The sequence below is a fragment of the Dendrobates tinctorius genome, unplaced genomic scaffold (genome assembly GCF_039654945.1).
Source record: "Dendrobates tinctorius isolate UK_male_01 unplaced genomic scaffold, ASM3965494v1 ptg000046l, whole genome shotgun sequence".
NCBI lineage: Eukaryota > Metazoa > Chordata > Amphibia > Anura > Dendrobatidae > Dendrobates > Dendrobates tinctorius.
This window is the reverse complement of record NW_027361714.1, coordinates 35005116-35581831: the sequence shown is the minus strand read 5'-3', so window position 1 is coordinate 35581831 and position 576716 is coordinate 35005116. Positions and strand designations below refer to the sequence as shown.

The 576716-nt window shown below is 44.7% G+C and overlaps 4 protein-coding genes across 5 annotated transcripts in view; 1 reads left to right on the top strand and 3 right to left on the bottom strand.

Annotated features, from left to right (window-relative positions):
• Positions 1-220787, bottom strand: part of ENPP3 (ectonucleotide pyrophosphatase/phosphodiesterase 3) — a 221176-nt gene extending 389 nt beyond the window's left edge. Inside the window, exons 1-25 of one of the 2 annotated variants that reach the window (XM_073575819.1) lie at positions 220569-220787; positions 181851-181941; positions 149330-149452; positions 145569-145694; positions 135333-135393; positions 128806-128903; positions 128017-128096; positions 114713-114832; positions 112941-113050; positions 111877-111942; positions 111725-111797; positions 95798-95906; positions 95254-95385; positions 86290-86321; positions 78092-78219; positions 75775-75841; positions 68433-68520; positions 64043-64209; positions 51359-51407; positions 51119-51273; positions 46826-46961; positions 43998-44075; positions 30665-30797; positions 11604-11760; positions 1-21 (exon numbers count right to left, since the gene is read on the bottom strand). The exon at positions 1-21 is cut by the window's left edge and continues 389 nt beyond it. In XM_073575819.1, coding sequence (XP_073431920.1) covers positions 1-21; positions 11604-11760; positions 30665-30797; positions 43998-44075; positions 46826-46961; positions 51119-51273; positions 51359-51407; positions 64043-64209; positions 68433-68520; positions 75775-75841; positions 78092-78219; positions 86290-86321; positions 95254-95385; positions 95798-95906; positions 111725-111797; positions 111877-111942; positions 112941-113050; positions 114713-114832; positions 128017-128096; positions 128806-128903; positions 135333-135393; positions 145569-145694; positions 149330-149452; positions 181851-181941; positions 220569-220646 — 2478 coding nt within the window. In that variant the 5' untranslated portion in view covers positions 220647-220787. Of the gene's footprint in view, positions 22-11603; positions 11761-30664; positions 30798-43997; positions 44076-46825; positions 46962-51118; positions 51274-51358; positions 51408-64042; positions 64210-68432; positions 68521-75774; positions 75842-78091; positions 78220-86289; positions 86322-95253; positions 95386-95797; positions 95907-111724; positions 111798-111876; positions 111943-112940; positions 113051-114712; positions 114833-128016; positions 128097-128805; positions 128904-135332; positions 135394-145568; positions 145695-149329; positions 149453-181850; positions 181942-196171; positions 196274-220568 lie in introns of those variants that run through there. The other variant, XM_073575820.1, reaches the window with a different exon arrangement.
• Positions 220788-249380: 28593 nt separating this feature from the next.
• MED23 (mediator complex subunit 23) lies at positions 249381-438392 on the top strand. The gene is made up of 29 exons (XM_073575818.1): positions 249381-249563; positions 254482-254513; positions 267864-267951; positions 271285-271409; positions 279617-279728; positions 307362-307460; positions 308040-308141; positions 309636-309705; positions 312760-312872; positions 319787-319882; positions 342635-342835; positions 346309-346452; positions 346873-347018; positions 350580-350825; positions 353755-353897; positions 356881-357055; positions 364422-364585; positions 377528-377652; positions 380801-381006; positions 384676-384856; positions 384996-385166; positions 395238-395454; positions 396899-397135; positions 398703-398868; positions 410565-410637; positions 414670-414884; positions 415006-415126; positions 417824-417955; positions 434483-438392. The coding sequence occupies exons 1-29, from the start codon at positions 249525-249527 to the stop codon at positions 434654-434656; spliced, it is 4113 nt and encodes a 1370-aa protein (XP_073431919.1). The 5' UTR covers positions 249381-249524; the 3' UTR covers positions 434657-438392.
• LOC141089592 (uncharacterized) lies at positions 399664-410441 on the bottom strand. The gene is made up of 8 exons (XM_073576106.1): positions 410358-410441; positions 406033-406113; positions 403902-404002; positions 403625-403751; positions 403137-403207; positions 402852-402957; positions 402077-402225; positions 399664-399745 (listed from the first exon to the last, which is right to left on the bottom strand). The coding sequence occupies exons 1-8, from the start codon at positions 410439-410441 to the stop codon at positions 399664-399666; spliced, it is 801 nt and encodes a 266-aa protein (XP_073432207.1).
• A 5036-nt stretch (positions 438393-443428) lies between the features above and the next one.
• Positions 443429-475627, bottom strand: ARG1 (arginase 1). Its single transcript, XM_073575817.1, has 8 exons — positions 475473-475627; positions 472724-472796; positions 453873-454047; positions 452487-452646; positions 451697-451791; positions 450655-450759; positions 449406-449542; positions 443429-446097 (listed from the first exon to the last, which is right to left on the bottom strand). Exons 1-8 carry the CDS (start codon positions 475530-475532, stop codon positions 445931-445933), a joined length of 972 nt encoding a protein of 323 aa, XP_073431918.1. The 5' UTR covers positions 475533-475627; the 3' UTR covers positions 443429-445930.
• Between the last annotated feature and the right edge of the window lie 101089 nt (positions 475628-576716).

Genomic DNA, 576716 nt, shown 5'->3' with positions numbered 1-576716 from the left:
CTCTTCCTCAGGTTTATTATCCTGAAAAGTCATAAAAAGAGAAGTGAAATAAATGATACTCTGAGGCCTTATTTTGTTCTTTCTGATATGCATGTTACCTTTAATTGAAATGAAGAAAAATAATGTGCTCCTAAAAGATTCACTGGAAAAATGATGAGAATAATAGAAAGGATTTGCATATAAAGGGAATCGATCACGTGAAAAACGCTATTAAACATATAGATATGGGGTTAATATGCAGGTTAATAGCGTTCTGCACCTGCCCAGAGCTGGTACTTACATCCCCGGAACTTTATGGTAACTTGGGTTTCAGTCAATGGGGCAGTGCAGTCTGTGTATAGAAAGCTGTAACCATGCCCCCACACTGACTGACAGCTGGCCCTAATGCTGAGCTTCTGTCAGTCAGTGACGGGAGTGCGGTTAAAGCCATTCTATACACGTAGGGGTGACTGAACCCATGCCGGCGCTGCCCCCATGACTACAAACCAGAACATTACTGGGAGGAATAAAGTTGATTTCCTCCCAGCAGCGGGGGTCTAAGGGTTGGCTATAGATTATAATAGGTACATGTTCTAACTATGAAAAATACTGATAGAACATGTACATAAAACGCGAATGTCTGACCGAGGTCTAAAGGGCCCTTTACACATAGCAATATCGCTAAAGTGTCACCGATTTTGTGACACTACATGTGATACTCACCTCCGACCGGCTCCCCCGCTGGCTATCGCTGATCGCACGAGATCGGCCTGGTCCATTTCTAGTCGTGGCTTCCTGCTGGCGCTGACGAGCGAGCCATGGACGCGGGAGGAAGTTGTCACCCTCGCCGCGTCTAACAGGTGAGTACAACCGCCGACCGCTGCTGCATCGCTAGTGAGGTCTGCCTGTTTGGCAGCTCACTAGCGACCATTTAGCGATGCACCAGCGATCCTGACCGGGTCATATCGTGGTCGGAATCATTGGTGCATCACTAAATGTAACGGGGCCTTTACGCTGTCCTGCATTAACCCATTTGTCAGCTTTCAGAGTTGGGTTAACCATTGAAGAAGTGTGGGTCTTATCTCCTAGTATTACGCAACTAGACAGAGTTCATTTAGTCTCTGGTTTTGCCAATGCTATCTGCTATCATTTCAATATGAAAGAATAAGTTTTTTTTGTATGATGAAACGGGATTCAACGTTCTGTCTCAATTCCTTGTGGTTTCAGGATCTAAAGCAAAGTGAGTTCATGTTAAAATACTGCAATCAGTGACTCGGTTTTCCCCGACAGGATAAAAATCTGTTCATGGTTGCAATGATCATATAAAGTATTGCATGGTTCGTAAGCAGTATGTGCACCACAGCTGTGCTTTCAGATACCAGCGACGTATCTGTCACATAACCCCCAGTGATTTGCATCTATTGGGAGTAAATTAAGGTTTCTATTAAATGACCGCAAGAAAAGATTTTGAAAACTATGGCTGATGCATAAAATATATTGGAACATGTAATACATTTTCTGTATGCAAAGAATAACATGTATTTGATGAAACTGGAATATCCTCTTCTGTAGTTAAGTATATTCTATTTTCTTGTAAAACAGTGGACATGGGGCTTAAAAATATATATATATACACACACATTAGGCTACTTTAAAAAGCTTTCAAAAGATTTCATTGTTCAAATTTATCATTAACATTTTAACCTCATGGTAACCAGAATACTGATTTTGATTGTAGGAAGAGTGTAACATAAAAGGTTGGGCAACTGCACCTGTGGCTTCCCCACACTAGGCCATTGATTATTTTTAAAGGTGTTGTCCACTATGCTCAGACACTGAGGTTTGATCACATATGCCACCATTAGCAGCCATTTTGAGATAAGGAGAACTGTGCAGTCTGAGGAAAGCTGCGCTAACAAGAGAACCTGTCATATTATATAAGGCTGGTTCCACACATTCTGATATTTCTGGTACCGGAAAAAACAGTACTGGGAGATATCATTGTCTGTGTGTAATACTTGTGGCATATGTGTGGCAGCCATGAGAAGCCTGTGTGTCACATCAGTACCACACGTACCGGTGCCTGGGAAGCAGCGGTACAGTTAATGCTGTTCCCTGGCACCGGGTGCTGAAGACAGCTCTCATCATTCTCCCCTGTTCTGCTGGAGATCAGCACGAGCAGGGGAGAATGTTGAAAGTTGTATTCAACTGATAACAGCGAGAGCAGGTGGTGTCTGATGGGACTATCACTCCCATCAGCCTACACCTGCTGCCAATAATAACAGATAATCAAATATATGCGATGAACTCACTAAGCTGAACTCCGGTGAACTCAGTGATTTTTTTCTCATGGTGCTTAGGTCACTGCAGTTCAGCCCGCTTGGGAATGCAGTCTCCGTGACCCACGGTAACCTTGATGAGGTCACAGTTGCTCACTGATGCTGCACTTGCAGCAGCTCATTCATCAGTGGTTCTCAGCCTGGATGGTCATGTTTTGGCACCATCCAGGTTGAAAACTGTTTATCCCCAGACATGGATTACAGCATGGGACAGAACGTCGGACAGGTGAGGGAAATGGTTGTTTTTTATTTTTGTTTTATTACAGGAGGTTGGCTTCGGTGGAATTAGGCATTAGGTGAGTATAAATGTGTTTATCATTTTTAAATTTAAAAAGGAGCAGTGTGTTTTGTTTTTATTTTAAATACAGGACTTTATTCTTGGTGTGTTTATTTTCCATACAACTACAGGATTAGTAATGGATAGGTGTCTTATAGATGCATGTCCATTACCAATCTGTGGGCTTGATGTCACCTGACAATACAAAGGTGACATTGACCCCCCAACCATTACTCCACTTGCCACCGCCACAGGGCAAGTGGGAAGAGCCGGGTGTGATGGGGTTTGCGACAGAGCAGGAAGAAACACCAGGCCGATAAACAATTCAGCGAGATTTATTGAAACAGGGAATTGGGGCAACACAAATCAAGGTAATTCTGCAGCGTCCTAATGAGTCCACAATGAATCCACCATGAGTTCACACAAAGAGTAATCCGACTCCAGGGAAATATAGAAATAATCCTTGGGTGAGTTCAATGAATCCAGCAGATGAGGGACACAACACAGTCCTAAGTGGCAGCTCTAACAATACGCAGGGTCACCGGGATTTCGCCTCAGCATAAGATCCTAGCCCTTCGCAAGTCACCACACAACAAGAGCCTTTAGATTCAGTCTTCAAATCCAGCAGGGTGGTGAGATATAACAATTCCATGTGGCAAAATGATCTATAATCTCCATACATGATACCAGGATCCAGCAAGGATCACAGCATCAACTAACTGAACAAGTGGCTTATTGTCCTACCACTCTTAGTATCTCTGCCCAACAAGGGGGGTTGATCCCAACACCCACCCCCTTAAACATAGATCCAACGATGAAGAACGTTCCAGAAACCCTGTCTGCAGTCTCTTTACAGGTTTGTGAATTGGAGATGCCCCCTGCAGAGGGGAACAAAGACGAGCATGCCCCCACCAGATAAAGGGCAAGGAATGCTAATGTAAGCTTGATTACAGTATGGTCCATGTGTACAGGCTGGGGGTGACACTGTTACACTAGGAAAACACCAGAATTGGTGCATCTAATAGATGTGTTTTTTCTGGGTAGCTGTGAGCTGCTATTTTTAGGCTGGGGAGGGGGTCAATATCCATGGCCCCTTACCAGCCCCCAGCTGTCAGTTTTTCCTGGCTGGTTATCAAACATACAGAGGAACCCATGCCAGTTTGTTTATTTATTTATTTATTTATAGCAGCGGCTGATGAATACTCAGCCACCGCCTGCTCTCACGGTTATTATCAGCAGCAGGTGTAGGCTGATGGGAGTAGTTGTCCCATCAGGTGCTGCCTGCTCTCGCTGTTATCAGTTGAATATAGCTCTCAACATTCTCCCCTGCTCACACTGGTCGCAGTACATTCAGGGGAGAATGATGAGAGTGGTCTTCAGCACCTGGCACCAGGGAATAGCACTAACTCTATTGCTGCTTCCCAGGCGCCGGTACATGTCACATTGATGACACACCCATGTCATCCATGTGTCATCCATGTGCAAGTGTGGAACGTTTTGCGGTCTGTGCTGAGGCTAAAAAACAGACATGTCAGCGTAATTTTCCCACAGACACACGGTCCATGGAAGCACAATGTCATGTGCACAGACCCATTCACTTGAATGGGTCTACCTGTGTAAATGTCTCCGGTATGTGTGAAAACTGTCACCACATGTAGCGGAAACATTGACTTCTGAAAGAGCCCTAATAGTAAGTGCCACAAAATTGTGTCCTCAACACGTGTAATTATAAAAATAAAGTGGCCAACCCAGTCCTAAGAATTTTATACCCAAAACTAAGGGCATGTACAGTATGTAAATGTGCTTTATTTCTTAGTAAATCCTTACCTTTCTCACAGGCTCACAAGTGCAATTGGTGGGCAGTACATACCCAGCTTTTCAGCTCTCTGTCTTTCCCCACTTATAGGCTGCCTCCTGTCTCTGACTGACAAGTCCCTGAAAGATGAGTGGTCGGTCAGAGACAGGAGGTGAGCGGGAAATAGTGAAAGAAGCAGGATAGCTGCATATGTAGTGTCCACAACCTGCAAGGGTCACTTCTTTGTGGGGTGCAATGAGTGCTTATGCAGACCACAGCAGCCGACATGAACTTATAACTTATAGACTGCTGCGGCAGCAACCAAAATAACAAAGCTCACATTAATGAAGTGAGCTTTGTCTTCTAGGTTTTTGAATATGCAGAGCTCTGCAGTCTATAAGAAACTAATCTTGACTGCTGCGCTCTGTATAAACTGTGACTGAGATGACCAAAGATGATCAGCTAACGAATGAATGATTCATGCATGATTCACCCTTAAGCGTAAACCAGTCCCTAGCCCTAACTCTATGCCTAGTTAAGGATAGAAAAAGTGTAAAAATGAGCCCTAATCAATGAAGATCGTAGCCTTAACTAGCATGGGTTCTAGGGATTGACAGGAGAGCCATTTCGAGTACTTCTGTCAATCATAGCACCTCAAGCCTAATGAAGGGTAGATGCCTCATCTTCAGTATACGTTGTTGACCTATATGTATACTAATTTAGTGACCTGCCCCAAGTTTTAAGCTGCTATGGAGGCAATTGTGAAGTTTAGGCCACATATGGACTGAATGTATACACACTTTACAGTATGAAGTGAGAGTTTTACTGTAGTTAAATATACACACAATGCAACAATACACAGAAGATGATGGAGATAGGTTTAGAGCAACAGTGTGCTTAAAGGGACTGTCACACTAAGCGATATCTCTAGCAATATCGCTATAACTTGTGACGTTATAGCGATATTTCTAGCGATATCGCTGTGTCTGATACTTACCTACGACCCGCTCTCCCGCTGGTTATCGCTGATCGCGCGAGAACGTCCAGGACTGCGTCTCGTCGTCAGCTTCCTGCAGCGCTTCCTGTGGAGAGACGAGCGACGAGCCGGGCGGGAGGACGCAGGATGGCCTAGTGTGACAGGTAAGTAGTGACCCCCCCGTCCACAGCGACTTCGCTGGTGAGATCTGCCTGTGTGGCAGCTCACTAGCAACCACTTAGCGATGCACCAGCGATCCTGACCGTGTCATATCGCTGGTCGGGATCGCTGGTGCATCGCTAAGTGTGACAGTACCCTAAGAATAAGATTAGGGATAGGTTATGGCTAGGATTTCGAGATAAGTTTATGGATAGGGGTAGGAGTAGGGCTAAGGCATAGGGTTAGTTTAATGGATAGCATGCTAAAATTTTACATAAAAACCCGATTGTAAAACTTTTAATTTTTAAAACTTGATGCCTAATTTCATAAAATAGCAGAAGAAACCAAGTAAGAGCTCAAACAAAATAATTTTATCATTATTTTCCTCAAATTACAATACATGTACACTTGCTATGCCACTGAAAATAATCCTTTAAATCTAGGCAACTCACAAAGCTCATATTTTCTTGATAATCTGTGTTCATTGAGAATACAGTATGAAACTCTGTGTATACTGGCAAATCTTAACTTCTAGCTATTTTAAAGTATACCCCCGGGATTGCGAAATTGTTAAGCTGGATGGGGATTTTGTTTAGTGGCTTTTTCTCTGTAATCAGCACATCATGTCCCAAAGTTCTGGAATTGAAAAATAACATAGGCTTGGAATTCTTTACTACTGTTAGTAGCAAACTTAGAGTTAGAAGGTTACTGAAACATTGCCCCACCTTCTGTTTCCTATTTGGTTCCAGAGAAATTTAACAGGATGCTGATAAATATTCGGAACTACCAGTATATACCATGACAGAATGTTATATTGTACTTCTAATCTGTCAAGTGGTAAAATCTGTGTATTGTCTCCTAGATCTAGAAGATACTGTGTGTCTTTATGGACACTGGCAATTGGCATAAAGAAGCTAGTAGGCCAGGTAAAGCTCCATGGGAAAGAATCCTTAGCACTATATTAACCAATTCTCCTATAATTAACCCCATTACTAATCCCATAAGTTTAAAACAAAAAACACACACAAAGAAAAGTACTTTATTGTTACAAAGCACTCCCCGACCCGCTTTTACCCATTTATTACCTCTAAAAAACTCAAATATTCCAAAGGGGTCTGCCATAAATCCAACCCACGTCGATCCTCAACTCTAGTACATCCGGATGGTGTATTCAGTGGTGACATGTAATGCAACCACTCAGCACGCCAGCCGGAACACACTGAGAATAGTGTGAGAACGCATCTGCAGTGCTGAGCGGTTACATCATTAAGGTTATCGCAGTTCAAAGCCAATAAACTGCGGTAACCTTACTGAGATCACCGCTCAGTCGATTCTCTACAGATTGATTCGATCATCTCTAGTTCCTACTTTTGCATATTCACCCTTGTATGACATTTTTTTTTTACCAAACTTACTTTACGTCTTAGCATTCTGTGCTAGACTTATTTGCAAAAAGGGTATTCAAAACTACTTGTTTTCACTCATTCCAGATGTTCCAGTCAGGAAGCTGTCTTGTGAAATTCAGGTGACATAACAATTCTGAATCAGAGAGTATTACTAAGTAGACTTTGATTTTTGCCAGAAAAATAAAATTCCATTTGGAAATGCTAAAAATACTGTTCTAGGCCCCATGACTACAAGACTGACTTATTTATTCAAAACAGTGTGTTAATAATAATCACAAAGCCACATTCATCACCTAGTGATTGACTTTTGATCACAACTAACTGTATCTGGCATTCATTAGCATGGAATGGTCAGGAATAGTACAGGAGTTTTTACAAAACAAATTGAATGTATTAAAATACATACTGATCAGCTATACTATTAAAACCACCTGTCTAAAATTGTGTAGATCCCCCAGGTCCACCATTAGGGCATTAATGCTCTTACTGCTGTATGGGGCCCATTTAGCAGAGACACGGGGGGGGCAGACCCAGTCCTCCTCTTGAACTTCTGCTCACCGGGCCCTAGGGTGTATTAAAGTGCTGTGCGCCGCAGTGCACACCTCAGCACTGGGAGATTTCCTGGAGCTCCACGGCCTGAACAGCTGCACAGCTCCAGCTTCCTCCGCCTTTTCACATGCTGGCATGTACATGCGCCACTGGTCATTGTCAGGACAACAGAAGCGGAGCTTCGCATGCATGGGATCGTCAGTGAGGTAAGTATGAAAAGCTTTTTTTTCTTTATAAAGTGAGTTAAATGGGTGATGGGGGCTGCAAGTGATGAAGTGAGGGGGAAGGGGACTATAAATGTATAACTGAGGGGCGACGGAGGACTGCAAATGATGAAGTGAGTTGGGAGGGATACTGCAAATGATGAAGTGATGGAGGAGGAGGACTGCAAATGATGAAGTGAGGGGGGATGGGGGACTGCAAATGATGAAGGCAACCATCAATGCAATGGAAGGGCTGATGGAGCATGATTAGTACACAAGCATCGACCCTACTAATGAATAATGAGCATGGACATTAGTGTCTCTTGCTGCATGAGGCATCTAGGACAAAGGAAAATGATCTGTTTTGACACCCCCAAACACTGGAAATATCGGCTTGACCGAGCATTCCTGAAAATAATGAATTAAGGGTGAGGGACGGGGGAATGCAAATGATTGAGAGTAGAGGATGGGGGGACAGCAATTGAATTGAAGGTGGGGGGTGGGGAGAACAAATTATGAATTGAAGATGGGGGTAGGGAGAGCAAATTATGAATTCGATGGGTAGAGCAAACGATGAACTGAAGATGGAGGGTTGGGAGAGCAAATAATGATGAATTTTGAGGGTGGGGGAGTAAATGATAATGTATTGAGAATGGGGTATGGGGACAGTAAATGATGAATTGAGGGTGGGGGACAACAAATTATAATGTATTGAGTGTGAGGCAGCAAATAATGATAAATTGAGGGTGAGGGAGAGTAAAAAATGTATTGAATGTGGGGGAGGGCAGTTGATAATGCAGAGAGACAAGAGAGGGAGAGAGAAGACATGACAATGAATTGGGGCGGGGAGGGCATGTAAATATAATGAATCGGGGGAGTGGGAGGTACAGAGTGTGGGGGGCGTTGAGGATGCAGTGACTGGTATTGAATTGGGGGAAAAGTGCAGGTGCTAATTAATTTATATATTTATTAGGTGGAGAAAGTGGCTATTCATAGTTAGTTGGGCACAGTAGTGGATTGCAATTTATATTTGGAACGGTGGGTTGCATCATAACTAATTATATATTAGTGGTGGGTGCACGTCTGTATTCAACTGTGTAATGTAGAACAAATGGAAAAAGTGGGGAATGTTCTCTGGAAGCCATGCTCTAGATAACTATGTGTTATTTTATGTAGAGACGAGTCCTGGCTGGAAGAAGTGATAGCAGTTTGTGCTGGATAAAAAGAAAAGCAAAGATGAAGGACTTTAACTGGAGATGTCACTGGTGAGTCAGTGTGTTACCTGTACACTGTCACTATAAACTGTATACTATATACAGAGCTCCTGTGTATAATCTCACTGGTTATCACTGTATTATCTGTACACTGATCACCGGTGACATTATACAAGCTCTGTAAATAGCATCAATGTACAGGTAATACAGTGATCACCAGTGAGATCTATATACAGAGCTCCTGTTTATAATGTTACTGGTGATCACTGTATTACCTATACACTATACACCGAACTCCTGTGTACAATGTAATTGGTAAACCCTATATTACCTATACAATGACATTATATATAGAGCTCCTTTGTATAATGGCACTTAGTATATTTTTTGGTTTATTAATGACCAGATTTTGTAATATTCGGACACTATGTGGTGGTAATATGCTTCCCGGCCATGGTGTGACAGTATTTGTCCCCTGTATGTGGTATTATTCAGTCACTATGTGGTGGTAATATGTGATCTGGTTATGGTGTGACGGTACTTGTCCATTGTATGTGGTACTATTGGTCATTTTAAAAAAAATGTATGTGACACATTCCCTTAAAGAAAAATAAATAATACACCTAAAAAATTTTAATACGCTACAGTAGAGAAGGGCCCTCCCAAAAAATCATACTTTGTCATGGTGGCGGCTTAAAAAAAATCTTTTGGACAAAAAAAGGTTGCTGGATATATATATATATATATATATATATATATATATAATGTGTGTGTGTGATTGATGAGGACCTGGTGCAGAATTGGAGGTTTTCCAGGAGTGGGAGTTGGGAGGTTCAAGGGGTGGAAGTGGAGCTTGGATGGGAGCCTGGGCGGAGTCTCAATCCAGTTGGCAGCCCAGAGGTCCCCCTTGTGCCCTTAAGACAGCTCTGACCTATAAAGGTATGAACTTCACAAAACTATATTATCTGGCAAACAGAGATGAACATCAGATCCTGAAAGTCCTATGAGTTTCTATGCAGGGCTTCCATTGATATAGTTTCTCAAATCATTGCTGGACAAGGATGACAGAATCTATGGTATCCCAGAAGAACATTGCCCATAGCATGGCTCCTCAAGCCTGCTTGCTTCCCTTTGTGCCATCTTTTCTACAGGTAAGACACCCATACACTTTATCCTCCATATAATATAAGAAAGAATTGTTACTCATTTGACTAGGCCATCTTCTTCAATTAGTTAGTGGTTAAGTTTTGATATCACGTGCCTATTGCAGGTTCCTTAAGCAGTGGACAAGGTCTGCAAAGAAATTATGACTATTACCAGTTAGACTCATACTTAGCAATCTGAAAAGCACTGTGTTGTGATGCATTTACAACATAGCCAGCTTTAAGTTTATGCTATAGTAGCTCTTTTCTGGGATTAGCTTACAATAGCTAGTCTTTGATCACGACGTCATTACTGAGCCTTGGCTAATGGCCAATTGCTAATTCAATATTTGATGTTCTTTGGAATACTTTTGGCAGAAAGTAACCACTGCTTACTGGGATCACCCCACAAGACCTGTTATTTTGCAGATACTATGAGCCAATCGCACAGCCATCACAACTTGGCACTTGCCAAACTATTTACCCTTTCACCAACATGTGATGTCCTGCTACCTCATATGTTGGCTCCTTGACTTTGATGCAGGCTCAGGAACTGAGCTCACTTCTTTGCCAGCAGATACTGGGTGTGATTTTCAGCCATCATCTGCTTCTAACAGTTGCAATTAATTCACCATAATGTAAATACTTTTTTGCATATCTACCTATTGTTAGGTGTCTGGTTTCTGCGTCTGCGCTGCAGGAATCCAGAGCCTCACATCCTGCGGTCTCCTGCTGTCTATCTACTGCAAAGAAGATTACTTTGCAGCAGACCGCTCCAGAGACTACGTTCCTCTGTGCTCCTACTGGGCATGCTCACGAGGCGATCTCCCATTGGAGATTGGGAGTCATGTGTCCAGGTCCTGCTCCAGATCTCATTGGTCCATCTCAGAGATCTGAAAGGTCCCGCACAGCTATAAAAAGCGTGCATGACCGTTCGGCCATGCTCTAGTATAGGCTATACTTGCTAGATGTGTGAATGGTGACGGATGTATGATTCTGGTGACTGACTCATTTGAAACCCCTTCCCTCTGATATTATGCATGTGGATAGGGAACTAGTTCAGCAGTCAGCGCCAGTCAGTGGCAAGCCTTAGGCCACTGTGCACACCGCACCTCTGCGCTAGCGTCCGACATTGCACCTGCTTTGTAGCTGTGTCATCCTGCGGCAGTGTCCTGCACCGCGCTGCAGTTGCAGCCCTTCTTGGCACTCGCAGTAGCGACGCCGCACACATGGTAGGTCTAGACAGATGCAGCTCCTCAGTCTTAGGTCCTCCTCCTGTGACCTGATACCATGTGTGCATTTACCTGAGGCCTGTGACACTAACAGGCTCAGCGTTTTTGTATGTTTTTGTTGCGGCGCCTCTGTGTGTGAACAGAGCCCGCTCTGCGCACTTCGGGTGAAGTTGAACCCATGCGCATTATACCGCCATATTGCTCGTCTGTCATTACCTAGCAGCGGTGTAACACCGACTGCACGGTGGACCCCGAGCGGCGAACGCACATTATTTATTTTTATTTAGTGCGTTCCGCCCTTCCTAACATCTATGATGTAACAAAATACTTACTGCACAGCTTTCCGTGTTATCTGGTCTGTGAGGAATGATGAAAGATAAGACGTCAAGGTTACCAGAGCAGGTAACTGGTGTCTGAACGGTGTCTTTACAGCTGGTCAACACCATGAAGTAGTGTGTTGGAATAGGAATCTTTGAGCCATCAACATAACTGTGGGCAAGGAAATTGCAAGTGTTATAAGGGAAACAACATTGACTAAATATTATGACAACCTTAGTAATGTTTCTTATATGTTAAAGAAAGTAAAAAAGATATATTTAGGCAGAGGAATTAGAGGAAAATATTCCATTCATTACAGTTATGCTGGGGAAACACAGTGACTTTAGCAGAGTAATGGCACGTAGACAACAATAAATGTATACTACTGCTACATTGCAGCATAATGCAAGTGACCAGGTCACATTGTGACCTGACAGGTACTGCGATGGTGATAGGCAATAATAATAATAATAATTTTATTTCTATAGCGCCAACATATTCTGCAGCACTTTACATTATAGAGAGGACTTGGACAGACAACAGACATAACAGCACAATAAACACAGATCAAAACAGATACCAAGAGGAATGAGGACCCTGCTCGCAAGCTTACAATCTCTGAGGAAAAAGGGGAGACACGAAAGGTAGATGGTAACAATTGCTTTTATTGTTCGGACCAGCCATAGTGTATGAATCAGGTGTTCCTGTAATGCTGCATGAACCAGTTATCAGCCTAAGTATAAAACAGTACAGACACAAAGGGTTATTAAAAGCATGTGAGAACATGATGCAAGGTACCTGAATATGGTAAAAAAATTTTTTGAATGCGCCACACAGGGATAATTAGGTTAATGAGTTGAGACGGTAGGCCACTCTGAACAAATGCGTTTTTAGGGCACGCTTAAAACTGTGGCGATTGGGAATTAATCGTATCAACCTGGGTAGTGCATTCCAAAGAATTGGCGCAGCATGTGAAAAGTTTTGGAGATGGGAGCCATGGAGAGCTTTGTGGGTGAGGGTAGTAAGTTTGTACTGGATTCTGGAGTGGATGGGTAACCAGTGTAATGACTGGCACAAGGTAGAGGCATTCGTATAACGATGGGTGAGGAATATGATCCTGGCTGCAGCATTCAAGACAGATTGGAGAGGGGAGATTTTGGTAAGAGGGAGGCCGATTAGTAGAGGGTTACAATAGTCCAGACGAGAATGAATAAGAGAAACAGTAAGAGGTTTTGACAGTGAAAAAAGGTCGAATTCTAAAAATGTTTTTGAGGTGCAGATGACAAGAGTGAGCCAGTGATTGGATATGGGGGGTGAATGAAAGCTCAGAATCAAGTATGACCCCAAGACAGCAGGCATGTTGCTGGGGAGTAATGGTGGAATCACACACGGAGATGGCAATGTCGGGCAAAGGTAGGTTAGTAGAGGGAGGAAACACACAGAGTTCAGTTTTTGACAGGTTCAGTTTCAGATAGAGGGAGGACATGATGTTTGAGACAGCGGTAAGACAATCACTGGTGTTTTCTAAAAAGGCAGGCGTGATATTGGGAGAAGAAGTGTATAATTGGATGCCATCAGCATAGAGATGGTACTGGAAACCAAATCTACTGATTGATTGTCCAATAGGGGCAGTATACAAAGAGAAGAGAAGGGAGCCTAGGACTGATCCTTGAGGAACCTCAACAGTAAGGGGAAGATGAGAGGAGGCGGAACCAGCAAAAGATACAGTCAAGGAACGGTCAGAGAGATAGGAGGAGAACCAGGAGAGAACGGTGTCCTTGAGGCCAATGGAACGAAGCATAGGGAGGTGGAGCTGATGATCCACAGTGTCGAATGCTGCGGAGAGATCAAAGAGAATTAGCATGGAGTAGTGACCATTAGATTTAGCAGTTAGTAGATCATTAGAGACTTTAGTGAGGGCAGTTTCAGTAGCATGTAAAGAGCAGAAACCGGATTGAAGAGGGTCAAGAAGAGAATTATCTGAGAGATAGCGGATAAGATGGGTGTGGACCAGGCGTTCCAGGAGTTTAGAGCTCAAGGGAAGATTAGAGACAGGTCTATAGATAGTAGCACAGTTTGGGTCGAGGGATGGTTTTTTAAGTAATGGATGTATGATGGCATGCTTAAATGAGGAGGGAAAGATACCGGAAGAGAGAGAGAGGTTTAATATTTTTGTTATAGCAAATAGTAACTTGGCACTCAACTTGAATGATCCTTTTTGAAAGAAAATTTTATTATGTGCAGTCTCAGAAACGTTTCGGCCCACAACAGGCCTTCGTCGGTCCGACTGATGTCACAGTATGGTGACTAAATGCAGGTCCAAAATTTCGTATATATTGATTCCTGCTATCAAGGTTGGTGCAGGTGTGCACTGTGCACTCACTTGATACTGTTTGCGTATGGGCTGGTAAACTAGCCAGACTCAATATATATTGATTTTAGTGCGGTATCTAAGATACCTTGATAGCAGGAATCAATATATACGAAATTTTGGACCTGCATTTAGTCACCATACTGTGACATCAGTCGGACCGACGAAGGCCTGTTGTGGGCCGAAACGTTTCTGAGACTGCACATAATAAAATTTTCTTTCAAAAAGGATCATTCAAGTTGAGTGGCAAGTTACTATTTGCTATTCATTTGGGTCTGGGTAACCTACTTGTGCACCCTGCGGTAGTGCCACGCTATACTTATCATAATATTTTTGTTATGTGAGAGGTGACAGCAGGGGAAAGGGACTGTAGGAGATGTGACGGAATGGGGTCACTGGTGCAAGTGGTAGGGCAAGAAGATGCAAGGAGCCTGGTTCAAAATCAGAGAGTGAGCTAGATACAGTGGGGGAGGGAGAACAGTGATTGGTATGAAGGGATTAGGAGATTTCCTGTCGGATATGTCAATTTTTTCTTTGAAAAAATTTGCCAAATCTGTTGTTGGGGCCTGCACTTTTGGGTTCTGTAGAGAATGAAAAGTGTCAAAGAGATGTGGGGAGGTGGACCTGACAGAGAGTTCTGCCTTTAGTGGTAGGCAGAGGGATAGCTCAGTGTAGGAATGGAAGCACTGAGATGAAGAGGAAATGGGTGCCCTGCTGTAGAGCGACGATTAGAAGGCAGTGGGGAGCGAAGAAGAAAGTGGTTATGTAACTGCCAGGGATCAAGGTCACTGTCATTGGTCAGAGGTCTCGGTCAGGTGATAGTGGGCGGAGCTACCAGGGCAGGCAGTATAAAGGCTGAGGGATGATTCCAGAAGCTTCAGTCAGCCAGGGGAGCTCACTAGAAAGGAGGGTCTACTGTGAAGAGAAAGGCAGTAGAGAGCCCTCAGAGAGGATCTGACAGTAGAGATGATCACGGGCGGTGACCCAAAAGGACAGTGGAGGCAGACAGAGACGGTCTGAGAGCAACAGAGAGCGGTGTACTTTGAATGGCGAACCACTGAGGTGAAAGTGCGTAGGGCAGCCACAGTGGAAGAAGTCACATAGGATGCCACGATGGTGAAACAGAGAAAGTGAAGGTACCCGGGTCTGTGTAAAAAGTAGTTGTGAAAGTCCTGTCGTGAAGTGTGGAAGTCGTCAAAAGGCAGTGAATAAACACGGACCTGTTGAATTCAATTTCTGTCTCAGTCTCCAGTCTGTGGGCGTCAAGAAGTGTGTCACCCCCCCATCCCTGCTGGTCTCCCTATCTCTTTCATCATCTCCTCGACCCCAGTCCGGCCCGAACCCTACATTTGGCGAAGTCGGCAGGATCACTGCTGCCAATACAACATCTTCAGCGGCAAGCCTGCCACCAAGTAACAAAGGCTCCCAAGCTGTGTGGGGTGAAGAATTGTTTTTTTCTTCTTCCCTCTCCGTTTCCTGTGGATTACAATTTGAAACTGGACTATGGATCGCTGGCTGTTTACAAGCGGATCCGGAGCGGAAAAGTGCTTTGTTTAAAAATGGCTGTGATGATTTGGCATCAAAAGAAGGAGACACAGGCATTTACAACTGAACTGGTTGACCCGGGGCTATATCAAATCCGCCCCTGGGGGGAGTGGTGTTCATCTGGAGAGACCTGCTGTGGCTGTTTGGCGCCATTCAGCTACTGGACCCCGGGCGGCATAAGACATTGCAGCTGTCGGGGTATCGGGCGCCTGGAATGGCGGTGACGCCAAGAAATGGGGACTCTTTGGGAGACCAGCCCAGGGAGTCTCCCCGCGGAACTGACGGGGCTGGAGGCCGGCCCTGCCGGATGGCAGGGTGAAGGACAACGAACGGAGAGGGAGCGGTGGGAGAGCCTGCTGGGAGCTGCGGCGGCTGTGAAGGTGAGCGTGCCCCCGTTCCCGCCGGCTGTACTCCAGGTAAACCTCACCCCCACGCTCCATGTATCGGACAGACCACGGGGCCCCGACACCGGCCCTCGGCCTCCCCGCCCGACTCCTTACGCCGTGGTACCTCCCGCTCTGGATGACGGCGTAGCCCCCGCCAAGTTGACTGCCGCTGCAACGTTCCCACTCCAGGTCACTGCTGAAATCGGGCCATCAGCTACAGTGGATGACTCACCGGCAACTGCGGTCGCTGCTCCATCAGCGGCCCTGCCTGCGGTTGATTTGCCAGAGCCTGTGATCGCCTTAAGTCCATTTGCGGCCTCCCCTGCAGCCACGCCAACGTCACCGTCAAAGATGGCTGCAGCCTACTCAACCACCGGAATCTGCGGCCGCTCATGCGCCACCCTCGACCTCGACCGCGGTCCGCCCACCGGACTCTGCGGCCTATGCCGGACCCTCCGCTTGGGTTGCGGAGGTCATCGAAGGAAAGAAGGCCAGAGAGCGGGAGATTTGGGGGCTACTTCATGAAAAAGGAGAGGCTGGCATGGCGGTTCCATGTTCTATCGGGAGGCTGGTGCACGCAAATCGGGAAAAAGGCTATGGATTCATCCGGGACTACGCCACTGGTGAGAAAGTGTAATTGAATGTGCCATCCTTCCGTCTCAGCCGGGCCCTGCAGGAAGGAGACTGGGTCTCTTATTATAAGGAATACTGCCCGCGAGGATACTATGCCATTGCAGTAATTGCTTGCCCTGAGGACTACATGCCCCCGTAAAAGGGACTCATAGAGACACCCCAAGAATCCCGGGACCTCATGGCTGTGGAGTCCTTTGCTGAGATGGCGGACCACCGGCCGTTGGGAGATGGCCAGGATTACCGGGAATTCGATGCACCGTTGTGCTATTCAGAGCACAGTTCGACGTCCAAGTATTAGAAATGTTTTGTTTGATGAGAAATGTTCTCTCCTAACACAGCAGGGATGCACAGGGGAAGTGCTCATGGCAAAGGAAGGGGGAGTATCTCTATTTGGTTAACAATTCGTTTTAGTGTGTTGTAAAAAGAAAAAAAAATCTGCCTTGATAAAAACGTATTGCAGTAAAGATGGTAAAGTGTGTGGTAAATTTGACATGTTGAAATGTTAACATGTTATAAAAAAAAATGTGTGTTCAACAGGTCCCGGGTACGTGGAGCATGCCGACCATGACTTAGTTAAGTTGACAGGATGATGGGACAGGAAGGATACAGACAGACCGGGTATGTGAGTCAGGTCACCAGTGTCATGTACCCCCAGGAGAATAGGATGAGATTGTCGAGGATGACAATGGTTAAAGGAAGGGAGAATGTGGGGAGGTGGACCTGACAGAGATCTGTTATGAGCTCATTTTCTCCTTCACCTTTGATGTCCGATGAACTCCCTCTGCTGGTGGAAGGAGGTAGTGAAATTGATTTGGATGGGAAAAACCTGTCATCTGAACAGGTGGAGTGTGATTGGACATCCGGAATCTCTGAGTGGATATAAGGCCGCCGACGCCCTGCTGGGTTGCTGGTGATCCTCTCTGCTCTGAGCTCTGGCCTCCAGTTTAGTCCTGTCTACTAAAGCTAAGTTTTTGCTCTGCTATTGTTCCATGAGATTTTGTCTGGTTTACTTAGTGTTTGTGTTCAGCCATCCCTGGTTGGGACTGGCTGAACTCCATTTTTGTCTCTGATCAGTTGATCTCTTTGCTCTGTTTTCAGAATATACCTGAGTGCTGATATAGTGATTTTGAAGTCTAGTGACTTCAGAGCCTTTTCTATCAGACATGTTCGACATTATTTTTGGCAGGGTTTTTGCGTTATTGCAGACAGTTGCTTTTCTTTCCTGTCCTATCTAGTTAGTGAGTGCCCCATCGTTTGCTCAGCCTGTCTTTTTGTCTGTGTTTGTGTTTTCATCTGTTTTCACCGTCAATACATGTTGGGGGCTGTCTATTGCTTTGGGGTCTGCTCTGGGGCAGTTTAGATTTCCCCTTTCTTTCTTTAGGTTTATTTAGTTCTCCGGCTGTGAACGAGGTGTCTAGGACCACCGTAGGAACACCCCACGGCTACTGTTAGTTGTTGTGAGTAGGATCAGGGGTCTGCAATCCGCTAGCTACCAACCTCTCCGGTTTTCTGGACTTAGCTTGTATTTTTGTTTTTTCCTCCTCCGGTGACTCATTCATAACAGAATCACCAGCCATACCGCAGATTCTAGGGTACTCAATAGCAGGAAGGAATTGTAAAAAAAAAAAAAAGTGTCAGAATTTTTTTTTTTTTTATGCATATTTTTTCCTCTTTTTCTCTGGGGCCATAGGAGGAATTTTCTTAATGGAGATTAAGCAATTGTGTGATCATGTGGAGCAGCTGGCTACTGAAGTGCGGGGAATTTCCGCCTATCTTGCTCATTCACATGCTGTTGAATCAAAGATTCCTACTCCTGATGTGTTTTTTGGGGATCGGTCTAAATTTTTGAATTTTAAGAATAATTGTAAATTATTTCTTGCCTTGAAGCCTAACTCATCGGGGAGCTCTGCGCAGCAGGTTAAAATTGTCATCTCTTGGCTGCACGGCGATCCCCAGGATTTGGCGTTTTCTTTGACACCTGATGATCCTATTCTAACTAATGTGGATGCATTTTTTCAAGCCTTGGGGTTGTTGTATGATAAACCTAATTCTATTGATCAAGCTGAAAAAGCCCTGTTGGCATTGAGCCAGGGTCAGGATTCTGCAGTTAGGGTGGTTTCACATTAGCGCTTTTTAAGCGCATGCACGGCCGGGGTAGCTCCGCCCCCGAGCCGGCTCTCTGCCCGGTGTGCCCGCCCCTTGCTTGTAGCGCCGCCTCCTAGCGCACAGCGGCGCCTGCGATCGGCGCACCCCATCTTTAGCATAGGGTGCGCAGATCGTGCGCAGGCCGTGCGCTAGTTGCGCTTTGACCTGCGCTGCGCACTTTTGACGGTGCGCCGTGCGCGCCAAAATCAAACTTTTCGGATTTTGGCGCGCACGGCGCACCGTCAAAAGTGCGCAGCGCAGGTCAAAGCGCAACTAGCGCACGGCCTGCGCACGATCTGCGCACCCTATGCTAAAGATAGGGTGCGCCGATCGCAGGCGCCGCTGTGCGCTAGGAGGCGGCGCTACAAGCAAGGGGCGGGCACGCCGGGCAGAGAGCCGGCTCGGGGCGGAGCTACCCCCGGCCGTGCGTGCGCTTAAAAAGCGCTAATGTGAAACCACCCTTATACTGTCAAAAATTCCAAAAGTGGGCGGTCCTTACTACCTGGAATGATGGTGCCTTGGCAGCACTCTTTCGGAAGGGTTTGTCAGAAACCGTAAAAGATACTATGGTGGGATTTCCTGTTCCCTCTGGTCTTGACGATTCTATGTCATTAGCCATTCAGGTTGATCGGCGTTTACGTGAACGTAAAAGTACAAGAGAAATGTTGCCACCTGTTGAACAAATGTCTGAGCCTATGCAACGTGATAGAGTTTTGTCTAGGGCGCAACGTCAGGAGTTCAGAAGGCGTAATAAGCTGTTTTTTCTGTGGCGATGCCTCTCATATGATTTCTGTCTGCCCTAAACGAGAGAAACGTTTTGCACACACATTTGCTGTGGGTGGTGTTCAACCTAAGTTTCTTCTGGCAATTACTCTGATCTGCTCCCTGTCCACATTTTCCGCTAAGGCTTTTGTGGATTCGGGAGCGGCTCTGAACCTGATGGACTTGGATTTTGCTAAACGTTGTGGGTTTCCTATGACACCTTTGCGGACGCCTATCCCTTTGAGGGGTATTGATGCTACTCCTTTGGTTAAGAATAAACCTCAGTTTTGGACCCAGGTGGTAATACGGGTCGCCCCAGACCATCAAGAAAATTGCAGATTTTTGGTGTTGCATAATTTGCATGATACCATTGTTCTGGGATTTCCCTGGTTGCAAATCCATAATCCAGTTTTGGATTGGAAATCTGGTGAGTTGGGGTTGTCGGTGTGCTCTTGGTGACGCTCCTGTTTTCTCCACCTCTCCCCAGTCGCATGATGTTCCTGACTATTTGGCTGATTTTTATGATGTATTTAGTGAGAATAAGTCTGCATCTTTGCCTCCTCATAGGAGTTATGACTGTGCAATTGAGTTGAACCTTGGGTGTAAATTTCCCAAGGGTCGACTTTTTAATTTATCTGTACCCGAGCACGAGGCTATGCGATCTTATATTAAGGAGTCGTTGGAGAAGGGTCATATTAGACCATCCTCTTCACCCTTGGGTGCTGGGTTTTTTTCGTGGCCAAGAAAGATGGTTCATTAAGGCCTTGTATTGACTATCGTTCCCTCAACAAAATTACTGTTAAATATCCGTATCCGTTACCCCTGATTTCTGATCTATTCTCCAGAGTTAAAGGTGCTTGCTGGTTTACCAAGCTTGACCTCAGGGGGCGTATAATCTTATTTGCATTAAGCATGGGGATGAATGGAAGACGGCATTTAATACTCCGGAGGGACATTTTGAGTACCTGGTGATGCCTTTTGGGCTCACTAATGCCCCTTCTGTCTTCCAGTGCTTCATGAATGATATTTTCCGGAACTTTGTGGATAAATTTTTGATCATCTATCTGGATGATATTTTGATCTTTTCCAGGGATTGGGACTCTCATGTGGAACATGTTCGGACTGTGTTCCGGATTTTGAGGGAGAATTCCCTGTATGTTAAGGGATCGAAATGCCTTTTTGGTGTACAGAGGATTTCATTTTTGGGATTTATTTTGTCTCCGTCAACTATTGAAATGGACCCGACCAAGGTACAGGCCATTTATGATTGGGTTCAGCCCACTTCTTTGAAGGCCCTCCAGAAGTTTTTGGGTTTTGCTAATTTTTATCGTAACTTTATAGCTAATTTTTCTAGTATTGCCAAACCATTGACTGATTTGACTAAGAAGGGTGCTGATGTGCTGAATTGGTCTCCAGAGGCTGTTTCTTCCTTTCAGGAGCTGAAGCGGAGGTTCACTTCTGCTCCGGTTTTGCGGCAACCTGATGTCTCACTCCCGTTTCAGGTAGAGGTGGACGCTTCTGAGATTGGTGCAGGAGCTGTTTTGTCCCAAAAAGATCCGGTAACATCTAAAATGAATCCCTGTGCTTTCTTTTCCCGAAAGTTCTCTCCATCTGAACGTAACTATGATGTGGGGAATCGGGAACTGTTAGCCATGAAATGGGCATTTGAGGAGTGGAGACATTGGTTGGAGGGAGCTAAACATCAAGTCGTGGTCCTTACTGATGACAAGAATTTGATTTACCTTGAGTCGGCCAAACGGTTGAATCCTAGACAGGCTAGGTGGGCCGTGTTTTTCACACGTTTTGATTTTGTGGTCTCTTTTCTTCCGGGCACTAAGAATGTCAAGGCAGACGCACTCTCTAGGAGTTTCTTTGCTGATTCTGCTATTGTGACCAAGCCTGCTACCATCTTAGGTGAGGGGGTAGTTCTTTCTGCCATCTCGCCCGATTTGAGACGTGCTGTGGAAGAGTTTCAGGAGGACAAACCTGAGCGTTGTCCCATTGGAAAATTGTATGTTCCTGACCAGTGGAGGAAGAGAGTAATGTCTGAAGTTCATTGCTCCGCATTGGCTGGTCATCCAGGTATTTTTGGTACTAGAGAGTTGGTGAGTCGGTCTTTTTGGTGGCCCGCCTTGTCTCATGATGTCAGGAATTTTGTGCAGTCCTGTGGGACTTGCTCCCGGTCTAAACCTTGTTCTCGCTCTAGTGGGTTGTTGATGCCTTTGCCGGTGCCCAGGAGGCCATGGACCCATATTTCAATGGATTTTATTTCTGATATGCCTGTCTCTCAGAGAATGACTGTTATTTGGGTGATTTTTTGATAGATTCTCTAAGATAGTCCATCTTGTACCTCTCCCTAAGTTGCCATCTTCCTCAGAGTTGGTGCCCTTGTTTTTGCAACAGGTGGTTCGCTAGCATGGGATTCCAGAGAATATTGTGTCTGACAGAGGAGTTCAGTTTGTTTCTAGATTTTGGAAGACTTTTTGTTCCAAGCTGAGAATTCAGTTGTCCTTCTCCTCTGTGTTTCACCCTCCGACCAATGGGCAGACGGAGAGAACAAACCAGACTTTGGAGTCTTATTTGAGATGTTTTATTTCTGCTGATCAGGATGATTGGGTTTCATTTTTGCCCTTGGCCGAATTTGCTTTAAATAATATAGCTAGTTCTGCTACTTTGATGTCACCTTTTTTTTTGTAACTTTGGGTTTCATCCTCGATTCTCTTCAGGGCAGGTGGAGTCTTCTGCCTGCCCAGGTGTTGACACTGTGGTGGAGAGAATGCACCAGATCTGGGACCAAGTGGTGGATAAGTTGTCTCTCTCCCAGGAAAAGGCCCAGCAGTTTTCCAACCGGCATAGGACCATTGGTCCCCGGTTTAAGGTGGGTTATATGGTTTGGTTGTCATCAAAGAATATCTCTATGAAGGTGGCTTCTCCAAAGTTTAAACCTAGATTTATTGGACCTTACAAGATTTTGGAGATTCTTAATCCGGTCTCTTTTCGATTGGCTCTTCCTGTTACATTCAAGATCCATAACGTGTTTCATAAGTCTCTGTTAAAGAGGTTTGTTGAGCCAGTAGCTCCTGTGGTGGCACCTCCTGACCCTGTATTGGTTGAAGGTAATGTGGAATATGAGGTTGAGAAGATACTGGATTCTCGTCTAGCTACACGGAGACTCCAGTATTTGGTTAAGTGGAAGGGTTATGGCCAGGAGGATAATTCTTGGGTCTCTGCATCCAATATTCATGCCGAAAGATTGGTTCGTGCTTTTCATCGGGCCCATCCTGATCGCCCTGGTGGCGTGGAAGAGGGTTCGGTGACCCCTCCTCAAGGGGGAGGTACTGTTATGAGCTCTTTTTCTCCTTCACCTTTGATGTCCGATGAACTCCCTCTGCTGGTGGAAGGAGGTAGTGAATTTGATTTGGATGGGAAAAACCTGTCATCTGAACAGGTGGAGTGTGATTGGACATCCGGAATCTCTGAGTGGATATAAGGCCGCCGACGCCCTGCTGGGTTGCTGGTGATCCTCTCTGCTCTGAGCTCTGGCCTCCAGTTTAGTCCTGTCTACTAAAGCTAAGTTTTTGCTCTGCTATTGTTCCATGAGATTTTGTCTGGTTTACTTAGTGTTTGTGTTCAGCCATCCCTGGTTGGGACTGGCTGAACTCCATTTTTGTCTCTGATCAGTTGATCTCTTTGCTCTGTTTTCAAAATATACCTGAGTGCTGATATAGTGATTTTGAAGTTTAGTGACTGCAGGGCCTTTTCTATCAGACGTGTTGGACATTATTTTTGGCAGGGTTTTTGCGTGATTGCAGACAGTTGCTTTTCTTTCCTGTCCTATCTAGTTAGTGAGGGCCCCATCGTTTGCTCAGCCTGTCTTTCTGTCTGTGTTTGTGTTTTCATCTGTTTTCACCATCAATACATGTTGGGGGCTGTCTATTGCTTTGGGGTCTGCTCTGGGGCAGTTTAGATTTCCCCTTTCTTTCTTTAGGTTTGTTTAGTTCTCCGGCTGTGAACGAGGTGTCTAGGACCACCATAGGAACACCCCACGGCTACTGTTAGTTGTTGTGAGTAGGATCAGGGGTCTGCAATCCGCTAGCTACCAACCTCTCCGGTTTTCTGGACTTAGCTTGTATTTTTGTCTTTTCCTCCTCCGGTGACTCATTCATAACAGAGATCTGCCTTTAGTGGTAGGCAGAGGGATAGCTCAGTGTAGGAATGGAAGCACTGAGATGAAGAGGAAATGGGTGCCGTGCTGTAGAGTGACCATTAGAGGGCAGTGGGGAGCGAAGAAGAAAGTGGTTATGTAACTGCCTGGTGTCAAGGTCACTGTCATTGGTCAGAGGTCTCGGTCAGGTGATAGTGGGCGGAGCTACCAGGGCAGCTAGTATAAAGACTGAGGGAAGATTCCAGAAGCTTCAGTCAGCCAGGGGAGCTCACTAGAAAGGAGGGTCTACTGTGAAGATAAGGGCAGTAGAGAGCCCTCAGAGAGGATCTGACAGTAGAGATGATCACGGGGGGTGACCCAAAAGGACAGTGGCGGCAGACAGAGACGGTCTGAGAGCAACAGATAACGGTGCACTTTGAATGGCGAACCACTGAGGTTAAAGTGCCTAGGGCAGCCACAGAGGAAGAAGTCACAAAGGATGCCACGACGGTGAAACAGAGAAAGTGAAGGTACATGGGTCTGTGTAAAAAGGAGTTGTGAAAGTCCTGTCGTGAAGTGTGGAAGTCGTCAAAAGGCAGTGAATAAACACGGACCTGTTGAATTCAATTTCTGTCTCAGTCTCCAGTCTGTCGGCATCAAGAATGTGGGTCACCCCCCCATCCCTGCTGGTCTCCCTATCTCTTTCATCATCTCCTCTACCCCAGTCCGGCCCGAACCCTACATTTGGCGAAGTCAGCAGGATCGCTGCTGCCAATACAACATCTTCAGCGGCAAGCCTGCCACCAAGTAACAAAGGCTCCCAAGCTGTGTGGGGTGAAGAATTGTTTTTTTCTTCTTCCCTCTCCGTTTCCTGTGGATTACAATTTGAAACTGGACTGTGGATCGCTGGCTGTTTACAAGCGGATCCGGAGCGGAAAAGTGCTTTGTTTAAAAATGGCTGTGGTGATTTGGCATCAAAAGAAGGAGACACAGGCATTTACAACTGAACTGGATGACCCGGGGCTATATCAAATCCGCCCCTGGGGGAGTGGTGTTCATCTGGAGAGACCTGCTGTGGCTGTTTGGCGCCATTCAGCTACTGGACCCCGGGCGGCATGAGACGTTGCAGCTGTCGGGGTATCGGGCGCCTGTAATGGCGGTGACGCCAAGACATGGAGACTTTTTGGGAGACCAGCCCAGGGAGTCTCCCCGCGGAACTGATGGGCCTGGAGGCCGGCCCTGTCGGATGGCAGGGTGAAGGTCAATGACCGGAGAGGGAGCGGTGGGAGAGCCTGCTGGGAGCCGCGGCGGCTGTGAAGGTGAGCGTGCCCCCAGTCCCACCGGCGGTACTCCAGGTAAACCTCACCCCCACGCTCCATGTATCGGACAGACCATGGGGCCCCAACACCAGCCCTCGGCCTCCCCGCCCGACTCCTTACGCCATGGTACCTCCCGCTCTGGATGACGGCGTGGCCCCCGCCAAGTTGACTGCCGCTGCAACGCTCCCACTCCAGGTCACTGCTGAAATCGGGCCATCAGCTACAGTGGATGACTCACCGGCAACTGCGGTCGCTGCTCCCTCAGCGGCCCTGCCTGCGGTTGATTTGCCAGACCCTGAGATCGCTTTAAGTCCATCTGCGGCCTCCCCCGTGGCCACGCCAACGTCACTGTCAAAGATGGCTGCGGCCTTCTCACCACCGGAATCTGCGGCCGCTCCTGCGCCGCCCTCGACCTCGACCGCGGCCCGCCCACCGGACTCTGCGGCATATGCCGGACCCTCCGCTTGGGTTGCGGAGGTCATCGAAGGAAAGAAGGCCAGAGAGCGGGAGATTTGGGGGCTACTTCATGAAAAAGGAGAGGCTGGCATGGCGGTTCCATGTTCCATCGGGAGGCTGGTGCACGCGAATCGGGAAAAAGGCTATGGATTCACCCGGGACTACGCCACTGGTGAGAAAGTGTATTTTAATGTGGCATCCATCCGTTACGGCCGGGCCCTGCAGGAAGGAGACTGGGTCTCTTATTATAATGATTACTGCCCCCGAGGATACTACGCCATTGCAGTAATTGCTTGCCCTGTGTACTACATGCACCCATAAAAGGGACTCATAGAGACACCCCAAGAATACCGGGAAATCACGGCTGTGGAGTCCCTTGCTGAGATGGCGGACCACCAGCCGTTGGGAGATGGCCCGGACTACCAGGAATTCGATGCACCGTTGTGCTATTCAGAGCACAGTTCGACGTCCAAGTATTAGAAATATTTTGTTTGATGAGAAATGTTCTCTCCTAACACAGCAGGGATGCACAGGGGAGGTGCTCATGGCAAAGGAAGGGGGAGTATCCCTATTTGGTTAACAATTCATTTTAGTGTGTTGTAAAAAGAAAAAAAAATCTGCCTTGATAAAAACGTATTGCAGTAAAGATGGTAAAGTGTGTGGTAAATTTGACATGTTGAAATGTTATAAAAAAAAAATGTGTGTTCAACAGATCCCGGGGATGAGATTGTCGAGGATGACAATGATTAAAGGAAAGGAGAATATGGGGAGGTGGACCTGACAGAGAGATCTGCCTTTAGTGGTAGGCAGAGGGATAGCTCAGTGTAGGAATGGAAGCACTGAGATGAAGAGGAAATGGGTGCCGTGCTGTAGAGTGACCAATACAGGGCAGTGGGGAGCAAAGAAGAAAGTGGTTATGTAACTGCCAGGGGTCAAGGTCACTGTCATTGGTCAGAGGTCTTGGTCAGGTGATAGTGGGCGGAGCTACCAGGGCAGCTAGTATAAAGACTGAGGGATGATTCCAGAAGCTTCAGTCAGTAGATGGGAAGAGGGGAAAAGTAATGGGGATGTTGAAATCACCCATGATGAGGGTGGGGATGTCACAGGAGTGAAAATATGGAAGCCAGGTGGCAATGTGATCCAGGAACTGAAGAGAGGGGCCTGGAGGACGATACACCACTCCACTCGCATGGAGAAGAGGATGTAGAGTCTGACAGCATGGACCTCAAAAGAAGGAAAGACAAGTGAGGGTACTTGAGGGATAACTTGAAATGTACATTTGGGTGATAGGAGCAGACCAACGCCTCCACCTGCTCTGTTTTCCGATCTTGGAGTATGAGATAAGTGTAGTCCACCATATGAAAGAGCAGCAGCAGTGGTGGTGTCTGACTGCTGGATCTAGGTTTCAGTAAGAAACAGCAGGTTAAGAGAATTAGAAAGGAAGAAGTCATGGATGAAGGAGAGTTTATAACACACTGAGCGAGAATTCCAAAGGGCACAATTGGAAGAGAAAGAAGGCATGCAGGGAATATTAATAAGATTAGAGGGGTTTCTGAGTGTAGCAGTTGGGATGTTTGACTTGCTATAATATGGGGGACAGGGTTTGGAGTGATATCTCCTGTAACTAGGAGAAGGAGGATAGAAAGAGTGATCAGATGGTTAAGTGATTTGTAGGAGCATCTCATTTGTTGGATGGTGGAACTGACTGTACCTGTGCTGATTAGCAATGTGAAGAGTGCTATACATAGGAGAGGAAAGGACAGAGAGGCCGATATGGATGGAGTGTAAACAGTTAATGCAAGGACGGTGGATGTGAGTGAATGCAGCAGCCAGGATATAAATTATACAAATGCATATGGTGAATATGTGTTGTAATCCAAATTTATAGGGAACAGATTTATTTATTTGTCCTACCTGTCTCGTGCCCTGTCTAACTGCCATGTTTAACTGCCAAGTACTTTGATAAATGTACTTCAATTAAATGTACATAAATGCTACCCCTGCATAAATGCGTCCCCAGACTATGTCTCAATATAAAGGAGGCTAGTTCTAAAATCTTACTTTTTTTTTTTCTCTCTCTCATTAACAATGAAACTAAGTTGACACAGCAGAAGACAATAAGTGTAGTGACCAGATAAACAAGTGACCAGGCCTACATGGATCATAAACCACTTTGAAAAAGTTACTTGACCTCACAGCATAAGGGGACAAGCAGAGTAAGTTGAAATAGCTATATAGCAGCTAATAGCACAGTAAGGGTATGTGCACACGTTGCAGATTCCATTGCGGGTTTTCAGCGCGGATTTGGCTGAATCCGCAGGTAAATCGCAGGTCATTTAGTGCAGATTTACTGCGGATTTTCTGCAGATTTTGTGCGGATTCCTCCTGCGTTTTTACACTTGCGGATTCCTATAATGGAAGAGGTGTAAAAACGCTGTGGATTCCGCACAAAGAATTGACATGCTCCAGAAAATAAACCGCAGCAAATCTGCGTGGAATTTTCTGCAGCATGTGCACAGCAGATTTGGTTTTCCATAGGGTTACATGGTACTGTACACCGCATGAAAAACTGCTGCAGATCCGCAGGGCCAAACCACTGCGCATCCACAGCCAAATCTGCAACGTGTGCACATACCCTAAGTTGAATTAGCTATATACCATTAAATATGCTGGTTAAAATGAATAGCTATGGCTGGTAGCATGCAGGATTCGGTGCAAAAAGTTGCATAAAGTAAAAACCAGTTCAATTTTTTTGCAACTTGTCTAAGTCCTTTGTGCAATGTGATTCAATTCACTTGCATTATATTGTTATGTAGCAGCTGTGAACAGCGATCTTTGGCCAAATGACCTGTGATGTGGCCAATGTCGCCTTGCAGCTCCAGCCTTAAAGACTTCCTTGGCACCATTCTGTGATTGTTTTCTTAAATAGAAAGGGCAATGGGCAACATTATTTTGATTATTTTTTGTAATTATCAGGATCTCATGCTTTGAACCAAACAAGGTCTGCTACATCCTCCAATGAGCAGTTACTGAACATCATTAGCTCAGTAAAGGATGTAGCAGAGTTTATTTAGTTCAAAATGTGAAATCACAAGGTATCATGTGAGATTTCACAATTTCACTGTGAGGAGGCCCGCACAGGGAGTGTACAATCTAGTTCCCAGCTCTGTATACCAGGATCCCAGAACCTGTGTAATATTCTTGTTGCAACACCCAAACTGGGTCCTATTCCTTTCCCCTATGGCCACCACCATCTGCTGTGCTCCCTGTCGAGTTACACAAGCGGCCCATTATTCCTTAGTGACATCATCATCCCAGTGCTTTTAAGGCCAACTTCAAAATAAACATGTCTGAGTGTCCAGTCGGTGTTGTGTTCAGTTGCTGTTTATTTTGGAGTTCTATTCTGCTGTAATCATCCCTGCAAACTCCTGTGTTTCTACAGACTGTGTCTACTGCGCCTCAGACCTGTCAATTACTCTACCTCTGCCTAAGCATTACGAGCTGTTACCTAGAGACTTATTCTGAAATCATCTTTGCAAACTCCTGTGCTTTCTGCAATCTGCGTCTATTGCTCCTCAGCCCTGCTGTTAACCCATCGGCTGCTGTAGGTGTTATGAAGTATTATTTACAGACTCTTCATATTATGCTGCAATCATCCCTGCAAACTCATGTAATTTCTGCAACCTGTATCTATAACCTAGTTCAGGCCTACACTTCATCTGCTCTTCTGTGCTTGTCTACACTCCTGACTTGTGGGACTTCTGGTGTGTCCTGCTCTGCTCGTTTTCTTGCCACCCAGCATAGCCATTGTCGACATCTTCACTGTTCCACGTGCAATCTGGCAAATCCAGCCCACTATGTCATCGCCCTCAGTCCTTGAGTTCATGTAGAACTGTGGATATTGAATTTTCCTTACCAGGTGAGCCCTGACAATCTGGAAGTTCAGACCTGATTTTAGCTTGGATGTTCCATCCTGTAGTAGGCATTTAGGCACACTTGCCAATAATTTTTTTAATACATGGTAATTGCTAAAATCAACAATCTGTGGCAGCCAACTGTTTTATTAAATAAAAAGGACAGCCACACACTGTTGATAGGTACTCTTAAAGGATTGGGGCTGCATAATTGGCCTAATTAGGAGGAATCTGAGAAGGCAACTCAATTAAAGGGAATCAGACTTCAGGTTTTGTTGCTTTATTTGAGAGCAGCAGCATAATGTGGGGCAGATAACTGGAATCCAGTGATGTGTTACTTGCTGGGATTTTTACTGCAATCGTTATAAAATCACTATTTTATCTGCTGCAGTTCAAATTAGTACTCTGGATGCTGAGCTCTGTATAATGCCGCCCACATCACTGATATGGAATATGGATATGCCATGGAAACTACATGGCAGCAGATTTATTAGCAATATAGATAATATCTTGCTGACAAAACACTGTTTTATCAAAAATAGCAATCAGCTCAGTAAGTGAAACATCACTGGAAACATTGTCTCTGCCCCTATATTATGTTGCGGTCAGATGAGGCATAAAATGGACCTAAGCCTGAAGAGCAGGCACTTCCAGCTTGTGTGAGACTCATCAGCTTCATCGCCATCAGTAACAGTGTGAACTATTGTTTTGTCTCAAAATCTGAACAGATAGGTTGCCATAATGTATTTCATTAGGGCACAGTGAAAATAATTTTCTTTTTGTTCTGCAATGTACTTGATTTTCTCCTGCATTAACATTATAAAGTCGGTTGCAAACGGTTTTGAATTTAGCCCATTGGGTTTTAGTGAAGTTTCTCCTTGGACCAAGCATTTAACCTAGAAGATGGTTATGCCATGACCTAATTTGCCTTCAAGCTGTCACATTATATATTATTATTATTATTATTATTATTATTATTATTATTATACATTTATATGGCGCCATTTATTCCATGGCGCTTTACATGTGAAAAGGGAAATATAGACAAGTACAATAAACATGTGCAAGACAAGGAACACACAAGTACAGAAGGAGAGAGGACCGTGCCCACGAGGGCTCACAGTCTACAGGGATGGGTGAGGATACACTAGGAGAGGGTAGAGCAAGTCTTGCGGTGGTTCAGTAGACTGAGGGTCATTGCAGGCTATAGGCTTCTCAGGACAGGTGGGTCTTCAGGTTCTTCTTGAAGGTTTTCATTGTTGGTGAGTCTGATGTGTTGGGGCAGGGAGTTCCAGAGTATGGGGGAAGCACGGGAGAAGTCTTGTATGCGGTTGTGGGAAGAAGAGATAAGGGGGGGGAGTAGAGGAGGAGAGTGTATGTATACTATTTATCTAATGTACCTTATGATTTCAGCTGATGAATCAATATGTCCATCAAAATTGTAGTCAAAGATTGGTCCAGTAACCACATTAACTCCATTTCTTTCTGAAGCGTACTTTAATAGGAGTATGTTGTTTAAATAATTCCAGATTTCTAGGCAGAATACAAATTACAAGACATTCAGCAATCAATTAATACAATTACCAGAGTGACACTGCTGCAAAATATATCAGAGGTTCAACATTTATTACCTTACTAGCAGTATTATTTAAATGAATATATGTTATTCTAGAACACTTGCAAATTATCCCAATGCTAGAGACAATGGATATCCCCCAAGTCATCAGAAATCTAGATAAAAACAGTTGACACCCAGTTCTGTCTAAGACAGTCTAACAGGACTCGCAGAGATCTCTCAAAGGAAGGGACAAAGTGTTCTGACTCTTGTCGGGTGTCCCCGGACCAGGGGCTCCTTCCCTGTCCCTAATACAAGGGACGCCCTAGCTCGCCCTGTTCCCGGGTTACTTCTAATGTTGAAGATGCCAGGGCAATGAACCTTGCCTTAGCTCCTGAATCCACCCTCAGTCTGTACCCATCCTCTACTCAGGGAAGAGGGGTATAGTAGTGTACCGTAATACACCAACAAGACTAACAAGGTAATATGAACAGAGGTAACAAAAAATACCAAACATACAAATATGCACACACATGTCACGGAGGTATGAACCGGGGAGTGGAGGATCGGGTTAAACAAAAGTAGGAGAAGAAAGGGAATTATCACACACTCAAAACCTAGCAACATTCACAGATAAATCCACCAAATGCCTACTCAAATAACCACCATCAACCTCCAGCCATGCAGCAAAAGCTACTCTGACAAAGAGTGCTAGCCAGGATCCAGTTTATATAGGAGATGGAAGTGGCTAACAGTGAACAGCTAAGAGTCTTTGCTCCAGGAGCTCTCAACAGAGCAGATTAATCCCTACACTGCCCAAAGAAATGTACACCTTTTAATACAAAGGTGAAGTGCTTCTAATCAGTGCAGGATTAGGAGAAATCACACGCTGCGGTCTTCTGGTTCCTCTCTGTCTCAGTAAACCTGTGACAAAAAAATACTGCTAACAAAGCTCCAAGAGTGTTCTTTTCCAGTACACCTTATAATCTCCTGTTACCATAACTTCAAATCTGGAACATGTAGAAGCAATATGGTGGAGCTTACATGATAAAACAATCTCGCTACAATTCACAATAGGATGTCCAAGGTGGTGGACTTGAGTTTCGCCAGCTCAGGCACCATCCGTTCTTATATTTTGTCCCATATGCACCATATGTATGCATGTATGTGTGTCTTTTTTGGTGCATTATCACCAAAAAAGTGTTGTACAAGCTGTGTGACATATGTTAAAGAGGACCGTCTCCAGGTCAAAAGTGTTCAGGTTTATATTATTTTTTTATTACTCTACCATACAGTGGAATGTAAAAGTTTGGACACCCCTGGTCAATATTACTGTTATGAACAATTGAGCAAGTTGAAGATGAAATGATCTCCAAAAGGTCTAAAGTTAAAAATGACATTTCCTTAGTTTTTCAGATATATATATATATATATATATATATATATATATATATTTCATTATTTCATCTTTTACATTTTAAGAATTACAAAGAGGGAGATGGTCACATGCAAAAGTTTGGCACCCTGCATGGTTACTATCTAGTAGCTCCCCCTTTTGGAAATATCACAGCTTGATAAAGACTTTTTGTAGCCATGCCAAGAGTTTTTCAGTTTTTGTTTGATGTATTTTCATCCATTCTTCCTTGGAAATTTCATCCAGTTCTGTGAGATTCCTGGGTCATCTTGCATGAATTGCTATGCTGAGGTCTAGGCACCGATTCTCAATAATGTTCAGGTGACTGTGAGGGCCATTGTAAAACCTTCAGCTTGTGCCTTTTGAGGTCTTCATTGTGGATTTTGACGTGTGTTTAGCATAATTATCCATTTATAGAAGCCATTCTCTTTTCAACTTCAGCTTTTTTTTTACAGATGATGTTATGTTTGCATGAAGAGTTTGTTGAAATTTCATTTAATTCATTCTTACCTGTAAAATGTTTTCCATGCCATTGGCTGCAACACAACCATAAAGCATGCTTGAGTCACACCCATGCTTAATGGTTGGTGAGAAGTTCTTTTCTTTAAAATCTGTGCCCTTTTATCTCCACACATAGAGTGGGTATGGAAAATATTCAGACTCCTTTAAATTTTTCATGCTTTGTTTCATTGTAGCCATTTGGTAAATTCAAAAAAGTTCATTTTTTTCTCATTAATGTACACTCTGCACCCCATCTTGACTGAAAAAATAGAAATGTTTGCAAATTTATTAAACAAGAAAAACTGAAATATCTCATGGTCATAAGTATTCAGACCCTTTGCTCAGTATTGAGTAGAAGCACAAATTTAAGCTAATACAGCTATGAGTCTTCTTGGGAATGATGCAACAAGCTTTTCACACCTAGATTTGGGGATCCTCTGCCATTCTTCTTTGCAGATCCTCTCCAGTTCCGTCAGGTTGGATGGTGAACGTTGGTGGATAGCCATTTTCAGGTCTCTACAGAAATGCTCAAATGGGTTTAGATCAGAGCTCTGGCTGGGCCAGTCAGGAATTGTCACAGAGTTGTTCTGGAGCCACTCCTTTGTTATTTTATCTGTGTGCTCAGGGTCATTGTCTTGTTGGAAGGTGAACCTTCGGCCAAGTCTGAGGTCCAGAGCACTCTGGAAGAGGTTTTCATCCACGATATCTCTGTACTTGACCCTATTCATGTTTCCTTTAATTGCAACCAGTTGTCCTGTCCCTGCAGCTGAAAAACACCCCCATAACAAGATGCTGCCACCACCATGTTTCACTGTTGGGATTGTATTGAGCAGGTGATGAGCAGTGCCTGGTTTTCTACACATATACTGCTTAGAAATCACCAAAAAGTTCTCTCTTTGTCTCATCAGACCAGAGAATCTTATTTCTCATAGTCTGGGAGTCCTTCATGTGTTTTTCAGCAAACTCTATGAGGGCTTTCATAAGTCTTGCACTGAGGAAAGGCTTCCGTCTGGCCACTCTGCCATAAAGGCCCGACTTGTGGAGGTCTGCAGTGATAGTTGACTTTGTGGCGGAAAGTGACAAACACCAAAAGAGACTAGGAGAAAAAATGCCACACTTAGCTTATATGCAAAAGCAACAGGACTCTAAACACCAAAACATGGCAGACACCTGAGAGCTGCTACTGCTAGGCTGGTCTCCAGATAGGACTGTATAACCAACAGTCAGCTGATGCATCAGGTGACTCTATAAAGAATAGTGACAGTGGTCACCACCTACATCAGCTGACCCAGCAGCACTGCAGTAACACCAGGTTGGCAGTGGGGAAAAACTGACATTAACCCCCCAAAGGGAAAAAGCTTAAACTGATGGTGAGCTGCATTTCTTGCTACATGTTCACAGACTTACCAGTGGAAAAGCCAAACTTCACATGCCACAAATGCAAGCTTGTGTCCCTGTTGGAGGAAAAGTTGCAAAATCTCGAAGAGAGGTTAGCTACGTTGAAGATCATTAAGGAAGGTGAAGAGTTCTTGGACAGAGCAGAACTATCTCTTCATGTTACAGAAAGAGAAGAAATTCGAAGTGCACCTGAAGAAACAGAGGAATGGAGACATGTGACCCAGAGAAGCAGGAGGATCAGGAGGCAGTCAGCACCCATAATGCTCAGAAACCAGTACCAGGCTCTCACGCAGGAAAACGATGAAGAAATACATCAGGATAAGACTTTGCCAACAAACAGCAACCTTGTACGCCTTCAGAGTCCTCCTGGATGGAGAAAGAAAAATGTTGTGAAGAAGAAACGGAGAGTGGTGGTCATGGGGGATTCCCTGTTGAGAGGAACAGAGGCCGCTATCTGCAGACCGGATATAACTTCAAGAGAAATGTGCTGTCTTCCAGGTGCAAAAATTAAAGATGTGTCTGACAGGATATCAGGACTCTTCAGACCTACAGATGACTACCCATTCCTGCTACTACATGTGGGGACAAATGACACCGCAAGAAACGACCTGGAAACCATCTGCAGAGACTTTGAAGACTTAGGCAAGAAAGTGAAAGAACTGGGAGCGCAGGTGGTCTTCTCTTCCATCCTCCCAGTGGATGGCCATGGAACAAGGAGGTGGAATAAGATTCTGCAGGTGAACAACTGGCTACATCGATGGTGCCATCAGCAACGATTTGGATTTCTGGATCACGGAGTGAACTACTTATACGATGGACTACTTGCTAGAGATGGGGTGCACCTTACGAAGACTGGAAAGCATGTATTTGGAAGTCGCCTTGCTACACTTGTAAGGAGAGCTTTAAACTAGAACAACATGGGAAGGGAAGCAAAAGACCAGAAAAAGCCAAACACCTGACAAATGCTATTGAGAACTCTGCTATTAGAAGTGGAAAGGAAGAACAAAGACGAAAGAATCTAATTAATAAAAATATTGGAGAAAGAGAAACCAATCACAAACTAAAATGTTTCTATACTAATGCACAAAGCATGGGCAACAAACAAGGAGAATTGGAACTACTAACACAGGAAAAGAAATATGATATCATTGGAATCACTGAAACTTGGTGGGACAATACACATGATTGGAATACAAGACTAGAAGGATACAACTTATTTGCAAGAAACAGACTTGATAAACGAGGAGGGGGTGTTGCATTGTATGTTAGAAACGCGTATATCTGCACAGAGATTGAAGCTTCAGAGACTGGGAGTTCTGTGGAAACTGTTTGGGTAAGAATACAAGGACAGAACAATGGAAAGGACACCATTGTAGGCATTTACTACAGGCCGCCTGTGCAAGCTGAAGATATGGATGAACTCTTTATGCATCAAATGGCCAAGTTCTCCAAAAAATATGACATAGTTGTCATGGGAGATTTCAACTATCCAGACATTTGTTGGGAATCTCTCTCAGGCAAAACTAACAGGTCAAGGAAATTCTTATCCTCTCTTGCTGACAACTTTATCTTTCAAAAGGTAGGGGAGAAAACAAGGGGAACTGCTACCTTGGATCTAATCCTTATAAACAGGGAGGAAATGGTTGAGGAGGTAAAAGTGGCTGGGACCCTAGGAGGTAGCGACCATGCTATTTTAGAATTTTGGATAACTAGAGGCGGAAGACCTGTGAAGACTCAGACGTCAAGGTTAGATTTCAGAAAGGCAGATTTTAAGGGATTCAGAAAGATAATTGGAGGGATCCAATGGCTGGATATCCTTAAAGACAAAAATGTCCAGGAAGGATGGGAAATCTTGAAAAATGAAATTCTCAAAGCACAGTTGTTAACAATTCCGAAAAGAGGGAAGAATAGGAAGCATTTAAGGAAACCAGGATGGGTGAACACAGAACTTAAGCACATGCTAAAAAGGAAGAAAAAAATGTTTATAAAATGGAAAGAGGGAGGTATATCTAAAGAAGAATATAATGCTGTCTGCAGAACCTGCAGGGCACAAATCAGATTAGCTAAAGCTGAAAATGAATTGAGACTTGCAAGAGATGTCAAAAGCAATAATAAAGGATTTTGGGGATATGTCAAAAGTAAAAGAAAAGTCAAAGATGCTATAGGATTTTTACAGGATGAAAATGATGAAATGGTAAGACAGGATGTTGAGAAGGCTGAACTTTTAAATTCCTATTTTGCATCTGTTTTCTCTCAGAAAGGAAATGTAACACCAACTGTTATTCACTGTCCTATTAAGGGAATAGAAGAATCCAGGATATCTATAAACAGAAAGATAGTGAGGAAACACTTAGCTAACTTAAATGAATTCAAGTCTCCAGGTCCAGATGAATTACACCCCTGAGTACTGAAGGAGATAGCAGAAGAAATTTTTGAACCCCTCTCCATAATCTTTGAAAATTCTTGGAGAACAGGAGAAGTGCCAGAAGACTGGAGAAGAGCATATGTTGTTCCTATCTTCAAAAAGGGGAAGAAGGTGGACCCAGGCAACTATAGGCCGGTGAGTCTGACTTCTATACCAGGAAAGATCTTTGAACAAATTATTAAACAACATGTATGTCAATACCTGGATAAGAATGAAGTGATCAAACAGAGTCAGCATGGGTTTGTAACTAATAAGTCATGTCAGACTAACTTAATTTCCTTCTATGACGGTATCACTGATTGGGTAGATCAAGGAAATGCTGTAGATATAGTATATCTTGACTTCAGCAAAGCATTTGACAAAGTCTCTCATACAATCCTTATTGAAAAAATGACTAAGTATGGAATGGACAAGGCAACTGTTAGGTGGATTCATAACTGGCTTAGTGATCAGACCCAAAGAGTGGTCGTAAATGGCTGCACATCCAGTTTGAAGAATGTCTCAAGTGGGGTACCACAGGGCTCTGTCCTGGGCCCTGTATTGTTCAACATCTTTATCAACGATTTAGATGAAGGAATTGAGGGTAAACTGATTAAATTTGCTGATGACACAAAGCTAGGAGGGATAGCTAATACTAGAGAAGAGAGAGAGAGGATTCAAAAAGATTTAAATAAACTGGAGAAGTGGGCAGCAACTAACAGAATGGTTTTTAACAGGGAGAAATGCAAAGTACTACATCTGGGCAATAAAAATGAAAAAAGCATATATAGAATGGGAGGAATAGGGCTAAGTGACAGCACATGTGAAAAAGACTTGGGTATACTAATAGATCACAGACTGAATATGAGTCAACAGTGTGATGCAGCAGCAAAAAAGGCAAATGCAATTCTAGGATGTATTAACAGAAGCATACAGTCTAGATCACGTGAAGTCATTATTTCCCTCTACTCCTCTTTGGTCAGACCTCATCTGGAATACTGTGTCCAGTTTTGGGCACCACATTTTAAAAAAGACATCAACAAACTGGAGCAAGTTCAGAAAAGAGCGACCAGAATGGTGACCGGTCTGCAAACCCTGTCTTATGAGGAAAGGTTGCAGGATTTGGGAATGTTTAGTTTGCAAAAGAGAAGACTGAGAGGAGACTTAATAGCTGTCTACAAATATCTAAAGGGCTGTCACATTGTAGAAGGATCAACTTTATTCTCATTTGCACAAGGAAAGACTAGAAGCAATGGGATGAAACTGAATGGGAGGAGACACAGATTAGATATTAGAAAAAACTTTTTGACAGTTAGAGTGATCAATGAGTGGAACAGGCTGCCTCGAGAAGTTGTGAGTTCTCCTTCAATGGAAGTCTTCAAACAGAGGCTGGACAGACATCTGACTGGGATGATTTAGCGAATCCTGCTTTGAGCAGGGGGTTGGACCAGATGGCCCAGGAGGTCCCTTCCAACTCTACGATTCTATGATTCTGAGTGGAACCAGAGTTGCCACAAATCCAAAAATGGATTGTGACACCACTGTGTTCCTAGGGACTTTGAGTAATGCAGATATTCATTTGTAACCTTGGCCAGATGTGTACCTTGCCACAATTCTGTCTCTGAGCTCCTTGACCAATTCCTTTGACCTCACGATTCTCATTTGGTCTGACATTCACTGTGAGCTGTGAGGTCTTATATAGACAGGTGTGTACCTTTAAAAATCAAGTCATTTCAGTTTAATTAAACACAGCTGGACTCCAATAAAGGAGTAGTACCATCTCAAGGAGGACCACAAGGAAATGGACAGCAGGTTACTTAAATATGAGTGTCTGAGCAAAGGGTCTGAATACTTATGACCATGTGATATTTAAGTTTTTCTTTAATAAATTTGCAAAAATGTCTACATTTCTTTTTTTTTAGTTAAGATGGAGTGCAGAGTGTACATTAATGAGAAAAAAGGAACTTTTTTGAATTTACCAAATGGCTGCTATGAAACAAAGGGTGCATACTTCTGATGCTGAATTTTATGGTGAGGACAGCGGGAGAGGTTTGCTTCTGATGACTCTTCCATGAAGGCCATATTTGTGCAGGTGTTTCTGAACTGTAGAAGAATGTACCACAACTTCAGAGTTTTCTAAATCTTTCTGAAGGTCTATTGCAGTCAAGGAGGGGTTCTACTTTGCCTCTCGAGCAATCCTGCAAGCAATTCTAACTGAAATTTTGCTTGGCCTTCCAGACGTTATCTTGACCTCCACTTTTCATGATAACTGCCATTTCTTAATTACATTTCGACTCGAGGAAAACACTTTACCATCTTCTTATAACCTGCTCTTGCTTTGTGGGCCTCCACCATTATCAGCTTCACAGTGCTAGGCAGCTGATTAAAAACACATGGCTGCTGTTTTTCGGCACAAGGTTAGACGAGGCTGAAATTTTATAACACTGGAAAATTTACATAATCTGGCCTTTCTTAACGATGATAATGAACAAGCCATAACCCTAACAGGCTAATAAAGGTCTAAAACCTGGATCAAAGTTATATGTGCACACAAATCTCCAAGGGTGCCCAAATGTTTGCACCAGCCCATTTTCCTTTTTGTAATTTTTAAAATGTAAAAAATGACAGCATTTTTTTTCCTACAATACTAAGAAAATGTGTCATCTTCAACTTTAGAGATCATTTCATCTTCAACTTAACTGTTCCCAGTAATAGGAATTTTGACAAGAGGTGCCCAAACTTTTACATGCCACTGTACAGTTACAGAGATATGATTCTTTTAATTTGGTGCTACTTTTTATGGTCTTTACAAAGGGGCTGTGCCTCACAGAGTAATTATGCAGAGCATCATAAAGACACCCCCTCAGATATTTCTATGAGCCACACCCCCTTAAAAAAAAACAAAAATTATCACCAAAAAAAGGCCCATATCTCTGGAACCGTATAGTTGATTTATAAAAAATCCTGAATATTCAAGGGAGCAGTGGAAATATAATGAAAGCTAAAACTGGCCATTTTTGACTTGCAACTGATAACTATTTGATCCAGAATGTCAAGGCATTCCAAAAACGCTATTTATCTGCAGATATAGTGTTAAGCTGCAGGTAAATAGCATTAAAATCCTGTTTAGCAAGCTTGCTGGAGCAGCAGCTACAGAGCGAAAATTAAGTATTCTCCCTGCAGCCACTCACTTCCAGTCATCAGGGCGGTGCAGGGAGCGGACAGTCACTTATCTCTATACAGTGAGTGTGCTGTAATTCCTCCATGGCACATTGATTGACAGCCTGCTTGGCACACAAACATGCTGCTGATCACAGCAGTAATGTCACGCCGCCCTCGGGCTCGGGGCCTGCTGTCCAGGCCTCGGCCACCAGGAGACGCCGGACTGACATGTCGTCGTCGATCTCGGGGCCTGCTGTTCCGCCCTCAACCACTAGGAGGTGCCGTGGCTCGCGCCCGAGTGAGGGGGCAACAATGAAAGGGCTTCTGCGCAGGCGTCTACTGGACGCAGACTCCGCTCCTCTGTCAGTTATGAAGGGGCTGGTGCATCATCATCAGGTCTGGTCCTCGGGGCGGTCCTGATGACATCACCAGCCCGGGAGCCTGTGAGGGACGACCTGATCCCTCAAATACCTTGGGACTGGGCTTGCAAGCCGCCGGATATATTCTTGGTTCCCCTACGTGTTACTTGTGATTGCCTATCATTAACTCCGACCTCAGCCTGAACTTCTGACTACTCTGTTTCCTGCCGTTTTTGTACCTTGACTAAAAAGTAAAAAATATACTGCAAATAATGCATAAAGGTAGTAATAATAATAAGGGTATTTAGTAAACATAATTTTGATCAAAATAATGCACAAGCCATCCCGCCACGTCACGGCAACCCTTGTGGGACAGTCCCTACTCTAGTATTTAAAACCTTTTCACTTGCCAAGTGACGTGAATGTGAATAAGGATCGAGCGGCTGAACCACTAGTAACATCTTAAGCCAGACTGGATGGCTTTCCCAGCTCAGAAAAAGGGCGGTCACACCCATATATGCACTGAATGCACAATGAAATGAATAAAAAACAAATCTGAACTGAGAAAGTAAGTTAATGTGTATGCACAATGTAAGTGCATATTAACACATGACCATTAACCAGAGAAAACAAAAAGCAAAAAACAAATATCCTGAACTAAAAAGTAAAAAATATACTGCAAATAATGCATAAAGGTAGTAATAATAATAAGGGTATTTAGTAAACATAATTTTGATCAAAATAATGCACAAGCCATCCCGCCACGTCACGGCAACCCTTGTGGGACAGTCCCTACTCTAGCATTTAAAACCTTTTCACTTGCCAAGTGACGTGAATGTGAATAAGGATCGAGCGGCTGAACCACTAGTAACATCTTAGGCCAGACTGGATGGCTTTCCCAGCTCAGAAAGAGGGCGGTCACACCCATATATGCACTGAATGCACAATGAAATGAATAAAAAACAAATCTGAACTGAGAAAGTAAGTTAATGTGTATGCACAATGTAAGTGCATATTAACACATGACCATTAACCAGAGAAAACAAAAAGCAAAAAACAAATATCCTGAACTAAAAAGTAAAAAATATACTGCAAATAATGCATAAAGGTAGTAATAATAATAAGGGTATTTAGTAAACATAATTTTGATCAAAATAATGCACAAGCCATCCCGCCACGTCACGGCAACCCTTGTGGGACAGTCCCTACTCTAGTATTTAAAACCTTTTCACTTGCCAAGTGACGTGAATTTGAATAAGGATCGAGCGGCTGAACCACTAGTAACATCTTAGGCCAGACTGGATGGCTTTCCCAGCTCAGAAAAAGGGCGGTCACACACTCAGTTCAGATTTGTTTTTTATTCATTTCATTGTGCATTCAGTGCATATATGGGTGTGACCGCCCTTTTTCTGAGCTGGGAAAGCCATCCAGTCTGGCCTAAGATGTTACTAGTGGTTCAGCCGCTCGATCCTTATTCACATTCACGTCACTTGGCAAGTGAAAAGGTTTTAAATACTAGAGTAGGGACTGTCCCACAAGGGTTGCCGTGACGTGGCGGGATGGCTTGTGCATTATTTTGATCAAAATTATGTTTACTAAATACCCTTATTATTATTACTACCTTTATGCATTATTTGCAGTATATTTTTTACTTTTTAGTTCAGGATATTTATTTTTTACTTTTTGTTTTCTCTGGTTAATGGTCATGTGTTAATATGCACTTACATTGTGCATACACATTAACTTACTTCCTCAGTTCAGATTTGTTTTTTATTCATTTCATTGTGCATTCAGTGCATATATGGGTGTGACCGCCCTTTTTCTGAGCTGGGAAAGCCATCCAGTCTGGCCTAAGATGTTACTAGTGGTTCAGCCGCTCGATCCTTATTCACATTCACGTCACTTGGCAAGTGAAAAGGTTTTAAATACTAGAGTAGGGACTGTCCCACAAGGGTTGCCGTGACGTGGCGGGATGGCTTGTGCATTATTTTGATCAAAATTATGTTTACTAAATACCCTTATTATTATTACTACCTTTATGCATTATTTGCAGTATATTTTTTACTTTTTAGTTCAGGATATTTGTTTTTTGCTTTTTGTTTTCTCTGGTTAATGGTCATGTGTTAATATGCACTTACATTGTGCATACACATTAACTTACTTTCTCAGTTCAGATTTGTTTTTTATTCATTTCATTGTGCATTCAGTGCATATATGGGTGTGACCGCCCTTTTTCTGAGCTGGGAAAGCCATCCAGTTTGGCCTAAGATGTTACTAGTGGTTCAGCCGCTCAATCCTTATTCACATTCACGTCACTTGGCAAGTGAAAAGGTTTTAAATACTAGAGTAGGGACTGTCCCACAAGGGTTGCCGTGACGTGGCGGGATGGCTTGTGCATTATTTTGATCAAAATTATGTTTACTAAATACCCTTATTATTATTACTACCTTTATGCATTATTTGCAATATATTTTTTACTTTTTAGTTCAGGATATTTGTTTTTTGCTTTTTGTTTTCTCTGGTTAATGGTCATGTGTTAATATGCACTTACATTGTGCATACACATTAACTCACTTTCTCAGTTCAGATTTGTTTTTTATTCATTTCATTGTGCATTCAGTGCATATATGGGTGTGACCGCCCTTTTTTGAGCTGGGAAAGCCATCCAGTCTTGCCTAAGATGTTACTAGTGGTTCAGCCGCTCGATCCTTATTCACATTCACGTCACTTGGCAAGTGAAAAGGTTTTAAATACTAGAGTAGGGACTGTCCCACAAGGGTTGCCGTGACGTGGCGGGATGGCTTGTGCATTATTTTGATCAAAATTATGTTTACTAAATACCCTTATTATTATTACTACCTTTATGCATTATTTGCAGTATATTTTTTACTTTTTAGTTCAGGATATTTGCTTTTTGCTTTTTGTTTTCTCTGGTTAATGGTCATGTGTTAATATGCACTTACATTGTGCATACACATTAACTTACTTTCTCAGTTCAGATTTGTTTTTTATTCATTTCATTGTGCATTCAGTGCATATATGGGTGTGACCGCCCTTTTTCTGAGCTGGGAAAGCCATCCAGTCTGGCCTAAGATGTTACTAGTGGTTCAGCCGCTCGATCCTTATTCACATTCACGTCACTTGGCAAGTGAAAAGGTTTTAAATACTAGAGTAGGGACTGTCCCACAAGGGTTGCCGTGACGTGGCGGGATGGCTTGTGCATTATTTTGATCAAAATTATGTTTACTGAATACCCTTATTATTATTACTACCTTTATGCATTATTTGCAGTATATTTTTTACTTTTTAGTTCAGGATATTTGTTTTTTGCTTTTTGTTTTCTCTGGTTAATGGTCATGTGTTAATATGCACTTACATTGTGCATACACATTAACTTACTTTCTCAGTTCAGATTTGTTTTTTATTTTTTTTATTCATTTTTGTACCTTGCATTTCTCCCGATTACTGACGCTGACCTTGGCCTGGATTCCTGACCCCCTCTACTGCCTGACGATTTTGTACCTCCACTACTCTCCCGGTTTTTGACCTCTGCCTGGACTCTCGACTCTGCCTCTGCCTGCCGTTTCTGTACCTCCACTGCTCGCCTGGTTTCCGACTCCATTTTTGGCTCCCTTCTTGCTTTTCTATTGCGACCGTTCTGCTCTGGCACTCTGCTCCTGTTCAGACAGCGCTTCCTGGGCTCTGCAGTAAATCCAGATCCCTGTATAGGGTTAAAGGGTGTCGGTGCTACTCGGGGCGCTGCCTGTCTGCAGCCCAGACTTGCAGACGGACGCGACAAGTAAGCAGTGACTGGAACCACACCCTGCGCTGCCCCGATGACTAAAAGCAAGTGGCTACGGCGAGATTATAACTTCATTGTCTCCATAGAGTGCACAAATATCATTAATTCACTCCAATATGCAATGTAAATTACACTCACTTAGGAACTCCTTGTACATCGGTACGAGATTACTTGTAATTAGAGAATCATACTGTTCCACAGAGCTGGTATTAAAGTCTGTAAAAAAAATAAAGATTACTTTGTGAATGACAACAGCAGCCTGAATCGGAAAAAACTGAGAACTTCACAATGAATCTATTTCAGCAGTTTAATAAACCTATCAGTAACAGTCTGAAGAGTGCACAATAATGGTGGGAAAAAAATTAAAGTACTGTAGAACATCAATCGCTAAAAATTAACTAACATGTCAACTAAAAAGTTAAAATTCTTTAACTTGAGGTCACAGAAAAAGATTAATTGTGCATATATCTGGAATACATATATTCCAAACATATACATACGGTATATTTACATATATATATAAACTCTCTGTACTGTCTACACAATGGGGCACACACATTCTTAGCTAATCTAGACAAAATAAGATTAAAATGCATCAGATTATGAAAATGGTTCATGTCTAAGGGCCCAAGTCAGGATTTGCAATTAATCAAAGTCACCTTTCTATTTTTATTTTGTTTTTGCTGTCCTTTTAGGTGCTAAATTCTTCTAAATGCACTTCATGAATTTGGCGCAAAATAAAAAATGCTCTTTATTTTTGTCTTGAACCTCTTTTTGTTGTTGTTTTTTTGCAACTTTCACCAAAAGTTGTGAATTCATTAAAAAGTCCTGAATAGGTGCCAAATTGAAAACTTCCACAGAAACTACTCCGGTGTCTAAATCACATACTAAATATGGTGCGAATCATGAATGACAGTTTTTTGGTTCAAATTATGTCTGAATTCCGACAAATTTAGCTTGATAAATATGTCCCGCCATACATTATTCCCCCGATCCATCAAAGTTTTTATGCCAAAATTTTGGGGCAAAAAGCTAGGAAAAGTCACAAAATGTTGTTGCAATGCGATGGTGTGCTAAATTATTGTAACTTATAGTATTTTCACATCTTTTTCGTCCAGTTTCGATAAAGTACGCAGAGCCGGAGTGGTGTTCTTTATGCCACATATCTTACTCCAGTCCTTGACCCAAGTACGATTTGTGGCAGGGCATGCACAGAGGAGCACACCACTTGTCAGATGCTCCTGATACATTAAGAATCATGTGCTTCTTAACAAATCTGGAGTGTCTGACTCAGGAAAGCTTCTTCATCAAGACCAGCATGAGCAATACCAGTCTTGATGAATATGGGCCAAGTGTCCTTAATTCATAATTGCTTTTCCGCTTTATTTTTCTGGAGTAAAAAAGGGTTCTAAAAGTAACTTTGTGTGCCGTATTCATTATTAAATTTGCGCCCTTTTATAAGTTAACATTATTTTGTTTTGTCTGTTTTTTTATTTTTCCGCATTATGACCATGGTTTTGGTGATCCAAATGTTTTAGACTAATTCATCGTTAGTCACTTTCTGTCGTCACAAATTTTTTTTCCAGAACTGTACTCCTTCACAATATTGTTGTATTAAAAGCTTTATTATTTTATTTTTGCACAGTTGAAGACTAAAGTGTGACATTTTCAATTAATGTACGAATTTTTACTCTAAGAAGGCTCAAACAAGTTCCCCAATTTTAGCATTCTTATGGCGACAACAACACTTGACAAGTACAAACTTTGGTGATGAGAACAGTTTGTTGTCACACGGCCATAACATGGACATATTTTACCTCCCACACTCTAAGGTGACAATTTGTGTTACCATTGTACTAGAGATGAGCGACTTTGCCTTTTTTAGGGCCAAGTCGGTTTCATGAAACCCAACTTTCTCAAAAGTCGAGTCGAACGAAATCGGCCGACTATCGTGAAAAGTCGAAGGTCCGACTGAAACACGAAACCCAATGCAAGTCAATGGGGAAGCAAAGTCGGCAGGGAGTGGAGGACAGTAAACACACCTACATGCCGGACCGCTTTTTTAAAGTGCGCGAAAACTCTCTCTCTCCGGACACTGCACATGTCATCTCGTTGCCCACAGTGTACGTCCTTGCTCAGTGGCTGAAAAAAGTCACATGCAAGCATTCTGGGAAATCCGACTTTGGCGCTCACTTTGCCGACCGCATGGACGACTTCATTCTGTGGTCGGGTTTCGGTCGGCGAAACACGACTTTGCCATAAGTCGGCGACTTATTAATCTGGCCGACCTGTTTCGCTCAACTCTACATTGTACCCATATTGGATGGTCATCCAAGTCCAGGTCAGTGGCACCACTGGAGGAATGGAAATTTGAAAAATGCAACCATATATGCAAAAATTAACTCGTATTACAGAAATGAGAAAGTCTGCAGAAATCTCAGCTCATTTCATAATACAGATAAATACCATTTAGCAATAATTAAACTAACTGTAGAACAATTACAGGAAGACTTTTATAATCAAAAGGAGATGTCATCTCTATTCTGCTGTCCTCTTTTCCAGGAACTTTCCTTTTCTTAAGATTCATGCTTTTATTACATACTTTGGTCTGAAGTCACACCACATTACATTTTGCTAAGAAATTAAAACTATTGCATAAGAGGACAGTAAAAAAGGATTTCTGTATTGGAAAACTTCAAAAATGGAAAGTACCTACAAAGCCGAGCACTAAATAGAGCACCAAGTACATGCCCCTTTATGTGGAGCCAACTGCGATGTTGATACTGCATACACATATGAAGTTGGTGTTCTTTTTAACAAGAACCATGCAGAGTGCATCTCTTGCCAGTCCACATCAGCGCCCACAACTGGCAATGCTTTTGTTTTGTAATAGGTTTAGACTTACGTTCAGCCACATCCAGATGATTAAAGCTTTTGCAAATCCCTATTTAAAGAAATGTACTTACTGGGAGGATGGAGGAAGCTGTGGGTTATGCTCATATCTGGCAAGTATTCTGAGCAATTTTGGCTGCTTGCCTCTGGGACTCTACCGTCAGGCCGCAGACAGTCTGATATCGTAGGAGGAAGAGAAGAGCCTTCTCCCTGGTGCAGGACAATCAGAAAACTTAGTGTCATTTAATCCATATACCTTATTCATCAAGTAATCATGGTCACCTTGTCATATTTCAGAATTTTTCCATTCTTAGTAATAATGACAGCCTGGAATCAAACTTTGCTTCTTACTAAAAGTAATGAAATCAGTGGAAAGTCAATGAAAGAGTGTTCAGTATTATGAACTTAGTCACTCAGTCCTGCAAGTGAACGTCATACATTGGGCAGACAATTGCCACTCTCAAGCTGCAGTATGATGTAACTAGGTAGGGTGCAATTTCAAGGTTTTTACAGTTTTGAACATGTTTGTGACAAACTTTTAGTAATTGAACAGATCACATCACCCATTAGAAACAGTATAGATTTAACCCCTTAGCAAGCCAGCCTGTTTGATCTTTAAAGAAACACTTCCGTGAAGATTTTTTAATAAATCTGTACATATGTGCATGTAGTATAGTGTGTGCTAACATACACCGTTCTGTTCCTGATCTCAGTGACATCACCACACTTCAAACTATTTGGATCACAATTCTTTAGCTGGAAATCTCTCTTACAAAGTAAGCCTCTGGTGCCTTGTTCTGAAACTCCATAGACCTACGTTGTAAAAACCACTATATCACACAGAGCAATGTGACCCAGAGAGTCTGAAGAGGCGTCACTCAGAAGTGGGGCAGAGCAGCACTGGATCCAGGAGACGGCCGCGGTAGGTAAGCATATTACCACACACTACATTACATGCGCATATATGTAACATGGTGGAACTGGGTGGTAGTCGCGGGCAAGTCTATTACAGCAGTCAGTCCACACCCTGGCTCCTTGCACATAAAACACAGACAGGACAGATGCAGTCCCCAGACAAGTTACCTCTTCTCCTAAGTCCCTGCAGACTAGGCAATCAGGATCCAGGAACACAGTTCCTGGGACTGGGGCGAGGATAAGCGTTGCACTCACTGACTGCATCTGGCTGCGACGGTCCTCCACTGCAGCGGCGCAAACTCAGTATCACAGCCGCGACGGTCCCTCTTTCCACTGCTTACGCCTTCTCCTTCCGACTCCTGCTTCTCCACACCCGCGGTGCTCCAGCTCCCAGCAATCCTCCGCTGCATTCGGACAGGTATGTCACTGGACAATGGCGTCTCTCTTCCGAACATGCCATCTTGCTCTCCTGGGTTCCATCCATATGAGGGTGGGATCCTCCTTGGCTGTTCCACCCGTTTCGTTGGGTTCTGCTGTACGGGTGGGAACTTCTTTGCACGCACCCATTTAGGGGAGGCCTTCTTCACAAGGGGGCAAACCCCCCTGCCTTTTGGCACCAAATCTTCTCCATGATGCCAATGAAAGGTGGCAACATCTCTCATTTTTGCGCCAACGGCCATCTTCTCGGTAGTGGTCGGCGCCATCTTTAAGTCATCAACACCCACCATCTTTGTCTCTTTCACAGCGGTCAACATCATCTCAGATGCCCATCTTCAATTCTTTCATGGTGGGCAACTTAACCTCACTGTCAGCCTCTCATCTGGTTCCAATGGGGAAAGGTGGCGGAAACTACATCTCAGCTGCTCCCGCCCCGGTCATAGACCCCGGATCCTTCTATGACACTCTTAGGGTTTCAGGGCTGCTGGGTTCAATCCTGCCGACTATGCCAAATTTAACAAGGTGGTACGGGGTGGTAGTCGCGGTCGAGTCTACTACAACAAAGTCAGTCCACACCTTGGCCCCTTGCACATAAAACACAGACAGGACAGATGCAGCCCCCAGACAAGTTACCTCTTCTCCTCAGGTACTGCAGTCCAGGCAATCATGATCCAGGAACATAGTTATAATCCAACAGGGAAACTATTTATTTTGTAGGATAAACGAGGTAAAAAAGGTAGAAAAGGTAGTTTCAGTAAATATAGTAAAACTTCCCGCTCTTTCCCTATTCTTCTTCAATGCAGTGTCAGCACAGCAGCAGTAGTAATGGAGATGCTTCAGTGGCCGGTAGCTGGACACTTATAGTCCCTTTGGCGGAGCGCTCACAAAGTCCTGTTGCCCTCTTCACTGCCCATGGGTCCAGGGAAGCACTCCTCTCCCCTCCAGGGGAGACTTTGGCTCCTGACATGGCTGAGCACCTGCCCAGGGCAAAGGTGCCCGGGCAACTGCCTGGAAGCAGGAGCTTCCTGCCGCCTTTTCTGGCTGCTAGACAAGTCCATATTTTAATCCTTCCTGTCCCTGCCTCTAATATGTACAGGGCAACACAATACAGTTTAACAGTGATACATTACAGGCTAAAAGAGACATCACATGTTGCTTTAACACACATGGAAAAACTGCAAACACAGCACACGAATACATATCAATACATAAATGGTACATCACATTTAATATACAATTTCCGCATAAAGTGCACTGGCCTGGCGCACGAGGGAGCAGGGGGTAGATGAGGGTCTCTGCCACCTCCTTACATATACACAGATGTATTAAAAAATATTCATGAGATGGCTTCTCTAAGGACCAAGCAATGTTATTTACTTTTAATACTTGCATAATCCATGGATTTAATTAAAACATTGCTTCTTTATTCAAATGTGGCTGAATTACAATCATTCAGCAAAGAAGAGTGGGCCAAAATTCCTCCAGAGCATTGTAAAAGACTCTTTGTTCTGTTATCGCAAATGCTTGATTGCAGTAATTGCTGCCAACGGTGACCCAACCCGACCCAACCGGTTATTAGGTTTAGTGGGCAATCACTTTTTCACACTGGGCCCTGTAGGTTTGGATTTCTTTTTCCCTTAATAATAAAGACCTTCATTTAAAAACTGCATTTTGTGTTTACTTGCACTATCTTTGTCTAATATTTAAATTTATTTGGTGATCTGAAACATTTAAACAAACATGCAGAAGAAAAAGAAATCAGGATGGGTCAAACACTTGCCAAATCAGACAAGATGATTTCTGGATTTGTTTTCTCATTTTAACTCTCATAGTTGTGGACTACCTATGATGTCAATTACAGGCCTCTCTCTTCTTTTTAAATGGGAGAACTTGCACAATTGGTGGCTGACTAAATACTTTTTTCCCCCCTGTATATACCACAGGGGAGTGGCCAGAAAGGAACAGATGAGACAATTCAGGATGGAAAGCTCCAGGAGATCACCTGAACTGATTAACCCTTGCAATGACAGAGCAAAAACACTGCACTGTTTAATAGGTTGGTGAAACAGTTCTATCCAGTGCAGGAGTTTGTGTATCCCCATGAAAAGAGTCATATGCATGTGCGAAATTTGCAGGAAGCTGGCAATGACACAAATAATGTTATCTTGCCCAAAGGGGTGAAATAACATGCAAAGAGGGTCAACTAGTTTGGGGAATCTAATGCCACACAAACTAGTCAAAGGCATTATTCTCATTGGAAAAGGGGAGGTTTGAAATACTTTTTTTTAAACATGGAGGTAATTGAATAATTTCATAAAAGGCTGGTTAGGCAAGGAATGTAGTATGTGAATGCTGCTGAATTGAAGGGCATGGGGGACCTGAAAGTTTCCCTTTAAGAAACTTACAGACTTCATGGATGGAAGGATTATAACTGGTATAGACAAGAAGGGCAGCTATATTGTTCGCTGCTTCTTTTTTTTTTAAGTGTCAGAAATACAGTTTTATACATTTTGAGATGTTTGGTTATTATTCTTACTTTAACAGATGAAAAATAAATGAGATGGGAAAATTTACGTTTTTCATTTAGTTGCATAATTATTCTGCACACTAACAGTTGCCTAATAATGACGCACACATAAGATACTTTAAGACAAGAAAAAACGACACTTTTACTTTCTTAATGTTCAGGACAGGATTAACTGAAGCACTGTAGTTATTCAATAATAAAATTAATCATCAACAATACAAATTTGTTAATAACTGTTCACACAGTGTAAAACCTGTACTTCCTCAATAGGTGTTTTGTGTAAAGGAAGATAGAGTGCATTGTCAGTGGGCATCAATGTATGTGTCTAATGTGTACCAAGACATGAAATGCTGTGGTCCCTAGAAAAGTGATCAATTATTTAACTGATGCAGTAAATGGCTATTCTAAATAACTAATACTCCAGTCAGATGGTCAAATACACATATTTGTGATCCACTCTTCTCTGTATGCTTTATGTAGCACTCACCTGTGCCTCAACAGTATAGGCACTCCAGAGAGGCATGAATAAATTGTGGCTATAACCACTCACATAGCCTTCATGGTGAAGGAGGCAATACGAGCTATTAACAATTAAATTTCTGGGCCTTCCATATGGCAAATTCTTTGCTTCCGACTGACTTACTGTAGAGCAAAGTAGAAATGTAATTAGTCAGTGCAGAAAAAAAGCTTACAGTCTAAAAGGTAAAACAATTCTTGCGTTACTCACTGCTTTCTTGAGCAAGGGTTAATCTTCCATTGAGCATGGCTTCATTAGTCTGAAGTGATAAAAATGAAATACTGTCATTTATCTGTTGTTAATATGGCATGAAATTAGACTAAGGTTACATTAACACTGCCATTAGATACTACCTTGTAAGCTATCTCAGCAGTCAAAAAAACAGAAACCATATTGATGCTTGATGGACATGATCATAAATTAAATTATTGTGGTCCATTGAGTGATGGTAGTATCTGTGAAAGGGATCGGCAGTCCAAAATCAGACTTGCCAGATCCTTAACCTCCCCACAAATCATCTGTCAGACTACACCATATACATTAGACTGTCGGCCGAACTTTATGATTTCAGTAGTTGAGTTCCAGATTAGTCTAATGTGTATGGTGTGCTTAAGTTTTGTATTTGTCTGAGTCTGATAGGGAAGGATACAGAGACACAATACCTAGATGGTTTAGAACAAGGAGACAGATAAAAGGGTTATTCCCTTCCTTCTAGATGGGTCTAACTGGATAGTGCTTGTAAAAAGCAGCAATATGCCAACGTTCCTTTAATAAAAATACCCCATCCTCTGATTATTACAACTGAGAGTTCTATAGTCTCACTGCTCATACAGTAAAGAATTTCCTTCTGTGATTATGATTAAACCTACTTTCCTCTAGATGTTGTGGATGGCCTCTTGTCATAATTGCTGGCCTAGGTGTAAAAGATTATTATAAAGATATCGGTACTGCCCTCTTCATATATCGGTATATTGCAATAAGATTAGCCTTAAAGAGAACCTGTCATCAGAACTTAACACTATTAAGTAAAGGCTTGGCCATAATGGTGTCACTATGCTGATTAAATTGATGCCTGGAAGGAATCTAATCAGTGATTGTTGTTTAATTAGCCTCTAAAGTTTTTCTATAATGACATATCTGTGGATCGGTGGTGGGCCAGGAAGTTAGGGTCTTTTTTGCTCTTCCACCCATCCCGCAGCCTCCTGTGATTCTTTTAGAGGACACCGATTATTCAGTGACCTGTCTCCTTTTTTATATTCCGTGCCATCATTAGGGTGGTCGGTGCATGTGCACACTAATTCCTCAGACAGTCTTAAGGGCCTCAATAAAATTGTGTCGGAAGTGGTGCATGTGTATGGGGGGTACTGAAACGATCTTGATCCTCCTAACTTGTCCCGGTTCATTGTGTATATTTGTGTAATTATGTATAGATTGTTTACGCGTAATGATGTGTAGAAAACACGATATGTAGAAATGTATATGGTTAGGGAAAGGGTAGTGTACAAGTTTGGTCACTAGATGGGATATTACAGGTGTGCTTAGTATTGGACAAGAATTCATATGTGTAAATGGTTAACTGTAGGAGGGGTTAGCTGGGATTAAGGCAGGAATAGTTTCTGGTAGATTCGTCAGGGCTAGGTAGCCCAAAGTGCTCAGGTTTGCTAAATGCCCGAGCTAGTCAGCACCCTGCAACTTTCCCAGCCATCCAGAGTCAGTGGGACAGCATAGCTTCAGTAAGAGCAATGACAGCATCTACAGGAACTTGGGATGTAGGAGAAGTCACCGTAGCACCACAGGGCAGGTCGCTCGCCATGTGGCAGATCATTGCTTGGGCTGATGCCCTCAGAACTGTGGCAAAACAGCTGAGGAAACACCCGTATGCAGTGAGGCTAGCCAGGGAGGATGCTGAGGAGCTGATGGAAATGGTCCGACCCAGGTAAGTGCAGTGTGACAGGGAGAGGAGTGCAGGGAAAGATGAAGTAACATGTAATGTACAAGCTGTTGAAAATCTTGTAACAGATCTGGATGTGCTGCAAAGTCATGAAAGTAAAGTTTTCCGTATTGAGTTGTACCTGGACTGTGTTTGTTTATTCAGAAGCGACCGGAGGTGACCATAAGGAATGGAGAACAGACCTGGTGATGCAGGCAAGTAAGCTGACAGTGGAGCGTGATTTTATGTTTTTGAAGGCCAGGGCACATAAGGCCCGATGAACTCAGCCATGACTACGGCCCTGACAGACCTCTACACATGCACAGATTGAGATCCTAGCTTAATGAAGATGCCATTTCCTTTTCATTCCCCAGTCACATGAGGCTGTTTTGGCTCATAGAGAGGTAAGACATTTAGTGATAGAGACCATACATATTAAAAGGTCACATTGACGTGGTTGGATGGTTTTTCCACTCTTTAATCAAAAAACTCTAGCTAAGTACCTTTACATTGTTAATGTTTGCAGCATAATGGAATTCATGTATTCATTAGTCGCAGATTGCTGACACATTGTGTATGTACCGTATTTCTTGGACTACAAAATACACCGGACCATAAAATGCATCTAGGTTTTAGAGGAGGAAATTAGGAAAAAAAAAATGAAGCAAAAAATGTGGTCAATTCTGTACTAATATCCCCATCCTGGTATGCATTGCCCCCACATTCCATCCCTGGTATGCATGGCCTCCTCATCCCTATCCAGGTAAGCAGGGCCCCCTCATCCCTATCCTCGTATGCATGGTCCACTCATCCCAACCTGGAATGCACGGCCCACTCATCCCCATCCTGGTATGCATGACCTACTCATCCCCATCCTGTTGTGCATGGCCCCCTCATTCCCATCCTAGTATGCATGGCTCCCTCATCCCTATCCTGGCATACATGGCCCCCTCATCCCCATCCTGGTATGCATGGCCTCCTCATTCCTATCCTGGTAAGCAGGGCCCCCATCTCCATCCTTGTATGCATGGCTCCATCAGAAAATCATTAAAAAAAACATAACCCATCCTACTAACCTTCCTGCGCTCCCTCGCAATTTCTTGTTCTGAGGCCAGCAGCTGCTTTATGCTTGTAAGCAGCGCATGGCAGGGACAGCATGCGGCTGCTTACAAGTTGAGCACAGCTACCGAAATACTCACTACTCCCCACGCCGGGACTATGCACGTAGAGACAGGTGAATATTCACTGATCTGTAAATAGTGGGCACAGTGGTAGCCACAGCTTCCAGCTTCCTGCAGCTGCCAAGCGTTTGTGTGTGCCCACTACTAAAGGGAATGAATATTCACTGCATTCCACACCTATGGGAGTGGAGAGCAGTAAAAATTCTTTGCCTTAAGTAGCGGGCACATGCGAAAGCCCATCAGCTGCAGGAAAGTTGGCTGTTGCGGCTAACAGTGTGTCAGCTATTGAAGAGAAATGAATATTCCATGCCCTCCACTCCCACGGGCATGAAATGCAATGAATATTCATTTCTTTTTAGCAATGGGCACAGGAGTTTGCCAAAGCCGTTGGCTCCTGCCTCCTGTGACCCGCTGCTCCGCCACTGACGCTCCCCACACACAGCCAAAGCGGGTACATCTGGACTTTAAGCCGCACCCCCCATTTTCCTCCACATTCTTGGAGGAAAAAGTGCATCTTATGGTCTGAAAAATACGGTAAATATTTGTATATTAGCCACATAGGGTATTTGTGTACTAAAGGTGTGCGTGCTCTATTTTTTCTTTTTTGTGCACTGAATAATTAGTGACCTGTAAAGAATCACAGGAGGCTGGCGGAGGAGAAGAAAAGACCCTGCCCTAGACCTCCCCTGATACACAGAAAACATCATTAGAAAAAATATTTAGAGGCGAATTAAAACAACAACCACTGACTAGCAGCTATCAATTTAATCAGCATAACGGCACCATTATGGCCATGATTTTACTTTATGGTGTTAAATCCTGCTAACAGGTTCTCTTTAAGCCTTCATTTTTTCAATAACTCAAAAGTGTGATAACATGTCTTGGTATTGCAGCTCACCTATTCCCTTAATAACCTTGGTTGCTCTTCTCTGCACCTGATTAATTTCAGCTATATCCTTCATGTACACCGGAGACCAGAACTGTACACAGTATTCTAAATGTGGCTGCACCAGTGACTTGTATAGAGGTAAAATTATGTTCTTGTAATCATCATCCATGCCTCTTTTAATGCATCCCATTATTTTCTTTTCTTTGGCAGCAGTTGCCTGGAACGGTTCACTAAAGTTTAGTTTGCCATTCACCCATAGACTCAAGTCTTTTTCAGTGACCATTTAACAGAAAGTTTCACCATTTTGTATATAATTATACATTTAATTTCCTATGTTCAAGTGCAAGTCCTTACATTTATCTACATTAAACTTAAATTGCCATTTCTCAGCTGAAGCCTCCAACTTACATAAAGCACTCTGTAAGATTAAATTATCACCCTCTGTGTTGATTCCTTTACAGATTTTATCATCATCATCTCTAAATATTGAATTTGTACTCTGTATGCCCTCTACAACATCATTGACAAATATATCAAAAAGAAGAGGGCACACTACTGACCCTTGTGGCACCCCCCATTGTTAACAGTGTTAAATCAGAGTGTGCATTAATGTCTTACAATACTCATAATCATTACACGAAGGCCAGCTAAGATCGCTGGACCATGTGGTTAGCCAACAATCCCCACCAGATTCAGTTGCAGAGTGCTTTTGATGCTGCAGAAGCAAGTCCACCTCAAGATAGCAGCACTGATAGTGCACAATTTGGGCGAGCAGTGCTACAATACTGTTGGCCTGAAGGGTCAGGTAAGCTGGAGTGACCGCCAATCAGCAACTGGGAAACTGGAGAGTGGCGCTCCTGCTAAAGAAGACGGGCAAAATCCTTTATTGCTCTTCCTTTTTATATTCTTTTGTTATTAACCCGGTCTAGCGTGTCTCCACTATCTGTAGATGGGGAGTACTCACTTGGCTGGTCATTGAGGAATACGTTGGGACACTCAGGATTAAAAAGTCCATTCGGTTTAATAAGACACAGCATAAACCAAATCTCAGATACTTGGCAACGTGCAGCACCCCATGCATCGTCCGGTAACCATTCGGCTTTATAGAACCCACAGTCCTCGCTCAGCCTAACATAGTTTAGTGTCCTTTAACTGTCTGTGACGACCGCACAAGTTCCCGGATACCTCTTATCCTCAGAGGCGTCCTCTCCAGAGGTAGATCACAGGCCTCCTCATTCTGGCTCACTCTAGCCAGCACTGCCGCCCATGCGGGTGCTGAGACACACCCCCTGGGATTGGGTATGTAGGTGACTGGACCCACCCATCTTTCCAAGTCACCTGGAAGCCTTCTCGATGCATATTAAACCTCAGCAGAACATCTGCTGAGAAAAACAAGCCCAGGATTTCATCACAGAGTCACCCACCTCTGTGATACATATCTACCATTAACCACATGACCCTTCGCCATACCACACCGGTAAAAATAGTAATGTAGTTGGCCAATGTCAAATTTCAATTTCTATTTAAAGCTTATCTATTGCATAATCAACAGCTTTAGAAAATTACAATGTATTTTATACAGTATATTAATTACTCATGGATTTCAAGAAATTGGCTTACTTCTAGTGCACACAAGTCTGCCAAGTAATGAGATCACAAGAGGTTCTCTCAGCTTTATAGAAAATACAATGACTTATTATGCAGGCAGGAACAATAAAAAAGGTACTCACACCAAACGCACAGATAAAGGGAGGCAAGATTCAAGCAAAAAAGGATATGTAGAAATGAAAATCACACTCAAAGGTAATGATTACAAAAATATAAAATATTCATTGGATTTATGCCATCACAACACACATCGACAAGCGTTAAAAACATGATTTATCTACAAAAATAGATAAGTCAAGAAGAAACTTGATAGGTGCTCACTCACTAAAGCCACCCTTCACTGATAATATTGGTGGACAGAACAACATACACATTACAAACTGATGACAGAAAAGACAGGCCTACTACTCAAAAATAGCCAACAAAAAATATGGTACTTATGTAGAAATGTACATAATTTATTGGATTTATGTTATCAAAACAGATACCGACAAGGGTTAAAAACAATTAAAATATCTAAAAATGAATAATGTCAAGGAGAAACTTTAATGTGTACCATAAATGGTCATCAACCCTTCACTGATAATAACATGTATATTGTTCTGTCCACAAAAATTAAGTGATCATAGAAAAGACTCCTACTACCCAATAAAATTACCAAAGGCTTCACTGTAAAAGAAATATATACATCTACTGGAAGACAAGAAAAATGGCATAGCTATGAGAATGCAATAAACAATAATGTGTATCAGACCCGATGTGACAACTCTGATAACCACTCAGCCATTTCCATCAGTCGCACAGAGAATAATTGTAGGTTGACGATGAATACTGCACCATTCAAGATTGGTCTCTTAACTAGTGGTGGGCGAACCCCCGATGATCGGGATCGGCGGGTTCGCCTGAGTTTTTTGTAAGGTTCGGGGCCGGAGAAGACGCGAATTTGTGTCCGAGCCCCAAACTTGAACTTTACAGATATGGGTCATTCTAATTATACTTACTTGTCCAGCGACGCATCCTCCCGTCCCGCTGTCTCCGGGCATCTGCTCTCGGGACAGCTCATTAACTGTCGGCAATATTCACTGCATTCAGCAGTCTTCGGCTTTTTCCGGCAGTGTTCGTACGGATCAGAAAGTTATCCCTGCCAAAGGATTAATTACTGAGCCTAGGAATATCATTTTAAAGGGAGTTTCCCCCCCAAAAATCCAATTAAACTGCTTAGAAAGTAGGGGACTTAGCGGCAAATGAGACGGCTTCGGTGAACCCTTGACGTGGTCAAAAGGGCTCAGTACACCGTTACGTCACATCAATTTGCATACTGAGTACTTTAGGCAGTGCTCACTTGTGAAACAGTAAATGAAACTCAATGAGCAGCTCTGCACTTCCACCCCTCAATTGCATAAAAAATAAACACTTTCTCTGGCAACTAAATCACTAGATTCTATACTACAATTAAGATTTTTATAGGAAACTACACCTGTATAACTGATTTAATTAGATTTTAATACAAAAATAACTCTTATTTAAACTGTAATACTACTTGTCATGATACCAGTGCTGGTGGACCTGCACTTCTGGGGTTAATGTTTTGATCTCAGTGCAGACTCTTACCTGCACACCTGGGACTTATTATGGTGGCCTCTCATTGGTTCTGGGAAAGCTTCTTATAGCCTCAGGAAGCTCGCATCCCTGTCAGTTATACTTTCGCCCTTGGCATAGTGTGGTGACCCCTGAGTGTGTTTGTGCTGTATTCTGGTTGCTTGATACTCTGTGTACGACTCGGCCTGTTCTCTGGATATTGCTTGTTGGATTCTGCTTGGTACCTTCTATGTCTGTTTGGTTTTGACCCCTGCTTGGCCCCGACTATCCATTCTGTCTCATCCCTGGTACTTTTCTGCTATCTCTGTGTATGACCTCCATTTTGCCTGACTCTGAGTATTTCTGTTTAGTGTCCTGCCATCTGTGGAAGCAGGATGCTAAGCCCCGCCCCTTGCAGTCACATGACCGTAGGTCCTTCACTGCTTGCTAAACTTCAGCATCCCCAGGTCCTGTGTGTACTTTCCGGCTGTACCTGACCCCGGGCACCCCTACAGTGCGGGTGAGTCCCTGCTCAGCGGAGGCTGCACGCCGGCGCTGACAGGACCCTGACATTATAACTGACCATTAAGTTTTTGGGGGGTTTTTGTGCAGAGAATTATGGATCCCATACAGTCTCTGGCTGACCAGATGAAAAATCTGAGTCAGATGTTTCAGGGTTTATCCCTGGAGCAGCAAGCTCTGGCTCATTCTCAGCAGGTTTCTGAGACAGGGCGGGGGGGGCTTTAGCTGCTGGGTCTCCGGGGGCTGGGGCGAGGGATGTTGTTCTGGTGTCCCCGGAACCACCTGTTAAACTACCTGACTTCTTTTCTGGGAACAAAAAGGAGTTCAGGATCTTCATGGAGGGTTGCAAACTTTTTTTAGTTTGAGACCACGTTCCTCTGCGGATGAAAACCAGAAGGTAGGGGTCATTACGTCCTTATTAAGAGGGTGCCCACAAGCTTGGGCTTTCTCCCTTCCTCCCACTGCTCCTGAGAGAGTGTCTGTGAATGCATTCTTTGAGGCCCTCGGGCACATTTATCATGAGCCTGACCGAGTGTGATTGGCAGAGGACATGGTGATGAGCGTCTGTCAGGGGAAACACTCGGCTGAGTGGTTTTGTACTGAATTCCGCCGCTGGGCCGCAGAGGTCTCTTGGGACGACGCCGCACTCCGAGGACTCTTTTGCAGAGGCTTGTCCGAGCGGCTGCAGGATGCCTTGGCGTTACATCCCCCACCTAACTCTCTCGAGGACGCCATGACCCAGGCCGTCCGGATGGACCACAGGCTGCGGGCCAGAGAGGTGATACAGGTGGAGACTCCATTGTTCCCCAGTGGAAAAGAGACTGCCCCTGAGCTCATGGATGTAGGCGTCCTCTCCCTGAAGGATACGGAGAGGAAACGCCGGAAGGACAAGCAGTTATGCTTTTACTGCGGTAAAACGGGACATTGGAAAAGGGAGTGTCCTGATTGCCCGTCTTCGACCCATTCGGCAGGAAATGACTAGGTCTGGGTAGTCAGCGGGGAGACTACTCAGACCATCAGGTATCCTTTTCCTCGTTTTCTAAGGTTTTACTTCTTGTGGAACTGTTTGTGGACGGTAGTTCTTTTCCCTCTAAAGCCTTCGTGGACTGCGGATCATCCATTAATCTCATTGACTCCCAATTGGTCACACGCTGCAAGATAGGGACAGATAGGCTCAAGGTTCCAATGAAGGTGGTGGCCATTGACTCCTCTCCTCTCACTAAGGAGGGAATTCTCTTTGTGTCTGACTTGATTTCGCTCAGAGTGGGCGCTATTCATGTGGAAAACCTACGTTGTTTGGTTCTGGACAATCTACCTGCAGGGTTGGTGTTGGGCATGCCCTGGTTACAACGCCATAACCCAGTTATTAACTGGAAAACGGGGGAGATTGTTCAATGGGGATTTAATGATTTTAAGTTGTGTGATAAATCTGCATTGCTGGTTGAACCTGTTAAATCTGTGTCTGTATCATCTGTCGAGCTGGAAGGTATTCCGGAATGCCTGAAGGACTTCGAAGATGTATTCTCTGAAAGCGAAGCCGAGACTTTACCGCCACATAGACCCTTTGACTGCGCTATCGAGCTGGTCCCGGGGGCTAAATTACCTAAAGCCCGTCTGTTTAATTTATCCAGCCCTGAGCGCTTGGCTATGAAGGAGTACATTGCTGAAAGCCTGCGCAAGGGACACATACGTCCTTCAGTTTCACCTGTGGCGGCAGGTTTCTTTTTTGTAAAGAAAAAAGATGGCGGGTTATGTCCCTGTCTTGATTTTCAGGAACTTAATCAGATTACTGTATGGAATACGTACCCCCTTCCGTTGATTCCTGATTTGTGCAACCAAGTATCAGGGGCAAAATGGTTTTCCAAACTGGATCTTCGGGAGGCATATAATTTGATAAGGTCCGAGAGGGGGATGAATGGAAAACTGTGTTCCTCACGTCCGAGGGACTGTTTGAAAATTTAGTCATGCCGTTTGGTCTTACCAATGCCCCCGCCATATTTCAGAATTTCATCAACGTGGTATTCTCGGATCTCATTGGTCGTTTTGTTGTTATCTACTTAGATGATATTTTGATATACTCCTCCGACAGGCATTCTCATCTGGAACATGTACGAACTGTTCTCCAAAGACTGAGAGAAAATCATCTGTTTGCCAAATTGGAGAAATATGTATTTTGTGTTCAAGAATTGTCTTTTTTGGGATTAATTGTATCCTCTGAGGGTTTTCGCATGGACCCCAAGAAAGTGCAGACCATTGCGGATTGGGTGCAACCCCGAGATCTTAAGGGTCTTCAGCGCTTCTTGGGGTTCGCCAATTATTACCGCAAATTTATCTGGGGGTTTTCACAGGTGGTCAAACCACTCACGGATCTAACATGCAAAGGTTCGGATGTGAGAAATTGGTCCTCGCTCGCAAAAGAGGCCTTTGCGACTCTGAAAAAATGTTTTATGTCTGCTCCTGTGCTGGTACAGCCAGATCCGTCCAAACCATTTGTGGTGGAGGTGGATGCCTCCGAGGTGGGGGTGGGGGCAGTGTTGTCCCAAGGGCCTGCCACTCTTACCAACCTCAGGCCATGTGCTTTCTTTTCCAGGAAGTTCTCTGCTGCTGAAAGAAATTATGATGTAGGCAATAGAGAGCTTCTTGTGGTCAAGTTGGCGTTTGAGGAGTGGAGGCACTTTTTGGAGGGGGCCAGTCACCCGGTTACTGTGATCACTGATCACAAAAATTTGTCATACATTGAGTCTGCTAAAAGACTAACGCCCAGACAGGCCCATTGGTCGCTTTTTTTTTCTCGTTTCCAGTTTACTATTACATTCCGTCCAGGGTCAAAGAATGTCAAGGCTGATGCTTTATCTTACAGTTTTCATCCTGTGTCTGCCCCTGAGCCACCGTCCTCCATTCTGCACCCTGGGGTGGTGTTAGCAGGGATCTCGTCTGAATTGCAACGGGAAATTGAGGGGGCCCAGTTGCTCGCTCCTGCGGACAAACCAGGAGGCAAGTTGTTTGTCCCAGAGCAACTTCGCCTTAAACTCTTGCAAGAGTTCCATGAATCCAAGCTGTGTGCTCACCCTGGTATATCAGCCACGCGACTGGCGGTGGCTAGGATCTTCTGGTGGCCTACCCTTGGTTCTGATATAAAGAAATTCATTTCTGGTTGTGGGGTCTGCGCTCATTCTAAAAGCTCTCATAGCCGGCTGGCGGGGGAGCTGATGCCCTTGGCAGTTCCCGAAAGACCGTGGACCCACCTGTCTATGGATTTTATTACCAATCTTCCCTCTTCCAGGCGTAATACAATGGTATGGGTAGTGGTGGACAGATTTTCAAAGGAGGCTCATTTTGTACCCCTGTCCGCATTACCTTCTGCTGAGACCTTATCCAGGTTGTTTGTGCAGCATGTGGTCCGCTTGCATGGGGTACCCCTGAATGTGGTGTCCAATCGTGGTGTGCAGTTTGTGGCTAAGTTTTTGCGTGCTTTCTGCAAAAAATTAGGGATATCTCTGTCCTTTTCGTCTGCATTCTATCCCGAGAGTAATGGTCAGACGGAACGCACTAATCAGTCTCTGGAACAGATCCTCAGATGTCTGACTTCTGCTAGACAGAATGACTGGTGTGATATACTGCCGTTGGCTGGATTTGCCTTCAATAGTCGGGTGAGTCAATCCACTGGTATGCCCCCTTTCTTGATCAACTATGGGTTCAGTTCTCATTTTGGTGAGTTTTCCCGTCTAGATTCGGGGTGTCCCGGGGCTGAGGACTCTGTTCAGTGGTTAAAAGATACATGGGCAGAAGTCCAGCGGCGTATATCTAGGTCTGAAGGCAGGTATAAGTTTTTCACGGACAGGAAACGAACACCTGGTCCCATGCTTCAGGTTGGAGAGAAAGTTTGGCTCTCCACGCGAAACATTAAGTTAAAGATTCCGTCAGCCAAGTTGGGCCCCAAATTCATTGGCCCGTACAAGATTGTGGAAAAAAATCAACCCAGTGGCGTACAGGCTGTGCCTTCCACCCTCTTTCAAGATCCCTAACGTCTTCCATAGATCTCTACTGAAACCTTTTGAAGCAGTCCGGGTAGAATCCGATTCCGCTGCTCCTCTGGTTTCGGTTGAGGGACATGTGGAATATGAGATTGGTCACATCGTAGATTCCAGGCTGGTACGGTGGTCAGTACAGTACCTATTTCATTGGAAGGGGTATGGGCCGGAGGACAGGTCCTGGGTGCCGGCCCAGTTGATGCATACGGATCGCCTGGTTCGGGCTTTCCATGCTAGGTACCCGGGCAAGCCTGAGGGTCCAAAGGCCCCCCGTTGAGAGAGGGGTACTGTCATGATACCAGTGCTGGTGGACCTGCACTTCTGGGGTTAATGTTTTGATCTCAGTGCAGACTCTTACCTGCACACCTGGGACTTATTATGGTGGCCTCTCATTGGTTCTGGGAAAGCTTCTTATAGCCTCAGGAAGCTCCCATCCCTGTCAGTTATACTTTCGCCCTTGGCATAATGTGGTGACCCCTGAGTGTGTTTGTGCTGTGTTCTGGTTGCTTGATACTCTGTGTACGACTCGGTCTGTTCTCTGGATATTGCTTGTTGGATTCTGCTTGGTACCTTCTATGTCTGTTTGGCTTTGACCCCTGCTTGGCCCCGACTATCTGTTCTGTCTCATTCCTGGTACTTTTCTGCTATCTCTGTGTATGACCTCCATTTTGCCTGACTCTAAGTATTTCTGTTTAGTGTCCTGCCATCTGTGGAAGTAGGATGCTAAGCCCCGCCCCTTGCAGTCACATGACCGTAGGTCCTTCACTGCTTGCTAAACTTCAGCGTCCCCAGCTCCTGTGTGTACTTTCCGGCTGTACCTGACCCCGGGCCCCCCTACAGTGCGGGTGAGGTCCTGCTCAGCGGAGGCTGCACGCCGGCGCTGACAGGACCCTGACACTACTTTAATGTTTGTATAATACCCATTTATTAAGATATAATTAGATCTGTGTTTATTTCCTAGCTCCTAACATGGCTTTCCAATAATCACCAATAACCAAATTCTAATTCCTTCAGTGAAGTTACATTTCATGATACCAAATCACAGTGACTGAATAAATATAAGATTAAACCCATCTGAAATAGCACAACTATTAGTAATATCTAATTCATTTTATTAATAATATACATTTGTCAACTCTGCCTGGGTTCTCTTACCAGATTCGTACAGCTGCAGCCCAAAGTGGAAGATGGCTGTGTAAATGCACAAGTTAATGGATCTGATTTTTCTTGATTAATTGTGGGAGTAAAAAATGGTTCTTTCAGTAAATGGTTCAGACTGCCATGTGTTCCATTATTAGGAGCTGGATGAATTTTTAACAAATCTGTAAAAAAAAGTCAGTTAATTGACTTTCTAGACTTTCTCTGAACTTTCTTAAGGCTGGTTTCACACTTGCGTAGGGCATAGCTGCAGAGGGCTGCGTAGTTCCTCAGTTAAGCCCCGCCCACTGTCGCACCTCTTCCATTCAGCTCTGCCTACGTCGGCATGCGTCCTGCGTACCTACCTTTAACATTGGGTTAGCAGGCCATGTGGATGCCTCCGCATGCGTTGCTTTGATGCTGCGCCGAACTGCATCGAAAGCAACATGTTGCATTTTGTTGCGGTCGGCGCAGCATCAAAACAACATATGCGGAGGCATCCGCATACATTCACATGGCCTGCTTGCCCAATGTTAAAGATAGGTACGCAGGACATATGCAGAGCTGAATGGAAGAGGTACGGCAGTGGGCGGGGCTTAACGGAGGAACTACGCAGCCCTCCACAGCTATGTCCTAAGCAAGTGTGAAACCAGCCTTAGTGAGTGTGTTGCGAGAAGAGTATTTGACAAGTGAGGGACACATTTAAATGGAATCTGTCAGTAGGATCCACCCTCCTATGCCATCTATATGGGCATGTAGGTAATAGGAAGCTGAATAAAATGACATCTGTGATCTGATGTTTTATTCCAGAGAAATCCATTTTTATTATATGTAAATGGTTCAGGACTATGGGCCAGACACTGTTCGTCATTAGAATCTGCCTCCAGAGATTATTATAAACTAGCTGAAGAGCTCGGCGCTGCCCGGGCATAGTAACTAACTATGGTTAGTTATAACAAATTATAATGATTATATCTATATATATAAAGCTGAGTGTATAGCCCTGCCCACTTCGCATAGCCACATTCACTATAATATCCCATATCATCCCGTCAGCCAGTGCTACCGGACTACTACCCTAATATCCCACATCGTCCCATCAGACAGAGCCACCGGACAACTACCACTAATATCCCAAATCATCCTGTCATATCTTCCGGACTGCTACCCCTAATATCCCACATCATCCTGTCAGCCAGAGCCACCGGACAACTACCACTAATATCCCACATCATCCCGTCAGCCAGAGCCACCGGACAACTACCACTAATATCCCAAATCATCCTGTCATATCTTCCGGACTGCTACCCCTAATATCCCACATCATCCTGTCAGCCAGAGCCACCAGACAACTACCACTAATATCCCACATCATCCCGTCACAACCGCCAGACTACTACCCCTAATATCCCAAATCATCCCGTCAGAGCCACCGGACTGCTACTCTTAATATCCCACATCATTCCATCAACCAGAGCCACCGGACTACTACCCCTAATATCGCACATTATCCCATTAGCCAGAGCCACCATACTACTACCCCTAATATCCCACATCATCCTGTCAGCCAGAGCCACCGGACTACTGCCCCTAATATCACACATCATCCCGTCAGCCTGGGGTCAGAACCAGAGCGCTGGGTGGAAAGGTCCTAACTTCCACTCCGGGGATCCCTTTAATAGAACCCTGGGGTGAGAATCAGAGCGCTGAGGAATTTAATCTAACTTCCATACCAGAGATCCCTTTAAGAAAGCCTGGGATCAGAACCAGAGCGCTGAGTGGATTTGCCCTGACTTGCATACCAATGATCCCTTTAATAGAAAGCTGGGGTCAGAATCAGAGCGCTGAGGGATTTGCCCTAACTTCTGTACAGGAGATCCCTTTAAGAGAGCCTGGGGTCAGTACTAGAGCATTTGAAGGCAATTGCCCTGACTTCCATACCGAGGATGCCTTTAAGAGAGGTATGGGGTCAGAACCAAAGCAATGGATGGATTTGCCCTGCCTTCCATACCGGAGATCCCTTTAAGAAAGGCCTGGGGTCAGTACCAAAATGCTGAGTGGATTTGCCCTAACTTGCATACCATTGATCAACGGGAGGGGGGATTCATTTCAGTCATGTGCTCTCTGCTCCTTTCTGGGGGGCAGACAATGGCTAGGAGCTTATGTTTCTGGGGATGCCAGATTTCTCCCACCATGTCAGTGTCTGCTGAGGTGTTGTCAAGTGGGAAAGCTTGCTCAAAGCAACCATCACAGCTCAGCTACTTTTAACCAGCTCTGGTGAAATGAGAGATGCTTAGTGATTGGTTGCAAGGAAACCTGTTTATCACAGCAACCAATCACAGCTGAGCTTCTTTTGAACAGCTCTGGTGAAATGAAAGATGCTTTGTGATTGGTTGGTGATACACACACACATACATTCATTTTTATATATAGAGATAAAAGGTGTTACTAGTGTGAGACATGTAACTAACATAGGACAGTAGAATTGAACTTTGGTTTCTTGCAAATGCATTTTTGCAGCTCTATGAGATCTGCTTTATTGCAATGATTTTGCAACTGACTGTGAGCTGGAAACTGAAACTAAGAGGAACCTGCAGATATGTCAGTTATAATCACACACAGCTCTGCAGTGAGATCAGGAGAGCAGAGAGCAGCTATTACACATCACACTGGTAACCCCTTCATGTTAAATAATCTCTGGTGACAGATTCTTATGCAACTCAGTGTATGGCACATAGCTCTGAATAGCTTATTTACATATTAGAAAAATGTGGATTTCTCTGGAATAAGACATCAGATCGCAGATATCAAGTGTGAAGAAACCAGATTGTATCTTAATTTTCCAGACAACCATGTTTTTGCAAACCAAGAAAAATTGACTTTTTATCTGTATATTGGCTTGTAGATTTAAGTGTTTATGTCTGGTGGGTCAAGAATACAGATGACTTGCACATCATATAACATACTGTGTAAGTTTGTAATAGTGACTTGTACATAGTGTATGTTTATCTTTGTTTATTGTGTGCTGATATGCTACTTGTGTATTGTATTCTATAACCAGTATTCTGACTTCGAAGGTAGATAGGGAAAGGCTGTGAGGGTGGACTGAAGGACAATGGGTAAATCTAAACATAGATCACCTGCCTCGGGTATAAAAGACTTCTTTTCTTCTGGTTGGTGTCACTCTTCAGGATCTCAGCTCAGGGTACTTCGGACTAGGCTGACAGAACACAGAACTGCTCTCGGTTATCTCCCTATGCTTGTTGTTACCTCCTCTCTGCGTGCGTATCACAGGTGGAGTCGCGACCCTGGGAGCTCAGACATAACATCTAACATCCCGGCGAGTCACCGGAAGGGAAGGGAGAGACCCTGTAAAGTGCACCATCTTGGGGTAATTGCTGGGATTGTTCTGTTTACTATTGGGTGTTGTGGTTCAATAATGTATTGCCACACTGTTTTACCCTAACTCTGTGTTGTCTGTGTAGTGTATTGCCCACTGAGCGAGTGTTCAGCGGTATGAGCCCTGGTCCATGCAGTCTTGCTAAAGGCAGCCGGGCCAGCGCATGAGAGCACCCACTGACCCAGTTTCTCCACATCAATGTAACATTTTATCCAGCTTCCTATGACCTACATGCCCACATAGACGGTTTAGTAAAGTCGATCCTACTGTCAGATTCCCTTTAAGGAATGTCTGTACAATATGGCTGGCAAAGCTTTAAAGAGGATATCCCATACTTTTACATTGATGACCTATCCTCAGGATAGGTCATCAATATCTGATCGGCTAGGGTCCGACACCTATCACGCCCACTGATCAGTTGTCATCAGTGTTGGCGACAGCAAAGTTGCTCCGTCTACTTGTAGTGACATCCATCGCCTATTGATTTGAATAGGAGGTGGATGTGCAGCACCAAGCCCCGGTTACTACAAGTAGACATAGCAGCTCCGCAAGTGAGTACTTCCGGCTGACGCCAACATCGATAACAGCTGATCAGTGGTAGTGTCAGGTGTCGGACCACAGCCGATGAGACATTGATGACCTATCCTAATGATAGGTCATTAATGTAAAAGTAGTGGACAACCGCTTTAAATCACTGTTCTGTAAAGTGACATTATGGTGATCTTGCAGACAGTAGCGCCATCAATATCACTAATCGATCCATCTCTTACTGCACCTTCAATTTAACCCTCTAATCACAGCATTTACATGGTGTAAACACAAAGAGGAAGGAAAGGTGATAAAGCGACACAAGGCACCCAGAGATGCTGTGATAATTTCTGTTGCATATATAGCAAACTACAATATGTAACTATAAATTTACAGATGTAGCAATTTTTTTTCTATATAAAAGAACTATTGATTTGAAAATGTAAAGGAAAGTTGGTAACAGGGAAAATGATAACTTACCACACATTAGGTTGTACAACTCTATATTATCAAATGAATCCACTTCTTCTTGCTCTTTAAATCCCGGGCCATGCCCTATAAAGATAGCCTGAAACAAAATTGTATGAGGGTCCATTTACATGAGTGATAAAATCGCAACGGACGAGCAGCCGACAAGGCCAGACAAGTGTTTATACATGACGAGAATCATGACTGAGATGGTGGCAGACAGTCTGGACATTGGAAGGAAAGCGAGTAGGTAGCAGGTAGTGGTGCACGGTTAAAAACACAACCAAGAGGCCTAGGCAAATAAATCACATAGGAGCATGCGGGGGGGGGGGGGCACTTGTAAAACCTGGCATGTAGCACAGCAGAGGCCACCAGCCATAGGAGAAGGTGATAAAGCCCTGCCGAGCTGAGGCAGATGCACAACACTTTCAGGAAGAGTTTACAGGAATTTTTCTTATCAGTAGAGGATGGTTAGTACTGGCAGGTAACACTTATATACAGAGCTGATAATAAAGGATCTACTATCACACATTAGGCAATATTACAGATGACCCTGCTTCCCCTCCCATTCACAATGACCTTTGCACATGCTCCCTAGATTCTTCAAAACAAAATATGAAGTCAGCTTTTGTTCATTGTCGCTTACGCATGTGTTTTTTCCTGAAACAGTAGCAAGTATGAGCCTAAAAATCCTACTGGGCCAATGTGAAAATTGAAAGATTTTTTTTTAATTTTAATATAGAATGTGTTAAGAAAAATACTTTTCATATATATATATATATATTGTGGTGTAGTGACCACTTTGTCCACTAGGGGGCTCTGTTTGGGTGTCCCAGGACAGGTCTACAGTCATATATATTGTGGTAATGGGTATAGGATGCTGAAGGATCATTATGTATCTCAAGGTGGGTGGCCTTGAGATGAAGGCTTGCTTATGTGCTGATCACCAGAGCTGATCTGTCATTCCAATGTGTCAGGGAGAAGCCTTCAGATGATTGATGAGATGGGCGGGATCACTCATCTACAAATCCACCCAGGGGTGTGTTTAAGAGTGTCATAATAAAGTATATGTGTATGAATGCTTGAAGGACCTGTGATGAGGTCATAGCCATGTGACCCGCTGGGCATGGCTATGGACCATATAAGGTAACCAGAGTAGGTCACATGAGAGAGAGCGCATAGATCTGATTGGGCCATGTGGAATGTCCCGGCAGGCCTATGTGGAGGAAGGTGTGCTACCTTCCTGAAGACCACGTGCTGAGGCTGCTGACCCGGTGAGGCCTGTGGATATTGGCTGTATGTGAGGACGGATAAGCCTCCTGTGTTTTGCTGAGGCTCCAGGACTGAGCCTGAAATAATGGACACTTATACTTGCTTTCGCCTGAGCTAAAGGCCATTTCTTATGTTATGTGCTGGTTTATGGGTTATGGAGCAATAAACCCTATGAACTTTTAAAGGAATGTGCCTCCTGGTTGTCTCCCATCGCACCTAAGCGAGTAGAATCCCTACAATTGGTGACAGACTGCGGGCAGTGGCACCAAGAAGCACATGTTGCCGTACTGGCGGCTATGAGCCAGGAGAGCAGATGGTCTGGAAAATCGTGAGTAATCCTGACCAAGGTCAGAGAAGGTGACTGTGTTGATAATTGTGGGATACCTCTGAGGAGCAGAGGCGTCCGGGAACCTGTGTGGCTGTCACCAACAGGTAACAGACAGGAGTCTGTGTTGTACTGACCAGGGTCAGTGAGAGACTGTGTATCTGGAGGGTTCAGTGAGCAAAGTCCTGGAGAGTCAGTGTTGGGAGATTCTAGGAGAAGAATCGGATCCCTGGAGCACGTGGTATGACCTTGGACCTGGTGAGGCGTGAGTGTTGGCCAGTCTCAGGCGGAGACTGATGTCCTGAAGAGCACCCGCTAAGCCTCTGGACCTGGTGAGGCTGGTGTGTTGGGAAACCCTGGGAGGAGGGTCGGCTCCCTGAATAGCACCCGGTGTGCCCTGTGTGTTGGACGTCCTGAAGAGCACACAGACAGGACACGTGAGGTTTTTTTTTGGTGTGTTTTTTTCTTCTTTTCTCAACTCAGCCTGCGGTGGCTCAGTGGGAGTCAAGAAGGTGACAAGCGGCTTGCTGTAACTCGGCGGGGTTACGAAGGGGACAAGCGGCTTCCTGTAACTCAGCGGGGTTACGAAGAGGACACCAGTCGCTGTGTGTGTGAACAGCAGCCGGAGGTGCCGGTGATTTGTGACTGCAAGAGCTGTGGCAGTGCCAGAAGGAACTGGTGTGGTGTCGTGCTTAAAGGGCCAGTACCAGCGCAAAAAGACAAACTGTACTGTGTGAACTGTGTCATAAGAAGTTCTGCAGAACGGTCATGGGGAAATCCCGAAAGGGGGCGGTGGCCCAAATCGGGGTGGTAGCCCAAAAGGGGGTGGAGTCCCAAAAGGGTGCGGTTACCCAAATTGGAGTGGTAACCCAAAAGGGGTGGAGTCCCAAAAGGGGCGGTGACCAAAATTGGAGTGGTAACCCAAAAGGGGGTGGAGTCCCAAAAGGGGGCGGTGACCCAAATTGGGGTGGTAGCCCAAAAGGGGGTGGAGTCCCAAAAGGGGGCAGTGACCCAAATTGGGGTGGTAGCCCAAAACGGGGGTGGAGTCCCAAAAGGGGGTGGTGGCCCAAATTGGGGTGGTAACCCAAAAAGGGGTGGAGTCCCAGGAGGGGGCAGCAACCCAAATTGGGGTGGTTCAGGAAATGGCAACACTGGTTGCCTCAGTGGGTATGTCTGGGGAACCGCAGTGTGTGTGTATGAGTTTTGAGGAGTGCAGCATATATTTTCCTGATAACGATGGGCCACATGTGTGTACTGTGATGCTGCACCGGGAAGGAGTCCCTGGTAGGCTGGACTCAAAGGGTCAGGTGACTCTGACAGGAACTCCTCTCGTTTTATCTCTGACCAAGAAAAACGTCAGGGTTCGCTGCGACCATGGGGTCATTTTGAATTATACGGTGGACAGAGTCGTGATTGAGATGACAAAGGGGAAGTGCCAAGGTGGTAGTATGCCACCAAACTTAGTGCATACCTTTGAGAGGGGCCGAGACTTTGTCATGTTTGATGACGTATGGTAGGACGATGAAGACGTTTCGACTGTGAGGCCAGCGGAGACTGAGACGGTGACGCCTCCTGACATGGACAGGTCAGAGGTAGAACTGACCAGAAGAAGTACATCTGCCCAACTTACAGACCTGACGTCTCGTGACATGACGGATGGTGGGCTGGGAGATGAGACTGACGGGACTGACCCAGTGGTACCCTTTGACGATATAATTAAAGAGGTAGTGGTGAGACACGTGCTGGCCAAAAGAGAACAGGATCGTGAGATACAGCTGTTAAAGGAGACAGTGGAAGGACATCTCGAATGGGAAAGAGTCCTAAGGCAAGCAGCTGAGCATAGAGTGGATGAGCTGGAGAAGGAAGTCTCTGAGCTCAGAGGTCACCTGTCAGCGTGTCAAACTATGAACAAAGCTATAGTGAAGGATATGGAGGTGCTCAGAGAGGCCAAAGAGAAGCATCAACAAGAAATTCTCCGGAGAGAAGATGAGCGTCGCTACCTGGCAGAGGAGCGGGATAAAGTTCTGCAAGAACTCAGAGGAGTAGTAAAAGGTCTTCTGCGGGAAAAGAGCGGGGGCGAAGACTTACTGCGGCCATGCCCAAGTGATAACAAGGCAGAACTGCCAAAGCCCATCTTGGAAAAGGGTCCTGAAGACTGTAAATCTCAGGAAGATGGTGAGCCAAGAGCTGCACAAGACAGTCACCTGGTCATGGCAGATATCTTGAGGGAAGTGTACGTGGTAAACCCAAAGCCATCTGTCCAGGATGAGAGCAAGTCCACGACCTTCAAGTGCATGATGGAGGTACCTAAAGACGTGCGAGAAGCATGTGCCAGCAAGGGTGTGCATGAGACCTTTAAAAAGGCAGTAAAGGCCTATAGTGTGAACTGGGCACCAGAGACAGACCAGTTGGTGATACTGGCAGAAACAGAAGACACAGAGAGAAGGGTGGCTGTCCTGAAGGAGATGCACCTACAATGTCTCCGCATGAAACAGATGCTCGTGGAGCGTAATAGGAAAGCCCCTCGACATCTGGAGCTTGCGAGGGAAGCTCAAAGTTGGCTGGGCTTTGTGGAAAACATAATTCCGTTACCCAGAAATCTGGTGGGGAAAGTCATTGGCAGACTTGGAAAGGTGATGCAGGAGATGGTAAATCGATCCAGTGTGAAGAGTGAGGATCCCACCTGCTGGGAAAATCTAAGTTGCTGTTGAAGATAACATGGTTCCAGTCATTGTGGTTGGCTCGATGGAAAGCATTGGGAACCTCCGCATGCTCATGGAATATCGTGTAGCGTACCTGAAGGAGATAGAGAAGCTAAGACAGGACCGACTGCAAATGAATAAGCAGATACAGAACGTCAGGTGGCATCCACCTCCATCCCAAGGTGTAAGGACCCGAAGGGATCTTCCAAATAATGAAAGGACAGGTAGTCGGAGACAAGAACATCGAGTGTCCGCAAGTGGCAGTTCTAATCTTAGTAGCATAGGCACGAGACCTGGTGGTGGACGTAGCGACAGAGGGTCAGACTCAGACCAGCCAGTTAGCCCAACTGGACATGGGACTCATGACCGTACGAACCGGGAGAGCCGGCCAGTGAGAGAAAGGTCGGGTGACGGAGCGCACTGCAGACAGGTGGAGACTAAAGAGTGTCTGGTCACGCTGACGGACGTTGACGGGAAAGCCAAAGCCCAAGGCCGAGATACTGACTGCTGGGGGTGGGGGAGACCTAACATAAATATGATGCAGTATGACTACCGAAACAGATGGAGATGGTCCTCTCAACTTGTAGGGCAAGGTGACATGGGTGCCCAGTCTCGAGATCCCTGGGTGATGTCATGTATTCAACCCCACAAGTTTGAACAGAGGGGGGAGGTATGTGGTATACTGACCACTATGTCCGCTAGGGGACACTGCGTGGGTGTCCCAGGACGGGTCTACAGTCATATCCATTGTGGTAATGGGTATAGGATGCTGAAGGATCATTATGTATCTCAAGGTGGGCGGCCTTGAGATGAAGGCTTGCTTATGTGCTGATCAGCAGAGCTGATCTGTCGATCCAATGTGTCAGGGAGAAGCCTTCAGATGATTGATGAGACGGGTGGGATCAATCATCTACAAACCCACCCAGGGGTGTGTTTAAGAGTGTCATAATAAAGTATATGTGTATGAATGCTTGAAGGACCTGTGATGAGGTCATAGCCATGTGACCCGCTGGGCATGGCTACGGACCATATAAGGTAACCAGAGTAGGTCACATGAGAGAGAGCGCATGGATCTGATTGGGCCATGTGGAAGGTCCCGGCAGGCCTATGTGGAGGAAGGTGTGCTACCTTCCTGAAGACCACGTGCTGAGGCTGCTGACCCGGTGAGGCCTGTGGATATTGGCTGTATGTGAGGACGGATAAGCCTCCTGTGTTTTGCTGAGGCTTCAGGACTGAGCCTGAAATAATGGACACTTATACTTGCTTTCGCCTGAGCTAAAGGCTATTTCTTATGTTATGTGCTGGTTTATGGGTTATGGAGCAATAAACCCTATGAACTTTTAAAGGAACGTGCCTCCTGGTTGTCTCCCGTCGCACCTAAGCGAGTAGAATCCCTACTATATATATATATACATATATATACTGTATATATATATATATATATATATATATTCAAACAATGTAAAAAACATATAGCCAGCTCACCATAAAGGAGTTCCTCTTAATGCAATAGTCGGTGTTCACCTTATATTCTGCACGGATCCAGGCAGGGAGTATGCCCCAACAAATAGAAATATAAGAGAATTGGGATCCAGCAAAAAGATGAAAGTTCACCAGAATTATAAAATCTTCTTCTTTATTTATCCATTAAATCATATAAAAAATATATGAGGAACTCCAAACAATTGGTAACATTCCAGCAAGGGACTACATGTTTCAGCACTATGTGCCTTCTTCACGGTCCTATTTCTAGGACCGTGAAGAAGGCACATAGTGCTGAAACATGTAGTCCCTTGCTGGAATGTTACCAATTGTTCGGAGTTCCTCATATATATTTTTTATATGATTTAATGGATAAATAAAGAAGAAGATTTTATAATTCTGGTGAACTTTCATCTTTTTGCTGGATCCCAATTCTCTTATATATATATATATATATATATATATATATATATTTAACTCAAAACACTGATTTAAGCAGAACGTTTCCCTTAAAACGCCCCTTTAAGAAATGAGGCATCTTTTTAGACTGTCCAATATCAGAAAATGAAATCTACACCTCCTATTAGATGGTGCAGATTTGCACTAAAATTTGCAACATTTTCAGTAAAACTTAGTATATCTCTCAAAATTTCGTTAGTCATACCCTCTTGATAAAACACACATACGGTACTTATAGCATGGTATAAAAAGTGACAACTTTGGACATTTTGCGACTTTGAGAATTAGTTTACAGCAGAATCTGACATATGTTGCTTGATAAATGTAAGCCAACTTGAATACAATTAGTGGGAAGTAAACCACCCACTGAAGTCTACGCATTTTTGTCATATTATGGATGCATCATCTGTATGCCATCAGTGTGGCATTATTATTCCATCCTTATTTCAAAGGAGCAGTTTTTGGCCATATGAACATTTGTGGACTAGCGGTAGGTCTTGTGTGGGATCCTCACTGAAAATCCATGAATATAAATCACAAGAAAATGCTTGTTTCAGCATTAGGCGGAGTACGCACAACCTTATTTTACATTTCATATATGGACTGCAATGCCGGGACCGACCTATCCAACTCACAGCTTCATATACTGTATAAAATTGGACCTGTAAGTTCGGGTCAGTAGACTCGCAGTCAGTTCGGGCATTGTGGTCAATACACAGATCATAAAATACACTTCTGTCTATAGAGGTTTCTTCAATTTTTCATGTAGCGAGAGTTGTGATTTTTTTTTCTTGCAACTTCTTTATAGAAGACACCATTTACAAATTTGGCTTAGACCTATTAGTGTTGCTAACCAACCCCACTTTCACATACACATTTCAAAAGTGACAAGAGCGGCGTAAAATTGGAAAAATAGCAAAAATTTGATATGTGACAAAATTTGCATCTTTCTTATGCCATAAAACTGATGCACAAGCCTTGATGATTCTCCCTGAAAGTGTGTTAGAGATTTGTAAAATGTTTAATTTATACAGTGGTTTAACATTATTAAAAAAAACACACCTTAATTTCACATATGTAAAATATTATTGGTCAATAAAGTATTGTAAAGTACCTCCATGCTTTTGAACTCATTATCGTAACCATGATTGCCACCTCCACAAAAGGTATACCTATTGTCCCTGTCAAAAGATAATTTTTTAAATGTTATTTTTACTTACTTATATAGCATCATCATATTTTACATGTCACCCCTGTCCCCAACAGGACTCACAATCTAAATTCCCTATATGTACCGTATTTCCTTGAAGTGTGGGAAGAAACCAGAGTTACCGGAGTAAACCCACAGGAAGAACATACAAACTCTACATCAGTGACGTATGGTTACTGCAGTTATTAATGTTTTGATTACTAGACACTTTAGATTTGATTGTTAAAGGGCATATCCGGGAGTTTATAAAAAAACAAAAAAGTTACCTAAGCACTAACAGGCAGGTAATTGCAACTAACCTGCTCATTGTGCATGGTGCTGCTCTTGATTCAGCTGCCTCTGCCGATGTCACATATACAGAGGGGAGGATTCTTTTACAATCTGCTCTGTCAATGGGGTGGGACTTCCAACGTCATTCTGATTGACAGCCGGATCCCCACTGCCTAACTGGGGGAGCCGGCTGTCAATCAGAATGACGTCGGAAGTAACACTCCATCGCGTCAGCAGAGGCATCTGAATCCCTGCCAAATTTTTTTTTTTCACTTTTTTCAATGATGGTCTCCTTAGGGTCTTGAAGCTGTGGTTGTCTGAACGCTTATACTATACATGAATAGCTAAAATCACAATCTCCTATGAATGCCCGCTTCATAGGAGTATTGTAATGACAGGCACAGGTGTCTGCCTCTTGGCTGTTATGGCAACCTATCAGTTCCAAGCGATCACGTCACAGGTGCGCCGATGGTTGCATGGAATGACGTGCCCCCCTGCTGGCATATGTTAAATGCCGCTGTCAGCTCCATCAACAGCTCTTAGAGGCATACGATGACTGATTAAATCAGCCATTTGCCGGAAAGATGCGGGCTCGGCATGCAAGCTAGAATCAAAGGCAAGGACACGACTTGACTTAACTGTACGTCATATGTCGTGCAGGGGTTAAGAAGGGCCTGTTGGTCTCTCTGTGATTTAGTCTGTTTTAGTATGAACCCTTTTATTATTCACAAAATAATAGTTCTGTAGTATCTTATTTTAAAACTTCTCATTGTGCTGGTCTTGTTATTCTTACTGGAAGTGTATTAATAAATTTACAAGTAGATGCTACCATTACCCTTATATATGGAATGTGTCCCTATACAATCTCAAAACTGTCCATTTTTTTCCTCTTTACAATAGATAAAAATAATGGTTTCCAGCATCAGTTTGTCGTATGATATCAGTAAGGGTGCATTTACATGGGCTGATAAATTGCTTACAATGAGAGCCAATTGACAATATGATGTTAATAAGACCTCGTTTACTTTCATGCACCTGCAGCAGGAGTCCCGCAGTGATACTCACAGAGCAGTGCCAGATTATCGATTAGGCATAGTAGGAATCGGCCTACGGGCCCCACATCTTTTGGGGCCCTGTTCAGCACATGAAAAATAATTTTTATTTGATATTGAAATAAATTTATAATCAGCGTGCCTGTCCAACTAGCTGACATTGAAGCTCTGTTGCTCCAATGGCCCCCAATGTGAACCTTTAAGCAAACATAGTGAAATGAGTTTTAGTTTTTTTTCCAGGAGCACACGAGAATTCACGAGTGATCATTGCCACACGCAATAGCATAGATGCCCCTCTATATGACTGTCCAGAAGGGGTGTGGAGAAGAGGAAAGTGGTTCCTGCCGACTCGATCATAGTAGAACATTCATGAGTAGAATATTGATGAATGTAAATAATTTTTTCTGGGTTGTAACGAAGTTTCATTAACTTCATTTTTGTTGTTTTTAATTTACACCAATTTGTCACATAAATCATAGTATATCTGTTGTTATGAAATGCAGATCCGGTTACCTTTATATATTAAATCTGTCAAAGGCTGTTGTTTCTTCCCTAAACTCCACCTCTTTCTACTTCTTAAAAGTGGTAAGAGGGGGAAAATAAGTCACAAATTGGGGGCAAAAATGGCAATATCCAAAATTTGCACTTGGCGGAAAGTTACTTAAAACCCTTGATAAATTTGCCTCTAAGTTTTTAGTTCCCCAGCTACAGAGGTCCAGAGAGATCATGTATATGCAACTTTAGATACTGGAATGTATTGGAAAATGCAAGACAAAAGGTCACTTGAGCATCTATAAAAAAAAGCTTTGCCCATGAAGAGGGTACTAGCTGCCATAGCCCCACCAATACTAGCTTCTTATATAACACACTTATGATTTGCTTTTCTATTTATATTGTACCTTACAACAAGCCACTGTCTGTCCACGTAGAGATGAACGTAATCAATTCGAATATGGTTGGCATAATGGAATCTTTTAGGTAGATCATACTTCATGTAAGGTTTAAAATGCTGTACTGTCCTACGGCACTGCAAAACAAGTATTATGGAAAATGTATTGTTAGAGAAAAACAAGGCAATGCTAATGATCATTATAAAGTATATTACTTAGCAAATCTAAACACATTGTGCTAAAAAAGTAATGTAATAATAACATGTTAACCAGAGAAAAATTGTGATGTTAAAGTGGTTTTCCACTTTAAGAAAAGTGGACCCCAAACCCTTTTATATGTGCAACATAGCATATACTTACCCTCCCTGGGTCTGGCTTCGGCTCTCTGCCGCTGCTCTGATCCCAGTGTTTTAGTGTCTTGCTGAGAGGTAACGTCACAACAACAGCTCACATCACCGCTGCAGCCAATCACTAAGCCTAATGACTCCCGCTGTCTATATCAGCTGTGTTTCTGAGCTCACTGATTGGCTGCAGAAGCTATGTGAGCTACTGACATGACGTCACCACTGTAGCCAACTTACTCCCTGTCCCACCGTCTACATTAGCCATGGTGCTGAGCTTAATGATTGGCTGTAGTAATGATGTGATTTGAGCTGTCGGCATTATGTCACCACTGCAGCCAAAACAAGGAGACTGAAAAGAGAGATTCTCATGTTATGTGTATACTGTAAAAGCATTTTGGATCCAGTTTTCTTAAAGTGTAAAAACTCTAAGTACTTTTGTGTTTTAACGTGATGACAAGTAGATCTGTATATACAGGGTAAAAATTAATTTGCACTTTTTTTTCCAGTTTGTCTTTGCTTGCTCTGTAACACTCAGACTCTGGTGTACTTGACTCCTGGGCCACTGCCTGATTGTTCTATTGTTTAACTACTTGAATGTTTATTCAGTAATTCATTGGATTTCTACAAGTATAATAGGATAGATGTATATCTTTGCACCGTGTTAGCCAGTAGATAGAAAAATATTCAGAATTGAGAGTCCTCAGTGGTTGATACCTTTTAATGGCTAACTGAAAAGATGGTAACACATTGCAAGCTTTCCAGACTACTCGGGTCTCCTCATCAGGCACTGACTAATGCAAAATCTGAAGTCACATATTTATGCACAACACAGTAGAGAAAAAATGCAATAGATAAGACAAGTGACGTGAAGCAGAGCTATCATTATGGGGAAGTGATGGACAGTTGGACTAACACTGTGACGTACACTCCCCTAATGCACTAGCTATAAATTTACTCCGCGCTAACTTTTTTTTTTTTGTCAAAATTAAAAAGGAAAACACTAACACTACAAAGTAGGTTCTCCCAATGCACTAGCTAAGAAATTACCCGGCGATAATTCTTTTTTTTTTTTTTTTTTCGCAAAAGATAAACACTACCTCCGTATCTATGGAGCAACTCTGTATGAACTATTTTCTTTTCTAAAAGAAACAATACGTCACTAACACTGTGACGTCCGCTAGTCTAATGCATTACATCCGGAAGTATAAAGCTATTCTGTAATGGTTTTTTTCTAAACGAGAATTGGACTTCACTAACACTAGTACGGCCGCTACTCTAATACTCTACCTCCCTACATATATACTGTTAAGTTTTATTTATTTTTTATTTTTTTAAAGAAATATGACGTCCTCTACTCCAACTAGCTAAAAAAAAAAAACGTCTCTTGGTGCAGACTCTGATCAGCAGCAATACTTATCAGAGCGCTGAGGCCACGGGAAGAGCACGAACGCTCAGAGCAGGAAGCAGCACACACGAAAAAATTAAAAAGTGCGCAAAAATACAATTGTGAGTGGGGGTGATTGGGGGAGGTGGAACAGTGATTGTAGAACTGCTGCTGCTACTGCAGTTTCATAGATCGGTCACACAGACAGCACTGCACAGGAGATTGCAGGAGACATAGGAGGTAGGAGACACCGGAGGTAGAAAATCGCAGGAGAGTCGCACTGGCCACTAATGAATGTCTTTCACTCAGGTATACAGTGGGGGTACACAACTGCTCAGCACACCAACTCTGAGGTAAAGATGGCGTGCAGAGTGGTGATTGCCATTTTAGATTAACCCCTTTGGCCCTGATTGGTCAGTAACTATTGTTCAGCCAAACTACGCCAAAGGGGTTAGTTAGAAGAGGTAATGTCGCAATCAACCCATCCATTGTGACTGTTGTCTAAGACAGCATCAATCACGGCCTCTCACATGGTTTGTTTGTTTTTTTAAATGTTATTTTGACATCACTGTGATTGGCTTGTCAGCCCCTCAGGGTGACATGCAGGGGTGACCTGGTGTCAGAGACAGCAGACATCTAAACTTATTGTGGTTCCGTATTCATACTGGGCTTTGCCGAAGCTCAACTCCCTCAGTGCCGCATATATACGGCACATGTCGTGAAGGGATTAATAGATGTATGGAACATGCACAGCAAGTTGCTTTCACATTGTGTATATGTTAATTTGTTTTTTAGTGGTTTTGAAAAAGACACGAGTAATGAAGAGCGAGTATACTCGTTGCTCGAGTTTTCCCAATCATGTTCCGGTGTCCTCCGATTATTTTGGTGTGCTCAGAAATTTAGTTTCTGTCGACACAGCTGCATGATTTATGGCTGCTAGACACCCTGAATACATGTGTGGATTCCCTAACAAACTGGCATTCCTCACATGCATACCTCCTAACTTTTGAAGCAGGGAAAGAGGGACAAAGGCTTAGCGTGCTGCTGCAAATTTCAGGCCATGCCCTGACCACACCCTTTCACAACTAGTCACACCCATGTCCATGCCCCAACCACACCCATTTAGCACTGCTGATCACATTGACTGGTACTGAGGGCACAGTGGCTGTCATTATGGGCACAGTGGCTGGTACTGTGGGCACACTGACTGGTACTGAGGAAAAGAAAGAAAGAACACACAGAGAGAAAACGGAAAACAGAGAGAGAAAGAAAGAGGGGAAAGAAAGACAGAAGAGAGAGAAAGAAAGAGGGGAAAGAAATAAAGAAGAGAGAGAAAGAAAGAAAGAAAGAAAGAGAAAGAAAGAAAGAAAGAAACAGAGAGAGAAAGAAAGAGGGGACAGAAAAAAAGAACAGAGAGAGCGAAAAAATAAAGAGGGGAAAGAAAGAACAGAGAGGGAGAGAGAAAGAAAGAGGGGAAAGAATTAACAGAGACAGAAAAAGAAAGAGGGGAAAGAAAGAAAGAAAGAAAGAAAGAAAGAAAGAAAGAAAGAACAGAGAGGGGGAGAGAGAAAGAAAGAGAAAGAAAGAAAAAGAACTGAGAGATAGAGAGAAAGAAAGAAACAGAGAGAGAAAGAAAAAGAAAGAAAGAGGGGACAGAAAAAAGAACAGAGAGAAAAAACAGAAAGAGGGGAAAGAAGGAAAGAACAGAGATAGAGAGAGAAAAAGAGAAAAAGAAAGAAAGAAACAGAGAGAGAAAGAAATAACAGAGAAAGAAAGAGGAGAAAGAAATAAAGAACAGAAATAAAAAAGAGAGAGAAAAAAAAGAAAGAACATAGAGAGAAAGAAAGAGGGGAAAGAAAGAACAGAGAGAGAAAGAAAGAGAACAGAGAAATAGAGAGAAAGAGAAACAGAGAGAGAAAGAAAGAACAGAGATAGAAAAAAGGAAAGAAAGAGAAAGAAAGGGGAAAGAAAGAACAGAGATATATAGAGAAAGAAAGAACAGAGAGAGAAAGAAAGAGGGGACAGAAAAAAGAACAGAGAGAGAGAAAAAAAGAAAGCGGGGAAAGAAAGAAAGAAAGAACAGAGAGGGAGAGAGAAAGAAAGAGAAAGAAAGAACAGAGAGAGAAAGAAAGAAACAATGAGAGAAAGAACAGAGAGAGTGAGCAGAGAGAGAAAGAAAGAAACAATGAGAGAAAGAACAGAGAGAGAGAGTGAGAAAGAAAGAGGGGGCAGAAAAAAACAGAGACAGAAAAAAGAAAGCGGGGAAAGAAAGAGAAAGAAAGAGGGGAAAGAAAGAACAGAGAGAGAAAGAAAGAGGGGAAAGAAAGAACAGAAAGAAAGAAAGGAAAGAACAGAGAGAGAAAGAAAGAGCAGAGAGAGAGAAAAAACAGAGAGAGAAAGGAAGAACAGAGCGCAAGAGAAAGAAAGAACAGAGAGAGAAAAAAAGAAAGATTAGAGAGAGAAAGAAAGAACAGAGAAAAAGAAAGAGGAAGAAAGAAGGGAAAGAAAGAAAGAGGGGAAAGAAAGAACAGAGAGAGAAATAAAGAGAGGAAGAAAGAATAGAGAGAAAGAAGAAAGAGAAAAAGAACAGAGAGAGAGAAAGAGTGGACAGAAAAATGAACAGAGAGAGAAAAAAAAGAAAGAGGGGAAAGAAAGAACAGAGAGGAAGAGGGAAAGAAAGAACAGAGAGAGAAAGAAAGAAAGAAACAATGAGAGAAAGAACAGAGAGAGAGTGAGAAAGAAAGAGGGGGCAGAAAAAAAGAACAGAGAGAGAAAAAAGAAAGCGGGGAAAGAAAGAACAGAAGGAGAGAGAAAGAAAGAGGGGAAAGAAAGAACAGAGAGAGAAAGAAAGAGGGGAAAGAAAGAAAGGAAAGAACAGAGAGAGAGAAAGAAAGAACAGAGAGAGAAAGGAAGAACAGAGAGAGAAAGAAAGAAAGATTAGAGAGAGAAAGAAAGAGGAAGAAAGAAGGGAAAGAAAGAAAGAAAGAGGGGAAAGAACAGAGAGAGAAATAAAGAGAGGAAGAAAGAACAGAGAGAAAGAAGAAAGAAAGAAAAAGAACAGAGAGAAAGAAAGAGTGGACAGAAAAATGAACAGAGAGAGAAAAAAAAGAAAGAGGGGAAAGAAAGAACAGAGAGGAAGAGGGAAAGAAAGAACAGAGAGAAAGAAAGAAACAATGAGAGAAAGAACAGAGAGAGTGAGAAAGAAAGAGGGGGCAGAAAAAAAGAACAGAGAGAGAAAAAAGAAAGCAGGGAAAGAAAGAACAGAGAAGGAGAGAGAAAGAAAGAGGGGAAAGAAAGAACAGAGAGAGAAAGAAAGAGGGGAAAGAAAGAACAGAGAGAGAAAGAAAGAGGGGAAAGAAAGAACAGAAAGAGAGAGAGAAAGAAAGAGCAGAGAGAGAGAGAGAAAAAACAGAGAGAGAAAGGAAGAACAGAGCGCGTGAGAAAGAAAGAACAGAGAGAGAAAGAAAGATTAGAGAGAGAAAGAAAGAACAGAGAGAAAGAAAGAGGAAGAAAGAAGGGAAAGAAAGAAAGAGGGGAAAGAAAGAACAGAGAGAAATAAAGAGAGGAAGAAAGAACAGAGAGAAAGAAGAAAGAAAGAAAAAGAACAGAGAGAAAGAAAGAGTGGAAAGAAAGAGTGGACAGAAAAATGAACAGAGAGAAAAAAAAAGAAAGAGGGGAAAGAAAGAACAGAGAGGAAGAGGGAAAGAAAGAACAGAGAAAGAAAGAAGGGAAAGAAAGAACAAAGAGAGAGAAAGAAAGAAAAAACAGAGAGCGGAAGAACAGAGAGCGATAAAGAAAGAGAGGAAAGAAGGAAAGAACAGAGAGAGAGAAAGAAAGAAAGATGGGAAAGAAAGAAAGAACAGAGAGAGAGAAAGAAAGAGGGGAAAGAAAGAGAACAGAGAGCAAAAGAAAGAACAGAGCGAGAGAAAGAAACAGAGTGAGAAAGAAAGATTCTATAAAGATACTATAGCAGCCCAGCTCCCATTGTAATGCCCACCTGAGCCTCCCGGTGCAGGACATATCATGATCCACTCACATGGCCGGCATCCCTGATTCCAAGGCAATCCCGCTGTCAGAGGAGGACACAGTGATGGACCTGAAGCATTCCCTGAAGTGCCTCCATGGTTCCGTCACAATCTCCTCCTGAAATTACCTCATTTGCGGTCAGCACGTCACTTCGGGTAGAACGTCACCTGCGAGTTTTAAAGTGCTCCTCTGGGCTCTGCCGTGTACTCCTGTGTCTGCGGGAAAAGTAAGCTCCCGGCCGGGACAGTGGGGCAGACTCTCTCTCAAAATCGGGACTGTCCCGCTGGATCGGGGACGGTTGGGAGGTATGAATGCTCCATACCATACACCTTGTACACGCATGGCTCCGCACACCTCAATACACACACGGTTCCGCTTTGTATGCCTCGTACACACGGCTCCGCACACTTCGGACACACATGGCTTCACTCAGTACACACATGGCTCCACTCCATAAACCTCATACACATGCGGCCATGCTCTGTACACCTTGTACACACATGGCTCCACTCCGTAAACCTTGTACACATGCGGCTTTGCTTCATACACCTCATACACACGCGGCTCCGCTCCATACACGGCTCTGCTCTGCACACTTCACACACACAGGGCTCCATTTCGAATGCCTCGTACACACGTGGCTCCACTCCATACAACCTGTACACACACAATTCCGCTCCGTACGCACGTGGCTCCGCACACCTCGTACATGCACGGCTCCACTCCGTACACATCTCCGCTCCATACACCTCGTACACGCGTAGCTCCGCTCCGCACACTTTGCACAGGTGTGGCTCCGCTCCGTACACCTCGCACACGCGTGGCTCTGCTCCATGCACCTTGTATACACAGCCCTGCTACATCCACCCTGTAAACCCCCCTGACCCCACACATAAACTTCCCTCATCCAGCACGATGACAACCAGCACAGCAGAGTCCTGCATACATAGAGGGCTGTGCGCACAGGACCTGTGATGAGGTCACAGGAGGGGAGGAGTCAGAGGTCACATGATCAGGAGCCTCGGGCCGAGGACCCTGATCATGTGACCCCTGACTCCTCCCCTCCTGTGACCTCATCATAGGTCATGTGTGCGCAGAGTAGCCCAGCGACCTCATTGCTGGGATTTATCAGTGAGGGGCTCCGGTGGCCGGTGGGTCTCTCTGGGAGGGCGAAGATGGTATCGGTTCATGGGGAGGGCGTGGCGGTTCAGTGCAATGCAGGAAAAACAGGCTCGCGGGAGGGGGGTCAAAATCAGGACTGCCCCGCCAGATCTGGGATGGTTGGGAGGTATGCTCACATGTGTTCAGCCTGTCCAGCAGCCGCAAATTATGCAGCTGCGTCGACACAAGCTAAATCTCTTAGCACGCCAAAATACTCAGAGGATGGGAAAACACGAGCAACAAGTATACTCGTTCATCACTAGACGCAAGCGCATACCCTCAGTTCATCATGCATTTTGAAAGCATGGTAATGAGGGTTTATCTCAGTTTTCATATACACCCAAAAACTACACATAAAAACTACAGCAGCCTTCCATAGAAACAATCTGGCAAACATTTTCTAGAGTTCAAAAGTTTTGACAAGTGACAAACTAATTTAACTAAATTGTTCAGTATGAGTGATATTATTTAATGAGGTTGCAGAATCTTGGCGAATCCAATATGCTTTTAGCTCTTACAGTAATGTGACATCTTGTGGCATTTACTGATACTACAACAGGAGCTATCTGCAAAGCAGAGTTTCCAACCATTTAAAAATAAGAGACAGTCAGGAAAAATAAGGTACTTTTTCTAGATACCATAAAAAAATGGATAGATACATGTTTTGTTATTTTTACAGTTCATAGTGAGTGTTAATATTCGCTTTCATTTATTATGGCATTCCAATTTGTTCAGAAAAAAAATTTGCCACCTGTGATTTTTTTAAATAGAAGAGAGAAATTTTTGGCACTTGCAAAAGCATTAAAACATTACAAGCTTAATTCCAAAGGCATGATAGCAAAGAGGGGAGGAAAGGAGTAGTGAAACCTTATACGGACAACAATCGTTTCGCACCTACTACTTCCTGGTTCTGAATCCCTGCTCCATCAAGACCAGGAAGAAGCATGTACACAGTGCGAAACGGCTGTTGTCCATATGGGATTCCACAACTCCTCTCCTCCCCGCCTTGTTTTTATGCCTTTGGAATAATGCTTGTTACAGTTTAACACTTTGGCGAGTACCACAAATTTCTGTCTTCTATTAACAAAGTATCTATGCACTATATCACCTTTATAAATTGTGGAGCACCACTGAAGTGAGTTGGAAAGATGATCATTATTTGAAATTTTGGTACGATTTTTTTTGAATGTTAGACTTTCATTTTTTTACGTTCACCAGAAAACGTTCACCCAGATTGGTAACACTGCTACAAAACCTTCTGCATGTACCAAACTGAGTGTGAGCATACTTACGGTAAGGTTATTTACAACTCCTTGAGAATCAACTGTCAAAAAGGTTAGAAAAAAAACACGTTATTGTTTATCCTATTAATACACCATAAATATTTTAAACTTTTTCGACACTGACATAGCATACAGTCAGAAAAAGTCAAACAGAGAGCAGGTATCAAACACCAAAAATTAGGCTAGTTTCTAAAGTGTAAAGAGCCAAGTACAAAAGAAGAAGGTTCAGATTGGAAAGGTGTGCACAAAAAATGCTTTATTCCATTTGATTAAAAAGGATTAAAATGATCCATGATAGGAGGAGATAAAGTTACCCTGAGGCGTTTCAGGCGTTGTCGGCCTTAGTCATAGAGTATGATACTTTATGACTAAGGGCAGCAGTGCCAGAAACGCATCAGAGTAACTTTATCTCCTCCTATCATGGATCATTTTAATCCTTTTTAATCAAATGCGACAAATCTTTTAATAAGTTTATGAACGCCTTTCCAATCCAGACCTTCTTATTTTGCACTACTATTAACGATGGTCAGCAGTCGCTTGAGATTGAAGTGGTTTTGGATTTGAGCTGCTTCCCACATATTACACGGTGACGCACATACCGTATATTCCTTTTTACTTACTATAAAGAGCCTAGTGATTGTTTGCCCCCTCTTTCCTTCAAATATAGGAGAGAAGGGAAACTCGAGCCATAATTTTTTTATTTTTCCGTCAACATGGCCATGTGAGGGCTTGCTTTTTGCTGAACAAGTTGTATTTTTGAACAACGACATTGGTTTTAACATATTGTGTACTGGAAAATGGGAAAAAAAATTCCAAGTGTAGTGAAATTGCAAAAAAAGTGCAATTCCACTGTTGATGTTTTTTACCATGTTCACTAAATGCTAAAACTGACCTGCCATTATGATTCTCCAGGTCATTTTGAACAGTGACCAAAAAAAAAAAACGTAACTCTGGAGTTAATTTTTTTCTTGTTAAGCTGTTTAGCGATCGGGTTAATTCTTTTATTTTTAATGATAGATCAGGCAAATCGGCATTATCAAATATGTGTATATTTGATTTTTTTATTGTTTTATTTTGAATGGGGCTAAAGGGGGGGTGATTTGAACTTTTATATATTTTATTTTTAATATATTTTTAAAAACATTTTCTTTTTACTTTTTGCATGCTTCAATAGTCTCCATGGAAACTAGAAGCTGCAATACTTTGATTGCCTCTGCTACACACAGATGATGATTAGATCGCCTGTGTGTAGCAGAAATGCTCACTTGCTATGTACACCGACCATGGGGCGACATTCATAGCAACCTGGCAATGACAACCATAGAGGTCTGCGGCAGACATATGGCTTTCATGCCGACCCATCGGCGACCCGCGATCCGATGACGGGATCACCGATGGGCAGGATTAGTGATGCATTTCCTGTAAGAGCGAGTTAAATGCCACTTTTAGAGATTCACAGCAGCAGTTAACAGCCGCGGGTGGATCACGATTTCACCCACGGCTGTTGCAGGCATATATCAGCTGTATAGATCAGCTGTCATGTGCCTGGAAAGGTGCGGGCTCAGTGCTGGAGCCCACACCAAACAGGGGAAGTTCGACATCAGCGTACTATTACGCTACACGTCGGAAAGGGGTTAAATTATTAAAAGGTTGTCCCACAAGAAAAATGCTGACTAAATTGATGTATAATGTAAAAATAAAGCATTTTCACAGTTGGGTGTGGTTAAAAATATGTTGTAGTGCAGAGACAAACGTATCTCGATGCCCCTGATGTGTCCTGTGTAACTGTCTGTACTTGACATGCAGAGGTAGCTTCTGGTCAGAACATGCTTCTTGTAACAATCCCACAGAAGAAGGGAAGGAGGATATGAACAAAATTAAAGTACAATGAGCTCAACAGCAAAATAACACTGAAAAAACGGTGTCAAGTCTGGGCACTGAGCACTTTGTACTGCACTGGTGTGATTTATTGAAATGAGCTCAAATGTCAACTGCTGTAACATCTTTGATCACTACTTAGGGAACAGGCAGGGAAGAGTAACATCATTAGCGTGGCATAGCTGCTAACAGTGGCATCAGTAATGAATATTTTTTATCCTCACTACTTCTTTTGGATCAATACAAACAGCAGTTAAATGACCTATCAATGCTGGCACCATTAAGGCTATGTGCCCAATGTATGCAGAAATTTCCTGAGCAAACCTGATTCCTTCTCAGGAAATACGCATTTTTATTTTTCGCATTTTTATCGCCTTTTTTTTTTTGCACGTTTTTTGCGCATTTTTTTCCGGAACATCCACATTCTTATTGAATATAGTTGGAAATGCGCTTTTTTTCTGCAAAACTAATGAAAATGCTGCGTTTTTTTCCGCGATGCGTTTTTTTTGCGGAAAAAAATGCATCATGTGCACAATATTGCAGAAGGCATTATAAGAATGGGATGCTTAATGTAGGCGTTTTTTAAGCATCTTTGCATGGAAAAAAACACTTAAAAAAAGCGAAAAAAACGCTTACGTGGGCACACAGCCTAAAGTTTCTCTCTGCACAGAAACATTTTGTCTTTAAACACAAAAGTTAAAATGCTTAATTTTCCATTATCCAATGATTAAACAGAACTTTTGTTCATGGGACCACTCCATGAAGTTAAATATTGTGGTTGATGAGGTTAGTCTTTAGAAGACCTAAGATTCATAGGATGCTGCTCTATTCCCTAGCTATTCTGGAAATCAGCTGTTTGTCAGGGGTGTTATGAGTGACGGTATTTGTAAGCAGTTATGGATACACCCACTTTGTTATTACTATGTTACTATGTAATTATACTTTTTTACTTTCCTGTCCTGACAAAACCTTGCACCAAATCGCACATTGGGGCTGTTGCCATTTCAGCAGAAGTACATGGGCAAGTATGACTCTGGTTCTTGTTTTAACGCTGTTTGATTTTGCTACTGCAGCTAATTACATGTACGCCCATTATTTAACTTTGCTGTGCATATCTTTTCTTGGACATATTTTCAAGAATTGGTTATATACTTACTGTATTACCTGCCATTCTTCCACATTTCATGCATTTTTTCAAACTGTTTATCACCATTTATACATACAGTATTGAATTGCATGTGATACTTGTATCAACTCCTGCTGTACTTGTCGCCCTCTAGTATTTCCCCGATTTTTATTACTTGCTTTCTAATAATTGTTTTCAATAAACTTACTGTATATTTAGAATTCTATTTTTAGCTATACATATATTTTTTGTAGGCTTACTTTCCTGTGCTGTATAGGCGAGACTAAAATAGACGTCCATTCTTCAACTTTAACGCTAAGTTCCAAGTTTTAGATCCACAGCATATCAATATACAGTATGCTGCAGATGTGTGGCGCAATTTTGCAATGCAAAAAGGTGAAATGTGCAGCTTCCTCGTAAAATGTTCACACTAATATTCATATGCTCAGTTTTGGAAAAGAAGTTGCGTATAACTTACATTTTTTTAAGCCCTATACTTTCAAGAGAGCCTGATACCTGATATATGCTGCCTAATCTGTGGGAAGCATAAGTTTGACTCTGCAACACTACAGCATTTAAAAAAGAAACATACTTTTATAACCGCTCTGTAGACTAGTTGGATAGGCAGGTCCCCGGCAGCTTCTCCCCACCCGCTCCCCTGGATTGATAGATCTCTGCCTATGAGCATGTATACGCAGAGATCTGTCAATACAGGGCAGTGGACGGGGATAAGCCACCTGGGGACTCGCCTGTCCGACTAATCCATAGCACGGTCTTGGTCTCCGATAGCTATTAAAGTATGTTTTACTCAGAAACGCCACAACGTTTCATAGTCAAACATGCCTGGCTAAGAAAATACAGCCAGTGCCTGATACATGCTGCCCTCAGATTAGGCAGCATGTATCATATGTCAGGTTCCCTGTAAAGAGCATTTTAGTTGACAAAAGGGCTGTTGGCTCTTTCTGAACATGTGCACTTTGATGCAAAGTCAGTTCATATTGTACTAACATCAGATATTTAAAAAGAATGCAAAGAAATGCTCAGACATTTAAACTGGGGATAAACAATGACTTTGGCCACAACACTTGTTGCACAACTAAAGCTAGGTACAGTAGGTATCGCTGCTACGTCGTAGTGCAATACAAGTTAATGGTGTCGCACTGCAACCCCTATACTACTGTGAACGCAACAAGCAAGTTGCAAGAAGTACAACCATGTCAGATTTTTTCTGATGGGTTTGTCGCAGTTGCAGTAGTTTGAGGGTGGCAATGTTATCCTAATCACTTGTAACCACAACACCCAACAAACTTTGGCCATGCTACAGGTGTAACCCAAGCCTTAAGCGCTTGCCGACATATGATGTACTGGTACATCATATGCCGATTCCTTGATTTTAATGTGCCTTTATCAGCCATGATCCTGTGGCTGTTAACCTGTTAAATCCCACTGTCAATCTGACAGCGGCATTTGACAGTTTCTGGTAGGAAGCTCGTCATTCCACGCTCACACCAGCGTGCCTGTGATGCAGATCTAATACATGTTGAGCACAACAGACATTAGTGTGAATGCTAACACATATCTGCAAAGGCAGCATGGGAGAGAAGCACCGTAGCAAAGGTTACCATGCTATGAACAGGGAAAACTGGCAGAATGGTTTGTAATGTGACATATCTAAACTCAGATGTGCTTCCGCTTTCCCCCACAAGGACCTTATCTGAAAGCTATTAGTCACCTGTGCTTTTTAGTCATGCGGGAGGTTACACCAGGATATCATGGCTATCTGTTATACATATCAAACACTGAAAAACTTCCTCCAAACTAAGGTGGAGACATATTCTTGTGCTGCTGCCTTCTTATGATTGGTAAGCATCATACAGGGAGAAGTACATGTCCCCAGTGAAAACTATCTGATAAAACCCACTTGACATAAAAAGTTAACAAATTAGGTGACATACTACTGTAAATACTTTGAATGCTAATATCTCTGTAAGGGAGAAGTAACTTTTTTTAAAAAAGTTGTACTCCACTCTACAGACGCTATTAAATAGAATGTCCAGTTCAACGTGACAAATTTGCTAAAAGGTCCTTTTTTAAAGAAAAGTTTATTCCCTGTTACGTGTTCACAATAGAAAAGACAAGAGTTATATGAGCAGAGCTGAAAAGCTTCTATCACCAAGCAATCTAAAGTAGGGCTTCTCAAGATGTGAGGTTAGCCTTACCAGTAAGTCACCCAAAGTTATTGGAGGGGCTTACGTGGAGAAGAAGTATTCACCAAAGTAGAAATAAACTGGACAATTCTTTGTTTAATATGAGTATCCTCTGGTTTAGTTACATTATTAACTAATTTGCTATTTATTGTATTGTTTTACATAGCTCATCAGACAAATGAAAAGTAATTTAAACAATATTTTGAGTTTTGGCATGGACTTCTACCACAAATGGAGAGGTCCAAGAATCATTTTGGTCTATCGTATAAAGTCCGAGAATAAAAAGTTTGAGAAGGCATTTACTAAAAGGTGCACAACTATATCAAAAAGCATTGACATCATAACTTCAATATTTTGAAATGTCTTCAATAAGTTTGATACTAATAGAATTTTTAAGAATCTTTCAGAATGTGGTGTGGTGGAATCTTTCAGAAAGAGATGCATTGATGAGTGAACTCTTAGGCTAGTTTCACACTAGCGTTTTGGAGCGCAGCGACGGCCTGCGCACGGCCGCCGCTAAGCCCCGCCCCCTGCCGCGCCTCCGCCGGTAGCTCCACCTACCGGCGCATGACGCTGCATGCGCCCTGCGTCCCCTATCTCTATCATTGGGGGCGCAGGCCGTGCGCAGTATGCGTTTGGTGGCGCATGCGCCTTTTTGACGGTGCGCCGACCTGCGACAAACGCAACCTGCTGCAGTTTGGTTGCACCGGCGCACCATCAAAAAGGCGCATGCGCCGCCAAACGCATACTGCGCACGGCCTGCGCCCCAGTGATAGAGATAGGGGACGCATGCAGCGTCATGCGCTGGTAGGCGGAGCTACCGGCGGAGGCGCGGCAGGGGGCGGGGCTTAGCGGCGGCCGTGCGCAGGCCGTCGCTGCGCTCCAAAACGCTAGTGTGAAACTAGCCTAAAAAAGTTGTATCAAAATGTGTCAAAGAACCCACTTATAAAATCCAAAGAATTTTGAAAGCCAAAGAGAACCTCATTGCTTAAAGAGTACTTATCACTTGTACATGACTTTTGTTTTTTAAGAATACAATGGGCAGCTAACATAATAGCTACTAATGAAAGTATAAAAGCCCCAAGTATCCAGCAAAAATCTGGCCTAAATTAGCAGTTTTAAGGATTCTGCCATTTTTTGGAAAAATTCCGTGGACAGATAATACATGTCACGGTCACGTGTGTCTGGACGCAGCGAGTACCGCAAGGCGAACCCATATGACACACATGACCCTGGATACACTGCCTCCAGTGGGGCGAATTTAAATAATAAGACGTGCAGCTGGATACACCGTCTCCAACTGGCGAATTTAGGTATTACACGTATTTATACAATAGTCTGGAAACCCCGCCTCCAGTAAGGCGAATTTAAATAATAAAGGGGAAACCTGGGTAACATTAACAATGGTTGGCCCTGCGATAGGGAATAGGGCCGTTGAGACCTCCTGTACTCCCCTGAGCCAGTGTCCCTGCACTCCTAACGTTCCCTATGCCGCTTCTGCACCGGGCGACGCACAGGAACCTTAAAACCCTGACTCACCCTGACCCTAAACCCTCACTAGGGAATTGGTCGGTGCGGAAACTAATCCCCCCACTGCATTAAACACACACAAGGAAAAATAACAATACAGGGGGAACACCACTTAGCTTTGCTCTGTTGCATATGCTCCTAGCAACAGAGCCCACCACCTGCGTGCATCTTCTCCTCCACCCGGATCCATCACCATAACTGGATCCATCACCATATTGCAGCCTTGGAGCAGAGTCCACCACCAGTTGCAGCTGCCCAGTAAAAAGAGTCCCAAAGATGAGTCCAGCTTCTGCCAAAAAGTCCAGCATGCTTGAGTCCAGTTTTCAGCAACCAAGTCCAGCATGCTGAGTGCAACTCTCACCATCGTCGCCACTCCACCAAGCCATGCAAGCACCTCCTGCTGACACCATAAACTGCAACTCCACCACGCCATGCCAGCCCTCCATGCAGACTCCATAACTGACTCAACCCCTCAGGCTGGGCTGTCCAGGACTCTCATTCAGCTCCTTCTTTCACCCAGGCTCTCTTGAGAATGACTAACTCACAATATCACCAACAGTGATTGAACACACCTGAGTCTCTTTTATAGCGTCTCACACATGATTTATAATTACGTGCACATTAAACCAAAGAAACTAAAGTGCACTACTGCTCACCACCACCGGGGCAACTTAGAATGAACGACATCACGTGTAATAATTCTAATGGCCACCGGGGGCAATCACACCACTTTGGCAACAAGCCAAAGGAAAAAAGTTCACTTTGTCCATTTACTTGTCAGATCCCAGCCTGGATCATGACAATACCAAACTGGAGCTCTTTGGTAATGCATAACAGTGTTATCCTTATTATAGACTATGAAAAGAAACTTACAAATAGATACGCACCCTACCTACAAAGAAACATGGTGAAGGATTTAAAATGTGGGGCTGCTTAGTTGTATCTGGGACTGGAAGCCTTAAACTCATAAAAACAATGAAATTAGAGGTTTATCAGAACATTTTAGAGCAAAATTACAAATAAAACAGTTAACGTGGTTGTCCACTATTCGGACAATACTTTCTCAATCAGCAAGTTTGCCCAGAGAAAAATAACAACACTTAGGTTTACCTACAGTGCCGATGCCTTCATAGTGGTGTCAGCACTCGCTCTCTCGGGGATCGCATCACATTGTTATGTCTCGCGAGCGCTGCAGCCAATCAGCGCTGGCTTCACTCTCGCTGCCTTTAGAGGAATCAGACAGCAACAGAAAGTAAAGGTTTGGCTGCTCTCTCACTTCTTTTTTATGTTTGATTCATCTGAAGATGGGTAAAGTGAAGTGGCCACTGCTTGTTATGTTACGTGAGTCCTGCAGACAATGTGACACAAATATCAGGAGAGCAAGTGCAGACGCCGCTGGAACGACTCCAGCACTGGAGGCGAGTATAAGGCCGGGGTCACACTGGCGAGGAATACGGCCGAGTGAGAGGCGCTAAAAGCACGCATTAGACACGGACCAATGATTCTCTATGGGGTCCCTCGCACCAGCCGTATATTTCTCATCCGTATTCTACGCTCCGTGCCAATCGCAGCATGCTGCGATTGTCAGCGTACTACGCCCGTAATACGCCAATGCAAGTCTATGGGTGCGCAAAAAATACGCATTAGACACGGACCACACATGTGACTTGCGAGAAATACACACCAGGTGTCTTTTAGCAAAGCCGGCAATTCAGTGCGCTATACAGTAAACTCACACTGACAGGTTTAATAAAGAAACAAAAGAATAGATATAGACACATAGAATACATATATATATATATATATGCATTCTATGTGTCTATATCTATTCTTTGGTTTCTGTTATAAACCCTGTCATAGGGCTCCATTATATGTCCATTGTGCAAGCCTGCGAGAAAATCTCAGCATACGGATTACATACGGATTACATACGGATGCTTACATGCGCAAAATACGTGACCACACCTTGATTACGGATGACATACGGAGCTCTGTTTAGGGGCCATTCATCTGTATTACGCATGTAAAATACTGACCGTATTTTGCGTTGGTTAGTGTGACCCCGGCCTAAGTGTTGTTATTTTTTAGAAGCAAGCATGCTGATTGAGGCGAAATGGTCAGGGTAGTGGAAAACCCCTTTAAGGGTAATGTTGACCATAACTGTAGTTCTTCAAAATAATCACATTCATCACATTTATCATAAATACTTTCTGAACAAATCATTGCTCTTACAGGTAAAGTAATCCTGAGGGATATTCCTGGCACGAATACGGGCTGCTGGTCCATCATACAGGTAAAAAAAGTCAATAGATGGAAAGTAATCGGTCATAAACTCCAGCTGTTCGCAAAAGGTTTTCTCCATTCCTTAAAGAAAATTTAAATTTTAAATATATAAATTCAGATTGGCACAATGCAAGGTTTCAATTATGTTTTTTGTATTACATCCTGCATAACTGTTCGAAATGGCCCACCGCATGTATTCCCTAGGTGTATACAACTCTATGCTTATACAGTTGCTTACTTCATTCACATGAAGAAAAGAACAACATTTGTTTTCATGTTGATGTTTTTTGCATTTCAGACAAGGAATTAAAAATTATACCATGCAAACATTTGCCAGAACATTTGATATACACTTGATTAAATGATAGTCCATGCTCATGTTAATCATATATGCTGAACATTTTCCAGGATATGTGTCGAATGTTGGCCTCAAATGTGGTATAATCAAGCTCAAAAACTGTAGGAATCATAATTTCAGAGAAAGAATAAATACCATGGTCAGCGACCAATATCAAGTTCACGCAGTTATGAAGATTCCTTTGCTTCAGCCCATTCATTAGCATTTCTAAAGTCTTGTCAGCACGTATCAAGGCTTTAATCACCTGAAAAATGAATATAAAATTGGTACTAAATTGTAAAACATTGTTGGAAATTCCAACTGTATTGTATTTCTCATCTTATGATACTACATGTCAAAGACAAAGAGAGCAAGTTCAGATTTATTAAGGTAGAGTAATATCTATCACAATTTTATTCTACTTATGATCTAAGAAGTCATAAGTGAGATTGGATACATAGAATGTGATACTTAGGCCTCCTTTAGACGTCCGTTTTTCACTTATGTGTTCTCTCCAAGATTTTCATGGCTTAGACAAGAGCGCCAAGTTTCACAGATTGTTACCACTGCTGAATATTCGGTGGTCACCCTGCTGGATCCCCACTGGAGCAAGATCACAAAATGCCTGAATACCACGTTTGTAGAAGAACTGAAAGCAGGGGCTAAGTGGAAGAACAAGGAAGAGGGGGAGGAAGTCACTAATGTAGCTGGGGCACCACCACCACCTCAAAAGGCAGTGTTAGCATGGCTAAAATGTGGCAAAACTTTTTCAGCACACCACGATAGATGGTACCACCATCTGATACAGTCCGTATTAGCAGGAGGCAGAGTTACAACAACATGGTGGAAGAGTACATGTCCACAATTCTCCATGTACTAAGTGATGGGTCTGCCCCATTTAATTTCTGGGTCTCCAAATTGGACACATAGCCTGAGCTAGCCTTTTATTCCTTGGAGGTACTAGCCTGCCTCACCTGTCCATTGTTATACTCTATTTGCCATTCGTTTAATTTTGTGGCCAAAGGAAAACAAAATTAAAACAAAAATGCAAAAACAGTGTTGGCTACCTCCTCCTCCGTCTCTTCCACCTACACCTACACCGTCTTCTGTCCCATGGTTCTAGATTTTTTTTCATTCAATGTTCTTTTAAAGTCAGTGCCCTAAAAAAAAGCCAAAAAACACAAACTTCCTTTTGCAGCTCCATAGCCCTAACTATGACCATTTTACAGCCATTTTAAACCACCAAAAGTTAGGTTCCCATTGTTCAGGTTCGAGGTGATGTTTGCTTTCTGAACTGAACTTTGAACTACAGTTCAAGTGAACACGACAAACTCGCACATCCATGGGTTTTTTTGAACCGCAAAAAATAAACCGTAGACATATCGGTTTTTGGGTTTTAAGTTTTTTTTCTGTTTCACAGGTCAAAATCACTCACTCAAGTATAAGGGTCCATAAGGGCGGTCACAGGTGATCTGAATGTAAAGTTGTCAGGTCGCATGCATTGCAATGCATGAGACCAGTGATCAAAAAAATAAAAATTGAAGTCTCATACAGGAACTAAGTAAAAAAAAAAATTAAAATATGTAACATTACAACATAAACTAAAAACGGAAAAAAATATAAAACCAATAGGTATATTTATGTAAAAACAAAAAAGTACACAAATTTGGTATTGTTGAGTCCGTAATGAACCTACCTATAAAAGTGACACACTAGTTAACCACTATAGTGCACACCGTAAAAAAAAAGCACACCTAAATCTATACTTTTTCCATCATACCACCAAGCAAAAAAATAAAATGGAATAAAACATGATCAAAAGTCAAATAAAAATAAAAATGGTACCACTAAAAACGTCATGTGTCTTGCAAAAAACAAGCCACCATACAGTTCCATAAGTGGAAAAATAAAAAAAAGTTATAGCTCTCAGAATAAAGTGATGCAAAAACAAATTATTTTTTTCTATAAAATAGTTTTTATTGTGTAAAAGTGGCAAAACATAAAAAATTATATAAATGTGGTATCACTGTAATCGTAATCACTCTAATCGTACTGACCCTAACAAAGCTGTTTTTTTTGTTCATTCTGCCTCTGAATCTGAATAGAAAGCAATCAAAAAATGTTATGTGACTGAAAATAGTACCAATTGAAACATCAACCAGTCCTGCAAAAAATAAGCCCTCAAATTATTTTGTCAACAGAAATATAGAAAACTTATAGCTCTCAAAATTTCGTGATGAAAAAACTTGTTTTGTGATAGCAAAACATAAAAAACAATATAAATTTGGTATCACTGTAATCGCACTGACCCAAAGAATAAAGTCATATAATCACTTACATATAATCACTTACACTACCGTTCAAAGGTTTAGGGTCACTTAGAAATGTCCTTATTTTTGAAGGAAAAGCACAGTTTTTTCCAATAAAGCTAACATTAAATGATTCAGAAATACACTCTATACATTGTTAATGTGGTAAATGACTATTCTAACTGCAAACGTCTGGTTTGTAATGCAGTATCTTCATAGGTGTATAGAGGCCCATTTCCAACAACCATCCCTCCAGTATTCCTATGGTACTCTGTGTTTGCTAACTATGTAAGAAGGCTAATGGATGGATAGAATACCCTTGAAAACCTTTGTGTAAGTATGTTAGCACAGCTGAAAACAGTTTGGCTGATTAGGAAAGCTATAAACCTGACCTTTCTTTGAGCTAGTTGAGAATCTGGAGCATTACATTTGTTGGTTCTATTAAACTCTGAAAATGGCCAGAAAAAAAGAACTTTTATGTGAAACTCGACAGTCTTTTCTTGTTCTTAGAAATGAAGGTTATTCAATGCTAGAAATTGCCAAGAAACTGAAGATTTCCTATAACGGTGTGTTCTACTCCCTTCAGAGGAGAGCACAAACAGGCTCTAACCAGAGTAGAAAGAGAATTGGGAGGCCCCGCTGCACAACTGAGCAACAAGACAAGTACAATAGAGTCTGAAGTTTGAGAAATCGACGCCTCACAGGTCCGCAACTGGCAGCTTCATTAAATAGTACACACAAAACGCAAGTGTCAACATCTAAAGTGAAGAGGCGACTCCAGGATGCTGGCCTTCAGGGCAGAGTGGCAAAGAAAAAGCCATATCTGAGACTGGCTAATAAAAGGAAAAGATTTATATGGGCAAAAGAACACAGACATTGGACAGAGGAAGATTGGAAAAAAGTGTTAAGGACAGACGAATCCAAGTTTGAGGTGTTTGGATCACACAGAAGAAAATTTGTGAGATGCAGAACAACTGAAAAGATGCTGGAAGAGTGCCTGACGCCATCTGTCAAGCATGGTAGAGGTAATGTGATTGCCTGGGGTTGCTTTGGTGCTGGTAAAGTGGGAGATTTGTACAAGGTAAAAGGGATTTTGAAAATGGAAGGCTATCACTCCATTTTGCCACTCCATGCCATACCCTGTGGACAGCGCATGTTAGGAGCCTATTTCATCCTACAACAGGACAATGACCCAAAGCACACCTCGAAATTATGCAAAAACTATTTAGGGAAGAAGCAGGCAGCTGGTATTCTATCTGTAATGGAGTGGCCAGTGCAGTCACCAGATCTGAGCTGTTGTGGGAACAGCTTGACGGTATGATACACAAAAAGTGTCCATCAAGCCAAACCAACTTGTGGGAGGCGCTTCTGGAAGCATGGGGAAAAATTTCTCCAGATTCCCTCAGCAAATTAACTGCTAGAATGCCAAAGGTCTGCAATGCTGTAATTGCTGCAAAGGGAGCATTCTTTGACAGAAGCAAAGTTTGAAGGAGAAAATTATTATTTCAAATAAAAATCTTTTTTCAAACCTTGTCATTGTCTGGACTAGATTTTATATTCATTTGGCAACTCATTTGATTAATAAAAGTATGAGTTTTCATGGAAAAACACAAAATTGTCTGGGTGACCCCAAACTTTTGAACGGTAGTGTATACCATACAAAGAATGGCGTAAAAAATAAATAAAACCAATTTTTGACAAATTGCTGATTTGTTCATTCTGCCTCTCAAAGATCGCAGTAAGGTTTGGCTTACATTTATCCTGCCCTTTGCGCTGAGCACTTACAAGGGGAATTTCCATGTAAATCTTCAAAATACATGATTCAAACATAACCCCCGGTGGAAGATTTCCTATAATGAGGATGATGAAGGTACTGTGGACATGGTCTGGCCTATGTTCCGGAGGTGTCCCTCTTTTGAAATGTGCTCTCGGCATGGTCTAACAGGCTTGTCATAGGTCATGACGAGATCGGGTCCTCACGATGATGTCATAAGGGTGCCGATTGAATGGGAGAGGGAACCTCCTCCCTGTTCTAGCCTTATAAATGTTGTGATCGATATAGACAACCTGGGGTGGTGAGGCCATGCCTCCTGGCTGTGAGAGCTGGGAGCTGGCTGTCATGTAAGCCAAACTCCCAGCAGCGATCGTGTGAGCACAGCTTCTGTACTGCACACAATCGACATGACGTATAAGTCATTTGTCTAGAACCCCTATCTAACAAGAACGTATAAGTACCGTATTTTTCGGATTATAAGATGCACTTTTTTCCCAAAAAAATTTGGGAGGAAAATGAGGGCGAGTCTTATAATTCGAATATACCTTACCGGGTGCGGTGGAGCGGGGTCCCATGGTCGCTGCTGGCAAAGGCAGGTGTGGGGCGATGCTGCGGGCCTCAGGCTGGGAGTAGGGGCTGTTCAGAGGTGCAATGTTGCAAGGTGTTCGGTGGTGGGTGAGCTCCACTGACATTTCATGAAAGCCCAGAGCCTCTGCACCTCCATGGTTTACATTGCGGTGGACCCAGGAAAAATTTAGGCACCGAGATCTCAATCTGTGCATGCACCACCCCTGGCAGCCATTTTCCGGGACTCCACCACAATGAAAACTATGAAAGTCTGGGGTTCTGGGATTTCACAAAATGTCGGCGAAGCACCCGCACCACCCATCTGTGGGTGGTGTTCACCCACAGTCACACCTACGAACACCCCTTCCTCCCAGCCTGGGACTGCAGCATCGTCCCACTCCCGCCTCCATCAACAGCGACTCTGGGACCCCGCTCCACCACAACCGCCACCCCCGGTAAGCAAAATATGGTAGATCGTGAAGGGTTTAAAGAAGCACTTTCAAAAAATTTTTTATCCTATTAATATATTGCAATCATCATATTATATGGCACTGTCAACTTACAATTGCTCATTTTACCTTTCTCCCAGTTAATTCTTCAATTTTCCATTATATCTATAAAATCACATGATTAAAAACTGACTAGCTGAATCATTCTAAACTGTATGCAGAAACAGGAAGCCTATTTTCACTGTGTAAGCAGGTGCGGTATGCAGGGACAGACAGAAGGCAGAGCAAGGGTTAACAAATTTAAACAGTTTTAATTTAACAGGGGGTTAACTCCTTGCAGGGAGATAAATGGTTAAATAAGGGTTAAACAGTTCAATGGCAAGCAATAGGCAAAGTTAATGAGCAATAAACAAGATAACGGCAGTTCTTTAAATCACTTATCGTGTCAGAGGCTTCCCAGTCCACAACTGAAGCTTTGAAGGCAGTGGCGCCAACAATGGCTGTTCCAGTGAGGTCCTGTAAACAACGGTCTGCCTTCTGGCGGCAGCGATCGGTCTGTGGCACCTTCCGCTGAACCTCTAATGCAAACATACTACATAAATAGTAAAAAACTAAAAAATGATAGTGTTGGTCCCCTTAAAAATAGTCTGGGTGAAAGGGTGGATGAGGATGAGGAAAAAGCCAATATGCTAAATGACTTTTTTTCAACAGTATTTACACAAGAAAATCCCATGACGGATAACATGATCAGGGATAAAAATTCTCCATTAAATGTCACCTGCTTAACCCAGCAGGAAGTACGGCGGCGTCTAAAAATCACTAAATTGACAAATCCCTGGGCCCGGATGGGATACACCCCCGAGTACTGCAGGAATTAAGCACAGTCATAGATAGACCATTATTTTTAATCTTTAAAGATTCCATAATAACAGGGTCTGTACCACAGGACTGGCATATAGCAAATGTGGTGCCAATATTCAAAAAGAGGACAAAAACTGAACTTGGAAATTATAGGCCAGTAAGTTTAACCTCAACTGTGGGTAAAATCCTGGAGGGTTTTCTAAGAGATACTATACTGGAGTATCTGGAGAAGAATAACCTTATGACCCAATATCAACAAGGGTTTACAAGGGACCGTTCCTGTCAAACTAATCTGATAAGCTTTTATGAAGAGGTAAGTTCTGGACTGGACCAAGGGAATGCAGTGGACGTGGTGTACATGGACTTTTCAAAAGCTTTTGATATGGTGCCACACAAAAGGTTGATACATAAAATTAGAACAATGGGGATAGGGGAAAATATGTGTAGGTGGGTTAAGAGCTGGCTCAGGGATAGGAAACAAAGGGTGGTTATTAATGGAGCACACTCGGACAGGGTCACGGTTAGCAGTGGGGTACCACAGGGGTCAGTTTTGGGCCCACTTCTTTTTAACATACTTATTAATGACCTTGTAGGGGGCATAAAGAGTAGAATTTCAATATTTGCAGATGACACTAAACTCTGCAGGGTAATCAATACAGAGGAGGACAATTTTATATTACAGGAGGATTTATGTAAACTAGAAGCTTGGGCTGATAAATGGCAAATGAGCTTTAATGGGGATAAATGTAAGGTCATGCACTTGGGTAGAACGAACAAGATGTATAATTTTGTGCTTAATTGTAAAACACTGGGCAAAACTGTCACTGAAAAAGAGCTGGGTGTATGGGTGGACGACAAACTCACATTTAGTGGCCTGTGTCAGGCAGCTGCTGCAAAGGCAAATAAAATAATGGGATGTATTAAAAGAGGCATAGATGTTCATGAGGAGAACATAATTTTACCTCTATATAAGTCACTAGTGCGACCACACTTAGAATACTGCGTACACTTCTGGTCTCCGGCGTATAAGAAAAACATAGCTGAACTGGAGCGGGTGCAGAGAAGAGCGACCAAGGTTATTAGGGAACTAGGGGGTCTGCAATACCAAGACAGGTTATTACACTTGGGGTTATTTAATTTGGAGAATCGAAGGCTTAGGGGTGATCTTATTACAATGTATAAATATATGCGGGGACAGTACAAAGACCTTTATAATGATCTTTTTACTCTTAGACCTGTGACGGGGACAAGGGGGCATCCTCTACGTCTGGAGGAAAGAAGGTTTAAGCATACTCACAGACGCGGATTCTTTACTGTAAGAGCAGTGAGACTATGGAACTCTCTGCCATATGATGTTGTAATGAGTGATTCCCTACTAAAATTTAAGAAGGGACTGGATGCCTTTCTTGAAAAGTATAATATTAGAGGGTATATACACTAGTTTCCTTAATATTGCGTTGATCCAGGGAGCTAGTCTGATTGCCGTATGTGGAGTCGGGAAGGAATTTTTTTCCCCAATGTGAAGCTTACTGTTTGCCACATGGGTTTTTTTTGCCTTCCTCTGGATCAACATGTTAGGGCCGGTTAGGATAGGATATGGGTTGAACTAGATGGACTTAAAGTCTCCCTTCAACCTTAATAACTATGTTACTATGTTACTATAAGTTGGTGCGGCCAAAAGCAAACAGGGTCGCAGCACTGACAGAGTCCAACGTGGACTGGCAAGTGTCAACTGGCAAGGTAGGCCGCAAATGTCTGCCCAGTACTCGGCTTTCTCTATACAGCACGTGCGCTGTACTCACAGTCACGGCACACTGAATGGCTGCTCTGCATGGCTCTGCTCGGTTTGAGCTGCTCTGCGCATCCACCGATACAATTAAATGTCTCACGCAGTAAGTCTCTCACACAGCTGTCCCAGATCTGTGCTCTGCGGACGGGAGCTTTTCCAAACCAACTCTCGCTCGGTGTACTCTGATCGACAAGGGTGCTGCTGCACATCTATCAGTCTTGGGGAACACACCTTAGGATCCTGCACCAGGCCCCCGCTCCTCTGCACGAGCACTGCCACCTGTACAGCCGGGCACACAGCGCTTTGCACAGACACACTGTCTCACTGGAGCGCCCACTGAAGTTGTGCTGGAGCATGGCTCTGCGCTGCCTCTCTCTCGCTGCAGAGCGTGCCGCATACCTGCCTCCGTTCTCACTGCCGACGGGGAACTGACTCTTTCTTTGCGCGCATTCTCCTCACTGCCTGGCTTAGCCACACCCCCTCTTCCTGGGTCATGGAGCCTGTCCTGTCCCCTATTCTTTCCCCTAGGCAACATGGGACGCAGCCTCAGCAGTTCCGGACCCAACATAATGCAAGCACCTCCAGCCTGGTCTTCCTCCTTATAACTGTATGAGTCATCACTGTAAAAGTCCATAGAAGGAGGATAAGCAGAACAGCTGGGTCAGGAGTTGAAGAGGGGAATGATTTCTGCAGGGCCAATAGACTTCCTGTTTCTACATAGAGCTGAGATAAGAGAATATTTATCTGGGTAGAAAGGCAAAATGAGCAATTGTAAGTACACAGTGCTATATAAATATGATGATAGCAATATATTAAGGAGGATAAAACCTTGATAGGAATGCTTCTTTAAATCAATTTATTGACTGGGCAGACAGTTTACTTCCTGCATTGGTTACAAAATATATGTATATACATGTGGTTTTCACATTGCCCAGCATAGAAGGGTGAAAGTGGCCATACACATAAGCAATCCAATGGCAGCAATCCCAAGATGTTATCAACCATGCTTAAAATATTCACTTTCAATAAACCTGAGTAATAAGTAATCACTTGTTTTCTGTGAGACTCAGTTACATCTCTGGTGATATCAGTTGCTATGTGGGTCAATACTTTCTTTTTGTTATATGACAATGTGATGCCCTGCATCTTTGTCGCCACAAAAGTGTTAAATATGTACTGTTTTGTATGTGTTTTGTAAGCATTGGGAGTTATGCTTCCTCTGCTAGAGACCACAACACACACAATTTACCTCACTCCCTTACTTGTCTGAAGCTTAGAGCTTTGCAGACATACCCCAACTGGGAGGGGGAGGAGTCGAGTTGTTGTTTTCAGTGAAGAAGAAGGAGAAGATGGAGAACGTTCCTGGAAGTCATGACATGTGCTTCCTTCAGGAGCAAAGCTAAGAAGAAACAAGGAGTCAGCCCCTAGGCCATCCATGCTTTCAGAGCAGGGTGGTAAGCTGAGAGACTGTGCGAGTTTATACAACCAACAGCAGTGTTTTCCCTGGGAAGACTGCAGCAAACTTGGATCAGTGAAGAATTGTGCGAGAAGGAACTTGAGCTTCACACAGGATCCAAGCTGCAAGTTGCCAGAGGAAAAATACATTGAGTATTCTAGACTCCTGGAAGCTTTGGTCCCTGAAGGGATTAGAATAGCAGGAAGCTTACACCGAATCACAGCAGAGTGAAGGATAAGTCCCATTCTGCAGAACAGACTGTAACCTGGTGAGAGTTGTAATATCTCCTCTGAACTGCACCTGAACTACAGTAAATGATAAAGTGACTTTCCTTGTCTCCTGCCATATTACTCCATGCCTTCTACTTCCATCACAATCTCTGGGGGTCAGCCCTGGTTGGAGAGGGTTAAACATCTGCACTGCCATCACTATCTACTCCCCCAGGGATCATTTGCTGTGTCGGCTATACTACGATCGAACATTCCAACTGGCATCATAAATCACTACATAAACTTTATCCCTAATCAATGCTCCCTTTTACATGACCGCCTGGGGCCACGGACAGGGTCACTGCCACTGTGACACATCCCTTTAAGATGACCGGCCCCGTACAGAGTATCCCACGGCCTCTGGGGCACGTCATTTTGGCATCACGAACAGGATTCGAACCTGTGCGGGGAAACCCCATTGGATTTCCCCGCACATCCATTGAACAGTGGTGTAGGGAATGCGGCCCATGTAATCTCAGAAGAAAGAATTCTGCCAATCAAAGGGCCCCCTTGAAGCCCATCATCACTAAACAACCTTTGGAACTAGTGACCCTAGACCACGTGCATCTAACCCCAAGCCGATCAGGGTATACCTATGCCTTAACAATAGTGGATCACTATTCCCGTTTCCTAGTGGTCGTTCTGGTGAAAAACCAAACAGCAAGAACAGCTGCAAAGGCATTCCAGAAATATTTCTGCAGACCCCATGGCTACCCAGATCAAGTGCTGACAGACAGAGGTCCAGCCTTCGAAGCAGAAGTCTTTCAAGAATTTTGCTCTCTCTATGGATGTAAAAAGATCAGAACTACACCATACCATCCACAAGGCAATGGTATTTGCGAAAAACTAAATCATCTGGTGATCAATTTATTGCAGATCCTACCACTGGAAGAAAGGAACCAATGGCAAGAGAAATTGCCTGATTTGATCGAAATGTACAATCGTATCCCAACCAGCTCAACAGGAGCCCCAGCTTACTTGATGCGTGCACGTCCAGGTAAACTCCCCATTGACCTGGAAATGGGAGTCCTAACTCCTGAAACCATATCCAGCCAATTGGACATGTATTGGAATACAGAAAAACAACTGCAGTATCAAAAAGTTCAGCAATGTGTAGAGGAAAGCTTTGCTCAAGCTAGGCAAAAACTGGAAAAGAACTTTAATAGACATGCTGTGGTAATCCCCTTACCAACAGGTGAACAAGTGCTGAAGAAAAAGAGAAGAAACCACAAGTTAGATGACCAATGAGAGGCTCAGCCTTACACTATTCAACCATTTAGCTATGAGAACAGCAAAGTGTGTACTATCTCCAAAGATGGCGGAAAAACATGTACCACTGTATCCAGAAACAATCTGAAAGTAAGTCCAACACAATTGCTTGAAAGAGTTGAGACTAAGGAAGATCCTCTGCAAAAAGAAAAGACTGATACTAAGATTTGCACTGTTCTAGGTGAATTCCCTAGTTCTTGGCTAAAAGTTAACAACGCAGTGGTAGTTCCAGTGATGGTGTTCCCACAACGGTCTTTACCAGAGACACCAAATTGTTCTGGAAGCGATGAGTCGCTAATGTCAACCACTAATGCTTTGCATGTGGAAGAATCAGAAAACTTGCCCACAGTCAGCAGTTTACCTGTTGTACCCATGGTAAGGTCAAAGATTCATAGGAAGTGTCACATGCCCTGTCCTGAGGGACACGGCTAGCAGGCTGGTAACTGATACAACAGGACACGGCACGTGTAATTGTCCTATGTGACGCGGCCCGCAGGCCAGTAACTAATACAATAAGACAAAGGGATTAGGGAAAACCTGGGTAACATTAACAATGGTGGCCCTGCGATAGGGAAACGGGGAAGTGGAGACCTCCTGCACTCCCCTGAGTCAGTGTCTCTACACTCCTAACGTTCCCTAGGCCGGTTCCGCACCGGGCGCCGATCAGGAACCTCCAAACCCTGACTCGCCCTGCACCTAAACCCTCACTAGGGAATTGGTCGGTGCGGAAACTAATCCCACCACTGCACTAAACACACATAAGGAAAGGTGACAAAACAGGGGAACACCACTTAGCTTTGCTCTGTTGCTTACGCTCCCAGCAACGGGGTCCCCCACCTGCGTGCATCTTTTCCTCCACTGTGTCCGACATCTGGGTGCACTGTCCAGAAACGGACATTCTCAGCATCATAGTGCAGCCTTGGAGCAAACAGAGTCCACACCTGCGTGCAGCTGTCCAGAAACAGAGTCCCGCAAATGAGTCCAGCTTTTCTGCCAAAAGTCCAGCATGCTTGAGTCCAGCTCTCAGCAACAACGTCCAGCATTTTGAGTGCAGCTCTACACCACAGCTGCCACTCCACCAATCCATGCACAAACTCCTTGCTGACACCATAGCTGCGACTCCACCATGCCATGCCAGCACTCGTTGCAGACACCATAGCTGACACTCCAGGGATCTCACTGAGCTGCCCGTGACTCTCCTTTAGCTCCATCCTTCATCCAGGCTTGATTGCAAATGAATACTTTATCACCAACAGTGATTAACACACCTGATACTCTCTTATAGAGCTATCACACCTGTTACATAATTACGTGCACAAACTAAGGTAACCAAAGTGCAATGACCCTAATGGCCACCGAGGGGAAAACTACAACTGAAATCACCACAGTGAAATGACCCTAATGGCCACCGGGGGGCAAAACCACCTTTGGCACACAGCCAAGGGAAAAAAAAAGGTTACTTTGTGCATTTACTTTGTCAGATCCAACCTGGATCATGACAGGAAGTTGCCTAGCATTCCTATCTTGCACAGATCACAGTATAGCACACAGGGCCAAACCCCTTCTCGCTATATAAATGATTTGTAAAATAGTCTAAGATTAATACGTTAGTTTTCAGTTGTACTATTATTGAAATTTGCCTTAGGTAACGTTTTTAAAAAATTTAAAGAAGTTGTGCCCACATGGACTAATGTGAGATTTCAGTAGTTATTATGCCTTATTCTACTACAAGAACTCTTGTAAAGACTCTTAAACTCGACAGAAGAAAAACCGTTCATCGTGCCTTGGCAGGAAGCCATCTAAAACAGCCAGTGCAGTGAATTTTCAATTATGGTCTATGTGCCCTGCAGCTGCACTCAGGGATGATCCAAAAAATCAGAAGTGGTTTTAGGCTGTAATCCAAGACTCAACTCAGTTACTGGGACTGTTCACCCATACCCAGGTTAAATATAATGTAATTTTGTAGTATGCTTATGTTCCGTGTGTAGCCCAAGGATGTGCTACCTTTAACTAGTGGGAATGTGGCGCCCTGAGTCTTTGTTGCCACAAAAGGGTTAAATATGTACTGTTTTGTATGTGTTTTGTAAGCAATGGGAGTTATGCTTTCTCTGCTTGAGACCACAACACACACACACACAATTTACCTCACTCCCTTACTTGTCTGACGCTTAGAGCTTTGCAGACATACCCTAACTGAGAAGAGGAGGAGTTGAGTTGTTGTTTTCAGTGAAGAAGAAAGAGAAGATGGAGAACGTTCCTGGAAGCCATGACATACGCTTCCTTCAGGAGCAAAGCTAAGAGCAATCAGGGAGTCAGCCCCTAGGCCATCCATGCTTTCAGAGCAGAGTGGTAAGCTGAGAGACTGTGTGAGTTTATACAACCAACAGCAGAGTGTTTTACCTGGGAAGACAACAGCAAACTAGGATCAGTGAAGGATTGTGCAAGAAGGAACTCAAGCTTCACACAGGATCCAAGCTGCAAGTTGCCAGAGGAGGAATACACAGTGAGTAGGGGCTATACTGGAAGCTCTAGACTCTGGGAAGCCTTGGTCCCAGAAGGGATTAAAATAGCAGGAAGCTTACACCGAGTCACAGCAGAGTGAAGGATAACTCCCATTCTGCAGAACAGACTGTAACCTGGTGAGAGTTGTAATATCTCCTCTGAACTGCACCTGAACTACAGTAAATGATAAAGTGACTCCTTGTCTCCTGCCTGATTACTCCGTGCCTTCTACTTCCATCACAATCTCTGGGGGGTCAGCTCTGGTTGGAGAGGGTTAAACCTCTGCACTGCCATCACCATCTACTCCCCCAGGGATCATCTGCAGTGCTGGCTATACTACAGTCCAACTGGCATCACGAATCACTACATAAACTTTATCCCTAATGAATACACCCATTTTACATGACCTCTTGGGGCCACGGACTGGGTCACAGCCACTGTGACACATCCCTTTAAGACTACCGGCCCGGTACCAAGTATCCCAGAGCCTGTGGGGCGAGTCAACCCCATCTTCCATGGCTTTTTTATTTATAAGCACTGGGGTCTTTCATTTTCATTTGACCAAGAGGAATATTTGAATAGAAACTGTATATTCTGTGTAATATCTGTACCGGTATCTGCTTCGGTCACTAGGCAGCGCGGTGCCTTTGTTGTGGCTGATGCTTGAGGGCATCAATCCAAATATATTCCTGGGACATGTGGCTCTGGCCAGTCCAGAAGCTATGGGTTTATACTGTTAGTTTGGGTTTCTTCCTGATGTCGGCACTGGGTGGGGCTGTTCACTACATAAACCCCCTGAGAATCAGTTACCACTGCTAGTCAATGTTTGTGCTACCTGTCTTTACCTGTGTTCTGTTTATCTTCTGTTTTATCCTGATTTATCCTGTTCCCTGACCTCATCTAGTTTATTGACATTTCACCTTCCTGATTATTTTGTACCTCACTTAACTCCTGACCTACCTGATTATCCTTCTGTCAGCTTGAGCCCCTGAACAACAGCTGACTCCACGGTCCTAATCACAGGACTCCTGTGTAAGTCCAAATCATTTGGAAAACAGAGTGTTTAGTGCCAAGCCTGTCAGTGGTAGCCATTTTTCAGCTGCTACGTGACCACGGACAGTGCCCTTGGGACATTATGTATTTGCATAGGTTTCTTCAAAATACTTTGCATTCCTTCCACAGTAAGCTGGATACCGTGACTTAGTATCAATTTATCGGGTCTCCTGATGTGCCATACAGGTGAAACAAGTCAAGGCAGAAGAATCTAGACATGTCTGGATAAGTACCAAGCTTTTACCCAAACTAATTTTGATCTCATGCTTTTCAGCTGTATTATGACACTGGTACTTGAATGCATCTGTAATCAATGACATGCCTTGTCTGCTGACATCTTTCGTTGTGTGTCTATACTGCATACACTGTATACCTATATCTATTGAGGGCATTGTAGGATGTCCTAGCGACAACTGCCGTGGGTGCCATTCTTGCATATACGAGGATTCCAACCTCTACTGTTAGGCAGAGATTAAAATATTAGTGCAACAACAGAGTAAATTGGTATTTTCCAGATATACCTTCCTTCTATTCTTCAGAGTCAGCTACATGTACTGATTCTCTTTCCCCTTTCTAATTATTCCCCTTTGTCTCTCACTTGTTTATTTTTTGATTTGGAACTGGTGGTGAATACCTCTGCTTACAATTTGTAGGGTGCTATTTTTTGTGGCTACTACACATTGATATCCTAGATAGCACTGTTAAGTGCACACTAGGGAAATGAGAAAGAGCCGCCTTGGAGCAGCGGCGGGCGCCATTTCTGCAATATTAGGGTGCCAGCCTCCTCTGGGTAGGCAGGTGCTTAGGCTAGGGTATACTATAGGGTGAATCCAGTAGTGTCTACACCAGTGGTTCCCAAACTCCAGTCCTCACGGACCTCAACAGGTCATGTTTTCAGGATTTCCTTAGTATTTCACAGGTGATGGAAGTATCATCAAGGCATCAGGAATTCTCTCACATGTGTAACACTATGGAAATCCTGAAAACATGACCTGTTGGGGTCCGCGAGGACTGGAGTTTGGGAACCACTGGTCTACACCATCATTGCATTATAGCATTATCAAGTGTGCGTTTTTTATGATGTTAGTCCTATTTAGAAATTATTAATAAAGGTTAATATTTTTAATTAGGGGTTTTTATATGTGAGCCACTACTTCAAGATCTCTTTTTCTCCTTACCAACTAGCATATTCTAGGATATTCCTGCCACACTCCAAAAACACTGATAGGTTAATAGAATTGGCTCTCAATCTCTGGTGAAACCTTCAGCACATATTGCAGCTTGATGAATCCTATCCTAGTGGTATATAATAGACACCCCTGTAGGATTCGGCCCCGCTTGCCAGTTCCAGTGGTTAAGCTACTTACGTCATGTGCAGACTAGAGTCTCCACCACTTTTCTCAATAGAATATTGCGAGACTCAGCCTAGACTCTAGTAGGCACTTTACAACAAGTATGTAAATCATATTCTTGCGGTCACGAGACAAGCACTGGAACCGGCAAGCAGAGCCAAATCTTAATGGTGTGTACATGTCACACCATTAGAATTTGGCAAGCTGCTTTGCTTGATATATATTTCACAAAGGATGAACAACTCTTAATTTGCTTCCTGTAGGATCATTTCTACCGTGTTTCTGATAAGATGTGCAATCTTAGTTCTCTATTGGAAAAAAGGATGGGTACAAACAGTCAGACTATGTGCAATGTTGTGGAATGCCGTCGCTATATAAATAATGGGAATTTCACCTGAACATTTATGTTTTGGTAAAGAGGACATTGACTTACCCCACCACTTACTGGACCAAACGAATGCCCTGAAGAGTCTGGTTCCTCAATGTATAATGTATAAAAATCTGGCCTATAATACATACATAAAATGTGTTACAAAGTTGAAAATATAGTATGCGATATTACTACCAGAGCAGAAACAGAGATACCTTTTATCTTTTGGAAGGTCCAGCCACTGCAACATGGTTTGTATTCTTTCTTCATATGCAACAGACCTTACAGAAAAAATGGAAACATTATTCACTGAAGCATTTTGTTTTCGGGATACTTTTATGTTACTTGTATGTTTTTTGTTAAGAATTATTACAATTTTTGACATTTTTACGTAAGGAAAAATTAGGAATGCTGTCTGATTCTCGAAAGAATTTGATCCAAAAAGTTAATTAATAGCAGCACAGAGGTGGTTTACACTTGACATTACCATGTTGGCTAGGAGGATCATCTCTAGCACTGCTCTTGGAAATAAAGGACTAAATTAAGGCCATGTCACTAACTGCACAACAAAGTTGCCAACACGTCAGAAGGTTCTAAGTGTGTGGTTGTTTGCTAAGGATACTTGCATTTGAGAAATACTCTTTGTGTTTGGCTCAAACATCAAGTGAGGCCTCAGTTCACATCAGGTCTGAAAATCCCCTGATGTATACAATGATATATAGAAGCTTTAAAGGGGAATTCTTATGGAGCCAACCACTGTCCGTTTGACCTATTAAGAAATATTGACTTTAGAGAGAGTTGTCCCTTACTCCAAACCAAGGTCTATGCACCAGAATGCCTTCCATACTATTGAAACTTCTGAAGCAAGAATAGTGCCTGATCATCTGCGACTTCCTTTAGTAAATTCTCTTGTTTGGGAAGGGGACCTGAAGCGATTACCTGCCTGCTGCTGTGTCTGCATTTTGCCTTATGAAAAAAAAATAGCCAAACTTAAGCCAAAAAATTTATTTTGACGTGAATTAGGTCAGTATATTGCACTGATAAACACAGAAGACTATAAATAAATGTATATACTACACAATGTACACATATCTAAGGGATTACCCTTCTTACATGACAATGATGAGCATCCTAGCATTCATTCAAACATCCATTGATATAACCTTTTGCCTTGATAACTTTCCAAAGTAACCTAAAATTGGATTGGAATGCCCCTCTAGAAATAATTACGATAATTCTGATATTGGCGGTCCCCAAATTCCATGTGTCGCATACTCACCCATCATACAGTTTATAGTAGTTAGGGTAACTACCATTAATTGCAACATCTGATCCAGGCCAAAAAAACGTGCCAGCCTTTAATCCTTGGTACATGGCTGTTAACCATACCTATATAATAAATAACAAATTGAAAAAATTGTTATCTTGTGCCACAGTCAAAAAAATCTGCTCATTTATTTAGAATAAACTGTATATTTAATAAATATATCCGTATATGTGGGTGTGCGGCCCAGTCATTATTCCTTTTACGCCACTATTTTTAGAGTCATTTGCACATTTTTATTTGTTTGGGGGTTTTTGCAAGTGGAAACTGTAAATCTCTTTTGCAGCAATTTTCTTTTAATTTGCACCTAAACCACCAGTTTAGGTATCTGTTGGTGAAAGCTTGTGTGGATTTTTTATGAATGGATGTTTTAAGGTACTGACGGGTGGCATATATGACTACACTAAAAGGGATTAACATTAATCTCATGTCTCTTTTTTTATTATTATGAATTCTGATACTGAAACAAATCACAAAATTGTTAAAGCCAGGTGTCAATGATTTTTTGTTTAATTTTTGATCATGCTACGAATTACGGTAATTTTTTTTGCATATAGTTTGCAGTTGATGTATGAAAGTTTTTTTACTGCCGTGACTTTATTTTTAGAGATATTTTCTGTATATATATACACATATGTTTTTTTCTTATATCTTTTGATACTGGCAATCTTTACTCCTTAGACATAATAAATGTGTTTTCTCTTTTTTATGAAGACCTGCTATTTTTCCACTCTTGTTACAAGTTCTAATGTTGCTTTAATTTGAAGCCAAATTCAGCATACGTGTGATATTTTTGATGAATTTGGCACAAAATCTGTTGACATAGAGAACAAGAAGACTCATAGAAAGTGACTTAAAAATGTCTTGGTAACAACTTTCTAAAATTACACAAAGAATGTGTCATGGTTTGCTCACTTGTGGGATTAGGTAGTTCAGAGGTTAATCTGGATGGCCTCACTCTGGGAGGCTTCTTATAGCCTAATTGTGGGGTCATTCCTGTCGCTTATACTCTGTGTGTGTGACCCTGTTGTGCCTGTGTGTGTATTTTGTGCCTGTGCTACTTTACGCTTGTCTGGTTCTGATCTGGTTCTGCCCCGTTAAGAGTTCTGCTTGACCCTCCTGTATTGCGCTGCTATCTCTGTGTATGACCCCCTTGGCTACGTCCTGACTATTCTTTGCTCGCCCCTCTTGTACAGCACCGCCCTCTCCATGTATGAACGCCATTTTTGTCTGACCTGAGTTCACCCTCCAAAGTCACCACCGCATACCCCCGGGTCTGCTGTCTCCCAGCAGCGCTCCACTGTGGGCCAGCCCCCTCCTGTGACACGCGGTCACATGATCACAGGTCCTTCTGTCTCCTGCTGATACAGCATCCCCTCTCACCGTGGTGCTCAGGTCCCGTTTGCCTGAGCTCTCCTGCAGCACCTGATCCCCGGGCTCCCTCACAGTGTGGGTGAGTCACCCTGTTCAGCCGTGGCAGATCGCTGGTGCTGACAGGGTCTTGAAAGAACGACAGGAGATCACTGTACTTACAAATTGCTAATTTTAACCTACTCCAGATTCATGAATAGAAACTGTGCTCTCTTAATAGATCTGGTGCACAATGCAGGAGGGAGATGATAATGTTATTATTATTTATATTAGTAAGTTAGAAAGATATCTTTACTACAATGATAGTTGCTGTGTTTTCATTGCAATAATGAATATGATCTTATATATAAACTTACCGGCTGACCTTGCCACCAGGTTTCATTAAACTTTTCATTTCCAGAAAGAGAGAAATTCTTGTTCATATTGCGGTCATACATATTATTGTCAATAATGCCATTTGATTCTGGATACAGTCCCTAGGCAAAAATAGATTGAGAAACATGAATAAATTACATGGCCTAGAAATCATCTGACTTGGCAATCTTCAAAAGGAGAAATGTTCCCCCTTAGCCCTCCTGTCAGAGTCCTCTCACCCATCAGATCCCCTGTTTTGCACTGATGAGGGGCAAACACCCTGAAATAGGTGTCTGCAAATAGGATAAAAAAGCCAGACCAGACACTCTAAGGGTATGTGCACACGGTGCGGATTCTGCTGCAGTTCTGCAGCAGATTTGGCCCTGGGAACTGCAGCAGAACTGCAAGTGATGTACAGTTCCATTTAAGGCTTTGAAAAACAAAAAACGCAGTGCACATGCTGCTGATTTTTATGCGCAGATTTGGTGCGGATTGAAAACTGCCTCATGTCACTTCTTTTGTGCGGATCTGCTGCAGTTTTACATCTGCTCCATTCTAGAAATCCGCAGGTGTAAAACTGCAGTGGAAAACCGCACAAATACTGCAGTAAATCTGCACTAAATCCGCACTAAATCCACAGGTAAAACGCAGGTCATTTTACCTGCGGATTTAGCAAAATCTGCACGGAAAATTCCACAACAGAGTCCGCACCGTGTGCACATAGCCTTAAACTGTAGCATGTCACTTCTTTTGTGCAGTTCTGCAGCAGTTTTACACCTGCTCCATTATAGAAATCTGCAGGTGTAAAACTGCAGGCGAAATCCACACAAAAACTGCAGTAAATCTGCACTTAAGGTGTGTGCACACGATGCAGATTCTGCTGCGGATCCGCAGCGGTTTTGGTCCTGCGGATCTGCAGCAGTTTCTGCTGTGGTGTACAGTACCATTATAACCTATGGAAATAGAAATCCGCAGTGCACACTGTGCGGAATTTTCCGTGCGGATTTGCTGCGGTTTCAAAATCGCAGCATGTGAATTCTTTGTGTGAATTCTTTGTGCAGATTCCGCTGCGGTTTGGCACCTGCTCCATGGCAGGTGTCAAACCGCAAGGGAAACCCGCAGGCTAAACCGCAGAAAATCTGCAGATAAACCGCAGGTCTTTTGACCTGCGGTTTTACTTGCGGATTTACACAAATCCGCACGGAAAATTCAGCAGGACAATCCGCAGCGTGTGCACACAGAGTAAATCTGCACTAAATCCACCGGTAAAACGTAGGTCATTTTACCTGCGGATTTAGCAAAATCTGCGCGGAAAATTCCACAGTAGAATCTGCAACGTGTGCACATACCCTGAGTCATGTGACAAGGCTCGGTAATGGGTTGATATTAACCTTTATTATTGCAGCATCCAATACACAGGGCTGTCTTAATAGCATTATGGACCTCTGGGCAAACCAATGTACTGGGGCTCCTACGACAACCACTCACAGGAATAAAAAGTAAAAGGTCAATAATATTAAACATTTTATTTGCAGTTCAACAGCACTGGTGTTAAAACATTAAAAACATGCTGTACAGCAGCAACTAGTCAACATGAGAAACATTTGAACAATACACAAGGCTTGAAAAACAATAATATTCAGTAAGCCACACAGATCAGATGGTACAGTATGAACGTACAAACTTGTTATTATAACAAGTATATGCAGCATTTCTTTACAGAGAATTGCTCTATTATTGGCTTGAAGTCAATGGTCTTCAGGATGTCGTGCTGTGAGGTGGCCAGGGTGATAGCCATGGCGAGGAGCTGTTGTGCCGCCACACCCTGGCACCCAAAGTCTCATCTGCTGTGTGTGAGATGTACCAAGTAGAACACTCGCATTAGATTCCGGGGTTCCATCGGATTCTGCAATCCCAGCTACAGATTCCTGGTTCACACAAACAACTCCAGACTCCATGTCCGTACTCAACAGTTCAACTTTACTTGAAAACAGGGTTCTTGGTACAGACGTAGCAAAGTTCACATACATTGACATTACTTGAGCTTTCTTTGTCTTCTCTGACACAGCTTCCATTCTGAAGGCACTTGTATCGCTGTCCTTTCCAGCAACTCGTGTCCCGCAGATTCTCCTGCGACGTCCGTGCCCCTAGATCCTCCAACTTCCTCCCATTACACCTGTCCGGTTTCTATAGGAAAAGGTAAAAGGCCCGCTCAGCTCTGCCTAGTCCCGGCCATAGGCCCCAGATTCTCTTTGAAATGGTTACTGCATAAGACGGTGACCAATCGCACTCTGCTCAGCCTGGGGTCCCTTATTGCCTCAGAAAACTTCACCCCCACGGCAATCCGACTGCCTTCTCTCACTCTTGCATCACAACTCCTCACTAAACAGGAAGTCTCACCACTACAATTGTGGCCAAAAGTATTGACACCCCTGCAATTTTGTCAGATAATACTCAGTTTCTTCCCGAAAATGATTGCAATCACAAATTCTTTGGTATTGTTATCTTCATTAAATTTGTCTCAAATGAAAAAACACTAAAGAGAATGAAGCAAAAAGCAAAACATTGATCATTTCACACAAAACGCCGAAAATGGGCCAGGCAAAAGTATTGGCACCCTCAGCCTAATACTTGGTTGCACAACCTTTAGCCAAAATAACTGCGACCAACCGCTTCCGGTAACCATCAATGAGTTTCTTACAATGCTCTGCTGGAATTTTAGACCATTCTTCTTTGGCAAACTGCTCCAGGTCCCTGATATTAGAAGGGTGCCTTCTTCAAACTGCCATTTTTAGATCTCTCCACAGGTGTTTTATGGGATTCAGGTCTGGACTCATTGCTGGCCACCTTAGAAGTCTCCAGTGCTTTCTCTCAAACCATTTTCTAGTGCTTTTTGAAGTGTGTTTTGGGTCATTGTCCTGCTGGAAGAACCATGACCTCTGAGGGAGACCCAGCTTTCTCACACTGGGCCCTACATTATGCTGCAAAATTTGTTGGTAGTCTTCAGACTTCATAATGCCATGCACACGGTCAAGCAGTCCAGTGCCAGAGGCAGCAAAGCAACCCCAAAACATCAGGGAACCTCCGCCATGTTTGACTGTAGGGACCATGTTTTTTTCTTTGAATGCCTCTTTTTTTCTCCTGTAAACTCTATGTTGATGCCTTTGCCCAAAAAGCTCTACTTTTGTCTCATCTGACCAGAGGACATTCTTCCAAAACGTTTTAGGCTTTTTCAGGTAAGTTTTGGCAAACTCCAGCCTGGTTTTTTTATATCTCGGGGTAAGAAGTGGGGTCTTCCTGGGTCTCCTACCATACAGTCCCTTTTCATTCAGACGCCGACGGATAGTACGGGTTGACACTGTTGTACCCTCAGACTGCAGGGCAGCTTGAACTTGTTTGGATGTTAGTTGAGGTTCTTTATCCAACATCCGCACAATCTTGTGTTGAAATCTCTTGTCAATTTTTCTTTTCCGTCCAGATCTAGGGAGGTTAGCCACAGTGCCATGGGCTTTAAACTTCTTTATGACACTGCGCACGGTAGACACAGGAACATTCAGGTCTTTGGAGATGGACTTGTAGCCTTGAGATTGCTCATGCTTCCTCACAATTTGGTTTCTCTAGTCCTCAGACAGTTCTTTGGTCTTCTTTCTTTTCTCCATGCTCAATGTGGTACACACAAGGACACAGGACAGATGTTGAGTCAACTTTAATCCATGTCAGCTGGCTGCAAGTGTGATTTAGTTATTGCCAACACCTGTTAGGTGCCACAGGTAAGTTACAGGTGCTGTTAATTACACAGATTAGAGAAACATCACATGATTTTTCGAACAGTGCCAATACTTTTGTCCACCCTCTTTTTTATGTTTGGAGTGGAATTATATCCAATTTGGCTTTAGGACAATTCTTTTTGTGTTTTTTCATTTAAGACAAATTAAATGAAGATAATAATACCAAAGAATTTGTGTTTGCAATAATTTTCAGGAAGAAACTGAGTATTATGTTACAAAATTTCAGGGGTGTCAATACTTTTGGCCACAACTGTAGGGCAAGAAAGCATCAAAATGTGCTGATCATCGTGTGTCAGACAGGTGCTTGACCACAAAATCTTTTCCTACAGATGATTTCAATATATTCCAGCGATGAGTAGAACGAGTAAAAAATGAATGCAGATGCTGAATAAAATGAAAGAATTTTACAATCTGTAGACAATACTCTGCTGATTTTACTCCCACCATGTTCAGGTTGTGTCCAGCACAGGGGACATTGAAGGCAAACAAATTAAAGGGGTACTCCAGGGAGATAAAAAAAAAAATGTACTGTTCCTGCCCTCATAAACTATAAAGATGAAATGCACAGTGCAGTTTTATGATCATTATAACCCTTGTAATTCTGTGTGACAGGAGCTGCTCCTCACTGCTTCCCCCTCTTGTCTGGGTCATTACATCACACACCAAGTGCTGCTCACTCTGTAAGGAACAGCCATCCTGAGAAGAAGAGGCATGGCCACTCCCCTGTTCTCTGCAGAGAAACAGCTATTATCAGGAGGCTGGCTGATAACAGTGGGGAGATGCACAATGCTGTAGTGTCCCAGACAGAGGGGTGAGTAGTGCAGTGAAAAGCAGCTTCTGTCACACCATCCCTCTAAAATATATCTCCCTGTCTGCAGTCCGAGGTGAGGGGGTGTGGCGAGGGCATGGCCTGGTCCCAGCTGTTTGCAGCCCTGTGAATGGGACATCAGGGGGCTGCTAATGGAAGCTACCAGCAGTGAAAAGCAGCTTCTGTCACACCATCCCTCTAAAATATTTCTCCCTGTCTGCAGTCCGAGGTGAGGGGGTGTGGCGAGGGCATGGCCTGGTCCCAGCTGCTTGTAGTCCTGTGAATGAGACATCAGGGGGCTGCTACTGGAAGCTACGAGCAGGCCATGCCCCTGCCACACCCCTCAGCTCAGACTGCAGACACGGAGACAGGCTTTGCTCAAGAATATCAAGGTATTTCATACCAACAATCTTCCCCTCGACTTGGACCACTTACCCTGTCCGTGTTCTTGGGATGATATGCTGTGTTGGTTTGGTGACAGACAGACAGTGTTTATCTTGGTGGCCAAAAAGTTCAATTTTGGACTCATCTGACCACAACACCTTACTTCATACATTTGGGGAGTCTCCCACATGTCTTTTGGCAAACTCAAAATAAGCCTTACAATTTTTGCGTGTAAGTAAAGGCTTTTATCCTGCCCATTCTTCCATAAAGGCCACTTCTATGGAGTTTCCTGTCTATTGTGGTCATATAGACAGATACTCCAGTCTCTATTTGGGGACTCTGCAGCTCCCTCAGGGTTACCTTTGGTTTGTCTGCTGCCTCTCTGATTAATGCCCTCCTTGCCTGGTCTGGGAGTTTTGATGGGTGACCCTCTCATGGCTGTTTTTTTGTGGTACTGTAGGATCGTGTGCCGACTGGGGGAGGGGGTGGTCCCTACAGCATGCTTCCGTCGTTACCAAAGACAAGAGTCCGTAGCCCGTAAGTTGTATCAACAGGTTTTTCTTTTTTCGGTTCGTTCCTTCAGTAACAGCAATTTCAGACAGCTTCTGCACATCTGCCTGGGTACCCATAAACACGCTTCTTCCTTTCCTCCTCTGCTTCCCTAGTCATTTCAGACTCTCTCACTGTGGCTGCCTTAGGCCCACGGCCACAGCGATCACCTACTTGGCCCGTATACCCGCTGCCACACCTACTTCACTTCAGTGCCCACCTCTCCAGCAGTTTGGTACCCCAGGTTCTCTGTCCCTTCCGCTGTCTTCCGGGGCCACCCCCCTTTCCGTGCTCTCTCTCGCTTTCCTCTTCTCTGTCTCTCTCCTCCGTCTCTTCCTGAGCTCTTTTCTCTCCTCTGCCTCTCTCTAGGTTTCGGAACCTCCCCTTTTATCCCTTCAGCCTGGAAATCCCCTTCTCCTGTTCCCCTAGCTCCGCCCACTATGACTTGGCTTTTCCAAGCATTAGCTGTTGTTAAGGCCTTTCCTTTCTCTGTACTGTGTCTCCCCACAGTGGCCAAGCTCTGTACTCTGTAAGAGAATGGTCAGTCATAATATACTGAACGGCCATGTTGTCTCTAGCAGCCATTTTGTTGAAAGTTAGAGAAGATTCAACTTTTACAAAAGAGCTGATAAAATGTATTAAATGGAGGATGGAAAATGAGATCATGTCTCCTAGCAACCTCATCCGATGTGCGTAGAGGAAGATTGGATCAATAGGGGAATAGGGTCACCAAATATATGGTCAGTATGCTTATACGTGATAGTGTGGTAGCGAAGTTAAAATGTCAGGATGTAAGAATTTATGGACATAGATTGGAGACAATGATAAGATTTTAGGACAGTAGCCATAGATACCAATGACTTATGGGTTTTAGTGTTGCTTGGAGAAATGTTAATTAATATCTTCGCATTATGTCATTATATTCTCTGTTCTAAACCACGTTTCTGTAGATTACCATGAAAACGTCTTAGAATTATAATGTTAACGCCCTCTGCGGCGAAATGCAGCTTTCTTTGTTCTGGTAATGTATAAGAAGCCCCTGTTACTGTCGATCGGGGCCATTCCATCGCCATCATGCCACTGTGCCTCACCATGGCCAGGGCACAGAGCCTTACCATCGCCAGACTTCCTAGCGAATCTCTGCCTGTCTGTATTCCTGTTTTTGCCCGCATATTCCAGCTCCTCTGTTATTCTGTATCTGTTTTGCTGTGTATCTCCGAATAAACCTTCAACCTCAGCTTGATAAGAGATCGTCTGTGGAACTTCTTCCCGACTCTTCCAGCTCTCAGTAGGACTTTTTCTTACAAGTGGCGAGCCAGCCAGGAGGAGCAGCTCCGGAGAGCTGCCTCCAGAAGATGCACCGGAAGAGGCTGCAGATGAGGGCTTGGAGGTGGGAAGAGGAAGAGAAAAAATAAAAGAAACGCGTGTGGCCACACGTGAAACCGATCAAAGTAAGCCAGCCTGAAGGAGAACCTCTCGTGATCACTCCGAGACCGCCTGCCCGAGTTTTTTATAATAAAACCACGGACAAAAAAAAAGACTATAAAAAGATGAGTAACTAAGAAGCTATCTACAAGGACGTGAGAATTTTTTTTGTGTGCCCGGTAGCAAGAAGCTTTAAAAGGGCGTGGGGAGACGCCTGGCAAGCTAACGAGTGAGGCTGGAATCACGGCTGCACCTCTTTTAATATCTGGTCGACCCCCAAACAGCCGGCAGGAGGTCTTCCATTCGAGAGAGGTGTGAGTATCTAACTTTGCTTAAATTGCATTTGTTGATACTAGGACAGAGTAAAACTCGTCCTTGTAGACCACTGTAAATATGGAGTGGTTACGGAAGCAGGCAGAGAAATATGCTGGCACACCCCAGCTGGAGGGGGTTAATGTGGAAACCACGTGGCTAAATTGTATGCGATGGTTTACCACAGAGAACAGGGAACTAGATAGAAAAAATTTTCTAGGTTAGGCTAATAGCCAAGTAGTGGCTTTGTGTAAGACAGTCATAACTTTTGATCAAGCTCTTGATAGGTAGCTTACACAGCAATATGTTAACATGATCACCCGGGGAGGGGCAGTGTATAGGGAGAGATTAGAAAAGCTGGGTGAGATGCTGGAGCTAGCACGGAAGCACAGAGAGGAGGGGTGCGAGCAGCAGCAGCAGCAGCTGAGAGCAGTTATGTCACAGATGGACACTGCAGCTTCAAGACACAGTGCTGATGTAAATACAGTTGTAGACTGGAGAAGAGAGTTAGGAGAATGAGTGAAGTAGTACATAACAAGATATAGTGTCCCAACAGCTCCAGCTTATGCAGACACAGTTGAGGAAAGATATATTGTCCCGACAGCTCCAGCACATGCAGACCCTAGGTTAGGTGTGATGCTGCTTCTACCCCGAGAGAAAAATCCCAGGCCAAATGTTCCTGGTCCATCTTAAATTTATTAAAAAAATGTTGCCTAATTGGGAGGAAAGTAAGTGAGTGTTTTGTTAGGACGATGCAATCCGAGGTGAGGGGTGATGAGTCTAATGTTTTTGCATGCCATTCACCTCGGTGTGTATCTGCTGATTCCGGGAGGCCAGGAGTTCCGGGGGGTATGCGCAGCTGCCGAGAATGGGCAGGTCCCGTTCGGCAGAGCCCCCACGGGATCCCATGAGAGGTCCTCCCTTGTGTTATTTTTGTGGACATCTGGGACATGTTAGACATTTTTGTCCCAACTTTGTGCCAGGGCCTATATCCCAAGAACCCCGGGAGCCCTTTAACCCCCAACGGCCCCGGGAGTTTTCTAGACCACCTTTCGGAGTTAGACCTCCGTATCCAGCAGTGAATGACCCTAGGCAGTATCAGCAGTACAGCGGTCTTCAAATGGTTAACCCAGTCTCACAGGAGCCTTCTGCTCCTGCTCCTTCCCCAATGGCTTTCACTCATCCGCACCCGGAGGTCCATGCTATTAAGGGAGGGGTCACTCCTCCTCGTCCCTATGCTCCGCTGATTAAGGAGCTGCAGGAACATGAGGACCGGACCCTGACTAAGGATCTCTTTGGGGCGGAGATGGCAGCTGTTGGACGGAAGCCGTGCCCAGATGGGGATGATGGATTTTTCGGGCTTCCCACCGCAAGTAACACTGATTGATGGAGTGCTCCCCCCTGTTCCCCTTACCCTCCTTGCCCCCCTTTCCCTGGGCAGGGACGGTAGACCTTATGTCAGAGGGAGAATAGAGGGGCTGCCTTGGGAAGACATCCTCATCGATACAGGAGCCTCAGTTTCAATAACATGACACAAATTGCAGTCACCCCCTGGACTGCCTGAGACTACACTTTTGTAGAATTTGAGGACTCCTGTATTCAAGCAGTAAAAAGTCGTCCAGTAAACCTGAGATTTCAGGACACAGGGGGATCGAAGCAAAGGGGTCTTCGATGCGCTTTTTGGGTAAACCCACAGTTACGGTACACTATTTTGGGAACTGATGTTTTGGGAGCAATGGGAATTGTTGTTGATTTATGTAACAAAGTCTTGTGGCGGAACAAAGAAGCCACTATCTGTTCTGTAATTGTCCCTGTGGAGGAGGAGGAGGAGGAGAGTCATAAATTACCCATTGCTAGCTTCGGATTAGGTGCTAATGAAAATGTTGAAAACACTGACAATGATGCTTTAAAGAATGAATTGAAGCAAAAGTTCCCTGAATTGTGGATCTCAAAGAAAACTGATTGTGGATTAATGCACACTCAGGTTAAAATTGATGGTGAAAAACTGCCACCTTTCCAGCGTCAGTACCGTATTCCGGAGGACGCAATCCCTTACATAAGGGTAGCAGTCAGTGAATTGGAGAAACAAGGTGTTGTTGTGAAAGGTAATTCTCCATGTAACAGTCCTATTTTACCTGTGAAAAAGGAAGATGGCAGTTTTCGAATGGTAGTAGACCTGAGACTTGTAAATAAGTACACTCCCTCAGCTGCTCACCTTGTTGCATCTGTCCCTGAAGTTATGTCACAGCTGAGGAGTGATTGTAAAGTGTTTTCTTGTTTGGATATTGCAAATGGCTTTTTCTCAGTACCCCTAACACCTGAATCTGCACTCCGCTTCGCATTCACTTTTGAAAATGTGCAATACTTGTTCACGCGGCTGCCCATGGGATTTCACAGTTCTCCTGTGTATTTCTATCAGGCATTAGCTCAGATGTTAGAACCCCTGGGTTACGGAGACAAAGTCTTACAGAATGTGGATGATTTATTGATTCAAACTGTCGATGAATGTGAACACAGAGAAACCCTTGAAAATGTTTGTCAGGCTTTACAAGAGGCAGGACTCAAAATGAGTCTAGATAAAGTACAATTGATGAAATCAGGTTACATTTCTGGGTGTGTCTGTCTCAGCAGAAGGAAAGAAGCCCATGCATGAGAGGGTTAAAGCTATTCAAGCTGTTCCCCTACCAACTAATATTACTGAACTCAGAAAATTTTTGGGTCTTATTAATTTTTCCAGAGAATTCATTGAAGATTTTGCTTATTTGGCTAAACCACTGTATGATTTATTGAAAAATGTTGATAATGACTTTGACCCTGTTAATGTAGAGGGAGCAGCCTTACAGGCTTTTGAGGGATTGAAGCGCGCCCTTACGGCAGCTACTGCATTGGTTAACCCTGACCCTTCCCAGCCTTTCTACATTCAGACTCACACCGGTGATATCTCTATTTCTTCTGTGCTCCTACAAAAATGGCCCAAAGAAAGCCCAGAAGTGTCTAGTCAGTTGTATGCCCTAGGTTATTACTCCAGGTTGCTGACCCCCGTGGAAAAAGGATTCACTCAGTGCATGAAGCACCTACTGGGCGTGCACTGGACTATGAATCAAGTGAGACATATAGTGGGATTTGCTCCCTTAATTCTACAAACCCTGCATGTCACTTTAAAAACTTTGCTGAAGGGAAAAGCTTCAGGTATTAATTCACAGAGAATGGCCCAATGGATCATTGATTTTGAGACTAGAGACTTACAAGTTGAAGTGGGTGAGAAATATCACTTAGCCCAGATGATGCAGTATGCAGGAAAAAGTCACGATTGTCAAATTGAACAGGCTAATGTTACTCCCTCTCCCTTCCGAGCAGACTTTCAAGAGGGAATCCCTTGTGCCTATATCGACGGAGCTCGCTATTGGCATGAGGGGCATTACGTCACAGGCTTCGCTGTGTGGTTTCCAGCTAAGCCATTGCACCTGTCCCTTTACACCAAGACTGGTCCACTTTTAGTCCACCCTCCTACAGTACCATGTTCTTTCTATGTGATGACAATAGATTTGATGGTGCTCAGAGGGGATCTTGCACTTCTCAACAACTGTATCACTGACTTGTTTGGAGATCTCCTGCGTCTTCATGGTGTTGTTTGTTTAGTCGTGCCTCTTGCTTTATTATGTTGCAGCCTCTGTGGCCTTTCTGAATATATATACTGACAGACCATGTTACACTAAGATTGCACATTGGTAGACATCCTTTCATTAATCCCTGTGGGGCTCATACTGTATATAGGAGGCTATGTGGGGCTCATACTGTGTATACAGTTGTGGCCAAAAGTATTGACACCCCTGCAATTTTGTCAGATAATACTCAGTTTCTTCCTGAAAATGATTGCAAACACAAATTCTTTGTTATTATTATCTTCATTTAATTTGTCTTAAATGAAAAAACACAAAAAGAATTCTCCTAAAGCCAAATTGGATATAATTCCACACCAAACATAAAAAATAGGGTGGACAAAAGTATTGGCACTGTTCGAAAAATCATGTGATGCTTCTCTAATGTGTAATTAACAGCACCTGTAACTTACATGTGGCACCTAACAGGTGTTGGCAATAACTAAATCACACTTGCAGCCAGTTGACATGGATTAAAGTTGACTCAACCTCTGTCCTGTGTCCTTGTGTGTACCACATTGAGCATGGAGAAAAGAAAGAAGACCAAAGAACTGTCTGAGGACTTGAGAAACCAAATTGTGAGGAAGCATGAGCAATCTCAAGGCTACAATTCCATCTCCAAAGACCTGAATGTTCCTGTGTCTACCGTGCACAGTGTCATCAAGAAGTTTAAAGCCCATGGCACTGTGGCTAACCTCCCTAGATTTGGACGGAAAAGAAAAATTGACAAGAGATTTCAACACAAGATTGTGCGGATGTTGGATAAAAAACCTCGACTAACATCCAAACAAGTTCAAACTGCCCTGCAGTCCGAGGATACAACGGTGTCAACCCGTACTATCCGTCGGTGTCTGAATGAAAAGGGACTGTATGGTAGGAGACCCAGGAAGACCCCACTTCTTACCCTGAGACATAAAAAAGCCAGGCTAGAGTTTGCCAAAACTTACCTGAAAAAGCCTAAAACACTTTGGAAGAATGTTCTCTGGTCAGATGAGACAAAATTAGAGCTTTTTGGGCAAAGGCATCAACATAGAGTTTACAGGAGAAAAAAAGAGGCATTTAAAGAAAAAAACACGGTCCCTACAGTCAAACATGGTGGAGGTTCCCTGATGTTTTGGGGTTGCTTTGCTGCCTCTGGCACTGGACTGCTTGACCGTGTGCATGGCATTATGCAGTATGAAGACTACCAACAAATTTTGCAGCATAATGTAGGACCCAGTGTGAGAAAGCTGGGTCTCCCTCAGAGGTCATGGTTCTTCCAGCAGGACAATGACCCAAAACACACTTCAAAAAGCACTAGAAAATGGTTTGAGAGAAAGCACTGGAGACTTCTAAGGTGGACAGCAACGAGTCCAGACCTGAATCCCATAGAACACCTGTGGAGAGATCTAAAAATGGCAGTTTGGAGAAGGCACCCTTCTAATATCAGGGACCTGGAGCAGTTTGCCAAAGAAGAATGGTCTAAAATTCCAGCAGAGCATTGTAAGAAACTCATTGATGGTTACCGGAAGCGGTTGGTCGCAGTTATTTTGGCTAAAGGTTGTGCAACCATGTATTAGGCTGAGGGTGCTAATACTTTTGCCTGGCCCATTTTTGGAGTTTTGTGTGAAATGATCAATGTTTTGCTTTTTGCTTCATTCTCTTTTGTGTTTTTTCATTTAAGACAAATTAAATGAGGATAATAATACCAAAGAATTTGTGTTTGCAATCATTTTCAGGAAGAAACTGAGTATTATCTGACGGAATTGCAGGGGTGTCAATACTTTTGGCCACAACTGTAGGAGGCTATGTGGGGCCTCATACTGTATATAGGGGCTGTGTGTGGGCTTCTATGGTGTATAGGGGCTCTGTGCGTACTCATATGGTATATAGGGGATCTCAGCATACTTAATTCTGCTCAATATTAAGTGATACAATTAATAAAACAATTATAATTAATATGTTAATATTCATATTGAGTACAATTAATTTCAGCCTATTGGGTCCCCCTTCCACAACAATCACAATCTCTCATGTGGCCCCTTGGGAAAATTAATTGTCCACCCCTGCTATAGAGAGATATGACTAGTCTAGCTTGTTCACGCTGCAGTTGATTGACAGATGTATACCTTTGTACATACATGGAGGAGACCTGTCCATCAACTAGAGTGGTGTGGGGAGAAGTTGGCTGGGGGTAGTGCCGGACTAGTAACATCTCTAAAGTCCTTGTTCAGCTCTTCAAATTATGATTTCCCTGAACTGCAGGAGCATCCTTGAATACTATTATGAAGCTAGTTCCTGAATTATGCTGACGGTGGTTTGTGCAGGATGAATGAAGTGACAGATTCTCTTCACAGACAAAGCAATGCATTCTATGTGCACACACTTAAAATTGTACTTACTGTGACGATTGTGTAGTGGTTGGGAAAAGTCTTTGTTGGGTACGCAGCTCTCATGTACTTTGAATGTGTGCCACATTTCTCTGAAGTATTAAGAAGATACTTATTATGATTTTAGAACATGAATAAAAAATGTTATCTATCCATAAAATCTCAGTCCTAAGCCTGATGTAAAGCAGTGATCATAGTTGATCAACATTTTGTTCAGTATCTTCATACACTTTTATTTATCGCATCCATATAAAAGCGAATATCAACCATGTGCCTATCAGATAACTCTAGTTAAATGGGCATCATGAACACTGGGCACTGAACATGAATAACTGCTGTCTGTCCTATCTCGACACATCAATGACTAATGTCACAGTAGAGGGCTATTTTCACCTGTAAGGAAGACTCATGTCATTGATCTAGTTACAATGGAGAGCTATATTGTAAAAAAGCTAACAAGATACGATTATAGAAAAAAAAAAAAAAGAGAGAGAACCCCTAACCCAGTCGTCCTAACCCCTAACCCAAAAATATTACATAATATACAAAACAATAAAACAAAATAAAGAAGCAGTTAAGAAATTATTCTAACATGAATTTTCAAAGTAAAAAAAATGGAATAAGAGAAATATAACATTTTTATGCTCTTCGTGCAATTCTCCTTTATTAAACCTAAAACATGAAAAATTCAGCTAATTAACTCCTTAGTCAACTGACTATAGCATACCTTTCTGCCTTTTTTCAACAAAATAACAGAAAAAATACACCCATAACAGAACAATACACAATACAAACACTTACTCAGTTTGTTAATGGTTGGCATTAGATCCCCCCATGTCTGTAAATACTCGGCTCGAAATCCATCCAGAGAAAAAAGGATAACAGGCGGGAGATCAAACCTATGAGAATACAGAATAAAGCTGTAATACAAAGTTGCAATAATAAGGCAGCTGTAAATCTTTGAGCACGCATTATACAGTTGGGTACTATGTGTAGTAGTTTATCCAGCTTAGTTTTAAAAAAGTATTCTGGAGAGATAAGTATTTTAATGAAATAAGTATTTATGCCTTCATAAACTATAAAGCTAACATTCATATTGTTTGTTATCTTGACAATGCCCGCAATTGAATGTAAAGGTGGATCCACTTCTTGGTGCTCTCTCTCCCTTCTGGGACAGTGGTCATATGACTGGAAGTATGTGATATGTATAGTGTTGAGCATTCCGATACCGCAAGTATCGGGTATCGGCCGATACTTGCTGTATCGGAATTCCGATACCGACTTCCGATATTTTTTCAATATCGGAATTCGGCATCGGAATCGGAAGTTCAGTTGATTGACGGCCTGACGTCATCATGATGCGCGGTGTGTGCGCATCATGATGCGCCGTCATTTCGGGCCTTCCGGGGGTCTCTGCCGGCCTGCCGGGGGGCTGTGCCGGCCTGCCGGGGGGCTGTGTGGACTGCCCGGGGTCTGTACCGGCCTGCCGGGGGGCTGTGCCGGCCTGCCGGTGGTCTGTGCACCCTGTGGGGGTCTGTACCGGCCTGCCGGGGGGCTGTGCCGGCCTGCCGGGGGGCTGTGCTGATGTCCGGGGGTCTGTGCAAGCATCGTCCGATGGGACTACAAGTCCCATCGGGCGATGCCTGCTACCATGACAGTGATTGACACATTAGCCAATGATGGGACAGTAGTAGTCCCATCATCCGGCTAATGTGTTAAATGTTAAAAAAAAAAAAAAAAAATACTACATGCATGCTACATACATACTACATGCATGCTACATATATACTACATACATACTACATACATGCTACATACATACTGCATGCTACATACATACTACATACATACTACATACATACTACATACATACTACATATATACTACATACATACTACATACATGCTACATACATACTGCATGCTACATACATACTACATACATACTACATACATACTACATACATACTACATATATACTACATACATACTACATACATGCTACATACATACTGCATGCTACATACATACTACATACATACATACTACATACATACTACATACATGCTACATACTGCATGCTACATACATACTACATACATACTACATGCATGCTACATACATACTACATATATACTACATACATACTACATACATGCTACATACATACTGCATGCTACATACATACTACATACATACTACATGCATACTACATATATACTACATACATACTACATACATGCTGCATGCTACATATATACTACATGCTACATACATACTACATGCATGCTACATACATACTACATATATACTACATGCATGCTACATACATACTACATACTACATATATACTACATACATACTACATATATACTACATACATACTGCATGCTACATACATGCTACATACATACTACATACATACTACATGCATGCTACATGCATGCTACATGCATGCTACATACATACTACATGCATGCTACATACATACCACATACATACTACATGCTACATACATACCACATATATACTACATACATACAATACATTCATACAATACATACATAGACATACAGTACATATAACATAGAGTAACATACTTACCAATACTTGTCACATTGTTCCCCGAAGCCATTGTCTATTCCGGGATAAATATTAACATAACAAACCACAAAAATACTCACCCACGATCCGAAGCAGTCCACGAGTGTGTCCCACGACGATCTTGGGTAGAGAACTGCAGCATCAGATGATGCTGCCGTTCTCTACGGGCTGTAGGAATCCAATGACGGAAGGTAGGTATCCTTCCGCACTGTATTCCTCCGCCACTTAAAAAAAAAAAGTCCCTAGTCTCACTTTATGCCATTGCTGTGTGGGAATTTCCCACACAGCAATGGCATAAAGTGAGACTAGGGACTTTTTTTTTTTTAAGTGGCGGAGGAATACAGTGCGGAAGGATACCTACCTTCCGTCATTGGATTCCTGCAGCCCGTAGAGAACGGCAGCATCATCTGATGCTGCAGTTCTCTACCCAAGATCGTCGTGGGACACACTCGTGGACTGCTTCGGATCGTGGGTGAGTATTTTTGTGGTTTGTTATGTTAATATTTATCCCGGAATAGACAATGGCTTCGGGGAACAATGTGACAAGTATTGGTAAGTATGTTACTCTATGTTATATGTACTGTATGTCTATGTATGTATTGTATGAATGTATTGTATGTATGTAGTATATATGTGGTATGTATGTAGCATGTAGTATGTATGTGGTATGTATGTAGCATGCATGTAGTATGTATGTAGCATGCATGTAGTATGTATGTAGTATGTATGTAGTATGTATGTAGTATATATGTAGTATGTAGTATGAATGTAGTATATATGTAGTATGTATGTAGCATGTAGTATGTAGCATGCATGTAGTATATATGTAGTATGTATGTAGTATGTATGTAGCATGCATGTAGTATATATGTAGTATGTAGCATGTAGTATGTATGTAGCATGCATGTAGTATGTAGCATGTAGTATGTATGTAGCATGCATGTAGTATATATGTAGTATGTATGTAGTATGTATGTAGCATGCATGTAGTATGTATGTAGCATGTAGTATGTAGCATGCATGTAGTATATATGTAGTATGTAGCATGTAGTATGTATGTAGCATGCATGTAGTATATATGTGTTATGTATGTAGCATGTAGCATGCATGTAGTATGTATGTAGTATATATGTGGTATGTATGTAGCATGCAGTATGTATGTAGCATGCATGTAGTATATATGTAGTATGTATGTTGCATGTAGTATTTATGTAGTATGAATGTAGCATGTATGTAGTATGTAGTATGAATGTAGCATGTATGTAGTATGCATGTTGTATGTATGTAGCATGTAATTTTTTTTTTTTTTTTTTTTTTTTTTTACATTTAACACATTAGCCGGATGATGGGACTACTACTGTCCCATCATTGGCTAATGTGTCAATCACTGTCATGGTAGCAGGCATCGCCCGATGGGACTTGTAGTCCCATCGGACGATGCCTGCACAGACCCCCGGAGCCTGCACAGACCACCGGCAGGCCGGCACAGCCCCCCGGCAGGCCGGCACAGCCCCCCGGAGCCTGCACAGCCCCCCGGCAGGCCGGCACAGCCCCCCGGCAGGCCGGCACAGCCCCCCGGAGCCTGCACAGCCCCCCGGCAGGCCGGCACAGCCCCCCGGCAGGCCGGCACAGCCCCCCGGAGCCTGCACAGACCACCGGCAGGCCGGCACAGACCACCGGAGCCTGCACAGACCCCCTGGCAGGCCGGCACAGCCCCCCGAAAGGCCCGTACAGACCCCAGAGAGGCTGTACAAGGGCAGGAAAGGGTTTTTCTTATTCCGATACCGGAAGTCCCATAGACTTGAATGGGACTTCCGGTATCGGAATCGGCGATACCGATACTTTTTTTAAAGATCGGCCGATACCATCCGATACGATACTTTGAAGTATCGGACGGTATCGCTCAACTCTAGATATGTATACTCCTGGCCACATTCCGACTAGATGGACGTGACTTGCATCAATGCAAATGTATTGAGCAAGGCAGGAAACAGTCTAGACGGTATGTGGGCATGAGTATGCATATTGCATACTAGTGGACACATGAGCGCCCGCTCCTGGCGCTGGCACCGGAGAATCTTTACAGTATGCAGTGCACGCATTGTGAGGATTCACAAGTCTGCAGTCACATAGCGTGACTGAAGGCTTGCAGCTTAAGACTGAAAAACCCCTTTAGGTAACAAACGCTTTGTTGCTACACACGTATTACAAGTTCACCCAACTTCCTCATATATATGAAAGTTCAGCTCGGCCAAACGCTGGCATGCTCTCCATGGAAAAAGGGGTAAAGGGTACTTCACACATAGCGAGATTGTTAGCGAAATCGCTGAAACATCACAGGTTTTGTGACGCAACAGCAACCTTGCCAGCGATCTTGCTACGTGTGACACATAGTGGCGACTGGCCCCCCACTGCGATAACACTGATCATGCTCGAATGTCCTAGGCCATGTTTTGATAGTTGGTGTCCTGCTGGCCAGCATGCATTGCTGTGTTTGACGCCGTAACAACGACGAGTGACCTCGTTGGCGATTCAGAACTCAGTGACGCAGGCGTGATTTTGCTTTGTCTTTTTAACACCCCCTCAGCTCCGATTGGTGGTCTCCAATTAGGATCTTTGTAGCGTTTCCTTTTATAGGTCAGCTATCAATTATATGCAATCATAACATTTAACATGTACAGTTATAATAATCGCGTGTCCCCATGTCAGTGACTGTGGATCCACGAATAAATAGGGCACTAGCGACACAGACAGGGATGCTGAAGCAAATCGCATAATGATAGCGCAGTAGTGGCCACCAATCGGAGCAGAGGAGCGTGGAAAAGGCGGCGCTGAAGCATGCCTATCAAGGTCTGAGTTATCAGAATAGCTGTTGTGTGACAAGGTACCAACGACCGCCGAGGTCGTTGTAAGGATCGCCGTATTGTTGCTGCGTCTTTGAGTAGATCTGCCTGTTTGACAGCTTACTAGCGACCATGTAGCGACGTACCAGCGATCCTTACCAGGTCGTATCGTTGTCGGGATCGCTGGTGCGTCGCTATGTGTAACGAGGCCCTAAGTCAGTGTCAAAATCATCTTCTGGCATGTTATCTGCCCCTTCCTTATCTCCACAGATGGACTCGGGAGGACCCATACATATCAGGTTGTCAGCCGATCCTACTGAAACTGGCAAGTTTTGAAGACTTTAACCTATTGTCTGTGGGGGCTGTTCTGTCTCCAACATAAGAAATGACTCTTAATCATCTGTTCTGATAACATATAACCATATTGCTGTACGTACAGAATATTCAGTTTTTCCTTAGATAATGTTTCTTGTTTCCTTAGTTCCATCTAGTAGCCAAAAGATATTACTGCATAATGTTATGTATTGTACTTCCTGTATTATTTCCTTCCAATACCTAATGTATTCTGGGTAACTTTGCAAGGGATCATGGTCTATCCCGTCCCCCTTCTTTCCTTCCATCGGCCATTTCTTTCAAGCCTGCAGATTGGAAGCACCTCATCGCTTTCTTTTCCCCTGCGTTAGCATCGGTGGTATGTGATTATTCTCCCTGTATATTCTGTCTCATATTAGCTAGCTTAGTTACAACCCCTGCTCAGCTAGTAGCTCAGATTGTATGCTATGTATAATGTATATTTCCATGAATCCTATACTGATTCTATGTATCTGTTTCTATTTGTAGTTTTACCATACACATCTATATCTACGTTCAATAAATCACAGATTCAACTACAGTCTCCTTATTGGACCCCAGTATAGCGGTTTAGCTGCTTGTTAAGCTATATGAATCCCGTTCATTTAGTGAGGACATGACAGGGGCATTAAATGTAAAAAGAAGATAATGTTATATCCCCACTGCTTTCTGTTCTGTTGCAGACATCTGCGCAGGGTGCAGCATTGAGCAGTTACCAAATATTCTGTCTGCACTGTATTTGCACCCACTGTTACTAGATTAATGTTCCACTAAGCTATGAAACTTGAGTGATGACAGGTTCCCTATAAAAAAGAAAAAGGGAAGCAAGGGTAACAAAAGTTGTTGGTATTAAATAAATTCTTGTGTTAGGAAAAGTAAATAAATCATTAGGGTTCTTATTATTTGTAAACGTTGAATATTATCTATTTATGAAACAGTGTTGAAATGTTTATATACTCATAATGACGGGATTCTAAAGTTTGAGAACAATGGATGTCTTGCAGAAATTGTGTCACCAGAGAATGTGATCTAAAGGTACTGTCACACTTAGCGATGCACCAGCGATCCCGACCAGCGATATGACGCGGTCAGGATCGCTGGTGCATCGCTAAGTGGTCGCTAGTGAGCTGCCACACAGGCAGATCTCACCAGCGACATCTCAGGGGTCGGGGGTCGTTACTTACCTGTCAGACGAGGCGATCCTGACGTCCTCGCACCAGCGTCCACGCGTCGCTCGTCGGCGCCGCAGGAAGCTGACGACGAGAAACGGCCCAGGACGTTCTCGCGCGATCAGCGATAACCAGCGGGGGAGCCGGTCGTAGGTAAGTATCACACATAGCGATATCGCTAGCAATATCGCTATAACACCACAAAAACCAGTGACGTTATAGCGATATTGCTAGCGATATCGCTTAGTGTGACAGGCCCTTAACATCTCAAACCATAAGCTTGCCGACAGAAATGAATACTAAAAAGGGTGTAAACTTCCTTAAATGTTACATCAACCTTATGTATCTGAACAATTACTTACCCTTCAGGACACTGTGGAGCGCCATTGCTGTCACAATCGTCTTCTGCCCAAGGAGTGTCTCCTATGAGTCAAGAACATTGGTGATTTACAAGAGCGTACAATATACTGCAGAATCACTGAATCACTCAGGAGGGAAAACAGGAAATTTACCCCGCTCAAGTTTATAATACCTCCCCAAAACTCATAATTCTCCCCACTTCTACAGCAATAAAGTGTAATGGAAACACGAATATACTTCTTCCCTTTGTCTACACTTATGTCCATGGTTCAAATCTGCATGAAAACTCATGTGATTCCTTTCTAGTAGTTACAGAGGTGGCTGTTGACTAATATTTCTGACTCTATAACAGTACTTTACAGTGTTCGTTCAGAATTAGCCAATCATAAGTAAACTTGTGTTACATAGTAGTCAGTACACAGATGCTAACATTTCAAGTTATTCTGATTAAGGCCTCTTTCACACATCCGGATTTTGCCGTCAGGCGCAATCCGGCATGTGTGTAAAGAAACGGATCCGTTTTTTTTTTCAGCCGGATGCGTTCTTTTGTCATTGAATAGCACATGCGCCGGATCGCACCGCATGTGCTTCCGTTTGTTCCGATTTTTACCGGATGTGGCTGAAATCTGCTGTCCGGCGGCCGGACAGAACGCGTGCTGCAATGTTTTTTTGTCCGGCGAAAAAAGCCGGACATGCACGCATGCGGCACTTCCGGCTCTGTGGGCCAATGAAAGGCAATGTGTAACAACCTTGCTGGCATCACTGCATGGCCTCCCATCCCCCGCACACCAACTTACTTTCTGCTTCAAGCCATGCTGTGATTTCTGTCTGTTGCCAGCTCTGTGCCTCTGCTCTCCATGTTTCCAGACTGTGTGTATAGGGGGGCGGCGCCTGAACTCTCTGGTTCTTATGCAGTCAGGGTGCACCTGTGTAATCTGTCCCTGACCAATCACCTGGAGCCCTTGACTATTTAGTTTTACCACTCCCACTGAAACATTGCCTGTGCAATGTCTAATCTCAGTTAGTATCTTGCTGCTGAGGAAGCCAGGCCCTGTTCTGTGTATCTCCTTCTCTGGAGGTTTACTCTTAGTTTTGCTTTGTACCTTGTCTGCCTGCCAGGAGGCTGAATATCCTGGCCCTTGACTCTTGTTCCCAGTGCCTTGTCTGTTCTCTGCCCGCCTGCCAGGAGGCTGAATATCCTGGTCCTTGTGTCTTTGTCCCTGTCTCTCTGAACTCAGTCTTACCTTTGTCTATCAGTCTCCCTTTCTCCTTGTCCATGGCTCCCATCCTTGCTGTGTCTTTCCTTGTGTCCTCCCTGTCTGTGCATCTGCACCCTCGCAGCTTTATCTGTGCATCTGCACCCTCGCAGCTTTATCTGTGCATCTGCACCCTCGCAGCTTTATCTGTGCATCTGCACCCTCGCAGCTTTATCTGTGCATCTGCACCCTCGCAGCTTTATCTGTGCATCTGCACCCTCGCAGCTCTATCTGTGCATCTGCACCCTCGCAGCTCTATCTGTGCATCTGAACCCTCGCAGCTCTATCTGTGCATCTACACCCTCGCAGCTCTGTCTGCACGGCTCCTTAGCCGCTCTGCCTGCTCCGCACTCCTGCGGCTCTGCCTACCTGCATCTCCTGTGTGAACAGGTTCAAACCTGTTCTCTCCTATACCACTCCTTCCTGCCTATATCCATACCTGCACCTCCTGTGTGAACATGTCCAGATCCTGTTCCAGCATACACCACTCCCTCCTGCCTACACCTGCTGTGTGAACAAGTCCCTACCTGCTCCTTCTCATACCACGCCCGCCTGTCCTGTGTCTCCAAGCCGTGCCCGCCTGTCCTGTGTCTCCAAGCCGTGCCCGCCTGTCCTGTGTCTCCAAGCCGTGCCCGCCTGTCCTGTGTCTCCAAGCCGTGCCCGCCTGTCCTGTGTCTCCAAGCCGTGCCCGCCTGCTCTGTGTCTCCGCTGTGCCTGTCATGTCTACCTGCCTGCCTGTCTATAGCCTCTGTCAAAGTGACTTGTCCCCGAGTGGGACCAGCAGCCACAGCCAGACACCACCCTGGAGTGGCACCCGACAGCTATCTGCCGCACAAGCCTGACCTCACCATCAGAGGCTCCAGTGAAGACCGAGGTAGCTGTCGTAGTCATGCCCCTTCCAGGGTAGTCTGGTTTGTGGCACAGTGGGGCCACAAACCCCCGGCTCGCGCCATTCAGCCAAGGCGCGAGCGTGACACAATGGTAACGTCTGGCAGCCGGATCAGGCTTTTACCTGATCCGGCCACCACTTGCAGTTTTCCTCCTCTGCGCATGCCCAGATCTCTCTCTCTCTATATCGAAAAGTGGTCTTCCCCCGTACTGCGGTGACGACTGCCGAGTCCGCCGTAAGTTGCGCCACAGCTACTTCCGCTGCCTCTGCTTCTGGCTTTTCGCCGCACACCGCCAGAATCTCCCCGACGGATGTGTGAAAGTAGCCTAACCCCAAATAAAGTTTAGCTGTTCTAGTAGGCTTTTCCTGACATTTTCTAGGTTTTGTTTTACTGTTAAAAGCCATGAACCCCATAGACAGCTTACAACACAGAAAAGGGATCTTGTTCTTGCTATCAGTAAGGAGAAGAGTACCAAAAATTTCCAAGGCATTTGATATATCATGAAACATTGTGAAGATCGTCATCAAGAAGTGGCTAAAATTTGGCACAATAGTGACATTTCCTTGAACTGGATGACCCTCAAAAATCAATGATAGGACAAGTAGAAAATTGGTCCAGGATGCTACCAAGAGGCCTGAAGCCATATTAAAGAAGCTGCAGGAATTTCTGACAAGTACTACTTGTGTACAATATCACATACTGTACAATGGGCACGGAAAGTATTTAGACCCCTTTAAATTTTTGTTTCATTGCCGCCATTTGGTAAATTCAAAAAAGTTCATTTTTTTCTCATTAACCCCTTTACCCCCACGGGTGGTTTGCATGTTAAAGGGAATCTGTTACCTATTTTTTCGACTATCAGCTTCCGTCACTGCCATCAGGAGCTTATCTATAGCATTTTGTAATGCTGTAGATAAGCCCCCAATGTAACCTGAAAGAGAAGACAAACAAGTTATAGTACACTCACCCAGGGGCGGCCCGGGTCCAGTTTTGGTCCGATGGGTGTCGCGGTCTGGTCCGGCACCTCCCATCTTCTAACGATGATGTCCTCCCATTGGAGATCGGGAGTCATGTGCCCTGGTACTGCTCCAGATCTCATTGGTCCATCTCGGAGATCTGGATGCTTCCGGAAGGTCTCAGCTATAAAAAGCGCACATGACCGTTCGGCCATGCGCTAGTATAGTCTCTAGTTGCTACTGTGTGAATGAAGATGGATGTATGAACCTGCGAATGACTCATTAAGATCCCCTCCCTCTGTTATTGCGAATGTGTACAGGGTCTTGGATTAGAGTCAGCGCCAGCGCGTGGCAAGCCTCAAGCCACTACAGCATCATCCACAGTGCTAGCGTCCGACATTGTGCTTGCTTTGTTGACCGTTGGCAGTGTCCTACGCCGGGCTGCAGTTGCAGCCCTCTTTGGCGTCCACGGTAGGTCTGGACAGACGCAGCTCCTGTCTTGGATCCTGCTCCTGTGACCAGATACCGTGTGTGCTTTTACCTGGGACCTGTGAAACTAACAGGCTCTGCCTTTTGTGTTTACCTCTGCTGACATCTTTGTGAGCAAACAGAGATTGCTTAGCGCACTTGGGTGACGTTCAACCCGCGTGCGCATTTCCACCATATTGCTCGTCTGTCACTACTTAGCAGCAGTGTTCACACCTACTGCACGGTGGACCCTGAGCTGCAAACGCACTTTATTATTTATTTTTATTTAGTGCATTCCGCCGTTCCTAACAAAGAGTTATTGTGAAATTTGTCCTGAGTAGGCTTATACCCCAAATGTGGGGGTAAACCACTGTTTTGGCGCATAGCATAGCTTGGAAGGGAAGGAGCACCGTTTTACTTTTTCAGCGCAGAATTGGCTGGAATGGAGATCAGACGCCATGTCGTGTTTGAAGAATAGAAAAAACACGGCACTCAGTGTGGAGGGAGGTGCACAATTCGGGTATCCAGCCAACTAACAATGTAGTACAAAAACTTGGCACTCAAAAGAAAAATTGATTTGACAGTTCCTTTATTGTAAAAGGCATCCAGTTAAATATACTTCTTTTACTTCTTTAAACGTTTTCGGTCATACAATTGACCTTCATCAGAAACAGAATTTTTTCACAGTTAGTTTTAACTAGAATGAGTTTACAAGAAGACAAGACAGTATGGTTAGTGAACAAATAAGTATATCTGAGCAACAGGATGCTGATAATGACCGTATGAACATCATGTAAAGTTTAGACGAAAGGTCGATGACTAGATAAATACTGAAATAGAGAATCCTGAGACAAGGTTCAAGTGAGCTTAGTGAAACTCCACAGGTTCCATGGGCAGTGATAGAGAGTCCGTGCTGTGATGGTATGTAAGGAACATATGTAAAAGACGTGCCCTAGGAGGTTGAAAACAAACAACAAGTGTGACACTGATAAATAAAGGATACAGTGAGATTCGTGGTCGGCTGGTGCTACTGGATGTGCAATACCACATGAAAAGTAATAGCCGACTGGAATGAGTGCCAAGACAGGTACCTGAGAGGAACTGTAATGGAAAATTCCATATATTATTATTAAAGAACCGCTGTCATAAGTAGGCACTATTCAGTACTGGAAAAAAAGAGAAAGAACAAGACGGTGAGTGACTATGGCACATAAACATATTGGGCGATGTTATGAGAATGAGGAAAGAGAAAAAAAAAAAAAAATCCAAAACAGTCAATTAATACCTGGGTATATTCATTAATAATGTGGAGAAACAGACGTTTGGGAAGCAGCAGCTACTGAGGATGAAAGGACACTGAGGATGAAAAAAAAAAAAAAGAGTATGAATGTGTGTACTGAGATATCTCAGTACACACATTCATACTCCTTTTTTTTTCATCCTCAGTAGCTGCTGCTTCCCAGACGTCTGTTTCTCCACATAATTAATGAATATACCCAGGTATTAATTGACTGTTTTGGATTTTTTTTTTTTTTTTTTTTCTCTTTCCTCATTTTCATTACATCGCCCAATATGTTTATGTGCCATAGTCACTCACCGTCTTGTTCTTTCTCTTTTTTTCCAGTACTGAATAGTGCCTACTTATGAAAGCGGTTCTTTAATAATAATATATTGAATTTTCCATTACAGTTCCTCTCAGGTACCTGTCTTGGCACTCATTCCAGTCGGCTATTACTTTTCATGTGGTATTGCACATCCAGTAGCACCAGCCGACCACGAATCTCACCGTATCCTTTATCAGTGTCACACTTGTTGTTTGTTTTCAACCTCCTAGGGCACGTCTTTTACATATGTTCCTTACATACCATCACAGCACGGACTCTCTATCACTGCCCATGGAACCTGTGGAGTTTCACTAAGCTCACTTGAACCTTGTCTCAGGATTCACTATTTCAGTATTTATCTAGTCATCGACCTTTCGTCTAAACTTTACATGATGTTCATACGGTCATTATCAGCATCCTGTTGCTCAGATATACTTATTTGTTCACTAACCATACTGTCTTGTCTTCTTGTAAACTCATTCTAGTTAAAACCAACTGTGAAAAAATTCTGTTTCTGATGAAGGTCAATTGTATGACCGAAAACGTTTAAAGAAGTAAAAGAAGTATATTTAACTGGATGCCTTTTACAATAAAGGAACTGTCAAATCAATTTTTCTTTTGAGTGCCAAGTTTTTGTACTACAATGTCGTGTTTGAAGAGCCCCTGATGTGCCTGAACAGTGGAAAGCCCCCAATTCTAACTCCAACCTTAGCCCTAACCCTAGCCCTAACCCTAAACCTAGCCCTAACCCTAATGGGAAAATGGAAATACATTTTTTTAATTTTATTATTTTCCCCCAACTAAGGGGGTGATAAAAGGGGGTTTGATTTACTATTTATAGTGGGTTTTTATGTTTGGCAGCTGTCACATGCTAAAAGACGCTTTTTATTGCAAAAAATAGTTTTTACATCACCACTTTTTGAGAGCTATAATTTTTCCATATTTTGGCCCACAGAGTCATGTGAGGTTTTATTTTTTGCGGGACGAGTTGACGTTTTTATTGGTACCATTTTCGGGCACATGACATTTTTTGATCGCTTTCTATTACGATTTTTTGGGAGGCAGACTGAACAAAAACCAGCATTTCATGAATTTCTTTTTGGGGGGCGTTTATACCATTCTTCGTGTGGTAAAATTGATAAAGCGGTTTTATTGTTCGGGTCAGTACAATTACAGCAATACCTCACTTATATCTTTTTTTATGTTTTGGCACTTTTATACAATAAAAACCATTTTATATAAAAAATAATTATTTTTGCATCACATTATTCTGCGAGCTATAACTTTTTTATTTTTTCGCTGATGACGCTGTATGGCAGCTCATTTTTTGCGGGACAACGTTTTCAGCAGTACCATGTTTATTTATATCTGTCTTTATGATCGCGTGTAATTCCACTTTTTGTTAGGCGGTATGATGATAAAGCATTGTTTTTTTGCCTTTTTTTAAGGGGTTCACTAAAGGGGTTAACTAGTGGGACAGTTTTATAGGGCGGGTCTTTATGGATGCGGCTATACTAAATATGTGTACTTTTATTGTTTGTTTTTTTCACATAAAGAAATGTATTTATTGTGCAATATTTTTTTTCTTTATTTAGGATTTTTCTTTAAATATTTTTACACTTTTTTTTTCACTTTTTTTAATTTGTCCCATGATGGCACATCACTGTATTATATCAGATCGCTGATCTGACACTTTGTACTGCACTGTGTTGGATCAGTGATCTGAAGGGCATTGTAGGAGGCTTCTCAGCGCCTGCTCTCAGCAGGTACTGACAAGCCACCTCCCTGCAGGACCCTGTGGCCATCTAGGATCCGGGGTCCTGCAGGAAGGAGGCTATCGGAACAATTCTATCACATCACGTTGTTCTGAGGGTCTCAGGGAAGCATGCAGGGAGACACCTTCCTGCACGATGCTTCCCTATGCCACCGAAACACTGCAATCATATTTGATCGCATTGTGCTGGGGGTTAAAGTGCCGGGAGCGGTCCGTGACTGCTCCTGGCACTTAGTGCCGGGTGTCAGCTGTGAGAATCAGTTGACACCAGGCTGCGATCAGCTGCGTTTCCCCTGTGAGCATGGCTGATCGCGATGACGTACTATCCCGTCCATGGGCACCCCATCTTGACTGAAAAAACAGAAATGTAGAAATTTTTGCAAATTTATAAGAAAAGAAAAACTGAAATTTTACATGGTCATAAGTATTCAGGCCCTTTGCTCATTATTGAGTAGAATCACCTTTTTGAGCTAGTACAGCCATGAGTTTTCTTGGGAATGATGCAACAAGTTTTTCACACCTGGATTTGGGGATTCTCTGCCATTCTTCCTTGCAGATCCTCTCCAGTCCCGTCAGGCTGGATGGTGAATGTTGGTGGACAGCCATTTTCAGGTCTCTCCAGAGATGCTCAATTGGATTTAGGTCAGGGCTCTGGCTGGGCCAGTCAAGATGGGGTGCAGAGTGTACATTAATGAGACTAAATTGGCGGCAATAAAACAAAAAGTGAAAAATTAAAGGTGTCAGAATACTTTCCATACCCACTGTATTCTGCACTTGTTTTGTTGTGGGGTAGGTTGGCCTTTCCTTACAAAGAAAATTATCCATGCCCAACTACGTTTTGCCAAAATCTACATCAAGTTTTTCGAAAGCATTTGGGAAAAACTGGTTATCGTTTCCAGCACCGCTCAGCTCCACTGTTCACATGAGGCTGAAATTTTGACTCTCCGGATCACACTGGGATTTAAGTGTGAACCAGAAGTTGCTTTTACAATGTAAGCCTATGGAACGTCTCAACAAGACTTCATAGACTTACATTGGAAAAGAGACGTCTGATTTACACAAACCCCAGTGTGATCCGGTGAGTCAGAATTTCAGTCACATGTGGGAACAGTTAAGCAGAACTGGAAAAGGGAAGATGGCAATCGGTAAGTATTACATTGCACTTATATTACACAACACACATATTTATACAAGTTTAGCATTTCTTTGCAGTGCTTCTTTAAGAACTTGGGATATTAAAGTTTTTATAGGATGCTACTTTTCAATTGCGCTAAGTATTGCATAAGTATTTATAGCTTAGATACTGTGACAGAGTCACTGGTGAAGTGATGGAGGGGAGATACGCGTCACTGCGCATTATCGCATCAGTGATGTAAAACCAGAATAGTTTCCTCCATCACACTGCACGTTGGGACGGTTTATATAAAATTATATAATGGGCTGGTTTTAGTGGACGCTCAGAGCGGGAGGGAGAATGTCCACGTATCTCCTCCTGCAGAGCTGCCAGGACCTGTGTGATCTAAGAATCATGTGATCAGTCACATGATGGAGGAGTCACAAGGTCTGGACTTAAATGGCTGACTGGCAGAGCTGTGTTTACTTTTTCCCCAGCTTGGTTTATTCTGCTACAAAAAAAAAACAAGCACTATCTTAAAGAGACAGTGTTCTAGTTATACCTCTGTGTCCAGCCGAGTGAGGCGCTCTACGGTGACTGAGGGTCTTCAATTTGTGATCCTCAGTAATTCGTTCATTTATAGAATATTATTTTCAGTACCTCTTTGAAAATTAATTAAAACTGATAGCACTATCAAAAGACCAAGGTAAAATTATTTTATGTGCCAGTGCGCCAAAAACTAGGTACATGTTAATTTGTTCCCATTATGGTTTTCATAGTTTTAATGTTGAAGGTAGACTTAAGTCAATTGAGTTTAACCTATACAGTCATAGCTAAAAGTTTTGACACACTTGAAATAGTTACAGAAACTGAAGTATTTCTCCAAGAAAGTTATTTCAATTACACATGTTTTGCTATACACATATTTATTTCCTTTGTACGTATTGGAACAACACAAAAAAAAGAGAAAAAAGGCAAATTGGACATAATTTTACACAACTGCAAAAATAGGCAGGACAAAATTGCGGGAACCCTCAACTTAATATTTGGTTGCACACCCTTTGGAATAAATGACTGCAATCAATCACTTCCTACAACCATCAGCAAACTTCTTTCACCTCTCAACTGGAATTTTGGACCACTCTTCTTTTACAAACTGGTCCAGGCCTCATATTTGAAAGGTGCCTTCTCCCAACAGAAATTTTATGATCTCTCCACAGGTATTCAATGGGATTTCGATTCAGACTCATTGTTGCTCACTTCAGAACTCTCGAGCTGTTTGTTTCCATCCATTTCTGGATGCTTCTTGAATTATGTTTGGGGTCATTGTCCTGCTGGAAGACCCATGACCTAGGATGCAAACCCAGCTTTCTGACACTGAGCATTATATTGTAACCGAAAATAGTTTGGTAATCTTCAGATTTTTTTATGCCTTGTACCCAGATAAGACACCCAATGCTAGAGGCAGCAGAACAACCCCAAAACTTCCTTGACCCTCCACTATACTGCACCGTACTGTGTTCTTTTCTCATTCTGTTTTTGGTAAACAGTAGAATGATGTGCTTTAACAAAAAGCTCTATCTTGATGCATTCCCAGAAGTATTTTGGATTAATCATGGCCACAGCATTTCATTTCAGTCAGATGTCGATGGATAGTTCACGCTGACACTGATGCACCCCGAGCCTTCAGGACAGTTTAAATTTCTTTGGAACTTGATTGGGGCTGCTTAATTACACTCTGGACTATCCTGAATTGCAACCTTTCATCAATTTTTCTCTGCTGTCCACACTCGGTGAAAACTAACGTACCATGGGTTGCAAACTTCTTGATTATGTTGTGCACCATGGACAAATGAACATTAAGATCTCTGGAGATGGACTTGTAACCTTGAGATTGTTGATATTATTCAACAATTTTGATTCTCGAGGCAGGTTTTTTTCTCCTCTCTCTGTTCTCCATGCTTAGTGTGGCACAAATAGCCACACAATGCAAAGATTCAGTCAACTTCTCCAATTTTATCTAGTTTCAAGTGTGATTTTCATATTGCCCACACCTTTTACTTGCCACAGGTGAGTTTGAACGAGTATCACATGCTTTAAACAAAGTTGTTTACCTACAATTTTGGAAAGGTGCCAAGTGGTTGTTTGGCCATGTAATTTAGATATCATATCTCACCTTTACAAACAGCTCTGTAGTTGGTACAACAATCTCCTTTTGTCACGCAGTCATCTGAGCATGAGCAGTAACTGCCAGCAATCCGCTCCTCTCCGCACCGTACCATGCTACAGCTCCAGTCTTCCCCTGTAATACATAAAAACAGCTGATAAGCCATAGAATACAGTAGAAAAACAGGAATGTCACTATCTATTGAACGCCATAGATATTCCTGAGAAATTTCTTGCAAATGATTGAAGAAATGTTTGGCTGAATACCAGTGCAGGTAACATTTTGAATCTCTGATAAGTAAAAGATAAGTAACAATATGACGCAGTATAATAGCTAATAAAGTTCAAGTAACACTTTTCTATATGATTCATTTCATCTACTGTCAACAGCTTTTTAGGCATATAAAAAAGCTGAAAACACTGATGGTAAAAAGATATAATGTGACCAAATAATGATGAATATCTAATCGAAACCAAAAAATGTGTGAAAATGGAATTAGAAGGAAATTTGTATTCAAAAATCTGACAACATAATTGTCAAAAAGATTAATATGACAGTAGACTGCAACTTTGCAATAATGGCATACTATGAAATATAAATGGTTTTCTGGGATATAACATTGAAGGGTTCCCTCAGTAGAAATAGCAGAAGTGATTGATCCATGGTGGTCTGACTCCCATGACTCACTGCTTAGCAGATCAAAAGGGGTGTGCGGTAATAGGGCAGCCTTTTCACTGTAATAACTAACACAATGTTGTCTATGTCTTATGGCTTTGTCTCACATTAGACTAAGCTGGGATAAAAGGTGCTTTCCACCCAAGGTTAAACTTTTGTCAAGCAATGTAGCTTGCCATTTATTAACAGTGTATAATATAAACAGTGTTAGGATTTGACTTTGCTAGCCAGATTGAGTGGTTATCAAGTGACGGCAAGTATGAAATTTGCACACTTCTGATCACGTGCCGACTAGATCCTCATCTGCGTCTCTCAATGTTCATTTCTCTGAAGAATGCTCAAACCGGCTAGCAGAGCCTATTCCTAAGGCCGGTGTCACACTTGCAACTGCAATGCGAGAAACTCGTGCGAGTCTCTCGCCTCAAACCTGGCACTACCGCCGGCACTCGGAACCGGAGTGTGTGGCTGCATGTATTTCTGTGCAGTTCAATGCTCCGGTCCAGAGTGCCGGTGGCAGTGCCGGGTATTGATACGAGTTTCTCGCATTGCAGTTGCAACTGTGACCCTGGCCTAACAGTGTGTGTATTACACACTTTTAGCATTCGGTAAGCTGCACTACATACTGAAAGTTTGCCCTGGGGTGTAAAACCCTTTAATGTGTAGTAGCAGGCACAACTACATGGCTAATAGTAATAATAGTGCTGTATTGGGTAATACATGCAGTAGGATGATGAGAGACCTACTAATTATACATGAATAACCTATCCTAAAGATATGTCATTATTTGTCTGTTTAGCTAGAAATTATTATTTACTGTACTTAAACATGATGTACAATAAATTACACTGTGATACTGTGTTAACCAGAAAAATCGATGTAAATACTTTTATACTGAACGATGAAAAAAGTATTCTCGGAGTGATACCTTTATTGGCTAACTAGTAAAAAAATTGTTTGCAAGGTTTCAGATCACAGAGGCTCCTTCTTCAGGCAGGATTACAAATTAATTAATAAGACAAAGGCACAACATTAAAGAGATACACTACCGTTCAAAAGTTTGGGGTCACCCAGACAATATTGTGTTTTCCATGAAAACTCATACTTTTATTAATCAAATAAGTTGCCAAATGAATATAAAATCTAGTCCAGACATTGACAAGGTTTGAAAAAAGATTTTTATTTGAAATAATATTTTTCTCCTTCAAACTTTGCTTTCATCAAAGAATGCTCCCTTTGCAGCAATTACTGCATTGCAGACCTTTGGCATTCTAGCAGTTAATTTGCTGAGGTAATCTGGAGAAATTTGCCCCATGCTTCCAGAAGCCCCTACCACAAGTTGGTTTGGCTTGATGGGTACTTTGTGTGTACTACACGCTCAAGCTGCTCTCACAACAACTCAATGGGGTTGAGATCTGGTGACTGCGCTGGCCACTCCATTACAGATAGAATACCAGCTGGCTGCTTCTTCCCTAAATTGTTCTTGGATAATTTGGAGGTGTGCTTTGGGTCATTGTCCTGTTGTAGGATGAAATTGGATCCAATCAAGCTCTGTCCACAGGGTATGGCATGGTGTTGCAAAATGGAGTGATAGCCTTCCTTATTCAAAATCCCATTTACCTTGTACAAATCTCCCACTTTACCAGCACCAAAGCAACCCCAGACCATCACATTACCTCCACCATGCTTGACAGATGGCATCAGGCACTCTTCCTGCATCTTTTCAGTTGTTCTGCGTCTCACAAATGTTCTTCTGTGTAATACAAACACCTCAAACTTGGATTTGTCTGTCCATAACACTTTTTTCCAATCTTTCTCTGTCCAATGTCTGTGTTCTTTTGCCCATACTAATCTTTTCCTTTTATTAGCCAGTCTCAGATATAGCTTTTTCTTTGCAACTCTGCCCTGAAGGCCAGCATCCCGGAGTCGCCTCTTCAATGTAGACGTTGACACTGGCATTTTGCGTGTACTATTTAATGAAGCTGCCAGTTGAGGACCTGTGAGGCATCGATTTCTCAAACTACAAACTCTAATATACTTGTCTTGTTGCTCAGTTGTGCAGTGGGACCTCCCACTTCTCTTTTTACTCTGGTTAGAGCCTGTTTGTGCTCTCCTATGAAGGGAGTAGTACACACCATTGTAGGAAATCTTTAGTTTCTTGGCAATTTCTCGCATGAAATAGCCTTATTTCTAAGAACAAGAATAGACTGTCGAGTTTCACATGAAAGCTCTTTTTGTCTGGCCATTTTGAGAGTTTAATGGAACCAACAAATGTAATGCTCCAGATTCTCAACTAGCTCAAAGGAAGGTCAGGTTTATAGCTTCTCTAATCAGTCAAACTGTTTTCAGCTATGCTAACATACTTGCACAAGGGTTTTCAAGGGTATTCTAACCATCCATTAGCCTTCTTATACAGTTAGCAAACACAAAGTACCATAAGAACACTGGAGTGATGGTTGTTGGAAATGGGCCTCTATACACCTATGATGATATTGCATTACAAACCAGACGTTTGCAGCTAGAATAGTCATTTAACACATTAACAATGGATAGAGTGTATTTCTGAATCATTTAATGTTAGCTTCATTGGAAAAAACTGTGCTTTTCTTTGAAAAATAAGGAAATTTCTAAGTGACCCTAAACTTTTGAACGATAGTGTATTACAACAGGACATTTGTTCATGGGGTGGGAGGGGTGATGCCTCCTAAAGATAAGCCAAGGAAATCAAATTAAGCATTTTGTTACAAATAAAGAGGCAGTGGGAATATTCTTCTTAGTTATCTGGACCACCATCTAGCTCCACCAGACAGACATCTACCTCCTCCATCCTGCCTGAAGAAGGAACCTCTGTGCTCTGAAAGCTTGCCCACATATTTTTTTTGGATTAGCCATTAAAGGTATCACTCCGAGAATAATTTTGTCTTCGTTGGGCTTAAAATTATTTACATCGATGTACTTAAACATGAATGGCATGAAGACAGGATGCTAAACATTGGGAAGGGAAGGTCATTGAAAGATTTCCTGCAGGTTTTTAAATCAAAGAACACTTGAACTGACTAACCTAAGTGCTGCTAATAGAGATCGCACTTCATACTTACTTGGCTTTACACATAGAGCTTGAAAATCAAAACAACAGTTTCCAGAATTAGCACACTGTGTATCGCAGCTGCAATCAGTTTCTCTAATATTATCTGTGTCGTAGCATCTGTTCCGACATGACACTATGAAAGCAAAGAGAAAAGAGTTTAGCAGAACTGGACTTACTGTTTAGAGGATATTAAAAATATGGACACGCAACAAGCAATACTCGCATTCAAATCTGCCCTCACCTCTGCTAAACAGGCCTACTTTACATCCCTGTATCTTCCTTATCCCACAACCCCAAACAGTTGTTCAATACTTTTAACTCCCTCCTCCGCCCACCACTGCCCCCTCCGACTTCCCTAATCTCTGCCGAGGACTTTGCCGCACACTTCAAAAACAAGATAGATCAAACCCAGCAAGTCTTTATTGCTCAACCACCACAACCCCTTTGCACGCCAGACCAATGCCCAAACCCCATAACCTCCCTATCTAACATCACTGAAGGGGAGCTAGCTCATCTTCTCTTCAAATCTGCTTTCAAACATGCCGCAATCACGCCTATCCTTAAAAAGCCAACCCTCGACCCAACAGCCATGTCCAGCTATTGCCCAATACCGCTGCTCCCATTCGCTTCTAAACTCCTGGAGCTGCACGTCCATGCTGAACTTTCCTCCCACCTATCGTCAAAGAGCAAGTTAGATGATCTACAATATGGTTTCGGTCCCCATCATTCCACTGAGACAGCCCTGACCAAAATTACCAACGACCTACTTATAGCCAAAGCTAACAGACAATACTCTATACTCCTCCTTCTAGACCTGTCCTCTTCTTTCGACATAGTTGACCACTGCCTCCTACTACAGATCCTAGCCTCCTTTGGCATCAAAGACCTCGCCCTATCCTGGATCTCCTCATACCTTTTCAACTGCACATTCAGCATCTCTCACTCCCACACTACCTCCCCATCCCACCCTTTCTCTGTTGGAGTCCCACAAGGCTCTGTTCTAGGACCCCTACTCTTCTCAATCCATACACTTGGCCTGGGCAACTTATAAAGTTCCATGGATTCCAGTACCACCTTTATGCCGATGATACTCAGATCTACCTCTCTGGCCCAGATGTCACCTCTCTGCTGTCCAGAATCCCGGAGAGTCTATCAGCCATATCCTCCTTCTCCTCTCGCTTCCTCAAACTCAATGTGGACAAATCTGAACTGATCATATTTCCCCCATCTCACAGATCTTCCTTACCTGACCTATCTATAACAATTGATGACATAATGCTTTCCCCTGTACCAGAGGTCTGCTGCCTTGGAATAATCCTTGACTGTGCCCTGTCCTTCAAACAGCACATCCAAGCTCTCTCCACCTCCTGTCGCCTCCAGCTCAAAAATATTTCAACCCTCATTCTACTAAAATGCTTGTACATGCCCTTATCATCTCTCGCCTTGACTATTACAACATCCTTTTCTGTGGCCTCCCTGCTAACACCATCAGACTTCTCCAGTCCATCCTTAACTCTGCCGCCCGACTAATTCATCTCTCTCCTCGCTACTCCTCCGCTGCTCCCCTTTGCAAATCTATCCACTGGCTCCCATTCCCTCAGCGTATCCAATTCAAATTATTAATACTGTCCCACAAGGCCATCTATAACTTGTCTCATCCATATATCTCTGAACAAATCTCTCGTCCTCTCAAGACCTCCTTCTCTTCTCCACACTTATTCGCTCCTCACCCAACCGCCTCCAAGACTTCTCCCAAATATCCCCCATCCTCTGGAATTCTTTGCCCCAACACGTCCAACTATCAACCACACTCGGATCCTTCAGACTGAACCTGAAAACCCATCTCTTTAGGAAAGCTTACAGCCTGCAATGATCCCTGCTGCCTCCTCACCACTACTGGAGCTACCGCCTCACAATCACTGGAGCTGCTGCAACCCCCCAACGTACTGTCTCCTTCCCCACCATCCTGTAGAATGTAAGCCTGAAAGGGCAGGGTCCTCTCTCCCCTCTATATCAGTCTGTGATTGTTAGTTTGTTTACTGTAAGTGATATCTGTAATTTGTATGTAACCCCTTCTCATGTACAGCACCATGGAATCAATGGTGCTATATAAATAATAATAAAATGGACCCCACTGGGGACACTTTTTTACTTACAACCTAAATTTAAAAAAAAAGTTGAGACACTGTGAAATGTAAAGAAAACCAGAATACAATTAATTTTTAAATGAAATGGAAAAATATCGCCATAATTCTCAATTTCTGATCTGTGTTCTGCTGTAAATAGAATATTGCTATAAGTAATTTCTAAATTATTGCATTCTTGTTTTCTTTACATTTCACACATTATCCCAATATTTTTGGAGTTGAGGTTTTAAATACACACGTTTATCAATAGAGTTTGATTAAACTAAATTTGCTTTTTTTTTTTCTGTCCAACTTGGATATTTTGCAAATCACTTTATCATTGGATTTGTCTTAATTTCTGTAAAAAAAAATTGTATGTAAGTGGCTTCCAAATCCCTGCTTTTTCCCAGTCTATTTGCCTGCCCGCAGCTGTATTGATAGCCGAACATAGGTGCTACCAATATCTATACTCCAAGTAACTGGCTACTTGTCACGGACATGTCAGAGGGTGCTGACAGTCGCACTGCATGTGGCTGCAGAAGGTCTCAGTGGTTGGCCTTGCAGACTAGTGGCCTAGTGGCCACCTCCCCCCGGCTTTAATAAGGTCACCTGGGTCTTATCCATTAAGGTTTACAACTCCCAACTTCCTGTTGGGAGTTGCGGGAGTTATTTGCTGTTTGCATTTCCCAGTTGAGGCTTGGAACTGTAGCAGTCTGCTAGCGTCCTTTCTAGCATTTGTAGGATGTCCATGTTTCTCTCTGAGTCTTCTCAAGCTAAGAGTTCCATTATTTCATTTGTCTTTCCCAGTTGTCTTTAGCAGTAGTGAGGATTGACTATCGCTCATCCTGTCCTCCCTGGTGCAGGGCTTATCACCATGGTCAGGCAGGGATTAGGTATCCTGCTCGGCAATAGGTGCAGAACCTATATAGGGACGATAGGACACACATGGTGACGTTAGATCTGTCTAGCGGTCTCCACTCTCCGCTTCCCTAGTGTTGGGTCCCCCTTCCCCTTATACCTTTGTGTTGCACTTAATCTGTCCTACACTGTGCGTGACACTACTCCTCTGAGAGTTCTGCATATCAGAACGATCTACTACAGCAGGGTGAGCTCCAGAGTTAGTGGAAACAAGTTGCTGAGGTGACCCTTCACTGTGATCATCTGTACTCCAAATCAATACATTATAATTACATGAATACAGCTAAAAGGTGAGCAAATTTATGGGAGAAAGCAGGGAATTTGAAGCCACTTACCTGTAAATCATTTAGAAGACTAAAGATAAATAAATATTGTAATAAAGTGGTTTGTAACATTTCATAACTTTCCACGCTGGACAAAATTAAAAACTAAATACAAATTTAGTTACTATTTAAACATGTAGAACTGTTTAGCTTCAGTCTACAGCATCTGCCTATCACTGTACATAGCAGATTGCAGAGGGAGTTAAGTCAAAACCAACAGTGAGTTTTTTTGTGCAGAATGCAAGGTTTGTAACCCTTATGACCACATCAAAGTTCATTTCTTGTATGGTCATAATGTAAGGGACCATTCATGGCGAGGTTTTTTTTACGGTGTGTGTTCAAGTCCTCTTTCTCTCTGAAGAGGCAATTTGCATATCCTTCACTGCAATGTGTACCTTGTGTTCCTTCCTGGTCAGAATAGTACTTCTCTCTAATCCTCCAGAACCTTTTTACATGCTGCCTTTCTGTAGCCCACTCCTTCTAGCTACCTAGGGGAATTCTGCCTCCCTCAGCTCTGTTTATTGCTATGGCTAGTACTCAATGATGAAGAACGGAACTTTCTGAATACTCCACCAATCTCTGCATTTCAGTCATGTAAGAAATTAGTGGCTGTAGAATACATTGGTCTGGAACTTGCTATCTCTTTAAAACTTTGGTGGCTGAACACACCTTGTGGCCTTCTCCTTCTAATCAACAATGTTTCTTATCTCACCAATAGCTATTCTACAGCTCCTAACAAACAGGATCCAAGTTCCTACATGCCGACTTAACTCCTCCCAACCTGGACTGGCTTTAACTGTTAACCCTGTCCAATTCTGCAGAGCACAGTATATATACGATCACATGTAAAACAAGGCAATGCATTACAATGAATACATAGGTTTTTAAGAGGGGAACCAACAGCTCTTTCATTCCTTTACAATAAATTAATTTAGAGCAAAGAACATGAGAATAAGGGTTACAAACAGAAGAGGACACAGACAAAAGAGGACCGCAGTTCACGAACAATATAAAGGACCTTTGCAGTCCAATAGCTCATCATAATGAATTATTCCCCTGTTTTAGAAGTGGAAGTGGTCCCTTTACCTCTTGGCCCCTGTGCTGCTGCACAGGTTGCACCAATGGCATGCCTGCCTCTGATTAAAAGAAAAAAAAAATGTGATTGTTTTCAGTGGGAGAAGCAAAATAATAATCTTGTAGTTATGACACCTTTTATACACCGGTTATAAACTCTACTGTCAGAACAAGTTCACTGATGGCTCATTCCACAGACAGTACAGTGATACTCTGAGGCTGTGAAAGCAAAATGGTTAAAATTATTATTAAACCCATTAAAAAATGTATGATTTAAGTAAAACAATACCCCCAATGGGTTTAAATTTTTTAAAAGCTATTAATACCTCTACAATCAAATTTTATTACCTAAATATATAAAATATTTTATAAAAAAAACCAGACATTTTTTTTCATTCAGCTTCATTCATTCATGCAAATGTGGACATAACCATTAAATATTATGGTAAACATATCATTTTAAGAAATCATCAGGAAATATTTTCATAGTCATTTTGGCATATCGTCACGTGTTCCACTATCATCAGTTATAATTCTTCCCTAATAATTCAGTTATAGGCACGCCAGCTTTTTACAGACAACAAGAAACTGATTGGCTACAGAAACATAATAGGATTATAATAGGCTATTCTATAGTAAGTAGGGAGGAAGACCGGGCTGCGGGTACCTATCCTGCGTCGGGTCCAGAACTGTCAAGACTGCCTCTCCTGCTGCCGGGGTAAGAATAAAGAACTGGACAGCCAGACTTTGTTGACCTCACATATGGGCTGTTTTCGGGGAGGTACACATATCTTTGAAAGTTTTCTTCATATCTTTGGCCTGGAAGTTCACAGGCCAAAGATATTGGCATTTTTTCCCTTGCGATTTTACTGTTTTTTTAGAGTCCATGGTATGACTGTGATTTGCTGGTGGGAAGAAAGTCATTTCCCAGGTTTCTGATAGCCCTAAATGCCACAAAATGCTGCCATGTGTAATCCTAAGTGCCCAGATCCTGGAAATCTAATTTTCATTTTTCCGGGATTAATGTGCATTATTGAATTTGACTTTGAGTGTTATGCTTAAAAGACAAAGAGATTTTTGGAGGGAAAACGCATTCAGCTCTGCTAGTGCTGGCAGGCAATAAAATTCCTTATTCCAATCTGACCATTTGCTTGAAGGGGGGGTGGAAAATCACAGAGAGAGGGGGGCTGTATGTAGGATTTGGTCCTAAAGAAACCAATGGTTTGAGGAGTAGTAGGTCATCTCTGGTTGAGTCCCCAGAACAATGGAAAATAATTCATATTTTCCTGACAATAGGCAATTTCTTAATTCTAAATGATTCTTGCAAAGCTCTAATGCCAGCTGAAGAATGAACTTCCGCCTGCCAATTTGACTCCCAGTTGCTGTTCCATAGGGTATTCTTACATTTATAGATGCTAAATCAAGTACTTTACAAAACACCTGAAGAGGCCATCGGCAGATTCCAGATTTTGTGGTGTACTTTCAAGCCATTTGGCCTACTGCGTCCACTCCAACCTTTGTTTTATTGAAAAATTACATAGCATTACATAGTATTTAAGGTTGAATGAAGACTTTAAGTCCATCTAGTTCAAACCATAGCCTAACATGTTGATCCAGAGAAAGGCAAAAAAAACCCATGCAGCAAACACTAACCTCCACATTGGGGAAAAAAATTCCTTCCTGACTCCACATACGGCAATCAGACTAGCTCCCTGGATCAACGCCCTATCAAGGAATCTAGTATATATTCCCTGTAACATTATACTTTTCAAGAAAGGCATCCAGTCCCTTCTTAAATTTTAGTAGTGAATCATTCATTACAACATCATATGGCAGAGAGTTCCATAGTCTCACTGCTCTTACAGTAAAGAAGCCGCGTCTCTTATGATTAAACCTTCTTTCCTCCAGACGTAGAGGATGTCCCCTTATCCCTGTCTCAGGTCTAAAAGTAAAAAATATCATTAGAAAGGTCTTTGTACTGTCCCCTCATATTTATACATTGTAATAAGATCACCCCTAAGCCTTCATTTTTCCAAGCTAAATAACCCCAAGTGTAATAACCTGTCTTGGTATTGCAGACCCCCCAGTGCTCTAATAACCTTGGTCGCTCTTCTCAGCACCCGCTCTAGTTCAGATATGTCTTTCTTATACACCAAAGACCAGAACTGTACACAGTATTTTAAGTGTGGTCGCACTAGTGACTTGTATAGAGGTAAAATAATGTTCTCCTCATGAGCATCTATGCCTCATTTAACGCATCTCATTATTTTATTTCCCTTTGCAGCAGCTGCCTGACACTGGCCACTAAATGCGAGTTTGTCGTCCACTCATACACCCAGGTCTTTTTAAGTGACAGTTTTTGCCAGTGTTTTACAATTATGCACATAATTATACATCTTTTTTCTTTCGCCCAAGTGCATGACCTTACATTTATCCCCATTAAAGCTCATTTGCCATTTATCAGCCCAAGCTTCTAGTTTATATAAATCTTCCTGTAATATTAAATTGTCCTTCTCTGTATTGATTACCCTGCAGAGTTTATTGTCATCTGCAAATATTGAAATTCTACTCTGTATGTCCCTACAAGGTCATTAATAAATATGTTAAAAAGAAGGGGACCCAACACCGACCCCTGCGGTACCCCACTGCTAATCGTGACCCAGTCCGAGTGTGCTCCATTAATAACCACCCTTTGTTTCCTATCCCTGAGCCAGGCCTTAATCCACTTACACATATTCTCCCCTATCCCCATAGTTCTCATTTTATGTATCAGCCTTTTGTGTGACACTGTTAGGGGTCGGGATCCTGCAGCGGCACAGCAGGAATCCAAAGCCTTGCATTCAGTGGTCTCCCATTCTCAATCGACCGCAGAGGAGCTTGCTCAGCAGCCCCATCATTCCCGACACTCTGCTCAGACCTGCTCTGTGGGTCTGGCTGTTGCTGCCACCTTTGGGCCAGCAATAGGAACACACGCTGCACTGCAGCAAACCTCTCCAGAGGCTAAGTCCTTCCATCGCTCCACTGAGCATGCTCACAAGACGATCTACCATTGGAGAACGGGAGTCACATGCACAGGTCCTTCTCCAGATCTGATTGGTCCATCTCAGGGATCTGGAAGCTTCTGGAAGGTCCCGGCTATAAAAGGTTCGCATGGCTGCTCGGCCATGCGCTAGTTTAGACTCTAGTTGCTAACTGTGTGTATGATGATGGATGTATGGACTTGCAAATGACTCATTAAGATTCCCCTCCCTCTGATATTATGTGTGGATAGGGAACTAGCGATAGAGTCAGTGCCAGTCAGTGGCAAGCTACAGGCCACAGTACGCATCCTCTACAGTGCTAGCATCCGACAGTGTGCCTACTACCGTGCATTGTCGTATAGCGGTAGTGCCTGTCGCCGCTCTGCAGTCTGCTGTACTTCTTGGCGTCCACGGTTGCAATGCCGCATGCACGGTAGGTCTAGAGTAGCGGTTCTCAACCTATGGGTCGCGATCCCCAAAACACAGGGGTCGCCCAAAGCCATCGGAAAATACATATTTCCGATAGCTTTAGTCACTGAGAAGTCATGCTACCGTCTGCAGCAGCGCTATTCAGCTAGAACACACGCCGTTACGGATGCGCGTTCCAAACTGAATGCCTGCGCGCATGCGCAGACATGATTGCATCATCTGTCTGGGGCCTAAGGGGCGGGGGAATGCTCCACAGTCCATAGCAGCGCATTACGTGTGTCCAGCGCTTGCTGACGTCATCAGTGGGCGGACGCAGCAAGCGCCGGAGGACAGAAGCCTAGGAGGCGGAGAGGCAAGAGGCAGAGAGCCAAGAGAGCCAGCGAGAAAGCCTGCTGGTGTAAAAAAGGTTAATAATGTAAAAATTGCAGTTTTAAAGTAGCCACCAAAATTATTTTTTGGTTTGGGGTCACCGCAACATGAGGAACTGTATTGCGGGGTCACGGCATTAGAAAGGTTGAGAACCACTGGTCTAGAGGGACGCGGACCCTGTGTCTTGGGCCCAAGTCCTGTCACCATATACTGTGCGTGCATTCCACTGAGTCCTGTGACATCAACAGGCTCGGTCTTTGTACTTAACGCCTCGGCGCCTCTGTGAAGGAACAGAGACCGCCCAGCGCACTCCGGGTGACGTTCAACCCGCGTGCGTTATACCGCCATATAGTGCATATGCCATTACATAGCAGCAGCGTAACATCATCTGCACGGTGGACGCCGGGCGGCGAACGCACTAATTATTATATATTATTTAGTGCATTCCGCCGTCCCTAACACACTGTATCAAAAGCTTTTGAAAAGTCCATATGCACCATGTCCACTGCGTTTCCTTGGTCCAGTCTGGAACTTACCTCTTCATAAAAGCTTATCAGATTAGTCTGACAGGAACGGTTCCTCATAAACCCATGTTGATATTGGGTCATGAGGTTAGTCTTCTTCAGATACTCCAGTATACTATCTCTTAGAAAACCCTCCCACATTTTACCCACAGTTGAGGTTAAACTTACTAGCCTATAATTTCCAAGTTCAGTTTTTGTCCCCTTTTTGAATATTAGCACCACATTTGCCATACGCCAGTCCTGTGGTACAGACCCTGTTATTATGGAATCTTTAAAGATTAAAAATAATGTCTATCTATGACTGTGCTTAATTTCTGCAGTACTCGGGGGTGTATCCCATCCGGGCCTGGGGATTTGTCAATTTTAGTGATTTTTAGACGCCGCCGTACTTCCTGCTGGGTTAAGCAGGTGACATTTAATGGAGAATTTTTGTTATCACTGATCATGTTGTTTGTCATGGGATTTTCTTGTGTAAATACTGTTGAAAAAAAGTAATTTAGCATATTGGCTTTTTCCTCATCCTCATCCACCATTTCACCCAGACTATTTTTAAGGGGGCCAGCACTATCATTTTTTAGCTTCTTACCATTTATGTAGTTAAAGAATATTTTGGGATTATTTTTACCCTCTCTGACAATGAGTCTCTCTGTCTCAATCTCTGCTGTCTTGATTAGCGGTTTACAGAATTTAATTTTCTGTATTTATTTAATGCCTCATCACTACCTACTTGCTTTATTTCTCTAAATGCTTTCTTTTTGGCACTTATTGCGCCCCTTACAGCTCTATTTAACCATAGTGGTTTCCTTCTATTTCTAGCATGTTTATTCCCATACGGTATATATTGTGCACAGGTCCTATTCAGGATGCTAATAAACGTCTCCCATTTTCTTTGTGTATTTTTATGCCTCAGGATATCGTCCCAGTTTATTGCACTAAGATCATCTCTCAAATGTTGGAAATTTGCCTTCCTGAAGATTAGTGTCCTTGTAACCCCTCTTCTACACATCTTACTTCTACACATCTTAAAGGATACATGAAAGCATTATTTTGTGATAAAAAATGTTACCGTGTCCGTTTTTTTTTCTCTTGTTGTTTCCAACTTCTACATCTGGGTGATGGCTACTGAGCAAAATTGCATTCTTATGTGGCTTTCCTTAGTAAATTATAAGAATGATGTCACCATTCTTCATCAGAGTAGTCTCGTATGTATATGTTCATTGGTTTTTGCCAAAAACTAATCTCTTTCATTGCACGATTCATCGCTCCCACAAAGCTCGTTCTCTTTGCTTTTCAGTGTATTTGTCACAAACACCGCACTGAACTTGCTCACTGAGCCAGTACGCGTGTCCTGAGTAAAGCGAACAGTGCTCAAAGATACCTGTGGAGCGGGCAGCAGCTGAGTAGGTGCGTACTACAGAACAGCAGGGCCTGAAGCATGTGACTGCTAGGGGCGTGGCCTAAACTCCACAGAGCTAGGAGCTGCAAGATAACTCCTAGCAGGGTAACTGCAAGACAAAGTTACCAAGGGGCATAGACAGGGAGGATAGTCAGGACGTAGCCAATGAGTCATACACAGAGATAGCGGCAAGATACAAGAGGGGCGAGCAGAGAGTAGTCAGATCACAGGCAATGAGTCAAACACAGAGAGGGTAGTGCAGTACAGAATCAACAGGCAAACAACGGAGAACAGAACCGGGTCAGAACCATATAAACAAGCTATAACAACAAACAGGCACAGGCACACTGAGGTCGCCACACTCGGCCAAAGGCAAAAGTATAACTGACAGGGATTGGAGCTTCCCAGGGGTTTAAGAAGCTCTCCCAGAACCATAGAGAGGCCACAATTATTAACCCCAGGTGTGCAGGTCAAAACCTGCACTGCGCTCCAGACATTAACCCCTGTCGTGCATCTCAACAACCTGCACTGGGATCATGACAGTATTGACAATTTTCAATTACTGTAGATGGCAAAGTTATCTGTAGTAACATTTCGTTTTTTGTTCAAAATATGATCCATTAGTTTGAGAACAACGTGTTCTGCAAGAGACTGATCAGCCGGACGTTATTCATCTTTTCCCAAATATGGAAACCCGTTGAATTCTACATCAGCTACTAGCCAGAATTTTATTCTAATTTTGTCCGGCTTATTGGCTATATATTAGGTGAAAGGACATCTTTATTTAATATCAACAAATACTAGGCCTAGATACCTGGCATTTCCAATTTTATTTTTTTTTTAAGAATTAGTAAACATTGGCACCTGCACTTTATATATACTTATTTATATTATAAGTTGATTGATCTATTTTTGTCACTTCTAAGTATTTATCAAAATACTTTTTTCACCTCACCAGTAGTTTCTCACTTTTTCACTTCAGTATTTAAAAGTAATTGCTTTCTTCAACCTTAAACCTCACTTGGGGATTCTTTATGTCACCCTCTAATATACTGTAATATTTTATATCTATGAAATATTGGATACTTCTTAATATGGTAGCCTATTGAATTTTTATTCTATACAATTAATTTTATTTATTATCACCCACACAAACATTTATTATTAATTTTATTATTTATTTACTTTTTCATTATTATATTTTATTAATTCTTATTTGTATATATTTTTTTATTTTCTAATATATATATTTTTATTACTTATTAAATAATATAACTAATTTATATGCATCAATACACTAAATTTTCACTATAGTCACTGACTTTTTTATTCATATGCCATTCACATGTTATATACATTCCAATTTGGCTTTTTAATGAAATAGTTTATAGGGTTATCCATCTCCATGAACACACTGTGCACTTCACTTGATCGAATCCTATTGATATACCCATTAAAAACACAGCCTTCAAACACACTAGTTACTTTCACAGAACACATTACCAACCCGGCCTTTCATGCCCGTGCACCCATCTTACAGTGGTGTGCACTTCCTGGATCTCCCGGAATACAGGTTTCCATGGTGATGCGTCCGAGTCGTCGCTGACTCCGCCCCCTCTGATGCGTCGGAGAGGAGAGTAGACCAGTGACGCGAGACCCAGCCTGTGCTGACATCGCATCCGGATCAGGACAATAGAAGTGCCGCTGTCATGCCGCTGCCACCACTGAATAAACTTGGCATAAAAAGACCACATAATAGTTTACCCTCCACACGAAACCCCCCCAGGAAGAAGCCAACGCGAAACGCGCCTCGGGGCTCCGTGCTGTACCCACAGGTCATGTATCATATCTCCTAAGCCTCTCCTCTTGTTTACACTGTCTGCCTATGCATACAATACAATTTAATCTATCTTATAAGCACTTGGCACTTTAGCTATTTATAATAATGAACATTTGATATTTATTCATCTCATTAATTCCTGGCTTGGGTATTTAACCTGAACACAGCATTTTTGCAATTTTTGCTGAGGAATAATGATTTATCAACATTGCTTCAGCGCCTCCATATGAGCATCATTATTTTTCGTATATAATATCTTCAACAACTCTCTAACTGTGGTATTATACTTCTATCAAGTACTCAGCATTATTTTAGTAGGCTTGAGATTTGATTGATCTAGTTTCTTTGTCTGCACCTTGCATAATTATCTCCCCTCTAAGTAGAGCACTTAACCTATGCACTATTTTATTTATCAACTTCATTATTACTTCTTTTTTGCAGTTCAGTGTTATCATTTGATCTACATTGATTAATAGGATGGCTTGCGTTATGCAAACCGGGTCTCCTAAGGGTTAAATTATATATGTACACATATACAATTCTTTGTTTTACACTCATTAGCCATTTAGGCTCTATTTTTCTCCTTTGGATTACCCGGTTTATTGATTTATTTATCACTTTGTATGTGGCCTATATTTGTTCACTAATTTCTACATAGTTCTGAGATGTGATCTAGAATTCTTGCAGAGATATAGGACATCCTGTGTTTGCAGCTCCTTTTGTGTCTGTATCCCCATCTTTTAATATGTGGTGTATTTTATTTGTTTAATAAAATTTGCATAGTTATTTCTACTTCCATATATTTGTCGGATGTTTTGACATCTTTATTTAGTTGGAAAAAGCTGTTCATCCACTGTCAGGTTTTGTCCAGGTTTGTAACACAGTATGCAATTTTCAATGAAGCGATTACACACTTCAGAAACTACAGCAAACTTGTCTTTCTTCAATGTATTAGATCGGGTGGATTTTATGTGGTGAAGTACAGGTTTATCAACTAGCAACCTCCACACACTTGATACGTTCCCATTGATGATCTCTCGTTTGGCATATGGGATGGATCCAGATGTTTCTCGTAGTATGTTTTGCTGGGACAGTCAGCCAGTAGAAGCAGAACTTTGGACAACTTCCCACACACTTCCATCACAACGTTTCTTAATCATCTACAGCAGGTGGAATGTCCACTCTACCTTTCTTTCTATCTCCATATCCAACATCTTGTGGTTGGGCCCTCATCCTCTACCTCTCAGTCATTGTGTGAAGCAGGGGATGTCCCTGCATGCTTCCCCTCTCCCCTGGCTGGGATGCTGATTCATTCACCTCTGTGGCTCTCATCCAACTCTCCCTCCTCCTACCTCATCGGCTGCTGCACGTGGTATACGCACTGCACGCAGATCCCTGGGCAATGTGTTTAGGGCACACTCCCTCCTTCAAAGGAGCCGCATGCACCATCATCATCCAATGGCTGGGAGACACTTATAATTTATGGCACCTTCACCTGCAATGAGGTGCCTGTGAAACATTGTTAGTCTGTTTCCAAACAGGCTTGCTAGTCCTCGAGTCCCTGTCTGCTAGTCCTGCTAGTGTCTTTCTGTCCATCCCTAACCTCCCTGCTAGTGTTTGCTATCTCAGTCTGTATTACAGCTGGGCCAGCTTGCACCTGCCGTGCCAGTCAGTATAAAAGCCAGACCCCCTTGCACCTGCTGTGCCAGTCTCTATAACAGTCGGATCCACCTGCACCTGCTGTGTCAGTCTGAATATCAGCAGGTTCACTTAGCACTTGCCAGTGCCAACCTGCATATCAGCAGCACCAGTAAAGTACCTGCTTGTATCAGCTGTCCTCTCCTTCTGGGCTGTTCTAGCTATCAGTCCCTTGGGGGTCAGCTGCCGTGCGTCCGAGGTTGATCCTGGAGTAGAAGCTGGTGTTTATTGGGAGCCAAGCCAAATCCCACCATCAGGGGCTCAAGTGCTCAACCAGTCACGCCCCTCCAGGAAAAGAACAATGACGCATAAATTAAGAACAGGTGAAAAATAGCAAAATCTAGACTACTAAAAGGCACATGAAAAAACATTCTGGGTGTTCCTCATTTTTCTGCCAAAGCAGAGAAAGAAACTAATTAAGTTTTACTGTGTTGCAACTGACTGGCGTAAAGTCACTAATCTGGCATTTCTTGTTTTAACATTTGCCAGAAAGTTGACTTTCCCAGGATAGCTTGGTAATTTGTAACAATGCAACAATGCAATGATAATTTATACAATTACCGTACTCAGAGTATTTGCAGTAGATGACCCATTAATCACAGGCTTAATATTCCTTAATAACAGATATATAAAATTATTGTATTAGGCATGTGTGACACACTGCTCCTTAATACCATTGCCTGACTGGTGCACATTTACACCAATATTTAGATGGAATTTAGGGGGGCAACGTCCATGTCTTTAACAAACTGAGTACACTTGGACAAACATCTTTTTCTAGACTTTTTAAAAAGTAGTTATAAAATGTGTCTGAAGCCTCAATCACACATCTACAACATGTATGTACATATACTATAGTCTATGGGACTGTTCTCATGTCCGTTTTTTCTGCAGACCCTATGTCCACAAAAATATCATATAGACATGTCCATATTTTATCGGTGTCAAGGATGAAAATCACCCATTCAAACTATTGGTCTGTGAAAATCTTAACATTAACAGGAATCTGTCAGTTGGCTCAACAGTCCTAAGTAGAGTTGACCAAATTTGTTCTGGTTCCCTCTTATTCGGCAAACTGTAGTACTTACCGAATAAGCTGCAAAGGGAACCCCAGCTTCCTAGATTGCGCCGGCTGATCGGCGCCGCAGCTGCATGTGAAGCGGTTGTGTCACAGTCACAGCACATGCATGGAGAGCCCAATAAACAGGCTCTCCATGCATGTGACTGACACAGCCACGACACATGCAGCTTCGGCGCCGATCAGCCGGCATGATCCAGGAAGCTGCGTTCCCTCTGCAGCTTAATCGGTAAGCGATATAGCTTGCCGAATAAGAGGGAACCCGAACAAATTCGCTCAACTCTAGTCCTAAGATGTCTAGATGGGCATGTAGGCACCACTTTATTCAGCTTCCTATGTACCCAAATAGATGGCTTAGGAGGGTTTGATCATACTGACAGATTCCTTTTTAATTGCTTCAAGTCTGTGCTTGAGATTTCAGTAATTCCATTCACTTTGCTGGTTCTGTACACACTATTTTTTTGCAGCAAAATGCAATGTGTGAACAAGCCTTAAGGCTAAGATCCCATCATGAGCATTTGGTGAATTTGTGATGTTGCAGATTTTCTAAATTAGGCAACATGTATTTTCCCTCTGTTTTCATATGCATTTTATAGTGGTCCTGACGCTGGATTTATGTTTCTTCTCGATATGTCACGTTTGAAATAAAGTTTTGCTTTTGATACTTACTGGCATTTATTGACTTTGATAGTCATGTACGGATTACATGCATTTTTAGTGTGTTTCCACAATGTAAAAGGGTATGCTTTTTGCCTTTGGATTTTCCGCATCCAACTTAAATTTAAATTCGATGGGGGTAAATCTGCACATAGAGTACCAGCAAGAGGAATTGACATGTTGTGGATTTCAAAAAACGTACCGCAGGTCAGTATACATAGTGGGCAGGAGATTTTTATAAATCTTTTCCTGGGTTTTTACATAGCAAAAATATGCAAAATTAAAAACTCATTGTGGGAACTTAAAGAGGTTGTCCACTACTTTAGCACTGATGACCTATCCTCAGGATAGGTCATCAATGTCTGATCAATTAGGGTCCAACACTCAACACCTCCTCCGATTAGCTGTTATCTGTGATAGCCACCGGACAGAAGTACTCACTTGCGGAGCCAGACGTAATCTGATAGTGACGCAGGGTACTACACATCCGCCTCCTATTCATTAGGAGGTGGATTTGACGTACCCTGCCTTGGACACCATCAGAAGACAGAGCAGCTCCGCAAGTGAGTACTTCCGGCCGGTGACCACTTAGAACAGCTGATCGTCAGGGGTGCAGAGTGTCACACCTCGACTGATCAGACTTGGTTGACCTATCTTAACCCCTTAAGGATCAAGCCACTTTGTAGGTTAATGACCAAGCCTTAATTTTGAAATCTGACCACTGTCACTTTATGTGGTTATAACTCTGGAATGCTTCAACATATCCCACTGATTCTGAGAATGGTTTTTCGTGACATATTGTACTTTATGATAGTAGTAATATTTCTTCAAAATTTCTTGTGTTTATTTGTGAAAAAAATATAAATTTTGCAAAAATTTAGAAAATTTCACAATTTTCAAACTTTACATTTTTATGCCCCTAAATCAGAGCGTTATATCACACAAAATAGTTAATAAATAACATTTTCCACATGTCTACTTTACATCAGCACAATTTTTAAAAAAAAATTTTTTTGTTAGGAAGTTATAAGGGTTAAAATTTGACCAGCGAGTTCTCATTTTTTCAACAAAATTTACAAAACCATTTTTGTTAGGGACCACCTCACATTTGAAGTCTCTTTGAGGAATCCATATGACAGAAAATACCCAAAAGTTACACCATTCTAAAAACTGCACCTCTCAAGGTGCTCAAAACCGCATTCAAAAAGTTTATTAACCCTTCAGGTGCTTCACAAGAATTGAAGCAATGTGGAAGGGAAAAAAATGAACATTTAACCTTTTTTCACAATCATTTTACTTCAGACACAATTTTCTTTATTTTGTCAAGGGTATCAGGAGAAAACGAACCACAATATTTGCTGTGCAACTTCTCCTGAGTACACCGATACACCGTGTGTGGGGGAAGACCGCTCTTTAGGCGCACGGCAGGGCTCAGAAGGGAAGGAGCACCATTTGAGGTTTTGAACGCAAAATTGGATGGGATCAAGAGCGGACGCCATGTTGCATTTGGAGAACCCCTGATGTATCTAAACAGTGGAAACCCACCATAAGTGACCCCATTTTGGAAACTAGACCCCTCAAGGAATGTATTTTTTATTTTCCCCAAGGGTAACAAGAGAAATTGGACCCCAAAAATTGCTGTGCAATTTGTCCTGAGTATGCTGATACCCCATATGTGGGGGTAAACCACTGTTTGGGTGCATGGCAGAGCTTGGAAGGGAAGAAGCGCAGTTTTACTTTTTCAACGCAAAATTGTCTGGAATTGAGATTGGACGCCATGCCGCATTTGGAAAGTCCCTGATGTTCCTAAACAGTGGAAACCCTCCACAAGTGACCCCCATTTTGGAAACTAGACCCCTCAAGGAATGTATTTAGATGCATGATGAGCACCTTAAACCCCTGGGTACTTCACAGAAGTTTATAAGGTAGAGCCATGAAAATTAAAAATTATATTTTATCCTCAAAATCATCTATTAGCACACAATTATTTATTTTAACAAAGTAGCAGGAGAAAATGTATCCCAAAAATTGTTAAGCAATTTCTCCTTAGTTTGCCGGTACCCCTTGTGAGAAGGAAGACCACTGTTTGGGCGCATGGCAGGACATGGAAGGGAAGGAGAAAGGTTTGACTTTTTGAACACAAAATTGTCTGGAATCGAGAGCGGATGCCAAGTCACATTTGGAGGGCCCCTGATGTGCCTAAACAGTGGAAACGCCTACAAGTGATACCATTTTGGAAACTAGACCCCTCAAGGAACTTATCTAGATGTGTGGTGAGCACCTTGAGCCACCAGGTGCTTTAAAGAAGTTTATAACAGAGCTAAGAAAACAGAAAAAAAAATTTCCACAAAATTTTTCTTTTAACCCCAAATTTTTTATTTTCTCAAGGGTAACAGGAGAAAATGGACCCCAGAATTTGTTGTGCAATTTCTCCTGAGTGTGCCAATACCCCATATGTGGATGAAAATTACTTTTGAGGCACAGCGCAAAGCTCAAAAGGGGAGGAGCACCCTATTATGGTGCAGATTTTACTATTATGGTTTGAGGGTGCCATGACCCACTGGGAGAGCCCCTGAGGTGCCAGAACAGTGGAATGCCCCATAGGTGACCCGATTTTACAAACTACACCTCTCAATGAATTAATTTAGGGGTGTAATGATCATATTGATACCAAGGGTGTGTCACAGAATTTTATACCATTGAGCAGTGAAGAAAAATAATTACATTTTTACCACAAAAATTTAGTTTTAGCCCCAGATTTAACATTTTCACACAAGAGATGAGTAAAATTGGCACCAGAATGTGTCCCAAAGTTTCTGCTGAATATACACCATATGTGGCTGTACAGTACTGCTTAGCCATATGGAGGAATGAAGCGCTATTTGCCTCTTGGATCGCAGATTTTCCTCGATTAGTTTGCGGACTCCATAAACAGAGCCCCCTAAGTAATAGAGAGCAGAATCCCTCCCCCAAGTGACTCCATTTTAGAAATTATACCCCTGTCAAATGTGAATGCTAAAGGTGGTTTATGCACACTGGGGCTCAGAAGGGAGGGGGGCATTTGGATTTGGGAGTGCAGAATTAGCTGAATTTGTTTTTGCTTTTCTAGAGCCTTTGTGCTACCAGTAACGTGGAAGCTCCTATATTTCTGTTAACAGATGACAGACCTGAGTGGGGACATTTTTTGTAGATTGAGTTGAAGCTTTTATTGGGAACATTTTTCATAACGTTTGTGATCACATTTATCTGGTGCTCTACGCTGAGCACATACTTTGGGGTTTCCATCTAAATCTTCTAGCTACGTGACAGATGAAACCACTGAAGGATCCATTCACTATAATGAGGCAGCAGAGTTACTCTTGACTCTGTCTGGCCTCTTTTCAGCGTTGTCCTTCCTTTCAGAGGTGCACAAAACTGTTGTCGACTGAGTTTTTATGCACGCTGAAAAAGACGGACACTACCGGATCACAGGTACTATGGCATTCACAGTGCCTCCATCTACCTTATTAGGGAATATTCCGCCGGTGGTTCTTTCTGAATCACATATTTCAGAGATTTACATGGAAACCCCGATGCAAGCGCTCAGTGTAGAGCACAGGATAAATGTGCGCAGAGCCTTACTGCGATCTTTGGGAGACAGAATTAACAAATCCACAAAAGGTGAAGAATTGGTTTTATTTTTGATGCCGTACCTCATTCGGTATAAGTGATTAGGCGACTTTATTCTTCAGGTCGGTACGATTACAGCGATACTAGATTTAAAGTTTATACTTGTGTATAAGCCGAGATTTTCAGCACATTTTATTGTGCTGAAAACACCCCTCTCAGCTTATACACGAGTCATTGCCAATGGAGGAGGGGGGATGGGGGAGCAGAAGACATCATACTCACCCTCCTGGTGTCATCACTGCATTATCAGTCCCTGAATCTCAGTCCGGGCGCTGGCATCTCTCTTCCTGTCTTCCTTCCAGTGCTGAGCGGTCACTCCCATAGGTGTGGAGCGTGCATATTCATTACTTTAATTAGCAGTACCACGTGACCGCTCAGCACTGGAAGGAAGACAAGAAGAGAGATGTCGGCGCCCGTCCCGGACTGAGATGTAGGAGCGCCAGGAGGGTGAGTAGGACTGGGGGAGGGTGAGCCATGCGATATTCACCTGTCCCTGTTCCACAGCCACGCTGTGCGGTCTTCTGCATTCTCTGGTTGTGAAATTCAGGTCAGAGGGTGCGATGACGTGTTTTGTGCGTGCCCTCTGCCTGAACAGTCACCGCAGAGACCCAGAAGACACTGCAACGTGCGGCGGTGGAATGGAGTCAGGTGAATATTGCAAGTGCCAGGGGCCTGAGCCAGCGGAGACACCGGCACCTGGCCCCGAAAGCACGCCAGTGTCCCCACCTGCTCAGTACACCTGCACCTGGCCCCAGCGACAAAAGGTGAGTATGTCTTTTTTTTTAATTGCAGCAGCAGCATATGGGGCATATTTTAATATGGAACATCTTATGGGGCCATCAACCTTTATGGAGCATTATATGGGGCATATTTTATAATGGCGCATCTTATGGGGCCATCATTAACCTTTGTGCAGCATTATATGGGGCATATTTTTGTATGGAGCATCTTATGGGGCCCATCATGAACTTTATTCAGCATTATATGGGGCATATTTTGTATGGAGCATCTTATGGGGCCCATCGTGAACTGTATGGATCATTATATGGGGCTCCTGATTCAATATGGATATTCAAAAACATTTATCCTACTGATGTCTCAATTAATTTTACTTTTATTGATATCTATTTTTATTTTGGAAATTTACCAGTAGCTGCTGCATTTCCAACCCTAGTCTCATACTTGAGTCAATAAGTTTTCCCAGTTTTTTTGTGGCAAAATTAGGGGCCTTGGCTTATACTCAGGTCGGCTTATACTTGAGTATATATGGTATATCACGGACCACGTGCTAGGTACCCACTGGTACGAATACATCCTGTGCAGTGCAGACGAACGGGGTTCGCAGCATCCGGAGACAGAGACGGGATGGCATGCGATCACCAGCAAACAGGACCTGTGGCACGTGACTACAGGGGGTGAGACCGGGGCGGCGCCAACAGCAGGACACCCGGAGGAGCTAGTGGGATGCGTCGGGGACCAACCAGACCACAGAATGATAACACAAGTCAGGGTCACCGGGTAGGAGCACCAGAAGCAGGAGAGTAGTCAGGGCCAAGCCAAAGGAGTCAGAAAACCAGGAGAGGCAGTAATGGTACCAAGGGGACAGACAGAATGGATAGTCAAACCACGCAGAAGTCAAAGAACCAGACGAACAAGCAGACAGTACCAAATCAGCAGGCAAATACAAAACGGGAAAAAGACCGGGTCAGAACCAAGGTCTCACACACGAGAACAGGCACAAGGCACAGGCACACAGGGGTCAACTTAACTCAGCCGAGGGCAGGAGTATAACTGACAAGGATTTGAGCAACCTGAGGGTATAAAAAGCATTCCCAGATCAAGAGAGAGGGCACAAAGATTAACCCCTGGTGCACCAGTCCCAAGTCTACCATAGGATCATGACATGGTATATCTTTTTTAGGTTTAGCTTCTGTCACACACTAAAAGACGCTTTTTGTAAGAAGTTTTTGCATTGCTATAACTTTTCCATATTTCATTCCACAGAGTCATGTGAGGGCTTGTTTTTTGCAGGACAAGCTGACTTTTATTGGTACCATTTTCGGACACATGACATTTTTTGATCGCTTTCTATTCTGATTTTTGTGGAGGCAGAATGAACAAAAACCAGCAATTCACTTTTTTTTTCTCATCCGTTCTGCGTGTGGTAAAATTGGTAAGGCAGCTTTATTCTTCAGGTCAGTACGATAACAGCGATGCCACATTTATATCTTTTTTATGTTTTGGCATTTTTACACAAAAACTTTTATAGAAAAAATAATTATTTTTGCATTGCTTTATTTTGAGAGCTATAACATTTTTATTTTTCTGCTGATGGAGCTGTATTGCGGCTTGTTTTTTTGCGGGACAAGATGGTGTTTTCAGTTATACTATTTTTATCTACATTCGTGTTTTTGATCGCTTTTTATTCCACTTTCTTCAAACGGTATGATGATAAAGCATAATTTGCTACTTTTTTTGTATTTTTTTTACAGTGTTCACTGAAGGGGTTAACTAGTGTGACACTTTTATATATCGGCTATTTTTGGACGTGGCGATACTAAACATGTACTTTTTCTCTTTATTTTTTACATAAAAATGTGTATTAGTGATTACTATTATTATTATGACGTAAAAAAAATTTACATATTTTTAAAAAAAGTTTTCTTTTTTACCTAGTCCCTTTATGGGACTTTCGCTTTTTCACTTTGATTGCAGGTATAATACATTGCAATGCACTAGCATTGCAGTGCATTATACCTATGCTGAAAGCTTCTGACACCATGCTGTGAGCATGATCTCAGAGGCTTTCCATGGCTTGATAACCCGGGGGTCGTCATGATGACCCTGGGTCACCATGTCAATGATCGGGTCCTACAATGACGATCTGAAGACAGAGGGAGCTTCCATTCCTCTACCTCCCTCCTGAATACTGTGATCGCACTCGGTCACAGCAATTAGGGGGTTAAAAGCCAGGGGTGGCACGGACACTGCTCCTGGATGTTAGTGCCGAAGCTCAGCCACTGGCAGTGCTGAGCTCCTGCACTGATTGGGTGGAAGGTGCTGATATTTCAGCATCTCCTGCGCAATCATGTTGTTATGGGTCAGTCAGATTGACTGACCAATCACAGTGATCTGGGTGCGGGGACCAACAGCAAGGGTCAGACAGCTGTCGGCACTGAACTACCACTGCATGTTTACATGAGCAGACCAGATGCATACATATGACAGCTGCTACATTAGCGACTGTAGGAAGTTCACTTATATGGGAGGCTGTTTTAGGTTAAAGAGGTTGTTGACTACTTTAGCACTGATGACCTATCAGGTTTTCATGCGAGAGACTCGCACGAGAATCGCGCGAATCTCTCGTAAGTGAGTATGAGCCCTAACACAGTATTGCTATAGATAATATAGGAGACAGGTAATATAGGAGACAGGTAAGACATTTATATACATCTACTCCCTGTACATTTGGAGTACAACAAATATATACCATATGCATTTGTGTAATTTTAATCCTGGCCTCTGCATTCACACACATCCACCGCCCTGGCATTAACTCTCTACACTCCATCCACATTGGCCCCTCGCTTCTTTCCTCTCCTATGTATAGCACTCATGCTCTTTTCACGTTGTTAAACTGCACAGATCCAGTCAGTCCCACCATTCAACATCAGAGACGCTCTCACAAATCACTTAACCATCTGCTCACTCTTTGTATCCTCCTTCTCCTAGTCGCAGGAGACATTGCTCCCAACCCTGGTCCCCCATGTTATAGAAAGTCAAACCTCCCGACTGCTACACTCAGAAACCCCTCTAATCTTATTAATATTCCCTGCATGCCATCTGTCTCTCTTAATTGTGCACTATGGAATTCTCGCTCAGTGTGTAACAAACTCTCCTTCATTCATGACTTTTTCCTTTCTAATTCTCTTAACCTCCTGGCTCTTACTGAAACCTGGATCCAGCAGTCAGACACTACCGCTGCTGCTGCTCTTTCATACGGGGGGCTTCACTTCTCTCATACCCCAAGATCAGACAATAGAGCTGGTGGAGGCGTTGGTCTGCTCCTATCACCAAAATGTACCTTCCAGGTTATCCCTCAAGTACCCTCACTTGTCTTCCCTTCTTTTGAGGTCCATGCCGTCAGACTCTACACCCCCTTCTCCGTGCGAGTGGCGGTGGTGTATCGTCCTCCCGGCCCCTCCCATCAGTTCCTGGATCATTTTGCCACTTGGCTTCCACATTTTCTCTCCTGTGACATCCCTACCCTCATCATGGGTGATTTCAACATCCCCATTGCTCTTCCCCTCTCCCCGTCTGCTACTCACCTTTTATCTCTAACCTCCTCATTTGGCCTTTCGCAGCTTACTAATTCTCCAACGCATGAAGACGGAAACTCCCTCGATTTGGTCTTCTCTCGGCTTTGTGCAGTGGATGATTTTGCAAACTCCCCTCTCCCGCTCTCTGACCACAATCTTCTTTCATTCTCTATCAAGAACTGCCAGGCTGCTCAGGTCACCCCCACTGTCCATACTTATAGAAACATACAGGCCATTAACACCCAGAAACTTATGAAGAACTTGCAGTCTTCATTGGCCCCTATCTCCTCCCTCTCATGTCCTGATTCTGCATTGAAGCATTACAATGAAACACTTCAAAGTGCCCTGGATGAATTTGCACCCCCTATAAATAGAACACCACAACGCAGACGGCGACAACCCTGGCACACGGTGCAAACACGTTTCCTGCAGCGGTGCTCCAGGTGCGCCGAACGTCTGTGGAGAAAATCCAATCTACCCGAAGATTTAATCCATTTTAAGTTTATGCTTAGAACATACAACACTGCCCTTCACCTCTCCAAACAAACCTATTTCAACACCCTCATCACCTCACTGTCCAATAACCCGAAACGTCTCTTTGACACTTTTCATTCTCTACTCAATCCAAGAGTACAGGCCCCAACCACGGAGCTCCGAGCTGACGATCTGGCCAATTACTTCAAAGAAAAAATTGATCAGATCCGACAGGAAATTATCTCCCAATCACCTCATACCATGCACTGTCCTCCTTCCCCCACTGCATCTAACTCACTCTCTGATTTTGAACCAGTCACAGAAGAAGAAGTAAGCAGGCTCCTTGCATCTTCTCACCCAACTACTTGCACCAGTGACCCATTTCCGTCACAGCTCCTTCAGTCCCTTTCCCCTGCTGTCACCCCTCACCTAACTAAAATATTTAACCTCTCTCTCTTCTGGTATTTTTCCCTCCTCATTTAAGCATGCCATCATACATCCACTACTTAAAAAACCATCCCTCGACCAAAACTGTGCCGCTAACTATAGACCTGTCTCTAATCTTCCCTTCATCTCTAAACTCCTGGAACGCCTGGTCCACTCCCGTCTTATCCGCTATCTCTCAGAAAACTCTCTTCTCGACCCTCTCCAATCCGGTTTCCGCTCTTTACACTCCACTGAAACTGCCCTCACTAAAGTCTCTAATGATCTGCTAACAGCTAAATCAAATGGTCATTACTCCATGCTAATTCTCTTGGATCTCTCTGCAGCATTCGACACTGTGGATCATCAGCTCCTCCTCACTATGCTCCGTTCCATTGGCCTCAAGGATACCGTTCTCTCCTGGTTCTCCTCCTATCTCTCCGACCGCTCCTTTACTGTATCTTTTGCCGGTTCCTCCTCCTCTCATCTTCCCCTTACTGTTGGGGTCCCCCAAGGATCGGTTCTAGGTCCCCTCCTCTTCTCCTTGTACACTGCCCCTATTGGTCAAACAATCAGTAGATCTGGTTTCCAGTACCATCTCTATGCTGATGACACCCAATTATACGCTTCTTCTCCTGACATCACGCCAGCCTTTCTAGAAAACACCGGCGATTGTCTAAACGCTGTGTCTAATATCATGTCCTCACAATATCTGAAACTGAACCTGTCAAAGACTGAACTCCTGGTGTTTCCTCCCTCTACTAATGTACCTATACCCGACATTGCCATTTCTGTGTGTGGTTCCACTATTACTCCCCAGCAACAGGCCCGCTGTCTTGGGGTCATACTTGATTCCGAGCTTTCCTTTGCCCCCCACATTCGATCACTGGCTCGCTCTTGTCATCTGCACCTCAAAAACATTTCTAGAATTCGACCTTTTCTTACCTTTGACTCTGCAAAAACTCTTACTGTTTCTCTTATTCATTCTCGTCTCGACTATTGTAACTCTCTTCTAATCGGTCTCCCTCTTACCAAACTCTCCCCCCTCCAATCTGTCTTGAATGCTGCAGCCAGGATCATATTCCTCACCAATCGTTACACTGATGCCTCTACCTTGTGCCAGTCATTACACTGGCTACCCATCCACTCCAGAATTCAGTATAAACTTATTACCCTCACTCACAAAGCCCTCCATGGCTCAGCACCACCCTACATCTCCTCCCTTGTTTCAGTATACCACCCTACCCGCGCCCTCCGTTCTGCTGATGACCTGAGATTAGCATCCTCAATAGTCAGAACCTCCCACTCCTGTCTCCAAGACTTTACACGTGCCGCACCAATTCTTTGGAATGCACTTCCCAGGTCAATACGATTAGTCCCCAATCCCCACAATTTTAAGCGTGTCCTGAAAACGCATTTATTCAGACTGGCCTACCACCCCAACACATTAACCTAATCTATCCCTGTGTGGCAGAGCCAAAAGTTTTACCATAACCAGGTTCCCCGCATCATGTTCCCACATGCTTTATGCCTCCATTAGCCCTCTGTGTCTGTACTGTTACACACTTAACATTATGACTGGTCCATACAATCAGGGTAACTGTTACCACCCACCTTTTGTGTCTCCCTCTTTCCTCATAGACTGTAAGCTTGCGAGCAGGGCCCTCTTTCCTCTTGGTATTTGTTATAATCTACTGTATGTGATTATTGTTATGCTGTAATGTCTATTGTCTGTACAAATCCCCTCTGAAATGTAAAGTGCTGCGGAATATGTCGGCGCTATAAAAATAAAATTTATTATTATTATTATTATTATTATTATTATTATTATAATATGTACCAGCTTAGAGATAAGCCTTCCTAGCAAACAGTATTTTCTAGATTGGCCACAATCATATAAACTTTTCAGCAAACAGGGCTAATTATGTCTTTCAGCCCCTAAATGTGACATGAACTCTTTTTCCTTCACCAACATCAGAGATCATGATAACAATGAAGAATTGAAGCACAAAATATAATACAACTTGCAGAACATTTCATTGTAAGGCTATGTGCACACGTTGCAGATTTGCCTGCAGAATTTCTGCATGGAATCTGCACCTCTTGGCAGAATCCGCAGGTCAAAATTTGTGCTTTTTTTTGCAGATTTTATGCATTTTTTGTGCGGATTCTTTACGGATTGGCATGCGTTTTTACACCTGCGGATTTCTATAATGGAATGGGTGTAAAAACACATGTGGATCCGCAAAAAGAATTGATATGCTGCTTAAAATAACCCGCTGCGGATTCCGTGGGGCATTTTCCGCAGCATGTGCACAGCATTTTTTTCCTTTGATTTACATTGTACTGTAAATCACTTGCGGATCTGCAGCAATTTCGCCGGAAAATCCGCTGTGGATCTGCAGCAAATCTGCAACGTGTGCACATAGCCTTAGGCTTCACTCACACTGTCGAAAAAAAAGGTCTATTCTCATCGAGGAGAGTGGGACAATTTTCTTTCACTTGACATCTGTGTGCTGTCCCTATACAATGTTTTTTTACTCAGCCGCTATTAACCCTTTACAGGACCATTTATAGTTTCCTATGCTACAGAATTGTAATGTATCCGTAAAAAAAAAAAAAAATCGGATGTCACACTGATGGTCCGTATAGAAGCTGTTTTTTTTTTTATGCACTGTACTGATTGTGGAGTAAAATTGCAGAACATCGATTTAGTTCTCATGCCGAATACACCTGAGAAAAAAAATAAACAGATCTGCACTTTGTCATTGTGTATAACATTGGTCCGAGTGCAATCCAATTTTTTTCTCACTCTGCACTCGTCCCATTTATACACTCCTACAAAGAAGGCTGGTAGTGCAATAAGAGACTGCGCTGCTGTGGTAGAATTCAAGGTATCTTTATTGCCAACGCGTTTCCTGAGCCAGTCCCAGCTCACTTCATCAGGGCAACCTGATGAAGTGAGCTGGGACTGGCTCAGGAAACGCGTTGGCAATAAAGATACCTTGATTTCTACCACAGCAGCGCAGTCTCTTATTGCACTACCAGCCTTCTTTGTACCAAGTCCTTGGACCTCGTGCAGACTGCTGCAGCTGTTTTATGCGATTATAGGTGTTGTGACTCTCACAACCCTATCAGGTGAGCCTAAGGCCGGAGTCACACTGGCGAGGAATACGGCCGAGTGAGAGGCGCTAAAAGCACGCATTAGACACGGACAAATGATTCTCTATGGGGTCCCACGCACCAGGCGTATATTTCTCATCCATATCCTACGCTCCGTGCCAATCGCAGCATGCTGCGATTGTCAGCGTACTACGCCCGTAGTACGCCAATGCAAGTCTATGGGCGCGCAAAAAATACGGATTACACACGGACCAGACGTGTGACCTGCGAGCAATACGCAGATCTTTTGGCTGTTGACAGGAAATGGGCCAATCCATCATCAGGAAGCCTAGACATGCAAATGAGCTCAAAAAGCGCTCCAGACATCCAGGAAGTACGCCTCCACGGAGTACAGCAGCAGCATGGCGTCCACGTACATAAATGTGGAGATGCTCATTGTCCTGGTGCAGGAGCATCCCGAAATCTGGGACCCACGCGATGCAAATTATGCAAACCGGGCCAGAAAGGAGGCGTCATGGAGGCGCATCTGTCGCCAGATGTACCATGACTTTGGTGACTGACCACGTGATGAGCAGCATAAAATTCGGAAGTACAACGCAAAACATCAGTAACCTTTGCGTGCAAGAAAAAAGGAATCTAGAATCAGCACCCCCCTTCCTGTGCATGTACTTTTAGCCTCATGAGGCCGTTACATTTGGATGTGACACGTGGCTTCACACAGCCATAATTTTGGGTTAGGCCACAAGCAACTCATCCTCCTAGCAAAAAAAATTATTAAGTGTAGCTAAAGAGACTCTGTGTATCTGCCCCATTACATATGCCACCATGGGTAGAAAGCACACCCCAGAAGGCCCCATGCCTAGACTACTGGTAGAAAATGTGACCTCAAATATGTGAATTTTACAATATTTACTGTCACATTGCAGTGGACGATGTGATGAAACGCTGGCGAAGCATCCGGGACCAGTTCCGCCGGGAACGCCAGCAGCGGTCCAGGAGTGGGGATGCTGGATATGTTAAAAGGAAGTACATCTACTATGACCGGCTGTCCTTCCTCGCCCCAATTCTGGATCTGAGACCGTAAGTAGATACCTCACACCACATTACACAAATACTTTACAGGGACAAAAATATTGATGTATTTTTGCCTCTGTTCTATTTCATAACAGAACTCAATCCAACCTTACGGATCGAGGAACGACCTCAGAGGCAGAGCCCATAATAGATCCTGTAGGGGATGAGGTGGCTGGCCCATCTTCTCCCCCTGCAAGAAGGATGGCTGAAGATGAGGCATCACAGGACAACCCAATGGCTGCCCAACACACAACACCACCAGGACGGTCTGCTGCTGCCCCATCACCCATCCTGGAAGAGCCGGGCAACTTGAGCAGCAGCCCAACTGCCCAGATCAGGGCCTCCCCACAGGCTGCTCTTATATCACGGCGAACACGAAGAAGGCGCCAGGTCACTATTCAAGAGAGCAGGACCACTGTGGACACAGGGGTGCTCAATTATTTATCTAGAGTAACTACAGATGATGGGGAGGAGGCCTATGCATGTAGCCTCACCCTTTATCTCCGTGCCCTTACCTGTGAGGTCAGGCTCCGTATTAGGGGATGTATTCAGATCCTGCTTGATGCAAGCACCCCCCCCAATACCCCATATGAGGTATTTGAATTTCTGGAGAGGTGGCAGCTCTCCCCACGAAATCTAATGCGCATGAGACCATCCACACAGATGCTTGCTCAAGCAGGGTCCGAACAGCCCCTAATACGTGGGCCAACACCTCAACGCCTTCCTCCCCCTACCCAACCTTCTATTCCGCAGCCCCAAATGTCAGCCTCTAGCCACCCCCACCAATATGGCCACTTGTACCCACCCAGTGTTGGAGGCTGGTCCCAACCTGGTTGGGGACGATCTGGCTATCTTGGTGGGTATGAGCCACATGCCTACCACAGCCAACAAGTAGCCCCTCACCATCATCCTTACTCTGGCCAGTATCCCCAACAGTCCCAGGAGGCAGGACAATTCCAGCATCATGGGCAACAGTATGGCCCCACACAGGGCAATGTTGGCCACAGTGTCCAGCAGCACCCACAGGCTGTTCTTCCACGTTCACCTTCCCCAACCTATGAGGATTTATGAGTCTGATGGCGGGAGATGTCCAGTGCGGTTTAACTGGTGCTCCAAATAGAAAGGAACAAACAGGTGTTCTCCATCACCAACATTTTGTACATAATTTAACATTCAAATTTTTTCACAATGTTTTCCAATCATATGAAAGAATCCATCATGACAGGCAAGGCTACCTCACGCCTTTCAGACAGATATTACATGTGTGTACAAAAGAGAATATTTCAACACGCTATACTGTAAAATGAAAGGATAAAAAGACACTACTCACTTGCTAATGCGTAGGAAAGGTGTGCTGGCCTTAGTGAAGTAGTCACCTTTTTTGCTAACAATCTCTAGTAAACAATTCAAGGCGACCAGCATTCAGAATATCATGCTCTCTCTATGTCTTAACAGTGAGTTTTGTTTTTTCATCCTTTCAAGTATAGCATGGTTAAATATTCTCTGTTCTACAGACAGGTAATATCTGTCTGAAAGCCGTGAGGTAGCCTTGCCTGTCATGGTGGAATCTTTCTATGATTGGCAAACATTATGAGGAAATGTGAAATGTGAGCTCACCTTTTTTTTGCAAATCTAGTTTAATATTGTCATGCAGCAATGTTGTTATTGCCTAATCTTTTCTTGTGTTTTGTTATGTAATGTTACTTTTCAAAAAAGTTAAAGAAGGCACAAAGGGTCATTTTGCCCATTGCCAAAATGTTCTTATGGCAATATTATGTTTGCCTTGAAGCAAACCAACAAAAAAAAGGCAAAACTAAAAATTTGTCTACTATAGTTAACGTCTCTGTGTGATGTTTCACAATCCCTCACAACATACTAACATACACTAACCAATGCAATGAAACACTCATAGAATCATAAGGGGTTGAGTAATATATATTTAGACACACTTAAAGAAACAAATTATAACATAGACACAGCATGCTCTTGCCAAGAAGTTGCCCCCTCAAGTGAGAAAAAGTAATTATTGAAAATATCACGCACTTTGAGGCCAGAGAGCGGTCTACGTTGAGGGTTCATAGGTGGTCTCACCCTGCGCACATTGTCCGGCCTACGCACAACACCATCAGAGGAGGAACAATCATGTATCCTGGTAAAGTTAGGCAGAACAACACAGCCTTTCACAACTTCATTCACATTTTGTTCACTCAACTGAATGGCAGACTGTAGTACCCGCCATTTGGCACAAAGAATCCCAAAGGAACACTCCACCAGTCGCCTAGCACGTGATAGGTGCAAGTTACAAATTCAGCGCCTGTGGTCAAGGTTGCGCCGGGGATATGGCCTCATGACATTGCACGATAACAGAAAGGCCTCATCTGCCACAAGGACATAAGGGACTGAGTCTTCAGGGGACCCTGGTAGCTGGCGTGGTGGTGGTAGATCCAACTGGTTGGTGCGTACCCGCCGAGCCATTAAGGAATTTTTGAAGACTCTAGAGTCTCCCATCCTTCCATAGGCCCCAATGTCACCAATTAGAAACTTGTATTGAGGGTCTACCAGAGACAACAATACAACAGAAAAGTATTGTTTATAATTGAAGAATTGGGAGCCAGAGTTCGGAGGACTACGCACCCGGATATGTTTGACATCCAGGGCCCCAATACAATTTTGAAACTGGCAGTCCTCCTCAAAGTCCCTTGATATCCTCAACCAGTCTTCCATCCTGGGCTCGGGCATGACCACTTGATGGAGTCATGTCCAGATTTCTGTACATGTAGACCTTACTATGCCTGAAATGGTTGATCTTCCAATGAGAAACTCATGGTGGAGGGTGGCATAAGACAAGCCATTGGACAGGAAGCTGTAGAACAACATAAATTGATAAGTTTAGAATGCCTAAAGCCCAAAAACATTAGTTACATACCGACCAAACTTGAGAGGAATTGAGATAGAATAACACACACATATTTGGTTCAACAATGACTAAGTGATATGCAGTACATATTAGAGCTAACATTCTGGTGTGTAAGTTGAAACATATTTGGAGTAAGATGAGGGCATCAAAATTTGTCCAAGAAGGCAAAAAAACATACTTTAGCACACACATTATGAACATAGAGAATGTGGTTGTGTAGTACATACCGTATTGTGAGTAGAAGTCGCTCCGCTGCAGATTTCGCTTTGCGCATCCTTGTGTCCTGAAAGGTTATCCCAGGGCGCACTGTCTCCAAGAGTCGATCAAATGTGGAAATGCTCATGTGACAGTACTGTTAAAATTTCTCAGGATGCTCCCGCAGAGAAGAATAGAGGCGGTGAAAATGACCTGTTGTGAGTCGTTGCCTCAAAAGTGGATGTACCCACATGCGTCTCCTCCTCCGCGGATCCACTATCACTGGGTATGGTTGCCAAAAGCGGCGTGACAAAAGCCAGTTGAAGACAACCTGCTCAGTTGTATTGAATCTCAGACCCTCTGCCATGTTGCACAAAGAACACCAACACACCTCGTGAAAGTAAGCTCACAAATGGACAGTATGGAGGCAGCCACCTGTTTCTGAGTGTAGAAATAGGGTGCAGGCTAATGATTTAAATAGTTAGCAGGCCTCAAAACCGTTAAATGTCCATTTTGCAAGGCTGCAAGAAAATCTCGCCATACGGATTGCATACGGATACCATAAGGATTACATACGGATGCAAACATGCGCAAAATACGCGACCGCACCTGGCTTACGGATGACCTATGGAGCACTATTTAGGGGTCATTCATCCGTATTACGCCTGTAAACTACGGACCGTATTTTGCGCAGGTTAGTGTGACTCAGGCCTAACACTTGCTGTGCACTCATCTACTTTCCATACAGACCTACGCATTGGAAGCGCCCTGTCTCCCCCTTTTCTATTTATACACTAGTGTGAGCGAGCCCTAAAACAAGTAAACTCAGAAGAAATATATAATCCACCCATCTTAAAGAAAAAAAAAAATTGAGATTGTTAATACCTAATGGTCTTTCCGGTTCTTTCTCTTTCGTTTTTAGTCCCAAGCCCAAACCTAATCCGAGTGACATCACAACCAACGCAACAAGAAGCACCTGTAAGAGAAAATGAAATGTATAAATGATCTTATACAGCATGACTAATAAATATTATACAGTAATTTTTTTTAGATTATAAACTCAGCTGTACTGCTGTCTATAAAGATAGGATACATTCACAATCGGCAGATACGTTGCACAAACAAGCCTACTCAGATATATGCGTATGTTCACATGCAGCAGATTTCTTGTAGAAATTTTTGCAAGTGAAAATTAGTCCTGATCATCTACATTTGGGTTGTTTTGGCAGCGAGCATATGGATTTCTGCAACAAGAATGCGTTACATGCAAATTTGGCTGTAAATTTTATCTATCACATTAGGTTAAGTTCCTAACCTAATTTATAGAAGTCTTCTACTCATGTGCATTTTCTTGCTCTGGGTAAACTGACCTGTGATCTGTGTTTGATATCCGCAAAATATAAATTTTTCTTGTGGGTACGCTGAAGTTTATGTGCAGATTTTCTCCATAGGCTGGAGTCACACACAACGAATAAAAAATTGGTCCGATTTTAACGGTCCGAAATCGCACAAATGTTTCTTGACCAGTGATCCGTTTTTTATGCAATTTTTCTTCATTCATCCGATTTTAATCGCATATAACCATCCGTTTGACATCCGTCTGGCGAGATTTTCTCGCAGACTTGCAAAATGGACATCTAATGGAGCCCTATGACAGGTTTTCAAACACAAAGGAAAGAATAGATATAGACACATATTTTATATATATATATATATATATATATATATATATATAATTCATGCAGTTCTTCATAGCAGAATAGCCACTGTAACATTTGCCGGCTTCTGTAAATTCATTCCCCTACCCGACATGAAATGACACATGGTTTACATATAGTTAACCATTTCATTTCATGGTTTTTTTTTTATGTCTATCACTAGTAATTAGATGAGGGTTTTTGTATAAAATTTTGGAGTTGTAGGTGTTAATTTAAGGGGTTAATTCGTTGTAAAACATTGCGGGGACTCCCTGCAGCCTCAGTGACGTCAGCGGAATTCCCCGCAATTTTTTACAACGAATTAACCCCTTAAATTAACACCTACAACTCCAAAATTTTACACAAAAACCCTCATCTAATTACTAGTGATAGACATAAAAAAAAAAAAAACATGAAATGAAATGGTTAACTATATGTAAACCATGTGTCATTTCATGTCGGGTAGGGCAATGAATTTACAGAAGCCGGCAAATGTTACAGTGGCTATTCTGCTATGAAGAACTGCATGAATTATATATATATATATATATATATATATATATTGTATTATATGTGTCAATATCTATTCTTTCGTTTCATTATTTAACCTGTCAGTGTGATTTTACTGTATTGCTAAATTAATTGCCGGCTTTTTGTAAGGAACACCGGGTGCGATTTTATCGCAACTCACATATCTGGTCCGTTTGTAATCCGATTTTTTATCGCCCCCATAGACTTGCATTGGCGAGTCCGATCCGAAAATCGGTGACAATTGCAGCATGCTGCGATTGTCTTGGTCCGAGGAAACGTTCAGAAAAAAAATCGGATGATGGGAGCTGCCCCATAGAATAACATTGGGACGAATGCAATGCGATTTTTTTATCGCATTGCATTCGTCCGATTTAATCGCTAGTGTGACTCCGGCCTTAGACTAGAATTAGATGTGAAAAATCTGCAGGTAAAAAAAAAATCCATATGCGTTCCATACAGGACTGTTTCAATAATGTTTTGTCAAAGCCAAATATTAGGATGTATCAAAAACAAAGCTTTATTTAAAACAGGACATCCCAAAAAGAAAAATCTAAAAAAAAGTGGAAAAAATGCAAGTAACCTGATAGGCTTCATTCAGACATCTTTGATATTCTCATAGAAGAAAAACCGACAGTTTCATCAGTGCTTTTGATCAAAATTTCATCCAAATTTTAGCAGCGTTTGTTCCAAGATCCATCACGTTTTCTCCACCTTCTCTTATCTATTCGTCTGACTTTTGACAGAGCTATAGACTTGCATTGTCCATTATAATCCGACACTTAGGCCGGGGTCACACTAGCGATTAAAACGGTCAAATGCAATGCGATAAAAAATCGCATTGCATTCGAACCCATGTTATTCTATGGGGCAGCTCACATCATGTGATTTTGTATCGCATCCGTGTTAGCGTGGGTGGTCAGGAGCGGGAGCTCCGAGAGTGGACCCTCTGGACCGTGGCACCGAGGGACCCCGGGCGAGCTGCCAGGAGGAACCGACCCCTATACAGGGACCGTTAGGAGCAGGCCCAGGGGTTCGAGTACCACGGTAGCCGGTACCGAGAGGGGCGGCTCAGGATGGACCGGAGTAAGACTGAGACTGGAGTAGGACGGCAGGAGCACTGAAGACAGGACTGGAGTAGGACGGCAGGAACACAAGGCAGGACTGGAGTAGGACGGCAGGAACAGTGAAGGCAGGACTGGAGTAGGACGGCAGGAACACAAGGCAGGACTGGAGTAGGACGGCAGGAACAGTGAAGGCAGGACTGGAGTAGGACGGCAGGAACACAAGGCAGGACTGGAGTAGGACGACAGGAACACAAGGCAGGACTGGAGTAGGACGGCAGGAACACAAGGCAGGACTGGAGTAGGACGACAGGAACACGGGTAGCAGGACTGAGAAGCTGCTGTGAGGAGCAGCCGAGACAGGAACTGCAGGAGCAGAGTGTGCACGATGGAGCGAGGCCAGAGTGTCAGGAAACACAACGATCAGGCGCCTCCCTCAGGGGGAAGCGGCCTGATATGGCCCCGTCTGGTCAGCCATTGGTCCAAATGTGCTTCCGGGTCAGGGCACAGCCGGAGCATAAGAAGCAGGAAGGAGGCGCGGCCGCGGCCTATGGCGCATGCGCATAGCATGCAGGGAAGGCATCGGTCGCGGGTCTGTCTCAGGTGACCGCCGCGGCCGTCGGGTGGAGAGAGGCTGCGGTGTGGGAGCGGAGGGCGACTGCGGCGTGGGAGCGGAGGCCGGGTGAGTATGGCGGAGCAGTGTAACAGTACCCCCTCCCCTAAGCCGCCCCCCCCGGAGATTAACAAGAAACCTCTTGAGGATACGGGGAGCATTAATATTCTCCCGAGGCTCCCAGGATCTCTCCTCAGGACCAAAGCCCTTCCAATCAACGAGAAAGAAAGTCCTACCTCTAACCCTTTTCACAGCGAGGATGTCCTGCACTTCAAAAACGTTGTCGGCACCCACCGGCTGAGGACCAAGATCAAGCGAGGAATGGAAACGATTCAGCACCACAGGCTTCAGGAGAGAGACGTGAAAGGTGTTCGGGATCCGGAGCGAAGCAGGCAACCTCAATTTGTAGGCAACTTCGTTAATACGTCCCAGAATTTCAAACGGACCGATGTAGCGTGGACCCAACTTGTAGGAGGGCAGTTTTAGTCGGACGAATTTGGAGGAGAGCCAGACCTTGTCGCCAACACGATACGGAGGAGAATCCAACCTCTTTTTGTCTGCATAGTTCTTCATCTGATCAGCGGATCTCTTGAGTGATGTGTTGGTCTCAGCCCAAATCTTAGAAAATTCCGAGGACAAGGCATTGGCCGCGGGTACCTCAGAGGCAGGGGTTATCGGAAGAGGGACACCAGGATGTCTGCCAAAAACAATGAAAAACGGAGACTTGGCCGAAGACTCACCAGCATGGTTGTTATAAGCGAACTCTGCCCAGGGGAGTAAGCTGACCCAATCGTTCTGGTGGGCGTTAGAGAAGTGGCGTAAGTATCCCGTAAGCGTCTGGTTGGTACGCTCTACTTGTCCGTTGGACTGTGGATGGTAGGCCGAGGAGAAGTCGAGGGAAACGTTCATAAGCTTACAAAGCGAACGCCAGAACTTGGAGGTAAACTGAACCCCTCGGTCAGACACAATGCGTCGAGGTAGTCCATGAAGCCTGAAGACTTGATGAATGAAGATCTCGGCCAGCTCCGGCGCTGAGGGAAGACCGGGCAGAGGGATGAAGTGAGCCATCTTGGAAAAACGATCCACCACCACCAGAATGACTGAGCAGCCCGCAGAGCAGGGTAGGTCGGTGATGAAATCCATGGCGATGTTCTCCCAAGGAACCGTAGGGACAGGCAACGGAAGCAACAAGCCAGACGGAGATCTCCGTGGTACCTTGTTCTTTGCACAGGATGGACAAGAAGCCACAAAATCGAGTACATCTTGGCGAAGTGAGGGCCACCAGTAGTGACGTTTGATAAGATCAAGGGTCTTCTTAGTTCCGGCATGGCCGGCCAGTTTGGAGGAGTGCCCCCATAGAAGAACCTTTTGCTTGAGATTCTCTGGCACAAGCGTCTTGCCAGGCGGAGGAGTAAGCCAGTTCACTGGAGCCACGGTGATGATCCTAGTGGGATCAATGATATGTGACGGTTCCTCCGTGGATTCGTGTGGTTGGAAGACCCTGGACAGGGCGTCGGCTTTGGAATTCTTGCTGCCGGGACGGAATCGGAGCTCGAAATCAAATCGGGCAAAAAATAAAGACCATCTGGCCTGGCGAGGGTTTAGTCTCTGGGCAGACTGGAGATAGGCCAGATTCTTGTGGTCCGAGAAGATGACAAAAGGATGGACAGCTCCTTCCAGGAGGTGGCGCCATTCCTCCAAGGCCAACTTGATGGCCAAAAGTTCCCGGTCACCGATCGAGTAGTTACACTCGGATGGAGAAAAGGCCTTCGAGAAGAAGCCACAAGGGTGCAGGCGACCGGAGGCGGTTCTCTGGGACAGCACCGCCCCGGCACCAGTCGAGGAAGCGTCCACCTCGAGTACAAAAGGTCGATCGCTCTCAGGGCGATGCAGGACCGGAGCCGTGGAGAAAGCCCGTTTTAGGGACAGAAAGGCCTCCTCTGCCTCAGGAGACCAATCCTTGGAAGTAGACCCTTTACGGGTGAGCACAGAAATGGGTCTTGTGATCGCGGAGAAGTGGGAGACAAATTGCCGGTAATAGTTGGCGAACCCAAGGAATCGTTGTATCGCCTTTAATCCGATGGGGCGAGGCCATTTGAGGATGGCAGACAACTTCTCAGGATCCATCCTTAGACCAGCGTCGGAGATAATGTATCCCAGAAATGGCAGAGAGGTCTGTTCGAAGAGACATTTCTCGATCTTTGCATACAGACGGTTCTCCCGAAGACGCTGAAGCACCAGGCGGACACTCTTTCTGTGGGACGAGAGGTCCGGCGAGAAGACGAGGATGTCGTCTAAGTACACGACCACACAGGAGTACAAGAGATCCCGGAAGATCTCGTTGACGAACTCTTGAAAGACTGCAGGAGCATTGCAAAGACCGAAGGGCATGACCAGGTACTCGTAATGGCCATCTCGAGTGTTGAAAGCGGTCTTCCACTCGTCACCTGCACGGATACGGACCAGATTGTAGGCTCCTCTGAGGTCCAGCTTGGTAAAGACCCGAGCCCCTCTGAGACGGTCAAACAGTTCCGGAATGAGTGGAAGAGGGTACCTGTTCTTGATGGTAATCTCATTCAAGCCCCTATAGTCAATGCATGGCCGTAGAGTCCCGTCCTTCTTTTTGACGAAGAAGAACCCGGCTCCCGCGGGCGAAGAGGATTTCCGTATAAAGCCTTTGGCGAGGTTCTCTTGGACGTACTCGGACATGGCGGTGGTCTCCACGGGAGACAGAGGGTAGATTCTGCCCCTTGGGGGGGTTGAACCAGAAACAAGTTCAATTGGGCAGTCAAACGGCCGGTGTGGAGGGAGGACCTCTGCTTCCTTCTTATCAAAAACATCGGCGTAGGAGCTGTAAGCTGGAGGAAGACCCGGGAGGTCTGGAGGTGACCGTGGAGCGGCCGCCAGGCGGACAGGAGTCAGACAGCGAGCTTGGCACGGGTGCCCCCAGCGGAGTATCTCCCCAGAAGACCAGTCGAGAACAGGCTGATGAGTCCTTAACCATGGAAGACCGAGTAGAATGGCGTGAGAGAGCTTAGGTAAAACGTAAAAGGCTATCTTCTCTCGATGTAAGGCTCCGATTTGCAATTCCACCTCTTCAGTGACCAAGGTGACGGTCACCTGTAGCGGTTTGCCATCCACGGTGGCAATCTGAATTGGGTTAGATAGAGTGACTACAGGAATTTGGTATTTGTCTACCTCTTCCGGCCGAATGAAGTTACCCGCTGAGCCCGAATCCACGTAGGCCACCTCGGAACCACGCCTCCCTCCTGAAACCAAAAGCACAGAAATCGTAAGGGGTTGAGAGGAATCATCATCATCACCTAGGAAGGCCTCTCTTACCTGACCTAGGTGGAGTTGTTTCCCTGTCTCTTAGGACAGGTGCGGATATAGTGTGACGAATGACCGCAATAGAGGCACAGACCTTGTGCCCGTCTCTCTCTCTGACGTAACTCGGCCAACCTGAGATGATCTATCTGCATGGGCTCACCCGAAGAGAGGGAAGAAGATCCGACTGAACGTGAGCTGGCCGACTGAGCGAAAGGAGGAACTGACCTGGAGGAGCGCCTGTCTCTCACTGACTCCCGAGCGCGCTCCAGGAAGCGCAGGTCAATGCGGGTAGCCAGTGAGATAAGGTCCTCTAAGGTGGACGGGGTATCTCGACCAGCGAGTTCATCCTTTATTTTACTAGAAAGACCGCGCCAGAATGCCCCCACCAAAGCTGCGTTATTCCAGCCGAGCTCAGAGGAAATAGTGCGAAAGCGAATAGCGTACTGTCCGACCGTGAGAGAGCCCTGGTGTAAGTTAAAGAGTGACTCAGTGAGAGAGGCTAACCGGCCCGGCTAATCGAAAACCTTACGAAACGTATCCAGGAAAACCGGGAGACTACACTGATTTAAGAACCCCCTACAGAGCTTGGGATCCCGGTGAAACGAGGCGGCTTGGCGAGGCGGGGCGTCGGATGAGCAGCAGACGCAGGGGGAGGAGTCGGCACTGCAGCGGCAGCCTGGAGGGCCGACAAGCGACTATCAAAGGAGGCCATGTAGGACAAAATGTGGGTTTGAGTATCTTGCTGCTGGCCCAGCTCCTGTTGGAGACTGGCCAGCTGAGTGGCATTTCCAGGATCGGCCACCTGTAAGGCCGACAAACGGGTGTCCATCGACTTCATGATTGACATAATGCGCCCCTGATTCTCCCGTAGGAATAGCAACTCTTTCTGGGTAGCAGCCGTAGTACCGGCGGAGTCCATGGCCTGATCGTACTGTTAGCGTGGGTGGTCAGGAGCGGGAGCTCCGAGAGTGGACCCTCTGGACCGTGGCACCGAGGGACCCCGGGCGAGCTGCCAGGAGGAATCGACCCCTATACAGGGACCGTTAGGAGCAGGCCCAGGGGTTCGAGTACCACGGTAGCCGGTACCGAGAGGGGCGGCTCAGGATGGACCGGAGTAAGACTGAGACTGGAGTAGGACGGCAGGAGCACTGAAGACAGGACTGGAGTAGGACGGCAGGAACACAAGGCAGGACTGGAGTAGGACGGCAGGAACAGTGAAGGCAGGACTGGAGTAGGACGGCAGGAACACAAGGCAGGACTGGAGTAGGACGGCAGGAACAGTGAAGGCAGGACTGGAGTAGGACGGCAGGAACACAAGGCAGGACTGGAGTAGGACGACAGGAACACAAGGCAGGACTGGAGTAGGACGGCAGGAACACAAGGCAGGACTGGAGTAGGACGACAGGAACACGGGTAGCAGGACTGAGAAGCTGCTGTGAGGAGCAGCCGAGACAGGAACTGCAGGAGCAGAGTGTGCACGATGGAGCGAGGCCAGAGTGTCAGGAAACACAACGATCAGGCGCCTCCCTCAGGGGGAAGCGGCCTGATATGGCCCCGTCTGGTCAGCCATTGGTCCAAATGTGCTTCCGGGTCAGGGCACAGCCGGAGCATAAGAAGCAGGAAGGAGGCGGGGCCGCGGCCTATGGCGCATGCGCATAGCATGCAGGGAAGGCATCGGTCGCGGGTCTGTCTCAGGTGACCGCCGCGGCCGTCGGGTGGAGAGAGGCTGCGGCGTGGGAGCGGAGGGCGACTGCGGCGTGGGAGCGGAGGCCGGGTGAGTATGGCGGAGCGGTGTAACAATCCGATCCTCGGACCGAGACAATCGCAGCATGCTGCAATTGTCACCAATTTTCGGATCGGATTCCCCAATGCAAGTCTATGGATGCGATTAAAAAAAGCATGAAAAACGCACCACACGTGTGACTTGCGATTAAATCGCACAACTTCTCCAGGTCTACAGGATAGGGCATCAGGCATTGGCATTGGATGTCAATTTGATGCTTAGATGCGATTAAAATTGGTTCCTTGCCGGAAAATGGGATGACAGACGGATATCTGGCCAAGAATTCTTTGTGCGATTTCGTACCGTTAAAATGGGACCGATTTTTTAATGGTTGTGTGTGACTCCAGCCTTAGATCAATATCGGACATGTCTTTGAGATTTTGGGTGAACCACTCGGTCTCACAAAAAAATAGAATATGTGAACAGCCCCATAGACTATTATGGATAGAAATTGTACATGAGAAACTGATGTCTGAATGAGCCTTTACGGAGCATAATATTGGGTGAATTTGGTGAAAATACCAACAAGAATGCAGAAGGATGACGATTAAAATTTTGTGCAGATCTTTTCTACAACATCTGGGTGGAATTTTGAGAATTTCACCCCAAACAGATATGGAAAACAGTCTGTCTTGAGGATCTACTTTTGATGTCACAGATGCTCAGTAATGTTAAATGTGATTAACCCCTTAGTGACAGAGCCAGTTTGCAGCTTAATGACCGGGCCAATTTTCACAATTCTGACCACTGTCACTTTATGAGGTTATAACTCTGGAACGCTTTAATGGATCCCGCTGATTCTGAGAATGTTTTTTCATGACATATTGTACTTCATGTTAGTGGTAAAATTTCTTCAATATGTCTTGGGTTTATTTATGAAAAAAGCAAAAAAAAGGCAAAAATTTTGAAAATTTTGCAATTTTAAAACTTTAAATTTTTATGCCCTTAAATCAGAGAGATGTGTCACACAAATTTCTTAAAAAATAACATTTCCCACATGTCTACTTTACATCAGCACAATTTTGGAACCAAAATTTTTTTGTTAGGAAGTTATAAAGGTTAAAAGTTGACCAGTGATTTCTCATTTTTACAACAAAATTTACAAAACCATTTTCTTTAGGGACCACATGATATTTAAAGTCATTTTGAGGGCTGTACATGACAGACAGAAAATACCCAAAAGTGACTCCCTAAAAACTAGACCCCTCAAGGTGCTCAAAACCACATTCAAGAAGTTTATTAACCCTTTACGTGCGTCACAGGAACTAAAGCAATGTGAAAGGAAAAAATTAACATTTAACTTTTTTTTGCAAAAAATTTACTTCAGAACCAATTATTTTTATTTTCACAAGTGTTAAAAGAGAAAATGAACCACAAAATTTGCTGTGCAATTTCTCCTGAATACGCCGATACCCCATATTTGGGGGTAAACCACTTTTTCAGCGCACGGCAGAGCTCTCAAGGGAAGGAGCACCGTTCGACTTTTTCAACTCCGAATTGGCTGGAATTGAGATCGGATGCCATGTTGCGTTTGGAGAACCTCTTATGTTCCTAAACAGTGGAAACCCCCAACAAGTGACCCCATTTTGGAAACTAGACCCCCGAAGGAGCTCATCTACATATGTGGTGAGCACTTTGAACCCCCAAGTGCTTCACAGAAGTTTATAAACGCAGAGCCGTGAAAATAAAAAATCATTTTTCCCTCAAAAATGATTTTTTTAGCCCGCTTTTTTTTTTCCTAAGGGTAACAGGAGAAATTGGACCACAAAAGTTATTGTGCAATTTGTCCTGAGTACGCTGATACCCATATGTGGGGGGAACCACTGTTTAGGCGCATGGGAGAGCTCGGAAGGGAAGGAGTGCCATTTTGGAATACAGACATTGATGGAATGGTCTGCGGGCGTCATGTTGCGTTTGCAGAGCCCCTGATTTACCTAAACAGTGGAAACCCCCACAAGTGACCCCATTTTTGAAACTAGACCCCCATGGAGCTTATCTAGATGTGTGGTGAGCACTTTGAACCCCCAAGTGCTTCACAGAAGTTTATAACGCAGAGCCGTGAAAATATAAAGTATTTTTATTTCCACAAAAGTGATTTTTTGAGCCCCCAATTTTTAGACCCCCAAAGTTGGTAAATAGTGGAAACCCCTCAATTTTTGCTCCAACCCTAACCCCAACACACCCCTAACCCTAATCCCAACCCTAACCCTTATACCAACCCTAATCCCTAATCCTAATTCTCCCTAACCCTAATTCTAACCCTAGCCCTAACCCTAGACCTAGCCCCAACCCTAATGGAAAAATGAAAAAAATGTCTTTATTTCATTACGTTTGCCTAACTAAGGGGGTAATAAACGGGGGGGGGGGTTATTTACTAATTTTTATATTTTGTTCACTATGATAGTTTATCAGAGTGATCAAAATGAATGAATGGAATCTGCCAGCTGAAGCCTGCAGATTCCTGGCGGGCGCACTGCGCATGCGCCCGCCATTTTCTCTGGATCCAAGATGGCGGCGCCCACCAGAGGACGCAGGACCACCGGGAGGGGACCCTGGACCACGGAGAGGTACCGGGGGATTGGTTACCCTACTTCTCTCTCCTCTGATGTGCGATCACATCAGAGGAAAGAGAAATTAAATGCAAAATCGCGGCTTTTTTTTTGCGGTCACCGTTATAGGGTTAATAACGGCGATCACAAAAGCAGGGTCCGCAAAAACCGACCAGATTCAAGTTCTCTGGGGTCTCGGCTACCCCCTCCAGCCGAGACCCCGGAGAAAATCCGACACTGGGGCGAGCTATTTACTTACTCCACAGCACCGTGAATTCACGGCGATGTGATTTAAGTACCCTTAATTACCGCCGTTAAAAGGCGTATCGGCGGTCGTTAAGGGGTTAAACCCTTCTCCCCGAAGCCTGCTTTCACCATCCTGACCAAGCCAATTTTTACAATTCTGACCAGTGTAATTTTATGAGGTAACTAGCTGAAGAGCCCGGCGCTGCCCGGGCATAGTAACTAACTGTGGTTAGTTATAGCAAATTATAATTATCCTCCATCCCATAGTCCCATGCCCATATACCCATCATACATATCCACCATCCCATAGGCCCGTGCCCATATACCCATCATACATATCCTCCATCCCATAGTCGAGTGCCCATATACCCATCACACATCCTCCATCCCATAGTCCCATGCCCATATACCCGTCATACATATCCTCCATCCCATAGTCCAGTGCCCATATAACCATCACACATCCTCCATCCCATAGTCAACCATTATGACATCATAATGAGCGACGGGGTTTTCAACGTATGATGACATCAGTGTCGCCATGGCAACCATTATGACATCATAATGAGGGGCGGGGCTTGATACACACACTTTTTCCCCATTATGTAGATAGGGGCAAAATTGTTTGGTGAATTGGAATGCGCGGGGTTAAAATTTCACCTCACAACATAGCCTAGGACGCTCTCGGGGTTTAGACGTGTGACTGTGCCAAATTTTGTGGCTGTAGCTGCGACGGTGCGGATGCCAATACCGGACATACATACATACATAGATACATACACACACTTGAGCTTTATATAATAGATAACTCTGGAACGCTTCAATAGATCCCACTGCTTGTGAGATTGTTTTCGCGTGACATATTGTACTTCATGATAGTGGTAAAATGTCTTTGATATGACTTGCATTTATTTGTGAAAAAAAAGGAAATTTGGCAAAAAGTTTGAAAATGTTGCAATTTTCAAACTTTTAATTTCTATGCCCTTAAATCAGAGCATATCGCACAAAATATTTAATAAATAACATTTCCCATATGTCTTACTTTACATCAGCACAATTTTTTAAACAATTTTTTTGTTAGGAAGTTATGAGTTAAAAGTTGACCAGCGATTTCTCATTTTGCAAAACTTTTATTTATTTATTTTTTTTAGGACCACCTCACATTTGAAGTCACTTTGAGGGGCCTATATGACAGAAAATACCCAAAAGTGACAGCATTCTAAACACTGCATCCCTCAAGGTGCTCAAAACCACATTTAAAAAGTTTATTAACCCTTTAGGTGCTTCACAGGAATTTTTGGAATGTGAAAGGAAAAAATAAACTTTTATTTTTCCTTCACAAAAATATTCCTTTAGACCTAATTTCTTTTACCTTTGCAAGGGTAACAGGGGAAAATGGACCATATTGCGCAATTTATCCTGAGCATGCCGATACCCCATATGTGGGGGAAATCTACTGTTTGGGCACACGGCAGGGCTCGGAAGGGAAGGAGTGTCAATTTAACTTTTTGAATGTAAAATTTACTGGAATAATTGTGGATGCCATGTAGCGTTTGGAAAGCACCTGATGTGCTTAAACAGTGGAAACCCCCCACAAGTGACACCATTTTGCAAACTATACTCCTTTGGCAACTTATCTAGATGTGAATTGAACACCTTGAACCCCCAGGTGCTTCACAGAAGTTTATAATGTTAAGTCGTGAAAATAAAAAAATTAAAAAAACGTATTTGCCTGCAAGAAATCTTTTCTAGCTCAAAATTCTGTATTTTCACAAGGGTAACAGGAGAAAATGTCTCCTGAGTTCACTGATTACCCATATGTCATCAAAAACTACTTTTGAGGCACAGTGCAAAGCTCAGAAGGGAAGAAACGCCATACTACAGTGCAAATTTTGCTGCACTTGTTGGAGGGTGCCATGTCACATTGGCAGAGTCCTTCAGGAGCCAACATAGCAGAACCCCCATAATTGACTACATTTTACAAATTAAACCTCTCAATGAATTCATCTAGGGGTGCAGTGATTAATTTGACTCCATAGGTGTGTCACAAACTTTTATACCATTGAGCTGTGAAGATAATATAATTTTCATTTTTACCACCAAGATTGTGTGCTAGCCCCAATTTTAACATTTTCAAACTGGGAAATGGGTAAAAATGGCACCAAAATTTGTCCCACAATTTCTACTTAATGTGGCAATACCCCATATGTGGCTGTACAGTACTACTTTGCCATACGGAGAGACTCTGAAGGGACTGAGTGCTATTTGCCTCCTGGAACGCAGATTTCCATAAAATGGTTTCCAGACGCCATACAGAGCACCTCCATGGGTTTTTTCCAGAAACAAGCAGCAGTGGATGTTGCTGAGTGAAAATTGCAAACTCCCATTGTTGTGACCAGTACGTTATGCCCCGGGCCGTACTGGCCATCTGGCAATTCTGGCAAATGCCAGAAGGGCCTGTCTGGTCATGGGCCGCCGCGCGTGCGCAGATGGGATCTCGGGACCCAGCTCTCGAGAGATGAGATTTCAGATCTCATCTCTCGAGAACTGGGTCCCGAGATCCCATCTGCGCACGCGCCGGCGGCCATTTTTTTTTTTTACCGGCACTTCAGCGCACGTATACAGGGAACTGAGGAAATGCTGGGGCTCTGGTCTGTCGAACAATGTCGGCAGAGCCCCGGGCATCGATGGGCACACAACGCCGCACCGGAGGCACCCGCAGCACCGGCCTCCAACCGCCGGACAAGTGGAGAAACCTGACACCAGCACAAGACTCTGCAGCAGCAACGGCACACATCGGAGCCCCCCCTCATCCCTGAATGCGGCCTGCAGCATCACTCCACGCCTGCCTCCTCCAGCAGCGAGCCTGGGACCCCGCTACACCGCAGCCACCAACCCTGGTAAGCAATAAGATGCAAGGATTATAAGAGGCACCACCATTTTATTAAAAAATATTTTTTTCTTATTTTTCTCCTCAAAAATTGTGGTGCGTCTTATAATCCGGAGCGTCTTACAAAGCGAAAAATACGGTATTTCCCATACGTAACTCAATGTTGGAAAAAAAATCTCAGCACAAGCTGTCTGGTGTGATTTAGAGACCAGACTAGTGCATGTAAATAGCAAGCAGCAGAATGTCACCAGCTCAGTAGCCCCCAAGGATTTGACAGAAACATACAGGTAAATGTGAGAGATTAATGTACTGAAAGCACAGAATCTACATGAGTTGACAAATATTAAGTTGTTTCAAATAATTACTTGTAAAATCAAATTAATATTTAGAAGACATGCAGTTTTAAATATTTCATGACTTTACTTACAATCACTATACAATGTATATCAACCAGTCTGTTGTTACTTATGTTGTACATACAATAACACAAAGTAAAGTCAACTTACGGGAGGATGGTAATGATAACCCATTGTCTCCTCTGCATTCAGACTTCTATATCATTCTTCCTGTGTGTCTTACTAAATTGTCAGCTGAGATTAGGTAACATGTAAATTGTTTTAATCAGGGAGTTGTCAACTGCAAGAAGGATCAAATTAAAACACTTGTACATAAGGCAGGGTCACACGACCTTAGAGTTTATCATCAGACAGAATCGGGCCAATTATGCAAATGAAAATCTGGTTAAACTCTCATGTGTAATGTCATCCGAGCGTAGTCAGAGATTTTCCATGGACTCATTGACATGCATGGCCGAATGTGATCCAAATATTGGATCACACTCTGGCATGCGGCAATTTTTTCCTCAACATTGTCTGTGCGAGGAAATATGAATGGCCCCTGTGGTACAGCAAAGGGAGTTTTGCTGGATGGGAGATACATTTCTCCCAGCAGGTTAATGTTTGGCCGGGATTTTCCCTAAAGACAAGGACCTGCGATGATATCATGGTCAAGTGATCAGCCCATGTGATGCGTACCTCACCTGTGGGAGGGGTTATGGGCTATGGGTTGGAGGTTGGTGTTTGGCACATGGTGAGTGTGTGTGGAAAATACAGGAACTTGGCTGGAGTTAGCCTGAATTTGTTTGCAGGATTACCCGGGCTGCAGAATTTTAGCAGCAAGACTCCAAACAACCCTGGGAATGGCACCTGGCGGAGGCCACTGACCTGGCAGCCGCTTAGTTAAGTCCGTCCCATGTAAGGGTGAGCCTGGGACCAGTGGTTCTCCAAGCTGGAGTATGCTTATGTTTTCCATTACTTTCTGTTAGGGCAGTCTCACACATCCAGATAATTCCGGTACCGGCAAAATCGGTACTGGAGCTATCCGTGTCCGTGTGGACACGTGGTACCTCCGTGTGGCAACCGTGTGCCGGAGAACAATTCTCCGTGTGCACGTGTACAGCACGTGTTGAGGGCCATGTGTCCGAGTTAAAATGGACATGTCTCTGTATTTTGCACACGGACACATGGTTCGTGAAAAACCGCTGATATCGGCATAGACCCATTCATAAGAATGGGTCTAAGTGTGTCAGTGTCTCCAGTATGTGAGAAAACTGTCACTACACATACCGGAGCCACTGACGTGTGAAACTGCCCTTAACCTGCTGTTTTTCAAAGTGACATTAAACCACTGAAGTTGGACTTTAAGCCTGTGTGTTGCCTCTTTACTGTGGCCCTGCCATTGCCTACCAGAGCAAATCCCTACACCCCATAGAATAACATTGGTATGAGTATGATCCAATGTTTTGTCAGATCGCACTAGGACCGAAAATACGGTCATGTGCACAAGACCTTATAGTGTATATTTAACTGAAACTTTTTTGAGAGCACGTTCAAAAAAAAAGCATAAAAACTACATGCAGATTTACAGCGAGTTGCTGTTATTTTGATACACAGTTAATTTTAGCACTATGCGCTCTCCAGCGAATAAACAGGTTAGCTTTACTGGTCAAGCCAATAATATAGAGTATATATTTTTTACTACATGCTCAAAACTGCATAAAAAAAAGTTAAGCCACTTGAGGTGTTACCGCTGATTGTCGCAGTTTCGTGCACATATGGTTTTTACACGTGAAACATTTATTTGACATGTTTTACCTATAAAAATTGAGTGGTCTAAAACAGCTTTGTAAAAGTACAGAAATTAAATAAAATATTTTTTCAATTAGTTTTCACCTTTTTCTGGTAAAAAAAGATTTATGTAAACATACCCGTATACAGCTCTTACGCTGACTACAGTATAGCTGGCACAAATCTGAATGCGATAGCAGAAGAAGAGAAAGCAGCAGGCGCACTATTGAAAGCAAAACCAATATTGAAGAAACCCAAACAGTATATGATTATAAAAGTTGTAGCAGAGAAGCACAAGAACCACCTGGTCTAGAGCATGAATGATATTCACAGTTCACTATTGAAGGCAGGAGCAGGAAGAATATTGGGATTACAAACAGTAGCAGGCTGACTACATTTTATTATAGCTGATCTGGAAGTATGTGAAACATTTGAAAGCCAAATGAGCTGGAATATATGTTGTTATAAGTTCACATTCACACTGTGGCCATTTAACCCCTTAAGGACCCAGCCACTTTGTAGGTTAATGATCGGGCTTAATTTTTTAAATCTGACCACTGTCATTTTATGTAGTAATAACTCAAATGCCTCAACGGATCGCACTGATTCTGATACTGTTTGTTGTGACTTCATGATAGTGGTAAAATTTGTTCGATGTGACTTGTGTTTATTTGTGAAAAAAGTCGTAAATTTGGCCAAAGAAAATTTTGCTATTTTCAAATTTTATGCCCTTAAACCAGAGATATATGTCACACAATATAGTTAATAAATAATATTTACCACATGTCTACTTTACATCTGCACAATTTTTGAAACATAATTTTTTTCTGTTAGGAAGTTAGAAAGGTAAAAATTTGACCATCTATTTCTCATTTTTCCAACAGCATTTACAAAACTTTTTTTAGGGACCAGATTTCAAGTGACTTTGAAGGATCTATACTGTATGACAGAAAATATCCAAAAGTGACACCATTCTAAAAATTGCACTCCTCAAGGTGCTCACAACTAGAGTTGAGCAAATTTGTTCAGATTTGGTCGCCGAATCTGAATTTGCCATATTCTTCCCATATTGGTAACCTTTTCATGCCGAATGTATGTTTGATGATCGGTTCCGAACATATTCGGTCTTTTCTACTCCGATTGACTCTAATGAAGTTAGGCTGTGTTCGACAAATATTGCAAAAACAATATTTGCTGCCGATAGTATTCGGAACCGAATCAAACAAATTCTCTCAGCTGTACTCAAAAGCACATTCAAGAAATTTATTAAACCTTCATGTGTTTCACAGCAACTGAAGCCATGTGGAAGGAAAAAATGAACATTTAAATTATTTTCACAAAAATTTTACTTTAGCCCCATTTTTTTATTTTGACAACGGTAACCAAAGAAAATGTACCTCATAATTTGTTGTGCACTTTATCCTGAGCAAGCTAATACCCCATGTGTGGGGGGAACCTACTATTTGGGCACATAGCAGGGCTTGGAAGGGAAAGAGTTCCATTTGTCTTCTTAGAACGCAAAACTGGCTGAAATCAAGAGCGGACTCCATGCCACATTTGGAGAGCCCCTGATGTGCCTAAAGAGTGGAAACTCCCCACAAGTAACCCCATTTTGGAAACTAGACTTCTAAAAAAACATTTCTAGATGTGTGTTGATCACCTTGATCCCCCAGGTGCTTCACAGAAATTTATACAGTTGAGACGTAAAAATAAAAATGTTTTCGCAAAAATGTTCTTTTAGCCCCAAATGCTTTATTTTCACAAGGGTAACAGGAGAAAATTAATCCCAAAAATTGTGTAATTTCTCCTGAGTATGCTGATACCCAATATGTGAGGCAAAACCACTGTTTGGCTGCATGGCAGAGCTTGGAAGGGAAGGAACACTGTTTGACTTTTTTAATGCAAAAATGGCTGAAATCGAGAGCGGACACCATGACGAGCCCCTAATGTACCTAAGCAGTGACCCTGGTTTGGAAACTAAACATCTCAAGGAATGTATCTAGATGTTTGGTGAGCAACTTGAACCCCCAGGTGTTATTTTTGTGTTATTTCTCCTGAGTTGTCGATACCTCATATGTGGTCAAAAACTACTTTTGAGACACCGTGCAAAGCTCAGAAGGGAAGAAGTGTCACATTGGATTTCAGATTTTGCAGGAATGGTTTTGAGGGTGCCATATCGCATTGGCAGAGCCCCTGATTTGCCAGAACAGCAGAAACCCCCATAAGTGACTTCATTTTACAAACTACACCTCTCAATTAATTCATCTAGGGGCACAGTGAGCATGTTGACACCACATGTGCCTCAAAAAATTTTATAACATTGAGTGAAGAAAGAATATTTACATTTTTACTGCTAAAATGTTGTTTTAGCCCCAAAATTTTATTTTTATAAGGGCTAAATGGAAAAATGGACCTAACAGTTTGTGGTGCAATGTGAACACTATATTACAGTGCAGATTTTATTGTTATGCTATGCGGGTGCCATGACCCACTTTCAGAGCCAGTGCAGCAGAACCCCCCATAAGTGAACCCAATTTTACAAAATACCTCTCTGAATGAATTCACCTAGGGGTGTGTTACGCCGGGGGCGGCGAGTACTAAGAATGGGCCCACTGGACCATGATACGAAAACTCCCCCGAGCGAGCGCACCAGATTTGACCAACCCCTATACAGGGATCGTTAGGAAGCAAGCTCAGGGACCTCTAGTATCACGGATGCCAGGACCAGGGGTCGGCTCAGGGACCCAAACAAAAACGGAGAAGAGGCTGGGTAGAAGGGAGAGGGTAAGAACTGAGCAGGAAAGGAGCAGGAGAGGTACGGAGGAGGTATACCACGAGATGGAGAGGGTATGAGGGCAGCGAGGAGTGGAGATGGTATGCAGACTGAGGGGAGCAGAGGTGGAGATAGTATACAGACTAAGTAGAGCGGAGGTGGAGATGGTATGCAGACTGAGGAGAGCGTAAGTGGTGATAGTATACAGACTGAGGAGAGCGGAGGAGTCGTTGGTATGCAGGCACCAGGAAGACGCAGGGCAGGAGCAGGCTCTGAAAGAGACAGCAGAAGACCAAAGGGTTGAGGCAAGCTACAGAGGGACAAAGCTAGTGGCAACAAGATGGGCCTAAGTATGAAGGTAAACTCAATAATCAGGCGCCTCCACTAAGGGAGGGTGGCCTGAAATACCCGGCGCCTGCCCTCCATTGGACAGGCAGCGCTGCCGGGTCAGGTCACGCAGGGCGATAAGGTCGGCGGGTGCACGCGTGGCCGGGCCCTAAGGCGCGTGCGCAAATAGATGGAGCGTGCGGCCAACGGCAGAGGGGGAGCACGCTGGAGCGCCCATGCAGGTGCCTGGCAAGGAGCAAGAGCAGGACGCCGGGAGACCCGGGGCAGCGTGGGAGCAGCGATGCAGGCAGCCGCAGACCCGGGCCCGGTGGCGGTGAGCACGGGAGTAACAGGGTGTAGTAATCAGATTGACACCACAGGTGTATTACAGAATTTCATACCACTGGGCACTGAAGAAAAAATAGTTACATTTAGAGCCCCAGATTTTACATTTTCACCTGGGAAAATGGGTAAAAGTGGCACCATAATTTGTCACACAATTTCTACTGAATGTGGCAATACCCCATATGTGGCTGTCCAATACTGCTTAGCCACACAGAAAGAATCGGGAGGGACAGAGACCTATTTGTCATCTGGACTGCAGATTTTCCTAGAATAGTTTGCAGACTCCATATACAGAGTCCCTAAGTGCTACAATAGCAGAATACCCTCTCAAGGGACCCCATGTTGGAAATTAAACCCCTGCCAAGCATGTGGATGATAAATGTTTAGACACACTGTGAGGCGAAGGGAGGGGGCATTTGGATTTGGTGTTAGGATTGGCGGAACGCACCAAATATAAATTTTAATAAGGTGCGTTTGCAACCCGGGGTCCACCGTGCGGTGATGACGAAACTGCAGCTAGAGGACAATGGCGGAGCGGAGCCACGAGTAAGCAGCGTAAACACACTGAGTTAAGCGTCACTTGGTATGAGCAGAGTGCAAAATGCCTGACTCTGTTATTCCACAGAGCAGTGCGGAAACTCAGAGCACTCTAAGCTATGCCCTGTTAAACGTCAAAGGAGCATAGAGGGATTGACGCTAGTAGGGTCATTTTGACGTTGCGCTACCGGTCGGCGGGCACGTCAAAACGACACACGAGGACGCATCTGCATACAAGGCATGTCCCTGCGTACCCAATGGTAAAGATAGGTACGCAGGACGCATGCACATCTATGCGGATCTGAAGGGAAGAAGTACGCAGCCCTACGCATAGCAATCAAACGCAAGTGTGAACTTAGACTAAAATAAATAAAAAACTGCGCATTTTGTATTGCTGTAATCGTATTCATAAGGAGAATCATATTGCATGGTGATTTTTACACACAAAATGTACACTGTAAAAACAATTCCCAAAAAACAGTTAGAATTTTTTTTTTTTTACAATTACACCGCACTTTGAATTTTTTTTTCCCATTTTGGGGTACACTATGTGGTAAAATGAATGATGTTATTCAAAAGTACAACTTGTCCCACAAAAAAAAGCCGTCATATGTCTATGAGAACAGAAAAATAAAATTGGTATGGCTCTGGAAAGAAGGGGAGGAAAAAACAGAAACACAAAAACAGAAATTGGCTGGGGTTAATTTTCCTCTACCATGATAGGTTACTTAGTTAACACTTTTCAGAGCAAAAAAAACATAAAAAAACCATCCCACAGCAACAAGATGCACCCACTTGGGATGGTCCCTAACTCTTGTAGTTCATTTCACTATGTGTCAGCAGGCAGTAGCAGGAAGAATATTGGCATTATAAACAGTAGCAGACTGATTATGATTTATTATAGCTGATTTGGCAGTATGTGTAACATAGTCCATAGATAACATGTGCAAAAAAACAAAATCTTATAAAGATAAGTCAATCATCTATAATGAGCCCATTGCAAACCATAAAAGCATGAATTTGAAAGCTGGCTGAGGACTATGAGGAGAGACTTGACTGGTCCAATGAAGTCTCTGGTTGTTTTCTCCTTGCCCGGCTACACTTGACTCTCGTGTGTACAAAGGGAGAAACCTGTCAATAAACTAGAGCGATGAGCCACCAGACGAGGGCCGCACTGTACTAGTCATATCTCTCCCGGTAGTCCGCAGACGGCTTTTCAAATTACGGTATGTTATTTCTGACATGCTGTACGAAATGAAGAAATGCGAGTGTGCTGCGCTGTTGGCCAGGAATTCACAGGATTCAGATGTATAGAAATAGATTGTCGTTTATTACAAAATGCATTCCCCACGAGAATGGGGGCACAATGATGCCAGCGTCTTTTTCAGCTGAATTCAGTTGAAATGTATTGTGGTGCAGACAGCCACCAGCATTCTTATTAGAGGCTGGTAGCTGACAACGGCATGCCGGTCACGGCTGGCACATGACGTCACGCCAGTATGCCACTCCACTCCCTTGTGCAAGCTATGGAGAAGGCAGAAGACACTGTGTCATGGTAGCAGGGACAGGTGAGAAGAATCATTTACTGTTCTTTATCTTTTTTGACTGTACAGTATATGTGAAGAGCACTGGGGATGGGTGGGAGAGCATTAATACTGGATGGAAACATTATTACAAGAAGGAGAAGGATATTATTACATGATAGAGGCATTTTTGCAGAATAGGTGACATTCTTACAAGATGGGGAACATTATTACAGGAAGAAAGGGCATTATTGCAAAATGGGAGACATAACAGGAAGGGGGACATTATTATATGATGGAACCTGGGATGAGGAACATTATTACAGGAAGGGGGTCATTATTACAGGATGAGGGCCAGGAAAGGGGACATTATTAAAGGACAGGAACCCGATTAGAGTACATTATTACTGGATGGGAGCTACGGCAAAGGACATTAATACAGAATAGGGACATTATTACAAAATGGGGGCCATTATTACAGGATTGGTATATTGCAGGATGGGGGCCAGGAGGGAAGACATTATTACAGGATTGGGAAAAGAATGAGGAACATTATTGCAGGATGGTGGCCTGTATTTCATGATGGAGGACATTATTACAGGACAGCAACAAAGACGGAGGACCTTATTACAAAATGGTGGTCAGGGAACATTTTTAAAGGATAGGTGCAAGGATGGGGAACATTATCACAGGATGAGAGTCGGGCCGGGGGACATTATTAAAGGATAAGGGATAGGATGGGGGACATCATTACAGAATGGGGGATGTTATTACAAGATGGGGCCAGGATGGGGGACTTTATTACAGGACAGGGGACATTATTATGAGATGGAGGTCTGGGCCGAGGACATTATTATAGGAGAGGGGCAAGGATAGCGGACATTCTTACAAGATGGGGAACATTATCACAGAATGGCAGCCAGTATGAGGGACATTGCAGGATGGGGGCCAAGATGGGGGATATGATTACAGAATGGGGGCCAGGATAGGGAACATTATTACAGAATAGGGGCCAGGATAGTGGACATTATTACATAACGCGGTACAATATTACAAGATCAGGCCAGGACGGGAGATATTACTACAGAATAGGGGTCAAGACAGAGGACATTATTACAAGATGGAGGCAAGGACACAGGACATTAACCCCATACCGACAAATGACATACTGGTAAGTCACAGGCCATCTCTCTAACTTTGATGCAGGCCCGGGAACATGTAAAACTCCAGTCTATCAAAATATAAAATGTATTAACCTGATCAATAGGTGGCGTTAAGGCCTCTTTCACACATCAGGTTTTCGCCGTCAGGCGCGATCCGGCACTTTTGACAAAAACCGGATCCGGCGAAATGCAATGCCGGATCCGGTTTCCCCCCCATTGACTTGCATTAGCGCCGGATCGTGCCGGATGGCCATGCGTTTCATCCGGTTTTCGCCGGATCCGGCAATGTGTCGCGATCCGGCGTCTGGAAAAAACGGCTACTGTAACGTTTTTTGTCTCCGGCGAAAAAGCCGGACACGCCGGATCCGGCGTGTCCGGCTTTTTCACACAATGAAAGCCTATGAGCGCCGCAATGCGCCGGATCCGGCGACAGCCGGATCCGGTGGCCGGATCCGTTTTTTTTGGTCTGAGCATGCTCAGTAGCTCTGCCCGCAAGACACATATATAAAAGCATGACAGTGGGACCCTCAGCCACACCCAACATGCCACCCAAGACAGCAACCAGGCGCAGGAGAAGGCAGGAGACCACTGCAGCAGCACCATCAGCACCACCACCACCCCAAATGGAGCAGCATGCTGAACAACGGGAGGGGAGTCCAGCAGCAGATGAGAGACGGTAATTATCAAATCCCCCATTCCTCCAAACTAGGGCCATGGAATATCAAGATATTCATTGGCCCTTTGTTTCTCTTTATTCAACAGCCGCCCAAGAGATGCAGCAGCAGCAACAGTGGCAGCACTGGCAGCAGCAGTAACACCACCCACAGGCATGGAGTCTGGCCAGCAGGAAGACAGCACATCTTCTTCTGGGAGCCCTCCCTCGCATCGTCAGCGTTTGACGGTAAGTTTTTATTTCCAAAATCCATCACCTCTGTAATATATGTCTATTCATTGCCTTTTATTTCAAAGCAGGAATCACAAGCTGAAGAGGAGCTCCCAGAAGAAGAAGGAAGGGGTGGACAGACAACTGGAGTGGGCTCACAATTGGTAAGTTTTTTGCATCAAACGCAGAAACACAACATCACACTACACACAACACATAGAAAACAATGTTCTGCAGACCACACACAGCAAACAAATGCCTACATCCAAACACATAATTTTTTTTCTTTTCTTCTCTAGTCTTCCCAATCTGGTGCTCGGCTAAGAGGTCCTCGCAGTGCCTCCCAGGGTCGTCGGCGACAGCAACGCGGCGGTCACCAGCGTGTAAGTATAATATTTAAGTGAAATTTTGGTACACTTTTTATTTCATGTCTTAAGTGTGGTGACTAATTTTGCTATTTTTCTCTTTTACTTTAACAGCCATCACAGCGTGCTCCCGACTCAGACGGTGAGGATGGAGGAATTGATGTGGACCACCTCATCGATCTCGTCAGAGAAAGGGAGCCGCTATGGAATATGGCTGACCACCGCCATGCTGACCTGATCGTTACCCGACGACTCTGGGAGGAAATCTGTTCGCTCCTTGTGGACCGCTGGGAGGACCTCGATGCTCGGGCCCAGATTAAAGAGCGTAAGTATATACAGTACCGGTTGCTTGATGTAAACCAGTGTTTCCCGAACTCCAGTCCTCGTGGTCCCCACGGATCATGTGTTCAGGATTTCTATTTACTATGGAAATCCTGAAAACATGACCCCTGGGGACCATGAGGACTGGAGTTTGGGAAACACTGATGTTGTATACTAACCACTTTGTCCTTTCTCGTTTCAGGGGACAGAATTGTGAAGCGGTGGCGGTCTGTGAGGGATCGTTTCAAGAAGGAGTTCAATAAAGAGATGCGGGCCCCGAGTGCATCTGGAGGACGTAGGAGCAAGTACAAGTACGCACGAGCCCTGTCGTTCCTCCGGGATACAATGGTCACCAGAAGGTAAATATTACACACCACATGTGAAAAAAAATGTTTTGATGTAACAATTTTTTTTCAGCCAGGGCCATGCCATGTCACTATTTTAATTGTTTTTTTTTCTCTTTATTCCACAGCACGGTGAGCAGCACTCTGGAGCCTGCACGATTGGACCCTTCTGAGGCGATCCCTGAGGAGACCGGCACCGAGGGACACTTCGACCTCCCCGGTACATCTGCACCTTCCCAGCCTTCCCACACATTCGACCCATCTGTCCCATCCACCAGCACAGGAGCATCGTGGCCGCCTACATTACATGAAGCTGCTGGTGAGGAGATCGCTTTCCCTTTACCCCACCCTTCTGCCCCTGCCACCTATAGTACACCTGCAGGTACTGGGCGGCAGCGGCAGAGGGGTCAGGAAAAGACTTATGCGCCAGAGTTCTTGCATCTGAATGCATCTTTCCAGAACTGTCTAAAAGTCTTGTCAGAGCAAATCTCCGCAGGCTTTCAGCAGATCAACTCCAGCATTCTGGAGGTGAAGACACTTCTGCAAACCATGCATTCAGAAGCAAGATCTTCGCCAAACCACACCTTTTTCAGGTCTGTTGTGGAGCGCATGGAAACGCTCTCTCCTACCCAGCAGATGCATGTAATGCATTCATGCCACGGTGCTCTCCAGCATGTTACCTCCCAACCTCCTCCTCCCACCTCAGTAGTTCCTCCACCTGCACCCCCTCCAGCCACTTTCCATCCTCCCCCTCCTATTACATACCAGCCACCTCCCCAGCACCAGCCACCTCCCCAGTACCAGCAACCTCCCTAGTACCAGCAACCTCCCTAGTACCAGCAACCTCCCCAGTACCAGCAACCTCCCCAGTACCAGACATCTCCCCACTTCCAGCAACCTGCCCCATACCAAACTCCTTCCCCGTACCAAACTCCTTTCCCATACAACTTGCCATCAACATTATCTGCTCCTACAGTCCCTGCCCAACCCTCCACTCCACCGCCCACCACCTCTTCTGCCTCCCACATGTCCACCCATTCTGTAGCTTTTTCCACACCTTCACCTCTAACTGTTCCTTCCCCACCACGATCCCAGTCCTCTCTCCACACTCCCAGTGTCGAAGTGTCCCGCAGCCCCTCCAGCAGTACTTCCACCCCACACTACACAGATTTATAATGTGTTTTTTAATAAAAATGCCCATTGGGTTTAAAACCTTTATTAAAAAAGTTTTTTGCACATTAAAAACATTTTACAAAAAAAAAAAATATTTTAAATAAAAGTTAAATTATCGTTTCACAATGGTTGTCTGTCATTTCTTTCTGCGGCGAACTATGTTTAAAAAAAAGGTTAAATACAGGGTATTTCAAAGTTCAAAAGGTATTCAAAACCAGGTATATAACTGTGGGTAAATTTTAGCTTTTTGCCACAGTTGTGTTCCTGGTTGTGTTTGAAGCAAAGTATTTCACCTAAAAAGTTGTGTTTATTGTTGGTGATTTCCTATCAATGTACACAACTTTTGTTAAAAGGTGAAATACTTTGCATAAAACACAACCAGGTACACACCTGTGGCCTAAAGGTAAAAATAGTAAGACCATGACAAGATAGCCAACTTTGGTTGGCAAAGGTATATACTGTTGGTACAGAAGGTACACAAGTTTGGTTAAGGGCACAAATCTTTCACACTCTGTCATCCTGCCAGTGTACTCTGCCTTGAGGTGACATAAAGTATAGTGCAAAATTGTCCCTCATTACTGAAACCGTCACAGAACTTCTAGTGGTAATGTCATGGTAATCTTGCAAGGTGGTTTCTTCAGAGGTGTCCTCAATGGAAATGAGTTCCTTGCAGATAACAAAATTGTGGAGTACCACGCAAGCTTTGATCACCTCGTCCACAGTTTCTGTCTTGAGATTGATCGCAGTCAATAGGACCCGCCATTTGGCTGTCAGAATACCAAAGGTACATTCAGCCATTCTTCTTGCTCTTGTGAGGCGGTAATTAAAAATGCGTTTTGTTCTTGACAATCCTCTGCTACCGTACAGTTTCAAAAGGTGTTCTGACAGCTGGAAGGCTTCATCCCCTACACAGACAAATGGCATAGGTGGACCAGATGTTTGCGGCAGCGGTCTAGGGGGTGGGAACTGGAAGGTGTTTCCATACAGTTTACGCCCCATGGCAGACAGTTTGAAAACTTGAGAGTCATTGGAGCGGCCATAGGCCCCAATATCAACAGCAATAAATTTGTATTCCGCGTCAGCGATGGCCATGAGGACAATTGAAAAAATATTTCTTGTAATTGAAATATTCCGATCCCGATCTGGCTGGCTTTACAATGCGGATATGTTTCCCGTCCACAGCGCCCAAGCAGTTCGGAAACTGACATATCTGTTGAAATTTTTCTGAAATTTCAATCCACCTCTCTGTTGTGGGCTCTGGTAAAAACTCTTCAGCTAAGGAGTCCCACAATGCACGGCATGTGTACTTCACTATTCCTGATATGGTGGAAATCCCGAGTCTGTACTGGAAATGCAGTGACGAAAGGGATTCTCCAGTTGCAAGAAATCTGTGGGGAATTAAAAAACAATCAATTAGTTTAAAATCACAGCATTACATACCAAAACTCAGCTATAACACTTGGAGATACAAACTACCACCAACAAGATTGCAGTGAAAGTGTGCTCTGATGCGAGCATATCCAATAAATGTGGCTTACCTTAAAGTCACCATCAGACGCTCTGCGGGTGAAACAGAGAAGCGGCAATAGGTGTCCGCTTTTCTTATGAGGTGTGCAATGCGCTCCACCAAGTAATCAAAATTCTCCATTTTCATCCGAACATATCCAAAAAATGTATCCGGGTTTCGTCTAAGGTCCATGCAGAGTGTAGAATAGACCCCACGCGTCATTCTCTTGGATGTGATGGGGTGGATCCACAAACGTCGTCTACGATGCCTGATGCGCTGCTGTCTCGCCCTCTCCTTCTCCAGAACAATCACCCTCAAACGATTCGCCTCCGCTGTAAAATCCGCCAAATTCTTCAAAATATTTCCAATCACAACATCCATCTTCGCCAGTAACTTGCTCTTCTCTCCAACCTGCACTTTCTCCTCTACAACCTGTCAAAGAAGGGCTGTAGGAACACGCTATATATAGTTTTTCAGTAGCCAATCCCGTTCAGAAGGCCACAAGGGGCGATTTTAAAAACCGGATCCGGCGTAATCCGTCGAAAAACGGAACAAAAAACGGATCCGGTTTTGTCTGTCAAGAACAAGACAGATCCGGCAGAAAAACGGATCCGTCACATCCAGTTTTACGAAATGTTTGCCTGATCCGGCGCTCCGGCACGACGCCGGATCACGCCTGACGCCGAAAACCTGATGTGTGAAAGTAGCCTAAAAGATCAAAACACCAAAACTGCGGTTTTTCAACTGCCACAACAGCGGCGATACTGCAGTAAGAGGCAAAACATTAAAACTACCTTCAAATAATATCAATAAAAATGTCATCTCGGGACTCAAAGGAGAAGCCTTCACACAGCTCAGCTCCATCACCCGAATATTGAAAATGTTAAGGCTTTTTAAATTAAGAAACTATTAGTGATGAGCGAGCACTAAAATGCTCAGGTTGAGCAAATTGGAATGCTTGGGTGCTTGACTTAAACAACGAGCCCAGTGTAAGTCTATAGGAAACCTGAGCATTTTTCCGCCATTCCACCCGGGGTTCTTGGGTCTGAAAACGTCTGAAATCGATGGGAACAGTGCTGAAATGACATGGGAACATCAAGGGGAAGACCCCTGCAAGCATTTCTGACTCCCAGGTCACTGCTGTGAACAATGTTGTCAGAGTCTTATGCCAATTTTCCGGGTGCACAATAAAACATACAAAAACTAAACCAAAATTGATTTTCCTGGGAAATATGTTAAGGAACATCCTTTCCAGGGTAGTGATTTGTATGAAAGGCCAAATAAATAATCCAGAACAAAAATGTTCCTCCACCACTTGGGCTATGTTCACACGTAGCGGTTTTGATGTGTTTTTCAACTTGAGCATTGCTTTCAATCAAGCCAAATGCATTCACTGGGAAATGTCATTTTAACATTATACAACCTTAGCTGGCCATGTGGTGTGTGACACATCATCAGACACATCCTGTTTCATTTAAGAAGGAGATACTGTTAAAGGAGGAGGGCCGTCAGGCGGACTTTAATCTTATTAAAGGGACAGGAGTTTGTCCTCCCTATTCTTAGAGAGCCATCAGCTGGCTATGCTTTGTTGTTCCCATTATTAAACAGTGGGTCTCCTATACTGTTATTGCCTATGCATTGAATACACGGCCTGCCCCAAATCTGGACGCACCCCAGTAACTCATTGAACAGACGTCCTGGATGGCAACATGAAACCAATGTTCTGATTCTTATTTATTTGGTACTATCATACTGTTAGCCTATGCACTGAAATGCAAGGCCTGCCCTGCCCCAAAGTTACACGCACCCCCAATAACCTTTTGAACCAACTTACTGGATGGCCACATGAAAACAAAGTTCCCAATTTTCGTAATTAACTACTCCCATAATGTTAGCCTATGCATTGAATGCAAAGCCTGCCTGCCCCAGAGTTACACGCACCCCAATGATCCTTTGAATCAACATACTGGATAGCCACATGAAACCAAAGTTCCCATTTTTCTTAATTTGCTACTCCCATAATGTTAGCTTATGCATTGACTGCAAGGCCTACCCTGCCCCAAAGTTACACGCAACCCAATAATCCTTTGAACCAACGTACTGGGTGGCCATATGAAACCAAAGTTCCCAGTTTTCTTAATTAGCTACTCCCATAATGTTAGCATATGCATTGAATGCAAGGCCTGCCCTGCCCCAAAGTTACACGCACCCTGTGATGAAAACCCAGCATATACTCTATATCTCAATCTATCGTAGGGGGGATATATTTGGGTATCCCACCGCTGCCACCAAATGTGATGAAAACCCAGTGTATACTCTATATCTCAATCTATCGCGGGGGATATATTTGGGTATCCCACCTCTGCCACCAATACATCACCAACTGCAGGGATTTTTGTATATCCCGCTCACCAGTTCCGGGTTGGAACTCGCAGCTCTCCGGCACCCCCTTACCCTTAGGTCAGTCAGGGAACTGCACCCACTGTAGGATAAGTAGTCGTCGGACGGGCTGCCTGGACGTGTACTGGCTGTTAGGCAAGCTGCAGTGAGGGAAATATAACTACTCCTAGCCGCAGCCAGGCAATACACTTATAAAACCCATTCCGTCACTGCCAGCTTTACCCAACAAGCCCAGAACACACTTCGCTGACACCAGCTTCGATTTCTTAATTAATAAGGGGTCCGGAGCCGACCCAAGTTAGTTGCGTAGTTCACTTCAGATGACATGCGGATACGTTATAGAGCAAGGAGAAACGAAACTAGTAATTTTATATATTTTACTCCAAAAAGGTAGGCAGTGTTTACAAAAGTACAAAAAGATATTACAATTGAAGTAGGTACAGAACAATTACAAAATAACAGGGATTAATAGAAGAAAAGCACTTACAGCCGTTTAAGTCATCTCATGGCAGATTATGCGGTTGGGGGAGGGGCGATACATCATGACAGGGGGAAGGGGAAGCTTGTGTCTGTGCAGCTATGGATGTAGCAGAGCTCCGTGTGTGAAAAGTTCTAGAAAGGTACTTGGAAGGTGAGCATTTTCTTAGTATCATTACACACCCCAATAACCTTTTGAACCAACATACTGGATGGCCACATGAAACCAAAGTTCTCATTTTTCTTATTTAGCTACTCCCATAATATTTGCCCATGAAGTGAATACAAGGCCTGCTCCAAATTGGATGCACCCCAATACCTCTTGGAAGAGACGTGGAAAAGGACCTACTAAAAATCTTCTCCCAATTTAAAGGAGCGGGTTTCCTGTGGTTGTAATGCTCATACACTAAGTGTATGGGCTGACAAATTTTTCCCCCTTGGATGTACACATCAACATACTGTGTAAACGTTTATTTACGGGCATCATTGAAAAAAAAAAAACCTTGCTGTTGCATTACGGAACACGTTCCCCATAGTGATCTAGTGGTGGTGTCGGAAGAGATGTGGAGGATGGCCTACAAAAAATCTTTTCCCAATTTAAAGAAGCAGGTCTCCTATGGTTGTAATGCCCATACACTAAGTGTATGGGCTGACAAACTTTTCCCCCTTGGGGTACACAACAACATACTCTGTAAACTTTTTTTTAAGGGCATCATAAACAACCTTGAAAAAAAAAACCTGGCTGTTGCATCACAGAACACATTCACCCTGGTGATCTATCGGTGGTCTTGGAAGAGACTTGGAGGATGGCCTACTAAATTTTTTTTCCCAATTTAAAGGAACATGTCTCCTATGGTTGTAATGCCCATACACTAAGTGTATGGGCTGACAAACATTTCTCCCTGGGGGGTACACATCAACATAATGTGTAAAAAAAAATTTTCTACTGGCATCAAAAACATCCTTAAACACAATAACGTGGCTGTTGCATCACGAACCATGGTCACCATGGTGATCTAGTGGTGGTGGCTGATGAGGATGAGGAGAAGGAGGAAGATAACAGCAAATAGGCAAAATCAGGAAGTGTATACCCATGTGTGGGTGTGAAGAGGTGCATGGGAATATACCTTACAAAAATGACACTGGATTTGAGGTTATGTTTTGCTGCTGTCATTTGGTGGTGTAGAGAAGACTGGCCCAATCCAGCCCTTGTTCATTTTTATAAGAGTCAGCCTGTCAGCATTTTCAGTTGACAGGCAGATGTGCTTATCAGTTATAATTCCACCAGCGGCACTAAAAACCCGCTCTGACAAAACGTTAGTGGCAGGGCAGGCCACGACCTCCAAGGAATAGAGAGAGAGTTCATGCCACGTGTCCAGCTTGGATACCCAATAATTAAAAGGCACAGAGTAATCACGGAGGACGTTGGTACGGTCAGCAAGGTACTCCCTCAGCACCTTCCAAAACTTTGCACTCCTTGTGAGATTACCCTGCACCTCAGGGCCAGTGCGTTGGGAGGGTCTGAGAAAACTGTGGGCATGGCAGGTGGTGTAAATGGCCTGTTTGGGATTATTGTCAGAGTCTTTAAAAAACAACCAGACTCGGGAAGACCTAACAGTTATACTGCCAACTTCCGTTGTGTTGGTGTTACGAGGAACGGTTGCCCACCTTCTGTCTGCAGCGACCACACTGCTTCTTACTGCCTGTTGGGGTGCTATGCTTCCCTCGCCCTGTGTGCTGCTGTCCTCGGTCTGCATGTACACCTGCCAGGTTACATTAGTTACTATATCATCCACCAACTCATCTTCCACTTCGGCACCATGGTCCTCCTCCTGACTTTCTGGCAATTGTGTCTCATCATCGTCCACCTCTTGTGACACGTTTCCACCATCACCTTTGTGTGACCATGGCTGCTCAAATATTTGGGCATCGCTACATGCAGTCTCATCTTGCCCCGCTTCAAGTGGACCGGGCGAAAGGCCCAAATCTATAAATGGAAAAGTGAACAGATCTTCGGAGTGTACAAGTGTAGAATCAGTTGTCTCCGGGCACTCGGCATGGTGCAAGGAAGGAGGATCAGGGTGAGGAATATGCGGTCCAGGCTCACGGCTACTCTGACTTGACCGTGTGGAAAACAGGGTGGTGGTGGTGGTGACAAAGTGACTGGAAGCATTATCCGCTATCCAACCAACAACCTTTTGACACTGCTCTGGATTCAATACTGGTGTGCTGCTGCTTTCCCCTAGTAATTGGATCAGGAAGGTCGAGCGAGAAGATGTGGGTGTTTTTTGTGGCCCAATTTCAGCTTGCCCACGGCCTCGGCCACTGAATTCTCCATCACCATCCCGTCCACTTCCCTGTCCCTTGCCACGCGCCTTGCCATTTTAAATGGACTACAATATTAGCCATGTTCACTACAAAAGGCTGAATTTGCAGCAAACATATATGTGATCCGTGTGCGGGAAAACCACAGTTTAAACTATCTGGCCTGTACGTAACAATTCTTTTTCAGCAAACTGGTGTGAATAACTAGGCTAAGACACAGGAAAAACAGTTGAACGAGGCCTCAAATGCCACAATTTGTAGCCCACAGATAGATGAGGCATGTGATGGAGATACCAGACTGTAAAATATGTGGCCTGCATTTTTATAGCAAAATAGTGTGAATAACTGGAGTAACACACAGCAAAAACAGTTGAATGGAGGCCTGAAATGCCACAATTTGTAGCCCACAGATAGATGAGGCATGTGATGGAGATACCAGACTGTAAAATATGTGGCCTGCATTTTTATTTTTACAGCAAAATAGTGTTAATAATTGGAGTAACACACAGCAAAAACAATTGAATTGAGCCCTCAAATGCCACAATTTGTAGCCCACACATAGATGAGGCATGTGATGGAGATGCCAGACTGTAAAATATGTGGCCTGTATTTTTATTTTTACAGCAAAATAGTGTTTATAATTGGAGTAACACACAGCAAAAACAGTTGAATAGAGGTCTCAAATGCCACAATTTTTAGCCCACAGATAGATGATGCGTGTGGCGGAGATACTACACTGTAAAATATGTGGCCTGTATTTTTATTTTTACAGGAAAATAATGTCAAGAACTAGGGTAACACACAGCAAAAACATTTGAATGGGGGCCTCAAATGCCACAATTTGTAGCCCACAGATAGATGAGGCGTGTGACGGCGATACCACCCTGTAAAATATGTCAATTCTTTTCTGCGGATTCTGCTGCGGTTTACCATCTCCTCCGTTGTAGAGATGATAAACCGCAGGCCAATCCGCAGGTAAAACCGCAGGTCATTTTACCTGCGGTTTTACCTGCGGTTCCGCAGATAAAAAATCCGCAGACCAATCCGCAGCGTGTGCACTTAGCCTAAGACACAACAAAAACAATTCTATGGGGGCCTGAAATGGCACAATTTTGACCGCAATGCTATGCGATGCGTTTAGTGGACAAAACCCCGTGAAAAATATCTAGCCTGTAGCAAAATATTTTTTTGGCAGCTAAATATTTTTTGGCAGCAAAATGGTGTCAATAAATTGTATAAGACACTCCAAAAAATTTTTACAGTACCACAAAACCACAAAAATGGCAGAATTTTCTGCGCACTCAGATGTGATCGCTGAGACGGCCAAACCATTTAAATTACTGGATTTTCACTTTGTACTATGAAAAGGATCTGGCTGTATACTACAGTGTCAACAAGCAAATAGAGAAAAAACGTGCTCTGGATTGCTTTTGAATAAAATCAGGATTAAGATGCAAAAAAAATTATTCCTAACCACTGACACCTGGGGCCAGGGCCGGCGATAGGGGCAGGCAGACCAGGCAGCTGCCTAGGGCCCCTGCTCCCCCAGGGGCCCCCAGCTAGCGGCACATCATGCAGCTACTATGGGGCCCCTGTGAGGCAGGGGGACCCGCCTTCCCTCAGCGCCGACTCCCACCGCCTCCACATTGAAGGATGGAATGATGGAGGAAAGAGCGTCAACTGACGCTCCCTCTCCCATCATTCCCCGCTCTGCCTCTGACACAGAGGGTACGCAATGACATCATTGCGCACTCACTGTGTGCCAGGCAGTGCAGGAGCTTGGAGCAGCGTGGGCACGAGGAGAAGGTGAAGAGTGTTTTTTTGTTTGTTTTTTTTAAATCAGTGTGAGTACTGGACTGTGGGGCTATATACCATAGTGGGCTGTTAATCATGCTGGGCTGTATACCATGCTGGGCTGTATACCATGGTGGGCTGTATACCATGCTGGGCTGTGCTGTATACCATGCGGAACTGTGCTATATACCGTGCAGAACTTTGCTATAAACCATGTGGGGCTGTGCTATATACCATGGTGAGCTGGGCTATATACCATGTGGTGCAGGGCTATATACCATGTGGGGCTATATACCATGTGGGGCCGTGCTATATACCATGTGTTGCTCTGCTATATGCCATGGTGGGCTGTGCTATATACCATGTGGGGCTGTGCTATATACCATGTGGTGCTGTGCTGTGCTAGATAATGTGTGGTACTGTGCTATAAACCATGTGGGGCTGTGCTATTTACCAGGTGGGGCTGTGCTGTATACCATGTGGGGCTGTGCTATATACCATGTGGTGCTGTGCTATATACCATGGTGGGGCTGTGCTATATACCATGTGAGGCTGTGCTATATACCATGTGGTGCTGGGCTATATACTATGCGGCTGTGTTATATACCATGGGGGGTACATTTTACATTATATTCTATGGGGGAGGCTGTGTTATATAATATTAGAGGCTACATTATATTCTATGGGGAGGTGGGCTGTATTATATTCTATTTGGGGCTACATTATATTCTATGGGGGCTGTATTATATTATATTCTGTGGGGGGTGATTGCATCATACTTTATGAGGGGGTTACATTATACTATATGAGGAGGCTACATTGTATTCTATGGGGGGCTAGATTATATTGTATGGGGGCTTCATTATACTATGAGGGGGCTAAATTATATTCTATGGGGGCTGCATTATACTATATGAGGAGGGCTACATTGTATTCTATGGAGGGACTACATTATAACTATTTAAGGGGCTGCATTATATCCTATGAGGGGGTTGCCATATATTCTATATACTATATTATACTATATGGGGGGCTGCATTATATTCTGTGGGGGGTTACATTATATTCTGTGGAGAGACTGCATTGTTCTCTAAGGGGTGGCTGCATTATACTATAAGAGAAGGGTTGCATTATATTCTAAGGTGGGTTACATTATATTGTATGGTGGGGCTACATTATACTTTGTGGGATGGCTGCATTATGCTCTATGGGGTGGCTGCATTATACTCTATCGAGGACTATGAGGAATACATTATATGAAGAACTATGGGGTGCATTATACTATAGGAAGTGAATTGTACTACATGGATGACTATGGCAGTGCATTATACTATATGGAGATCTATGAGGAGTGTATTATACTATATGGAGGACTGAACAATGTATTTCAATATATGAAGGGCTATGAGGAGTGTATTATACTATATGGAGGACTGAGGAGTGTATTATACTATATGGAGGACTATGGGGCAGATTATATTATATGGAGGACTATGGAGTGTAAACTGTAGATGTGCTGCTGATAATATGATACTGTATGGTGATCTGTTAGTGACCCATTAGTGATCGTTCTGTCCCCATCATTCTTTCTCAGACAGTGGAAAGAGGCTGGGAAACAAGTGTTGAACGACTTCAATATTGTCGATCATTCTCATTTAGCGGCTTGAACTCAGCGCATGTAAATACAACCAAAATGCTTCTGTGTGATGTGTAATATGTTAGCATTTGGGGTCCCATTTTAAACTTTGCCTAGGGCCCCACTTTGCCTAAAACCGGCCCTGCCTGGGGCTAAGTACTGTATATATGGTCAATATTTGTAATAGGCAGCAGCAGACAGTAATGGAATAGACCCTCTTGATGTATGAAATGAAGCATGCCACATACAATGCCTGCATGGCTAGCAGTGATATCTATACACCCACATAGTGACTTCATGCCTTGCACTGATATGTATATACACACATACACTCCTTGCCTACCTAGCACTGCAATCTATATACCCCGTAATTAGTACTTAGAAGGACTGTTGATTTAGCTGGATTTGTGTATTCAGTTATGGTATACCCACACTGATACCCCACCTATTCTGTCCCTATCGCTGAAGCAACTCTCCCTACACTGGTGATTCCAAAGCTGACTGGGACAAGCAGGGCGGCGCCAGGTCTGATATAGACCTGAAGACGCTGTGCAGCAAGCCAATCACGGTAATGCCACAACCAACATGGCTGTGGCATTACAGTGCGTGGCAGACAATCACTGCATGTTGATTGCCATTCTAAAGAGCGCCAAACATGCAGCGCGGGGACTCGAACTCCCGCCGAACAATCCTGGAAATGCTCGGCGCTCGCCGAGCACCACAAGTACATCGATGCTCGGGCGAACACTGAGCATTACCGAGTATGCTCGCTCATCACTAAAAACTATATATTTTTTGGTATTACTTTTGGGGAACTGAGCTTTTTCTGCAAAGGTCTAAAGAATTAAATGTTGTGTCATCACATTGCTCCCCATCTTAATTAGCCATATGTGATAGGATTCCAAACATCCTTCTCCTAGTCCTTGGCTTGACCTGGGTAGCTACTCATGTAATTGGTGAGAACCGACTTGTATCCTTTGCGTCCACACATAGCATCCTCCGCATCCTGTGGTTCCTGGATTAAATCCGATCGAGTGACAGTAGCCTGGTATTCAATCCGTTGATGCTATCACAGCTCCTGTAGATGCCGTTTCTTGTTGCGGTTATACATCCACTGATCTTCTTCAAAGACCTAGCTGGTGGGATTGGACATAGTGGCAACTGAAACCTGTTGTGTATGCCTCACCTATGGTCTGCTGGGTCTGCTTATATGCTTCCCTGGTTGTGGAGCCATTGGACGATGTCAACAAGCACCAGTCCCCTGCAGCTCCCCAGAATCCTCCGGGTTGAGTAGTATCCCACCGCTGCTACGAAATGTGGAGACACGGGGTCAGTGGGTGCTCTCATCCGTTGGCACGAGACCGCATGGACCAGGGCTCATCCTACTGAACGCTCGCTCGCCTTTTGTCCCGTGGGCATAATAGTACTCAGACTACACAGATTGAGGGTAAAACATGACAATACATTACTGAACCCCACAAACAGAAAATAACATATAGAACAGTCCCAGCAAAATACCCACGATGGTGCACAATTACAAAATTACAGAATCTCACCCTTCCGCTGACTCACCAGGAATACAGCAGCTGCGACTGTGGGGCTTCCAGGACAGACTACCCTCACCACTGGCACCCCGCTTTTGGTGGGCACCCACAAAGGTAAGGTAATGACAAGCTTAGAAAGCTGACAGTCCATTGAAACCCGTAGCCAAGTGATTGGATGGTCCCAACCTGGCTTCCACAAACTTATCTATGGGGCCAGGTGACCATGGGTTCCGTGATGGTCAGTTCTTCCAGCTAGTTCCATGGTCCTTAAGCTGGCATTCTGTAGAATGCTAAATCTGTGTCCTTCTTGATGAACCAATGTTAGCCTGGCAGTTGTCCTGCAGAATGTTCCTGGTTATGGTTTTATAAAGTTATCCTGATGGAGCTATGGTGTCCTGGCTGTGGTTTTGTAAAGTGTCTACCTTTTGCAGAAGGATAGAAAATCCCTTTTTATATCCACATCTGTGGTTCAAGTCATCATTCACAGGACGGTGGGATGAGTTTAGCTCTCATTGTTTGAGTATTTAATCAATCTGCATTGCTCATCCTCCTTTGTTTTGCAAGTCCACATGTTACATGGAATCATACAGTGGATAATCAACATATTAGCAAACATCTATTGTACAATTACCCTATCCCCCTGTCCCCTAAATATAGCAGATGATAAGTCACAGCAAACAACAACTCAACAACTCAAGAGTTGTCAATAGTCTATGATTCATATGATAAAAGTCTGTGTTTCTAGACCAACCATAGAAAAGCACACATAGTCAACATTCAGACAATAGCCTATTTCTCCTGGACTACTGAAAATAGACATCTGGATAGTTAAGATTAAATGTTGTGTTGTCACACACACTATCAAAAATTAATTAAAAAAATATGCCAAAAAATGTAGGTTTTTCTTTAATTTTCTGTAGCATACAAAATGGAAGAAAAAAGTGAACAAAACATCATCTAGAAAAAAATGGTTACACTGAAAAGATAATTTCGACCCACAAAAAATGCGGCCCATCAAATTCAAGTTTTTCTTATCTGCGTCCCATTTACGCAGCCTTTTGAGACCCTGGATTATATAATGTTTTAAATAACTCCCATTTACTGGGACTAAAACATTAATGGCATATTCTTAGGTTGTGTTTAAATGATGGGGCTATGAGTGCAGAACTCTGCCCACCATGAGAATTCAGGGGTCACAGTTAATACACGCAGAAAGGCTCATCTGTCCTCATTCCTCAGTGTCTAAAGAATATTCAGTAATTCTTTTCCAGCATTATTCTGAGAATTGCGACGTGATGAAGCGGCTACTAACAGTCATAAAACAATATCATAGCACTTACCACAGAAATGATCTTATACTTATTCACTCGCTTTTTCTTTACAGGTTCTTCCATATTTAACTTTTGAGTTGATTCCATTTTCTTAAAGAGGAGCTAAAGCTGTTCTACAACAGCTGGTAGGCTAAGGCGATGAGAGTATCTTTTGTGTCTTCTTGTTTCTTCCTGCACAGTAGAAAAACCCTGCCTGTGGAAGGAACAGCAGCACAATGCGACACCAGGAAGATACAAGAGACATATAACGGGTCAAAGACCAAACAGGTTTATCTGCATGAGGGGAATGGCTAATAAGTGTGAAAAGATTACCGTAATTCCTATGGACTTCAGGTAAAGTACAATCTGTGATAATGAAGTAACATTACTTTTACACCTTGCTTTACTTTCTGAACGCCGCGATAAGAACCATTTGCAATACACAGTTTAAAATGATGAAGGTTGTGAAATAATGCACCTTACCCACTACTGAGAACGCCCCACATAACAATAGTTAGGACCCGTCGGCCAAGTATTTTACATTGACGCTTTGTTCTGCATAAACTTACAGGTTTCACGTCAGTTTAGACAAAAGTAATCTACACGTACAGTACGAATACTGTCCTGCAGTTCTATTTAGGCTCGGATCGGCCATAAGTGGAGTGCGTGAATGAGCAGTGCTTCAAGAGGTAACATTGCTCCTGGTAGAGAGTGACATGTCAACCCTGACATGCCAAGGTACGGAGACTTTTAAGCCTAGCAATGCTCCTCTGGGAAATATGCAAATTGTCATTTTGGTTTTGGCTTTTATCCCTAAGGCAAGTGTGAAGGCTCATTAGAGGGTGATATTGACTTTAAATAGGTGGCGCTAGTTTCAGTCCTCTTAGGGCCCCGTCACACATAGTGACGCACCAGCGATCCCGACAACGATATGACCTTGTCAGGATCACTGGTGTGCCGCTACATGATTGCTGGTGAGCTGCCAAACAGGCAGATCTCAGCAGCGATCAGGACAGCGACGACGCGGGTAACAAGAGCGCACGTCGCTTAGTTACCCGCTGTGTACCTTAGATACCAGTGTGCTGGTGCAGGGAGCTGGTATCCAACATAAACAGGGGGTTTTTAAGCACTGCGCAGCGCTTAGAAACCTGCTGTTTACCTTAGATACCAGCTCCCAGCACGCTGGCATCTAAGGTACACAGTGGGTAACTAATTGACGCACCCCTTAGTTATCCGCAGTTTACCTTGGATACCAGCTCCAGCTCGCTGATCTCCTGCCTGCCACACGCAGCGATGCGTGCTGGCCAGCGGGAGACCAATGATCAAAAAAATGTCCAGGGCTTTCGAGCACGATCAGCGATACCCGGCAGGGGGGCCGGTCGCTGATACGTGTCACACACGGCGATGTCGCTGGTGAGATCGCTGTTGTGTCACAAAACTTGAGACTCAGCAGCGATCTCGCTGTGTGTGACGGGGGCTTTACTCTCTGAAGAGACAATGAGCAGCGCTTAGCACAATATACTTTATGTGTTATATACAGGTAAGCCACCTGCTGCAGTTTAACCCCTTAGTGACCGAGCCAATTTGCAACTTAATGACCAGGCCAATTTTTACAGTTCTGACCACTGTCACTTTATGAGGTTATAACTCTGGAACGCTGCTTTAACGCTGATTCTGAGAATATTTTTTTCGTGACATATTGTACTGTACTTCATGTTAATGGTAACATTTCTTCGATATGACTTGCATTTATTTATGAAAAAACAGAAATATGGCGAAAAATTTTAAAATGTTGCCATTTTAAAACTTTAATTTTTTGCCCTTAAATCAGAGTCATATGTCACACAAAATACTTAATAAATAACATTTCTCAAATGTCTACTTTACATCAGCACGATTTTGGAAACCTTTTTTTTTGTTAGGAAGTTATAAGGGTTAAAAGACGACCAGCGATTTCTCATTTTTATAACAAAATTTACAAAACCATTTTTTTTAGGAACCACACCATATTTGAAGTCATTTTGAGGGGTCAATATGACAGAAAATACCCAAAAGTGACACCATTCTAAAAACTGCACCCCTCAAGGTGTTCAAAACCACACTCTTGAAGTTTATTAACCCTTTACGTGCTTCAGAGGAACTGAAGCAACGTGGAAGGAAAAAATGAACTTTTAACTTTTTTTCACAAACATTTCACTTCTGAACCAATTTTTTTTATTTTCACAAGTGTAAAAAGAGAAAATGAACTACAAAATTTGTTGTGCAATTTCTCCTAAATACAGCAATACCCTATATGTGAGGTTAAACCACTGTTTGGGCATACAGCAGAGCTCGGAAGGGATGGAGCACCGTTTGGCTGCAGCCGCACCTGGTTTGTTAGGCTGGTTTCACATTAGCGTCTGTTTTTGCAGCGTTTCATCTGCAGCAATCAGCATGCATCATGTTTCCCTATCTTTAACACGGTGTACGCTGGTGCATGCATTTGCATCAGTTCGCATGAGTCAGCGTACACATGCGTTGTTTTTTGGTGTGTGGCGGGGTCCGTCGAATGCATCATGTTGGATTTTTGGAAGTGGCAAAAATCCGGCAAATATGCGCAGTCATGCGGATGAGTGCGTCAAATAAACGCATTACTGTCTATGGAAATGCATGCGTATGCAAGGACATACATATGCACATGCGTTCTATACGCATGCGTTTCCTTAATGAGTTGGTTCAGGAAGTGACTCATCTACCTGATAATTGAGAGCTCTATAAAAGGAAGTGTGGATACAGCAAGGCCATAACTCTCTGGATTCTGGATGATACCACAACACTGGCTATGTAAGTATACAACCTTAGAAAATGTCTCTCTCTCACTGCTTTTTTTACTTTCTAGTAATTTTTTTTTCTGTTTAATTTTAGACTTGTGGCTTGGCCTGGTACAGTGGTGGCACCTGGTTGGCTCCTGGTGAAGCGGGTTTCTCCAGTTTGTCTCCTGGTGCTGTTTCTGTTGTAGTGAAGACAAGACTGTCTATGTAAGTATAGAAGCTTTGGAAATGTCTGTCTCTCTGAATGCTTTTTCTGTTCCTTGTAGACTGGCCGATTCTCTGTGGCACAGTGGGTGTCTCTCCTGGTGCAGCGGTTTTCCTGTGGTCGTCTCCTGGTGCTCTGGTTGGCTCCAGTTGCTGCCGTCTGTCCCTGGCCTGTGCTGACTGCTGTGGTGTTGGACTACTGCCTGTAATGTAAGCATTATTGTCCTTTTTTTGGCTACATTGTTTTTTGATCTTTACAAGTTTAATTTGTCTTTTTTATTTCTGTAGTGTTTCACTTGGCTGCTGCCTGCTCTTCAACCATGTCCTCAACTGAAGAACAGGCTTCTTCCCAGGGTGGACCCGACAAAGATTATGTAATCACATTTGCTTTACTGATTGATATGTATTGACTGGCAATACTCCACAAGTGTTAAATCATTTAATTTATTTACAGGTACCTGGCAATGATGAAGAGCAGGAGCAGTCCAGTGGAGAGGAATCTTCCCAAGGTCGTCGGTCTCATGTGTCTCAGGAGGAAAGACGGGGTGTAAGTATTTGTTTCATTAGAGTTGTAATACAATTTTTTCAGTTTTACTTAAAATTCTTTTTTCTATTTTATCTATAGGTTTCACAACGGGAAGAAGCCACACTGGATATAGATAACAAACAACTCATCCACCTAGTGCAAGAGCGAGCACCATTATGGGACACCCGTGACTGTCAGCACTCCGACAGTAATTCGACGGCTCTGGGAACAAGTGGCAACATCACTGCTGCCTGGTTGGGACCGTGCCACGCCGCGTGCCAGAACAGATTTTGGTAAGTATTGCAATGTGGTCTTAAACTGCAGTGAACCTGTGACTGGATGTGCATTGTTTACTAATTTTTTTTCCCCCTTCACAGTGAAGCGAATCAAAATCCATTGGCACTCGATGAAGGACCACTTCAACAAGGACATGAAAGAGGAGCTTCGGGTTCAAAGCGGTTCTGCTGCAAGGTTCGGAAAATACAAATACCACCGGGACTTTGCCTTTCTGAGGCTTGCGTTTGCTCAGTATATTTTATTTTTATTATTTTTTCTGACTAATGTTTAATTTTTCCCCCACACAGAACCTGGAGCAGCACAACACAACCACAAATGTTTTTCTCTAATTTTCACAGAGCCTGGTGCAGCACCACACATCCCGGAGCCTCCTCAGTTGAAGCGGCCCCTCATCTACCAGCCACTGAACAGGCGCAGTCCCAGTCATCCACCAGCGATGGAGCATCCTTGCAGGCTTCCCAGACTGGGAAAGAGGCAGCCGGTCCATCAGGTTTTCCCCTCTCCCAGCCCTCTGCCTCTGCTTTTGCTGGGTCTTCTCATCAGCAGCAGAGGGCCTGGGAGAGGTCAGGCATGCCTGAATTTCTTCAATTAAGCTCGGTCTTCCAGGATGGGGTTAGGTTGATTGCTGACAGAGTGAAGAGTGGGTTCAAGGAAGTCAACAATCGCCTAGACCGCCTGAAAGCCGACCTTAATAGACTGACGTGACATTTTTTTTCTGCAATTGAGCGGAGCGTGTCAGAAAACCTTACATCTCAACTCCAGCTGTCCGTCATGCAGGCCTGCCAGGTTAGTTGCAGCCACGCATTACAGCAGTCACAATCCTACACTCAAAAGGCCGGAGGATACTACCAGCAGCAAATGCACTATCCAGCTCCCACAGCACCAAACTATCCGCCACCACCACCGCCTCCAGTTCACCGAGCGACCACGCTGTCAAATCTTTCAACCCTGCAGCCAGCACCATCCACCATGCTCCAGAGTACAGCACCCCTGCATCCATCAGGATTTACGATGCTGCCCAATCCACCACCCCTGCCCACTACGGCACCCCTGCCCACTACATCACCCCTGCCCACTACAGCACCCCTGCCCACTACAGCACCCCTATTGCGGCCCAGTCCAGCACCATGGCCAATGACTACTACAGAACCTAGCACTCCCACTCGGCCAAAAACCAGAAGCCAAAAAAATCTTCCCACCTTGAACTCACCACCTCTACCCTCACCTCCTAATTTGTCACTACCTTCCCTTGTGTCTCTGTCTGTTCCTTCCAATTCCCATGATTTCACTTTGTCATCTATCCCCAATGTCTTCACTGCCATCCTGTCACGTGGACCCGTCCTGTGTGACACGGCTCGCAGGCCGTTAACCAAAACAACAGGACGCGGCACGTGATACTGTCCTGTGTCCTGCGTCCTGTCCTGTGTCCTGCTTGCAGGCCGGTAACTAAAACAACAAGACAAGGGGTAGGGAAACAGTTACAACGGTGGGCCCTGCAATAGGGAAAGGGGATGTGGAGACCTTCTGCACTCCCCTGAGTCAGTGTCCCTAACGCTCCTAACGTTCCCTATTCCGGTTCCGCACCGGGCGCCGATCACGAACCTGTCGCCCTACCACACCCTACACCTATCCCTTGCTAGGGAGCTGGGTGGCGCAGGCACTGGCCCCACCGCTGTACTAATGCACACTAAGGAGAAAACACAAATGGGGAAACACAACTTAGCTTTACTCTGTTGCACTTGCTCCTGGCAACAGAGTCCACCACCAGCATGCAGCTCTCCTCCTGAATCGCTGCCACCAAGCTCTGTGAGAGGTAAGGAAATCCCCTATAATAATAATAATAATAATAATCTTTATTTTTATATAGCGCTAACATATTCCGCAGCGCTTTACAGTTTGCACACATTTTCATCACTGTCCCCGATGGGGCTCACAATCTAAATTCCCTATCAGTATGTCTTTGGAGTGTGGGAGGAAACCGGAGTGCCCGGAGGAAACCCACACAAACACGGGGAGAACATACAAACTCGTTGCAGATGTTGTCCTTGGTGGGATTCGAACCCAGGACCCCAGCACTGCAAGGCTGCAGCGCTAACCACTGAGCCACCGTGCTGCCCGTATGACTCCTTTCACACCAGGCTCTGTAACAGCTGCTCTCCAGCTCCTTCCTCCACCAAGGATGGTTGAAATGAACACTATCACCAACATTGATTGCAACACCTGCGACTCTTTTATAGCAGAGCCAGCAATCACACCTGCATTATAATCATGTGCACTAAACAAAAGAAACTAGAGTGCAATGACGCTCACCACCACTGGGGGGAAAACTTAGAACAAACGACACACAGTGCAATAATCCTAATGGCCACCGGGGGCAAAAACACCTTAAGCACAGCTTAGGAAAAAAAAAGGTTACCTGTGCTTTATATCAGTCCTGATTCAGCATGGATCATGACACATCCCTGATCCAATCCTTCAACTGGTTGCCCCTTCCCCTGTAAGCCCATCCTCATCAACTACCACCCAATCCTCATAGCTCCACACCTCCAAGGTCCTACCCATTTCACCCTCACGTAAACCCCGGAGAAAAAATAAATCACCCCAATCTTAACCCTTTTTTTGTTAAAAATGTTGAAAATAAAAGTTATTGTATTTTGTTACCACTATACCTTGTTTTTTTTATCTTTCTGCACTGCCACCGACACAAGCACACTTGTTTTTTGAGGTAAAGTACAACACAAACACACTTTTTTTGGGAGGGAAGGTAGTTTATAGTTAAATCAGGAAACATTAGGGTTAAATTATTCCATGTACATGTTAACATTACAGGTACATTTAAACATAAAAGATATGTAATATTTGACCTTACAGGCACATAACAGGTACAAAAAAACATAGCAGGTACATTTCACTTAGCGGATGAAATCATTTTGTCTTGCCAGGTCACACGTCCATTATCTGAAACAAAGTAAGCGGCAAACTTATCCCTCATCTGGGCAACTTCAACAGTGGTTTTCAGAGGGTGAAATTGGTAGTCATGCAATGTAACAGGTTCCTCAGGTTGTAAGCTTGGTCGCTCTTTTACCATTATGTAGTTGTGTAGAACAACACAAGCTTTCACAACCTCATCAATAGTGTCAATTTTTAGGTTGATGTATGTGCACAAAATGTGCCATTTCGATACCAACAATCCAAATGCACACTCCGCGGTTCTTCGTGCCCTTGTCAGTCTAGTTGAAAATTTTTTTGGTGTGATTTAAGTTTCTACTGGAGCATGGTTTAATGAGGTTGGCACCTATTTGGAAGGCCTCATCACCAACAAAAGGCATTGGCGGTCCATCAGTGTTGGGCAGAGGTCGTGGCGGCGGAAAATTAAAATCACTCCCATACAGATGTTGGCCCATGTCTGAGTTTTTGAACATCTGCGAGTCATTGCTTCGTCCGAAAGAGCCAATGTCCACAGCAACAAATTTTCAATGTCCACAGCAACAAATTTACAATCGACATCTGCAATAGCCATTAGAACTATGGAAAAATATTTTTTATTATTGAAGTACTCTGTTTCACTTCCAGCTGGTTTCATAATCCTAATGTATTTGCCGTCCACAGCCTCCACACAATTAGGAAAATTGCAAATTTCCTGAAATGGAAGCATTTTCAATCCAGAGATCACTTGTGGGTTGGGGGAGGAATTCTTGCCGCAGAATGACAACTAAAGCACGACAAGTGTCTACAATAATCCCAGAAAAGGTGGATACCCCAATTCGGAATTGAAAATGTAACGAGGAAAATATCTCTCCAGTAGCCAGGAATCTGCGGAAAAGAAAATGAAAAACAAAAATCAGTATACTGTTTAGGGTTAGGGATAGGGTTAGGAATAGGGTAGGGTTAGGGTTCAACACTACGTATGTCAGGGTGACCAAGAGACGTTCCTCAGCAGGAATTGCTCACCGAAGCTGTGTGTCCTGTCTGGCGATGGATCCTTGGACACAGGGCAGCAAGTCTGTTGCGACATCCTTGTGTAGTCAAAAAACTTCACTGGGTTTTGCTGCAGCTCGGTGTACAACGAGTGGTAGACTCCATGGCTCTCTCAGAGTTCAAGGATGGGGTGTTGCCAATAGTGACAACGACGTCTTTTCAGTCTTACTCTTCTTCTGTGTTCTTGATAAGCAAAGGAAGCAGCCAACTTCAATTGTAAATCCAGATCTTATAGGAAGCTGTCCAGGTCAAGATCCATCTTGAAGGTAGATACAGCAGCCAAAGACGAGGATTTCCTCAGTACAGTGTGTATATATATATATATATAGAAATCCCAGGAGACACGCCTACTGGGTGTCTGATGTCAATGAAAAGCTACTGGAAAAAATTGGAAATTTCTAACTCATGAGCATTAAAAACGCAAATGCATGCAAAAGCGCATACACACGCATGTAAACGCTGCGTCTTTTGACGTCACGCGTAAGATGATGTGGATAAAAATCTCTGCATAAACATGCGTTTGCATGCGTTTTTGCATGCGTTTGGGGATGCGGATTATACGCTATGGACTCAACCGCAAATGTGAACCTAGCCTTAGTCCAAGGACCCATCGCTTTCACAAGGGCTAAGTCCTGCTATCCAGCAGAAATGGCTCAATGGGCGCAACAAAACAAACAAAAAAAACAACACAAGTTTCTCCTGGCCGTACCGGTCGTATTACTCCCGACTCTGGGAGTGTTCCAGGGCTCCTTTTGCCCGCCGGGATGCAGAACAGTCCCATATATCCCGTTCCTTTACTCCAATGCAATATGATGCAACGAGCACTAACATTCTTCTCAGCAGGAAGTTTTTATAGTTCAATGGCACGCACCCAAGCCGCCTTATCAGAATGGTTCAATGCTCGCATTCGGGCTGAAGAGGACTCTGCGCCACAGAGTACGTAGGCTGCCAAGACGCAGCAGAGGCAGTGTGGGGCTGGGAGGTAGATGAGGCGCGGGGAACCAATGCAGCAAAAATGCAATAATTGTAAAAGATTGATCTTGTATATTATGGTGCGGACACCTGAAGAACATATACAGATAAAAAAAGAGCAGAAAAACACAGCATTTACGCTACATATAAACACTTAGACAACGCTTACACTGCCTGACTATAGGCAAATGACTGCCGATCAGCTGTATATTTGCAAATTGGTGGTTGTTTAATTATCAGTTTACACAGGCAGATGTGCACAGGAAGATCCTTAATAGATCATTTTGCTTGCAGAGGCTGCCATTGGTTTAGGCGGTGCAAGTCCTGGTTATACCGGACGTTGTGTTCTCAAAAGCAAACCAAAAGATCATCTCATCTGAAGCCTGTTTACTCTGAGCAATTATCGGGGAAGCTCGGATCTCTCATTCATGATAATCATGAAGGTTGATGCACCTTTAAAGTATAAAGGCCAAATGCTCAGAGTCATGGAGTGACGCCCTGATAGGAATTGTTGCTATCAGTCTGATAGCTATGGTCATATTTCACATATCATACTGCTCAAAGACCTTCAGATGTGGCAGGCAATTGAGTATCTCACCCCGCTTGCACACAATTACCAATACATTGATTTCCTGGAGTCTAATGAGCATTCAGGCAGCAAGCTGATTGAGTGTCAGCGTGCTCGAAAAATATGTTTGAGTCCCTGCATGTCTTGCGGCTGATAGACAGTTGCAACACATGCAGAAAATCCATTTGTTGGGCAATCCCTGGATGTGTTGCATTTGTCTAACAGCCTCAAGACATACAGCCACAGGGACTCTAACATATTTTTTGAGCACACAAACACGCTTGGTTAACTGTTAAGGCCCTTTTACATTTAGCGATGCACCAGCGATCCGACCAGCGATCCCACCCGGTCAGGATCGCTGGTGCATCGCTAAATGATCGCTAGTGAGCTTTCATACAGAAAGACCTCACAGCGATTCAGCGCACGATACTTACCATTCACACACAGCGATCCTGCGTCCTCCCGCCCGCCTCCACGCGTCGCTGGACGTCACAGCAGGAAGCAGACGACGAGAAATGGAGCCGGACATTCTCGCGCGATCAGCGATGGACAGCGGGGGAGCCGGTCGCTGGTAAGTATCACACATAGCGATATCGCTAGCACGTCACAAAACCAGTGACGTTTTAGCGATATTGCTAGCGATATCGCTTAGTGTAAAACCCCCTTTAGGCATCAGATTTCTGGCTCTGCACAGCAGGAATCCAGACCTGTACATTCAGCGGTCTCCCATTCCGCTTCAACCGCTCAGGGCCCTGCTCAGCAATCACGGCAAGCCAAGCGTGCTGCTCAGACGTGTTCTGTGAGCCTGGATATTGCTGCCACCTCTGGTGCAGCAATGGTAGCGCAACCTGTTCAGCAGGGAACCGCTCCAGAGGCTAAGTCCTCGTGCCGTGCTACTGGGCATGCCCGCAACTTGACCTCTAACTGTAGAGCAGAGGTCACGTGCTCAGGTCCTGCGTCGGATCTGATTGGTTCCTTCCAGGGTACTGGAAGGTCCCGGAAGCGCATGGCTATAAAAAGCCCGCATGGCGGCTCGGCCATGCGCTAGTGTAGCATATTATGCTGTGTGTGTATGGTGATGGATGCATGGACTGGTGACTGACTTATTAAGAAACCCCTTCCCTCTGATAATACGAATGGTGACAGAGTGTTGGTTAGTCAGCGCCAGATTGTGGCAAGCTACACGCCACTGTATCTCCTGCACTGCACACTAGCGTCCGACGGTGTCCGGTCTTCCGGCGCCGTCGTGCAGCGGCTATAGTTACTGCTGCGCTGTGGTAGCAGCGTCCATTGGCGGCTGCGGCTGCAACGCCACTCGCTGGTCATCCTGTGAGGCTAACTGGGCCAGCGTCCTTACATTCTTTATTGTAAGGCGACTCTGTGTCTTAACAGAGCCGCTCTTAGCTTCCGGGTGACGTTAACCCGAGCGCAGTACTTTACCTTTTGGTGCATCTGCCATTGTCCAGCAGCGGTCTTACCATCTACCGCACTGTGGACCCCGGGCGGCGAACGCACCTCCAATTATTTATATCTGGTGCGTTCCGCCGACCCTAACATTACACTAGCGCCAGGGTCTGGCTGGGAATGGCAGAGGTGCAGCAGTTGCAGCGCTATATTCGGCAGCTGGAGAGCAGGTTGGCAGCTATTGAGAGCGCCAACTCAGCTGCGAATACTGCACTAGCTGCTGCTCAGACAGTTGCTGAGGCTGTCACATGTGTGCCCGCACTTTTGCCCATGCCGACAATTACTCGCCTCCCGCTTTCCGACAAGTTTTCGGGTGATAGCGCCACCTGTAGGGAATTCGTGAGCCAGTGCTCAATTCAGCTCGAGTTACTGGCTGCACGGTGTCCTACAGAGCGGGCTTAGGTGGGCTTTATTGTGTCACTTTTGTCTGGCCGGGCATTACAGTGGGCTACACCGTTGTGGGAACGTGATGATCCTGTGGTTCAGGGTGCTGCTCAGTTCCTCGCTGCCCTGAAGCAGGTCTTTTTGGGACCACGGATCACACACGACACCTCTCTTCAACTTCTGTCCCTAACACAGGGGTCACTCTCGGTCAGCCATTATGCTTCCGAATTAGAGTGGCTGGACAAAGCATTAGTCCCGGTGTTTTGAGAGGGTTGGCTGGGCATGTAAAAGATGCTCTAGCTACTAGAGAAGTTCCCACAAGTCTGGAGGAATTGATTGCAGTTTCCACCCGCATTGACCTCCGGTTTACGGAGCGCGGGCTGGAACGTGCACAATCCAGACGAAGGGTTAATTTGGCTCCCACTTTCACCGAGCCGCTGAGTTATCCTGCACAGGAGCTCGTACCCTCTGAACCTATGGAGGTGTCTCGCACCGACTCAAAGCCACCACCGGTGCGAAGCTATGTACGCTGCTATCAGTGCCGACAATTTGGTCACTCGGCTAGCACGTGTCCTTTACGGGTGAAAAAACGCCTACGTCCTGTGGTCATAGGAAGTGGTCAGTCCAACATGAAACCCTTCTCACCCAAACCGGTATTCCAGGGTACCTTAGACAGTGTTCCCTTCACCTGGGAGGCAGAGGTTATTGTGGATTCCGGGGCCGAAGGGAATTTTATGTCTTCAACCTACGCCCAGAAACATGCTATCCCTCAGGTGTTGCTGCCTCAACCACTGACCATCATGGTGGTTAATGGGGCGCATTTGCCCACTCGGGCTTTCTATCTCTCCCTCCCATCGAGAGATCTTGTCCCTGCTCATTTTGCCTGATGGTATTGACCAGGTGCTACTTGTCCTTCCCTGGCTCCGTTGCCACTCTCCTCATATCGAGTGGGCATCAGGGAAAATACTGGCTTGGAGCAAGGATTGTGAACGAAGGTGTCTGAAGGGCAGTCTTCAGGTGGCTTCCACTGAAGTGCCTGCAGATCTCTCCGCGCTTCCTAAATCCTACCATCAGTACGCGGATGTCTTCTCCAAAAAATCTGCGGAGACACTCCCGCCACACCACCCATATGATTGCCCAATAGACCTCATGCAAGGCACAGAACCTCCTAGGGGTTGTGTGTATCCCCTATCACTCCCCGAAACAGAAGCTATGTCACAATATATCCGGGAGAACCTGGCTAGAGGTTTTATCAGGAAGTCGGTGTCGCCGGCTGGTGCAGGGTTCTTCTTCGTTCAGAAGAAGAGTCGGAGAGTTACGTCCCTGCATTGATTACAGAGGTCTCAATGCCATAACAGTAAAGAACAAATACCCTCTTCTGCTGATCTCTGAACTGTTTGACAGGTTGCGAGGGGCCCGGATCTTTACGAAACTAGATCTACGGGGGGCATACAACCTGATCCGCATTCGCGAGGGAGACGAGTGGAAGACAGCCTTTAATACCCGGGATGGCCACTATGAATATCTGGTCATGCCCTTCGGCCTGTGTAATGCGCCAGCTGTCTTCCAAGATTTCGTCAACGACATCTTCCACGACATGCTCTCTACTTCGATGGTGGTCTATCTGGATGACATACTCATCTTCTCGCCAGATTTGACCACACACCGGAGAGACGTATGCAGGGTCTTCGACCGTCTACGGGCGAACTCTCTATACGCCAAGCTGGAGAAATGTCAGTTTGAGCAGGAGTCCTTGCCGTTCCTGGGCTACATCATCTCGGCCCAGGGATTGGCTATGGATCCGGCCAAACTACAAGCGGTGATGGACTGGCAGGAACCCCATTCACTCAAAGCGGTGCAGCGCTTCTAAGGGTTCATAAATTGTTACCGCCAGTTTATACCGCACTTCTCCACATTGGTGGCTCCCTTGGTTGCTCTCACCAAAAAAGGAGCTAATCCTAATGCTTGGTCTGAACAGGTCGCCAAGGTCTTCTTGTCTATCAAATCCCACTTTGCTGGCGCTCCCATGCTACATCGTCCTGATGTGAACAAGCCATTTATACTGGAGGTAGATGCCTCTTCTGTCGGTGCAGGAGCAGTCCTCTTCCAGAAAGATGCTCAAGGTCGGAAGCACCCATGCTTCTTCTTCTCAAAGATCTTCTCACCGGCGGAGAAGAATTATTCCATCGGTGACAGGGAGCTGCTGGCCATGAAGTTGGCCTTTTCTGAGTGGAGACATCTTCTGGAGGGGGCTAGGTTTCCCTTCCAGGTATACACAGATCACAAAAATCTGGTCTATTTGCAGATGGCCCAGCGCCTGAACTCCCGTCAGGCTAGGTGGTCGCTTTTCTTTTCCCACTTCCGCTTCACCCTGCATTATCTCTCCGGAGAGAAGAACGTCCGTGCGGATGCTCTTTCACGCTCTTTGGTTTTGGCGGAAGAGGCTGAACCTCGGCTTATTCTGCCGCTGGAGAGTTTTACGACCGTGGCTCCAGTTTCATTCGAGTCAGTGCCACCGGGCAAGACCTTGGTGCCTCCCTAGCTACGGCTGGAGGTCCTCGCCTGGGCACACGCCTCCAGGGTGGGTGGTCATTTTGGTAATAAACGGACCACCGAACTTCTGGCAAGGTCATATTGGTGGCTGTATATGGCTCGAGATGTCAGGGAATATGTGCAAGCATGCGTTTCGTGTGCTTGGAACAGACCCTCTAGACAGAGGTCGGCGGGGCTGTTATATCCCTTGCCAGTGGTGGATAGACCGTTGGGAGATGGTTGGCATGGATTTCATAGTTGGCCTGCCCAAGTCTGGTGGCAGTACGGTCATCTGGGTGGTCACCGACCATTTTTCCAAAATGGTGCATCTGGTGCCACTCGCACGCTTGCCTTCCGCTCGTGGTCTTGCCACTTTGTTCATTAAGCACGTATTCCGTCTGCATGGCATGCCGGACAAAATCGTGAGTGACCGAGGGCGCCAGCTTGCGTCTCGGTTTTGGAGGGAGCTCTGCAGCTTACTCAGCATCGAGCTAAATTTGTCCTCCGCTTATCATCCCGAGACGAATGGCTTGGTCGAGAGAGCCAATCAGACCTTGGTCACCTACTTACAGCATTTTGTCTCTGCCAGGCAGGAGGACTGGGCATCCTTGCTACCATGTGCCGAATTTGCCCTAAACAATGCGGTGGCTGATTCCACTGGTCAGACGCCCTTTCTCCTAAACTACGGCCACCATCCATGCATCCCTGTCCCGATGCCAGTGTCCTCCACTGACTCCAGGGTGGCAGACTGGGCAGTGGAGGCCCGGGACATTTGGGATCGCACTCAGGATGCTATCCGTGCTTCTAGGGAAAGGATGAGGGCGCCCGCCGACACGCATCGGCGACCCGCTCCAAGCTTCTCCCCTGGCGACATGGTTTGGCTCTCCACCCGAAATATCAAACTGCGGGTCGAGTCCCCCAAGTTCGCTCCGCGTTACATTGGACCATTCAAGGTCCTCGAGCGAATTAGCTCGGTGGTCTATCGCCTGGCCCTTCCTCCACATTTAGCCATTTTGGATGAGTTTCATGTGTCACTCCTCAAACCAGTTCACATGGCTCGGTTTTCTGAGTCATCGGCCGGGTCGTCAGACTTATCGTCTGATGAGTTTGAGGTTAATGCCATCGTGGGGCGCAGGTTTGTCCGTGGCAAGAAATTTTATTTGGTGGATTGGAAGGGTCATGGGCCCGAGGCTCAAACCCGGTGGAAAACATCCATGCACCGCTCCTGATCACGGCCTTTGAGCACAGTGGCCCTAGGAGGGGGGGGGTAATGTTAGGCGTCAGATTTCTGGCTCTGCACAGCAGGAATCCAGACCTGTACATTCAGCGCTCTCCCATTCCGCTCCGACCGCTCAGGGCCCTGCTCAGCAATCACGGCGAACCAAGCGTGCTGCTCAGACGTGTTCTGTGAGCCTGGATGTTGCTGCCACCTCTGGTGCAGCAATGGTAGCGCAACCTGTTCAGCAGGGAACCGCTCCAGAGGCTAAGTCCTCGTGCCGTGCTACTGGGCATGCCCGCAACTTGACCTCTAACTGGAGAGCAGAGGTCACGTGCTCAGGTCCTGCGTCGGATCTGATTGGTTCCTTCCAGGGTACTGGAAGGTCCCGGAAGCACATGGCTATAAAAAGCCCGCATGGCGGCTCGGCCATGCGCTAGTGTAGCATATTATGCTGTGTGTGTGTATGGTGATGGATGCATGCATGGACTGGTGACTGACTTATTAAGAAACCCCTTCCCTCTGATAATACGAATGGTGACAGAGTGTTGGTTAGTCAGCGCCAGATTGTGGCAAGCCACACGCCACTGTGCCTCCTGCACTGCACACTAGCGTCCGACGGTGTCCGTGCCGTCGTGCATCGGCTATAGTTACTGCCGCGCTGCGGTAGCAGCGTCCATTGGCAGTTGCAACGCCACTCGCTGGACATCCTGTGAGGATAACAGGGCCAGCGTCCTTACATTCTTTATTGTAAGGCGACTCTGTGTCTTAACAGAGCCGCTCTTAGCGTCCGGGTGACGTTAACCTGAGTGCAGTACTTTACCTTTTGGTGCATCTGCCATTGTCCAGCAGCGGTCTTACCATTTACCGCACGGTGGACCCCGGGCGGCGAACGCACCTCCTATTATTTATACTGGTGCGTTCCGCTGACCCTAACAGTTAACACCTTATCCAAGTACGTTTACTCATTACCAGTAGCTAGCCTTCGCCCCTCGGCTTGGGGTGCTTTATTATGTGTAGTGCAGCGGTAACACCGTACGCAGTTATGAGGCAGTGACCCACGAAGTTTCAAACACAAAAGTCCCTTTAATGGGTTTCCTCACAGCATTAAAGTCCAATTCACACAAATGCAGATAATATTAGTGTTCAGTTCACACCAGTCAATAGCACTTCATAGTACACGGCTTTGTATCACAGTCCCTAAACATGCCGGACTTCACCTTGTCCAGTTTCCATGGGCGACTGCACGCCGTGCCAATGTCTCTCACTTACAGCCTCCTTTAGTGTCTTTCCTCACGTCCACAGCCGTACACAGCACTTGCTATCGTCCGGATTGCAGCCGGGCACCATATCCATCTATTTGCAGCTGTTACTCACGCCAGTCTTTCTTCGGGCACAGGACTGTCTACCTCCGGTTCACCTCCAGGCACAAGACATCCACAGCCGATACCAGTCACCGTGGATGGCAGCACCACTGTGTATGCTGTGGGTTGCCAGGCCTCACTCACCTGAGTCTCCTCAGACCTCACTAACCCTTTCCTGCAGGACTTTTATCGCAGAAAGTTGTGGCTTTCAGCCACATGGAAAACCTGGGTCCGGAATGAAACAGACTGCAACACTATCATACTGCAATCTGTTTCAAGCACAACATCCAGAGCAGGTTTTCTGCACCTCAGCCATGGACACTAACATGTCCAAGACTAACACTTACTTTTATTATCAGTCAGCATTGCAGTCACAGCTACGCTCGTGACTGCCATGCACACCTATGGCCTTCATACACTTCCGTGCATATTCTGGGGAGACTACACAGTGACCCCTACCTGTGACATCAGTTACTGCTTCACCATTGCAATCCCAGCTACGCCTGAGACTGCAATGCATCCCCATAGCCTCAATACGTGTCCTTGGGGTAGAGTTCTGTGGGCGTACACTGTGCGCTCTTTTGGCCGGGCTCTGTGAGCTAAACAGGCTCCGGCATCTACGTTCAGCGGTTGTGCGACTCTGTGCATTAACAGAGTTCGCACCTGTTCACATTGGGTGTCGTAACCCATGTGTGACTGTTTTTACGCCGTCTATTCTACCCCATTACCTAGCAGCAGTGTTCCACCTCTGCACGGTGGTCCCCGGGCTGCGAACGCACCTATTATTTTATAATTTGGTGCGTTCCGCCAGCCCTAACGCTATCCTAGCACCAGGGTCTGGCTAGTAATGGCGGATGAACAGCGACTGCTGCAGTACATCCGGCAGCTGCAGGGCAGGTTGGTGGCTCCCGATCGTCCAGCCTCAGCTGCGGATGTTCCTGCGGTCGCTGTTCAGGCAGCCACAGAGGCTGTCTCCCGTGTGACCACTGCCATCCCTGCCCCGACTTTGTCCCGCCTCCCCCTGCCCGAGAAGTTCTCGGGTGATAGTGCCTCTTGTAGGGGTTTCGTGAGCCAGTGCTCGATACAGCTGGAGCTGCTGGCAGCACGATTCCCCTCCGAGCGGGCCAAAGTGGGATTTATTATTTCCCTCTTGTCGGGCAGGGCTTTGGAGTGGGCCACACCGCTGTGGGAGCGTGGTGATCATGTGGTGCAGAGTGCCTCTCGGTTCCTGGACACTCTGAAGCATGTCTTCCTGGGACCGCAAGTCACCCATGACACCACGCTCCGGCTGCTGGCATTGTCACAGGGTTCGTCCATGGTCAGCCACTTTGCCATCCAGTTCCGGACGCTGGCCTCGAAGTTAGAGTGGCCAGATAAGGTCCTCATTACGGCATTCTGGAGAGGTTTGGCTGGCCATGTGAAGGACGCTCTGGCCACCAGGGAGATTCCTGCTACACTGGAGGAGCTTATCACCGTCTTCACCCGTATAGACCTTCGCTTTGCCGAGCGAAGGTTGGAGCGGACCCAGTGTAGGCAGAGGTTTAGGTTGGCACCCAGTTTTGCTAAACCTCTGAAATCTCCCGATCGGGCGTCCGAGCATCAGGGGGCTTCCCGCGAGGGATCCAGGCCCCGGACCGCTCGAGCCCCTGTGATCTGTCATGGTTGCCGGCAGTCCGGTCACTTTGCCAACCAGTGCCCACAGCGGCTGGGAAGACGCTCGCCCCTAGTGGCCGTAGGAGGCGGCTCACTAGAATCCGCGGCGATTTCCTCCAAGTTGTCCTTTAAGGGGACACTTGGGTTTGGTTCTTCCACTCTGGCGGTGGAGGTTTGCGTGGATTCCAGGGCAGAGGGCAATTTTATGTCGTCGGCCTTCGCTCAACGGCACACTATACCCCTGGTTATGATGTCTACACCAGTCACCGTCAGAGTGGTGAACGGCGCCACTCTACCCTCACAGATAACCCACCAGACCGCCCCCTTGTTACTCTCAGTGGCTCCATCTCATCAGGAGATGATATCCCTCCTCATCATGCCCAAGGGTATTGACCAGGTACTTCTAGGGGTCCCCTGGCTGCGGTACCACTCCCCCCATATAGAGTGGTCCTCAGGAAGGATTATTGGGTGGAGTAAATCATGTGAGGGTAGATGTCTGAGGGAGTGCGTTCAGGTTGCCTCCACCGAGGTTCTCGCATATCTCTCCTCACTCCCCAAACACTATCGACAGTATGCAGACGTGTTCTCCAAAAAGACGGCGGAGACCCTTCCACCGCATCGCCCCTATGACTGTCCTATTGACCTCTTGCCTGGTGCTGAGCCTCCCCGGGGTCAAGTCTATCCCCTATCTCTCCCGGAGACAGAGGCCATGTCTCAATACATCAGGGAGAATCTGGCAAGAGGATTCATTAGGAAGTCAGTGTCACCAGCGGGGGCGGGATTCTTCTTCGTCCTTGCATTGATTACAGGGGTCTTAACGCCATCACCGTTAAAAATAAGTATCCTCTGCCCCTGATATCAGAGCTGTTTGATAGGCTACGGGGAGCGAGGGTGTTTTCCAAACTTGATCTGCGGGGGGCTTACAACCTGATTTGCATCCGTGATGGGGACGAATGGAAGACGGCATTTAACACCAGGGATGGGCGCTATGAATACCTGGTGATGCCCTTCGGCCTCTGTAATGCCCCGGCCGTCTTCCAAGACTTTGTGAACGATATCTTCCGGGATATGCTTACCACCTCGGTTGTAGTCTATCTGGATGATATTCTCATCTACTCACCAGATATTGACTCCCACCGGAGTGATGTTTGCAAAGTTTTTGATTGCCTGCGGGCAAACTCCCTCTATGCCAAGTTGGAGAAGTGTGTGTTTGAGCAGGAGTCCTTGCCTTTCCTGGGCTATATCATCTCCGCCCGGAGATTGGCCATGGATCCTGCCAAGCTACAGGCGGTGATGGATTGGCAGGAACCTCACTCTCTCAAAGCGGTGCAGCGCTTTATGGGGTTCATAAATTACTATCGCCAATTCATCCCCCACTTCTCGACTTTGGTAGCACCCTTGGTAGCCCTCACCAAGAAGGGTGCAAACCCCAAGTTGTGGTCGGAACCGGTCTCCAAGGCCTTCTCCTCCATTAAGTCCCATTTCGCTAGCGCTCCCATTCTGCATCGCCCCGATGTAGATAAGCCCTTCATTCTGGAGGTGGATGCCTCTTCCGTCGGTGCTGGAGCGGTCCTGTTCCAGAAGGACTCGCAAGGTCGGAAGCACCCATGCTTCTTCTTCTCCAAGACCTTCACACCGGCAGAGAGGAATTATTCCATCGGGGACAGGGAGTTGCTAGCAATGAAGTTGGCCTTTTCAGAGTGGATACACCTCCTGGAGTGGGCTTGCCACCCTTTCCAGGTGTTCACCGACCACAAGAATTTGGTCTATTTACAAACAGCCCAGCGGCTGAATTCTCGCCAGGCCAGATGGTCCTTGTTCTTCTCCCGTTTCCACTTCACCCTGCATTTTCTCTCCGGGGAGTAGAATGTCCAGGCCGATGCTCTCTCCCCCTCCGTGGTGTCATCGGAGGAGGAGGAGGAGCCTCGGTTGATAGTCCCATCTGAGAGCCTGAGGACCGTGGCTCCGGTCGCCCTCGAGTCTGTACCTCCGGGCAAGACTTTTGTCCCTGCCCATCTGCGACCGGAGGTCCTCTCTTGGGCTCATTCGCCCAGGCTGGGTGGACATTTTGGGACCAAACGGACCTCTGAGCTTCTGGCAAGGACGTATTGGTGGCTGCATATGGCCCGTGACGTCAGGGACTATATACGGGCGTGCGTCTCTTGCGCCCAGAATCTGCCCTCTCGGCAGCGGCCCGCTGGGTTACTCTACCCTCTGCCGGTTGCTGACAAGCCCTGGGAGATGGTCATTTGGGTGGTCACCGATCATTTCTCCAAGATGGTGCATCTGGTACCACTCTCTCGGCTGCCTTCGGCACGGGGTCTGGCAGCGTTGTTTATTAAACATGTTTTCCGCCTGCACGACATGCCGGATAAGATTGTCAGCGACCGGGGTCCTCAGTTTGCATCTCGGTTCTAGAGAGAACTCTGTTCTCTGCTCAGCATAGAGTTAAATCTCTCCTCGGCCTATCATCCCGAGACGAACGGGTTGGTTGAGACAGCCAACCAGACCCTGGTGACATATCTGCGACATTTTGTCTCGGCCAGGCAGGATGATTGGGCACCCTTGCTGCCGTGGGCGGAGTTCGCCTTGAACAACGCTGTGGCCGACTTCACCGGTCAAACCCCATTCCTCTTAAATTACGGCCAGCATCCGTGCATCCCTGTGCCCGTGTCGTCCACCGACTCTAGGGTGGCAGACTGGGCGGTGGAGGCACGTGACATTTGGGATCGCATGCAGGATGCTATCCAGGCCTCCAAGGAGAGAATGAGGTCCTCCGCTGACACTCACCGGCGCCCGGCTCTGACCTTCGCACCTGGCAACTTAGTGTGGCTCTCCGCTCGAAACATCAGGCTGTGGGTGGAATCCGCTAAGTTTGCACAGCGCTATATTGGCCCTTTCGAGGTCCTCGAGCAGATCAACCCTGTGGTCTACCGCCTGGCTCTTAGACCACACTTGGCTATCTTGGACACATTTCATGTGTCTCTCCTTAAGCCGGTGCACATGTCCCGGTTTTCTGAGCCATCTGCCGGGACATCAGACCTGTCGTCAGACGAGTTTGAGGTCAATGTCATTGTGGGATGCAATATGATGCGGGGCAAAAAGTTTTACTTGGTGGATTGGAAGGGTCATGGTCCAGACTCTCGGACCTGGGAACATCCACGCTCCTCTTCTCATTGCAGAATTTGAGCAGAGTGAGGCTCAGAGAGGGGGGGCCATGTTAGGCGTCAGATTTCAGTCGCTGCACAGCGAGAATCCCGAGCCTTACTTCCAGCGGTCTCCCATTCCTCTCCAGCCGCAGAGGAGGTTGCTCAGCAAATTCGTCGGTCCAGGCGCTCTGCCCAGACCAGCTCCGTGGGTTTGCTTGCTGCTGCCACCTCTGGCACATCTATGGCAATACATGCTGCTCAGCAACGAGATTCTCCAGGGACTAAGTCCCCATGTCAGGCCACTGAGCATGCCTGTGGAGTGATCTCCCATTGGAGATCGAAGGTCACATGCTCAGGTCCTGCTCGTGTTCGGATTGGCCCATCCGAGAAGCCAGGAAGGTCCCGGACACTTGCGGCTATGAAAGGTTCGCATGGCCGCTCGGCCATGCGCTAGGATAGACTGTATTTACAGACTGTGTGGAGTGAGTGATGTATGCACGTATGAATGTCTCTGGTGAATGACTCATTAAGAAACCCCTACCCTTGGTACGCATGTGTTGTGCAGCCTAGCCTGCTAGCGCCCAGGCTTAGGTGTAGTTAGGACAGAGGTTGAGTCAGGCATCAGTCCTCACAGGGACTCGGCACGCCTCAGTGCACGTGCTCCACTTCATAGCCAGCGTCTATAGCGGCACTCGCGGCAGCGACGCCGCATGCTCAGTGGGCCTAGAAGGACTCTAACCCTGTGTCCTTGGGGTAGAGTTCTGTGGCCGTACACTGTGCGCTCTTTTAGCAGGCCTCTGTGAGCTAAACAGGCTCCGGCATCTACGTTCAGCGGTTGTGCGACTCTGTGCATTAACAGAGTTCGCACCTGTTCACATTGGGTGACGTAACCCACGTGTGATTGTTTTTACGCCGATCTATTCTACTGCCATTATCAAACAGCAGTGTACCACCTCTGCACGGTGGACCCCGGGCTGCGAATGCACCTACTATTATTTTACAATTTGGTGCGCTCCGCCAGCCCTAACACTACCCGTTGAGGCGTTGTTACGCAAAACGGACGTAGTCCATTCTGTCTCTCCCTACCTGCCTCTGTAACCTGCACATCTTGTTTCTGTCCATGTCCCGAAATTTGTAATAAAGGACTATTTCACTTTTTCGAACTGGTGAGTGCTGCATATTTATTCCACTGTCTATACATATGTTTTGTTCCATGCTGAGCACCTAACACCGTTCGATGAACTGGTACACCTCTGTGAACAGGGTCCACCATCTCTCCATTGGACATTTCATGTTTGCTAGTGCCTTTTACTTTTTATTTTAAGGAACAGACTGCTTGGCTAGTATTCATATTACTGGTAACTAATTTTTGGAAAACTCAAGAGCAGATAACTATGAAGAGTTGGTGGAAAATCTCCACAAAACATATAAGGATCTTGGCTATAGCAGGTTCTTAAAGCTTAATTTCTTACCAAGTCTGTGGAGTCAGAATCCATTTTGGTGGATTCAGAGTCAGTATAAAATGGACCGACTCCAACTCCTAAAATAAATAATAAATTGGGTTCAGTAGTACAATGCGGGATGTGCTGTAAATGTTTTCATAATTTGTTAAATGTCTTTCTATTCCTGATCTAAGCTTTTTCTTGAGATTAGTGATGAGTGAGCACTAAAATGCTCGTTGCTCGGGTAGGGCAAATTGGAAAACTCGGGTACTCGGAGAGAACAACGAGCCCAATGTAAGTCTATGGGAGACCGGAGCATTTTTACCATGATCCCCCAGGGGGTCCTTTTAAGGTCTAAAAACATCTATGATGGAAACACTGCTCAAATGACACTGGAACATCATGGCAAATGCCCCTGGAAGAATTTCTGACTCCTAGGTCACAGCTGTAAACAATGTTGTCAGAGTTTCATGCCCTTTTTACAGGCGCACCCAAAAACCTACAAAAATGAAACCAAAATGGATTTTGCTGGGAAATATGTTAAGGAACATCCTTTCCAGGTTACTGACTTTTATCTAAGCCAAAATAATTAACCCAAGACAAAAATGTTCTTCCACCACTTGGGCTATGTTCACACACAGCGCTTTTGATGCGTTTTGCAACTTTAGCATTGCTTTCAACCAATACAAATGCATTCACTGGGAGATGTCACTGTAACATTTAACAACCCTAGCTGGCCTGGCCATGTGGTGTGTAACACATAAGCAGACACATCTTGCTTCATTTATGAAGAAGGGACTCTTAAAGTCACAGAGCCTATTTTTACAGGGACATCAGGCAGCATTAATCTTCTTAAAGGGCCATTATTAAACAGTGGGTCTCCTATGCTGTTATTGCCCATGCAGTGAGTGGATGGGCTGCCAAGAATTACGACGCACCCCAATACCCCTTTCACAAGAGGTACAGGAGGGCTTTCTGAAAAAATGTTGCATTGAATGCAAGGCCTGGCTTGCCCCAAAGTTACATGCACCCCAATAAGCTTTTCAAGCCACGTACTGGAAGGGCACAGGAAAATCCACTTCACATTATTCATTTCGTAATCCCAAATTATTTTCTTATGCATTGACTGCAAGGCCTGCCTTGCTATCAAGTCATATGCACCCCAATATGCCTTTGAACCCAGGTACTGGATGGGCACAGGAAAATCCACATCACTTTATTCATTTTGTACTCCCATTCTGTTTTCTTGTGCATTGACTGCAAGGCCTTCCCTACTACCAAGTCATATGCACCCCAATAAGCCTTTGAACCCAGGTACTGCATGGGTACCGGAAAATCCACTTCACATTATTCATTTCGTACTCCCATTCTGTTTTCTCATGCATTGACTGCAAGGTCTGCCCTGCTGCCAAGTCATATGCACCCCAATACCAGCTTGGAAGAAACATGGAGGCGGGCCTCTTAAAAAAAAAATGTCCCATTAAAAAGGAACAGGTCTCCTAGACTTGTAATGTCCATATACTAAGTGTATGGGCTGGCAAACATTTTCTCCTGTGGGGTACACCTGAACCTTTTTCATAAGAAGTTTTTTACACCCAGCAAAACCACCCACCCTTGTTCGGAATTCTACACTAGCTGTAGCAGCACAGAACACGTTAACGCAGATGATCTAGTGGCAGCGGATGATGACACGTGGAGGAAGGCCTGATTAATAACTATGCCTAATTTAAAGGAGCGGGTCTCCTAGACTTGTAATGCCCATACACTAATTGTATGGGCTGGCAAACATTTCCTGTTGGGGGGGTACATATTTTTTTGAAATTTGGTGATGGGCATCATAACACCCTTGCCAAAAAATAGAGTGGCTGGAGCATGACGGAATATGTTCACCCTGGTGTTCGAGTGGTGGTGGACGGTGAGGATGAGAAGGAGGACACCAAATAGCCAAAATCAGGAAGCGCATACCCATGTGTGGGTGTGAAGAGGTGCATGGGAATACACCTCCCAAAACGACACTACATTGGAGTTTATGTTTCGCTGTCATCGTTTGGTGGTGTCGAGAAGTCTGGCCCAATCCATCCCTTGTTCATTTTTATAAGAGTCAGATGAGTGGGATGGTGACGCTAATTATGGCGTCATCGCCGCTCACCATCTTGGTGGACTCCTCAAAGTTTTGTAGGATGGTACATATGTCTGACATCCATGTCCACTCCTCAGATCTTATGTGTGGAGTCAAACCTGAAAAACGACGGCCTTGTTGATGCTGGTATTCAACAACTGCCTGCTTCTGCACACAACTCCTTTCCAACATATGCAGTGTAGAGTTCCAACGCGTGGGGACATCACACACCAGTCGGTGAGCCGGAATCTGCAATCGCTGCTGAAGCACGGCAAGGGCGGCTGAAGCTGTAGCTGACTTCCTAAAATGGGCACACAGGTGGCGTACTTTCACCAGCAGATCCGTCAGCTACAGGTAGCTGTTTAGAAAACATTGAACAACGAAGTTAAGCACATGGGCTAGACATGGTACGTGCGTCAGTTTGCCTCGCCTCAGAGCCGCCACCAGGTTCTTGCCATTGTCACACACAACCATGCCTGGCTTTAGATCCAGCGGTGTCAGCCACACAGCTGCCTGTTCTTTCAGAGCTGTCAGCAACTCTTCAGCATTGTGCGGTTTGTCACCTAAGCAAATTAGCTGAAGCACAGCCTGTTGCCGCTTGGCTTTGGCAGTGCTTCCATCTTGTGACTGATATGCTCATATTGGAGATGGAGGCTGAAGAGGAGAAGGTGCTGGAGCTGTACACAGTGGGGGCAACCCTGATTGACGTAGGGCCTGCAATTCTTGGTGTCGGGAGGATGTGTTCTATCCCAAGGTCTGACTGGGTCCCGGCTTCCATTATGTTAAACCAGTGTGCTGTCAGCGAGATGTACCATCCCTGGCTACAATAACTTGTCCACATGTCCGTGGTTAGGTGTACTTTCCCAGTAACTGCATTGTTGAGGGCACAGGTAATGTTGTGGGACACGTGCTTGTTTAATGCCGGGACGGCACAGCGGGAGAAATTGTGGCGACTGGGGACCTAGTACCTTGGGACGGCCGCCGCCATCAGGTTGCGGAAAGCTTCTGTCTCCACGAGCCTAAGGCCTGTTTCACACTTCCGTTTTTGTGTCCGCCAAACGGATCCTTTTCCGTTTTTTTTACGGAAACTGATGCAAACGGATCCGTTTTTAAAAAAACGGATCCGTTTTTTTGACGGATCCGCGGTAACCACTAATGGAAGTCTATGGGACAAAAAAACGGATCCTGCAAAAAATGGCGGATCCGTTTTTTTACGGAAACCAACGGATTTTGACGGATTTGAAAAAACGGAAGTGTGAAACAGGCCTAAAAGGCAACATTTATAGCGCAAATAGACGAGAAATATGAGGATTGAGTACTGTGGCCTGTGGGGTGTTGGATGCGTATTTCCGCTTACGTTCCAATGACTGGGGTATGGACAACTGAAGGCTGCACTGGGACAAAGATGTGGACGGGCTTGATCATGGTGCTATTTGACTGTGGGCAATGGCAGGTGCAGGGCAGGAGGCATCTTCGCATGCACCGTGGACGGGATTGGCTTGCACGCATAACAGTGGAAGAAGCAGTGGTGTCACCCGCAGACACTGTTCCTGCAGCCTGGGGTTGGGCCCACAGTCGGGTGCTTTGCTGCCATGTGCCTGATCATGCTGGTGGTGGTAAGGCTGGTAGTTTTGCTATCCCTGCTGATGCTGGCATGACAGGTGTTGCAAATGGCCTGTTTGGGGTTATCGGCAGAGTCTTTAAAAAATAACCAGACTCGGGAAGACCTAACAGTTGGACTGGCAACTTCAGTCATGTTGGTGTTACGAGGAACGGTTGTACGCCTTCTGTCTGCAGCCACCACACTGCTTCTTGCTTCTTCCTGCCTGAAGTAGTGCTACACCTACCTCCCCCTATGTGCAGCTGTCCTTGCTCTGCATGTCCTCCTGCCAGGTTGGGGCTGTTACTATATCATCCACCACTTTTAGCAGCAAGGATTAGAGGGCACCACTGCTAGGGATCACTCGTTACATGCTAAAGTGATACATGAGCAAACAAAGAAAAAGTAGCATGCGAAGAACAGGGATCACCAAAAAGATAGTGTCAAAAAATATATACTTTATTAAGTGACAATACAACACTGCAAAAAGTTAAAAACAATTAAAATTGCACAATGCAAACAAAGCTATACATTGAGACACAATAGGGTCATGCCCCTGCCACACCCCAGGTAAACAATATACTCCTTATGTCAGAGAAATACAATACCAATAACAGTCAAAAAAGACATGCATAAGTAGTATAAGATCCTGCTGTCTAAATGATACAGCTAGACATTAGGAGAGGTGCTGCTCCAAAGTAAGAAAAAATAGATGGAAAACAAAGATAAAAATCTGCTGGTAAACCAAGTGGTATAGATGGGTTTCCGCTTAAGGACAGGTGTGAGCTTCTGCCACAACAATACAATAATCCCCTAAATTAGGAGGCAGAAAAAGAAAAAAACAACCCATACAACATGAGCTTGATGAAATGGAACCCACACAAAGCAATGCCTAGATGGAGCACCGGTACATACAGCACTGGAGAACTTCAAAAGGTGTTTTGGGAAGGTAAACAGGAGACAGAGGGTTATATAGCCATTGATGGACTGCAGCACAGGCACTGATTAAGGTCATAGTATTAGTTGACACATGACAAAACTGGTTACAGGTTCCCTTTAAGTCCTCATTGATGTCCTTTGGCCTTTAGGGTATGTGGATCCGCAGCAGATCCGCAACAATGTACAGTACCATGTTAGCCAATGGGATTTCAAAACCGCAGTGCCCACGGTGCAGATTTTTCCGCACGGATTTGCTGTGGTTTTAAATCAGCAGCATGTCAATTCTTTCTGCGGATTCCGCAGCGGTTTGACACCTGTTCCATTGTCCAGGTGTCAAACTGCAGGGGAAAACCGCTGGAAAAACCGCAAGTCACTTTACCTGTGGTTTTACCTGCAAATCCACGTGGAAAAATCTGCAGGTGAATCCGCACTCACCCTAATACTTCTGCAATTTAGCAAAAGCAAATTAGGTTCTCTATCAATTTCAGACCCAGATCAGCTCTGCAAGAGACGTGGCAGAGCAGGGAGGTGTTTCTGTATTTTCAACGTCTATGGATTTCCCACTTACAGCTTGCTCACACAATTGTATACATTGAACCAGTGATATCCAATGTTTTATCAGATAGTACTCAATGTTATTCAATGGGGCAGTGCTGACGCTTGATTGCTGATGTAGTGCAAATTGGATGCCAGTCAAGCATTTAAGTCTATGGGTACGTGGAAAATATAGGACTGCATTGGGATGGCATCCAAGTGCAGTCCGATTTCCGCAGACTCACAGAATGAAGAGAAAACGCCATCTTTTCCTCACAGAGTTTGATTCTCTCATCTGCGAGAATCGGATCACACTATGTTGACCCCATTCTCTCGGAAGAGAGAATCTAGTCGTGAGCGAGCCCTCAGTTAAAAAACTGATCAATTAAAAAAATGTAAAGTCCAACAGAAATGGTTTTTCTTCACCCCTTTGATCCTACACTATGTGCACAATTATTAAACAATGGGTACTGAATGGCAACATGAGTGGGGTCACTAAGGACTACACCTGTCCTCGCAGAAACCCAAGATCTCATGCGCCTGTCTGGATAGAAAAATAACAAAAACCCAAAGGGGGTCAAATTTAACTTAGCGCCAGGGGCGGCCGTATCATTGGTGCAACCCGTGCGGTGGCACAGGGGCCCCAGACGTAAGGGGGCCCATTTCTACCTCCAAAGCACGTGCAATGTTGCATTTTTAGGGGCAGCAGAGGGCCCATATATTGCTCTTGAACAGGGGCCCTTTTCTATGTGCCCGCTAGTGCTAAGCACCACAGGTTTTTGTCAGAAAAGTCACACATTATCGTGCACCTGCGTAACACGAAATTCCATGGTAGTTTCCCTAGTGAAGTGAGTGCAGTCAGCTGTGTGTGACATTGCTGTGGGCGTTCTGTCAGTGGAGCACTACAGGTCCCACCATTCCTCTCTTGAGTCCGAGCTAACTGTGTGTAGTGTACTCCGGGGAACGCCCCACACACAGCGCGCATGCGCAGTACTTCTCTCCCTCCGCCGTGGTCAGGAACCTTAGTGAGGCGGAAGTTGCCAGTTTCCGGAGGGAGTGAATTATCGTCTGCGCTCTCTAACCCGGAGATAAAAGCCAGAACTCGCCGTGCTTTCCATCATGTTGCTTGATAACACTAGCTGCTGTCTGGTATTCTCTATAAAGTGCAGGCTGTGGTGAGGCAGGGTCGCCTTGCTAGTAGCCATTTATAGTGCAGGTGGTAGCCCTCCGGGAACATGGAGGCCCAGCTGCAGAGCATCTTTGAGGAGGTGGTGGTAAGTGGCTTTATAGTGGGAGCGTGGTGCTTTGTGGGGGTAGCTGCAGCCAGTAATGGGTTAACTACACCGTCACCGCTCTCCTCATATGGGATGAAATGGGGCTCTGCTCACACCTACCCTGGTGTCCTAGATCCGCACACAGCAGCCACTGCCCTGTCTGCCCCAGAGGGGCCCATCCGGTGTAAGGGGTCTGACCCTGCTGCTGATGTGGCCATAGTCTCTGCTGTAGGGCTGGTGTAACGCCGCACACTGCACCATGCATAGCCCTCATTATTAGTACAGATGCCCTGCTCATACAATAATTCTGCCTTGTGGGCGGCAAATAGACATCAGACTATTCACAAAGCACACTTTATTAAAGGGTTACTCCCAGTATTGCAACAGCTGTGAGACATGCAGCTGTAGGAACTCTAGCACGTTATTTGAGCCTGCTGACGATACACTATTAGCACATGAGCATGCTCAGATAACACCTTATCCAAGCATGTTTGCTCATCACTAGTTATGATTTTTCTGATCTGAATGCCATCCGGGAACCTAGCCCAAGTTAATCACAGAAGCGTGTGACATAATTTGCTTGAGTAGAAAAGTGGCCATAATATTATCAACAATCACAGTAAACAATAAGTCATATGGCAATACAAACTGTATGGGGACTAGACGACTTCTAGTATGAACACCAGGAAGTCCGTGTTACTGTTTGGGATCGGCTACCCGAACACCGGGTGTTTGTTGTGCCGTCATGTGCCTGGCAGCGCGGCAAACACCGTTTCTAATCGGCAGTGAAATTATCCCAGCTGGTCAGAGAGCTGCGGTTCCCATGCCGTCAAAAGACAGCGAGAGCGCTCAGCTGTGATCGGAGGTATAAAGTTTACCTCCGGTCACTAGTGTCCGACTACTGATCCCATCATCCTACACCTGCTACTGCTAATTGCAGTGAGAGCAGGAGTGGCGGATGGGAGTATTCATTAGCCGCTTCTGCGCTGTAATTAAAAAAAAAAAAAGTGTGGGTCCCCTGTATTTTTACTACCCAGCCAGGCAAAACTCACAGCTGGGGGCTGCAGCCATCAGCTTCAGCAAGGCTAGTTATCAAGAATAGAGGGGTCCCCACTTTTTTTTAATTATTTAAATAACAAATGGTGTGGGGTCCCCCTTCCATTTTTGTCTACCAACCTTGCTAAAGCAGACAGCTGGGGGCTGATATTCTCAGTCCGGTAAAGGGCCATGGATATTGGCTCCCCCCCCCAGCCTAAAAATAGCAGCCCGCAGCTGCCCAGAAAAAGCACATGTTAGATGCGCCAATTCTGGCGCTTTGCCCGGCTCTTCCCACTTGCCCTGTAGCGGTGGCAAGTGAGGTTCATATTTGTGGGGTTGATGCCACCTTTGTATTGTCAGGTGACAGCGATCCTATGGCTTAGTAATGAGAAGTGTCTACAAGACACCTATCCATTGCTAATCCTAAAGTTGTATGGTAACTAAAGACACAGCCAGAATAAAGTCCTTTATTTGAAATAAGACTAAAACACAGTTTTCCATTTTTATTTAAACGCATAATTTCACCAAAGCCCTCGTTCTCCTGTGATAAAAGTAAAATAAAAAAAATTATACCATACCTGTCCATTCTGTCCCACACCGTAATCTATGTCTGGAGGATAAACCGTTTTCAACCTGGACGGTGCCAAGATGCGACTTTCCAGGCTGAGAAGTACTGGTGACTGGACTGCTGCGAGCCCAGCCTCAGAGATCGGTGGTGACATCATTGAGGTTATATCCAGTCACTAAAGGGCCTGTCACACTAGGCGTTATCGCTAGCAATATCGCTATAACTTGTGACGCTATAGCGATATTGCTAGCGATATCGCTGTGTCTGATACCTACGACCCGCTCCCCCGCTGGTTATCGCTGATTGCGCGAGAACATCCTGGACTGTTTCTCGTCGTCAGTTTCCTGCGGCGCTTCCTGCTGTGACGACGAGCGATGCGTGGAGCCGGGCGGGAGGACGCAGGATCGCCTGGTGTGACAGGTAAGTAGCGACCCCCGTCCCAGCGATGTCGCTGGTGAGATCTGCCTGTGTGGCAGCTCACTAGCGACCACTTAGCGATGTAACAGCGATCCTGACCGCGTCATATCGCTGGTACATCGCTAAGTGTGACAGTACCTTAAGGCTCTGTTCCCAGCCGGTCTGAACTGCGGTGACCTCGGTAACATCCCCCGCTAGCACCATGAGTTTTTCTTACCATTCTAGCAGTGGAATGGAGTATTCATCTGCCACTCCTGCTCTCACTGTAATTAGCGGGTTTTGGATGATGGGATCCAATAAGCTGACACCAGTGATCAAAGGTAAAATTTATACCGCCGATCACAGTTGGGCGTTCCAGCTGTCTTTTGAAAGCGTGGGAACTGCGGCTCTTTGACTGGCGGGGATAGTTTCACCGGCGATCAGAAGCGGATGTTCTGGCCTCTACTCAAGTGAATGGGGTCTGGGTACTACTCTGGCACCCGAACTTTTTGTAACTGTTTGGCCAAATCTGCTGAACCCGAACATCCAGGTGTCCACCCATCTCTACTTGGTAGTAAAAAAATAAATTGCTGCACATTTGGTATCATTGTAAGGGGACTGAAGTGGTCACTTGTGTTTCCAGCTCATTTTTACTTCACAAAAGGGTCATAAAAATAAAAACCTAAAAACTATGGCAGAATTGTATTGTTTTTCAGGACACTATGTGGTAAAATTAATAGAGCCACTCAAACTACAACTTGTCCTGCAAAAAGCAAGTCCTCACAGGTCTGTTAACGGACAAATAAAAAGCTATTGCTCTTGAAAGAAGGGTAGAAAAAAACAAGTGTGAAAACCAGAAAATCCTCTAGTCCTTAAAGGATTAAACTACACCCCCCTCCCCTTTGGCTTCCAGATTGCTGATCAATGGACGCATAACTGCAGACAGCAGTGTAAATGGGGCCCAATAGTGTGGTCACTGCTCTATAACAAATCTGACCTATTGTATTTTCCTAGACTCTCACCAAATCCTTCTAGCAATAAAGTCCAAAGCACATAATGGGTGCTAGACACTCCAATTCAACAACTCACACTTATCCTAATTAACTACCAATATGCCGCCCAAGGATAAAGAAAGATTTCAGCAATAGAATTTTTTTAAAAGATTATAAATTTTTATTAATGCATAATTAAAAATGACAAAGACAAAAGAGATTAAAAAACAGGGTGGGAATAAACCTCCAAAGTGAGGATGAGTATTAGGCTGGGATCTCACATGCGAGAAACTCGGATGAGTCTCGCGTCTTAATACCCACCAATGCCGCCGGCACTCGGGAACGGAGCGTGCGGCTCCATGTATTTCTATGCAGCTGCATGCTCCACTCCCGAGTGCCGGCGGCATTGGTGGGTATTAAGATGCGAGACTCGTCCGAGTTTCTCGCATGTGTGATCATGGCCTTAATCACATGTCCAAAACTGCAAAAGTCAAATGAGTATAATTCTCATAGTTAACAATTATGTATGTCAGAAAAAAACAGTTCTGTCCACAAAGAAATTTTTTTTTATCTGTTTCAGACTCCAATAAAGGGGTGTAGTGCATACAATGCTTGGTGCAACAAGGAAGTCTAATTGTTGTTGGAGCAATATGGCACTGACACATATGAAAAGAATGTTAACAGATTATCATAAGTACAAAGTAGCAATATCAAATGTCATTACTACAGAAAAAAAGTGATTAGGCAACAGATTACATCACCTGAGACTGTGAAAGATAATGAGATGCAGCAGGGGGCAAGAACAGTCACATCTCCAAACCCCAATGCCGTTTCGCAATAGCTTCTTCCGGGGGTGTCATGGCTGTTGTGGCTGATGTGTGACTGTTCTTGCCCCCTGCTGCATCTCGTCATCTTTTACAGTCTCAGGTGATGTAATCTGTGGCCTAATCACTTTTTTCTGTAGTAATGACATCTGATATTGCTACTTTGTCAATTTGTACTTATGATAACTAAGGGTGCCGTTACACCTAGAGATGCACCAGTGATCCCGACTAGCGATATGACGCAGTCAGGATCGCTGGTACATCGCTAAGTGGTCGCTAGTGAGCTGCCACATAGGCAGATCTCACCAGTGACATCGCTGGGGACAGGGGGTCACTACTTACCTGTCACACCAGGCGATCCTGCGTCCTCCCGCCCGGCTCCAAGCGTCGCTCGTCGGCGCCACAGGAAGCTGATGACAAGAAACAGTCCAGGAGCTTCTCGCGCGATCAGCGATAACCAGCGGGGGAGCCGGTCGTAGGTAAGTATCACATGCAGCGATATCGCTAGCAATATCGCTGCTACGTCACAAAATCGGTGACTTTACAGCGATATTGCTAGCGATATCGCAGTGTGTAACGGGGGCTTAACTCTGTTAACTTTCTTTTGATGTCAGTGCAGTATTTCTCCAACAACAATTAGACTTCCTTGTTGCACCAAGCATTGTATGCACTATGCCCCCTTTTTTTGGAGTCTGAAACAGAAAAAATTCCTATGTGTACAGAATTGTTTTTTTTTTTTTTTTTTTTTTTTTTTTTTCTCACATATGATTAACTATTAGAATTCATTTGACTTTTGCAATTTTGGGCATCAGATATATATTCATTGTACGTGTTTTTGTAAAGGGGGCCCAGCCTGTGATTAATACACATCCTCAGTTTGGAGGTTTATTCCCACCCTGTTTTTTAATATCTTTGTCATTTTTAATTATGTATTAATAAATTTATAATCTTTTCAAAAATTCTATTGCTGGAATTTCTCTATATCCTTGGGTGGCATATTGATAACTAGGATAAGTGTGAGTTCTCACCAAATCCTGTTGCCATCAGAGAAGTATGAGGAATACTGCAATTTAATGTTTTGTTTCTTCTTCCTTATATAGAAGACAGAGGTCATTGAAGAGGCCTTCGCTGGGTGAGTCTCTTGCTTTACCTCTTAGATTTTCCGTTGCATACAAATCTACTATTTCACAGATATGACACATATCAGCTAGTCTGTAAAGCTCTAAGTCTATGTATGACGCCTACTTTGTTATTGCTGATTGAGGTAATCTTATTTACAGCTATTTAACTCTTTTCATCTTGCATTCAGATACCCTTGTGGAAGGGCAAAATATAAACCCAGATCTACTTTGTATCTGTTAATTGTATGTATGTATTCATTTCTCAAGTAGCGGCACACGTGATTGCCGGCAGCAGCAGGAAGCTGGCGGCTGACACTGCGTGCTACTGAAAAGCAATGAATACTCAATGCTCTGTGTGCGCACAGTCCTGGCGAGTGTTCCGCCAGCTGTTCTCTGCTTGTGATCAGCACATGACGTCCCTGCTCTGCGCTGCTTACAAGCATAAAGCAGTTGCTGGCAACAGAGCAGGATACTGCGAGGGAGCAGAGCAAGGTAAGTGTAATGATGGGGCCACTCATACCAGTACAGGGGTTGAAGGCCAATCATACCAAGATGCATTGAAAGAGAAATGAATGTTCATTGCTCTCCGCGCCCATGGGCATGGAATGCAGGGAGTATTCATTTCTCTTAAGCAATGGGAACAGGAGTCAGCCACAGGCTCCAGCCTCCCGTGACCCGCTGCTCTGCCGATGCCGCTCCCCCGCCTCCCCACCAGAACAGGTATATCTGGACTATAAGACGCACCCCCCATTTTCCTTCAAATTTTTTAAGAAAAAAATTGTCTTATAGTTAAAAAAAAAGGAATAAAAATGTGTGTGTATATATGTGTGTGTGTGTGTGTGTGTGTGTGTGTGTGTGTATATATATAATTTTCAAAAAATTTCCCCTTTCATTCGCTTAACCCCTTTTCTACAATGGACGTAATATTCCGACCATGTCACCCTGGACCTAATTCCCATGGACGGAAAATTACGTCATAGCGCCCAGCGGCGCCCACGTGTTGGGCGCCGCTGATCGCTGCCGGGTGTCAGCTGTGATGTGTCAAAGGCGGTCACGGACCGCCCCCAACACGTTAACCCCTTACACGATCGCGGTGTACCGGGGGTTAAAGGGAAGCATCGGCAGGGAGGGGGCTCCCTCCATGCTTCCCTGAGCCCCCGGATCCAAGATGGCGACGGGGACCTTTGGGGGGGCCTGCAGGGAGCTGGCTTCCTCAGTGCCTGCAAAGCGCAGGCACGAGGAAGCCTTGTCCAGTGCCTGTGACAGATCGCTGATCTGTCACAGTGATCTGTGATGTGACAGATCAGCGATCTGTCACATGACAGTTATGTCCCACCTGGGAAAATGTAATAAAGTTAAAAAAAAAATTTAAAAAAATCTCTAAATTAAAAATAAATATTCCCAAATTCATTTTTTGGAAATAAAAAAACAAAACAATAAAAGTACACAGATTTGGTATCGGCGCGTCCGTAACGACCCACCCTATAAAACTGTCCCATTGCTTAACCCCTTTAGCGAACCCCTTAAAAAATAAAAAACGAAGCAAAAAATGATTTATCATACCGCCGAGCAAAAAGTGCAATAACGCGTGATCAAAAAGACGCATTTAAATATCCATGGTACCGCTGAAAACGTCATCTTGTCCCGCAAAAAACGAGCCGCCATACAGCATCATCAGCAAAAAAATAAAAGTTATAGCTCACAGAATAAAGCAATGCAAAAACAATTTTATATAAAAAAAATAATTGTTTTCATTGCATAAAAGCGCCAAAACATAAAAAACCTAAATGAGATATCGCTGTAACCGTACTGACCCGAAGAATAAAAGGGCTTTATCAATTTTACCGCACGCGGAACGGTGTAAACGCACCCCCCAAAAGAAATTCATGAAACGCTGGTTTTTGTTCATTCTGCGTCCTAAAAATCGGAATAAAAAGCGATCAAAAGATGTCACGTGCCCGAAAATGATAATAAAAACGTCAACTCGTCCCGCAAAAAATAAGACCTCACATGACTCAGTGGGTCAAAATATGGAAAAATTATAGCTTTCAGTATGTGGTGATGCAAAAACTATTTTTACAATAAAAAGCGTATTTTACTTTTCTCCACGACAGCACCCACTTGGAGAGAGGGATCCCCGCCCGTAGGAACAGGAAACCTACAGAGATAAAAGAAGGCGGTCCGCCTCTCAGTTGGTTTCCTGTTCCTATTGGAACCACAGGATCTCTACAGAAGACATACCTGGGCCAAGGAACCACCTGTGCAGTGTCCGTGCGAACGGCAGGGGTTCCGGTCCAGAAGTGGCGTCGGGGGAGTGCTGGAATCCAGCTCCCCCCTCGTCTGAGACGGTGGCAGCGCAAGAAGAAACACCGGTACCGGGTGGAGCCGACCGGGGGTTTTCTTATATGGATACACGTCACCGGGATCTTGGAGGCAGCCATCCCGGTCTGTGTGGGAGTGCGGAGCCGAGATAGAGAAGCTATCTCTGGCGTCCTGAAACAGCGAGGACGCAGGTACAGCGCTGGGAAGAGGTAAGGAGGAACTTCCGGGTTACCGGAGGTTCCTCAGCGTACAGCGCATGCGCGGTCTTTCACAGCCACGCGATACCAGCAGAGGAGCACTCCCCGCCCCCTCCAGGAAAAAAAAAAAAGGGACATGATTTAATATAGCGGCGCCGGACGGTGTTTCCAGGCCGGGCGCAGGCGCACCTGGGAGGGGGAGGTACCAGGTATTGAAGGGTGGCATAAAAAACCGAGGGGGGTAGTGATAGAGCGTGCAGACATGTCTTCCCCAAGACAGGACACGCATCCCCAGGCAGGTGATACAGCGGCAGCGGAACAGCGAGGCTCCTCGGATAGGAGCCACAGAAGTCATGCCAAAAGAACCCCTTCTCAGCCTCCTGAACCGGTACCTACAGCTTCTCTGGGTGAGTGGATGACTCTCTGCCTATCAAGCTGTTAAAGAACCTCGCTCTCGCTCTCCCTCTCTCCTCTGCTATGTCCACCATAGGCTAAAAAGAAGGAAAAATAAAAAAACAAGGAATGTGCCCTCTGTACACATCCTTTTTACCGGACTCTTATACAAAGAGGCTGTGCAAAAAATGCATTTCTGAAAATACAAAACGGGCTTCAACATCAGCCACAGACATTAGGGCTATAATAAGGGAGGAACTACAGGCCCTAACCCAGTCTAGCAGCATATCTAAGAAAACTAAGGCTAACAAACCAACGGCAGTTAGCTTAGATACAGATGAAGACCAAGCAGTAGTCTCTGACAGCTCCAATACGTCTACATCATCCTCTTCCTCTGATATGGAGGGTCATTCATGTTTTCCGTTAGAGAACATGGACAACTTGGTGAAATCTGTAAGAAACACCATGGGTTGCACAGACACTAAGGAGCCGCAAACGACCCAAGAGATTATGTTTGCGGGATTGACAGGAGGAGGAGGAGGAGGGTTTTTCCCGTTATACCGGCAATAAAGGCCTTAGTGAAAAAGGAATGGGAGAAGCAGGATCAGAGAGGTTATCTTCCCTCGGCTTCAAAAAGAAGGTATCCCTTTAGCGACGAGGAATTGTTAACGTGGTCTAAGGTCCCGAAGGTCGACGCGGCAGTTGCCTCAGCCTCAAAGCAGTCGGCCTTACCAGTAGAAGACGCAGGGATTCTAAAAGACCCACTGGACCGGAAAGCGGATGCCTCACTAAAGAGAGCATGGGAGGCAGCCACGGGCACGTTTAAGCCGGCAATAGCCAGTACGTGCACAGCTCGCTCTTTGCTGGTCTGGATTGATCAGCTAGACCAACAAGTGGAACAAAAAGTCTCCAGAGACAAGCTACGAGCAGCCATACCACTGATTCGTGGCGCAGCAGCATACATAGCAGACGCATCAGCCGATTCACTACGCATGGCAGCCAGAACAGCAGGCTTGCTTAATAACGCCAGACGAAGCCTATGGCTTAAAAGCTGGAGAAGTGACACCCAATCCAAGGCAAAGCTCTGTGCCATACCTTGTGAGGGTGAGTTTGTTTGGAAAAGCGTTGGACAAAATCCTTGCTAAAGCAAATGAAAGGAAAAAAGGGTTCCCTAACCCCTCTCTCCCATTTTATAGGAGAGCGTTCAGGAGACGACCATTTGGTAGGGGAAGAACAGCAGAGAATCAGAACCGCTGGGCCACGAAAGAAGGAAAAGGTGCTATGTTTAGAGGATCCTCCTTCCGCAGAGGTCGGAGCTAAAGAACCAGTCCCTCCAGTAGGAGGGAGACTAACATTTTTCCTTCAGGAATGGGAGAAAATCACGACCAGCCCTTGGGTCCTGGGCATTATTAGAGAAGGACTAAAATTAGAGTTCCATCATGTGCCCCGTAACTGTCATCGTAACATCCCTTAACTCCCCAGTCCAACAGCGGGCCTTAGAGACTGAAATTTTCAGTCTTCTGGACAAAAAAGTCTTGGTCCAGGTGCCAAAAGGACAGGAAGGTAGAGGATTTTACTCCTCTCTTTCTGATACCTAAACCCGATGGCTCCTTCAGGACGATAATTAACCTGAAGAAACTGAATACTTTTGTAATAAATCATAAATTTAAGATGGAGTCTATTAGATCCGCAATTAAGCTCCTTTTTCCCAATTGTATGATGGCAGGCCTGGATCTGAAAGATGCCTATTATCATCTTCCCATCCATTACAGATTCCAGAAATACCTCAGAGTGGCGGTCTTCCTCGAGGGCACCATAAAACACCTTCAGTTCACAGCCATCCCATTCGGCCTTTCCATCGCTCCAAGAGTCTTTACAAAGGTGATGCTGGAAGTGATGGCTGTCTTACGCCAGAAGGACACGCTGATAGTACCCTATTTGGATGATTTTTTGATAATAGGTAACTCAACTAAACAATGTAATGAAGTCAATGCAAGAAAGCGGACGGCACCGCTGTTACCGTGCTAAGGTCCGTGGCTGGCAGCAGGCGGAGAGCTCACATCCAGGACTCCCGGGTGCTTGACCTCGTAGCAAGACGAATGTAGTTTCCAAGAGAAAAAGGTCGCACTCTGCGGGATAATGATGAATGTTTATTGACACAGGTCCTGTGGAAGCGCTCGAGTAGCGTGAAACGGCCGTAGTCAGCCATTTGACACACTCTCCTTCACATCTCCGACGTGACATGTAATTTAGTGTCAATAAACATTCATTATCCCGCAGAGTGCGACCTTTTTCTCTTGGAAACTAAACAATGTAATGAACGAGTGGCTGATGCAATCTTATCCCTACAGGCTCTTGGTTGGGTAATAAATTTCAAGAAATCCAGAATCGAACCACAATCAGTTCAGTCCTTCCTGGGTCTTCAGCTAGACTCCATAAGCCAAAATTGTCTGCTACCACAGGTAAAGATTACAACAATTAAAACGAAGGTCAGATTAGCGATAAACGAACCACACATGTCGTTAAGGGATGCAATGTCCCTCCTGGGGTCCCTTACTTCCTGCATCCCGGCGGTTCGGTGGGCCCAATTCCATACAAGAGATTTACAGCATCAAATCCTCTTGGAGGAGATTCAGGACCAGGGGAATTTAAGTAAAAAAATCACTTTATCTCAGATAGTCCTAACCTCCCTAACATGGTGGCTAGACGAGAATAACTTATCGGGAGGAGTACCATGGGTAGTAACACCCTCCCGTATAATTACTACTGACGCCAGCCCCACAGGATGAGGAGCCCACATGGGAAGCACCTTCACCCAAGGCTTATGGGATATAAGGGAAGAGCACGATTCATCAAACTTGAAAGAGTTAAAAGCAGTGGGTCATGCATTATATCATTTTCTCCCACAGTTACAAGGAGAGAACGTAAGAATCCTGTCAGACAACACCACAGTGGTCGCATATCTGAACAGGCAAGGCGGGACTCGATCAGTCGCATTAATGTCTTCCGCAAGGAAGATCTTGTCTTTAGCCGAAAAACATTTTTCATCTCTCTCAGCCCTCCACATAAGAGAAGACAATGCGGAAGCGGATTTTCTAAGTCGCCATACACTGCGGCAAGGAGAGTGGTGCCTGAGCCGGCAAATATTCACAAACATCGTGTCACTATGGGGCCTTCCCCAGATAGATCTCTTCGCCACCAGGAAAAACAAACAGGTGCGAAGATTCGCCTCTCTGAATGTGACAGACAGCCCCGAAATCCTGGATGCCCTCCAGGCCCCATGGGGGGTTCAAACTGGCATATGCCTTCCCCCCAATCATACTACTACCGCAGGTGATCAGGAAGATCAGGGCAGAGAAGGCACAAATAATCTTAATAGCACCATTCTGGCCCAGGAGACCGTGGTTTTCATGCCTGCGGGCAATGTCAGTGACCGACCCTTGGGTGCTTCCTTCAACCCCCAGGCTACTCTCGCAGGGGCCATTCTTCCATCCTCAAGTGGATAATCTCCACTTGACGGCTTGGAACTTGAAAGGGAAATGTTGAGGGCAAGAGGTTTTTCGGAAGGGCTAGTCAACACTCTCCTACAAAGTCGGAAATTGTCTACAACAAAAATTTACACCAGGTTGTGGAGAAAATTCCTAGAGTTTCACACAGCCCCTGATTCCAGAGAAATTCCAATAACAGCAATCCTAGAATTTCTACAAAAAGGAAAAAATTTAGGACTATCTGTTAACACTCTAAAAGTCCAGGTGTCGGCTCTAGGGGCCCTCTATAGTTATAATGTGTCAAGGAATAGATGGATTACCAGATTTATCTCGGCCTGTGAGCGGAGCGAACCGGTACACATACCTAGGGTCCCTCCTTGGGACTTGAATTTGGTGCTGGAGGCCCTTACACGTGCTCCGTTTGAACCATTAGACTCAATATCCCTTAAACACCTATCTCTCAAAACAGTACTGCTAGTTGCACTAACCTCAGCCAGAAGGGTTAGCGACATACAAGCACTATCGATAGAACCCCCTTTCCTATTAACATTCCAGGATCAGCTAATATTAAAACCAGACCCCTCATACTTGCCAAAGGTAGCAGGGAAGTTCCATAGATCACAAGAAATCCACCTCCCCTCATTTTTTTAGTAACCTTTCTACTCCAGAGGAAGAAAAATTTCATACGCTAGATGTTAGAAGAGCAGTATTACAATACATCGAGAGATCTAGCAGCTGGAGGAAGAGTAGGGCTCTATTTATTTCCTTCCAGGGCCAAAAGAAGGGATATGAGGTCACAAGGGGTACCCTGTCATGATGGATCAGAGATGCGATCAGCCTGGCATACTCCGCGAGCAATGAAGATCCCCCGGAAGGTATCAAGGCACACTCCACCAGAGCAATGGCTTCTTCTTGGGCAGAGAGGGGAGATGTCGCAATCGAGTCTATATGTAAGGCTGCTACTTGGTCAACGCCCTCTACCTTTTATAACCACTATAGACTGGAGTTATCATGCTCATCCGACCTAACCTTTGGTAGAGCGGTCCTCGGCACGGTGGTCCCTCCCAGGTGAAGGTCTCTGAAAGTCTCTCCAAGTGGGTGCTGTCGTGGCGAAGAGTAAAAAGCCGGATTACTTACCGGTAATGCTCTTTTAATGAGTCCACGACAGCACCCGTTCACTAACCCTCCCTAGAAGTTAAAATATATATATATATATATATATATATATATATATACATACACACACACACACACCATCTTAGTTGTTGAAATAGAATGAGCATATAGAATAATGGCCTAATAATTGGCGGTCCTCCGGGTACTCTGAAATCCAACTGAGGAGGAGAGGCGGACCGCCTTCTTTTATCTCTGTAGGTTTCCTGTTCCTATGGGCGGATCCCTCTCTCCAAGTGGGTGCTGTCGTGGACTCATTAAAAGAGCATTACCGTTAAGTAATCCGGCTTTTTAGCGTGTGACAGCTGCCAAACATAACCTGCCATACATAGTAAATCAAACCCCCCGTTATCACCCCCTTAGTTAGGGAAAAATAATAAAATTAAAAGAAAATGTATTTATTTCCATTTTCCCACTAGGGTTAGGGCTCAGATTAGGGTTAGGGGTGTGTTAGGGTTGGAGTTATAATTGGGGGGTTTCCACTGTTTGGGCACATCAGGTGCTCTCCAAATGCAACATGGCGTCTGATCTCAATTCCAACCAATTCTGCGTTGAAAGTCAAATGGTGCTCCTTCCCTTCCAAGCTCTGCCATGCGTCCAAACAGTGTTTTACCCCCACATATGGGGTATCAGCCTACTCAGGACAAATTGCAAAACAACTTTTGGGGTCCAATTTCTCCTGTTACCCTTAGGAAAATAAAAAATTGGGGGCAAAAATATCATTTTTGTGGAAAAAGATTTTTTTTATTTTCACGCCCAGGCGTTATAAACTTCTGTGAAGCGCTGGGGGGTTCAAAGTGCTCACCACACATCTAGATAAGTTCCTTGGGGGGGGGGGGGGGGGTCTAGTTTCCAAAATGGTGTCATTTGTGGAGGGTTTTCACTGTTTTGGTACATCAGGGGCTTTCCAAACGCGACATGGTGTCCGATCTCAATTCCAAAAACGTCAAATGGCGCTGCTTCCCTTCCGAGCTCTGCCATGCGTCCAAACAGTGTTTTACCCCCACATATGGGGTATCAGCATACTCAGGACAAATTGCACAATAACTTTTAGGGTCCTGTTACCCTTGGAAAAATTGAGGGTGAAAAGATCATATTTTTTTTTTTTTTGGAAAAAATATGATTTTTTTAATTGTACGGCTGTACGTTACAAACTTCTGTGACGCCCTTGGGGGTTCAAAGTTCTCACCACACATCTAGATAAGTTCCTTGGGGGTGTCTAGTTTCCAAAATGGGGTCACTTGTGGGGGATTTCCACTGTTTAGGTACATCAGGAGCTCTCCAAACATGACATGGCGTCCGATCTGAATTCCAGACAATTTTGCATTGAAAGTCACACTGCGCTCCTTCCCTTCTGAGCTCTGCCATGCGCCGAAACAGTGGTTCCCCCCCCCTACATATCAGGTATCGGCGTACTCAGTACAAACTGCACAATAACTTTTGCAGTCCAATTTCTCCTGTTACCCTTGGTAAAATAAAATAAAATTGAACCTGAAGTATTTTTTTTTTTTTTTTTGTGGAAAAAAAGTTAATGTTCATTATTTTTATTTATTTATTTTTTTTTAAATATTTAAAAAAATTCCTGTGACGCACCTGAAGGGTTAATAAACTTCTTGAATGTGGTTTTGAGCACCCTAAGGGGTGCAGTTTTTAGAATGGTGTCACTTTTGGGTATTTTCTGTCATATAGACCCCCTCAAAGTGGCTTCAAATGTGATGTGGTCCGTAAAAATAAAATGGTGTTGCAAAAATGAGAAATCGCTGGTCAACTTTTAACCCTTAACTTCCTAACAAAAAACAATTTTGGTTCCAAAATAGTGCTGATGTAAAGTAAACATGTGGGTAATGTTACTTATTAAGTTTTTTGTGTGCCGTATCTCTGTGATTTAAGGGCATAAAAATTCAAATTTGGAAAATTGCGAAATTTTTAAAAATTTTCGCCAAATTTCCGTTTTTTTCACAAACGCAAGTTATTTGAATGAAATTTTACCACTAACATGAAGTACAATATGTCACGAGAAAACAATGTCAGAATCACTGGGATCCATGTAAGCGGTCCAGAGTTATGACCTCATAAAGGGACAGTGGTCAGAATTGTAAAAATTGGCCCGGGAGTTGACGTGCAAACCACCCTTGGTAGTGAAGGGGTTAAGTTGAATGTGGCTGCTAAGCATAAGTCACTAGAAAAGCGGTTGGGTCACTTCTTTTAGTCACTTCACAGCAACCAGAAGCAGTTAAAAGAAGTGACAGAAGGCGAAACATACACATAGCAAGTCATTTCGATATTGCTGGCTTTCTTGTTTGTTTTTCTTTTCAGGCGAAGACACCAAATTTTATCCAAGATAAAGTCAACCATAAAGCCACGAGTACGGTATAACACTAAAGAAAGGAAGCTTTACATACGGCCACATATCAGTTAATAGTAAATTTCATTAAACAAATTTCTTAAAAGGTAAGGCAAGCTACCAGATACAGAAGAGTTTTGGGTGAGTACAACTGGGGATATTGGTAATTTTTTACGTATTACACAAGTAGATAAGTACATAAATGATCTGTAATATATTTATCTCTATCTCATAATGCATAACTTATGTTGTAATTGCTATATCACAGTAGAGGTAAAAAAAAATCCTCAACATTTCAAAAGACATCAACAACAAAACATGTCGCAGTATCACACACCATAGTACAAGTAGATCCCCATAGTAAACAGCAAGGTTGCACAGAAGGTATGGTATGTATGTGTCTGATAAGAAAGACTTATACGAATCACTTCAGTAATAGCAGACTAAAGTATGCATTAGCGTCCAATATCATAGCATAATAAAAATAGCCTGTATAGTAAACCAAGGTATAGTTACCTGAGAATAGAACCCAGGGACCCACCACACCTGACGCGCGTTTCGCTTGGAAATGCTTCATCCCCTTGCATACTTTATTATTAAAGTGATTCATATAACAGGCTTTCTTATAGCGCTGTTTCTTACCAGACATTTATGCATACCCTACCCTGTTCTGTGCAACCTTGCTGTTTACTACGGGGATCTAACGTATATACTCGTGTATAAAAAATGAGGATGAATGAACTCATGGAGATCAACATCCAACACTGCAGAGACACCATCACATGTTTCTCAACGCAGTGACTCTAGAGCAATGCCCCCATCCCTTATGGGAAATATGCAAAAACATGCAAAACACAAGCCGCGGAGACACCATCACATGTTTCTCAACGCAAGCAAAGACTAGGCAGGTCTTTCCCTGGGAAGGAACAACCACTGGAAGGGCAGTCTCCAATGAAGGAAACCACCTATGCCAAAACATGGTATCCATCCACAGACAGCTGTTTCGGGGTATTGCCCCTCATCAGTATGGCGTAGGAAACAGTTTCCTACTCCACACTGATGAGGGGCAATACCCCGAAACAGCTGTCTGTTGATGGATACCATGTTTTGGCGTAGGTGGTTTCCTTCATTGGAGACTGCCCTTCCCGGGCATTATGAGATAGAGAGACATATATATTACAGATCAGTTATGTCCTCGTCTGCTTGTGTAATATTATCCTGTAAAAATTACCAATATCCCTGGGTGTACCCACCCAAAACTCTTCTGTATCTCTGGTATTTTGCCTTGCCTATTAAACCTTTTTATGAAGTTGTTTTAATAAAATGTACAATTTTAACTGATACGTGGCTGTAAGTAAAGCTTCCTTTCTTTGGTGTGTGGCTTTTTTTTTTGTCTTAGATGCGTTCCATGCAGACTTGTACTTGAAAGAGGTTGTGGTGGACGTACCCTAAACTCTGCCATTAGAATTTTTCTTTAATAAAAAAAAAACTAACTTGGGAATTGTGCTGTGGGTTGCTGCTTAGTATTGCAAAGGCTGAAATACACAATGACTTCTGCAGATTACATTGATTTGCTGCAGATTTCAAATGCACTGGCAAATGGTATCAGGTGTGAGAGTACCCTAAGGGTGTGTGCACATGCTGTGGATCCGCAGCGGTTCTGGTCCTGCGGATCTGCAGCAGTTTCTGCTGCGGTGTACAGTACCATTAAAGTCAATGAAAAATGAAAACCGCTGTGCAGACAGTGCGGGTTTTTCCGCGCGGATTTGCTGCAGTTTCAAAACTGCAGCATGTCAATTCTTTGTGTGGATTCCGCTGCGGTTTGGCACCTGCTCCATGGCAGGTGTCAAACCGCAGGCTAAACTGCAGATAAACCACAGGTCTTTTGACCTGTAGATTTACCTGCGGTTTTTGACAAATCTGCAGGACAATCCACAGCGTGTGCACACAGCCTTGAGCTTAAGCAGCAGTGCATGCCATGAATCTCAGAAGCAACTGTTTAATACCAAGCTTCTACATATCTGGCCCATCAGGAACAATTTTTTTTTTTTTTTTTTTTTTTTTTTTTTTTTTTTTTTTTTTTTTGGCTCAACTGATGTCAGTATGGAATTTGTTGTCATCTGGCTTTTTTATCAATTTGCATAACAGCAGATGAGCTGGATTAAAAAAAAAAAAAAAAAAAAACTTAAATGTGCTCCACATGAATGTGAACCATCTCGTAACATACTTTGGGATCTGTTCGCAAATCAGTTTCCCTGTGGCGTTTCACTGCTACAAGAGAGAGAGGCTTGATATATGTAAAGTGGCGACAGAGGTCGCATTAACGCCTGTCTGGGCGTCTATGACGCACAGGCAGGCGAAAAAACGCCTTCAGATTAGAAAGATACGTCCACGGGACGCATCGTTCTAAGCTACAGTGGCAGCGAGTTGGACGGAGCTGGGGAAAGGGCAGTATCGGATGTTGCGGAGCGACTCACGTCATCGCGGCGCGCCCTCTATGCTTGTCTCTCAGCGGGTGGTAGCGTGCAGCAGCGGCCGTACGGACACGTGACCCGCGCGACTGACGTCATCGCGGCGCGCTCTCTGTGCATCTCAGCGTGTGTAGCATCAGTCGGCCTCTCCGCGGCCAATGGCAGCCAGGGGCAGGGCTTGCTGGCTGTGCGTTATTGGCGGCATGTGACATGGGTGTCACTCGTACGGTGGTCAGCACTATTATGGAGATGGGGGTGCAGTATACGCATAGTGGGGTGCGGGGCATAGTTATGTTAGAGAAATCCTGATAGCATTTTTGCATTCTCCCTTTTTTTTGTCTAGATTAGCGATGGAGTCTGGTAAACGAAAGCAAGTGAGCTTGTTGAACTATTTTAGCAAGAGCAGCACGTCCAAGATAATTGCAAATACTGAAAATAGCACGGCAATGTATACCCCTGTATGGCCAATTTTAATTCATACAAATTGCGTACTCCTCCGTGGTGAAAAATACTCCTCAAAAATATTGGGAGGAGTATTTTTACTCCTCTGAAGAATATGTAGCGCGACCTCTGAGTGGCGATAACATGCCGTTCAGCCATCATCCTACAGATTGGATGGGAAGAATTGTGCGATTTTTTTTTTGTCAAAATTCTGGTCTACCTGAAAGAGCCCACCTCACTTATAGTAGGGTCTATCAGGTCCCAGTGGTATTAGTAGAACACAGGCTCTGTTGAAAATTGCAACAAAAGTTAATAAAACTGGTGTTTTCATAGTGTGAATAAGGTTTTCCAAACTGCATATACATTTATTGTATTGTGCTTTTGTTATAGATTTTCACTGGTACTGATCATTTTGATCTGTCGTTTCTGAAGTGAAAGGGAAAAAATTCACACCCAAAATCTGCATCAAACACTTTTGTGTAAATTAGATGCAACTCTTTGCAGTTTATAACGAGTGTTCCTATTTCTGCAGTATGTTTATGGACACGCCAGAAGATGAAAAGACCAAGCTGATCAGCTGCCTTGGCGCCTTTAGACAGTTCTGGGGAGACCTTCCTCAGGTATGAAGTCCTCATCCCATAAAGGTCTGCTACAATTTAAGGAATCGTTTCATAGATGTGGTACACAAAAATCTAACCATTTCAGGAACTATTGAGATGCTTTCCTTTTCACACACTTTAAGAACTTGGACTACATACAACGTGCTGACAGATTCCCTTTAAGGCCGGTTTCACATTTGCGCTTTTGAGCGCAGCAACGGCCTGCGCACGGCCGCCGCTAAGCCCCTCCCCCTGCTGCGCCACCGCCTCCACCTACCGGTGCATGACGCTGCATGCGTCCTGCGTCCCCTATCTTTATCACTGGGGGCGCAGGCCGTGCGCAGTATGCGTTTGGCGGCGCATGCGTCCTTTTGACGATGCGCCGACCAACTGCAGTTTGGTTGCGCTCGGCGCACCGTCAAAAGGGCGCATGCGTCGCCAAACGCATACTGCGCACGGCCTGCGCGCCCAGTGATAAAGATAGGGGACGCATGCAGCGTCATGCGCCGGTAGGCGGAGCTACCGGCTGAGGCGCGGCAGGGGGCGGTGCTTAGCGGCGGCCATGCGCAGGCTGTCGCTGCGCTCAAAAGCGCAAATGTGAAACCGGCCTAAATTGATCCAATAGCATCATTTATGATCTACCCACAGAATAGGTGAAACCTATTGATCACTGTGTATCCTGCAACTGGGATCTGTGTCCCCCATGTGAATTGAGGAATAGTCATGCATGGCTGTGACATTCATTGCCTACGAGAATGACTGTGGTAGAAGAGTGCAGCACCAACATCTTAAAACATGGGAACAAAAAGGGGTTTCCTCTTTTGAAGGACAATCATTCAGCCTATGATTCCACATAGTTGGAGCTCTTAAAGGGTTATTTCTAACTCGGATTTTCATGCTGAACTGTAATTACTCTGCCCTGGTGCAGACCGCAGAAGGTGGGTCTACTGAAACAGTCAGCTGCAACATATACCGTATATATGAAGAATTGAATGAGTGTTAGAAAATGGATGAGTGCTGCAGAACCAATGTTTCCCTCAGTCCCACCTTCTGTGTCCAAGGTCCAAACAAGGATTTTCTTGTTTCAGCCAAATGGGAATAAACATTTGTCATTATGTGTACATGTAACAGTTGTATTTTGCGGGTTCTAAAAGATATGTGAAGCAGAGCTACATTTCTTATCTCCCACAACATAAGTATTGTTTCAGCTATGTGGTGGTTTTTTTTTTTTTTTTTTTTTTCTTCCTATTTTTCTTTTTCCAATCGCATAGAAACATTATGTAAATTCTGCTTGTAGAAGAAACCTGTCATCAATTAATTCTAATAGATCCAGCAGTGAAGCATTTTTCACAACAAATTTTATAGCATAATATCGATCTAGCAGGCAAAGTGTTAAATAATTTGTCCACTGTCTGGACACCTGTTTTTAAATTAAATAATCCCCCCCCCCCCCCCCCCCCTGAAGAAGAAGAAAAAAAATATATATATAATTTTTTTTTTTCTTTTGATATATAAGATTTAATTAATTTTTGCTAGAACCACTGCACAGTTTTATAAATATCCGCTTCTCTGCATGTCTGACAGCCATTCCAACCAGAGTACACCTCAGTTTCTGCTGTGGTGTACAGTACCATTAAAAGCAATGTAAAATGAAAACCGCAGTGCCCACGGTGTGGCATTTTCTGCGTGGATTTGCTGGGGTTTTAAATCCGCAACATGTCATTTCTTTGTGCGGATTCCGCAGCGGTTTGGCACCTGCTCCATGACAGGTGTCAAACCGCAGGGGAAACCCGCAGGCAAATCCCCAGGTCTTTTGACCTGGGGATTTACCTGCAGATTTAGACAAATCCACGTGGAAAATTCTGCAGCAGAATCCACAGCGTGTGCACACATCCTTATAGGAATGAAAAAATAACTTTTCTTTTCCAACAGTTTATTGGGTTTTTAAATTTAAAGTTTAGGGAGAGGGGGGAAGGAACGAGGAAAGAGGGAAGGAAAGGGGAGAAAAAATAACTTTTAACCATGCCAAAGGAGTTGAAAAGAAGGGCTCAATTCTGGCTTTACTAGCAGAGGGATACAGTGAGCGTCATGTTGCCTCCATCCTTAAAATTTCTGAGGCGGCAGTCCATTACAACAAGGTCAAGCAGCAGACATTGGGAACAGCAAAGCCACAGACCGGCAGAGGGCGCAAATGACTCCCCACTGACCTGGATGACCATAGTCTTATTGAATGTCGCTCAGCAACTACAGGATGACCTACAAAAGAAATGGCAGCTGGGGAGAAGAGCACAGCAAGAACAGTTCTTAACAGGCTTCTAGAAGCAGGGCTCAAGTCATGTAAAGCTAGAAGAAAAAGCCTTTCATCAGTGAAAAGCAAAGGAGAGCCATGCTGAAGTTTGCCAAAGGCCATAAGGATTGGACCATAAAGGACTGGAGTAAGGTAATCTTCCCTGAGTCTAATTTTCAGCTTTGCCCAACACCTGGTCATCTAATGGTAATATGGAGACCTGGCGAGGCGAACAAGCCACAGTGTCTTGCATCCACTGTGAAATTTGGTGAAGGATAGGTGATGATTTGGGGATGCTTTAGCAAGGCTGGTATTTGGCAGGTTAATCTTTGCGAAGGATGTATGAATCAAGACGCATACAAGGTTATCCTGGAGAAACAGTTGATTCCTTCTGCAATGTTCCCCAACTGAGGACTGGCTTTTCCAGCTGGACAATGCACAATGCCCCACAGCTAGGTCAATCAATGTGTGCATGAAAGACCACCAAATCAAATCGTCATGGCCAGCCCAATTCTCAGACCTAAACCCCACTGAAAACCTCTGGAATGTAATCAAGAGGAAGATTGATGGTCACAAGCCATCAAACAAAGAAGAACTGCTTAACTTTTTGTACCAGGAGTGGCATAAGGTCACCCAGAAGCAGTGTGAAAGATTGGTGGAAAGCATGCCAAGACGCATGAAAGCTGTGATTAAAAATCATGGTTATTCCACAAAACATTGATTTCTGAACTCTTCCTGAGTTAAAGCATTAGTATTTCGAAATGATTATAAACTTGTTTTCTTAGAGTTATTTGAGGTCTACGAGCACTGCATTTTTTTTTTTTTAATTTTTGACCATTTCTCATTTATGAAAAGAAATAAAAAATTAATGCTTGGAAATGAAATTCAAAGACATATCAGTAGTTTATAGAATAAAAGAGCAATTTACATTTTACTCAAAAATATACCTATAGAAAAAAAATCAGACACAATGAGTTTTCCAGTGGTCTCTTAATTGTTGCCAGAGCTATTCGTGTGATTGGTAATATACATCATTAACTGATTATTTGATATGGTTTATACTTCAGGATTCTCATGAGCAATGTGTCCAATGGATTGTAAGGTTCATACATGGGCAGCATAGTCCAAAAAGAATCTCCTTCCTTTATGACTGTCTGGCTATGGCTGTGGAAACCTCTGTTCTACCTCCAAGGTATGTGAGTGATTTGATGAAACATTTCTTCTAAACTTCTTGTCATTGGGTAATTATAACCATACTGCAATGCTGTACTTAACCTTAATTTGGTCAAGCATTCATTGGATTCATTTATTAATTATGAACACCATAAAGCGCTCTATGGCTCCAATTAATTAAGACTGGTGTTTCATACACCAGTCTTAATGAGGCAAATCGGGTGCCATCCTCTGATGTCCTGTCTGCATACCCCCCCATCCTTGCTCAGGAGATGTGATTTGATCAGACCGTGTCCCTGTACGGTCAGACACAGCCATTACACAGTACACAGCAGGGGCACATTTATAAGGTTATCTCAGTACAGGGACATATAATTTAAACATATCTAATTGTGGAAATGTATTATTCCTAGATCAACTTGATCAAAGTTAACTTTGTCGTGGGAAAACCCCTTTTAGTGATATAGGTGTGATGAGCTGTTGTGTTGGCCTGTGAATTCATTAAGAGGCGCATGCATTTCATGAATTCGGTGAGTTTCAGTAGCGTGCACCTCGCTAGTAATGTTACACTAGCTATTGGAGTAACATTTCTGGCATAAGAACACAGACCCTTATGATGAATTTGACAGACGAACGTAGCAATGCAATGGTTCCTTCTATTTCTTTATCGCCTTATTGGGGGACACAATTACCATGGGTGTATGCTGCTGCTGCTAGGAGGCTGACACTATGCAAAAACAAGAAAATTAGCTCCTCCCCGGCAGTATACACCCACCGACAGGCACCAAGCACCTCAGTTTGTGCTTAGTGTCTGTAGGAGGCGGACCGGGATCTCCCCAGATCCGCAGTTTTAATCCAATTTTCCTTTCAGGTTTAGTTTGAACTTTTTAATTTTCTCCCTCTTTTGTCTTTTAGGTTTTTTCCATTGGGAAACAGGGTATAGTTATCACCCTGATTTCCTATATCATGCGGCTGAGCGAGCAGTGTGGTGTCACCCACATCGCAACTCTCAGTACCGCAGGCAGGACTCTTCCCTATCACCTTCCGGTGATAAGGGTTGCGGACAGGTGGCTGGTCCTTGCCGAATCCCCCTCCTCACCCCTTTCTCGGGACAGGGCTGAGAGGAAGACTGCGATCGTAGGTGTTCCAAGCCGTCTTCTGCAGGATGCGGGTACAGAGGACTCCTTCCCCTCCCAGCGGCCTGCCATTTCCCCGTGGGCCCCTGTGGTCATCCTCTTCAGGGACGTCAGGTAAGTGCCTGTACGTTCCCTCCGGCCCCGCATAAGCTTCAGTGACATGGGAGAAGAAGGGACCTTGTTGGTTTCAGGTCCACAGATTTGAATCTCCCGCCCTTTCTGCCTGCCGCGCGGCTCACACAGCCGCTTGCGTTCCTCCACTTTCCCTGCTCTAGTCAGGGAGTCTCGGGGGATCTCCTCACTCACCGCAGCGTCGCAAGCGGCAGGACCGGGTCAGATGCCATCCTTAGCGCGGTATGTCGGGCATGGGGCTGCGTCGCCGTCAGGGTAGGAGGCACTTTCACTTTCACTTTCCCCTCAGCGCGGGGAATTCCTCTGCTCTCCCTCCTCCCTTCCTGAGCGCGCTCCTTTCAGCGCGCTTTTTCTAGCCCATCACAGGGCTTCTTTCTCTTTTGGATGCCAGCCCCCCCCTCTTCTGCCATGCCCTCTCCGTCGCTATTAACCAGTCACGGCGCAGCCGCTAAGCTCCGCCTCCATCTTCCAGCACAAGGATTTCCTGATGCCTGAATCACTCCTTCCTGCGCTGTTTGGGGGACACTTCGGCGTTTCTTCTGCTGCTCGCACAGAATCTCGGTAGGCTCGGCTCTGAAGCAAGGATTAGCTCTCCTCGGCATTTATTCCCTAATTTCTGTGGCCATTCAGTGCAGTTTACTTATGCTCAACCCTTCAGGGGATCTCTGCTTCAGGCCCACCGCTACCTTTTACGCCTGTGCGCGCTGTAAAAAGTGGGCATCGGGTCGGTCGTCCCCATTCTGCCCCCCCCCTGCAGTCCTTCAGATATGTCAGCATCTCAGGAACGCACAGAGTCCCGGGCGGAGGGCGCTCTTCCCTCCTCTCTCCCCCCGGAGTGGGCCGTTACAATGTCAGTCTGTTTCTGACTTGACAAAAGTATCACAGTCGCTGGTCCAGGTCTTAGAACGATTGCCTCAGCTATCCTCAGCCACCTCTGCCCCGACCGCCTCTCGGGGTTAGTCGTCCACACCTGACCGTGACCTTCAGAGAGACAGACAGGGAAGGACTTCTAGGAAGCGGGCTCTGTCCACTTCGTCCTCGAGCTCGCAGGGCCCTTCCGCTCCCAGGCCTCCTACTTCCTCGGATGACAACCTTCAGTCAGGTGATGATTCTCAATCGGAAGCTAGTTCAGAGGGGAACAGCGTTTCTAAAACGCGGGACATGGTCGATAGTCTTATTGCAGCTATCTTCCAAACACTAAAAATTAAACAGGATGAGGCTCCACCTCAGGAATGCTCGGTTCTCCTTAAACGAGCCAGACCTCCGTCTCGAACCTTTCCCAATCACAACGATTTCGATACTACCTTATCCAAACACTGGGAGCGCCCTGAGCAACGTTTCTCAGGCCGCAAGTACTTGGACGTTCTGTACCCCTTTGACGCAGAACTGCTCTCAAAGTGGTCCAAGGCTCCCGAGGTGGATCCTCCAGTTTCCCGGATAGCCTCAAACGGTGCTCTCTGCCAGACGGGGCATCGCTCAAAGATCCTACTGACAGGCAGATTGAATCTCTGGCTAAGTCTATCTTTGAGGCATCTGGCGCCTCTCTCTGCCCTATTTTCGCATCCGCCTGGGTGGCGAAAGTCATTTCCGCTTGGGCAAAAATTCTTCGCAGAGGCATCTTAGCGTCAGCTCCTCAAGACGAATTGGCGGATCTGGCAGATCAGATTAACCATGCGGGTAAATACCTTTTGGCCGCCTCCTTGGACGCGGCCGGCTGCGTAGCAAGGGCTAACAGCAACATAGTAGCTGTACGCCGAATCCTCTGGCTAAAGTCATGGAATGCGGACACTACTTCAAAAAAGTCGCTTACCAATCTGCCATTCCATGGCTCTAGACTCTTTGGAGCAAAGCTGGATCAGATAATTTCCGATGCCACTGGAGGTAAAAGTACTTCGCTTCCCCAATCTCGACCAAAACGTCTTTTCAACAGAAAGGGTTTTCGACCATTCAGGCCCTTTCGTCCCTTCTCTGCCACGGAGAGAGCCACTCAACAGGATCGGCCGGCCGCCACCAGGGAGCGGGATCAGAGGAAACCTTCCTACAAACCTGCTCCTCGCTGGAGATCTAGAGGACAATATTCCAGATCTGCAGGAGCCAATTCCGGCAGATTTTCGTCTAAGTGACGGGTCAACCCCACCTGGAATTTCTTCCAGGGTGGGAGGCAGACTTTCCTTTTTCGCGGATGCTTGGCTGTCCGTTGTCGACGACGCTTGGGTCAGAGAACTTGTCGCATCCGGATACAAGATCGAATTTGCTTCACTCCCGAACAGACGGTTTTTCCGGTCTCGGCCTCCGCGACAGCGGGCCCAGATTCCGGGTTTTCTGCAGGCCATTTCCTCCCTTCTTTCCGCCGGAGTCATTGTTCCCGTTCCCTCAGACGAACGGTTTTCCGGGTTTTACTCCAATCTCTATGTAGTCCCGAAGAAAGACGGCTCTCTTCGTCCTATTCTGGACCTCAAATTGCTCAATCGCCACGTGAAGATTCTTCATTTCAAGATGGAGTCTCTTTGGTCGGTGGTTGCTTCCATGGAGCCCGGGGAATTCCTCTGCTCGGTGGACATTCGGGATGCCTATCTGCACATTCCAATTTGTGTGCAGCATCAGAAGTATCTTCGATTTGCGTTTCAGGGAGACCACTTTCAGTTCACAGCTCTTCCTTTTGGCCTAGCTTCAGCGCCCCGTGTTTTCACGAAGGTGATGGCGACCGTCATGGCCATCCTTCGCTCCAGAGGGATCCTCATCATCCCTTATCTGGACGATCTTTTGATCAAGGGTTCGTCTCGCCAGGACTGTCTCCGGAGCCTTCAGATAACCCTGGACACTCTCAGCCGCCTAGGTTGGCTAGTCAACAAGGAGAAGTCCATTCTGATCCCCACCCAGCGTCTGACCTTTCTGGGCATGGAATTCGACACGAAGCTAGCCCGTGTTTTTCTTCCAAGGGAAAAATTTACAACTCTTTCCAAGGGCATCAGAACTCTCAAAAGACCTGCTCCCATTCCCATTCGGTTCTGCATGAAGGTCCTGGGGAAGATGGTGGCTTCCATGGAAGCAGTACCCTTTGCGCAGTTTCATCTTCGCCCCCTCCAGCTGTCTCTGCTTTCAGCCTGGGACAAGACCACGATGTCCTTGGACCGTCCTATTCGGCTTCCTCTCAGAGTGAGGCAGTCTCTCACTTGGTGGCTACGGCCAGCGTCAGTTCTCCAAGGGAGGTCCTTCCTTCCGCCTCAGTGGCAAGTCATCACCACCGATGCGAGCCTTCTAGGATGGGGAGCAGTGTTCCATCAGAAAGCGGCCCAAGGCCGCTGGAAGCCACAGGAGTCTCTCCTCCCAATCAATCTTTTGGAGATCAGAGCAATCTTCCTGGCCCTTCATTGGCAGCCCCTCCTATCCGGCAAGCCGGTCCATATTCAGTCGGACAACGCCACGGCCGTGGCGTACATAAACCATCAGGGGGGCACGCACAGCAAGCAAGTAATGTCAGAAGTGGCCAAGATATTCCGCTGGGCAGAAAGTTATGTTCCGGCAATCTCCGCCGTCCATATCCCAGGGGTGGAAAATTGGGCAGCCGACTTTCTGAGTCGCCAGGGCCTAGCGTCCGGCGAATGGTCCCTGCACCCCGCAGTTCTCTCAGATATGCGACCGTTGGGGCACCCCGGATGTCGATCTCATGGCATCTCGGATGAACCACAAGGTGCCTCAGTTCGTAGCCAGGTCCAGGGACCCTGTAGCCGTCGCGTGCGACGCACTGGTGACTCCGTGGTCCCAGTTTCAACTTCCGTATCTGTTCCCGCCTCTGGCATTGATCCCTCGGGTGGTCAAAAAGATAAAATCGGAAGGCGTACCAGTGATTCTAGTCGCTCCAGATTGGCCAAGATGGCCTTGGTACGCGGAACTGGTCAACATGCTCGCGGACGTCCCCTGGAGGCTTCCAGACCGTCCAGACCTTCTCTCGCAAGGCCCCCTTTACCACGAGAATTCTCAGTCTCTGAGTTTGACGGCATGGCCGTTGAGACCGCAATTCTGAAGGAATCAGGTCTGTCCAGTCAGGTTATTCAAACTATGATCAGAGCCAGGAAACCAGCCTCTTCCCGCATTTACCATAGGTACTGGAAGGCTTTTTTCCGTTGGTGCGATAAGAGTCTTCCCAATGACCTTTTCTGTCCCATCTATCCTGGGGTTTCTTCAGTCTGGGTTAGACGCGGGTCTGTCCCTCAGTACGCTCAAGGGCCAGGTTTCCGCTCTCTCTATCCTCTTCCAAAGAGAGCTAGCTTCTCTACCACAGGTCAAAACCTTTCTGCAAGGGGTTTCCCACGTGGCTCCTCCTCATCATTCGCCAATAGACCCGTGGGATCTCAACCTCGTCCTTAGCGCTCTCCAGAAGGCGCCGTTCGAGCCTCTCCAGGACATTCCTTTGTCCCTTCTCTCTTGGAAGGTCACCTTTTTGATCGCCATTTCATCCATCAGAAGAGTTTCTGATTTGGCGGCCTTGTCATGTCGTTCCCCTTACCTCATTCTCCATCAGGACAAAGCCGTCCTCAGGCCCGTTCCTTCTTTTCTTCCAAAGGTGATTTCCGCTTTCCATATCAATGAGGATATCGTTCTTCCTTCTTTTTGTCCGGCTCCCTCTCATCCGCTTGAGAAGTCTCTCCACAAACTGGACGTAGTTAGAGCCCTGCGTGTCTATCTCGCCAGGACTTCTTCCTTTCGTCTGTCCGATTCCTTGCTGATCATCTCTGAAGGTCGCCAGAAGGGCCTTCCGGCTTCCAAATCCATGATCGCTCGCTGGATTCGTTCTACCATTCTGGAAGCGTATCGTCTTCAGGAAAAGCGGCCCCCTCCGGGAGTAAGAGCTTATTCCACCCGGGCTGTGGCGGCTTCGTGGGCTGCTCGTCACCAGGCCCCGGCCATGCAAATTTGCAAGGCCGCAACCTGGTCATCTTTGCACACTTTCACGAGGTTCTACAGGGTTCATACCCAGGCCTCGTCTGATGCTGTGGTTGGTAGGAAGGTTCTGCAGGCGGCGGTGGCTCACCGCCCGACCTAAGCCTTTCTGTTACTTTCGTTCCTTATTGCTGTTCCCACCCTTGGGACTGCTTTGGAACGTCCCATAGTAATCTGTGTCCCCCAATAAGGCGATAAAGAAAGATGGATTTTTGATTCTTACCGTAAAATCTCTTTCTTGGAGCCTTCATTGGGGGACACAGCACCCTCCCTGTTTAAGTCGTACCGTGTTGGGTCTTAGAGTCCCTTGTTGGGTTGGTACCTCTGTTTAGAGTTTTCTCGTTGCTTCTCCTACTGCTTTTTCACCAACTGAGGTGCTTGGTGCCTGTCGGTGGGTGTATACTGCCGGGGAGGAGCTAATTTTCTAGTTTTTGCATAGTGTCAGCCTCCTAGCAGCAGCATACACCCATGGTAATCTGTGTCCCCCAATGAAGGCTCCAAGAAAGATTTTACGGTAAGAACCAAAAATCCATCTTTTCCCAGAGCTGACTAAAATGGCTGTGAAAAACTGCAAAAACTATAATTTTTGTGCAACTTCATGTTGCACAAACAATTTGACTTCTCAAGGTGTTTAGGCCACTTTTCTGATGTAAAAACTTTGAATTAGTGCCTTTGTAAACTTGTTTTCTGCAGGGTGTGTGTGTGTTAGCTAATATACTAGCTGGTGACTGGTGTCTCCGCTCTGGTTCTCCCCTGCATGATATGACCACTGGTGTCTTACCAACTAGCGCAGAAGACCATTCCTTTTTTCTTACAACCCCTACACAAGGATGTATTTTCCGTGTGAATGCTGTGGAAAAAAAGACCGCACACACAGCCATTTTCACTGACCAAATCTGCTTGTGAAACAACAGCATGCACTAGTTTCTCCCTTAAATCAGAAGAGGCTCAGCCATTTAATCTGCGGGTGTGCAAAAAAATAAAATAATCGGATGCTGTGGTGTGGTGTGTTTTTTTTTTTTTTTTTTTGCTACATTTAAGTACTTTTACATAAACTGTAAATGGCTGCTGCTGTAGAAAATAAAAACAAAAAAAAAACACCTGACAGGTGAAGGAAAAAAACCTTACACTTGATGTAGCTTGGGACTGCTAGACTTGTGATGAGAATGTGACTTCTGATGTGCTAAAGGAGCTGTGTGAGACGGCTGGTGGTGTGATCCAGGAGAGGAGAGGAAGACTGGACACTGCAGAAGACACAGTGCTGATGATAGGAAAGGGAATAATAAAAAGAATACCTGAGTCCTCCTTTTATGGCTTGCCTTTCTAAATCATATATGCTACTGTTTATTTGGTTAGATCTATTTCTTATTTATTGATTTGTGTTAACTACCTTCAACATCTTACTAAACAGTGCAGATTTTCTTTGCTCTGGTATTGCTAGGGTTAATCAGTTCCTCATGGAGCTGTCCATCAGGGATTACCTCAGCTGTTCTGTATGGGACACTCCCCTCTGCTATATATATACTTGCCACTGGCATTTGGGAATTGCCAGTAGTAATTCATTCTGCCTGGTTTGGAATTGGAGATGTTTGGAGAGTTGTTCTGGCGATTTCTGCATGGAATATGTTGGCGTGTTCTGCCTCATCCTCTCCTGTTTGATTTCACCTACCTTACCCTCTTCTGTGTTCCACTCTGTTGGGTGAGTACATTTTGCATGATTGCAGTTTTCATTTATCCCTGTTTGTCTTCCCTGGTCTGTCTGGTTGGTGTTGCCCTATACTCTTTGGCCTTACACCATCCTGGATGGGGGAGGGAACAGATAAGGGTAATGCAGTAGCAGAGCAAGGCACGTGACCCTAGCGTCTCCACCTTTCGTGTTAATATGGGGGACAAGGATAGGCTACGGTGAACCCTAGCGTGAGTGATGGGGAAGGAGCCCCTTTCCCCGAAAAATCCTTTAATGGTACCGTGACATTTCGTATGATAAAAATCCTTATTATATTTGCTTTCTTCTCAGGATGGTGTGTGAGACCTTAGTAAACTCTGATGCATTGGAATGGGAAAGAACACAACTTTGGGTCTTAACATTTAAGCTTATCCTGAAAATTATAGGTGGTGTTGATTATAAGGTATGTACACCTCACCCATATTTCAGATTTTGTTTATTTTTGAGTATCCTATCTGGGAAAGTACTTAAGATGCTATGGCCGAAACTTTGTGCATAGTTTTCCTGGTAAAAATGCAAAGTAAAACTACCATTATGCGATGGTACAGATCATTCACAGAAATTTGCTGTAACTAAATACTGGCATCTCATTGTAAGGCCGGGGTCACACTAACCGACGAGAAATACGGTCCGTATTTTACAGGCATAATACAGAGAAATGTTCCCTAAATAGTGATCCATTGTGAAGGTGTGGCCGCGTATTTTGCGCATGTAAGCATCTGTATGTAATCCGTATGGCATCCGTATGCCGAGATTTTCTCGCAGGCTTGCAAAATAGACATAATGGATCCCTATGACAGGTTAATACCCAAACGAAAGAATAGTGTGTGTGTGTGCGCGCACGCACGCACGCACGCACGCACGCGCGCACACACACACACACACACACACACACACACACACACACACACACACACACACACTCTATCATTCCTGTATGATTCTTATAGCCGGGCAGTGGTGGTCAGCGGCGCTGCCTCCTCTCCTCAATACTGCTCCCGTCTTCTTTTGGATTCGGGACCCTCCTGGCCCATCCGTGCTCCCTCGGGGGGTAAAGCGGGCCAGTGATTTCCCCCCCCCCCCCCAACCGGAGGCCTCCCGCGGCTGTCGGCGACCCGGGTCACTTCCGGGGTATATGTCTATGACGACTTCCGGCCATGGCGGCCCCCGCTCAGCTGACAGCGCATGGAGCACGCCAGCAGTGCTGTGCCTGCCCCGGACCCCAGGAGGGGGAAAAACAGAATAAACGAGCGCTGGGGGCGGGTTAACCCCTTATTAACCCGCCGGAAGAAGCCGACAGGTAAGACTAAATCGCCTGTCGGCATGGACGGTTCTTCCTGCATCTGCAGAGCCCAGCGCTGCCCCAGCCACAGTGAGTGTTACCTGGGGTGGGTCCTAGTGGTGCGATCTGGGTATAGAGGTCCTCAAAATACTTTTCTCCTCTTTTATAGGGAGAAAAGTCTGCCCACAAAAGCACCAATACCACCAGAAGGCTGGCTAAATGTGCCATATGAGAAACTGGGTCTGAGCAGAAAAAGTACGGTAAATTTTGTGCATGCAAAATGTAATTGCATATGAACACCTGACCTTTACACAGAGAAAACAAAAAAACAAAACAAATATCCTGGAATAAAAAAGTAAAAAAATAAAAAAATATATTGCAAAAATTGCATGAAGGTAGTAATAATAAGGGTATTTAGTTAACAACATAATTTTGATCAAAATAATGTACAAGCCATCCCGCCACGTCAAGGCAACCCTTGTGGGACAGTCCTAACTCTTGTATTTAAAACCTTTCCGCTTGCCAAGTGACGTAAATGTGAACAAGGACAGAGGGACTGAACCACCAGTAATAGTATAGGCCAGACAGGATGGATTTTTTTTTTTTTTTTTAATGTGCCATATGTAGCACAAAGCTTCCCTCAAATTGGAGGAAAAAATTGTCAGGCATGCACAGACGGGGTAGTCAAGTCTGAGCACCCGTCATTGATGAAATCCGCAGCCTGGTCACTCAACAGGTTCAGATCTCTCTAGCCGCCCTGTCTCCCCCTCCACCTCCTCCATTCCCTCCAACTGTGAGCACCTCCCCCAAACAAGCTGAAAATTCAAATAGAGGACTCTGAGTCTAAGTCAGAACATTCCTACAATTCAGGTTCTGAAAATTGGGAAGACCCAGGAACCTCTAAATCGGCTGAAACTAGGAGATACCTCTTTTCCACAGAATATGTGGAGGAGCTGGTCTGTGCGGTACGTGCCACCACGGGACTAGAGGATGAGCCAGGCCCTCAGTCAGCACAGGACCGAATGTTTGGAGGGGTTGAGGGACCCAAGCAAACAGGGTTCCCAGTACATAGGAGCATAGTGAATATGATCTCCCAAGAATGGGAGTACCCAGAAAAGTCCTATTCGGCTCCAAAGTTGATGTCCAGGTGGCAAGGGTAGTGAAGAAAACAGTCCTGTCATTTTACGATGTATCCCAGCTTAGGGACCCTTTGGACCGTAAGGCAGAGAGCCTCCTAAGAAAGGCCTGGGAAGCCTCTGCCTTAAAATCAGGAATTGCTTCCACATGCGTTTCTTGATCTCTCTTCCAGTGGATAGAGGAGCTAGAGAATCATATTTCTCGAAGGACCTCAAGTGGCGACCTCTTTTTAACTCCCTTCCCATACTACAAAGGGCTACAGGCTTCTTGGCGGATGCATCAATGGAGATAATCCGTACCTCTGCCAGGTCTATGGTACAGTCTAATTCTGCCAGACGAGCCCTCTGGCTTAAACGTGGAGCAGGGATGTTACCTCCAAGTTTAAGCTCTGTCCTTTACCCTTCAAAGGTGAACATTGTCTTCGGCCCAGCCTTGGATGAAATCCTTGAAAAGGCCACAGACAAAAAAGTGCTTTCTGAGCAGAAAGTCCCAAAGAAGCGGTTTTTTTTTTCCCCCCCAGAACCAGTCATCCCAGCCGAAAGGGAAAGATGGGAAGATGGAGCTGTGCTAAGGGGAGAGGCAAGAACCTCCTGGTCCCCCAACAACAGCAGGAAAAACAATGACTCAGCCCCGGTGGGGGGAAGGCTTACAAATTTTCTTCTCTCTTGGCAGTTAATTTCCAACAGCCCCTGGGTCCTCAGTGTGATCTAGGAGGGCCTTCTCTAGAATTCAAATCCTGCCCCCCCCCCCCCCCCCCCTGCGGGATATAAGTCGCCTCCCTACCACCTTCGGAGGCTTTAGTACTGGAATCAGGCATTCAGCTCCTTCTCCAATCATGTGCCATTTCTCAGGTCTCTGTGGGAGGGCAGGGAAAGGGGCATTATTCCAGGCTGTTTCTAGTAAAGAAGCCCACAGGAGAAGCAGGGATTATAAACCTGAAAGGCCTCAACCGACACATCGCATACCGCAGATTCAAAATGGAATCGGTAAAGACTGCCATTCCCTTGATAGGGCCGTCTTCCTTCATGGCAACCATAGACCTGAAGGATGCCTATTTCCACGTTCCCATACATCCTCACAAAAAGTATCTAAGGTTCGCGATCCGTCAGGGTCCAGAGATCAGGCACTATCAGTACAACGTACTTCCCTTTGGGATATCCTCTGCCCCTCAAGTATTTTCCAAAATTATGGCAGAAACTGTGTCCCACATCAGAAGCCAGGGTATATGCATTGTACCCTACCTGGACGACCTATTGATAATAGGAACCTCCTACCAGACCCTGGAAAACCAGGTGACTCAAACTTCAGGCATTCTCCGATCTCTGGGGTGGATCCCGAATGTAAAAAAGTCACAGATCCAACCCTCTCAGAAAATAAAATTCTTAGGACTCCTCTTAGACTCAAGAGAACAGATGTTCTTTCTTCTGGAGGAACATCAGAGGTCTATAATATCAAAGATCTCAATTTTCAGGAAACAGAGGTCCCCGACCCTCAGGTCAGCTATGTCCGTACTAGGGTCAAAGACCTCCTGAATCCAGTCGGTGCCTTGGGCGCAGGCCCATTCCAGAATTCTCCAGTCCCATATCTTATGAAATTGGAACAGAGACCACACCTGCCTGAACAAGAGTCCAGACCCCAGGAAAAGTGAAAGCTTCACTAGCATGGCGGATGGACCACAAAAATCTGCGCAGAGGGATCAGTTGGTTCCAGATCCCTCCCCCCCCCCCCTTAGTCACGGTAACATCAGATGCCAGCAAGAAAGTCTGGGGAGCGGTAGTGTCCCGGCAGGCATTCCAGGGGTTGTGGAACCGGGAAGTGAGTACCAAATCTTCAAACTTCAGGGAGCTGAAAGCAGTGGAAGAAGCTCTGCTGGCTGCGAGACGCCTAGTCCAGGGCATCATATCAAAGTCTACTCCGACAACATGACAGTGGCTCACCTCAGGCACTAGGGTGACACAAGATCCAGCAGCCTAGGGGGCCGTTCAGTCCGAATATCTTCCTGGGCTGAAAGACACCTTCTTTCACTAACAGCAGTCCACCTAAAGGGTACCTCCAAACTTTATGCAGACTTCCTGAGCAGAAGATGTATCCAGCCTGGCGAGTGGAGTCTGATTGGAAGAATCTTTCAGTGGCTGGTGAACAGGTGGGGTCTTCCGGAGGTGGATCTTCGAGCAAAAATGCTCAAGTAGGAAACTACTTCTCCTTGAACCCCAGGGGACAGATCCATGGGGGTAGATGCCTTTGCCCACAAGTGGGGGTTTCGTCTGGCATACACCTTCCTGCCAGTTCCAATCCTTGCCGCAACCCTGAGGAAGATCCGAGAAGATCGAACCCAAACCATCCTGGTAGCTCCGCTATGGCCGAAGAGGAGCTGGTATTCTCTAATTACAGAACTCCAGGTAGACGGGCCGCTCCTCCTTCCCCTGGAGGACGACCTCCTCCTGCAGTGCCCCCTACATCATCCAAACCTTCGGGAAATGAAGTTAGCAGCCTGGTTACTGAGACCCAGATCCTGAGGGCCAAGGATCTATCAGAGGCAGTAGTAGAAACCCTTCAGAAATCTAGAAAACCGGGCACCAATGCCATATACAACAAAATATGGAAAAAAATTTCCTCATGGTGTCTGCCGAATTTGCCTGACCCAGAAAACTCTAACATCTCCCGTATCCTGGATTTCTTACAGGAGGGGCTTGAGTTAGGCCTAAAGCCTAGCACACTGAAGGTACAGGTATCGGCCTTAAGCTCTGTTTGACTGCGACTTGGCCAGCCACAGGTGGATAAGAAGATTCATGACATCAGCCACTAGGCTACATCCAAAAAAACAAGTCGTCATTCCACCATGGGACTTGAATCTGGTGCTTAACGGGCTCACTCAATCACCATTTGAGCCCTTCTTCCCTCGTTTTGTCAAAACCCAGCGAACCCTAAAGAGGAGGTGTTTCATACGCTGGATGTAAGGCGCATAGTTCTTCACTGCTTAGATTATACTAAAACCTACAGAATCAACCATAACCTGTTTATCCATGTGTCGGGTCCAAACAAAGGAAAGAAGGTGGCAAAGAACACCATTGCCAATTGGATCAAAAAAGCCATCTCTGAAGCATATCTAGCGCAGAGCACCACACCCCCTACAGGGATCAAGGCGCATTCAACACGATCTACCTCTACATTATGGGCTGAGAGGGCAGGCGCATCCTCAGAGCAGATCTGTAGGGCAGCAACTTGGTCTTTGTTACATACCTTCACAAAACACTATATTGGACCTTGTGTCCAACAGGGATTTTAGTCTTTGGCCGAAAAGTTCTTCAGGCTGTTGTTCCCCCCCCCTAGTGCAGTATAGGTTGTTATGCCTCCTATGCTGTCATGGAAGGTTGCTAGAGAAAATAGAATTAGACTTACCGGTAATTTGGTTTCTAGAAACCTTCCACGACAGCACTATTTCCCTCCCTGTATTCTTGGAAAATTCTGAGAATCTTAAGGTAACCGATGCTACGGTGGTCAGTTATGTCACTGGTGAGAGGGAGGTGGGAGGGACCTTTTTAACCTCTTGTGCTTCCTGTCCCCCATTAGGGCGTGGTGACCACCTCCTATGCTGTCGTGGAAGGTTTCTAGAAACCGAATTACCAGTAAGGCTGTTTCACACCTTTTTTTTTTTTTTTTCTTCAGCCGCCAGAACAGTTTAGGGTTAAATTTGCGGCTGAGTGAAGTCTTTCAGACGTGAGAAATGCGGATCCTGCCGGCCGAAAAAACGTTGCATGGTCCGTTCGGGCATGTCGGCGGACGTCAAAATTTTGGCGGATCCGCAAAAAAAAAAGGATCCAACGGATGGCCATCTGTCAAGATCCACCGGTAATGCAACTCAGTGGGGAAAAAAAGGATCCGCCCAAAAAAAATGGCGGATCCGTTTTTTTGCAAACCGGCGGATTTTGACTGATGGACACAAAACGGATGTGTGAAACAGGCCCAAGTCTAATTCTACATTTTTTTTTTTTTTTTTTTTTTTTTTTTTCAGATCATGGTTTAATTTTGGAATAGCAGAGTAATAAAAATGTGTCAAACTTGAATGTCTTTATTTCATTAAAATATTTTTTTGATGAAATCATTAAATTTATGATTTTTGTGAAATTTGGGACGTCTAGGTGTTAAATTTAAGGGGTTAATTTGTTGAAAAATTGCATGGGCTCCCGCGGCAAAATCGCAACCAGAGAGGTAAAGCAGGTGAGTGAGGGCCGATTTTAATTCCCTTGAGAGAGACCATTGTTTTTGCCCCCTCCCTTCCCCCGGCTACAAAAATCTGCCCCCAGACACCCCAGAAAAGGCGCATCTATAAGATGCGCCTTTTCTGGCACTTATCCTCTTTTCCCATTCTCCTGTAGTGGTGGCTAATGGGTTAATATTATTGGATTAATGTCACCTTGCAACTGGAAGGTGACATTCAGCTGATTAATAATGGAGAGGTGTCAACTAGACACTTATCCATTATTAACCCTAGACTATTAAACAGTTAAACACAGACATTAATTAAAAATGTATTTTAATCAAATAAAGACACCTAGTTTTTGACAAGATTTATTGCTCTGTTAATCCAAAAATAAACAATCGACCTGTAACAAAAACAAAACAAAAAAGCAACCATATCCTTACCTCTCTGCTGCTCAGTCACGTCCCCCACTGCAATCCATCAGAATGGGTTAAGTGGTTTGCACAGAGACCAGTGCTAATGCGACCAGCCCCATGTAAACCACTGCCAGAATGAATTATTTCATCTCTGAGCAGCCTCCCTGGCTGCCCGGAGATGAACTAATGAGCGTGGGAAAGTTTCTGCATTTCTTTTTCCCACGGTCACTAGTTCACCTCAGGTCAGCCAGGGGACTCCACGCAGCCTCAGTGTCATCACTGGCTGACCTAAGGTGATTTTGTGTGTGTATATATCTATTCTTTTGTTTCTTTATTGAACATGTCAGTGTGATTTTACTGTATCGCACACTGAATTGCTGGCTTTTGTTAAAGGATACCGGGTGCATATTTCTGGCAAGTCACACGTCTGGTCTGTGTGTAATCCATATTTTTCTCCTTCACCTCATTGGGGGACACAGGTACTGTGGTATCTTTGCTACTGCCGCCTGGAGGCTGACACTAAGTGAATGGAAAAAAAAAAGGTTAGCTCCTCCTCCGCAGTATACACCTTCGCCTCGGTTGCAGGCGAAACCAGTTCTTGCTTGGTGTCCTTGGAGGCACACGTCTGGTCTTTTTCCAGACTCTTGTAATTTTTTTTTTTTTTTCCTTTTTGCTATGAAGATGAGACAGGGGTGACGGACCCTATTGAAAGGATCCGATCTCCCCAAATCAACAACGGGCGAGCACGTGCGAGTGTCGCATCCACGTATCCTCGCCCGCGACGTGGGACATGATGCTGGACTGAGCCCTGACCACCCTAAGGTAGTGAAACCCTAGGCTGTACAGAGGCCTATGAATAGTCCGTGCAGCCCCCACTGCATCACCAATGCCAGACAGCGGTGATGGAAGGCGGCGGCGGACGGTCCCTCTCCTCATCCCCTAAAGGGAAGATGGAGTTAGGGTGCCTGCACCTTCCTTAGTATGTTTTTGCAGCCCCCCCCCCCCCCCCCCAACCTGAGGATCGACTGGACGTCTAGGGGTGAGGTGGGCTGGGAGGCCTCCTGTAGACCCCCAGGTCAGCACTTTGTTTTCGGACCACACCCTCGGGCTTCCAGTGGGTGCGCCACACAGTGCGACAGGCGGCGCATTTTTTTCTCCTGCCCAGGCCCCTGCTTCCTGCGGTCCCGCCCCGGGTCCGGGAGCACTGCGAAAATTCAGTTCCCCTGCTTCTGCCTGAGCTAAGCCGCGGGCGGAAGTCCTGCCCCCAACCCCCCCCCCCCCCCCCCGACGCCGCCACTTCCGGCGGACCCGCCCCCCGGGGCCTCGTGCGGACGCCAAAAATTTAGTCCCCAGCTTTTGCTGGAGCTAGACCGTGGATAGAAGCTCCACCCCCATGACGTCCTAGCGGTCGTCTCTTCTTTGGAAGGCCCGCCCACACACCAAAGCGCGCTCTTCTGAAAAAGGAGCAGCTGGTCCGCAGGACTGGGGTAAGTGCTACCCCTGGAGGAGGAAGGCCGCCCTCTGTTTCTTACCAGAGGATAAGCAGTTTTTTTGCCCTCGGCATATCACTTAGCGGGGTCACCATGTCCAGAAAAGCTAAGGCGCACAGTTCCTTTACGTTGCGTGCACCTCCTGTCAGTTCGCCTTCCCACATGCGCAAACTAAACGGATTTGTGAAGCTTGTGATTCCGAATGTGCTCCCCTGCGACTGAGCCCACTATACCTAGTCCCCTGGAATGGGCTCTAGCTTGTGTCCCTTCGAGCCCCAGATAGGGGCAGGGATAGCGGCTCGCCTGTCTTAGAGGGGTCCTCCACCTGGAGCCTCCGGCCTGCAGGGGCCGCTCACTCTAGGCAGATGCGAGGGAAACGAACCCACACAGCATCTCCTGGGCCATCTGGTGCTTCGGCGTCCTTTAAGCTCTGCCTCTCGCTCGCCTTCACCAGTGGTTAACGGGCAAGGCTCAGATTACGACTGGGATGAACCGCTTGATTCAGGTACTCCAGAGTACCGAGAAACAGTCGACAGTCTCAATGAGGCAGTCAACCAGACTCTTGGGATTGAGGATGATTCCACCTTGGCCTCAGGTCACGAGGTGTCATTTAAGCGAGTAAAGCGGCCGCATAGAGTTTTTAGCTCTCACCCTGAGTTTGAGGACATAGTGCAACAACACAGGGAGCAGCCAGACAGGCATTTCTCAGGTCAAAAGGCGCTCGAGGCGAGATACCTGTTCGCCCCTGATCTCCGTAAGAAATGGGCAGAGTCCCCAACAGTAGATCCACCCGTGTCACGCTTCTCCTCTAAAACGCTGTTATCCATACCTAGTGGATCCTCTATCCAGGATCCCACTGAGCGTCTCATAAAGAGCTTGGCCCGCTCAGTAATTGAGGCATCAGGTTCAGCACTCTCCCCCTCATTTGCGACAACTTGGGTAGCAAAGGCCATGATGGCTTGGTCAGAATCATTGAACAGGGCCTTGCAAGGTATGGACCTACCAGCAGAGGTATCAGATTGCAAGTAAAATCACTTTGGCCGGAGACTACTTAATTAATGCATCTTTGCATGTGGCCAACTGTGCGGCACTCGCTGCGGCAAATGCAATCTCCATTAGGAGGGCTTTATGGTTGAGGACATGGCAGGCAGACTCAACCTCCAAGAAATCCCTGACTTCCTGGCCTTATCAGAGCAGTTGTCTATTCGGAGAGAAATTAGATCAGCTCATCTCTGACTCTACGGGCGGAAAGAGCAGTTTTCTCCCTCAGCAGAGGGTCAAACGGCCCTTTCGTCACCAGCCTCAGACACGGTTTCGGTCCTTTCGCAACCCCGGGTGGGCTGCAGCAACTAATTCCGCCGCTTCAGGTCGTCCCAGCCATGACAGGGATCGGCAGGTTTCATGTAGAACCAACCCATTGGGGAGAATGCGTACCCGCCAGCCCAGATCGAGGGGACCTAGGTCCCAGAGATCTTCAGCCAAGTGACTCGAGGCAATTTCAATGCGACATCAGCAGGGTAGGTGGCCGCCTGCTTTGGTCTTGCCATGCCTGGCTCTCTGTCACTCACGACACGTGGGTAAGAGAACTGGTGTCCTCGGGGTACAAGATAGAGTTCATCAGATACCCCCCAAGACTTTTTTTTTTTTTCCCGTCCTCCCAAAGTGATTTGCCCGGGCAAGGGCTTTACTCAAGGCCATCAAATTACTCCAGCGCAACGGAGTCATTGTTCCCGTACCGGAGAACAAATTTCAGGGGTTCTACTCCAACCTGTTCACCGCGCCCAAAAAAGATGGGGCCATCAGGCCCATTCTGGACCTAAACTTGTTCAGGAGCTTTATCAGGATCCGGCATTTCCGGATGGAGTCTCTCCGTTCAGTCATATCTGCCATGGGGTGGGGAAAATTCTTGGCCTTTATTGACATCCCAGACGCCTACTTACACATCCCCATTTTTTTTCCCCCGCACCAAAGGTTTCTACGCTTCACCATCAGCGGCCTGAATTTCCAGTTCGCAGCACTTCACCGCTCCCAGGGTACTCACAAAGGTCATGGTGGTCATCATGGCCACCCTTTACTCCCGGGGCATAGTCGTCTTTCCTTATTTAGACTACCTCTTGGGCAAAGGGCCCTTCATTTCGGGCATGCGAGGAGAGTGTCAGCATCACGCTAGATACTTTTTCCGCTTAGAATGGTTGGTCAATCTGAAAGTCATCCCCTGTTCCAGCCCAGAGGATTTCCTTCTTAGGAATGATCTTCGACACTTCCCGAGGGCTGGTTAATTCTCTCTCGGGACAAGGCGCTAGCTCTCCGACAGGGAGTCCGGGAACTTCGTCAACCAGTCCCTCATAAGATTCGGTTCTGCTTGAGGATCCTAGGAAAAATGGTGGCGGCAATGGAGGCAATTCCATTTGCCCAGCTCCATCTTTGTACCCTGCAGCACGCCCTCTTGTCAGCCTGGGACAAAAGCCCATTCTCCCTCGATCATCGGTACCCGTTGTCCGCGTGGGTCAGACAGGCACTCTGGTGGTGGACAACCAGTACCTTGCTTCTTCAGGGCAAGCCCTTTCCCCCAGACCATTGACTGGTGGTCACAACTGACGCCAGCCTCCTCGGCTGGAGAGCGGTTTTTCGCCTTCACACGACCCAGGGACGTTGGTCGCTGCAGGAGGCACGCCACCTGATCAACTTGTTGGAAATACGGGCAATCCTGCTAGCTCTGCGTCAGTTTCGTCACCTTCTAGCAGGCCGGCTCGTTCGGCTTCAGTCAGACAACGCCACGGCTGTGGCTTACATAAATCCATCAGGGGGGCACTCGCAGCAGGGCAGCCATGCACGAGGTAGGGCATGTTCTTCATTGGGCCGAGCGAAACCACTCGGCGATATCGGCAGTCCACATCCCGGGCGTAGAGAATTGGGCGGCAGACTTCCTCAGCCGGCAGGGTCTCTCATCCGGGGAATGATCACTACACCCTGAGATTTTCCGTCACATTTGCCAACTATGGCGGACGCCGAATGTGGACCTGATGTCCTCCAGAGTGAACGCCAAAGTGTCTGCGTTTGTCGCTCGGTCCTGGGACCTGCAGGCAATTGCCATGGATGCGCTAGTTCTGCCATGGAACCAGTTTCGCCTCCCATACCTATTTCCACCGCTGCCACTACTGCCAAGAGTCATCAAGAAGATCAAGGCAGAAGGGGTTCCAGTAATTTTTCAGCCCCAGATTGGCCTCGTCTAGCATGGTACGCAGACCTGGTACAGCTACTCGCCGACGTTCCTTGGCACCTGCCAGAGCGTCCAGACCTACTTTCCCCGGGCCCGATCTACCACCCGAACTCGGGGTCCCTGTGTTTGACTGCTTGGCCGTTGAATCTTGGATTCTAACCCAGGCTGGGTTTGGCCGCAAGGTGGTGGCTGTGACGCTTCAGGGGTATGGACTGCGTCCGAGAGTGGACCCTCTGGGTCGCGGAACTGAGGCCCCCCGGGACGAGCGCACCAGGTGAAGCCGACCCCTATACAGGGACTGTTAGGGCAGGTCCACGGGGGTCAGACACCGCGACAGCTGGAACCTAGAGGGGCTGCTCGAGGGACTGGAATGACTACAGGCTTCAGAGGTTTACAAAGGGACAGGACTCCGTGCAGGAGGAGAGAGGAGAAAGCACGGACGACAGACAGTGGCAGGAGTACAGGACAGGGAACTGAGCAGACACTGGAGGACGGAAAAGAGACAGGGTACCGGGGAACGTAGGCAGTGGCACCCGGACAGACAGGACAGAGGACGGGCAGGGAAACAGGACGACAACAGTGGCAGGGACAGCAAGACTGAGACTAGGAAGTGCATGAGACAAGGAAGACCTATAGACAAGCTATAGGCGGCCAAATTAGAGCAGGTAGGCACACAATCAGGCGTCCTCCCCTTATTGGAGACGCCTGATATATCCCCTGCTGGCGGGCGATTGGCTGACCGCTAATCGGTCGCCGCCCACCGCAGGGTTAAACAACCTGACGGCTGCGTGCGCATGTGCGGGCGAGGAGGAGGAGCCCTTCTGAGCTTGGCTAAAAACTTTTTCAAAATTTGTGGGGCATTTACATTCTCCCGAGGTTCCCAGGACCTCTCCTCGGGACCAAATCCCTTCCAATCGATAAGGAAGAAGGTTCTTCCCTTGACTTTTTTTTTCATGGCCAGAATGTCTTTAATTTCAACGACGTTATCGTCGCCCATTGGCTGAGGAGAAGAAATAGGAGCAGGACGGAACTGATTGAGAATGACCGGTTTAAGGAGCGAGATATGGAAGGCGTTAGGAACCCGGAGTGAAGCTGAATCTCAATTTGTATGCAGCATCGTTAATGTGTCCAAGTACTTCAAACGGCCCGATGTACCGAGGGCTCAACTTGTACGAGGGGACTTTCAGACGGATGTGTTTGGTTGAAAGCCAGACTTTGTCACCTGGATGATAAGGTGGAAGGTCTCTCCGTCTTTTGTCTGCATGTTTCTTCATCCGGGCACTGGAGTTCACGAGAGCCTCCCTGGTCTCTTTCCAGACTTGCGAAAAGTCAGCGGCGGGAGCATCTGCCGCAGGAACCCCCGAAGACGTGGAAATGGGCAGCGGGACGCCAGGGTTCTGACCTGTAACCACAAAAAACGGTGACTTGGAGGTGGACTCATTAGGATGATTATTGTGAGCAAATTCTGCCCAGGGAAGAAGTGAGACCCAGTTTTCCTGGTGGGCGTTGGAAAAGTGACGCAGGAAGGACGTCAGAACTTGATTGACTTGTTCCACTTGCCCGTTGGTCTGAGGGTGGTAGGCGGAGGAGAAATCCAAAGATGTACCCATGAGCCGACAGAGGGCCCTCCAGAAACGAGAGGTAAACTGCACACCTCGATCGGATACGATCCGTTGAGGGAGTCCATGCAGCTTGAAGATCTGATGGACGAAGATCTCGGCCAACTTAGGAGCCGAAGGCAAGCCGGGTAATGGGATGAAATGGGCCATCTTGGAGAAGCGATCTACTACCACAAGGATAGTAGTACACCCAGCAGAGGAAGGCAGATCTGTCACGAAATCCATGGCAATTTACCGCCAAGGTGCCTCTGGAACAGGTAGCGGGTGAAGACCAGCAGGCAGATTCCTAGGCACCTTGTTCTGCGCACAAGTAGTACAGGATGCTACAAAATCTTTCATGTCCTGTCGAAGAGAGGGCCACCAATAGTAGCGGGAGAGAAGCAAGCGGTTTTTTTTGATCCCGACGTGTCCTCCAATCTTAGACGAGTGCCCCCAATGTAGCACCTCCAGTCTTCTGCTCTGTGGAACGAAGGTTCTGCCGGGCGGAAGGGTAGAGAGGCTCACGGGAGCCACGGTGATGATTTTCGTAGGCTCAATGACATATGATGGATCCTCCTCCAATTCTGGTGATTGCTGAGACCTAGAGAGGGCATCCGCCTTGGTGTTCCTATTCCCGGGTCGAAAATGGAGCTGGAAATCGAAGCGGTAAAAGTACAGCGACCATCTAGCTTGCCTGGCGTTGAGTCTTTGAGTCGACTGAAGATAGGCTAAGTTTTTATGGTCAGTGAAAATAATAAAGGGATCAACCGCCCCTTCGAGCAGATATCGCCATTCCTCCAGCGCCATCTTTATAGCGAGCAATTCCCGATCTCCGATTGAGTAGTTACACTCGGCAGAGGAAAAGGATTTGGAAAAAAACCCACAGGGAACCAGATGTCCGGATGATGCCCGCTGGGAAAGTACAGCCCCAGCCCCGGTGGAGGAGGCATCCACCTCTAGGATGAAGGGCCTGCTGGCTACAGGGCGATGCAAGACTGGTGCAGACGCAAAGGAGCGTTTCAAAGCAAGGAAGGCGTCTTCTGCCTCAGGAGGCCAGGAGTTCAATTTAGTTCCTTTACGGGTCAGGGCCGTGATGGGCTTGGTCACGGAGGAAAAGTGGGGAATAAACTGTAATAATTTGCGAATCCCAGGAAGCGCTGAATGGCTTTCACACCGACAGGACGAGGCCATTTGAGGACGGCAGAGAGCTTCTCGGGATCCATCTCCAGACCGGAATCGGTGATAATGTAGCCCAGGAAAGGCAACGAGGTTTGCTCAAACAAGCATTTCTCCAATTTCGCATAGAGATGATTCTCCCGAAGACGTTGCAAGACCAGGCGAACACTACTTCGATGCGAGGATAGATCGGGTGAGAAGATGAGAATATCATCTAGGTACACCACAACACAGGAGTACAGTAAATCCCGAAAAACCTCGTTGACAAATTCCTGGAAGACTGCCGGGGCATTGCAGAGTCCAAACGGCATGACCAAATATTAATCGCCATCGCGAGTATTGAAAGCCGTTTTCCACTCATCCCCCAGCGCGGATTCGGATCAAATTATAGGCTCCTCGCAGATCCAGTTTGGTGAAGAGCCGGGCCCCCCTCAGCCGGTCGAAGAGCTCTGATCAGCGGAAGAGGATACCGATTTTTAACAGTGATATTGTTCAGCCCTCGATAATCAATGCATGGCCTGAGGGATCCGTCTTTCTTCCTGACAAAGAAAAAGCCCGCGCCAGCAGGAGAAGATTTTTGGATGAAACCCTTGGCCAAATTTTCCTGAATGTACTGTCATGGCCGAGGTTTCTGCTGGAGACAGGGGGTACGTTCTCCCCCTAAGGGGGGTGGCTCCTGGAATCAACTCGATGGGACAGTCAAAAAACCGGTGGTGTGGCAAGGAATCTGCTTCCTTCTTACTGAATAAAAAACAAATCTGAACTGAGAAAAGTAAGTTAATGTGTATGCACAATGTAAGTGCATGTTAACACATGACCATTAACCAGAGAAAACAAAAAGCAAAAAACACAAATATCCTGAACTAAAAAGTAAAAAATATACTGCAAATAATGCATAAAGGTAATAATATACAAGGGTTGCCGTGACGTGGCGGGATGGCTTGTACATTATTTTGATCAAAATTATGTTTACTAAATACCCTTATTACCTTTATGCATTATTTGCAGTATATTTTTTACTTTTTAGTTCAGGATATTTGTGTGTTTTGCTTTTTGTTTTCTTTCCTTCTTACTGAAGACGTAGGCATACGCATGATACGGAGCCGGGAGTCCTGAAAGGTCGACTGGCTCCTGAGGCGGGTGAGGGCGGACCAATGACAACAGACAGCTCGCCTGGCAAGTATGGCCCCAGCCCAGAATCTCCCCATAGCGCCAGTCCAGAACCGGTTCATGCAACCTTAGCCAGGGTAAGCCAAGGAGAACGGCGTGAGACAAGTTGGGGAGGACATAGAAAGCTATCTTCTCCTGATGAAGAGCTCCCACTCTGAATTCCACTTCGGCAGTAACCATGGTGATTAGTTCCGGAAGTGGTCTGCCATCCACAGAGGAAACCGCACGTGGGTTTTCCAAGGTAACCACCGGAATCTGGAACTTGTCCACCACCTCTAGCCGAATGAAATGACCAGCCGCCCCCGAGTCCACATACGCCTCCACAGATCTACGCTCCCGACCTAGCATAATCAAAGCAGAAATGGTAAGGGGCAGAGAGGAATTAGGGTCACCTAGGGAGGCCTCTCTTACCTGGCCTAGGTGGAGGCGTTTCCCGGTCTCACAGGACAGGTCCGCAGAAAATGATTGGCTCTGCCGCAATACAGACAAAGGCCCTCCGTCATCCTCTCCCTGCGCCGTTGCTCTGACAATCTTAGACGGTCAACCTGCATGGGCTCAGGGGCGGAACTGGTAGAGGGTGCTGAGGAACGTGGAATAGGGGCTTGATAGAGCCTAAAGGGTCTCTTCTCCCTGGCTGCTTCGCAAGAACGTTCTAGGAACCGGAGATCAATACGGGTAGCCAGCTATATGAGGTCCTCTAGAGTGGTGGGGGTATCCCGACCAACAAGCTCTTCCTTTATTTTGCCAGAAAGGCCCCTCCAGAAGGCTACCACCAGGGCCTCATTATTCCACCCGAGTTCCGAAGACAGTGTCCGGAAGCGGATGGCATACTGTCCCACGGTGAGCGAACCCTGACGTAGGTTAAACAGAGCCTCAGTAGTAGAAGCCAACCACCCAGGCTCGTCAAACACCTTGCGGAACGTGTCAAGAAAACTTTGGATACTAGAGACCACAGGATCATCCCTCTCCCACAAAGGATTCACCCAGGCCAAAGCCTCTCCCTCATGGTGGGACACGATAAACGCCACCTTGGCACGGTCAGAGGGGTATTGCTGGGGTAACAGCTCAAAGTGCAGTCTGCACTGGTTCAGGAAGCCCCGGCATAGCTTGGGATCCCCGCTATACCTGGGGGGTTTTCCCAGGCTAGGTGGGGGGTGAGATGCTGGATCCCGGGGTTGGACCGAGGCAGCCGCCGAGGACTGTAAGGACAGTAGGCGGTCATCGACGGACGCCATGTAGTTTGAGATGTGGGACTGGGCGTTGCGCTGCTGCGCTAGCTACTGCTGGAGACCTGCTAATATGGGAGCATGCCCTGGGTCGGCAGTTTGAAGGGCGGAAAGCCGGGTGTCCATGGACTTCATAAAGGACATAATGCGGATCTGGTGTTCCCGTAAAAAAAGTAATTCTTTTTGCGTAGCGGCCGCGGCTCCAGCGGTGTCCATGGCCTGATTATACTGTGACGCTTCAGGGGTATGGACTGCGTCCGAGAGTGGACCCTCTGGGTCGCGCAACTGAGGCCCCTGGGACGAGCGCACCAGGTGAAGCCGACCCCTATACAGGGACCGTTAGGGGCAGGTCCACGGGGGTCAGACACCGCAACAGCTGGAACCTAGAGGGGCGGCTCGAGGGACTGGAATGACTACAGGCTTCAGAGGTTTACAAAGGGACAGGACTCCGTGCAGGAGGAGAGAGGAGAAAGCACGGACGACAGACACAGTGGCAGGAGTACAGGACAGGGAACTGAACAGAGACAGGGTACCGAGGAACGTAGGCAGTGGCACCCGGACAGACAGGACAACAACAGTGGCAAGGACGGCAAGACTGAGACTGGGAAGTGCATGAGACAAGGAAGACCTATAGTCAAGGTATAGGCGGCCAAATTAGAGCAGGTAGGCACACAATCAGGCTTCCTCCCCTTATGGGAGACTCCTGATATATCCCCTGCTGGCGGGCGATTGGCTGACCGCTAATCGGTCGCCGACCACCGCAGGGTTAAACAACCCAACGGCCGCGCGCCCGCGACCTAGTGCGCATGTGCGGGCCAGCAGCCATCGGGAGACCAGGGAGGCGAGGTGCGCATGAGCTGAAGAGGGGAGGAGGTGGCGGCACGCGACGGGCCGGGTAAGTAGCAACCGCGGGGGGACCCGGTGCTGGGGGGATGGCAGCGGCCACGACCGCCGCCGTTACAGTGGCTAAGATGGTTAGCGCCTGGAAGCCTGCCTCAGCATGTATTTATCACCACACCCGGAAGGTTTTCTTCACATGGTGTTGGGACCATGGTTGTTGTCCACTGAGATTTTCTATTCCCAATATCTTGGCTTTTCTCCAGTCTGGCCTAGACTCAGGCTTGGCCCCAAGTTCCCTCAGGAGACAAATATCGGCCTTATCCGTCCTGCTCCAGTGCAGGATTGCCACCAATCTGCAGGTAAAGACTTCCATTTAGGGAGTCTCCCATTTGGTAACTCCCTATAGGGCGCTCCTGGACGCCTGGGACCTTAACCTGGTCCTAAGTGTTCTGCAGGAAGCTCAATTTGAACCGTTACAGGAGGTCTCCTTATCCTACCTTTCCTGGAAGGTAGTGTTTCTTGTTGCGATAACTTCGATCAGGCGGGTCTCAGAGCTGGAAGCTCTATCCTGCCGAGCCCTGTTTCTTACCTTCCACAAGGATAAGGTGGTTCTCAGACCAGCCCCTCCTATTTTTTGCCAAAGGTCGTTTCCTCATTCCACATCAATGAGGATATTGTCTTGCCCTCTTTTTGTCCAGCACCGGTACACTGTGTGGAAAGGCTCTTCATACGTTGGACCTGGTGAGAGCTCTCAGGACGTACGTGTCACGGACGGCACCCTTCCGTCAGACAGACGCTGTTTGTGCTCCCCGAGGGGTGCAGGAAGAGATTCGCTGCCTCAAAACTGACCATAGCCAGGTGGATTCGTTTGACTATTCAAGAGTCTTACCGCATCAGAGGCACACCAGTTCCAGCAGGGATCAGAGCGCACTCTACTCGGGAGGTGGGCGCCTCTTGGACTCTTCGGCACCAGCCATCGGTGGAACAGGTTTGCAAGGCTGCAACCTGGTCCAGCCTGCACACATTCGTGAAGCACTACAATATCCATACCCAGGCTTCGGCAGATGCGAGTCTGGGTAGGATTCTCCAAGTGGCGGTGGAGCACCTCTAAGACAGGAGGTGCATGTAACTTGGATCGGTGAGTCGTCTCCCCACCCAGGGACTGCTTTAGGACGTCCTACAGTACCTGTGTCCCCCAATGAGGTGAAGGAGAAACATGGATTTTTGTGATACTCACCGTAAAATCCTTTTCTCTGAGACGCTCATTGGGGGACACAGCACCCACCCTGTTAGCCGGTTTGGCTCTTTGTTTACTTTGTTTCTTAATATGCATTTATAATACTAGGTTTTTTTTATTTTTTTTTTTTTCTAGACATGTCACCTGCATTAAAGGGGTTGTCCGGGCTTTTCCCTCACTACTTTCACTTTCCATAGATAACTGTTCAGCATGTGTCTGGGGGAGGGCCTGTAGCTGTGGAGGGTGGGGTTGTTGCTATAGAGAGCATGTTTGGAGTAGAGTAGGAGGCTACGACTAGTTCTCATTTCAATGCCATAACACACCCCCCCCTTGGACGTTCTGTCCAGAATATCTAGAAAACCGTGCAAACTAGTGACAAAGTAAATTACTTATTGTCATAATTCTGTAGCCCAGATATGTACTGAGATTGTGAAAAGCCCGGACAACCCCTTTTAAGGTTGATATTGTCTTTTTGTGATCTCCTACTGCTTTTTCACCGAACTGGTTTCGCCTGCAACCGTGGCGAGGTGTATACTGCGGAGGAGGAGCCAACTTTTTTTTTTTTTTTTTTTCATTCACTTAGTGTCAGCCTCCAGGCGGCAGTAGCATGCACCTACAGTAACTGTGTGTACCCCAATGAGCTTCTCGGAGAAAAGGATTTTACGGTGAGTTTATCACAAAAATCCATGTTTTGCGCACTCATAGACTTGCATTGGTGTATTTCGGCTGGAACACTCTGACAATCGCAGCATGCTGCAATTGTCTCGGCCCATAAAATACGGCCGAGAAATATACGGCTGATGGGGAGCTGCCCCATGAAGAATCATTGGTCCGTGTGCAATGCGTGGTTTTTACGCCTCTCTCATCCGTATTTCTCTCTAGTGTGACCCCGGCCTAACAGTCGAGGTCAGAGAGCACTCTGATGCCAGACTTTGAAGTCTGTAGTGACCAGGGGACCAACATGGTACTGCCATGTGCAGATGGGTTGCCAGAGCTGCCTTCAGTCATTAAAGCATGGCCTAAAGTGTAAGGCATAATATATTGTATTACGGTATTTTTTCCCCCTATTAAAAAGAAAAAAGCCCAGTAAAATACTAAGAAAATATCTTTTAGTCTTGCTGCCTACTTCACATAAGTTGAAATGAGTCGCTAATATGCTCCTCGGAATAGTTCCAATAAAGCTTGTCCAAAAAAGGGGTCCTCATATAGCTGCACAACAAGAAAGCGGCAGCGCTTTTAAAAACCACATATGTGTGCCAACATGCAAAGGGAATGTGCACAAGTTCAGTATTGGCAACAGAAAAATCTACAAATGTGTTGGCATTAAAAAAAAAAAGCTTCATAAAATTTCTTTTTTTTTTTATTTTTTTTTATTTTACCCATTTTAATGAATGGGAAAAAATGATGCATAAAAAATGCTAACCGAGTTGACGTGTTTCAAGTCTGCAAGAGAAAAAATAAGCAATATGTGCATGAAATTTCAAAAATCTCATTAATCCTGCTGGGACAGTAAAGGGATGCGTTTTTCATGGAGAAACACTGCAAAAAAAAGGATATGTACACGTCACAACTCATTAACACACAATATGTACCGTACATTATTGCAAAGTGTTCACTTGTGGAGGGGACTCAGAAGCTGAGCGCACCCCATACTTGTCTGCTTTATTATGCACCTGGCACCTTCATCGGATATAATTGGTGCTATCTAATAGTTAACAGACAGAAAAGCCCACCACCACATGATTGACATGTGGCAAGTCACGGCTGAGTAATGTTGGCAACTCTAGACCCAAGTTATTTTAGTAAAGACTTAATTGGTATTGGTGCTTCCAGATTTAGCTAAGCTATAAAATTGTCACATTATTAAGTTGAAAAATCAAAAACAAGGCAAAAATGTAGTTGTGTTTTTTTTTTTTTTTTTTTTTTGTTTGTTTTTTTCATCCCTGTAACACACGAAATTGAATAAAAAGTATAAGTTAAACTGTTCTCGTCCTGTGTTTAAAAAAAAAAAAAAAAAAAAACCTCACACGGCTCTGTGGAATATAGATAGTTAGAAGGGTGTGATTATGCAAAACCTTATTAAATTTTGTAAAAAAAAAAAAAAAAAAAAAATTGTGCAATTACTAGCAAAGTAAAATAAACAAAGGTAAAATTACTGTAATTGTAGTGACCTGAGGAATAAAGTGACTTATCACTTCCTTATGAATGAATACTGAAGAGAAACCTTTCCATTCCTGATGTACTGTTTTTTTTTTTGTTTTTTTTTTTCGGTCCATTCTGCATCTGAAATATCTGAATAAAAGCGATCAAAAAATGTTTTCTCTACCCCAACATAGTACCAATAAAAATGTAGGTAGTGATATAGAAATGTTGTTTTTTTTCTCGCTTCATTGGGGGACAAAGGTTACCATGGGGTGTATGCTGCTGACACTATGCAAATAAGATAGTTAGCTCCTCCCCGGCAGTATACACCTACCGACAGGACCAAATTACCTCAGTTATTACTTAGTGTCTGTAGGAGGCGGACCTGGATCTAACACCAGATCTGCAGTGTCTTTTTCTTTACATGTTTTGTGTGTTTATTAATCATTTCACCTTTTTGTTTTTCAGATACAGCTCGCCGGGTAACAGGGTGCAGATTTCTCACCCTGTTTTCCCACATTTAAGTGACCGAGAGAGCAGTGTGGTATCGCCCACTCTCAGACCCTCTGGCAGGATTTTGTCCCCTGTCCCCCCCCCCCCCCCCCTTTGGGGTATTTCAGGGTGACTCTCGGTGGCCAGTCCTTGCCTATTCCCCTCCTCACCCCTCTCCTCGGAGAGGGCTGAGAGAAAGATGGTGGTCACCGGTGGTGGCCTTCCCCCTTGTTCCTAAGGGGTTGACGCTGTCTTCTGAACAGTCTGGAGACGGTGCGGGAAGGAGGAGCTTCACTCCCAGGACCCTTTCCATCTCGAGGGCTCCTGATGTGATCCTCAGCTATGAAGAGGAGCCGGATTCAAGAAGCAAGGTAGTATGACCCCCCCCCCCTCCCCCTCCCCCCGCATCACTCACCGGTAAGCCCCTGCAGCTCCTGTTTCTCCTTCTACTCGAGACCCAGATTCAAATTTTGCGCCCTTTATCCTTACAGCGCACTCTGTCCACCCCCTCTGGCATTCTCCCTATCAGCGGGATCCTCTCCCCTGCCAGACAGCTTAGCGCAGCAATTCTCTCATCTTCAATCCCAGGCACGCCCCTCGGCGGCAACAGCCAATCGGCGCCTTACTTTCATTTTTTTTCAGCGCCGGGCACGCGCCCGCCTGCCTGCTCGTCGGTCCCGACTCTGGCATTGGGCTCATAGCAGACTGGTCATGCCCCCACAGGCGTGCCAGCCTATCGGGATGCTGCTTTCTGTTTCTTCAGCCGGGCACGCCCACTTCTTTTTTGGCGCGCCCGGCCTGACTGGCCAATTACAGGGGGTCTCTAACTTCCCTCAGACGATACCCTCGCCCACCGTTCAGCGTGTCTCGTAGCTCAGGGTGCACAGCGTCCATCTTGAGCTCCTGCAGCATCTTCTCTGACTCGGGGGACACAGCTACCTGCTTCCTGCATCAGAGATCCAGCCGGGGACACAGCTACCGGCGTTGCTGGGTGTCTGGTAGGCTCTGCATTTCCCACCCCTGGCCACTTGTTAGCTCCCTCCAGCAGTAGCGTCCTGCTGCAGTCTTCACATAGGCTCTACCTGTGCCCAACCCTAGAAAACAAAACAAAAAACACAAATACATTCACGCCACTTGGCAAGTGAAAAGGTTTTAAATACTAGAGTAGGGACTGTCCCACAAGGGTTGCCGTGACGTGGCGGGATGGCTTGTACATTATTTTGATCAAAATTATGTTTACTAAATATTATTATTATTATTATTATTATTATTATTATTATTATTATTATTATTATTATCTTTATGCATTATTTGCAGTATATTTTTTACTTTTTAGTTCAGGATATTTGTGTGTTTTGTTTTGTTTTCTCTGGTTAATGGTCATGTGTTAATATGCACTTACATTGTGCATACACATTTACTTACTTTTCTCAGATTTGTTTTTTATTTATTTTTTTAATTCTGTGCCCAACCCTGCAGGGGCCTCTGGCTATATTCCTGCAGTAGTTCACTACGCTTGTGCCCGCTGTAAGAGAAAGTGGGCTTCAGGCCAGCTGTCTCCTTTCTGTCCGTCCTGCAGTCCTTCCACCATGTCTGCCCCTCAGGAGACCTCTAACGCCCGGGATGAGAGCACTCCTCCCCCTCCGGAGTGGGCTGTTGCCATGTCCCAGTCGGTCTCCGGTCTGACTGTTGCCATGTCTCAGTCGGTTTCAGACCTCACCAAAATATCAGTCCCTGGGACAGGTCCTGGAACGTATGCCTCATCTCTCTGCCGCCACCAGTGCTCCGAACACCTCACACGGTGATTCGCACGCACCTGACCAAGACCTTCACAGGGACAGATCAGGAGAATGGTCTAGGAAGTGGACTCAGTCTAGCTTCTCTTCAGATGTGACAGCACCAAGGGTGCCCCCTCTCTGCCCGTTCCCCCTCCTCCGGAGGCGGATGTTGGGTCAGATGTAGCCTCTCTGTCAGAGTCTGACTCCAATGCAGATCAGACCTCTGGAACGCAGGACATGGTAGGTAGCCTTATTTCGGCTATCGTTCAAACCCTCAAAATAAAAGAGGAAAAAGCTACTGCTCAGGACCAATCCGTTTCATTCAAACGGGTAAAACGTCCTTCCAAACTTTTTCCCAATCACGAGCTTGAGGTGACTTCCTCTAGTCACTGGAAACATCCTGGCAAATGATTCCCGGGAAGAAAATGACTAGACATCCTTTAGCCCTTTAGTTCAGACCTTGTCAGCAAATGGTCTGAATCTCCTAAGGTGGACCCGATGGTTTCACGCTTAGCATCTCACAGTCCTGTCCATTCCCGATGCGGCGTCTCTCAAGGACGCTACGGGCAGACAGATTAAGGCTCTAGCCAAATCAGCCTTTGAGGCGTCAGGCGCTTCTTTCTCCCCAAACTTTGCCTCCTCATGGGTGGCGAAAGCAATATCTGCCTGGGCCAAGATACTTCGCCGAGTCATTGTGGCGGCAGCTCCCACAGAAGAGCTAGCAGATTTGGCTGACCAAATTGCCCATGCGGGTAAATACCTATTGAATGCCTCCCTGGATGCTGCTGCTTGCTCAGCAAGAGCAAACGGCAACATTATTGCTATTCGCCGCATCCTTTGGTTGAAGGCGTGGAACGCAGATCCAGCTTCCAAAAAATCTCTCGCTGGCCTACGGATCCAGGGCTCCAGGCTCTTTGGGGCCAAGCTAGACCAGATCATTTCGGATGCCACCGGAGGCAAAAGATCTTCTCTGCCCCAATCCAAGCCAAGACGCCCCCTTCAACAGGCCCCCCCCCCCAGCCTTTTCGGCCCTTTCGACCTTTTCTCTTCGTCAGGCGGATCCTCCCAGCAGGACTGTTCTTCCGCACAAGGGGAAAGAAGGAAACCTTTCTTCAAACCTGCCCCTCGCTGGAGGTCTAGGAGCCGCCCTTCTAAGGCCTGTTTCACACTTCCGTTTTTTCAAATCCGTCAAAATCCGTTGTTTTCCGTAAAAAAACGGATCCGCCATTTTTTGCAGGATCCGTTTTTTTGTCCCATAGACTTCCATTACGGTTACCGCGGATCCGTCAAAAAAACGGATCCGTTTTTAAAAAAACGGATCCGTTTGCATCAGTTTCCGTCAAAAAAACGGAAACGGATCCGTTTGGCGGACACAAAAACGGAAGTGTGAAACAGGCCTAAGCCTCCGGTTCTCGCAGTCACAGAATGACAGGTCACCCCCCCCACCTGGGAATCTTTCCAGGGTGGGAGGCAGGCTTCTTCTTTTCAAGGAAATTTGGTTGGTGGCGGTCGACGCCTGGGTCAAGAAGATGGCAGTTTCTTCCTCTTTCGTCCACCTAAACAGCCCTCTCGTGCCCCAGGGCTTTCCCAGGCTCTCTCTTCTTCCCCCTAAGCTCAGGAGTAATCATACCCGTTCCTTGGCACAAACAGTTTTCCGGGTTTTACTCAAGCCTGTTCGTAGTCCCCAAAAAAGGACAGTTCCCTTTGCCCGATCCTGGACCTCAAACGGTTGAATCGCCACCTTTGGGTTCGCCACTTTCGAATGGAGTCTTTGCGTTTAGTGATCACCTCCATGGAGCCGGGGTAATATCTTTGCTCTGTGGACATTCAGAACGGTTATTTGTGCGTTCCTGTTTGTGAGCAGCATCAGAGGTTCCTCCAGTTTGCCATACAGGAGTGTCATTACCAGTTCACGGCTATCCCATTCAGTCTGACATCCGCCCCCAGGGTCTTCATGAAGATCATGGCGGCGGTCATGGCCATCCTTCGTTCAAAGGGGATTCTTATAATCCCTTATCTCGACGATCTCCTGGTCAAGGGTCCATCTCTCCGAGACTGCAATCAGTCTCCAGATCACTCTGGACACGCTGCGCTGTCTCGGCTGGATAATAAACAAAGGAAGGTCTATCCTGATCCCAACTCGGCGTCTCGTTTTCCTGGGCATGGAATTCGACACCATCCAAGCTCGAGTCTTCCTTCCGAAGGAGAAATTTTCCTCCCTCCGGCAGGGGATCAAAGCCCTAAAGCGCCCGGTCCCTCTTCCCCTTTGGCTCTGCATGAGAATCCTGGTGAAGATGATTGCCTCCATGGAAGTGCCGTATGCCCAGTTTCACTCCCTCCCTCTTCAGCTTGCCCTTTTGTCTGCCTGGGACAATATTACATTTTCCTTAGACAGACCGGTGCTTCTGCCTCCCAAGGTGAGGCAATCTCTAACCTGGTGGATGCTTTCCAACTCTGTTCTACGCGAGAGATCCTTCCTTCCTGTTCGGTGGCAGGTCACCACTGATGCCAGTCTTCTGGGTTGGGGAGCGGTTTTTCTCCACCTCACAGCGCAGGGCCGCTGGGATGCTCAGGAGACTCTCCTCCCAATCAATCTCTTGGAGATCAGGGCAAACCTTCTTGCCCTTATTCGCTGGCAGTCCCTACTCGACGGCAAGCCAGTACGCATCCAGCCAGACAACGTCACTGCCGTGGCGTACATAACATACCAAGGCGGAACTTGCAGCAAGCAGATCATGCTGGAGGTGACAAAGATTCTGTGTTGGGCGGAAAGCCATTTTCCCGTCATATCGGCTGTCCACATTCCAGGGGGTGGACAACTGGGAAGCAGATTTCCTGAGCCGTGGGGGGCTCATGTCAGGTGAGTGGTCTCTCAACCCTGCCGTCTTCCACCAGATTTGTCTGAGGTGGGGCGTTCCGGATGTCGACGTCATGGCGTCTCGAACGAACCACAAGGTTCACCTATACATAGCCAGGTCTCGGGATCCGATGGCCGTCGGTTGCGACGCACTTGTGGTCCCAGTTTTGCATGCCTGATCTGTTCCCACCTCTTCCCCCTGATTCCAAGAATTGTGAAAAAGATAAAGGCAGAAAGGGTCCCCGTTCTGTTAGTAGCTCCAGATTGGCCACGGAGGGCCTGGTATGCGGAGCTAGTGAACATGCTCTCGGATGTTCCCTGGAGGCTTGCAGACCACCCAGACCTTCTATCACAAGGACCCCTCTTCCACCCGAGTTCTCGGTCTCTGAATTTAATGGCATGGCCGTTAAGGCTGCAGTCCTGAGGGACGCAGGTTTTTCCCACACGGTCATACAGACCATGATTAAGGCAAGGAAGCCAGCGTGATCACGCATCTATCACAAATGTTGGAAAGCCTTTCGGTTTTTCTTTCCCACCCTTGGGACTGCTTTTGGACGTCCCATGATAATCTGTGTCCCCCAATGAAGCGAGAAAGAGGGATCTTTGGTACTTAACTTAAAATCTTTCTTGGAGCCTTCATTGGGGGACACAGCACCCTCCCTTAATGTTGTACCGTGTTGGCCAATGTGCCGTTGTTTGGTTGGTTCATAAGTTGAGTTCTTATAGTTGCTCCTACTACTGCTTTTGCATCAACTGAGGTAATTTGGGCCTGTCGGTAGGTGTATACTGCCGGGGAGGAGCTAACGTTTTCTTATTTGCATAGTGTCAGCCTCCTAGCGACAGCAGCATACACCCCATAGTAACCTGTGTCCCCCAGTGAAGGCTCCAAGAAATCCCTCTTTATCGTGTGTAGTGTTAAGAGTAGCAGAATATAAAACTGATAAATCTGGTATTGCTGAAATTGTTCTGATCTGAATAGCAAAGCTGTCTTATCACTTATGCCACATGGTGATCAGTGAAAACAAAAAACCTTTGCTGTTCATTCTGCCTCCCAAAAATTAGGATAAGACTCGGTTGACATTTATCCTGTGTTGTATGCATCAGGATTTCCATTTTAATCCCTTGAACAGAGTCTCCTCTTTTTAGCCTTGCCCAGCCCAAGTGTGTGTGTGTGTGTGTGTGTGTGTGTGTGTCAACCACAGATGTGTGCATGCCTATGAAGATGATTAACTGCCGTAATGGATTCCAGAGTCCAAACTCCATCTGCCCCATTGTAGTGGATGGTTCGTTCATGTGTTTCATAGGAATCACGTTTTTGTCAATCTGGACAAACTCGGACATATCATACGTCTGGGAGTCAGTCTCCAGTAGGTGTACCCGTCCAAAAAATGATGCACGGCAGAATAAGCATTCACTCTGTCTGCACCATTATAGACCATGTCCGTCCGTCAGTGTATATGGCTGAGTCCCGTTTTGCAGGGGGGTTTGGGCGTAAGCACAGACGGGACCAACGAACACATGCCAAAACGCAGTGTGAAAGCATCCTAATGCCAAACAAGAGCCCACTTTACAGGTACTTGTTCCCAGAAGCACAAACTGGTCGCAATATATTGGACACTACAATGGAATATTTGCAATTTTCACTCTGGAACATCAACTGTGAGCTAATTTCACTTGAAAGGTCCAAATGATTATTACTACACCTGAAAATTGCTATTCAGATTTGTAAAATGGAGCGCGTGTTACTGAAAATTTAACTTTTTTTTGTTGTCAGGGAGTTCGAGATCTCTTGAGAGTAATAGTGGAGAAAATACATACTATTCCGAATACTGTGAGCTCTGCTGTTGTACAGCAGCTTCTAGCAGCAAGAGAGGTAATCTTCATGAATGTGGATTTTTATTTCTTTTTTATTTTTGCTCTTAATGATTTTTTTTCATGGCAAAAAAAAAAAACCTTTCAGGTAATTGTTGAGCCTGGTCTCAATCGGACACTGGTCATCATGATCATAACTTATACATACTTCCACCTAAGAGTGATGATGATTTATGCTTATGAATGCTATGGATTTTGTGTGAGGAAGAACAATATTTCCTCCCATGTAGTTTTTCAGCAAGTATGTGTGTATGTATATTAATCACGATGTAAAAAGCATGCGCATAAAATACTTATGTGGAAAATGGGGTATAAGCATATGCAGTAATTAAAATTCCATAAGGATCAGTGCTTTGTCCCACATGACAAAAAAAATTAAATATAAAGATGTTTGAAATCCAAAGGACGCTATTCACAATATAATGGTCCAGTGTTCATACAATAAAGTCTCAGGCGCCAAAACGTAAGCTTAATAGTTAAGAAGCAGTACGTATATTATTTTAGAAGGGGCATAGGAGAATTAAGCCATTCACTGTGATGAATTATTAAATCCTGAGCAAAATGATGCTTTCTGTTACAGGTTGTAGCCTACATATTAGACCGAAACGCGTGCCTTCTACCGGCTTACTTTTCAGTAACTGAAATGCGTAAACTTTATCCTGAAGGAAAACTTCCACATTGGGTAAGGATTTTTTAGGGAAGGAAACACTTTGTCAGTATAGTGTGTGTACTCTTTTATTTGGAAGCAATATCCTACTGTTCTTTAGCCAAATTATAATCTTTTTATTTCATGGCATAAGACAGCCGCAAGTACCATAAATGAAAATAGTTGGCTTTTTTTATGACTTATTCATATTTGTGGTGGGTTGTTTTTTTGGCACACATAATGATGAACCTTTTAGCCCTGATTCATCAGTGTTCTCACCAGAACTCTGGCGAAACATTTTGAAAAGTCCCACAATTTTTACCCAACACAATTTTGCGCAAAAATATTGATAATTGAACGTTTTCACAACAGTTTTGTCCAGCTCTGCCAAGATGAGTGAAGCTGGGATGTGGCGTGACGACGTATTCTTGTCTAATTCGTGGCAAACTGTGTCGTACCTTATGAAAAAAATCTTGCTTCAGTCTCTGACTAAAGTAAGATTTGTGGCGAGGCACATGGCATTTTTAAGACATGCCTGATTCTTTAAGAGGCGTGTACATCTTAATGAATCGGACACCTTTCACTTGACTAGGCCCCCTCATCAATACTGTCATCAACAACACTTGTGTTGATCTCACTAGAATACTTAAGCTTCCATTACCATATTTCTAGGAGAATAAGACACACTTTCCCCAAAAAAATCTGGGAGGAAAAATGGAAGGAGGAGGTGGGTGCATCTTAGAGTCAGAATGGAGACTTTCTGGGAGATTACTGGTGGAGCAGGGTCCCTTCCTCAGGGAGCCAGCATCAGCAGAAGTGTGGCGATGCTGCGGCCCGGTGTTGGCGGTTAGTGGAGTACATCTCTGGTTTTACCATTGGCCATGTTCCTGAAGCTGTGGGCCACCGGAGGCAGGACGTGCGCAGATTGGGATCTCCTTGCACGTGTTTCCTCCAGCGGCCAATTTCCTGAAGCTTACAGCTTCAGGGAAATGGCCACAGGAGGCTGCGTGTGCGCAGATTGAGATCTCGACCCAGCCGAAATCCTAGCCTGTGCACGTGCCGCGTCCGGTGGCCCACAGCTTCAGGAAAATGGCTGCCAGAGCACTCTGCTCACCGCCGACATCGGGCCTCAGCATCACCTCACTTCCGCTTCCTGAGGAACGGACTATGCCTCCTGTGACCCTGCTCCACAGTCGCTGGCCCCCAAGTAAGATGCCTTAAATTTGGACTAGAAGACGTCCCCCCGCCCCCCCACAAAATCCTTTTTTTTTTTTTTTTTTTTTTTTTTTTTCCCTATTTTCCTCCCCAAAATTTGGAGTGCAGGTCCAAGAGATATGGTATTTCTATTAAAAAAGTATGTGTTTGCTTCCATTGACAATGGGAGTCAATGGCTGACTTAAACAGTTGGATAGGCTCTTCAGGTGAGTACATGCTGGGTATATGGGCCAAACGTGATGCTGAGAACCTGTGATGTTTTGTTTTTAATATGGTTGTCATGACATTTCTAAACCTCTTTCACCTTTCTTTCAGCTGTTGGGGAACTTGGTGTCAGACTTTGTTGACAGTTTTAGACCCACAGCAAGGATTAACTCCATCTGCGGTAAGATTAAAGCTAACCATAGTTGGTACAATTGAATTTTAATACATCCCTTCCTGAGGCATCCGATTCATCTTGTAGCCACTTATTTCCCTGCCACTAATGACCTGCCAAACATGCATGTCTTTTAACCCCTTTCTGACATCTGGCTTAAATTTACGCCGATGTGGGCTCTGGCGGTGAGGCCACATCTTTTCTGGCACATGTCAGCTGTTTTGAACAGCTGATATGTGCCTAGAATAGCTGCGATCCACCCATGGCTATTAATGCGTTAAATGCCGCTTCCAGCAATTGTGTCGTATATCCGCCTATTGGTGATCTGTGTCGCATGATTGCGAGTCACTGATGGGTTGGCATGACACCCAGAAGTCTCCTGGAGACCTCTATGTTGGTCAGTGCCAGATTGCTATGAGTGCTGCCCGGTGGTCGGTGCTCATAGCAAGTGAGGTATTTTGCTACATATAGGTGATCTGATTGTCGCCTGTACGTAGCAGAGGCGATCGGGTTATGGCAGCTTCTAGTCTCCCATGGAGACTATTGAAGCATGCCAAAAGTGTTAATAAAAAAAAAAAAAAAATGGATTAACCTGATTGTTAAATGGCGTAGCAAAAAAGTCAATACCAGAAATTTTTTTTTTTTTTTCTTGGTCGCCGCGACATTTCATTAAAATGCAATAATGGGCGATCAAAAGATCGTATCTGCACCAAAATAGTATCATTAAAAACATCAGCCCGGCATGCCAAAAATAAGCCCTCTCCCCAACCCAAGATCATGAAAAATAGTGATGCTGCGGGTATCTGAAAATGGCGCGCTTTTTTTTATATACCGTATTTTTCGCTTTATAAGACGCACTTTTGTTCCCCCAAATTTTGGGGGAAAGTAGGGGGTGCGTCTTATAATCCGAATATACGGGGGAGGGGGTGTGTGTGTATGTGTGTGTGTGTATATATATATATATATATATATATATATATATATATATATATATATATATATATATATATATATATATATATATATATATATATATATATATGTGTGTATATATATATGTACTGCAGGGTCCAGGGGAGGTGGGGGCAGCTTTGGAGCGGTGCTGTGAGCTGGTAAAAGCTGCCGAAGGAAGCCTTTGATCTCCTGCTCCCGCTCATATAATATGCACTGCCGCTGTCCATCACCATGGTGCTGAAACCGCACCACGGTGACTGGCTGGGGGAGCGGTGCATATTATAGCTGCCTGCGCCCTCCTTTGATCGCACATGATCCCCTGTGTTAGATATCGCACCCATGCTGCTGCCCATAGTAAAATAAAAAACTCTTTCCTTACCTCCTCCAGCGCTGATCTCCCGGTGTCTCTGCTGCTGCTGTCATCAGCACTCTGCTGTGCTGATCACATGACCGGCTCTGAGAACCAGGAAGTGGAGGAGGAGCTCAACCACACTGAGGGAGACACGAGGAGGGACAGCGCTGAGAAGGTAAGGAAAGAGTTTATTTTACTAAAAGCAGCAGCATGGAGGCGATATCTAACACAGGGTGATGTGTGCCAGCCACCAGTGTGCCAGCCACAGGGGGGCCAGTGTGCCAGCCACAGGGGGGCCAGTGTGCCAGCCACAGGGGGGCCAGTGTGCCAGCCACAGGGGGGCCAGTGTGCCAGCCACAGGGGGGCCAGTGTGCCAGCCACAGGGGGCTATATTCAATATAAGGTGGCCATATCCAGATTAAGGGGGCTAATTTTAGGGTGGGGGGGCTATGAGGGACATATACCCTATATGATTTGTTAGACGGACACTGGCATTATAAGACGGACCCCATTTATTAAAAAATTCTCTATTCCTTCACCACATTTGGGGGTGCGTCTTATAATCAGGTGCGTCTTATAAAGCGAAAAATACGGTATGTGTGTATGTGTGTGTATATATATATATATATATATATATATATATATATATATATATATATATATATATATATATATATATATATATATTAATATTAAAAAATGCTATGGCTCTGGGGAAAAAGGGGAGCAAAAAATGAAAATGCAAGACTAAACATACAAGAGAGTTGAGGAACACAGTTTTTACCTTGATAGTCATCTTCAGCTATCTTATGAATATGGAAGCTTTAAATTTGCGCAGGCCCAGAGTCATTGAACAATTTATGAATGTCCCTATTAATCAAAGATATGAAAAATGTACGGACAGTAATCATTTAGGGGTAGGTCATCAATATTTGATCGGTAGGAGTCCAATGCCCGGCTGCTCCACTGATCAGCTGAAACGGCTCCAGGTGTGACATGTAACCATATGCTGCAGACCACAGCTCCATCAGTGTATAGTGGCTGCTGTGGGTATTGCACATTGAATTTCTATTGCATTTCAGATGTGCTCTGCAGCTCTGTTCCATGTGTTACATCTGGCTGCTGGAGCAAATAAAAGCTGATCAGTGGGGCTATCAGACCCCCAATGATCTCCTATTGATGGCTTTTTTATTTTTATAAAGGATAGGCCATCAATATGGTGTGAACGGAGAGCTCCTTCAATATAACACATTGTTAAAGGTGTTTTCATGTGTTGCGAAAACCTCTGTCCCCTCCTGCAGGGTGGTTCTTGTTGTGGGGTTTTTTTTTTTGTTTTTTTTTTTTTTGTATAAAAGACAAACTGCTTTACTCCATCTCTCTGGGTGCAGAGCTAAGTCTCCTCCGCTGCTCCCTGTGTCTTGTTACTGCCTTCAGTGCAGATGTCACCTTGAAAGCACTGCAGCCAGTTAATGAGCCCAGCAGCTTTGCCCGAGTTGCCGGCACGAGCCGTACAGTTGCTGAGCTCATTGATTGGCTGCAGTGCTGTCAACTGACATCAGTGCTGCAGGCAGTCAGACACCAGGAGCAGCTACTGAGACTCTACCCTTGGCCCAGGGAAGGTGCGTAAAGAAAAGTTATTTAAAAACTGCTGCCGGGGCACAGAAGAAGGTAAGATCAGATGCAAGAAACACTGTTAAATGTTGTGCAAAGTTTTGAGAGAAAATTTAATGTTTCTTTATTACACACAATGTCCCAAGGCCGCTGCAGTCTTCTTCCTGTGGTGAATAATTCCGGAGCCATCTGCAATTCTTGGAAGTTGGACCCTTTAACATTGCGCTTCCCTTTGAAAGGTCTATTACCTTATGATAAGGTGAATCAGTCTTTTCTTCCTTCTTGTGTTTTTATCATAATCAAAAGGAGGCTGTCGCCAGGCTTTCCATGTGAACGCCCACTATATTCCCCATGTAGCGCTCTATAGCCCACCAAAAGAAAATAACTTTTGAAGTTGATCTGCACTGCCCTCTATTATTCACGGAGTGGTCTGACTGGCATTTCTGTTTTGGGCTCTGCCTTTTTCCGCAACATCTGTTTGATGTACACAGACCACATTACCGGGCATGAGACTTTTCCCTTCACCCATGACAGCACCACATGAGAGAGGGATCCGCCCCGCCAGGACAGGAACCTACTGAAACATAAGGGGGCGGCACCTCTCCCCCGCTTCAGTTGGGTTCCTGTCCTGGAAAGGAATCCCTCTGACAGCGGCGGTGCCTGTCAGGATGAAAGACCCAGGGCCGTCCCGGCGTGTAGAGTCCGCAGGGCTGTCTTACCTGCGACGCCGGCCGTCGGCAGCTGGTAGCGCAGTCCCCGGGGTTTTGCCTGATTCGGGCCCCGGGTTCGTGCGGGCACGTCCTGATGTCCTCCCTTCGGAGGTTCCTCCACGTGCCGCCCTCCCCCTGCGCGCGCCTGTCCTTCGCCTGCATGCAGGGGAAGCCGGGGGTGGAGACCGGCGTCTGATGTCAGCGGCGCAGAGGATTCTGGGAGCGCGACCGCTGACGTCATCAGGACGCGACGGTCATGGCGCCGGCCAGGCGGCTGGCGGTCGCGGGGGGAGGGGTAATGAGGGGCTCACTCACCGATAAAAGAGGGAGCAGAAGCGGCTGCAGGGGTGACAATGGCGTCTCAGGAGGATCGCTCACCGTCCCCATTGTCTCTGCCCCCATCGCAAGCTTCTGGTTGCAAGAGCCGCTCGAGCGGCAAAAGCAGCAGCCGTCCAAGTCACCGATCGAGGGACTCCTCGAGGTCAAAAGAGCGCAGAGCGCAGGCTCCTTCGCAGCCTCAGAGCCCGGTACCGGTCTTTCCTGGGTGGTGAGTGATCTCCGTGAAAGTTAGACAACATTATAATAGGCCTTCCTATGTCTTTTTTTTTTTTTTTTTCTCTCCTTCCCTTTACTTAGAGAGGCAAAAAAGCTATAAGTAAAAAGAAAAACAGAGAATGTGCAATATGCCGCAGCCCTTTAGCGAAAGATTGCCAAAAGGACTTATGTGCCAGCTGTATCCAGCGGACTATGGCTGAAGAGGTGCCGAGCCTGGCAACAAACCTCAGATCCATAATAAAATCTGAGGTACAGGGCTCGCTTAAAAAATTATTAAAAAAGAAGAGCAAGAGTAGGAAAGCCTCCCCGAGTTCCTCGTCAGGCTCCTCTTCTTCAGAGTATCAAGCGGAGCACGGGTCATCTTCATCCTCAGACAGTGATACGGGGGGCAGACCTTGCTTTCCAGTAGAAGATACGGACGCTCTCCTTAAAGCCATCAGGTCCACTATGGGCCTGCAGGAGGAGAAGATAGAGAGATCGCTGGAGGATGTAATGTTTGGCGGCCTGCAAGAAAGGAAGAAGCGTACCTTTCCGGTCAATGACAAGGTTCAGGCCCTAATCGAGAGAGAGTGGAAGAAACCGGAGAGGTCAGGTAGCCTTCCCTCCTCTTCAAAGCGAAGATACCCCTTTGAGGCTAAGGACACGGACGTCTGGGACAAAGTCCCAAAGATTGACGCGGCAGTGTCTAGGTCTTCTAAGAAGTCGGCCCTGCCCCTGGAGGATTCGGGGGTTTTGAGAGACCCCTTGGATTACCTAAGGCACACTTGGGAGGCAGCGGCAGGGGGTCTGAAACCAGCAATAGCCGGCACCTGTACAGCCCGGTCATTAATGGTCTGGTTGCAACAACTTGAAGAAAAATTAGTCTCCAAAGTACCAAGAGAAAAAATATTAGGAGAAATGTACCTGCTACACGGAGCTGCCGCCTTCTTGGCTGACACCTCCGCCGACTCAGTGAGGTTAACGGCAAGAGCAGCGGGGCTATCGAACGCCGCAAGACGGGCGTTATGGCTCAAAGGCTGCCCTGGGGACATTCAATCTAAAGCAAAATTATGCTCGTTACCATGTGATGGGCAGTTCCCGTTTGGAAAAAACCTGGATGACATCCTGGAGAAAGCCGGTGATAAAAAGAAGGGCTTCCCCAGATTCATGGGTGATCAAAGAAGACCGCCCTTTCGGAGGGGAAGGTTCAGTCGAGGCCGTCCCCCGGGAGAGCGGAAAAGGTGGGACGACAAGAGGAAAAAAGAACCAGGGTTCATGTTTGGGGGAACTTCCTCAACCGCCAAAAAATCCCCGCAATGATACCAGCCCTCCTGTGGGGGGAAGATTGAGGTTCTTTTCCCAAGAATGGGAGAAAATATCGGCCAACAATTGGATTCTGAACATTATAAAGAATGGCCTAAAAATCCCCTTCTTCCAGCATCCAAGAGCTTCATTTGTGGTAACCCCCATCAGGAAGGAACCAGGAGAGCAGTTAGCCATAGAGACAGAAATCTTAGGACTGTTGGAGAAACGAGTTCTGATAGAGGTCCCAAAAGATCAAGAGAGAAGGGGGTTCTATTCTCCCCTCTTCCTAATAAAAAAACCCGATCTTTCCTTCAGAACAATAATAAATCTCAGGCGCCTCAATCAATGGATCATGAACCAAACATTCAAAATGGAATCGGTGACTTCGGCCATAAAGCTGTTACACCACAACTGCTTCATGGCCGTAATAGATTTGAAGGATGCCTATTACCATATCCCGATGCACCAAGAATACCAGAAATACCTGAGGGTAGCCCTATACATCCAGGGCGACCTCAGGCATTTTCAATTTACAGCTCTTCCGTTCGGCATCTCCATAGCGCCAAGGATTTTTACAAAAGTAATAGCAGAAATGACAGCTTTCCTTCGAATCCACAATGTGATTATGGTGCCTTACTTGGACGATTTTCTGGTCATTGGCAATTCAGAACATCACTGCGCACATCAGGTAGACAAGATAACAGAGACCCTGCAAAAACTGGGTTGGATGGTAAACTTAAAAAAATCAAAACTTCAACCCCTAAGGAAACAGACATTTCTAGGTTTTGTCTTGGACTCCGACCGACAAGTTTGTCTCTTGCCAGAGAAAAAAACTAGAGAAGGTGAGAGAAATGACTCTTACGGCAATACAGCATCCTCACATGACCCTAAGAAGGGCAATGTCCCTGTTGGGCACGCTAACAGCCTGTATCCCGGCGGTCAACTGGGCACAGTTTCATACCCGACAACTGCAGGTGGAAATCTTGTCAGATCAGAAACGATTAAAAGGGTATTTAGAAGGGAAGCTGGAACTTTCTGAAAGGGGGAAAAACTCTCTCACCTGGTGGCTAGACGGCACAAATTTAGCAGGGGGGACTTTGTGGCACAGGTCCGTGTCCGATGTAATATTGACAGACGCAAGCTCCTCAGGATGGGGGGCACACCTGAGAGAACATATAGCCCAAGGGTCCTGGAGTCACATAGAGCAGAAGGCTTCCTCCAACTTAAGAGAGTTGAGAGCGATAAACAGAGCCCTAGATACATTCATTCCCATGTTACAGGGCCAAAACGTCCGAATTATGTCAGACAACAGGGTGGCAGTGGCGTATGTCAACCACCAGGGAGGGACAAGGTCAAACTCCCTAATGGACGAAGCCAAAAGAATCTTCCTCAAGGCAGAACAACATCTAACCTCCCTGAAAGCCCTACATATCAAAGGGACAGAAAATGTTCAAGCCGACTTTCTAAGCCGCAACAAGTTAAAACAGGGAGAGTCGGCCTTAAATCGTGTAATATTCCAGAGGATAGTACAGTTATGGGGACAGCCGGTAATCGACCTCTTTGCCACCAAAAGCAACCGGCAAGTGAGGAGGTTCTGCTCATTGAACCCAGGGGAAAACCCGTGGGCAGTAGATGCTCTACAAATCCCGTGGTCGTTCAAACTGGGCTATGCCTTTCCCCCAGTAGCGTTAATCCCGGCAGTGATAAAGATAAGAGACGAGCAAGCCAGAGTAATCCTCATAGCCCCGTTCTGGCCAAAAAGGCCGTGGTTTTCACTACTACAAATGATGTCTCTCTCGGACCCGTGGGTACTGCCAGAAATTCCAGATTTATTAGCTATGGGGCCGATATTCCACAAACAAGTCAAGGGGCTCCATCTGACGGCGTGGAATTTGAGAGGGCACTTTTGAGAGATAAAGGGTTTTCCCCGGGATTGGTGACTACTCTAATGAAAAGTAGAAAACCAATAACAACCAACATATATGGCAGGACGTGGAAGAAATTCCTACAATTCCTGGGAAAACCGTTAGGTCAAGAACCTCCAATCGAGTCCATCTTGGAGTTCTTGCAGGCAGGCCTAGAGCTAGGCCTGGCGGTAAATACCCTCAAAGTACAGGTTTCAGCGCTGGGGGCATTATACAATTGCAATATAGCGGAAAACAGATGGGTAGCCAGGTTTATAAAATCTTGCCACAGACCTAGGCCAATTTCCTTACCGAAAATAGCTCCATGGGATCTAAATCTGGTACTGGAATCCCTTACGAAGGAGCCGTTTGAACCCATACAGCAGATTTCAACTAAAAATCTGACCCTAAAAACCATCATTCTGGTAGCTCTAACATCGGCACGTAGGGTTAGTGACTTGCAGGCCCTTTCAGTCAACCCGCCATATACACAGATATACCAGGATAGGGTGGTTATGAGAACAGACCCTGCTTACTTGCCGAAAGTAGTAACTAACTTTCACCGAAACCAAGAAATTGTCCTCCCTTCCTTTTGCGAGAATCCGAAAAACCCAGGGGAGGAAAAGTTTCATAGCCTAGACGTTAAAAGAGCCTTAGTAGAGTATATGTCTATAACCAGCCAGTGGAGGAGGTCCCAGTCCCTATTTGTAGCCTTCCAGGGTGCTAGGAAAGGTTATGGAGTGTCAAAGGGGACTATTGCCCGATGGATTATGGAGGCCATTAGTGTAGCCTATTCGGTTAGTGGCGTCCCGGTTCCTGACGGCATCAAGGCTCATTCCACCAGAGCCGTGGCGACCTCCTGGGCTGAGAAAGCAGAGGTATCAATAGAGCAAATTTGTAAGGCCGCTACCTGGGCCTCACCCTCAACTTTCTTTAGACACTATAGACTAAATCTATCCTCCTCGGCTGACTTGACCTTTGGTAGAAGGGTGCTGCAAGCGGTGGTCCCTCCCTAAGGTGTTCGAAGTCTCCAGAATCTCTCATGTGGTGCTGTCATGGGTGAAGGGAAAAACCACCATGGTTACTTACCGGTAGCCGGTTTTTCCGGAACCCATGACAGTTCCGGAACCCATGACAGCACCCGTATATTTCCCCCCCTTTTTCACCGTTTGGGTGTGCACAATAGTCGGGTGTTTTTGTGTGATGTGGTGTTGGATAAATATGTAACTAACCGGGAAGTCCTCTCAAATGCTCTGTAATCCAACTGAAGCGGGGGAGAGGTGCCGCCCCCTTATGTTTCAGTAGGTTCCTGTCCTGGCGGGGCGGATCCCTCGCTCATGTGGTGCTGTCATGGGTTCCGGAAAAACCGGCTACCGGTAAGTAACCATGGTGGTTTCCCAGCTGTGTGCACGAAGTAGCGGTAATTCATAGGTAGAAGGGCTCCAGTGCACTGCAGAGACGGGAGACCGAGCACTGCCCAAAGACTCCCATCCGACCACTCCAAGTGCATTAGATCACTGGACAACTTCTAAGCTTTTTTTCTTTAAGGTATATTACGCTGCTTGGGGAATATATTTGGGGTTTGTTACAAATGTATTAAAAGGCTGGAGGATATGGTGGCAATAGCCTTTATAGGGGAACCCAATGACTGGTTCCCTTTTTAATGTTTTATTTATTTTTATGTAAAGCTGCTAATCCTTCTAGGACTACTGCTAAGATTTTTTTTTTATGTTGGATACAAAGTTGCCAAGACTATTGATTGTTAAATATACCAGGTTACGCTGCCATGTGCTCCTGTATATGCTTGGTTATCCATATAAGTGATTTTAGAATAACCTACATTTAACTTAATGCTTGGCAAAAATTCAAGGGGTTATCTCACCAGAGATGTGCCATAAATGTTTAATATATGTAGATTCCAGATTAGGGTAAAGTGGGGCCGCTTGTGTTGGCTCTCTCCATTCATTGCTATGGGAGTTCCGACAATGGCAGAGAATATTTGCTCGGCTCTATTCAGTCCTCCTATAGCCTTAATGGAGAGAGCTTGTACAGGTGCATGCTGGATCTGGGGATCATGAGGCACCCATCTCTAGATTGGGGGGTCTCAAGTCTCAGAGGTCTCTTGTGAGACAACCTCTTTAAGTGAATACTTTTCATCCTGTTTATAAATAAACGTTCCGAATACTCTTGATTCAGCAGCTCTTAACCCTTTTCCTAGTTCTGCCTTCAGTGATCAGCACCCATATGGAATTGTTTCTGCTGTCTCATACATGAAAGGCTGAGATGGGAATAATCCTTTAGCCTTTCTTGCTTTCAGGGATTTTGACATATCCAATGAATATAAGTGTGGGTACCTCCTGCTTTGCAGCTGCTGCTGAGCCCATATACTTTAATGGAGATGTGCTTATGCTTGTGTGTTTCTCCCCATTGAAGGCTAGGTGAGTTACAGACAAAGCTAAGCAAGCAATTTCCTAAATTCAATGTGGATATGCCATAAAATCCCCCATTCCTAGAATGGCCCCTAGGCTGGGCTCTCACACTGCTGTGACTACATGCAGACAAAACTATGCCGGCATGTATGTGCCAATTACCGCCAGACCTTTGGTGGGAAAAAGAAACTGCCTGCAATATTCTGCAGCTATTGGCCACCCATGCAAGCTTTGAAGATGCAAGCCTTGTTTTTACCATGTCTGATTTTCTGCTATATACATTTCTTGCAGGACTTATTTGAACCACAAACTGCTCTGTTGAGATATGTCCTTGAGCAGCCCTACTCCCGGGATATGGTGTGCAACATGTTGGGTCTAAACAAGCAGGTATTCCCATGATTATTTTCCCTCTCGGTATTGCTCTATCCCCTACGTTTTTCTTTGCTATAGCAGCCTGAACAAAACAGTTGTGATAGTAGTCCCTTTTTATATTTCTTTAAGTATCTTGTGGGCACTTTGGGAAAACTCCTTATTTAGTCCTTCCTGCCTGGGGGATTCATAGTCCAGTAGTTATTTGAAAAATGACTTTTTGTTTTGCATTGCTTTCCCCTTCCTATAAGGCCAGTCTCAATAGAGCCCTCTGCCAGCCCTTACTGCACCATGTACCGTAATAATCCACAAACCATTCCCCAAAGTTCTTTTGAAATGTCACCCTCGTTTAACACATGTAAATTGTTGCTACCCTTTGCAGACACCAATGGTGGGTATATTCTGACTCAGGGCATCTTGAGGCTGGCCTCATAGTCACTGTTTTGTCTTTTCTTTTTTTCTTCCTTTATTTTTGTTCTGTCTTGTCCTGCCCATCCTCCAATGCTCTAGACCTTGAACATTGCTCAGGTATGTTCACAACCTTTTTCTTGTATTGTGACTAACAGTCCTGCTGGCTGATTTGTAGCCGCTGACCCCCTCCTAGAAAACATACATTCCCGGTCAGGGCTTGAAATTGGCAAAGCTGCAACATACCAATTTCATGCATACAGTTAGACATCCTTTTGCAGTTGTCATTTCAGGGCTTTTGCAATTCAGAAACTTCCATTTTCACCACCTCTACATGGTTATGATGTGAGTTGTGCTATGGTTTAGTGTGTGTGTGTGCGTACTTGCATATTTAGATGTAGGGTTTCACAAAGCTTCCAGGTGGCTTTTCCAGTTTTGCATAAATACTGTTATCTAGATTATCTACACCCAAGAGCTGAGACTTTTTCCATTATGCTCTTTGTATGTGGCCCTACTATCCACCAATTTTTGTGCTGGTGTCTCCTAGTGTTTTTTTTTGTTTTGTTTTAGACATGATTATACACAATGAGCTGGTGAATGGTGTGACTTTCCTGTTGGTTGGAATGCATTATTTTTTTTTTCTGATATATGCAATGCTTTGAAGTTCATTCTAGTTGTGCAACATTTGGCTTAGACAACCTCTTTAACGCGTACCTCTCATTTTAGTTGTCTTTTCAGAATCGGATAACCTATGTGTAGATGAAGAATAATACAATTTCAGGCCATTATACACTAATCACACAGGGATATTTTGATTTACTCTGTCGCATAATTGGGGGACACAGAACCTTGGGTGTTATGCTGCTGTCCACTAGGAGGCGACACTATGCATAATCTGAAAAAGATTAACTTTGGCTCCTCCTCTGCAGTATACACCCCTGGACGGCGTCAGCCTTCTCCAGTTTTTGCTTAGTGTCGCAAGGAGGCACACCTTTTTTCTTCCGTTTTTTTCCTTTTTTTCACGGAAATACAGATGAAGAAAAGTGGGTCTCCAGCGAGACTCCCGGCATGGCTCCCTCCTCGGTCCCCTATTAGGGGTACCCGGTTGAGGTCGAGGTGGTTTTTCCCCATGTCGCTCCCTCCCCAGTCCCTCGGGTCCTGGTTCGAGGTCGAGGCCCCCCTCCTTCCCCAACCCCTTTAAGGGGTCTGGGTTGAGGCGAGGATGAAGACCCCCTGACGGTGACAGACGCACCCTCCCTAATCCCCCGCAGGGGGTATTAGGTTGAGACGCCTCAGGTAGGTTCGGAGATCAGGCAGCATTTCGCAGCTTCCAGGGACCCCAGGCTGGCTGAGGGATCCTGTTGGGGCCGGGGGAGGGTGCGGACTGGATGGCACAGCAGAGACAGGGTTTTTCTGCGTCCCTGTCTCTGCAACAGCAGCGGCTCCATAGCGCTTTAGGGGCACCCCATACAAAAACCGCTACCCCTGCTACCCCCACCGCTATCCAGTCGACCATTCTGGGGGGGTCTGGTACAAATCCGCCCCCCCCCCAGACTACCGCGCCGCTCTGGAGCCCTCCTGGGCATCAGGCTTCTAATTTAGGCCGCGGCTTTGGCCTAGCTGAAGCCGCCGCCTTTTCCCCGCCCCCCGGATGACCAAAATGACACGCTGGAGTGTCATAGAAGGGGCGGATTGAGGCAGAAAGGGGGCGTTTTTACGCAGCCCAGCACGCCCTTTTCAGCTCTCCGCCCCCTCCTCCCTCTACTCAGAGCCCCGGTGGCCATTTTTTCTGGATGAGATCCAGGAGAGGAGCATCACAGCGGTCTCCGGGGGGCACAGAACTTGGATCGGTCGGCGCTGGACCTAGGGGCACACCGGTGGGGTAAGCTCACAGCTGGGTTCTCATTACTCAGCTGTGAATCTATACTTCCTATAAGGCTTTCTGTGGGTTCCCTCTGCGTAGCCACCCCTGTAAGATCCCTGATAGCCAGCCTCTGTGCACTATGCCGGGCTCAAGGAAGAGAACCAGGCAGGAATGTTTCTATGCATTCTGTACAGCCTGCAAAGCCACGCTCCCTAGTGGCAGCACGTATCCGCACTGCCGGGACTGCATCCAGAACTCTGGGTCAGAACCCCAGGGAGTCCCTACTGACGCTTCAGTGTCACAGACCACGCCGGAATGGGCAACTCAGATGTCTCAGTCTATGTCACAGTCCATAGACAACCTAACTGCTACATTACTGCAAGCTCTGCAGAGTCGGGCCCCGGCTATGGACGGTACACAGCAAACGGACAGCTTGTCTCAGGAACATGCTGCTTCCGACTCTCACAGACGTAAGCGGACCCACAGGTCTCGATCACCTAAGTCGCACTATAGCACAAGGTCGTCCCCCTCTAGGGAGAGACAGCATCATTCCAGGTCTCCTGGGCAGTCCCCTGCCACAGACAGACAGTGCAATTTACCACAGGGATCCCCCACCACAGAAGACCCCCGCCCCAGGTCGCCCTCCAGGGATCACCTTAGCGAGACACAGGATTCGGAGGGCATCTGTGACTCCGACTCAGATAACGAAACGGTCAGGTCCGTGGTACCTTCTCCCCCTAGCAATACAGCGCTAGTTGAGGACATAATTTCTGCCATTCATCGGGTGCTAAAAATTCCAGAGTCGCCCCCGGAAGTCCCAGAACATAGGATTTGCTTCGAAAGTGTTCAAAAACCACCTAAGGTCTTCCCTAATCACGATGAGTTTGAGAAAATACTTACCAAACAGTTTGCGCAGCCTGACAAAAAATTCGCTAATCGCAAATATTTGGAAGCGAAGTACCCCTTCCCACAGAAAGACACCAAACAATGGACAGATCCACCTGAAGTGGACCCTCCGGTTTCTAGGCTAGCAGCGCAGACTTTACTCTCTCTGCCGGATAGCTCAACCCTCAGGGACGCAGCAGACCGGCAAGTAGAACGCATGGCTCGTTCTATTTTCGAAGCGGCAGGCGCCTCTCTGGGCCCTGCATTTGCTTCAGTTTGGGCATCCAAGGCCATCCTGGCTTGGGCCGAAAAACTACAGGAGGGTCTTCAGGCTTCAAATCCTGAACTCTCGGACCAAGCGGTCCAGATGGCAGTGGTAGCAGACTACATGATTCATGCAGCCCTGGATTCCGCCAGAGGTGTAGCGGGAATAGCATCTAACACCATCACGATCCGACGCATCCTCTGGATGCGAGAATGGAAAGCGGATGCGGCCTCAAAGAAGTCCCTCACACGACTTCCGTGTCCGTTGGACACCATGATAGCCAATGCCACTGGGGGTAAGAGTACCTCTCTCCCTCAACTAAAACCGAAACGCACGTTTAAACGAAGAAACCAGACGCGATTCCGATCCTTTCGGAATTCCTCAGGCTGGTCCGTTTCGCGCCCAGTGCAAAACCGCAACCGTTCTCCACGCAGAGATAACCCACGGACGCAGCAGCGACCGGACAGGGCTTGGCAGTCGAAAGCAGGCCAAGCGAAACCCAAGGGAGGAAAACCTCAGAACTTCACTTCATCATGACTCGAGACCTCCGGAAGACACCCCACCAGTAGGCGGCCGACTTTTACTCTTTCAGCAAGTCTGGCTGCCTATTACAGAAGACAGGTGGGTCAGGGAAATAGTGTCTTCCGGATACAAGATAGAGTTCACTTCCGTTCCACCGAACCGGTTCTTCCTTTCTGTTCCTCCAACACCACCAGAAAAGGCTCGTGTTTTCCACCAAGCGGTTTCCTCTCTCCTTCAATCAGGAGTTGTGGTGCCGGTTCCCGCGAACAAGAGATTCCGAGGATTCTACTCAAATTTGTTCGTAGTTCCCAAGAAAGGAGGCGGCGTCCGACCCATACTGGACCTAAAACAGCTCAACAATTACGTACGGGTCCGTCATTTCCGCATGGAGTCCCTCCGGTCCATCATTGCATCCATGGAGCAGGGAGAATACCTCGCCTCCATAGACATACAGGATGCGTATCTCCACATACCAATTGCTCCCGCCCACCAAAGGTTTCTCAGGTTCGCGGTCAACCAAAACCACTACCAGTTTGTCGCCCTTCCGTTCGGACTCGCCACGGCTCCAAGAACGTTCACCATAGTCATGGCGGCCACCATGGACGTCCTGCACTCAAGAGGCATCCTAGTCGTCCCGTACCTGGACGACCTCCTCGTCAAGTCTCCCACTTTCAAAGACTGCGAGGTCAGTGTCTCAATCACTCTAGACACTGAGTCGCCTGGGATGGCTAGTCAACCTACAGAAATCGTCGACCATCCCAACTCGGACTCTAACATTCCTGGGAATGGTATTCGACACCGCCAGGGGCCTGGTGCTCCTTCCCAAGGACAAGACACTGGCCATCCGTCTGGGAGTTCGCACACTCCTTCGCAGTCCTCCTCGATCTCTCCGGTTTGCCATGAGAGTCCTCGGCCGGATGGCAGCAGCAATAGAGGCAGTGCCATTTGCCCAGTTTCACCTCAGGGTCCTTCAACTAGCCATACTCAGATCTTGGGACAGGAACCCCTTCTCCCTCGACAGGGAGTTCAGGTTGACGTCATCAACCAGGAGGTCCCTGCATTGGTGGCTCAAACCAACCTCGCTTACACGAGGGAAGCCATTCCTCTCAGGACAATGGAAGATCCTTACTACCGATGCAAGCCTGACAGGCTGGGGGGCGGTACACCTACATCACAGGGCAAGTGGTCACCGAGGGAAGTGACATTGCCCATCAATGTTCTGGAAATCAGGGCCATTCTCTTGGCACTGAGAGCCTTTCATCACTTGCTTGCAGCCTCGCACATACGGATACAGTCGGACAATGCCACGGCTGTGGCATATGTGAACCACCAAGGCAGGACCCGCAGCGCCCAGGCGATGAGAGAAGTGGCTCATATCCTCCGCTGGGCGGAAGACACAAGGTCGGTACTTTCTGCGGTACACATTCCGGGTGTAGAAAACTGGGAAGCCGACTTCCTCAGCAGGCAAGGAATGGACTCGGGGGAGTGGTCTCTCCATCCCGAGATTTTTTTACCAGATCTGTCAACGCTGGGGAACCCCGGATGTGGACCTAATGGCATCCCATCTCAATACCAAGGTTCCCAATTTCATGGCCAGGACACACGACCCGCGGTCGCTCGGAGCGGATGCCCTGGTCCAGGACTGGTCCCAGTTCCGACTCCTGTACATTTTTCCACCCCTCCCCCTAATCGCCAGGGTCGTGAGGAAGATCAAGCAAGAGGGAGTTCCGACCATCCTCATCGCGCCAGACTGGCCCAGACGTACTTGGTACGCCGACATCGTCCAACTTACGGCAGACGCCCCCTGGCGTCTACCCGACCGTCACGACCTTCTGTCTCAAGGTCCGTTCTTCCACCAGAATTCAGGGGCTCTCAATTTGACGGCATGGCCCTTGAAACCTGGATTCTAACCCAGGCAGGTTTTTCACCTGCAGTCATTACAACTATGATCAGGGCAAGGAAGCCTGCCTCCGCCAAGCTCTATTATCGTACCTGGAGAGCTTTCTTTTCTTGGTGCGAATCTCATGGACAAGTCCCACTCCCTTATTCCCTCCCGAAGGTACTAGGTTTTCTTCAATCGGGCCTAGATGCCAAGCTATCCTTAAGTTCGCTTAAGAGTCAGGTGTCGGCGCTTTCAGTCCTTTTTCAAAAGCGCATTGCTATTAAACTGCAAGTAAGGACTTTCATCCAGGGAGTTTCCCGATTGGTTCCTCCCTACAAATGTCCGCTGGATACGTGGGACCTCAATCTGGTCCTGACAGCATTGCAAGCTCCACCCTTCGAACCTCTTAGAGGAGTTCCACTCTCCATTCTGTCTCAGAAAGTGGTTTTTCTAGTGGCGATCACCTCGTTACGCAGAGTGTCGGAATTGTCAGCACTTTCCTGCAGACGGCCTTTCCTAGCCTTTCACCAGGACAAGGTGGTTCTCCGCACGGTACCATCCTTCCTTCCGAAGGTTGTGTCCAACTTTCACCTTAATGAAGAGATTTCACTGCCTTCCCTTTGCCCGGTTCCGGTTCATAGAGTGGAGAAGGCTCTGCATACGCTTGACCTCGTCAGAGCATTGCGAATTTACGTGTCCAGGACTGCACCTTTCCGGAAATCTGATTCCCTCTTCATTCTTCCGGAAGGTAGTCGCAAGGGGTTGCCGGCTTCCAAGGCTACCCTTGCCAGGTGGATCAGGTCCACCATACATGAGGCCTACCGACTTAACAGTTCCCCTCTTCCGGCCGGTATCACGGCACACTCTACACGGGCAGTAGGGGCCTCCTGGGCCATTCGGCATCAGGCTTCGGCACAACAAGTGTGCAAGGCGGCCACTTGGACTAGCCTACACACGTTTACGAAACACTACAGTGTTCATACCCAGTCCTCAGCGGATGCGAGCCTGGGTAGACTGGTTCTGCAGGCGACAGTACCCCAAGTCTAGGGGACTGTCAGCACAATATTCGTCCACTGCTTCCCACCCAGGGACTGCTTTGGGACGTCCCAAGGTTGTGTGTCCCCCAATTAGGCGACAGAGTAAAGGAGATTTTTGTGTACTCACCGTAAAATCTTTCTCTTAGCCTTTAATTGGGGGACACAGCTCCCACCCTGTTGCTCTTACGGGCCGTTGTTTCCTGTTGAGTTCTCATATTGTTCTTTGAGCTCGTACATAGTAGCCTTCTTACAGGCATGGTTATGTTATTTGGTTACGTTCCTCCTTATGCTTTGGCACAAAACTGGAGAAGGCTGACGCCGTCCAGGGGTGTATACTGCAGAGGAGGAGCCAAAGTTAATCTTTTTCAGATTATGCATAGTGTCGCCTCCTAGTGGACAGCAGCATAATACCCAAGGTTCTGTGTCCCCCAATTAAAGGCTAAGAGAAAGAGATTTTACGGTGAGTACACAAAAATCTCCTTTTTCAGGTGAAAATTATAGTAAACGGGTTCATGCTACAGTAATATTTCATCATGAAAGTAGGGCATGTAAGTAGAGGCATGCAATGGTGATTTCCTAATCTCAAACAATTTATTGAAACGGCCAACAACCGTGGCTATAACTTGTCACGTGGCCCTGAGTATCAATTTCAGCTTGACAACTACTGTATGTCTCATGGTGTTCACAAGTGAAGTCATTGTATGCAGAGACACAGCATCCCACTCTTGAAGGCGGCCCATAGATCATTGAGGTTCTGGGGTACAGAGTTGTGGGCTTCTATACAGTGTCTCGGATGATTTCAAAGGTTTTCTATGGGATTCATTTCTGAAGAAAGTGGAGGCCATTCCATTTGAGGTACCCCAGTCTCCAGAAGCCATTCCCTAATGATTCCAGCTCTGAGCTGGAGCATTGTTGTCTGTGAAGATTAATTAGGCCTGTGTTCTTGCAGAATCACAATGAACTGGATTCATTAATTTTTATTCCAGTAGTAGGGGCTTGTCACAAAGTGTAGGATTCTTCTGTATTGACTAGACACCTCTGCCCACAATGTAACATCACCACCAGAGGCTCGTCTGGTGACAACAGTGGCTGATGCATAGCGCTCTCCTTGACGTCTCCAACATAGTTGATGATCATATCATTTCTGCTCAGCATAAATCTTTAATCAGTGTACAGCAGTGAGGACCACTGGTCACCAAACATGCACACCATACAGATGTAAATAAATGGTCTGGTGTGCACTTGGGTGTCTTTCACCTCCCTTAAATGTGCCTGAAGTTCCATCCGGTACCAAGGGCATTATTCACAATGAAGAGGTCATTAGTGTGGGATGTGGCCAAAGGATGTCCACATCTATGCCTTTCTATGACTCTTCCAGTCTCTCTGTATCTCTGTAACCTGCTGATGACGCTGTGAGTCTTTAAGCTCAGTGGCCACTTCTGTCTGAAAACATCCTGCTTGAAGCCAAGGTAATGATGATCAATTGTTAGGTCGTCTTGGTCGCATAATGTGAAAATCTGAACAGCATGATGTGAAGGATGTTTAATACAAATTCTAATTGAACCCCCAAAATTTATTGTGCGATTCATGGATCAAACACCTGTTGTAAATTTTGCCATTAAGCTCCTTGTGAGAGAACAGCAAGTTGTGCAAAAAGTAATTTGAAAACAGGAGAAAAAAAATTAGTCAGATCTACTAAAAAAAAAAAAAATATAATTTTTATTAAATATTCGGCACAAATAAACAGACAGGTATAAAATAATGATATCAAGTGATTATTTGATGTGGAAAAAAGCGGCGACAACTACCCAGAGAAAAAGGCTGGATGGTATATGGTAACCAGAACACTCACATGTTAAAGATTTGGACTAGGTCCAAGTAATAAAGCAGTGAGGTCTGAGGCATCTAATCCTGGCCAAAGGAGAGCGGTAACAGAGCTGGGGCAGGGGGGAAAAAAGTGTAAATCCAGCATGTAATTGCTTGCCACAGCAATGAACCTCACTCACAAAAATCCAGTTAAACATGCCGTAAATAGGACCGAAAGCGGAGGTGCTCTAATAATGATCCAAAAATAAATAAGTATGTGGGTGCATGCTCGGCCATAGCATAAAGTCAAATGCCGTCATGCAAACCCCAAAGTGCACAAGCTGGACCAAAATATAAATGGCAAAGCCTGTACTACCACATCAAATAATCACTTGATATCATTGTTTTATACCTGTCTGTTTCTATTTGTGCCTAATATTTAATAAGTGTTATTTTTTAGTAGATCTGACTCATTTTTTTTTCCTCCTGTTTTCAAATGATTTATTGGGAGTCTTTGTCTACCCTTTATTTCTTGATGTCCTGACAATCTATTTGTTTTGTACAAAATGATTTATATGATACGTGATTGGGGCATTTTTCTTATATAAGTTGTGCAAAAACGACAAACATTGAACAAGTTGGACATGTGTAGTCAAAAGTTTAACGGTCACATTAAGTTCACCAGGAAAGGTTAGAGTGCATTTCAGGATCATCCTGACATTTCACCTGAAAGCCAAGTATCCCTAACTTTTTGTGAATAGTGTATATACCTAAAGAACTTGCCAAGGTAAAAAATTGCAAGATGCAGCTCTAATTTTTACTGTGCATAAGAGTGAGGATATGGGCAGGCTCCAGTGTTTTTAGTCTTGTATGCTCAGACTGCTACAGCTACTTGAGGAAACGTATTTCTTATTGGTGGTACAGTGGCCAACAAAGCAATGAATATTGATAAGGAAAAGTATGAAAGGCAGCACTCGCCAGTTTCCTCTGTGGTTAAGTGTCTTTTACTTTAAAATATATACAGCTATCATGCATTATTGCGGTGTGTAAAGGGAGACATGCAGTGAGACAAGTGGACAGCTGTGCTACCGCATGATAGATGTCCATATTTTAAATAAAGGACGCTTATTCACAGAGGTAACTGGTGAGTCCTGCCTTTCATACTTATCGGAGCTCTAATTTTCAGTTGTCTTTGAGCTAGTTTAGTAGAGAGACCAACTGCTGATGCCTCCCATGATAAGCACAACACAGAAATGAAGGGATTCCTGCTCTTTGCTATTTTGCACACAGATAGAAGCTGCAGCATGAAAGAATGGTGCATAGCTGAAAATATTTAAGGTTTTGGAAAAGCTAAATCATATCCCAGAAATATGCTCCTCAATCTGTTTGTGCTCCCTCTACTTGTGTGTCCCTCTGCTCGTCATTACTCCTCCCCATTACTCCTCCCTCCCCGGAGAGTATAATGGGAAGTATAACCTGACCCCTCACTGTGCTGAATGTCCCATATTGCATTGCTCAAGATGCAGTTTAGCAGTTTTTTCACAGTGGATGGTGAGTTCAGGAGGGAGAAAAGTGGGTTTTACGTGGAGAAAGAAGTAGATTTCGCTTGAGATTTATTACAAAGTGTATCGTATTTGCCGTATATACTTGTGTATAAGCGCCCCCCCCCCCCCAATTTTGCCACAAAAAACTGGGAAAACTTATTGACTTGCGTATAAGCCTAGGGTGGAAAATGCAGCTACTGGTAAATTTTAAAAATAAAAATAGATACCAATAAAAGTAAAATTAATTGAGACATCAGTAGGTTAAATGTTTTTGAATATCCATATTTAATCAGGAGCCCCATATAATGCTCCATACAGTTCATGATGGGCCCCATAAGATGCTCCATATAAAATACACCCCATATAATGCTGCACAAAGGTTAATAATGCCCCCCTAAGATGCTCCACAGAATAATATGCCCCCCATAAGATGCTCCATAGATTATGCCCCCATATGCTGCTGCTGCAAAAGATGCCATACTCTCCTCTCCTGCTCAGGACCCAGCACCCGAGATATTCACCTGTCCCGGGTCCATCGCTGCTCACCGCTGTCTGGCACTTCCTGTGTCAGTGACTGTTCAGCCAGCAGAGGGCGCAGCGCGCACTAACCTCGTCACCGCGCCCTCTGCTGCCTAAACGTCACTGACATCGGACGCAGCAGGCAGCGGTGAGCAGCGATGGACCCCGAACAGGTGAATATCGCTATACTTACCCCCTCCTGGCGCGGTCTCTGCAGCCCCGCTTCTCCACGGTCTCCCTTCCTGCCTTCAGCGGTCACGTGATACCACTCATTACACTTCATGAATCTGCGCATATTCATGAGTTTAATGTGCGGTACCATGTGACCGCTGAAGGCAGGAAGGGAGACCGTGGCGAAGCGGGGCTGCAGAGACTGCGTCGGGGGAGGGGTAAGCATGATCTGACACCCCCGCTCCCCCTCCGACCCACAGGTATATGACTCGTGTATTAGCCTATACATGAGTATATACGGTACTTGTTTCAGTTTATGCAGTGCTTGTTGATACGACCATGATCACTTAAGCTTGAGAAAGGTTGTTTATGCTAAATGATACATGACCTGTATAAATTTCACAAAGTGTTGCACTATAGTGTACTCCCTAAGGGTATGTGCACGCCTTCAGGATTTGCAACAGAAAACTCTGCTGCAAATTGTGATGTGTTGGTTGGAAAAATGCTTTTTAAAATATACATTTGTTATTATTTTTTTTTTTCATATTAGTATGGGTGAAATCTGTAGCAGAAACACTTGAAATTTAACATTTTTGCAGATTTAAACTTGCTGCACATCTACAAGTAAAAAAATGTGTGCATGAGACTTCAAGAATCTCATTTACTTTGCTTGTACTAGGAAATCCTTCAGGTTTTCTGACAAAACTATGGGGGGGGGGCCACGAAAGCACAGCTTGTGCACATACACTTGGGTTGACAAAGCGCACTTGTTTCATTGATTGCTTATAGATTAGAATATGAAAAAAGATTGTGTCCTAAGCCTGGTGTCACTAGGAGAGATGACTGTAACTACTAATCTATTTGTTATTACTTGGCTACTCCCCACACCCCGTTAGGCCACACATACTGGGAATAATGGTGCCTTTGCTCCGATTAACAAGCAAAATGCTCATGGTGATCGAATCATTTATGCAGAGAATAAATCCTTATTAGCAGGACCTAGCCGCCTGTTAATATGGGGGGGGGGGGGCCCTGATGACATGATACTCTATGGTTACAGATGGATCATATTGGTAAATGTTTTGTCCATATAACGGTCAGCCTGTGAAACAAGCCAGTAAACAAAACCCCGAATGACTATGGTGTGTGTACATATAATAGTCTTTAGGCATTCTACATGCAGCATCACATGTGCTTGAAAGAGGACTGAACCCAGTGTGTCTCCTCTCTCCTTTAACAGCCAACCAGAGTGGCTAAATTTATAATCATATATTCCATAACCTGACTATTAGAAACTCCTGCCCATGTCATTGACCATACATTTTAACCATTGCTGGCATTCAAACAATCAAACCCTATTAGCGAGACCTCTGTCATATCTACCGTAGTTGCTAAAGTGAAAGCCATGATTTGACAATCCACTCGTACTGTTTTCCCTCAATCCGATTTTTCTATAAATCTCCACTGCGTGTTCCAGTTGCATACTGCTATATCACAAATAGAATTTCCTCATCCTTTGTTCCTAGGTAAAGGAAGGGTTCGCAATCTAGCCTTTTAAATTACTTGTACATCTCTATTATCCACCTAATGCCTGATTTAGACCTCATAGAGATGAATGTAATGTAGGACTTTCTTCACATCCATATCACCACTGCAAATCCTGGCCAAGTTTTAAACGTAAAATTAAAGAGGTACCTTTCACCAGTTTTAGCAGGATACACAGGCTTCATAATGGATTGGTGGCTACAGAGTTTATTTAAACATGCAACGATAATAGCTTGTAAAATTTGGATTCCAATTTGTTCCAAGGGCTAGGGGTCATTACTAGAGATTCATCTCTTGGGGGTTTCGCTTTCTCCTACATGACTGTGACCAGTCATGAGTAAAGAGGCATCAACCTGGGGAAAAAAAACTTGCCCAATCAAAATAGCTTAGAACAAGGGTTTACTGTATGAGACATGTAATGACTTAAAGCCCTGCTCTCCTGTGATTTCTGCACCACCTGTGCAAAGTAGAACAGAGCTATGTGTCATTACAACCACATCTAGCGACTCTCCTCTCGTGACAGACCTAGTGGAGGGGGGGGGGGGGGGGGGGGAGTGCAGCAGAGCTGACAGTGTTCTGAGATGAAAACTGCAAGAGTTGTTTGTAATGACCCTTAGTTTTGCTCTACTCTATACAGTAGATGCAGAGCTCCCTGAGAAGCGCAGGGCTTTGTATCATTCGTTACATGTCTCGCAAAAAGTTAACTTTTTTCCAGGTCACCAATCCTGACAGCACCATGGAGGATGTCCTTATCCTCATTGGGACAGGAAAAGAAGAAAGGTTAAAAGTACCCTCCCATCTCCACCCTTCAGTGTTTTTCCTGTCCCACTGAGGATAGGAACGACGAGAGGAAGCTCCTATCCCTGGCCATATCGGGCAGATCGGCATGGATCGGGGGGCCCAGCCTTTCTCTTCCTGCTGCCAAGAGCTCTGCGGCCGACACCCTTTGATGGGGAGGTCCCATATTCTACCTCAGTGCAGTGCTGCTCCTGGTTTATGAGCCGCTTCCCCCTGCCTGGGTGCTCTCGGCTCAGATGTCTGCCTCCGGCATGCTGTAAGCCCTGCGGGCGCGCTTCCAGCTGCTTCATCTCTGCAGACTGGCCGGGGCATTTCAGGGTCACAGCCGGCGTGTGCTCCTGCGTGCATTCCACGGTGATGTCATCTCTGGAGGCTGGGCAGAGAATTTCTGGGTCGCAGCCAGGGCATGCGTTCCGGCAAAGACCTACATCTGGTTGGGTATCGTATAAATAGGGTCCCTGTGTGTGCGGGGGCTGCCCGACTGTAACAGGGACTGCATACCAGTAATTCTGACATAGAGGATCCCACTAAGACAGACAGTGGCTTGGAGCAAAGCCAGGGTCATGTGAGTATGCTTACAAAAAAGCAAACAACCACCTTTAGCCCTTACCCTACACTTAGAAACTCATGGCATATACTCTGTGTATTCTAGTGGGGAACACCTGTCTTGACAACCATGAAGAAGAAAAGCAATATTTTTTTTAATCTGTAGTGTTAAGCTACCAGAGTCCTGCACTTTAAAGATCGTTCGTGAGGAACAGACTTCTTTGCTGTCTGACATGAGGTTTATGATAAGAGCAGAGGTCCAGGCATCCATTTCTGGGATAACGTATCCTCACGCCCCACAATCCGAATTCCAGGGAGGGTCCCGTAAAAGACCAAGGGAAACGGAATTGTCCTCTGAAGACGAGATGTCAGACGAATCTTACCAAGAGGAGGGAAGAGGTAACTTTATTTTTTCTTTCCCTCTGAGGACACGGACGAACTCCTCCAGGCAGTACGTGATACCATACAGGTGGAGGAAAACCCCTCACCGTACAGGTTGAGTTGTTTGGGGGATTGCGTTCTTAGAGAAGTAGTGTTGTGTTCCCAGTCAATGCCCACATTTGCTCTATGATCATGGAGGAATGGGAGGATGTGGAGAAGAGTCTGGTCATCCCGAGGCTCCACCTACCCTTAGAGCCTGAGGACAGCATGACCTGGGAAGACATCCCCAAGATAGATGTCCCGGTAGCTAAAGTGGCGTAGGGAACTTCCCTTTCATTTGAAAATTCCTCAAGCCTGTAGGAACCCATGGACTGGAAGGCAGATGGTCTCCTAAAGAGGACCTTGGAAATCTATGCAACCATAATCCAAGCCGACATCGCAGCAACCTCCGTGGCACGGTCCATGCACTTATGGGTCGACGACTTAGAAGAACATTTAAGATCTAAGACTCCCAGGGACACCATCCTTAAATCCCTTCCACTCGTTGAACTTGCAACCGGCTTCATGGCTGAAGCATCTGCAGAATCCTTGCTGTTCGCAGCCAGGAATGGGTCTTTGTCCAATGCTGCCCGAAGGGCTCTTTGGTTAAAGACTTGGTCAGGGGCACTCAGTCCAAAAATAAACTTTGTTCCATTCCCTTTTCGGGTAATAGTGTTTGATGCCTTTTCTAGACTATTGTCCAGAAGAGGCCCAGACAAAAAGGGGTTCCCTGAGGAGAAACCAAAAAAATACCATCCCTTTTATCAGTCCCAATCTAGCCACAAGTCAGGCTATCGGGGGGGGGGGGGGAATGGGCAGATGCGGTTTACCCCAAGGGAGGGAAGGGTAGAAAATCCATTTTTGGCTCTGGCTGAAAATGATGCCAGGAGAGTAGGGGGTCATGGATAGATCAGTTTCTGGGGGGCTGGCAGGAGATCTCTCAATCTATTTATCTTGCAGGTAATCTCTCAGGGCTACAAGATAGTCTCCCATCTACGCCCAGAAAGGTTCGTAATAACGAACTGCCCCCTTCACTCAGCCGCCTCCCCCATGTGGACAGACATCCAGGACTTACTAAGCATCAGGGTAATAGTTCCAGTCCCCGAGCAGGAAAAATATACAGGGAACATTATTCCAACCTCTTCTCAGTAAAGAAACCCTCAGGAGAGAGCAGGACGATGATGAACCTCAGGCCCCTAAAGAAATGGATCAGATACAAGAAATTCAAGATGGAATCCATCAAGTCTACGGTTCCTCTTATAGACAGATATATTGTGATGTGTACCATAGATTTTAGAAAATGCATACTATCATGTGCCGGTCCACGTGTCTTACCAGACATTCCTGAGGTTTGCTCTGAGGATCCAGGGGAGAGTCTGTCACTACCAGCTCTGGTGTCTTCCTTTTGGCTAGCCTCAGCACCCAGGGTTTTTACCAAGCTGGGAGCAGAAGTAGTCGATTTACCTAAGGAAATGCGATGTCATCATAGTAACCTATCTAGACGACTTCCTGATAATGGCTAGCTCCGAAGAACAGCTCAGGGATCATTGCCAGTTATCGATCTCCATGCTTCAGAAGCTGGGATGAGTCATAAATTTGGAAGAATCGGACCACCGACGCAAGTCAGCTAGGCAGGGGAGGCCATGTGTAAGGGAGATATTTCCAGAGAGAATGGAGTCTGGAGATGGGATCCAGGTCCTTGTATTTCAGGGAGCTGTACGCGGTGTGGAAAAGTACTTTTCCAGGTCTAGTCAGCAGTCAAGGGCAGACACCTAAAGATCCTGTCCGACAACACGACGGCAGTAGCATTCCTGCGTCATCTGGGGGGACCAAAACACCCTGCGCTGTAACATCTGGCCAGGAGGATCTTCAGATGGGCGGATGCGGCAGTCCAATCCATCTCTGCGGTACATCTGGAGGGATTCAGAAACCAGGTAGCAGACTTCGTCAGCAGACAGAGAACTGAACGACATAGTGTTCAGTATGCTGTGGCAACGCTGGTGGTGCCACGAGTGGATCTATTCCCTGCCAGAGAGAATGCAAAGGTCAGATGATTCTTCTCCCTTAATCCCCTAGACGGTTCAGCGGTGGTCGACGCACTTTCTCAGCCATGTGGAGAGGGTCTCTTTGTATGCATTTTCACCCCTTCTTCTGGTCCCGAGGGTTCTCGGGAAAGTACAGGAGGAAAGAGCAAAGATTGTCTTGGTAGTGCTCTTCTGGCCGAAGAGAAGTTGGTTCCCTCTGCTGAGGAAGATGACAGAAGACCCCTTCCTCCTTCCAAGAAGAGAGGATCTCCTTCACCAGGGCCTGGTTCTCCACCACGACCCATAAAGTCTTCAGCTCTCAGCATGGATCCTGAGAGGCAGGTCTTGAAGTCAAAAGGATTATCTGATGAAGTAATTGCTACCCTTCAAGCAAGTAGAAAGCCTGTGACCGCTGCCATGTGTCATTATCTGACGTCTCCTTAATTTTGTATGAAACAGAAATCTAATGGGAACAGCACCATAGACTGTTATTTGTAAGAGTGCTATTGGGGGGAAAAAAAAAAAACTAACACTTGTATGTGAAAAATTGACTTGTGAATGAGCCCTACACACAGCCCCTTTTTTGTCTTAGCATAAGTTAGAACTATAACTTTACAAGCTAATGCTTCAGCACCAGAGACGAGAAATGAGTGATTAAAGACTGTTTTTATTCCTGCCTCTGTTCCATGATATGGCCACTCTAACATGCTCACACCGGTGAAAGGTACTCTTTAAAAGTATGAGAAGGTACTCTGATGTTGTTTCAGATCAGCAGTCAGGCCATTGCTTTCGTTCCGTAATACAGATGCCCAAAATGCCCGTACATTATGGCCAACTGAATGAGGCCTACCTGTAATTTTGCATCCAAGCTTGGATTTGTCACTTTCTCTGTATTCTATGTAAAACTGCCACTTCTGGTTTGCTCACATCGATCAGTGGTATTTAGCATTAGCTGTAATGTGAAGTCTCTAGGAATTCAGTAATCTAGAATTCATTATTTACGTGGCCAGCGCAATGATTGCCATGTCAGTAGTATTTGGTAAGGTACCCATGGCGTGCAAGAACCATTGACTGTATTCTGACTTTACCATCGGTCTGTCTGCTTGTATGTAGTTAGCAAACCGTTCATACCCATCACTTTATTTTTTGATGTATATTTCACTGAGATGTACATTTTTAATTATTGCTAAATTTATAGATTTATGGAGGTGGTAGATGTACAATCCAATCTAGAGTCTACAAACCTAGAAATATGTACTCAAGTGCAGTAGTTTCCATTTTAAGTTTAGGAACTCATTCTGGATGCGCAGGACTAGTTAATTTCAAGCCCTGTACTCTAGTTCTTGCATGCTAGATAACGTTACATTTATAGTGTTGTGTTGTGAATTTTTGTTTGTCTTGGATGATACTTTTTTTTTCCTCCGGTTTGTCGTCCAAGGGGTCACAAGCAGTCTCCAACAGTCTTCTATACAGAAATCATTAACCAATTGGCCTTGACATGTTCTTCACTAATTGAGTTAACATGTTGCTTTGCGACTCTATGCTTTTACTACCACAGATTGTTTTACCGTTTTTAATGCTTGGCGTGGTTTTTTTTTTTTTTTTTTTTTTGCACCTTAAACTGCAGCTGACCACATATTCCATGGCAGTTGAAAGGAATGTGTTGTCAGAACCTTTCCTATTGTTTAAGTCAGGGTTTTTGTGATAAGTGTATTTAACAATTTTTTTTGTTGAAATTTTCGACATCACAATCTCAAATATAGATATCAAATCTTGCAATTTTCACACTAGCCACTGGGGCTTTTTAGACTTTAACTTCCCTTTTCTGGAAATCAAGAAGTCTACATTTACTTTAGCAGCAATGAACAGACTGACAGTATATTTTGGGTTTTTGAGAGGGGAGGGGCGTAGGGTCAGCTGTAACCTCGCCTGTTGAGGTTGGTGGGCATACAAATTGTATAAAGCTGAAATTAGTCATACCTTCATGCCTCCTGGATGATGCCTTGTTTAGTAAAAATCCTCTTATAGCTATGGGGTGATGGCTGCCCAGAAGATAAGGCTGCCTCTCCGGTCACTATACAGGGTGGGCCATGTATATGGATACACCTAAATAAAATGGGAATGGTTGGTGATATCAACTTCCTGTTTGTAGCCCATTAGTATATGGGAGGAGGAAAACCTTTCAAGATGGGTGGTGACCATGGCGGCCATTTTGAAGCTGGCCATCTTGGATTGAAATTTATAAATGGCCCACCCAGGTGGATCCATATAAATGGCTCACCCTGTACAATATTTCTTCTCCCCTTCTCTTTAGATGTCCCTTTGACGTCATGTGTGCGGCCGGAAATCCCGCACCTGCACATTCTGACATTCCTTCTTAAACGCTTCCTGAAAGTACAGAAAGTAGGAGTCTAAAGTAGCCGCAGAGGCCTGTATAATAAAAAAAAAAATTGTGACGAGAATTAAACTCTGCCAACTTTTTTTTTTTTTTTTTTTTTTTTTTTTTTTTTTTTTTAATGTAACGTAAAAACCTGATTTAAACAATAGATCATTTTATGACAGATTCCTTACATTAAGGCCATTATGAGGTTGGTGTATGCTGCATCCTCCAAGAAATTGTGACCACTCACAATATGTAGGTGTGAGCCACTGAAAATCACAAAGCTATGTTTTTTCTAGGCTGAGATTTTTTTTTTTCTAGTTTTTTTTTTTTTTTCTTTGCACTTTAGCAAAAGCTCTGTAATCTCCATATAGTGTATTTGTTTGTAGATTGAATGCAAACAAAGTTAAGGCTATGTGCACACGCGGCGGATTGGGCTGCGGATTTTTATCTGCGGAACCGCAGGTAAAGCCGCAGGTAAAATGACCTGCGGATTGGCCTGTGGTTTCCCCCTGCGGTTTATCACCTCTACAATGGAGGAGATGGTAAACCGCAGCAGAATCCGCAGAAAAGTGACATGTCATTTCTTTCTGCGGATTCAAAATCGCAGCTTTTCCGCAGTTAAAAATCCACAGCATGTGCACAGCAAAATGTAAATCACATAGGTTTACATACTACTGTACACTGTCTGCAGAACTGCTGCAGATCCGCAGCGGCAAAAACCGCAGCGTGTGCACATAGCCTAAGGCTATGTGCACACGCTGAGGATTTCACCTGCGGGTTTTTCCGCGCGGATCCGCAGGTAAAGTGACCTGCGGATTAGCCTGTAGTTTTGCCCTGCGGTTTCACATCTCTACTATGTTAAAGGTGTGAAACTGCTGCGGAATCCGCACAAACAATTGACATGCTGCGGTTTGTAAACCGCAGCAAAACCGCGCGGAAAAAAACGCAGCGTGAGCACAGCGGATTTGAATTGCCATAGGCTAACATGGTACTGTACCATGTCTGCGGAACTGCTGCGTTTCCGCAGGGGCAAAAACGCTGCGAAAACGCAGCAGAATCCGCAACGTGTGCACATAGCCTAAAGGCGCTGATTAAAATGTTTCATTTTCTTTACCCCCTTAAAAACTGGATTATTTTACTTTTGAAAACTGTAGTTTATTTTTCTGCTGCTCTGAGCTCAGGGTTTCCTTTTTTGCATGGCAATGTGGTGGTATATTCATACTAACTTGAGATCCATACAACACTTTATTGGTTCACTGTTTTTTTTTCTCCCTTCAGTCTTTTTGATGGTATTCTGTCACCACATTTGATGGTATTCTGTCACCACATTTGATGGTATTCTGTCACCACATTTGACCTATCTAAACTTTTAATGTGGGCATACAGGTTGTAGAATGCTGAAAACAGTGTCCTCCCTGTGTCTCACATATCAGCTGTGGTGTTGCTGAGAAATCATCTGTTAAATTTTTATATAAGTTATCTCTTCCAGGCTCCAGGGCAGATGGTGCCTGTAGATACGCTCTGGAGGCAGAGTTATTTTAAATATAAGGGGGAGTTACCAGTGTGATGTGGAATGGCTGCTCTCTAACTTCCTAATAACAGACACATCTGCAGGTTCCTCTCAGTTCCAGCTTATATAAATGATAAAAGATAATTTCTCAGCAACAACACAGCTGATATGAGACACATGCTGTTTTCAGCATTCTATAACCTGTATGCCCATATTAACAGTTTAGATAGGTCAAATGTGGTGACAGATTTTCTTTAAAGGACTTGCATCTTTGTTCACACGTTCTATAGATGGCAAAAGCCAACCCCCCAACCCGATCATGTCACATGGGGATGATGATGCAAATTAATAGTAGCAACTAGATGGTTATCAGCAGCGATCTGCGCTTAGTTCCAGCTACTACTGTTATAGACAGATAACAGGTCTGTAACACAGGTGCTGTCTATTGCATATAGAGTCCTCAGACCACCCCCTCACAAATGTGAAAAATAGTGTGGATGTATATTTCTGTTATTTTGTGCAAGGTGGTTAATGACACATTTTCCTCACTGGTAGCATAGACATAGGCTTGTGGAGTGGTAGTTGTCAGCACTCTCCCAACGGTTACATTAGCTCTTTATGCCGTGGTCAATAGCAATCACAGAATATAAGTAGTTTGACAGAGGGAAAGCGCTCCCTCTGTTACTCCATTGGCTCACTACAGTATGATCACATGGAACTGATGGTTGCTCTGTCGGCCAGAGGCCAAACATTGGACTCAAAGGATATTGTAGCTAGCACTCAACTTAAAGATTAGAATGACGGTGCTAGTGAAAGGAGCCAGTGGTCCCATAAACAATAGTTAAAAAAAAATCACTGCACGCGTACGAGTTGAAAATTATGCTTCAAGTGAGGATTTATTAATAGTGATTGCTGATGCGACCGACAAAATGACGTTTCGGCCAGTTAATAGCCTTGATCACATAGTCGCACATTTAATGAAGCATCTTAGGTCAAAGAGAGTTATTGTCCCTGTGGTGTAGTATTTCATACAATATGATATGGTGTATCCCCACTGGTAAAGACTGGACCTGTGTTAAGGTGAGGTACCCAGAGTAATGGGTTCTATATTAGACAGGGATCTTTTCACAGGTACTGACAAAAGAAGGTTCCACACATTGGGTTCTGGTGTGGAGCTGTCGCTGCACTGCCTGCTGTGAGTGTTTCGGCAGTGGGGGAGTGACCGCAAGTATGTGATTTGCATACATGCCGTTGCGTGCTGGTCAACCCCTTTTAAGGAGAAAAGCCACTGGTTATCTTGCTAGTGTAGGTTTGTTTATACAGTAGAAAAGTTTCTTACTGGAATTGAGCAATTAAAGCTCTAGGGTGGGAGGAAATTTTAATAATCAAACTAATGGAAACGAATGAGACCCATATTACATCACTTGGCATGTATCAGCCATGTACAATTTCACATAAGTGTTCCTCAGTGAAGGTATTGGTGAGCGAAATGTTGTTGGATTGTAAGAGCTTTTTCTATAAACCATATATTCTGCCTTAAACAGATAACATTGTATCCAAAACTTATCTAAATGCAAATGATAAAAGGGGATTGGTTTGCACTAGAGATTATTAAGAAAACCAAATTTTTTACAAAGCGCATACAACATGTGATATGAAGCAAACTAGAAGTTTTGACGACTGTTGCACTGCGCTGCTACACATTGACCCGTTGTCCATCATTAGAAGCAACATTGTGATCTTTGTCGCTTGATCAATGTTACCATGTAACCCCAGCCTTATTGTCGGAAGAGGTAATAAGATAAGGAGCTGCCATAGGCTTCCGAGCCACAGACTTGGCTGCCTTATATATGGTTTCCCTATTCACAAGGTGAGCCTGTCCTATGGTTGATTCCTTCTGGCTCGTGAGACTACATGTTACTCTGTCACGGCATGTCTTGCCAGATCGTTGTTAGTCTTGCATCTCTCTAATTTGTTTCTCTGCTGGCAAAGGGCAAGTAAGGGTGATTTGATTCGTACATACTTTAACTTGGTAGCCACTTTCTTTATCCTTTTTTTTTTTTTGGCAAAAAATTCACTGTCCGATATCTATATCTTAATAGATGATAAATAGCCTCATAAAATGGACAATTCATGGTCTTGACATATGTATAAATAACAGGCTTTCAATCTTCTATGTACTTCTGTTGACCCTGTGTATATATTTTACTGGAAAAATATATACGTTTGATTTTGCCTGCAGAAAGGGACATTGCAATTCTTTGGTTAGTCTTCTGCTTCTTTTCATATTTATGTATTAAACCAAATGGAAGCTGAGCGCCATTGACGGGAGCACTCTAGATGGCAATTAGGAATATTTTGTATTGTATCCATCATGAGCAATGTTATGTCAACTCTATATGTGAATGGCTAACATTGTCTAATTCGCCTAGATGGTTAATTTTGAATGCGGCACCCTTTCTAGTTTCAGACTATGCAATAAATAATGTTCTCCTGTCTCATGGGTTCAGCTTTCGTTCGCATTCTTACTGTCTTCCATTCCATGCTTTTTTTTTTTTTGGCCTGGTTTGGCCACCCTTTATAGTTTGTGCTAATAGATTTTGGAGCCTAGGACTTTTGGAATACTGCTTTCTATTTTCAGCACAAGCAGAGGTGTCCTGTGCTGGAGGACCAGCTGGTTGATCTGGTGGTCTATGCCATGGAGCGATCTGAGACGGAGGATAAGTTTGACGATGGAGGAACAAGTCAGTTGTTGTGGCAGCATCTTTCCAGCCAGCTGATTTTCTTTGTGCTCTTTCAGTTTGCAAGTTTTCCACATATGGTCTTGTCTCTCCACCAAAAGGTATTGACTGGTACCCTACAATTGTATTTTTTACATGTTACAGATTAATGCCTTTGAAGGTTCACTGTTGGCTCGTATGTCCAGTATAATTGTGGGATCCTCTGCTGTGATAAGTGTAGGACGTTTTTATCACAGGCATCTATCTGATATGATTATCCCTGGTCTTGCTCCTGAGGAAACTTGCCATATGGTCAGATGAATCTGCCATTGTTATACAGGAAGTTGGAGTCTATGGAAGCGAGATATGTAGCTTCCTTATGCTAAAGTAGGGAAACTTCTTTTTTAATGATGTAAAGGGGTTTTATGATTCTGGAAAACCCATGTGCCCCAGTACACTTTATTTAAAAGAAAAAAAACTCCATCTATTTACCCTCCCCAGGTCCATCACTGAGTTTCCACTACTACTCTCCATGCGTGTTGTCATCACAGCCAACGCCACGTCACCCTCGCTGTAGTCAATAAATAACCTCAATGGCTCAGGTTAATCGACTGCTTAACAATCTAAAGGCCCCATTACATTTAGCGATGCACCAGCGATCCAACCACGATATGACCCGGTCAGGATCGCTGGTGCATTGCTAAATTGTCGCTAGTGAGCTGCCACACAGGCAGATCTCACAGCGATGCAGCAGCGGTCGGCAGTCGCACTTGCCTTTCAGACGTGGAGAGGGTGTCCGTCTTCTGCCTGCGTCCATGGCTTGCTTGTCGGCGCCAGCAGGAAGCCACGACGAGAAATGGACCAGGCCGATCTCGCACGATCAGCGATAGCCAGCGGGGGAGCCGGTCGGAGGTAAGTATCACATGTAGCGATATCACTAGCAATATCGCTGCTGCGTCACAAAATCGGTGACGCTTTAGCGATATTGCTAGCGATATCGCTATATGTAAAGCCCACTTAACACTTCTTGTAATGACCACAAGAACCTCTGATCCAAGCAGTTTTTACTTTTTTAATTCCTAAAGTCAAAACTGACACCGGCATGATTAACGGGGACCTCTTTGATTGAGCTTCCACGTTTTCCAATCACATGGTTGGAGACTCTTGCATATCTATGATGACAGCCATTGGAACCTCAAACTGTCTAACTGTGCACCTGTTAGGACACCCTGTGTGTTGTATCTAGGGCTTCAGACACCAGTGTAGCACTTATTCTTATAAACTGTTTTATGGCTCACTTGAATAAGGTTCTTTAAAGGGAAGGTGCCATCCAAAAAATTTTTTTTTCAGCAATTGAAAAAATGTGAAGAATTAATGTTTACATTTTCGTAAAAAATATCATTTGTTTTTAATTTTGTAAAATATGAAAAATAATTTTAAGAAGTTTGGCATTTCCACTTGTTAACACTAGGGGGAGCAGCTACTGAAATTTGGCACAAAAACCTAGTGTACAACTAGCTCACATTACTGTCCTGCAGTAATTATGGGCGGAATCTGCTGACATGGGTGTGGTGTCACTCCTCTCCTCCCGTTCTGGGTGTTTGCTAAGGGAAAAGAGGATGACATTTAGGAACACAGTGAGCAGCCATTTTGATGGGGCCTGCAAAGTTACTGACTGTCTTTGCATGCAAAGTCTGGATCAGAACAGGTCATCAATCAGCAGAAATGTTTTCTGGATTTCTGTGGAGCAGACAAGAAGACGGTCCATCCATGTGTATAAAACACAGCGCTCTATGTACAATCCCTGGCACCGAACATGGCCCCCCCATAGACCAGCACACTGCTCTCCTGAAATACTCTGTGCTGCTGTCACCCTGCTCCTTCCACCATATATCAGGCCCCTGTCGCCTCGCTTTCACACATCGCCAGGACAGGATCTGAGGTGAGGAATGGGGTCTTCGGTCACTGAGGATGCCAGGCAGCAGGGATTCTGGGAGCAGGGTGACCGCAGCACAGAGTATTTCAGGAGAGCAGGGTACTGGTCTATGGGGGGCACAGAGGGAGATATATGGTGGAGGAGCAGGGTGACAGCAGCACAGAGTATTTCAGGAGAGCAGTATCACGGGATAGGATTAGATACACGGCTCAGCAGTCAGTATCACAGGATAGGATTAGATACACGGCTCAGCAGTCAGTATCATGCAGGATAGGATTAGATACACGGCTCAGCAGTCAGTATCACGCAGGAGAGGATTAGATACACAGCTCAGCAGACAGTATCACACAGGATAGGATTAGATACACGGCTCAGCACACAGTATCACACGATGGGATTAGATACACGGCTCAGCACAGAGTATCACACAGGATAGGATTAGATACATGGCTCAGCACACAGTATCACACAGGAGAGGATTAGATACACGGCTCAGCAGTCAGTATCACACAGGAGAGGATTAGATGTCCAGCAGATTGCCAAGTGTTTTGAAACAGCAGGGAGCAGCTCCTCCTATGTTTTGCAAGAGCAGGAGCTGCAGCTGGTCGGGTGTTTTGGAAAGAGCAGCTTGGTGTCCAGGAGCTCATCCTGGTTCCTCTCCTACAAGCTGGTATGTGCAGAGTGAACATCCAAGCCGTTATGCTGGAACAGTACAGCATCCAGGGCTTGCAGTAGAGTGTAAATGGAGCTAAAAGGAAAGCACTGGGCTCTAATAAGATGGCGCCTGGCCACACCTACAGCTGTGAATTGAGCTGCCCACAGAGGCGTGGCCAGTTCACTCCTGATGCAGCTGCAATGAAAGAGATAAGGTCGGGAACCGACTATTGTCTCTTATGCCCAGGGACTGCCGTAAATGAGCATGGAAAGTGTCGTTCAGCAGCCAGAGAGGTAAGAGGCAGCCCCCAGTGGCTGCATTAATACAGTGAAATAAAAAAAAAAAAAACATACACACCACTGAGTCAAGCTTAGGGGACAATATCTTTTTATACTATTTTCTTTTTTACATTAAATTATGAAAAAACACGGTACCTTCACTTTAAAGAAGCCAAGATCCTTACCTAGGGGGCATCGCTCACAGCCTAAAAATGCACCCCCAGAGAATCCTGTGAGCCACACATCCCTGTAAATACCATAAAACTGCTTATATCTCTGGAGCTCTGTCAGATTAATAAAAATAAGTAAGCAAGCAAATGTCTCAAGGGAGCAGTAGGAATAAAATAAGAACAAAAACTGGCCACTGATGACAGATCCTTTTTACTGGATGCTATAAAACCATGTATTGGCAGACATTGCAGAGTTGGAGGCATTGTCTGGTCAAAACCATTCATTACTTATTCACAGTATAGGAAATAACTTGTTGATCAGTCTGAGTCCGACCATTTGGATCAGCACTGATCAACAGAATAAATGGAGCAGCAGTTGGACCACTTATATTTTGTTATAGGGATATAAAAAAAATCCGTTGGCAGACTCCCACCGGTCAGCAAGTGGTCACCTATCCTGTGGATAAGCGTTATCTTGTTTTCACCAGACAGGCATCTTTTGAGGCATTGTTAATCACATATATTCAGAAACTGAATAGTAACACTTTTGTTACAGCTTGCAGGGCGAGGTCTCATTAAAGGAAGGGATCACCTCATGTGGGTGCTTCTTCAGTTTATCTCCGGAAGCATTCAGAAGAATGCTCTAGCTGACTTTTTACCCGTCATGAAGCTCTTTGACCTCTTGTATCCAGAAAAGGAGGTGAGTACTTAAGCAACAGGTAGGTTTTGGTGTTTGTATCTTGCCTTTTTGATTTCTAGGGTCGAATAGACTGTTAAGTGTTACTTTCAATATGCCTTTTGTTGGTTTCATCAAAGCTTTTTAATAAATTAAATATTCAAACAAAATTCTAATTTTTAGGTTTCATTATGAATGAACGTGCAGTATTGCACATTCTGTCCTCCTCAGACACCCCAAGGTCCAATAAGGAGTTGTGGGCTGCTTCTTGTAGCAGCAGAACTCGTATAATGTGACCGTGGTCATCAGTAATTTTTCTGTTATTTTGAGTTCTGCATTATCAAAGAGCCATAGCTGTCATTATAGTGTCATGCCCAGTTTAATGATTCATACAGTTTTAACTGTTTTGTTCTTTTTCCAATCAATCTTTTTCTTTTGTTTTAGTGCATCCCTGTGCCAGATATCACCAAGCCTCAGTCCACACATTCCTTTGCAATGACTTGTATTTGGATCCACCTTAACAGGAAAGCACAAAATGACAACTCCAAGCTACAGATCCCCATTCCTCACTCATTAAAGTTACATCATGAGTATGTAAAATAACCCTGCTAATGTATATTCTTATAACTGAATGTTCTCTTGGTTCTCCACATCTGCAGTAATGACATTTTTCTTAAAAATTAGAAGTTGTGCAATACACAACTTTACAGAACTGCCTTTGCAGCTTTTGGTTTTCTCCTTAGCTGTGTTAGATTGATTTCTTGCGATTTCCTATACTGCGGCTACAGCTCTTTTCAGTTCTTCACTTTTGTATAATGCCCACTGTATGGAGAGGCTTGGAAATTTATGGTGACCCTGGTTCCCCCACTGTTCCTAAAGGGCTGTGGAGTCGGTAAGCCACAGTTGCGACTCCGACTCCTGGATTTTATCAGGCTCCGTCTCCGACTTCGACTCCTTCATAAATGGCCAATTCATAACAACAAATTTACTGTTGTAAAATACTAAACATCGTGCTTATTCAGTTTCTCACCATCATATAAGTAATCAGACCACTTAGAGCAAAAACTACATTTATTAGAATACAATTAGAATATAGCAAATAACTTTTATAAACTTTTCTGAACTGTAAGTAAATATGCAATAAACACTTTTATGCAGTTAATAAGAAGAAATCTATAAATTTTGTCCTCAGAAAAAGTATTGCCTCTGTCAGATCCTCCTTCATGGATGCCCTCAAATCTGATCTAATTATTTTGAGAGCAGAGAACAACCTCTCTACACTAACTTGTGTTGGTGGCAAAGCAGTAACCACTCGGGCAACATCTCTGACAATGTCAGGATACAGAGGAATCGCTTGTTGCACTGTTATTTTTGATGAACGGTCAAATTTCTCAATTTCTTTTAGTACACATGAAAAATTCTGCTGAAATGTACTGGCTGTGTTCCTTGATGGGGATGACTCTTCTATGCGGGAACGCTTTGCACGGTCCTTGTGATCCAAATATTTTTCGAAATTAAATTCTTCATCAGTTGATGATGAGGGTGAAGATGTGGCAGGACGACCAAATTCTTCTTGTTCCTCCTGACTGTTCTGCAACCCTTTCATCCTTACTGCTATTTCAAACAGAGCTTCTTTTCCTTTACTTAGCTGTTGATCATCTAGAAGAATCCGATGCATTGGGTCTACATAAACAGCTGCCAAAAGAATGTTATTTTGTAATAGTAGCTCCTCTCTCCCTTTCATTGATGTAGCAATGCCACTTGCAATTAACCCTCCTCTTTGGGACAGGCGAAACATCAGGTTCTTCCACTCCTTTAAGAAAATACCTGGAGTTAAGTCCTCTGCATGTAATTTTTTAGTCACTGTAAATGGGTGCTCTAGCAATTTTTCCAGCTCAGTCACCTGATTCCACTGACTTTCATTTAGCGTCAGTTGAGGGTTAGCCATGTCTACAAGAAAGGTTTTCAGTTCAACTAAGCGCTGAATCATTAAGTAAGTACTGCCCCATCGTGTGGCTTGATCAATAATTGCCCCTTTTCCAGCACGTCTCTTCAAAATTGAGTCAACTTTAGGGGTTCTGGCAACAGTAGCCAATTTTCTCACCTTGCCAATCAGTGCAGCAGCATGTGATGAATGAAAGAACATATTGACACAGTTTCAACAAGATCATCTAAACTATCATGTTGCTGTTCATCTGAAGCAACTTCAGTTTGCTCCTCAGTTACAATACTGTGTTCCTCTATTTCAAACATTTCTGTGTCTGTGGACCCAGAATGTTCTTCTAGCTGCTGGTCACCGTCATTACTCTTATTCATTAGCTTAATAGTACTTATCATATTTGAAGCATTGTCAGTTACGACAGAAAGAACTTGCTCTTTTTTAAGTTCATAGTCTTGCAGAACCTTTTCCACCAAGGCCTGGAGAAACTCACTGGTGTGATGAGCTTTGGTGTCTTTTACTGCCAATGTCTTGGTAACTATTTCATTTTTGTCACAAACAAATCGGACATTGATGGCAAAATAGTTCACTCTGTGACGTGTGCAGGCATCCATTTTAAGAAACAGAAAGCGTCCCTTGAGAGTTTTTTTAAGTTCTTCCTTTTGTTTAAAAGCTTCTTCGATTACTAATTTTCTAATACTCTCTCCAGAGAAACACCAAGCTTGCGGGCCATTTCCCCATTCAGACACATAAAAGCTGGTCGTGAAAATAATGAAATAGGCACACTATCCTTTACAACAAGCTCTATGATCTGTTTTTTAAATGTATCTACTGTCATTGTCACAGTAACTTTGTCACTGACAAAATATCTTGCAACTGATGGCTGCAAAGTTCTCTGCTCCTTTGTTTGGCTGGAAGAGCTGGGCACTGGTTCATTGGTGTGGATGCAGTCTTTCTCATCCACTGCTTTCAGTACTTCTGGATGAAAGCGCTGTAAATGTCTCTTTAGATTAGAAGCTCTGGTAGGAGCATTTTTATCTTTGCCTGAATATGCACTCATCTTGGCTTCACAGCATTTGTTTTCGTCTGGATCATTTGTCATACACTGACAGACATAATGTTTTCTATCTTGAGTGATGGTGAAATGTTCAAATACAGCTGATTTAATGTGATGCTTCTTTGACATTCTCAGGTTTTTAATTCTGCATTCACAATCCAAATGACAATTTTTTTTCCTAAAAACAATTGTACAAAATTATTGCCAGGTCGTACAACTGATATAGTGGTCAGTAATACTGTTATTATTCCTCATGTACTCACAGTTAACTGATGCAAAGTTTGTTGAAAGGATAATACTTCTTACAGTCTTCCTCTTCTGAGTAGCAGGCAGCTGTGAGATGCTTGGAAGACGCACACCTAGTATGAGCTAGTCTAGAGGAGGAGCTTTACTACTAAGAATTTGCAACACATTTTTCACTTTCAGTTTAATACATTGTAAGTAGGGGGGTTGGGGCAGCATGAGGTTAACCAAGTATAAGATTAGATAAGGGCAGTGGAGAACAGTGACACACAAGAAGTAAGAAATGTCTCTATCTCCAGCAGAACTGCTTATCACTGTTCATAGTTTGATAGAACATATATATTTGAGTAACATTTATAAAATTCATATGAAAGTTCAATTATGAAATATTAATACATTTTTTTTAAAGCTGGAGTCGGTACATTTCTACCGACACTGACTCCGACTCCGACTCCACAGCCCTGCCTAAAACCGCACACCCCTTTCCCTACTCATACTTGGGAAGATTTAATTGAAGGGTCAATCATGAGTTTTGTTGCTCCATACTAGTTTATAGGAGACACTGAAAGTCGCTTGCTCTTAATACTTTCCATAGAGTTGTAGGTATTGCACACTCTTGACCACGATTCTCCTTGCCGGAAGTGTAAAGGTTAGAAGTGACAGTGTCATTCCCCCCTCACCAGTTGGGCCCCAAAATAGTTTGTGTGTGTGTTTTAAAAAAACAAACACACAACCCACGTACTTGGTCATATTTGTAGAATATTTAGTCTGACTTGCTAAATTCATTAATATTTCACATTGTAGAAGTTGCTTTGAAGTGCATACTTAGTATTTGCCTGCTTTATTATGTTTCCTTAGACCCATGTGTTAGTGCTTGTGTAACGGCTTTGTTTTCTTTTAATGCTATGTTAGGTTCTTGCAACAAAGTTTACGGAATAAGAGCTTACAAATGACCGACTATAAAATAGCCTTACTGTGCAACGCCTATTCCACCAACTCTGAGTGCTTCACGTTACCCATGGGAGTGCTTGTGGAAACCATTTACGGAAATGGAAACGTGAAGATACCGCTCCCGGGGACAAACTGCACAGCATCTGGATCAACTACACCACTCCCAATGAACCTGTTAGATTCGCTTACTGTTCATGCAAAAATGAGGTAGGAATCTTACTGGAATTCACTTCAAGAGTGTCGTTTTCTTTATTTCACAGTCTACAGTTATCTGCAACTATCTGTAAATTGCTCGCTTTGCGTCTCCTGCGCCACATTAATGGTGTGGTGTTTTGTCATCTGTTCAGGCAGAAGTACATTGTGAATGCTGCTGTATTCCTGTTAACTAATGACTATTATAGTATGTTCACACAGTACTTTCTTGCTGGCAGGAAAACGCTGCATACATTAAGTCTATTTCTGATGAGTCTTTTTTGCATTCATTTGGGTAAAACACTAAGAGAATTGACATTCAGCGGCATTGAAAACCCGCAGAGTACCTTAAACACAAGGAAAATAACACCATGTAGGAGAGAGGTTTTAGAAATCTCATTTATTTTGCTGTTGCTGTAAAACGCTGCAGTTATTTATTTTTTTTTATTTTACACACAAATGCACACCCAAAAAATGCAGCAAAATCGCTACATCTCAACAAGCCCTACAATGTGAAAAGGATCAGAGGGCACCACAGTGAATTCGGGATCACCTATAGCAAAACAATAGAGCATGCTATACAAAACAGGATCACCGTAAGAGAGATTTAAATCAATTCTTTATTAATGCAAGCTACAAATAAATAATTAAAAACCAAGTAAAAAATGACTGTACACACCATTACCCAAAATAGGGTGACAAGCCCTGTCAAGCAGCGTTGGCAATAGTATTATGATTTCAATACCTCATAAATTGGAGCCAGGTTTTAAAGAGAACGGATCAGTTACAGGACAATAATATGGATGTATCTATACAAGCTGTAAACCTCACCATGCCCTGATATAACCACAATAAGGTAGTGATCCCAGTATTCACACCACCACATAGCCGATAACCTACTGCCCCAGCACATCAATAACATGCATCAGTCATAGAGAATAAACACATGTATCAGAAGTGAAAGCTAAGTGACAATCCTTTAAACAGACAGACATATACAGTCATGGCCAAAAGTATTGACACCCCTGCAATTCTGTCAGATGATAATCAGTTTCTTCCTGAAAATGATTGCAAACACAAATTCTTTGGTATTATTATCTTCATTTAATTTGTCTTAAATGAAAAAACACAAAAGAGAATGAAGCAAAAAGCAAAACATTGATCATTTCACACAAAACTCCAAAAATGGGCCGGACAAAAGTATTGGCACCCTCAGCCTAATACTTGGTTGCACAACCTTTAGCCAAAATAACTGCGACCAACCGCTTCCGCTAACCATCAATGAGTTTCTTACAATGCTCTGCTGGAATTTTAGACCATTCTTCTTTGGCAAACTACTCCAGGTCCCTGATATTTGAAGGGTGCTTTCTCCAAACTGCCATTTTTAGATCTCTCCACAGGTATTCTATGGGATTCAGGTCTGGACTCATTGCTGGCCACCTTAGAAGTCTCCAGTGCTTTCTCTCAAACCATTTTCTAGTGCTTTTTGAAGTGTGTTTTGGGTTATTGTCCTGCTGGAAGACCCATGACCTCTGAGGTAGACCCAGCTTTCTCACACTGGGCCCTAAATTATGCTGCAAAATTTGTTGGTAGTCTTCTGACTTCATAATGCCATGCACACGGTCAAGCAGTCCAGTGCCAGAGGCAGCAAAGCAACCCCAAAACATCAGGGAACCTCCGCCATGTTTGACCGTGTACTTTTCTTTGAATGCCTCTTTTTTCTCCTGTAAACTCTATGTTGATGCTTTTGCCCTAAAAGCTCTACTTTTCTCATCTGACCAGAGAACATTCTTCCAAAATGTTTTAGGCTTTTTCAGGTAAGTTTTGGCAAACTCCAGCCTGGCTTTTTTATGTCTCTCTTTATGTAAGAAGTGGAGTCTTCCTGGGTCTCCTACCATACAGTCCCTTTTCATTCAGATGCCGACGGATAGTACGGGTTGACACCGTTGTACCCTCGGACTGCAGGGCAGCTTGAACTTGTTTGGATGTTAGTGGAGGTTCTTTATCCAACATCCTCACAATCTTGCGTTGAAATCTCTTGTCAATTTTTCTTTTCCGGCCACATCTAGGGAGGTTAGCCACAGTGCCATGGGCTTTAAACTTCTTGATGACACTGCGCACGGTAGACACAGGAACATTCAGATGTTTGGAGATGGACTTGTAGCCTTGAGATTGCTCATGCTTCCTCACAATTTGGTTTCTCAAGTCCTCAGACAGTTCTTTGGTCTTCTTTCTTTTCTCCGTGCTCAATGTGGTACACACAAGGACACAGGACAGAGGTTGAGTCAACTTTAATCCATGTCAACTGGCTGCAAGTGTGATTTAGTTATTGCCAACACCTGTTAGGTGCCACAGGTAAGTTACAGGTGCTGTTAATTACACAAATTAGAGAAGCATCACATGATTTTTCTAACAGTGCCAATACTTTTGTCCACCCTCTTTGTTATGTTTGGTGTGGAATTATATCCAATTTGGCTTTAGGACAATTCTTTTTGTGTTTTTTCATTTAAGACAAATTAAATGAAGATAATAATACCAAAGAATTTGTGTTTGCAATCATTTTCAGGAAGAAACTGAGTATTATCTGACAGAATTGCAGGGGTGTCAATACTTTTGGCCATGACTGTACACTGCATACATGTAAGAATACAACATGTACAGATAGAGGAAAAAAGTGATAGTGCTGGAAAAACCTCAAATGAAAGAAGGGGATGTAATATCTACGTAAATAGTGCTAGGATGGCAATGGTGTTAATCAATAGTAAAGCATGGTGGCCTGGATCCAGGTAATAGTCAGTGCAAATGACAAAGCTCAACGTGTGTCGCCAACCAAGTGTGGCTTCAGGGGGTATGTAGCGTGCATTTTATATACACATGAACCAGATACTAATGAAGATCACAGTTTCTCACCTAACATCCATTTTTTTTTTTTTTTTTTTTTCAGTTTAATACACAGCATTGCTACTAGAGTTATTAAACTGGCTCATACAAAATCCAGTCCAGCTTTGGCCCCTGCGCTTGTGGAAACCTACAGTCGCTTATTGGTATATATGGAAATAGAATCACTTGGCATCAAAGGATTCATCAGTAAGAAAGCACAATATATAGAAAATTGAGACTAATAGACAAGACTGATTTTAGAGCAATTGATTGCGTCAACTAGAGTATTTCAATAAATGCTTATACTCCTCCGTGATGTTTGATATTTAGTGGCAGGAACTGGTCTAGGTCTTTTAAAAGGTCACAGTAGGAGACTTTTTATGAATGATTTGTTAAAATTTGCATCCTGAAGGAATCTGCTCAAAATAAATGACCTATACTCATATTTTCTGACTTATGACCGTTTTACCCAGCACGTTATAGTCCTGCACACTCCCACGCAGTTTTATGCAAAAGCAAAACCCTGACCCGATTGGTGCCGGAGAAGCAAAACGGGTCTTTTTTTTTTTTTGTAGGAGTTCTCACATGATACTGTAGTTTTTATGCATTATTTTGCAAAAGCCAGAAGTTTGTTTTTCAGAGGAGTTAGAAGTATAACACCCCCCCCCCCCCTTGCACTTCCTCTTATTTTTGAACCCATTTTTTGACACTGGCTCAAAATATTTTTTTGTGGGAAAAAAAATGCCCCTGTGAATTCATGGCAAACATTGTGAAACCATCACACAAGTGAGTATATATCCTTTCACATTAGTAAGAGTAGTGATAACCTGAAGAAAAGTTGCTCTACAGGGTCAGGTTTTATTCAGAAGTGAGATTTATAAACTGTATATATAATTTTGTGGGAAAAGATTGTCATTTTGTTTTTCATTCATTGGCAGTTATGTTTACTCTTGGCTCAGCGGTTCATAGAATCGTAGAGTTGGAAGGGACCTCCTGGGCCATCTGGTCCAACCCCCTGCTCAAAGCAGGATTCGCTAAATCTTCCCAGACAGATATCTGTCCAGTCTCTGTTTGAAGACTTCTATTGCACGAGAACTCACCACTTCTCGTGGCAGCCTGTTCCACTCATTGATCACTCTAACTGTCTAAAAGGTTTTTCTAATATCTAATCTGTCTCCTCCCATTCAGTTTCATCCCATTGCTTCTAGTCTTTCCTTGTGGAAATGAGAATAAAGATGATCCTTCTGCAATGTGACAGCCCTTGAGATATTTGTAGACCGTTTCAGTGGGCAATCCTAATCTACAATTTACGGTACCAATCACTGATTAGGGCAGCACTGTGGACCTCTGAACCAAGAATACACAGATTTAAGTGGGGAAAAAATCACACGCTGTACTATTTTACCTTAAAACTATGTCAAGCTGTTTAGCATCTCCTTAAGGCTCTACCTCCTGATGCTGACATGTCTGACTTTTTTTTTTTTTTTCAAAGTGACATGGTCTCTTTAAAGGGAACCTGTTGGGTCCCGTATTGTTGTGAATTCTCTCTGGCTTCCCTCTGATTACTGAAGATAGTGGAGCTGGTCAGATTGAGAGTTCTCTTTCTGGGCTCCCTCTGGTGGTTACTGGAGGTAGTGGAGCTGATCTGATTGACAGAGGCTTGCCACCTGATAATGAGGATGACGATTGGAGATCTGGGGTTTCTGATTGGGATTTAAGACAGCTGACTCTATCCCTGCTGGTGATTTTCTTCCTGTGCCTCCTGAGGTCTGATGTCTCCTGCTCTTTCCCTGCATTTTCAGCTAAGTGGTTCATTTGCTATTCTGTGTGCATTTGATCTGGTTTTGTTTATCTCTGCTTTGTGCAGGTCAGCTAGCTCCGGCTGGGGCTCTGCTGAATCACTGCCCATATGTTACTGCATGTGCCAGTTGTTTTGTCCCCTTTTATATTGGTCTTTTTGCTTTGCTTTCAGAATATACCAGAATGCTGATATTGTGGGGGGCGAAGTCATGCGACTTCAGTGTTTTTGTGCATCTGACGTGTTGGACTTTTGGCAGGGTTTTTTGCGTGATTGCAGACAGTGTTTCCTTTCCTGTCCTGTCTAGTCAGTGTGAGCCCCATCATTTGCTCAGTCTATCTTTCTGCCTGCGTTTTGTGTTTTCATCTTGTCTCACCGACAATATATTTTTGGGGGCTATCTATTCCTTTAGGGTCTGCTCCGGGGCAGTTTAGATTTCCCCTTTCTTGCTTTAGGCTTAGTTAGCTCTCCGGCTGTGCTAAGGCATCTCCATGGCTACTGCTAGTTGTGTGGACCGGATCAGGGGTCTGCATCCGCTTAGTTGCCAACCTCTCTGGTTTTCTGTGGCTTAGCCTGGCCTGCTATCCTCCTCGGTGACCCATTCATAACACTGTATACCCTCCAACTCCACAATATTCACATATAATGTATAACTCCATTCCCTGCCTAACCAGCACTTTTTATATGGTTAATGGCGTAAATCCATGTTTGAAGGAAAAAAAAAAAAAAAATTTGTAACCTCTGGTTTACTTATACTAATTAGGGCTTGGACTAGTTGATGGGGCGTTAGTTTCCACAGACTAGTTGTCCCTCTTTCCATGTTATATTGCCTATACAAGAGCCGACGTCATTGTGAGCTCCCTGCATATCTCGTGCTTGCGTGTGGCTCTATTTGACAGTCACTGAGCTTCTGAAGCCAGGTGTAGGCATCATAGCTTCAGAGGCTCACTGCATAAGACCGGAAGTGCAGACGATGGCTCATGGATTTCTGTCATGCACAGTTGCTGCTGGCTTGGAGAGTATGGGTGACTTGACAGGTTCCCTTTTTAAGCTTTCATTGTGTATTATATTGTACAAGTATGTAGTCTTGCGTCGATAATAAGTTGGGTCATTTTCACATTGCAGTATTTTTCATAAATATTTGTAAGGTTCAATAGGGAATGGGTCCAAAGTAGAAGACTTACAAGGTTTTATATATTGCTCTTCATTTTGGCTACCAAGTGCTGAAATGCTGGTAAAATTCTGCAAGTGAATGAGACCTAATTATGTAAATGAGTTGTGCTTTCATTATGCTTTTAACACTTTCCAAATCCTCTGTTTTCTTGTGATCCATGCAAGATATAAATCTGAGTAACTGCATCACAATTTTTTTTTTTTTTTTTCTGCTTTCAGGTCAACTTTTACCCACTGTTTTTAAGTCTCATTCCTGGGGAATCCTTCATACCCTGCTGGAAATGTTTAGCTACCGAATGCATCATATCCAGCCTCACTATCGCGTTCAGCTCCTAAGTCACCTCCATTCACTCGCTGGAGTCCCACAGACCAATCAGAATCAGCTGCACCTTTGGTCAGTACGCTAATTCGCTGAGGCTTTATGCCAAGCTAATGGTTTAATAACGTAATCTATCACTTTAGAAAAGTAATGGCCTATCCCTGCCATTGTTTGGAAACTGTTGGGCCAGATATAATCGCTCACTATAGCATGCTCCAGTTTTAGTAAATGGGAATCTGCGCCAATACTAAAAGGGAGGCACTGATCAGCTGATATCCTCTGGTGCTAAGACTTAGACTTTCACTGATCTAATATTGATGATCTATACTAAGGATAGTACTGGATGACACGGTCTAATTTCCTGAGGTTTTAATACTACTTAACCAAATAAATTCAGATGTTTTTAGGGTGGAATCCTGTATACTTGTGTGTGGACAATTCCCCAGAATTATAGAAGGATCTGTTCCGTGTTCCCTTACTCCGACACGCGTTTCGTGGGCACTTTTGCATTTATTTGTTTTTTTGTAGTACAAGAGCTGCATAGTGTATTCTGGCACCTCACTCCACTTTCACACTTTCAGTAAATATTTTTGGGAGGGGACAGAGGTGTATAGTGGATTCTGACTCCCAATGTTTGTCTGCATTCCCTCCCATGATGTACTCATTTTAATATTGGGCCACAGGTTTGTATTTTTGGGTGGTCAATGTCACTGTAGTGTACACAACTATATTGGTGTGTGTGTTTTTTCTCTCTGCAGTACCATGTAGTTTTTTTCCCCGACTTTATTTGCAGAATTACAGATGGGGTAAGGGTGGGGTCATTATACTGTTTTCTCCTACGCCTCATTGGGGGACACTGGCTGCTGGCCACTAGGAGGACACTAAGTAAGCCAGAAAAAAGTTAGCTCCTCCCCTGCAGTATACACCCTCTCGCTGGCTGAGATTTCTCCAGTTCTTGCTTAGTGTTTATAGGAGGCACTTTGGTCTGGTTTCAGACCCCACTGTTTTTTTTTTTCATTTTTGATTTTCTGTAAATTTTTATTTTTTAATTAACGGAGTCAAGGGGGCGACGGTTCCTTTCTACGCCCGCTCTCCCCTGAACCAACAGGCAAGCACGCGGAGTATTACCTCCCCGTACACTTTCCTGCGACAAATGGGGCTGATTCCTCTGACGATGGTTCCCTTACGGTCGGTACTCCATGGATACGAGGGCAAGTGCAACAGGACAAAGCACAGGAGTGCATGGAGAGGACTTGAGCAGCGCTTTTCAGATGCCCTGAATCAGCCCCAGAGCTCTCCATCCCCCGGCCACAGGGTGGATCGATTGAGCAATACCCCTTTAAGACCTCCTCCAACTCTGCTACATTGCCCGGAGGATGAGACACCTGCAGCTGGAAGACCCTGGACAGCGCGACCTGCCTGAGCACAGGAGTGGAGGTATGGGGTCGGATCCTTGTCCCTGGGAGAAGCAGCGGCACACTGGCGCCCATTCGCAGCCCCCCCCCCCCCTGCCCCCCAAGCCTGGCGCTAACCGCGGGGAGGCCAGAAATTTAGTCCCCGGATTTTCCGGCCTACTAGGCTGCAATTTGAATAGCGCCGCCCCCGGTAACGTCGCCGCCCCCTCCTCTTGGCGCCTCTCATTCCTTACCAGACGTGCAATTCTAATCTCGGGGGGCCATGTCTTTTACCTCAGCCTGCTCTGGACAGCCAGGTACCGGGTGATGCCACAGGGCCACCGCTTTCCTCCCGGGGGACCCGAGTAAGCTGCATCTGCCCTCAGATTAAAGCTTAACCCCTTCCCGGCACATTCCCTGCAGCTGCAGACAGACTCTGCTGTTAACCCTTTCAGGAGCGCTATGTCTCAATCTAAGGAGACTAAACGGGCTGCTAAGAAGCACACTAAGTTTTTTACCGTGTGTACCACTTGCAAGTCTGCCTTACCCAGTGCACAGACTAATCCATTATGCACGGACTGTACCCCGGCCTGCGCTCCAATGCCTCTTGCCGCTGCTGCTGACAGGCATCCTGCGTTTAGTACCCCTGAGTGGGCTGCGTCCCTGTCACGGTCAGTGGAGTCTCTGACCCAGGCTATATTCTCCCTCCGGGAGGACTCTTTAAGTCAGAAAGCATCCTTACCTCCTGAGGAGGGCTCTGGCTTCGGCCGGGAACCGTCCACCAGCAGGGGCTGTACTCATTAAAGGGATGGTCAGGTCTCTAGAAAGCGGACCCATGACGCGTCCCCTAGTCACGTTCTCGCATTGGCAACTCCTGTCTCTCGCTGTCCCTCTCCTGAGGTTCACAGCGAGCACGACTCTGAATTCGAATCTGACACGTCAGCCCCTCAATCCCCCAACTGTTCAAGAGTCGCTTGATTCTCTTATAGAATCAGTCAAGAGGATTCTGAAGTTGGATGAGGAAAATATTCCCGCTCCAGCACACCCTATCTCACGCTTGGACCAGCTCATTTCTGATACTACCGGGGGGGAAAAAGTAAATTCCTTCCTCAACAAAAGGCTGTTCGGCCGTTTCGCAACCAACGCGTCTTCGATCTTTTCGCAACAATTCCGGTTGGTCCTCCTCTACCCTCTCCTCCGGATCAGGTCGGTCCCCGCGGAGACTGAGGCTGCCAGGTCTCATACAGACCTAACCGCTCTTGAAAACCTAGGCCTAGGGCTTCTGGATCTAGGGGAGCCAGATCTCCTCCTAGATCTACCCAATGGCTTGTTGCGGTTTCCGGCGGACACCATCAAAGTTGGCGGTTGTCTACTTTCCTTCAGCCACACCTGGCTCGCGGTCGTCCACGACAAGTGGGTCAGGGAGCTGGTGTCCTCCGGATACAAGATAGAATTTTATTCTCCCCCCTCCAACTCTGTTTTTCCTTTCCTCTTCCCCCAAGAAAAAAACAAGAGCCTTCCTTCGGGCTGTTCAGGCTCTGGTAAGGGACGGAGTCATCATTCCGGTCCCTCAGGGGATTTTATTCAAACCTTTTTTGTGGTTCCAAAGAAGGACGGGACGAGATGATGCGACCCGTTCTGGATCTCAAACTGTTAAATCAGTTTAAGGTACGGCGATTCCGAATGGAATCTCTCCGATCAGTTGTCGCTTCCATGGAAAAAGGAGAGTTCCTAGCATCCATCGACATGAAGGACGCTTACCTTCACATTCCGATCTGCTTGTCCCACCAGCAGTTCCTGCGTTTTGCAATTCACGAGGAACACGTCCAGTTTGTGGCCTTGCCCTTCGGACTCGCCACCGCCCCCAGGGTCATGGTGGCTGTCATGGCCATTCTCCACTCTCGGGGAGTGGTGGTGTTACCGTATCTGGACGACATGCTCATCAAGGGTCCGTCCCTATCAGCCTGCGAGGAATCCGTGGATATAACAGTAAATGCACTTTCTCGCCTGGGGTGGAAGATGAACTTCGAAAAGTCTGTCACAAAACCGGCTCAGCAGATTTCCTTTTTAGGAATGATCTTGGACACTTCCTGCGGGTTGGTCATTCTCCCTTCAGAAAAGACCCAAGCCTTACAACAGGCAGTGCGGACTCTTTCCCGACCGGTTTCTCGCACCATTCGTTTCAGCAGGAGAGTTCTCGGAAAGATGGTGGCAGCGATGGAAGCAGTACCATTTGCACATTTCCTTACAACATGCGTTGCTGTTAGCTTGGGACAAGAACCCATTCTCCCTGGACCGTCGGATCCTTCTGTCCCTGTGGGTCAGGCAAGCCCTCAGGTGGTGGACACTGAGGTCCTCCCTGAATCAAGGGAGGTCTTTTTCTCCCAGTAAGATGGTTGGTAGTAACCACCGACGCAAGTCTTCTCAGCTGAGGGTGCTGTCTTTCGTCACCACATGGCACAGGGTCACTGGTCAACCCGAGAGTCACGTCTCCCCATCAATATTTTGGAGATACGAGTGATCAGATTAGCTCTACGGAGTTTCCACTATCTCCTCGCAGTTCACCCCTTCAGGATCCAATCCGACAATGCCACGGCTGTAGCGTATATCAACCGCCAGGGAGGTACCTGGAGCAGGATGGCCATGCTCGAATTGAGTCACATCCTCCATTGGGCCGAGACCAACCATTCGCCCATCTCAGCAATCCACATCCCGGGCGTAGAAAACTGGGCTTCAGATTTTCTCAGTCACCAAGGCATTGCCTTGGGAGAGTGGTCTCTTCATTCGATAGTCTTTCAGCAGATTTCTCATCGCTGGGGGACTCCGGATGTGGATCTCATGGCCTCAATACTAAACAACAAGGTTCCTCGGTTCATTGCACGATCCATGCGCCATCGGAGGGACGCCCTACTTCTGCCATGGCACCGGTTCCGGCTCCCGTACATCTCCCCCCCCCACCCCCCTTCCCTTGCTTCCGAGGGTCATCAAGAAGATCAGAGCGGAGGGAGTACCAGTGTTCCTAGTCGCGCCAGATTGGCCGCGCCGAGCATGGTATGCAGAACTAATACAGCTAGTCGCTGACGTCCCCTGGCGACTTCCAGATCGCATGGATCTAATCTCACAGGGCCCGATTTACCACCAGAACTCTGGGGCCCTGTCTTTGACGGCGTGGCCACTGAATCCTGGATTTTAGCACAGGCTGGGTTCTCTCATGACGTGATTTCCACCATGATTAGTGCTAGGAAGCCTGTGTCCATGCGCATCTATCACCGCACCTGGAAAACCTTCTGTTCGTGGTGCAAGGATCATGGTCGATCACCTCTGGTGTTTTCCATTCCGGCCATATTGGAATTCCTTCAATCCGGATTAAAATCAGGCCTCGCGCTTAGCTTGCTCAAGGGCCTAATTTCGGCCTTGTCAGTGCTTTTCCAGTGCAAAATTGCCACCAAACTTCTGGTCAAGACGTTTATTCAGGGAGTTTCCCATGTGGTGCCTTCTTATAGAAGGCCATTGGAATCATGGGACCTTAACCTGGTTCTCGGGGCCTTACAGGAGGCTCCTTTCGAACCACTGCAGGACGTGTCACTGCATGCTCACATGCAGTGGATACTGTGTCTGGAGGCACGTCCTGCCCCATCTACTGGCTGACACAAGGCTGTGGGATGGATCTCCCCAGTAAACAACATACGTGCATATGTTGCCTCATCTACTGACCTCTCTAAGCATACTATAACAGGCAGTGGGGCGAATCACCCCATAACTGAAGAAAGTCAAAATTTGACCAAACTTTTTTTACGTACTACAATAAATATTCTTCTGAATATCCTAAAGTTGAGTGCTAGGTTTATAACTTATGCATACTTTTACAAAACCTTGCCAAATTCATTCTCAGGCCTGGCCGCAAGGCTGCGACTTGGTCCAGCCAGCATACCTTTACAAACCTTGCCTAATTCATTCTCAGGCCTCTGCAGATGCAGCTCTTGACAGATGCAGCCTGCAATCGGCAGTACCTCAGTGTTGACTCAGTGGTACATGGGGTATTAGCAGATGTATGCTCCCCACCCAGGGAGTACTTTAGGACGTCCCACTGTCTGTGTCCCCCCCAATGAGGCGTAGGAGAAATAGGGATTTTTGTGTACTCACCGTAAAATCCTTTTCTCCGAGCCAATCATGGGGGGACACAGCACCCACCATGTTTAACCTATTGGCTCACTGTAGCATTCTTAGGTTTTTACATAGTTATGGTTATTGTTGACTGTTTATGCTCCTACTGCTTTTTTCACTGAACTGGAGAAATCTCAGCCAGCGAGAGGGTGTATACTGCAGGGGAGGAGCTAACTTTTTTTCCTGGTTTACTTAGTGTCCTCCTAGTGGCCAGCAGCATAACACCCACTGTCTCTGTCCCCCAATGATTGGCTCAGAGAAAAGGATTTTACGGTGAGTACACACAAATCCCTATTCTTGGTATAACCCATTTATAAGCATATTTTCTTATATATTGAGTTATTACCATTATTGATCATTTCAACGTCTCCTATACAACTTGCTTTTTAAGTGATACATTTGTGTTCCTTTTTAAAAAAAAAAAAAAAAAATTTACATTATGGACTTCATTACTCAGCCCTTTTAAATGCTGCAAAGTTCAGATGTGTGTTATTTTAGTAGTTAAAGAAAAAAAAATCCCTTCTAGGTTTGGTATTGCCATAATCATTCTGTCCTGGAAAACCATGTTATTTAGGTAATTTTTACAGCAGTGATTGCTATTAACAAAATACCCAAAAAGCAATTGCAAACTTTTTTTTACTACATTTTTTTTATTCTTTTACATAATACATATGGTAAAATGAGTAATGTCATTCAAACTTGCCCAAAAAACAATTGTGAAATTGCACTTATTTTTGCAATTTCAACGCACTTGTTTTTTTTTTTTCCCGTCGCTCTTTAGTGCATCACCTGATAAAATGAAAACATTTTAAGTTAAACTCCTGGTAGAAAGTGGAGAAAAAAAGGCACGCAAGAAGGGAAAAAAAAAAAGTGGCCAGTCCTAAGGTGCTAGAGTGGAGAACTGGTACTTTAAAAGGAATCTACTGCTCCATTCATGCTGCCATATCCACAGGCTTCATGAATATGGGCCTGGATGCATTAGTGCAGCCAGGTATGTGTTACTCTGAAACGCTGTGCCATTTCAGAAGAGAATGTAGTTTGAAAAGCCTGCCAGGGACTATACGAAGAGACAAGACTAGTTGGACGCTGCCCTCTAGACAATTTTTTTCCTGCAGTGCTCTTGATGGTTGATGCGTCTATCCGACGTGTGTACGTAGCAAGGGATATGTCATCTGGAGAAGCAGACATGGGGTTTACTGAGAGCCGAGACAAGTCTGGCACTGCCCCTGGTTGGCTTCTTTCCTCACCGCTCCAGGTGATTGACAGGTCTGTTACTGTAAACCAGGGGTGGGGAATGTGTTTTTTTTTTTTTCTGCCAAGGGCCATTTGGATATTTATACCATCCTTCGGGGGCCGTACAAACTCCACCCACAAAGTACATCCTGACTCTGACACTGGTTTCATGACTTAATCTTTCATTTCATACCCTTCAATGTTCAGTAGTGAACGCTGCGTGTGTGCTAACAGAGCAAGAAGAAATTAATGAGCTTGTGGCAATCAAAATACAGCTCCTTGCCCAAGAATGCAGTCCCTGAGAATCTGCTCAGGGGCCTGATAGGTCATCGAGGGCCATAAATGGCCCTGGAGCCTGAGGTTCCCCACCCCTGCTGTAAACTATAAAACATGCCTCGTTGCAGTTGTGCATCTGCACTCGGATTCATGCTTCTCTTGGGTTTTGGCATCTTGAATCAAGTGACAGGTTCGCTTTTAAAAGGGACTTGGAGGGAAAGATTTTTATTCTTTCCATAAGTGAATGAATTACTCTTCTGTTTTCATAACTCTTCATGGCGTTACTCATAGAGAATTGTGTTTTTCAGATATTCAAATATACCAGCTTCTTGTAGTCCTGAAAAATCATGTAATTTTTATCTTTTTATCTCTAGTGTTGAGAGTACAGCTCTCAGATTGATCACCGCTTTGGGAAGTTCGGAGGTCCAGCCACAGTTTACTCGATTCCTGAGTGATCCTAAAACCGTTCTATCGGCGGAGTCGGAAGAGCTTAACCGAGCACTGATTTTGACTTTGGCAAGAGCCACTCATGTCACTGGTATGTTTTTTTGTTTCTTTTCAAAGCTTGGGAGAAGAAGAAAGCAGTAACCTTATTAAGTAGCAGTTTTAGGAGTTCATTCATAATGTTAGCATTGTAAGGGTATGTCTTCACGTTCCGGATTATTAGTGCTTTGAACGCAGCGGATACCCGCCCCGCCCAAAGTGCTGCCCCATTTTGTACGCGCGGTGATTCTGCATGTGTTCATTGAACACATGCAGAATCGTCGCATCCTATACATAGAACAGTGCTATTTATCTTGCGGGGACTGTGCGTCTCCACAAGATAAATGCTGCGGTCTAGAAAGACGCGACCCATGTCCGGTTACGCAGGTTTGCCACCTGCGTCTTTGTACGCATAGTGGATATGGGATTTCATAAAATCCCATCCACTACGCTGTAACACCAGGACGCTGAGGCTGTACGCAGCGTCCAATCCGCAGCAAATGCGCCACGTGGAAACATACCCTTAGTGTGTTAAAAATAGTTACTCCTGATATTGATGACTTGGATTTGAATAGGAACTGGACTACAATTCCAAGCATCAGCCACTAAACAGTGTGACTGAGCAGTGGTGTTACCGTCCTTGCGCTGTATACAGCCTGTCAGAGCTGCAAAAATCTAATGGGCAGAGGTGTTGGACCACTGATCTGATAGTGAGGATTTATTTTACTAATATACAGTGCTCCCGTATTTTTGATAACAAGCCAGGCAAAATTGGCTGCAACCCTCAGCTATCGTCAACAGCAAGGTTGGTTATCGAGAATAGAGGGGTCCCCACTCCGTATTTTTAATTATTTAAATAATGTAAAAAAAAAACTGTGGGGTCCCCCCCCATTTTTGACCATCCGGCTTTGCTAAAGCAGAGAGCTGAGGGCTGGTATTCTCAAGCTGGTAAGGGGCCATGGCTATTGCTGTCATTAGGGGAGTATAACACTGTGTTATTTTTAAATAAAAATGGAAAAGTGTTTTATTTATAACTAGCTGAAGAGCCCGGCGCTGCCCGGGCATAGTAACTAACTGTGGATAGTTGCAACAAATTATAATTATCCTCCATCCCATAGTCCCGTGCCCATATACCCAACATACCTATCCTCCATCCCATAGTCGAGTGCCCATATACCCATCACACATCCTTCATCCCATAGTCCCATGCCCATATACCCATCATACATATTCGCCATCCCATAGTCGAATGCCCATATACCCATCACACATCTTTCATCTCAGTCCCGTGCCCATATACCCATCATACATATCCTCCATCCCATAGGCCCGTGCCCATATACCCATCATACATATCCACCATCCCATAGGCCCGTGCCCATATACCCATCATACATATCCTCCATCCCATAGTCTAGTGCCCATATACCCATCATACATATCCTCCATCCCATAGTCCCATGACCATATACCCATCATACATATCCTCCATCCCATAGTCCCGTGCCCATATACCCATCATACATATCCGCCATCCCATAGTCAACCATTATGACATCAGCGCCGCCATGGCAATCATTATGACATCATAATGAGGGGTGGGGCTTGACACACACACACACACACACACACACACACACACACACACACATTCATTTTCCCCATTATGTAGAGAGGGGCAAAATTGTTTGGTGACTTGGAACGCGCGGGATTAAAATTTCGCCTCACAACATAGCCTAGGACGCTCTCGGGGTCCAGACGTGTGACTGTGCCAAATTTTGTGGCTGTAGCTGCAACGGTGCGGATGCCAATCCCGGACATGCATGCATACATACATACACACACACTTGAGCTTTATATAATAAAGGACTTTATTCTGGCTGTGTCTTTATCATACAACTATAGGATTAGTAATATAGGCGTCTTTATAGATGCCTCTACATTACTAATCCGTGGGCTTGATGTCACCGGACAATACAAAGGTGACATAAACCCCACAAATATGAATACTCCTGTCAGCCGCTCCTGCTCTCACTGTTAGCAGCAGCAGGGGTTGGCTGATGGAAGCGGTAGTCCCATCAGCTGACACCAGTGACTGGAGGTAAACTTTATACCTCCGATCACAGTTGAACGCTCACGCTGACTTTTGACAACGTGAGAACTGCGGATGTCTGACAGATTTCACCGCTGATCAGTCATTAGCGGCAAACGCTGCATGTGCATGACTGTGTGGCAAACACTTTTCTTTATTGCTTCATTGGGGGACACAGGTTAACATGGTGTATGCTGCTGTCGCTAGTAGGTTGACACTAGGCAAAGAAAAAAGGAAGTAGCTCCTCCCCAGTAGTATACACTCACTGACAGGAACCAAGTACCTCAGTTTAAAGGGGTTGTCCGGGCTTTTCACATAATCTCCGTACATATCTGGGCTGCAGAATTATGACAAGTCATTTACTTTGTCACTAGTTTGCACGGTTTTCTAGTTATTCTGAACAGAACGTCCAAGGGGGGGGTGTTATGGAATTGAAATGAGAACTGGTCGTAACCTCCTACTCTACTCCAAACATGCCTTCTATAGCAACAACCCCACCCTCCATAGCTACAGGCCCTCCCCGTCCACATGAAGAAGCCCTCATCACACAGTAACAAATCCTCCCCCTGTAGCAGCCTCATTGCAGAGAGCAGACCACCCAGCTGCACCTCCCACAGACACACGCTGAACAGTGATCTATAGAAAGTGAAACTAGTGAGGAGGGAAAATCATCCTGTATTCTGGGCCACTCCATGATTACAATACATAACTCATTATCAGTAATTCCTTCCCTCACTGTCCCAGGCTGCTGGCAGCAGTGAGAACAGACTGTGATGGCCAGTGATGGGGGTCTGCAGCTTCTAATCTGCACAGGGGATGTCAGTCACTGATGTAATCTGTTGTGCGACAAAGCCTCTGCTGTGTGAATGAGACAGCTCTGTGTCACTGATGTCTTCACACAGCAGCAGATTTGGTGCAGTGTATGTGTGAGCACTGTGTGTCTAATGACACACATACTGATGGGAGCAGCCTGTCCCAGAAAACAGGACAATTTTCCCTCCTCACTAGTTTCCTAGATAGTCTTGTCTCTGCCAGACAGCGTGTCTTAAGGACACTATGGATAGGCAGATTGAGTCTGTCTCATCTTTGCCTCCGCCTGGTGGCAAAGTTCATGTCTGCCTAGTCAAGAATGTTTCGCCAGGGCAACCTAGTGGAAGCTTCTCTGGTTTAGATGGCGGATTTGGCAGCACAGTTTACCCATGCTGGCAAATATCTTTTGACCGCCTCTCTGGATGCATCCTGTTGCTCAGCTGGGGAGAACGGCAATGTCACTGCTGTGTGCCGCATCCTTTGGTTGACGGTGTGGATTACAGATCCATCCTTACAAAAAAGAAAAAATTTTTTTCCCATCCGGGTGGACTTCTTTCGGTCTCGCTTGCTCAGACGTCCGTCACAGGCGCCAGAGGTTCTGTCTCTTCCCTGCTACACTCAGGGGTAATCGTACCTATTTCCTGTAACAATCACTTTTCAAGGTTTTACCCTAATCTTTGTAGTCCCCGAGAAAGTCGGATCTCTCCGTCTGATTTTAGACTTCAAGAGATCAAATTCTCATGTTTGGATCAGTCTTTTCAAGATGGAGTTCTGCCCAGGCTGCGACCAGATTCTTTTGTTCACCTTAGACACTCTTGCCTGTCTCGGCAAGATCATCAACAGGGAGAAATTCTCCCTCACCCCAGCCTAGCATCGATGTTTCTGGGATGAGGTATGGCATGGCACAAGCCTTGTCTTCCTTCCAAATGTGAAGTTCTTATCCCTCTACTGAGGGATCCGCACTCTGGGCGACCAGCTTCTCTCTCCCTACAATACAGTATGAGAATTCTGGAAAAGATAATTACGGCCATGGAGATATCTACCTCTGCCCAGTTTCAAACCCGTTCTCTTCAGCTGGCCCCCGGTCGGCTTGGAACAAAATGACCTCTTCCCTAAACTGACCTACTCTCTACTGCCTCTTTAAGTGAGCCAGTTCCTAACCTGGAGGACGTCATTAGCGTCAGTCCTTCAAATGACGTCTTTCCACCCTCTCTGGTGGCAGGTCTTCACTTCTGGCGCCAGTCTCCTCAGTTGAGGGGAAGGTTTTTTTTTCTTCAGTATTCAGCGCAGAGTCGCTGGAATTCCTAAGTAGCCGCTCTTTCCCTTCAATACATTGGACTTCAGGGCACTTTTTCTTTTTGCCCTCTGCCGCTATCAGTTCTCCCTTGCAGGCCAGCCAACCTGTAAAAATTCAGACTTTGTCCCTGCCGTGGCTTTACAGCATCAAGGAGGAACCCTCAACAATCAAGTGTTGACAGAGGTAACAAGAGTTCGACGATGGGGGAGTGTCTCGTTCCCGTCATATCAGCTGTACACTCTCCCAAGGTGGAAATTTCGGCAGCCTATTTCCTGAGTCTTCAGGGTCTCGCACCGGGCGAGTGGTCTTTCTTTTCCATCATTTTCAATAAAACATGCCAGCAATGGGCTCCCCGGCCATCATCCTCCTGATGTCTCGGATGAACCACAATGTTCCTTCGTTCGTAGCCAGGTTCCCGGGGTCCGATTGTCATAGGATTTGATGCACTGGTGACCCTGTGATCACTTTTCAGTCGACTTACCTTTTTCCGCCTCTCCCCAAGAGTCGCGAAAAGGATATAGGTGGAAGGAACTCGCGTAATCATGATAGTTCCACATGGCACAAGAAGGGCCTGGTATGCGGAGCTGGTGAACATGCTCATCACTGCCTTCTGGAGGCTTCCAGACCGTCCAGATTTTCTTTCACAGGGCCCCTTTTTCCTCCAGAGTGCTTGGTCTCTGATTTCATCGGCATGACCGTTGAGGCCACAGATTTAAAGGTGGCTGATATTTCAGGATCTTCAGATCCTATTTGGGGCAGGAAAACCAGCATCCTCGCTTATCTATCACATATACTGGAAGGTCTTCTTTCCATGGAGTGTATTCTGTAATGCTGTAGATAAGCCCCTGATGGTGGTGGCCGCAGCTGATAGTCCAAAAATGGTGTGACAGATCTCCTTTAAGGGTCAGGTTTCTGCTCTCCCAATTCTTTCTTAACGAAAGTTGGCTTCTCGATCCCAGGTAAAAGACCTTTCTTCCAGGAGTTGCCCACCTGGCACCTCCCTTGTCGTCCACCAATGGATCCATAGGATCATGATCTTGTCATCGGGTGCTCTCCAGCACGCTCCCTTCGAGCCCATTCAAGTTTTCCTGTCATCTCTCCTGTCAAAAGTGGCCTCCTTAGTTGCCATTATGTCCATCAGGAGAGTTCCTAAGTTAGTGGCTTTATCCTTCCATTCCTCGTTCCTGATTCTCCATCAGGACACGGTAGCTCTCGGGCCTGTTCCTTTCTTTTTACATAGGGCGATCTCTTCACTTCACATTAATTAAGAAATTGTCCTTCCTTCTCTATGTCCCTCTCCTCTTCATCCCCTGGAGAAGTCCCTACACAAGTTAAACTCTGATAGCTCTGACCAGATCTGTCTCTCAAGGACTGCTCTGTTTTGCATCTCAGATGCCCTATTTGACATCTCTGAAGGTCGTCGTAAGGGACTCCCAGCCTCCAGGTCCACTATTGCCCGTTTCGTTCAATTCAGCAATATTGGAAGCATACCTTGTTCAGGTCTAACAACTTCCGCCGAGGGTTAAAGACTCTCTCTACCTCGGCAGTGGCAACTGCCTGGGCAGTGTCTCACCAGGCTTCGGCTTAACAGATTGTTAGCTGCGACCTGGTCTTCATTGTACACTTTTTCGCTTTATAAGTTTCATACCCATGTCTGGTCTAATGCAGACCTGGGAAGGAAGGTGTTACAGGCAGCAGCTAGACAACGGCCGACCTAGGTTTTTTCTTAGCATTATTTTCTGTCTCACCCTTGGGGACTGCTTTGGGACATCCCATGGTAACCTGTGTCCCCCAATGAAGCGATAAATGAGGATTTTTGGTACTTACCGTAAAATCTTTCTTGGAGCCTTCATTTGAGGTACACAGCACCCTCCCTAATTTTTTGTACTGTCTTTGGGCCTATGTGCTGAGTTGGTACATATGTCGAGTTTTTCGTTTGCTTCTCCTACTGCTTTAACACTAACTGAGGTACTTGGTTCCTGTCAGTGCGTGTATACTACTGGGGAGGAGCTACTTCCTTTTTTTTCTTTGCCTAGTGTCAGCCTCCTAGAGACAGCAGCATACACCATGGTAACCTGTGTCCCCCAAGAAAGATTTTACAGTAAGTACCAAAAATCCTCCTTTTGTAACTATTCGGCCATACCCGAACATCAAGGTGTCTGTCCATCTCTACTAATATACTAGTGGAACAAACCCTTTTAACTCTGCATTATAAACAGAGACCTGAGTAATGCATAGCTTAGGATGTATTGTTTAGTAAGGATAATGCTACAGTGCCCTAGGGTATTGAGAAATGTATCATTTATTGTGCTAAGGATCTGAATTAAATGGTGTTTTACCTAAAAAATCATAGGTCAACAGAAAATTTATGTTCTTTATCACAAGTGTTTTCACAAGAACTTCAATTTGTCAAATTGTAAAATTATATTCCTCATTTTTGCTCTCGTTTTGTTTCTGAAATTTAAAGGGGTTTTTAGAAATCCCCTTTTTTTTCCATTCTACATGACGGCACCACGAGAGAGGATCCGCCCCACGAGGACAGGAAACCTTCAAGATAAAAGGGGCGGCTCCTCTCTCCGCATCAGTTGGTTTCCTGTCCTCGACGGGGAACCCTCAAGATGAAAGCCTCTTGAAGATTTTGAAGAAAGAAGAGGATGCCTGGACCCGGGTCGGGTGATTAATGGCAGGCATGGATTTGCTACACCCGACGCCGGGTACCGGTAGTCTCCTCGGGGGCCATATATGCCTATGTCCCCCCTGAGCGAAGGCATGGCCACAGCCGGTAGGGCAGATGCCCAGGCGAAGCGGGGTACCTTGGCGGTGGACCCTCCAAGATGACAGCACACAAAGAAGGTCCAGGGAGGCCACTTGCAGTGTTCCCTCCCTGTCGACATACAGTGGCCATGCAGCCCAGGAGACACATCGGTGCCCGGGCAGAGAAAAATGCTCCTCGGAGGCCACAGACAGTGTACCCTCCCTGTTGAAGACCAGACACCGGACCCCGCAGCGAAAAGGATACCTGCAGTCAGTGGTGGCCAGGCCATCGGGCAGGTAAGGGGTGTCTGGGGGCCCCGAAGCAAGTAGGGCCCAGGCGCTCACCCGGCCCAGGTTCGTATGGCCGCACCGGGAGGTGCGCGCGTTGGGAGCGCGCATGACGGCCGACGAACCGGAAGTGGTTGCGTGCGACCCGGAAGTAGAGCGCCGCGCCGCGGGGCCTGCGAGAGGCAGAAGGTGTGCACGGTCCCGGGGGGGCACGCAGAGGCATGGGGCACGCACGTCCACACAGACACTAGCGGGGCAGGTGTGGGACCAGGTGGTCCGAGAAAAAAAAAAAAGAAAAAAGGAGGTGCTATTTAAGATCGCCAGAAAAGGCGAGCAGGCGTCACAGCACCAATTTTGAGTTGGAGGTGACTACTCGCAGCCATAGGCAGCATAATGGAGAGCCCTTCGCCAGAGCATGTGCAACCACGCCAGGAAGCAAAGGAGAGGCGGTCGTGCTCAGAGGAGAAAGCAAAGACACGCCGCAGCAGTAGTGTGAGCCACTCGGGCAGCGCACGGGCGGATCGTCATCGCAGGAAAGAGGGGTCCATAGTCTCGTTGGGAGACAGTGAAAGGACCAGTCAGCCTCCAGATCCGGTACCCATTCTGTGGAGCGCCCGAGTGGTGAGTGAACTTCGAGAAAGTCCAGTAATCTAATGTCTGTTCTTTCTCTTTTCTCCTCTCTTCCCTCTCCTCCTCCTCTTACATACATTGGCGGGGTGGAGTATAGGAGGTCCCTAAGAAATGTAGAGGAAAGTCTAAAAATAGAGAATGTGCTTTATGTAAAAGTCCCGTAGAAGCAGCCTGGAACAAAAAGTTATGCCAGGAGTGCATTAACAAGACCATAGCGGAGGAGACACCCTCATTTTCGGATAGTCTGAGGTCCATAATTCAGACAGAAGTTTCCAAGTCAGTAAGAGCATTACAATCTGTAGATACAGAGAGGAAAACTAGGAGATCAAGCCCCTCAGGGGTCTCTCAACAAGACTCTACAGGGTCAGAAGACGACTCAAATAAGACGCAGTATTCAGGAAGTAGCTCGGACGGGGAAGATACGTTCCCAGTAGAAACTACAGATGAACTCATTAAAGCAGTTAGATCTACCATGGGGCTAGTAGAAGAGCGAGCAAAAAAGACAGCCCAAGAACTCATGTTCAGTGGACTGCAAAAGAAAAAACGTAAGACCTTCCCTGTTAATGAGCAACTGAAAGCACTCATAAAACGCGATTGGGAAAAACCAGAAAGGAAGTCCCAGATAACGAATTCCCTGAAGAGGAGATACCCCTTTGAGGAAGAGGCATCCTCATCCTGGGATAGGGCCCCCAAAATTGATGTAGCGATATCAAAGGTCGCCAGAAAATCTTCCCTACCCTTTGAGGACCTGGGGTTTCTAAAAGAACCGCTGGACCGGAAGGCGGACAATTGCCTTAAGGCAGCCTGGGAAACCTTGGCTGGGGCACTAAGACCCGCCATCGCAGCCACTTGTGTGGCTAGGTCCCTGAAGATATGGACAGACAACTTAGAGGATCAATTAGAACAAGGAGTTCCCAGAGAGACGATTCTGGAAGCATTACCGGCTATTAAAGCGGCGGCAGACTTTCTCGCAGAGGCGTCAGCAGATTCGGCCAGGCTAGCGTCAAAGTCAGCAGCCTTAACCAATGTAGGACGGCGTGCGGTAGGGCTCAAATGCTGGCCGGGGGACACTCAGGCAAAAATGAAACTTTGCTCTCTACCATGTGAAGGAAATTTCTTATTCGGTCCGGCATTGGATGAAGTGTTGGAAAAAGCGAGTGGTACAAAAAAGAATTTTCCGAAACAACCATTTCAAGCCTTTCGGCGCTCCTTTCAGAGGGGCCGAAAATTCAGAAGACAACAATTTAAAGATCGTGACAGAAACAATTCTGACAGACGATACAGAGGAGGGAGAGGCTTCTATTTCAGTAAGCCCCCAAGAGAAGCCAAAAAACCCGCCCAGTGACGGTCCTTCTCAGGTGGGGGGAAGGCTCTCTCACTTCCTCCCAGCCTGGGAAAGGATCTCATCCAGCACCTGGATCCGACAGATAGTAGGGTCAGGTCTGGAGTTAAAATTCCACCACTGGCCACCACAAAAATTCATTCAAACTCCGGTACAATCATCTCAAGAAAGACAAAAGAGCTTGGAAGAGGAGGTATTATCACTTATACAAAAACTCGTACTAGAAGAAGTTCCAGAAAAAGAAAAGGAAGGCTTTTACTCCCCCCTATTTCTGATAAAGAAACCAGACGATTCCTGGAGGACGATTATAAATCTGAAAGGCCTCAACAAGTATCTAGTAGTCCCATCATTCAAGATGGAGACGATAAGATCTACAGTGAAACTCCTCTTCCCTCGGTGTTACATGTCGGTCCTGGATCTCAAGGATGCTTACTATCATGTCCCGATCCGGCAGCAAGACTGCAAATATCTCAGGGTGGCAGTCCAGATAAAATCTCAGTGGCATCACTTTCAGTACAAGGCTCTGCCCTTTGGGGTAGCAACAGCCCCCCGGGTCTTCACGAAATTAATTGCGGAGGTCACGGCACATCTCAGAGAAAAAGATGCTCTAGTAATACCATATCTGGACGACTTCTTGATAGTGGGGAAAGATTTCTCTCACTGTCAGGAACGAGTCAAGATAGTGATAAAGACTCTTCAGACTCTGGGTTGGCAACTGAACCTCAAAAAATCCAGGTTGGAGCCAACAATGGTCCAGAATTTTTTGGGCCTAACAATAGACTCGGTAATACAGGAATGTCGCCTCCCAAAGGAGAAAGAAGAGAAAATCAAAAATCTAATCAGGACAACATTAGGAAAGCCAACAATGACTCTGAGGAAAGCCATGTCAGTGTTGGGGTCCCTAACCTCCTGCATACCAGCGGTAAAATGGGCTCAATTTCACACAAGGGAACTTCAGTGGTGTGTGTTACAAAGCGATCTGACGCTTCAAGGGCAGTTAGAACAGAAGCTCACCATCCCGGATCCTGTACTCCAGTCACTAAGATGGTGGTTACAGATAGAGTCTTCTCCGAGGGGAGTACCCTGGACATATACAGCCTCCAAAGTAGTCACGACAGATGCCAGTCCCTGGGGCTGGGGAGCCCATCTAGACACCCTATGGCTCCAAGATCCTTGGGCTCAGGAGGAAAAAGATCTATCCTCAAACGAGTGGGAGCTACTAGCCATCGAAAGAGCGCTGGAAGGATTGCTGACACACCTGAGGACATCATGTGAAAGTCCTATCGGACAATCGTACAGCAGTTGCATACGTGAACCATCAGGGGGGCACCCGTTCTCGGGCATTAATGGAAATAGCAAGAAGAATCCTGACTCTGGCGGAACATCAGTTTCTCTCATTATCGGCCCTGCATATCCGAGGCGTGGACAACCTGAAGGCGGACTTTCTGAGCAGAAACCGCTTAAAGCAAGGCGAACTTTCTGAGCAGAAACCGCTTAAAGCAAGGCGAATGGTGCCTAAAAGAGTCCCATTTTTCAACAAATTATGCAGAGGTGGGGAAAACCCATAATAGATCTCTTCGCCTCAAAAACCAACAGAAAAGTTCAAAAATTCTGCTCCCTAAGGCCAGCAGACATGCCACTGGCGGTAGACGCCTTCAGGATAAAATGGACATCAGGTCTCCTGTACGCCTTCCCTCCGATATGCCTCATTCCATTAGTCCTGAAGAAGATCAGGGAGGACCAAGCCAGAGTAGTTATGATAGCTCCCTTTTGGCCAAAAAGGCCGTGGTTCTATTGGCTAAGAGTGATGTCAGTGACAGACCCATGGGTGCTCCCAGAGGACCACGACCTCCTAACACAGGGTCCCTTCAATCACCCTCCGAATTCCAGGCTGCATTTGACAGCCCGGAATTTGAAAGGTCACTGTTAGAGAAGAAAGGTTTTTCAGCAAGGTTGATTTCCACCCTAATCAGTAGCAGAAAGCCAGTGACTACAAAAATATACGGGAGAATATGGAGAAAATTTTTGTCCACCTCAGGCCCAATACAGGAGGGGGAAGTACCTGTGAGGGCAGTGCTAGAGTTTCTACAAAGGGGTTTAGACTTGGGTTTAGCGGTCAGCACCCTGAAAGTACACGTCTCAGCCCTGGCAGCATTATTCAACTATGACCTGGCAAACGATGGATGGGTCGCCAGATATATCTGGGCCTGTACTAGAGCTGACTCTGTCCCATCTCCTAAACCTCCTCCCTGGGATCTAAATTTAGTCCTATCATCTCTAACGGAAAGCCCATTTGAACCAATAAACGCAACATCAGATAAAGTGTTAACTTTAAAAACAGCCTTGTTAGTGGCACTCACATCGGCACGTAGGGTTGGGGACTTACACGCACTATCAGCAGACCCGCCATACACTCAGGTTATGGACGATAGTCGTGTTATGATTAGATCCAGCATACCTCCCTAAGGTAGTGTCGAAATTCCACAGAGCTCAGGAAATAATCTTGCCATCCTTTTGTCCTAACCCCGGTAACAAAAAGGAAGAGAAATTACATTGCTTAGACGTTAGAAGATGTATCCTACAGTATTTAGAGGTGACAAAACCATGGAGGAAACAGAGGGCCTTATTTGTCTCATATCAGGGGGCAAGGAAAGGCCTTAAAGCCTCTAAGCAGACTATAGCTAGATGGGTGAGAGAGGCCATCATACTAGCATATTGTAGTGCAGGCAGGGCTGTTCCAGAGGGCCTAAAAACCCACTCCACGAGGGCCATGGCAACGTCCTGGGCGGAGAGAGCGGACGCCTCCATCGACCAAATCTGTAAGGCGGCCACTTGGTCCTCTCCATCTACCTTTTTCAGACATTACAGATTAGACCGATCTGCTGCCTCTGATCTCACATTTGGGAGAAGAGTGTTACAGGCAGTGATCCCCCCTAAAGAGAATACAAATCTCTGTAACTCTCTCGTGGTGCCGTCATGTAGAATGGAAAAACACTGGTATTACATACCTGGTAATGTGTTTTTTCATGACACATGACGGCACCCTTATATTCCCGCCCTATTTGATCACGTCATTAGTTGGGTGTTTTGTTAGTATTATACACTCCCTTGGTGTTGGAAATTTAGCAGTATAAAATATGTATTATTTATGTGTCCACTAACCTGCGGAGTTCCTCTCGTGCTCTGTAAAACAACTGATGCGGAGAGAGGAGCCGCCCCTTTTATCTTGAAGGTTTCCTGTCCTCGTGGGGCGGATCCCCTCTCTCGTGGTGCCGTCATGTGTCATGAAAAAACACATTACCAGGTATGTAATACCCGTGTTTCTCCTTCGCCTCATTTGGAGACACAGGACCATACAGCTGCAGTTTGTTTAAAGCGCTGTTCGTTTTTACTCACCTTCCCTAGAGTATCCACTGCTACTGCCAGTGACCGTTATTGTCTGCAGCGCTGACGTCACATCAACAGCGCTGCGGAGAATTGGAGAACCCAGCCGCTGTGCCCAGGTTCACAAAATGAGCTGCTAAACTCACTGGCTGCAGTGCTGAAAACTGGTACTGGCCACAGTGGTGGACACTCTGCTCGTGTGTGTTGATGGTGATGATTTTTGTTTTTTTAAAAAAACCTAGGGCAAATTTTTTGGCGGGGAAAACGAAAAACCCTTTTAAATTGTAGCTCTTTGCTGTTCCATATCAATATACAGTATAGAATTTTAGCATGTTTTAACTTTTGTGCATACAGCAGTTTTTGTTTTTTTTTTGTTTTTTCTCATATTTCGTTTTGTTAGATTTTTTCACAGGCTCTGAATCCATTCAAGGTACATGGTGCAAGGACATTCTGCAGACCATTATAAGCTTCACGCCACATAACTGGGCTTTGCACACTCTCAGCTGTTTTCCTGCTCCATTACAGGTAAATAATTTCATGGTCCGTATTACTAATGTTAGCCACATGTTAATCTAGTCCTTCTTTTTTTTTTTTTTTTTTTTTTCTCCTTAAGTAGAAAGTTAACACTTCAATGACTAGTGTTTTGTTCCCGTGTGTGTGTGTGTGTGTTTTTAGTTTGTTGTGCATACAGTCGTGGCAAAAAGTTTAGAGAATGACACAAATATTAATTTTTACAAAGTCTACTGCTTCATTTTTTCTAATGGCAATTTGCATATACCGTATTTTTCGGACTATAAGACGCACCGGACCATAAGACGCACCCCAATTTTCAGTAGGAAAATAGGGGAAAAAAAAAAGTGTCAAATGGGGGTCCGTCTTACTGTCCAAGTTCAGCTTACCTGGGAAGGGATCCGGCACAGGTGGAGAAGTAGTCACAGGGGTCATTCAGTGGTCCAGGCTCGTGCGGTTGTGGCTCTGTGCTGGGGCAGGTTGGTTGTGCTGGGGCAGCTGCGCTGGGGTAGGGGCAGCGGTGCTGGGGCAGCAGTGCTGGGGCAGGGGGCGGCACTGTGCGGTGGTGGCAGCGGGCTGTGCTTCGGTGCAGGGGCGGCGGCTCCGCCGGCATTTCTTCGCAGCCCAGAGGCCCCCGCACCTCCCTTGCTGGCCGCCGCCATGTTGCGGTGGCCTCCGGGAGCATGGCCGCCGGGACGGCGCATGCGCGGGATCAGATCTCGGGGGACGAGATCTCGTTGCCGAAATTTGAATCTCGTCCCAAGATCTCGGGGACGAGATCTCGTTGCCGAAATTTGAATCTTGTGCCCCGAGATCTCGGGATGAGATCTGATTCCGCGCATGCGCCGTCCCCAGACCGGCGGCCATCTTTCCAGCGTCCATGCTCCCGGAGGCCACCGCAACATGGTGGCGGCCAGCAAGGGAGGTGCGGGGGCCTCTGGGCTGCGAAGAAATGCCGGCGGAGCCGCCGCCCCTGCACCGCAGAGCGCCGCCCGCTGCCACCACCGCACCGCAGAGCCCCACCCGCTGCCACCAGGTTAGTACCGTGTATTGCGACCATAAGACGCACCCCCCACTTTCCCCAAAAATTTTTGGGGAAAAAAGTGCATCTTATGGTCGGAAAAATACGGTACTCCAGAATGTTAGTGATCAGCTTAACAGCAATTACTTGCAAAGTCAATATTTGCCTAGAAAATTAATTTTATCCCCCAAAACACATTTCAACATCATTGCAGCCCTGCCTTAAAAGGACCAGCTAACATCGTTTCAGTGATTGCTCCATTAACACAGGTGTGGGTGTTGATGAGTACAGGGCTGGAGATCAATCTGTCATGATTAAGTAAGGATGACACCACTGGACATTTTAAAAGTTGGCTGGTGCTTGGCATCATTGTTTCTCTTCTGTTAACCATGGTTATCTCTAAAGAAACACGTGCAGTCATCATTGCACTGCACAAAAATGGCCTAACAGGGAAGAGTATCGCAGCTAGAAAGATTGCACCTCAGTCAACAATCTATCGCATCATCAAGAACTTCAAGGAGAGAGGTTCCCTTGTTGCCAAAAAGGCTCCAGAGCGCCCAAGAAAGACCAGCAAGCTACAGGACCGTCTCTTAAAAGTGTTTCAGCTGCGGGATCGGGCTACCAGCAGTGCAGAGCTTGCTCAGGAATGGCAGCAGGCAGGTGTGAGTGCATCTGCACGCACTGTGAGGCGGAGACTCTTGGAGCAAGGCCTGGTCTCAAGGAGGGCAGCAAAGAAGCCACTTCTCTCCAGAAAAAACATCATGGACAGACTGATATTCTGCAAGAGGTACAGGGAGTGGACTGCTGAGGACTGGGGTAAAGTCATTTTCTCTGATGAATCCCCTTTTCGATTGTTTGGGACATCTGGAAAACGGCTTATTCGGAGAAGACCAGGTGAGCGCTACCACCAGTCTTGTCTCATGCCAACTGTCAAGCATCCTGAAACCATTCATGTGTGGGGTGGCTTCTCAGCCAAGGAAATGGGCTCTCTCTGTCTTGCCTAAAAACACAGCCATGAATAAAGAATGGTACCAGAATGTCCTCCAAGAGCAACTTCTCCCAACCGTCCAAGAGCAGTTTGGCGATCAACAATGCCTTTATCAACATGATGGAGCACCTTGCCATAAAGCAAAGGTGATAACTAAATGGCTCAGGGAACAAAACAGAGAGATTTTGGGACCATGGCCTGGAAACTCCCCAGATCTTAATCCCATTGAGAACTTGTGGACAAACAAAAACCTTCAAATTCAGACAAAATAAAAGCATTGATTTTGCAAGATTGGACTGCTATCAGTCAGGATTTGATCCAGAAGTTGATTGAGAGCATACCAGGGAGAACTGCTGAGGTCCTGAAGAAGGGTCAACACTGCAAATATTGACTTGCTGCATTAACTCATTCTAACTGTCAATATAACCTTTTGTTACTCATAATATGATTGCAATTATATTTCTGTATGTGATAAAAACATCTGACAAACGCACACAAAAACCAGAGGGCAGCAGATCATGTGAAAATATAATATTTGTCATTCTCTAAACTTTTGGCCATGACTGTATGTAGGTGTTTAATGGCTGTAACTCTTATTTTTGGTTGGGTAAGACTGGGTTCACACTTGCATTGGGCAGAGCTGCAGAGGGCTGCGTACTTCCTCTGTTAAGCCCTGCCCACTGTCGCACCTCTTCCATTCAGCTCCGCCTACATCTGCCTGCGTACCTATCTTTAACATTGGATACGCAGGCCATGCGGGTGTATGCGGATGCCTAAGATTGCATCGTTTTGACGCTGTGCCCGAACTGCGTCGAATGCAACATGTTGCATTTTGTTGCGATTGGCGCAGCGTCAAAACGACGCAATCGGATACATCCGCATACACCTGCATGGCCTGTGTACCCAATGTTAAAGATAGGTACGCAGGATGCAGGCAGATGTAGGCGGAGCTGAATGGAAGAGGTGCCGCAGTGGGCGGGGCTTAACGGAGGAAGTACGCAGCTCTGCCCAACACAAGTGTGAAACCGGCTTAAATCTGTACGGTGAGGTGGGGCTGAAATATAGTGCAAAGGCAGCATGACGCTATATACTTTACAAAACTTGTTGGGGATGCCACTTAAAATGTTGTTGTTTTTTTGTGTTTTTTTCTTTAGGCATTCTTCAAGCAGAACAATGTGCCTCAAGAAAGTCGTTTCAACCTCAAGAAAAATGTGGAAGAGGAGTATCGGAAGTGGAAGTCCATGACCAATGAAAATGATATCATCTCACACTTTTCCTTGCAAGGCTCCTCGCCTCTGTTCCTTTGTCTGCTTTGGAAAATGCTTCTAGAGACCGATCAAATCAATCAGATTGGATACAGGCAAGTAAAGTCTAGGTTTTGTGCTCATAAGAAAATCTACAATAAATAAGTGCACAACTAATTCAGTGCAGAGTGCAGCAGCAGAAAATGTGTAGGAGCAAGTCCACAGGTGGTCAATTCCTGAAAATGCATATATATTCCTCCATTCACAAGCAGTTTGGCGCTGTCTGAAAGAAAGCAGCCCTGTGGTTCTATTAGAATGGGCTAATTTTATTTATATTATCCTGACAGCATTCTCTATCCATGTGTACTTTTAGTACACGTACATAGATGCGCAGCAGGACATGTATGACAGTGGATCCCGCTCGCAGAACCCATGAGTCCACACTTTACAATGATGGCTGTTCTGTTGCTTAGCCTTTATGAAATGTATGCCTAGAATTCTCCTTGGTGTTGGGAAAGTGTAATTTAAAATGAAGGTCATGCATGTATGGCTATAGAGAGACTTAATTATACAGTACAAAGAAACAGCACAGTTCAGTTGTAGTTCACGTCCCATTTTTCATATCGCCAAAGAGCCTTGTTTACTGGATGCCGGTCTTGTAGTGTCCTCCAGATATATTCCACCAAGTAGTTGATTCAGCACATCCTAGTAAATGGTAAAAATCCTCCTTTGTTCCTTGATTCTATTAGTCGTATCCATAACTGTCTCTCTTCTACCGCTATGAGCGTTCTCCATCATTCTCGCCATAGCAGTCAGAAGTGTCAGATAAATATTCTTACAATGATAACAGACCACGTGTGACAACCTTATTACAAACTTGTTATACAGCTTTTGTAGGCTTTCTAGGTATTTTAGTATCCAAATCAAACATCGATTTTGATTAAACCTTGGCTTCAGTCACTGATCAATGCCCAGTGAGTGTCAGCTTAAGTACATGTACATACGGTAGTTAGCATGACTGTGTGTGTACGCACGCACACACATACATTCACTGTTCCATGAATGTTTTGCACTGATGTATATCTATCCAGGTTATACAGTATCCTACTAATAGGCAAGTCCCTTATTTATGTATATAATTTTTGCTGTGTGTCTCTCCATTATACAGGCCTTTGACTGACAGGTGCACAATATTCATTGATTTTTTTTTACTTTTTAGTCGATATTAAACGTATTATTTATAGTTAATCTATATCTTATGTACTTGGTGGACTGTATTTACTGAACACTAACTGCCAGTTATATGGGTATTTGAACCAAAATAAAGATTTTTGTGAAATATTAGTTACTAAAGAAATGAAAAAATTGACCAGATCCGACAGGAAATTATCTCCCAATCACCTCATACCATGCACTGTCCTCCCTCCCCCACTACATCTAGGTCACTCTCTGACTTTGAACCAGTCACAGAAGAAGAAGTAAGCAGGCTCCGTGCATCTTCTTGCCCAACCACTTGCACCACTGACCCATTTCCGTCACATCTACTCCAGCCCCTTTCCCCTGCTGTCACCCCTCACCTAACTGAAATATTTAACCTCTCTCTCTTCTGGTATCTTTCCCTCCTCATTTAAGCATGCCATCATACATCCACTACTTAAAAAACCATCCCTCGACCAAAACTGTGCCGCTAACTATAGACCTGTTTCTAATCTTCCTTTCATCTCTAAACTCCTGGAACGCCTGGTCCACTCCCGTCTTATCCGCTATCTCTTTGATAACTCTGTTCTCGACCCTCTCCAATCCGGTTTCCGCTCTTTACATTCTACTGAAACTGCCCTCACTAAAGTCTCTAATGATCTACTAACAGCTAAATCAAATGGTCATTACTCCATGCTAATTCTCTTGGATCTCTCTGCAGCATTCGACATTGTGGATCATCAGCTCCTCCTCACTATGCTCTGTTCCATTGGCCTCAAGGACACCGTTCTCTCCTGGTTCTCCTCCTATCTCTCTGACCGCTCCTTTACTGTATCTTTTGCTGGCTCCTCCTCCTCTCATCTTCCCCTTACTGTTGGGGTTCCTCAAGGATCAGTCCTAAGCCCTCTCCTCTTCTCTTTGTATACTGCCCCTATTGGTCAAACAATCAGTAGATTTGGTTTCCAGTACCATCTCTATGCTGACGACACCCAATTATATGCTTCTTCTCCTGACATCACGCCAGCCTTTCTAGAAGACACCGGCGATTGTCTAAATGCTGTGTCTAACATCATGTCCTCACTATATCTGAAACTGAACCTGTCAAAGACTGAACTCCTTGAGTTTCCTCCCGCTACTAATGTACCTATACCCGACATTGCCATTTCCGTGTGTGGTTCTACTATTACTCCCCTGCAACATGCCCGCTGTCTTGGTCATACTTGACTCTGAGCTTTCCTTTGTCCCCCACATCCGATCACTGGCTCGCTCTTGTTATCTGAACCTCAAAAACATTTCTAGAATTCGACCTTTTCTTACTTTTAACTCTGCAAAAACTCTTACTGTTTCTCTTATTCATTCTCGTCTCGACTATTGTAACTCCCTTCTAATCGGTCTCCCTCTTACCAAACTCTCCCCCCTCCAATCTGTCTTGAATGCAGCTGCCAGGATCCTATTCCTCGCCAATCGTTACACCGATGCCTCTACCTTGTGCCAGTCATTACACTGGCTACCCATCCACTCCAGAATTCAGTATAAACTTATTACCCTCACCCACAAAGCCCTCCATGGCTCAGCACCACCCTACATCTCCTCCCTTGTTTCAGTATACCATCCTACCCGCACCCTCCGTTCTGCTGATGACCTGAAGTTAGCATCCTCAATAATCAGAACCTCCCACTCCCGTCTTCAAGACTATACAAGTGCTGTGCCAATTCTTTGGAATGTATTTCCCAGGTCAACACGATTAGTCCCCAACCCCCACAATTTTAAGCGTGCCCTGAAAACGCATTTATTCAGACTGGCCTATCGCCTCAACATATTAACCTAATCTATCCCTGTCTGGCACAGCCAAAAGTATTACCAAAACCAGGTTCCCCGCATCATGTTCCCACATGATTTATGCATCCATTAGCCCTCTGTGTCTGTACTGTTACACACTTAACATTATGGCTGGTCCATACAATCAGGGCAACTGTTACCACCCACCTTTCGTGTCTCCCCTTTTTTCCTCATAGATTGTAAGCTTGCGAGCAGGGCCCTCATTCCTCTTGGTATCTGTTATGATCTATGTGATTATTGTTATGCTGTAATGTCTTTTGTCTGTACAAGTCCCCTCTGAAATGTAAAGTGCTACGGAATATGTCAGCGCTATAGAAATAAAATTTATTATTATTAGTAATAATATGTGATGACATTATCACAGAAAAACACTAGATGGAGCTGCAGCATCTGACATTTGCCTCATCTTTTTTAGTTCTTTATTGGTACATGGTTGACAAATTTTTGCACCTTTTTTGCTTTAACTATATGTAAGCGAATATTATGAGCTATGAGATCATGTAACTAATGTATATATGATTGATTACCACTTCTGTCTCAGTTAAAATAATCCCCTTTAAACTTGGTTTTTAAATTGTCTGTCTGTTTTTATACTATTCTTAAGATGTCTGCTTTATATGCAGTATAAGATGCCCGTTCCAACTCTGCCTTTAACTCAACAAGAACAGCACAGTGCTTGAATACTCTGAGAAGATGCAGATGTATGCATGCCCAATTCCTCAGTCAGTGTCTTTGTTCCTTTTTCCCAGGGTTCTGGAAAGAATTGGTGCCAGAGCTTTGGTTGCTCATGTCCGCACATTCGCAGATTTTCTTGTGTATGAATTCTCCACCTCAGCCGGCGGTCAGCAGCTCAATAAGTGTATCGAGATGCTGAATGACATGGTGTGGAAGTACAACATTGTGACCTTGGACAGACTGATACTGTGCTTGGTAATGTATTCTGACTTTTCACCTTGCTTGTCTTGGTCTACTACAAGTTGCAGTGGTTATTTAAGAGGGCAAGGAAATCAAAAGAATATATTAATTTTAGTTTTTTTTTTTTTTTTTTTTTGTTTTTTTTTTATCCCAGGCCATGCGCAGCCATGAAGGAAATGAAGCCCAAGTGTGCTACTTTATAATTCAGCTGCTGCTTCTCAAACCAAATGACTTCAGAAACCGTGTGAGTGACTTTGTTAAGGAGAACTCCCCAGAGCACTGGCTGCAGAACGATTGGCATACCAAACATATGACTTACCATAAGGTAAGGGAAAACTACACCTTTACATCGTGCAGAAATGTGTATTTGTCTTCACACATAATGGAGTTTTCATTTCTTTTTCAATTTTCTTGTAAATTTTCTAGACTGCATCTGAGAAAAGCTGTTCCAGTTATTACTAACCGGAAATTTCTGCAGTGCCATAATAGTGCTGTATTCTTTGTGGGACAAAGGATAATATAAATATGTATGACTTAAAGTAGAGAGCAGAGTAGGTTAGATGGTCACTTTGTTTTCTTGATTAGTTTGAAAACTCAGTAAATGCCTGGACGTGGAAAAAGTTGCTTAGGGATTTAACAAAAAAACTTGTACTATATAATATTTATAACAGATATTATAGGCAGGCGTTGTAAGGGCTTAGATCAGGGGTGGCAAATTCAAATACACAAAAGGCCAAAATTAAAAACTTGGACAAAGTCATGTTCCAACCCTGATATTTATTAAAAATAATTCTACAATTGAAGTTTTTCCATATCAAATACACTGTTAGACCTTTTTCGTATATTAACAAACTTAAAGGAGTTGTCCCAGGAACAAAGTACATTTTAATTAATAGACCTTAAAGGGAATGTCACCCCATTTTTGCTCTATGAGCTGCGGCCACCGCCATCAGGGGCTTATCTACAGCATTCTGTAATGCTGTAGATAAGTCCCCGATGTAACCTGAAAGATAAGAAAAACAAGTTAGATTATACTCACCTGGGTGTCTGGTCCAGTCCATTGGGTGTCGTGGTCCAGTGCCTCCCATCTTCTAGAGATGACATCCTCCTTGCTTCTGCCACAGCTCCTGCGTGAGCGTACTATATCTGCCCTATTGAGGGCAGAGCAGAGTACTGCAGTGCGCAGGCGCCAGACCTCTCTGACCTTTCTCGGCGCCTGCGCACTGCAGTATTTTACTCTGCCCTCTGGATAGTCCCGTGTTTGAGACTCTTAAATGAGGCTCCACGGACTTTATTTGCATATTCGTATTTCCCAGGGAGCATTGCACCTAGGATTTCACTGATTGAGCGCCTTTGCCGGATGCCGCAGAGTTTTCTTTGACTGGTCTCCCTGAGGTCAGTGATTGTTTCGTGATGTTGGTCTACTAGGCATTGCTCCCACATAGCCAGAATCCTACTCCACACTGATGAGGGGCAACACCCCCGAAACAGCTATCTGTGGATGGATACCTGGCCTTGGTATTTCCCCTGTCATGTCTGTAAACTCGTAAATAGCTGGATATTGACTTAAAGGGCCACTTAATATGGTGGTAATGGTGGTTTCCGAAAGGAACCACACCTTGGCTGGGTCCTTCACTGGAGGAAGATCTGGCTAGTCCCGTGTTTGAGACTCTTAAATGAGGCTCCACGGACTTGATTTACAGCTCCTGCACAGGCATACTATATCTGCCCTATTGAGGGCAGAGCAGAGTACTGCAGTGCGCAGGCGCCAGATCTCTCTGACCTTTCTCGGCGCCTGCGCACTGCAGTATTTTACTCTGCCCTCCATAGGCAGATAAAGTACGCCTGCGCAGGAGCCGAGGCAGAGGTAAGAAGGAGGACATCATCGTATGAAGATGGGAGGCGCCGGACTGGACCGTGAAACCCACCGCCCCTGGTGAGTATAATTTAACTCGTTTTTCTTATATTTCAGGTTACATCGGGGGTTTATCTACAGCATTACAGAATGCTGTAGATAAGCCCCTGATGGCGGTGGCCACAGCTCATATTGGAAAAATTAGGTGACAGACTCCCTTTAAGAGTCAGATCACTTGACCAAAGCATTGGGTATTTGCTTGTGGGCAGGGGCGTACACGGAAACCATATGGCCCCATAGCATAAGTTCTAATTAGGAACCCCCCCAAAAAAAAAACAAAAAAAAAGCTTAATATTCGGTGGGATCATAGAAGAGCATATGTCACAACTTTATATCCCTTGCCATTTAATTTTCCTCCTATTGAAGCCTCTAGATTGCCCTTTCATCGCCCCCCCCATAAACTATTATTCCAACTAAAGTGGTCCCCAAGCACAGTATGATACCCCCATAGTCAATTCTTCCACAGTACCCAATCTACTGTGAAGATTTCATCCATTATAAATTTATGCTTCGAACATACAACACTGCCCTTCACCTCTCAAAACAAACCTATTTCAACACCTACACACTTAACATTATGGCTGGTCCATACAATCAGGGCAATTGTTACCACCCACCTTTCGTGTCTACCTCTTTCCTCATAGATTGTAAGCTTGCGAGCAGGGCCCTCATTCCTCTTGGTATCTGTTACGATCTATGTGATTATTGTTTTGCTGTAATGTCTATCGTCTGTACATGTCCCCTCTGAAATGTAAAGTGCTGCGGAATATGTCGGCGCTATAGAAATAAAATTTTTTATTATACCCTCCATGCGCACGGTGTGATGGCCCCATTGTACCCACCCTTCTCAACCCCATGGCAAAGTATGGTAACCCCAACACAGTATAATGCCCTAACAGTGGTCGCCACACAGCCCTCCATACAGTATAATGGGCCACACATGTAAAAAAAAAAAAACTGGCTTCAATCTCGACATCAAGCACTCTGAAGGTCTTCACTGCTTGGCACAGCAGACACAAATTAGTGACATCAGAGACAAAAGGAGATGGATGGGGGAGGGAGCGAATGGCTTTCTTCCTCCATCAATGCTTTTTTTTTGTTACCCATTGATATAGCTATTTGGGTGGAATTGCATTATTTTTTTGCGCTTTTTAGCGGAATCATATACATTTCTACTCAACGTAAAATAGCTGTTTTATGTTCAGATTTCGCACTAAAGCACTTATTATGGTCATGTTGATGCCTATGTTTAGGTGGTTTTTGTAATGTATGTGCTGTAAATTGTTACCCTAAATTCTGAGGTTTTTTTTTTCTTGCCACACTTCAAATTATGTAATGTCTTCAAGCAATATGCCAAGACCTCACGTTAATTAAGAAATTGCCAAAGGCAAATAATCCCTAACGAAAGACTTCTAAAATATAACTTTTATTTGTGCTGTTAAAAAGTGTTTTTAAAAAATGTGTATTTTGGGACACAAATATCAAAAGACTGACTGTCACATCCAACCATAAATTAGGTCTGAACAGGTGCTTACCTAGAGTAGCCAACTCGTATACAATTAAACGGCACTGCTTTTTGTTATTGGTTTATAGACTCGCGTCTTTTAGGGTATGTGCACACGCTGCGGAATGCTCTGCGGATTTGGCCTCGCGGATTTTGTAAAATCCGCAGGTCAAAAGAGCTGCGGATTGCTCTGCGGTTTTACCCTGCGGTTTTTCATCTCTGCAATGGAGGAGATGGCAAACCGCAGCGTAATCCGCAGAAAGAATTAACATGTCAATTCTTTCTGCGGTTTTGAAACCGCAGCAAATCCGCATGGAAGATTCCGCAGCGTCTGCACAGCGTTTTTTTTTCCATAGGTTAGAATCCGCAGCAAAAACTGCTGCGGATCTGCAGCGGCCAAATCCAATGCGGATCCGTAGCAGAATCCGCAGCATGTGCACACACCCTTAAAATAACTCAGTCCTATTGACTCATTTTTTTATTCACAATTCTAATCCTATATGAAATATTTACACTATTAAAAAATACAGTATTTATATTTTATTTAATAGTGACTAATAGTAATTAATTAGCAGTAATAGTATTTATGAATACAGTATTTGTGGGTATGGAGCAAGGTGTGGCCGCTACCTAGAACCCTATAAGAACCCACTATACAATCACAGGCTGGTGCTTATTAAAATTGCTCCTAAAGCCTTCCCGACATGTTTCACCAGCTAACTGGCATCATCAGGGGTTGAGGCTGTAATGAGCTGACTGAGGTGGCCAGACATTTTAATACCTAGGAGCTGATGGCACACCAAAAGGTCAACCTATCGCCTAATCCAACCATTCGGCCAATCAGGGCTTACGTTACTTACTAATAGATGGATACTGTAGATATTATATCTATGCTTAGGTTATGTAATAGTAATATTAATCCAATCAATACTCACAATATTAGTTTCTCCAGAGTATGTTTTTAATTACAAGAACGCTTAACATATACACATAGTTAAACTACTTCCGTGGCAATGCTCCTCTCCAATCAGGCGCTGCTGGGGCTCAAACTGGCGTACCATCCCTCATTCCTCCTATCCACTTCTCCTGCTTCCGGATGTATTTTACTGCAGCTCGCGCCGGATGGTTTCCGGGTTTACATAATGTTATGTCCTCTTCTTCCGGGTATATCGCAGTGCAGCACACTAGGGAGAAAACCTTCTGGTTGAACTTAGTATCGTGTCCGCAGTTGCGCAGACACGATCATCAATATGCGAGTATACTGCGCATGTCCGGTACAGTGAACTAGCCCGACTGCGCAGGCACCATCTCCAAATTAAATGTCTACTGCCCATGTCAGAGGACTACCGGCATCATTATAATCTGTATTACATTGCACATATCCATGTACAATATATACAAATTCTATCAATTATGGTGAGTTTATCCGCATTCAGAGCGAAAGAATATAAGTAGCACTCACTTCATCTAGTAGCATGAATAATATTCAAGACAATATATGGTACATAAATCAAATTAATAATCACATGCTTATGTGGCGCCCCTAAGGGTCCGGTCGCCACAGAGGTACTGCACCTCATCCAGAGGTGACGGATCACCACCCAGGACTCCACTGCACTCAACACACACTAGCTAGTCAGGGCACCTGGGCATACCCTTCGGGAGGATGGCCTCATCCCAGACTGGCTAGAAAAGGGTGTGGGGGGGGGGTTAGTGTAGAGTGTGAGGAGCTTAGGTAGTGGAGTGATAGTTAGACATCCAATCAGAGTGAGGAAGGTGACAGTTGGTGCAAGGAGCTAGTTCTGAGGTAAAGAGATCCATCCAGAAACTAGTCAGTCGGTGACAGGACCAGCGAGAGAGCAGGATTGCTGTAGAGGACTGTGGGTGTAAAAGAGAAACCTCTTAACCACGCTCCTGTACTGGGAAGAAGGGGTCCTAGGGGCACGGGTAGTGCGACTGGCCACCCGTCGGGCCCGCATCCTGGAAGGGAAGGACCAGGCCAGAGTGAGGGAGCCGGCTCCTGAAGCTGGTGGAGGACTACAGGACTCAGCTGGGAAGCCGGAGGCTGAGGTAACTTTAAGTGCCACAGCCACAAGCACCCTCCAAAAGGCAGCGGTATGAGTAACGGACCTCGGGGCCTGACCCACGTCGCCTGAGGAGATCTGTGGCTGCTAGCTGAGGGCACTACTTGTGAAGACGCAGGGCAGGGAAAGTAAGGAGAATTCAGCGCAGAGGCACATCCTTGAGGGAAGACACAAGGAGGAGTCCTGAAAGGTGTACCCAATCTGCCTAGGAGTTTGCCGGACCCCTCCCTCGGAGGACGCAGCACTAAGTGGACCAACGTGTACATGAAACTTGTGAGTAAAAACCCAGAAACTGCACCTGTGTCCTTGGAGTTATTTTACAACTGCCTGCCTCACACTGCAAACACCGTCACTGGCTCAACTGCCCTGGGACACCGTTCTACCTGTGGAGAGCTTTACCATCCCCGCTGCCTTAACACCGTCCCAGAGGATCTGCAGAGCAGCGTCTGCTTAACACCTGTATTGCCGAATACCACAGGTGGCGTCACGAATCCCCTTTTCCCCCTACAACTATCCTACAATCTTCCCCTTCATCTGCACTTCCATTATCTACATTGGACACCCAGGGCCACGGACCGGGTCACTAGCACCACCGTGACACGCTTTCCCTGTAAAAGAGCCTGACCGGCCCGGTTCTGAGTACGCTCCACTTATCCAACAGTATAGAACGTATTTGGGTTCTATAATGGTGTTATATAAACACACTTCCTAAGAGACCATCACATATTGAGGATATAATGCCAGATACACCTCAGATACAGCAACGTTTACAATAAAGTACTTCTACTGGCAGGAACTTATAAGACAACTCTATTTCTCATTTCATTATTTAAAGCTACCATATTTTTCGGACTATAAGACGCACCCCAATTTTCAGAAGGAAAATAGGGGAAAAAAATGTGTCAAATGGGGGTCCGTCTTACAGTCCGAATTCAGCTTACCTGGGAAGGGATCTAGCACAGGTGGAGGAGTAGTCACAGGGGTCATTCAGTGGTCCAGGCTCGTGCGGTACCGGCTCTGTGCTGGGGCAGGTTGGTTGTGCTGGGGCAGGGGCAGCTGTGCTGAGCTGGTGCAGGTGGGCTCTGCGGGGTGAGGGTGGCGGCGGGCTGTGCTCCGGTGCAGGGGCGGCGGCTCCGCCTGCATTTCCTCGCAGCCCGGAGGCCCCCGCACATCCCTTGCTGGCCGCCGCCATGTTGCGGTGGCCTCCGGGAAACATGGACGCCGGAAAGATGGCCGCCGGTCCGGGGACGGCGCATGCGCGGGTTCAGATCTCGTCCCGAGATCTCGGGGGACGACATTCAAATCTCGGCAACGAGATCTCGGGACGAGATCTGAACCCGCGCATGCGCCGTCCCCGGACCGGCGGCTGTCTTTCCGGCGTCCATGTTTCCTGGAGGCCACCGCAACATGGCGGCGGCCAGCAAGGGATGTGCGGGGGCCTCTGGGCTGCGAGGAAATGCCGGTGGAGCCGCCACCCCTGCACCGCGGAGCCCCGCCCGCTGCCACCACCGCACCGCAGGTTAGTATATTGCAACCATAAGACGCACCCCCCACTTTCCCCAAAAATTTTTTTGGGGAAAAAATACGTCTTATGGTCGGAAAAATACGGTATATTCCATTAGATCATATTATTAATGGCCATTGGGGGTGAATGGAAGATCAACGCAATGCTCAACCTAACTAAACATGACCAGTTAATCATCCAAAAAAGCCGAATAAGTGAAGCCTTCATTAAGACCAGATGGACTACAAGAATTTAATCTAAATATCCATCTGCATTCCTCTTGCAGTAACAACTGATCAAGATTACCCTTTTGGGGTCCCAAACCCCATACTCGGAGATCCAATGGGTTTCCAGAATGCACGTTCCTCATATGTGCTGCTAATGGTGTTTCTGTGCCCATATTAATTGAGCTAATATGTTTGATGGACGTCTCCTCAATTCCAATATTGTTTTCCCAATATACAGTTTGGGGCATGGGCATCTTATCACATAGACAACACCTCTGGCCCTACAATTGATTTTATCCCTTAGGTAATACTCTCTGTTGTCTAAAGGATTAACAAAGTAATTCATTCTTGGTATGTATTTACAAAAATTGCAGCAACTACCGCAATTTTAGCGTCAAACTTTCTCCTCCATTGGGTAAATCCTTATCTGTAGCAACATGGCTATGCGTCAAATAGTCCTTAGAATTTTTGCCCCTACGATAAGTAACAGATGATGTTCTCCAATAACGTCCCATAAATCGGGATTAGCTCTTAGTATAGGCCAATATTTACATAGAACACTATATGCACTAGAGGTTCCCAACCTGTTGCTTGGGAGCCACATGTGGCTTATGTTCCCATGAATTGTGGCTTGCGGCTGTCTGCCAGCTATGTGCATTAGCTCCAGATCTAGCGAACTGGTATGAAGAGTACATCTCAATGATGAATTTTGTGAGTAGCACTGCACAGAAGAGCAGATCTCGATGCACATAAATTATCTCTAAACCACTGAGACCAAAATAAGTATGGTACGCTGTAGACAAGATGAAACTACCTGTCAGATGAGGTGCTTGAAGCTGGATGCAACAGTGTGTTGGGATTGCTTAATGAGAGAATACTGAATGGGGTCAATTGTGGGAACCCTTGGATCTTGGTATAATGCTTTGGGATGATTTCTGTGGTAAAGCTTTGGGTATCATACCTGTAATGGGGGCTTTGGGTGCCACTTCTGTGAGGCGGTTGGGAGCTGGATGTGGCTCGTGACTTTCTTGGAGCTGAATGTGGCTCACTACCCTCTCTGAGCGGAGTGTAGCTCGAAAGGTTGGGGACCACTGCAATAGAGGCTTTAACATAATGTGTCCCTATGAATTTTATAATCCAATTCTCCACTTTCCTGGGAGCCACATCCAACAACGTATCTCTATTTGTAGCCTTAGCCCTATTGAATGCCTTTTGCAGAACACTCTTAGGGTAACCCCTTTCAGAGAATCTCTGAAATGGATTTTGGCTCTCTTCCAAAGAGGGCATCACTAGAACAATTACGCCTTGGCCGAGGGTACTGTCTGATCGGTATGCCGGCTTTTAAAGACTGAGGGTGCCAGCTTTCCCAATGCAAAAAATTATTAGTTGATGTCGGTTTCCGATATTTATTGGTGTGTGTGTGTGTGTGTGTGTGTATATAATATGTGTGTGTATGTATGTGTATATATATATATGTGTGTGTGTATATATATATGTGTATATATATGTGTGTGTGTGTGTGTGTGTGTGTGTATGTATATATATCTCACCCCCTACGATTATGGTCAGATCCAGAAAATTAACTTTTTAGTCCGATTTATTTAGTTAAATGCATACAAATTTTGTTCTTAATAAGGAGAGATACAAAATCTTAAAACAACTGTGTATCCCTATCCCACAAAATCAAAACATCTATGCATCTACTCTAAAATAAAATGTGACTGGTGTAAGAGATAAATACTCATAGAAAACTTGTATATCCTCCCAACACCCCAAAAATAAATTTGCAAAAGTTGGTGCACAAGATGTACGGATAGCGGTACCCCTTATCTGATGAAAGAAGGTACCGATAAAGGTAATATAATTGAGGACAAATAGTGTGTACAGAAAATTGTACAACTTTAGTGGAGAGAAAATGACACCGCCGGGATCCCTAGCTCTTGATCTATATTATTGTATAGTTCTTCTATCTAAACTCATGAGTTTAGTGGTATCAGAATCATTTACATCTTTTAGTTTTAAGACCATATTTCGTATCACGAATAAAAAGATGGACACAATAGGCCTACCCGGTATTGGTCTCATTTGTTTATGCACTTTAGGCAAAGCGTAAAAAGTGGCTATTGAGGGACAAGGATTATACATTTTCTTAAATTCATCTTCAGACCGAAGATTCCTCTCCTTAGCTCCCTTCGACAAAATCAGCAAATCCTTCAGGAAACCTTCCGTGGGGTCATATCTCATAAAGTGGTATAGGTACTCTTATCCAGCAGATGCCGTGCCATCCAAATATAATCAATTTTATCCATCAAGACAATATTGCCCCCCTTGTCAAAAGGGTTTATAATCAAATTCCTATTGTCCTGTAGCTCTCTCAGAGCCCTAGTCTCTTCTAGACTCAAGTTTGTTACCCCACTCCTATTCCCGTTTGATATTTTCTTGCTGTCCTGTTCTACCATATTCACAAAAGTATCTTTGTTATGGTATTGTGAAAAAGATGGAGTATTGGATTAGGTGAAAGGTTGACCTTTGGTGTGACATCAGCTCCTAGGTTTTAAAAGGTTCGGCCACCTCATGGTCAGCTCATTACAGCCTCAACCCCCTGATGATTAGCTGGCAAAACATGTCTGGAAGGATTTAGGAGCAAATTGTAATAAGCACCAGCCAGTTATTGTATATTCGGTTCTTATAGGGTTATTGGTAGCAGCCGCACCTTGCTCCATACCCATGAATACGGTTATGAAATAGGATTAGGACTGTGAATTAAAAAATGAGTCATTAGAACAGTGAGTTACTTTAAAAGATGAGTCTATAAACTAATATGCCTGTGTCCTAAAATAATACACATGGGAAAGTGCATTTTTTAATAGTACTTCTTTTAACAGCACAAATAAGTTATATTTTACAAGGCTTTAGTTGGGGATTATTTGCCTTTGGCAATTTGTTAATTATGTTATAACCCTATGCTGACTCTTTTGGACAGCAATTTCTAAGACCTCACGTTAGGCAGCGTGCCAGTGCATAATAGATGTGTGTATAATCCCCCAACTAAAGACTTATGAAATATATAAAAAACGTGTTCACGATTCAGGAAGCTGAACATATAAATGCCTACTACATTTGTTACAATTTTTTACAAATTCATTCTTTTTTTTAATATAGAAATACCCAGAAAAGCTTTATTTTGAAGGCCTAGCAGAACAAGTCAATCCACCTGTCCAGATCCAGCCACAATACCTTCCAATCTACTTTGGAAATGTGTGCCTTCGTTTCTTGCCTGTGTTCGACATAGTCATTCACAGGTTTTTAGAGCTGCTTCCAGTTTCAAAGTCCTTGGAAACACTGCTTGATCATCTTGGAGGCCTGTACAAGTTCCATGGTTAGTGTTAGGCTTATATGGTAATGAAAGAATAATATACTAAGTACAAACAAGTGTTCAGCTTTTTTGTTTTTGTGGTCTGTTTAGTTCCTGTCTGGGTGTCCACTATTTTAACTGAAAAATTAGTGCACTATGTGATGCTGTGTATACCTAGCTTGACCTTATGCTTCATAACGTAAAGTGTATTCACAAAAGTTGGAAGTTAGTCTCTGTCATCAGAATAGGGGATAACATCTCGATTGCTGAGGGTCATACGACTGAGACCCCACCGATCTTGAGATTTGGGGCTCTTATCTTGTTAATGTAACTGATCGATCATGCGCGCACTGCCTCTTAATTCTTTATTGGAGATGGTCAAGTGCTGCGCTCAATTGGTTTTCGGCACTTCCATAAGAATGAATACAACAGCAGTGCACTTGATCGACCACCGCTCCATTCTAGTCCTGGAGATTGAGGGTCCCAGTGGTTGAAACTCCAGCGATTAAGAAGTCATCCTATATCCTGATGAGGCGGATGACTTTCAAACTTGACAATACCTTTTTTAAAGGGAATTTGGTAAAATTATCAACCCTACTATGCCATCTATATTGGTATAGAGGCCCTAGGAAGTTGAGTATTTTGATATCTGCGGTCTGTTGAAATATTCCTTAAAAATCCAAATTTTCCTTCATATGGAAATAAGGTTTCTCTGGGTGAGACAGCTCTTTCAGAGTCTGCATCTAGAGCTCATTTTAATGCCTAAAAAATCTGTATGCAAATTGAACCCCTAGCTGCATGCGTGAGATCAGGCTCCATTTCATGAAATCTTGGACGCAGATCACCATGGCACTCGCTTCTGCATAGTTTTGTGAACTTCTATGGACACTATCGTCACCTTTCTTCTGCATGGGCACCACTCGGCCACAAAAAAAGGAAATTGAAGCCATTGCCCATAGGAGGGTAGAACACTGCACAGAAACAGTGGCGAGCTTCACACTTTTGAGATTTCATCAATTGAGCCTAACATCACACATACAGTGGATCAATTTACATAAGCGTCAGTAAGCACTTAAATAAGCTTTGGAGGCAGACTCTTGGAATAGGGCTTTGTCCCTCCCATAAATCGCACTTCCTTATTCATATAGTAAGAAAACTGGCTTTCTCTGGAATAAGTAAATTGATCTGATATCAAGGCATCAATGTATTCAACTTTCCTTGACTTGTCCATCTAGACTACTTAGGAGAGTTGATCCTTCTTATAGATTACCTTTTAAATGAGTCCTGTAACAGTGGAAATTTCTTTACTGTGTTGTCATTTTGTAACACATGTAACAGACTAGCTAAGTTTTGTTCACTTTTCCAAAAAATCTAGATCATTAAAAAAAAAACACTGAAAAGGAAGTAAAATATGCATGTAGCATATGAATGGGAAATATGTCTGACCAGTAGTATCATTCCACCTTAGATCGACCAGTCACCTACTTATACAACACCCTCCACTACTACGAGATGCATCTACGTGATCGTACTAATCTGAAGCGCAAGCTGGTGCACTCCATCATTGGCTCCCTAAAGGACAACCGGCCCCCTGGATGGTGCTTGAGTGAAACATACCTAAAGTGTGGTATGAATGCCAGGGAAGACAATCCTTGGATCCCTGATGACACATACTACTGCAAGTTGATTGGCCGATTGGTTGACAATATCCTTTTGGTTACATGTTATTTTAGTATCTCTGCTCTGTTGACAGGGTGTGACTGCCGATGTCATGCTGACAAGCTCCTTACTTCCTAACTGCAGGAAGCAGTCTGTCAATCAGCATGAGGTGCGCAGTCACGCCCCGTCGACCACTCAGAAGATCAAGAGCTGCTTTGTTGTTGTGGAGCAGCTGAATCCCTGGAAGGATCGCTCCATGACCACTCAGAGCTGATGCCGGATACACCAGGCAGGTAGCAAGTATCTACATGTTAGTTTTATGGCTTATAATAAAAAAATATATAGTCGTGGATAACACCTTTTTAAATGCTGGCAAGCAATTGCTAAGTGTTATTTTCTAACTACTCTTAGGCCGGGGGCACACTGTGTTTTAGGCAGTCCGTTGACGGACTGCATTACACCGCGGTATAACACTGTGTAACGCAGTCCGTTAACGCCGCCATTGAGCCCCATTGTTGGGCGCATCGCATGCTGTAAAGCGGCACGTGTTCGCGATGTGCCATCATTCGCTGACGGAGCCTCGGACGCGGCCTGCAGCGTCTGAGGCTCCGTCACCACTAGCGCAGATGAATCGCGTTATGCTATACCGTTAGCAGCCCATCAACGCTATGCGTTGAACGGGCTGCTAAAACGTTATGTGAACCCAGCCTGAAACGACCTGTAGTACCAAAAAAAATCCGATTTTTGAATTAAGTTTTTAGGTTTAAAAGTATTTTATTGAAAATTGATTTTTAAATTTTTCTTGAAACTGAAGACAAAATGGAAATATTTCCTGTTCTGTAGGGATTGTATTTTATCAGTTATTTCATTATCACTACAGGCAGGAATAGAATGAAAGTTAACCCATCTCTATATACATATTTTATCACAGGAAGGCACCGTTCACAATAGGGGATTGTCACCGCTCACCTCTACCATAGAAGTTACTGAATATCTTCAATCTGTTTTCTATGGTCCTAGGGAATGTCATCAGTAAATGACACTGTTTAAATCAGGTTTTCATGGTAATGGTCTTATTGTTTTTCTCAATTTTCATATCACTATTTCTACTAGAGCATGGCCTTATTAGTCTCACATTTTCTGTTCTGTGCAAGTGACTTTATCAGTCTCTGACAGGATTACAATGAAAAGTAACACATGATCTATCCTTCACAATAGGTGATGTTCTAGCTCCTCTCATCTTCCCTTCAGAGACCTTTGCACAGATTAGAGCATGCTGAGATAATGCTTGTATACAAACAAATATGATCTGAGTCAGTCTATTGCTGTTAATGTCCATGTGAAGAACAAGACGCAAGAGACTAATATTTGTGTACAGTGTTAAAATGTCATGATTTTTTATATACGTAGATGGTGATATGAAAAATAAAAAAATCTAATTTAAAACAGCAGCACTGGAAAGTTGGCTGCTTTTTAATCATGTAGCAAAAAGCATCTTCAGTCAAAGAATAGAAACAGATTGTATTATCTGGTTTTCATAAGTGAAAGAAATTATTTCTTAGTAGAGAACTTATTGTACACAGATTAGCTTTTCCTTTACTCTTTTCATTTACCGATGGCTGGAAAATCTCCTGGACCTTTTCCAAATTGTGACTGGAGATTCAATGAGTTCCCCAATCCAGCTGCCCATGCGCTTCATGTGACTTGTGTTGAGCTGATGGCCTTGGCTGTTCCGGGGAAGGAAGTTGGCAACGCTCTTCTTAATGTTGTTTTAAAGAGGTATTTTTGCATGTTTACTGACACCAGTGGTAATATAGCAGTTGTATCATTGGCATATTTCTAATGGAAGTAGCTACTATGCGCGGCCAGTGAGTTTGATTAGGGTGGAGGGTTGTTGACTGCGCTGCACTTCTTCCTGCGTGGCATACATTGTGTAAACTTTGTTCCTGACTCCTGGATCTCGGCATTCCTTGTGACCAGCAGCAAAGTCAGCTGGCTAATGAGCAGAGAAAGGCTCAGCTTACTAGCCCACCAAATCTTGTGATGTATCTGACCAACCTCTTTTGTGACTGCCAGGGAAGGGGTGCACCCATTTGGACTTATGATTAGAAATCATGGGACCCTAAAGTATATATACTGTTAGACAAATGCATTGCTCCACTAATATTGCTACAATTTAAGCGGATAATAGAGGTAATGCCATAAGCGTTTAACAGGGTATGAGTCCCAGCAGATTTTTAAACTTATTTTCATGACCATAAAACTATGGAACATTGTATTCATCTTGACTCCGCATCTAAATATCTAATTTTTTATGCATGTGATTGTATAGAGAAGCTTTGAAGACCTAATAGATGTTTAAGTCCCCAAAATACAGCTGTAATCTTGCCCAGTCATAGGATTATGCCTTTTATTAAGGCCGCTGTCATGACCACCCCATGGCTGGATTTGACACAACAAGGGGAACCAATTCTAAACCATTTAGTCTGTCTAAAATGATTACATTCCCCAATGTACATCGCACACTCCCTAATAGTTGGCCAGAGCAGCCACCTCTAAGGATTGGTCTAAGAGCTAGCACTCTCTTAAACCTTTAGTTACTTTCTCCCTTCTCCAAACATAATCAAACTTGGCACATAGATAAAGGAAGTTTAACCTGACAAGAACAGTCAGTGCTGAATACAAAAACTACATAATAAACTACATTAAAAAAGTGCAGGCAAATCTCTTAAAATAAAGATATGTTAACCAGAACTCCAACACGGACATCAAATCCATGGCTCCAGCGGATGTGTTAGACAGAAATCAGGGCAGATCTTCAATTTTGTTTACCCTCAAAAAAATGACCCACTTCCAAATTGTTACATTTTAAAACTAGATGGGTATTTCCTGAAGGAAATACATGGTGCTTGAACAGCGCTGCCAGCTTTACAGCAGTGTATCAGGTGTCGACTGTAAGAAAGTAAAGTTAGAATATGAATGTTGTGTATAGCCACTTTGGCACAATCTCGTCACCTCAGTAGCCACTTGGTAGCCACTTTGGCACATTCAGCACCTCTGTAGCCAATTTGGCCGCTTGGTAGCCACTTGGCACGTTCGACACCTCTGTAGCCACTTGGTAGGCACATTCGGCACCTCAGTAGCCACTTGGTAGCCACTTTGGCACATTCGGCACCTCAGTAGCCACTTTGGCCACTTGGTAGCCACTTTGGCACATTCGGCACCTCAGTAGCCACTTTGGCCACTTGATAGCTACTTTGGCACATTCGGTACCTCGGTAGCCACTTTGGCCCCTCGGTAGCCACTTTGGCCCCTCGGTAGCCACTTTGGCCCCTCGGTAGCCACTTTGGCCTCTCGGTAGCCACTTTGGCCCCTCGGAGGCCACTTTGGCCCCTCGGTGGCCCCTCGGTAGCCACGGTGGCCCTTTTGGCCCCTCGGTAGCCACGGTGGCCCCTCGGTAGCCACGGTGGCCCCTCGGTAGCCACGGTGGCCCCTCGGTAGCCCCTTTGGCCCCTCGGTAGCCACTTTGGCCCCTTTGGCCCCTCGGTAGCCACTGTGGCCCCTTTGGCCCCTCGGTAGCCACTGTGGCCCCTTTGGCCCCTCGGTAGCCACTGTGGCCCCTCGGTAGCCACGGTGGCCCCTCGGTAGCCACGGTGGCCCCTCGGTAGCCACGGTGGCCCCTCGGTAGCCACGGTGGCCCCTCGGTGGCCCCTCGGTGGCCACGGTGGCCCCTCGGTAGCCACGGTGGCCACGGTGGCCCCTCGGTAGCCACGGTGGCCCCGGTGGCCCCTCGGTAGCCACGGTGGCCCCTTTGGCCCCTCGGTAGCCACTTTGGCCCCTCGGTAGCCCCGGTGGCCCCTCGGTAGCCCCGGTGGCCCCTCGGTAGCCACGGTGGCCCCTCGGTAGCCACGGTGGCCCCTCGGTAGCCACGGTGGCCCCTTTGGCCCCTCGGTAGCCACGGTGGCCCCTTTGGCCCCTCGGTAGCCACTTTGGCCCCTTTGGCCCCTCGGTAGCCACTTTGGCCCCTCGGTAGCCACTTTGGCCCCTCGGTAGCCCCGGTGGCCCCTCGGTAGCCACGGTGGCCCCTCGGTAGCCACGGTGGCCCCTCGGTAGCCACGGTGGCCCCTCGGTAGCTACTTTGACCCCTTTGGCCCCTCGGTAGCCACTTTGGCCCCTTTGGCCCCTCGGTAGCCACGGTGGCCCCTCGGTAGCCACGGTGGCCCCTCGGTAGCCACGGTGGCCCCTCGGTAGCCACGGTGGCCCCTCGGTAGCCACGGTGGCCCCTCGGTAGCCACGGTGGCCCCTTTGGCCCCTCGGTAGCCACGGTGGCCCCTTTGGCCCCTCGGTAGCCACGGTGGCCCCTTTGGCCCCTCGGTAGCCACGGTGGCCCCTTTGGCCCCTCGGTAGCCACTTTGGCCCCTTTGGCCGCCACTTTGGCCACTTTGGCCCCTCGGTAGCCCCGGTGGCCCCTCGGTAGCCCCTTTGGCCCCTCGGTAGCCCCTTTGGCCCCTCGGTAGCCACTTTGGCCCCTTTGGCCCCTCGGTAGCCACTTTGGCCCCTCGGTAGCCACTTTGGCCCCTTTGGCCCCTCGGTAGCCACTTTGGCCCCTTTGGCCCCTCGGTAGCCACTTTGGCCCCTTTGGCCCCTCGGTAGCCACTTTGGCCCCTTTGGCCCCTCGGTAGCCACTTTGGCCCCTCGGTAGCCACTTTGGCCCCTCGGTAGCCACTTTGGCCCCTTTGGCCCCTCGGTAGCCACTTTGGCCCCTTTGGCCCCTCGGTAGCCACTTTGGCCCCTTTGGCCCCTCGGTAGCCACTTTGGCCCCTTTGGCCCCTCGGTAGCCACTTTGGCCCCTTTGGCCCCTCGGTAGCCACTTTGGCCCCTTTGGCCCCTCGGTAGCCACTTTGGCCCCTTTGGCCCCTCGGTAGCCACTTTGGCCCCTTTGGCCCCTCGGTAGCCACTTTGGCCCCTTTGGCCCCTCGGTGGCCACTTTGGCCCCTTTGGCCCCTCGGTGGCCACTTTGGCCCCTTTGGCCCCTTGGTGGCCACTTTGGCCCCTCGGTGGCCCCTTTGGCCCCTCGGTGGCCCCTTTGGCCCCTCGGTAGCCACTTTGGCCCCTCGGTAGCCCCGGTGGCCCCTTTGGCCCCTCGGTAGCCACGGTGGCCCCTTTGGCCCCTCGGTAGCCACTTTGGCCCCTTTGGCCCCTCGGTAGCCACTTTGGCCCCTTTGGCCCCTCGGTAGCCACTTTGGCCCCTTTGGCCCCTCGGTAGCCACTTTGGCCCCTCGGTAGCCACTTTGGCCCCTTTGGCCCCTCGGTAGCCACTTTGGCCCCTTTGGCCCCTCGGTAGCCACTTTGGCCCCTTTGGCCCCTCGGTAGCCACTTTGGCCCCTTTGGCCCCTCGGTAGCCACTTTGGCCCCTTTGGCCCCTCGGTAGCCACTTTGGCCCCTTTGGCCCCTCGGTAGCCCCTTTGGCCCCTCGGTAGCCCCTTTGGCCCCTCGGTAGCCACTTTGGCCCCTCGGTAGCCACTTTGGCCCCTTTGGCCCCTCGGTGGCCCCTTTGGCCCCCCCCTTTGGCCCCTCGGTAGCCACGGTGGCCCCTCGGTAGCCACGGTGGCCCCTCGGTAGCCACGGTGGCCCCTTTGGCCCCTCGGTAGCCACGGTGGCCCCTTTGGCCCCTCGGTAGCCACGGTGGCCCCTTTGGCCCCTCGGTAGCCACTTTGGCCCCTCGGTAGCCACGGTGGCCCCTTTGGCCCCGCGGTAGCCACTTTGGCCCCTCTGGCCCCTCGGTAGCCACTTTGGCCCCTCGGTGGCCCCTTTGGCCCCTTTGGCCCCTCGGTGGCCACTTTGGCCCCTCGGTGGCCACTTTGGCCCCTTTGGCCCCTCGGTAGCCACTTTGGCCCCTTTGGCCCCTCGGTAGCCACTTTGGCCCCTCGGTAGCCACTTTGGCCCCTCGGTAGCCCCGGTGGCCCCTCGGTAGCCCCGGTGGCCCCTCGGTAGCCCCGGTGGCCCCTTTGGCCCCTCGGTAGCCCCTTTGGCCCCTCGGTAGCCACTTTGGCCCCTCGGTAGCCCCTTTGGCCCCTCGGTAGCCACTTTGGCCCCTTTGGCCCCTCGGTAGCCCCTTTGGCCCCTCGGTAGCCCCTTTGGCCCCTCGGTGGCCCCTTTGGCCCCTCGGTGGCCCCTTTGGCCCCTCGGTAGCCACTTTGGCCCCTCGGTAGCCCCTTTGGCCCCTCGGTAGCCCCTTTGGCCCCTCGGTAGCCACTTTGGCCCCTTTGGCCCCTCGGTAGCCACTTTGGCCCCTTTGGCCCCTCGGTGGCCCCTTTGGCCCCTCGGTAGCCCCTTTGGCCCCTCGGTAGCCCCTTTGGCCCCTCGGTGGCCCCTCGGTAGCCACTTTGGCCCCTTTGGCCCCTCGGTAGCCACTGTGGCCCCTCGGTGGCCCCTGTGGCCACTGTGGCCCCTCGGTGGCCCCTTTGGCCCCTCGGTGGCCCCTTTGGCCCCTCGGTAGCCACTTTGGCCCCTCGGTAGCCACTTTGGCCCCTCGGTGGCCCCTCGGTAGCCACTTTGGCCCCTCGGTGGCCCCTCGGTAGCCACTTTGGCCCCTTTGGCCCCTCGGTAGCCACTTTGGCCCCTCTGGCCCCTCGGTAGCCACTTTGGCCCCTCGGTAGCCACTTTGGCCCCTCGGTGGCCCCTTTGGCCCCTCGGTAGCCACTTTGGCCCCTCGGTAGCCACTTTGGCCCCTTTGGCCCCTCGGTAGCCCCTTTGGCCCCTCGGTAGCCCCTTTGGCCCCTCGGTAGCCACTTTGGCCCCTCGGTAGCCACTTTGGCCCCTCGGTAGCCACTTTGGCCCCTCGGTAGCCACTTTGGCCCCTTTGGCCCCTCGGTAGCCCCTTTGGCCCCTCGGTGGCCCCTTTGGCCCCTCGGTAGCCACTTTGGCCCCTCGGTAGCCACTTTGGCTCCTCGGTAGCCACTTTGGCCCCTCGGTAGCCCCGGTGGCCCCTCGGTAGCCCCGGTGGCCCCTCGGTAGCCCCGGTGGCCCCTCGGTAGCCCCGGTGGCCCCTCGGTAGCCCCGGTGGCCCCTCGGTAGCCCCGGTGGCCCCTCGGTAGCCCCGGTGGCCCCTCGGTAGCCCCGGTGGCCCCTCGGTAGCCCCGGTGGCCCCTTTGGCCCCTCGGTAGCCACTTTGGCCCCTCGGTAGCCCCTTTGGCCCCTCGGTAGCCCCTTTGGCCCCTCGGTAGCCCCTTTGGCCCCTCGGTAGCCACTTTGGCCCCTTTGGCCCCTCGGTAGCCACTTTGGCCCCTCTGGCCCCTCGGTAGCCACTTTGGCCCCTCGGTAGCCACTTTGGCCCCTCGGTAGCCCCTTTGGCCCCTCGGTGGCCCCTTTGGCCCCTCGGTAGCCACTTTGGCCCCTCGGTAGCCCCTTTGGCCCCTTTGGCCCCTCGGTAGCCACTTTGGCCCCTCGGTGGCCCCTTTGGCCCCTCGGTGGCCCCTTTGGCCCCTCGGTAGCCCCTTTGGCCCCTCGGTAGCCACTTTGGCCCCTCGGTAGCCACTTTGGCCCCTCGGTGGCCCCTCGGTAGCCACTTTGGCCCCTTTGGCCCCTCGGTGGCCACTGTGGCCCCTCGGTGGCCCCTTTGGCCCCTCGGTGGCCACTGTGGCCCCTCGGTGGCCCCTTTGGCCCCTCGGTAGCCACTTTGGCCCCTCGGTAGCCACTTTGGCCCCTCGGTGGCCCCTCGGTAGCCACTTTGGCCCCTCTGGCCCCTCGGTAGCCACTTTGGCCCCTCGGTAGCCACTTTGGCCCCTCGGTAGCCCCTTTGGCCCCTCGGTAGCCCCTTTGGCCCCTCGGTGGCCCCTTTGGCCCCTCGGTGGCCCCTTTGGCCCCTCGGTAGCCACTTTGGCCCCTCGGTAGCCACTTTGGCCCCTTTGGCCCCTCGGTAGCCCCTTTGGCCCCTCGGTAGCCCCTTTGGCCCCTCGGTAGCCACTTTGGCCCCTCGGTAGCCACTTTGGCCCCTTTGGCCCCTCGGTGGCCCCTTTGGCCCCTCGGTGGCCCCTTTGGCCCCTCGGTAGCCACTTTGGCCCCTCGGTGGCCCCTCGGTAGCCACTTTGGCCCCTTTGGCCCCTCGGTAGCCACTGTGGCCCCTCGGTGGCCCCTTTGGCCCCTCGGTGGCCCCTTTGGCCCCTCGGTAGCCACTTTGGCCCCTCGGTGGCCCCTCGGTAGCCACGGTGGCCCCTTTGGCCCCTCGGTAGCCCCTTTGGCCCCTCGGTGGCCCCTTTGGCCCCTCGGTGGCCCCTTTGGCCCCTCGGTGGCCACTTTGGCCCCTTTGGCCCCTCGGTGGCCACTTTGGCCCCTCGGTAGCCACTTTGGCCCCTGTGGCCCCTCGGTAGCCACGGTGGCCCCTCGGTGGCCCCTCGGTAGCCACGGTGGCCCCTCGGTAGCCACGGTGGCCCCTCGGTAGCCACGGTGGCCCCACGGTGGCCCCTCGGTAGCCTCGGTGGCCCCACGGTGGCCCCACGGTGGCCCCTCGGTGGCCCCACGGTGGCCCCTCGGTAGCCACGGTGGCCCCTCGGTAGCCACGGTGGCCCCTCGGTAGCCACGGTGGCCCCTCGGTGGCCCCTCGGTAGCCACGGTGGCCCCTCGGTAGCCCCTCGGTGGCCCCTCGGTAGCCACGGTGGCCCCTCGGTAGCCCCTCGGTGGCCCCTCGGTAGCCACGGTGGCCCCTCGGTGGCCCCTCGGTAGCCACGGTGGCCCCTCGGTAGCCACGGTGGCCCCTCGGTGGCCCCTCGGTAGCCACGGTGGCCCCTCGGTAGCCACGGTGGCCCCTCGGTGGCCCCTCGGTAGCCACGGTGGCCCCTCGGTAGCCACTTTGGCCCCTTTGGCCCCTCGGTCGCCACTTTGGCCCCTTTGGCCCCTCGGTAGCCCCTTTGGCCCCTCGGTGGCCCCTCGGTAGCCACTTTGGCCCCTTTGGCCCCTCGGTGGCCCCTCGGTAGCCACGGTGGCCCCTCGGTAGCCACGGTGGCCCCTCGGTAGCCACGGTGGCCCCTCGGTAGCCACGGTGGCCCCTCGGTAGCCACGGTGGCCCCTTTGGCCCCTCGGTAGCCACGGTGGCCCCTTTGGCCCCTCGGTGGCCCCTTTGGCCCCTCGGTGGCCCCTTTGGCCCCTTTGGCCCCTCGGTAGCCACTTTGGCCCCTCGGTGGCCCCTTTGGCCCCTCGGTGGCCCCTTTGGCCCCTCGGTGGCCACTTTGGCCCCTCGGTGGCCACTTTGGCCCCTCGGTGGCCCCTTTGGCCCCTCGGTGGCCACTTTGGCCCCTTTGGCCCCTCGGTAGCCACTTTGGCCCCTCGGTGGCCACTGTGGCCCCTCGGTGGCCACTGTGGCCCCTCGGTGGCCCCTGTGGCCCCTCGGTGGCCCCTGTGGCCCCTCGGTGGCCACTTTGCCACGGGGCGACTTTGGCGCTCCGGGCCAACCAGGGGCTACTTTGGCACACTGGGCTTCTAAAGCCACTTTGACATCCGACTGCAGTGATGGCGAACCTTGGCACTCCAGCTGTTGGGGAACTACAACTCCCATCATGCCTCAACTGCTGCGGGTTGCAAGGGCATGCTGGGAGTTGTAGTTTTACAACAGCTGGAGTGCCAAATTTAGCCATCACTGGGTGGGGCATTTTAGAAGCCATTGGCGCGCTGCGCCTTTAAGACCTTGAATCAGCGATCTGTCAGCTTCTATTAGCTAATATGGGTCACGTGTGGAAGCTGCATTTGCATAGCTGCCATCTTTGTAAGGTCACTGCACCTGCGCTGTGGCTTCAATCCATGTCAGTTGGGGGTCATGGAAAGGTAGCCATTAATTCCTATGGGACGATTTTTGCTTAAAATGCAAATTTATTTTTTTTAAACTAGAAATCGGATTGACTACAAAAACACACAGCACACCTGTCCCCACCGAGGGCTTCGAAATGCCGCCTGAACGGGGTCTCTGCGCCGAGCTGTTCGGGCCGCATTAATTGCTGAAAACCGCGGAGAAGAAGTAGAATAATAACTAGACGTGTATTTCCTGAAGGAAGTACAGATAGTGCTTTGAAATGGTGCCCGGGCTGCCCCTTTAAGAGAGACTTGCCTGCTGCCCCTGCAAGACTTTCAACTCAGGATCCGTTTTAACTGTGGGTGCCTCTCAGTGGTCACTTTGGCCTGTGGGGCCCCTCTGGGTCCGATTTGGTGGGCGGGGCCCCTCTGGGTCCGATTTGGTGGGCGGGGCCCCTCTGGGTCCGATTTGGTGGCCGGGGTGGCTCAGCCTCCTTTTGGCGCGCCGGCCATTTAAGAGCTAGTTTGGCTCACTTGGCTTCTAAATCCACTTTGGCGCACATTCTCTCTCAGGCAAAATAGAAAAACACGGCACTCAATGAGGAGCGAGGTGCACAAGTTGGGTATCCAGCCACCTAAAAATGTAGTACAAAAACTTTCCTTTATTGTAAAAGGCATCCAGTTGAGTACATTCCTTTAAACGTTTTCAGTCATACAAATGACCATCAGAAACAGAATTTTTTCCCAGTTGGTTTTAACTGAGAGGAGCTGTAATGGAAAATGCCATATATTATTAAAGAACCGCTGTCGTGAGTAGGCACTATTCAGTACTGGGTATATTCATTAATAATGTGGAGAAACAGACGTCTGAGAGGCAGCAGCTACTGAGAATGAAAGGACACCATTCATGTAGGAAATCACAAGATCCAAGGGATTGACACCTTAAGTTTATGCAGGGACCGGTGTATCCAATAAATGGTATGGCTGTCCAGAAACGTCTCACCCCAGCAGCACAAGCGTCCAGCCACAGACCAAGCGCTATTCCTCTGCACCTTCGGTGCTCTTCCTAAACAGCGCTTTCACCCTCCCTGTGACACACGTGTCTCCCTGCCAGGACAGACCATTTGGATAATCACAGCACCCACTTGTGGACATTCATGCCTGTTACAAACAATACAGGATAGTTTCCTGAACATATTACAGTGCAAATTTCTGGACATCCATACCATTTTATTGGATATACCGGTCCCTGCATAAACTTAAGGTGTCAATCCCTTGAATCTTGTGATTTCCTACATGAATGGTGTCCTTTCATTCTCAGTAGCTGCTGCCTCTCAGACGTCTGTTTCTCCACATTATTAATGAATATACCCAGTACTGAATAGTGCCTACTCACGACAGCGGTTCTTTAATAATAATATATGGCATTTTCCATTACAGCTCCTCTCAGTTAAAACCAACTGTGAAAAAATTCTGTTTCTGATGGTCAATTGTATGACCGAAAACGTTTAAAGGAATGTACTCAACTGGATGCCTTTTACAATAAAGGAACTCTCAAACCATTTTTTCTTTTTGAGTGCCAAGTTTTTGTACTACATTCTCTCTGTGGCATGCGTCATGTGATGAAACTAGATTTGCATTTGTGCTTTGGGTTTCTCTTTAAGAGCTGATATCATCTGCCAGGATCTCTGTCCTGGAGGGGTGTTGAAAAGTTCGTAGGCGTTGGCATAGTAACTGGGTGTGCCTGCGCGTATCAATGAGCTTAACTTCCATTTGAATCGCCTCAGGGCATGTTTTCCCTATGGCAACATTTTCCCATTGAAATGCATTGAGGAAAATGTTTTTTTCAATCGCAAATTGCGCAAAAACTACAAATCCGATCGACACGAAAATTACTTGGCACACCACTCGTGGACGCTGGCTTCGAAACGACACTTCAATGAAGTCTGTGCATGTAGCGGTTCGGGCCGCATTAATTGCGGAAAATCAACTGAATAATAAGAAAAAGAATAAGTTAGCAGCGTTCGGATTACATGATAGTGCTTTCTTCAAAGCACTATAATAAGTTAGCAGCGGTCGGATTACATGATAGTGCTTTCTTCAAAGCACTATAATAAGAATAAGTTAGCAGCGTTCGGATTACATGATAGTGCTTTCTTCAAAGCACTATAATAAGTTAGCAGCGTTCGGATTACATGATAGTGCTTTCTTCAAAGCACTATAATAAGTTAGCAGCGTTCGGATTACATGATAGTGCTTTCTTCAAAGCACTATAATAAGTTAGCAGCGTTCGGATTACATGATAGTGCTTTCTTCAAAGCACTATAATAAGTTAGCAGCGTTCGGATTACATGATAGTGCTTTCTTCAAAGCACTATAATAAGAATAAGTTAGCAGCGTTCGGATTACATGATAGTGCTTTCTTCAAAGCACTATAATAAGTTAGCAGCGTTCGGATTACATGATAGTGCTTTCTTCAAAGCACTATAATAAGTTAGCAGCGTTCGGATTACAATATGTTGCTTGAACCTAGAGATTCAAGCACCATAACTAGGTTTTCTAGTGCTCATCCACTCCCCCTTCCCTAATGTTTGATGGCCACTGGCATAACCGGGATGTAGGATGACTTTAATTTTATGAGCACTCTTGATGCAGTCCTGATCACCTCTGGATTGTAATGTTCAACTTTGTGGAAACAAAGCTTTGCTTTTGGTTACAATCAGTCATCTGCTGGTGTAGGTCCACTGTGTTTTATCAAGACCAAAGTCAGCGCAGCAGTCTACCAGGAGATTTTAGAGCACTTCATGCTTCTGTCTGCAGACAAGCTTTTTGTAGATGGAAATTTTGTTCTCCAGCAGGACTTGGCACCTGTCCACACTGCCAAAAGTACTACAACAGTATCACTGTGCTTGATTGGCCAGCAAACTCTCCAGACCCCACAATGCAGATGAGCTGAAGGCTGCTATCAAAGCCACCTGGGCTTCCATAACACCTCAGCAGTGCCACAGGCTGATCGCCTCCATGTCATGCCGCATTGATGCAGTAATTGATGCCAAAGGAGCCCCGACCAAGTATTGAGTGCATTTACTGAACATACATTTCAGTAGGCCACCATTTCATTTTTTAAAATATTTTTTTCCAGCTGGTGTTATAAAGTATTCTAATTTACTGAGATAATGACTTTTGGGTTTTCATTGGCTGTAAGCCATAATCATCAACATTAACAGAAATAAACACTTGTCATTACAAACAGAGTGATGCATTTTTCTATAGGAGTTTCACTTTTTGTAGCAAAGAACTGAAATAACTTTTTGATATACTAACTTTGTGAGAATGCACCTGTAGATATGGCTGCAGCTTCTAGTAAGTGGTTTACAGGATTAACAGCTACACTGCTCACTACTGCGGTGTAATGCCTTCTATGCTGCTGCAGAGATGGTGGCGCAGAAGCTCCTCTTTGTGTGGTGTATGGAAGACAAAACACTTACTCTGTACAACTGTGGAGCTGAGCTCAGGGAAAACTGATGATTAAAGAGAACCTGCAGAAGGGAAATCTGTTGGTAATGCAGCATGTAATGGGTTGAAATAGTAGTATTACTCAAATACACACATGACCATTCATTTAGAAAAGTCACCTAGAACTATATTTTCTAAAATATTTTCTACTCCATGATTTGTGTCTTCCCGTTTTACAGCCAGCCCCTCGTTCCCAGGGAAAACATCACCGCTTGGATGAACGCTATTGGGCTCATTATTACAGCTTTACCCGTAAGTAAAACTTGCTTCTCTGATCTAGCATGCGTTTATCTTTCAGTTTATCGCATCGATGTTTGTGTTGTACATATGGCTAGCAGATTATTTAAATGGAGCAGATCTCGCTCAGCCGTTGTTTGTACTGTGTTTTCTGGCATAGCCAGTTATTTAGCACGTATGGTTAATGGGCATTGGCCCTGTTGTCCAGATTGCATGCCAGCAAAGCCTCCTTCTAATGACTAATGTACAGAAAGAACAAGCAACCTGCCTTTATTCTTAAAATATACAGTATATTGAGAAAAATATTTATCTTCAGATCTATTTTAAAGCCACTGAAAAATGTAACCCTATTTCCTGCAACTTTCAATAGTTTAGTTTACTACATTTTGTGTCCTAAATTGCTTCTGACATTTTGGTTAAATTCAGCATTTCTTCAAATGTTTTGAGCCTGCCTACCCATATCTAAATGTACAGGAATATTTCTTACTATCCTTGTACACTGATCCACCATGACATTGGAATTACTGTCAAGTGAAGTTACCATTGATTTTGTGACAATAGTATCCCTCAATAAGGTGGTTATAGTAGGCAGTAAGTGCTGTCAGTTCTTTAAGTTGATGTGTTGGAAACAGAAATGGAATCTCTAACTCCGTTGTCTAGTCCATGTCACAGAGGAGCTGAAAATGCCACGTTTTCCTGATATGCAGTGATTAATACACAGTGAGGCACGAGGAAAGTGAAGATCAGTCAATGTAGCACAAATTGCTTGATGGTTACTGCTGCCTTTGATAGAAAGGTGACAGCGCACATCATGCATCGCAGCCTGCTGCAGACCTGTCTGAGTCCTTTTGGTGATCCATGTCAACTGCTGGAAACTCTACAAGGATGAATCTGAACTGGCCCACAGAGAAATTGAAGAAGTTGGTCTGGTCTGAATCAGTTACCTTTTACGTGATGTGGAGTGGCAGTGTGTACATTGCTTAACCAGGGAAGGGATGGTACTTGGGGAAGAAGGAGAGTGATGCTTGAACCATTCAGAAGTCAAAGGACCTGTGCAGCTGTCAACTGACTTGAAGTGTACATCATCTGATGATGGGATGCAGCGCCCTCTGACTTCTGATTAGCACAGGCCTTTACCTGCACAGTATCTATGCAAGCACTGGAAAGCAAATAAGCCATAATTTTTTTTTTTTTTTTTTTTATTTTTTTTTTCTGTCTACCCGCATTTTACCAAAAAATTTCTATATCGAACACCTTTAAGAAATGTGTCACGTTGTTCATAATTTGACCTCCAAAGTCCCCACATCACAATGCAATAAAGAATTGAATGTGCTAGAAAAAGTTTGATTCATGGAGGTCCCATCCAAGGACTATTCTGGTGCTGTATTAATGACATTTAGCATAGGACGTTCTCTTGTGATCTTCTGGAATTTATGCCGGTTTTGGTGCCACCAAGGCGACCAATACATTATTAGGCATGTGGTTTCAATGTTATGAATGATCAATGTATATTGACACAGCCTGATCAAAATGTATTAGATCCTTTCTGTCCACTTCCAAAAATGTTGTGTGTTGAACATTTGTCATTTCAAGTGCACTTTCAGCAGTTCCTCCCCTCAACGTAGTAATTAATGAGGTGCAACTGTCATCTTAAACCCTCAGTGAGCTGAAAATCTGTCTTCACTGGAAACAGATTATACCAGTAATTTATCAGTCCAAGAGGAAATCAAAACAAAGTTTTTGTATGGTGTGTTACAAAATGTTATAATTTTCACTTGTACTATTAAATTAATTGGAAACTGACAATGCATACGTGCTGCACGATTTATGAGCACTGGCTGTATGAATTCCGTTGTATTAGTTTGACTCTGAAATGCTGCAGCGTTTGAGGAAAAACATATTTTGAAAGCAACCAGGGACTGATCTGTGCTGGTGACTTATCTTCTTCCAGTGACTCACAGGTCTCTCACTTTACTTGCATGTAGGGAGAGACCTGTCACTCCAGTGGAACGGGGTGGAAGAGGCCACCAGAGACCCGCTTTTGACAAGTCTACCATGCAGCTTGGTCCCCGGTGGCATTTAGAGCATGTTCCTCTCATACATGTGTGGAATCATGCAGCCAGTACCTGATACATGCTGCCTATGGATCGTGCAACATGTATCAGCTGTTGGGGTCGCTTTTCAAAAGTTGTCCTGTCAAAAATGAAAAATCTGCAATCAACCTGTATGACTGCAGGCTTGTGAATCTTCTCCGCGCATGCACTGTTCTCTGCCTCAGTAACATAGGTTACGTATACAATACGCATACTCCTGAGCAGAACCCATCTAATGGGTGTGGCCTCGCTGCATACAAGTGTAGGGCATGCATTGGGAGGATTCACAAGTGCAGTCAGTGACCCCTTTAAGGATAAAAAATATTTAAGGATAAAAAGAACACTAAAAAAACCACATCCTAGATATCACTGAAATATTCCAGTTGCAGATCTTTATTCAATATGTAGTGGAATGTGTTGAGAACAATAAAACACAAAAATGATCAATGTACATCAAAATTAATATCCCATGGAGGTCTGGCTTTGGATTGATACTCAAAATCAAAGTGGAAAATCAAATTACAGGCTTATCCAACTTCAGTGGAAATGCCTGAAGACAAGGAAATAAGGCTCAGTATTGTGTGTGTGTGTGTCCTACAATGCCTGGGCATGCTCCTGATGAGGCAGCGGATTAAAGCATCAGTCTACTCCTGGACAGTCTGTGTTGCAATGTGGCAGTGGTGGATGGAACAACATTATGTCCAGGATGTGCTCAATTGGATTCAGGTGTGGGGAACGGACAGGCCAGTCCGTAGCATCAGTGCTTTCATCATAGAAGAACTTCTGACACACTTCACTTGAGCCATATGAGGCCTAACATGGTCATGCATCAGAAGTAACCCAGTGCTCCCTGCACCTGCATATGTTCTCATAATGGGTCTGAGCATCTCATCCCAGTACCACTGGCGAGCACATGGAGGGCTGTATGACCCTCCAAAGAAATGCCTCCCCACACTATTAGTGACTCACTGCCAAACTGGTCCTGCTGGACGATGTTGCAGTCAGCAGAACACTTTCCACGGCGTCTCCATACGCTCTCGCGTCTGTCACATGTGCTCATTGTGAACTTGCTCTCATCCGTGAAGAGCACAGGGTGCCAATGTCCTATGTGCCAATCTTGGTGTTCTCTGGCAAATTCCAATCGCCCTGCATGGTGTTAGGCTGTAAGCACAACACCCACTTGTGTATGGCAGGCCCTCATACCACCTTCATGGAGTCTGTTTCTGACTGTTTGAGCAGACACATGGATGTTAGTGACCTGCTGGAGGTCCTTTTTGTAGGGCTCTGCTGCGTCCTCTCCTGTTCCTCCTTGCACAAAGGAGCAGGTAGCCGTCCTGCTGCTGGGTTGCTGCCCTCTAATGGCCTCCTCCACATCTGGTGTACTGGCCGGTCTCCTGGTATCTTTTCCATGCTCTGTACACTGGTGACAGACACAGCTATGCTTCTTGCGGCAGCTCTCATTGATATGCCATCCTGGGTAAGCTGCACTACCTGAGCAACTTCTGTGGGTTGTTGACACTGCCTCATGCTACCTCTAAGGGTGAGAGCAATGACAAAATGCGAAAGTGACCAAAACAGACCATTTCTGTGTTCTCATCCTTTTTGGCTAAGGTCACCCCCCCCTGAAGAACCACTCCTTTTATAGGGGGTGGTTTTGCTAATTGCTTATCATTTCTACCTGTTGTCTGTTCCATTTGCACAACAGCAGGATAAATTGATTCACAATCGGTGTTGCTAAATAACTGGACCGGTTGATTTCAATGAAGTGTGATTGACTTGAGTTACATTGTGTTGTTTTTGTGTTCCCTTTTTAATTTTTTTTTTTTTTTTTGAGCAGGGTATCATTCTTGTGATTTCTGGGACCCCAATAATTAGACACTTATCATCTATCCTGTATTGAGCTTTATTTTGCATTCCTTCAGTATGTATTTTTCTCATTTTAATTGTATTTTAGGAGCCTTACTGGATTGTTCTCCATGACAGAATTATCAGCGTACTCAACAGTCCTTGCCTGACAACGGAGACTGACTGGGTCGATTACCCTTTCCAACTTTTTGACTTTACAGCATGTCACAAGGCATACTCTGAGATGAGCTGCAGTTACACGCTGGCGCTGGCACATGCTGTGTGGCATCACTCAAGCATTGGGCAGCTCTCTCTCATTCCTAAGTATGAGCTCAAGATTTACTTTTTTGAGAATTGTATTATTGATAATGCCTGACACAGATGGCTTCTTTTGTATGTAGGAATTATCATTCCTATACTGTGTTTTTCTTTTTATTTCTTGTAGGTTTCTCTCTGAAGGTCTTTTACCAATAGTCAAAACAGAGTACCAGTTACTGTATGTGTACCACTTGGTAGGACCGTTTCTGCAGCGCTTTCAACAAGAAAGGACTAGGTGCATGATAGAGGTAAGGGTTTATATGCATAAGCACTCTGTAATTCCGGTGTTGTGCTACGAACAAAAGTACATTTTAACTACCAGATATTGGAAGTTCCACAATTGGATGTTTGTTTGTTTTTTTTTAAATGTTCCTGTACTGAGATCTTATAAGGACATCCTGGCTATATATTGTGTAAAGGTGTCCGACCTTGTAGAGGTGCTGCAGCTGATGATCGTGCATACACAGCTTCTGACATGGGAAGAAAGCATAAGTGAATATACTGATTCCATGGCAGGGACTCTTACCAGCTGCTGCTTTGTGAGGTATAGTTGTGTTGGGGTTTTTTTGTGTATCTTAAGTCGGTGAAGAGATCAGCGGCCTGACAAGACACCTAAACAGAGCAAACCGCTTATTCTAATGAAACCTAAGACATAACGGAGTGCAGCCTCACTGTGGAAAAGCCTCTTAAGTTTAGTGAAATGGCGTATATGATTGGTCCTCGAATGAAAAGAACAACCAGGGAGAGGAGAAACGTAGTCTGATTTGGTGTTGCACTCTGTGTCGTCTCAGGTGTCAATGTATTAGGTTGTGTGCTCAATTTAGGTGCCCATCTGGTCGCTGAGCTCTTCACTGACTTTATTTGCGCTCATAGGACCAGTGGAACAACACATACTCCTGCTCCTTTGATAAAACAGGAAAATGTGTTGCCGCACACAAAAGAAGCCAAAAGAGTCCTTGCTCGTGACATCTGTATGTTCCCTTGTGTTTCCACCCCAGTCAGAAGCTGAGTATGCTTGACCATTAGCTATAGCACCTCTACTTGGTCGGACACCTCTAGTTATACATTGTACAGCAGGGACACATTTACAAAGTTTATCTCTGCACCGTAACATTTTTTTTAAGCACTTCTAATTGTGGATTTTTTTTTTTTTGAAATTCCATGATGTATTGAATTGATGCATGTAATAAGTCACTTTATTGGCGAACTGTCATCCTTGCTGATCTTGGGAATGAGTGGGCCTATAATGCTGTTTTTAGTGCAAAGTATTGGTGCACATGCACGGCCGCCCCACCTGTAGATGGTAATGGCTATTAATGCCCACAAGTGAGAGCACATAAACTATACCTTGTTCTACTTTGTTCTTTTTATTGGCTGACTCGAAGCTGACATTAATTGACCAATAAGTCTTTTTAATACCTTGAGAGGTAGAGCGCCTCTAAATCGTGATGTCACTTGAACCCTAAATGAAGGAGAGCTGTTAATTGACAGAGCTCTTGTTCAGATGTGCTTCCCACACTTCTTTCTGAGAAGCACTTGCAGGAATGGCATACACCTCTAGAATATTAAACCCTTTACGACATGTGCCGTATATATGCGGCGCAAGTCGGAAGTATATAAAGCGGGCTCACGGAGACTGACGCTCTGATTTCTGAAAAATAAAGTGATGCTGAGTCATTGCTGCATATAGCACAAGTAATATGCTGCATGCTTCTTTAAGCCCCCTAAGGAAAACCAAATAAGTAAAAATAAAAGTGAAAATATAAAAGTTCAAATCACCCCTCTTTCTTCCAGTGGAAATAAAGATGTTAAAAAAATACACATATTTGGTACTGCCACATTCAGAAAAGTCCAATCTATCATTAAGGCAATTACCACAATCGGTAAACACTGTAAATGGAAAAAATTCAAGAACATCAAAATTTCTTCTTTTTTTTTTTTTTTTTGTGTGTGGCCACAATTCCACTAAAAATGCTGTTGTAACAAACTTTCAAATAGTCACATCTATCCGAACATGGCACTTATAAAAATGTCTCGCCCTGCAAAAATAAAAAATTACACATCTCCATCGGACAAAAAATATTCTGGTTCTCCTAAAATGGCAACACGCCACCAAAAATGTTGTGTTTTTTTTTTGCAAACTTAAAACTTTTTTTTCACCACTAAAATAAAAACTGGACATATTTGGTATTGTCGTCACTTTTAACATAAAAGTTCCCAAAAAACAATGTAAAAACTGCGTTTTTCACAATTTTGCCGCACTTGTAATTTTTTTTTTCCCATTTTAAAGTACACTGTGGTAAAATGAATGGTGTCATTCAAAAGTACAATTTGTCCTGCCAAAAACCAAGCCCTATGTCTGTGTGGACAGAAAAATAAGAGTTATGGCTCTGGGAAGAAGGGGAGGAAAAAACGGGAACAAATAAAAATGGGCTACGGCGTGAAGGGATTGAAACATTAGATGCATCTAAATATCCTTGTGGTTTTATAAGTAAAGTGCTAGTGCAACCAATTTTCTAATATTTTACACTATTGGAATGCTTGGTTTTCAAAAATGTTTCCCATAAGGCTTATTTTCATGCCATTGTAAGTATCCAATATTTCTGTGGTCTTTCACTGGATATTTTTGCAGTGTGCACAAAACAATTAGTATTGATGATTTTTCCTAGTGATATGATTAACATTTTGTGTTGTGTGATTGTCCTCAGTGTAGTTAAATGCTTTGGCAACACTAAATGTATTTTGGTCCTGCCAATAAAGCCTGTTTGAGATAAATGCCAGAAAATTGCTATAGGATCTTATTGTCCCATAGTTGGTAAATGAATCATTCATCTTAAAGTAACGTTTCACTGTGGAGCCCATCCTCTTAAACAGGCTTTCCTTTCATAATTAACTTGTTGCACTCATTTCCTATTGTTGTACCAATTTTGTTCCCTTTTGGTTAGATTGGCGTGGCATTCTATGAAATGCTGTTGAACGTGGATCAGTGCAGCACACACCTGAATTTTATGGATCCCATATGTGACTTTCTGTATCATATGAAATACATGTTTACCGGAGACAGCATAAAAGATCAAGTAAGTCAACATGCAATTTGTGTGCCTCTCAAAACATCACTAGAATATAGGGGATGGGTTAGGCGGAATAGACTGTGCCTCCTATTCCAACATGTGCACAAAATGAAGAATTCAGGGACCTTTGGGTAAAAGTTGATTTTTGCTATGTAAATTTATCCATGGTTTCTAGTCAAAACCACTTTAGAAAAGTACAGTTCCACTGTTTTTAGGCACAGGGGCTCCCAAACGTGATATGGAGTCTGTTAAGGATTCCAGCATATTGAGTTCAAAAAGTCAAATGGCGCTTCTTGTTGTCCGAGCTCTGCCATGCACCTAAATCAATTTTGTCTCCTCTGTGTATATATCAAGTCAGAAAAGAAAAATCATTGTAACAGGCACGTTATTGGGGACCAGAAAATCCGTCCCTGATCATGTCCTCCTGGTTCTCAACTACACCCAGTAGCCGAAACCCTGGAGATTTTCCTACTCTGGGAGGCGCCTTATTAGCGGCCACTGTTTTAATGTGTATAGGCGGTCGCTAAGGGGTTAAAATGATAGTTGGGTTGAAGAATCAGTCTTGTGGTTGTTCTTTAATCTTTGCAGTTTTTTAGTTTAATAGATTCTCATTCTTTGGGGCAGGCCTTTGATGCTCTGGCCTCATCTTATCTCTGTGGCTTAAGTGACAGGTCACTTATCCATCAGTGTCCTGTCTCCTATTTTAAACATTGCAGTTAATATTGTGTTCTTTGAAAAAAAATAAATAAATGCACCTCCGACAAAATGGCGGCAGCGCATTTGCAGTAGTATTAATAGCTGCTTGTCGATAGATGGTACTGTGCATGCACTGCCGCCATTTTGCCTTAGCCAATTTTTTTTTTTTTTTTTTTTTGCTACAATAAAATAGATGCTACTCCACAGGTTCCATCTGCAAGCAGTGCTTGCGCAGATGGAGAGCATCGCTTGCCAATAGATAATACTGCTCATCTACCACCACCATTCTGTTGCCACAAAAAAAAATGGGCACCGGAGGAGGCGGGGAGTGCAGTGGATCTCTCATAAAAGAGGGATTACCACAGAAGATGCACTCGTGCCCAGAGCTTCACAATGGAAGTAGGGCAGGATGAGCAGCAGCAGACATTTCTGCAGGAGCTCTCACCAGGTGCCTTGCAGAGCCACCAGCGTACCAGGGGTAGCCGCTCGAGTGGTAGGAGCGGCAGTCGTCCTGACCGGCAAGACCCTCCGACGTCCAGAAGGGACGTCACACATGCATCTGATCAGCCTCCGAAATCGGGGTCGAGGAAGTCTAGCGGCAAAACAAAGAACAGAGAATGTGACCTATGCAAAACCCGCCAGCAGTTCAGTGGCAGAAAAATCTGTGCTGACTGTATTAATAAAACCATACGGGATGAGATCCCTCACTTTGTCACTAGCCTTAGGGCTATAATTCAGGAGTAAGTAAAAGGCTCCGTAAAAGCAGCCCTTTAAAAAAAAAAAAAAAAAAACTGGACAAAAGCCGCAAAGTGGATTCTGATTCCGAGGCCTCTCTAGTGCAGGAGGGTCGGGAAAAATCCCTGTCTCCCTCTGCCTCTTCTCCTCAGTCCTCAGATTCCTCCTTGGACAGTGATATCGGGGGCCAACCGTGTTTTCCAACTGAGGATGTAGAAAGACTGGTCAAATCTGTCAGGTCTACAATGGGCCTTAAAGAGGAAAAAATGCCTAGGTCATTAGAGGATGTTATGTTCGGAGGGTTGGAAGAGAAAAGAAAACGCACTTTCCCTGTCAATGACAAAATAAAGACATTAATAGGGAATGGAAAAAGCCGGAGAGGTCGGGTACCTTACCTTCTGCATCAAAGAGGAGGTACCCATTTGAGGAGAGACTCCGAAACTTGGGAAAAAATCCCTAAAATTGTTGGTGCCGTGGCTGTCATCAAAAAAATTATCCCTACCATTAGATGACTTGGGTGTGCTAAAGGACCCTCACGATAAAAAAGCAGACTACTTCTTGAGACATCTGGGAAGCGTCGGCAGGGGGGTTAAAACCGGCAATAGCTGGCTCATGTACCGTCCGTGCCCTCATGGTCTGGCTACAGCAGATGAGGGATCAGATAAGGGATAAAGTTCCAAGGGATGAGATCCTAACAAATATGAAGCTAGTGCATGGAGCAGCAACATTCTTAGCAGATGCCTCGGCAGATTCTGCAAGATTAACAACCAGAGCTGCAGGCTTGTCCAATGCGGAAAGAAGAGCCCTGTGGCTTAAAGGGTGTCCGGGAGATTTGCCATCCAAACAGAGACTGTGTTCCATCCCATGTGACGGTCAGTTCCTTTTTAGCAAAAGATTGGAGGATATTTTGGAGCATGCAGGGGATAAAAAGAATGGCTTTCCCCGGTTTCCTGGAGAGTCCAAAAAAAGTCTTTTCGGAGGGGAAGATTTAACAGAGGTCGTCCAACAGGGGACAGGAAAAATTGGGACTTTAAGGAAAAAAGAGGAGCAGGCTACATGTTCAAGGGGCCCTCTACTTCATCCAAAAAATCTCCCCAATGAAATCAGGTAGGGGGAAGGCTGTCTTTCTCCTTGCCTGGGTAAGCATCTTCCCCAGTACATGGGTCTTAAATATAGTCAAAGACTGTTTAAAAAAAAAAAAAAAAAATTCATCCGTCTACCCTGGCAAACTTTTATAATGACACCCCGAAGGAAGTCCCAGGAGGAACAACTGGCCCTGGAGACAGAGGTATTGGGACTAGTACAGAAACAAGTCATACAGGAAGTCCCATCTCAGGAGGAAGGAAGAGGGTTTTACTCCCCCCCTCTTTTTGATACAAGAACCAGATGGTTCTTGGAGGACCATAGTCAATCTAAAGAAGCTCAATCAGTGGGTAGACAATTGCTCCTTCAAGATGGAGTCAATCAATACGGCCAAAAAGATCTTGTTCCACCACTGCCTCATGGCAGTAATAGACTTAAAAGATGCCTATTACCATCTTTTATCCAATCCATCAGGAGTATCAGAAGTACCTGAGGGGGTAGAACGTTGTCCAGGGACAGGTCAAACACTATCAGTACACAGCCCTTCCATTCGGCCTGTCTACAGCTCCCAGGCTCTTCACCAAAGTGATGGCCGAAGTAATGTCATACCTTCGATCCCGGGACATAGTGATCGTCCCATACCTGGATGACTTTCTTGTGGTAGGAAGATCGGAGGCCCACTGCTCTCAGCAAGTAAAAGAAGTGACGTCAACTCTAACAGCTCTGCCTCCTGCCAGAGAGCAAAGTGGTCAAGATAAGGGGCCTAGCTTGTACGGCAATACAACAGCCAGCAATGACACTGAGGAACGCAATGTCCCTACTAGGCTCATTAACATCATGTATATCTGCTGTAGGTTGGGCACAGTTCCACCTAAGACAGCTGCAGTGGGAAGTTCTGTCAGCACAGAGACAATTGAAAGGACATTTAGAAGGAGAACTATATATTTCCTCAGCCGTAAGGGATTCCCTAATCTGGTGGACTGTAGAGGAGCATCTGACATCCGGTGTCCCGTGGCAAAAACCAGTCGAGGACATTGTCACAACCGACAAGCGCTACAGGTTGGGGAGCACACCTGAGATCCCACTCAGTACAAGGAACCTGGTCCTCACTAGAAAGGAATCACGGTTCAAATGTGAAAGAACTATGGGCAGTGGAAAAGGCCTTGAGACATTTTCTCCCCTTGCTTTGGGGCCGCCATACTCGAGTCATGTCGGACAATCGAGCAGTGGTAGCTTACATCAACCACCGGGGGGGAACGAGGTCCCGGGGCCTCATGGTGGTGTTAAATCTACTATTCCAGTTAGCAGAACAGCACCTATTATCTCTCACAGCACTACATATAAGGGTTGTAGAAAATATACAGGCAGACTTTCTAAGTCGCAGACACCTGAGACGGGGAATCGTCCTTACACCCCCAGGTTTTCCAACAAATAGCACTAGCTTGGGGCAAACCAGAGAGCCCTATTTGCCACCTCACACAACAGAAAAGTCAAAGTTCTGCTCCCTAAATTTAAAAGAACATCCATTTGCAGTAGATGCCCTACAAATACCCTGGAAATTGTCCCTGGCCTACACGTGTGTCTCCCCCCAGTGACAATGATTCCGATAGTGGTCCGGAAAATCGGGGAAGATCAGGCGAGAGTAATTTTCATAGCTCCGTTTTGGCCGAGAGGCCATGGTTCCCCCTCCTGAGGCTCATGTCAGTTACAGATCCATGGATCTTACCAGAGATTTCAGACCTGCTTACCCAGGGACCAGTAGTCCACTCTCAGGTGAAGGGCTTCCATCTGGCAGCCTGAAATTTGAGAGGGCGCTACTGAGTTGCCAGGGTTTCTCACCAGGGTTAGGTTTTCTACTCTTCAACAGGGTGGAGACTATCACATCCAAAATCTACGGTAGAACATGGAAAGTTCCTAGACTTCCTGGGGGAAACTTTAGGGCATGTAGCTCCGGTTAGGCCTATCCTAGAGTTTCTACAGGTGGTGCTGCAACTCGGGTTAGCAACGAGCACCCTCAAAGTCCAAGTTTCAGCTCTGGGGGCCCTATATACTGTAATTGCAGCCTAGCGTCCAATACATGGGTGTCCTGGTTCATAATGTCCTGTAATAGATCTAGGCCGGTCATTATCCTGAAGATACCTCCCTGGGACCTGAATCTAATCTTGGAGGCTTTAACAAGAGACCCCTGTGAGCCATTACAGGAGTAGTCACAAAAAATACAGTTAAGAGTATTACTGGTAGCCTTAACATCGGCCTGTAGAGTGAGCGACCTACAGGCTCTATCTATAGACCCTCCATATAATCAAATTTTTGATGACAGAGGCCGGATCTGGTCTTAGAACCACTATCTCCCCAAGGTGGTCGTTAAGTTCCATAGGACTCAGGAGATCACCTTACCATCAGTCTGCAATAATCCTAGGAACCTTGGGGAGAAAAAGTTCCATTTGTTAGATGTAAGGAGGGCCATGCTACAATGTCAGTGACTAGTCAGTGGTGGAAAGATCAGGCCCTGTTTGTAGCCTTTCAGGGTAGTAAAAAAGGATACGGGGTAGCCAAAAGTACCATTGTCAGATGGATGAGGGAGGCCATTATGTTATCCTACTCTGCGAGTGGCGCTCCGGTTCCTGAAGGCATCAAGGCTCACTCCACCAGAACCGTGGCTACCTCCTGGGCAGAGAAGGCTGAGGTATCTATTCAGCAGATTTGTAAAGCCGCTACTTGGTCCTCACTTTCGACCTTTTTCAAGCACTACCGCCTAGATATATCTTCCTCTACTGACCTAACCTTTTGTAGAAAGGTGCTACAAGTGGTGGTCCCTTGCTAAGGTGTTTTATTCTACAAAAGTCTCGTGTGCCAATCATGGGAGACGGGAAAACACCAAAGTTACTTACCGGTAGCCTGTTTTTCCGTAGCCCATGACGGCACTTGTATATTTTCCCCCCTTATCACACCTTTGGTGTGCACTATAGTTTGGGTGCTTTTTTTTTTTTTTAGTTAATGTGTTGATAGTTTTACCATGTGTACTAACCTGGGGGGCCTCTCATGCTCTGTACACCAACTGAAGCGAGGGAGAGGTACCGCCCTTTTATCTTCAGTAGGGTTCCTGTCCTGAACGGGCAGATCCCCTCTCATGTGTGCCGTCATGGGCTCCGGAAAAACCGGCTACTGGTAAATAACCTTGGTGTTTCTCCAGCAAAATGGCGGCACATGCACAGTAGATAAATGCTACTGCACATACATCGGCACCACTTTATTGGACATCAGAGCTAGGAAAGTTGCTTGATCATGCGCAGTGCATGATCATCAACTTTGTCAGTGCAGAGCTGACCGTTATGCAGCATGGAGATGCTGCGGCATCCCTATGCTATGCAAGCGATCAGCCTGCAAAAAATCACAGTCCCATAGTGGGACAAAGTAAAAAAGTTAAAGTAAAAATATTTTTTTAAAATAATTGTAAAAATATTAATCAAGATATTGTATCTATAAATAAATGTATGAAAAAAAATATACAGAAAAGTACACTTGCTATTGACGCGGAACAACCTATCCTATAAAACTGTCCCACTAGTTAACCCCTTTAGTGAACACCATAAAAAAATAAAGTTAAAAAAAGGCAGAAAACCATGTTTTAGCATAATTGTTTTTTGTATAAAATAGTTTTTATTGTGTAAAAGCACCAAAACACAAACTATTGAAATGAGGTATTGCTGTAATCGTACTGACCTGAAGAAACAAACTTCCTTAATAATTTTACCGCAGGTGGGATGACATAACTGAATTGCTGTATTTTTGTTCATTCTGTCTCCCAAAATCGGAATAGAAAGTGATAAGAATGTCATGTGTCTGAAAATGGTACCAATAAAAACGTCAACTCATCCCGCAAAAAACAAGTCATCTCATGGCTGTCGGACAAAATATGGAAAAATTATAGCTCTCAAAATATGGTGATGCAAAAAATTAGTTTTTGCAATAGTCTTTTAGTGTGACAGCAGCCAAACATAAAAACCCGGCCTCCAACATAAAAACCCTGCCTCCCAAAGATTGCAGTAAGGCTCGACACATATTTATCCTGCGCTCACGCGTTGAGCGCCTGCATCGGGGTTTCCGTGTAAATCCCTGAAATAAGTGATTCAGACGGAGCCTCTGGCGGAAGATTACCTGAGGCAGATGGAGTCTTTCTGACCTGTTTTCAGTTGGTGTCCGTCTTTGTAGGATTGCATAAAAGTGCTGTCGGCAAGAGTTTTTTGTGCACTTCTGAAAGGGACACGGCTGAGCAGAGGCTAGACTGAGTCCAGAGTAACTCTGCTGCTTCATTATAGTGAATGGATGAATACCTCGTGGGTTTCATCTGAATCGCGTCACTCAGATTTTGATGGAAACCCCAAATTAAGTGCTCAGCGTAGCGCTCCTGATAACTGTGAATCCAAGCGTATTGTAAAACGTTCCCAATGAAAGCTTCAACTCAATCCACAAAAAATGCAAGTCCCCACTCAGATTTATCATCTGTTAACGGAAATATAGGGGGGCTTCCTCTTTATTGGTAGTACAAAGGCTCTGGAAAAGCAAAATGGCTCCTCACCCACCAAAAGAAATTCAGCAAAAAAAATCTCTGCTCCCTTCTGTTCCCCACAGTGTACCTCAACCACATATTGCGTCCAAATGTTTGGCATTTCTGAAGCTATGAGCCCACCTAGCTTATGGGTGCGTGTCTCCTGAAGCACAAGCTGGGCATAACGTACTGGTCACTAAAACGGCAGTTTGCAATTTTCATTATGCAACATTTATTGCTGCTTATTTCTGGAAAATGCCCATGGAGTCCAAATCTCCACTACACCTATAGATAATTTCCCAAAGGTGTATAATTTCCCAAATGGGGTCACATGTGGGGGGCTTTCACTGTTTAGGTACACCAGGGGCTCTCCAAATGGGACATGAGGTCCGCTAATGATTCCAGGAAATTTTACATTCATAAAGTCAAATAACACTCCTTCCAAGCTCTGCCGTGCGGCCAAACAGCAGTTTTCTCCCTCATATGGGTTATCGGCGTACTCAGGAGATATTACACAACAAATTTTGGAGTCCATTTTTACCTGTTACCCTTGTCAAAAAAAAATGGATATGAAGTAAAATTTTTGTGAAAAAATTAAATGGTTTTTTTCTCCACAGTCCATTCCTGTGAATCACCTGAAGGGTTAATAAACTTCTTGAATATGGTTTTGAGCAACTTGAGGGGGTGCAGTTTTTAAGCATTGTCACTTTTGGGTATTTTGTCATCTAGACCCCTCAAAGTGATTTCAGATGTGAACCCTTAGGCTATGTGCACACGTTGCGGATTTGTTGCGGATCCGCAGCGGTTTTTCTGCACGGAATTGCACCAAATCCACAAATGATTGCTCAAGAAAATTTCATCAATGGGAGTCCAGAATTGGTGTGCACATGTTGTGGAAAATTCTGCCCTGATTCGTGTCGTTTTATTTTCTGCAGCATGTCAATTAGTTTTGGTATCTGCAGCGTTTTTTCCCCATTGACTTCCATTGAGGAACTCAAATCTGCAACAAATACGCAGGTGTCAAAATATTTGCTGGTTTGATGCGGATTTCAAGCCGGTTTGGCTGAAAAAAGCTGCAGATTTTTAAAATGCAAATAAATCAGGAGGAAGAGTGTGTGGGTGGAGAATCAAATAGAGCCAGTCTTGATTGAAACACATAAACAATGGAGGTAGGACTTGAAAATGGATGGATATATATATTATAATATAAAATTTTGCAGTAGTACATCTTTATTGAGCTAACAAATCCACAGACAAGGCCGCATGTCAGTCCGCATCCAAACCGCATGAAATCAGCACAAAAACGTGGAGAATTTCTACTGTGTTTTCTGCCAAGAGATGCAGAATCCGCGCAGACATTTCCCCAGGCATATCCGCAACGTGCGCATATAGCCTTATAACTTCCTAACAAAAAAGTTAGTTCCAAAATTGTGTTTATGTAAAGTAAACTTGTGGAAAATGTTACTTATTAACTATTTTGTGTTGCATATCTCTGTGATTTAAGGGCATGAAAATTCAAAGTTTAAAAATTGCTAAATTTTCAAAATTTTTCACCAAATTTCTGTTTTTTCACAAGTAAACGCAAGTCATATCGAAGAAATTTTACCACTATTACAAAGTAGAATATGTCACAAAAAAAAATTCTCAGTCACCGGGATTCGTTGAAGCGTTCCAAAGTTATAACCACACAAAGTGACAGTGGTCAGAGTTATAAAAATTGGCCTGGTCATTAATGTTCAAACCACCTTCGGGGCTGAAGATGTTGAGGTAAAAACAGGCTTTGAGGGGGTTAAACAAAGATCACAAACCCTCTGGACAACTGGACCAGATTAACCCCTTCCTGACACTGGATGTACCATTCCGTCCATGTGCCCTGGGACTTAATGCCCATGGACGGAATAGTACGAGGGGGGAAAGCACGGCTGATCGCGGCCGGCTGTCAGCTGATTCTCACAGTTGACACCTGGCACTAAGTGCCAGGAGCAGTCACTGACCGTTCTCAGCACTTTAACCCCTGGAACACTACAATCAAACATGATCATAGCGTTCCGGGAGCAGGCAAGAGGGGCTGTCTGCTCTTACAGCCCCTCTGCCTTTGGATCGGAGACCCCGTGGCATGACGCAGGGTCCCGATCGCTCCCATGGTAACCCGATGTCATGACAGCATCCGGGTTACCCGAGCTCAGAAACTTCCTGTCATGCGCTGCATGTCAGGAAGTCTCTGATGTCAGTGTGCAGAGTGCAGCGCTAACAGCTTTTATGGCATGCAGATCTTCATGCTATATAAGTGATAAGCCTGCACAAAATGAGTGTCCCATAGTGGGAAACAGTGTAAAATTTAAGAATGAAAAAAAAAATTGTAAAAATATTTTAAAAAATAATAAAATCAATATTTATTGTATCATTAAATCAATATTTGTATGAAAAAAATCTAAACTATAAGGCTTGTGTGCCCACGTTGCGTTTTTGTATGCGTTTCCGCAGCATTTGTGCCGGCTCAGACGCTGCAGAAATGCTTACAAGATGCTTCTAATTAGCATGTGTTTTTGGCTTTTTGTTCCAATGCATGCGTTTTTAACCGCTCAGAATTCGCTTAGCGGCTAAAAACGCAGCATGCTCATTAATTCCCGCATTGCTGAGCGTTTTTAGCCATCCCCAATGATCCCAGAAATCGCGTGTCAAAAAACGCGCGGAAAAAGACTCGCGTTTTCTGGGAAAGGGGATCCTTTTCCTGAGCGTTTAAAAACGCTAGCGTGGGCACATAGCCTAAAAGTACACATTTAGTATCACCACGTCCGTAACGGCCCGACCTATAAAACTGTCCCACTAGTTAACCCCTTTAGTGAACACCATTAAAAAAAAGCCAAAAGCAATGCTTTATCATACCGCCGAACAAAAGGTGGAAATAACACATAATCAAAAAGACTGATATAAAGAAGCGTGGTGTCGCTCAAAACATCGTGTCCCACAAAAAACAAGCCGCCATATAGCACCATCACTGGAAAAAAGTTATAGCTCTCAGAATAAAGTAATGCAAAAATAATTATTCTATAAAAAGTTTTTATTGTATAAAAGCCCCAAAATGTAAAATGATATAAATGAGGTATCGCTGTCATTGTGCTGACCCAAACAATAAAATTGCCCCCTGAACAGTAAAACTGCTTTATCAATTTTACCACACATGGAATGGTATAACTGACCCCCCCCTCCCCCCCAAAAAAAAAAATAGAAATTCATGAATTGCTGGTTTTGTTCATTCTGCCTCCCAAAAATCGGGATAAAAAGCAATCAAAAAATGTCATGTGCATGATAATGGTACCAAAAAAAAGTCAACTCGTCCCGCAAAAAACAAGACCTTGCATGACTCTGTGGGCCAAAATATGGAAAAATTATAGCTCTCAAAATGTGGTGATGCAAAAATTATTTTTTGCAATAAGAAGCGTCTTAGTGTGTGACAGCTGCCAAACACAAAAAACGCTATAAATGATAAATCAAACCCCCCCTTTATCACCCCCTTAGTTAGGGAAATATATTAAAATAAACGCTTTTTTTTATCTCCATTTTCCGGTTGGGGCTAAAGTTAGGGTTAGGGGTGTGTTGGGGTTGGGTTTGTGGTTAGGGGTTTGTTAGGATTGGAGATGGAATTGGGGGATTTCCACTGTTTAGGCACATGAGGGCCTCTCGAAATGCGTCTGTCTCAATTCCAGCCAATTCTGCGTTGAAAAAGTCAAACTGTGCTCCTTCCCTTCTGAGCTCTGCCATGCGCCCAAAAAGTGGTTTACCGCCACATATGGGGTATCGGCAAACTTGGGACAAATTGCACAACAACTTTTGTGGTCCAATTTCTCTTGATACCCTTCGGAAATTGAAAAAATTGGGGGCGAAAAGATCATTTTTGTGAAAAAAAATAAGTTTTTAGGCACATCAGGGGCTCTCTAAACGCGACATGACATCCGATCTCAATTCCAGCCAATTTTGCATTGAAAAGTCAAACTGCGCTCCTTCCCTTCTGAGCTCTGCCATGCGCCCAAACAGTAGTTTACCTGCATTTATGGGGTATCGGCATACTCAGGACAAATTGTACAACAACTTTTCAGTCCAATTTCTCCTATTACCCTTGGTAAAATAAAGCAAATTGGATGTGAAGTTATTTTTTTGTGAAAAAGTTAATGTGGGTTGTTTTTTTTTTTTTGTTTTTTTTTAAACATTCCAAAAATCCCTGTGAAAAACCTGAAGGGTTAATAAACTTATGTGGTTTTGAGCAGCTTCAGGGGTGCAGTTTTTAAAAAATACCCAAAAGTGACCCCATTCTATCATATAGACCCCTCAAAGTGAATTCAAATGTGGTGTGCTCCCTAAAAAAAAATTGGTGTTGTAAATGAGAAATCGCTGGTCAACTTCTAACCCTTACAACTTCCTAACAAAACAATATTTTGGTTCCACAATTGTGCTGAAGTAAAGTAGACATGCGGGAAATGTTATTTCTTAACTATTTTGTGTGACATATTTCTCTGTTTTTAAGAGCATGAAAATTCAGATTTGGAAAATTGCAAAGTTTTCAAAACGTTCTCCAAATTTCCATTTTTTTTCACAAATAAACGCAAGTCATAGCAAAGAAATTTTACCACTAACATGAAGTGGAAGTACAATGTTACGAGAGCACAATGTCAGAATCACCGGGATCCATGGAACCGTTCCAGCGTTAAGGGGCCTTTACACATAGCAATATCGCTAAAGCGTCACCGATTTTGTGACGCAGCAGCGATATCGCTATGTGTGATACCTCCGACCGCCTCCCCCGCTGTCTGTCGCTGATCGCGCGAGATCGAGCAGTTCCATTTCTCGTCGGGCGCTTCCTGCTGGCGCCGACGAGCGACGCGTGGACGCGGGCGGGAGGGAAGACGTCAGGATCGCCGCGTCTGAAAGGTAAGTAACGACCGCTGCTGCGTCGCTACATCGCTGTGAGATCTGCCTGTGTGGCAGCTCACTAGCGACCATTTAGCGATGCACCAGCGATCCTGACTGGGTCATATCATTGTCGGGATCGCTGGTGCATCGCTAAATGTAAAGGGGCCTTTATAACCTCATAAACGGACAGTAGTCATAATTGTAAAAATTGGCCTGGTCATTAACATGCAAACCACCCTTGGGGGTAAAGGGGTTAAAGAATATCTTGAGAGTAAATCTACCCACACTTAACACGCAAACAACTCTTGGTTAGCTCAAAAACAATAAAATAACTTGACCTAGCCTTTAAGTCGAGCCCTGGAGGGAAAGGCCCAGGTCTAGAAGGATAGCTAATTGAGTGTTAAAAAAAAAAATACTTATGGAGTGAATTCATTAATAAACGCTTTATAATTCAATCTTATAAACAAAATAAAGTTCTTCAACAAAGGAGCCCTCTTGGCACATATCACCCTTATAAAGAGAAGGATCCAACATATATGGGAGGCCTAGGACTTAGTAACTTTGACAACTGCAGAATTTCCACACACAGCAAGGATCTAAAATATCACTTATCCTCACCCAGGAAACTGAGTTGAGTTCGAAGTATACCCAAAGGTGGTACAAACCACCATCTTTAGTTAATTCCATATGATAGATTCAAATACCACAAAATAAATTCTCTTACAAAACTAATGTTAAGACTCTGTTATAAGACCAATATTAAAATCTAATCTCAAATATATTTAACTCTACCCCACTACTATATTTGATTCCGAATGAATACAAATTCTTTAAAAAATAAAAAAAGTAAAATGAAAGCAACAAAGCTCGGTGGTTAGCACTGCAGCCTTGAAGCACTGGAGTCCTGGGTTTTAAACCCACCAAGGACAACATCTGCAAGGAGTTTGTATGTTCTCCCCGTGTTTGCGTGGGTTTCCTCCGGGTACCCCAGTTTCCTCCCACATTCCAAGGACATACTGATGGGGAATTTAGATTGTGAGCCCCATCGGGGACAGTGATGATGTGTGCAAACTGTAAAGCGCTGCGGAATATGTTAGCGCTATATAAAAATAAAGATTATTATTTATTATCAAAGTCTGGCCAACATACTAATTGGACACCTAATAAAGTTATCCCCTCCAATAGGCTAAAACAGCTATACGATAATATCTAAATGGCCCAGAGACTGAAAACAATCAATTCCTTACAAGATTTAACTACAAATCAAAAAGAGAATGAGAAAATATCAAAATTTATATAGTCTTAAATAACACATTAGAAAACCCTACATTCCTCAACTAATGGGAAACAGAACTAAACATGACCTTTTAATACCAAGAAAATGATAACTAATATACAATATGACTGTAGTGTTTGCCGGTGCCTCATCATGGTTCCACTCCTCCCACCATGCCGGGAAGCCGTCTTGCTCACCGCCCTGGCATTGGTCCTTGCGTACTTCCTCCTCCTTCCCTGTGCATGCCGCACTGTGTTTCAACAGCATACCTAGTGTGTGTGCTCCACTGTTCTTAAAGGGGCAGAGCGTGTACATGGTAAAATGCCCCCAGCTAACAGCTTGGAGGCAAGTAATGTGTGCACATCACAGCCAATAGCTGGGAGATATCTTGTAAAAAAGATAATTACTGTTAAGTGGTTAGGTGTGTGCAACTGTATGTTGCCAGGTCCCTGTCCCTAATCTTTTAGCACTATTCCCATATCCTGTGTTTCCATAGTCTATTATAGGGTTTGCCCTTTTCCTGTGTCCATTAGTCCAGTATAGGTTGTCCTTGTTTCCTGTGTCCGCCTCGGTGATGTCCATATCCTGAAACTGTACCCACGGTATATGTACCCGGTGGCTGCATCTGTGGTACCAGAACCTGTCCCGAGTGGTCATCCTGTCTGCAAGGTCTGAACCTGTCCCAAGTGGCCATCCTGCCCTGTCTACTAATTTGTTTAGTGGCTTAGACCCTTCGAGTCATCTGTTACTGCTGGACGACGCTCTGTTGTAGCGCTTGGCAGGTACCTACCGCACAAGCCTGACCTCCTCACTAGAGGCTCCAATGAACACCAAGGTAGCTGGTTAGTTATGCCTCTTCAGGGTAGGTCTGGTCTGTGGCACAGTGGGTCCACGTGCACCATCTTCGGGCATGAAAATAACCAATATACAAAAATATACACTCCATCTCCACAGAAACCAAATATCAAGAACTTAAGTAAGAAGTATTTCCAGATGGTATAAAACCCTAGATATTCAACAGTTTGAGGTGTTAGATCTGTTGATTTTATGTAGAAAATGTAATCAAGATCAAAACACTCCCTCTCATATCTGGTTCTTCTGCTCTAAAATAAAATCATTTTGGAAAAACCTAAGATTACATATTGGAAAGGCCTTTAACCTGAATATAGCTAGATATCATATTTTGGTATTAGTTCATGTAGACACTCTGCATCCAATTAGAAACAAATTCTCTATCCCTCACCTTTTTCAGCTCTGTGAAAATCACCAGTGATGGACAATGGAAAGACAATGAAATCCCCCTGCCCTTATTAGAATGGAGCAATGGATCAAATCGATGGGTGTCCGGTCCGGCGCCTCCCATCTTCATACAATGCAGTCCTCTTCTTCCCGTCCTGTAGTGGATCCGTTCAGGCGCACTGCTCTGCCCTGTTGAGAGCAGATTCCTGCAGTGCGCAGGCGCCAGACCTCTCCCAACGCCTGCGCACTGCAGGGACTCTGCTCTGCCCTCAACAGGGCAGGGCAGTCTGTCTGCGCCGGATCCACTACAGGACGGGAAGAAGAGGACTGCATCGTATGAAGATGGGAGGCGCCGGACAGGACAGCGACACTCACCGGACCGCCCCCTCCGATGAGTATAGTATAATCTAATGTATTTTTCTTTCAGGTTACATCGGGGGCTTATCTACAGCATTACAGAATGCTGTAGATAAGCCCCTGATGTCAGTGGCGGCAGCTGAAAAAAAAAAAAAAAAAAGGGTGACAGATTCCCTTTAAATCATGGAGAAAGATCTGTTAATCTTATTGTAAAAACAGAAAATCTCTTGTATCTTAGAATAAATGGTACAGATTTGAAAACTCTTTAATATTTTAAATATCTAACTTCTGGTTCTGGAAATCTACATACAAGGTTAATGTTTATATTATGTATAGTGTACTTGCTCAGTGTTTAAACACGTTTTATAGGGGAAACACTAAGTGTTTTTTTACTGCAAATTTTCAGCTTTGTTTTACTGTACTAGCTATGTCTAGGAGATTTAAGAAACCTCATGCACACACCTTGTTTTTTTGTAATCAGTATTTTGAGTTTTGCATGGGAGCAATCGAGACCCTGCGTCATGCCACGGGGTCTCCGATCCAAAGGCAGAGGGGCTGTAAGAGCAGACAGCCCCTCTTGCCTGTCATTTTTTTTTTTTTTTTTTTTTTTTTTTTTTTCCCCAGCATTTTTCACCCATTGACATGAATTGGTGGAAAAACATTGAAAATCCGATCAGGTTTTGCAGCATTTTTTGTGCGAAAACCTATTTCTGGGACTTTTTTTTGCACTAAACTTTCAGCATGCACAAGAGACAAATTAGGCATTCCAAATACACAAGAAAAAACAAGCAAAATCTGCTGAATTTTTTTTATTTTCTGCATCCTCTTTCCTGCCAAGAGATCAGGTTTTGCAGCATAAAAACCACCTTGTGTGAACTTATCCTAAATGTTCAACAGGACCCCCCTCTCCTACACATTCCCTGACACTCTGCCTCCTAACCTTTCCCCTTTCATATCCTGTATCCATCTTCTTGTTTGTTTTTTTTTCTCATTATAAATAGAATGTTTATAATAATAATAATAATCTTTATTTTTATATAGCGCTAACAAATTCCGCAGCGCTTTACAGTTTTGCACACATTAGCATCGCTGTCCCTGAAGGCTCACAATCTAAATTTCCTATCAGTATGTCTTTGGAATTTGGGAGGAAACCGGAGTGCCCGGAGGAAACCCACGCAAACACGGGGAGAACATACAAACTCCTTGCAGATGTTGTCCTTGGTGGGATTCGAACCCAGGACTCCAGCGCTGCAAGGCTACAGCGCTAACCACTGAGCCACCGTGCCGCCCGATCACATATTATATGTTATATTATCTTTTTAAACATTCAAAAAGATATATGTATATTAAAAAAAACACTTTCACATGATTGACAAAGTGTTGGAACTATTTAATGAGCTCTGGAAAAAAAATTAAGCAATAGTGCATGTTATATTCTTGGACAGTGTCGCTAGTCCTCTTTCAAGCATATTTCTCCTTCTACTACTTTATATAGACAAGTGCAGAACTTCATTAGCATTCAGTAAAAAAACCTGTCATGACACAAACAAAGGTGGCTTGGTCAGGAAAGTGAAAATGGGCTTTGGCAGGGAGGGGTTAAAAAAAAAAAAGTTTCCCCTAAGCTAATTTTTAATTACATATTTGACTTGCTGACAGTCTTGCAATTTTTTTTTTTATTTTTTTTTTTTAGGTTGAAAAAATCATCTTCAGTCTGCGACCGGCTTTAAAGTTACGTTTGCGTTTCATCACTCACATTAGCAAGCAAGAACCGGCTACTGCACCTCCACCTCCAATTAACAGTGGATCCCCAGCCCCTCAGGCTAGCCAGGTGCCTGGAAATGTCAACCTGCCTGTCACGCAATGAAAGCTGACATCGGACGTCACACCGGAATTAAGTAGACACTGTGAGGGAGCTAGGAATGGTTTCTTGCCTGGAACAAACCTTGACCGCTCCTGGACTGATATCATTTTTGTATATTTTGTAGCTCAGTCCAGGACTAACCTTGTTGTGTGGTTGTTTTTTTTTTTCTTTAGACTTCATTAACAAAACAGTACAAAGACTTTTTTCCCTAGCATTTTGTGCTTTGTATATGAGAGCTGCATTTTTTTGTAAACAGAAGATAGAAATACACATTGGACGTAACCTGAAACAGGCGATGATGACATACATGTCACGGACGGACAGACAATTGCATCAATCAATTGTATAAAGTGATACTAAATATTTGGGTATTCTTTAACCCTTGGAATATCGGTCCTTGGCTCCCTGAAACTTCTGATCGTAAGATGGATGGTTAGTCATCATTTGAGCTCTCACATTTTGTAAGGTCCATGGTGAGAATAGATTCCCACTTAATATCTATGGATATGAGTAATGGCATTCGGAGGCAATTTTTGTGCTTCAATGATTTTGCTGCTGCATTCACACAGCGGTTTGCAGTCTTCCACAGTGCTTTTGTAGGCACTATTTAGTGTTTTTTTTTTTTTTTTTATGCATTATACCCTGTTACTTGATTCTGGTGATACGAGTTATACTTGCAATAGAGAAGTCCCGTGCACCACTCCACGATGTAACAATACCAAGAAATCCAGGACACCAGACGTCCTCCTTTGGTAACTTTAGAGGTACAGATAAATCACTACGTTTTGGCCACACAAAGCCTTTATCAACCCGTAAAAAGAGATGTGCATCTCCTTTTTATGGCTTGAAAAAAGCCCTACTTGGCTGGAACGTTATGATTTTTCTGTACCATTAAGGTTACCAAAGGAGGACGTCTGTTGCCCTGGTTCCTGGATTTTTCAGTGATATTCTGGGTATATCATTCCGTTTTTGTGGTGGGTTTTTTTCTTTCCTCTTAAGGCCCCCATACATATTGCACTAATGTTAGCCAAACAGCCCAATATCAATAGGTGTGAACGATCTAATGTATATGTGAGCCCGAACAACGGATTGTCAGGATTCATGTTGGTGGCCCTGTTCTCCTGGAGATAAGCCTCCACCAGACATGTCTGGTGATGGCTTTATCATGGAGAACCTAAGTGCTCCGGTGTATGAGAGAGCCGGAAGCAATGTCTAATGTGTATGGTAGCCTTTAGGCTTTATTGTAGGACCTGAAAAATACCCCAAAAACACAGTGAATGTTACCAAGTTAAAAAAAAAAATCTGCTAAAAATACAAAAAACACCATGATGTAAACATTTTGAAAGACATGGCATTTTGTTAACTAGCATGTGAAGGAACTCTAACCAAAAAATGGACATTTATTGCATTTGTAACAATGCTCCATATCTGATTCATACAGGGAATTTGTCATGTTAACACTGTCATCTGCCAGCATCATATTAATAGTGCAAGTACTGAACAGATTTTATCTACAATGCTGTATGTAAGTGTTTCCAAAGAGACTCATTTTTGGCTTGGAGATCAAGTAGTTGGTTCTATTCAGTGACAATCATTTATGCATGCTCGTACAAGGAAGGCTGCCAGTCTCTGAATAGATCCCCCTTGTAGACCTCTGAGCCAAGAATGAGCACGAATTTAAATGACAAATGATCCTGAATCTTTTTTCAGAAAACATTTTCTCACTCTGTTCATCACATGATGGCCGAATTTTGGCTAACATTTCATGGTGCAAGGTTCCTTTTTAAATGCCCCCCCTAGTATATAGTACATGATTGAGTCTAAAATCGCTTTGATTTTAAGATTTAAATTAAATATCCTGTTTCCTACAGCTTTATACAAGGGAACTGCTTATAATACAGTACAATGTTTAATCATGACGTGAGTTACAATCCTGGTATCACTTCTCCAAAATGCCCTAAAAAGATGGATTCCAATTGTTGCATCCTGTTGGAACTGGGCTCGTAATCTAATTTTCAACTTTATATTATAATTGGCTTTTAACAGAAACATTAAGGAATGTAAAATGTTAGATCATAGTGACATATCAGAAGATTGGGTCGGAGGGGAGGGTGCCGGGTGCTAATGCCTCTACTGATGGTTAAAATGAAGTGGCAGTATCCCTTGGCTATACGCCCTCGGATGTGATTGTGACTTATCGAGACTCTGTACTTCAGCTACTTAAACTCAGTGACTAGTGATGGTCTTGGCTCTGAGACTCCAACTGATCAAAACGACTGACGTGTTACTATGAAATGTCATAAGTATTTTGAACTGGATTATTAAAGGGAACCAGTCAGCAGGTTTTCCTGTTATACACTGGCCGCACCACATTATAAATCTCTTATCAGTTTCCTGCAACCCTTCCATACAATCCCTAGTGCTCCGCATGCCTCGAAAATGAAGGTGAAAACTAGTCCAGAACTGTATGCCAGTTGATACTGAGTGGTCGTAGGGATGTATCTCAACCATTCTTCCCGGAACCACCGCCCGACCATGTCGATTAGCATACTGAGCAGGACAAGTTTAAAACTTTATTTTAGCGGCAAGTGGGGCAGTAGGGCTTGTAAAGAGTTGTTGTAGGAAAGTGACAGGCGGCAGTTACAGTGTAAGACATCTGGTTTATTTTGAGGGGGGGGGAAGCTGGTGGCCAATTCCCTTTAATTTCTAGAAATCTACAACTTTGGAATAGTGATAACTGCCGTTGTACTAGTACAAACAGCAATGCACGTCTATCGGAGAGCACTTTTTAAAATTCCTGTAAGTCTGAATTTTCAAAACCATATCAATGATGAAATGGCAGATCATTATTAGTCATCCTCTGAAGGAAGTTGCTTCATTGACCAGACTCGTCACCCTTTTAGACCTGATTCAATTAAACCGAACAGTTCTCACAATAGAGGTTATGGGGTCATGAATCTAGATTAGTAACCTGTTGGAAATATGACTGTTTCATGTGGGCGATCTTCTGTGTATTGGTCTCACTGTTTTTTATTAAACTGTAACATGTAAGTATTTAATGTGGCTGACCATCTCGTGTCAGACGAGGAAAAATAATTTTGCTGGTTTTGGGATGATCAACTGTGAGACTGTTTGCGATCATTCCTAAAAAACATAGCAGCGTAGTTTACTTCATTAAACAAGAAGGGCCCGGTTCATCATTTGCGTTTTTTTAAAGTCACTTATTTTTTTTGTTTTGTGGTATCCATTGCTGTGTTTTGCGCCATATTCTTCAAAATGATGATCCCTGAACTTTCCTCAAAATATAAAATGCGCTTTTTCATTTTTTTTTTTTTGTATCTCTTTAGCTCAAGATCACATGTTCTGATAAAATGACACAAAACTTGTGCAAAAAAAATTCAGAAGGACTAGTGTGTTTTAGTAAAGATGTACTGACCCTTTTTTTTATCCATCCCTGCCCACGATGACTAACATAAAGAAAAAAACTGAACACATATAAAACAGACTTTAAAAACGGAGCAAATTAAAACAAGCATAAGGCACACACTGGCAAAAAGTACCAAAAACAAGACACAAAAAGGCGCAAATGCAAAATGAAACGGGCCCAAAATCTTTTCCGAGATGAAAGTGCATCCATTTCTATATATGTCCTCTTTGTAATGAACACTTTGTCATATTTAATTATTTGTATGTTTGATTAAATGTGTGTGATTATTTTTATATTAAAAGTCAGACGATGTGCCTTGTGGTTTTCACTGTTCATCGGCTATAAATTATTTCAAGGATCACCAAAAGCTCGAATCCTGTGAATCCAGATTAAGGCCCTGTCACACTAAGCGATATCGCTAGCAATATCGCTATAACGTCACTGGTTTTGTGACGTTATAGCAATATTGCTAGCGATATCACTATGTCTGATACTTACCTCCGACCGCTCCCCCGCTGGTTATCGCTGATCGCGCGAGAACGTCCTGGGCCGTTTCTCGTCGTCAGCTTCCTGCTGGGCTTCCTGTGGCGCCGACGAGCGTGGACGCGGGCGGAGAATGTCAGGATCGCCTCGTCTGACAGGTAACGACCCCCGACCGCTGCTATGTCGCTGGTGAGATCTGCCTGTGTGGCAGCTCACTAGCAACCACTTAGCGATGCACCAGCGATCCTGACCGCATCATATCGCTGGTCAGGATTGCTGGTGCATCGCTAAGTGTGACAGTACCTTTACACACAAGCTTTCTGCCTTTTTTAAGCAATTAACCTTGTGCATCTTTCCTTATTAAAGCAATGAAGTATCAGTGTGAATTCTCCAGTTTCACTCACAGATGCATTTGAAAGGTTTGTGCTGATTGTATTAGTCACAGAAGTTTGTCTAATCTGGGAATAATTGCAACAAACTGTCAACCTTGGGTACTATTGGGTTTTTACAGTATTCAATACGTGTAATTGGATTACATAGTTACACAGGTTGAAAGACTTGGGTCCATCAAGTTCCTCCTTTCTTCTCCAATTATACATTCTGTCACTATATTACCCATAACTCACAATACCATTTTTTGATGAGGAAAGCATCCACTCCCTTTTTTAAAAGCGGTTAGTGTCTGCCATTATTTGCGGTAGGACAATCCACAGTCGGATATGCTGTATCTGTAACGAACCACCCTTCCACCTGTTGTCCTTTTTGTACGGTCTTTGAAAGGAATAAGTCATATGCTTTTATATTTAAGCTGATCAAGCCCAACATTTCCAACCTATCGTATCATGCCTTCCATACTTTATAATCAAGTTTCCCACATTTGAGCTGACTACCTTCTGAATATCCTTTTTTAAAATGTGAAGCCCAAAACTGGATCCTGTATTCTAGATGTGGCCTTTCAAGTGATGTATAGAGGGGTAACAAATTCGGATCACAGGGTTTTTTCTTTTTATACACCCTAAAATCTTGTTTGCTTTTGCAGCTGCTACCTGACATTGTGTACTGCTGCTCAGCTTAGGCTAGGTTCACATTTGCGTTTGAGTCCTCAGCGGATTGTCCGCAAACGCATGCTAATGTGGTTGCGTTCAATAGGCCAATGCTATTTCCAGTCAATTTTTTTTTCACAAGCCACGCCCATTTATTTATTTTGCTCATTTATATAGCGCCATTAATTCCATAGTGCTTTACAGACATTATTGGCACTGTCCCCGATGGGGCGCACAATCTAAATTCCCTATCAGTATGTCTTTGAAATGTGGGAGGATACCCACGCAAACATGGGGAGAACATACAAACTCCTTGCAGATGTTGTTACTCATTTATATAGCGCCACTAATTCTACAGTGCTTTACAGACATTGTTGGCCATAGATAGTAATGTATTTTTTTTTTTTTTACTCCATCCGCAGTTATCCGCATGCAGATGACTGCGGATATTTGACGCTGCAAAAAATGCAACATGTGTTCGCCGCACCCCGCGCAACGACTCAACTGTACGCAAGCACATGTCCACGCATAGGCCATGTTAAAGATGGGTACACGTGACGTATGCGGATGAAACGCTACGGGCACATCCGCAAATGTGAAACCGGCCCTACTTATAACCAGCAGATGCCAAGGCAAACTGGATCATGGGGTGCATTAAAAGAGGTCTGGATACACGTGGTGAGAGCATGATACTGCCTCTGTACAAATCCCTGGTTAGACTGCACATGGAGTACTGTGTACAGTTTTGGGCACCGGTGCTCAGAAAGGATATAATGGAACTAGAGAGTACAAAGGGAGGCAACAAAATGAATAAAGGGGATGAAGGAACTACAATGCCCAGAGAGATTAGCAAAATTAGGATTATTTAGTCTAGAAAAAAGATGACTGAGGGGTGATCTAATAACCATGTATAAGTATATCAAGGGGACAATACAAATATCTCTCCGAGGATCTGTTTATATCAAGGAAGGTGACGGTCACAAGGGGGCGTTCTCTGCGTCTGGAGGAGAGAAGGTTTTTCCACCAACATAGAAGAGGATTCTTTACTGTTAGGGTAGTGAGAATCTGGAATTCCTTGCCTGAGGAGGTGGTGATGACGAACTCAGGCGAGGGGTTAAAGAGAGGCCTGAATGTCTTCCTGGAGCGTAAGGCCTGTTTCACACTTCCGTTTTTTCAAATCCGTCAAAATCCGTTGGTTTCCGTAAAAAAACGGATCCGCCATTTTTTTGCAGGATCCGTTTTTTTTGTCCCATAGACTTCCATTAGTGGTTACCGCGGATCCGTCAAAAAAACGGATCCATTTTTTAAAAAACGGATCCGTTTGCATCAGTTTCCGTCAAAAAAACGGAAACGGATCCGTTTGGCGGACACAAAAACGGAAGTGTGAAACAGGCCTTACAATATTGTATCTTACAGTTATTAGGTTCTTTAGAAGGACTTATATCTGGGTATTTATTCTGACAGAATATAGGCTGAACTGGATGGACAAATGTCTTTTTTCGGCCTTGCTAACTATGATACTACGATACCCAAATACTTCTCCTGTTCTGCAGTCCCAAGTATATACTTCCATTTAATGTATATGCAGCAATGGGATTGCTGTGTCCTAAATGCATCTCTCTACAGTAAACCTTATCTGCCAAGTGTTTGCCCATTGAGACATCTTTTCCAGATTGTTTAATAGTATAGGACTGTCAATCTCAGTTTAAAATGTGTACAATATTACAACACCATTTCATTGTGAGGCATATGGGGCCAATTCATCAAGGTTTTTACCTTGTACCATTTCTAGTATAGTCTAACTTTTGGTGCTGTTATGCCAGTCCTTGGCCAGTTTCGACAAAGTGTGCACAAAGCTGGGGAAGGACAGGGTGTGACAAAACCTACATGACAAATTAGTCAAAAATTACACCATTGTAGTGTAAATTACACCAGAAATGTGCTTCAGTCCAAAACAGTTCTAGTGCAGGGCCGTTGTAAGACCCACCTAATTCATTAAGTGGCGTGTGCCTATTAAAGCGAACATGACTGGTACAGGCTTTATGTACAAGAGACCGGCTGCATGATTTCAGCCAATGAGCGTACGTAATATTACCGCTGCTAGAGAGGAAACCAGTGTGGATCACCTGCGTTCACTGCATGGGCATTTTACAATCTATCACCAGTGTTAACCAAGTGGACTAGGAGTGAAAGGTATAGATTGCATTGTGCTAGGGAACTGTGGAGGCCAAGTTAGCCGCCTACTGGTGCAATTGCACATGAATTGAATTTGGACCCTACAGTCCATGCAACCATATGGTCTCAATGAGTACGATTTCATTCCCATTCCCAGTCATTCATTCCCATTTTTAATCACACAATTGTAGCTCTACTTTGTAGTGCTGTTTGTATTGTTTGTTTTTAGTTTTAATTGTTTAATTCTTTTTCAGATAGTTTCTTCTTTTTATCTTGGTGACCTCCTGCCTCCTTCTGGTATGCAACATCGCTATACATGTGGTTATTTACAAATGTTACATGTCAAATACCATCTTGTGGCATTTTTTACCTGCTACAAATCTGTTGATTCTCACAACTACATTCTTCGTTTTCTGGTATTTAATTACCTGGCCCTATGATGTGTGAATTTTCCTCTCGCAGATTATGCAATGGTGGTTGTTTGTTCCATGCTATTAGATGTGAAGTATCCACAAACAATGAAGGTTTCAGGAGCCATGTCATCTGCTGGTGTAGGTCCACTGTGTTTTATCAAGATCAAAGTCAGTGCAGCAGTCTACCAGGAAATTTTATAACACTTCATGCTTCCCTCTGCCGACAAGCTTTTTGGAGATGGAAGCTTCATTCTCCAGCAGGACTTGGCACCTGTCCACACTGCCAAAAGTACCAATACTTGGTTTACTAACAACAGTATCACTCTGCTTGGCCAGCAAACTTGCCTGACCTTAACCCTATAGAGAATCAATGGGGTGTTGTCAAGAGGAAGATGAGACACCAGACCCAACAATGCAGACGAGCTGAAGGCTGCTATCAAGGCAACCTGGGCTTCCATAACACCTCAGCAGTGCAATAGGCTGATCGCCTCCATGCCACGCCGCATTGATGCAGTAATTGATTCAAAAGGAGCCCTGACCAAGTATTGAGTGTTTTTACTGAGCATACTTTTCAGTAGGCCAACATTTTGGAATTTAAAATCATTTTTTCAAGCCAGTGTTAAAGTATTCTAATTTACTGAGATAATGACTTTTGGGTTTTCATTGGCTGTAAGCCATAATCATCAACAGAAATAAACACTTGAAATAGATCACTCTGTTTGTAGTAACTATATATGAGTTTCACTTTTTGATGATCTAATTTTGTGAGATGCACCTGTAGATAGTTTAGTGAATCCTGCATTGGTCAGGGGGTTGGTCACGATGACCCTGGAGGTCCCTTCTAACGCTACCATTCTATGACCTAGCCAATCACATCCCTCCATTACCGAGGTTCTGCAATTGTTTAATAAGCAAATGAGGCTAAAATGCTTTGGACAAGTGGAAGCACTTCTCAAGTCTCTGTCACTCCAGCTCTATTCCTCACCCGGCAACGCCACCTCCTTGACAGACGGCTCTGTTGTGAGACTTCTAGCCTCATTTGCACATAGATTCAAACATCATCGTGGTTTGTACTAATGAAGGAGTGTGTCACTTCGAAAGCCGTTAGAAACTACATTTCTCCTCACAATCCTTATTTGCCGGCAGCACAGATTTAACCCATTTTACTTCAGTCTTTTGAGGTTATTAGACCTGTCAGGTTGCTGATGAAAATAAGGCAGCATAACATGAGAAATATTTTTAAAAGTAAATATTTAATGTGATCTATAGTAACAAACACATACAAATATGAAACATTTAAACAGACATAGACAGAAAATGGTTAGATTTTAAGCCACCTACAAAGTAAATGCCAGTAAAAATTCACCTTTAAACACCATTTGGTTTACAGATATAATTTTGGCTGTGGGTTGCATTTATGTTATGCATGTTTTATAGTGAAGAGCAGCATTCACAAATCTTCACACCTCAGACATGAAACTGTGCGGCGCTCCTTGCTGATCCTCTGTATGTGCTGAGCATGCTGTAGTAATTTTTTTTTTTTTTTTTTTGCTTTCTGGGTAGTGACTTCTTTTCCTCAGGCACTGTGTGTTTAAAAAAAAAAAGTTCCCTCCCACCTTGAAAATGGTCTAAAAATCCACATTACAATCCCAAATGCATTAATATTTTCTCATGGATTTTGCCCTTTAGGACTTGTTCACACATCTGTATTTCGTCAGTATTTTGGATCAGTGTTTGTATGCCAAAAGCAAGTGTGGAACTTAAAGAAACTAAAATTGAAAGATTGACATCTGTTTTCTGTTAGGGAGCCACTCCTGGTTTTGGCGTAGAAATACTGGTGTGAATAAAGCCTTACCCATGGTTAAATTACTTTGTACAGTCTCTAAGTTGTATGGCATTGGAATACAGAATCCAAAGAAATGCAGGGTTCCTTACCCCCATACACCTCAAACTTTAGGCTGGTTCAAGGTATGGACAATTCTATTTTAACACCATATGGCCACAAGACCATTTTTGTGCTGGACTGGAATCCAAGAGGACAGAGCTGAAGGAAAGATTCCCTGTGTAAGTTGCTGTGTCTAATGGGTCTCTATTAATTTAAGGAGTTTAGTCTAGGATCTGTAGGATTCTGAATGTACGGTATTTAAGGGTTTTCTTCTTGGAATCTGTTACTTTAGGTCATCTGTATTTATTCTAGGGTTTGGTCTCATGCCTGTACTTTTTGGTTTGGGATCTGCATGTTTGGGTCGTGGTTTGCGAACTCTGTTTATTTAGTACTCTGGAGTCTTTTTAGTTTTAATGGGTTCAGGTGTATGAACTTATTTCTGTTTGAGTTGTGTTAATTATCGACTTTGATGAAGGAGTCATTGGCACTGCTTGTGATGCAAATGCATTAGCAGGGTTTGAAGGTATGGTGTATGTAGATTGGTATTCACATGGTAAAGCACTGCATTGTTTTAGTAAATTTCTTTTTGGAATGTCCTTGATGCCCACAATCCAAAGTAGAAGATCAGGGTGTGTGAATAAACTGTATTGTTGTGCAAACCTGTCTTTATGAAGCATTCTTTCACACAGCAGAATTCTGCTCCTAATTATGCATGAATATTTGTGGAAAAACAGGAAAAAAACTATAAAGGACTTTGTACACATTGTGTTTTGGACCTACTAATTGGGTTTTCAAATTCTGATGAAACGCATGATAATGCGTGCGTCAGCGCAAAAAAAAAGCGCTCAAAACTGCAAAACAAGCATGACGCGTTTTTATGTGCGTTTGTACATAGAATTGTAGTCCACAATCACACACCCGTGTGACACATCCTCGTGTAGTCCATTGTTTTCTCAGACAGCAAACAACCATAGAGCTTAACTGATTCATACATATATCGGTTTCAAAAACTGATCCATGAGTATTTCACATTCTCATCCATTTTGCAAATCAGACTCTGCCATACAAAAATCTGGGTAAAACATGGAAGACAAACTTTGGGCGTCAGTGTTCCATCTGTTTTTCAATGATCCATTGTCAAGAGTGAGTAGATAAAAGTGCAGCTTGCCTACAATGTGCCTCCTTCAGTTTTTATAAATAGATGCAAAAAAAGGATGCAATATGGATAACACATGAGAAATAAAATAGTTAATATCTTATGCATGTAAAAATTGACAAGGACGTAGACTTAACCTTCAGTCCTCCAAGTCTAGATATGGAGCACAGCGCTGGAGTTGAGGATGTGAGTAAAACCATGGACAACCAATGCTTGACTCTCTGAAATGTTCCTATTAATCTCTGATACTATTAACCCAATCATTATCACTCTGTTGCTTCTGTATTAATGTTGGGGAGGGTATAACTCGCTTTTTCTATGAAGGACATTAGGATGTCTTATTGTGGTACTGCTCTGACTTCATTCTCTATATTCCTGTAGAAGCAAGGTAACTCGGGAGAGATGCACAAGTATAGTGATTCATTTACTCAATTTCTTATGTATAGTAAATCTCATATATAAGCCCTGTAAAATAGTGCTGAAAGGTGACCATGCGTAGTCTTCCAGTTTATGCAGTCAATTTTCAAAAATGAATAGAATTGCCATGATAAAGTATGCAGCACTATGGTTTCACATCAGCGTTTCAGCTAAAGTCTATCAGTATGCAATCTGTGTCTCGTATTGGACGCTTCGTATTGATTTTTTAAGCAGAAAACGATTAGAGTATGATGAGAAAGTAGCGGATGGTTAGCGGTCTAGCTGATATCTGGAAGGTAAAGTGTTGATGCATGAAATCCTTCCCGTGCTTTTCCGAAGCAGGATAATATCATATTGAGTGCGGTGTTCACGGTCAGTTGAGTGTCACTTTCTGTTTCCCCACGAGATGGGTTGACTTCCATCATATCCACGGCAGACAATAAACCTGCATTAAATACATTTTCATAATTTAGTTTCATGTTAAGTCAATTTCACAAAACTCTTATTTTTAGAAAAAATTTTTGCAGTAATTACGGTATCTATCCAACACACAGTAAAATGATGCCCAACGTTTACATTAGAAACCAGCGTCGCTGATCACTGGTCTCTCACTGCCACACGCAGCGATGCGTGCTGGGAAGCGGGAGACCAGCAATCGAAAAATGGCCAAGGCCGCTCGAGAACGATCAGCGATAACCGGCAGGGGGGCCGGTCGCTGATCCCCGTCACACACCGTGATCTCGCTAGCGAAATCGCTGTGTGTGACGGGACCCCTAGGACAGAGTCAGACGGCCGTATAACTCGTTTGAGAATCGCATCGCACTGCACGGACTGGCCGACACCTCTTCTGACCTGAGCAAGACAGCACGATGGATTACTATGCAGCGGTCAAGCTCAGGTCAGGAGAGCCGATATCCAGTACGAGTTTTACGATGCGATTCTCGCATGAGAAATGCGGCCGCCTGTCTCTGCCCTCATTCAGGTTCTCATCACCTAGTAGCAAAGAGATTGATACCAACCAGAATTGGGCACAGGTCTGTATTTAAAGCATATGCTTCCCTCGGCATTATTTGTACTTGTACCACTATTGATGATTTAGGCAAATGCCAGTATTACACAACCATGTAAAACTGTCAATGCACAGACTGGCTTTGGGATTCCTGACCCAAATTCAACAGCTATGAGGCTATCAAGTTCGGTTCAGGAGACTCGGGGCCAGTAATCGCTGTGTTCTCAGATACACAGATGTATGAAACCAGCCTTAGAGTTGCTGATTGTTTCATGGGAAGGGTGGAGGGTGATGGTGAAAAACAGAAACCCAAGGATCAAACCACTCAAATACAGGCATACGTTTTCATCACAAACTGAAAAACACTTCGGTCCATAAATGACTGCTGGTGGAGGAGCATGTGACCAGTTCAGTCCATCAGCCTCCTCCAATAGAAAAACAGCTTTCCCATGGGAGATATTTTGCAAATTGAGGAGTCTGATGGACTGAACTGGTCACGTGCTACTCCATCAACAGCCATTTTCTGGACAGAAGGGCAGTTCAGTTTAGGTAAAAAAAAAACTGCACTAACAAGCGAAAAAGGTCATCCCCTTTAAGTGGCAAAAAGCATGGACTGGAGCTTACTACAGTTGTGGCCAAAAGTATTGACACCCCTGAAATTTTGTTAGATAATTCTCAGTTTCTTCCTGAAAATGATTGCAAACACAAATTCTTTGGTATTATTATCTTCATTTAATTTGTCTTAAATGAAAAAACACAAAAGAGAATGAAGCAAAAAGCAAAACATTGATCATTTCACACAAAACTCCAAAAATGGGCCAGACAAAAGTGTTGGCACCCTCAGCCTAATACTTGGTTGCACAACCTTTAGCCTAAATAACTGCGACCAACCGCTTCCGGTAACCATCAATGAGTTTCTTACAATGCTCTGCTGAAATTTTAGACCATTCTTCTTTGGCAAACTGCTCCAGGTCCCTGATATTTGAAGGATGCCTTCTCCAAACTGCCATTTTTAGATCTCTCCACAGGTGTTCTATGGGATTCAGGGCTGGACTCATTGCTGGCCACCTTAGAAGTCTCCACTGCTTTCTCTCAAACCATTTTCTAGTGCTTTTTGAAGTGTGTTTTGGGTCATTGTCCTGCTGGAAGACCCATGACCTCTGAGGGAGACCCAGCTTTCTCACACTGGGCCCTACATTATGCTGCAAAATTTGTTGGTAGTCTTCAGACTTCATAATGCCATGCAAACGGTCAAGCAGTCCAGAGGCAGCAAAGCAACCCCAAAACATCAGGGAACCTCCGCCATGTTTGACTGTAGGGACTGTGTTCTTTGCCTCTTTTTTTTTTTTTTTTTTTTCTTCTGTAAACTCTATGTTGATGCCTTTGCCCAAAAAGCTCTACTTATGTCTCATCTGACCAGAGAACATTCTTCCAAAATGTTTTAGGCTTTTTCAGGTAAGTTTTGGCAAACTCCAGCCTGGCTTTTTTATGTCTCTGGGTAAGAAATGGGGTCTTCCTGGGTCTCCTACTATACAGTCTCTTTTCATTCAGACGCCGACGGATAGTACGGGTTGACACTGTTGTACCCTCGGACTGCAGGGCAGCTTGAACTTGTTTGGATGTTAGTCAAGTTTCTTTATCCAACATCCGCACAATCTTGCGTTGAAATCTCTTGTCAATTTTTCTTTTCCGTCCACATCTAGGGAGGTTAGCCACAGTGCCATGGGCTTTAAACTACTTGATGACACTGCGCACGGTAGACACAGGAACATTCAGGTCTTTGGAGATGGACTTGTAGGCTTGAGATTGCTCATGCTTCCTCACAATTTGGTTTCTCAAGTCCTCAGACAGTTCTTTGGTCTTCTTTCTTTTCTCCATGCTCAATGTGGTACACACAAGGACACAGGACAGAGGTTGAGTCAACTTTAATCCATGTCAACTGGCTGCAAGTGTGGTTTAGTTATTGCCAACACCTGTTAGGTGCCATAGGTAAGTTACAGGTGCTGTTAATTGCACAAATTAGAGAAGCATCACATGATTTTCGGACAGTGCCAATACTTTTGTCCACCCTCTTTTTTATGTTTGGTGTGGAATTATATCCAATTTGGCTTTAGGACAATTCCTTTTGTGTTTTTTCATTTAAGACAAATGAAGATTATACCAAAGAATTTGTTTGCATTCATTTTCAGGAAGAAACTGAGTATTATCTGACAGAATTGCAGGGGTGTCAATACTTTTGGCCACAACTGTTTATGAAGCCCTTACTGTATATGGGGTAGGCTCAACTGCAGGAGGCTTGTTTTTCAATGTCTCTCTACATCTTGGTACTGATCGAATGATGTGCTGTGTGTCTACTACCCTTCCCACTTGCTGGGGACCCATGATGAAAATGTAAAAATCTCAAATAAATATATCTAAAAATGTTCTTGGTCCTGGTGCCACTTTCTGCAATCTGCCACCCTAAACACCAGACCACCAGTGCCTAATGGAAAATATGGCCCTTTGGGGCCCACTCTTTCCAAGTGCCCGATCTCTATGGGGATTTTGAATATGAGGTGGGTATTGTCATCATGGATTTGAAAACCCCGCAGCAGTCAGTGGATGCTGGTGGGAGCTGTAGTCCTGTAGCAGCTGGAGAGCCACAGGTTGGAGAACAATAATCTGATGTTTTTGACGTAATTTATCAAATAATCTTTGCAAAATAACATATATATATTTTGCCAGTAGCAGAGCGATTAGTTTACCTGTGTTATAAACTTGTTCTGTAATGTACATGCCCTCCCTGTAACTCAGTCCACCATGGACAGGGGTTCCGGTAGCGGGTGCTACGCTGGGGTCCAGACCATCTATATCAAAACTTAAATGGATTGGTCTTTTCTTCCTTATCAGACGGAAAAAAGAATTTATTTTATGATGGTGAAAAGGTAAAATATGTAACCATAACAATTGTAATACACATTCAAGAGCGAATTCATGCATAGTTTGCCCTTGATTTAGTGTGCACACCCAGATATAAGATGACATTAAACTAAACAACATTTCATCTTTAAGTCATGGAAAATGTCTCATCGCAAAAAAGCAGAGACATATCTACCATATATCAGGGACTGTCTGGATCATAAATTACATTGCCAAGGAAAATAGCACAAAGGAAACTAGCATCGATTAAATGATATCTTACTCCAATTTTGTCCTTTTACTTTATATCTATCTGGTTGTGCATCTTTTGTATATTATACTGTGCTACTTGTATATAGATGCAAAGAGTTTCCAGCATTCACTTGAGAAATAGTCTCAATAGTTCTCCTCTGATGGCCAATGCAATAGCCAACATTATAAAGTGCTTTATTTACCTACAATGTTTTCAGCCAGAAAAATCATTCAGCGGAGAGGTCCACTAGATGTCTGCCTTCTGTCTAACGTACCGTCCCCTGACTGCTTTTCTCCACTTAAAATAGAACCTAGACATGTTTGGTATCTGCAAACTCGTAATGACCTGGAGAATCATAATGGCAGGTCAATTTTAGCATTTTTTGGGGGGGAAAAGCAAAAAAAAAAATTGCACTTTTTTTTGCAACTTCAACGCACTTGGAATTGTTTTTTCCTGTTTTCCAGTACATAATATGTTAAAACCAATGGTGTCATGCAAAAGTACAACTTGTCCCGCAAAAAAACAAGCCCTCACATGGCCATAGTGACTGAAAAATAAAAAGTTTATGGTTCTGGGAAGAAGGGGGGGGGGGGGGGGGGCTGGGGGAAACAAAAATGGAAAAATGAAAAATACCAGGGTCCTGAATAGGTTAAACCCCAATACTCAAAGTTAATGTTTTTTTTGTCTGGAATTTGAAGTATCCCTATGTTAACTCGATTCAAGCTAGACCAGTTCATTGGGGGTTATTTTATTTCTTTAACACAGACCTTGACTTGGTTAGTTTCATGACCAAACTATTGAATTTATTCTTTTCTCCGCCTATTCATTATTTGCATACTCACTTTCCCACTAAGTATTCAATAGTTTCGTCCATCACTTTGCTAATTGTCAGTCTATCCACATCAGACATGGAATAGGCCTTGATACCCAATGTCTGCAAAATCAAACTAGAAAAAACAAGTACGTTATCGCATGTCACACTTTATAGAATGCACTGAGTTTTTATGGTTTAAATTTCTTTTCTGGATATTAATAGAGACGTAAGTTGTTACAAAGCAAGCTTTCGAGACATCATTCACTATTAGCCATTAAAAGGTATCATACCCACAAGATTCCTATTTTGTTTCTCTCACTGAGAGCACTTTATATATGGAAAAAAAACACATTCTGTATTCTGTCACTAACTTTAGGCAGTTGGATTTGCTAGTAGTAATTTTTTTTGCTATGGTCCCATCTATGTATATTATTTGTTGCCATTTTCTCTTTATTCTTTTAGTCTAGTAATGTATTCTGACATCAAGTGTGCATCATGGAGAAGGGAGTGTTTTGTATAGCAAGACTTCTTTTGACCAATTACTAAGTGTGTAAACGGTGGTAACCTACGCCTCAAAACCCAAATGGAAAATGTGAATGGGTGCTGTATTTTCAAAACTAGCTCACAATGCTTTGAACTGTGATGATTGATATTTTCTGATATAAATCTAGTTTTATTTCTCTCCTTGAATTCTTAATATAAATGTTCGCTCTGGGGTTGCCATGAAAACATTTCCGCACCCAGGTTGAATAAACACGATTGTCAAAGCTTGCATTGTTAAATATCATGCAATAACCATTCTGCCGCCTCATCACCGCCCTAGCTGCTGCACCCCTGACCTTCTGTCTCTTCCCCACTATCCCATAGAATGTAAGTCCGCAAGGACAGGGTCCTCTCCCCTCTGCCATGATGGCATCAACCGCCTAACTCTTTTATAAAAGCATCCTGACCTATCAGTCTCAATTCATTAATACTGGCTCTTTGGATTCTATGTACATTGGCTGTCAATTATTACTAAATAGAGAAAGCATTTCAAGAAACTGGATGTTCTGACATGAAGATGAACTTACTGCTCTCCAGGGTCCACATCTCTCAATCCTATGTAGACTATGTCTTTAGCAGACAGACATGGCCTCACCCAAGAAAATCCTGGGATGTCTGGGACCTAAGAGACAAATGTTTTGTAAGAATTTAAGCCAACTAATAAAACCTAAAATTTTACATCCTGCCTCCAGTAGTCCAACAATATCATATGTTTAGCACAGATTGGTAAAATAATATTTTTCTAGATAGGATATTGACAAGCGAACAAAAATGATCTATGGGTCTCATTTTAAATCTCAATATTTTAAAATTAACAAACTATTGGTGAAACTAGAATTTAATCTAGAGATGAGCAAGTCAATACACAGGACCCTGGTCCAGCAACAAGTAATTGATGGCCATCGGACAGGAACCATGCAAACTACCTCATACTTGCTGGAATTCCCGATGTATCTTCCGATTTGTAGGCCCAGGACGACATCCTACTGGCCTACAGATCAGAAGAGGTGCTAGAGATTTACACAGGTAGCGGGATCTTTTCTGGTAGCTCCAGTCCACTGACTTGGCCAATTAGCTCATCTCTAGTCAGATTTATTACACCATTTGTACTGTTAGCATAGAAGTCTGAGTTCTGTACAGGGAGAGGCTGCACCAGTTGTGCAAGTGCCGTGAAATTGGGTACAACAACCCTAAGTGATGTTAGAGAAAACGTATTTTCAAAAGGATAGGGGTGTAAAAAAATACTAACTTGATAAACCTCTATCAATACAATAACTAGAAAACTAGGACAATGATCAATCTAAAGTCATTGTTCACCTTGTTTTGCAGTTCTTTTATTAGGAAAGAGACAGGCTGTCCATGAAGGTTGCCACTGGGTGATGTCGATGGAGTGTTGATATCGGCATGGGCATCTACCCAAACTACACACAGATCAGGGTGAACCTTAGCATGACCTGCGATGGTCCCAACTGCCAAGCTGCATCAGCACAAACAAAAGATATGGGTAAACAATCAATGTCACAATCTTCTTATTCGGGACATCTAGTCCATGTGTGACTAAAATTCTGCTGTTGAAACATCATGTGATGGATGTGCCAGAGTAACTGCTTATCTTACATTTCTCTTATGTCCCTGACAGCAGCACAACAGATATCATCCGCCCTGCATGGTGATAGGACAGGTGGAAATTGACACCAGACCACCATATAAGGTGCCCTGAATTCTGTTTCCTTTGTATACACTGTGTGTGTATATATATATATATATATATATATATATATATATATATATACACACCATACCCATACACAAAGTTGTGACATTTGTAATAAGCCATATGTGCAAAGGCAAAATTTTGGAGACCTTACATAAATATATATACATATGTATCCATATATAGATGTATAGTGTACATATGTATGTGTGATATATAAGAGAGAGAGCGAGAGAATTTCTCAGAAAAACAGCAGTGCTAGCGTAACGTTTGAGAAATTTAGTGAGTCTTGAGGCATAGTCTGTTTTATTGGCCCCTCCTGCTATTTTTCTTTCGTCGATGTAAGACCTTGTTTAAGAATTTACAGAAACAATTTCCTTTGTCAATTTTTGTTATCTGTGCAGTAAGTCCCTCCTTGGGGATTGCTATATCCCTATATGTTGTGCTGCTGTAAGAGATGTAATGGAAGTGATTTAGAATATACACCTGTTGTCCCTTAGTTATGTTGGCAGCACATGGCTCCTTCCACATAATATTTTAATAAAAATTTAAACGCAAATGGCGGAAAAGTGGAACACCTTATATTTTGTTCAGGTGGCAATTAAAATTTCCACCTGTCCAATCAGCTCTCGGGGCAGAGAGTATACCCATCGGTTATGCTGCTGACGGGACTAAGATAAATCAGATTTATATTCTAAATCATCACTCTTACTAGGTTAAACATTCACGACCACTATAAGCAGTCCATTTTTGTAGTAGAATTTTGTAGATTTTGGTGGAGTAACGGAACATTAATACCCTCTGATTTATTCTGGCATAGTGTCATAATGGCTGCACTTGTCTGTGTATTTCAGACTGCTGAGCAAAAGAACGTTTTCATTTTTTTAACACAACTTTTTTTTTAAATTTGCAGCTACTTTAAGGTGAATAATAGGTTTTCCAAATCAAATCATTTCAGTTAATATATTAAAAATCCAACAAAGTCAGACCTGTGGTCACCACCGAGGGTCAGGCACACTCTGCCTGTCTTCTTGACGTCCGCAACTGCATTAGCAACCTTCTCAGTAGCTTGGCCAACAGTTCTGGGGTTTTTCACGTTTTGAAATGGTTCGTCATTGGGTAACTGAGGAAGATGCAGATCACCAAAATCCTTCACGTCATATTCTGCAAGAAAACAAACTTCAGATTAATGCTTTGTTGGTGATGGTATGGGAGAGGTTAAGGGTTTTTTCCAAAATTTGTTGAATTCATGGAACATGGCTACATTTCCTAGTCCGATTTATACCCTAATATGTAGGGCGTTCTTGACTCGTCTGAAACCAATTTGCTTTCACTGCATGTGATGCTCGTAAAAATGGTTTGGTTTGGAGACAGTTGTGTTTCACAGCTTTGCACAGCAAAATCACTTTATGGGTACATTCATATATTTTTTTCGCTAGTTTTATTTAAAGAGGTTTTCCAGTATTTTTATATTGATGGCTTATCTTTAGTATGGGTCATCAATATCAGGTCGACGGTGTGATATCTGGCACCCCTTTTGTTCAGCTGTTGCCAGATGTTTAGTTGCAGAGCAGCACAGCTCTATCAATTGTGCATTGGTTGCGGCCAAGTACTGCACATATGCCCCTATTTGAACAAATATGAGTGGATCTACAGTACCCCAATGTGTCCACTATACAGTTGTCAAAGCTGTGCTGTTTAGCTCCATAACTGATCAAGTTCGCCGCTGGCACCGGGAACAGCTTATTGGTTGGCATGCCATGTAATGTGCCCTAACGGATCTGAAATTGATGATCTATCCCAAGGATAGGCCATCAATATAAAAGTACTGGACAACCCCTTTAAGTATCTTCCTGATGGTTATGGGCCTTTTACACAGGGTTATCATCTACTGATCCGGAGTACAAAAATCTCCAGTGAGACAACAACAAATGATTATATACTAGTTCTTTTATAACATCTTTTAGGAGGTCAAAAAAATCATTGCTCTTTGGCAGTGCAGTTCCTTGTGTAAGAAGGCACGTGCCACTGACATAAATGGAATGAATGATTGTACAATCATTTGTCTGACGTGATCCTGATAATTCCAGCTTTTGTATTTGATTGTGTGCAATGTATCATAGCAGGAAACTGGCCACAAGGGACTAATGTCAGTCTCCAACCTTATTCATGCTCCCTGTCATGCAAAGTTCATATCGATGGATGGAGCAGCAGTGAGAACAGTTCTGGCAGCCTATGTCAAGTTGCCCGACCTGTTCTCAATGCTGGAAGAAGTCACTGTTGCGGTCCTGGGGCCCATCTACTGTCATGCTCACAGCTACTTAGTGTTCAGGGTGCAGCTGTCACAGCTGCTGCACTCTTCACATTGATCATACTGTAAAATTTGGGATGCCTACTATATAGAGCCATAAAGAATTTCTCCTACCTACAGAAATGAATGGCTTGTGCTATGTTACCTGTATTTGTGTCCTGTGCTATTTTCACTGGTATTACCTGTACCATGTGCTATATATCTTGCATAACCTGTGCTATGTTATCTGGTAATACCTGTGTAATGTGCTATGATACCTGGTATTACCTACAGCTGCTTCTCACAAAATTAGAATATCATCAAAAAGTTATTTTATTTCAGTTCTTCAATACAAAAAGTGAAACTCATATATTATATAGTCATTACACACAGAGTGATCTATTTCACGAGTTTATTTCTGTTTTATGTTGATGTTTGTGGCTTACAGCCAATGAAAACCCAAACGTCATTACCTCAGGAAATTAGAATAATTTACAAAAAGCACCTGCACAGGCTTCCTAAGCATTTACAAACATGCCTTAGTCTGTTTCAGTAGGCTCCACGATCATAATCGTGAACATTAGCAGAAATAAACACGTGAAATAGATCACTGTAATGACTATATAATATAAGTTTCACTTTTTGTATTGAAGAATTGAAATAAATGAACTTTTTGATGATTTTCTAATTTAGTGAGAAGCACCTGTATAACCTGTGCTATGACACCTAGTATTACTTGTGTCCTGTTTTTGTGTTTTGTTTTTTTTACTCATTTATTAAAGCGCCATTAATTCCATAGCGCTTTACAGACATTATCATCACTGCCCCCATAGGGGCTCATAATCTAAATTCCTTATCAGTATGCCTTTGGAGTGTGGGAAGAAACCGGAGGAAACTACGGGAAAAACATACAAACTCCTTGCAGATGTTCTTGGTGGGATTTGAACCCAGGACCCCAGCGCTGCAAGGCTACAGTGCTGCCCCTGTGTACCTGGTATAACCTGTGCCCTGTGTTGTGTACCTGATATAATGTGTGTGCTGCTACCTGTGCTATGTTACTTAGTATTACGGTACCTGTGGCCTTTGTTTTGTTACCTAGTATTACCTGCGCCCAATGCTATATTAGCTGCTATTGCCTGTACGTAAAAATACACAAATGTAAAAAATTACGGGACACAGGTTGTGTCATTGCATACATAAAAATCTGGTCCATCAAAGTATAATATTAATAATCCCCTAAGATTAATGCCACAAACAGAAAAATAACTGAAATGTCAATGTGGTTTTACAGTCACCAGAACTCCTTAAAGGGAGTCTGTCACCCAACTTTTCCCCTATCAGCTGCGGCCACTGCTGTCAGGGGCTTATCTACAGCATTCTGTAATGCTGTAGATAAGCCCCCGATGAAACCTGAAAGATAAGAAAAAATAGATTATACTCACCGCGGCGTCCGGTCCGATGGGTGTCGCCGTCCCGTCCGGCGCCTCCCATTTTCATATGATGTCCTCCTCCTTGCTTCTCCCTCGGCTCCTGCGCACGCGTACTTTATCTTCCCTGTTGAGGGCAGAGCAGAGTACTGCAGTGTGCAGGCGCCGTACCTCTCTATCCTTTCCCAGCGCCTGCGCACTGCAGTACTTTACTCTGCCGTCAACAGGGCAGAGAAAGTACGCCTGTGCAGGAGCCGAGGCAGAAGTAAGGAGGAGGACATCATCGTATGAAGATGGGAGGCGCCGGACCGGACCACGACAACCACCACCCCCTGGTGAGTATAACCCAACGTGTTTTTCTTATCTTTCGGGTTTCATCAGGGGCTTATCTACAGCATTACAGAAATCACATTGCCGAATTACGGGAGAGGATAAACTTTAGGACTGGTGACTGGAAACACCCACAAGAGTGACATTATACAAATGTGAGCAGATCCTGCAACTAATAATGTGAGCTAATACTACAATTTGTTTTCCTGTTAAATGTGGGCTGCTTAAAAGTTGAAGATATTGAAATCTTTTTCAAATTTTATTCCATTAAATAAAATATTTTTATTTAAATGAAACCATTACTACTATAAACGTTTTTATATGGTTTTGCATTTTGTAAGATAATTACCTTTTAAGTAACAATAAACCTGTTACAGCAGTTATCACTGCACCTTACTAATGAAGAGACACTTAAGATAATCATTAACCATTAATCCAACAAAATAGAAATGTTTGCATGGACTGTTGCCTCGTCCATCACGTCGTACATAAACATCAATGAAGCAGTCAGGATTTCAACAAAAAATAAATTTTGCAAAATACTCAAAATACAAACTTTAATGCACCCCATGATAGGGGATGGAGAGAGAAGCAAAATAATGGAGGACTCTATTAGATGGTTCTATTCATAATAAAGAAGGGACATTATGCAACAATGGGCATGGTTATGCATAATGAAAGGGCACACAAGGCAAGAGGGGGCAGGGTTATACACAATTATGAAAAACACTATATAACAATGGATGGCACTATAGATAATAAAAGATCATGATGCAATAAGACTAGGTTCACATCGCGTTACTGCCATCTGTTTAAGGGATCCATTAAAAGGATGCGCTAACTTTGATGCACAAATTCTATTTTTCTCTATGATCGCGTTAACGCTTGTGCTAACGCATGGTAGCATTGCATCAGCATGCGTTAGTAACAGAGGTCTATGCTCAGCGAGCACGTCCGACCTAACGCATCCGAAAACGTGGTAGACCGCGTTTGGAGGTGCGTCACAAAGTAACGGACCATCGCTAATGCATGCCAATTTTTTGACGTGCGTTGGGATCCATTACGATTATGGATGGCAATAGGTGCGTTAACTGATCCGTTACACTGCGTTAGTGCCGCTTACTAACGGCATCTAACACGATGTGAACCCAGCCTAAGAGACAACTCTATGCATAGTAAAGGAGGTTGTTTTTCAATTAAGACTTGCAGCCATCATCTTTCTGAAGGCCATACAGTATAGAGAGCAGAATACACATTTACATCCAAAAATATTCAGGATTGAGAGTCCTCAGTAGTTGATACCTTTTAATGGCTAACTGAAAAGATGGTAACACATTGCAAGCTTTCGAGACTACTCGGGTCTCTTCATCAGGCTAGACTAATACAAAATCTGAAGTCACATATTTATGCACAATACAGCCTAGAAAAAATGCAATAGATAAGACAAGTGACGTGAAGCAAAACTATCAATATGGGAGAGGGAGAAACATAAATATAAACATTGGACCAGTTCATAGATAAGGAGTCCGGATGTTTTATGGTCCTCTGATTGGGGTCTAGTTCTGTGTTGTGATGCCCCCACACGGTTTTAAAAGGAAATTCCTTAATTGATGTAAAAAGACATAAATCCATGCGACACATTCATTCCAGCACTGAGAGTGTCAAAGTTCGTCATAAATTTGTACTCCCAAACTCGTCTGTCTCTCTGAGAATTGAAGTTACCTTTCAATACCAGTAATTTCATATCCATGTTGCTGTGATCAGGGATACAGAAATGTTTTGCCACAGGTAGATCCATTCTTTTTTCTCTTATTGTGTGACGAGCATTCATCCTTGTTCTAAGCTTTTGCCCTGTCTCCCCCACATACAGACCCCCGGTTGGACATTTAGTACAAATAATTAAGTACACCACATTAGATGTAATGCAGGTGAAAGTACCTGGGATCTTGTAGTCCTGATGTGAGTTGGGGATCTTTATCTTGTCCGTGGTCATTATAAATGGACAGGTTTTACATTTTTTCTGGTTGCAAGGAAACTTATAAAATTCATCCTCACCCACAATTACTTTGAATTTGACAACAGGATCTATCTACAGGAAACTGGCACAGCTATGGGAAGTAAAATGGCTCCACAGTATGCAAATCTTTTCATGGCAAAGCTTGAAAGCGACTTTTTGTCCTCATGCCCCATCAGGCCCCTGGCCTACTACCGCTTTATTGATGATATTCTAATCATCTGGACGGAGTCTGAGCAACAGCTAAAGACGTTCCACGAACAGTTTAATCAATTTCATCCCACCATCAATTTAACACTCAACTACTCCAGTACAGAGATTAATTTTTTGGACACCATCATTAAGCTAAAAAACAATGAAATAGAGACATCCCTGTATCAGAAGCCAATCGACCGTCCAACATACCTTAAATGGGACAGTTTCCATCCAAAACACATAAAGAACTCTATTATCTATAGCCAAGCCATCAGATACAATCGTATATGTTCCAACCCCATGGATAGAGACAAACACCTTGGTCGCCTCAAAAAGACCTTTTTGAATCAGGGTTACCATCCAAGAACAATTGAAAACCAAATTACAAGAGCCACCAGATTGTCAAGGAATCACCTGCTACATTACAAAGCTGAAGAAGAAAATAACCGAGTGCCTCTAGTAGTCACCTACAATCCAAATCTGGAGGTGCTAAGGAGAGCTGCACGGAAATTACAACCTTTACTACAAAAAGATGCCCGATTAAAATTCATTTTTCCAGACCCCCCCACTGCTGTGTTTTAGGCAGCCCCCAAATTTAAGAAGCATCATTGTCAGAAGCTCCCTGTCCTCTCCAACAGCTGCAGGAACCTTTCCTTGCAACCAGAAAAAATGTAAAACCTGTCCATTTATAATGACCACGGACAAGATAAAGATCCCCAACTCACAACAGGACTACAAGATCCCAGGTACTTTCACCTGCATTACATCTAATGTGGTGTACTTAATTATTTGTACTAAATGTCCAACTGGGGGTCTGTATGTGGGGGAGACAGGGCAAAAGCTTAGAACAAGGATGAATGCTCATCGTCACACAATAAGAGAAAAAAGAATGGATCTACCTGTGGCAAAACATTTCTGTATCCCTGATCACGGCAGCGTGGATATGAAATTACTGGTATTGAAAGGTAACTTCAATTCTCAGAGAGAGACACGAGTTTGGGAGTACAAATTTATGACGAACTTTGACACTCTCAGTGCTGGAATGAATGTGTCGCATGGATTTATGTCTTTTTACATCAATTAAGGAATTTCCTTTTAAAACCGTGTGGGGGCATCACAACACATTAGGAGACCCCAATCAGAGGACCATAAAACATCCGGACTCCTTATCTATGAACTGGTCCAATGTTTATATTTATGTTTCTCCCTCTCCCATATTGATAGTTCTGCTTCACGTCACTTGTCTTATCTATTGCATTTTTTCTAGGCTGTATTGTGCATAAATATGTGACTTCAGATTTTGTATTAGTCTAGCCTGATGAAGAGACCTGAGTAGTCTCGAAAGCTTGCAATGTGTTACCATCTTTTCAGTTAGCCATTAAAAGGTATCAACTACTGAGGACTCTCAATCCTGAATATTTTTCTATCTACTGGATAACACGGTACAAAGATATACATCTTTCCTGTATCACATTTACATCCAGTAACTTAACTGTAATGTCTCACGTGCTATGTCAACTTGACCCACCTTCTCATTCAATTAATTGAGTCCCTTAGCTGTGTCATCTCCCCTCACTGTGCTCTTCTTTCCCACCAGTTCACTCCTAGTCCCCGTTTTGTCTTCACCCCATCTTTCAACCCAATTGACTACAAGTCCATGTCCTGTTTCATCTCCCCCCCCCCCAACTGTGCTCCTCTCCCTTCAATTCATTACAAGCCCCTGCCCTGTGTCCTTGCTATACCTCCAACTGTGCTACTAAACCCCAAATCGATTTCAAATCCCTGTCCTATGTCCCCTTGCCTCCACTGTATTCTAGATATAAAGTAAACAAAAAAAAACACCCAAAAGAATGCCTTTTCTCTCAGGACAGTCCCCCTTGGTGCTGCTTCACTGTGAGGCATTGACCTCTTCGAACTGAGTACCTGCTGTAAATCATGCAAATGGAACAATGATGGCAGGGCCGAGAGTGGCATCACGCATCTACAGTGGCATGTAAAAGTTGTGGTACCCCAGGTCAAAATTACGGTTATTATGAACAGTTAAGCAAGATGAAGATGAAATGATCTCTAAAAGGCCTAAAGTTAAAGTTGACACATTTCCTTATTTAAGGCAAAGAAAAATATATATAGTCATTTTTTTTTACATTTTGGAGATTTGTGTGCTCAGATATCTGATGAAGGTTTCAGACCTTAATTAGCCTCTAAGGGTTACAGCTTGTTCACTTTCATCATTAGGAAAGGCCAGATTATGTAAGTTTCCAAGATTTAAGAAAACCCAGCCTACTCAACCCTGTGTTAAAAAACTGCAGCCATAGGTTCTTCTAAGCAGCTGCCTAGCATTCTAAAAATGATTGAGGCCTACAAAGCAAGATAAGGTTCTAAAAAGATGGCAAAGCGTTTAAGTTGCCCTTTCCTCAGTTCGAAATGTAATTAAGAAATGGCAGTTAACAGGAGCAGTGGCGGTCAAGATAAGGTCTGGAAGACCAAGCAAAATTTCAGTGAGAGCTGCTTGTAGGATTGCTAAAGAGGCATATAAAAAAACCCTCTTGACTGCAAAAAACCTTGAGAAAGAATTAACAGACTCTGGAGTTGTGCATGTGTCTCTGAACTGTAGAACCACGTACCACAAGTATGACCTTCATGGAAGATTCATCAGAAGAAAACGTCTCCTGTGTTCTCAACATAAGGGCTCATAGTCACTTGTGAGAGACTCACACGATTGTCGTGTGAGTCGCATGAAAACCCGGCACTGCCGCTGGGACTGGAGCAAGCGGCTACATAGAAATACATGTAACTGCATGCTCCGGTCTGAGTACCGGTGGCAGTGCCAGGTTTTCATGCAAGAGACTCGCTCATGTGAGTCTCTCGCAAGTGAGTATGAGCCCTAAAGTTCAGCATTAGAAGCATGCAAAAGTACATCTGAACAATCCTGATGCATTTTGGAAACAAGTCCTGTAGACTGATGAAGTTAGAACTCTTTGGCCACAATGATTAAACGTACATGTGGAGTACAAAAGGGACACCTAATTTCAGGAAAAGTATATCTCGCCAACCATTAAGCATGGGTGGGTAGTTCAATCATGCTTTGGGGTTGTATTGCAGCTACTGGCACATGGAACATTTCACGGGTAGAAGAAAAATGGATTAAAAGAAATTTCAACAAAATGCTTGATGCAAAAATAACACCATCTGTAAATAGTGCCGGAATTGGCGCATCTTACAGATGCACCTTTTCTGGGGTGGCTGTGGGCAGATTTTTTTTAGCCGGGGGGGGGTCAATAACCATGGTCCCTCTCTAGGCTATTAATATCTGCCCTCAGTCACTGGCTTTTCCTCTCTTGCGCAGAAAATTGCGCAGGAGCCCACGCCAGTTTTTTCCGTGAATACATTCTTTTAGTAAATACATACAGGTCCCAAATTTTACACACACATACTACTAACAGTATTAAACACTAACCTACTGAATATAAATATAACTGTTCTGCATGGGTTTACTGTATGTAAACCATGTCTGCTATCCTGTCGGGGATATATATATATATATATATATATATATATATATATATATATATATATATATATACACACACACACACACCTATACTATGTGTATATTTCTATTCTATTGTAAACGGTTAGTGTGACTTTACGGTGCACTGAATTGCTGGCTTTTCAAAGGATACTGGTGCGTATTTCTCGCAAGTCACACTGATAGTCCATGTGGTGTGCAAGTTTTTCTCGCACCCATAGACTTGCATTGGCGAATCTCGGCCGGTATACAGTGCAAATCGCAGCTTGCTGCGATTTCACTCACATTTATAATACGGCTGAGAAAAAATATGGTGATGAGAGCTGCCTCATAGATTAATAGCGGTCCGAGTGCTATGCGATTTTTTTTTTTTTTTTTTCCTCTTTCTCACTTGGCACTCGTCCGTATTCCTCTCTAGTGTGACTCCAGCCTAATCCAGAGAATGGAACCTGAGAACTGTGCTCTGTATAGCCCAGCCTAGAATAAGGTGGAATTTGATTGACTTTCATACAATTCATTGTCAGTGGAACTGTTAAAAATAACCGAACACTGTACTCTTTCTTCGGCAGTCCCATAGATAATTAATTTTATGAAAGTCGATCATGCGCAACTCCACTCCATTCAACATAAAGCTCAACAGAGCCCTATTCATGGGGTTCCAGAGCCTAGTTTTTGTGTCTACTGGGGTTGCCATTGGTTTGACACCCAACTGATCAGCAGGTCATACCCTGTATTATGCATATGGGTTATTTTACTTTCTTTTGAAAACCTCAACTCCTAATTGAACAAATTAGAAGTGTCTAAACATCTGTCTAGTTTAGTCTAGAATCTGCTTTTAATTGTAGCCATAAAATACCGTACTTTTTTAAATCTAACTGAATACTCTTTAATGCAGGGACAGACAAAACATAGGTGCAACCCGTGCAGCTACACAGGGGCCCAGGAGGTAAGAGGGCCCACATCCAGCACCAAAGCAGGTAGAGTTTTGCATATTGATACGTTATTGGACTGCAAAGGGCCCAAATATTGTTATAGCACAGGGGCCTCTTCTGTCTGCTTCTGCCAGTGCTTTAATGTGTGTTATAATCGGCTTAAACCAACGAGCACAAAGACCTCATTGCCCAGACAGTGCTGACGGTTACGAGGAGCTTGCACAATGTTGAAGGCTGCTGTCTTGTTTCTGAATGATTCATGATTCTGAATCATAATACTGTAAATCTACATGTATCACATTCCGAGATAATTGTGACATAGACAGGAAGTTTGTTTCCCAATATAAACTTAGTAGTCATATATACGTGCAGTCAATCAGAATAAGAACAATAGCCTTGAGGCGCTGCAGGCTATTGTGGCACATTTTGAACATGCAAGCTGCTCACTTTTAATATGTGCATTCTTTGTCGTGTTGAAAAACTACTATTCCAAAAATAGCAGGTTATCCCCTGTATGCTCTATAGGGAAAAACTTGCTCATTTTACCGCTTTCAGTAATCCAGAGAATGGATCTGTGGAACTTGGGAACTGTGCTCTGTATAGCCCAGCCTTGAATAAGGTGGAATTGCACATGATTGACTTTCATGCAATTCATTGTCTATGGAACTGCTTGAAATGGTACTTTCTTCGGCAGTCCCATAGACAATGAATTGTATGTAAGTCAAACATGCACAACTCTGCTTCATTCAACGGAGCCCTATTCTTGTGGTTCCAGGGCCTTGTTTTTGTGTTTACTGGGGGTGCCCGTGGTTTGATACTCCACTAATAAGCATGTTATCCCTTATACTATGAACATGGCTTAAAGGGGTTGTCCGGGCTTTTCACATAATCTCAGTGCATATCTGGGCTGCAAAATATTGACAATAAGTAATTTACCTTCTGTGGCCAGTTTGCAGGGTTTGCTAGATATCATCTCTTGCTTGTAAGAAAAACGTCCAGGGGGGGTGTTTTGGCATTGAAATGAGAACTGGTTGATTCCTCCTCACTAGTTTCACTTTCCAAAGAACACTGTTCAGCGTGTGTCTGGGGGAGGAGCAGCTGCTCTCTGCACTGAGGCTGCTAGAGGGGGAGGATTTGTTACTGTGTGAGGAGGGATAGGTTTGTTCATGTGGTCGGGGAGGGCCTGTTGCTATGTAGGGTGGGGTTATTGCTATAGAGGGCATGTTTTTAGTAGAGTAGGAGGAAGCGACCAGTTCTCATTTCAATGCCAGAACACACCCCCCTTGAACGTTTTTCTTACAAGCAAGGGATCATATCTTGGAAACCGTGCAGACTGGCCACAGAAGGTAAATTACTTGTCAGCATTCTGCAGCCCAGATATGCACTGAGATTGTGAAAAGCCCGGACAACCCCTTTAAGTACGAATCCCCTCGCAAAGCGGAATTCAGACGTGTGCACCGACGAGACCATTGACTATATTGGTGCTGACAGAGTCAAAGTGTACTCGGCCGGGCATAATTTTATACCGTATACGCCTGCTAGAGAATGACGCTCAGACATAATAGACAAGTGTGAAGTACCGTATGTAAACACATTTCTAGTTCAGACTAAATTTAGAGATTAAGTTTTTAACTGTAGCACTGAAAGAAATGTAATTAATCTTTAATGCAGAAGCGGACATATACTGTAGATGCAACCCGTGCAGCTACACAGGGACACGAGGTAAGGGGGCTCACATCTAGCCCTAAAGCAGGTGGAACTTTGCATTGATGGCCCCATATTTTGTTATAGCACAGGGGCCTCTTCTGTCTGCTTCTGCCAGTGCTTTAATGTGTATCATCATAAATCGGCTTAAACCTACAAGCACAAACACCTCATTACCCAAAGAGTGCTGAAGTTGTTTAAGGAGCTTTCACAATGCTGAAAGCTGCTGTCATGTATTTAACAAGAAATAACATCACTGATTTGAGTCGCGACAGTGTAAATCTACTTGTATCACACGACAAGTAAGCCTCAAATAGAGGAAGATAATTTCACAATATACATTTACTATACATACACTATGCGTTAACACACTGCGACTAATGTATACATGAACTCCAATATTGCTGTAAACGTTAAAAATGAAAGGCACTTAGCGTTTTTTGATCAAACAGCACAACACAAAAGCAATGAGACTACGTCAGGGTGACCATTTAATATAGATGGTCCTTAAACACTAATGTTCTTCCTCTCTATGTGCTAAACCAGCCTCATGTGAATGGGTAGTGAAAAATAAACCAGCTTGTACTGAAAACCTTTTATAGGAAAGATAGATAAGAGTGCTGAGCCCTGGATAAATAGGACATATGGGGGTTAGGAACCACCCATATTAAAAGGTACACCTTGACGTGGTTGGATGGCTTTTGTGCTCTTTGATCAAAAAAGTTAACTAAGTAACTTTAAGTTTTTAACGTTTAGAGCAATGTTGGAGTTCATGTTTTCATTTATTCACTTTTTGCTGACTCAAAATGTATGTATAGGTTAGTATACTGGCCACATAGCGTATTTGTACACCTGTGCATTTAATACTAAAGGTGTGCGAGTCCTATTTTTTCTTTTTCTTTTTGTGTAGTACATATCTAGGTGTGAGGTTCCCTCCAGGGCTCAGCACCCTTATCCACCCTTTTTTCTCATACAACATTTTAATCGCATGCTATGCCGGGTATCCTTTTCAATCCCCTTTTACATTAGGCAAGTTTGACACACAGAGAGGTAGGACATATAGTAGTTTAGCGCCATCCATATTAAAAGGTCACCCTGATGTGGGTTGGCTGGCTTTTGCACTTCCTGATAAAAAGCCCTAACTAGGTACCTTACGTTTAACACTTATAGCAATATTGGAGATAATGTATTCATTAGGCGCAGTGTGCTGACGCATCCTGTATGTATCTGTTTGCATATTGGCCACACAGGGTATTTGTGCACCTGTGTATTACTTTAATACTAAGGGTGTGAGGGCCCTATTTTTTCTTTTTTTTGGTAATATGAACTTACTAGTAATTTATACATGCAGGTAGTTAGAATAATAACAATTACCTGGAGGTGCTGCAGGCTATGATAGCACGATTTGAACATGCAAGCTGCTAACAGTAGCACTATTAATATGAAGACTGTAGTTTTCATGTGGAAAAACAACTCCTATTCCAAAAATAACAGATTATACCCTATCAGCTTTTTGATCGATGGAATCTGACCATTGGGACCTAGGAATTGTGTTCTGTGTAGTCCAGCCTAGAATAAGGTGAAATTGAACATGACTGACATGTATACGATTCAGGAAACTGCTGGAAATATCCAAATACTGTACTTTCAATTCTCCAAGCAGTCCCATAGAACATGAATAGTATGAAAGTCAGTCATGTGCAACTCTACTTTATTCAACACTAGCTGAAGAGCCCGGCGTTGCCCGGGCACAGTAACTGTGGTTAGTTATAACAAATTATAATGATTACATTGCACATAAAAACATTTCACATCATATATTCAACACTACAGATTTGCAACACAAATTAACGAAGCAATTACCCAAGTATTGATGATGATTTAATTTCAACTCATTCAAGAGCCTTTTGATAAACAACATTTTTGGATTTTCCTTTCGATTCAAAGATGAACTGATTTTTGGCAGTTCCAACTCTTGAACAGGCCACATAAAGTTGACCATGAGAAAAGCATGGAGATTGCAAATCAATCCCTACTACTTTCAAGGACTGTCCGAGCCTTGTTAATGGACATTGCAAATGCCAGTCAAACTGGAGGCGTTTAAAATCAAAAAGCAAATCCGGTGGAATTCTTGGAATAAAAATGTCCTCTCCTTTGGCACATCCTGTTGCTGAGCTGTGTATCTAATCCTATCCTGTGATACTGACTTCTGAGCTGTGTAATCCTATCGTGTGATACTGACTTCTGAGCTGTGTATCTAATCCTATCCTGTGATACTGACTTCTGAGCTGTGTATCTAATCCTATACTGTGATACTGACTGCTGAGCCGTGTATCTAATCCTATGTGTGATACTGTGTGCTGAGCTGTGCATCTAATCATTTCCTGTGTGAGTCTGCTAAGCCATGTATCTAATCCTCTCCTGTGATAGCCTGCTAAGCTGAGAATCTAATCCTATCCTGTGTGATAGTCTGCTGAGCCGTGTATCTATTCCTATTCTATGTGATACTGTCTGCTGAGCTGTGTATCTAATCTTATCCTGTGTGATACTGACTGCTTAGCTGTGTATCTAATCCTCTCCTGTGTGATAGTCTGCTAAGCTGTGTATCTAATCCTATCCTGTGCGATATTGTGTGCTGAGCCGTGTATCTAATCCTCTCCTGTGTGATAGTCTGCTGAGCTGTGTATCTAATACTATCGTGTGATAGTCTGCTGAGCTGTGTATCTAATCCTATCCTCTGTGATACTGTCTGCTGAGCCATGTATCTAATCCTATCCTGTGTGATACTGACTGCTGAGCCATGTATCTAATCCTATCCTGTGTGATACTGAGCTTCCCTTGGGCTCCCCCTGCAGTCTGTGTCAGAGGGTGGTCTGTGTCAGCACTGTAATAAATTGTTATTTCCAGCTTTATAGAAGGACAATAACACCATAGAAATGATAAGAATAATAGGCCTCAGTTACTACAACTGTCATAAGGAAAACTGTTACTCATAGCAACCAATCACAGCTCAGCTTCTTTTAAACAGCTCTGGTGAAATAAAAGATGTTTAGTGATTGGTTGCTATGTGGAGTGGGCGTGGATGATACACACACATTTTTCTATATAGATAAAGCGCTACAGAGCCCTAGTCTTGTGATTCCAGAGACCTGTTTTGTTCTCTGGGGGTGACAGTGGTTTGACACCCCACTGATAAGCATATCAACCCCTATATTATTCTTAGTGGATATCTTGCTGTCTTGGGAATAACCCCTTATCTCTTAACCAAACAAATTAAAAGTGTATAAGCAAAATTCTCCTTCAGACTAGAATCCGGTATTAAATGTAGCCCTAATAGAATTTTTTTTTATATCTGACTGAATACTCTTTAAAGCGTCTTATAATAATTCAGCTTAAACACCTACAAGCACAAAGACCTCATAGCCCAAACAGTGCTGAGGGTTACGAGGAGCTAGCACAATGTTGAAAGCTGCTGTCATGTGTTTAACAAGAAATAACGTCACTGATGTGGATCACGACCGTGCAAATCTGCATGTATCGCACTACGAGGTAAACATGAAATAGAGAGGAAGCTTGTTTCGCAATATAAACTTAATGGCCATATATATGTGCAGTCAATCAGAATAAGGAACTCCTATTTTACAAATTGAATTATTGTAGTTAGACCTTACAAGACGTTGAGTCATTTTACACTAAAAAAATTGGAATTGGAGTTAGATTTATCTTTTTCCTTTAAATATTGTGACTTGCACAAAAACACACAACATTTCTAAAATGGATTTTCGACTACTATTTGACTTATTTTCATATGTCCTAACTCTTCTTATCAGTTGCTATTGAAATATACTTTTATGACCTGTGCTGCTTCTATGAGCGCATCACATAACCCTTTGCTCTCATGCAGGCACTGCTTTCTGTCTATTAGGGCCGGGATCACACGTGAGAAACACTGCTGAGTCTCGCATGTTAAAACCCGGCACTGCCACCGACACTCAGGAGCAGAGCGTGCGGCTGCATGTATTGCTATGCGGTCGCACGCTCCGATCCGAGTGCCAGTGGCAGTGCCAGGCAGGTATTAACATACGAGACTCGGCCATGTTTCTCGCATGTGTGATCCAGGCTTTACTCCCAATCTGGGCACCAGAATTGAGCTAAATGATGGAGGCAGAGTTACCTTTCAATGATTGAAAGGGTGACTGAGTGCTCATGCTCAGAGCAGTCTTTGGTGTCCTCTGCACTGATCCTGACTATTTTTTGCTTGTTAGTTGAAAGCATATTGCACTGCTTGGCAATTGAAGTGGCGGGCGCTACAAAGGTTTAGGAGAGTCAGTGTGCACTATGCATTGGGAAGCTCAGATCAGTCTTCACTCTCCTCAGCACTTTGACCCTGCCATTGCTTTGGAATGTAAGTGCTGGCCACTTCAGTAGACAAACACTGAAATATGCATTTCAATGTCAAGCATATCGCAGGGCTTGTCAAGTGAAGATGGTGGCACTCCAAAGCAAGGATCAGTGCTGTGAGTATGCCTGCTTGGAAACACTGTCAATTATTGAAAAGCAGCTCCACCCCCATCATAGCTGTGCTCCTCTCATTTGGTCTGATCCCGGTGTTCAGAAGGAACAGAGAAGAAGCAGTGCCTGCATGACAACAAAAGGGTATGTGACCCACACCAAGATGCACCCATAGAAGCAGCATCGGTAATTAAAACATCTTAGAAAAGCGATTGTTAAGAAATGTTAGGACAAATGAGAACGGGTCAAATAGTAGTGGAAACTCCGTGTGTGTTTTGTCCGAGCCACAATATTTAAAAGTAAAAAAAAAATCCTAACATCTTGCCATTTTTGCTCTGACCACAAAGTCTAATATTAGGCTAATGCTTCCTGACAATTTTGATAACTTGATTTCTTATCTTTTTCTGGGTAACTTCTCAAAAAATCTTGGACAACCAACATTTTTATGGACAAGATTTATCATCAGACTTCACTGTGAGCTCTCCAGCTTCAAAAAGAAATCACAGACACATGATTTTTTATCATTGGGGGAAAAAAGTGAACTTAAGTGCTCTGTTTTTATGCACTGTCCAGGAATTTCTGGAATGTTGGCAACTCTGCTTCTTGTTCTGTAGAGATCACTTTTCAGCAGTCATCTAATTGCCATCACACTCAGGATTACAATGAAAGTATCACCTATATTTACATAACACAGGACTACACCATGACGATCGGTGGTGGTCACAGGTCAGTCCCTCCTGTCCTTGCTTGATGACCTTTTTAGAGTGCCTAGAAAACTCTCCAGTCAGGGCTAGTCATTTGGCCCCCTTTTAACCGCTGCACAGAAGATTTCAATGGATTCGTAGAACAATATAGGTGATATATTGCCTTTGAAACAGCACTGGACCCATTGTTAGAGCCCATCACCTGGTTCCTACCAGTGCCGAATACATTTTAATGACCACAGCCCAATGAACCTTACAAAAGTAAACCATTTGTTGCAACACCATAGTAACAAATGAGTCCAAAAAACGGTCTCTAAATTTCGCCCTTCTTAAACAACATAGATACCCAAAAAGAAAAGAATAAGGCGCATCACAAAGGAGTAAATGCAATAAATTTTATAAAGCTCATATAGCATATACAAAGAGAAGAAACAAACAGGTGTGACCCCCACCCCATAGATACACACAAATATACATATGTATGGGCAGGAATGAAGAAAAACGCACTTACAATATAGATGCTAGATGTAACCCATTGTAATCAATAAGCAGTATAAGCGCAAGTTCGCAAACAGCGGTTGTAAGTCTCAAAAGAGTGAGGAAAAGAATTGGCCAAAAAAATATATATAAAGCTACAAAATGGTATATGCAATGTTGCAACTATGACCTCTCTCAAATTGAGATAAAACAACCACCATAACAGTGGGTTACAAAAAGTATGAAATAAAGTGCCATGTGCAGAAAAAATACATGATACATAATTATCTTCATTCTAAATAGCAGCAAGAGTTATAGTATATGTTACATAATAGCCATCCAAAGCACATGTGTGTACTCAAAGTAACTATAGAGGAATAGGTGCACACATATATAAAGCAATCAATATCCAATAAAATTGCACCCATCAATATAATTGCACCAATGCCCATGTATAAGGTGAAATCACCCATGACCGCATATTTAGTCGCTAATATGAAAACCCATGATCAAAAACCTGTAAATAGCAAACTGCCATGTGCATACCTGGGGTGGAAAAGTGCCCCGACGCGCGTTTCGCGTCAGCTTCCTCGGGGGGCAGTCACACCTGTTTCTTCTCTTTGTATATGCTATATGAGCTTAATAAAATTTATTGCATTTACTCCTTTGTGATGCGCCTTATAACCATAGTAACAAAGTATGAATTGAGACATTTGTCATGTGCCTTGTTACATTTTCTTAAATGTCTGTTATTATTGAAATTAAAGGCATTTGTGACTCAGAATTCACTACCTGTGCCTGTAATTCTGCCTATTGTTTTACTGAAAATGGTGTTCTGCTGCATTAAACTTGCCTGTTTTACAAAAAAGCCACACATTTTTAGACCATATTCTAATGTGTGGAAATATTGCCCTTTTTCTCACCTCTTTTTTTTTTAATGTTTGTTTTCTGCAGATATCCCCATTAAAATACAAAATAGCAATCTGGTCTTTTTTTTTGTTTGTTTTTTTTATGCTTTTTTCACTTTTCGAATTTGTTTTTGGTGCAGATTTGACACTGGTATTAATTATATTAATTTTTAATGTAAAATGGCTGTGCTCTTAAACGCAATTGTGATTTAGAATTTTTTTTTTTCAGGCTTCCAGTAGAAGAATATAGAGACAAAAATGTATCGAAACACACAATTTCTACTTCGCCTGAGTTATTTGCAATATATTTTATGCATACAAAAATGACTGTTTGATTAAAGGGAGTCTCACCCCCAATATTGCCCCTATCAAAATCATACTAGGCACGTATAGTTTAACTTAAGATTTAATTAAAAATCAACTTTTATTTGGTATGCAAATGAGGGCGCTTCAGTGCAACCTTGGCGTGGCCTATGCCTTGGTACACAGTCAAGCCTTCCTATTTGCAGAATAAAGCCGTTAGCTTATTTTGCTATCTCTCCAAATTCAAGAAAGGAACATTGTTTTCTACTTGTGCCTGTGTACTGAAACTGGATGGTCGCTGCGGAACGCAGATTGTTTCTTCATGTCTGCATTGAAACTATGTGGCTTCAGGCATGCTCTGACACCTGATTTTGTTAGTGTACGTTTCTTTACAATGGGTCCCTATGGTGGATGGATACTTCTGACTGTTCCCGCTATCGGGCACATACCACCTGATCGTATGCGCTTGACAGTATGCACATTTGTAGTGTGAATCAAGCCTTACAAAGTCTTACCAAGCTCTTTCAGTTTTTCAATTAAGCCAGCTCTTCTTATATATATTGGGCCTTCTTCCACCCCTCCTCTTGGCTAAGATAAAAGAAAAAAGAAAACAAAGATATTTTATAAGATTACATACTTTATTGTAATGGTCATGTGCTATGTAAATATAGACAGGGGCATGTAAAAGTTTGGAAACCCCTGGTCAAAATTACGGTTATTGTGAACAGTTAAGCAAGTTGAAGATGAAATATCTAAAAGGAGTAAAGTTTTAGATGATACATTTCCTTTTGTATTTTAGACAAAAAGTCATATTTTACATTTGAAAAATTACAAAAAGGAAAATGGCCGATACAAAAGTTTGGGCACCCCTGGATATTTGTGTGCTCAGATATCTTTGACCAAGGCTTTAGACCTTATTTAGCCTGTTACGGTTATGGCTTCTTCCCTTTCATCGTTAGGAAAAGCCAAATGATGTAAATTTCCCAGCCTTATGAAAACCCTGCCTCCTCTAACCTTGTGCCTAAAAACAGCAGCTATAGGTTCTTTTTAGCAGCTGCCTAGCACTGTGAAAATGGTAGAGGCCCTCAAAGCAGGAGAAGGCTATAAGCAGATACAAAATTAAGAAATGGCAGTTAACAGGAACATTGGAGGTCAAGCTAAGGTCTGGAAGACCAAGCAAAATTTCAGTGAGAGCTGCTCATAGGATTGTTAGAGAGGCAAATCAGAAGCCCCTTGACTGCAAAAGACCTTCAGAAAGATTTAACAGACTCTAGAGTTGTGGTACATTGTTCTACTGTTCAGGGACACCTGCACAAATATGGACTTCATGGAAGAGTCAAAAGAAGAAAACCTCTCCTGCATCCTCACAATAAAATTCACCATCAAAAGTATGAAAAGGAACATCTAAACAAGCCTGATGCATTTTGAAAACAAGTCCTGCGAACCGATGAGGTTAAAGTAGAACTCTTTGGCCACGATGATCAAAAGTATGTGTGGAGAAAAAAGGGCATAGAAAAAGGTTGCACTATTGATATGTCGGCCTGTAGCTGACAGCTATCTACTGGCATGGAGCTTTGACATTCATGCAGGACAGACACAATCCCTGATTGAGAATTTGTTATGTATACATCTATAAAAAAACTACCAAATTATTTGTATGTGGTTCTGTGATTTGTGCCGACATCTAAAGTCGTCACCTCACCGTTCAACCAACCACAGGACCATGGCAGCTCGTGATGATGTGCAGTGGTCAGGTGACATGAACAGCCTGTAATGTTACAAGTCACCTGACTGCTGCAGCCTATCAAAAGCCAGAGCGGTCCTGTGGCTGCTTGAATGATGCAGTCATCTCCCCTTACAGTGGCCTTTAATGTAGAAGTGAGTGATTGTAATATTTCAGACTTGATCTTGATTGTATCAGTTGCAGTCTGTAATCAGTCAGAATATTGCTTCATAAATGATCTGTATATTCGGAGCAAAAACTGGATCATCTGTTATAAGCAAATATCTTTAATTTTTTTGTTGTTGTGAAAACACATTTTTGATGGCACATAAAGGGATCTGAGTCTATGACTGCAAGATCTGTTCGCATTTTCAATGGGGTCTGATCCAGCTAGTAAGGAAAGCAAAGGTGTAAACAGGTTTATTATTATTTAATGAGGTTTGCTTAAACTGTTCAACTGGGTGCTTCACTATTCAGGCAAGTGTCATGGAAATATACACTAAACTAGAAGATATGACCATTAATATAGATGTTCAGCAAATTACTTTGTCATATATTTTTGGAGGTTTTTTTTCTTTGTATAGATTTTTTATCTACATATAATTTGAATTAAAGTAGTAGATTGTAGCTACTGTATGTTTCCTATAAATTCTTACTAAACCTATCCATATGAGTACACCTATATTAAAATAACTGTTATTGTATGAAAACATAAAACACCAAGAAAGAGAAAAAGATAAGTGGTGATATCAACCCGGAAAAGGTATTCTCTCAAAAAAGATACATAAAATGCACATCAATGGGTACAGAGAATATATAACCAAAATTAATATAGTATGTAGTGTTGGGAAAAAATGACTGCAAGAGTTAAGAGTGATTATCGGTGCAAATGCTAATAAATGATCTATAAAAAAACAAATGTTATGATATACAGTATAAAAAATGATATATACCATAAAAAAGTTAGAGAGTAACTTAACACTAACAAGAATAAAAGAGGGAAAAGTAAGCAGGATAAGTAAAGTAAGTATAGTGATAGTGGTCACTGACTTAGTCACACATCGTATATCACAGCAATGTCACACTTGACAAAGGTAGCACAGGAATTTAAGCATGGTGCATGATATGTCACGTTTTTGATACCCGACTGCTACTTTTGTCACAATTGACGTTGCTTTGATATACGATGTGCTGACAAATGAACCCAGTTTGATGACCGGAAAATAATACATGTAATATATGTAGCCCCTATCTAGCAAGGCTTGAATAAGATTCAATTTCAAAATATATGTTGTAAAAAGTATCTTTTTTTTTATGACATTAAATTTTAACAACAAGATTCCATGGGAAATCCAGTAGGAATAATTAAAACATAAAATAACATTTTTTTTTTTTTATAACAGTGCAGCTTATAAAACTAACTAAACAGAGAATTTACTACTAAGGACAATATATGTTTAGTAAATTAATATAATCAGCTTAGCCTCTATTCCTAAACTATAACATGAACAAATAAGCATTCATTGTGGGAATATGCTCACCTGGCCCTTGGAGAAAGGAGCTCCAACAAGTCCCACTGATCTTTTAGCCCGTCCACTCATTGTGCCTGGTTACTCTCTTGTGTACTTCTGATTGCAAACATTCTCCCTTTTGTACATTTCTACTCTGCATTACTAAGAGATCAAGAGGTGTAACATCTCCACCCAGGAACAAAAATTATGCAATGTGTTCCTTTTGAAATGCATCAGGTGCTGCAATTCGGCATTCCCCTGGTGATGCACTTATCAAAAAACAGATTGGTCCATTTTAACTATCCCACCTCTGAAATCACAGGATTATGCACTATAACGAACCCATGTCTGAAATCACAGGATTGATTATATATAACTAACCTATGCCTGAAATCACAGGATTGATTATATATAGCAAACTCATGCCTGAAATCACAGGATTAAACCCTATAACTACCCCATGTATGAAACCAAAGGATTATACATTATGCCTAACCCATATCTGAAAACACCAGATTCAGCACTGTAACTAACCCATGTATGGAACCAAGGGATATACATTATAACCCATGTCTCAAATTAAGTGAGGTTACAGGGCTGGTCCAATAACTAAAATGGCCTTTATAAATATCCATTTTTACACAATAAGGACTTCTGTAATTTGCCTTATTGTCATATACCCTTCACTTCTCCCTTGTTTGCTGATCCCTAAATGTGTTTTATTTACTTCAATTCCTCTGACATTTCGTTTCAGAAGATTCTGAAACGAGGCAGCAGGAGGCTGGGTCAGCAGTCACTGTCCGGCTGCGCTTTTCACTCTACTATGAACAGAACATCATCAGAGGTGGTGCGTGAGTCACTTACCACCATTTTTTTCCATCGTTGCCCTCTGAATACGTGTGGATCAATGGCGCCGATAGTTGTGGAAGAAGTGACCATGGTGCTGACTTCTATTTCTGCCACTGCAGTTTTTTTGTGTGAAATGTGGTGTTGTCAGGAGGCAGAGATAAAAGCAGGGTGAGTGACAGCAGCTGCACCCCACCGCTTCTGTCATCACCCTCAAACAATTTGACATCAGCTGGCAGTGTTAGGAGTAGGATAACTGATACCAACGCCGCCCACTGATGAAGATTCTTTTGATGGTGTTGACACTTGGACACCCACCAATCCCAGAAATCGGGAATCTGAAGAGCCCTCTTTGAGTGGAGCAGTGGTCGATCTTGCGCACCTCTGCTCCATTAATTCCTAATGCGAGCACTCTCCTATGTCTGACAGTCAAGATAGAGAATGAATAGATCAGAGTTACTCATGATTTACCATTGCTCCATTCACACTATGGGGTTCTGGGGTTTGGTGTGGGTTTCAGCAGTCTAATTCCCAGCGATCGGGAAGTTAATCCCTATTGCAAGGATAGAGGATAACGTCTCTCAAATGGAGAACTTTTCTCCATAATACAGAATAAAGCACTATATACCTTAATTTTTTGTGGACAATTTGGCACATTGATTGCAAGCAGTCTGTATCTATTAAATGAATGGATTGCACATGTCCCCCGAAAAATTAATGTGTGAAAGATTCTAAGAACTATATCCCCTCCAACCTTCCCATAAGCAAGCACTCTTTGCCAAGGAGGCATGATTCTTCAGATACCTCTGTGTGAAACTTATATACAGTATACGTGTGTGTGTGTGTGTATGTGTATATATATAATGTATATATATATGTATGTGTATAAATGCTCTAGCACAGGGTTTTTAGATGTAAGAGTAAAGTTTACTGTCCTTCATAAACTTTTCAGCTACCAAATGAAACCGCTTTTCTCCAGTACAAATCAATAGCATAAACAGGCCTTTCTTGAGATACAATGAAGCAAAATGTCACAAAGGCAGCAGCAGCTTAAGCAGTTTTACATGCTTTCACCAAACAAACACAACTACAGTATATTCAGCTCCAGCCCAGCTCCACTCTGCTGAGCTAACCCAGCTGCTGTTATTAGGCCTGTAAGCCCCACACTGGATTATGGAAACTGCCTCTCCCATCCTGACTATTGGTTGTGCCTAAATCCCAGGACCAAAATTCAATCATATTAAAACGCTCTTCATAACCTAGTGTTACTAGTACAGACTTTACATTACTGAGGTCATTGCTCTCAATTAAATTTTTAATGGTTGTCTGAGACATGTTCTGCAATGTTGAATGCACTTCGGCAAGCAAATCATCACAATCTGCCGACCAATGATGTTCCAGATGTCCTTGATATGAGACAAGTTAAGAGACACTGCATGCCGTGATAGAACATTTAGACCACACAGGCTGCTCAGAGTAACACAAGCAATATGTGTCCTGTTGTAGGAATGTTGAAAAAAAAAAAAACACCTGGGACACTTTGGAGACCGTACTACTGGTTTCACAACCAAATTAATATATTGTCGAGCTGTGAGTTTATTTGGAATGAAGACTAGAATGGTCTGACTACTATACACTGTACCATCCCCAGAACATTCCCTCATGATGGTTTCTGCATGGCACTATCCACATAGTCTCATTAAAGTCAAAGAAACACACAATGTAATCCATTCTTTACTGTATGCGGGGTCGGAAGGAGGGATAGGCACCTACCCTGGGGCTTTGCTCCCCGAGGGGCGGCACAGTTTTTTTTTTTTTTAACAAAACCCTGATGTTGCTGAATGCTTGTGGCCGCCAGGTCCGTTCCTCTGGCCACAGGCATTCAGCACAGTGACAGCCGGAACACAAGCACAGTGAGCATTGCCAGTGGTTTCTGACACCGTTCACCCCTCTCTGCTCCTTCCCCACAGTTAGTTATATTTGCATATTTCACACTAATATAATTGCTGTAAGTGCTGCTGATGCAGGAGCCCCTTGATCCATTGGGAACTCAGCAGAATGCTCCTAGATCCACTATTGGGGTGCACCACCATAGTTGTAACTTAAAAGGTTAACCTCCCCCTTGAACCAAAACCCTAGCTAAGCCTCTGATAATGGGATCTGTTTAGTTACTATTAAGGCAGGGTTCCCCAACTCCAGTCCTCAAGGCCCACCAACAGATCATGTTTTCAGGATTTCCTTAGTATTTGCTCAGGTGATAATTGCTTCACCTGTGCAATACAAAGGAAATCCTGAAAACATGATCTGTTGGTGGGCCTTGAGGACTGGAGTTGGGGAACCCTGTATTAGGGTATCAGCCAAATGCTGAACACCTCAGTTGAAACCAAGCTACTCCTATTATAGTTAAGCTGCATTAGTTTGCATGACTGTTCTTGGTTCTGACATTTAAGAAATAGGACGTCAGGGATGAATATCACGATATGTCCCTCTCGTGTAAATGGTCGACAAACCATTAATGATTCTATATCTTACTTTGAAATTGAAAAGGATAACTATTCTAGCGGATGTGGTTGTTGGAGCTTGTTACCTTACCCGTGGGGGGCATTAGGTGTCCTATTACCTTAGTCTCTGACCTATTCCATTGCTTTGTGGGAGGTGGTTCCATTTGCTTCATCTGCCTAGGGCACGAAAATACCTTGTCCTGGCTCTGACTGGAAGGCATTGCATGACATAGGGCTATGAGCCAGACGTACATATATAAGTGTTCCATTCACTCTACTTCAGTAATTCATCCTGCTTTTCTCTTGGATTAAATAATAGACCTAGATTGTTCCTGATTTCACATGTGCAATGCCATGAAAATGCCTTCACAAGGGAATGTGAAACTGTTCAATGAGCCGTTTTTCAACATGATGTCACCAGGTTGCATATTGCTGGAGCTAATGTGAGGAGTCTGACTGTCTTAAGTGTTTCTATGGCCTACAGTATTTCCAGTCTTTTATCCAATCAATCACATCTGTAAGTCATTGGTCTACAATTGCAAAGTGAGCTGCCAGCGGCAGACCTTGATGATTTGCATGCCCAAGTGCATTGCAGCACTTTCCTCAGACAACCATTAATTACCTCATTGATAGCATATGAGTACATGTATTTCCACATGTGGTGCTCATGCATGCTAGATATGGAATAAGGCGAGATATTTTTAAAATTTTCTTTCCATTTTTACTTCATTTGCATATCATTAATGTATCTGTTGATCCTGTGGGATCCATCTAGGCCGGGAATGTTTAAAATGGCCGTATGATTTGTTACCACAATGTTGCACAAATAGTAAAATAGTATAGACTGTGCTATAGTTCTAAAATAACATGGTTAATGTAAAGGTGCAAAGTGATACAGATTCTTAGACATACTGTACAGAATATATACATAGCCAGAATTGTGGACTAAAAAGGACTATAGTTCTAAATGGAAGGAACTCCCAAAGTAGTTCAACCAATGAATAAAGAGCATAAGGATCTTAGAACCCAAATATTGAGTGAATTAAATAGACTGAGAAAAGTCACATGTCCTGTATTTGAGAAAATACAAAACTTTATTTGAATCACAACAAAAAACAGGTTCAAGTATTGGCATATCGTGAAATAAACAAACTTGTAAAACAAGCGGGTAACTATACTACCATGAAGCGATAGCACAGTGTTATGGTATCAATGGGGGAATTGCTTGCACGTAAATTAAGTATCACGCTATACAGGCTAACATCATAGCTATGCATGGCCCATATAAATAGCTGGAGGAGAGGAAAATGAATTGATCTCCAATCAATACATCATTGGATATGAATGAGGAATTAATTCAAAATGCTGACCTTACGGTATATAAAACGCACCCTTTAGCATTTTGAATTAATTTATATACCGTAAATCATGCAGCCATTCACTATGCTCGGGTATCACCGCTTAGGTATGTAGTAAATAGGGATTGCCTTTGTTGATTACAGTATGTTTGATCAAAGGCAGGGCAGGTGTCAGGTGCAGATGTCTGGAAAAGGGCACAGAGAGATAAGGATGGAAAGTGTAAGAGGATGGGCCGAGACAGAGTCAGTAGTTTCCGGTGCCCTTTGAAGCCGGAACTATCAGGACTGTCGCCACTGTTGTAGGGGGAGGGTTCTTCTGGGAGGGAAGGACCTTCACGAGGGACAGCAGGGGGCACGGGGAATATAAAAAGGACTGAGTGCGGGAACGGGTCAGACTTTCCCGGAAAACGACAGGAGAAGGTTGGCTACCTCTCCGCTGCTCCAGCTGACAACTCCACGCCACTCATCCCTAAGAGTGCGGACAGTAAGATTGACTTTGACTCTATTAAGTTATCGTCTGACCCTGTTCTTTTGAACAGTCCATTCTTGCCTATGGTGACAGATAAGCTGACTTGCTGCACTCCTAGGGACTATTCCAGAGGACCGCCCACTGCCACGGTCTGTGAGCATGGAACCAAAAAAACTTGAGGGCACTACAAAAATCCAGGGGGGATTGCTGACCAACACACCTGATTACAAAGTGCATAAAGATGGAGGAAAAAAAGGTGTGCAAAACTGGACGCAATCAACCCCAAAATAAGACAAATAATAATATATTTCACATAACTATATGAAAAAATGATACATTTTTATTAGCAGCATACAAAAGAAAAATACACAAATGACAAGAGGAAAAAGTGACCTTAAAAACAATTAAAAAGGCCAAGACAGATTGGCCATAAATGACACTCCAAAGAAAGGGGTTTCTAAGAAAACCCGATGTTTACTCCCTCCAATAAGCTGGGCAAAAACATGCAAAAGGTATACATGCATACATAAGATAAAACCTATATAATTAGGTATAACAGTGTGACAAAGCCGCACATAAATAGCAGTACGTCAAACAATTTGCATGTTCATGAAAAATGGAAATCAAGCGGACCTGATTGACACATGGCTATGAATACACGAACCCTCATGTGTAGATAATGGTTTACACAATATAATGTTATATATGGTTTGCAGTTCCCAAAGTGAGTCCAAAAAAATGATGAAATGTCCCCAGAAAGGGTAAAACCTGAATGGACCCTATATTAAACATGACAATAAATCAAGGTAAAACATAAATGGTAGTGCGTAGAATGAACCATTTACATGTCAAACAAAAGGACATAATTATGGGTGACCATAGAAATGTGTATCCTCATTGTAACTAGCCATAGAAGCATATGTCCTCCTTGTTGAGAATGAGTAGCCCTAAGCAAGATTCACAAAGTAGGGAAAAGGGTCCATAAAGGGAAGTACCTCTCAATGAGTCTGCAAATATACCTGATCAAATAAGCAGAAAAAAAAATATAACAAACACATGGGTCACCGTGGCAAAATAGAAAGGAGACTAAATGATCTCCACAATAGAAAGCATGCATATGCACAATCTGCCTAGAAAATGTGTAAACCCATGAGAAAAAGGCCCTGCATCGGTATGAAGATGAAACCTGCTGCCCGCAAGATCTAACAGAAGGAGGGGGAATACCACCCGGGCTACTCATTCTCATTCAGGTTTTACCCTTTCTGGGGACATTTCCTCATTTTTTTGGACTCACTTTGGGAACTGCAAACCATATATAGCATTTTATTGTGTAAAACATTATCTACACATGAGGGTTCATGTATTCATAGCCATGTGTCAATCAGGTCCGCTTGATTTCCATTTTTCATGAACATGCAAATTGTTTGACGTACTGCTATTTATGTGCGGCTTTGTCACACTGTTATACCTAATTATATAGGTTTCATCTTATGTATGCATGTATACCTTTTGCATGTTTTTGCCCAGCTTATTGGAGGGGGTAAACATCGGTTTTTCTTAGAAACCCCTTTCTTTGGAGTGTCATTTATGGCCAATCTGTCTTGGCCTTTTTAATTGTTTTTAAGGTCACTTTTTCCTCTTGTCATTTGTGTGTTTTTCTTTTGTATGCTACTAATAAAAATGTATCATTTTTTCATATAGTTATGTGAAATATATTATTATTTTGTCTTATTTTGGGGTTGATCGCGTCCAGTTTTGCACACCTCTTTTTCCTCTATCTTTATGCATGTGGTCTGTGAGCATGCACACGGTTTGTGTTCGGCGCCATTGTTGAGAAATCCACACAAAGTACTATTTCTACATCCCAGTGCATTCAAGCCAGCCAGGATCGGATCCCTCAGCATCGTTGGAAGACAGTGCTTCTTGGTCCTCCATAATAGAGCCAGAGACTTTGTTAACGAGTTGCGAAGCCATCGGGAGATTTTCCAGCCTTTCCTCTGCAAGGACTGCAAGTTACCCTGTTTTTGCGTATCTTTCATGCATGGTGATTGTGCCTAATTTCCGTAATTGCTGTTATTAGTCTTGCCTCTCTGCGTGGAGTATTCCTTAACTGTCTGTACAGTAAATTCTGTTAACCCCTTCTCTGTCTCCATCTCTCCACTGCATTCAACAAACATTTCCTGTTACAAAAGTACCAGGTTAACAGAGAAAATAAGTCCTTTTACCCATATGATAAAGTGCCTGTGCGTCATGCCGAAGCCCCTATAGTATGTGTGTACCGCAGATGTCGGACTGAACTCTTTTGATGGTATAATATTCAAATATAAAAGTCCCTATTCACATTAGAGCCATAGCTTATTTTAATAGAATGGTGTCAGTCAGGTTTCATTGGGACGCTAGTATTATTTATACAAGAAGAGTGTGGCAGACATGCTGAAATCTCTGAGTGAAAGATGAAAATTCAAATGGATTCTAAGGCCTCTTTCACACATCAGGTTTTCGCCGTCAGGCGCGATCCGGCGCTTTTGACAGAAACCGGATCCGGCGAAATGCAATGCCGGATCCGGTTTCCCCCCCATTGACTTGCATTTGCGCCGGATCGCGCCGGATGGCCATGCGTTTCATCCGGTTTTCGCCGGATCTGGCAATGTGTCGCGATCCGGCGTCTGGAAAAAACGGCTACTGTAACATTTTTTGTCTCCGGCGAAAAAGCCGGACACGCCGGATCCGGCGCATCCGTCTTTTTCACACAATGAAAGCCTATGAGCGCCGCAATGCGCCTGATCCAGCGAAAGCCGGATCCGGTGGCCGGATCCGTTTTTTTTGGTCTGAGCATGCTCAGTAGCTCTGCCCACAAGACATATATAAAAGCAAGACAGTGGGACCCACAGCCACACCCAACATGCCACCCAAGAAAGCAACCAAGCGCAGCAGGAGAAGGCAGGAGACCACTGCAGCACCATCAGCACCACCACCACCCCAAATGGAGCAGCAAATGGAACATGCTGAGGAGGGGAGGCCAGCAGCAGATGAGAGATGGTAATTATCAAATCCCCCATTCCTCCAAACTAGGGCTATTGAATATCAAGATATTCATTGGCCCTTTGTTTCTCTTTATTCAACAGCCGCCCAATAGGTGCAGCAGCAGCAGCAGCAGCAATGGCAGCAGCTGGAACACCACCCACAGGCATGGAGTGTGGCCACCAGGAAGACAGCACATCATCTTCTGGGAGCCCTCCCTCGCATCGTCAGCGTTTGACGGTAAGTTTTTATTTCCAAAATCCATCATCTCTGTAATATATGTCTATTCATTGCCTTTTATTTCAAAACAGGATTCACAAGATGAAGAGGAGCTCCCAGAAGAAGAAGGAAGGGGTGGACAGACACCTGGAGTGGGCTCACAATTGGTAAGTTTTTTGCATCAAACGCAGAAACACAACATCACACTACACACAACACATAGAAAACAATGTTCTGCAGACCACACACAGCAAACAAATGCCTACATCCAAAGACATAACATTTTTTGTTTTCTTCTCTAGTCTTCCCAATCTGGTGCTCGGCCAAGAGGTCCTCGCAGTGCCTCCCAGGGTCGTCGGCGACAGCAACGCGGCGGTCACCAGAGTGTAAGTATAAATATTTTTGCTTTGTTTTTTTTGCACTTTTTATTTCATTTCTTTTGTGGAGGCTAATTATGTTATTTTTGTCTTTTTCTTTAACAGCCTTCACAGCGTGCTCCCGACTCTGACGGTGAGGATGGAGGACTCAATGTGGACCACCTCATCGATCTCGTCAGAGAAAGGGAGCCGCTCTGGAATATGGCTGACCGCCGCCACGCTGACCTTATCGTTACCCGACGACTCTGGGAGGAAATCTGTTCGCTCCTTGTGGGCCGCTGGGAGGACCTCGATGTTCGGGCCCAGATTAAAGAGCGTAAGTATATACAGTACCGGTTGCTTGATGTAAACCAGTGTTTCCCGAACTCCAGTCCTCGTGGTCCCCACGGATCATGTGTTCAGGATTTCTATTTACTATGGAAATCCTGAAAACATGACCCCTGGGGACCATGAGGACTGGAGTTTGTGAAACACTGATGTTGTATACTAACCACTCCTTTCTCGTTTCAGGGAACAGAATTGTGAATCGGTGGCGGTCTGTGAGGGATCGTTTCAAGAAGGAGTTCAATAAAGAGATGCGGGCCCCGAGTGGATCTGGAGGACGCAGGAGCAAGTACAAGTACGCACAAGCCCTGTCGTTCCTCCGGGAAACAATGGTCACTAGAAGGTAAATATTACACACCACATGTGAAAAAAAAATGTTAGATGTAACTTTTTTTTTTTCAGCCAGGGCCATACCATGTCAGTATTTTAATTGTTTTTTTTTCTCTTTATTCCACAGCACGGTGAGCAGCACTCGGGAGCCTGCACGATTGGACCCTTCTGAGGCGATCCCTGAGGAGACCGGCACCGAGGGACACTTCGACCGCCCCGGTACATCTGCACCTTCCCAGCCTTCCCACACATTCGACCCATCTGTCCCATCCACCAGCACAGGAGCATCGTGGCCGCCTACATTACATGAAGCTGCTGGTGAGGAGATCGCTTTCCCTTTTCCCCACCCTTCTGCCCCTGCCACCTCTAGTACACCTGCGGGTACTGGGCGGCAGAGGCAGAGGGGTCAGGAAAAGAGTTATGCGCCAGAGTTCTTGCATCTGAATGCATCTTTCCAGAACTGTCTAAAAGTCTTGTCAGAGCAAATCTCCGCAGGCTTTCAGCAGATCAACTCCAGCATTCTGGAGGTGAAGACACTTCTGCAAACCATGCATTCAGAAGCAAGATCTTCGCCAAACCACACCTTTTTCAGGTCTGTTGTGGAGCGCATGGCAACACTATCTCCTACCCAGCAGATGCATGTAATGCATTCGTGCCACGGTGCTCTACAGCAGGTTACCTCCCAACCTCCACCTCCCACCACTGTAGTTCCTCCACCTGCACCCCCTCCAGCCACTTTCCATCCTCCCCCTCCTATTACATCTGCACCCCCTCCAGCCACTTTCCATCCTCCCCTCCTATTACATCTGCACCCCCTCCACCCACTTTCCATCCTCCCCCTCCTATTACATACAGCAACCTCACCAGTACCAGCAACCTTCCCAGTACCAGCAACCTCCCCAGTACCAGACATCTCCCCACTTCCAGCAACCTGCCCCGTACCAAACTCCTTCCCCGTACCAAACTCCTTCCCCATACAACTTTCCATCAACATCATCTGCTCCTACAGTCCCTGCCCAACCCTCCACTCCACCGCCCACCACCTCTTCTGCCTCCCACATGTCCACCCATTCTGTAGCTTTTTCCACACCATCACCTCTAACTGTTCCTTCCCCACCACGATCCCAGTCCTCTCTCCACACTCCCATTGTCGAAGTGTCCCGCAGCCCCTCCAGCAGTATTTCCACCCCACACTACACCGAGTTATAATGTTTTTTTTGTAATAAAAATGCCCATTTGGTTGGTTTCAAACCTTTATTAAAAAAGTTTTTTTAACTTTAAAAACAGTTTACACAAAAAAAATATTTTAAATAAAAGTTAAATTATTGTTTACACTGGTTGTCTGTCATTTCTTTCTGCGGCGTAATATGTTTAAAAAAAAGGTTAAATACAGGGTATTTAAAAGGTAAAAAGATATTCAAAACCAGGTATATAACTGTGGGTAAATTTTAGCTTTTTGCCACAGTTGTGTTCCTGGTTGTGTTTGAAGCAAAGTATTTCACCTGAAAAGTTGTGTTTATTGTTGGTGATTTCCTAACAATGTACACAACTTTTGTTAAAAGGTGAAATACTTTGCATAAAACACAACCAGGTACACACCTGTGGCCTAAAGCTAAAAATAGTAAGACCATGACAAGATAGCCAACTTTGGTTGGCAAAGGTATATACTGTTGGTCCAGAAGGTACACAAGTTTGGTTAGGGCACAAATCTTTCACACTCTGTCATCCTGCCAGTGTACTCTCCCTTGAGGTGACATAAAGTATAGTGCAAAATTGTCCCTCATTACTGAAACCGTCACAGAACTTCTAGTGGTAATATTTCCAATGACAACATCCATCTTCGCCAGTAACTTGCTCTTCTCTCCAACCTGCACTTTCTCCTCTACAACCTGTCAAAGAAGGGCTGTAGGAACATGCTATATATAGTTTTCCAGTAGCCAATCCCGTTCGGAAGGCCACAAGGGTCAATTTTAAAAACCAGATCCGGCGTAATCCGTCGAAAAACGGATAGAAAAACGGATGAACCGGATGAGACGGATCCGGTTTTGTCTGTCAAGAACAAGACGGATCCGGCAGAAAACCGGATCCGGCACATCAGGTTTTACAAAACATTTGCCGGATCCGGCATTCCGGCACGACGCCGGATCGCGCCTGACGCCGAAAACCTGATGTGTGAAAGTAGCCTAAGCTTACCTTTAATAATGGAATTAATGCCAAAAAGAGGTGTAACAAGTTGGTGACAAAAAAGAACTAACAAAAAATAAAGTATCATTCCTAATCAGCTAATCATTACCCAAGTAACTGAGCTCCCCACAAAATACATTAATGAAAATATATTGTATTAATATATTGGTATATTTATATGAAAACATTTATTATGCCCAGAAAAACCATTTAGCAGTTCTAGGAAAGTGTTTTTTTTCAGTCTTATGACCTATATAGGAATACAAATAAAATGTAGAGGTAAAAAAAAATGAAGTAATTTTCCACCCTTATTATCAGGGAAACAAAAAAAAAAGCTAAAAAAAAATAAATAAATATGCCAGTCAAATTGGCTTTGAATAATATTGAATAAAACCATAGACTGAAAGTTCACTACGTCTGTGAAACATTGTCACTATTGTTTTTTTTGTTTTTTTTTTAAACTTTGGTGTAGCTTGCGGAGAGACCACATTCCAAGAATCTAGTAAGCATGATACTATCTTGATTACCCTACGGCAAATATCATGTTTGACATCATAGTTCTAATGTCAAAGTGATCACATTTCGGAAAATCTAATTAAAAGGAACGTAACTGCAGGATTTGCCCCCATAAAGTGTTAGGACTGATCAGCCTCCTAATGTTTGTAACAGTGTCTTTATTATAAATGTGTTTTAGGTATTTACAGTAAACGTCAAGTACTTCTGCTCTTGGACTAGTCACTAATGATGAGTGAATATGCTCGTTGCTCGGGTGTCCTCAGAGTATTTTGGCGTGCCCGAAGATTTAGTTTTTGTCAACGCAGCTACATGATTTGTGGCTGCCGGTAAGGCCTGTTTCACACTTCCGTTTTTGTGTCCGCCAAACGGATCCGTTTCCGTTTTTTTGACGGAAACTGATGCAAACGGATCCGTTTTTAAAAAACGGATCCGTTTTTTTGACGGATCCGCGGTAACCACTAATGGAAGTCTATGGGACAAAAAAAACGGATCCTGCAAAAAAAATGGCGGATCCGTTTTTTTACGGAAACCAACGGATTTTGACGGATTTGAAAAAACGGAAGTGTGAAACAGGCCTAAGCCTGAATAGAAGTGAGGAATGCCTGTTTGTTAGGGAATCCCCACATGTATTCAGGCTGTCTAGCAGCCGCAAATCATGCAGCTGTGTCAACAAAAACTAAATCTCCAAGCATGCCAAAATACTCGGAGGACACTAGAGCATGCTCGGGAAAACCCGAGCAACGAGTATACTCGCTCATCACTACTAGTTACTCATTCTGCACTTTGCTGGCATCCTGCCCCCTACAGCGTGATTGATACATCAGCATGTACAGGGAGCATGTTCTCCCTGCACATGCTGGTTTGTCAATCATGCTACTTATTTTATAAATTGTATTCATTCTATTAATTTGTTTTAATAATTGATTTTATGAATTTTAATTACTATATTTATTTTAAAATTCTGTATAAATGATATTTAGCGATTATTTAATACTGATCTAAAGTTGGAAACACAAAAAGAAAGCACAGAACAACAAATGTGCAAAAATACCCTGCAGTAAAAAATATGACTAATCAGCAAGTGCTGGTAACAAGATGACAACAAATACAGGGTATTTAGTCGATACTTTTTTTGCAAAAAAGTGTATACCAAGCCACTCCACCTCTTCAAGGTAACCCTTAATGGAGCAGTCCCTATCTAATGTATTTAAAACCTGAACATATGAACAGTGTCTAAATGAACAGGATTAAGACAGGCACTTCCTAGTATGGGCACGTGGTGTAAGACGGCTCTTTATGTGCATGTCACACAAGAGAGGGGTGGGGTCTCTCAAACCATGCAAAAGCAAGGAAAAAAATGGATTAAAAACACATGTGACATGCACAAATGTGAACAAGTCGGTCGGACAGTGTTCACACCACCCACTGACTGAAACACAAAAAGAAAGCACAGAATAACAAATGTGCAAAAATATCCTGCAGTAAAAAATATATGACAATAATCAGCAAGTGCTGGTAAAAAGATGACAACAAATACAGGGTATTTAGTCAATATGTTTTTTTTGCAAAAAAAGTGTATACCAAGCCACTCCACCTCGTCATGGTAACCCTTAATGGAGCAGTCCCTATCTAATGTATTTAAAACCTGAACATATGAACAGTGTCTAAATGAACAGGATTAAGACAGGCACTTCCTAGTATGGGCACGTGGTGTAAGACGGCTCTTTATGTGCATGTCACACAAGAGAGGGGTGGGGTCTCTCAAACCATGCAAAAGCAAGGAAAAAAATGGATTAAAAACACATGTGACATGCACAAATGTGAACAAGTCGGTCGGACAGTGTTCACACCACCCACTGACTGAAACACAAAAAGAAAGCACAGAATAACAAATGTGCAAAAATATCCTGCAGTAAAAAATATATGACAATAATCAGCAAGTGCTGGTAAAAAGATGACAACAAATACAGGGTATTTAGTCAATATGTTTTTTTGCAAAAAAGTGTATACCAAGCCACTCCACCTCGTCATGGTAACCCTTAATGGAGCAGTCCCTATCTAATGTATTTAAAATCTGAACATATGAACAGTGTTTAAATGAACAGGATTAAGGCAGGCGCTTCCTAGTATGGGCACAAGGTGTAAGACAGCTCTTTATGTGCATGTCACACAAGAGAGGGGTGGGGTCTCTCAAACCATGCAAAAGCAACACAGAATAACAAATGTGCAAAAATACCCTGCAGTAAAAAATATGACACATGTGACACATCAAACTTATTGATAATTTCACAAGAAAAACAATGGTGTGCTTGGTTTTAATGTAACTTTATTCTTTCATGAGTTATTTACAAGTTACCAGTGCTTTGTTTGATATTAGAATCAACTACCTAACTTTAGGATTAAATGTGGATAGACTGTACACACAATATATGTTGGTCAATTAGTCATTTCATTTTTATTTGATTATTAAAAGTTATATTTTAGAAATATTCTTTTGTCCACCACAGTCAGTGATTTTGTTTAATTGGTGGTTTAATATTATTTTTTTGGGGATACCTTTTCAGTGATACGTTACCTGATCCGATCTACCACACCAGATATAGAAAATCAATAATCTTTTAAATGATAGTTGAGAAAATAGGAGTTAGGGTATGTTTCCGCAGCGTCCAATCTGCAGCAGCCAGATGTTAGAGCATAGTGGAGGCGATTTTATGAAAAACCGTCTCCACAATGCATCCTGAGACTCCTCCGGCTTCTCTGCGTATCCGAACGTGCGGCGCGTCTTCCTAGACCGTAGCATGTCTATTTATCTTGCGGAGACAGTCAATCTCCGCAACATAAATATCACAGTCTATGTATAGGATGCTGTGATTACGTATGGTTCAATGAACACATGCGGAATCACTGCACGTCAAAAGGGAGCAGCGCTTTGGAAGGAGCTGCCTCCAAAGTGCTGCCAATACTGACCTTGGAGACATACCCTTATTTATACATATTTTAGCAATAATCTTGCATATTTTTTTTACACATAGTAACATAAAGGCTTGCCTGATTATATGAACATTTCCAGACTTATTTGCAACTCATCATTCCTGTCAGCTGCTAGCAAAAGCGTTGTTTGCAGTTTGCTGTGTTTCCCAGGGAGAGAGAATATCTATTGGTCAAGCCACACACACCCACAGTTTTTTTTAAACTTTGGTGCAGCTTGCGGAGAGACCACATTCCAAGAATCTAGTAAGCATGATACTATCTTGATTACCTTACGGAAAATATCATGTTTGACATCATAGTTCTAATGTCAAAGTGATCACACTTCGGAAAATCTTCAAGAAGGAAAATCTAATTAAAAGGAACGTAACTGCAGGATTTGCCCCCATAAAGTGTTAGGACTGATCAGCCTCCTAATGTTTGTAAGTGTCTTTATTATAAATGTGTTTTAGGTATTTACAGTAAACGTCAAGTACTTCTGCTCTTGGACTAGTCACTAATGATGAGTGAATATGCTCGTTGCTCGGGTGTCCTCAGAGTATTTTGGCGTGCCCGAAGATTTAGTTTTTGTCGACGCAGCTACATGATTTGTGGCGGCTGGACAGCCTGAATAGATGTGAGGATTGCCTGTTTGTTAGGGAATCCCCACATGTATTCAGGCTGTCTAGCAGCCGCAAATCATGCAGCTGTGTCAACAAAAACTAAATCTCCAAGCACGCCAAAATACTCGGAGGACACTTGAGCATGCTCGGTAAAACCCAAGCAACGAGTATACTCACTCATCACTACTAGTCACTCATTCTGCACTTTGCTGGCATCCTGCCCCCTACAGCGTGATTGATAAATCAGCATGTGCAGGGAGAACAGGGAGCATGTTCTCCCTGCACATGCTGGTTTGTCAATCATGCTACTTATTTTATAAATTGTATTCATTCTATTAATTTGTTTTAATAATTGATTTTAATTACTATATTTATTTTAAAATTCTGTATAAATGATATTTAGCGATTATTTAATACTGATCTAAAGTTAGACAGGATAAAGCTAGAATAGCTTGGCAAAAGGTGCTCCAAACTTATTACAGTAAGTGCACTTTCTCTCATCAATTAAGCACATCTCCCTAACTCTTATTAATTTACTTTGCATCAATATTTTGGATATAAAGTGACAAAGCATATAATTAATGCGTTAAAGAGTTATTTAAAAAAAACCCAAAACCCAAAAAGTTATCCCCCTAAGAATAGACCCCAACCATCCTGAGATTCGAGCTCTGGAATCCTGAAAATTGCAGCCCAGTCCTGAATGGACATGTGCATCCTTGCCTTTCGCTCCATTCATTTTGCTGAGACATCTAAGGCCTGTTTCACACATCAGTTTTTTTCCTCAGTTAAAATCCGCTAAAATGGTGGACACCGGATCCGTTCCTGTACTGACCACAACGTTTGAGAGAGAGAGAGAGAGAGAGAGAAATTTTTTTCAGCCGTCAGAACAGGGTTTAGGCTGGAGTCACACACAACGATTAAAAAAAGTCCGATTTTAACGGTCCGAAATCGCACAAAGGTCTCTTAACCAGTGATCCGTTTTTGATGCGATTTTTCTTCATTGATGCGATTTTAATCGCATGTAAGCATCCGTTTTACATCCATCTGCCGATTTTTTTTTTTTTTTTTTTCTCTGACCATTCCAAAATTGACAAATAACGGTTCTTAGGCCTGAAACTCATTTAAAAAATCATCCCGCCCTATATTTATGGCCTCTCCAACAGGTGTGAGGCTGCTACCTTTGACATACAGTCGCTGCTTGGATTTGGTTAGCTCTGCTTTGTGCTCAACAGGACAGACAGGCTCACTTTTAACACCACTGAACGTGTTCTTTTCTATTGGGTTTTATCCCGATGTTTTGGGGAGCAATACCCTGTGATTGTGGATCCGAGGAGGCGTAGGTGAATGTGGGTCCATCCCCTTTTGCTCCGAGGGATATCTAAAGGCCATTTCCACCGTCTCTATACATCTCTGCGTAGCCATCCGGAGAAGTTCTATCAATATTGTCGGATGAGCCTTGCTACCTTTGATATTTTGCTGGAGATTGTGCGCCCTGGGATCACGTTTCAGGACACGAGGGTGCGCAAAGCGATTTCTGCAGAGGAGCGTCTACTCCTCACCTTACGGTATGTCTCACACCAATATGTTGATGATGTGTGAAGCTGCATATTTATTTAACACACCTTGAATCTTATTTCGTATTGCCCTATTATCTTAAATTAGTTCAAAAACAGTTCCCCAAATAAATTTGATGCTTGTGGCTTACGGAACCAAGCCATGGCATGTAAAGTAATCTTCATCATGCCTACTTTAGACTTCCTCGACTTTAAATGTGTTTGAAACTGTATCTGTTGTTTGTTGGGCTGTGTACTCAAGCTTTTTTTTTTCCTTTTTTTTTAGCTTCCTTTCAACTGGCCTTTCATATGCTGGTCTGCATTTAGAATTTTTAATTGGGAAATCAACAATCTCTGGCATTGTACGGTCTACATGCTCCGAAATCTGGACCAGACTCCATCATGTGGTAATGCCGGAGCCCAAAATGCCTGACTGGTTGCGTATCTCCCATAGATTTGAGGACACGTGCCAGTTTCCACAATGTATTGGAGCCCTAGATGGGAAGCACATCCGTGTGCATAAGCTGCCGAACTCAGGGTCCCAATTCTATAATTATAAACAATATTTTTCTGTAGTATTGTTGGCTTTGGTTGACACTCACTACAGGTTTATAATTGTAGATATTGGGGCCTATGGAAGAACTGGAGACTCCAGAGTCTTCAATTCTTCCATTATGGGTCGGCGGCTGCGTAATAATGAGCTTGACCTACCACCACTACGTCAGCTTCCCAACTCAAATCTGGAACCGGTGCCTTATGTTATTGTAGCAGATGAGGCGTTCCCATTGAGCAGACATGTCATGAGGCTATATCCACGACGAACCCTTGACCACCGGCGTAGAATATTTAACTATCGCCTATCACGCGCTCGGCAACTGGTGGAGTGTGCCTTTGGCATTCTTACGGCCAAATGGAGGGTCCTACAGTCCGCAATTCAGCTCAGTGAAGCTAATGTCAATGAAGTTATTAAAGCCTGTGTTGTCCTACATAACTTCACAAGAATTCATGACTGCCCCTCATATGATGATGCTGAAGTGGACTCTGCTAATGTGTCTAGGCCTAGGACACATGTAAACCCACCCCGTCGTCCAATTTCCGGACTCAAAGTCCGTGATGTGTTGACAAATTATTTCCTAACACCTTAGGGTGCAACTCCATGGCAAGATGATGCCTTATCTATGTAGTGGTTTGTTAGTGTTGTGTTCTCATAAAGATTGTTTGCTTTACCTTTGTGTAAAAAATTTTTTTTACCAGTACTTGTTACTATAGCTATCTAACACATTACAGAACAAGTACGTACATGAACAGACACACATAGTGACTGTAAACAAGTCTATTACTTGTTTTTTTTGTTTGTTATTGCAGTACCAAATAACCATAGTAGTGGCCTTTGGCCTAATGTTATCAGCACATTAGTATTAATCGTTTAAAGCAAAAAAATTAACATCATAGACAATACACAAAACCTAACAACAAGGTAAAAAGGAAAACCTACAAGTCATGGTAGGTTGGGGGTGGTGAAGGTGGGGGGCCTGTTTGGACATTTGGCCTTGGTTGCTGGGCCACATCTTGGTCCCCCTGTGCACTGGCAGGTGGCTGTGCCATCTGTTGCATCCTGGCAGGATCTATTTGTGGGTTTTGGTAGGGGTAATTTTGAAATTGTTGTGTGTAGTCCTGGTAGGGCTGCCCAAATTGGCCATATCCCCCAATATGTCCATGTCTAACATACCCATGTTGGGGCCAACCACCAACATTGGGTAAGTTAAAGTGGCCATATTGGTCATGTGCGCCCTGGCCCATATATTGGACCTGTGGAGCCACATTGGGGATGTGTGCAGGCTGAGGCGGAGGTGTTGCCACCCGTGGAGGAGGAGGAGGAACATGTTCCAAGGATGGTTGACTTGTGACATCAAGTCCAACCAGCCTATCAATATGATTCTCATCTGACAGCTGCCACCTTTCAAGAAACTGAAAGACACTGCGGGGATTATTGGGTGGTGTGCTGGCATCCAAAACGATTTGGAGAGCCCCTCTCGTACGCAGCCTGTACCCACGGGGAATTGCCCTCAAATCCTGTGCCAGACTGCACCCATAAGCCTCCTCCCCATCATCATGAGCAGCTGTCGACAGGTAGTCCAATACACCTCGGTCCACCTGCATTCTGGTTCCCAACAGTGCTCCTTCTCTCCTGCGCCTGCCTCGCCGTGGTAGGGCCGAAGGCTGAGGAGAGTGATCCAGTGGCATGGTGGGGCTGCTACTGTTGCCCCGGTCATCAGGCTGTGGTGGCTGGCAAACGGATTGTGGTAGTGGTGATCTTGGTGGTGGTGTTGCTCTGGGAAGTCCTGCAGATGGGCCGGAGCCTGCAGCAACATCCGACTCAGGATCAAGCAGCACCTCAGAGTCGGAACCCGTCTCCCTCTCTGTGAGGTTTGACTCGGTGCTACAATGGTAAAAATAACATTAAGTAAATTGTGCATACAGAATATACAAAGTACTACATAAAACCATGTGCTTACGGTCTCAGATCCATGACAGGAGCCAGGAAATGTAGGCGGTCGAAGTAGAGGTATTTCCTCTTTGTGGTTCCGGCCGCTCCACTACGGGACCTCAGCTGTCTCTCCCTCCTATTTGTGTCCAGGGAGCTGCCCCAACGCCTTGTCACATCAGTCACTACAATGTGAACAAAAACACAGGATTTTGTTACAACACACATATGGCTATGGTATCAAGGTTAAACCTATGCTTAGGTACACATTTTACAAATGATATGATTTATATTCCTGTTGACTCCACACCAATCAAGAAAAAAAAAAGGTTGAGGCCTACTACAAAGGACCTTGGAACCAACATAATTGCTAAATAAATGTCAAAAGACCTGTGGTCATAATGCGAACATCTATGATGTTTTTAGGCCAAAAACACAAGTTATATAGTGGCTAAGATACGGCCCCCAAAAAAAGGAGACCACTGCATTTGGTGGCAGAACAATTAGCTAAATAATTCAAATTTTTGTATGCAAAATTCGTCATGGTGCCACCAGTCAGGGAGTTTGAATGTAGATGTTGTAAATTTGAAAAAAAAAAAAAAAGGCCAAGTAATTCATTACAGATATCTGACCACACTTATTGGGCCTTACTTTGTGCAGATTAGATTTTGTGATTTGATAATGGGTACACATTATTTCACTTACTAATTTTGTCCGTCCAGACATGTCGGCGGACGCCAAAATTTTGGCGGATCCGCAAAAAAAGGATCCAACGGATGGCCATCCACCAAGATCCGCCGGTAATGCAACTCAATGGGGAAAAAAACGGATCCGCCAAGCAAAATGGCGGATCCGTTTTTTTTGCAAAACGGCGGATCTTGACTGATTTGAAAAAACTGATGTGTGAAACAGGCCTAAGCGCTCTGCTTGTTTTGAGTGATAATATTCATTTTAACATGTAATGTACTGAAAGTCAGAAAGAAAAATTTCAAGTGCAATGAAATGGTCAAAATGAAAAAGTAATTCCACAACTATTTTTAGGATTTCGTTTTTACGGTGTTCACTTAGCATTAAAAATGACACTGCAACATGATTCTTCTGGTTTGCATGATTATGGTGATACCCAACATATATATATATATATATATATATATATATATCTATATACAGTGGGGCAAAAAAGTATTTAGTCAGTCAGCAATAGTGCAAGTTCCACCACTTAGAAAGATGAGAGGCGTCTGTAATTTACATCATAGGTAGACCTCAACTATGGGAGACAAACTGAGAAAAAAAAATCCAGAAAATCACATTGTCTGTTTTTTTTTTCATTTTATTTGCATATTATGGTGGAAAATAAGTATTTGGTCAGAAACAAGCAATCAAGATTTCTGGCTCTCACAGACCTGTAACTTCTTCTTTAAGAGTCTCCTCTTTCCTCCACTCATTACCTGTAGTAATGGCACCTGTTTAAACTTGTTATCAGTATAAAAAGACACCTGTGCACACCCTCAAACAGTCTGACTCCAAACTCCACTATGGTGAAGACCAAAGAGCTGTCAAAGGACACCAGAAACAAAATTGTAGCCCTGCACCAGGCTGGGAAGACTGAATCTGCAATAGCCAACCAGCTTGGAGTGAAGAAATCAACTGTGGGAGCAATAATTAGAAAATGGAAGACATACAAGACCACTGATAATCTCCCTCGATCTGGTGCTCCACGCAAAATCCCACCCCGTGGGGTCAGAATGATCACAAGAACGGTGAGCAAAAATCCCAGAACCACACGGGGGGGACCTAGTGAATGAACTGCAGAGAGCTGGGACCAATGTAACAAGGCCTACCATAAGTAACACACTACGCCACCATGGACTCAGATCCTGCAGTGCCAGACGTGTCCCACTGCTTAAGCCTGCACATGTCCGGGCCCGTCTGAAGTTTGCTAGAGAGCATTTGGATGATCCAGAGGAGTTTTGGGAGAATGTCCTATGGTCTGATGAAACCAAACTGGAACTGTTTGGTAGAAACACAACTTGTCGTGTTTGGAGGAAAAAGAATACTGAGTTGCATCCATCAAACACCATACCTACTGTAAAGCATGGTGGTGGAAACATCATGCTTTGGGGCTGTTTCTCTGCAAAGGGGCCAGGACGACTGATCCGGGTACATGAAAGAATGAATGGGGCCATGTATCGTGAGATTTTGAGTGCAAACCTCCTTCCATCAGCAAGGGCATTGAAGATGAAACGTGGCTGGGTCTTTCAACATGACAATGATCCAAAGCACACCGCCAGGGCAACGAAGGAGTGGCTTCGTAAGAAGCATTTCAAGGTCCTGGAGTGGCCTAGCCAGTCTCCAGATCTCAACCCTATAGAAAACCTTTGGAGGGAGTTGAAAGTCCGTGTTGCCAAGCGAAAAGCCAAAAACATCACTGCTCTAGAGGAGATCTGCATGGAGGAATGGGCCAACATACCAACAACAGTGTGTGGCAACCTTGTGAAGACTTACAGAAAACGTTTGACCTCTGTCATTGCCAACAAAGGATATAACACAAAGTATTGAGATGAAATTTTGTTTCTGACCAAATACTTATTTTCCACCATAATATGCAAATAAAATGAAAAAAAAACAGACAATGTGATTTTCTGGATTTTTTTTTCTCAGTTTGTCTCCCATAGGTGAGGTCTACCTATGATGTAAATTACAGACGCCTCTCATCTTTTTAAGTGGTGGAACTTGCACTATTGCTGACTGACTAAATACTTTTTTGCCCACTGTATGTGTGTATATATATATATATATATATATATATATATATATATATATGTTGGGTATCACCATAATCATGCAAACCAGAAGAATCATGTTGCAGTGTCATTTTTAATGCTAAGTGAACACCGTAAAAACGAAATCCTAAAAATAGTTGTGGAATTACTTTTTCATTTTGACCATTTCATTGCACTTGAAATTTTTCTTTCTGACTTTCAGTACATTACATGTAAGGCTAGTTTCACACTTGCTTTTTTTTGCAGCGCGTTTTTCCCGCAAAAAAACGCATTGAAAAAACGCATACAAAAGCATACAACTGCTGCGTTTTTTTCAAGCATTTTTATGAGCATGCATGAAAAAAACGCAGCGTTTTTATGCGTTTGTATGCGTTTTTAGTGCGTTTTTACCGCGTTTGCGTTTTTTTCCAACATTAGGTGGCCCCTCACACTAACCCAAACCATGACTTTACTAACCCTAACCCTGACCCTAACCCTAACCCTTAACCAAACCATACTCAACCCTAACCCAAACCCTAAACCCTAACTAACCCTAACCCTGACCCTAAACCTAACCCTGACCCTAACCCTAACCCTGACCCTGACCCTGACCCTAACCCTTAACCAAACCATACCCTGATCCTAACCCTAACCCTGACCCTAACCCTTAACCAAACCATACCCTGATCCTAACCCTAACCCTGACCCTAACCCTAACCCTAAACCCCCTTAACTAACCCTAACTCTAACTCAAACCCCTAAATTCCATTGTCTAAACTAATGGTAAAAAAAAAAACGCATGTGCAAAAAAACGCATACATAAGCATGCCAATGCGCACATATGCTCACCATAGACTTATAATGGGTGTCTTGCTGTAAAAAAACGCATTGTGCGCATGCGTTTTTTTGAGCAAAGTCGGACGCTCAAAAAATGCAACAGGTTGCATTTTGTGCGCCCGAGCGCATACCGCAAAAAAACGCATGCGCGGTAAAACGCGTACAAACGCATGTGTATGCGCACATAAGCGCATCCCATGCAAAGTATAGGAAAAAAAAACGCATGCGCTATTTAGCGCTAAAATACCGCGAAAAAAACGCAAATGTGAAACCAGCCTTAAAATGAATATTATCACTCAAAACAAGCAGAGCGCTTAGGCCTGTTTCACACATCAGTTTTTTCAAATCAGTCAAGATCCGCCATTCTAAGACAGGGCAAAAGCTTAGAACAAGGATGAATGCTCATCGTCACACAATAAGAGAAAAAAGAATGGATCTACCTGTGGTAAAACATTTCTGTATCCCTGATCACAGCAGCGTGGATATGAAATTACTGGTATTGAAAGGTAACTTCAATTCTCAGAGAGAGAGACGAGTTTGGGAGTACAAATTTATGACGAACTTTGACACTCTCAGTGCTGGAATGAATGTGTCGCATGGATTTATGTCTTTTTACATCAATTAAGGAATTTCCTTTTAAAACCGTGTGGGGGCATCACAACACAGAACTAGACCCCAATCAGAGGACCATAAAACATCCGGACTCCTTATCTATGAACTGGTCCAATGTTTATATTTATGTTTCTCCCTCTCCCATATTGATAGTTCTGCTTCACGTCACTTGTCTTATCTATTGCATTTTTTCTAGGCTGTATTGTGCATAAATATGTGACTTCAGATTTTGTATTAGTCTAGCCTGATGAAGAGACCTGAGTAGTCTCGAAAGCTTGCAATGTGTTACCATCTTTTCAGTTAGCCATTAAAAGGTATCAACTCTCTTGAGGACTCTCAATCCTGAATATTTTTCTATGAGATTTGTAAAATTTAAAATTTGGTCTTTGCTGTCATTTTCCAAGACCATAACATTTTTTTTAATTTTTTTTCTGGCTGTTTGAGATTTTTTTTGTGTGTGTGTGTTGCCACTTGCAGTTTGTATTGGCACAGTTTTGGGTACAAATAATGGTTTGACTTCTTTATATTGCATTTTTTGGGGAGATATTACAATCAAATTCTGTAGTTATGGCATTTCTATGTTTTTTTAACCCCTTAATGACCAGGGGTATTTCAGTTTTTGAATTTGTTTTTTTTTTTTTTTTTTTGCCATAACCTTTTTATTTTTCAGTCAATATAGCCAATAGAGGGCTTGATTTTTGTGGGACAAGTTGTACTTTTGAACAACACTATTGGTTTTAACATATCAAGTACTGGATAACAGGGAAAAACATTCCAAGTGTGGTGAAATTGCAAAAAAGTGCATTTCCACAGCGGCAACCAAAAAAAGTAATTCTGGCGTTTTTGAATATTTTTCTCGTTACGCTGTTTAGCGATCAGGTTAATTTTTTTTTATATTGATCAGGCAATTCTAAATGCGTCAATAACAAATATGTGTATATTTGATTATTTTTTTACTGTTTTATTTTGAATGGGGCAAAAGGTGGGTGATTTGAATTTTATATATTTATTTTATATTTTTTAAAACTTTTTTTATTTTTTTTTTACTTTTTGCATGCTTCAATAGTCTCCATGGGAGACTAAAAGCTGCAGTACTTTGATTGCTTCTGCTACACACAGGTGATAATAAGATCAATATATTGTACTAATCATGGCCTCCATATGATGTCAAGGATTGGTTTCAAGGGAGCACCAAGGTCGTGGTGACGAAGGCTTTTAGGAGGCCATGGTAACTCATTGACACAACACAATCTTGTTGTGGAGGTCTAGTGGGCACTTCAACAGTTGCAAGCATGGCAACATTTGTCTGGCATATTTTGCTTGGTAAATCTACAATCTGGGACAGCCATATGGAAGGTACATACTGCATTCCTGTATTACTTGTATATGCAATGCAACAGACTGTGTGCTTTATGGCAGCAGACTGAAGTTGACTGACAGAGGCCAATTATTGATAAATAAGGCTCTGTATGCATCTATTTTATGTGTATGGTTATGTTTCTACTTTAGCAAGGTCCCAAGCACTACAACAGAACTGTCAATAACTCACCTTCATTCATTGTAGAACCAAACTCCGATCAACTTCAGTCTCACTTACATAAATTGGCCAAGGCTTAGTGAAAATGTATATTTATTTTTCCTAATTATATGTACAGTATATGAGAGAGGGTAATATTTTGGTTTTCTTTTATCTCGTAAAGTGATTGGTCCAGGCAGGGGTGGATTAAGGGTAGCCAGGGCCCGGGGCAGTTCAGACTCTGTGGGCCCCCCCTCGTCACGTGACGGGGGTCACGAATCGTAGAGCCACACTCTACATAGAGAATAATGGGGCCTCCAGCACCGACCTCCACCCGCAGAGCCACACTCTACATAGAGAATAATGGGGCCTCCAGCACCGACCTCCACCCGCAGAGCCGCACTCCACATAGAGAATAATGGAGCCTCCAGCACCGACCTCCACCCGCAGAGCCCCACTCCACATAGAGAATAATGGAGCCTCCAGCACCGACCTCCACCCGCAGAGCCCCACTCCACATAGAGAATAATGGAGCCTCCAGCACCGACCTCCACCCGCAGAGCCCCACTCCACATAGAGAATAATGGAGCCTCCAGCACCGACCTCCACCCGCAGAGCCCCACCCCACATAGAGAATAATGGGGCCTCCAGCACTGACCTCCACCCGCAGAGCCGCACTCCACATAGAGAATAATGGAGCCTCCAGCACCGACCTCCACCCGCAGAGCCGCACTCCACATAGAGAATAATGGAGCCTCCAGCACCGACCTCCACCCGCAGAGTCGCACTCCACATAGAGAATAATGGAGCCTCCAGCACCGACCTCCACCCGCAGAGCCGCACTCCACATACATGGCTGCTCTCAGTGCTCTGTGCTGTGCGCACAGGACCTGTGATGAGGTCACAGGAGGGGAGGAGACAGGGGTCACATGATCGGGGGCCCTGACACCTTACCTCCTGTGATCTCATCACAAGCCTTTGCAGGCTACCAGCAGTATCAGCGTTCACGCTACTTGTAGATGCTGCTGGTAGCAGAGCACATAATGCAGAGCACATAATGCCGCCCCCACGGTCACTCACTTTTAGGTGGGGAGAAGATGGAGTGCCATTGCAGCAGCCAGCAGGAATGTGGTGGGGGCCCCCTTAGAAGCTCTTGTGGTGGGGGGCTCCGGGGCTGAAGCCCCGCCTGCCCTGCCTATAATCCGGCCCTGCGCGGTGGCGGATTATAATGGGGCAATTTACTGGCCTGGGCTGTGGGCCCCTTAACCCCACTGGGCCCGGGGCAACTGCCCAAATTGACCTCATTATAATCCGCCACTGGGTCCAGGCCAAAATTTACAGAGCAGTGCAACTTGCCCTATGGGATGTGTTTGGACAAGTAAGAAATGCAATTCTCAAAGCAATGAGTTGTTTTATATAAAAAATATTCAAAGTATTTTCAGTTTCTAGACATGTCTAATGTACATCATATTTCTAAATTCTAATTAATTAGAGAAACGAGCCGTCGCAGAAAAAAGCAGCCATGGTAATTCATATCTGGATTAGGGATCAGTGACCTGTCAGAAGTCATACAAGTGAATATGTAAGGAAATCACCACATGAAGACCACAGGCTGCCCCGAAGCACAAGCATATCATTAACTAAAAACTGAAAATAATGATTAAACAACCACAAGACGGATTTCATCAATCAAGGTATCATTGTAATCAGTATAACGGCGCCATCCTGAAAGTCTCTGTAGGTTACAGATTACAATACTGCTGATAGGGTCCCTTTAAATGACGTAGCATCATGCGACTATCTGTAGACTTGGCGCCAACATTGGGATTTGAGCATGAGTATAAGTATTTCTTATTTTATTCAGGGAACTGCCTTAGGATATGTACAACTATTAGAATGGGCCAGAAATAAACTTTCTTACTAAATAGGTCAAGAAATATTTGGACAGTGACCGAATCTACGTGATTTGGGCGGTGCATGGCATTTTTTGGATTTAAAATGAAACCACTGAGAAGCATTTGAAGTTAAACTTTTAGATTTAATTAAGAGGGTTGAACAAAAATATCCTGTGAAACCTTTCGTAATTGCAACCAATTTCCTACAACGCCTCTACATTTCAGAGGCTCAAAGGTAATTGGGCAATTATAAATATACCATACACTACCATTCAAAAGTTTGGGGTCACCCACACAATTGTGTTTTCCATGAAAACTCATACTTTTATTAATCAAATGAGTTGCCAAATGAATTTAAAATCTAGTCCAGACATTGACAAGGTTTGAAAAATTTTTTTATTTGAAATAATAATTTTCTCCTTCAAACTTTGCTTTTGTCAAAGAATGCTCCCTTTGCAGCAATTACAGCATTGCAGACCTTTGGCAGTCTAGCAGTTAAATTGCTGAGGTAATCTGGAGAAATTTCACCCCATGCTTCCAGAAGCCCCTCCAACAAGTTGATTTGGCTTGATGGGCACTTTTTGTGTACCATAGGGTCAAGCTGCTCCCACAACAGCTCAATGGGGTTGAGATCTGGTGAGTGCGCTGGCCACTCCATTACAGATAGAATACTAGCTGCATGCTTCTTCCCTAAATAGTTCTTTCATAATTTGGAGGTGTGCTTCGGGTCATTGTCCTGTTGTGGATTGAATTGACTCTAATCAAGCCCTGTCCACAAGGTATGGCATAGCGTTGCAAAATGAAGTGACAGCCTTCCTTATTCAAAATCTCTTTTACCTTATACAAATATCCCATTTACCAGCACCAAAGCAACCCCATACCATCACATTACCTCCACCATGCTAGACAGATGGTGTCAGGCACTCTTCCAGCATCTTTTCAGTTGTTCTGCATCTCACAAATGTTCTTCTGTGTGATCCAAACACCTCAAATTTGGATTCGTCTGTCCATAACACCAATCTTCCTCTGGCCAATGTCTGTGTTCTTTTGTCCATATTAATCTTTTCCTTTTATTAGCCAGTCTCAGATATGGCTTTTTCTTTGCCACTCTGCCCTGAAGGCCAGCATCCCGGAGTCACCTCTTCACTGTAGACATTGACACTGGCATTTTGCATTTACTATTTAATGAAGCTGACAGTTGAGGACCTGTGAAGTGTCAATTTCTCAAACTACAGACTCTAATGTACTTGTCTTGTTGCTCACTTGTGCAGCGGGGCCTCCCACTTCTCTTTCTACTCTGGTTAGAGCCTGTTTGTGCTCTCCTCTGAAGGGAGTAGTACACACCGTTGTAGGAAATCTTCAATTTCTTGACAATTTATCACATGGAATAGCCTTCATTTCTAAGACCAAGAATAAACTGTCGAGTTTCACGTGAAAGTTCTTTTTTTTCTGGTCTATTTGAGAATTTAATGGACCCAACAAATGTAATACTCCAGATTATCAACTAGCTCAAAGGAAGGTCAGGTTTATAGATTCTCTAATCAGCAAAACTGATTTCAGCTGTGCTAGCATACTTGCACAAGGGGTTTCAAGGGTATTCTAACCATCAATTAGCCTTATTACACAGTTAGCAAACACAAAGTACCATAAGAACACTGGAGTGATGGTTGTTGGAAATGGGCCTCCATACACCTATGAAGATATTGCATTACAAACCAGACATTTGCTGCTAGAATAGTCATTTACCACATTAACAATGTATAAAGTATATTTCTGAATCATTTAATGTTAGCTTCTTTGGAAAAAACTGTGCTTTTCTTTCAAAAATAAGGAAATTTCTAAGTGACCTTAAACTTTTGAACGGTAGTGTAAATAAAATGTTCATTTTTAATACTTTGTAGAGGATCATTTGTTGACAGTGACAGCCTGAAGTCTGGAAGCAATAGATGTTACTAAATGCTGGGTTTCCTCATTTGTGATGCTTTGCCAAAAAAGGATTCTGCAATCATCCACCACTGCTGTCTACTGTGGACGTCCAGGCCTTTCTGCGTTCCCAATCTTACCAGTGAGCTCTTTTTTTTATTGCAGAATGAACCAAACTGTTGATCTGGCCACTCCTAACATTTCTGCTATCTCCCTGATGTATTTCTGCTTTTTTTTAACCTAAGGATGGTCTGTTTCTCTTCCACTGAGAGCTCTTTTGTTGTGGGTCGACAGCACCACCTTTCAAATGCAAATGCCACACCTGGAATCAGCTCTAGAACCATTACCTGCTTAATTGATAAAGCATTAATGAGGCTATAGCCCATGCAGCCCATTACAAAGCTTTTGAGATAATTGTCCGATTATTTTTGGTACCTTAAAAAAGAGGCAACTACATATTAAAGAGCTGTAATTCCTAAACCCTTTCCCCAATTAGGATGTGAGTACCCTCAAATTAAAGCTGAGAGTATGCACTTTAACCCCATATTGATTATCAAAACATATTCAAAATACAGTTATATAAATGGCTAAAATGCCAAAACTTGTGTCACTGTCCAAATATTTCTGAACTTAACTATGTCAAACTGGTATGATCCTTGAACACCAACTAATCAGAAAGTAACAGCATATGCCAGTAATGTGTCATCACTTTAAGAGATGAAAAACTATTTAATTTAAAACTGACCACATTTTCAAACATTTCATCCATCCCTTTACATATTACTAGAATATTAATAATATACAAATGCTATAAATTTGATTGTAGATTAGTGTAAAAATACTAACATATTGATCACTTCTCCATAGGATAGGTCATAAATATTAGATTGGTGGGGTCCAACTCCCAGCACCCCAAGTGTTATTTGCTCCATTGACGGCTAGATGTAAACAATGTATGGAGCCAGAACAGTGCAACATGGTACATTACTTTGTGTCCCTTTCTGAATATTGCACCTTGTCTCCTAATAATGTCAGCAGAGCAAGCACTAAGCAATGTACAGAAGTGAGCTCTGGCTCTGTACATTATTTACATCCTGTTGCCCCTCAAGCTGATCGTGTGGGTGTCCTATTGAAACGTACATCAGTTTGCTAGCCCTTGACAACCTCTCTAATTTAGTGACCCCTTGAAAGATTCTCCCTGCACATTGGTACCTCGAGCCAACAGACAAGGCATAATTCTATGACCCTGTCATCCAAAGTTGGACCTTCACCATCCTAAAAGTATTCTGTCAGATATGCTATAATCTCCTCTAATGAGAATATAGTATCTCTTTACTTAAAACCTCTTTAATCGTTAATGACCCCGTCTGATCCTTTTGTCAGGTGTTCAGAAGCTTTTTACACAACTTTAGTTTTGCAATTGTTTGCAGGAATTTCACTTTCAGACATGTGACATTAAGGACATTAAATAAAAAACACTACTGTGTGTCATATGAATGCTTTCAATTATTTATTAGATCTTTCACTGTCACATTGAGGGAAATGCTGAAATCTAGGGTCAATACATAGAAAGCCAAATAAAATCTCACCCTATAATCTGTTTTCTCATTTGTAAAAGTCTAGCATTCACTGATAGATGATGTGTGACTGCAGTTATTCCTTGTCACTACTTCTACCGCCATCAGTATGAGTAAGGGTAGGGTGCACTATCTAACAACATAAATCATGAACATAACGAGTCTGTGGGTGCTGAGTCATGTACAGGAAGCAATATCAAAGAGAGGAAAGAAAAGGCAGATGCATATAAGATGTGTACACCTGGATAATCATTGAAAGTATGCTTTATTGACACAAATGGACAGAACAAGAATATCTTAAATAATTTAAAATCACAAAGTGCAAAATAGCTGCGCCCCAACCATACGTGGATGGTAATACCCTATGAAAGTACAGTAGATGATATTGGCTACTGGTGCCAATAGAAAAACGGAATGACACCAAGATTGACGATGCTGACAAAGTACATGTACGACCCATGCCGAGGGTCTGGGAAAAGGGGAATAAAGCCAAGTAGCTGCAATAATCTGGCACAGAAATATGACATATGGCCAGCTCCCATACTGCTCATAGCCACTCAAATCAATGGTATGTCTCATGAGCTAGGAATAATAACCATTGTACAATAAGGCACAGAGATTGTGGATCAGTCTACTTAGTACGTCACCTTATGTTTAGATCGAATGAAGGATCTTGGAAACACCATATAGAGGCAGCATGCTGTTGTGTGTCAGCATACCAAGATGCTAGAAATTGTACCTGATGGAGGTAGAAGGGTGGGTAACAACACAGACACTGTACAATGGGTCTTTTCTTGACTCTCTGTGTTCGCCTGCCCCTCTGATTGCCTCCAGCCTTTGAATGACCTGCCTCTTCTGTTTTAATCTCAGCAGTGACCTATCATTAAGGACTAGAGGCAAGTGGTGGACCTGCGGATTCACATGTCGACTGAGGAGTAAACTACTGTTGAAAGCAAATCATAAAAAAGCGAGCCTAGAATTTGCCAAAATGCATATTTATGAGCCACTAAGCTTCTGGGAGAATGTTCTTTGGACAGATGAGACAAACCTAGAGCATTTTGGTAAGTCACATTAGCTCTATGTTCACAGATGCAAAAATGAAGCATACAAAAAAAAGAACTTTGTACCTACTGTGAAACATGGAGGAAGCCCAGTTATGTTTTGAGCTGCTTTACTGAATCTTGCACAGGGTGTCTTGTGCAGAATACAATAAAATTTCAAGACTATCAAGGCATTCTGGAGTGTTAGATAGCTTGGTGTGAGTCGCAGGTCATAGGTCATCCAAAAGGCACAGCTTAAAATATCCAAGAGTGGCTGAGCAAAGCATTGAATTATTCTGAAGTGGCCTTTTTGAGCCCTGATCTAAATCCTATTAAATATCTGTGGAAGGAACTAAAGCATGCATTCTGGAATTGGCATCCTTCAAACCTGAGACACATGGAGCATTTTTCTCATGATTAGTGGGCTAAAATATCTGTGGACAGGTGCAGAAGTCTCATTGAGAGTTACAGAAATTGTTTGTTTGCAGTGATTGCTTCACAAGGTTGGGCAACAAAATATGACTTTAATTGTACCATCTTTTTTTTTGTCAAAACCATTTTCTTTAGTTTGTGTTATTTTTTCTTTATCTTCCTGTTCAACCACAATTCAAAAGCAATGTCTGATTTTCATTAATTGATATATGGTAATTTTAAAATACTTTTGTCAGTTTCAAGTTATATCAGTGACCATTTGAGCTTTTTCTTACTTTAAAAGAAGGGCAGTAACACTTGTGTCCATGTGTGTATTTTCAGTGTAAAGAAGAACAAGGAGTCATGGAAGTCATGAAATGGCCCTCACAGAGCCCCGATCTCAACATCGAGTCCATATGGTATTACATGAAGAGACAGAAGTATTTCACAAGCCTACATCCTCAGAGGAACTGTGATTAGTTCTCCAATATGCTTGGAACAACAACCCTGTGAAGCTGATGGAAAAACTTTGTGCAACTGTATCTAGAAGGTCCAAAGGTTCAATTTTCTCCACTGTGCCACCTATTGGAAGCAGCAATCTGGAAAGTCAATAGCTATTCTTTAAAGTGTCTTGCCACATGATTTAGGATAAGACACCAAATCAGAAGGTCCATTTACAGTTTTGGGGTGTCCGTTCCTGATCATTTCAATGCAGGAAAGCTGGTTTGCCTTGTGAGAGGCCTCTGACAGGGGTTCTAAGGGTTAAATGTTCTCCTTGTGGAGAGCATCAAGTTAGTTTAGGGAGACTTATAGTCCATGCAATGCTCCCTTGGAATTTCAAAATGTGCAAATAGCCTCTTCGAAGAGGAAGAGGGCAAGAACTGTATGTAAAGTTACCTATTGGTAATAGCAATCCCAAAAATCAGTATCGACACTTTACAGTGCCTTGCCACATGACTTAATAAGAAACCAAATTAGATATTCCATTTGCCGACACATGATTTGGGGTGCATGTCCCTCATAAGTGCAAAGCAGGAGAACTGGTTTGCCTGGCTGAGAAGCATCTAGAAGGAGGTTTAAAAAAATAAAGTTTCTTCTTGTGGATAGCACCAAGTTGAAGAAGACTTACTGCATAGGCCATGAAGTGATCCCATAGGTCTGCACCTAGCTGAAAAAGAAAGGAGTTTCTAGTTTTGCTTCTTATAATAACTCATGTGACAATACCCCTCAAAAATATTTTTTATGTAGATTTCTTTTTGATTCATTCACTGTTTTGATAATCGATGAAAAATACTAACATTTCTATTTTTTTAAAGTATTTTTACTTTGCAGCATTTTGTCAACACCTTCCTAAATGTTTTGCTCATTACCGTATACATTGTACATACAGTGTATACATTGTGTGTGTGTATGTGTGTGTGTATATATATACAGTCATGGCCAAAAGTTTTGAGAATGACACAAATATTATATTTTCACACGATCTGCTGCCCTCTGGTTTTTATGTGTGTTTGTCAGATGTTTTTATCACATACAGAAATATAATTGCAATCATATTATGAGTAACAAAAGGTTATATTGACAGTTAGAATGAGTTAATGCAGCAAGTCAATATTTGCAGTGTTGACCCTTCTTCTTCAGGACCTCAGCAATTCTCCCTGGCATGCTCTCAATCAACTTCTGGATCAAATCCTGACTGATAGCAGTCCATTCTTGCAAAATCAATGCTTTTATTTTGTCTGAATTTGAAGGTTTTTGTTTGTCCACCCGTCTCTTGATGATTGACCACAAGTTCTCAATGGGATTAAGATCTGGGGAGTTTGCAGGCCATGGTCCCAAAATCTCTGTTTTGTTCCCTGATCCATTTAGTTATCACCTTTGCTTTATGGCAAGGTGCTCCATCATGTTGAAAAAGGCATTGTTGATCGCCAAACTGCTCTTGGACGGTTGGGAGAAGTTGCTCTTGGAGGACATTCTGGTACCATTCTTTATTCATGGCTGTGTTTTCAGGCAAGACTGAGAGAGAGCCCATTCCCTTGGCTGAGAAGCCACCCCACACATGAATGGTTTCAGGATGCTTGACAGTTGGCATGAGACAAGACTGGTGGTAGCGCTCACCTGGTCTTCTCCGAATAAGCCGTTTTCCAGATGTCCCAAACAATCAAAGGGGATTCATCAGAGAAAATGACTTTACCCCAGTCCTCAGCAGTCCACTCCCTGTACCTCTTGCAGAATATCAGTCTGTCCATGATGTTTTTCCTGGATAGAAGTGGCTTCTTTGCTGCCCTCCTTGAGACCAGGCCTTGCTCCAAGAGTCTCCGCCTCACAGTGCGTGCAGATGCACTCACACCTGCCTGCTGCCATTCCTGAGCAAGCTCTGCACTGCTGGTAGCCCGATCCTGCAGCTGAAACACTTTTAAGAGACGGTCCTGGCGCTTGCTGGTCTTTCTTGGGCGCCCTGGAGCCTTTTTGGCAACAAGGGAACCTCTCTCCTTGAAGTTCTTGATGATGCGATAGATTGTTGACTGAGGTGCAATCTTTCTAGCTGCGATACTCTTCCCTGTTAGGCCATTTTTGTGCAGTGCAATGATGACTGCACGTGTTTCTTTAGAGATAACCATGGTTAACAGAAGAGAAACAATGATGCCAAGCACCAGCCTCCTTTTAAAGTGTCCAGTGGTGTCATTCTTACTTAATCATGACAGATTGATCTCCAGCCCTGTCCTCATCAACACCCACACCTGTGTTAATGGAGCAATCACTGAAACGATGTTAGCTGGTCCTTTTAAGGCAGGGTTGCAATGATGTTGAAATGTGTTTTGGGGGATAAAGTTCATTTTCTAGGCAAATATTGACTTTGCAAGTAATTGCTGTTAAGCTGACCACTCTTTATAACATTCTGGAGTATATGCAAATTGCCATTAGAAAAAATGAAGCAGTAGACTTTGTAAAAATTAATATTTGTGTCATTCTCAAAACTTTTGGCCATGACTGTATGTGTATGTATGTATGTGTGTGTGTGTGTATATATATATATATATATATATATATATATATATATATATATATATATATATATATATAGTGATGCAGTGACCCCTGTGACAGCTATGGGGTGCTGTATGGGCTGCCCGAGACATGCAGGCAGGCATTCCCTTAGTTATGATGGCAAAATGGTGAGCCGCAGGATTATAAATGGCCGATTATGTATCACAGGGGTGGATGCCTTGTGATGGAAGCTGGATATGTATTGATCAGCAGAGGTACTGCTGAGGGTTTGTTACTGTGTATCAGGGAAGCTTCCAGGTGACTTGGTGAGATGGGTGGGACCAGTCTCCTACAAACCCACCCAGGGCCGTGTGTTTGAACACCCAAAGTAAAGCCTGTATGTGTGTGGCTGTGTGTGTAATAGGACCTGTAGTGAGGTCATGACCATGTGATCCATACCTCACCTGTGGGTGTGGTTATGTACCATATAATGTGCCTGAGGTCTGGTCACATGAGAGAGAGTGTGCACCTGAATGGTTCAGGGTGCAAGGTCCTGGAGGGTCAGGGAGGGTCAGTGTTGGGAGATTCTGAGAGAAGAATCGGATCCCTGGAGCACATGCTGCGACCTTGGACCTGGTGAGGCGTGAGTGTTGGACGGTCTCAGGAGGGGATGGATGTCCTGAAGAGCACCTGCTGAGGCCCTGGACCTGGTGGCTGGTGTGTTGGGAGACCCTGGCAGGAGGGTTGGATCCCTGAATAGCACCCAGTGAGGCCTGCGTGTTGGACGGTTACAAAGTGGGGACGGACGTCCTGAATAGCACACAGACAGGCCATATGTGTTTGCAGAGTCAGTGACGGCACTGCATTGGAGGAGCTACTGTCAGTCTGTGAATCTGGACTGTCAGGTGGCCTGGTGAGCAAGACGTTGTCCGGGATGGTGATCCCAGTTCGGCAGCTTCCTTGAGAGAGAGAGTACTGACATGAGGCAGCGTGCAGAGCAGGAGCTCCTAAGAGATAACCCCGGACAGGGGGAAATAACTGTTGGTGCTTGTGAGGTTCTATGAACGTTAATGAACTGTTTGGCATGCGGTCGCCCACGGTCACTGGACAGAGAGTTCCAGCGTGTTTAGGGACTGCAAGGAAAAGCCATAACCTGTGAATGTTCTGGACTATCTGTGAAGCCTGTGAAGTGTAACATGGCCTACAACGGTTTATGATGCTTGAATAAACCAAAATGGACTGTTCATGTGAAAAAACCTGTGCCTGACCCTATTAATCTGCTGCCATGCGAGTGTCCCCCAACACTAACAATAAGCGCTACCTTACATAATATAATACATACATATACATTCATGCATAGATACAGGGTGGGCCATTTATATGGATAAACCTAAATAAAATGGGAATGGTTGGTGATATCAACTTCCTGTTTGTGGCACATTAGTATATGGGAGGGGGGAACTTTTCAAGATGGGTGGTGACCATGGCAACCATTTTGAAGTCGGCCATTTTGGGTCCAACTTTATTTTTTTTCAATGGGAAGAGGGTCATGTGACACATCAAACTTATTGAGAATTTCACAAGAAAAACAATGGTGTGCTTGGTTTTAACGTAACTTTAATCTTTCATGAGTTATTTACAAGTTACCAGTGCCTTGTTTGATATTATAATCAACTACCTAACTTTAGGATTAAATGTGGATAGACTGTACACATAATATATGGTGGTCAATTAGTCATTTCATTTGTATCTGATTATTAAAAGTTATATTTTAGAAATATTCTTCTGTCCACCACAGTCAGTGATTTTGTTTAATTGGTGGTTTAATATTGTTTTTTTGGGATACCTTTTCAGTGATACGTTACCTGATCCGATCTACCACACCAGATATAGAAAATCAATAATCTTTTAAATGTTAGTTGAGAAACTAGGAGTTAGGGTATGTTTCCGCAGCGTCCAATCTGCAGCAGCCAGATGTTAGAGCATAGTGGAGGCGATTTTATGAAAAACCGTCTCCACAATGCATCCTGAGACGCCTCCGGCTTCCCTGCGTATCCGGACATGCGGCGCGTCTTCCTAGACCGTAGCAGGTCTATTTATCTTGCGGAGACAGTCAATCTCCGCAACATAAATATCACAGTCTATGTATAGGATGCGGTGATTCCGTATGGTTCAATGAACACATGCGGAATCACTGCGCGGACAAAAGGGAGCAGTGCTTTGGAAGGTGCTGCCTCCAAAGTGCTGCCAATACTGACCTTGGAGACATACCCTTATTTATACATATTTTAGCAATAATCTTGCATATTTTTTACACATACTAACATAAAGGCTTTCCTGATCATATGAACATTTCCAGACTTATTTGGAAACTCATCATTCCTGTCAGCTGCTAGCAAAAGCGTTGTTTGCAGTTTGCTGTGTTTCCCAGGGAGAGAGAATATCTATTGGTCAAGCCACACACACCCACAGTGTAACCGAAGGGATGTTTTTATACTTCGCCATAACAAGCACATGCAAGCTCATTTCTTATCAAGTGTATGCATATACTGTACATAGTCCTCAGCTTCAATGAATTACACCCTCTTTGAAAAGTAAGATTTTAATAAAAATCTCCCCAAATACAAGAACAATTTTCAAAATTTTAATGAAATTCAGTTTTGTAGAACATTTTTTAAGGCACATGAAAGCAAGTTTAAAAATATAACTTTCATTACAAAATCTTCAGTTTTGCTCAAATTAGCTGATGCAAAAATGAATACCACCACAAAAAAACTACATCTAGTATTTTGTATTACCTCTTTGATTATTAAAGGGAAACTGTCACCAGTTTTGGCGGATATAAGTTACGGCCTTTCAGGGCTGATAGACAGCATCCTATAATGCTATATATTGGCCCCAACCCGAGCTCTAAGAGAAGAAAAATTACTTTTATTATACTTACCTGCGGGGCGGTCCGGCCCGTGGGGTGTCACTCTTCTTGGTCCAGCGCCTCCCATCTTCTTGCGATGCCGTCCTCCTTGTTGCTTCGAGTGGCTGACGCGTCCCTGCGCCATCCATGCAGACTCCTCGGCAAAGAGCTCTGGTACCTGTGCACTGCAGTATTTTGCTCTGCCCTCAACAAGGCAGAAAAGTACACCTGCACAGGAGCGCAGTGCCAAGGAGTCGGTGTGGATGACACAGGGAAGCATCATCCATACAAAGCAAGCAGGAGGGTGGCATCGCAAGAAGATGGGAGGCAGTGAAAGCTTTGCTACCCCGCTTCTTGGAGACGCTGTGCTGAATTGGAGACTGTTGTTGCTACTGGAGATTGTTGCATGCTGTTTGGGGGGCGTATGCGTTTCTCATTGTCCTATTTCCATTTGATTGGTTCATTCCTATCCTTCCCTATATACCTGCCACCTGATGAAGACAGATCTATCTGTCGAAAAGCGTTGTGGACTTGTTTTATTTCAATAAATCGGCATCTTTTAAACTATTCCATGTCCTTTGTGCTCCCTTGGACCAGGTATTTTCTTCTTTTATTCCAGTATTTTTTCCTCATCTGAGGCACCCGGCTGGCGCAGCATTGGTCTTTCATCCACTACTTGGACACGTGCAGCTGGCGCTCCTTTTGACCGTCCTACTCATAGTTTGTAATTTTTGATATTCAGTAGAACCTGCTGATCTGTATAAGTAAGGCTAACCAGGAGGTGATGAGACGTTGAATTGGTTTCCCCCGTAAAAAAGTGAGTGTCTGTAAATTTATATGCTTACAATGAGCTGATAATTGGGAAACCGAATTCTTCTGAACAATTATTGGCCTATTGTCAGCTCATCTAAATACACTTTAGAATTGCTAGTAGTTCTGGCTGTCCATTCCTGGCAGAAAATGCTTTTTTAATTTTTACTAATTGGACAGCCCACACACTTCTAAGTTGGTAGGTAAAATAATTGTACACTAAAGTTATATTTTCACTAGAGCATTTTGATGCTAAGAATGTTATGTTAGTGGGGAAATCCCAACTGTCCCAAAAATCCGATTTGTAACAGTTTATTGGAATTTATTAAATCAGCACTATGATTTACCTAGTGATATTCAGCATCAGAAATAAGGCAACCACTTATATAAGTACTTCCAAAGAAATAACTTGACTGATATACCAGGCTATATGGTGTCGCTTTCATTAGGTATGTTACTGTAGAGAATAGAGATCAAGTTGGCCGTCTAAACATCAAGTCACAGTACATTCTGCTCAAAAAAGGTAATGAGATCACCGCTACAGATAAGATAGCCCTGTAAAACAAAAGCTGAGTGTACGGACCTTGGGAGACAATGACCTGTCCTCTCTTGTGACCTTACTGGAGAGCACAGCTATTCATGTGACAATGTAGAGGTAATATAGCAATGTCAAAAAGAAGTGATGCAACACTATTATGGGAAGACTGTGACATCAGATCGATCTGATATAATTATAGCTTTATTCCCTTTGCATTTAGAGATGGGTTATAGAATATTTTACTTTTTATTGCTTCTTTGCCCTTGTCAAGTGTCCTCACAAAGCAACTCTACACCAGTTCCCATAACAGATAAAACATTTACTCAAATCAATTATTCTTTATTTTGAAACAGCTTCATTGGCATTACATCATTGGCATTATGTCGCCAACATAATGTAATGGTATTATTCTGTGCTTAGTAGAGGACGTGTCCATGTAATTTCTGTTTATGAAACCTCGGTGTGATACAAAGGCAAAATGTGCAAATAAGTGCAGCTGCTACTGTTAGCAGCACAAAAATGGAAACCACTCACAGTACAGAGGAAGATCCCAGCGGTGGAACCTGAAACTCTTCATTGTGACCACTCACAGTACAGAGGAAGATCCCAGCGGTGGAACCTGCAACTCTTCATTGTGACCACTCACAGTACAGAGGAAGATCCCAGCGGTGGAACCTGCAACTCTTCATTGTGACCACTCACAGTACAGAGGAAGATCCCAGCGGTGGAACCTGCAACTCTTCATTGTGACCACTCACAGTACAGAGGAAGATCCCAGCGGTGGAACCTGCAACGCTTCATTGTGACCACTCACAGTACAGAGGAAGATCCCAGCGGTGGAACCTGCAACTCTTCATTGTGACCACTCACAGTACAGAGGAAGATCCCAGCGGTGGAACCTGCAACGCTTCATTGTGACCACTCACAGTACAGAGGAAGATCCCAGCGGTGGAACCTGCAACTCTTCATTGTGACCACTCACAGTACAGAGGAAGATCCCAGCGGTGGAACCTGCAACTCTTCCTTTTGACCACTCACTGTACAGAGGAAGATCCCAGCGGTGGAACCTGCAACTCTTCATTGTGACCACTCACAGTACAGAGGAAGATCCCAGCGGTGGAACCTGCAACTCTTCATTGTGACCACTCACAGTACAGAGGAAGATCCCAGCGGTGGAACCTGCAACTCTTCCTTTTGACCACTCACTGTACAGAGGAAGATCCCAGCGGTGGAACCTGCAACTCTTCATGGTGACCACTCACAGTACAGAGGAAGATCCCAGCGGTGGAACCTGCAACTCTTCATTGTGACCACTCACAGTACAGAGGAAGATCCCAGCGGTGGAACCTGCAACGCTTCATTGTGACCACTCACAGTACAGAGGAAAATCCCAGCGGTGGAACCTGCAACTCTTCATTGTGACCACTCACAGTACAGAGGAAGATCCCAGCGGTGGAACCTGCAACTCTTCATTGTGACCACTCACAGTACAGAGGAAGATCCCAGCGGTGGAACCTGCAACTCTTCATTGTGACCACTCACAGTACAGAGGAAGATCCCAGCGGTGGAACCTGCAACTCTTCATTGTGACCACTCACAGTACAGAGGAAGAACCCAGCGGTGGAACCTGCAACTCTTCATTGTGACCACTCACAGTACAGAGGAAGATCCCAGCTGTGGAACCTGCAACGCTTCATTGTGACCACTCACAGTACAGAGGAAGATCCCAGCGGTGGAACCTGCAACTCTTCATTGTGACCACTCACAGTACAGAGGAAGATCCCAGCGGTGGAACCTGCAACTCTTCCTTTTGACCACTCACAGTACAGAGGAAGATCCCAGCGGTGGAACCTGCAACTCTTCATTGTGACCACTCACAGTACAGAGGAAGATCCCAGCGGTGGAACCTGCAACTCTTCATTGTGACCACTCACAGTACAGAGGAAGAACCCAGCGGTGGAACCTGCAACTCTTCATTGTGACCACTCACAGTACAGAGGAAGATCCCAGCGGTGGAACCTGCAACGCTTCATTGTGACCACTCACAGTACAGAGGAAGATCCCAGCGGTGGAACCTGCAACTCTTCATTGTGGACATTCTGCCAATATACAAGATGGGAATAAAACTTTATCCCTGGTTTAATTGTTTTAAAAGTAATTTTTGCTTCCTAATCTGAGGAAAGCATAATATAGAGAAAGAGACCCTGATTCCACTAATGTATCACTTACTGGGTTGCTTAGTGTAGTTTTAATAAAATCCTTGTTTTATTCTTGCTTTATCAAGAAGAGATTATTACTGGAAGACGGATAAACCTGCTGCCATGTAGTCCTCCAAATTCATGAGCTCTGAATAATTCCACTTTCACCACTGATTGTACACTCTGCATAGGCAGAAAGCTGCCAAAGAAAGCTTCCAGTCAGTGGTGTGAATGGGGATATGTAGAGTAGTGATGAGTGAATTTGTTCGGAAAATGACCGCCAAACATAAATTCGGCATGAATATGACACATTCGGATTAGTGATAGGAAACACGAACAAAATTTTATAAAAGTGCGAAAAATCGGTAACATTTAGTGAATGTTGGGAAAAATATTTAAGTTGCCACAAAAGTATTTCCAGCACTTTAGCGACGGCAATGGTGGTGTAAGATGAGCGTTTGGCACGTGTTTGATGAGGGGAGGGGGTTTGCAGAGTTCAGAGGTGCGGCATTCTTGTAAGCAGTCATTTTTTCCCCTAACTTTGTGGGCACATTACGGCTAGCGAATCAGGGCGCAGGAAGCACCCACAATGTGCTGACACAACGGCTTGTGTTATTGGCTGCTGAAATCACATGCCCCTCTCCATATAAATAGTGGACATCTTGTTTTAGTGCCATTTTGACACTGTAGCAGCACAGAGAGGCTGCTCCTGATGCTGGAACTGTTAGCAGCAAGATTCCAGATTGTTAGCTAGGCGGTTGTTTATCAGTCAGATAATTTAGCTAGCTAGTGTCCAGTGTGGCTGTTAAATTTACATTCCAGCATTTTTTTTTTTGGCCATTACTGAGGTCCATAGACAAAGCCAGCAGGGCACATGTCCTACAAGTGTGTTGTGCACTGCTTCTATTGTGCTCCATGCACAAGTATAGCATTCTAAATATTTTTCATTCGCTAAATGTTAAACTGCCTGCTGTATCCCACCTTGTCATTTAGTGCTGTAGTGATATGAACCTGTCTGCAGATCTAAGACAAATTAAGGGTATGCGCACATGTTGTCAGGTGTATGTGTGAGCAGACAGTATAGAAAGTGAGGGGGTAAATATATGAGGAGACAGTATGGTGAACAGGGGGGGATGTTAGAGGAGACAGTATGAGGAGGGAGGGGAATAGTGTGAGGCGACAGTATAGGAGAAAAGTGAGTGGGCACAGAATAGAGACTGAGTAGTGGGCGCGTAGCATGGGGGGGCAGTGTAAGGGTACAGCCAGGAGGGGACAGTATACCAAGGAGGGGGAGTGTGATGAAAAGGTACAGTATAGAGACTGGGCCCTATAGGGAGGGCAGTGTGAAAAGGTATCCCAGTCTGGAAAGGAGAGGTCAGTGTGAAGAGCATGTACCATAAGAGGGAGAGTGTGGGGGTCATATTTTGTGCAGTCATTATAGTGAGGGGCAATTATTTATTCAGGAGCTCAGTGTGCTGTAGATATTTTTATTCTGGAGCATTATTACGACACTTCTGTGGCGCCCCTGAGGCTCAGTCGCCACAGAGGTACTGCACCTTCTCCTAACGTGTGGTGCCCCACCATCCAGGTAAGTTAGAGGCTCCTGACCATGCTCCAACACTCGCATCCCACACAATAGAGTAGTTCAGCAAAACCACATTGCGGCTCCTTGCTTAGAGAGAAGCAGAGCACCTTTGGTGGTTCCCTGCTTGGAACACTAGATGTGCAGGGAGGTGGGTGGAGTTTAGAATACATATAAAAGAGCGGGACGGTTCCAGGATTGAGGTTCAGTTGAGTCCAGAGGTTGAGTAGGAGAGAGGAAGCCACTCGGGAGGAGTGGGGATCCCTGAAAGAGGGATGGAAGAAGGAGTGCTGCAGCTGCCTCAGTGATCTGAGCCAGCTGGCACGGGAAAGGAAAGAAGGAGAAGGACATTGAACCGAAGCCTGAGCTTCCATAGAAGGGAAAAGACAAGTGCGGAACGTAGGAGTAAAAGGGAACGCAGAGGACATGGGTTAGAGGAAGAACCCTGCCTAGAAGTTCTAAGCGCAAGGCCGAGGCCCGGTCCCCGAGGTTGTATGGACACTAATGGTTCTGCAGCAGACACCGGTGGAGTAGTGGGCTGTAAATGCACTACTCCCATCTAAGACTTGAGGGCACAACAGCAACACAGATAGAGAGCCGGGACTCAGGAGTAGAGAGTCCCCGAAGCAGGCAATAGCTGTCTGCCGTGCAAGTAGAGTTCTTGGGAACATCTGTCAGGAGGAACTCCAGTGTAACTCAGTACTAGGAGATCTTCACACTTAAAGGCGCTATAGAGGAGACGTTCAGAAAAGGCACATAAGTTGGCGGAATGTGGAAGGGAGCATTCCATCTTGCCTGGAGGTTGACTGAGTCTCTGACCCGGAGGAAACGGCACAGAAGCGGGCACTACAGACTGTGAGTAAAGCTTTGGAACTACATTCCCTGGTGTCCTCCATTCCTTCCTGCGTCCGTCCGCCTGGCACTGCTACATTCCCTGTGCCAAACACTACACCATCTAAGTGTCTCCACATCTACACTGCCCTGGGACAACAGCCCCGCCTGTGGAGGGCTATAACACCATTGCTGCACCACACCATCTGTCCCGGAGGATCTGTCTGCAGCGTCGGCTTAACACCTCCCTTGCCGAACACCACAGGTGGCGTCACGAACTATTCATTTAACTACACTCCACCATTCCCATCTTCCTATTACTTGGGCGCCCAGGGCCACGGTCTGGGTCACCGCCGCTGTGACACATCCCCACTGATACCAGCCCGGTACCGAGTACTCCACAGCTCTGGGAGGGCGACCCACTTCTATCTTTAAAGGCAATGTGTGGAGATTTGCTGCAGAAGATGGACGTCTGCAGAGACAAGATATGGATGAGAAAACTCATCATGGGGTCTGGACAAGAAGAAGAAAAGAAGAACTACTCCAGAGACAACTTCATATATAAGGTACCTGGATGTAAATATTATTTGTGAAACTGACTTATTCTCATGTTTTTATTTGTTAGGAACATTAAAGGGGTTGTACAGGTTTGTGCTGAGTTTGCAGCCATTCTATGTGACCGCAGACTTCTGAATTCTCACAGTGCTCACTGAACGCTATTAGGATTCTCTCGTGCCGGTAATTTACATACATGCGGTCACATGCTGACTAGACATTTGTGGCCTCACTCAATGAAAATGAATGGAGCAAGGTTGGGCATGTCTAGTCTGAATGTGGCCAGAAGTATATAAATCACATGCTTATGCTGAAATGACCGTGTACTCTTGCCACCGGTAAGGGAGAATCCTAAAAGTGTGCAGTGCGTTCGTTGTGAGCATTCAGAAGCCTGCAATGTCAGGATTCAGCTCTGCAGGTTCCAGTAGTCATCACATGGACACTTCACTTATATGCGTCTTTCATACTTATGGCCCTGTGACAACGAGCTTCTCTTCCTGCTTCTCTCAGTTTCTCACTGAACATTGAGAGCATTAGGGAGAGCAGCTCGTCGATACATGACTAAGGGCAAAGACACACTGGCGTATTTTTCGTCAGAGAATCGCATCGTAAAACTCGCACTGGCTTGTCTGCTCTCCTGACCTGAGCTTGACAGCTGCATAGTAATCCATCATGCTGTCATGCTCAGGTGAGGAGAGGTGCCGGCCAGTCCGTGCTATGCGATCTGATTATCGCATGAGAAATTCGGCAGTGTGACTCCAGCGAAAGTGTGGAAATCGCAACCTCTGGCATGTCAATTCATTAATGCCAAAACATTAGTCGCAGCAGAGGTGGAAGAAGCAATTTCTGTGAGTCCTTTGACAATTTTTTAAACCAACTCATGCACCAGCACAACAGAGTCCAAGTCTTACACGTGGTGAACAAATGGAGAGGATAGTGCAGGAGTATCTAGAACTAAATATCAATACCATGAGGGAGGATTTTGGACCCTTTCACATTTTGGTCTTCCAAAATGGATGAGTGGCCTGAACTCGCCTTACATGCCTTGGAGGTTTTATCGAAAGTGTAGACCATCTAACTTTCATCAAGATGAACAAGTCATGGACCTCCAAGTACTTTTGCACTTCAATCGCAGACTTTACAGACTAGGTGACAAAGCTTTTTAAGTGTGATGCATTAATGTCACATAACTGCACTCTGTGATATCTTTAGAGTGGCATACGTGCCTGCTGTGGCTGCTGCAGTTGCTGATGTTATCACAAAAATGTGGAAATGTGAACAGTAATGGTTTGTCTACATCTGCTGGGTTAGCTGTAGTGGAAGATGTCTCAGTCCTATTTATGCTATTTCTATTCTTGTGACAGTTATTCCACTTCGATTGTGTCAGACACTCATTTGATTAAATGTGAACACTCCTGATTGGGTGTCCATCTGCTGGATTGGGTGTAGTGGAAGACCTGTTGGTCCCTATTATATTATTTCTACTGTAGTGAAATTGATGCCACTTTGGTGGTGTCTGCCAGTAATTTTTGGAGATGTGACCACTCCTGGTTGGATGTCCATCTGTTGGATTGAGTTTAGTGGTGTCATGATTCCAGTGCAGGTTTTTGAGCTGCACACCGGGGGTTAATGTCTGGAGCTCTGTGCAGGTTTTGACCTGCACACTTGGGGTTAATGATTGTGGCCTCTTTCTGGTTCTGGGAGAGCTTCATAAACCTCTGGGTAGCTTCAATCCCTGCCTTTGGCCTAGTGTGCTGACCCCCGTGTGCCTGTATATTGCTATAGCTTGTTTATATGGTTCTGACCCGATTCTGTTTCCCGTTGTGAGTTTGCCTGTTGATTTTGTACTGCGTTATTATCTGTGTATGACTCATTGCCTGTGATCTGACTACTCTCTGCTCGCCCCTCTTGTACCCTGCCGCTATCTCTGTGTATGACTCATTGGCTACGTCCTGACTATTCTCCCTGTCTATGCCCCTTGGTAACTTTGTCTCGCAGTTACTCTGCTAGGAATTGTCTTGCAGCTCCTAGCTCTGTGGAGTTTAGGCCACGCCTCTAGCAGTCACGTGCTTCAGGTCCTGCGGGTCTGAAGTACACATCTATTCGGTTGCTGCCCGCTCCACAGGTATCTTTGAGCACGCTTTTGCTTTACTCAGGGCACGCGCACTGGCTCAGTGAGCAAGTTCAGTGCGGTGTTCCTGACATTATAACTGGCCTACCATTTTTTTTTCTCTCCTCACTTCTGCAGCATGGACCCAATGTGTGCTTTATCTGAACAGGTGAAAAGCTTGACTCAGTCACTGCAGAAGCTTAGTTTGGAACACCAAGCTCTGGCCCAGTCCCAACGGTGGGTTGAGGACTCAGTTCAGGGGGTACTTTCCACTGGCTTCCAGCAGGTGGGGAATAAAGATGTCATTTTAGTCCCACCTGAATCCCCGGTTAAATTACCAGATATGTTTTCTGGTAACAAGGATGATTTCAGGGCATTTAAGGAGGGCTGTAAGCTATTTTTTTGCTCTGAGACCCCGCTCCTCTGGGGATGAGAAACAGAGGGTGGGGGTGGTGATTTCCCTGCTTAGGGGGTCCCCACAAGCCTGGGCATTTTCGCTTTCCTCTTCTGCCCCTGAGAGAATGTCTGTGGATGCATTTTTTGAAGCCTTAGGGCTTATTTATGATGAGCCTGATAGAGTGCGGTTGGCTGAGGACAAAGTAATGAGTGTCTGTCAGGGGGAGCACTCGGCCGAATGGTTCTGTACTGAATTCAGACGTTGGGCAGCGGAGATTTCCTGGAGTGACGCCGCCCTGCGGGGGCTGTTCCACAGAGGCCTGTGTGAACGTCTGAAGGATGCTTTGGCACTTCATCCTCCGCCTGACTCCCTGGAGGATGCCATGGTCCAAGCGGTTCGCATTGATCGCAGGCTGCGGGCTAGAGGCATTATGCAATGGGAAACGCCCTTATTCTTCAGTGGAGATGAGACCCAGACTCTTCCTATGGCTGTGGAGGTGAACGCTGTCACCTGTGAGGGAAAGGAAAGAAGACGCCGCCGGGAAAAGCAGTTGTGCTTCTGTTGTGGGAAATCTGGACTTTGGAAGAAGGACTGCCCCTCCTGTCCGTCATCCTCCAAGATGGCGGGAAACGACTAGGTCTGGGTAGTAATCGAGGAGGCTACCCAGACCTTCAGGTACAATTTTCCTCATGTCCAAAAATGGTGCTGCAGGTGGAACTGGAACTTGGTTATGGTCCTGTTCAGACTACTGCTTTTATTGACTGCGGTTCGGCTGTGAACCTGATTGATACCAAGGTTATGACTCTTTATAAGATAGGGACAGTCAGGCTTCATGATCCTGTTAAACTTGTGGCAATTGACTCATCTCCTCTTACCCAAGACGGTATCTGTTGCAGGTCTGAACTTTTTTCTCTAAAAGTGGGTTCCACTCATGTGGAGAAACTAAGTTGTCTGGTGGTAGATAACTTGCCTGCAGGACTGGTACTGGGGAAGCCTTGGATTCAATGCCATAATCCTACCATTGATTGGGTTACAGGGGAAATCACTCAATGGGGATGCAATAGTAAATGTGGTAACCGGGGACATCTTGTTAACGCTGTTAAATCAGTGTCTGTGTCGTCTGTCGATCTGGAAGGTATTCCGGAGTACCTGAAAAATTTTGAAGACGTTTTTTCCGAAAGTGAGGCTGAGGCGCTGCCACCACATAGACCCTATGATTGTGCCATTGATTTAGTACCCGGAGCCAAGTTACCTAAGGCTCGATTGTTCAATTTGTCTGGGCCTGAGTGCCAAGCCATGAAGGAGTACATAGCTGAGAGTCTCCGCAAAGGGCATATCAGGCCTTCTGTGTCACCTGTGGCAGCAGGGTTCTTCTTTGTGAAGAAAAAAGATGGTGGTTTGCGGCCGTGCCTCGACTTTCGGGAACTGAACAAGATAACGGTTAGGAACTCTTACCCGCTTCCCCTCATCCCAGACTTATGTAACCAGTTAGCTGGGGCCCAATGGTTCTCCAAGTTGGATCTGCGGGGGGCCTACAATCTGATAAGGGTTCGGGAAGGGGACGAGTGGAAAACTGCATTCCTCACATCAGAAGGACTCTTCGAGAACCTGGTAATGCCATTTGGGTTAACTAATGCACCCGCTATTTTCCAAAATTTCATCAATGTTGTGTTTTCTGATCTGATAGGCCGTTTTGTTGTTATTTATTTGGATGATATTTTGGTGTATTCCCTGGACAGTCAATCTCACTTGCAACATCTAAAGACAGTTCTCCAGAGACTCAGGGAGAACCAATTGTTCGCCAAATTGGAAAAATGTTCATTTTTTGTACAGGAGCTGTCTTTTTTGGGGTTGATTGTGTCCTGTGAGGGGTTTCGTATGGATCCTAAGAAGGTGCTGGCGATCGCTGACTGGGTTCAGCCTCGAGATCTCAAGGGGCTCCAGCGCTTCTTAGGATTTGCGAACTATTACCGGAGATTCATTAAAGGTTTCTCACAAGTGGTTAAACCACTCACGGATCTTACCCAGAAGGGAGCTGATGTAAAAAATTGGTCTGTACTCGCTAAGGAATCCTTCTCAGCTATTAAGAAATGTTTTATGTCTGCCCCGGTGTTGGTGCAACCTGACCCGTCCAAACCATTCATTGTGGAGGTGGATGCTTCTGAAGTGGGGGTGGGGGCTGTGCTGTCCCAGGGTCCGGCCACCCTTACCAATCTCAAACCCTGTGCCTTCTTCTCCAAGAAGTTCTCTTCAGCTGAGAAAAACTATGATGTAGGCAAGAGAACTTCTTGCGGTCAAGCTGGCATTTGAGGAATGGAGGCACTTTTTGGAAGGGGCGGCTCACCCTATCACGGTTGTCACAGATCACAAAAATTTGGCATACCTTGAATCTGCTAAGAGGCTTACTCCTAGACAGGCCCATTGGTCACTTTTTTTTTTCACGATTTCAGTTCTCAATTACTTTTCGACCGGGATCCAAAAATGTTAAAGCGGATGCCCTGTCCAGAAGTTTTGATCCAGTGTCTCCCCCTGAGCCGCCGTCCTCCATTCTTCCCCCAGGGGTGGTAGTGGCGGGGGTCTCAACTGAGTTGGAACAAGAAATCCTAAGGGCTCAGGCCCTAGCTCCGGCAACCAGGCCAAGCGATAAACTGTTTGTTCCAGATTCATTGCGGTCTAGACTTCTGCAGGAGTTTCATGATTCTAGGCTGAGTGCTCATCCAGGTATCACAGCCACTAGAGAGGCAGTAACCAGGGGTTTTTGGTGGCCTTCATTAAGGTCCGATGTCAAGGAATTTGTTTCTGCTTGTGGCATGTGTGCCCGTTCCAAAAGCTCGCATAACCGACCGGCTGGGGAACTCATACCTCTACCGGTTCCTGATAGGCCATGGACTCATCTTTCCATGGATTTTATTACCAGTCTTCCACCTTCCAGGGGCAATACCGTGATCTGGGTGGTGGTGGACAGGTTTTCTAAACAGGCCCATTTCATTCCCTTGGCAGCATTACCTTCAGCAGAAACATTGTCAAGGTTGTTTGTGCAGCATGTGGTCCGATTGCATGGGGTACCCCTGAATGTTGTGTCTGACAGAGGTGTGCAGTTTGTGGCCAAATTTTGGAGGGCGTTCTGTATGAAATTGGGCATCTCACTCTCCTCATCGGCATATCACCCGGAGAGCAATGGTCAGACCGAACGCACCAATCAATCCCTGGAACAAATTCTCAGGTGTTTGACCTCCGCCAGACAGGAGGATTGGTGTGATGCGTTACCGTTGGCCGAATTCGCTTTTAACAACTGGGTGAGTCAGTCCACCAACATGTCCCCATTCCTGATTAACTACGGCTTTAATCCGCATTTTGGTGAGTTTTCTCAGGTGGATTCCGGTTGTCCAGGAGCAGAGGTGTCTGTTCAGCGGTTAAAAAACCTTTGGGCTGAAGTCCGGCGTAATATCTCTCGGGCCCAGGGGAGATACAAATATTTTGCGGACAAAAAGAGAGCCTCGGGAGACATGTTTCAGGTGGGAGAGAAGGTTTGGCTCTCCACGCGTAACATCAACTTAAAGGTACCATCAGTTAAGTTGGGACCAAAGTTCATTGGTCCGTACGAGATTATGGAGATAGTCAACCCTGTGGCATATAGGTTGCGTCTCCCCGCCTCCTTAAAAATATCTAATGTGTTCCATAAGTCACTGTTGAAACCAGCAGGATCTGTCAAAGAGAACTCTGAAACTGTTGTTCCTCCAGTGCTGGTGGAGGGTCAATTGGAGTATGAGGTCGGACATATTGTGGACTCTCGGCGGGTGCGCCGCTCTTTGCAGTACCTGGTCCACTGGAAGGGATATGGACCAGAAGAGCGCTCATGGGTCCCTGCTCGTTCGGTACATGCAGATCGCCTGGTTCAGGCGTTCCATGCCAAGTACCCGGGGAAGCCTGGGGGTCCAGAGGCCCCCCGTTGAGAGGGGGGTACTGTCATGATTCCAGTGCAGGTTTTTGAGCTGCACACCGGGGGTTAATGTCTGGAGCTCTGTGCAGGTTTTGACCTGCACACTTGGGGTTAATGATTGTGGCCTCTTTCTGGTTCTGGGGGAGCTTCATAAACCTCTGGGTAGTTTCAATCCCTGCCAGTTATACTTCTGCCTTTGGCCTAGTGTGCTGACCCCCGTGTGCCTGTATATTGCAATAGCTTGTTTATATGGTTCTGACCCGATTCTGTTTCCCGTTGTGAGTTTGCCTGTTGATTTTGTACTGCGTTATTATCTGTGTATGACTCATTGCCTGTGATCTGACTACTCTCTGCTCGCCCCTCTTGTACCCTGCAGCTATCTCTGTGTATGACTCATTGGCTACGTCCTGACTATTCTTCCTGTCTATGCCTCTTGGTAACTTTGTCTCGCAGTTACTCTGCTAGGAATTGTCTTGCAGCTCCTAGCTCTGTGGAGTTTAGGCCACGCCTCTAGCAGTCACGTGCTTCAGGTCCTGCGGGTCTGAAGTACACATCTATTCGGTTGCTGCCCGCTCCACAGGTATCTTTGAGCACGCTTTTGCTTTACTCAGGGCACGCGCACTGGCTCAGTGAGCAAGTTCAGTGCGGTGTTCCTGACAAGTGGAAGATCTATCGGTCCTTATTATACTATTTCTACTGTGGTGAAATTGATGCCACTTTGGTGTCTGCCAATAATTTTTTAAATGTGAACACTCCTGGTTGGGTGTCCATCTGTTGGATTGGGTGTAGTGGAAGACCTGTTGGTCCCTATTATACTATGGCGCCCCTGAGGGTTCAGTCATCACAGAGGTACTGCACCTCCTCCTGAGGTGTGGTACCCCACCATCCAGGTAAGGTGGAGACACCTGACCACACTCCAACACCTGCATCCCACACAACATAGTAGTGTAGCAAAACACCTTTGGTGGCTCCCTGCTTGGAACACGAAGAGTGCTGGGAGGTGGGTGGAGCTTAGTCTGCACAAGAGAGCGGGAGATTATTAGGACTAGGTCAGTCTGTGATAAGAGATCCCCTGAGTGGGATGGATTGAAGGAAGTGCTGCAGCAGACCTCAGTGACCTGGGTGTGCTGGCACAGGAAAGAGATATTCAGAAAGCCTAATTCTCCATAAGAAAGATTAGCACGGAACGTGAGGAGAAGAAGAGAACTAAGGACTAGGGTTAGAGCAAAGCCCTTCCTCAAGTTCTAAGCGCATGGCCGGGGTCCAGTCCCTGAGGTTGTATGGATAATAATGGTCCTGTAGCAGACACCGGAGGAATAGAAGTTGTCACCACTTTATTCCCACACAAGACTTGGGGGCACAACAGCAACGAGAGTGAGCCAGGACTTAGTAGCAAGGAGTCCCCGAAGCAGGCTACAGCAGTCTGCCGTACAAGTAGAGTTCTAAGAACATCTGAAAGGAGGAACTCCAGTGTAACTCAGTACTGTGAGTACTTCACATAGGCGCTAGAAGGGAGACATTCAGAAAAGGCATATGTTGGCGGAGTGTTGGAATGGAGTACTTCAGCTTGCCTGGAGGTTGGCTGAGCCCCTGACCTGGAGGATACAGCACCGAGGCGGGCACCTGTACACACAACAGACTGTGAGTAAAGCTTTGGAACTACATGCCCTGGTGTCCTCCACTTATTCCTGCGCCAACACACTCAGCACTGCTACATCGCTGTGCCAGACACTACACCCTCTTCCTCAACACCTATCCTCCTCATCTACACTTCACTGGGAATACAGCCCTACCTGTGGAGGGCCACAACATCATTGCTGCACCACACCATCTGTCCCAGAGGATCTGTCTGCAGTGTCGGCTTAATATCTTCATTGCCGAACACCACAGGTGGCGTCACAAATCATTCACTTACAAACTTTAATCATCATCCACACGCACATCATCCTCCCTTTTACAATGGACACCCAGGGCCACGGACCGGGTCACAGCTACCGTGACATCTCCCATTGAAACCCACGGGCCCGGCTCCGAGTACCCCGCTGCCCTGGGTGAGGGCGATCCATTTTTGGCGTCACGAACAGGATAACGAAGCCCGGTGCCACCGGGTTCTGTGTGCCGAAGATTTATTGGACTTAATTGCTGAGAATGTGCAAAATAACCAAAATTATAGACTGTAAAATGGACTCTCAAAATGGCCACCGGCGCGGTGAAGAAGGGCATGACAACATGGGTGGTCCTAAGAAAAGAGCGTGAACTGTCCTGGGCCTCCCCTGCCTTAACTTCTATGCTACAGCAACATGGCCCACCCCCAGAGGGGTTCGTATACTGGTCTGGTATGGAGGAGTAGGAAGAAGACGCCGCCCCCAGAAGGAGGAGCGAAGCCCTGTGTTGGGAAAGGAGCCCGGGAAGGAGAGAGAACGCCAGGACGCCATGATGGAAGAAGGAAGGAGGCCCGAAGAGCGCGAGGAGGTTGAGCTGAACTTCCCCGACGCAGTAGCTGAAGGCTCCGATCCTGCTTCCACGATGGACCACCAGCAGCTGGAGGACGAAATTGCCCAGCTGACCCACCATCTGCGGCTGAAGCAGGAGGCTTTGTGGACTCTGAACCTGCAGCGCACCCAGGCGGGGCCTACGCCCACGGTACCTTCACCATCGGTATCCACTGCCGCTGCACTGGCACTCCCTCAGGCAGCATCTGTGGAACCTGTGGCCGCTGCGATGCCATCAGCAGCGCCTGTTACATCTCCCTGCTGCAACCGCCGCTGAGCGCTGCCTGCCAGGAGGAGTTACCGGAGGGCCCAGGAGCTGAACAGGAAGAAGCTGTGCTCCTGCCTGGACCTAGCGTGGCTGTGCAGGTCCCACCGGAGGCCCTTGCGGACCCGGAGATGCCATCTGCTCCACCACCGTCTCCAGCCTCTGACCAGGCAGCTCCAGTCACCACCGCTGCCACCGGCTGCCGCCCGATGCCTGAACTGGAGCCGACACAACACCGCCAGGAGGCTCCAGGTATGACCGCTGCCCCTGCAGCTGGGAAGGCCTCGGGGTGCACAGCTGCTGCAGCGTCTGGGCAGGTTGTGCTGGACTTGGTCTGGGACCGGGATTCTAGTCCCTGGGGGGGAAGCACCTGAACCCCTGGCAGTAGTGCCCCTGTCCACAGTGGGTAGAGGTCAGCCCTAAGAGGTGGAGGAGGAAGAAGAGTCCTATTGCCAGCAGACCCTCCGCCAACTGGCAGCCGAGCAGAGGGAATGGGAACAACGGAGACTGGCAGTGCTGGGCCCTGACATGGACCGGAAAGAAAGGGTCCGTGCCGGTCACTATGGTCCCCGGGAATCAGCAGGATGGGGTCAGGTCCTCAATGTTAACCAGGAACTGGGTTTGGCTTTATCTCCGACCCCCAGAGAATCTCTGACCTCTTCTTCAGCCAGAGGGATGTAGAGTCCCACCTCCGGAGGGGACACCCTGCTCATGACTAGCACCCGGGAGAATATGTCACCTTTACCCGACATGAGGGGCTCCGTGGCTGGTATGCCCTGAATGTGCGTCGCATACCGGAGGACTTCATAGCGGCCTACAAAAGGGAAAATGCCTATGTTCCCCCGGCAGGGATACCTCCCAATGTGGTAGTTGTACCTGCAAAAGTCAGGTAGGCCACGTCCACAAAAGTACAACATCCAATGGTACAAGTCGTTACCCCTGCTGTACCACAGGCAGCAGCTCCATCAGCTGCCACCTCATCCTTTGAGCAACCACCAACAGGAAGAGGAAAATCTAAAGTTCTCCCCTGGAAGCAGCCAAAGAAGTCAGCTTCCACCACCCCAGGAGGAGACCACTACTAAAGAACATGCCCACAAATAAATAACTGTTACCCAGGAGGGTATTAGCACCGTTGTGCCTTCTTGTTTATCGTGTTTTTTTTTTGTTTGTTCAGTTTTTGCCTAGTTGCGTTGGCAGCATTTTTTACTGAACTGCAGAGATCATGGGCAATGAGTGATCCACAAACTGTGTTTGTAAATAGTTGCGCCTCTTAAGGTGCCCTCTCTTGGTTTTACATAAGTCTTCTATAGATAAGAACTACCTCAACTTGGAGCATGGCTCCAACTCCAAGGACACTGCAAGAGATCCCGACGGGGAGCGGTGTCCAACACGTGCAAGAATTATTGATGTCTTAATGTGCCTTATGAAAATGTTGATATTGATAGTTACAGATTTTCTACAGAACTTAGCTAATAGTAATATCTAGGTATCGGATTAGGAATTAATATTTTACAGAATTTAGTAATAAAGATGTGAAGCTTTGAATAAAGATTTGGAATAAAGATTTGAATACAGGTGACGAGCCAGGAATATGCGGTTGTCACCCAAGGTCAAGAAAGAGATAGAAGGAGAGTATGGAAAATGTGAATAACACAAGAGAATTGTGTTAATGATAATACTTGAACTGGTAGTGAGTTTACTTAAAATAGCACTTTAAATTAGGCAATATATTAAGTATAGATAGTATGTTAAATTGTTCTGCAATGTTCAAGAGTCAATGCCTCCCATATTGGGAAGTTTAAGTTAAGAACTGTTTATCAAGCATTTCAAAAATTTTGTATGTTCCTTATTTGTTTTATCTTTGTTTCACTTGCAGCCCGCGGGGGGATGTGGCGCCCCTGAGGTTTCAGTCGCCACAGAGGTACTGCACCTCCTCCTGAAGTGTGGTACCCCACCATCCAGGTAAGGTGGAGACACCTGACCACACTCCAACACCTGCATCCCACACAACATAGTAGTGTAGCAAAGCACCTTTGGTGGCTCCCTGCTTGGAACACGAAGAGTGCTGGGAGGTGGGTGGAGTTTAGTCTGCACAAGAGAGTGGGAGATTATTAGGACTAGGTCAGTCTGTGATAAGAGATCCCCTGAGTGGGATGGATTGAAGGAAGTGCTGCAGCAGACCTCAGTGACCTGGGTGTGCTGGCACAGGAAAGAGATATTCAGAAAGCCTAATTCTCCATAAGAAAGAAAGATTAGCACGGAACGTGAGGAGAAGAGAACTAAGGACTAAGGTTAGAGCAGAGCCCTTCCTAAAGTTCTAAGCGCATGGCCGGGGTCCGGTCCCCGAGGTTGTATGGATACTAATGGTCCTGCAGCAGACACCGGAGGAATAGAAGTTGTCACCACTTTATTCCCACACAAGACTTGGGGGCACAACAGCAACGAGAGTGAGCCAGGACTTAGTAGCAAGGAGTCTCCGAAGCAGGCTACAGCTGTCTGCCGTACAAGTAGAGTTCTAAGAACATCTGAAAGGAGGAACTCCAGTGTAACTCAGTACTGTGAGTACTTCACATAGGCGCTTGAAGGGAGACGTTCAGAAAAGGCACATTTTGGCCGAGTGTTGGAACGGAGTACTTCATCTTGCCTGGAGGTTGGCTGAGCCCCTGACCTGGAGGACACAGCACCGAGGCGGGCACCTGTATGCACAACAGACTGTGAGTAAAGCTTTGGAACTACATTGCCTGGTGTCCTCCACTTATTCCTGCGCCAACACACTCAGCACTGCTACATCGCTGTGCCAGACACTACATCCTCTTCCTCAACACCTATCCTCCTCATCTACACTGCCCTGGGACTACAGCCCTACCTGTGGAGGGCCACAACATCATTGCTGCACCACACCATCTGTCCCAGAGGATCTGTCTGCAGCGTCGTCTTAACATCTTCATTGCTGAACACCACAGGTGGCATCACGAATTATTCACTTATAAACTTTAATCATCATCATCATCCACATGCTCATCATCCTCCCTTTTGCAATGGACGCCCAGGGCCACAGCTACCGTGACATCTCCCATTGAAACCCACGGGCCCGGCTCCGAGTACCCCGCTGCCCTGGGTGAGGGCGATCCAATACTATTTCTACTCTCGTGAAATTTAGCCACTTCTGTGGTGTAAGGAACTCTGTTGTGAGTTCATTTTCTCGTTCACCTTTGATGTCCGATGAACTCCCTCTGCTGGTGAAAGGAGGTGGTGAAACTGATTTGGATGGGAGAAACCTGTCACCTGAACAGGTGGATTGCGATTGGACATCCGGAATCTCTGAGTGGATATAAGGCAGCCGACGCCCTGTAGGGTTGCTGGTGATTTCTCTGCTCTGAGCTCTGGCCTCCAGTTCAGTTCCTGTCTTCTAAAGCTAAGTTTGCTCTGTTATTGTTCCATGAGATTTTGTCTGATTTGCTTAGTTTTGTGTTCTGTCAGCCCCAGCTGGGGCTCTGCTGAATTTCCATTTTTGTCCCTGATCGGTTAAATCTCTTTTGCTCTGTCTTCAGAATATATCGGAGTGCTGATATAGGGATTTTGAAGTCTAGTGACTTCAGGGCTGTTTTTCCTATCAGACATGTTGGGACATTTTTGGTAGGGTTTTTGCGGATTGCAGCCAGCATCTTTTCTGTCCTTTCCTATCTAGTTAGTTGGGCCCCATCATTTGCTCTGCCTGTCTTTCTGTCTGTGTTTGTGTTTTCATCTGTTTTCACTGACAATACATGTTGGGGGCTGTCTATTGCTTTGGGGTCTGCTCTGGGGCAGTTTAGATTTCCCCTTTCTTTCTTTAGGCTTATTTAGTTCTCCGGCTGTGAAGAGGCGTCTAGGACCACCGTGGGAACGCTCCACGGCTACTGTTAGTTGTTGTGAATAGGATCAGGGGTCTGCAATCCGCTAGCTACCAACCTCTCCGGTTTTCTGGACTTAGCTTGCATATTTGTTTTTTCCTCCTCCGGTGACTCATTCATAACAGAACTCATTTGTTTAAATGTAAATACTGCAGGTGGAGTGCCCATCTGCTGGACTGGGTTTAGCAGAAGACCTATCTATCCCTATTCTACTATTTCTACTGTGGTAAAATTGATGCTACTCTGGTGGAGTCTGCCAATAATTTTGGGAAATGTGAACACTCCTGGTTGGGTCTCCTTCATGCATGTTGCCTGTAGCAGTAGGCCTCCGACACCTTCAGGCCTCCACTTCCTTGGACTCAACTACCAGTGTTACTATCCTTAAATTTTTCTGACAATGATAGTCTACAAAACTGATATTTGAGTTAACTGAGTGTGGCTCAGCATGAAAGCAGGTAGAGGTTTTGCATGTGGTATCATGGCTCCCAGCAAAGGGGACCTACACCGATCCCTTACACACCTTGTCTTATTGTGACGTTCAATTGAAAGCTGTAAATGCTGTCCCAGACCCCAATATCTCATGCCTGACTGCTGCCATTCCATGCTAAAATTTGTACTGTGGGGGAATTGAGGCCACTTTCCTGATGTCTGTCCTTCATTTGATGTGTTTTGGCAGCATTTGGGGCTGTTATAAGGTGTTGTGCATGCATTTGTTTTTGCCTCCCATTGAACTGAGTGGCATTCGGTTATGTTTGGCGAATATTCAACGAGTTAATGAGCAAATAACAGGATTTTGGTTGCTTACCGTAAAATCTGTTTCTCGGAGTCTTCATTGGGGGACACAGAAACCGTGGGTGTGTGCTGCTGCCTCTAGGAGGTTGACATTATGCCATGAAAAAAATGTTAACTCCGCCTCCGCAGTATACACCCCTCCGACAGGCTGTAGGACAATCAGTCAGTGAAAAAGCAGTAGTAGGAGACATTATCATGTAAGTCATCATATATTCATTACAAGTAACAAAATCATGGGAGGGCGCTGTGTCCCTGTAAAATAATGCATATCCTGTAAAATACTCAGGACTAGTTACCAGATAAAAATATAGTGGTTTATTTGGTTTCTTCCATCAAAGAAAGGTTATTACAGAAAAACAGGTGAATAAAAATAGGTGAAAGAGAAATTGTCCATTAGATCATGCTCTGAGATCCCAAATGGCAAAAGCAACATGTATCCTTCTTCACTCCGAGATCCTGAATAGCAAATGGCTGCTGTGTCTCAGTTCGGCTTCTCACATCGCCGTCAAGTAATATACCAGCTGTTATGTCATGTCATCTTGCGTCTGTCTCTCATGATGGTGAGGGAAGAAGACAGCACCCTCTACAGTTAGCCATGAATTATATACGTCTCTTGAAACACGTGATCTCGGTATATATGGAGTTTGACATTTACCTCAAGGCTAAACTTAAATATGTAGTGAGCTGACATTTCTACCATGAGCCAAGCTTAAAAATAGCCTATGTCATGTAAGCTAAAGCATTCTACAGAACTGGGTGTAATAAGAAATTAACGGATTATTAATATTTAACAATTCCCCCTTTTGAGGGAGACAGACATTAATTGGAACCCTCAAATATAACGATCTTTTTTCTTCTTTTCTTCTTCTTTGACAAAATAATTTAATATCAATAATAATAATAATAATAATAATAATATCAGATTACCGTTATAAGTACTCAATGACATAATTGATGTGAATTCATGTTATGGTAAGTCGTGAACAATATTCATATAAAATATGTATAATTATACTTCCCTAAGTCTAAATTGAAGCATCTCAGGTCCAGTCATCATCATCTGATGTCATCTGGTCTTCATTTTGATGTCTTCTGTCTTCTTCTTGGTTCTTTTAAAAATACAGTTTTCTTATAGCATATAGATGTTGTAGGAATTGTGTGGTGTATCAAATCAAAGTCCATAAATTCAAATGTTGATAAGAAACAAAGTCTATAGATGAAATGCAGCTTTAATATCTGTGCAGTGTCATCTTTAAAAACCTGGGCTTACATTGGCTCGCCTTGGATATTCTGGAATCCTCCATCGGTACTGGTCTTTGAACAGGTGTGACGTCTTTGGTCAGCAAAGCAAGGGTTAAAATGACTCTTCCTTGCTAAACATAGCACCATAACCAGTCCTTGTCCTAATGCACAGGACATATGTCAGGGTTGTAGCTTCCTGATAATTACCTTCATTGTTCACCAGCTTTCATCGAAGCTTTTCAGGTGATTGAAAACCTCTGGAACTTGATAAGAACGTGATAACACCGTTCATCTCAGCATCATAGGATCATCGTCCTCTGGTTGTCAGGTTAGACACTTTAATTGTGACTGTCAGTGGTGGATACTGCACTTGTAATTAACACAGTCTATTACTCAGTAATCATAGCTTTGTTACCTTCTGGGATTTCTGGATCGCGGCATTCTTCTTCTTGCAACTGATAAAAATCAATGAAGTTTAGAAATGTGAAAAGTCTTTATTAATATAATTTCAGTATCTTGCTTGAAGTCTTCATTCCCTATTCTATACCAAATCTGGTAATTTCCCTATCCCATAATATCACAGCGTACCATAGCAATCAGTAATATCCATATAATTATTATCAGAATTTGTACTGTATATGGATTTCAATATTTGAAATAATAAACCAATAATAAGTGATAATACATTATTATCCATTTTTTTTTATGTGATAGAACATTTTTTTATGTCATAGGTGTAATTACCTTTTTCAACCCATAGGTGTCACTGTGTTTTATGTAACCAGTGTTATCATCTTTATTAATAAGGAATATATTCATTATACTAATAATATGTAGGAATGTAAAGCCATGAACCAAAATAAGAATATATGAGTGAGCGAATGAATGAATAAAAGAATTGTTGCATATAACTCAGAAGTGAAACATTTTCCTTAGTAATAGAACCATATAATTGCTATATTTAATGAAGCAATATTCTCAGCAGATATTACTTTACTAAATATTGGTGAAAGAATTAAAAATAATGAAAAATAAGAATAAAAATAAAAATAAGAATAAGGCCTTTATGTTGATGCAGAGTAGTTATGTCTTCAAATTATGCAACTTTGCATGTAATTCCTCTTAGTGTAAAGAAATGACTCTTTATAATACTTGTTATTATACCCAATACTTATACCATTGTACCTTATTAATATTTTTTCCTATTAAAATGTGTGAAGAAGAGGTATTAATCAAATGTGATTATGTAGTCAGGATAAAAAACATATTTCCCCCTTAATACCAAAAAATATTGTTTCATGAAATAATTCATTTATCAAAACCAAAATTAAAAATAATTAATGTATAAATTATGTGAATTTATACTTGCTTATACCATTATTTGTCTGAAGATGTGTAACCATCAAAATTAATTTGAATATCATAAAATTATCCTTTGGAAAAATTAATTTAAATGTAGTTTAAGATTAACACACTTGGACAGAGAAGGAAGGTCCACTATTCCCAGATGCAGCTGGTGAATACCAGGCTCTGTGCTGGTGCCTGTTTAAAAGAGCTAAAGCTGATAAGGAAAGAATAGATTTTCTTCCTAAACTATTTTCTATTTTGTTGTGCGATTGCACTTATCCACAATTAACTAAATCAAGAAATAATAATTACTATAGAAATATAGAAATATATGTTTGTATAGATAATATTTCATTATGTATCTTAATATTCTAATAATTTCCTAAAGATAAAAGCTTTGGGGTTTTTTTTTTTTTTTCTTTCTCTCATGCATTCAGGATCCTGAGGTCTCACAAACGTATCACATTACTCGCTCAGCAGCTGCTCATACACTCAGTCACTGTCACTCAGACTGTGTCACATATTAACTTTATACCTCACATATGAAAGTGTGATGAATACACGTATTTTAACCCAAATTATCCTAATTATCAATGCATTGTAAACTATTTCAATTTAGTCTCTTAATATTTCTTTGAATATTCCCCAAATACACATGACATAAATATATGTATAGCTATACTTGACATTTAGGCCTGGAAAAAAAATTCCATTGCTTTGCAAAAGTTGAGACCCCCTTTAAAATTCTTTTCCTAAGGAACAGGGACATAGTATACTGGTATACTTGTATTATTAGAACAAGGTTCAAATTCCCCTGCTGTGGTTGTCATTCAAACCATGCAGTAAAAAAGCACACACCCAGAACATTTTAAAAAGCAATTGGTTATTTCCTTTTAAGGGTTAGATATATAAAATCATGCAATATTGCAACTTCCTGTGTAAATAAAGGCATAAATCCTTGGAAGAGAATTTTTCTCGATTAAGTCCTGCTTTGAAATGAAAATTCTAAGGAAACATAAAAAATAAGGTTAATATCATATAATTCTAAATATTATTACTGATGTAGATTTTAATTTTCATTAAAAAATACAGTTCTACTATTTCTACTTCTACAAACACTCTATATATATACTGTATGACTATGTATATATCCACAAACCATAAAACTACAGGATTATACTCTATAAAATAATTACATATAACTCACTAATTGTATAACACTGTTACACAATATATATATTACTTTTTCTAACCAATTCCTACACCCATACTTATTTCTCTGCAAAAAATATCCTGAAAGGTTCTTGCCATTTTAAAGCTAATAGATTCTTGGAGCAGAGTATTCAGTTTACAGGCCATGATGTCACTCACCACCTGTTTCTGTCTGTTAAATTCGGCCATCTTTGTTACAGAAAGAAAATCAGAACTCATCATTTTTCTTAATTCAATTTGTGTCTTTTCGGTGTTCTTTTGCATCATTCCATATGGTTTATAACAAACATGTGATTTTCTTTTTCTTTCTTCGTAGATTTGATTTTGGGGAAATCTCATTTTAGAAGGCTTTGCTAATACAGGCTTCTGATAAGATTTTACTCTGCCTGTCTTTACAAAATTAGCACAATTTACTTTCCTCTCACGATGCTCGTGTTTTCTGGCAAACTCAAGGAATTGCGCACATTCAAACAAAGAATCTTTTTGTGACGCAATAACACGAGATGCAGGATTTAGAAACCAAAATTTGCTTACAAAACTCCTTATGAGGGACGGTGTTTTGACATTCTCACTCAGCATTTTGTACAAACGTTCATATATGGACATGAACGTAAAAATACATTCCTTCCGACCAATCCTTAATTTTTGAAGAATATCAATATCTGGATGATTTTCATTTGATGAACAAAAAATGAGAATTTTTAATCTGTCCTTATCAGTTAAATTCTCATGTGTCTCACCAGATAACTTTAAAGACAATCTCCTAGCAAAATTTACAGGGATCCACATTTTGAACAACTGATTCTTCTCCTCGTTAGATAAATCAAAGTTATCAGTACAACTTTCAAAGATCTCAGAGTTTCTATAAACATCTATTTTGTTGTCATAAGCAGGAATTATTTGGCATATTTTTATCAAATCCTTCCTCACGCTACTTCGGATTTGGGCCTGTGAGTCTTCTATTTTTAGTGGTACGTCTTTCCCTTGTACGTCCTCTACGTCAGTTCTGAAGTCTCCTCCTACTTCTCCATCTTGTTCCACGTCTGCAAGGTCACCTTCAATAGCTGCTACTACTTGTAACTGTTTCTCCACATTACAGTGAATCTCGGGAATATCACTATCCTCTACACAATCATTTTTAGATTTCTCTGACACAGATCTATGAAATATATCTACCATCTGTAGAATATTTTTTAATCTCTCTCTTTCTCTATTGAAAAACTTAGAATCTAACCTCTGATTCTCGAGTTCACACTCGGCATATAAACTTAACCATAAAACGTCTGAATTAGAATTGTCTACAGACTTAAATTTCAATTTACTCTGCTTAGCAAGACAATTAATTACATCCATTTTATCTTACCTTGAAATGTCTCAGCTCCTTTGATGGACAACGCTGGGTTCCTGTCTTCACACGTCTGGCTTAGGTCTGGTACTTTTGGCACTTGTAGTACTTCTCAATCTATCTGGTACTTCTTACTTCTAGGTTCTATGTGATTCTTGTAAGTAGTGGAATTCCCGATAACTTGCACATATGATTTGACGTTAGCAAAGTCCAATCCCCCGTGTGTGCAAGTTGAGGGAAATCCGCAAAAAAGTACAAAAATTCAGATCTGGCTGGCTCTCCAATGTAAAATAATGCATATCCTGTAAAATACTCAGGACTAGTTACCAGATAAAAATATAGTGGTTTATTTGGTTTCTTCCATCAAAGAAAGGTTATTACAGAAAAACAGGTGAATAAAAATAGGTGAAAGAGAAATTGTCCATTAGATCATGCTCTGAGATCCCAAATGGCAAAAGCAACATGTATCCTTCTTCTCTCCGAGATCCTGAATAGCAAATGGCTGCTGTGTCTCAGTTCGGCTTCTCACATCGCCGTCAAGTAATATACCAGCTGTTATGTCATGTCATCTTGCGTCTGTCTCTCATGATGGTGAGGGAAGAAGACAGCACCCTCTACAGTTAGCCATGAATTATATACGTCTCTTGAAACACGTGATCTCGGTATATATGGAGTTTGACATTTACCTCAAGGCTAAACTTAACTATGTAGTGAGCTGACATTTCTACCATGAGCCAAGCTTAAAAATAGCCTATGTCATGTAAGCTAAAGCATTCTACAGAACTGGGTGTAATAAGAAATTAACGGATTATTAATATTTAACAGTCCCCCAATGAAGACTCTGAGAAACAGATTTTACGGTAAGCAACCAAAATCCTGTTTTCTCTTTTGTCTCATTGGGGGACACAGAAACCGTAGGATGTCCAAAAGCAGTCCCTGGGGAGGGAGAAGACCGAAACATCCTTCAGGTCGGAGAACTCACCACTGCCGCCTGAAAAATTCTTCTGCCTAGGCTGGCGTCGGCTGAAGTATAGGTATGGACCTTATAGAACCTTGAAAAGGTATGAATGGACGACCAGGTGGATACCTTGAACAATTGCATGGCTGATGCCCTATGGTGTGCCACCCAGGAGGTGCCCACAGCCCTGGTTGAGTGAGCCTTGACCCCAGCAGGGAACACCCTGTTCTTCACCCTGTAGGCTTCCAGAATTGCCATTCTGATCCAGCGGGCGATTGTTGCCTTAGAGGCCGGCAGGCCTCTTCTCACCCCATTAGGAATGACAAAAAAGCGAGTCTGTTTCCCTGAAAAGAGCATTCCTAGCCAGGTAGACCCTTATCGCCCTAGCCAGGTCCAGCTTATTGAAAGAACACTCCAGAGGAAGAGTTGGGGCAAAATGACGGTAGGATTATATCCTCGTTCAGGTGGAAGGCCGATACCACCTTGAGGAGGAAGGAAGGAGGAGGCCACAAAACAACCTTGTTTTGGTGCAAAATCAAAAATGGAGGACACCAATTCTGAAACCCCCTGATAGATGTGATGGCTATGAGAAATACCACCTTCCAGGACACAAGGGATATGGAAGCTTCCCGGAGGGGCTCCAAGGGTGAATTTGTCAAGGCTTCCAAGACCAGGTCAAGATCCCATAGATCCACTGGGGATCAGTAAGGAGGAGCTGTATGCCACCCTTTGAAGAAAGGCCTTAACCTGCAGGCGAGAGGCCAAATTCTGTTGGAAAGAAATAGAGAGCAGATACTTGGCCTTTCAGGGAACTTAGGGCAAGACCGGCATCTAATCCTGCCTGGAGGAAGGCTAGGACAGATGGTAGGGAACAGGGTATAGGTGTGATGTGATTAGACTCACACCAGCCAAAAATAAGCGTTCCCGATAATAGACCCTGAAGAAGATGGCTTCCTAGCCTGGATCATTGTATTAATGTTTCGGTCCAAAACAACCCCGCTGCTCTCAGTATTGTGGTTTAGATGGCCAAGCCGTCAAATTGAGCAACCGAGAATTCAGGTGGTAAAACGGCCCCTCAGCCAGGAGATCTGGCCTGTTGGGGAGTCTCCAGGGGGTGCTTACGAGAAGATTGATAATTTCTGCAAACCAGGCCCTCCTGGGCCAGTATGGGGCGACCAATATGACCGGCACCCCTTACGCCCTGATCCCCTTTAGTAACCTGGGTAGGAGAGGGAGGGGAGGGACCAGGTAAGGGAGTCTGAACTGTGACCAGGGAATAACCAGCGTGTTGACCCCTATTGCCAGAGGATCGCGGCACCTGGAGACAAACTATTGGACCCTTCTGTTCTGTCGAGATGCCAGAAGGTCCACATCCGGAGTCCCCCATAGTCGGCAGATTTGATGAAGCATGTACTGATGTAAGGACTATTTTCCTGCTGCGAGCACTTCCCGACTGAGGAAGTCGGCGGCCATATTGTCTGTGTCGGGAATGTAAACTGCCCATATTGCCAGAATCGCGGCTTCCGCCCAGCTGAAGGTTCTTGATGCCTCGCCGATGCCCGGGGACTCATGGTTCCCCCCTGTGATTGATGTAGGCCATTTCTGTGGCATTAACCATCTGAATCCAGACTGGCTGATCTTTGAGGCATCCTTCCCAATGTAGGAGTCCTGGAAAGACCCCGGTTGGTTCTAGAATGTCGATCGACAGTGAGGATATTCACCTCGACCATTGCCCCTGGACTGCCAGGTGACGGAATACCGCACCGCAGCCCAGGAGGCTAGCATCCGTAGTTATCACCTGCCAGTGGACAGGGGGTAAAAAAGAACCGCCCCAGATAAACAAGGGGGGAGGTCAGTCACCCTTGAGGGACTGTCTGGCCTGACTGGGAGGGAGTAAGGGCGATCCAGTGAAGAGACGGACCTGTACCACTAAAGGAGGGTGTCCCTCTGAAGTATCCTGGAATGGTACAGGGTAAAGGGTATTGCCTCTGAGGCTGCCACCATCCTCCACAGGACTCTCATGGCAGCGTGAAAAGATAGGAGTCGGGATTCTAGCAGAGAGCAAATTTCCTGCTGGAGAGTAATCCACTTCCTTTCAGGAAGAGAGGCCCTTGAGCAGCGGGTGTCGATTAGCATCCCTAAGAACTCTAGGTGTTGTGTTGGCGTTAGGTGGGATTCTTTCCTTGTTGAAGAGCCAACCAAACCGGGACAGCGTGACTAGGACCGCAGATAGGTTTTCCTGAGCCTGATCGAAGGAGGGTGCTTTGACGAGAATATCGTCGAGATATGGGACTAATACTATATTTCTGACCCTTAATATGGCTACCATTGCTGCCATAATCTTTGTAAAAATTCTGGGGCTGTTGCCAGCCCAAATGGTAGGGCCACCAACTGGAAATGCTGCTGCTGGACAGCGCAGCACAAAAATCCTTGATGTCCCTGAAAAATGGGGCGGTGCAGGTAGGCGTCCCGAATATCTATGGAGCATAGGAATTCCTGATCCTCCATAGAGGCAATCACCGGCCGGATCGACTCCATTCTGAAGTGGCATAGGCGGACCCATTTGTTTGACTTCTTGAGGTCTAGTATGGACGAACTGAGCCATCCTTTTTTTTTTTTGGTATTCCAAACCGGTTTGAGTAAAGGCTTGTAAAACGCTCCTGCTCCGGATGATTACTCCTGTGCTGAGGAGAGAATTGATTGCCGCAAAAAAAACCTGAGGCCTTGGCAGCGTCTCTTGCTGGTTGATATAGAAAAAACGGCCTTGCGGAAGTGCGCTGAAGCCCATCTTGCATCCTGTGGATACCACCTCCCTTAACCAGGTATCCATTACTGAACGCTGCCAGACATCTCTGCAGAAGAGAAAATGTTTAAAGAAGTAAAAGAAGTATATTTAACTGGATGCCTTTTACAATAAAGGAACTGTCAAATCAATTTTTCTTTTAAGTGCCAAGTTTTTGTACTACATTGTTAGTTGGCTGGATACCCGACTTGTGCACCTCCCTCCTCACTGAGTGCCGTGTTTTTTCTATTTTGTTTTGGTAGAGAGTCTGGACACTGATGGATCCACCGAAGGGGAGGAGGTCCAGTTGGTAGTGAGATCTGGATATGAGATCCCAAATGGCTTCTACTCTGAAACCGCCTGGTCGGGTTTTCCCTTTCCTTGAACAACACCTCCTCAAAATCCCTGTGGGTAGCGAAGACCCTGGAGAGGGATCTATGCCACTTAAATGAGAGCCTGATCCTCAGGCTTCGATGTGGCGTCCTTAATGTTAAGGTCCCATTGACTGTAGCAATGAGGTCCTGGACCATATCCTTGATGCACTAGACTGCTCTGGCCCGTATTCAGAACTCTCCTCTGAGCGTGTCTCTAAAAATACTTCACACGATTCTGGGGAGGACCGTGAGGAGGCAGACAGCCAGAGAAACTCTGGCGGTGAGATGGAGTAAGAAGGGGACCTGGGTTGGTGGTCTTGTCTCAACCTTTTACGGCCTCTAGAAGGTCCAGAAAAAGGACTCCTTTGATGCACCTGTGTCCACTGGAGTCTGAGGTGTCAATCTGTCAAGCACCGTTACCAGGTACTGTGATACTTTGGTAAGGTTAGCCACGGATTTAGATAAGGCAGAGGCCCATCCCAGACACTCCTGTCTCCCATGGCAACGGCTGGCCCCTGGGCGGCAGGCAAGATGGCCTCATCCAGCTCCCTGGCAGGAAAGGTGGGGGGCTGCACCTGCTTTTTAGCATAGGTAATACAGTGGGTCTGCTGCGTTCTGAGCAGCGTGGGGAGGACTTACCCGAAGGAAGCTTGTTATTTCCTGAGGTACATACAAAATATTTAACGATGGTTACCGACCATCGGGGGTAAAGAGTGGGGTGAGGGTGCAACACTGTAGTGCAGTACTCACATCCCACATCCTCTGTCCCCACCGCAGCTGCTGCCCGAAGGCAGAGGGGAGAGAGAGAGGTGAACCACCCTCTAGCCCCGCCTGGAACCAGTGGGCGGGGCCCAGCCCCGAACTTCCTGGAGCACCAAGATGGAGCCAGTCCCGGAAGAGGACCCCGGAGGGCTAGGCCTACCTCAGAAGCCGGGATCTGACATCGGATGCGCACGTGCTGGATGACCGCTGGAGCCCAGGAGCATAATGCCACCGCAGGAGGAAGGATTAGAGGCTGCGCGCAATCTGCATTCCTGCAGTGCTTGGAAGAAGGTACTGGCTTTTAAGATAAGTTATAGCCACAGAGCACAGGGTAACAGTGATCCCTCCATAAATGCAAGAAAAAGAGCTTCTTTCCTTTTTTTTCTCTGCATGAAAAATGCTGCAGCCTCTTACCTTCAGCTACACCCATGATAGGGAGCAGTTACCTGACGAAAAGATTGCTGTCCCAAATCTTTTTTGCAGGGCGTCTCACTCGATTATCCGGCTCTGGAGGGCGAGTGATGAGAGACGAAGGTCAGGACCAGAAACGATCACCTTAACACGAGTCCGTGTTAGCTGCTAGGGTCCTGCCCATGGGATTTATGAGGATATGGGGTGGCAGTACACGCTGTACTCATAGTCCCGGTGTGGGAATACAGATGTAGCCGCTCTACTCTGTATCCCTCCATGGTTACCTGAAAAGGAACGACGCACATTGAGGTAGGCATGGGTCTGTAAGAGACCCCTGTCCACCTCCTATCTGACACTAAGCAAAACTGATTGTCCTACAGCCTGTCGGAGGGGTGTATACTCCGGAGGCAGAGTTAACATTTTTTTCATAGCATAGTGTCAACCTCCTAGAGGCATCAGCACACACCCACGGTTTCTGTGTCCCCCAATGAGACGAAAGAGAAATTGCAAATTCGGCGATCGTAATCCAAACCGAACATTGAAATATTCACTCATCTCTAATGTAGAGCTCATCATTCAGAGAACTGGTAGATTTGTAGCACATGAAACAGTCTTTAATTAAAACTGAAACCAGCAACAAACTTAGGCTAGGTTCACATTTGCATTTAGGAGGGCTGCAGATGGCTGCCTACTTCCTCCTTTCTTCCTTCCTGAAACTCAGCCTATGCTCCGCCTACTTCTGTATGTGTCCTGTGTTTCTCTGCATACCTATCTTTAACATTGGGTATGCAGGGACATGCGTTGTATGCGGATGCGTCCGCATGTGGCAATTTGGCGTATGCGGCGACCGCACGTAAACGCAAAATGTTGCATTTTCATATGGTCGCCGCACATGTAAAATCGCCGCATGGAGAGGCATCCGCATACAACGCATGTCCCTGCGTACCCAATGTTAAAGATAGGTACGCAGAGAAATGCATTTCCCCCTCTTAGGGTACCATTACACATAACGATGTCCCAGCGATCCCACCAATGATCCAATGTGGATGGGATCGCTGGGACATTGGTAACTGATCGCTGGTGAGCTGTCACATAGACAGCCCCTCCAGCGATCAGGACCAGCAAGTACGCTGGTTACCAACGTAAACATCGGGTTTCTAAGGGCTGCGGGGCCCTTAGAAACCCAATGTTTACCCTAGATACCAGCGTGCACTGCAGGCAGGGCGGGAGGTGGAGGCAGAGCGGCGCAGACAGACCAGCGTAGCTCTGCTATCTGCTACTCCGGTCTGACAGACTGGAAGAATTAAAGCTGAGTTTTTCACCCTATTCTGGTTTATGCCTCTCCTTTAGCACTCCTATAGACCGCTTTTTTTGTTGTTGCTTCACATTGAATTTTCCTCTCTGAGGATCAGCGGCAGGAGCATCTTGGAGGGCAGTTGCTTGTGGGAGAACCTGCATTTGCTGGGCGGTGCTGGGAAGCTCCGGGATCCTTGGTGTTCACTTACGGCTGGGATCGGTCTCAACTTCACATCCGGAAGCCGGTGAGAGATGGACTGACCAGGAGAGCGGAGGTTGCTGACAGCCACGTACAGTGCCCTTCTGGGTTGCGAGGACACGCTCCCCAACTGCCATTCACGTTCACACCGTGGTTGTGCAAGGGTGGCACAACCCTGTAAGGTGAGCACCCTGTTGATTCAGTTAGGGAATTAATTTAAACACAGGTACACTCATTGCGCCTCTCTTTGCATTTTTTTTTATGCAAAAGTTTAGGCATTCTTGGAGCTTTGTGTGCTCAGATAACTTTGACTAAGGCGACAGACCTTAATTAGCCTGTTAGGGATATGGCTTGTTCACTATCTTCGTTAGGAAAGGCCAGGTGATGTAAATTTCCTAGCTTTATAAAAACCCAGCCTCCTCTAACCTTGTGTCAAAAAATAGCAGCTATGGACTTTTCTAAGCAGCTGCCTAGCACTCTGAAAATGCTAAAGGCCAACAAAGCAGGAGAAGGCTATAAGAAGATAACATAGCGTTTTCAAGTTTCCCTTTCCTCAGTTCAAAATGTACTTAAGAAATGGCAGTTAACATGAACAGTTGAGGTCAAGATAAGGTGTGAAAGACCAAGCGAAATTTCAGTGAGATCTGCTTGTGGGATTGCTAGAGAGGCAAATCAGAGCCCTCGCTTGACTGTCAAAGGCCTTCTGAATGATTTATCAGTCTCTGGAGTTGGGGATCATTGTTCTACTATTCAGAGACACCTGCACAAATATGGTCATCAGAAGAGTCATCAGAAGAATACCTCTCATGCATACTCACTATAAATTTCCAAAGTTTCAAAATAAGTTTCCAAAATACATCTAAACAAGCCTAATGCATTTTGGAGACAAGTCCTGTGGACTGCTGAGGTTAAAATAGAAGTCTTTGGTCATAATTATGAAAGGTAAGTGTGGAGAAAAAAGGAGCAGAATTTCAGGAAAATAATATCTCTCCAACCATTAAGCACGGGGAGTGGATGCTTGCCAATGGCACAGGAACATTTCACTTTTAGAAGGAAGAAGGGTTTCAATGAAATTTCAACACATTTTTGATGCAAACATAACAACATCTGTAAAAAAAAAAAAAAAAAAGCTGAAGTTGGAAAAAAATGGCTTCTAAAATGGATGATGATCATAAACATGTCAAAATGCACAGTAGACTACCTAAAAAGAAGCAAGCTGTAGGAATTACAATGGCCCTCACCGTCCCCTCATCTGAACAACATTGAAAATTTGTGGCTAGACCTCAAAATAGCAGTGCATGCAAGACAACCCAGTAATTTCACAGAACTGGAAGAATTTTCCAAGGAAGAATGGAAGAAAATTCCTCAAACATGAATTGAAAGACTCTTGGCTGGCTACAAAAAACATTTTCAAGCTGTGATACTTTCAAAATGGGGTGCTTCCAAAGGGAGGGGGAGTCCGTGACCCACTACATAAATGCGCTGCAGTAAATCCACACCGTGATTGCTAAGCGAGATGGCGTAGGGTAGGACCCCCTGACAAAATCCTGAGACATCAGCTAGTAGCAAGCTTTAGAGATGTGCTGCTCAAACGAGCCTTGAGGGAGCGTTTGCGGGTTAATCTGTGCATGTCTTTTTAAGAAGTAGGGGCTGAAGTGCGCGTGGGAACAAGAGCAGAGGGTGACAGTACTGGTGGCGAAGGTCCAGAGCGGAGAGGTGTCTGTCCCATTGGCAACTGAACCCAGCTGGGCGAGAGAACTCAGGAAGGAAATCCATAACCTGCGAGGGGAATGGCCTGACCTGAAGGGGAAACCTTTAGCATCCCTGGACCCCTCTGGGGAAAGAACCAGCTCTGAGCCTCATCGGGTCCCAAAACCGCTTCACCTATAGGGGCTGCTGGCCTGATTCAATTGCGGAGACACTGGACATTTTGCTCGAGGATGTAAACGTTGGTGTAAACCCCTCCACCGCCGCCCATTAAACTAGTAGGCTCCATGGCTGGGGGATGCCGCCCGGAGCCTGTGCAGTCAAGAAGGAGAGAGATACATCCCACAAGTTTAGTTTCTTCAAGTCCTCTTGTTTGGAACGAAATGGATGGTCGGGCCGTCCTCTGCTTAGTTGATACCAGCTCTCAAGTCACCACTGTGCCTGAGACTTACTTCAGACATCATTTTTCCAGGATGATGCAACCTGAATGTGGCCCTGTGATCAGACTGACCGAAACCGATCAGTTGCCCATCCCGGTCGCAGGGGTGGTCTGGATGCACATCAGTGTGTGGAAAGGATGAGGGCCGAAATGGAGTCGTGTAGACCGCAGGGGATTCCGGTATCAGTCCCACTGTGACTTTAGGAATGAACGTACTGAGGGAGCTGGGGAACCTTCTGGTCTACGGGTCTGCTGGTGTTTCTAAATCAATGGAAACCCTCACCCCCAGAGGAAAGTGTTCCAACAGTTGATACGGGTGGCTCAAGCTCAAGAAACATCAAGTGGAGGAAAAGCATTAGGCAAGGTGATCATTCCGGCCTCCACCAATCTCATTTTACCACCAGGTCAGACTGTGCTCTCGTTGCCCATCCAAGCCTGTACCTCCCTTGAAGGAGTCGAAGTCCAGATAGAACCAGCTGTCATGGAGCAATTACCTACAGGGCTCCTCATTGCGTGAACGATAGCTGTTGTCCACGATGGAAATGTGCCAGTGCGATGTGTGAACCTCGGAGGAGGGCGATCTCATGCTTCCGCTCAAGAGTGAAGTAGCACAGATCATGGGAATGCCAGAAAAGTTGATATCACCAGAGGCATTTCAGCTGGCAGTGAAGCAGGGGGATCCCTGGACAGTAGCTGTGTCGATGCCCTCCGAACAAGAATCCAATCACTCGAAGGAAGGACACCAAATCTTGGAGCAGATGCGAGCCGAGCTGACGGAACTCTCACCAGAACAGGTACAACAAGTGGAAGCGGTGCTGGAGCAATATTAGGATGTCTTTGCTCATCATGACGATTTTGGGTGCACCACAGCCATCACCCATGAGATTCCCACGGGAAGAACAGCCTCTATTAGGGAACAATACCGACAAATACCCCCACAAACATACCAGGAGGTGAAGGAGAGCCAAAGTCTGTGGGCTGAACCCATTGTTCTGGTGAGGAAAGATGGGACCCTGCGCTTCTGTGTAGACTACCAGAAGCTGAATGCTTGCACCGTGCGAGATTCATACCCACTACCGAGAATCGAACAATCTCTGTCTGCCTTGGGAAAGGCAAAGTTACTTCTCATTGTTGGATCTATGCAGTGGATATTGGCAGGTGCCCATGTCTAAGCAAGATTGGGTGAACATCACGAAGCAATCACTGACCTCAGGGAGACCAGTCAAAGAAAACACTGCGGCAGCCGGCAAAGGCGCTCAATCAGTGAAATCCTAGGTGCAATGCTCCCTGGGAAATACGAATATGCAAATAAAGCCCGTGGAGCCTCGTTTAAGAGTCTCAAACATGGGACTAGCCAGATCTTCCTCCAGGGAAGGACCCAGCCAAGGGGTGGCTCCTTTTGGAAACCACCATTACCACCATATTAAGTGGCTCTTTAAGTCAATATCCAGCTCTTTACGAGTTTACAGATATGACAAGGGAAATAGCAAGGCCAGGTATCCATCCACAGACAGCTGTTTCGGGGTGTTGCCCCTCATCAGTGTGGAGTAGGATTCTGGCTAGGTGGGAGCAATGCCTAGTAGACCAACATCATGAAGCAATCACTGACCTCAGGGAGACCAGTCAAAGAAAACACTGCGGCAGAATCCTACTTTATTGAGAAATCTTCATTAAAAATCCAAAAGCAGGATACAGGTTAAAAAAACCATGGTGAAGACAGACATTGCTTGGTAATGACTGACTACTTTACCAAATTTGCTGTGGTAACCAAAACCCAGGATCAGATTGCTGAGTCGGTGGCAAAGGCCATTTGCAGGGATTTCATTTGAGTGTACTGGTGTCCGAAGAGGATTTACTCCGACCAAGGCGCCTGCTTTCAAGGAAGAGTTATTGAAGAGTTCCATAGTCTGTACCGGATTGAGAAATCCAGAACGACGCCCTACCATCCTCAAGGGAATGGGGACTGCGAGCGTATTAATCATGCGCTGATCCAGATGAGAACTGTAGAGGAAGACTGGAAGGTTCACTGGCCTTAGTTCGTGGCTGAATTAGTCTGGGTGTACAACAATCGGGTGCACAGTACGACTGGATATACCCGATACACTCTACTGTTTGGCGAGAAAGGAAGAGAAATCACGAAGCTGGAGTTGGATCCATAGGAGGACTACTCACGGATGGGGGTGTCCACCTGGGTCCGCAAACTTCCTCACCGTCTGCAGACTCTACATCAACTTGTGCATACCAAGTTTCGAGAACTTGAACATCATGAAGTGACTCCTGTTGTGAGTTCATTCTCTGGTTCACCAGTTGTGAGTTCCCCTTTCAGACTCCCTCTGGTGGTAACAGGAGGTAGTGAGGCTGATTTGATCGGTGGAGAGCTGCCACCTGAGAATGAGGATGACGATTGGACCTCAGGATTCTCAGATTGGATTTAAGACAGCCGACGCCCTATTCAGTTGCTGGTGATTCCTTCTGGCTTGTCAGCTCTTGGTTTTCAGCTCTGTTCCAGTCATCTAAAGCTAAGTTTTTCTGCTAATGATCACACTTGATTTTGTTGGTCTATTCAGTTTTTTGTGTGGTCAGCCAGCCCCGTCTGGGGGTTGTGCTGAATTTCCACTCTTATTTATCAGTATTTTGCCAATTGGCTTTTGTCCCTTACTAGTTTGGTCTCTTTTTGCTCTGTCTCAAAATATTTCAGAGTGCTGATATAGTGGGAGAAGTCTAGTGACTTCAGGGTTAATTTTGCTATCAGAAGTGTTGAACATGATTTTTGTAGGGTTTTTTGCAGGTTGCAGACAGTGTCTTTCCTTTCCTTTCCTGTCTAGTTAGTTTGGGACCCATCATTTGCTCAGCCTATTTTCCTGCCTATGTTTGTGCCTTCATCTTGTTTCACCGTCAATACATGTGTGGGGGCTATCTATTCCTTTGGGGTTTGCTCTGGGGCAGTTAGTTTTCCCTTTTCTTGCTTTAGGCTTATTTAGTCCTCTGGCCGTGACGAGGCGTCTAGGAACATCGTAGGCACGCTCCACGGCTACTGCTAGTTGTGTGGTAAGATCAGGGATCTGCATAGTTATCAACCTCTCTGGTTTTCTGTGACTTAGCTTGCTTTGCTTTTTCTCCTCGGTGACCCATTCATAACAGACTCCCCTGCGAGGGACAGCTCTTAAGGCTGGGGACCACGTGCTGGTCCGAGACAAACGTCCTCGAGGCAAGCTGGAGTGTTGGTGGGAGAAGACCCCATATCGGGTAAAACTCCGAATTGGATCTGAAGGTCCGGTCTATGAGGTTTAGCCTGAAGGAGAAGACGCTCTCACTCGAGTAGTTGAACATGTTGCGTCCTTGCTTGTAATAGGACCCCGATCAAACAGAGAGAACACCAGTTGCTCTTGAAACGCTCCCTTTTGCAGCTGTTGATGATGATGAGGAAGAATTCTCCGACCCGCCACTCGTCGACCCAGAAGAACAGGAAATTGAGGCTCCCAAATTGGCTGCTTCACCAAATCTGGGTGCATCTCTATCCTTGCCTGCTCAACCAGTCTCTACTAGTCAACCTGACTCCGCTACCTCGTCTGTCCCCACTACTCAACCTGATTTACGTCATACAGAACGGACAACAGCAGGAAGACCACCCAATTGATACGAACAAGATCAATTTATTTGGCAGCAGATCATTCAGGAGATGAAGAAATGTCAACGTCTACTATAAGAACTCTCGCCTATGGAATGTCGAGCTAAAGGAAAGGGGTAGTGTAAAAAGAAGGACCGTACCGCGGGTACCTGTTCTGTACTGGGTCCTGAACCATCGGGGCTGTTTCCTCTGTTGTCCGAGGGAAATCTCAAGGTACCGGACCAATCCTTGCAGGCGAAAGCAGGGGGTGTAATTAATGGGGTACCGCAGAAGCACGTGTGGATGCAGACATAGTCGGTGGGAACAGACAGCACGCAGAGGGGAGCAGTGAGTGCTCCGGCCTCGGAGCATCTGTGCAACGCAGGCCTGCGACCAAGCTCCGCCGCCGGCAGAGACTGTAAGGAGAGATGTATAAATAAACAAAAGGACAGAGTGTAGATCCAAAATGAAGATAAAAAATCCAATTTTTATTCAGATAAATAGCAATACATAAAATCTAAAATATATAGACAAAAAGCCCCCCGAGGAAGCCAACGCGAAACGCACGTTGGGGCTGTGTGTTCTGAGATCTTGAAAGTGACTATGGGTGAGATTGTCTCTTTTGTCATTCCATTGATTATCTGAAATCTCAGGCTGCTTTGCAGGATTTTGTAGCCATTAGGTTCTTTTTGAACTACTTATACTCTTCTCAGTAAGGTAAGGTAGCTATGTTTGAACTTTATCATTGACCCTTATGTGGCAGCATTGTTTGTTTACATGCTGATATTTGTATTTTTTGGCTGCAATTGTGATGTAGTTATAATAGATGCCATCTTCCCACCTCTATATGTTTTATTAAGGCCCGGTTTACATACCTTTTTGTCTGTTCCTTCCCCTCTTTTTATGACACCCCCTCTTTTTGTCTATATATATGAGATTTTATGTATTGCTATTTATCTGAATAAAAATTAGATTTTTTTTTATCTTCATTTCGGATCACTCTGTTCTTTTGTTTATTAGTAATTAGTGAATGTTCCAAGCTGGAAAATTTTCCATGGTTCTTTTATTATTACATTTGTTTGGGGGACCATTTATGATGTAGGAATAATGTATTCCGTTCTAATTTGTATATGTAAGGAGAGACATGCAGTGTGCCCGTCGATTACCATGGAGCGAGGTGCCAGACAATTCAGGCCTGTGAGAACCATGTGTGTGCCGCCCAAAAAAGACTGGGTGCAGGACAATTACACGCACCCAGATTTCCCAGCATACATCTGCTGGACCACGATGGGCGCAGATGGCATGGTGGCCCACGCTCTCCCGGCTGCTTCAGTATATGGACTAGGGGCAGAGGAAGGTGCCGGAGACCGACCGCTGTTGCCAGAAAACGGATCCGCATTATCTTCAGGACCCTCACCGGTCAAGTTCTATGCCGGTCGTTGTGGACATCAACCCCTGCTTTGGGATTCATCTAATCTCAGAGAACGTCTGACAGCTAAGTTGATCTGACACAAACTTCCACTATCTGTTCCCTTGTTTTTATTGACTCTGCACATCTTTTTTGCATCTGAACTGTTTTTGCCCTCTCTTTAACCATTGCCTCCCTGCATGGAGTATTCTCCTGTTAAGTAAAACTGTTAACCCCTGCTCTGCCTACTGTCTGTCAATGCATCCCGCGACCTGCTTACACTTTCTCATGGTCATTTTTGACCATTTCACCTTTTTTCATCCTGTAAAAATCCTGGAGCATCTTTGACTTTCTTTTTTCTTTTGACATAACCACAAAATCCTTTTTTATTGCTTTTGATCTGCCTTGCAAGCCTCACTTCATTACGGACTTTAGCTCTTTTAACGCTTGCCCTGCATTCCTTCTTCTTTAGATATGCTATCCTCTTTCTATTTGTTATACATTTCTTTTTTCCTTTTTAGCAACAGTTTTTTTTTTCACTCACCCTGGGCTCTTTAAATGCTTCCAATTCTTCCTTTTTTTCAGAATTAGTAAAACATGAGAAACAGAAAAAGTGCAAATAGGGCCTTATCCCCCGATTATTTCCAATTAATTTCAAAGAACTGCTCACCTGATGGTGTAGAATGAATGCACGTATATATGAGCTGCTGCAGATCCACAAGTCGATCAGCGACTTTATCAAAGACGTTATAGTGGAGATATGTGGATTACCGCGCTGCCATAATAATACAAATCCAGATATAGTGGTTTATTCTATGTTTCAAAGTCTTTATGACTTCTTCAGGAAAATACCTCAAAGACATGTAGAAACAATGCTGTTACACTGCTTAAATACATTCAAAATTCCAAAAACGGTGTCACATGTTAAAAGGTCTTTTGTTGCTGTTTTTTGAATTTTTAATGTATTTAAGCAGTGTAACAGCATTGTTTCTACATATCTTTGTGGTCATCTCCTGAAGAAGAAGTCATATAGACTTTGAAACGCGTAGAATAAACCACCTGGGTTTTTTCCATATCTGCATTTTTAGTATTATGGCAGCGTGGATATAATCCACATATCTCCACTATAACATCTTTTTTTTCGGAATTGTAAGGCTACTTTCACACGTAGCAGAACTCTTGCGGAAATTACCGCGAGAATTCCGAATTCCATTCCGTGGGAAAATCGCATTTTAAATTCCTGCGATTTTCCCGCAGAAAAACTAGCAATTTGCTAGCGTTATTAGCGTGCAGAATTGCTAGCGTTTTCCAAGCGATCTGTAGCATCGCTTGGAGAACTGATTGACAGGTTGGTCACACTCGTCAAACATAGTGTTTGACAAGTGTGACCAACTTTTTACTATTGAGACTGCCTACGCGGCATCAATAGTAAAAGATAGTATGTAAAAAATAATAATAAAAAAAATATTGTTATTCTTACCTTCCCGCGTCCCGCGCAGCCTTCCCGCCTCTCTCCACGCTCCCGGTCCCAGTAATCCTATGCGAGAATTACCGCGATGACGTCTGTTCTCACGGGATCGCGACGTCTCACGGTCATTCGCGATAAAGTCACGCGAATGACCACGAGACTTCGCAATCCCCGAGAACGGACGTCATCGCTCGCAAAAGATTACTGGGACCGGGAGTGTGGAGAGAAGGCTGCGCGGGACGTCGGAAGGTGAGAATGACAATATTTTTTATTTTAAATTCTATTTTTTACAGGGATATGGTACCCAAAGCCCGGAGGACAGTCTCCTTTCCTCCGGACCGTGGGTACCATCCGCAAATGTTCTGCTTTGTTTTCGCATGGTGTGCACAGCCACATGCGGAAAGTAAGCAGAACAATGCAATCCTATGGGTGCGGCATCGCTGCGATTCCGCAAAATTAATGAGCATGCTGCGTTTTTTACCGTGAAGCGATTCCGCCGCGTTAAAAACCGCAGCATTAAGACAGCATGGCGGAATCCCATAGGAATGCATGGGATGCTTATTTTTCGTGTTTTCGCGCCAAAATCGCTTGGTTAAAACCGCCGCGAAGACGTGAAAAAACCGCCACGTGTGAACATAGCCTAACTGATTGTGCAGTGAGAATTTCATTTTATAATGTCTCTTATCCTTCTTGGACATTTCTGTCCTTTAGAACATCCAGACATTTGGCCTTCCTATCCTCTTTCTGAGGCCATTATAATCTGGGTTTCTGAAGTCCAACCATCAAGTCTGAATCTTCACAAGTCTACCTCCTCTTGTAATCCAGAATTTGAGGATAGCATGATTGTTGCCTCCTAAATTCCCAGTTTCCTTTACTTTCTCAACCATTTCCTCCCTGTTGTTAAGAATTAGGTCCAAGATGGCAGATCTTCTTGTTCTCTCTTCTACCTTTTGAAAGCTAGCGTTGTCACTGAGAGAAGATAAGAATTTTCTGGATCCATTACTTTTGCCTGACTACTTCCCAACAAACATCTGGACAGTTAAAATCTCACATGACTACTATGTTGTACTTTTTTGAGAACAAAAACATCTGATGTAAAAATGGTTCATCTATATCTTCAGTCTGTCTGAGGTGGACCTTAGTAAACACGTGCAATCGTGTCCATTCTATTCTTTTCTCATTGTATTCTTACATTATCATCAATATATTAAGGAAAACTGGGGAATGCTCTGCATTGTTTTCCAATCTTCCTAAGTAAAGTACTCCACAAAGTAATGATCATAAATTGTCGCTTTTTCTGCACAGAATTAGGATAGTGAAAGTACCTCCTATAGACATGACACACCTGTCCCCTTGTTGAGTTGAGAAACAAGGGTCTGCACTATGTAAATTTGAGAGTACTGGGTACTGCTTTCTAAATGCAATGTACAGTGGGTTCTCTAGCAAGAATTCCATATGTATTTTTGTAATACAAAAATAGGGAAAGCGCTCCTTATGTAAATCTCTGGATGTATCTGAGGAAGGAGTTGTATCAACTCTGAAAGATGTAATACAATAAAAAAACTATTCATCTACCTGACTTTGGACATCCTTCATCCACTGGCAGCCTTGAAATATCCCGCAATTTTTTGTTGATTCTCAGACAATATGTCTTTGTTTAATTTAACCCCTTAATGACCGCCAATACTCCTTTTAACGGCGGTAGTTAGGGGTACTTAAACCACAGCTCCGTGAATTCACGGTGCTGTGGAAAAAGTCGGATTTTCTCCGGGGTCTTGGCTGCCGGGAGTAGCAGGAGACCCCAGAGAACATGATTCAGGTCGGTTTCTTACTGACCCTGCTTTTGCGATTGCCGTTATTAACTGTATAACAGCGACCGCAAAAAAAGTCTGATGTGCCATTTAATTTCTCTCTCCTCTGATATGATCGTACATCAGAGGAGAGAATAGGGTCCCCCCCGGTACCTCCTGATGCTCCTCGGCCCATGTGCTTCCCCTCCATGGGCCCCACCATCTTCCTACAGGAAGAAAATGGCTGACGCATATGTAGTGCGCCCGCCAAGATCTACCGGCTGGCACCTGGCAACAATAGGAAGATTTTTCCTATTGGTTCATTTTGGTCACGGTGATAGACCCTATCACAGTGATCAAAATTAAAAAATAGTAAATAAACCCCCCTTTAGCACCCCCTTAGTTAGGGAAAAATGATGAAATAAAGAAAATATATTTATGTTCATTTTTCCATTAGGGTTAGAGTTAGGCTAAAGTTACGGTTGGAATTAGGGTTAGGGTTGGGTTATGGTTGGGGTTGGGGTTAGGTTCGTGGTTAGGATTATGGTTAGGGTTGGTATTAGGGTAAGGGTTGTGGTTAGGGTTATGGTTAGTGTTGGGATTAGGGTTAGGGGTGTGTTGGGGTTAAGTTTGTGGTTAGAGTTATGGTTAGGGTTGAGATTATGGTTAGGGCTGTGTTGCGGTTAGGGTTGGAGTTAGAATTGAGGGGTTTCCTCTATTTAGGCACATCAGGGGGTCTCCAAATGTGACATGGCGCCATTATTGATTCCAGCTAATTTTGCGTTCAAAAAGTCAAACGGTGCTCCCTCCCTTCCGAGCCCCGATGTGTGCCCAAACAGTGGTTTACCCCAACATTTGGGCCATCAGCGTACTCAGGACAAATTTGTGCAATAATATCTCCTGTTACCCTTGTGAAAGTAAAAATTTGGGGGTGAAAACCACATTTTTGTGGAAAAAATGTTTTTTTATTTTCATGGCTCTACTTTATAAACTTCTGTGAAGCACTTGGGGGTTTAAAGTGCTCACCACACATTTAGATAAGTTCCGTAGAGGGTCTAGTTTCCAAAATGGGGTCACTTGTGGGGGGTTTCTACTATTTAGGCACATCAGGGGCTCTGCAAACGCAACATGACGCCTGCAGACCATTCCATCAAAGTCTGCATTCCAAAACGGTTCTCCTTCCCTTCCGAGCTCTGCCATGCGCCCAAACAGTGGTTCCCCCAAATATGGGTTATCGGCGTACTCAGGACAAATTGTACAACAACATTTGTGGTCTAATTTCTCCTGTTACCCTTGTGAAAATAAAAACTAGCAGGCTAAAAAAATCATTTTTGAGGAAAACAAAGATTTTTTATTTTCACGGCTCTACGTTATAAACTTCTGTGAAGCACTTGGAGGTTCAAAGTGCTCACCACACATCTAGATAAGTTCCTTAAGGGGTATAGTTTCCAAAATAGTGTCAATTGTTGGGGGTTTCCACATCAGGGGCTCTCCAATTGCGACATGGCGTCCGATCTCAATTCCAGCCAATTCTGCATTGAAAAAGTCAAACGGCGCTCCTTCTGTTCCAAACCCTGCCGTGGGCCCAAACAGTGGTTTACTCCCACATATGGGGTATTGGCTTATTCAGGAGAAATTGCAAAACAAATTTTGTGGTTCATTTTCCCCTTTTTGGTATTCACACAGTGTAGGTGCCCATCAGACTTTGAGGCCACCTTGACCGTGGTTGATGGGCAGATATAATTTGGCCAAGGTATATGCTAAGCGTCTCATATTTTTTCCTAATACTCCATAACCATATTGCTATTCAAATTTCATATATTCCACATTGACATGCTTTAGCATGATAGAGTGCAACCTTATTTTGTACATTTTCTCTTTTTACACTTGTGAAAATAAAAAAAAATTTGTTCTGAAATAAAATGTTTGTAAAAAAAAAGTTAAATGTTAATTTTTTCCTTCCACTTTGCTTCAGGTTCTGTGAAGCACGTAAAGGGTTAATAAACTTCACGAATGTGGTTTTGAGCACCTTGAGGGATGCAGTTTTTAGAATGGTGTCACTTTTAGGTATTTTCTGTCATATTGACCCCTCAAAGTGACTTCAAATGTGATGTGGTCCCTAAAACAAACATCACTGGCGTTCCTTCAGTGTTCAGAAGAGATTGTGGCTGTGGAAAATTGAAATTATTCCCATACAAACGTTGGCCCATGTCATAGTTTTTGAAAGTCTGAGAGTCATTTCCTCGTCCAAATGAGCCAACGTCCACAGCAACAAATTGACAGTCAGCATCTACAATCGCCATAAGAACAATCGAAAAGTATTTTTTGTAATTGAAATACTCAATTCCACTTCCAGCAGGTTTCATAATCCGAATGTGTTTGCCGTCCACAGCCCCCAAGCAGTTTGAAAAATTACAAATGTCCTGGAATTTTGCAGCATTTTCCAGCCAGAGTTCAGTTGTGGGTTGGGGGAGGAATTCTTCATGCAGAACGTCACATAAAGCTTGTCAGGTGTCTCCAACAATCCCAGAGAGCGTGGACACTCCAATCCGGAATTGAAAATGTAGAGATAAGGTCTCTCCGGTAGCCAGGAATCTGCCAAACAGAAAATGGGGAAAAAAAATCAGTACATGGCTTTTAGAACAATCATATTAATGACAGGTTACTTTTTCAAAATTGCGTTCCTCAGGGTCACCAACAAACGTTCCTCAGCAGAAATTGCTCGACGGAGCTGTGTGTCCTGCCTGGTTATGGATCCGCGGACACATAACAGCAAGTCATAGAAGCTCTGTTCCAACGTTCTCGTGTACTCAAAAAAACTTGTCCGGGTTATCATGCAGCTCTGTGTACAATGAGACTTCAACGTTGGGGTGTTGCCAATAGCGACGATGACGTCTTCTCGGTCTTTCTCTTCTTTCTTCTTCACAAGCCACCGTAAAGGCAACAGCCAATTTCAATGACAAGTCAAGAATAATAATGAAGCTCTCCATGCTAAGATCCATCTTGCAGCTGGATACAGCAGCAAAAGACAAGGATTTCATCAGTGCAGTGTGTCTATATTTAGAAATCCCATTAGACATGCCTGTTGGGTGTCTGGTGTCACGGAAATTCTACTGTAAAAGCATTGGAAATATCGAAAGCATACGCATAAACAATGCGAAAGCATACAAAAATGCATTTGATATAGAAGGGTTAATGGTTTGCCTTTAACTGCCTTTAATTCTTTAATTGCCTTTTGCCTTTCATTGCTAGAATTTATTCTCATGACGCAGCAGTCTGTCAGTCTCCTCTTCAAGGAAACTATGCTTCTTATCATATACATATGTTCTCAATAGTCAGCCACAACGTGTTCTGGGTACATGGTAAATAAAGTATGACCCTGAGGTGACGGTGGGGGCTACATGAGCTGCATAGAGTACATATTTGTTGCAAATGGTATAAAATATTGCCTTGTGTCTTTAGTAGATCAGATAAAGTGATTTGCCCACGACCTGTGTGCAGTCTTCTTTGTCTCCAAGCACGCTTGTCAATTAAGGGTGTAACCTCCTAATTTGGCCTCACTGGTGATCTGGCATGCCTGACTTTGGGTCAGAAAGAAAACAGCTACAACACATACAAACGCATGCACACACAGCGTTTTTTAGGCGTCAGGCGTAAGATGATGCGGATAAAAAATGCTGTGTAAACATGCGGATGCAGATGATATGCTGTGCATAGAAACGCTAATGTGAACTTAGCCTTAGACTGCATGAAAGAGGAACTAATAAACACTGTGAGAATTTGTATTTTGATAAATAGTTGCCAATGCAATGGGTTTCACCATGTCTTGTTTCTACTTAGAATTGTTTTTGCCATGTCTAGAATGGGTGGTTAGTATGGAGTATAAGGGTCAAGGTGGTATGTAACACTACCTTAATGATCTCTTATTTGTTGATAGGAAGGGTTCTGATGACTGCAGTAGATTGCTGAAAACGTTCTCCGCTTTTATGGAGTATTTCGGAGTCCCATTAGCAGCGGAGAAGATAGTTTTGCCATGTAATCAACTGGATTTTTTGAGCTGTAGGCTGGCTGCGATTTGTGGGTGGTTGAATAGCTAATGATATTTAAAATGCTATTTATTGGTGTTGATCCTGATTTGAGGTTTCTAATAATTACTTATTAATCTAATTTTTAACTGAAAATAAACATAGCAGCTTTTACTACCAATTTCTGATGTTCTTGGTCTTTATCTCATTGGGTTGCCTGTGGTTAACAGCGGCGGTCACATGAAAAGAGTTCTGAATTTTAGCAAAAATATTATTTGAGAAAATGAAAAATTACTGAAGAGCTGTATTATGACGAATAGGGGAGGCATAGGATATTGAGTCACATTGGCCCCTATTCATCATAAACCTTTGCACTGTTTTTTGTCTAGTTTTGTGTGCTAAGTGCCTTTTTGCATGTACACAGTTAATTGTTCTATTTGTGCCTTTTTTAAGTCTATATTCTTTATGGGTAGAGTTTAGCGATGCCAGATATTTTTGCATGATTCATTAATTGCAACTTTTTAAAAACTTGCAGAATATTGGCAAAATTCCAATCCAGTCTCACCCCAGGTGTGTTTTCGAGCATCCAAGTATTTTGTCATATTTATTTTACCAAAATGTGTAACTTTTTGCACTGCAAAGTCCTAAAATCAGTTCAAGACAGAAGAAAGACCATTTCTGACTTTTGTGCAAAATTCATGAACCACTTGTACCATTTAGAACAATTTTGGAGCACAAAACGACAACAAATACCACAAGACCAAAAATGAAAGTGACTTAAAAAGACGCTAAAGGTGAATTGAGGCCATAGTTTATTCATGATAATCTCCGATGCTAATGATGAATCGATACCCTGCAGGCAATGCAGTCAATTGCACATAAATTTATACTCATTGAAAAGAGGTAAGACACAGCCATATGTGAAAAATTAACAAATTAATACAATATTTATCTTTACTACTCTTTTGTCTCTGGTATTGTCGACTCTCTGGTGGTCCTAAATATATGTTTCCGCTTTATCGAATGCCCCACCCTTACCAACCAAACCAACCTAGCTACAATTAAATAGACTCAAAGATTTGGAAAATATTGTCCACAGCGGCCTTTGTTATAAACATTACATTTATAAACCATTTGAAAAAATGTTAAGGTGCTTGAAGTTACAAGATCTGGTGACCCAAAAACAACCATATGAAAAACCACGATTACTCCCAGCCACAACCCAGAGGCTCAGGAGCACCGAAAACCCAAAGGGTTCATTAACGTATAACCGCTAACTAGGGACTCAACATAATTCTGCCGTAAGCCACACCAATCACCAGACCAAACAACCAAATTACAACAGAGGGATCCATGTCCTGATGAATCCCCCATACCAATTTAAAATAAATTTCAAGGCAACTCACCCCTACGAAAACCCCTAATCATCTGTTTTACCAGAAATTTTTTGTTAAGTCCCTATTACCACACAGTTTAAAACTAGAAGCCTACCCGGAGATGAAATGTTTACCTTTGACACAGACCACCTTTTTAATGCTCCCTCACTTAACCATAGCAACAACAATCCTACCTGATCGTCTTCAGATAACACCCAACCATATGATCCTATCCAATTCTCAAAAAAGCTGGTATTCTGTTTAAATGCCAGTGGAAAGAGACACCCTAATCAGCTGTTAGGCTGCTTGAAAGCCAAAATCCATACCCGAGCAGGACAGTCTAACCCTTTCGCCTCTGTGTCCGTAGACAGCGATCGGAAACAATCCCACTGAAAATAAGAGAAAATCAGCAATCGAGTTCTGAATAATTTGCACATGTGATGCTGTAAAACAAGTATTTAACAATAAGCACTTCAATACCAGTTGCCGCAGAACCCAAACCACCAAAATGGTAGATGTCGTAACACAGATAATTGCTAACACTACACCCATATTATCACAATTAAAATGAATGTTTATTCCGAAAGTGCTGCCCCCACATTGTCACTGTCACGAGTATTGAAAAAATCTCAAGTAGAACCTCATTTTAAACTTGCAGCTTGATTCAAATTTACATTGGCCCTCATTAAATTCCCAAAATAAACCTGGCTTCTGCTCTCCTGACTGTCCAGATTGACTACCCATTACCTGACTCCCTGATTGGCCGGATGAACTGTCCCCACTTTGAAAAAGTTGCCCGTACCTGGATGGGGCCATCACTCTTAACCAAACATCAATATCCTTTTGATCCCACCTAATGGCTGGCCTAATTGTCTTCTTCTGACGATACCATAAACCCTAAACGCTTCACCTATGGATTCAAAATAACAAAAAAGGGAGGGAGCAATTCTCAAGTGACTTCTCACATAAGACACTCACTAAAATTGCAAAAGCCTGCATCCAATTAGTAAACGTTGCAGAATTAGTAGCCATCTATGCTTTTCCTCATTCTCTTTTTTGCTTTCTTCTTCCCTTTGTCCAAATTAAACTTCTTAAGAGGTAAAAGGGAACAAATGTTAATGTACTTGTCTTTCCAAATCTTTTTCCCTTTCTAGGTAGGTACCTAACAAGCCTTCAAAGCAAACATAAACTTTGCCCTGGGCCTTATCATCCAAATGAATCTTATCACCTTTTCCACCTGAACTAAAAATGACATCGGGGTCACCACCTGTGACACCTCACCCTAACTGCTATTGAATCATAGGCCTGCTTAACCCCTGACGTGACCCATGCCGACAATTGTGCCAGGGGTTCCTCGCCACCTTCCAGCCTCGCCAAAAGCTCCTTGACATTAGTTAGAATATCTCTAATCCCATTACCTTCCAAATTACCGCACACATTTTGACTACCAACTACACCCAGCAACACACTTTGACTGCAAAATTTAACCTGTAACAATTCTTGTCCACCCACTACACTGTGAGTTAAAATTAAAGGGGGAAGGAGAAGCCAAAATATTCCCTGTACCCGACAATGCACCTAACACCCCTGTACTGTGACTACCGACTACACACTGCAACAAAAGAATAGAGGCAAATGGACAAGACAAAGGATAATACTCACCAGGCCGCGAGGGAGCTGTCATCCCACAATCTGGAAATCCAACATCAAAACGGCTGTCGTGTGCCTTGGTGATTGAACTCCTGACTGATGGATCCTCAGCAGGTGGTGATAAGGAAAGGTGACCAAAACCCTACGATCCTGGAAAACCCAGAGGGCCTTGGGGAAATGGCCTTGATGGAGAGAGTGAACTGACAGGCTGGGATAACAGGAGGGGTGAACCCTCTGTCAGCCAGCCCATCCAATACCGCTAAGGGCTGGCTTTGAAGCACGACATCATTGGTGGCAGAAGCAGGCAGCCTAACAGGAATATCGCCAATACTTCCCACCATTGATGACACACTTCCTGTTGCGTCAGCAGAAACAGGCTCTGGCCCTGTCCAGGGCAGAGGCTACAATCCGCCGCAGAGCCGGAGATGGTGTCACTGCCCTCATTCTACCGCTGACGATCTTCACCACCAGTTCAGCCAGCCCGGAGGGTGACCGCTGGCCACCTCAAGAATTCCAGTAGCTGGTCCATGGATGCCATGCTAAGGTGAGGTGACAGAATGACTTCCTTTGTGTCCCAGGGAGCGGAAAAGTGGGAAACTCTTCCCCTAAAAGCCTTTATAAATTCCCCTTCACCAAAACCATCCCATGTTAACCCTTGCTTCCACTTCCGCTAAACCCTCATCAATGTGCAGGCCCAGAAATCCGGCATCTCCTTTATTTTAAATATACTGTATATGTTATGTGTCTTCTTAGAGACAAATACCTGGAGTAATCCAATCAGCAAATCCAGTAAATGCAGTGATTCTGCCATAACATTTGTTCTTACTAACAATAACTATGAGCAAAACAACTATATATTTACTGTATATTTTTAAAAAATATCCCTTCATGTTATGGCTTATGTGTAACTATAGTTGAAGTAAAAATAGACTGTATGCTCAGAGACATGGCGACATAAATAGAATCTGCAAAACAGATGAGAGACAGCATGTACGGTAATTGCAGGCTTTTCATACTATGCTTTCACTGGAGGAGATAAGGTGCAAAGTACATAGAAAATAAACATGGGAACGCTAACCAACAAGATATCCAGCTTGATACAGCAATTCCCATGACTTGGTGAAGCAGCTTTGGGGCTAAAAGTCTTAGATTTGCTTGTCTGCTACCAAAACCATATGTCTTTTGCATCTACTTTTCATGCACAACATGAAAACTTCAGTTTGTAGAGTATGAAAAAATGTCATCTTTTAGAAGAATAAAAACTGGAGGTACAAAGAAGCGCAACTAGGGCTTTATGCAGAGACAGGCATTAAACAATACAGAACTGCTCTCCTGGTGGTATTGTGAGGAAGCACACACTTAGAAGGGCTCAGAAACAAGGGGTCCAGATGCTCCTGCTCCGCAGGGTGGTATATCTAACTTAAGCCCCCGTTACACACTGCGATATCGCTAGCAATATCGCTGTAAAGTCACCGATTTTGTGACGTAGCAGCGATATTGCTAGCGATATCGCTGCATGTGATACCTACCTCCGATCGGCTCCCCCGCTGGTTATCGCTGATCGCGTGAGAAGCTGCTGGATCATTCCTCATCGGCCACTTCCTGCTGGGCTTCCTGCTGGCGCCGACGAGCGACGCGTGGACGCGGGTGGGAGGACGTCAGGATCGCCGCGTCTGACAGGTAAGTAGCGATCCCCGTCCCCTGCTATGTCGCTGGTGAGATCTGCCTGTGTGGCAGCTCACTAGTGACCACCTAGCGATGCACCAGCGATCCTGACCGCGTCATATCGCTGGTCGGGATCGCTGGTCCATCGCTAGGTGTAACGGTACCCTTAGAAAGGAAGATATGTGGAGAAGCTGATATGGTGCGCTGCTGGCGTCTCAACAGATAGGGATGTCAGAAAACACTTAAGATAGTGGAATAGATAATATGGGTTTATTCTCATCACGTTTCGAAGTGTACTCAAAAAAAAAAAAAAAAATTTTTGTAAAAATTTTTATAATTTTTTTTTTTAAAGATTTTTATACTTTTTTATTGGGTAGTTTCGGTTACTCTATCATGGTTTTATTTCAGTTTTTTAATTTTTTTAGTGATAGACCATATCGGCCCTATAATGTATGATTAGCTTCTACCAGTGTTTAACCTTTAAGATATATGTTTTGAAGAGAATTGCACCCCTTATCCACCTGTGCTAATGAATTAAACTAATCAAGAAGAGTAAGGCTGTGTGCACATGCTGCGGATTAGGTGCGGATTCATCCGCGCGGATTTTGTAAAATCCGCAGGTGAAACCGCAGGTCAAAAGACCTGCGGTTTTACCTGCGGATTGCTCTGCGGTTTGGCCCTGCGGTTTTTCATCTCCTCAATGGAGGAGATGGCAAACCGCAGGGGAATCCGCAGAAAGAATTGACATGTCAATTCTTTCTGCGGATTGAAAACCGCAGATAATCCGCGCGGAAAATTCCGCACCGTCTGCACTGCGGTTTTTGATTCCCATAGGGAATCAAGGTACTGTACACCGCAGCAAAAACTGCTGCGGGTCTGCAGCGGCCAAAACCGCTGAGGAACCGTAGCAAAATCCGCAGTGTGTGCACACACCCTAAGCAAATCAAGTGGAGTATGAGTGCTGGTAGCAAACACCCCTCCCTTTCCCTTTGCAAAAAAGGTTTTTAAAAAGACCTGGCTATCTTTTAAGTATGGTTGTTTAATTTACCTGATGAAGGAATTTGCTCTTTTCAATCCGAAATGCGTTTTTTTACTTGTTTATATTTGGTATATGTAGAATAAAAAACTTTTTCAATAAGCCACTATAGCACATAACATAATTTTTGGAAGCGCCGACACTAGACTGTTTTCTCCATATTTTTACTGTACATGTTTGGACAGCAAGCTGCCAATCAGGGGTTGGAGTGGGGTTACAGAGATTAGCTGGACTGGTTAGCATACCACACTTAGGATACCGTTACACTACGCGACGCACCAGCGATCCCGACAACAATATGACCTGTAAGGATCGCTGGTGCGTTGCTAAATGGTCGCTAGTAAGCTGTCAAACAGTCTGATTTACCCAACGATGCAGCAACAATCCAGCGATCCGTATAACAACCTCGGCGGTCGTTGGGACTTTGTCACCAGGGCCGGACTGGCCATCTAGCAATTCTGGCAAATGCCAGAAGGGCCTGTCTGGTCATGGGCTGCCTTGTCTGCTACGTTGCTAACAGAATCCGTGTTCTCAAGACACCCATACTGTTAAGAGTTGTGATGGAGCACAAAGTCGCTGAATCCATCACTTACCCCAGCAGGCCACAGGTATCATTAGAAATATTGGTCTTGTAGTAAATCTTGCTTTCCGCCATCCAGGGTAATATTAGTAATATATCCCATCTGGTTCATGGGGACGGGGACAACATGGGCCTGTGTGATTTCAAATGCCAGGGCTGAATTTCAGCCCCAGTCCGTACCTGCTTGTCACACAGCAGCGATTCTAACGACTCCCGCCTGCGTCCAAGATTTCTGAGTCGCTAACGAGGTTGATCGTCGGTGTCAAACACAGCGATGCGCGCTGGCCAGTGGGACACCAGCGATCAAAAAATGGCCCAGGACATTCGAGCACAATCAGCGACATCGCAGCGGGGGCCTGGTCGCTGCTAAGTGTCACACGTAACGAGATCGCTGGCGAGGTCGCTGTTGCGTCACAAAATTGATGACGCTTCAGCGATCTCGCTAGCGATCTTGCTATGTGAGACGGGGCCTTTAGTCCAGGAGTGATAATCTGCTGATAAACCATTGTATTTGATTGTATTGGAAACACAGCACATGGTCTAATAAGTGACACATCTCTGAAATCAGGCTCTCTGCTACTATAATATGCTGCTGTCAGATTAAATGGCAAAAAACTTCCTGACCGATTTCCTTCAATTATCATAACGCTACTATTACACTGCAAAACTATATAATCTTTTTTATGGTAAGTTCTCTGTCATTATGACTAAGACCAGCTTAAAACACATAAGACTCTTTCACACATGATGATATTTCCTGTACCGGAAAAAAACGTACCAGAGATATCAGTGTCCGTGTGTATAATACTTGTGGCAACTGTGTGCCGCCCATGTGTTGCATCAGTACCGCAAGTACCGACCGGTGCACGGGAATCAGTGTTACTGTTTGCGCTGTTCCCCGACGCTGGGTGGGGAAGACAGCTCACATCATAGTCCCCTGCTCGGGCTGCAATCAGCGCTAGCAGGGGAGAATGTTGAGCGTTGTATTCAACTGATAATAGCGAGAGCAGGCGGCGTCTGATGAGACTATTCTTCAGCCACAGACTGAGCTATAAATAAATAAATCTGGCGTGGGTTCCCCTGTATCTTTCTAAAACCAGTCAGGCAAAACTGACAGCTGTGGTCTGTAACCCTCAGCTGTCAGCTTTAACAAGACTGGTAATCAAGAATAGAGTAGTCCCCATGCGGTATTTTTTAATTATTTAAATAATTAAAAAACTGAGTCGGGTCCCCCATGTTTTTGTCAACCAGCCTTGCTAAATCATACAGCTGGAGGCTGGTATTCTCAGATTGGTAATGAGCCATGGATATTGCCCTCCCCGGCCTAAATATATCAGCCCGCAGCCACCCAGAAAAGGCACATCTATTAGATTCCCGTCTCTTTCCTCATGCCTGTGGTGGTGGCAAGTGGGGTTCATATTTGTGGAGTTGATGTCACCTTTGTATTGTTTGATGATATCACGCCCACGGCTTAGTAATGGAGAGGTGTCTATAAGACAACTATCCATTACTAATCCTATAGTTATATGGTAAATAAAGACAGCCAGAATAAAGTATTTTATTTGAAATAAAAACAAAACACACTTTTCCTTTTTTATTTAAAAATAATAAGCACAGTTATACTCACCTAACGCCTAATTCCACTGAAACCCTTGTTCTCCTGTAATAAAACAAAAATAAAAGACAACAATATCCCTCACCTCTCTGTTGTTCTGTCCCACGCTGTAATCCATGTCTGGGGAAAAATAGTTTTGAAGCTAGATGGTGCCGTCCAGGCTGAGAACTGCTACGAGTGCAGCAGCAGTGACCTCATTGAGGTTACTTCCAGCCACTGAGGCTGCATTCCAAGCTGGGCCCCTGATCTGCGGTGACCTTAGCACTGTGAGAAAAGAGAAAAAGTCAGAGTGTTCAACGCAGTTCAACTCAGTGAGTTGTAGAAAAAAAAGTCAAAGCTACCATTCTTAGATAAAAATTACAACAGCTTTTAAGCAACTGCTTCCTATGCCAAGTCAATTTTTGAGCACCTTCTTTACGTAGCTAGTAAAATTACTGTCATTAATATACACGACACATCTACACTTGAAGATACTTCAGCTAACACTTATTTGTTTTTAGCACCACTGAACTCCAGTTAAATGTCTGCAACAAGTGGACTTTAAACTGTCATTTATGACTGTTATTCTACTTCAATACACAAAAATGTATAGTGAGATTCATTAATTCATAATATGAACTTCATTGTGAAAGGAAGATGATATATGCAGAAAGAACAGACTAGAAAGAGAGCAATAGAATTGCATATATTGTCTATAAATGTCTGCCCTCTCGTGGACCATGAGTGAAATGCATTCCTTATTGACATAGTTATTATTTGTGGGGATTTTTAGGTGAAATGTTTTACTCTATATACAATCATTGATTTTTTTTTCTTAAATTGCTTGTCTAAACATGGGGACCTTGCCAGTGCTGAAAACCACACGAATATTGAAAGTCAAGTAAGTAAAATTTCAATTATTAATGTAGAATTGTCAATAACTTTTACACAGTTTATGCCAAAAGCAATTGTAAAGTGCATAGAAAATATGAGACACTGAGGGTCTTTTTCATTATTGCATTTGTCTCCTTTTTGTCTAGTTATTGGTATTTTCCAGGATGTCCCTCCTGACAGCACCATGGAGGACGTTCTCCTCCTCCTTGAAGGGACTGGAAGCACACAAGAGGTTAAAAGGCCCCGAACCACCCCCTTTCCCTCAGTGTTTTTCCTGTCCCTGCATGGAGGGACAAAGAGACACTGCGCAAGCTTACCGGGCTCAGGGGAATCATGCGGCGGTGACCAATACCCTTTCCCCTGTCAAGAGGCCCAGGATTGAAACTCCCTGGTGGGGAATCCCTCTGCCCCAAAGGCCAGGAGTAGGACGAAGCTTTCCTGGACAGAACTGCTCCTCCCGGTGGGAGGCTCTCGGCTTAGGACTCAGAACAGCAGGCGAACCCGGGGGATTGGGCAGGCACCCACAGGCAGCTGAACTTCCGTGGTGGGTCCTGCATGGCGCCGGCATCAGGCGCGGGAGTCGGCGTTAATGGAACGCAGCACAGAGACAGGCAGCGCGTGGCTTCCGTGTCTCAGCGGAGGGTGCTTCATTTCCGGGAATCCCCCACTTCCAGTGCCGTCATCAGGCAGAGCATGCGCTCCAGAGGCAAAGCGCATAGCTCGAGGAGACTCTGTAGGCACCGGACCCTGCATTTCATCACCAGCTTCTCGATGCACTACGAAGGGGGCAGTCATGGAAGTGGACTTGGCAGAGGAAGGAGGGGTAAGTGCACAGAGCACAGACGTCCCCCACCTCACATCGGCCCACAGCACTAGAACATACAGCCCTGACTACTTCCCTGTCTCATATCGTTTAGGACAAGGGAACCCCTGCTGCTCCCCTGGCCACAGCTAAGAAATCCGACATGGCGACTGCGCAATCTAACAGATGCCCCAATTGCCACGTAAAGTTACTCGACTCTCATGGCAAGACACTGCACAACCTGTACATCAAAGGTCATGAGAGAGGAACAGCCCTCGCTCCTATCGGAAATGAGATCCCTAATCCGTGAGAAGGTTCAGGCCTCCATGTCTAGCGTCGTACACCAGCAGCAGGCCAGCCCCATTCCAGGCCGTAAGCGAGCCAGGTGGGAGACGGACCTGAAGGAGCCAGAACAGAGCTCAGATGAGGGGTCCGATCTACCAGACTCTGATTCAGAGGAAGAAGTGGAGATTCCCATAGAAGGTCATAACAGGGGTAGGAAGATGGTACTGGAGGAGTGGAAGGATGCTGAACGCCGTCTAGTACTATCCCGAGACTTTAAGGGTCGCCTACCATTCGACCCCGAGGAAGTCAAGTTATGGGAGGAGATACGCAAGATCGATGTCCCAGTGGCTAAGGTTGCCAAGAAAACGGCTATCCTATTTGAGGACTCATCTACCCTACACAACCCAATGGACAGAAAGGCGGACATTCTCCTAAATCGGGCCTGGGAGACATCCGCAGCCCTAATTAGGACTAACATAGCAGCCATGTCGGTGGCCAGGTCTATGTTTTTATGGATGGGTCAGTTGGAGGAACATCTGTCCAATAAGACCCCTAGGACTCATATTCTAGCCTCCATCCCCATCATGAAAACAGCCACCGCATTCTTGGCCGATATGTCTGCCGAATCAGTTAGGTTTTCGGCCAGAAACAGCTCCCTTTCTAACACAGCTAGGAGAGCTGTCTGGCTGAAATCTTGATTGGGAGATAATGCCTCTAAGACCAAACTGTACTCCATCCCATTTTCAGTGCTTAGAGTTTTCGGGCCAGCCTTGGATAATATCCTGGAGTCAGCATCTGACCAAAAGAAAGGGTTTCCCGAGGACAAGCCTAAACGGCCCCAGCCCTTTCGGAGAGGATTCCTCCCCAGGAGGCTGTACGAATCTAGAGGGGGTAGGTCCAATAGAGGGTCCTACAGGAGCTCACAGAACCAAGGGGGGGGAGACCAGGAGTTCCTTCTTTAGCTCGTCCTCTAGGTCTAAGAGACAATGACGCCACCTGCATTGGGGGGAGGCTCCGTCACTTCGCAACAAGCTGGGCGCACATTACTCAGAATCAGTGGGTTCGCAGAACCATGGTGGAGGGATACAGCATAGAGCTTTACCCCCCCGAAAGATACATCTCTCCGACGGTGGTCTCGACAGATTCCGCCATGTGGGCAGATTTACAGGACATGTTCAGCTTGGCAGTCATAATTCTGGTTCTCCAGGCAGAGGTGGGTAGGGGGCACTACTCCTCCCTATTCGCCATCACAAAACCGTCAGGTGTAGCCGGCACTATTATAAACCTGAAGCCATTAAACTCCTGGGTCAGGTACAAAAGGTTCCGCATGGAATCAATTCAGTTGGCAGTCACCTCACAGACAGGGAGACGGTAATGTGCACCCGCAACCTGAAGAGTGCATATTATCAGGTCCCCATGCATCCCTCGTCTCAATAACTACTGCGATTCGCATTAGAACTGCCATCCGGTACCTGCCACTTCCAGTTCCAGTGCCTCCCCTTTGGGCTGGCCTCGGCCCCCAGAATATTCACAAAACTGGTATCAGAGGCCGTGGCCTTCCTGAGGAACCAGGGTATCATCATCATTCCATACCTGAACGACTTTCTTATAGTGGCAAGATCAAAGGAGGTGCTGGTCGAACACAGGAATCAGACAATCGTGGTAATGGAGTCCCTGGGTTGGATTATAAACTGGCAGAAGTCAGACCTGGAACCAGAACACAGGAAGGTGATCCTCGGGGTTCACCTAGATTCCAGACGCAGAATTTCCCACTTACCAGAGGAAAAACAGTAGGTGGTGCGTGGCCAGGTCAGGCGTTTGCTGGAACACCGAACTTCCATAAGATCAGCGATGAAGCTGCTGGGTCTGATGACGGTCTGTATCCTATGTGTCAGATGGGCGCAGGCCCACTCAAGACCGTTGCAAAGGGAAATCCTGGCTATATGGGACCACCTTCAGAACTCACTAGACGGGCCCATGCGACTTACACGAGCGGTAAAAAAGTCACTCGTATGGTGGACTCAGATGAAGGACCTGAAGGTGGGGGTGTTATGGTCCACCTCCCCCCATGTGCTAGTGACCACGGACGCCAGCGAGTGGGGATGGGGAGCCCATCTACAGGGGAGAATCCTCAAAGGCAGGTGGCCAGAAGACATCTGAAGCAGGTCATCAAACTTCAGGGAACTATATGCGGTCTGAAAGGCCCAGAGGCAGAACCGGTCATTGCTCATAGATCGGCACATCAGAATTTTGTCCGACAATGTGACAATGGTCTCATTCCTGAAGCATCAAGGAGGCCCCAGACACCGTCCACTTCAGGACCTGGTGGAGAGAATATTTTCCTGGGTGGAAAGTACAGTCCTCTCCATATCGGCAATACATCTGGAAGGGTCCCAGAATGTGGTGGCGGACTATTTGAGCAGACAGCAGCTCAGCCCGACCAAGTGGGAGCTGAACCAGGACATATTCAGAGAACTATGCAGGCATTGGGTAGACCCCAGAATAGATCTTTTTGCAAGCAGGAAAAATGCGAAAGTCTCAAGATTCTACTCTCTGAACCCCTTAGAACAGAGATCTCAAACACGCGGCCCGTGGGCCGCATGCGGCCCCTGAGGCAGGCATATGCGGCCCACGGTGCACCCCATGTCTCACGCTAGAAGAGAGGAGGCCCGGGCCCACACATCAATAGTTAACAGCCGCCAGCCAATCGGAGGCTGGCAGCTGACGTCAGACGCAGCATGCACGTCGCCGGCGTCTGACGTCATTCAGTCGCCAGCAAGTGCGTGCTTCAGCTGCGTGGAGGGAGCTTCGCCGCAGGTGCGCAGCCTGGTAAGAATAACTTGTTTTTTGTTTTTTTCTTTTTATTGAAAGCGCTAATTCGGGGGCCAGGGGCAGACTGCGAGACATGATGGGGGCAGACTGCGAGACAAGATGGGGGCAAAATGCGAGACATGATGGGGGCAGAATGCAAGACATGATGGGGGCAGAATGCGAGACATGGGGCAGAATGTGAGACACGGGGGCAGAATCGAAATGGGGCAGAATGCGAGACACGGAGGCAGAATGGACATGGGGCAGAATGCAAGACATGGGGGCAGAATGGACATGGGGCAGAATGTGAGACACAGGAGCAGAATTGACATGGGGCACCCGGGGCAGAAAACAAGACACGGGGGCAGAATGGAAGACATGGGGGCAGAATGTGACAATAAGACACAGGAGGGGGCAGAATGTATCTGGCAAATGCTGCCAACTGAGCAGCCAGACTGAATTTTGCGACATTTGAGCTGGAAAACTGGATTGTTAAAATAAGCATGTGGAGTAAGCCGTTAAGTTTAAACCTAGCAGTATTATAATACAGCAATATAGAATTGTTATAGTAGTTCAAATAAACAATTGTTTAACAATAAATTTGTACTGTATTAAGTTTGAAAGGAATGCAGCCCGCCAGCTTAAATTTTTTTTGTGTGGCCCATTTACTCTGCTGAGTTTGAGACCCCTGCCTTAGACGTTCCGGAAGGAATAGATGCCCTGAGTAAGAAGTTGGGGGAACCTCTTTCTTATGCATTTCCGCCCCTGGCACTCATCCCAGCAGTCCTAAGAAAGATCCAGGAGGATCGAGCAAAAGTCATCATGATCGTTCCATTCTGGCCGAAAAGGAGCTGGTTCTCCCTGCTGGGGGCTATGGCGATCGAGAATCCAATAGAGCACCCCCTACGGAAGGATGTGATCCACCAAGGCCCAATTCTTCACCCAAGCCCGGGGAGGCTCAACCATTCAGCCTGGATCCTGAAAGGGACGTCTTGAAGGCTAAAGGCTTATCAGATCAGGTGATAGCGACAATTCTTTTAAACCAGTTATTTTTATTTAGGTTTCAAAAGATTTTAAACAATAAACAGTGGATATCAATATACATGTAACAATTCACATATCTTGTAATAATACAATCAAAGCCATCCCCCCCCCACAATACTCCTTATGCCGGGCATACTTGAGAGTCTTAGCAATCATATCACCGCCATCCAGGCGGACCATATTTTTTCGAAAGTTCCTTCACCATGCCTTCGCCTGTAAATGCTTTCCTCTAAATGCATTACCGTACGTGTCTGAGCAATAAATTCCCTCCTAGTGGGGGGTTCCGAATCCTTCCATTTTCGTGCTATTAGTTTGCGTGCCACATACAGCAACCTCGCTATTGCCACCTTGTAATGTTCTGAGACAGGTATCCCATCCACCTCCCCCAAAACACACAGCACCGGATTCCTGTCGAGCGCACATGCATAAGCTCTCTCAATTTTGTTGATAACGACCAGCCAGTATGCCACCAGCCGCGGACACGACCATAACATATGTAACAGTCCGGCCTGGTCTGTGCCACATCTAGGGCAGCTAGAGTCTCCCCTCAAGCCCGCCTTGAATAGGACCAGCGGTGTTTTGTATGTTCTATGTATTACATATAATTGAGAGAGCCGTGCCTGCTCGCTTAGAGAGATCTTCGGGACATATTCAAGAATAGCCTCCCATTGTTCTGTTGTGAGGGTACCCACCTCCCTTTCCCATTTACTCTTTGCAGTGAGGTGATTGTCCCCCAGATAAGAGTGTAGTAGATCATGATATATGCTCGATATAACTCCCCTCGTCCCTCCCTTCATACACACAAAGTCTAGTACAATGTCGCCCTGAACCGTCATGGCTCCTAATCTACACTGTGCCCTCCAAGCATGTCGATGCATATAGTATTGAAACTCCCATACCGAAGGCAAATCAAATTCCTCTCTCAATGTCTCAAAGGTCTTCAGGTCCGTTCCACTCTGCAGCTGGCACACATATCTCACTCCTTTCGCCTTCCAATTGCCCATTTGACGCAGCTTATTAAGTTCCGGCAGATGCTCATTGTCCCACACCGGTGAGTACCTAGTCAGCTCATCCACCCCTCTGATCCTTTTAATGGTGTCCCATACCTTCTGAATCATGCCTATGGTAGGATATGGTGCTCCCAGTTTCTTAAAGGTACCATCCTCTAGACCCTGGATAAGTGGGCGTCTCCCCGTCACATGTACCAGCACCCGGTGAGCTGCTCCTCCACAATTGAGCTCTCTCCACCCCCTGACATGCTGGCCCTGTACTGTCAAGAAATAGACCCATGGACTTAGTGCGGCCAATCCTCCCTCTTCCTTCCCTTTTTGCAGAGTTCCAAATTTAATCCGTGCCTGCCTCTTGCCCCATATCAAGGATCTGAAGATAGAATCAATGCCCCAAAACCGTTTTTTTGGTAGCCATATCGGCGAATTGTGCAAAACGTACATTAGTTGTGGCATAAGGACCATCTTAATCAGGTTAGTTCTACCCGTTATCGTTAAAGCCAATTTGCACCATGCACCTATTTTCCCTTTAAATTTCTCTAGCAGAGGAACCAAATTCAGATCCGTGAATCGGGACAGTGGAAGAGCTACCCATATACCTAGGTATCTAAACTCTGAATCTAGCTGGAGTTGTTTCCCCCTCTCATCTATCTCCTCCGCTTCTATTGCTCTATCCACAGCCATGACGTAAGACTTGTGCCAATTTATCTCCAGTCCCGAAATGCTTCCAAATTGTTTAATTACATCCATCGTGCACCCCAGTGTCTCTCCTGCACTTTCCAAAAACAACAGGATGTCGTCAGCATACAATGATATTTTTTCATCCAGCTTCCCAAATTTAAATCCGACCACTCCCCTCTCAGCTCTGATCTTGGCCGCCAGGGGCTCCACTGCCACCGCGAACAATAGCGGGGACAGCGGACACCCCTGCCTTGTGCCCCTATGCAAGTCAAACATCCCGGACTGTTCTCCATTCACCTTAACTACCGCCTTTGGGGATGAGTGCAATAACTTCACCCAGGCCATGAACGCGGGGCCGAATCCCATCAGTTCCATGATTTTCCATAAGTATTGCCATTCCACTCCAAAGACATACTGATAGGGAATATAGATTGTGAGCCCCACCGGGGACAGTGATGAAAATGTGTGCAATCTGTAAAGCGCTGCGGAATATGTTAGCGCTATATAAAAATAAAGATTTATTATTATTTATTATTCCACGCTATCAAATGCTTTTCTAGCGTCCAATGACATCACTATTCTCCTGCCACCATTATCAGCAGGCAGCTGCATATTAAGAAATAATCTTCTTAAGTTAACAGCCGTGGAGCGGTTAGGCATAAAGCCCGACTGGTCCTCGTGTATAATGGTATGCGCAACCCCGGTGAGCCGGGTGGCCAGGATCTTAGCGAGTATTTTGACATCCGTTGTCAACAACGAAATGGGCCTGTACGGCTCCGCATCCATGGGATCTTTTCCCTCCTTCGGCAGAACTACTATCACCGCTTCCTCC

Bases quoted from the DNA above. Each gene is read 5' to 3' on its own strand.
- MED23 (XM_073575818.1), top strand. From the start codon at position 249,525: ATGGAGGCCCAGCTGCAGAGCATCTTTGAGGAGGTGGTG. The intron at 397,136-398,702 runs ATATCCTTTTGG...CTTTTCATTTAC, and splicing joins GATTGGCCGATTGGTTGACA to CGATGGCTGGAAAATCTCCT. The intron at 414,885-415,005 runs GTATGAGCTCAA...TATTTCTTGTAG, and splicing joins CAGCTCTCTCTCATTCCTAA to GTTTCTCTCTGAAGGTCTTT.
- LOC141089592 (XM_073576106.1), bottom strand. From the start codon at position 410,441: ATGCTGCATTACCAACAGATTTCCCTTCTGCAGGTTCTCTTTAATCAT. The intron at 402,958-403,136 runs GTGGCTACCGAG...GAGGGGCCAAAG, and splicing joins GGGGCTACCGAGGGGCCAAA to GGGCCAAAGTGGCCACCGAG. The intron at 399,746-402,076 runs GTGGCCACCGAG...TGTTCTTGTCAG, and splicing joins GAGGGGCCAAAGGGGCCAAA to GTTAAACTTCCTTTATCTAT.
- ARG1 (XM_073575817.1), bottom strand. From the start codon at position 475,532: ATGAGTGGACGGGCTAAAAGATCAGTGGGACTTGTTGGAGCTCCTTTC. The intron at 454,048-472,723 runs GTAAGACTTTGT...GTTTTCTTGCAG, and splicing joins TGAAAAACTGAAAGAGCTTG to AATATGACGTGAAGGATTTT. The intron at 450,760-451,696 runs GTAAGTTCATCT...TGTTTTTTCTAG, and splicing joins GATGTGGACCCTGGAGAGCA to TTTGATTTTGCAGACATTGG.